Source organism: Trichosurus vulpecula, chromosome 7, assembly GCF_011100635.1.
Source record: "Trichosurus vulpecula isolate mTriVul1 chromosome 7, mTriVul1.pri, whole genome shotgun sequence".
In the NCBI taxonomy this organism is placed as follows: domain Eukaryota; kingdom Metazoa; phylum Chordata; class Mammalia; order Diprotodontia; family Phalangeridae; genus Trichosurus; species Trichosurus vulpecula.
In genome coordinates this window covers 34681255-35257970 of record NC_050579.1, presented here as the reverse complement: position 1 = coordinate 35257970, position 576716 = coordinate 34681255, and the positions used below count along the sequence as shown (strand labels likewise).

The 576716-nt window shown below is 43.6% G+C and overlaps 7 protein-coding genes across 14 annotated transcripts; 3 read left to right on the top strand and 4 right to left on the bottom strand.

Annotated features, from left to right (window-relative positions):
- Positions 1 to 131038: 131038 nt before the first annotated feature.
- TAOK1 (TAO kinase 1) lies at positions 131039 to 193723 on the top strand. Its single transcript, XM_036767289.1, is given in 20 exon segments — positions 131039 to 131251; positions 142527 to 142598; positions 154741 to 154842; positions 157045 to 157090; positions 157672 to 157768; positions 159038 to 159151; positions 160901 to 160992; positions 164096 to 164189; positions 166299 to 166380; positions 168731 to 168898; positions 170100 to 170303; positions 171748 to 171885; positions 173906 to 174142; positions 174962 to 175090; positions 177698 to 177901; positions 178491 to 178730; positions 186126 to 186338; positions 186950 to 187132; positions 191939 to 192320; positions 192323 to 193723. Coding segments are annotated over 20 exon segments (3153 nt in total). The 5' UTR covers positions 131039 to 131119; the 3' UTR covers positions 192547 to 193723.
- Positions 193724 to 205477: 11754 nt separating this feature from the next.
- On the bottom strand, positions 205478 to 212223 carry ABHD15 (abhydrolase domain containing 15). Its single transcript, XM_036768076.1, has 2 exons — positions 211180 to 212223; positions 205478 to 208826 (listed from the first exon to the last, which is right to left on the bottom strand). The coding sequence occupies exons 1-2, from the start codon at positions 212109 to 212111 to the stop codon at positions 208298 to 208300; spliced, it is 1461 nt and encodes a 486-aa protein (XP_036623971.1). The 5' UTR covers positions 212112 to 212223; the 3' UTR covers positions 205478 to 208297.
- Positions 212224 to 215584: 3361 nt separating this feature from the next.
- On the top strand, positions 215585 to 221058 carry TP53I13 (tumor protein p53 inducible protein 13). Of its 2 annotated transcripts, XM_036765966.1 has the most exons (7): positions 215585 to 215670; positions 216020 to 216085; positions 216582 to 216623; positions 219250 to 219378; positions 219568 to 219762; positions 219856 to 220363; positions 220694 to 221058. In XM_036765966.1, exons 1-7 carry the CDS (start codon positions 215587 to 215589, stop codon positions 220840 to 220842), a joined length of 1173 nt encoding a protein of 390 aa, XP_036621861.1. In that variant the 5' UTR covers positions 215585 to 215586; the 3' UTR covers positions 220843 to 221058. The 2 variants fall into 2 exon arrangements, with proteins under 2 accessions (XP_036621861.1, XP_036621862.1); XM_036765967.1 differs by lacking the exons at positions 215585 to 215670; positions 216020 to 216085; positions 216582 to 216623 and adding an exon at positions 216630 to 216828.
- Positions 221059 to 224075: 3017 nt separating this feature from the next.
- On the bottom strand, positions 224076 to 250990 carry GIT1 (GIT ArfGAP 1). 3 transcript variants are annotated; one of them, XM_036768628.1, is made up of 21 exons: positions 237079 to 237120; positions 235858 to 235991; positions 235272 to 235384; positions 234966 to 235071; positions 234387 to 234604; positions 234175 to 234269; positions 233718 to 233760; positions 231486 to 231512; positions 231211 to 231259; positions 230655 to 230727; positions 229567 to 229664; positions 228994 to 229105; positions 228646 to 228779; positions 228225 to 228377; positions 227792 to 228022; positions 227662 to 227715; positions 227269 to 227355; positions 227022 to 227095; positions 226546 to 226728; positions 225891 to 225954; positions 224076 to 225731 (listed from the first exon to the last, which is right to left on the bottom strand). In XM_036768628.1, exons 1-21 carry the CDS (start codon positions 237098 to 237100, stop codon positions 225519 to 225521), a joined length of 2283 nt encoding a protein of 760 aa, XP_036624523.1. In that variant the 5' UTR covers positions 237101 to 237120; the 3' UTR covers positions 224076 to 225518. The 3 variants fall into 3 exon arrangements, with proteins under 3 accessions (XP_036624523.1, XP_036624522.1, XP_036624524.1); XM_036768627.1 differs by lacking the exons at positions 231486 to 231512; positions 237079 to 237120 and adding an exon at positions 250864 to 250990; XM_036768629.1 differs by lacking the exon at positions 231486 to 231512 and having other exon boundaries at positions 237079 to 237261.
- A 6046-nt stretch (positions 250991 to 257036) lies between these two features.
- ANKRD13B (ankyrin repeat domain 13B) lies at positions 257037 to 284441 on the top strand. The gene is made up of 15 exons (XM_036767197.1): positions 257037 to 257144; positions 271234 to 271369; positions 271778 to 271902; positions 272070 to 272115; positions 273193 to 273336; positions 273856 to 274045; positions 274145 to 274211; positions 275060 to 275141; positions 279500 to 279564; positions 280790 to 280920; positions 281093 to 281250; positions 282469 to 282621; positions 283039 to 283199; positions 283481 to 283557; positions 284222 to 284441. Exons 1-15 carry the CDS (start codon positions 257037 to 257039, stop codon positions 284439 to 284441), a joined length of 1863 nt encoding a protein of 620 aa, XP_036623092.1.
- A 2509-nt stretch (positions 284442 to 286950) lies between these two features.
- On the bottom strand, positions 286951 to 303242 carry CORO6 (coronin 6). 5 transcript variants are annotated; one of them, XM_036767193.1, is made up of 13 exons: positions 302608 to 303242; positions 301365 to 301460; positions 300852 to 300969; positions 300373 to 300595; positions 297072 to 297194; positions 295938 to 296067; positions 295478 to 295659; positions 292385 to 292504; positions 291368 to 291472; positions 290522 to 290667; positions 289774 to 289831; positions 288644 to 288874; positions 286951 to 288206 (listed from the first exon to the last, which is right to left on the bottom strand). In XM_036767193.1, exons 4-13 carry the CDS (start codon positions 300568 to 300570, stop codon positions 288072 to 288074), a joined length of 1428 nt encoding a protein of 475 aa, XP_036623088.1. In that variant the 5' UTR covers positions 300571 to 300595; positions 300852 to 300969; positions 301365 to 301460; positions 302608 to 303242; the 3' UTR covers positions 286951 to 288071. The 5 variants fall into 5 exon arrangements, with proteins under 5 accessions (XP_036623088.1, XP_036623090.1, XP_036623087.1 ...); XM_036767195.1 differs by lacking the exon at positions 300852 to 300969 and having other exon boundaries at positions 286951 to 288203; XM_036767192.1 differs by lacking the exon at positions 300852 to 300969 and having other exon boundaries at positions 302608 to 303241.
- A 4435-nt stretch (positions 303243 to 307677) lies between these two features.
- Positions 307678 to 555290, bottom strand: SSH2 (slingshot protein phosphatase 2). Its single transcript, XM_036766773.1, has 16 exons — positions 555228 to 555290; positions 487214 to 487291; positions 449878 to 449921; positions 369345 to 369448; positions 364439 to 364503; positions 354613 to 354734; positions 350666 to 350734; positions 349794 to 349859; positions 346515 to 346709; positions 340340 to 340433; positions 339151 to 339279; positions 334152 to 334198; positions 328962 to 329108; positions 325431 to 325631; positions 316867 to 317701; positions 307678 to 314655 (listed from the first exon to the last, which is right to left on the bottom strand). Exons 1-16 carry the CDS (start codon positions 555288 to 555290, stop codon positions 312610 to 312612), a joined length of 4305 nt encoding a protein of 1434 aa, XP_036622668.1. The 3' UTR covers positions 307678 to 312609.
- Between the last annotated feature and the right edge of the window lie 21426 nt (positions 555291 to 576716).

The following is a 576716-nucleotide window of genomic DNA, read 5'->3' as shown; positions in this document are numbered from 1 at the left end:
TGTTTTGTCTCTTTTTGTATGTCTAGCATTTATCTCAGTGCCTGGCACACAATAGGTCCTTAGTAAATGTTTATTGACTGATTATTATTGACTGATTGAGATAAGGGCCAAGGACCCAAGGACAGACCCTGGAAGGATGCCCGTACTCATGGGATGGAAAGAGAAAGTGGAATCAGTGAAGGAAACTGAGAAGGAACAATCAGAGAGGTAGGAGTACATTGTTGTGGTAGCTGTTGTTTGTCCTTCATTCTCAAAAAGGACCAGATTTCTTTTAAGGAGTACATTGAGAAAACCAACGAAGCACCCTGCAAATCAGCAAAGAGAACAAAACATGGGAATAATTAATGTTGGAAGGCTGGGAAAAGGCAGACACATGAATACACTCTTGGCAAAGCTGTGACTTGGTTCAGCTCTTCAGGGAATCTATTTAAAATTGTGTTTAAAAAGTAATTGCTGTCTTGGGGAGGGAGGAGGGAGAAAAATTTAGAATTCAAAATCTTATAAAAATGAATTTTGAAAATTATCTTTACATGTAATTGGAAAAAAATAAAATATTATTAAATTAAAAAAAAAGTAACTAAAGGCAGCTAGGTGGTATAGTGAATAGAGCACCGGCCCTAGAGTCAGAAGGACCTGAGTTCAAATCAGACCTCAGACACTTAATAGCTGTGTGACTCCTGGGCAAGCTGCTTACTCCCAACTGCCTCAAAAAACAAAACAAAACAAAACAAAACTGAAATGTCCATACCCTTTGACCCAGAGATCCTACTGCTAGGTATACACCTCAGGAAGCTAAATGTGGACAAGAGAAGAGAATACCAAGGAGCGGGGCATCTGGATTGTGTAGTACTACAGAAAGGTCAAGAAGGCAGCAGAAGCCACTGGTTTGGCCATTGGGAGATTACAGGTGACCCAGGAGACATTTCTTCTATAAGAGTGGAGGAAATTGGGGCAGCTAGGTGGCACAGTGAGTAGAGCACCAGCCCTGGAGTCAGGAGGACCTGAGTTCAAATCCAGCCTCAGACACTTGTACTAGCTGTGTGACCTTGGGCAAGTCACTTAACCCCAATTGCCCTGCCAAAGCAAAAAAAAAAAAGTGTAGAGGAAATTAAAGCCAGATTGAAGTGGACATATAATGGGGTCAAGATAACTCCTAATGCTTCCAGAAGCTTAGGAGAGACAGGGTGACAGCTGGGGAGCAAACAAGATCAAGAGACAAAAGAAACAAGAACAAAATGCGTCTGTAGATGAAGGAATAAAAGACAACAAGGAGGGAAAGATCAAAGATGAGATAGAAAAAAAAGATAATGAGTAGAAGCAGGTCGAAGAATTCTATGATCCTACAGTCCTGTCCCCTCCACTTTTCTGACCTCGGCCAAATCCCTTAACCTTTCAGACCCCGCCCTTAACTCCACCTAGAAACCTCCAACGGCTCTCTAGTGCCTCCAAGACTAAAAGTGAAATCCTTACTTCTCAGTACTCCCCTTCGAATACTCTGCTCCCATCCAATCGGCCTTCCCGCACGATCCCCCCGACAAAGCGCTCCGCCTCCACCCTCCGTGCTTTTGGCCACGCGGTCCCCGACATTTCCCAGCCTCCCCTCGGGGGCCGCTTCTTGCCCGAGGACTTTTCCACCAGTTACTTAGCATTCTCTCCTAGAAATTACTCTGTTTACACACTGCGTTTACTTCTGGGTAAATGTATCTTCTGCAGTAGAATGTAAGCTCTTAGAAGACAAGAGCTGTTTCTTTTTTGTCTTTGTATCCTGCCCCTAGCGTAGGACTTTGCACACGGTATGTATAGCAAGTAGAAATAGCTAGGTGGCACAATGGATAGAGCATTGGGCCTAGAGTCAAGAAGACCTGAGTTCAAATCCTGCCTCAGACATTTGCTGGTTATGTAACCCTGGACAAGTCACCTAATTTCTGCTTGACTCAGTTTCTTCAACTGTAAAGTGGGGATAATAACAGCACCTACCTACCTTGCAGGATTGTTGGGAGTTGAAATGATCAAATGAGATATTTGTAAAATACTATATAAATGCTTATTCCCTTCCCTCACCAATATGTACTTAATAAATGCTCCTTGAAATCAGTTGAATTAATTGTGACAGTCAGTCAGTTCTATCATTTATCTCTTGCTTTGGAGCTGGGAAGACTCATTGGAGGTTAGATAACATAAATTCATCTTGATCCTGCCAGCATGATCTCACAGCATCCTATTGCTGAGAAGAAGATTGAAGATGGAAGTTATTCAGAGTCTGGAGAGGAACTGGAAAGACAGGGGAAACGTGGTGGTCAAGCTGGGGAAAGAGTCTAAGTTAGAAATAAATGACTGAAAGGAAGTCCAAGACTATGAAAAGAAGCAAGTTCCCATCTTGGTTCCTTTTCTCCTGCTGTTACCTCCCACATAAAACGCTCTGGTCTTCAGAGACCCAAAAATCTATACTTCCTGTACAGAATTCAAGTCCCTAATCCTTTACAAAGATTAACCCTAGTACATATAACACAGGACTTTTTAATGAGAAACATCAGTAATTCTTTGTTGAAGGAACTACCAGTTAATTGGCCACTAGAGAAGGAATTCTTAACCCACAATCCACAAACCCTTCAGGGGATCTGTGAATTGGATGGGGAAAAAATTACATCTTTATTTCAATATACAGTTATCCCTTCTACATCACGACTTTTCCCATTGTGGTTTCAATATATCATGAGTCAGCATAAGAAATTAAATGGGAATTTGGAGAGAGTTTTGTGGAAGCCACAGATGACACACGAAGGCCAGCAGACGACACAGAGCCTATGACCCAATACTTAAACCAAATTTTACAATAAGGTATTGTCAACACCCCATAAAAGAAAAAGAAAAAATTCAGACTTCTTCTCTGCTACAAAGGGAAGACCGAAAAATTTTATGCAGCAAACCACTAACCCTTCGACAGGGAAGGGATAAATATTGGTTCACCTTGTAATCATAAGTATTTTGTTTTATATAGGGAGCTAGGTGGTGCACTGGACCTGGAGTGAGCAAGCCCTGAGTTCAAATCCAGCCTCAGACCCTTACTAGTTGCATGACCTTGGGCTAGTCACTGAACCTCTATTTGTATCAGTTTCCTCAACTGTAAGATGGAAGTAATAATAGTGCTTCCCAGGGTTGCTGTGAGGATCAAATGAGAATAATTTTAAAGCACTTTACAAATCTTAAAATGCTATATGAATGTTAACTATTATTATTAGGCATTTTAAAATATTTGAAAAGGGATGCATAGGAAATATGCTTTTCATGACTTCACATGGATGTTGTTATTCAGTCATGTTCAGTTGTTTCAGTCATATCTGACTCTTCCTGACCCCATTTGGGGATTCCTTGGTAAAGATACTGGAGTGGTTTGCCATTTCCTTTTCCAGCTCATTTTACAGATGAGGAAACTGAGGCAAACAGGGTTAGGTGACTTGCCCAGGGTCACATAGCCAGTGAGTGTCCGTGGCCGGTTATGAGGAAGATGAGTCTTCCAACTCCATGCTCAGCACTCTATCCATTGAGCCGTCTAGCTGCCCAGCCTGACACCTAGTAGGTGCTTAATAATGTTCACTGATAGACTGACTTTGACTTTCAAAGCCCTCCATAACCTGGTCCCTCCCTATCTTTCCAGTCTCCTTTCACTTTACTCCCTCCCTCCATGTACTCTTCAACCCAGTGACGCCGGTTTCCTTGCTATTCTTTTGTTCTCTGCACACAACATTCCATCTCTCTGGGTATTTTCCCTGGCTGTCCCTCAAGCCTGGAATTCCCTCCCTCCACCTCTTTGCCTCCTGCCTTTCCTGGCTTCCTTCAAGTCTCAGCTAAGGTCCCCCTCAATCTCAGTGCCTTTCTGCCAACATTATCTCCAATTTGACCTGTAGTTATCTTGATCTCTACATAGTTGTTTGCATACTGTCTACATGGATATGCTGAGCTCCTTGAGAGCTAGGACTGTTTTTATTTATTTGTTTATTTGTCTTTCTTTGTCTCCCTAGTGCTTGGCACAGTGCCTGGCACCTAGTAGGCACTTAATAAATATTTGTTGACTGACTGATAGGGAAGATCATTCCCAATAAAGAGAATCCAGATACATGGATCTTGGAGAGGTGGCAAGAAGTGTGGCTCAATGAAAATAATGTTACCTTTGGGGCCAGAAGACCTTGCTTAGATTCTCAGCTCCACTGCTTACCATCTTAGTTAGGTAAGTCATTTCGTCTTGGTTTTCTTATCTGTAAAACGGGGGAAGGGTGGACTGCCTGACTTCCAAAGTCCCTCCCCACTCTAAATCATCCTGAAGATGATAGGGAACCACTGGAATTTATTAAACAGATCTGTGGTTTAGGAAGATCAGATTGACAACTGAGTTGAGAATGGGTTAGAGTAGAGAGAGGCTTGAAACAGAGAGGCTATTGCAATAGTCCAGGCATGAGGTGATGAGGGTCTGCGCTAGGGCAGTGGCAGTGGCAGAAGAAAGAGGGGGACATATACAAGAAATTCTTCAAAGACAGTATAAAACAGGACTTGGCAACAGATTGAATTTGAAGCTAAGAGGGAGGAAACAAAGATGACCCCACATAGGTTTTGAGTATGTTGTTGTTTGTCCTTCATTCTCAACCATGACAGCAGGGAAATGATGCCATAACATGCAAGTGAATCCGATTTGAGGGAGGGCTGTGCAAAGTCACCAGCCTCACTATCTCCTCCGGAGCCATCTGGGTCCAGTGGCCAGATAAACATCAGGTCAACTCTGTAGATGCAGAACCGTGGAAAACCTTGGCATTTGAGCATGAGTGACTTGGAGCTTGGTGGTGCCCTCAGTAGTAATAGGGAAGCTTGGAAGAGAAGAAGGCTTGGGAGGAATGATGAATTCAGTTTTTATCTGTTGAGTTTAAGATTTCTATGGGCTACCCAATTTGAAACATCCAGGATGCAGTTGGAGATTCGAGACTGAAGGTATGATTTTCACAAGGAGGTGATAATCAACTCCTGGGAAGCTGATGAGATCACTAAGTAGAGAAGTAAGGGGGCTCAGAAACAAGGCTTTCAAGACACCTATGGTTACTGGGAAAGACCTGTAGGAAGATCCAACAAAAGAGATGAAGGAGTGGTCAGACAGGTAGGAGGAGAACCAGGAGAGAACAATGTCACAAAACCCAAGAGAGAAGAGAGACTCAAAGAGAAGAAAATGATCAACAGAGGCAAAGGCTATGAAGTGGTCCAGAAGCATGAGAACTGAGAAAAAGCCATTAGACTGGGCACCTAAGAGAGCAAAGGTAACTTTGAAAAGAAGAGTTCCAACTGAATGATAAACAAGGGAACCAGAAAGATTAGAAGAAAGTAAGAAGAGATGAAGTAGAGACACAAATCATAACCAGTTTTCTCAAGGTGTCTAGCCATGAAAGGGAGGAGAGATATAGGACCATAGCTAGCTGGGATGGAAAGATCAAGTAAGGATTTTTTTTTAAGGATGTGGGAGATACAAGTGTATTTATAGCCTATAGGAGAAGGAGCCAATAGTTAGGGCAAGACTGAAGATTAGTGAGAAAATGGGGATGGTAGAATGGGATAATGGGTGCATGTAGAGGGATTTGCCTCAGCAAGGAGAAGGGCCACTTCTTCATGTGAGACTGGGGTGAAGGAGGAGTTAGAGAAGAAAGTGATCTGAGTTTTGGGAGATGAGGAGGAGAGGTGAAGAGGGATCTCTGATTCATCATCTTTTTCTGGTTATATTATTCATGATGACTTCTTGCACATATTTTGATCTTTCTCAGTTTCTCTCTGGGAAAGAAAGTCAGGAGAAGCCAAGTATAATACAGCCGCTCGTTTTTGATCATGTTGAGGGCCCTAAAGAGCTCCTTTTTCCTCCTTTCTTCCTTCCACTTTCCCTTCCTTCCTTGGAAGGAAGAAAGAAGAAATTCTGGTCCAATAACTGTAAAATGAGAAGTTAGTTGAGTCTGGCATAGATAAGGACTAAACATGATTGCATCGGCGCAGAGAACTCCCATATGAGGAAACTCTTTCTACTAAGGATAGAGGGAAGGAGGAAGAAAAGGAGGAAGGAGGAAGTAGACTTCTTCCTCTTGTCCCTCCTTCTTTCCCCTTCCTTCCTTCCCCTCTTTCTCTTTTCCTTTCTTCCTCCTTCTGTTCTCTCTTCCTTCAATCCTTTTTTCTGCCTTCCTCCCTTCCTCTTCACTCTTTCCTTTCCTCCTTTCTTTCTTCTCTCTCTCCCTTTCTTCTTTCTCTCCCTCTCATCTCTTCTTCCTTCTCATCTTATTTCTTCCTTCCTTCTCTCCTTCCTTTCTTTCTTCTTTCTTCCCTCTTCTCTCCCTCCTTTGAAGATTTGTTAATTGCCTTCCAAGGCAAAGTAGTGTGAAAGAAATCAGAGACATTATGTAAGGGTCAGGGTCTGATTGTTCAATTCAATCAAAAAAGCTTTCAGAGCTAGTCAGGGCACCTGAGACAAAGAGTGGTGACAGATCCCTCTTTACATTCAGATTCAGAATTCTTGGTTTGTTTCACCTTTCTTGCCACTTGCTCACTGAGTGATTTTGGCCAACAACCTTTCGGAAATCTAATTCTCTCATCTATAAACCAGAGGCAGTAATGTCTACTTTACATGCCTCCCAGGGTTGCCAAGAAGATCAAATGATCACAGTAACATTTTGTAAATTGTAAAGAGACTGGAAGCTGGTTTTAAATCCCCTGAACCTGAGGTCAAGTCTCCTGGAGTAGGTTAGGGTGCTCTATCCACTGTGCCACCTAGCTGCCTCTAGGCATGAAATGACAGATTTATAGCAGAACTTTGGGGGTTTGTTGAGTCATTTTTCAGTCATATATGACTCTTCACAATTCCATTTGGGGTTTTCTTGGCAAAGATACTGGAATGGTTTGCCATTTCCTTCTCCAGCTCTGAGGAAACGGAAGCAAGCAGGGTGAAGTGACTTGCCCAAGGTCACACAGCCAATAAGGGTCTGAGACCTGGCACAAATAAAAACAGGTGCCCATTAACTTTAGAATGGCTGAACTGATTGTATTGTACAAAGGTAACGAGATATTCTCATTCGATAAGAAATGGTGAACATTCTGGGTTTAGAAAACTTAAGAAGACTTGTATGAACTGACACAGAGACAGGAGAATGGGCAGGACTGGGACATCTACTAAGGGCAGCGATAACATCATAAAGGAAAATAACTGAAAAACCTCAGAACTCTGATCAGAACATCATAAACTGAAGAAGACTTGAGGGCAGGGACTCTGGTTGTGGCTTTCTTTGTGTCCTCAGTGCTTAGCACTGTGCCTGGCACATAGTACCTGCTTAATAAATGCTAGCTGATTGACTAACTGACTGATGAAAGAACATACCTGCTACCTCTTCACAGAGAGGCAGCGAACAGAGAGAGACAGAATAAGATACACATTCTCAGACACAGCCAAGTGCTGTTTTATGTTATTGGTCTATACTTATTTATTATATCCAGGGAGGGCTTCTATCAGGGATGGGGGAGGAGAGGGCAGCAGTTAGGAGTTAGTGATAGATACACGTAAAAAAGAACATTAATTAAGCTTTTGTAATATACAGAAGAAAACCAAAACCAAAAAGTGCAAAAGGACACAAAGCGATCCTGCTTGTCTGTGTCCCCTTCCAAAGTCCTTCTGCCCTCTCTTCCGGTCCTTCAAGATAGCTAGGTAGAGCTCTGAGATGGGAGTCAGGAAGACCTGAGTTCAAATTCATCCTCTGACACCTATCAGATATATGACCCTGGTCAAGTCACTTAACCTCCACTTGCCTCAGTTTACTCAATTGTAAAATGGAGATTATAATAGTACCTACCTCTGTGCTATGAGGCTCAAATGAGAAGATAATTGTAAAGCATTTATCACAGTTTCTGGCTTATAGTTGGCACCTTTGGTTATTATGATTATATGTAGTTTTCAAATCTCAGTCATTCTTTTTGCTTCTTTCCTTTTTTTTTGGTAACGCTATTACTGCCCACCAACTCTATCCTCACCCCTAGCCAGCACCAGTAGAAGCCTTCCCTTGTAAGAAGTATAATCAAGATAAACAAAACACATTGTCACAATGGCCATGTCTGAAAATCTGTCTCCTTCTGTACCTCAAGTCCATCTGCTCTCTACCAAGAAGTGGGAAGTATGCTTCATTGTCAGACATCTCAAAAATCATGATTACTCACTTAAGTAGAGTTCGGAAATCTTTCAAAAGGTGTTTTCTATGACATGATTATGCCCATTCTGCTGGTTCTGCTCACTCCACCCGTTCTACATCCGTTAATACAAGTCTTTTCTAGTTTCAGTCACCACCTATAGGGCAACAACATTCCCTCATATTCATGTACCATAATTTTTTCAGCCATTCCCTAGCTGAAAGGTACCCACTGTGTTTCCAGTTCTTTGCTATATTAAGAACAAAAACACTCAGAAACAGCATTTTTAATTGTAGCTTGTTTTAGTCATGTCGGACTCTTTGTGTTTCTTGGCAAACATACTAGAGTGGTTTGCCATTTTCTTCTCCAGCTCATTGGACAGATGAGGAAACTGAGGCAAAAAGGGTTAAGTGACTTGCCCAGGATCACATAACTAGTAAATGTCTGACGCCAGATTCATTTTTCTGAGTCCAGGCCCAGTGCTCCATCCCCTATACCACCTAGCTGCCCCAATTGTAACCTAGAAATGTTTAATGCGACAGACAATTGTATCTGTGAAATAGATGAGGAGGTGACCTCTGGAGGATTCTTTGTCTATGAAATTCAAATCCTTGCGCTCTGAGCTACAACTAATATTCATTAAGGACCTACTATTTGCATATCACTATTCTGATGGGGGGTGGGGCTGCTACAAAGCTGACATAAGACAAGGCCCCTGATTTTAAGAAGCTTATGACCTAGTAGGAGGATGGAACACATGCAGATAGCTATAATGTACAAGATTATGGTAATAAATGCCTTAGGGAGTTGTGAAACAAAGTCCTATAAGAGATCCGAGGGAGAAGGGAGATCAGAGCAAGCTTCCTGGAGGAGGTGGAATTTGAGTTAGGCTTTAAAAGACAGATAGGGTTGTGGTAGATGAATGTAATGGAATACTATTGTGCCATAATAAATGATGAGCAGGTGGATTTCAGAAAAACCTGGAAAGACTTACACGAACTGATACAACATGAGCAGAACATTGTACACAGTAACAGTAGCACTGTGCAATGATCAGCTATGATTGACTTAGCTCTTCTCAGCAATACAACAATCCAAGACAATTCCAAAAGACTCGTGATGGAAAATGCTATCCAGGTCTGAAGAAAGAACTATGCAGTCTGAATGCAGATTGGAGCAGACTATTTTTACTTTATTTTTTTCATGGTTTTTTTTCCTTTTGTTCTGTTTTTTCTTTCACAACGTGACTAATATGGAAATCGGTTTTACATGATTGCACATATATATACATATATGTGCATTATATATGGATACACATGTGTGTATATATATGTATGTGTGTGTGTATTTACCATCTTAGGGAGGAGGGAGGGAGAAAATTTAGAACTCAAAATTTTATTTTAAAATGAATGTGAAAATTGTCTTTATGTGTAATTGGAACAAATAAAATATTATTTTAAAGGAAAAAAAAAGATGATTAGGAATGCAACAGAAGAAATAAGGGACAGAGGATATTATAGACTTAGGGAACAGCCTGAGTAAATTCTTGGAGGTGACAGTGCAGAGGTGTCCTAGGATAAGAAGCTGTCCAGCCTGAATGGAGTATAGAGTGTGTAGAGGGAAAGAATTGAGAATGAAAAAAGTCAAGTGACAATGTCTTTGGGAGGGCCTTAAGTGCCGGGTAGAGAAGTTAGAGCTGTAGGTTTGGAATGCCTTAACCACAAAGACAATTCTGATAGCCATATGAATAATGAATTTGAGGGGAAAGAGAGTAGAGGAGATAGGACCTAAAAGGAGGTTGTTGACAATCTTGATTCAATGCATAGCAGATGATTAATGTAAGAAATGGGAGGAGGGGTTTTGTTTCCACAGAATTGAAGGTGTACCTTTCCCCCCCCTCCCCCACCCCAGTTTTAGCAGAAACCAGGCCTCAGGTCGGTCAGGGGAAAGGTCAGAGGCTTGTATGCATGCTTAAACGAGCCATTTGAGGAGGGCATGACATAGACAGTCAGGGGGGCGTATCTGGCCAATGAAGGGCCTGGCGGGAGATTCAAGGTGAGGGTCTATTAAAGGACTGGCTTCCATCTGAGTCCTTTGTACTTTCTCCTGTTCTCTGTTCAGGGGAAGTACCCATTTACTCGGGGGAATAAATGTAAATTATAATTAAAATGTTCCTGACTTCCCAACGGGTCTTGCTTATTCCTAGACAGTGTGAGTATGTTTCTAACAATTAATAAATATTATTTTTTGACTGACTGGGTACTCTGACCAACAATGAAGATTGAAACTCATCTATGCCCTCTCTCCCATGTTCTCCCTTCAGTCCTCCATTGGATATCTACCCAACATTGTTGGACCTTCCTTGAGATCTTTTGACATTGCATCCTCACCAGAAAAAAGATGCTGGCTGCCCGTTCATTACCCTTCTCTCTCTCTGGGAACTTCTTTCCCAGTTGTCCATCTCTCTGTTGATGATGACAGCTTTTATGCTGCTTCTCTTACGCAGTTCTTCAATGCCTACTCATACTCACCACGAACCTCTCCATCGTCCTTTAGATAACTTCCAACTGCAATTCTTTGGAGACTGTAGCACTTCACGACTCACAGCCATACAGTATCCCCCCAAAAGTTATTAATTTTTTAAATGAATTTCTGTTTTAGCAAACAGCAAAAAGCACTCTTCACTTTCCCAGGACAATTCAGTCTGCTTTCTTCCTCCTCTTTAAGCCTGGGCCAGGGTATTATCTGTGCACAATCTCTGTCCAAGGTAGACCAGTCCTGTGGTTGTCCATCCAATGGCATTTTACAGATTGGAGAACAGACATTCTTAATGCCCTGGGTTTTATCCTGGGTGGAAAATCAGACACAACTCTTTTGATGATTATATATTTCATTCTGGATGCTCTTAAGTGTTCTGGGACTTGATGTCATCGGCACAATATCATCCATAAATAGGAGTTTTGGGAGGACCTTACTAGCTGTAGGAAATCCTTCTTCCACTTAGATTCCGTTCTAGCCATCCTTCATGACATCAGCAAACACTTCTGGTGAGTGTACCTCTCCCTGCTTTATGCCTTACATAATATTAATAATCAAAGTGTCATTGACCCAAATTATTTCTCTTAAATTTGTCAGTGTTTGACTTATGCAAGGGAAGAGCAGAGCCGTTAAGGAGGCATTTTGCTTGATCAAACTAAGGACCTTTTTTATAGTCAACAGATAATGAGCAGAATGGAAGATTGTACCTTCTACACCTTTGAGTCAATTGGGTGACTATAAAGATGTGGACTGGGCAGCTACGTGGCTCAGTGGATAGAGCACTGGGCCTGGACTCAGGAAAACTCCTGAGTTCAAATCTGGCCTCAGACACTCACTAGCTGTATGACCTTGAGCTTGTCACTTAACCCTCGCTGCCTCATTTCCTCATTTGTAAAATGAACTGGAGAAGGAAAGGACAAACCACAACAGGATCTCTGCCAAGAAAATTACAAATGGGGTCATGAAGAGTCATATGCGACTGAACAATGACAACAGTTTTCTGATTCCAGGCCTACTACTCTCTGTTCAGTGGGCCACTTAGCTGCTAACAGATATGCATATGGATCAGTTGGCATAATTCCATTATTCTACTATTTTTTCACATTATAAGCCCTTGGTTTCCCCTCCCTTCTCGGATACCTTGCAATCAAGCCTTCAAAGGCCTTAAAACTGGCTTTTTTTTTTATTTTGAGGGCAATTTGGGGTTAAGTGACTTTCAGTTGTCTGAGGTTGCATTTGAACTCAGGTCCTCCTGACTCCTGGGCTGGTGTTCTACTCACTGCGCCACCTAGCTGCCCCCTTAAAACTGCTTCACCTTCAGTATAGAACTTCCATCTGTATAATGGGTTAAACCAACCTTTCTTCACAGTTTTCTTTACTGCCGTTTCTATTTCCTCATGCTTCACTTTAGGGACTATGATGTTAAAGTCCACATTCATTGGCTTCTCGGTCATTAATGCTTCCAGATTGGAGATTTGTTTTGTACCAACTCTACTACTGTAGTAAATACTTATTTCCTTCTGAAGGCTAATTAAGTCTGGATGGATTTTTTTGTAATAAAAGTCTTCACATACACACACTTTAAAAATACCAACTTAGCCAAGTTAAAGTGGTCTAAAACAGGCATCAAACTCATGGCCAACAGGCCCCATTTGTCCTGCAAAACCCCCCAACCAGATTAAAATATAATTGGGAAATAGTTAACAAAATAAACAAACATGCAATAGAACATAGATAATGTTAAAGTCAATATGCAGGCCTACAGGGAACCATTTCTAATTGAGCTTGATACCACTGATCTAAAAATTATGATTCTTAGTAAACCCAACTCTGTTTTCTTTCCTCTTTACAATTATAAATTTTAAAGAGAACTTTTATTTTTAAATCATTTTCGTTTCTGAATATATTCCTTCCCCATCTCCACCACGTGAATCATCCTTTGGGTAGCACTTGTAAGTACTAGATTCTATGCCAGTCCCCAGAACTCAGCTGCTACTTGACATTTCAGTGTCAAGGAGTAACCCTGAAGCATTGGAGGGTGCCTTTTCTAGTACCGTAGCTCATGAGCCCTGCCAGTGTGTAGCCTTCATAGATCATCAGCTGATTTCAATTAGCTATCCAGATTTAACTAGCCTTTAGAAAGATACAGATATTTACTACAGCAATAGAGTTGGTACAAAACAAATCCTCCATTTGGAAGCATATTCTCTCACAAGGACATAGTAAGTCCAGGGTAAAGTGGGCCCAAGCTTATCGAGCATATGTGGCAAAGAAGTGACTCACAGGGATTTCTTGTTTTACCATTCACAGGGCATTCACGAAGTTCTCCTTAGGTATATTATACCTTTTCTGCTGAGTTCCTTGTAGAGGCTTGGATTTGCCTTTCCTCATTGCATCCAGTCTGTTTAAAATGTCATTGAAAGACATTGGAGGAAGTAGACGGACATCGACAAGAAGTCTGTTCTAGTGTGTCTAGGCACTAGGTTATGCACTGGGGACTTATTTAAAACAAGGAGCTTGTTTAGAACCCAAGAAATTCAAGCATCTAGCCGCTTAGTTGGGGGAGCCTTTCCAATCAACCCCTCCAGAAGAAACTGCTTGGTTGGGAGAAGAGATGAACAATCCTGTCTCCTCTTCCCCTCTCCTGTGGCTAAAGGAGGACCTGTGAGGTACAAAAGGTCATGAGGATTTTGGACTTCCTATCTTCCCATGGGTGACCTGGCATTATCCCTGTTACAGCAGTAATTGGCAGTAGTATCTGCTTCATGAGCTGAGAATAGACTTCAACTTAAAGTCTATGATTATTTGAGATATATTCTCACCTGGTTAAGATATCAGAGCTTAGCATTTTATTAAGTACTTTAAGTGAGGTGGGATAATTGTCTAGGGCTAGGCTGGTCCCTGACCTTAAGCTTGAAACAAGAAATTAGAGGGAAAGAAGCAGTTCAGCAAAACTAACCAATTGAATCTGACAGTATATGTAATATTTCATATCTCATAGACCTCTACCTCTGCACACAAAGAAAGGTATTTAGTCATCTCTTTGGGTATATGCTTGGTCATTACAATTACAGGACATTATCATTACATAGCATTTAGTTGCAGTTTTTTTTGTTCTTTCCTTGTATATTGTTATAAACATATACAAGCACACACACATATACAGCTGGTTCTGTTACCCTTACTCTATATTAGTCCCTATGTCTCCCCATGCTTAATCTGTTTCTTTTGGTGGTACAACAACATTTCACCACATTCGTGTCACACAATTTGTGTAGCCATTCCCCAATCTATGGGCATTACCTTTGTTTTTCCTTCCAGTTTTTCACTACCTCAAATAGTGTTACTCTGAATATTTTAGTCAATATCAACCAATCAAGAAGCATTTGTCAAGTGCTTACTATGTGTCAGGCATTGTGCTACATGGGGTCTTTTTTATTGTTGTTGACCTGTAGAAATATGCCTAGCTATAGAAGTGCTGAATCAAAGGGTATATATAGTTTAGTGACTTTCTTAGCATAATTCCAAATTGCTTTCCAGAATGGTTAGATCAATTCACAATTCCACCAACATGGTATGAGTATCTCTCTTCCCTTTTCTGGCACTCTGTCATCACCACTGATGAACAGAAGGGGTCTCTCAAGACCAAGAAGCATTCCATATTGGTTTTTTCTACAACAGAGTAGGTAGGAAAAGATGGTCTGTGGGAATTGGGAGGAGGGGACAGATGGGAAAGATGTTGCAAATATAGAATCAATAGGACCTAGCAAGTGATTGCCTGTAAGAGGTATAGGAAGAGGACAGCAGTTCTAGAGTTATGAACATGAGAAACCAGGTGAAAGATGGCACCATGGACAGAAATAGTCAAGTCAGAAAAAGGAAGAAATTTAGAGAAAAGGTACAGAGCTCAGTCTTGGACACATTAGAGTTGAGGTGTATCTAGGAAATATATGTTGTCTCTCCAGTAGAATTAAGCTCCTTGAGGGCAGGGACTATTTCCCTTTTTTTTTTAATCCCTTGTCCAACAGTGCTTGGCACATCATAACCTTTTTTTTGGAGGGAGGAAGGCAGGGCAATTGGGGTTAAGTGACTTGTCCAAGATCACACAGCTAGTAAGTGTGTCAAGTGTCTGAGGCCAGATTTGAACTCAGGTCCTCCTGATTCCAGGGCTGTTGCTCTACTCACTGCACCACCTAGCTGCCCCCACATGGTAACTTTTAATAAATGATTGATTGATGAGTATGGGCAGTTGGAAGGACTTGTGGCTCTGGAGTTTGATCAGGTCGGAATGATTCCTAAGCCATCCTTGGGTCAAGTGAGAACTCTGAAGACCACTGTGGAAGAGACTTAGGGAAATAGTAGTCATTTATTTGGAAACTATCTCATAAAATGGTTTAGTAGGGCCTATGTTTAATTTAAAATGAGAAAGACTGTAATTAGGGAATGAAAACAAATCCTTTGGTTAAAAATTCATTAAAACATATTTATACAAACGAGACAGTTTGCTCCACATGCAATATGCATCTGTTGGGGGATTCAGCATCCTAGCATTAACCTCCAAAGACAGCATAATTTGCATACATGGGATCTTTGGATTGGCAGAAATCATGTTAAGCCACCTCATCCATTCCTTTGCCTTCATGTAGGCTAACAGCATGTGCACACAAGTGTATACACAGGTGTTGGGATTTGGGTGGGGGTGGGACGCCGCTTAGGGCTGGGTGGAGGGTGGGGCAGGGACTACAGCTTTCCGGGTATAACGCTTTTCCGGGTATATCGCTGGGCGGTGCCGGCTTAGGATGAAGCCCGTCCATATAAGGCAATGTTATAGCTCTCGCCACTGGATTGGCTGCAATAGGTTATATATGTACGGGGATAGGGGAAGAGAGCAGAGTCGAGTCGAGCAGTCGCCGTGGAAGATGTACCAATAAAGACCGTGAGCGAGATCCTCTGGCGTTCTGTCTGGTGAATTCCGGTCTGGGTGGAGGCCAGGCCGGCCGGTGACGACCGAAGGCTCGGTGTAGGAGCAGAAGAGGTCCCCCGGGGAGGACTGCCCGCGACCCCCGGCCCAGGAAGAGGCCTAGGGGGAACGCGGCACACAGGGTCACATACATTTACCCTGCTCAGCTCTAAGACCCCATCTGAAAGATTGTGTTCAATTCCAGACATGCCAGTTTAGGAAAGACATTGATTGATAAGCTGCAGAGTGTCCAGAGGAGGGCAACCATAGTGGCAAAGGGCCTTGAAGGTCAGTGAAGGAACTGAGGGTGTTTAACCTGGAGAAGAGAAGACTTGGGGTGGAAATGATAGCTGACTTCAAGTATTTCCAGGGCGATCCAGTGGAAGAAATCAGTCAGTCAATTAGCATTTATTAAGCACCTACTATGTGCCAGGTACTGTGCTAAGCAGTGGGGATACATGCAAAAAAAAAAAAAGGCAAAAGACAGCTTCTGTCCTGAAGGAACTCACAGTCTGATGGGGAAGACAACAAGCAAACAAATCTGTACAGAAAGCTAGCTACAGGACAAATGGGACATAAGGTACCAGAGAGAAGGTACCAGAATTGAGAAGGATTGGGAAAGGCTTCCTGAAGAAAGTGGAAGACTCAAAAAAATCCAAGGAAGCCGGGAAACTGACCTGAGGAAGGAGACCATTCCATGCATGGGAGACAGCCAGAGAAAATGCAGTGAGCTGAGAGATGGAGTGTCTTGGTTTGGGAACAACCAGGAGGTCACTGAATAGAAGAACACAGAAGATCTAAGAAGACTGAAAAAGGAGGAGGGGGCTGGGTTATGAAGGACTTTCAATGCCACACAGAAGATTTTGTATTTGATCCTGAAGGCTATAGGGAGTCGCTGGAGTTTATTGAGTAGGGGGTGGTGCTGCAGTCAGACCTGTGCTTTAGGAAATCACTTTGGCAGTGGAATGAAGGGATGGATTGGAGTGGGGAGAGAATAGAGACCTACAGGCACACTATGGCAGTAGTCCAGGCATGAGGTAATGTGAGCCTGCATAAGAAGGGTGCCAGTGTCAGAGGAGAGAAGGAGGCATATTTGGGAGATGTTGCAAAGGGGAGATCAACAGGTGTTGGCAACAGCTTGGACATGGTGGGATGAGAGATAGTGAGGAGTCCAGGATAACGCCTAGAGGCCCTGGAAGATGACTCTACTAGGGAAATTAGCAGGAGGGGAAGGTTTAGGTGTAAAGATAATGCATTCAGCTTTAGACATATTGAGTTTAAGATATCCACAGGACATCCATTTTGAGATGTCTGTAAGGCAGTTAGAGACGCAAAGAAGGTTGAGGGGTTCCTTTCTTTGGCCCCAGAGGGTAAAATCAGGATCAATAAATGCAAATTGCAAACAGGCAAATTTAGGTTTAATGTCAGGAAAATCCTTCTCGCCATAGGACAGATCCAAAAGTAGGATAGCATGTCATAGTACGTAGAGGCAGGTAGGTGGCACAGTACATACATAAATCACTGGGCCTGGAGTAAGGAAGATGAGGATTCAAATTTAGCCTCAGATACTTTCTAGCTGTGTGACCCTGGGCAAGTCACTTAATCTCTTCCCTGAAGAGAGCCTGGAACCACAAGTATCCTCTTTCAAAGCCCTAAGCCAGAAGAAAAAAAAATAACTTTCCTCTCGGAAGCTCCCACCCACCCTGGCCCTCCAGCAGGCACAGAATGCCAAGTAATCACTCTCTCCTAAGTGGAGCTATTCAACCCAAAAGCTTAGGTAGAAAAAGAATTCACCCAAGCCCCTCCAGGCTCTAGTGACCATCAAGTAACCATTCTATCCACTAAAAAGGAGAGTCTGTACACACACACACACACACACACACACACACACTTATATATGCTGTCTCCCCTAGTAGACTGCAAACTCTTTGAAAGGAGAAACTGTTTCATTTTTGTCTTTCTGTTTACAGCACCTAGCTCAGTGCTTGGCACATAGTAGGCTCTTAATAAATGTTTGTTGGTTGAAAGCATTTTATATACATTGCCTCCAATTAACCCTGGGAGGTATTATCCCCATTTTACAGATAAGAAAACCCAGGCTCAGAGGTGAAGTGAGTTGCCCAGAGGCACAGAGATAAGAAGTGGCAGGGATTAAACTAACTCTCTCTCTCTCTCAGTCTCCTCTCTGTCTCTTTCTCTCTCTGTCTCTGTCTCTGATCTCTCTCTGTCTCCTCTCTGTCTCTGTCTCTCTGTCTCCCCCCCCCCCCCCCCCCCCGTCATCCCCCGCCCCCGAAGGGCAGCACACTACCATTCCCAGCATACTGACTATACTGACTCTCCCTTTAGCACACAGGGTTGGCCAGGAGTTCAATCCCACATTTCCTGGTAGCCTCCCAGCCTAAATTGAAGGTCCCAGCAGACCTTGGTAGTGTTGGTAGAATTACTTTCAGGAGTGGGAGGCGTGGGCAGCCAACTGAGCCAAAAGCAGCCTTCAAAAGCTCCCACTTCCTATGGTCAGTGAGCTTTATGCAAACACTCAGCCCCATGGCAACAGTCATTCGGCTCTTAGCCGCACTGGTATGCCACGGAACCGGGCCAGTCCTGATGGCTGTTTCCAACACAGATACCTGAGGGGAGAAGTTATGGCTGAGGGCGGGGAGGGAATCAGTTTGGCTAAAACTGAAACTGGAATTTCAGCTCTGGCTTTAAAAGAAAACGGCACCCTGAGCAAAGTCTTAGGTCAGAAAATTAGCATAGATGCTGCTGAACAGTCAGCCACCACGCTAGGCTGCGGAGGAGCCACTGGATCTTGGCTCAGGCAAGATAAGGAAGGGTCACTTTGCCACAGAATGCTGAGTCAATGGCAGGAAGGACCTGTGGCCCAAGTTCATCAGCATCAGAGAGGAAGGTCTACGAATGTTGCTTACGTGGCTAAAAGCAGTCGAGATCATTGGCCCAGAGTCCCACGGTTAACTCTGCCTGGGCACTGCTGTCCTATGGAGCCCATCGGAGCGGATGGACAGCCCTAAGCCCCAGGTGTTAGCTTCAGGAGGGTGGACTCTTGGCCGGGGAGGGAGAAAGGGAGACTCCTGCCAAAAGAACCACATCCTTCAGAGGGCTGGCCGTATTTAAGCCTCCCAGTCATTCCTATATCTCAGTAATTGCTTGCTGGCAGTAGTGTGAATGATGAAGAATTTATGAAAATTGTTTGCATCCTTCCTCCCAACTTCCTCAGTCCCAGTCCTGGAGAGCAGAAGAGAAGGAGGTCTGTCCTTTGCAGACTTGTTGAAGGAAACTAATCCCTTATTTTTAATTAGTGAACTGTTTTATTCCTTTTTAAATATTTTTATGTATTGTTATTAACTTAATGACCAGCAAATATAAACATTCCAGTTTACAAAGAAAAACAAAAGACAGGGCTATATATGAAATTGTGTTCTTCTGTAACATAGTTAGTGGCTACCAGAGGCCATTGGGTCCAACCCCTTCGGTTTACAGATGAGGAAACTGAGGCATGGAGAGGTTATGTAACTTGCCCAGGGTCAAACAGCAAATCTGAGGCTGGATTCGAACTCAGGTCTTCTTGATTCCAAGGCCAGTGTTCTATCTATACCATACTGCAATAGCCTGCCTCAAGTTTCTCCCCACTCCAATTCATCAGCCATCAAAGTGATTTTCCTAAAGCACCAATCAGGTGAAGGAACTCCCCCTAACATCTAAAGATCAGACCAGGTCATATCCTCTTACCCTATAACCTTCAGTGGCTCCCGATCATCCCCAAGAGCAAATACAAAATTTGTTTGGTATTCAAAGCCCTTTATGACCTAGCCCTCTTACAGTCTTTTGGGTCTTCTTACACCGTATAGCCCCTCCATAAGTTCTAGGCTGTCCTTCTATCCTTGCTATTTCCAGAACAAGCCATCTCTTGGCTCAGTATTTTTTCTAAGGTCTTCCCCCATACTGGAAGCTCTCCTTCCTCCTCTGAGCCTCCAGGGTTCTCTGGCTTCCTCGAATGCCAATTAAAATTCCACCTTCTACAGAAAGCCTTTCCCAACCCCTCTTAATTCTAGTGCCCTCCCTCTCTTCACTATTTCCTATTTATCTGGCTCAGAGCTTGTTCAAACAAATTTGCTTGCTTCTTTTGTCTCCATAGCCTCTAAGTTCCTTGAGGGCAGAGACTATCTTTTGTCTTTTTTTTTGTATCCCCAGTGCTTAGCATGGTACCTGGTTACCATGCCAAGTTTGTTTATTTGTTTTAAATATATCTTACATTTAACAATGTAAAGTTGTTTGTACCCCAATACAAACTTTTTCCCTTGCGTTTTTTGTCAAGATGACCTGAATTCAAGTCCTGTCCCTTACACATCCTGGCTGTGTGACTGGCAAGTCACTTGACCTCTCAATGTTCTCAGTAATTCTCTGAGACTATAAATTGCAAAGAAGGTGCCAAGATTCATTGGTAAAGGGAGTTCCCTCAGCTGGGAGTTTTGAAAGTGTGGGTCAGTACCTATTTCTCTATTTTTTTTGTTTTACTGATACTCTTTGATTTTACCCTCTCTCTTTCTTCCTTTCCTTCTGCACCTTTATTGTTGTTCAGTCGTTTCAGTCATGTCCTACTCTTCATGGCCCCATTTAGGGATTTTCTTGGCAAAGATACTGGAGCAGTTTGCCATTGCCTTCTCTAGCTCTTTTGACAGATGAGGAAACTGAGGCACGCAGGGACTTACCCAGGGTCACACAGCTAGTAAGTGTCTGAGGCCAGATTTGAACTCAGGTGTTTCTAACTCCAGACCTGGCTCTCTAGCCATTGTGCTACCTAGCAGCTCCTGCGTCTTTATTACTTCCCACTAACATCCCCTCTCCCCCAACAGGAGCTGCCCCTTTTTTTAACAAATTAGTATCATCAAGAAAACATATCCACGCATTGATCATGGGTGAAAAGACATTTCTCATTCAGCACCTTTAGGCCACCATCTCTCTGACAAGACTCTAGGCCCTAGACTCTTGAGTGTGGCCTTTTGACTGAGTCCAAGTTTTATAGAACAAATCCTTTTATCAAGGGGGTTTGTTCTGTGAAGTTTGGATTCAGTCAAAAGGCTGAACTGGAGGACCTAGAGGGCCACATGTGGCCTGGAAACCGAAGGTTCCTCCCCTCCAACCTCCCCTTCCAAGGAATGGTTCCTCATCAGTCTTCTGAAGCCATGACTCATCACAACTGGGATCTAATCAACTGTTTTTAAAAGAATCGAGTTTTTAAGATTCCTCTGTCCAAAAATTCTCTTCATTTACCCTTTCCTTGGGGGCAGCAATGTTCATTCTTGCTCCTTAGCAAGGCCCACTCGAAGAGGATCACCATCTAGCTGCCGAGAGCTAGGCATCTTTGGAATGAAGGCTCCAACTAGACCAGCAACAGAGAGTCCCTCCGAAAGGGACAGGATAACGGGCAGGGACAGAGACAGAAGGGTGTGAAGCTTGATCTGGAGAAATCTGAGGGTCTGGGCCTAGAGAGGAACAAATAGCAATGACATTCAAGGTAAATCCCCTCCTGCCCCTCAAGATTCATTGAACCAGATTTCAACTCTTGTTTGTTCTCTTATGTGACCACTAGAGGGTGCAATGTGAAAAGAAAATAGGCGTACATACTCTACCGCTCCCGCTGGTGGTGATGAAATTTTAGGCTTGGGAGCGTTGATTAAAATGACAGATCTTAAGCCTCAGAGGTCATATAGACCAACCCTCTCATTTTACGGATGAGGAAACTGAGGCTGAGATTGATTACATGACTTGTCTAGGGTTGCACAGCTAGTGGGATTTGAACCTCTCCTGACTCCGTTTCTGATTTTTTGTATTTTAATACCATGACCTTCCCCCCCTTCCCACCAAGACACACACATCCGGCAGCTTTTGAAGTCTCTTGTGCATTGTCTCTCTGTTTAGAATATAAACTCCTTGATGGCAGGGACTGTCTTGATTTTGACTGTTTATGTATCCCCAGAGCTTAGCACAGAGCCTGGCACATAGTAAGGACTGTTTTTTGCCTCCCCTTTAACTCTAGACCCAGTGTTAGATAAGTAAGGGATCTTAGATAATATCTTATCTAAGCCTCTCATTTTGTAAATAATGAAATTGAGGCACAGAGTAGGTAGTTGACCAATCCAAGGATAACCAGCTAGGTGTAGCAAATAAGGGACTCAAATATAGAGCTTCTAACTCCAAATACAGACTGATTTTCCACCACATCACACTACAGGGGGGTATAAGAGATAATTTCATTCAAGCCCCTAAATCTAAAGGATTACATACATTAAGAAGTATACAGTCAATAAGAAGATGTAGTTAGTTCTTTACATTTCATTTAATCCTCACTATAACCCTTCCTAAAATGTGTCTGCATAGAATGTAAATACCTTGAGAGCAGGAGCTATTTCTTTTTCATCTATGTAGTCCCAGCACATAGTAAGTGCTTAATAAATGCTTATAGAGTTGAATTATTGATTGGGTAGTACATACAAACAGATTTTAAGTCCCATGTCTTATACCGCCTCTCTGGGCTTACTCTCCCAAACCATACTAGCATCGGTAGGGTGGCTTTTACTCTTCTCAGGGCTAACCCTGTGGGTGTCTATCCTCATAACACTGTAGCTCTCAAGCCGCCATTGGTGTGCTTCCTTTAACAATCAGCCAATAGATTGAGCTTATTCTTAGCAGATATATTTACTTAAATGGCATAGCAAAAACAGTAGTGATAAAGGATGTCCCAAAAAACCCTGGGGCATATTCTTCTGCAAATATACACAGTTCACAGGAAGAAAAGTAGACACTGGCTACAGTACAATAGTAGTGAAGCACTGGTGTAGGTGACACTCATGGCTAAGACATCATAACTCTAGGTGAGCAGCACTTTAATGTCTATTCTTTTCCCAGAGGGTGTCAAGAAGTTTGCTGCAGGGTGTGGCATCAGTGATGAATGAATTATTCTGCTGCTCAGCTGGGCTGGCTCTTTATAGGGCAAGGCACCTCACCTGGATGGGTTAATCCACTTTTAGGCTGAGCCAAGCAGGTCTCTCAGCTGCAGAACTGGGTCTTCACTGGGCTCAGCTGCTGGTGGGCTGAACTGGGAAGGTCATTAGGTCACTGGGCTGTTATTGTCATACTACATTGGGCAGGTTGCTTGGCCGGTGGGAGGCAACTGCCAGACTGGCCCAGGCAGATCATTCAGTCACCCTTCCAAGGGTGAAACATTGCTGCTGTATGGATCGATTCAACTCTAATGAGCAGCTTCAGACTCTACCTTTTTCAGCTTCTGGCTTGACTGGATATTACTCTACATTCTTCAGCTGGAGTGTCAGAGTATTTATTTTAGCTGAATGCTACTATGCTCTTTGAGTAAGGGCAAACACTCTGAGCCTGTGATTACTGGAAGTCTTTCCTCTTTAATTCCTTGAGGGTCTTGGTCCTGAGATTTGTTATCTCTAGGCTGGTGGTAGGAGTGGCTTAGCCTTCCTGTTCTACAGTTCTATTTCCATACAAGTTTTCTCAGTGAAGGACTCTACCTTTACTTTGTTTGATGGGCCAATCAATTATACTTCCTAAGATTCCCTTTGGGGTCTTATTCAAATGAGTGCTTGGGGACAACTGTATTACCTGCACTGGTACAAATTCATTGCCTTTGCTGACCTTTTCATATGCAAAGTAGAATTGAAATAGCTCAAAAGAAATTCAAGATGCGAAAATTTTCACATGGACTATTTGTGCTGGACCTATGGTAGAGCGCTCTGAGCTAATCTGCCACAGTCAGACGCACTGTAACTTGATTCCAAGATGGTGATATCATTTTGGGCTGTCCAACCTTAGGTTTAATTGAAACAATAGACAATATATTTTGATTTGCCATTTTAGTGAGAGCTCTGCTTCATTCACTAAAGCATTTATGTAAATTTCTCTGCTTGTAGGTGGGCTGTGGGCCACATTTTGAACAGCCCTGCTCTTTCAGAATGAAAGACAGCACCAACCAGCCATATGCAGTTGATCAGTTCAAACGTCAGGCCCATTCTAGGGTGTAGGATATTTCCTTTACACCTGAAAAGGCTTTCCTTTTACATTTCAGTATTTATGTTTTAGCCCCTTCAGAATTTCAACTTGGCTGAAATCTGAAAGGGACAATTCCTTAAAGTCATACATACATTAAGAAGTATACAGTCAATAAGAAGATGTAGTTAGTTCTTTACATTTCATTTATCCTCACTATAACCCTTCCAGACACATCATCACCCCATTTAGGGTTTTCTTGGCAGAGAAACTGGAGTGGTTTGTTATTTCCTTCTACAGCTCATTTGACAGATGAGGAAACTGAGGCAAACAGGGTCAAGTGACTTGCCCAGAGTCACACAGCTAGTGAGCATCTGAGGCCAGATTTGAGCTCAGGACGATGTCTTCCTGACTCCAGGCCCAGCACTCTATCCACTGTGCCATCTAGCTGCCTTTGAGGTAAGTACCATGGGATTATTAGACCCATAAGTGACTTGTCCATAGTGATCCAGCTGCTAAGTGTTAGAGATGGAACTCCAACCCAGGTCGTCTTGATTCCGAGTCCAAGTACCCATTCTAAAATACCCTGATGCCCCTTGGAAGGAGGAAGAACAAGGAGGACATTGATGAAGATACTAAGGAAACCCTCCGTCCTCATTCTTTATTGGCTTCCAGAATGTTAGGCCATTGGTCTGGGGTACACTAACACCACACCTAAAGGGCACAAGGTGTACTTATGGTGAAGTTTGGGCAAATTTGGACAAATGGTGGTCAAGCAGGAGATGACCTTGAGATGACCTAATGACCTCAACCAGGGGGGTGATAGAGTGCCCAGCAGTTTCAGCCCTGGTTTCCAAGGAAGGCCAAATCCTCACGTTCCAACATGGGCAAAGGGAGATGAAGTATGGACCAATAATGTAACTTCAGAGCATCCCTAAAAACACTAATGGTTGGGAGAAAGGACAGTTTCCATGATTAGCTGCTGAGAAAAGGCATGTCTGGTGTTGTAACTACTTGGCAACTGGGTGACACAGTGGAAAGGGTGCTGGCCGTCAACTCAGGAAGACCTGAGTTCAAACACTGCCTCAGACACATACTAGCTGTGAGACCCTGGACGAGTCCCTTAACCTCAGTTTCTTCATCTGTAAAATGCGGATGATATTAGCACCTACCTCCCAGGGTTATTGTGAAGATTAACCAAGATAATAATTATAAAGCACTTATCAGAGTGTCTGGTACCTAATAAGTGTTATATAAATGTTAGCTGTTATTACTAATATTACTTCACCCAGCACAAGGGGTTATTACAGAATCACAGTGTTGGAAAGAGGCCTGAGGGACATCTAATCCATCCAGACCTAAAGGGGATTCCCATCCATCCTCTGTTTGAATAAGCTGGTGGCCAGTGGATTAGAGCCCTGGGGGTTGGGAAGACCTGAGTTTAAATCCCACCCGTGTGACCCTGGGTAATAATTTCACCTCTTTGTGCCTCAGTTTCCACAACTATAGAGTGGAAGGCAATAATAACAACCTCAGAGTTATTGTGAGAATGACATTCGATAATATTTATAAAGCACTTAGTACAGTGCCTGGCGCATAGTAGGTGCTTATAGAAATGCTTATTCCCTTCTCCCCACCGCCCACCCCCAATGAGAGGGAACTCACTATTTTCCAGGGCATCCCATTCCACTTTTGTGAAGATCTGCTTTCTAGGGAGTTTTTCCTGACGTCAAACCTTGTTTCTTTGAAACTTATATCCTTTGCTCTGGTTCTGCTCTCTGGGGTAAAGCAGAGCTGGTCCAATCATTCTTCCGCAAGATGGCCTTTGAGATACTTGTAGTAAGCTACCACGTACCTTGAGTCTTCTTCTCTCCAAGCAAAACATCCTCATTCCCTTCAGTTGATGCTCATATGGCCTAGATTCATGGCCCTTCATTTTCCTAGTTGCCTTTCTCTGGTATCCATCAACCTTAGCAATATCATTCTTAAACTGTTTGTTATCGTTTAGTCATTTCCGTCGTGTCCAACTCTTCATGACCCCATTTGGGGTTTTCTTGGCAAAGATACTGGAATGGTTTGCCATTGACTTCTCCAGCTCATTTGACAGATGAGGAAACTGAGGCAGAAATAAGTGACTTGCCCAGGGTCACACAGCTAGTAAGTGCCCGAGGTGGGATTTGAACTCAGGAACATAAGTCTTCCCAATCTCAAACAAAGGTACTCAATGCACTATGGAGCCACCTAGCTGCCTGTAAACTTAAATTATGGCACCCAGAATTGAACATAATACTCCCAGATGTGGTTAGAATAGGGCGGAGTACAGAAAGACCACCTGGCATTGGACCCAGGAGGACTCAGGTTCAAGTTCTGCCTCTGACTCATACTCCCTGTGGGGCCCTGGAATTAGTCTCTTAGTGGCTCAGGCAACTCTTTAAGACTACAAGTTGCCAAGAAGGTACTGGCCAGTATTGGTGGAGGGCATTTCCTCATCTGGGAGTTCCCTATACCAATGAAAGCCCAACTTTAGTTTTCATAATGAAGCCTCAGATCCCATTGATCATACTGAGTCCCTTCCAGTCCACTCTGTTTTTCAAGCAAATTGCTGCCTATCCATGCCTCCCCTATCCTACACCATGAAACAGATTCTTTGACTCAATTGTGAGACTTCACATTTATCTTTATTGGCATAATGTATAAAGAACTGGCCTTAGTTAGAAAGATCTGAGTTCTAGTTCTGACCTGGACCCCTCCTGGCTTTGTCTCACTGGGTGAGTCACTTAACTTTTAAGTGCCCCAGGAAGCTTTCAAAGAGAGAAGTTTACAAGGGAGCAGGAACCAATCTACATTAATAGATGGAGTTTCCTCCTCGGGAGGTTCCTATACCAAAAATCACAGGGTCTAGTAACAAACAAAAAGATAAAAAGATTCAGTCAGTGCTCCATCCAGACATTTTGAGATCTCTCTCTCTCTCTCTCTCTCTCTCTCTCTCTCTCTCTCTCTCTCTCCCTCTCTGTTTCTTTCTTTCCCTTTCTCTCTCTCTCTGTCCCTCTCTGTCTCTGTCTCTCTCTCTCTCTGTCTCTGTCTCTATGTCTCTCTCTCCTCCCCTGTCTCTCTCCTCTACCCTGTGTTTTGCTGTCCACCACCACCTCCTGCTTTGTAACATCTGGACATGTGATGAGCAGCTCCCTACCTCTTTGACTATGTCATTGATAATGATAATGCTGCTTAACAGGACCAGTCCAAGCACAGATCACTGGGGCACTCCACTGGAGATTCTCTGTGCCAAGTTGACATTGAACCATTAACAATTATTCTTTGAGTCTAGCCTTCCAACCACCTCTAAATGCCTCTGAATAGATTACTCTTTAGGCGCATCTCTCCATTTTTTTTCTCCAGGGGAAGTTAGGTGGCACGGTGAAGTGGCAGGCCTGGAGTCAGGAAGACTTATTTTCCTGAGTGCAAATCTAGCCTCAAACACTTACTAGCTGGGTGACCCTGGGCAAACCATGTAATCCTGTTTGCCTCAGTTTTCTTATCTGTCAAATGAGCTGGAGAAGAAAATGGCAAACCACTCCAGTATCTTTGCCAAGAAAACCCCAAATGGGTTCATGAGGAGTTGGACATGGCCGAACAACTCCATCTTTTCCACAAGAGTGGCATGAGATAGTTTAACCAGTGCTTTGCTAAAATTTAGGTAAAGTCTGTCAGTGACATTTCCCCTGATTTACTGTCAAAGCAAGAAATAAGAGTTGTCTTGGTTGGTCTTGATAAAGCCATGCTTTTCCTTAGCAACCAGCCACAAAATGGACAGTCTTTCTCAAGGCTGGTGCACCAATCCAGAACTGAAAGGAAGTTTGCCAAGAGTTAAAGTGGGGATGGGAGGCAACTGAGGTTGGTAGAGAGAGAGCTGAAGGTAGAGTCACAGGACCCAATTCGGAATCCCGTGACCATGGTCCTCAATCCTGAGACCTGGGTTCAGGTTGGATTCAGTGGTCTCAAAGGTCCCATCCAACTCCAAATCTATGATCTCACCATCCCATGGACTCCAACTCCATCTCTTGCTTTCTAAGCTGCCATAGTGGCTGGGAGCCAGTCTTTGAGGGACCTTATTTGGTGGATGATTGGGACTCAACAGGAAGTAAGAGTTCTCTGAGGGAAGCCTGTGCCTAAGAAGAGATAGAACCAAGGGGAGTCATTTGTGTGGGTTGCCAGCAGCTGCTCTAAGATTGTGGGTGCTATCCGGTAAGGTCTGCAAGTGATAAAGGCCATACCAAATACCAGAGCTATACATCATCTCTCAGTCCCACTTCAAACTTACTGTTCCTTTCTCTCTGAGGCCTGGGTAACCTAGGAGAAGAGAGGCTGAACAAGATCTGGGGAGGCAAACTGAATGAAACAATGCCTGACCTCATAGAGTTTATATTCTATCAGGAAAAACAAATGTGTAGTTATGTAAATATGTGAAAAATAAATATAAGATAATTTGAAGGGGAAGACCCTTTGATCTTGGGGAGTCAAGGATGGCTTCATGGAGAAGGTGGTGCTTGAGTTGAGTTTTGAAGGCAACAAAGTATTCTAAGATAAGTAAATATAAAATATTGTCTTCACAGACTCTCTGCCTCTATCCGTGGTCCACTCTTTCGCTTTACCTCCACCTTTTGGAACCCCTAGCTCCCAGTTCAAAGGTCAGCCCAAGCACCACCTCTTATATGAGGTCTTTCCTGATTCTCCGAAGAGTTAGTTGGTTCTCTCCAACCCCTAAAATTATTTCAAATTTTTTGGTGTATATTTGTGTTTACTTATCATGAAATTCCTTGTTTCCTTCAAAGCTCAACCCATGCAGCACTTTCTAAGTGAAACCTTTCTTAATCCCCCCAAATGAGAGTTTCTTCCCACCCCCACCTCCCCACTAGTCCCTTCTTTCCAAAAAGTTACCTTGTATTTAGGTTAGGTTATGTTGGGTAGAAATTTAGGCAAAGCTGAATGAAGAGGCAAAGATAAAGATATTAAAATGCAAGGGAAAAACCCTCCCGGGTATAAAAGAAGGATCCTATACTTAGGAAAAGATCCTGGGCTCTTATAGATCAAGACCAGCAAAGCAAAGACAGTTAGCTTATCCCTGGGCACAGACTGCCTCCATACCTTTGTCCATAGCCATCATGCGCATAAGACCTCAACAGGAATCAGGGAAATGTAATTAACTGGTCGCCATAAGTAAGGGTCAGGTCTTTCATTAAAGGAAATTGGCTCTGAATTAGAAAGAATTGTCAAAGAAGGCAGGCTGCACTTTCTACCTCCTTCCTAGAAGTGAGTAGCTTCAAACATTGAGGGAATCAAAGAGGATAGCCGTCAGACCTGGTACCTGCTACTAGAAATCAGAGGAGATTTTGGAATATGGCATTCCAAAAGGCAAAAGATATAAGCTTGCTACAAAGAGTAGTTTACCTCGGAAAGCTGAGTATAATCCTAACTAGGCTTTTAATGGAATAGTGGATTTCAGAGTACTTTTGATGAAAAGCCTGGAGCTAAGTAGGAACTTTGAAATGCAAACACAAGAGTCAAGAGAAATCTAGAAAAGTGAATTTATTTGAACAAATGGGAGGGGGTGTATGACCATGTAGTGCTCACATCCTAATGAGAGGGAAAGAAATAAATGTCTTCAAAGGGAACTGAGAAAGTTAAATAAGAAAAAGAATAGGTCCTTGGAGTGAGCAGATTGGTTCTGTTTTGACGGTTTTAAGAGAGGAAAGAGAAAGAAAAATAAGACAAAAGAAGTACATTAGTGTACAAGGTGTTCCTAAAGTCTGGACATATAGGCAAAAATGCAGGTTTTCAAGAAATGAAATGAATGAAATTTTCAGCAACACTTTATTTAATTGGAATATTAACAAATAACATCTTCAATATGATTTCCATCATTTGTGATGCAAAGGTTGATGCGCTTTGCAAGATTCATGTGAACTTGATGCAATAACTCCACATTGCCGTCAATTTTAGCACATTCACTCTTTATGCGTTCAGTCAAGTATGGTGCATCTGTGATTTTCGCTGAATACACCTTCTCATTTAGCATACCCCAGAAAAAGAAGTCAAGGGGGCTAAGGTCTGTTAATATTCCAAATATTTCAAAATATGCATTTTTGCCTGTGTGTCCAGATTTTAAGGACACCCTGTAGAAAGGAGGAAGAAGGAAGGAGAACTTGATATTTCAGATAATTGGAGTGCAGGAGAAAAAGAATATACAAACATGGAGGAAGGGGGTGGGTGAAGTAGGCATCAAATGAGCTTCGCTCATCTGAAAAGCATTAGAGAGGGTGAAATACACATACACACACACACACACACACACATACACACACTCCAACTCAATAGAAAAATGATGGATAGACCCATTTAGCTGAGACACAGTACCTTGAGAGGAGTCAGCCCAGCAGAGCAGTGGACTCATCCATTGATTCAATGAACCACAGTGAACTTTGTGATGACCCTCAGACAAAGAAAAGAGATCAAGGTCGGTCCAGAGCTGTAATTGCCTTGACCGTGTGGGTTCTCTACATATGTCTTACCCCCTCTGTACTTTGAGCGTGTGCCTTTTCTTCCCCTGCCCTTGACTCTGTGTATTTGTGGGAGACTGCACCCCAGGCTTGGGAGGATGATTTGTAATTACTGTTCTTGCTATGGCGTTTGGATAAATGTTTTTGCTAAAGAGCTAATTATATGAACAAAGCTGCAGAATGAAGTGATCGAAACGAGGAAAACAACAATGTAAGTGGAAGGAAATCGAAGAAAACAATTGGAACTGAATGCTGTGAAATCAGAATGATCATACCTGAATCCAAGTCAGACATAGGAGAAGACATCTCCATCTACTCTTTTATAGAAGTGGGGGTCCATGGATGTGAAATATTGTATGTAGTGTCAGACTTCTTGATACATTGATTAGTTTTGTGGAACTTTTTTCCTCTTCCTCTTTTTAAATTTTTTTTATTGTATGGGGGTGAGGGGGAAGGACATATTTGGAAATGTGGGTGATGTAAAAAACCAAAAGATATCAATAAAATATTTTTAAAATAAATGGTCACTGAACTGAAGGTGCATTTCAGTTTTACTACTGTATGGGGATTGAAATCAGCTATAGGTTTGGCAGGAAGTATGTGGGGAGGGGGGAAGCAGTAAGATCTGTCTGGACATAAGCAAAATTCACTGGGGACATGAGTGACATTTTTGTTTGGGATGCATTCCTGAACCCACTTCCTGGTGACACAGCCATATGGCTCTGGCCGCCATCCCCAAGCTACTGTGAGCCTTCTGGGGGTAGCTACAGCTCACAAAGAACCATCCCTTCCTGTTCTCCCCTTCTTCCTGTCTCCCCCCAGTTCCATATCATCAGTTCAAAAACAGCAAATGGAGGACCCAGCTATCTCGTCCTGTCCTCCTTCCTCTTAGCTGGAGCTGCAGTCCCGGATCTCAAGCTCTGGCTCCCGCCCCCCACCCCCCCCTTTCCTCAATGCACTTCCCCAATTCCAAGCTCTTATCCCAAGGGCAGGAGGCTCCAGTGGACCACAGCTGACTCTGCCAGGCACAGACGTTGAGTCATCTCACAGTCAACAGGGCTGTTAGCAACAGTTCTGCTGATCTGTATGCAAGCCCGACGCCCTCTCGAGTTCAGAGTTTTGAAGCCGTCTTGTTCGAAAGCAAAGAACAGAACACAGATGGCTGGTAACAGGATCCCACTGGGGCCTCCTTCCCCACTGAGCCCCTTCTTGGTAATCTTCTCACAGGGAAAGAGAAAAGAATAGTGAATGGATCATCACACTGAAAAGAATACCCTCCCTTCAGGGCTGCTCCAGGGACCATGGGCAGCGACTATTAGTGAAAAGTCTCTGAGAACAGCACCCAGCCATACATTCATCTCCCATCTATCCCATCCTCTTTTCCTTCCATCTCCTCTTCCTTCGATTTCCCCATCCCCCTATTCGCTGTTCCTCCTTCCCTGGAGATGCCCTAGGTCTACTGCTTGCCTGAATGCTTTGTCTGAGCTGGGCTATTATCTGCAATTCTAATACATGCACGTGTAAGTAAATACAATTAATGAGCTCTTGGATTTAGAGCTGGCAGCTACTTCAGAAGCCATCTTGTTCATCCTCCTTGTTTTATAGATGAGAAAACTGAGACCTAGGCAAGTCGAGCGATTTGTCCGGGGTCATCCAAAGGAATCAATATAAACTCTACTTTTTGGCAGTTAAAGTCCTTTATTACTGGCTCCTCATACTTTTACAGACTTCAAGTGAATAGTAGAGAGACACAAGTCAGTAAAACCTGAGTTCAAATTCTGCCTCAGATACTTGCTAGATATATAAGCCTGGGCGGCTGGGGGGAGCCAGAGTGCACAGAGTATTGGGCTTGGAGTCAGGAAGACCTGAGTTCAAAAACAGCCTCACACATTTACTAGCTGTGTAACTCAGCCAAAAGGCTGTATCCAAGGACCTAGAAAGCTACATGTGGCCTCGAGGCTGCAGGTTCACCACCCCTGGCTGAGTATCCTCTGCCTCCCAATAAGCAATCAGATGTTGTTTCTAGCTCCACAGCATCTCTCCTCCCATTTCATCAACCACTACCACAGTTCAAGCCCTTGTCGCCTCTTGCCAGCAACATTGCTATAGCCTCCTCATTGGTCTCCCTGCCTCTGCTCTCTCCCCTTGATTTTGGTTCTGGTTTAACCACATTACTCTGCTCCTCAATAAACCAGTGGCTCCTTCTTCTCCCCAGGAAACAATAGAAACTCTTCTGTTGGTCATTTAAAGAACTTCACTACCTGGACACCTCTACCTCTTCAGCCTTGTTACACAATTGTTGCCTTCATGCACCTCTGATCCAGTCAAACAAGCCTCCTGAGTGTTCTTCACATGCACTGCTGCATCTCCCAAATTTGTGCACTTGGCCCTGCCATTCCTCTATGCCCGAATTGCACTTCCTCCTTCCTTCTGCCTCGTAAAGTCCCTCATTTCCTTCAAGACTAAGCTCAAACAGTAGCTTTTATATCAAAGTTGACTTGATTCCTGCCCCTCCCCCAGCTGCTAATGACATTCCCCCAATATTTTGTATATGGGTGCAGAAGATGAGAACACTCCTCTTCTTGAGTTCAAATCTGGCCTCAGACACTAGTTGTGTGACCCTGGGCAAGTCACTTAACCCTGTTTGCTTAAGTTTCCTCATCTGTAAAATGAGCTGGTGAAGGAAATGGTAAACCACTCCTTTCTTTGCCAAGAAAACCCCAAGTGGGGTCAGGAAGAACCAGAAACAACTAAACAACAATATTTTGTGTACCCATGTACCTAAATGTTTTCTCCCCTAATTAGACTGTAAGTTTCTTGAGGGCAAGGACTATTTCCCTTTTTTTCCTTTTAATGTATTTATTTGTTTGTTTATTTAATATTTTTAATTTTCAGCATTGATTTCCACAAGAGTTTGAGTTACAAATTTTACTCCCCATTGGTACCCTCCCCCCCACTCCAAGATGGCATATATTCTGATTGCCCCATTCCCCAGTCAGTCCTCCCTTCTGTCACCCCACTCCCCCTCATCCCTTTTTCCTTTATTTTCTTGTAGGGCAAGATAGATTTCTATGCCCCATTGCCTGTATATCTAATTTCCCAGTTGCATGCAAAAAACTTTTTTTCTGAACTTTTTTGAACATCTGTTTTTAAAATGTTGAGTTCCAAATTCTCTCCCCTCTTCCCTCCCCACCCACCCTCCGTAAGAAGGCAAGCAATTCAACATAGGCCACATGTGTATCATTATGCAAAACCCTTCCACTATACTCATGTTATGAAAAACTAACTATATTTTGCTCCTTCCTATCCTGCCCCCCTTTCTTCAGTTTTCTCCCTTGACCCTGTCCCTTTTAGAAAGTGTTTGCTTTTGATTACCTCCTCCCCCTATCTGCCCTCTCTTTTATCATCCCCCCATTTTATCCCCTTTCTCCTTCTTTCCTGTGGGGTAAGATACCCAATTGAGTGTGTATGTTATTCCCTCCTCAGGTCAAATCTGATGAGAGCAAGATTCACTCATTCTCCCTCACTTGCCCCCTCTTCCCTTCCAAGGAACTGCTTTTTCTTGCCGCTTTTATGAGAGATAATTTACCCCATTCTATCTCTCCCTTTCTCCCTCTCTCAATATAGTCTTCTCTCATCCCTTAATTTGATTTTATTTTTTTAGATATCATCCCTTCATATTCAACTCACCCTGTGCCCTCTGTCTCTCTGTCTCTGTCTCTCTATGTATATATATATTCCCTTCAGCTACCCTAATACTGAGGTCTCATGAATTGTACACATCATCTTTCCGTGTAGGAATGTAAACAAAACAGTTCAACTTTAGTAAGTCCCTTGTGGTTTCTCTTTCTTGTTTACCTTTTCATGCTTCTCTTGATTCTTGTGTTTGAAAGTCAAATTTTCTATTCAGCTCAGGTCTTTTCATTGAGAAAGCTTGAAAGTCCTCTATTTTATTGAAAATTCATATTTTGCCTTGGAGCATGATACTCAGTTTTGCTGGGTAGGAGAGTCTTGGTTTTAATCCTAGCTCCATTGGCCTCCAGAATATCATATTCAAGATCGCTTAATGTAGAAGCTGCTAGATCTTGTATTATCCTGATTGTGTTTCCACAATACTCAAATTGTTTCTTTCTGGCTGCTTGCAGTATTTTCTCCTTGATCTGGGAGCTCTGGAATTTGGTGACAATATTCCTAGGAGCTTTCTTTTGGGAATCTTTTTCAGGAGGCAATCAGTGAGTTCTTTCAATTTCTATTTTACCCTCTGGCTCTAGAATATCAGGGCAGTTCTCCTTGATAATTTCTTGAAAGATGATATCTAGGCTCTTTTTTTGATCATGGCTTTCAGGTAGTCCAATAATTTTAAATCATCTCTCCTGGATCTATTTTCCAGGTCAGTGGTTTTTCCAATAAGATATTTCACATTGTCTTCCATTTTTTCATTCCTTTGGTTCTGTTTTATAATATCTTGATTTCTCATAAAGTCACTAGATTCCACTTGTGCCAATCTCATTTTTAAGGTAGTATTTTCTTCAGTGATCTTTTGCCCTCCTTTTCCATTTGGCTAATCCTGCCTTTCAAGGCATTCTTCTCCTCATTGGCTTTTTGGAGCTCTTTTGCCATTTGAGTTAGTCTATTTTTTACGGTGTTATTTTCTTTAATATTTTTTGGGGTCTCCTTTAGCAAGCCATTGACTTATTTTTCATGGTTTTCTTACATCACTCTCGTTTCTCTTCCCAATTTTTCCTCTACTTCTCTAACTTGCTTTTCCAAATCCTTTTTGAACTCTTCCATGGCCTGAGACCAGTTCATGTTTTTCTTGGAGGCTTTTGAAGTAAGCTCTTTGACTTTGTTGACTTCTTCCAGCTGTATGTTTTGGTCTTCTTTGTCACCAAAGAAAAATTCCAAAGTCTGAGCCTGAATCTGAGTCAGTTTTTGCTGCCTGTTCATGTTCCCAGCCAACTACTTGACCCTTGAGCTTTTTGTCGGGGTATACCTGCTTGTAGAGTAGAGAGTACTTTGGCCCAAGTTTGAGGGGCTGCACTGTTGTTTTCAGAGCTATTTCTACAAAGCAAGCTCTGCCCCACCAGTGCTACTCTTCCCCCAAGAACCGCCAACGCAGACTGTGACTCAGATCTAAGCAGGCTCTACACTCCAGCTCTGATCCTCACTTAATTCCTCCCACCAGCTGGGCCTGGGGCTTGAAGCAACTGCAGCTGTAAGTAGCCTCAGAGCTGCACCATTTCCATATCCCCAGGGTGGAACTGCGAACTCTTTTCACTCTGTCCCAGAAGTTTTTCCCACTAACCTTCTCTATTGTCTTTGGTGTTTGTGGGTTGAGAAGTCTGGTAACTGCCACGGCTCACTGATTCAGGGCGCTAAGGCCTGTTCTGCCCGGCTCCAGGTCTGGTTGGTCTGGGCGCAGCCCATGCTGGGCTGTGCTCCACTCCGCTCCTGGCTCGGTGCGATAGACCTTACCCAGCAACCATTCAGGCTGTCCTGGGCTGGAGCCCTACTCTGCTATTTTGTAGGTTCTGCAGTTCTAGAATTTGTTCAGAGTCATTTTTTATAGGTGTTTGGAGGGTCCTGGGGGAGAGCTTTAGGCAAGTCCCTGCTTTCTAGCCACCATCTTGGCTCCACCCCTTTTTCTCGACTATTTCCCTTTTGTCTTTGTATCCCCAGAACCTAGTACAGTGCCTGATGAATGGTAGGTCTTTAATAAATGTTTATTGATTGATTGGTTGAAGATGAAAGTGACTAATAATTTTCCTGAGTTGAAACCCTGAGCTGTTTCTGTCTTATCAGAATGGGACATGGTATAATAGATACAGCATTGGCTTTGGAGTCAGGAAGATCTAGGTTCAAATCTAGCCCAAAACACTTACTGGCCATGTGACCTTGGTCAATTCATTTAACCTGTGTCTCCATCTGTAAAGCAGCGATAATAGCAACTATCTGAGTGTTGTTGCAAAGATCCGATAAGATAATTTATGTAAAGAAAGAATTTTGCAAACCTTAAAACTATGTAAATTATTTATTATCATTATTATTATTGCTATCTGTCAGAATCACAGAATGCCAAAGCTGGAAGGGTCTTAAGAGATCACAGAGACCAACTCCCTTCTTTGATAGATGAGGAAGGAAGCTCAGGATGGTTGAGCGACTTGCCAAAATTCACATTGTCTGATGCTGGGTCAGGCACTTATTGTCTCCCACCCTGTTTCCTCCTCTGTAAGAGGAGGAGGTGAACTCCTTGGCCACTAAGGTCACTTTCAGCTGTAGACCTGAGATTCCACGATAGGTCCTATAGCTAGTAGGAGGTAGGTGATGAGGATTAGAACCCAGACGACTCCCAATACAATGATCTTTCCATTCCTCTACAGGCAGCTAGGTGGAGCAGTGGAGAGAGTGCTGGGCTCTAACTTCAAAACCTGCCCCCAATATTTACTGGCTCTGTGATCCTGGGCAAGTCACTTAACCTGTCTCAGTTACCTCACCTGTAAAATGGGAATATAATTAACATCTACCCCCCAGGGTAGTGAGGATCAAATGAAATAATACTTGTAATGAACTTTGTAAACCTTAAAGTGCTATATTATCGTTATTCTATACTATATCTGAAAATAGTTCCTTTCCTTCTCTTGATTTCTTCCCTTCCCTAAGTGTGTAGTCTTTCCTCCCTCACCGTTTACTCTGGCTCTGTAACTGTACAAACTAATTTCAAAGCTCCTGCTGAGCATGCATTCAGAGAAATTTAAAAAAAAAAATGACAAATTTTGAAACCTGATCTCTTCCCTAGGGTTGCTGTAGGACTTAGGGGAAAATGAACTTTCATTCATTCATTCATTCGTTAGTTCGTTCATTCGTTCATTCATTCATTCCTTACATGGTCTATAAGCATTTATGAAGTGCTTACTATGTGCAGAGCAATGAGTGAGGAAACACAATATAGATCGGAAGGCTTTGCTGTCCCATTCCAATCCTTCCCTCCCTGACCCTCCTCCGTCTAGAATTCCTTCTCTTGTTACCTCTACCTCCAGGCTTCACCCTGGAGTCTTTCTTCTGAGATTAGGGATAGATAGTCAACATCAGAGAAGCAGTAGGGTCACTCTTAATAAACATTTATTAAATATCTATGTGCCAGGTATTGTGGTAAGCTAACCAACAAGTATTTATTCAATGCTCACTATGTTCTAGAAGCTGTGCTAAGCCCTGGGTGATTCAAGGTGATTCAAATGGCACTTTGAAGGATGGACTCTTATTTACACTATCAGGTGGTGTTCATTTCTAATCATGAGTTTCCAGTTAGCTATTCTGTACTACACCCAAGGGCCACTAGGTGGTGGAGTGAATAGAGCAGGAGGGATGAAGTCAGAAGGATCTGAGTTCAAATGCCACCTCAAACACTTACTAGCCATGTGACCCTGGGCAAATTACTTAACCCTGTTTGCCTCAGTTTCCTCATCTGTAAAATGAGCTGGAGAAGGAAATGACAAACCACTCCAGTATCTTTACCATTTTGTTGTTCAGTTGTGCCTAACTCTTCATGACCCCATTTGGGATTTTCTTGGCAGAGATTGTTGTAGTGAGTGTTCTCTTGCACCTCAAGGCAGTTCCTGTTTACTTCTGTGTAAGTATTCGGGTCTGTAGAAGGTAAGCTCTTTGAGGGCAGGGACTTTGGCTCCTTTCGGGTGTTTTAATCTCTAACAGCAAACAGAGCCCCAGAGCAATTCTAGGTACTTTATTTACTAGGTTTATGAGGTTTCTCCCCCTGATAGGCTTACAAACTAATCAGAAAGGTAAGACATATACAAAAATAACTACAATATAAAATGGATGGGGTGGGAGGAAGTGTTTGAGAGAGGTAGAAAGAGCTATGAGAGTGCTTAGGAAGAAACTGACCATTTCCCTCCGGAAGGCTGCATAGAAGAAACAGCTTTCTTAACAACTAAGTCCACACATCCTGCTCTGGGTAACAGTAACATCTGGGAAACAGTAGCCTGGGAAGCCTTCACATCCTAGAATTTCTGAAGTTCTCTTACCATTCCAATAGCTTTCATAGTCTCTCTCTGTCTCTCTCTGCTCTTGTCTCTTTGGTTGTCTCTGTCTCTGTTTCTCTTTTGGGAAGTAAAACTGTCCCATCTTTTTAAAGTGTCAACTGTGGTCAAAATGTCAAATGATTTAGACATAAAGGTTGATACCATAAGCAAATTAGGAAAGCAAGGAATAGTTTACCTGTCAGACCTATGGAGAAGGGAAGGGTTTATGACCAAAGAAGAAATGGAGAATATTATGAGATACAAAATGGATAATTTTGATTACATTAAATTAAAAAGGTTTTGTACAAACAAAACAATGCAACCAAGATTAGAAGGAAAGCAGAAAGATGAGAAACAATTTTTAAAGCAAATGTTTCTAATAAAGGCTTCATTTCTCAAATGAAGTCAAATTTATAAGAATACATGTCATTCCCCAATTGATAAATGGTCAAATTATATAAACAGTTTTCAGATGAAGAAATTAAAGGTATCTATAGTCATATGAAAAAATGTTCTAAATCACTACTGATCAGAGAAATGCAAATTAAAACAACTCCGAGGTACCCCCTCACACCTATCCCATTGGCTAATATGTAACAAGAGCAAAACAATAAATGTTGGAGATATGGGAAAATTGCCACACCCATGAAGTATTGGTGGAGTTGTGAAGTGATCCAACCATTCTGGAGAACAATTTGGAACTATGCCCAAAGGGCTATAAAACTGTGCATATTCTTTGATCCAGCAATAGCACTACTAGGTCTGTATCCCAAAGAGATCATAAAAGGGGGGAAAATCTATATGTACAAAAATATTTACAGTAGCTCTTTTGTGGTAGCAAAAAATTGGAAATTGAAGGGATGCCCATCAATTGGGGAATAGCTGAAAAGTTGTGTTATATGAATGTAATGGAATACTACTGTGCTATAAGAAAGGATGAACAGGGTGGGCAGACTGGGGGAAGGGGTAATCAGAATGCAGTCCATCTTGAGTTAGAGGGGAGGGAAGAGATGGGAAGAAAATTTGGAGCTCAAAATCTTGTGGAAATGAATGTTGAAAACTAAAAAAATAAATTAATTAATAAAATTTAAATATATTTAAAAAAAAACAGGCAGATTTCAGAAAAACCTGGAAAGACTTACATGAACTGATGCTGAGTGAAGTGAGCAGAATGAAGAGAACATTGTACACAGTAACACAACACTGTGCAATGGTCAACTATGATTGACTTAGCTCTTCTCAGCAATACAGTGATCCAAGACAACTCCAAAAGACTCATTATGGAAAATGCTCTCCACATCCAGAAAAATAACTATAGAGTCTGCATGCAGAAGGAAGCCTATGATTTTCACGTTTTCATTTGTTTTTTCTTTCTTTTGTTCTGATTCTCCTTTCAACATGACTAATGTGGAAATATATTTAATATGATTGTACATGTATAGCCTATATCACATTGCTTGCTGTGGTCTTGGGGAGGGAGGAGAGGAGGGAGGGCAAGAAAAATTTAGAACTCAAAATCTTATAAAAGTGAATGTTGAAAACTATCTTTACATGCAATTGGAAAAAATAGAATACTATTAAGTGGAGAAAAACAAAGAAAAAGAAAATTATATCCACCTCCAGAGAAAGAACTATGGAGTTTGAATGCAGACCAAAGCACACTATTTTCACTTTTTGTGTGTGTGGCTTTTCCTTTTGTTCTGTTCTTTCACAACAAGACTAATGTGGAAATGTGTTTACTTGATTACATGTGTATAACCTATATCAGATTGTTTGCCATCTTGGGGAGGGGGGATGGGAAGGAGGGAGAAAAAATTTGAAACTCAAAATCTTATAAAAAATGAATGTTGAAAACTATCTTTACATGTAATTAGAAAAAAAATAAAATACTGTTTACTAATTTTTTTCTAATTTGCAATGATGCCTTTTGTTTCTACATTAGTCATTTCCAGATACACTCCCCCCTGCCACCCATCCCTTCAATCCCAGTGGATCTTCCCTTGCAACAAAGAAAAACAATTAAGCAAACCAATAACATCACTTCAGTGGCTGACAGAGTATGCAGCATTCTATTCCTATAATCCCTAGCCTTTCCAAAGAAGGAAGTAAGGTACCTTTCTTCATCTCTTTTCTGGGGCCAAGTTTGTTACCTACAATAACCCAGCATTTGATTTCATCTTAGCATGTTAGTGGTTCTTTTCTTTTACGTGCAGTCATTGTGTATATTGTTTTCCTGGTTCTACTTCTTTCATTCTGTATCAGTTCATAGAAGTCTTCCTATATTTCTCTGAATTCCTTGCCTTTTTTTTTAATAGAACCCATTATTTTTCCACTTCCCAAATCCATTCCCTCTTTCAAATCTGTATAAAACCATCTTTCCAAGCATCCAGGTTCTCAACCTTGGAATGATCCTCACCTCCTCACCAGCCAAATCTTGTCAATTCTATCTCTCCAACATCACTCTTATCTGTATCCTCATTCCAGTCCTCCTGGTCTCTGAACTCTTCCCAGGTCTCTTCTTTTTCCCACCCGTTCTCCACCCAGTCACCAAAATGATATTCTTAAAGCACAGGTCTGACCACTTCACTCTCTTGCTAAGTGCTAGTGACTTCCTCTTGTTTCTAATATCCAATAGAAACTCCTCTATTTGTCTCTTAAAGCCCTGATAAGCTTCTAAGTCCATTCCTCCTTTTTACACATTCTTGTGGTTCAGTCAAACTGGCTTCCTTGTAGTTTCTTATCCACAACATTCCATCTCCTATCCCCTTGCCTTTTGGTGGCCCTTCTCCCAAGCCTGGAATGCATCCTTCATTCTTCCAAAGCTTGAGCCCACCTTCCCATATGAACAGATCCCCCACCCCCACCTTAGCTGCTCCTCCCCTGGAAATTATGTAGAATTTACTTTGTATATATTTTGTATCAATCAGTCATCACGTATTAATCTTATGTAGGGCCAGGCACTTTGCTAAACCTTTATACATATGTATAAGGTAGATAACATATCCTAGATCCTATTCACCCAGTCTTTTCCAGAAGATTCCTTCTGCTGCCCTCATCCCTATTCCCTAATCTTCAGACTTTTCCTCCCTACTGGTTCTTTTCCCATTGCCTACAAAGGCACTCAAATTTACCCCATCCTTAAAAAAAAAAGCCCTCACTTGATCTGCCTGCCAGCTATCACTCTCTCTTTTTCCTATCTCAGATAAATTCCTTGAAAATAAATTTATGCTGTCTACAATGAGTGCCTCCACTTCCTCTCCTCCCACACTCTCCTAGACCCTCTGAAATCTAGCCTCCAATCCTAGCATGCACATGAAAAGGCCCAGTCCAAAGCTACGAACAATCACTAAATCTCATGGCCTCTTCAACATTCTCAAACTTCTTGACCTCTTTGAAGCTTTTGATGCTGTTGATCACCTTCTCCTGGTTTTCCTGGATACTCTCTTTCTCTAGGTTTTCATGATTCTGCTCTATCTTGATTTTCTTCCTATCTATTTGACTCATCCATTTCAGGCTCCTTTGATGGATATTCATCCATGTCAGTCCTATTAACTCTTGGCATATCCTAAGGCTCTATGCCAGGCCCTCTTCTTTCTTTCTGACACTATTTCTCTTGGCGATGTCATCAGCTCCCATGGATTCAATTATCACCCCTGTGAAGAGGATCCCCATGTCTATATATTGGAATCCCTTCATAACCTAGCTCCCTCCTACCTTTCCAGTCTTCTTATACCTTATTCCCCAACACAAATATGTTCTTTGATCCAGTGACACTGGCCTCCTGGCTGTTTCATGAACAATATCCTCCATCTCTTAGCTCTAAGCATTCTTTATGGCTATCAGTCATGCCTAGAATGCCCTCCCTCCTCTGCCTCAACTTCCTTTAAGTCCCAAATCAAATTACAATTTATAGGAAGTCTTCCCAACCTTTCTAGTTCCAGTGATTTCCCTCTATTAATTATTGCTTATTTATTCTGCATATACCTTGTTTTATATTTGTTTGCATATTGTCTTCTGCTTTAGATTGTAAGCTTCTTGAGGGCAGGGTCTGTCTTTTGCCTCTTTTTGTATCCCTGGTTCTTAACATAATGCCTGGCACATAGTAGATGCTAATAAATGTTTATTGATTAATTAATTGATCCAGCCCCAGACAATCTCCAGAGCTCCAGTCCTACATCACCAATTTCCTAATGGACATGTTGAACTGGATATCTCATGGGCAACTTAAACATGTTTAAAACAGAACTCATCTTTTCCCCTAGAATGATATCTCTACTCCTCTAAACTTCCTTATTACTTTTGAGGGCACCAACATTCTTCCAGTCATCCACTTATGTAATCTAAAATGTCATCTTCCACTCCTCTCTCAGTCATCCCATACTTCCAACAAGTTAGAAAATCTTATACCTTCTTTCTCTGCACCATCCCTAATACAGGTTTCCTTCTCTCCTTTGACAAGGTACCTCCCCAGTATAGGTCTTCATCACCCCCTTCCCAAATATTGCAATAGTTTAATTTGTTTTGTTTTACAAAGGAATATTTAGCCTGAAGGTATAGAAGAACAGGCATATGAACCTTCACCCTAACACCTGGAGGCAAAATCCTCCCTACATCCCTTGGTCTCTCTGGAGGGGAGAGGAAGAGGATTAGTTTGGTGGTTTTGTTCCAGTCTTTTACCCTGGTTTTGGAAATTGGGTTCTAGTCTTGATAATTTCACTCAGCACCCCACCTTAGGGCCTTGTCCTGTTTCCATGTATCTAGATCCCTATGTGGGCATCCAACCTGCATCCCATTTCTTCAGTTCAGTTCCACAAATATTTTTTGTGAAGTATTGGTTGTATACAGAGAGCACTGGGTAGGTATTGGAGATGGAGCAAAGTTTAGAGAAGGCCCAATGACTACCCTCATGAAGCTTGAAATCTAGTGCAGGTATAAGTGGTAAGGAACCACCATAGCTGGCTATAACACATGGTAATTCATGATAACTGAAACAGAGAGCTAGAAAATAAAGTATTGTGTGATTTTAAAAATGATTGATTGATAGAATGGAAGCTCTTTGAGAGAAGAGACTCTTTCCTTCCTTCCCTCTCTCCCTCCTTCCTTCCTTCCCTTCTTTCTTCCCTTCTTTCTTTCTTTCCTCCTTTCTTTCTCTTTCTTTCTTTTTTTCTTCTTTCTCTGTCTTTCCCCCTCCTTCCCTCTCTCTCCCCTCCCTCCCTCTCTCTTTCCCTTCTTTCTTTCTTTTTTCTTTTCTCTCTCTCTCTTTCTTCCTTCTCTCCTTTCTTTCTTTGTCTTTCTCTCTCCCCCTCCCTCCCTCTCTCTCTTTCCTTTCTTTCTTTCTTTTCTTTTTTTCTTTCTTTCTTTTTTCTTTCTATCTTTCTTTTCTCTCTCTTTCTTTCTTCTTCTTTCTTTCTTTCTTTCTTTCTTTCTTTCTTTCTTTCTTTCTTGTCTTTCTCTCTCTCCCCCCTCCCTCTCTCTCTCTTTCCTTTCTTTTCTTTCTCTTTCTTTTTTCTTTCTTATTTTTTTTGTCTGTCTGTCTGTCTGTTTGTCTCTCTCTCCCCCTCCCTCCCTCTCTCTCTTTCACTTCTTTCTTTCTTTTCTCTCTCTCTTTCTTCCTTCTCTCCTTTCTTTCTTTGTCTTTCTCTCTCTCTCCCCCTCCCTCCCTCTCTCTATTTCCTTTCTTTCTTTCTTTTCTTTTTTTTCTTTCTTTCTTTTTTCTTTCTTTCTTTTCTCTCTCTCTTTCTCTTTCTTTCTTTCTTTTCTCTCTTGTTCTCCTTTCTTTCTTTCTTTCTTTCTTTCTTTCTTTCTTTCTTTCTTTCTTTCTTTCTTTCTTTCTTTCCTTCCTCAGCTCCTAGCACAATGCCTGGTATATAGTGGGTGCTTATGAAATGTTTATTGATTGATTGATAGATATTCAAATGCCGTGCTTTGTCTGACTTCTGCGGTACAAAGGTTGCTAAGGTATTGTCTTGATGCCCCCAATCTCTTGTCTATTGTCCTTCCTAGGCTTCCATTGCTGAGACCTTCCTCAATCAGTGGTACCTCTCTGACAGAGATCTTGTCTCTGGGCCCAGCTGAACCCAGTCTAGTCCTGACTCTCCCAGAGTCTTGGTACTGACATGTTCCCCCCTCACCCCAAGAAGTTTGGCTAGAGTTTACCAGGCCTCCAGAAGAAAAGTGAGTGCAAGGTGGTATTACCCTTGGCTTAGAGAATACAGGAAATGCTTGTCTCATTGGGTCAATGCCCCCATTCATTTCTCCTGGTTGCCAAAGACTCAGTTGACAGAGGGATGGGGTTTGACATAAGCGTCATTGTTCTAGATAATAAACATATGTAATGTGAATTATACAAATGTGTCCTGCTATCACTGAAACAGACAGGACCCTCAGGGTGGAGCCAGGATGGTATACCTTGTGCTCTCTGACCCAGCTCTCTCTCCACAACCTGTTTTTCCTTTCCAGCCTGGTGAAATTATAATTAAATTTTCAGCTGAACTGTAGGAAATCATGCTGAGGGGTTTCACAAGCCCATCCCCACCAAACCATTCATAATTCTTGACATTTCACAGCTGGCCTCCAACCCCCAGGGAGTCCAAGAGTCTACATCCTGTCATTCAAAGAAGATGGGCTGTGACCACAGTTAGTTTCTTCAATGTAATAACTAGACCCAAAACAGTAAGGCTGTCTCTTTGATTTGAGGGTAAGAGAAGGAAGTGCTATGATTGCAATATTAATAATAATTACCAATGGCATTTATATAGCTATTTGTTTGCCATGCCCTTTACATAAGTCTATGAAACTATGGATACACACAATCTCGTCTGAGCCTCACAATAACCTGTGGGATGGGAGCTATTACTACTTCTGTTTTACAAATGGGGAAACAGAGGCACAGAGAGGCACACAATTTGACCAGGAGTTCTTAGCAACTAGGAAGCATCTGAGTCGGGAACTGAACTCAAGTCTTCTTGTCTCCATCTAAGTCTGACAATCTGTCTACAGCAATAGTCAGTCAATAAGCACTTATTTGGTTTTGTTTTGGTTTTTGGAGACAATCAGGGTTAAGTGATTTGCCAGGGTCACACAGCTAGTAAATATTTGAGGCTGGATTTGCACCCAGGTCCTCCTAACTACAGGGCCAATACTCTATCCACTATACCACTTAGCCGCCTCTCAATAAGCATTTATTAAGCACCTATTATGTGCGAGGCACTATGCTAAATGCTAGGGATCCAAAGAAAGGCAAAAGACAGTCCCTGCCCTCAAGGAGCTCACAATCTAATGGAGGAATCAATGTACGGCAGTGTGGTACAGTGAAAAGAGCACTGGCTCCTAGAGTGAAAGGCTGTGGGTTCAGATTCTACCTCTAACACTTAAGTACCTTTGTGACTGAACAAATCACTAAAATCCCTCAGTTTCCTTCTCCGTAAAATAAGGGGGTTGGACTCCATGGCCTTTGATATCTCTTCTAGCTCTACTTCTATGATCCTACAACCTCCAAAGACTTGCGTGGGATTTAAACCAATCCTTTCAATAGGTGGTGAAGTCCGTCAGCTTACAAAGGCTGTTTTTAAGTTTTTGTTTCACAAATGGAATTGCAGTCATCCTTTCTGCATAACGACTTTCCCCATCATGGTTTCAATATATCGTGGATCAGCATAAGAAATTAATTGGATATTTTGGGGAGTTTTGCGGGAGCTGCAGATGGCATATGAAGGCCAGCAGATGACACAGAAAAAGTTTAGAAAATCCGAAATACATAAAATATAAGTATAGTATTGTATAATATCAAGAAAAAAAGAGAAGGAAATCTGCGAAGCTGGAAGATTTCTTTTCTGTTATGAAGGTAGGGCCAAAAATTTTTATCCAGATTTTCTAGATCATGGGTGCTTCCCCTCCCCCCCACCAACACAGCTGTGATTTGGAAGGGATAACTGTATCCTGCCTGTCACTCAGAGCCAAAGACAGTGTGTGGATTTTAACATAACCTGACACGGAATCTCAAAATCTGATAGAAGAAACCTTAGTGGCTATCAAGTCCAACCCAAATACCAAAGGAATTCCCATTATAATACACCTAACATGTGGTCAACTAGTGTCACATAGGTACCAAAAATGCACCAGCTTCCAACAATTTTCTTTCTTTTTTTATTACTTTCCCTTCCACTTCATCCCATATTAGGAACTCAGGAAACCACATGTAAACAGCTAATGGAAAGACTTGTAATAGGGAGCTATATGGTGTAGAAGTGCAACATGCTACAGGGTTTGCTTGCCACTACGATTGCTCCAGCAGCAGGTGCCTGATGGATGGGCACTTCCTTCCCTAGGCTGTTGCATTTGCCAGATGCTTCAGGGGGGCAGATGTTCCAAGAGGTTGCTTCAGGTGCCAAATGCATCTGGTAGACACTTACCTCCTGGGCTGCTCCTGACATTTTACTCTGACAAATGGACCAGTTACTCTCATCTGCTGTAATACCAGCATTCTCTGTAAAATAGTCCTAGCCTGTAAAATAGGTATTTTATTCACACATGCCCTGCCTACCTCTTGGGGCTGTCAGAAGGATTAAAAGTGATCATATGTGTGGAAACACTTTAAAAAGCATAAAGGGCTGAAGAGATAATAAAATCATAGGTTTAAAGTCAGAAGGAACGAAGAGATTATTTGGCCCAATCTCTTAATTTTACAGATGAAGAAACAGCACCAAAGAGGTTGCGATTTGTCCAAGGCCACTCAGGTAGTAAGGGGCAGAGCTGGATCTGAACTAAGTTCCTCTGACTTTATCGCCAACACTCCTTCCCCTATACCATGTAAACACATACATGAATCCTTGCCAGATTTGTTCTTTTCCATTTTAGGTGAAGGGGTGGGAGACTACAATCTCGTGAGTTTCAGAATGTCAGGAAAGTGAACATATGGGCATCTAGGCCTCTCAGAGTTCTAGCATCCAGGTCTTGTAACCAGATCAGCATCAGTGCCCTAAAGAGCAAGGGGTGATCTTTATTTATTGTTTCTTTTCAAAAAAATGTATTTATTTAAGATTTGATTTCCCTCCAACTACATGTAAAGGAGTGATCTTTAGAAGCAATCTTGGGCACCCAGGCCAATGGTAGCTAAGGCAGGATCTCATTCAGCAGTGATGTGCATTTGGACATGACCTTGGTGGGACCAATGCTAATAATAGAAACTGTGTTGAGTCTCAGTCCAATATCCCCAGGGACTGAAATTGGTATAGGAGAGAGTGAGCCTGGAAGTGTTTAGGGAGATGTTTGTATTTTTCTTCTTGTTTATAGCTTTGAAGGCAGTATCCCTTTATAAAAACTGATTGATCTTCAGTGGTTAAATGAAATTGATATGTTAGTCATTGGTACTTCAGGGGTAGGGGGAACAAAATAGTTAGGAGGCTTGAGCCAATGTCATGAGCCAAGAGATCTGCAAATCCTGAAGGTACCCTTTTAACTCAGAGGAGATGATGAAGCTGGACTTATGGTGAGATAGTGGGCCAGAGTATACACACTACACAAGGAAATTTATGGAGAGGTGAGGGGGTCAGGAAAGGTTTCATGTAGAAGGTAACACTGAAGCTGTCTTGAAGGGAAAAAGGGATTCCATCCTATGAGGTAGAGATGAGGAGGGAGAGCATTCCATACATGGGGCCTAGACAGTGCAAAGGCACAGAGATAAATAAGTACCTTATGGGAGGAATAGTGAGAAGGACAATTTGCCTAGACTGGAGAGGACAGGAAGGGGAGTAATGGAGAATTAGTCTGGAAAGGGAGGTTGGCACTGGTTGTAAAGAGCTTTAAAAGTCAAATAGGGGCAGCTAGGTGGCACAGTGAATAGACCACCAGTCCTTGAGTCAGGAGGACCTGAGTTCAAATCAGACCTCAAATACTTACTAGCTGTGTGACCCTGGGCAAATCATTTAACCCCAATTGCCTCAAAAAAAAGGTCAAACAGAGGAGGTAATATTTGATCCTAGGGGCAATAGTGAGCCATTGTAGTTTATTAAGTAGGGGAATGACTTGCTGACATGCTAAAAGAAAATCACTTTGGCAGTGTGGAGGATGGATTGGAGTAGCGAGAGACTTAGGCAGAGAGACCAACTAGAAGATTCCAATAGCCCGGGTGAGAAGCAATAAAGGTTTGAACTAGGTGGTAGCTATGGGAGTAATAAGGGGATGGTGGTAAGAGTATTTGTGAACCTAAGTGCTATGCAAAGCAATAGTGATACAAAGACAAGTAGAAGGTTCAATCCCTGCCCTCAGGGATCTTAGATTCTAGTGGGAGAAGACATTAAAGGGGTCCTGGAAAGGGGAACATACCCACCTGGGTGCTCAGTGAGGTAAGGCCCATTAAACAATAAACAAAGGTCCACCCTTTGAGGGCCTGGGGCTCATTGTGGGGGGTTGGGGGTGGCGTCCAAGTGTCTAGAGGGGTGGAAAGGGTGCTCAGAGTAAAGAAAGTAAGGTAAAGAGACAGCTGGAACTGGACAGAAGTGGAGAGAAAAGGCAAGACATGGCAACTCACTGGAAAAGTGAGGGAGAGAGGGAGGGAGAGTGTGGAGGCAAGGACAAAGCCAAAGTTGTAGACCCCCGAGATGCTCAGTCCATCTTCTGAAATGAGGCACTTCTCTTTTGGATGTGTGGAGTTGGAGGTGTCTATGGGACATCCGGTTTGAAATGTTCATTAAACACACATTGCCTGGGCTAAGCATAGTTTTTATTCAATCTACTTGGCAGCTCTAAGCAGAGGAGAAAAAAAAAAGAGGCTCCAAGATAATTCCAGACCTATTCAGCATCATATCATTTTGTATTCTCTTTGCTGTGTTCTGTTTGTCTCTTAAGATACATGGCATTGGTATGACAGGGATTCTGGAAGAACTTTTTGTGTTGGCAGGGCTGGACCCAATTGAATTTGCCCTGAAGATACATTCCCTGGAACTCTCAGCCCACAAGCATGTTGCCCAGCCCTTTTCATACTTACTAATATCCTGCCCATGATACAGCTGAAGGCAGAGAACATGAGTTGCCTACAAAAATAGAATGCCAAAGCTGTGGGTTTGCATATTTAAATTCTTATCCACCTGCCCCCGATTTCTTTTAGCCTCAGGTTCATGAGTATGATTACTTTAATTTATTCACCTCTTGCCTGGATGCTTATCTGGTAAATACATGAGATTGAGTGAATTCTGGGGAAGGAGTCAATTGTGAGTCTATTGCTCTTAAAGGCACAGTGGCTAAGTGCTCACCCTTCATTGAGTTTTAAAATTTATGCATTCCCAAATGTAGGGTGGTTTTAAAAGTTTTATGTCACCCGGTTCCCAAGGTAGATAGTGCTGTAAGGAAATTGAGATCCAAAAAATAGGCTTTGCTACTCATTGGCCTCACTGGCATGTGGCTGGCTTTACTTTTGTGTTATTAAAAGCAATTAAAATATCAGGTGGCCCACTACAAACATGCCTGGGAGATGTGTGACTGCCAAACCCTGAAGAATGATTGCCAGCTTAAAGGCTAGGTTGGGAAATTCACCTTCAGATAATTGGTCCCAGCCCTAAAGACAAAGTCAGATGGAGACGATGTATGGGCTGATAAACGCTTATGGTTAGGTGAGCTTCTAGTAATTTTTCTGATGGTATCATTCCCTCAGAGAGCCTCACCCTTGGTTTCTAAGCTGGGAATTCAAAGGCACACATTTCTCACCAACTCCCTTCCCACACACTTGACTCTACTGGGCATTCAGCTCTGTGGGGATAGGATGGCATTTTCTCAACATGGTTTCATAAAATGTGTGTCCAGCTCCCTGCTAAATGTAGGTATTTCCAGGGGCCATCAAATTATTTCCCTAATTTAGTACTTAGTTCCAGAGAACCCCTAGGCCAAGTTCGGTTCACCCACTGCCGATGTATACATGTGTACTTAAATGCACATTAACCAGTTAACTTTTAGTGATTTCTAATACTCAAAATCAGACCTGAGAGTAGAGCTTTAATATTTGTAAGAAGTCTTGTAGATACTATATCTCATTAACTCAACAAGCCTTCTATGAGGTAGTTATGACAAGTACCAAGCACCTCCTTGGGATTCTCTTCTCAAGGTTTCCTACACTACTCTATCCTGTTTTTTCTCCTATATCTCACACATCCTTTTCTAGACTGCCATCCTGGCCACTGCCAAGGGCTGTGTCCTGTGCCCTCTTCTGTCCATATACCAGTGGTGGGGAAGCGGCAGCCTAGAAGCTCTCTAGGAGCAGACCTTTGACAGAATCCAAACTTCACAGAATCAATCAGGAAGACTCATCTTCCTGATTTGAAATCTGGCCTCAAGACACTTACTGGTTGTATGACCCTGGGCAAATCATTTCACTTGGTTTGCCTCAGTTTGCTCATCTGTAAAATGATCCAGAAAAGGAAATAACAAACCAACCACTCCAGTATCTTTGCCAAGAAAACCCCAAATGGGGTCATAAAGAGCAGGACGTGACTGAAATGACTGAATAACGACACAGCTTGTTTGTATATAATTTTTGCATGTTGTCACCCTATTAGACTGTAAACTCCTTGAGAGAAAGGACTGTTTTTGCTTTTCTTTGTATCTCTAGTACTTAGCACAGTGCTAGGCACATAGTAGGTGTTTAATAAATGCTTGTTGACTGATTATACTAAAAACGAAGAAACTCAGGCTGAGAGAGATGATGAAGTGCCTTGGCCAGGATTTTGGAGGCAGATTCAAACCCAGGCCTTCCTGACTTCATGTCCAACGCGCTCTCCATTATTTCATGATGCCTAGACTTTTATCTCAAAGACACTTTGGAGATCATTTAGGCCAACCCTCTGTTTTACAGGGAAGGAAAATGAGGCTGAGAGGGAAAAAGACTGTTTTGTTAGCTCTATCAACACAACAGCATGTCACCTGTGATTTCTTACTTCAGAAATTCTCTCCACCAGTGTCGATCCTCTGACTTCCAACCTACATAAGACTTAGATTAAGTCACTTGTCCATGATGACACAGCTAACATGTAACAGGGCAGGACTTGAACCCAGGGCTTCTCGCTCCATTTTACTGTTGCCTCCAACCTATATTATAGGTGCCCAGTAAGGAATAATTGAGGTGAGTTGACAAAGCTCTCTTGTATGGGTGACAGGCTTAGGTGGTATAAGGAAGAAATGAGAATGAGTTCCTACCCACAAATACTCACATACACAGTGATGGATGCCCATCAACACTTACTCCTATATAGCCCAAAGCCACAGATAAATACATATCTGGATACAATGGCATTTTCATGGGCTCTCTTTCTATTTCTCTGTCTCAGTCTCTCTGAATCTCTGTCTCTCTCAGTCTCTCTCCTCTATCTCTCTGTCTCAGTCTCTCTCTGTGTCTGTATCTCTCTCTATCTTAGTCTCTCTCTCTCTATCTCTTTTTCTCAGTCTCTCTGCATCCCTGTCTCTCTCAGTCTCTTTTTCTCTGTCTTTCTCAATCTCTCTGTCTCAGTCTCTCTGTCTGTATCTCTCTGTCCCTCTATCTCTGTCTCAATCTCCCTCTTTGTCTCTATCTCAGTCTCTCTTTGTGTCTCTGTCTCAATCTCTCTGTCTTACACACCTGAATTCTGGTTTATGGACTTCTCTGGATTCTGTCCCCAGAAACGTCCTGAAATTTAGCTCTTTTCTCTACCCAGATGCCTTTTTTTTGTGCTGAGAGTCTTCCTGTCCTTTATTAAACTCATCATTTCTCTAAAAGCACTGAACGAATTTCTTCATAGTCCTCCCACTACCTACTAGAGAATGGTGCCAGGGAGAGGTAGGAGTCAGAGGACCTGATTCACATCCTGTCTTTGCTGCTCACTTAGGTGATTTCAAATATCTTCTCCCTTTTCTGGGCCTCAGTTTCTTCTTTATTTATAAAGTGAATTCAGATAGGGTTGGATTACACAATCCCTCAAGTCCCTCATAGTTCCGAAGTCTAGGACCATTGATTGACTTGGCTGTACATTTCTAGGTGTTGCTTTTTTGGATTCAGAGTATAAAAATATTAAAAAAAATTTCTTTACTCTGAGACCTACCTAGGCTCAAGGGAGTTAGAGAAGCTAGGTAGTATGGTAGATAGAGTGGTTGGACCTAGAATCATGAAGACCTGAGTTCAGATCTTGCTTCAGACACTTAATAGCTATGTATGACCCTTGGCAAGTCATTTAACCTGGGTCTGCCTCAGTTTTCTCATGTGTAAAAGGGAGATAGCAACAGCACCTACCTCACAAGGCATTTGTGAAGATGAGATCATGTTCATAAAGTGCTTTGCAAACCTTAAAGTTCTCTATAAATGACAGCTCTTGTTATTAGAGATGACTTTTCACTGAGGGGTTATTTTAGCACAGAGACTTGTGTTCTAAACCAGATGGGACAATGCAGAGGAAGAGAGAACCATATACTCTATTTAACTAAACGAAGCAGTTTGCATCAAGAAATGAATCATTGCCAAAATCGAGGACAACCAACTCTCAATTACATGTGGTGAATGTGATATTTCCAGTGTAACATCTCCCCACTTTCCAGCATAATCATTACCAGCATTATCACCATTGCCTGGGATTTAGGAAGATAACCTATCTCCATATCGTAGGGTTAACTAAAACAAGCTGGAAGGAAAGTTTGCGGAGTCAAATAAATGTGGGAGGCCACGCAATACAGTATAAAGAACATTGGATTCAGAGTGAGGGGATCTGGTGCGACCTTGGGCAAGTCACTTAACTTCTTACAGCCTGTTTCCTCATCTGCAAAATGAAGGGGTTGGATTCCATGACCTCTAAGGGTTCTCCTAACCCTAGTTCTGCGATTTTAGGATTACCCACACAATTACTTGCATATACCCACAAATTATAGAGAACTAACTCTATCCAGATTTTCTCAGGTTGGAATGAGGCAACTTTTTACCAATGATACCTCTGTGTCCTAAGAACATCTGCCCAGATATGCATAGAAAGGCTCGTCACTCAATTGGCCCCAGAATGATGAATTTTTCAGTCATGTCAGTCAATCTATCAATCAACAAGCAGTGATTAAGTGCCCACTCAGTCAAAGATCTTTTGCCAGTTATAGGACATTTTGTATCCTAAGGACCATGGGACTTTTCCATTTGAATTGCAGCTAAAATCTTTTATCTGCATTGTCTCCTCCATTAGAAATGAGAGCTCCTTAACTGCTGGAATTTTCTTATTTTTCCAGGACTTAGCATACTCTTTTGCACATCATTTAACAAATGCTATTTTATTTATTCATAGAAGCGTCTCTGAAGATTCCAACTGAATGGCATCAAGGGCCAATAGTCCACAGATCTAGAGTTGGAAGTTACTCCAGAGGCAATCCAGTACAACTCTTTCATTTTCTAGATAAGGAACCTGAGTTTCAGAGAGGTAAAATAATGACTTGCCCAAGGTCACAGAGGTAGAAAACATTAGGGGTGGGATTTGAACTCAGATCCTTCACCTAGCTAGCCAGTGCCCTTTCTATAGTACCAAGCTGCCTCTATTGAAGTATAAGCTGTGATTATAAAGAAGTGAGACCAGAAGTGCCTCATTATTCTTTAGTCACACATACTACAAACCCGGCCAGGTGGGTGGTGCAGGGGAGGAGGGAGGGAAATGATGGGGGGAAGTGAGAGGGTGAAAAGTGAGGGAGCAAAAGTTGGATCTTCTAGCTCGAAATCCTATGATCGAATTCGTTGAGGATGCTTTTGTAGAAAGGATTCGTGGATCAGGGAGAGTGTTGGGTTAGATGATTTTTTTAAGGGCCTTTCCATCTTTAAGATTGTGCACGTCTAAGTCTGATTTATAGCTACCAGATCCCAGAATCCTGCTCAAGATTGAATTTTAGATGAAGGGATCCTCTAATCCAACACCCTCATTTTTCAGATGAGGAAACTGGAACATAGAACAGTTAGGTCACTTGTCCTGGGCCACACGTGAAGGATTTGGGTCCCCGTAACTTTTAGGCCTGGGCTATTCACAGAGCTTCAGGACATCCCCTTAGAGCAGGCAGGACGGGTAGGGAGGGGGCTAAACCGAGGTCAGAGGACCCAGGTTCAACTGCCACTTCTGATACCCTTAGTGTGACATTGGGCAAGTCAAAGTCATGACTTCATCTCTTCAGGCCTCATTTTCTTGGGTCTTTGTAATATCAGATTCTTTGTGACCCCATTTGGGCTTTTCTTGCCAAAGATACTGGAGTGGCTTGCCATTTCCTTTTCCAGCTCATGTTACAGATGAGAAAACTGAGGCAATAAGGGTGACATGACTTGTTTAGGATCACTCAGCTAGTTGGTGTCCTAGGTTAGATTTAAACTCAGGTTTTCCGCCTGGCACTCTATCCACTGCCCCTGTACCACCTAGCTGCCTGGACTTTTGGGCATTAGTAAAATGAGGACATACTCCTTAGGAGGACACATTAGTGAAATGAGGAGGACAAATGATCTTTAAGGTCCCTTCCAGGTCTAAATTTAATATAATATATAACATTATCTAAATAATTATAATATATATATAATTATAACATAAATATATATATAATCTAAATATATATGTGTGTATGTATGTATGTACACATGTGTATATATACACACATATATGTGTGTATATATATGATTATTGTAGCTTTTTGTTACTATTAAGTAAACTAAACCATGGGTGGTTCATCAGTTAACCCCCAAAGTTTCCTCTCTCCATAAAGGGGATGATATTTGAATTTTACAAGCAGCCCTGGTTAGTTTATGGAAACTTAAGCCACCAAACCTCTCTGGCCCTCAATATCTTCACGTATAAAATTGGACCAGTCATTGCTGTCTCCCTAACTTCTGTCGATGCGGTGGGGATACATGTTATCACAAAGCAGTAAATAGATCACATCGCTAATGGTGCTCCTAAAGAAAGTTCTTCCTAACTGGTGAAGTAGAAGGTGAAAGCATTATTCTCCCCCAGTCCCCATTTTTACGGAATAGGAAACTGAGGCTCAGAGGAGGTGACTACTCCAGATTTCAACTTTTAAGGAAATGTCAGAATCAGAACTTGAATCTGGGTCCTCTGACTCAAAGACCACAACTCTTTTCACGCTAACGTGCTGCGTCTTAAAGGCTTGTGAGAAAAGTGGTATATCGATGGAAGGTACGATGGAAGGTACTTTGTTCTTAGGTCCTGGATTTTTCCTTTGCACTTTGGGATAGAATGCTTGCATTAATTTCTAACACAGGATGTTTTCAAACTTCTGTAAGGCCCGGGGTATCTAGCTTATCAGAGTGGAACGACGGTCAAGTTCCAATCTTTTTGGAGGGGCAGGATCTCCCGCAAATCCTCCTTTAAGAAACACCACCGGCTGGTAGAGGTTTGGAGGTATCCTGGGGACCGTCCATTGCCCTCAAGACAAGGAAGTGGGGGAGGGACCACTGTCCTGTCCAGGGAGGAGACAGTAGCAGACCTTCTCCTCCACCCCTCCCCCACACATCTAGTTTCCCCGAGGAGGCTGGTCATTAGTGCGCTTTTGACCCCCTGCTCTCCGTTTAAACCCACCCGGCCCCTTCTGGCTGTGGGAGTACATGTGGTGCATCAGTCAGTCAATTTGTAAGCATTTTTTATGTGCCCATCTTGTGCGGAGCACTGAGCTAAACGATGGTTAGGGTTAGAGTTGGGATGTGAGTAGGGGTGGGCACGGGGGCGGGGAGGGACGGTGGCACTTCCCAAGGCAAATACAAACTCTACAAGTCTGGAGCCTTTAGGGTCGGCATGCCCATGAGCGATAGCAGGCGTGAAGACCCTGACAGGCAGAAGTGTGACCGCAACCCCTCGGACCCCGGGGCACTTTCTGAGCGCTCCAGCGGGCGGGCGGGGTACGAGCACCTGCTAGCTTCTCCCAGGTGGGACTAGGGACTGTGGTGGGGGGAGGATGGGCGCTACCGGTGGGGAAACGGGCGTGTGGGGCCGGGGGCAGGCGGCAGCCGGGCTGATTCTGGCCTCCGCGCGTGTGCGCGCGAGAGAGACAGAGAGAGAGAGAGAGAGAGAAAGAGAAAGAGAGAGAGAGACAGAGAGACAGAGAGAGAAAGGGAGCGAGAGCACAAGGGAGTGCGGTGTATCGCGCCAGGCCCAGACGGGCAGCCCGGAAGTCTCGCGAGAGCGGCCTCTGGGGTGACTGTCGGGGAGGGGGAGGCGCAGGAGGAGGAGGAGGAGGAGGGAGGAGGGGAGTGGTGTCGGGGAGGTGGAGGGAGGGGGGAGGGGAAGCCTGGGCAGCACCCGGGCTCTGTGGCTTCAGGGCTCTGGGACACAGGGAGAGAGACCAAGAGAGAGAGGAGAGAAGGGAAGGGAGGGGAGGGAGGCGGCGAGCGAGCCAGGGAGCGAGCGAGAGCGCGAGGAAGCGCGCGAGCCCGCCGGCGCAGCCGCCGCCGCCGCCCGAAGCGAGGAGGGGGCGCAAGCCCGCCCCGGCCCCGGCCCCGTCCCAGCCCCCGTCTGCCTCGGTCCCGGGCGCAGCGTGCGACGCGCCCGCCAGCCCGTCGGCCTCGCCGCCCGGGAGCCCGGCCCCGCCCGGCGCCCGCGGCCTCCGGTCCCTTTGTGAGCGCCCCCTGGGCCAGCGGCGGGGCCTCCTCGGCGCGGCCCGGCCCGGCCCCGGCTCCCGGCGCCTCCCCGCGCCATCTTTGCGGAGCCCGGCAGCGCTGAGGGCGGGCGCCTCCCGGGCCGGGCCGGGCCCCGGCGCCGCGGCCCCCTCCGGCCCGCCCCTTGTCGCAGAGCTCGGGCTGGGCGGCTGGCGGGGGCGCCGGAGGGGGGGCGGTGGCTCGTCGCCGGGCCCCCTCCTCCTCCTCCTCCTCCCAGTCGTCGTCGTCGTTCTCGCCTCCTCCTCGGGCGGAGCGGAGCGGATCAGCTCCGGGGGGCTGCGACTGCTCACCCCACCCCGCCCCGCCCCGCCCCGGGCCGGGCCGGGCCTGTCGCCGAGAGGGTAAGCGCGCCTGCGGGGCTCGGGCGGGGGCTGGGGGCGGCGGGCTCGGACCCGGGGACCCGGGGAGGCGGAGGGCGGGGGCCGGCCTGAAAACCCCCCCAACCCTCGGGCCTCCGCGAGCGCCGATGTCCCGGGGTGGGGGGGGGGAGGAGGGAGGCCAGGCCACGCCGAGGGGGAGGGTCGCCCCGGCTTCGGGGCAGGGGGCTCGGAAGCCAGCCAGGCCTCCTGGGGGGGACGACACCCGAAGGAAACCGGCTCTGTCTTCACCACCCCTACCCCCACCTTGCACCCCCACCCCCGGCTGGTGGCCTTGGGGATGTCTTAATGAAGGTGTGTCCTCCTCTTGGGGACGGGATCGAGGTCCCCCCTCCCCCAAATCGTAGGCTTCAGGGCCCTTTCCTTCTTGTGGTCCTCCTCCCCTTCCTCCCCTGTCGCTGCCCGTGTGTCCGTAGGAAGGGAAAATGCTTCGGGTTGCCGGGTTCCGCGGCCAATTCATTTCCCTCCTCCCACCCCCAGGGGCTGCACCCCTGTTTTGGAGGGGGAGCAAAAGGATGTCTCCCCCACCCCCCACCCCATTCTCTGTACTGCAGTGCCGCAGAAGTCCTAGGCTGCTTCTCCATACACAGACCCGTGTCTACACTGAAGGGAGGGGGAGCTGGGAGAGGGAGGTAATGGCGCTTCCCTTGGAGAGGTTACTCCTGCCTTTTAATCGATAACTGGGTGCCTCCCCCCGTACACCCTTTCCCCTAGATCTGCCCTGGGGAAGTATGCTTGTGATGGGGTTCCCAGCGCAGAGACGTTGGGGCTAGTGAGGCCCGGCCCCGGTATCGGGGCACTTCTGCCGTTTGTCTCTTATTTATTGTTTTTAGTATGAGATTGACGTCTTTGTGAGCAGGTTGGATTTGAGGCATAAATTCGAATGAGACAGCTAGCCTTGTCGTTTACTCACCCCAGTAAGAATGACTGACTTTTTTTGTACTTAACAAGAAATTCACTAAGACTTCAGATTTCAGGGTGACTTGTAATGTTGGGCATTTGTTTATTCCTCGTGATTTTTTTTGGGGGGGTAACCGAGTCTAAAATTTACATAAGAGTAATCCATGTCAGAAATTATATTTCTGCCGTGAGTGCCTGTTTTTAGGAATAGCATTTACTTGTCAATTTGTCTAATTAAAATACCCTGTAAGGTCTGTTTTATTCCAGTGTAGAGGTTGAATTTCCCTTTTTTTCCTTTTGTTAATTTTTTTTTAAACAAACTATCTCTTAATCTGATTTTTCATCAACACTTGTTGGTTGGCCTACGGATGTGTATTGCCTTCCATAGAACAGACATTTATTTTTAAAAGGAACAATTAACTTTCTTAAAAACTTCTCTTGCCAAGAAAGCTTCATTGATCAATAATGGTTAGTCTTGAATGTTATTGCTGGTAATCTTTTCCCCAGCCTCAAAAAAGTTGATATTTTTGACATTTTCTTATCTCCTGAATATTAAAGGCTAGGATATTTGAAAAACAGCATTCCAAGAGGAGTAAACACACAATATACCCTCCTTTGAAAACTGCTAGAATTTAAAAAAAGATTTCCTCTGGATGTCAAAGAGTTAGTGAATTATTAATGTACAAATTTAATTGTATTGTTTTATTAGAAACATGGTTCTTTCAGCTTGTTATAAGTGTTTTTAAGCTTGGCAATCATTTACTTTCAAGTTCTCTAAAATGCTGCCTGTAGTTAGTAGTATATCTTGCAAAGTGTTCACAGACCAGAAAAATTTGTGGTATTTTAAATATCTTGATGTGTGTTGTGTTTTGCAGTGTGAAAGCTTGTTTTGATGCAGTGGAATATCAGGGTGCTGTTGGCAAAGTTGATAGTAACCAGGTTGTAGTCAGATGCCAACTTGTTTTGACAGTGATCCTCGTATTGGTCAGTATGTGTTGCATCAAAGGTCTTCATCCCCTAGCTATATTGAATCTACTACTCTTTGCTTTTAGTTGGTTTGACTATCTGAAGGCCAAAAATAATGGGTTTTAGTATCTTTGTTCTAAGTTGATACCATTGTCAAAGACAGGTTTCTCATGTACCCGTTTTAAAGGAAAAGTTTGGGAGTCTTTGCTCAAAACATGGTACAGACTGAAAATATGAATGAATAAGTTCACGGAAGTTTCAGATGGAGAAAAGATTTGAAGGTAAATCTTCATGCATGACCCTTAGTGTAGCTGTAAAAGACAAACTAGGCTAGATGGACTATAGGTCTTAGGTTCTTAAATAGTTCGTGAACAAAATGGCAACGTACACCACTTCCTGCTCTCCACAACTGCTTCTTTTCTCAGAATTCCCTTTTAATGACTTAATTTTTTGGCATTCTGTTATCAAACTCTAATTCATTTATACTTCTCATGTTGTGTAGATGGAAGAAACTGTAAGGATCAACTGAAATCTTACCAAAATGTGGATATCATGAGAGTATCTTGAAAGGTTTGGAATATCATTTATGTACAAAAGGTTTGGTTTATATTTAAACTTATACTGAAGTCTTTAAGTTGAAAGAATGTTTAGAAGCAATACTGCAGGGTGGAGGACCTATATTGATATATATAGCATGAATGAGATGAAAATAAAATGATGGTTGTATATTCTATAAGGATTTGGGGAGAACAATGGACACAACAAAGAATTATGAATGTGTGTCAGTTCTGACAAAGGGTTTAGTTGTGTGTATGTTTTCAATAAATGTCAAGGTAAGTACGAGGTAGGTCACTGACCCATATTGTAATGCTCTTCCACTATTAAGGAAACAACTTTTCTGTACACTACACACCAGAAAAAAGCTGCACAAAGTTTCCTCTTGAATATGTACTCAACTAGCCACAGAGTATGTAACTCATTTTAAAAATTTATTGATTCTTAGCAAACATTAATACTTAGTAAACCTCATAGTTATATTTGTCAGCTGTTGAAATGAATAGTTATTGGGAATGTATCAAAATCAACAATGTATAAAGATATAATAAAGTTTTATTTCTAGGTTACTTTACTTTTTTTTTTTTAACCAGGAGCCTTTTTTTATAGACCTATGTTTGTCAGCATTGTCTTATAAGTGACCTAAAATAATTCACTGCAGTATCTCTAATTTAAATTTGTAGAAGTGAGACACTGTTAAGAGATCTTACAAGTACTTAACTTGGCAGCATAGTTCAGAGTTATGCTTGAATAAACCTAAGCTCTTCCTTCTGTAAATGTTATGTAGTTCATAGAGTACAACTTGCATAAAATTGAAAATGTTGTAGTATTTCATTAAACAGAATCCTTAGAAGCTGCTAAATCAAAATACATACCTTCAAGTTCTTGTAGTTGTTTTAGAATGTATGATATATCAGAGTTTGAGGCCTGGAGTCAGGAAGACTTGTTTCAGATATTTAGCTGAATGCCTAGCCAAGTGACCCTTGGCAAGTCATTGGAAGCCTCCATTTCTGCATCTTTAAAATGAGAAGATTGAGCTTGGTGACCTTGAAGGTCCTTTCCAGCTCTAATTCTATAAGCTTATGATCATACTTTATTCTAAGTCTATAAGAAGATAAATACTAGTATGATTGAGTTAAGAAAGGATAGACCATTGTGATTCAATAACATTCATCTTGTTAAGTGAACATATTGTGATTCATATTGATGAACTTGAAGTTACATTTTAATTTAAAATTCCTATTACTGTTGTGATTCCAAAGCTTATTTATAGGAATTAGGTTTTTAAGGGTCTAATAATGAAAATATGTACATAAACATACCCAGCACTGCTTGAGATGACTATTTTTGGGTACTTTAATGACTGTCGACCTAGGCTAAAAGAACCTTTTATGGTTATAATTTCCATATCATAGCATCAGTTTAGAGCTTAAAGGGGAATCTTAGAAGTCATCTAGTCCACTTTCCTCATTTTTTTTCATTTTACTTTTTATTCTGAACTTAACCATAAGTTAAAATTCTCAACCAAATAAAATGAACATTTTCATATCCATTGTGGAACAGAAAAGGATTGTGTATGAAACTGAGAATGCTTAGTATGTAGAGCTTGATTTTCTTTTTGGAATGCTTTCATTTTACAAATGAGGAAACTGAGGTCCAGTGAGATAAATTAAGTTGCCCAAGCTCCTCCAGGGAGTAAGTGGTAGAACGAGGCTGCTCTGACTGCAGATCCAGGGCTCTTTTACTTCTGTGTCCTCTTACCAGAATGATAAACCCCACCCTGAGATGTGATTGGGCATTTACTTCTGAGTGAGAGGGAGAGTCCCCTTTAAATTATACATAGGGCTCTGTTTTTGCCATGCCAAGAACTATGCTTTAAATAAAATGTGTATGTGGAACTAATCATTACGACATTTTCATGTTTTCTTGTTTATTTTTAAAGATTACCCGCTGGAGATGGGGTAGGGAGAAATTTTTCTTTTATTAAAAGTAATTTATCTAGAACTCAATAAATATACCCATCATGTTTGCATTTCAAAGACATGAAAGCACAAGAAATCTAGGTTAGAATCTCCTACTTATGGTTCTTTGGTTGAGGACAATGTGGTGCAATAGAAAGTGCTAGATTTCTTTCAGATCCTTGCTCTGCCACTTAGGTGACCTTGGACATCTCACTTCATCTCTCTAGGTCTCAGTTGAGGATTGCATTAGACCTCTCACATCCCTCCTAGCCCTGAAATTTATAATAACTAGGATTTGGACTATCACTAGTCATAGGATGCATACAGACATTTCTCAATTTATGAATGAGCTGTGTACCAGAATCCCATATGTAAGTTTCATTGCGTATTCCTATAGAAACACTTACATGGTGGTCAGTCAGGTTTCCAGAAAAGTCCACAAATGGCCCCTTTAACTTGTGCTATAGTTATGTATAACTTATGATCCTAGTTTTGAGCTTGAGGCAATAGGGAGGAGAATATGAAAGTTGAGAACTTCTTTTCTTGGGTGTAGGCCCAATGATAGGCAATCCTTTCTACCTTTCCCAGGATCAAATCCTGCTTCAGACACTGATTGTGAGACACTAGGCTGACCTTTCTGAGCTTCGGTTTTCTCAACTGTAAAACTAGAGTAATAGTGATAGGATGATGATACTCTTTGATACCCTCCACCCTGATGCACTCACTGTAGCCTCAGTGACAACTCTGTCACTGAGTACCAGAGTTAATTATTGCTCACATTTTTTCTTCCTTTATCTTTTTTTTTCAATTCCTCTCCTCCTGTCCCCAATATTATAAAAACTCCCCATTCCCTTGGTGAAGCTGATTTTGGCTAAGTATTAACAGGAAAGCAGATGTCTCTTAGAAGTAGATGTGTTTTTAAGAGGGGATGATTCTTAACCCAAATGGATCATAATTTGTGTAATAAAACTTAAGGCAACATAACAAGCGAAAATTTTCAGACTGTGGGGGTGGGGGTGAGAGATTTTTGGGCTGGGGGCTATCTTACTAGTCCTGCCTTAGAATCTGTGTTTTGCATTCAAGGCCTTGAATAACCTGTCACCATCTTGTCTTTACAGCCTCATTTATACATTCATTCAAAAAGCATTTACCAAAGACTTTGTTTTTCACAGATTCTTTCCTTATATTGTTTATGAAGCTTTCTCCACTTTTTTTCATAATCCCTTCGTTGCCCATTCTTGGCACATGTGCACACCTACCATCACCTTGTTGGCGCAGATTTCATATCCATATTTCTAATTTCCTGCAATCATGTTGTCTAGGGGGAGGATGGCAGTCCTTTAGCACCTTTGTGTTGAGGGGGAGGAGTGGTGGTAGCAGTCATTCCTTATTCCTTGAATTCTAGATTGAGCCCTACCTGTATGATAGACCTTACATGATGTTGTGTATATGGAAAATTCTTTAAGGGTATATTTAGAAAATTCAGCCTGAGCACTTCTGGCTCTTACTTGGTAGTGATGTCATCTTGTGCAAAGTCACTTAATATCACTGAGCCTCAGTTTCATCATCTAAAAATGAAGACATTGGGATAGATGATTTTTAAGGTCCCTTTCAGCTCTAAATCCATGTTCCTTTAGTTCTCTAAGTATTAGAGTAGTCAGTCAATAGGTTTATTTATTAAGTGCCTACTTACTATGTGCCAGGCATTGTGCTAACTGCTGGGGATATAAAAAAAGGCAGAAAATAGTCCCTACCCTTAAGGGGTTCACAGTCTAATGGGGGAGACAACATGAAAACAACTGTACAAATAAGCTATATTCAGGATAAATAGTAAATAATCAACAGAGGGAAGGCCCTAGAATCAAAGATTGAGAAAGACTTCCTGTAAAAGGTGGGATTTTAGTTGGGATTTGAAGGAAGCCAAGAGGCAGAGAGGAGGAGGAAGGAGAACATTCTAGTCATTGGGGGACAGTCAGAAAAAATACCTGGAGCTGAGAGATGGAGTGTCTTGGTCGTGGAACAGCCAGGAGACTCATGTCACTGAACAAAAGAGTACATGGTGTAGTGGAGAATGAGATGTAAGAAGACTGGAAAAATAGGAGAGGTCTAGGTTAGGAAGAGCTTTGAATGCCAAACAGGACTTTTTGTTTGATCCTGGAGGGAATAGGGAGCTGCTACAGTTTGTTGAGTAGGAGGGTGACATGGTTGGACATGAGCTTTAGGAAAATCACCTGAGAGGCTGAAAGGAGGATAGATTGGGTTGGAGAGTGACTTGAGGCAGGCCGATCCCCCCCAGCAACTCTTGCAGGGTGAGGAGGGCCTGCACCAGGGTGATGGCCCAGATAGTAGTCATCTCGTGAGGCTCAAAGACTGCTGGTGACAGTTAGCCACCTCATGATAAATATTTGTTCATTTAGATATGTGAAAGTTCTTTTCATGGATTTGTTGTAATTTATATGAATTTAACTTTAAAATATCATCAAATACTCTTAGGATCTGTGATTTCTAACTTCTTCCAGCACCCTGCTTTGAATTAGTAGTTTAGTTCTAGAGAGTTATCTCAGTCTCATAGAAGTTAAATGTCTTGCCCAAGTACTAAAGGGAGGATTTGAATCTAGGTCTTCTTGACTTTATCCACTACTCCATTCTGCTCCAGAATGTTTCAGAATGAAACCTTATCACATATACATTAAGGTTAATACTACTTGAATATGTATTTGCTTAAAGCTCTATTTTAATTTCATTATGTTTCTGTTGGCCATAGCTGACAATCTCAAATGTGTTTTTAATTCTCCTGATAATGGCAATGCTAATTTTTTAGTTTGTTTTTTACTGATTTTTGTTAAGGTTGAATGAGTTCCTAAAAAAGTCGAAGGTGAATAGGAATTTGTTAACAAGGCATTGTCTGATTGAGGCCTTACATCTTTGCCAAAATAATTTGTCCTTGTTTTTCCAGGTAGGTGGTGGGGTGGATTGTGGTGGGTAATTGGGGGTATAGGGCAGAGCACAGGGTGATTGTTTTCAAGTTAAGGTGCTCTTTGGCATGGAAGCCATTCATGCATAAGGAACTATGACTCTACCTTTGTGAAATCATATTAAACAATCACTGGTGAAGAACAGTTCTGTATCATATAGGCAGAATGTACAAGATCTCAAGATTAAATAGCATTTGATCCCCCTGATTCCATATAAAGGCAAAAATCAGTGGGGATGTTACAGTTGCTTCTAGGCTCCATCAAAGTAGAAGATAGTTTAGTATATTCTTCTTGATGGGATTCAAATTTTCTGAACTGCTCATCTCTTTTTTTATTTTATTTTTTGATAAATTTATCTATTTTTAGTTTTCATCATTCACTTTTATAAGATTTTGATTTCCAAATTTTTTTCTCCCTCCCTCCCCACCTCGTCCCCAAGACAGCAAGCAATGTGATATGAGTTATACATGTACAGTCATTTTAAGCATATTTCCACGTTAGTAGTGTTATGAAAGAAGAATCAGAACAAAAGGGAAAAACCATGAGAAAGAAAAAAACCAAAAAAAGTGAAAATAGTCTGCTTTGATCTGCATTCACATTCCGTAATTCTTTCTCTGGATGTGCTTAGCATTTTCCATCGTGAGTCTTTTGAAATTGTCTTACGTCATTGTATTGCCCAGAAGAGCCAAGACTATCAAAGTTGATCATCACATAATATTGCTGTTACTGGGTACCTCTCATCTCAGAGAAGAAATGTAAAGTACACTCTGGTCCTCGGCCACCTTTTAGTTGTCTCTCAAAATAACGTTAAGTCCTTCACCCTTTAAAAAAGCAGAGATGATTTGAGTATACATATATTCAATATATATACTGATCAGTATAAAATTTTTATAGTATGTCTATAATTTTGCTTTTCTAATTCTGTAAAATAATACCAGAAATCAGTGCCTTTAGACAATAAAATCCTAGGGGCAGCTAGGTGGTGCAGTGAGTAGATCACTGGCCCTGGAGTCAGGAAGACCTGAATTCAAATGTGGCCTCAGATGCCTGACACACTTATAAGATGTGTGACCTTGGGCAAGTCACTTAACCGCAATTGCCCTGCCTTGCCCTCCAAAAACAAACAAAAAATCCTATTTGGAAAGATTATGTAAAAAAAAGTGATTGGGAATTGTTTGTCTTTTTAGATTGAGTGTTATATTTCTCTTTGGAATAGGAGCATCGTCATTTTTAATTTTTAGAAGTAGAGTATAGTAATATTTACCTCTTTCTTGGTTATGTCTTTGACTTGTAATGAGTTGAAGTTAACTCACTGGTAAAGTAAAAGCTGGTAGAGAGACCTAACCCATACCAGATTAGCATTCTATACATAGTAGACTTTTAAAGAAGAAAAGGCTTGCCTGCACACATTGTTTATAAACAAACAAACAAAAAAAGAGGTGATTAATTTCTTGAGTTAGAACCCAAGCTTCAGCAAAGACTCAGTATTTGGGCTATAATGAGAAAGATCCCTACAGAAACTTTAAAGCGATGGACTTATTGGTGTTTCTATAGGAGAGGCACTGTGAGATGAGGACCTACATTCAAGGCTGGCCTCAGTCTCAGAGGGGGTGTGTGGGCAAGCTGGGCAAGTTAATTAACTTCTTTCTCAGTGTTTGAGGTAACTCTCAGGATTCTAAGTTGCAGAGAAGATGCTGATCTACACTGGTAGGAGCAGATTCTTTATCTTTGTGTTCCCATATTAATGAAATCACAAGTCCAGCCTGTATTTCCTGGGTGCCGAAGAAAAAGTGTCCATGTGGCATGGATGTTGTCCTTATGTCCATGTGGCATGGATGTTGCTTATCATTTAGTGATAATTATGTGAGGCATTAAGATTAAAATACTGCTGAATTTTGGTTGTTAATGGTATTCTTGTGTTAATGCCTTCTTGTCTCAGATAATTGGTGGTCATAGATTTGTGGATTTAGAACTGCAAAGGACTTTGTAGCCATTGCCTAGGCAACCCCGTTATTTTTACTGAGGAGGAAACCAAAGCCTACAGAGGTTTCGACTTGGTTCAAGGACACACAGTGTATTAAGTAGCAGGGTTGAGATTTGAATGGTCAGCCTTCAGGAATGGATTCCCAGATAATCTAAAATAACGAATGTGTGATGTCACAGTAGACTAGTAATTACTTCCGTCCTGCAGCCTCATCAGTGCAGTACTCGTGGAAACCCATCCTTGCCTTCTTATGCTCTGTAGTTCTTGTCAAAGGCCTTCCATAAATTGGAGAATTATGGGTTCTACTTAATGACCTCTAAGCCCTCCTACCTCCTTTATTGGTACCTCGATACTCCTGCAACAGTCAGGTTGTCTCTTTCTCCTCCCTCATTCTTATCTGTACCTGGCACCTCTTTTGTAGCTTGTATCTATTTTTATTTCTTTTATGCCGGTTGTGGTTTGCAAGTTATCCTTGGTAATAAATATACTGTAACATATTCAGAATGGACTTAAATGAATTTTGTCTAGAAAGGAAGGAGGCAATGGGATTGAGGCTACTAGTAACAGTTAATAGATAGGCTAGAATGTAATCTCTTTGAGGGGGGAGGGGAAGGGAGCTGTTTTTTGGTCTTATATCTCCAGTGCCTGGCATTTCCCATGATAGGTTTTTTACCAGGTGATTACTAATTGAGGTAAACTGAGCTTAATTTGAAGGATAGATGTTTTGAAATACACAATTACCAACTGAATTTTGAGGAAATTGAGAAAAAACAGGACTGCAAGAAAGAATTTATTTTTATTAAACAAAAGCTTATTCTTTTAGAATGCAGCAGTTTTGAAAACCTGGCATTATTTTTCTGAGGTGGTTTAAAAATTTGCCTTTTGAAATGCAGCATTAACCTAACCCTAAATTGAATTTTATACTTTTATTTTAAAACAGCTGAATTTAATGAAGCATTTGTAATTTAGGAGTCTTAAAACGCAGGTTTTCTCTCAGCTTCTTAAGTGAGGGGGGTGGAATAGTTTCATATAATGCTAAGACTGGAGGGAACTTAGATTAGTCTAGGAGTGATGAGTCATGCAGTAGAGGTAAAAATAGGGAATTTTTTGTGTCATAATAGTTCTTCTGTATTGGAAAGCCACATTATTGATAGAAAAGTTAATATTGATGAGACCTGGAATAATTTGTGCCCCAAATAAACCTTAACAAGTATATCATATAGGAAGATTTGAAGTGTATAATCCCTTGTGCAGTTTATTCTCTCTCTCTCTTACACACACACATGCACATGCTCACATGCTGCAGTGCCACCATCTCGTATCATTGAACAGGAGTAGTATGGTATTTGAAGCTTGGCCCAATGGCATTTCAGATTTCAGGAACCTGCATTTGATTTTTGCTTCTTCATCAGTATTATGATTTTTTGTTTTAAAATTTTTGCATCAGTGATTTCCTTTTGAACATTGAAAATGTGTATGGTCCATAAACTAGTTGGATTTTTCATACTGAGTCAATAAGCATTTAATATGTACCTACTGTGCCAGGCAGGGTGCTGAGTGCCGAGGATACAAATAAAGGATTCCCCCCCCCCCAAAAAAAAACTCAAACAAAAGGAGCTTCCAGTCTAATGGGAAGATACAGTGTGCAAACAGCTGTGTACAAACAAGCTTTAGAAAGGATAAATTAAAGAGAACTTCAGAGGGGTGTTAAGGGGGATTGAGAAAGGCTTCTTGTAGAAGTTAGGATTTTAGCTGAGATTTTAAGGAAGCCAGGGAAGCCAAGGAGGTGGAGATGAGGAGGGAGAGAGTTGCAGTTATGGGGGGCAGCCAGTGAAAGTGCCTGGAGCCTGGAAATTGAGTGTTACTGAATCACAGCACATGGAAATCAGTAAGCTCTAAGAATCCTGGAAAAGTAGGATAGGGCCAGGTAAGGAAGGGCTTTAAAAGCCAGACAGCATTTTATATTTGATTCTGGAGGAAATAGGGAGCCACTGAAATTGATTTAATGGTTGTGGGCTGACCTCTGCTTTATTTAAGTTCACTTCAGTAGCTGATTGGAGTAGGGAGAAACTTGAGGCAAGCAGGCCCATTCGAAGGCAGTGGTTCAGGGGTGAGGTGATAAGGGTACAGGGAGGATAGTAGTACTGGAGACAATAATAGAAAAGTTAAGAAGGGGAGAACTGTGGAGATTGCCAGTTCATTTTTTTGATATGTTCAATTTAAGGTGTCTATGAAATTCAGTTCAAGTTGTCAAGTAGATATTTGAAGACTCAAGAATGGAGGTCAGAAGAGATGTTAGGTCTGTACAGAGACCTGAGAATCATCTGTATAGAGATGAGCACTGAAGCCATGGGAGCTGATGAGATCAAGTGAACTAGCATGGAAAGAAGAGAGAAGAGGGCGCAGGACTGAGATTTGGGGTTGGTGGATATACCCTGGATGAAGATCCAGCAAAGATGACAGAAGGATTAGTCAGGCTGGTAGGAGAACCAGGTGAGAGTAAGGTCATGGAAACCTAGAGAAAAGAGAATTTCAAGGAGGTGGTACTTGTAGTTTCTCCCACAGAACTGTTGTAGAGCTTGATAAGTTGTAAGGATGCTGTATGTAAAGCTCCTTACAGTGATTCTGAGCAGTAGGGACAACTTGTTAAGAGGATGAGAGACTGATACCATCAGAAAAATGAACACCATCTCACCTAGTCATAAGTGTATGTCTCTAGGGCTGGGAACAAGCAGCTGAAGTCAAATTTCCCAACCCAAGATGCTTGAAGATCCAGCGAGGACAACTGTAAAGGAGTGGCCAGACCGATAGACAGGAGGATTTGGAGCAGTGACACAGAAAACTTAGAGGGAATGAATGAGTGGATCATTTATTAAGTGTTTTCTAGGTTCAGAGCTAGAAATAGAAAAGGAAAACAGTCCCTACTCTCAGGGAGCTTACATTCACCTGGCTGGGGGTGGGGAGCGGAGGGGGAGAGGGCTGGCATTGGTTAGAAGACAGTAAAGAGAAGAAGGTGATGTCAGGGGCTGCAGAGAGGTCAAGACCGGTAAAGATAAAGAAAAAACCATTTGATTTGGAAATTAAGAGATCATTGGTAACTTTGGCGAGAACTGCAGAAAGCTAAGAGAGTGAGAGGAAAGGAAATGGATGCAGTGATTATAGACGACTTTCTCTAGGAGCTTGGCCAGGAAGAGGAAGAGAGATAAGGAAGATTGCTAGGAGGGATAGACTGATCAAATGAGGGTTTTGGGGGGATGGGGTGATGTGGGTGTGTTTGTAGCAATAGGGAAGCAGCACAGGGAGATTTGGAAGATTAATGAGAGTGGTAATCAGAGAAAGGACAATTTTCTGGAGAAGACTGCAGTGCTAGGATAGGGTCACTTGTGTATATAGAGAGATGAGCTTTGGCCAGGAAGGCTACCTCCTCATGTGAGGCAGGTGAAGGAAGAGCTAGTGGCAGAAGGCATTCTGGGAAATGGGAAATAAGAAATGAGAAAAGGGAACTTTGTCTGGCAGGATTCTTGGCTGAGAGGTGCGGGTGAGGGGGTGCTGTGGAAGATTTTATGAGTGATGAAAACGTGCTGTGGTGAATTGATTAAGGAGGCCCAGTGATTCAAAGAAATCACATAGAATAAGAGATGTTTTAATTTGAAATTTGGGTTTGGGGGTAGTGATACAAATATTTTTTACACTGTTATAAAGCAGTACCTAAACTGTTCTAAGTATTATAAGGTATTGAAAGGTTCAAAAAGTGAGTTCTGAAATTTCATTGGTTGGATATTATACTGATAAAACATAGCAATTTACAGAAAGAAACTCTTAGGATAATTATTGCCTAATATAGTCATCTTGAACTTCCACTCTTCAAGATTTAAATGTGAAATTTCACTTCTCAGTACCTTCTTAATAATTTAAGGCTATTTTCCCCATTTTTTACATAAGAAACTTATTGTGGCGACAGCTCTCCTTGTCTTCTGCCCTTATTACTGTACTGAAATCATTCTCTCCAATGTCACCAATTTGCTAATTCACTAAACATTTATTTACTGCTGTGTGCATAATATGATGGTTGGGACTAGAAAAAAATAAGTCAATAAGGATATGTAAGGAGAACAACTCTGGACAGAGTTCGTCTTAGTTCTTTTTACCCTCCTTGTTCTGTAGCATTTAGTCACATTTTTCATCCCCTTCTGTTGTGAAACTTTTTTTCTCTTGGCTTCTATAACATTATACTTTTCCTTATTCACCTACCTATCTGAACATTCCTTGTTTTTTTCTTTTATTGATACTTATGCTTCCTCATCCCCTAGACCAGTGGTTCTCAAAGTTTTTGGTCCCAGGACCTCTTGACACTCTTAGAAATCAATGACACCCACCCCACCTCTCTCAAGAGCTTTTGCTTATGTGGGTTCTATCACTTGATTAAAATTAGTACTACTTACTGAAATTTTGAACTTAGCAGTACTACGGAATACTATGTTCTAATATTAGTATGTTTTGGTATTATTTAGTTTTGACATATGGAACCCCATGAAAGGGTCTCAGGGACTCCACTTTGAGAACTGTTAGTTTTAGACTCAGACTCTGGTTTTCATTTCAGGCTCTTTCCTGTCTCTTTTTCCCATTTTGTTTTTTTTGGAGGGAGGAAGGCAGGGCAATTGGGGTTAAGTGACTAGCCTAACGTCACACAGCTAGTGAGTGTGTCAAGTGTCTGAGGTCACATTTGAACTCAGGTCCTCCTGACTCCAGGGCAGGTGCTCTACTGACTTCGCCACCTAGCTGCCCCTATCTTTTTCCCACTTTTTTTTTCCTTTTTTAAAAATTAGTTTATTTTTTTCCTTTTTCCCACTTTTAAAAGCTCCTTTATCCTTGTTACCAGTATGCTAAAGTCTCTTCATTCTGTCTGTATCTCTGACCTCTCACATGTGTTCCAGGTCTGTATTTCCAGCCAAGTATATATAGGCTATTACTCCTTGGCTGTACTTGTCATGTCAAACTTCAAAACTAAAAGCTCATCTCTGCCCCCAAATTGGTTTCCCTACCTAATCCCACATTACTGATGCATTTCCCCTTCTCCTCCCAACAAAAAAAAGTCCTTTAGGCTAGAAAGTTTAGACTCATCATTAACAGTTCTGTCTCCTTCCTCTGCTCTATCTGGGCTATCACTAAGTCTTGAATTTTCTTCCTATTACAGTCTTTCCCAGCTTTGCTTTTTATTTCAGATTTTCCTAATATTTTTGTGAAGAAGAGCTACTTTTTATTCTCTGATAGAATTGGGGATGTAGCTGGGAAGTCCCAGGATGTGCCTGGAGTAGAATATTGGTAATGAAATCGAGGAGTTGAGGTCATTGTTGTGTTTTCCTTGCTGGAAGTCCCAGCAAAATGCAAAAGATATGTGATTAGTAGTAAGTAGTAGTAGCTGGTTTGGAGGCAACCAGGTGGTGCAGTGGATAGCGCCTTGAACTTGGAGGCAGAAATTGAGTTCTTGTCTTGCCTTACACTTAAAGCTATATGACCTGGGGCAAATCATTTAACCTTTCAGCCTCAGTTTCCTCATTTGTAAAATGTCAAGGCTGGAAGCAGTCTCTAAGGTGCCTTCTAGCTCTAAAACTGTGATCTTGTTATTGCAAATTAATCTGGAATTATAGTTGATAAGTTCTGGAAGGGATCTTGGAGATGAGGCTTAGAAAGCTTAAGTCATTCTCTCAAGGGTACAGAGCTCAGTAAGTAGCTGAGTTGAGACTTTCACCATGCCCTTGGCACTTGATAGGACCCATGCTTTTTTCCACTATTTTCTGCTGCTGAGAAACTCATTTTAGACACCTTCTAACACTTTCTCATTTTCTAGTTTATACTGTGCAGTGCCATTGGACTAATCCTCTTGTTCAGACATCTGCAATCATACTCTACTGTCTACTGATTCCTATGGATTTTCAAAGTCCTTTACGGATCTGATTTATCTTTCAAGGCTTCCTATAATTTGATGCCACCTTCCCTTTTTCTACCTTGTTTCCTGGTGCATCTTAACATACCCTCTGCTTTTGTGTTCATTTCAGCCTCTGTGCTGTATTACCCACTTTGAATGCCTTCTCCTGTTCTTTGTGCCTGTCCAAAATCTTACCCATCCTTCAGATCCTTTCTCAGTTCCTAAATCTAGATCTAGCCCAACTCCCTAATTTTATATGTAAAGAAACTGAGATCGAGAGAAGAATGACTTCTCCAAAGTCACACAAAGTAGTAATAATTAGAAAAGCTTCATTTGAATCAAACATCTCTGACTTGAAATCCTGTAACTTTTCTACTTCATCATGATGTTTCATGAATCAACCAGCCCACCTTTGTCTGTCCTTTGAGAAAAATGAGGTCCAGTGTTGAAGTCACTTAGCTTAGTACCTCCTTGATACTTGTAATGATGATCCAGAGTACCAAGAAGCAATGCGTGAAATTAGAAAGCTTTCCAGTCAGGAGAATTATAATAAAAGAAGTTTTAGTGCTTATGTGGATACACACTTGGTGAATTAATTTGTGTGATATAGACATTTCTGACATTGCTGGATAAATGAGGTTTTACTTCATACTCAAGTGCCAAAATGGGTCCCAACACAAATACTGAATTAAAAACTCCCTAAATAATGGTTGGCAGCTAGATAGCGCAGGGAATAGAGTGCCAGGCCTGGAGTCAGGAAGACTTGTCTTTCCGAGTTCAAAGCTGACCTCAGACACTTACTAGCTGTGTGACTCTGGGCAAGTCACTTAATTCTGTTTGCCTCAGTTTCCTCATCTGTAAAATGACCTGGAGAAGGCAGTCAACCCACTCCAACATCTCTGCTAAGAAAACCCCAAATGAGGTCATGAAAAGTCAGACTGAAATGAATGAGCAACAAATGATGAAAGAGTTGTAGTACAGATAGGAAGAAAATCAAAGTTTGCCCAAAGGTTTATATATTGCCCATTATTTTATATCAAGGTATTCATGTAATATTACAAGACTGTACTCAATTTTTTTAAGAGAAAGAAGGACAACTTCTTCAGTTCTTTCTACCTTTGTTTATACAGGATCTTTTATAGTAGACATCTTTAACTGGCGGCATGGATCCTTTTAGGAATCTGGTAAGCCTTTCTCAGAATCAGTTTTTTAAATATATAAATTAAATGAAATAGAATTACAAAGGAAATAAATTACTGAAATATCATTATCAAAATAGAAAAGAAATTCATAAACCTTAGACTAAGAACTTCTGTTTCATAGTATCAGCTTTCTTGAATTATTTTAGTGAAAAGTGAAAAGCTTATTCTTTCTTAGAAGATTGCACTTACTGATTCTGTATAATCAGTTTTTATTTACAAGATTGCTTTTTCTCCCAAATTAGTGAGCTGTATTATCAAACCACAGATGTTTTGTGGTCTTGTTAGAAGATGAAGTTCATTTTGGTCTTATTAAATAAATTGGGCCAAATTTTTAGTATAATTTATTTATCATTTATTTTTTAAAAATGCAAGTAATAATTTAGAAGACTAAGCAAATTTAATCTGTATTCAGTTACTTTTAAATTCTCCTATGATAGTTTACTTGGTTTTGATTATTTCTCTTTTGGTCTTTGTATTTAAAGATAAAGTCGTAACATGAGCTAGCATGTCTTGTGGTATTGAGCAGTCAAGTTGGACATACTGCTGTGGGATAAATTTTCTTTTGTTCCAGTAAATACCAACAAGATAGGAAATCTCTCTTTTCTGAAAAACCTAATTTTCTTGTCTGCTTTGTAATTACTTTGGAAGCTATGCAGTAATCTGTTACTGACTGATGAAGATTTAACTTTTTTCTCCTGAGCAGTTATATCTTGCTGCTCAGTGTTAAACACCATGTTTGGGATAGCAGAGGTAGAGATTGAGCTCTTACATTAGCTTGTAAACTCCATAAAGTTGAGGATTCTATTTGAAATATTCTCTACCCCACTCAAGGTCCCCTCCTCAACACCTAGCACGGTTGCCTGTGTAGAGTAGTTGTTCAGTAAATATCTGAAAGACTGCTTACATTATGGTTGTTTTGATATACTCATTGGTTGTGGTAGTTACTATGTGGAATGAGTGGTACTTACTATGTGGAATGAAACCAATTTAATTGAATAGTTAAGCTGTTTTCTTGAGTGTTTTTTTTTTTAACCAGTAGTTATCTGGTCATGTTAGAACATAGGCTATTATAAATGTCTTATTATAATATGTATATATATATATAATTTATAAAAATTATAAATATGTCAATGATTTTCCATTGAAATCATGCCTTCTTCAGCTGTTCAAAGTTGGTATTTTCTTCCTTTAATCTTCTTTTCGTAGAGAGGTGATTGAATATATTACTAATTAGGAACTTTTTCAGTGATGTTTTCAAAGAAAGTTCATCTTGTAACCTACCTTATTAGTTTAAAATATGCATATTTATGGCCTTCAAGCAAATGGGTTTTGTTAAAATGTATTACAATAAAGTTAAATGTAAAAGATAAAGGAGCTGTTTGAATTAGCTTAATAAGTAGGTTTGTATGTTTGTGGCTTAATAAATCTATAGACTGTTGCTATAGAGATTTAATTATTCTTAGTTTTATACAACAAATAAAATATCTAAGCAATTTGCATGTACAGTGATTAAAACTTTATTCTTATGTATTAAATGTAGACTCTTACCTACTTACACACACACACAAAAAGCAGGTGAGTTCAGATAGGGACATTTGAGATTATACTTCATGCTAGTTAAGCCATTTAGTTAACTTTTCTTTGGATCAGTTGTGCATGCCTGTGCCTTTGTATTTCTGAGATAGGTAGTTTGGAGAATTAGGGACTTATGAAATCTTTTAGAGGGTTTTTAGACATCCACTAGAATAGAACAGCTCTATGATATTGCAGGTGGCATGTATTTATAAGAAGGACATTCCTGAACTTCTTGTAATGCTCAAATATAGGAAAACTACAGGAGGGTATAGAGGGAGGGAAGCTATCACTGGATTAGAGACATTTAATTAAATAAACCTTTATTATTAGGTACCCACTCTTCAGTACTGCAGTATTCAAAGTAGTACATGAAATAGGAAGAAAATACAGTTTTTCTCCTTCAGAACTGAGAGTGTGGCTTCAGTGAAAAATTACAAATTATTCAGCCACTTGGACTTAATTGTAGTACATGATATGAGGCTCCTTTTTTTGGTCAGTGCTATTTATAAAATTAAACAATGTGTTCCATTCCTCAGTGTTTTGTAATACTAGATCTCCTTTGTAATACAAATCTGTCTCTTTTTTTTTTTTTGCATTTGTTCCTATTTTTGAATGATCTATTCTACATTGATTTATTTTTCATTTACTATATTGTGCCTAGAATGTACTCCCTCTGAATCCATAGCTTCTTTCAAGACTCAGCTGAATCTTGAAGTGCCAGCTATTTCATGAAACCTATGCTGATCATCTCCCCACCCCATGTACTTCTCCCGCAGTGGAACATAAACTTACCTGAGGGCCAGGACTGGTTTTTTCCCAGTCTTTATATGATGTATGGCATATAGCAGGTGCTAAATAAATATCCATTGAATGAATGAACCAGACAGTTTTGGTAACTATTATTTTGAAATTATCCATTTTGAAATCTAGTAGAGCAAGTTATGGGATTATAGACTTAAAACTGGCAATGTTGTACAAAGTTGTACTTGGGAACCTTTTTCTGGTACAGTTAGACTAGATGGCCATTGAGGTTCCTTCCAACCCTGATGTTATATGATTCTGTGACATTTCCCTCTAGAAGTCATATTTGATTCCTTCTTTTGTATTACAATCCTGTCACAGCCAGTCAATAATTTCTTTAGTTCCTTCCATAGGTATTAAGCATCATTTATTTGCAACTCAGTGTTAAACAAAATTGAATAACAATACAATCTCTGCTGTGGAGAATTTACAGTTTAATAGAGCGATACAATTTATACACAAATGATGTAGACTATGAGAGCCCAGTAAAACTAAAGGAGAAGAGAGAGCCAGATGAAGTATTATAGGAAATTTTAAAAAGGACCAGATATTAGCATTCACACTCATTAGATAAGAGTGAAGAGATGAAGGAAACCTTAATGGAGGAGGTTCCTCTTTCTTTTTAAGGTAATACATGTACAATCATGTTAAACATATTTCTGTATTACTCATGTTGTGAAAGAAGAATCAGAACAAAAGGGAAAAACCACGAGAAAGAAAAAACAAAACAAAAGAGAAAATATTATGCTTTGATCTGCATTCAGACTCCATAGTTCTTTCTCTGGGTGTAGATAGCATTTTCCATCATGAGTCTTTTGGAATTGTCTTAGGTCATTGTATTGCTGAGAAGAGCTAGGTCTTTCGAAGTTGTTCATTGCATAGTGTTGCTGTCCCTGTGTGCAATGTTCTCCTGGTTCTACTCACTTCACTCAGCACCAGTTCACGTAAGTCTTTCCAAGTTTTTCTGAAATCTGCCTGTCATCATTTCTTATAACGCAGCAGTATTCCGTTACATGAGGAGGTTCCTCTTGATTTAGGCTTTGAAGAGAAGGATTTTGACAGGAAGAGGTGACGAGCAAATGTGTTCCACATGTGGGGAGGACTACTTACGAGAATATACAATTTAAACTAATAGCATCTAGCTTGTTGGAACCTTTGAGTATGTGAAGAGAAGTAGTATGAAATTAGGCTGGCCAGGTGAGTGGGAGCTGAATTGTGGAGGCTAATGCTGCAGAGTTGGTATTTTAGCCAGTAGTTTATTGTTGTTGTTTGTCCTTCATTTTTGAAGAGGATGATATCTTTACTTTTGCATGAATTGGATTTAAGTGAAGCAGAGTAGTGTAAAGTGTTCAGCCTTATTCTCTCTTCCAGAATTATTTAAGTCCAGTAGCAAGACAAAAGTCAGAACATCTGGAGATAGCCTGGGATTAAGTGGATGACCTTGGCGTCTTCATTGTCTGACCAAGCTCTAAACACTACAGCTACCTTTGTGGCCTTCGGAACAAATTGTTCTCATCTGCCCATTCCACCAGGGAAGACTTCACGTGCTTGGCGTAGATATCCCCTAACTCACCAACAGATTCGAGGCCTGTTGGTTACCCTTAACTCAGTTTTGGCCCATCTACCAATAAGATTTGACTGGGTTGTGGCCACCGGGCCTGCTACAGCTTGGTGGAGCCACGGTGAGTGGTGAGTATCAGGTGGCTGAGCAGCCCTGGAAGGGTCTTGGCGTGCCTTGGCACCAGAGGTGCTGGTCGTTCTTGAACACCAGTACACCCCGGCCAATAGTCATTTGGAAGTCACCGAAGGGAAAAAAACATACTAACTGGGGTCCTTGGTGTTTTGTCTGCTTCGGTCTTTCCTGTATTTGCTGCCAGATTAGCTCTCCTTTCATTAAGAGGGATTGTAAAAGACTTCTTATAGAAGATATCATTTTAGCTGAGACTTGAAGGAAGCTAGGGAGGCCAGGAGATTGAGATGAGGAGGGAGAGAATTCCAGGCACTGGGGTATCTTACCTTTTATCAGAAGCCTTTCTGGATCTACCTTGGTGCTTGTGCCATCTCTGTGTTCATTATCTCCGATTTATCCTGTGTATATTGTGTTTGTACATAGTTGTTTTTATTTGCACGTTATCTCCCCCATTATACTGCGAGGTCCTTGAGAATAGGGACTGGGCTTTTTTGCCTTTCTTTGTATCCTTAGCCCTTAGCACAGTGTCTGGCATGTAGTAGACAAACGTTTAATAAATGTATTGACTGGCTAGTAGCCAGCGAAAATGCCTGGAGTTGGGAGACAAAATAAATGTTTTGTTTAAGTGACAGCCAGGAGGTTAGTGTCACTGGATTGCAGAGTACAAGAAGGTTGCTAAGGAAGACCAGAAAGGCAAGAGGAGACCAAATTATGACCACATTATGAAGGGCCAGTGGAGTTTATTGAATAAAGGGGTGAATATGGACAAAGCTGCACCTTAGGAAGATTAATTTGAGAGTTGAGTACAAGCTAGATTGGAGTGGGGAAAGACTTGAGGCAGGAGGACCTCCCCAGAAGGCTGCTGTAATAGGCCAGGCTTGGGGTGTCTAGCAGTTTCCTCCTTCTACTACTCATATATCACACAAAGCAACTCTTACCAGGTTGTAAGGAAATTAGGTCGATGGCCAGAAAGCCATCTCATTGTATTTCCTTAGGGTCCTCTGGGGAGGGAGCTAAGGTTTTGCCAGTAGCTTAATGTATGTTGGTTGAATGAATGAAATGTCAGATTTTACAAGGTAAAAGACTGTTAAATCATAGAAACAAAATAGAGAACTATGTCACTGCCGGCTAAGTGAATGGTGAGCGCTTTGGGCACTGTTCTGAGTAGGGCCTTACTTTTTTGGACTCTCTCACAGTTTAATCCCTGCATTTCATTTGTTTCCAGAAGGGGCGTTAAGCACAATGGTAAAGGAAAGAGTCCTAGACTCCAGGGGTAGCAGCCTGGGATTATTGTCCTGTTTCACCAAACACTGATTGATTGAGGTCATTTCTTGGAGTTTCTGTTTCTTCATCTTGAAAATGAGATTTCACTGTGAACTCTTCTATTAGACCTTTCCAGTTTAAAAAAATTTTTTTTCTCTATGATTCTAAATCCTAGAGAGCTAAAAATGCAGGTTTGGGACAGGATTTAGCCATGCTAATTTGGGAGATGTTGTGACCATAAAAGGTATATTTTTCCTCAGTGGTTATTTTTAAAAGTCCAAATAACCAAAGTAAAGAAGCTTGTCAGAAAGCAAGAACATCAGACCAATTCAAGGGCATCAAATTTGAAATTATTTTTGCGTTTGAGTGACCAGCTTTTAACAAAAAGCCAGCAAAAAAGGAAAGAGCCTTTTTTTATTACTATTATTATTACTATGGGGGGAGGAATGATACTTTCTACCTCTATTGGAACTTTCAGTTTGTAAATATTTAAGCAGAGAGCCCTTTTACTTTATGAGGTAGCTATGTATAGTGAAAAGCCCCAGCTAGCTTTGGAGTCAGGAGAGTTGAATTTGAGTTTTAGCTGTGTGACCATGTGAGTCAAACAGCTAGGAAGGTGTTTCTGGGCTTTAGTTTGGAAAATAGGAATAATCATCCTTGTGTTTCATGGGAGTTGAAATGGTGGTCAGGTTTCAAAGTCATTCGGTTATGAAAAAATCCTGTATAGTCAAAAGTACACTTAAAAAGTCAAAATCACCTATAGAATACAGTGCAGTCCTTTTAAACTTTTAGAGCTTGAAGGGTATTTTTAAAAGGAGGCAGTCAATATCAGAGAGCAGATGGGTCAGAGATGGTTACTATGGAAACATTAAATGTAAGTTTTATTTGTCAAACCCTCAGCGAAATTGTTGATTTGGGGAGAGAGAAGCACTAGGGATTTTTACTTAAATAGAAGAAAAAGACTTAGAAACTTGGATGATTAGGGAAAGATAAATACTTTAATTATATTAGAGAGTGATCACACCACTATATGACTTTTTTCATCATGAGGCAAGAAATGATATAAGGAAGTCAGAGAAAATGATAAAGAGCCAGGCCGTCAACATGACCTGGAATTCTAGAAAGGACCATTAAATTTCCTTTCTCATAAGCTCCATCTTAGCAGAATGAATAAACTGTGTCTTGTTATGTCAGAGAGAAAATTTTAGAATCACTCAGTGGGGAAGATGCTCACACATACTCTTGAGAGGCAGCAGAAACTAAAACCAGTTGAAGAAACCACAGATTCCCCTTCTCCTGTTCACTCCAGGGCGTAAGCTCATTGAGTAGAATGGAGATTGGTGCCATACTGGTTAAATTATTATTTTCTTTCTCTTTTTTTCCCTAGCAAATATGGTTGAATTTATTAAGTTGTATGTATATGATAGAATTCCATTGGCGCCTGTTATTTCAGAGGGTTATGGGGACAGTCTATGGGCAAATCAGTTGTTATTATTACTAATAATGGTTAATGCTAATCATGAAGGTGGTAGAATTGATCAGTCATTAGACATATTTATGAATTACCTACTATGTGTCAGACATTGTGCTCAGCACTGGAGAGCGAAAGAAAGACCTGAGACAGTCCTTGCCCTTGAGGAACTCACCTTCCAATGGGGGAGACCACACATAGAAAGAAACTGATGACGAAGGCCTTCCCTGAGACGGGGAGAGTTTTGGAGTTGATTCCATTTTGCATAGTGAAGAGTTTTTGGAGATGATAGAAGTCCAGGAAAGTTGCTGGGATGAGAAATGATGAAGAAAATTCCCCTACATGCCATCTTTAAATGGAGAAAGATCAGGGAGACAGGGAGGACACACCAGAATCAGTGCTAATGATGTGTTCCCCATATCATCAGTTATATAAGTGGTTATCAGTCCTTTGCTTGAACATACTTCCTGGTGCCTAGGCTAAAGGTACTTCCAGTTCTGTGACTGGAAATTTCCAATCCCTGTGGGATTGCTGCCTGTCCCATAGAGTTAAGTGTAACATTGTCATTGCAGAGTTCAGAAGAGTTGAATAATTCATTACATTAGGATCACTGAGTTAGACCTTTAATTAGAATGTTTCTTTACCTATTAAAGATACAATAACAATATGATTTTAGTTTTCCATTCTATTATTAACTTAATCATCAACCGACATTTCAATATACAAAGAACAATAATTTAAAAATTATATGTGATCCTATAAACTTTGGTACAGTATAGTTTTGGAAGAGTTCTACAGTGCATTTTATAGAAAAGGAAAGGGCTTCTGTACTTGAAAGAAAGAAAATTGTATTTTAAAAACTTGTCAATTAATCTTTTTTTTTTTTTAATTTAGACAGGCAGCAATCTGTATTTGATAGAGTGAATGAAACACTGCATATCTTGGTTCCTGGTGTTTTCTCTGGCTGTCCCCCATGCCTGGAATGCTTTCCCTCCTTTACTCCAAGTACTGGTACAGCGCCCCCCCACCTCCCCACGTTCCTTTCTGTTCCATCTAAAATCCCACGGAAACCTTAATTATTTCCTATTTATCTTATATATAGCTTGCTTTGTATATATTTGTTTACATGTCTCTCCCTCATTAGATTGTAAGCTCCTAGAGGGCAGAACTGTCTTTTGCCCCTTTTTGTATCCCTAATGCTTAGCACAGTGCCTGGCACACAATAAGAATGGTTGTGTTGATGTCTTTTAGCTTTCTGTCTCCACCAGTTCAGTTCAACAAAGATTTATTAAGCATGCGTCGTGTCCACAGTATTTTGCGTGGCGATGTGGATATAAACAAAAATGAAACAGGCCCAAATCAAGTAGGGCTAAGGAAAAGCTATCACATTAAGTAGTTAAAAGAAATTCTTGTTAATATTTGAGAGGCCAGTTTCCAGTAGCAGGGTGTGTGATCAGAAGCCAGATTGCAATGGCGGTGATAAAGTGGAGACAGAGAGTGTAGCTGCTTCTTTCTAGGAGTTCTTCAGTAAAAGGGAGGAGAGATTGATTTGAGGGACTGGCAGGGTTAAGGGATGTTTTTGGTAAAGGATGAGAGAGATCTGATGATATTTATGGAGGGGATTGGAAAGTGAAGAAGAGCCAGTAGGCAGATTCAGAATGGGGGGACTGTTGGTCTGTGATCAAGGACACAAATGGAGGGGAGGGGGTAGGGTTGCCTTGGCAAGAAGGGCCACTTCATCTTCTCTAGGAACTAATGCAAAGAAGAGAACAGGTAGAATGTAGAGGGATTCTGGCATGTGAAAGAAAGAATGAGAGAGAACTCATCATTTGTGTGTTCAGTTTTCTCAGTCGAGTAGGTCAATGAGGTATCCTCTGGGGTAGAGGAGGGATGACACTTGAGAAGAATGTTTGGAACAGTTGAAGGCTGTCAGTGTTGTATGCATACATAGTAACTGCTTAATAAATGTTTATTCAATTAAACTTTGAGTGCATATCTTATCTTTCTTAATATATTATGAGCTCCTTGAGGTCAAGCACTGAATCTGTTTTTCTTTTATTCATCTCTGTGGTGGTTTCCCCCCCCCCCCACCTTGGATTGCATCAGCATTGTGTGGTACATAGATAATCTAATTGATAATTTATGTGGGGAAAGTGTGAATTGATATTACTGAGTGGTAGAATTTGAGTAGTCTGTTAAGCCAAGTGATTTTTTATTTATCCTCTCTAGCTCCAAGGAAAACACTACTCACAGGTATTTAACAGATTCCATTCAACTCAAAATGAATGCATACTATATATGCAATGTCCTGTACTAGTCACAAGGGATACAAAGATGAATGACATAGACACTTCTCTCAAGGAGAAAAGGAGAGGGTGAGGGGTAGGACAAAGAAATAATGCAAGAAAGTTTTCTAGGCATATCCTTATGGGATATTTGAGGAGTGAGAAGTCGCTTTCATCTGGGAAGGTAAGAGAAAGTAGTTTTTAGAGAAGGTGCTGCTATCTTGAAGGACTAGAGGAACATCAAAGGACAAATTGGGATGGGAGAGGGACTCCATGAGCGAAGGACACATGGGGGAAGGCACAGGAAAGGAATTAGCTGGAGATAAAGCTAACAGGTAGGTTGAAGGCAAACTACAAGACCCTGAATGGTGAAATCAGAAGTTAAATTTTCTTTAGTAGGCAGCAGTGAACCACTGAAGAGTTTTGAATTGATGAGTGACATAATGGTGGGAGGATTAGGAGGGTTGCCTAGGTACAGTGTGCAAGATAGATGTGGGAAGGGATATACTCAATGCTGGAAGGTTTGGAATTGTTAATATAGATAAGGGCCTAATAGACAGTCATTGCAGGAAGAATAAAGAGGATCAGCCAGGTGTGAGAAACTTCAGAGGCTGAAATGGCAGGATTGGGCAGCTGTTATTTGTGGGGATTAATAGTGTGAGGAAGGGAAGAGGAGTCAAAGATGATTTCAGGGTTACAAGCCTGGGTGGATGCTGGGAGCATTTGCAGAAAGAGGGCAGTGGAGACAAGTTTAGGGAGGAAAATGCTTAGTTCAGTTTCAAACACATTGAATGTGAACTGTATATATATAACATAACATAATATAGTAGCATTTTGAGTAATAGCTTATTACGTATTATGTACAAAGTGATTAAATATGGGAGCTCTGAATGTATACCAACCTCACTGTGAAATGATAGTGACAGAAAGGAGAAGAGGGAACCTCAGGGGGTGGGGTGGGGGTGGGGGTTCTTTGAATGGAAGGTGAAACCTTCCTTCGGGTTATCTATACCAGTGCCTCTGAGAGATGGTACATAGAGTCAGGTGGGCCTGCTTCTTCGAATAATAAAGGACCACGTACTTTGTGTCTGGTCAGCTGTATATGTAACTTGCTTGGCCTCATTATTTCTATATGCTTAAGCTCTGGTCTATGCAACTTCTGAGAAGGTCATAATCACGGTCTCTTAAAAGAATTTTCAGCCTTGCCTATTAAATATGTTCAGCAGCTAAAGGCCACAGATGACTCAGACAGTATGAAGCAGTACTCACTTTTCCAATCCTTTCTTGACTATCATTTCTACATTCTCACCAGTTCAGTGGGAAGAAAGCATACTGAAAGGATGAGCTGAAGCTACTAAGGTCCCTTGGTAGCCATCCTCCTCTTCCCTACTCTCAATAGAAGAATTTTAAAATTCGAGGAACATTTCCTTTAAAAATGTCTGCTGCATTGCTATACCGAGTACAACAAATACCATACGAATGCAGATATCTAAAGCGGGACACACCCAGAACTCTTGGCGCTACTGCCTGTGCCCTTTACAAAGAGTCTGATGAGCAAACTCCGTGAGGCAATGCTGAGTCACATATTAATGGAGCAGTAAGCACATGAGTGTTGGCACTGAGACATACAACTTGAATATGAACTAGAGGACACTCCTTTTGATTCATTAGATAGTTTAGCAGAACTCTTTATGTATAAACAGGAAGTAGGAAAAATAGGAAGCTTTCTCATTACATATTGTTGTTACATATTGTTCAGCTACAGAGCTGAATCAGGAAAATGGACACACATTGATTGAGTGAGCAATAATATTATTTTCTAAAATGTATCATTATCATTAGAAAACTATTTTATTTTTAAACTAATTCCCCACACTAGTGTAAAGGAGATTTTTGAGCGCTCAAGAGATCTATTTCAAGCTTCTTTATGTTGTTGATTTCTTAATTTACCTTTATTCAAAAATTTAAAACATTATTGCCAGTAATCTTTCTCTTTTAGATAGTCAACAAACATTTTTTAAAGCTCTTACTATATGCTAGGTACTATGCTAAGCACTGGGGATACTTAAGGTTAAAAATTAAGATTAGATATTTCTACCTGAGATTTCACTAAAGAATTCTATATTCCCTCATTTGATCTTTATAACTCCTTCAAGTTGGCATAGGCAGGTTATTCCCTAGTTTACATATGGGGAGGACAGAGACCCAGAAAGCTTGGGACTTTTCACAGAATTTCAGGGTAGGAAGGTACTCTACATATTCTTCTCTTAGAGCACCACAATTTTAAGAAAAATATCTCTCCCTCATTTCTTCCCCATTGTGTTCCTTCTTCCCTTCCCCCCCTTTTTCCTATCTTAAAACCTACAAAATATGACAAAACCACTTGTCAGATCTTAAGGTTTTTAAAAAAGACATTTTTTATTGATATTTTCTGTTTCTTACATCACCATAGTATCTAATATATTCTTCCCTTCTCTGCTCCCAGAGAGCTACCCCATATAACAAATTGTATTTTTTGGAGAGGAGGAAAAACCAATGAAAAAAATCTGAAGACGAGCAATTTATAACACCTGTGGACTTGTCACCTCCATGGTTTCTTCACTCTAAGTTCTGTCTGAGCTTTGTAATTGTGTTACATTTACTTTTGATTTTGGGGGGGCATCATTCTTTCCATTTACATAGTTGAAGCCATGTTGGCTTTTTGTAATCACTGCTTCCTTTGTTGGATGTTCATTGTGACCATCCTTTTAATAATATGTTCTAGATTTTTTCTAGAAATTAAAGTCAGGCTTATAGTCTTATGGTTTAAAGACTTTTCTTTCCTCTTTGAAAATGAGGATATTTGTCCCTTTCTAGTCTCCTAGTCTCCATAATCTTTCAGAGATCACCAACAGTGGTTCATTTATCCAAGAGCAGCTTCTGTGATTCTTTATCAACTGGAGAGAGAGTATAGGGAAAGAAGAGGTCCCAGAACAGAGCCACACACTAAGAGGGTCAGATACGACTAATAGCAAGCAAATGAGAGTTAGAGATTAGATAGGTAGGAAGAGAGCTGTGAAAAAGTAATGTCATACATAGGAGCCGAGGAAGAAGAGATCATTCAGCCTGATGAAAAGAATCAAAGAGGTCAAGAGCTGTGAGATTGACTAGTTATAAAATGCAATTGAAAGCAGAGATAAAAAATTGTTTTAAAATGCTATGAAAAAAGCAAGGAAGGGTAGATAACTTTGAGTTGTTAAGAATTAGGAAGGTCTTCATGGATGAGCTGGCACCTGAGTTGGGTCTTGAGGAATGGGTAAATTTTTTGTAAAGTAGGGTTTTGAAAATGTTGGGCTTGTCAGGGGCAAAAGGTTCCAGGTAGCAAAATGTATGGTCTTTTGGAGGAGGGGCAAGTGATCAATCAGCAGGCATTTATTAAGACCTTATGTGCCAGGCACCCTACTAGACACAGTGAATGCAAAGAAAAAAATAAAACAGTCCCTGACCTCGAGAGGCTTATATTCTATTGGGGATGGGGAGGATAACACGAGGTACACATAAGTATATACAAAATAAGTGCAAATACAGGGTAGTTCATTGAGAGCTGAGGCTTCTTAAAGAAGATGATAACTGGGTTGAGTTTTGAAGGAAGCTAATGAGGAACCAAGTGCACTTCAGGCAAAGGTACAGAGATGGAAGATGAATGTGTCAGGAATGGCCAGAATGTCAGTTTGGCTAAATTGAAAAATTCCTGAAATGTCTAATCATTGCTGTTGGAGAGTTAGGAAAGGCTCCTGTGTAAAGAGCCTGGCAGCATGAGTTGGGACCTCATTTAGAAGAGCTTGTATTTTATCCTATCAATACTTGGGAACCACTGAAGATTGGGGGACACTAAAATGATGTGGTTAGTTAGACCTGTTCAGTAGGAAGATTATTTTGGCAGCTGAGCTATGTGAAGAAAGGTTTAGCGTGAAAGAGAGACCTATTAGGAAGCTGTGTAAGTGGTCTAGGGGAAAGGTGACAAGGACCTGGACCAGAGCTGTCTTTGTGAGTGGAGAGAAAGGAATAGAGAGAGGTTGTGGAGGTTGTCAGATGGAACAAAGTTGGAAATTTACCAGATGTGTAATCCAGTTGGACTGGAGGGAGGACATTTGAGCAGAGTCTTAAGTCTGCGTCTGCCAGAGTTAGAAAGAGGAACTGTTTTTAGGGGGTGGAGACAAGTTGAATTTGTAGTACCATCAGGCAGGTTGGGAATAGGGGATTTGGCCCTCTGGTTCCTTTGATAGAGGAAATTGCCTGCAATATTGTCAGTGAGCCTGGAGAACTGAGAAGTCAAGAGGCTTGCTGTAGAGGCGACAGGACTGGAACTCAGACCGACTTTTTCTGGCTTGGAGCCAGTTTTCTTAGGAATGTGCCCTGGCTGCTTCTGCCCCATCCGGATCTGCAGCTGCAAAGTCAGGACTAGGATTCTGAATCAAGGACCGGGGTGGAAATAGCTTGAGTGCCCAATGTGTTATATTTCATATTTCGTTCGTGACTGCAGATATCTCAAATCAGAGGCAAGTTGAATGTTTTGCTTTCAGCCCCCTTGACAATCTGTATCCCTATTTTAATGAGGTCTCCACTGAAAACAATTAAAATTGGATATTCATAAATTTAGTTTTATTAGAGCAAAGAGACATTAAAAATGATGAAAGTATATCCTCCTAAAATAGTAAAGCAAAAATAATAAAAAGGTGACTTTGATTTTAGAAATCAAATTTTATAAATGCCATTTTTATAATTTGCCCTGTCCTTCAGGTTTATACCATAATGCCAACCCAGTCCATTGTATTTAATCTGAGGTGTGTGTGGTTTTGTTTTTGTTTTTGCCAGTTAATGTATTCACCAGCTGTCACTTCATATGTTGTTTTCTTATATCTGCTTTCCTTGCTCTGTATCATTTCAGCTCAATTTAATTATTAAGCATTATTTTTAAGTGCCTTGAACATGCAGGGTACAGAAACTTCACTTAAGTCTTCCCATATTTCTTTGTATTCTTCCAGTTTGTTTCTTAGGTGCAATAATCCATGACAGAGATTGCCTGAAACTTCTTTCAGAATTGCTGTAAGACTGTGTAGCATATTTTAAAATATAATCTGCCCAATGGAAAGTTTTTGTCCTTTGAGGGAGGATTGGACTTTGAAAACTTCCAAAAGTCATTTGGAGCTCTCCAGTTAAGTGGCGTTCTTTTTGGAAATGGGACCGTAATAAAGGCACATTTTCTTTTGTGGTTCACCAACTGGCTCAGAAAGCAGTTTTAGAGGAAGAATCCCCCCAGTGTTTTGGGGCAGGACTACTGTAGCTTTTGTGTTGGATGGCTTTTTTTTTTTTTAATGTTATAGTCATTTCTTGATACCTCCCTTCTTCCTCCAATGGAACCCTCTGGTGTTACAAAGAAAACTGACTGACAACATAGTGGATGTAAAGCCTTTGGGGCCCTTAGCTTTCCATCTCTCCACCTCTACCCTAGAGGATGGCACTTGGTTTGATTCTCAGTTTTCAGGAACCAAGGTTTAGTTACTGAACCTAGCTGCCTTTTGATTGATGGTGCTTTCGTTGACACTGTGTATTGAGTTCTCCTGGCTTTCCTTACTTTACTTACGTGGAGAGCTTAGCAAAAAAAAAAAAATCATTTGATTCATTTGGTCAAAACCCTACACAAGACTTCCTGTGTCTTAGAATTCCTCATATTCTTTCTTAATCCACAGTAATATTCCATTACATTCCTATACCACAGTTTGTTTATTATTCCCTGTTTGATGGGCAGCTACTTTATTTCCAGTATTTTGCTACCAAAAAGTGTGTTGCTGTGAATATTGTGTTACATTTTTTTCTGTCATTAACCTTGTTGGGAGTATATTCTCAGTAGTGGGATCAAAAGGTTTACTGCTCATTATGTGCCAGGCATTGTGCTGTTTGCTGGGGATACAAAGAAAGGCAAACAAATCAGTCTCTGCCCTCAACAAGTATGTGTTCTGGTGAGAGAAAACATGTAAATAACTAGGTATACCCAAATTACCTACAGAGCAGATGAAGATAATCCAAAAGGGGAAGGCCTTAACAGCTGTAAGGATGGGGAAAGGCCTCCTGTGAAAGGTGGGATTTGAGTTGTGTCTTGAAGGAAGTCAGTGAAATGTGAGGTGGAGATGAGGAGACAGAACATTTCAGGTGCCAGAGACAGCCAGTCCAGAAACATGGAGAAGCTCAGACATAGAACATGGAATTACATGTTTGAGGAACATATATGTTTAGTAGGCCAATCAGTGGAGCTGGATGGTAGACTGCATAGAGTCCAAAAGCATTAGTTATACACTTAGAATCGTAACAGGCATTGTGTCAAGAGCTGGGGATACAACTAGAGAGGCAGCCCATATCCTGAAGGAGCTCAGCATATAAAAGGAAGCTGAAAAGTGGGGGTACTTACTATGGAGGCTTGGTAGGTGAAATTCAGAGTACAGCTGGAGAGAAATGAGACATGGTTGGCCAGGATCCTCTCCTTAAATGGGGATTCTAGGAGGAGCCACCCGATGAGAGGGAAAGGCAGCTTGTGGGGAGGGTACTTCCAGTGTGTGAATTCCAGGGGTGGACTGAGGCTGCAGGATGAAGAGCTGGGGCTTAAGAGAGGAAGTCTGGTAAGGAAGAAATACTAATAACTAATAATGATATAATAATAACTAATAATATGTTCAAGATGTGAGTTCAAGTAAAGTCTCAGATATTCACCTGGGCAAATGATCATGGGTGATTGTGAGGATGTTTGAACTCTCAAAAGTAGTAGTTACCCTATCCGGAGAAAGAACTATGGAGTTTGAATACAGATTGGAGCATGCTATTTGCTCTCTTTTCTTCTTTTTTTTTTGTTTTCTTTCTTCTTTCTCGTGGTTCATCCCATTGGTTCTAATTCTTCTTTACAACATGACTAATGTGAAAATATGTTTAATATGAATGTATATGTAGAGCCTATATCAGATTTCATGCTGTCTTAGGGTGGGGGGAGGGAGGCAGAGAAAATTTAAAACTCCAAAACTTGTGGAACTGAATGTTGAAAACTAAAAATAAATAAATAAATTTTAAAAAAGTAATAGTTACAATATTGCTGTTCATCATAGTTACAATATTGCCATTACTGTATAAAATGTTCTTTTGGTTGTGCTCACTTGTCTTAGCATCAGTTCAGCACAGTAGTATTCTATCACAAATCATAGGCCACAACTCGTTCAGCCATTCCCCAATCGATGGGCCTCCCTTCAATTTCCAGTTCTTTGCCAGCACAAAAAGAGCTGCTATACATATTTCTGTACACAAAGGTCCACATCCTTCTTCTTTGATTTCTTTGGGATACAGACTTAGTAGTGGTATTTTTGGGCCAAAGAGTATGCACGACTTTATGGCCCTTTGGGCATAGCTCCAAATTGTTCTGCATAATGGTTGGACCAGTTCATGACTTCACCAACACTGAATTAGTGTCCCAATTTTTCCACATTCCTTTCAACATTTGTCATTTTCCTTTTCTATCATGTTAGCCAATCCGATAGGTGTGAAGTAGTGTCTCAGAATTATTTTAATTTGCATTTCTCTACTCAGTAGTGATTTAGATTTTTCATGTGACCATATATAGCTTTGATTTCTTCTTCTGAAAACTGCCTTTTCATATCATGGTTGGAAACCAGATTACAAAAGGTTCAGAAAAGAGGAAGAGGTGAAGAAGTGCGAACACTGATTATAGATTGCTTTTTAGAGAAGTTTAGCCACAAAGGAGAGGACAGATACAGCTATCAGTGATGGAAGAATCAAGAATCTTTCCTTTTTTTTTTTTTTCATTTGTTTCTTTGTGGATGGGAGAGACATGGGCATGTAGAGTAGGGCATGGGCAGTAGAGAAGTGGTCAGTAGATAGGAAGAGATTGGAGAGAGTGGGAATGTTAGTGGAGGCAGCCTGCTGGAGGGGAGATAATCTCAAGAGTGCATGTAGAGGGGTTTGTTATGGTACCTCTTTATGTGAAACTGGCATGAAGGAGGAGCTAGTTGGGAAAGATATCTTATGTGAGACGAGGAGGAAGAAAGGGAGGCTAGGGGTGAAATGGTCTTGGTCTTGGTAAATGGTTTTAACTTTCTGGTGAAGTGTGAGGTGGTAGTTCTTGGCTGATAAGAATGTGGGGAGGCTTTAGGAAACACAAGGTTGTGGGTTTTTTTGGAAGTTAAGTGACTTGCCCAAGGTCACACAGCTAGTAAGTATGTCAAGTGTCTGAGGCCAGATTTGAACTTAGGTCCTCTTGACTCCAGGGCTGGTGCTCACTGCGCCACCTAGCTGCCCCCACAAGAAGGTTTGAAACAACTGCTGTGGAGAATGGAATAGTAATTCATTTGGGAGGAATAGAATGCTTGCCTTGTTGCAGTGAGGGCTCAGTCAGCATGGTTTTGTGATTTCCTGTAGCTCTGTTCTGTGCTACCAGAATAGGATCGGGGCGGGGGGGGGGGGGGGGGGGGGGGGGAGGGGCGGAGAATGGCAAGAGATAGAAGTCTTTAAGGGTTTATACCAGTGAAATCATAAACTTAATCCTTGTCTCTATCCCTTTCCCAGCCCCTCTTCTTTTCCCTGTCCCTATCCCTTTCCCTTTCCCTCTGTGGTGTTTGAAGTACCTAGGGGATATATAGTTGGAGGTGCTGAACTGGCTAGGCTATTGGAAACTATACTCTCAGGTCTAGAGCTGTAGAAGAGGTCTTGGAACAGTCTGCTTTTAGATGATAATTGAAACGAATGTGGAGAAGATTGCTGAAGGAGAATTAGAATAAGTAGGAAGGGACTTAGTTGGATGTTCCCAATTCTAGATTGGGAAGAAGAAGAAGTGAAAGTGTTCAGTGAGGTGGCAGCAGATAACATTGGATGGACTTTTGTTAGTTTGGAATAATTACTGTAAGGAAGTGGCGTAGATAGTCAGCAGCAGTGGCCCAGGTGACATTAGCAGGAAAGCTTATTTTGACTTGGTTTTTCAAGTAATGTAACCTGAAGATGACTCAGTAATACAAACTTCTCTTGTCCAGGCCCTTGTGCCCTACAGCATGCATCTGTGAAATGATAGGCTAGGAAACTGGCCTATATGGAGATATATAGTACAATCTGATATTCCTTGTCATTTGAGATCATTAATCTTCATATACCAAGTTAGAGGTTTTTTTTTTAATCTAGTCCTTTGATCTGTTGAACCCTAAATTTAAGAGTCATTTATAGGTTTTTTTTTAAAAAGGCAATATAAATCTAACTAGTCAGTGGGGTTTTTGTAGGGCAAAATTTTCAATAATACAAGGAACAAAGAATGTAAAGTTAAATTCAGTAATTATATTAACAAACACCCTCCTGTTCCTTTTTCCTTCTCCCTCACCCACCTCCCGTTTCTGTCCCCCTCCTTCTCTTTCCTCTCCCTTTCTCTCCTCCTCTTTTCCCACCTTCCCTCTCCCTCCTCCATCTTTCTATCTTTCCTGCTTTTTTCCTCCTTCTCTCCCTCTCTTATAGCTAGAGACAGAGAGAGAGAATAGAAACTGAGGCAGAGTGTACATCTGTTCACCCAGCTCACATTTTCCACAGTACCTCTTTTGCTTCACTTTTTACTTATGTTCTTGCCTTGTCATAATTAGAGTAATTCTAATTCAGTTCAACCTAGCTAGCATTTATTAAGTACCTATAGGGAATACAAAGATGAATAAAACCAACAAGTTGCTCTCAAGGAGTTTGAAGTCCAGTGGGGGAGGGGATAGTAAAAGAATGTCCACAAGGTAATAGAATACTAGGAAGAGTGAGAGATAGTACATGGGGTGGGGGGAGGGCACTACAAAGTAGTGTGAAAGTTTATAGGCGGGAGAGATAGTTTGTTTTTGGCTTAGCATGTAAGTAGAAAAAAAAGGAAGATCGGGATATATACAGTAGAGGTAAGATTGATAAGATTTGGCAACTGATTGGATGTTGGAAGTGAAGGTAAGGGAGGAGTTAAGGATGACTCTGAGCTTCCTCACCTGGGTGACTGGAAGCATAGTCATGCCCTTGATAGAAATAAGGAAGTTGGGGAAAAGTTAATGAGTTCATTTTGTATATGTTGAATTTGAGATTGAATATGCAGTTGGGAATGCTCAATAAGCAGTTGGCATGTGGAATGAGCTCAGGAAAGAGACTAGCTTGAGCTTTGGTAGTCATCTGCAAAGAGATGTTAATTGAACCCATGGGAACTGATGAGATCTAGGGCGAGTTTAGGGAGGGAAGAGAAGAGGGAAGCACAGGGACAGGTCCTTGAGATGTCCTCAGGGGAAGGTCATGGACTATGTTTCCACCAAGGATACTGAGAAAGAACCACTAGACTGGGAGGAAAGGAAACAAACAGTAGTGTCATAAAAACCAAGGGAGTAAAGAACATTCAAGGAAGAGAACCTCTGTGTTCTCAGATATTTATAGCAGTTCTCTTTGTGGCAGCAAAGAACTGGAAATTTGGGGGATTCCTGTCAGTTAAGGAATGGCTGAACAAGTTGTGGTAAGTGACGGAATACTGTGCTACAAGAAATGATGAGCTCTATGATCTTAGAAAAACCTGGATAGACTTGCATGAAATAACAAAGAGTGAAGTGAACAGAACCGAGAGAATGTTGTATACAGGAATGACACTATTGTTTTAAGAACAACTTTGAGGGACTCAATCATTTTACTATTATAAATATCCGAATTAACTACAAAGGACATATGAAGGGAGACAGCATCTGTATCCAGAGAAAGAACGGATAAATAGAAGTATGTATAGAATGGTTATGTATACGTGTGTGTGTGCGTGTGTGTATATGTACATATATATATACACACATATGTACATATATATTATACACACATACATATATTTGTATCTAATGGTAGCCATTCTTGGGGGTGGGGGAGAGGGAAGAATAAAAGGAAAAAAAGTTTCATGATAACTTTTTTATATTTAAAAGGTATAGTAAGTTGTACATAATAGATTTGCAGTTTCATGTTACCATCATCTTTTTTTTTGTACTACTGTGTTATGGAAATGTATGTTTTATTTCTTAAGTTCAGAATAAAATAAATAAACTTTTAAAAAAGAGGAGAGGGTGGTCTATGGGGTTAAGTGCTACGGAGCTTTGGTTATTAAGAGATCTTTGGGAAGACCTATATGAACTGTTGCAGAGTGAAAAGAGCAGGACCAGGAGAACACTTCATACAATAACAGTATCATAAAGAAAAACAACTTTGGAAGATTCAAACTCTGACCAATGCAACCACAGTTCCAGAGGTCTGAGAGAAGTGAATTCAAGTTGTGTAATAAGACATACGTTTTTGAACACAACCAGTGTGAGAATCTGTTTTGCTTGATTGTGTATTAATTACAAGGGTTTGTTTTTAATTTCTTTGTTGTTGTTGTTTTGTTTTTAACTTCTTTTTCCAATGGGGATAGGGTTGGGGGTAGGGAGGTAGTAGGAAAAGGAAAGAATAAGGTAGCAAAAGAAGAATACAGAAAAGAGGGTCATTGAGGCATCTTATTTTTTAAGGAAAGAAAAGTAGAGAAAAGTAAAGACAAGTTAAGCAGGAGAACTTCCAGAGCTATAGGTTGACTTTATATAGGTATGTGAAAAGAAAAACAAGTTATATTTCGTAAGAGACTTGTAGTTTTATGTATAATCCTTGCTTTTTTTGATTTTCTATATATGCAAATGCCCATCCTATTTGATATTTGTTAAGTTCAGAATTAAAATGAAAACAAAAAGCATCGTTAATAACTTTGGAGAATGATTTCATTGGAAGCCATGTTGCATGAGTTTGAGAACTGAAACAAGAGGAGAGCCAGTAGAAGCAGCTACGTAAACCAGGGGTAGACACCTTGAGTATGTCCCTGTGACCGAATCCAAACTATACAGGACTTAGTAAAAGGATTTGTTTTGTAAAGTTTGGATTGGGTCCAAGGGCAGTACCTGAGGACCTGGAGGGCCACATGTAGCCTCGAGGTCATGGGTTCTTTGAGCTTGGCGGAGAGAGAGGAGATATGGGTTGAGAGCTTGAGGAGATGGTGGGGCAAAGTTAGAGGGTTTTTTTTTTTAAATGATAGGAGAGACCCTGGCGTGTTTATAGGCAGTGGCAAGTGAACAAGTAGATAGGAAGAAGCTGAAAATTAGAGAGAGAGGGGTATGATTGTGGGGCACTTGGTGAACATGGGATCAAACATACAATTATATGGGTTGGCCTTGGTGAGACAGGTCATTTCTTTATCAGAGCCTGGAGTAAAAGAAGAGAGAATGCTGAAGATGGCAAGAGGTTTTGAGATCTAAAGTTGGGGAGAAGCAGCAGCTTATGGTTGGATATAGGAATTTGAGAATTTTTGATCATGGAAGTAGAACACTTGGTCAGTGTAAGTGAAATCAAGGTTATCACCCCTTATTTTATGCTTAGGTGTGGCTGAGGTATTACAAAGATTATAGTCTTGGGAGTTAAGGGGCTTAATGTTTGAGAGAACTTGTATATTGAAATCCCTTAGTTAAAGGGGTTGAGGCAGAGACGAAGACTGAGTCTAGTACTGAGAAAGGAGGGAAAATGACCTGGAGGCCAGTAGATAACTGCCTGGAGGATTTGGATAGGGTGAACCTCCAAGGAGGAGAGGTTGGTAAGTGATGGGATCAGATGGAGGGTTGAGAAATGATAATGGGAAGCAAGTTTGGCTCCTCCTCCAAGTCCATTGTTTCAGGATATATCTAGTACTTAAGTGTGTGCAGAGGGGTGTAATATCTTGGGGGAGGCAAAAGCCCTTGAAATTTGCCATAGGTGGAGTAGGGGTTTCAGACGGGCACATTGGAATTTGGGTGGGGTAGAGGTGAAGTGGATAGGGATAAAAATAGGAGAAATGGTGACTAGAGAGGGAAATGGGTTTTGATTAGGCGTGGGAGGATTCTCCATTATTGGGAGTTTGCAAGTTAATAGGACAGGGGTATTGGTAACTTTTGCCTGGGGCTTCTACAAATACTAGGAAATTTAAAAGCAAAAATGGTTTTTAAATACTGGGGAAGAAGGGATTCTGAACATGGTGTTAGTGGCCTTACCTGCTGATGCTGTCTTTATCCTAGGCTGGGTCCTTGAGGTGAGTGCTGGTTTTAGAGGTGAGGGGCCTGCTATTCAGGGCTCTGATCCTCTAGATCAGTGGTTCTCCTAGTGTGGTCCCAGAACCCACTCCAAGGGGTCAATGAGATCAAAACCATTTTCATAATAATATTAAAACTTTTAAATTTCTAATAGGATAAATATTGAAAGATAAAACCCATATAAACAAAGGTGTTTTGTGGGAAGTTTCTCATTTTTTAAGAATGACTCCTTTTAGGGTCCTGAGACTAAAATGTTTGAGAACCGCTGCTCTATATAAAAGGTCTGATGTCTAAAGTTCAGATCCTGTCTTGGTTTTGGAGAAGAGAGGTATGGCTTGGGGCTAGATTCAGTCCAACAAGAGGTTTTGTCTTGGTCTATGCATTGTTGCTTTGTAGAGCTAAGCTGTGATGTTGGTGTTCCATAGGAACACCACATGATGGTTGATTTGAGCTGGTCATTTGCTCTCTGCCTTGTGTTTGGGGACCATGTATGTATGCATTTGAGTGGGTGGTAACTTTTTTTTCTCTTTTCCTTTATTCTGACTTTTGCCCCAAGAGGCTGGTTCCCTGTTCTGCTAGGTTGGTGCCTTTGTGTTACCAGTTGGATGTTCGCTCAGGCCTATGCTGTCTTTCCATAGGGCAGAAGGATAGATTCAGCAGGTGGGGATGGGATGAGACTTAACATAGTACCTGGTGCATATATGCTTATGGATTGACTGGTATAGAAAACTGAGATTGGCAGATCCGCACCTGCTCTGCCATTTATAGTCTTAGAACGTTGCTTGGGGCATGAGAGATAAGTGACTTGCCTAGGTCACACAGCCAGGATGGGTCTGAGGGAGGACTTGAACTCAGGTCTTCCTGATCTCTCCCCAGATTTCTGTCCATTATTCTATGCTGCTTTTACAATTTAAGAAGTAAAATTAAAAAAAATAACCACAACTGCAGTAATTCTTGGCAGTATGTCTAGATGAGACAACCTCTTTTTTGTTTGGAATTCTTATTTGCCTTTTTAGATGGATCTTTCTACTTGAAGAGATTTTACTAAGAGAAGATAGAAGTGCCATGAGGAAAAGGAATAATGAAGTGAATAGAGTGGTGGGCTTGAAGTCAGGAAGAGCTGGATTCAAAAACCTCATTCCACATTTATGTGACTCCGGGGGAGTCACAACCCTCTGAGCCTCAGTTCTTCATCTATAAAATGAGGAGTTGAGCTCGATGGCCCCCAAGGTTCCTTCCAGCTCTAAATTGATGCCCCTAAGCTACTGTAACTCTTGACTTGCCCAGTTCTAATTTTTAATGAATTGTTTTCTTCATTTAGCTTCTGTACCTTCTTTTCCATTTGGTTAATTTTACTTTTCAAGGGGTAGTTCTCTCCAATTAGATTCTGAACCTCCTTAACTATTTTGCCAATTTTACTTTTTAAAGATTTGTTCTCATCAGTGAATTTTTTTTCCATTTTTCCTTTTATCTTTCTAATTTGGTTTTTAAAATCTTCCTTGAGCTCTTCTGGGAATGCTTTTTGGGCTTGAGACCAGTTCACATTCCCTTTTGAGGTTTCAGATGTGCTATAATGTCATTGCTGTCCTCTTCTGAATTGGTATTTTGATCTTCCTTGTGTCCATAATAAGAATCAATAGTCCTTAGTTTTCTGGATTGTTTCTTCATGGTGATTGTTTTTTTCCTGGATTTTGAAGTGGATGTCTGCTTCTGGGGCCCAGGGGCTCTGTCCCAAGCTTCTTGTGCTGGAAACTGAGGGCCTTGTTACTGGCTTTGTGTGTTGTGGCCTCTGGTTTTGTCAGCTAGAGTCTGTATAATGCTGTTGCTCACCTGGTGCTGAGCTGGAGCTGGCTGATGTGCCAAGGTCAATGCCAGGTGATGTCTTTCTGAGTTCTCTGGATTACACTGAAGCTCCTGGTGTGGGTGTAGGGGAGGGGTGATCTGGCTGCTGGAAGTCTCCTCTTCCCCTAGGGCTGGGCTACAGCATGGGTGGTCTCAGCAGTTGTCTTGCACTGGTGTCTGCCACTACCCCTAGCTGTGTGAAGGCATGTCTGAGGTCCTGGTATTGATGTTTGCTGGCTCCACCTCTTTGGGGCTCAGGAACTCCCACTGTTCTGTTGAGGTGGGGCCTTCTGGGACACCTCTCCTGCACTACTCTCCCTCCACCACCACAAAAGCGGCCTGTTTCCCCAGCTTCCCCAGCTAAACAGCTACTGAGGCCCCACTTCTGGCTTCTCTATTCTAGGGTTTCTCCGAGGGAAGTATTATCTGGGTGAGGCAGGGAGGGATGAGAGCCATTTTACCTGGTCATCATGGCTCCTGGAAATTCAAGAAGGCGAGTTTCAAACCTTTAGATTGTGGGCTAGAATGCTCTGCGCTGGTGTCTCCTATAGCTCCAAAAGACTCCCATCCTGCGCTGAGAGGCCTAGGGATCACTGCCATCGCTTCTGCCCTGGGCCTGCTCCTGCTCCTGCTCAGGTATGGTTTAGTTTCAAGTACCCAGCAGTCTCCCAGCCTGATTGGCTGGCTGAGTTCCGCAGCTACTTCCGCTTTGGTGTGGTCGGGTGCGGTTCTTCGAGCTGGGCGCCCTCCCAGCCCACAGATCCATCCTGGTGTCTGTGCGGACTCTCCTGGCCTGGAAATCTGGCTCACTCAATCTACTAGTAGCTTTTAACTCTGTCAAATCTGCTCAGATTCCTTTTTTAGAGGTATCTGACAGAATTTGTAAGAGAGCTCTAGTAAGTCACTGGTTTCACTCCGCCTTCTTTGCTCCACCCCTGCCATAACTTTGGAAAGTGTACATGGTTGTATTGCTTCAGAAAATTGGCTTTAGTTTTCTCCAAATCCACCTGATTGGACTACATAGTAATTAGGCATAAATAGTTGCCTCATACTCCTCTAGTTCTTTGTTGATTTGCCTCTATGAACAAAATGTGTCTTTATTCATGAAAAAAGGTTGCATTCTTTTGGTATGAAGTTACTATTTTCCATTCTTAACTATTCTGTAGCAGAGAACAGAGAAAAGCCAATTTTTTCTTTAGAACTGTAGTCAGGGCCTTCATAGCAGAACCAGATAAGCAGCTTTAAAGTTTCCAGCTTCAAAATGTTAGGGGGAAACTTGCCCACTTGTTTATCCAGAATAGTTGGGTTTGGAGAGAGTATTCTAGTTAACTGAGAATTAACCTTTTCTATGTTGCTTACCATTTTTTCGTAAGACTATAATAAAATACATTTCATTCAAAATTATTCTGAATATAATTCAAAGTTCAGTAATTTGGAAGGCACGTCAAGATCTGCTCATGCTTCATATGTTTGTAAAGAGCTTTGGGAAACTTAGAACACTATGTAAATGTTAATAATGATGACATGTCACTTACCATTATACTTAATGTCCCCTAACCCCCCCACCAGTACCTGCAGTACTTTTCCGAATCCTCCCATAACACCTCTCTCCAGCTTCTCCTAGATTCCCACCATACTGTTGCTGCAACTTTCTCCTGGAGCCTTTTCTTTTTCACTGTCATGAGAGATACCAAATACAGGCAGTTTGGCCATCACATAACATTGCATTGCTAAAATGCAAAACGGAGCCCCCAAAACAACAAAAGCTACAGGGATTAGGGGAGGGAAGAAAAGGATTTTAAGGGCATAATGTTCAAAAACTTGATTAGTGATACATTAAAAAAAAAAGATGGGAACCTAATGAAAACCTGGCACAGTTTTATATGTATTAAATGCTTAAGAAATACATAAATACTATAATAAATAGTGGCTGCTGCTCCACCTGTGCCCCAAGCTACAGGAGGAAGTTGGGCAGGCTGAAACTCAGGAGGCCACGGTGGCAGATGGGTTGAGGAGTCTAGGTGCAGACCCAGCTCCTAACCATACTGGAAGATAAGCTAAGCATAACCCTTTGACCAAGAAAGACTTGAAGTTGGCTTGTTGAGGTGGGCATCTGAATTTGTCATTACTCCTGAGTTATTATGAAGCTATTGCATAGTTTTTTGTATTCTCACTTTGTCACAGAAGAAATCAAGCAGAAGGAAACTCAAAATGTTCCCTAATACATCAGTAGTGTTGGAACAAATTCACATTTTTGAAACACCCGTTATAGCCGAATTGACTGTATTTTGCTTATCCCACCCTTCTGTTCTTCACTTGAACCTAGAACTTGCCTCTCTGCTTTTAGGGGAGCTATGCAAAGCCCAGAGAGCTCTTCCTCTGGTCCCTTGAGAGCTCTACCTCTGGTCCCTTTACTCCCTTTCCCCTAGCTCACAAACACAACTCTCATCAGATCCCATTTTAGCTAGGTTTGTATTTGAATGAGGCAGCTAGATGGTGTAGTAGATAGAGCGCCGGCCCTGGAGTCAGGAAGACTCATCATCCTGAGTTCTAACCTGGCTCCCAGACACTTACTGGCTGTGTGACCCTGGACAAGTCACTTAACCTTGTTTGCCTCAGTTTCCTTGTCTGTAAAATGAGCTGGAGAAAGAAATGGCAAACCACTCCAGTATCTTTGCCAAGAAAAACCCAAATAGGGTCACAAAGAGTCAGACATGTCTGAAAATATCTGAACAACATGTGAATGAATGGGTGTCTACAGGCTAATCTGAGAACCTAAATCGTTGTTTTTTTTTTTTTTTTTTGAGGGGGAAAGGCTGGGTAATTGGGGTTAAATGACTTACTCAAGGTCACACACCTAGTAAGTATGTCAAGTGTGTGAGGCCCAATTTGAATTCAGGTCCTCCTGACTCCACGGCTGGTGCTCTACTCATTGTGCCACCTAGCTGCCCCCTAAATCATTGTTAATAATTGTTTGACGAAACATTATTTTAAGTGCCGAACAATCAAATTTCTCCCCTTTTAATATTTGATTTACCTTTTGTTTTTCTATCACCTTCATTTATAAATATAGACCTCCCCTCTTTCCTCTTCCTCATTATAATGGAAAATTTTTAAAAAGGGAAAAAGTAGTTAAGCAAAACTAACAAACTGTCTGATAGGCTCTGTGATGTTTGATAACAAGCTTCATCATTATAATTACACAGCATTCAATTTTTCTTTTCTTTTTCTTATTTTATTCTGTCCGTTTACATTTGTAGTCTTAGTGTATGTTGTTTTCCTGGTTCTGCTTGCTTCACTTCACATCAGTTCATATTGGTCTTTCCATACTTCTTTGAATTTATCATATTAGTAGTTCTTATAACACAACAATATTCCATTATATATTCTTTGTAGCGTGGTTTATTTGTCCATTCCCTAACCAATGGACATCTGCTTTGTTTTTTTCTACCACAGTTTTTTGTCTACCACAAAAAGTGTTGTTATGAATATTATGGGGTTTATGAAACCTTTCAGTCCTTGATTTACTAGTCATTTTTGCCTGGGAATAGGATCAGAGGGAATAGACATTTTGATCACTTTTTAAAGTGTTATTCCAAATTATAGATTAGTTTGATGAAGTCCTAGCTTTGCAACAGTACCCATCTTTCCATAGCCCCTCCACCATGGACTGTTTTCTTCTTAACCAATTTGTCAGGAGTCAGGGGAGAAACTCAGAGTTGTTTAGATTCATATTACTCTTATTAGTGATTTGAAGTAGTCTTCCATATAGTTTTAATAGCCTGAATTTCTTTTGAGAGTTGTTGGTTCATATTCTTTGAACAATTATCTATTGGGAAATGGCTCTTTGTTTCATATACTTATGTAGATCCCTCTATATCTTATATCAGACCCTTATCAGAGACACTAGATGCAAAGACTTTTTTAAAAACTTAATCAGAAGCATCCCTCCTTATCCTATTTGTATTGATTTTGTTCCTGCACAAACTTTTTTAATTTCAGGTAATCAGAATCATTAATTTTATCTTTTTATGACTTCCTCTCTCTCTCTTGCATCCGATTAAAAAACAAACAACTTTTGACTTAAAACTTGTACCATATTGTATATAATGTAGATTATTGGGTCAACATAATTAAAGTTGGGTTATTACTTTTTAAACTAAATCCCCCATGTCAGATTGCTTATTGTCATTTTCTCTTAAAAATTAATCTCAGCAGGTAAAAATCAGTTATTCTTATTCCATTGTTATAAGTAGAAAAAAATTAGATACTTCATTGAATTTCATTATGCTAATGACTAAAAAGTGTTTGACAAAGTTATTCAGTGAAGATATCCAAATATAGTAACAGTTTTGACAGGTTTTGGTTGTGCTTCACTAAGGGCATAGTATATTTAAAGATGCCTCCAATAAAAAATATATTTGACATTGAATATATCATGCATAATGATTGTACACGTATAACCTATATCAGTTTGCTTACCATTTCAGGGAAAGAGAGAGGAAATTTGGAACTCAAAATTTTTAAAAAATGTCAAAAATTATTTTTGCATGCAATTAGCAAAAAATAAAATTATTTCATGAATAAGGGAATTTCTTGTTTACTTGTTTTTGTGGGTGTGTGTGTCATTTCACCTCATATGCCTCTAGATATAATTCTGGGCTAAGGAAATAGATTGACCAAAATGGTCCTCACCCTGCCTTAACACTTTTCTTACTTGATCCCTTATTCTGGTATGCCCTTTTAATTAGGCAGTTCAGCATATCCACCTTTACCCCTTTTTTCCTTTGTAGGGTCTATCTTTATTCTTGGATGAATTTCTTTTTCTTGTTATAATTTGATGACTTTTATCCAATTTAGCTTCCAAAATAGCAAAATGCCATATAAAGCAAAGATCTAAATGAAACCAAATTTTCTTATTGCCGTGGCTTACATAAGTAGTGGTACCAAGTAACTAGTATTTTCTCTTTTAGATTAAAATTAGTGCAACATTTGGAAATTATTTTCAATTTAAGATAATTAAATTAAGGGCCTTGAAGATTATATAGGAATTATAAATTAGTGAGTAAACATTTTAAGACGAACAAGTTAACATGTATCTCACCGTGACCTTCATTGAAGAAGTTTTAATATAAAAAGAACAAAGCATATTAAATAAATAAGACAAATTACTAAACAGCTCAATTTTGAAACCTACCAAACAATCACAAATATAAACTTTTTGTTGGTTCCCTTTAGGTCAAAGATAGGTCCAATACTGTGCTCCATCGATTGTACAAAATTGTGTAGGCTTTAGTAATTTAAGCTTTTCATCTAAAGTGCCTGACTTGTAGTAGGAGTTGTAAACAGCAAGATCCAAATGATATTTTTCATCTTTTATGACATGAAATTCCATTCCCTGTCTTGGATATCTGTTTCTTTTTGCACTGGTCTCTTTTCTTTCCCTTAACTCCCTCCTCCCTCCCCCATGTCCCATGGCTCAGCCTATCTCCTGTGTCTGAACTTGGCCTTCACTTTTGTCCTTGTGTTTCACCATCTAGTCTTTCTGCCTCTCTTCTCTATATCTGTCTCCTGTTCCTTCTGATGCCATGTCACTTTCTATGCCTTCTCCTTTGACTGTTAGACTTCTTCAGACCTAGCTATATACTTATCCTTGACACTATCCCAGATCTTCACTACCTTTCTGTCCCTCCTTGCTTCTGTCCTCCCACTGCATGCTATATCCCTGTAGTTAACCCTGGCCATTTCTTTTCATGCTTTTTGGCTATTTTCTTGAAGGGACAATTGACTAATTTGTACCTTTGTTGTGGGGGAAGGAGAGAGGTTGAAGGAAAGGTATTGAAATTAGATTATTTTGTGGTAAAGTGCATGAGCTGATTTCAGAAGGGTGAAAAGAGTAGGTAACAGTTAAGATTTCTTGTAGTTTGAATGAGACCTTCCTAGCCTCAATTCGGCTAAGCACTGAACCATGTCAGAGTCTTTCTGTATTCAATCATTTTTGAAAAATTACGGTTGTTTTAAAAAAATAACACTTCTTTATAAAATTTGCAAGATTTGAAGCAGTGCATGCCATTATCACCAGCATTAACAAACATTTATTAAATCCTTACGATGTACCAAGCGCTGTGCTGAGCACTGGGAATACCAAGAAAGCTTAAAAAAACAATAAGCAAACTGACATTAGGGACATGTGTAGAGAGTGAAGGCCAACAGGACACCCAAGAAACTATAGGTGGGTGGGTGCCAGTGAGCAGGGAGGAGAGAAGATGATACTTGGGACATTTGGAAGCATAGCTGTAAGCATTTGGAAATTATTTTCAATTCAAGTTTCAATTCAGTTCAAGGTGGAATTTTGAGAAACAGCATCAGGGGCAGAGTGACTCTGGGCGAAGCAAGTAATTCTAGGATATTGATTGGAAAAGTGAAGCACCTCTGCAGATGGGTATTATGCAGATAGTGACTGCAGTAATGACAGTGTGTTTGTGTATAGTTCTGTGGTTTGCAAAATGTTTTCACTTGTATTATCTCATTTATTTCTTACAATAGCCCTATGTGCTAGGTAATAATAGAGCATTCCTTACAAAGTGCTTGAAGGTAACAGGGTAGTGATTTACCCATCAAGCAGTAATATGTAGGTAAGGAACCTGCAGCCCCTAAGGTGAAGAGACTGAGCCCCCTCAGTTCCCTCAGCTGCTTAGTGGTAAGCTACACCTTATTGCCTCTGTAGCCACAAAACAAAAACAGCCTTGAAAGTTGGGAGTTGGGAAGGTGGGCTCTTGGGCAGAACATTGGTTTGTTTGTTTTTTTTCCAATTATACTTGCACATACACAGGAAAAAAAATTGCTTTCAGGATTGTAACAAGCTTTGAACATGAAGGATAATGACAATATACTGGGTAGTACTTTACTCCACCAATTCATAATTCTGGAATTTTACTTTGCACTATCCATCAATGAATATTTTTCCTAGTAAATTAAAAATTTAAGTAAGATCACAATGAGGATTTTTTAAAAAGATACTTTTAAGCGTGCCCTAAACACTTTAGGAATTCTACGCATTTAACGAACTGTGTTTGTAAGCCATTCTTACCTGTTAAAGCAGGTCTGCCACCAGTATGCTCGGTTCTTGGCGTAGTAATAAAGAACAGTATATAAACACTGAAAGGTTACAAAGAAAAGTGACTCTATGTCTTATGTAAAGTGTAAAAATCTGTCTTCAAGATTTAATAATTGTCCATACATGGATAATTGTTTAGAAGACATTGAGCTACATTCACATTTGTAATGTGATTTTAAAGGATTAAGTCGTTAGAGTTTATATTTTTCTAGTAACACCAATATGTTTCTATAAGTGTCATTAGTATTACTGGGACAAAAACTATGTTCAAGCATTGGTGAATGTCACTGTGAATTATAATGTTACAAAATAAAGTTCTTTTTCAGCACATTCATATACTGTATTTTGTTCAGCTATTCTCTTTTTGAAGTATACTTCCTTATCTTCTATTTTTCCCTCCTTTAATATGCCTTCAAAATCAAGAAGTTTGTTTTGTTTGCAAATATTCCTTCCCCCTTAACATCCCCTCCATCTATCCTCTCATTTTCCTGTTAAATTTAATATTTTTCTACTCTGTGTGTGTGTGTGTGTGTGTATGTTTATCTTTGCTTTGTCCATTTCAGATAGGAGTGAAGTTCATCAGATGCTCACTTCTCCCATCCCCTTTTCTATGTTTTTATATTTTTCTTACATGCCCCAATTATGGGAAATAGCAGATACCATCCCTCTTTTTCTCCTTTTTTTTTTCTTTCTTTATCGAGGCAATCAGGGTTAAGTGACTTGTCAAGGTCACACAGCTAGTAAGTGTCAAATGTCGGAGGTCAGATTTGAACTTAGGTCTCTCTGACTCCAGGGCTAGAGCACTATCCATTGTGCCACTAGCTGCCCCCTTCTTTCTTTTTATTCTCAGTCTAGAACCTCTATTTTTTTTTTAACTCTGTCAACATTCTTTGAAGACATTAAGATTCTGAAAGGACATTGTTTCTTTTCCCCCATTAAAATACTGTCATACTGTCCATCTCAATTACTCAAATAAGTTTACCTTTCTAGGTTTCTCTTGGGTCTTGTGTTACATTTGAAAATTTCTGCTCAACTCTAGTTTTTACATCACACCTGCTTGGAAGTTTGCTATTACATTAAAGATCCATTTTCTCCTCTCTAAGATTATACTCAGCCTTTTGATAATACTATGTTCCAAGATCTCCTCATTTCTTGTGTTATACTGACTGTGACTATGACTCCTTGGTATTTAAACTCCTTTTGGTATGCTTATAGTACTTTTTCTTTGGGAACTTCCAATTTTTCTGTAACAGAAGTGCGATGTGAAACTTTGCCTTTCAGGGTTTCTTTCAGGAAGTGATTGGTGATTTCTTTCTTTCTTCACTTTACCCTGTCCTCTGGTTATAATAGATTTGGGCAATTTTCATTTATGATTTCTTGAAATAGAATGTCTAGGCCTTTTCTCTTTTTTCATCATTGTTTTTAAGAAATCTGATGATTGTTAAATTATGTCTTGACCTTTTTTTCAAGTTTGTTTTTGATAGCAGGTCTCATTTTTTTTCCTTTTTGTTCTAAGAATTTACATTTGGTCTATTTTAGTTTAAAGGAATCTATTACTGTAAGGTTCGCCACTTTTCTAAACTATTCTCCCAATTCTTTTTTCAGAAGCTTTTATTTCATGCTTCATTTCTTTTTCTTTTTTTTATACCATAGAATATTTTATTTTCTCCTAATTACATGTAAAAATAATTAACATTTAAAAATTTTGAGTTCCATATTCTTTCCCTCCTTCCCTTCTCTCTCCCCTCCCTGAGGTGGTAAGCAATTTGATATGGATTATACATGTGCAATCATGCAAAACACAGACCCCCCCAAAAAAACTCACAAAAAATAAAGTAAGAAATAATATGTTTCGATTTGCATTCAGACTTCATCAGTTATTTCCCTGGAGGTGGATAGCATGATCCTTTGGAATTGTCTTGGATCATTGTATTGCTAAGAATAGCTAAGTCATTCACAATTAATCATCATACAATATTGCTGTTACTGCATGGTGTTCCAGTTCTGCTCATTTCACTTTGCATCAGTTCACGCAAGTCTTTTCAGGTTTTTGTGATCTTGTTTCATTTCTTCTAAGTATCCATGTGGGCGTTTTGTAAAATCATTTCTTCCTTTGAGTCTTGTCTTGCAATTATTAGAGTTACATGCTTGTTCTACTCTAGATTTGCAATAACTTTTGATAGGTGTCAGTGTTTTCTTTGATTTTCTCATCTACTAGTTTTAGTTCTGAATTGGGGTTTTGTGCCCTTTCCCCAATGGACTTTTGGGTAGAGTGGTCAATCCTGCTTGGTCTGTGTCCCCAAGGGTCTTGCCATGACTTCTCTCTTAGAACTTTGAGGTTCAGAGCACTGATTCTTCAATGCTTCCTATGGCACCTCAGTGCAGAGTGCTAGAGAGGGAACTTAGAGTTTGGGGTGCTTGGGTCATCACAGATCTGAGCTTTCCTGGGCCACTCTTTGTTTGCTGCTGTATACACAGCTTGCTGTTGGTTTACAAGCTTTTCCTTTCTTCTGCCCCATTCCTTTCATGTTATAATTGTCTTCAGCCCTTCTCTGGTTAAGCTGGGAGGCTATAGTTTATCTGAGCTGACACTGGCTTCTATAGTTTTACGGCTCCCTCGCTTGTGGGCTGCTGGCTCACTTCTTGTGCACTTCTTGGGTGCAAGGAATCGCTTCATGTAGTTTCTTATTGGATTTCTTGATAATTATTTGGTCTGGTGTGCATTTTAGGTTTTTGCCTGACTAGGTATGGGGGAGCTGGGCAGCCATCTTGGCTACAAGTTATTAAAGTAAGGTTCTAAACTCTGTAAATAAGCACTTGGGGGGAAAGGGAGATACAAGGCACAATAGAGAAAGAGAACTGGATTGGGAATCAGGGGATGTGGATTTAAATTCCAGCTCTGCCCCTGCATGCTCTTGGGTAAGTCCCTTAGCCTCTTTGGGACTCTATTCCTCATCTATAAAATGAGGGGGCTAGACTAGATGCCCAACAAAGTACTTTCTGTCTCTAAATGTATAATCTAGTGATCCTATTTATGGATGTGGTTCCTGTCCTCAAAGCATTTGTAACGAGTAACCATCTAGTTTTAGCTTAAATAGTTATAATTATGGAGAGAAGACAGACGTAAAAAAAAAATGTTGAATTTGACTTAGGTACGGAGTAAAATGAAATAATAACAAAGAAAAAATGTTCTGGCTGTCATCATTTGTCAGGTTGACTGAGAAACCGGCGTGCACTGTACTTTTTTCCTGAGGGAGGTCTCCCCCAGTGGATCAAATCCCTTAGGAAATGTGACCCAGCTTACTAAGGTGAGGGTTGGGTGTTGTGCCTCCCATTTGAAGGCTACTTGACTAGCAGAAGAATGAGGTCAGTAGTCCTAATTTGGTCATTGCTTTTCTAGAGCCCTGTATAAAGTTGTCTCTCCATCAGCCTCTTTTCCCTGTTGCCTGATGACATTCATTTGCTCATTTTTCCCGTTTAGAAAGTTTTCTGAGGCCTGGAACAACATAGACAGGCTTGTAGTTTCCTTTTCTCAACTTAAAAAGGAGAAAAATTTTCTTCCTAACCATATTATATTGTCTTATTATAGTGTTCCCACTGATTTTGTTCTCTTGACTCTCATGTATTGGATGTGTCTTGCTTTCTCCGTCATTCCTTAGTATTGTACTTGGGTATACTTTGGAATTAAAATCATCAGCAAATAATTGTTGGCTGTAGTTCAGACTTTTGACATTTTTACTGTTGATGCATTACTTTCTATCCAGTAACTTTTGTGTAATGAAGTGCCACCTAACTGACTATATTAAAGGTAATTCTTTGAATTGATATTAGATATTTTTATTTAATGTACAGAAGCATTCCCTGACTAGCAGAAGTATTAAGAATGGGGTAGTTTTTTCCATATGTAACATTTAGAGATAGTTATATTTTTATGAATTACTAGCAGTTTTACATTTAGGAATATAAACGCAGTCATATACCGTTAAGTGTTCCCTATGACTTAGAATCAGAGAATCTTCAGAGATGAAAGGATCTGAGGTTGTCTTTTCCAACTAGACTTACAGGAATTCCCCGCCAGGACATCCTCAGCAGTGGATCATTCCATCTCTGATGATCCTTCACTAATTTGGAAGCCACTACCTGTTGATGAATCTTATAATACCTTTGGATAAACTCCTTTTGGATACTTTAGGATTTTTTCTTACATCAAGCTAAAAGCTGCTTTTCTACAATTTCCATCTGTCATTCCTATTTCTCTTTGGGCAAAGCAAACATGTATAAATCACTTTGTACATGCACATCAAAGTCCTTTAAATACTTGGGGAGGGGAGAGGAGAGTGTTGTCATTTTTTTCTCCCCACATTCTTCCTCCTTTCTTTCTTCCTTCTATCTCCTTCTTACTCTCCCTACCTATCTCACCCTGGCTGAAAATGCAATGGCCACTACTCATGGACCCATTCCTACTACTGATCAGCATAGAAGCCCTGCTTCCAACCAAAGCCAGTTTGTCCCTCCATAAACAGCCTGGTGGTCCCTGGCTATTTGGGTTTTACTCTATTGGTGCTAGATTTATGAACACTCCTATTGACTTTTTGGCTTTACTATAGTTCAGAATTCCTGAACTCAAGCAAGTTTACCAGCCCTCTCAGTAGTAGCCCCCATGCCTAACAAGATAGCATTCTTTTAAGAAGTACTTCACAACTTTAATAAGCTCATATTAGCTTTTTCAACTGCCATGTCATACTCATTGAACTCCATATCTTTTTCATACGAATTGTTGTCTAGCCATGCCTTCCTCATCCTATATTTATGTAGTTCATTCTGTTTTTTTAGTCCAAGTGTAAGTTTATTTTTAATTTCATTTTACAAGATTTTTCCTTATCTACTAGTTAGATCTTTATTCTCTGATTAGGAATTCTTCCCATCCTTGTCTCATTTGCAGTTTTGTGTGACTTGACCTAGCAAAAGGACACCAGAAATGTTTACCAGCAAATGATAGTCTTTCATTCTCAGTTACTGTCTGACCATTTAGTGCCAGGTACTGAGAGGAGAGATCTAAAGATGAGTAAAACACATCCTTGGTCTTCAGAATGCTTACAGTCTGGTAGGAGAGATAAGAAATGCCAATAAGTAATGGTGTGATTAGTTAATGTTGCTGTAAGAGAAAAATAAAGAGAGGACAATCTTTTGTGTTGCAGTGAAGGCATACAGGTGAGAAGTTAGGAAAGGCTACATCTCAAAGGAGATCTCACATGCTTATGGACGATCTGACAACCTTTGCTAGACATTTAATTTACTTTTATAACTGTATTTCAGGTAGGTCACATCTTTTGTTGTTGTTGTTGTTGTTGTTTTTTGGCAGGGCAGTTGGGGTTAAGTGACTTGCCCAAGGTCACACAGTTAGTACACATGTCAAGTGTCTGAGGCTGGATTTGAACTCAGGTCCTCCTGACTCCAGGGCCGGTGCTCTACTAGCTGCCCCTTGATCACTTCACATCTTAAAGCACTATTTAAATGTTAGTATTTTTATTAATATACTTCAAACAGCACTCCCAATGTAGAAGTTCATTTTAAGAGAGTTGAATAGTGTACTTGGCACATTGGCATCCTGGGACTGACTGACTAAGGGGGAACAGGAAAGAGCCAGGAAGCTCCTTTGTTACTGTGTAACAGTGTTAGAATTTCCTAGTTTCCTCTCAGGTGTCCTGTCAGGTGGGTGAAGTGACAACCATGTGACAAATTTTGCCCTGTGGTGCTTATTAATAATACTAACCAGTCCGTAAAATTCCTTTGCTCTGCAGTTTCAGGGAATAACAACAATACAGGGGTTTCTCATGGATGAATCTTCTTTTCTGGCTCAGATGCAGGGCAGGTTCGAGGAGGAGACAGATTGGCTTTGACCTCATTGGCCCTAGGGTTCCGTGATTTGGTCATTGTGGTATGAAGGGAACCCCTTTTAGTAGAAACTGCTTCCAGGAGGCATGGACCAGAGCAAGAACTTTGTTAGTATATGGACTAAGGCAAAGAGTCTGTCAAGAAAAGTTGAAAGAACTGGGGAATTTTAGTTTGGAAATGGGAATTCTGCATGGTAAAGGGATGGCCTCATTGCTCTCTTCGGGGATTTAAAGGACTACCTTTTCTGTGTTTTCTGTGAAGCCCTTGAGGTTAGAACCAGGTGGAAATTGCCAAGAGACAAATTTAGGCTTGATTTAAGGAAAAAAATTCTTAATAATCAGAGTTCTCATAAAGTTTTATGGACTGCCTTGAAAGGACATTGCTTCTCTCCTGTGGAAGTCTTCAAACAGATGTTGTAGGATTACTTTGGGGTATAATTTGTACTAGATGACTGTTGAGGCCTCTTCTATCCCTAAAAATCCTGGGAAAAGATGGATAGAGTTTTCCATTAATAAATTAATCAGCAAGCATTTATTATGTGGCATGTATTTACTGATCAGGATCTTAGGGATACAAAAACAAAGATGAAAGTCACTTGTCTCCACAGGGCTTATATTCTATTAGAGGAGACATTAAGGTGGCTCAGTGGACAAAATTCTGGTCCTGGAGTCAGGAAGATGAGTTAAATCTGGCCTCACACACTAGCTGTGTGACCTTGGGAACTCACTTCACCTGGTTTGCCTCAGTTTCCTCATCTGTAAAATGAGAAGGAAATGGCAAACCCCTTCGGTATCTTTGCCAAGAAAACCCAAAATGGGGTCATGAAGAGTTGGACCTGACTGAAATGAATGAACAACAACATGTATGAAGTTCATAAATTAATCCCTGAGATCAAATTTGCAAGAGTGGGAGTGAGTTTGGCTGGACTCTAGTGTGCAGACAGAAGAGTAATGTGATGTATGGTAAATTTGGAAAGCTAGATTGTGAAGGCCCTTAAAAACTTGACTGAGGGGGTTATATTTGCTCCTTAAGGCAATAGGGAGTCATTGGAGGTTACTGAGTAAAGGAGTGACATGGTCAGAAATGTGCTGTGAGAAAATCAGTTGGCAACTGACTGGAGGATAGATTGGAGTAGGGAATGACTTAGCATATCCGATGAACAGTTGGAGAAGTGTGCCTAGAACTCCAGAGATAATGAAGCTGTGTATGAAGATGTGGAAGTAATCTCTAGGCATGTAGTACTTCTTATATCCCTGACTCCTGTTGAGTCCATGAAGTAGGAGAGAATAGAAAAGATCCCAGCTGTTATTAGGTAACATGGCATGGAAGAAGGTTGAGAAGTCAGAGAGATGGGAGTAGCACCAAGAGAGAGAAGTAAAGAAACCCAAGAAGAGAGAGTGTCTGGAAGGAGAATGTGGTAAGCAGTTGGTTAGATGCTATAGAGCGGTCAAGAAACAGCCAATCAGATGTGTCTCTTAAGAAATCATTGGTAACTTTGGAGAGAGCATGTTCAGTGTTCAGTAGAACCTTTGCAAAGGGTTGGGAAGTAAAGGCCTTTTCTAGTAGTTGGCATTTGCTCCCAAGACCATTCCAGATTCTAACCTAATACCTAGTTTTAACTCCACCTCTCCTGGGTCCTGAGAAAAGCATTTACTTAGTGACTCTGGGTAGTTGTGCAGTCAGAAATTCAGGAGTGGAAAACTATATTCCTGGGAATATAGTTTGGTAACATTTTATAGCACACCAGAAGTTATCACTTGATACAGTATTATAGTAAAGAAGTAGGCTTCCTGGACCCAAGTCCCTAGTAACCCAGTTGATTAGTTCATCTCAAATGTACAATGAATGCTGTGTTAGGATTACTATCTTTTGCTGTGCCCTTACACTGATCATCAGAAAAAGGACGCAAAGCCAGCCAATACTGTTTTCAAGGTGAGGGAAAGAATCGTATATGAAGTCTGCTCAGAAAAGCAGCCAAAATACCCATGATAAAAGGCCAGAGCCAACAACAAACCCTCGAAAATAAATGATGGGAGTGAAGGACAAATTTAACCGAGTTCAAATAAAAATCATTTTATAGATTTGTAGTGTACTCTTTCCTTAGTAACCAAATGAGAGTTTGCTTATCTACAATGTCGATTACCTTTTTCATATTATCCAAGTTGAAAATAAGTATAGTGAAGGCCAAATAGTATTTTTATTAGCTTTTAAAGTTCCTTCAGTAAGCCAGTTTTGTGTTAGTGATGTGATTGTGAAGTACGTATGATCCTAGCAGCTTCTCCCCCAAAGTCTGATAGTAGTCATTTATTACGTATTAAATGCATTTTTTTTCTTTTTTTTTTAAATTTTTTTTTCTTTATTTATTTTTAGTTTACCACACACGGTTCTACATAGTTTTGAGTTCCAGTTTTTCTCCCCTCCCTCCCCCCTCCCTCCCCAAGACAGCATGAAGTCTCATATAACTGTCATGTTTAACTTCGCATTGAATTAATTTATGCTCTAGTCAAGTCGTGGAGAAGAATTTTGACCAATGGAATGAATCATGAGAAAGAAGAAACAGAACCAAAAAACAAAAAAAAAAAAAAAAAAACCCCAAAACAAAACAAAAGAGAAGCAGAAAAGGCGAGCATGTAGTGTGCCTCAGTCTGTATTCAAACTTCGCAGTTCTTTCTCTGAATGAAGATAGCATTCTCCATCGTGAGTCCCCTGGAGTTGTCCTTGCCCCTTTAGGTTGCTGAGAGAAGCGCAGTATGTCAGGGTTGGTCCTCACGGAATCCACATATCTGTGGCTGTGCACAACGTTCTCCTGGCTCTGCTCCGCTCACTCAGCATTATGTCGTGTAGGTTTTTCCAGGTTGTTATGAAGTCTGCATCATCCCCATTTCTTATGGCACAATAGTATTCCATCACCTTCATATACCACAGCTTGTTCAGCCATTCCCCAATTGATGGGCATCCCTTTGCTTTCCAATTCTTGGCTACCACAAAGAGAGCTGCTATAAATATTCTTGTACATATGGGTCCTTTTCCCGTTTGCATGATTTCTTTGGGATACAACCCTAGAAGGGGTATTACTGGGTCAAAGGGTATGAACATTTCTATAGCCCTTTGGGCATAGTTCCACACCGCCCTCCAAAATGGCTGGATCAGCTCGCAACTCCACCAGCAATGCAACAATGTTCCAATTAAATGCATTTTTTAAATTAAGATGTCAGGCTGAGGTCCATTTAACCTATATCAGTGGTGTGGAATCTGAAAAAAGCATCTTGTAGTTCTCAAATAAAATGACATACTTTAAATCAAGAGGAACTTACCAGCATTTGAATCAGGTCAATATAAGTCTAGGTATTTTTGAAGTTAGTATTGGTGAATTACAGGTTCACGTCTTTGTTTTTAAACACAAGTGAAAAATAAGCCTAAGAATTATCTTCTTGTGTTGCAGTGATGATACTTTACACCGAGAAACTTTTATGAGTCAGTCAACAAACATTTATTAAGCTCTTACCATGTGCTTACCATGAATTTAGCTTTCAAGAAGTTGACATTCTAATGGGGGAACCTGAAAGGGAGAGGGTTGGAGGTAAAGGAAAGAGGGGGCATGTTTGCAAAGTTGAGACAGTGAGAAACAAAGCCAGAAGAGGAATGAAGGATGGCTGTCCATTGGGATGGAATGGAGCTGCTCCTCCCTTCCTTCCTCCCCTCCTTCCCAGTTCCTCATTGTGAGAAGAGGTTGCAAGCGCTGAAGAAAGTTTCGGGGTGAGAAGGCAGCTGAGGCACAGTGCATGAAGTATGGAGAGCCAGAGGCAAAGCCAAGAGAACAAAGTACCAGCACTGGACTGTATCTTTAAATCAAGCATCCCCTGAGGAAGCCATTGGCCTTTATTTAGTGAATGCATAGTACTCACTCACAGGATAATGTTATTAATCTTCCCCCAAACAATTTTTAGATTTTGTAGCTTTTGGAAATAGCCCTGAAATAGAGTCTTAATTTGGTTTATGTTGCTAAATAATTAATGACTGGAAAAAACAGACAGCATGTGATATCATTAAAAGTAAACAACAATGTTTTGATGCCTATGCATTTTCAATAATTCACATGGGCATATCTTCCCATTGTATGATACGGTATTTCTCAGAGACTGTTGGCGATCTAATATCTATTATGTTAGACGTTAGATTTGCAGAAATATGTAAAACAGTGCCACTTCTTGCTATTTTTTGAAAAGATAGTTGTTTTTCATTAAAATGTTATTTATGTTAATAGGTAATAAGTTTGTTATTTTGGAATGAATGTTTTACAATTTTATCAGTTTTAATTTTCAGTACAGTAAACATCCATAGATACAGTCGACAGAAACAGAATCTCTAAGGGGGAGTCTTCAATCCTTTTTAGGAATGTAAGTGTTTGATTCTGAGATCAGAAAGTTTGAGAACTGTTGCTGTAGATCACTATGCTCTTGCATTGAGGCCTCAAGCTGCACGTGTGGAGGCGTGAGGGAGGAGGTGGAAGCAGGGAATGGGAACAGCCAATAATGGAATTAGATCCCAGTGCTGATAAGGGCACTGTGGTGCTCCGTGCCCCTGCAGAGTTACCTGGTTTGATGACAGGTGCTGTTATTGTCTCCATTCTACAGATGAAGACACTGAGGCAGACAGAGGTTTCATGGCTTGGCCAGGGTCACGCTGTTAGTGTCTAAGGCTGGATTTGACTCAGGTTTTCCTGACCTAATTAATATGATACGATAACAACAAGGTTTTCAAAGTGTTTAACAGATACCTCTTTTGGGCTGTGCCCAAGGAGAGAGGTGCTGTTGTTATCCTTGTTTTGCAGAAGTGGACCCTGAAGCACACAGAGCACAGGGTCACACAGCTGATAAGTGACCGAGACCACATTTGAATGGAGGTCTTCCTGATGCAAATCCAGGGCTCTGTTCACTGATGACACTGAGCACCCAGCTTGGCCATTGTAGCTGGCTGGCATTGGAAATAACTCAAAGTATCTGGTGACTTTTAATAGGCAACTTGGTTTTTCAGTTGTTTTTAGTCATGTCATATAATTCATATAATTAACTCTTTGTGACCCCATTTGGGGTTTTCATGGGAGGATACTGGAGTGATTTGCCATTTCTTTTTCCAAATAGGTAACCTGCCATAGCATAGAATAAAATCTTTATCAGAGTATTCAGATAATGGGATTAAAATAATCTGTTTACTAACTTCATTCCTCTTTCCTAAATGGCAGCAGATTGAATGCCTTTTTCCATATTTATAGCAGACTAGAATGATTGAAAATTCCTACAATTTGTGTGTATTCTTATTACTGAAGAATTACCTATTAGGAATTTGGGGAGGAAAGGTAGCATTTATTTAATATTGCACCTCAAAGTATTTTTTTCTTTTTAAGTATATTAAAAACTTCATGATGTAACATTCATAGCTTGTCCTGCTTATGTGTGTTTTCTTCTGTTCTTTTCTATTCATTTTTTGTATTTTTTTAAACATTTGAGTTCTGAATTCTATCCCTATCTCCCTTCCTCTCCCCACCTGCTGCATAGTAAGCAACCAGATAGAGGTTATACATGCGCGATTGTGTCAAGCATTTCCATATTAGTCATTTCGTACGAGAAAACTCAAATAAAAGGGAAAAAAAAGTGAAAAATAGCATGCTTCAGTCTTTATTCAAGTAATATCACTTCTTTTCCTGGAGGCGGATGGTATGCTTCATCATTAGTCCTTTGAGATCATCTTGGATCTTTGTATTACTGAGAATTGTTAAGTCATTCATAGTGCTTCGTCGAACAGTATTACTGTTACCATGTAAATGTTCTCCTGGTTCTGTTCACTTGACTATGCATCAGTTCATGTAAGTCATTCCAAGCTTTTCTGAAATCATCCTGCTTGTCATTTCTTATAGCACAGTAATATTCCATTACCATCATATACCATGTACAGATTTCCATGCATCTGTCTTCATCACACATATCATTTCTTACAGTGCAACATGCTTCATTACATTTATCACACTTTGTTTAGGTATTCTCCAATCATTGGGCGTCTACTTTGTTTCCAATTCTTTGCTATCACAAAGCGTGTTGCTATAAATATATTGTGTGTGATAGCAAAGAAAAAAAAATGCTGCTACAAATATTTTGGGCAGGTAGGTGGTGCCTGTCCTGGAGTCAAGAAGACCTGAGTTGAAATATGACCTCAGACACTGACTAGCTGTGTGACCCTGGGCAAGTCACTTAATCCTTTTTGCCTCAGTTCCTCTTATCAGAGCAGTTTGGTTAAAAAAAGCATTTTCCTCATTTAATCACTTCCTTCTTATCCTAGGTGCATTAATTTTGTCAGTGAAGAAGCTTTTTAGTTTCATATAATTAAACTTATCTGTTTTATCTTTTATAATTGCCTCTATCCCTTGTATGGTTAAGAATATATCTCCTACCCCTCAACAAAAGGGATATGGTCTGCTTTTTTTCTGATATTTTTATAGTACAATCTTTAATAGGAAGGCCATTATATTTAGAATGTATTCTGCTGTATATTGTAAGGTGATGCTACCTATCAGAGCTTAATTTCTGCCAGACAGCTTTGCAGTTTTCTCAGCAGTTTTTATCAAATTAGTTCTTTCCTAAGTAATTTATGTTTTGTGGTTTATTGAACACTGGATTATTAAGTTATATTGTTTCTGTTTTCTTCCTTGTCTAGTCTGTTCCACTGATCTAACTCTCTTCTAGATAGGAATTTAAAAGATTCCCCTGACACTTACCAGTAACAAAAAAATTGAACCAGAACTTGAAAAATTTGAAAATGGAGACAAAAGATTTGGGGGTGGGAGAGGAGATAAATTATAGTTTGGATGGATTCAATGTTGTTTTCCTTTTATGTTTGCATTGCTCCAAGATGTTAAGTTTTGAAATTTTCCTGTTACATTCATTATTATAATTTAGTGCTGTTATCATATTTATTAAAACAAGCAAAAAACCCAATGGGGTGGCAAAACGAACTGCTACAAATTGATTTGAAATAATCTTATTAACCATCATATTAAAAATGTCCAGCACACAAAACTCTAGTTCTTGTATGTACAGCCAGGTCTCACCACAGTCTTATCACCATTCTCAATAAGCAGAACTTTGCTGTATATTCATTATGGATTCTGAATGTCAGGCAATCAGTTAATATTGTGCCACAAAGATCATCCTTTTGCCAGACTAAATAACACAGAAGAGAGCCTCAGGCATACTTTCCTAATTTAATTTTATTTGGATATCAGGTGAATCATATCAGTCATATGATCTCTCCTGGAAACTATCAGATTATACAGGTAGTGTTACCCAGCAAAAATGTTTGTAAATCTAAAAATTTAAAAAAATATTTAATAGAATTGTCACATTATGTAGCTAAATGAGAAGTAGAGAGAATGCTGCAATCAGGAGACCCTGAGTTCAGTTCTTAGTTGTGTATGATCCTGGAGTAAAATCAGTAGCTTATTTGTGTTTTGATTTCCTCGTCTGTTAAAAAGTGAAGGGGAGGAGAATACTTTACTTTCTATTGCGCAGTCTTTATGGAGGCTTTGTAGCCAAGGGACTGACATTTACGGGGAATAAAGTTTAACACACATACTCATTCCTTGCAGATAGAAGCTACTATAGTAACTAATCTCCCTCATTTGAATTTGTCTCAATTACTTCTTGTGTTACTTTCACAGTTGATTTGAGGAGCATTTGGTTGCTGCTTGTCTTAGGCATACTGAGTACTACTTTGCTTCAGGCCTAAAATTGCAAGTTAGGACTGTCATACAGGAAAAGGAAATGGTGTGACCATGAGACACCTTGGCTATTGCACAGGTACCTACAAAATGTAAAACAGCCATCAGTATGTTGAGTAGATCAGCATAACAGAGTTTGAGCTTCCCCTACCACCACTTAGTTCCTTTTCACATGGTCTCAAGGCCCTTCACGAGACTCATTGTGTTTTCTAGACGCTGGCCAACGTAGCGAAGACCTTCTTAAACGGTGATGCTCAGGACTAAAGCCACAGACAGAGCACAGTAGGATCATCACCTCCTTTCTGCAAGTTGTGCCCCTCTTAATTCAGCCCAAGATCACATTAGTTTTTTTGGCTGATAGATCACATTGCTGACTTGTATACAAGTTAAGACAACTAGAAGGCAAAATAGTCAGGAATACCTGAGTTCAAATGTAGCCCCAGATATTTGTTAGTTGTGTGAACCTGGGAAGGTCACTTAACCTTTAACTGCCTCAGTTATCTCATCTGTAGGTAATAATAGCACCTACCTCTTAGGGTTATTGTGAAGATAAAATGAGATAATGTTTGTGAAGCACTTGACACATATTAGGTGATACATAAGTGCTAGCTAGGTTGTGCAGTGGATAGAGTGCTGGGCCTGGAGTCAGGAAGACTCATCTTCTTGAGTTCAAATCTGGCATCAGAAACTTACTAGCTCTGTGACCCTGAGCTGGAGAAGGAAATGGCAAATCACTCAGTATCTTTGCCAAGAAAACCCCAAAGAGGTCACAAAGAGTCAGACATGAATGAAAAACAGCTGAACAACAAAGATTGTTATTATTAGACCACTAAAATTTCCAGACCCTTTTCAGAGCAGTAGTTGTCTTTCCCATGTCTCCTGATCTTAAACTTTTTTATATGCTTTATTCTTTTTCCCTTAATTACATGTAAAAACAATTAACATTTTTTAAAATAAAAATTGAGTTGCACATTCTTTCTCCCTTCTTCCCCTGTTTCGAGAAGGCAAGCAATTTGATATGTTATATGTGTGCAGTCACGCAAAACATTTCCATATTAGTCATGTTGTGAAAGGAAAAAAAAAAACAAAATAAAGATTAAAAAACTTAAGTATGCTTTCATCTGCATTCTGACTCCCATCAGCTCTTTCTCTGGGGGTGGATAGCATTTTTCATCATGAGTCCTTTGGAATTGTCTTGGATCATTGTATTGCTCAGAATAGCTAAGTCATTCACAGTTGATCATTGTACATTATTGCTGGCATGTGTAGCCTGTGCTGGGCTGGGCTCTACTTGCACCCCAGTACAATTAACCTTTCCTGCTGACTTTCTAAGTTACCTTGGGCTAGAAAATTGTTTTACCCTGTCCTTTTGTGGGTCTTGCTGCTCCAGAATTCCTTTTGAGGCATTATTTAAAGTTGTTTGGAGGGAAGAGTTCAAACCTGTCCCTCCTTTTTTCCTGACATTTTGGCTTTGCCTGCCACAGCCTCCCTCCACTGCCCTCCCTCTGCCCCCCCATCTTATATTTGTGATGTGGATTTTTTGTACCTGAGTGCCAGACTTTACATTTATCCCTACTGAATTTTCATCCTATTAGATTCAGTCCAAAAATTAAATCTCTCATGGTCTTTTCTGAATCCTAAATTCATTATTTGGTGTGGTAGTTATCCTTCCTACTTTTGTGGCACTACATATTTGGTTAGTGTATTATACCCTCTATGCCTTTATTCAGGTCATTGATAAAAATGTTAGACAGCACAAGGTCAAGCACAGATCACAGAGTACTGCATGGAAGACCTCTTGCCCCCTTGGCCTTGAACAATTAATGATGACTCTTTTGAATGGCTGCCATTCAATCACTGATTATACTGTCAACTAGTTAATATCTCTCCATATTCTACAAACAGATAGTATGAGATACTTTATCAAAAGCTTTCCTAAAATCTAGGTAAACTATCCATAGCATCCCCTTCATCTAGTTTAGTAATAATGTCAAAAAAGAAAATGAAGTCATTCTGGCATGACCTGTTCTCAGTGAAGTTGTACAGGCTCATTGTAATCACTGTTTCTCTTTATGGATGTTCACCAATCATCTCTTTAATGATCTGCTTGTTCTGCAAAATTCCTAGGAATTGAAGTCAATCTCACTGATTGTCCTATAGTTATAGATTATGTTCTCTTCCATTTTTTTGAAAGTCAGGATATTTGCCCTTCTCCAACCTTGTTGCTTCTTGTCTCTTTTCTGTGATTTTCCACATATTGTTGGTAGCTCAGAAATCACAACTTGCTGGTGAGTTGGATTTAATCAAGGGCAGTCAGGTGCTCCTTGGTCTTCTTTGATTCCTGCTCCTAGTTCACTGCAACAAAATAGGATTGAGTAGCTCTGCCTGCTTTCTTGTCTCTTATTCCATCTCGTCCACTTTAAGCAATGGGCCAGCTTTGATCCTCTCTTTTCTCCCATTATTACCTAAAGAAAAGCCAATAGTTTCTGCTTTCAAGGACCTTAACATTCTGCTGAAGGGTTCATCGGCAGTTAGATGACAAAATGTACGAGGATCCTAGAGGCAAAGGACCTTCAAGGCCATCCAGTAGTGCTCCTTCATTTTGAAAATGAAGAGCCTGAGCTGTGAGAGTTTCAATGTCTTGCCCAAGGTGAAACAGGAATAGAGTCAGGGTTGAAATTTCTGACTTGAAGGCAGTGCTTTTTTCAATGTATATCCCCATCTGTGTCACTGATGCAGGGGAACTCTTGGTGGGGAAACTCCCTCTATCATTGAAGTTCATCAGCTGTTCTGCAGCTTTGTGTCTTAGAGAGTTGCCATATATAAAGCAAACACAAGCACCTTATTGGAGGATAGTTGGAGGAGATTTAGGAAAGGCCTTGTGTAGGAGGTGTTTCCTGAGTTGAAACTTGAAGGGTTTGTGTGAGATAGGAGAGCATTGTGGACATACGGGAGTCTTGGCAATGTCACGGAGGTGGGAGACGTAATGTTTTCTTTGTGCTAGAGGGAGCAGGGCATGGATACAGAGGGGTCAGCTTCACTTGAATCTAGACTGAATGAGGGAGAATAACTTAAAATGATTGTGGAAGGTAGCCTGGTGCCAGATTGTGAAAGGCTTTCAGTGCTAACTAGAGAACTTTCTCTTTTCTTCTAAGAGCTTGCTAGATAGAGACCACTGAAGATGTGTGAGCTTGGCCAGGGTCAGTCTGGGGCTTTTGGAGTATCAGTTTGGCAGCTCTGTGGAGAATGGCTTGGAGAGACAGGAAGTGGGTGGGAGTGGGAGAAACTCTTAGGAAGCCGTGATAACCCAGGGGAGAGGTCATGAGCTTTCACCTGGGCTTGTGAGATGTAGGAGATGGCCAGGGAAGATGAAGGTAGAAGGACAGTGGTACAGTCCTGAGCAGAAAGTAGAGAAGAGAAGAACAGGAAGACATGGGCATCCTTTTGAACCCCTTGATTTGAAGCATAGTTTGTGTACTTTGTCCTTGTCATTTCTCCTTTGGAGTGCAGCTCCCCGAGGGCACAGCCTGGATGGATCCAGTCTTCCACACAGAGCAAGCACTTGTTGGGTTCCACTGGTGGAAAAGAAAGCCCAGTTAGCATCTGGGACAAGGAAATGTCACTGCCTTTGCCTGCCCCTCACCTCTCTTTGTGCCTTTTCCTGTTGGGAGCCACCTTTGATGATGGCTTTCTTTTCCTTTTTGGAGGAGGAACTTAACAGAGAGAGAGCAGGAGATAGCAAATAAAAATGAACAAAACCATAATATTCAGATTCTTCACCTAACCTTTATTGGTGGTATTTATTTTTGCATTAGTTTGATGTCTGAATATATTCTTCCTCTCCCCTCCCCCATCGTTTGTAACAAAGAATAAAAAGAAAAAGCAGTTCAGGAGTTCAGCAAAAGTAACCAACGTGTCAGCAGTGGCAGACGTGCTCTATGCCACACCCATAGTAACCCACCTCTGTAAAGAAGAGGGAAAAATGTATTTTTCCAGCTCTTGTCCTGGGCTAAACTTTTTAAGAATTATTTTTAAATGTATTTTTTTAATGAAAAAAACTGTCTCCCCAATTTCAAAGACAAGTAAGCGTATTATTCAGTGTTTAATTCTTGTTTCGACTCTAGCATTCGTTTTAGGTCAAATATGCATAGAGAATTTTTTCTTAGTAGCTTTGTGTATGTTTATCATATATTGGGTGTACAATATATTTGTTCCTTTTTAAGGGAGGTCATGTGATATACATAGTGGGAAGAGTACTTGACGGGGATTGATCCTTGCTTTGCCTCTAATTACCTGGGTTTTATCAGGTGCCTCTCTGAGCCCCAGTTTCTTCTTCTAAAATGAGGGGTGTGGCCCAGATAGTATCTCTAAGTTCTCTTCTAGCCCTGGCATTCTACACATCTAATTTAGAAAACAATTTCACTTTTTAAAAAATGTATTTGTATTTCATAAATGCACTTTAAAATGCATTTGTATTTTATATATTTGCTTCTGTGCTACCTTGCTGGTTGTGTATGTATTTCAGTACATAATTTTTTATATATAAACATATATATGTTATTGTGATATTTGGAAAGAAAACAGCCAAGTATAAATAATACCTTTTGAGCTGAAAAAGGGAACTGCTTCACTAAATGTCTGACCTAGGAAAAGTTTTGCCTGAAAAACATATTCAGTGTAATTCATAAAATGAAGTTACTTTATAAGTAAAATAAGTAAATAAAAGCAGGTAACAAGTCAGAAAACTAGGAAGGCTTAAATGTAACGTTCTCTTTCGGAGAAATTGGCTAACCTACCAAAGCACAGCTGATGTTGCTAAGTATGGTAGAGGACGAAGACTCCGCTAGACAGATCTAATATGCCAAGTATATGAATTAGTATGCAGGTCAAAGATAGTGGCTTTCATAAAGGGAGATACCATAACAGGTCATGCTTCAAAACATAATGATGTCTAACTGATCCCCGTCTCAGGAGAGGCCAAAGAGCTAAGTTGACAACAGTATCCGGTAATCTATCTGGATTTGATGATCTCTTCTAGAGTTTAAAAAACAAACAAACAAACAAACATTACTTGCTTAACTAGCCTGAGGTTTATCTTGAGATTGTGGCATGAATTAGAAAAGATCTCTACCAAACCCATGACTTGAGTGCAGGTATTCTGCTTCCTTTACTTTGTGTTCCTATGACACCAGATGACAGTTTTCTCATTCGTTTCTTAGTGTTTTGGGGCTGGTATTTAGGAAAGGCCTTGCTGAAGAGGTAGGACTCTTTCTCTCAATTTCCTTTAGGCTTTTAACTGTTATTAGATATTTTACCAAATTTTTCAGTTTTCATTCAAGATACTAGGTATGTAGGTATATACCCTAAAGACATCATGGCATTGTGACTAGAGAGCCAGCCTCAAAACTAAGAAGACCTGAGTTTAAGCCCTGCTTTTGGCATGTACTGACTGTGATTCTGGACAAGTTCCTCAGTCTTTCAGTGCCCCCGGCAACTCTCAAGACTGTCACTTGCCAGAAGATGTCATTCTGCATTTATTAGAGGGAATGTCTTCATCTTGGAGTTCCTAATACCACTGAAATCACAAGTTCAGTCCTTATCCATGCCTGACTAGCCTAATTTCCCAATTTGACAGGTTTCATGGAATGGTATATCAGGGGAATGCCTTAGACATAATAGATTGGATTTTAGTAAGGTCCTTGCTAGTAGTTTCAATGCCAATTTTGTGGGCAAAATTAGTTTGCTTATATACTAATTATAAATAACATTAATATGTATTTAGCATATGTTTCCTATGCTAATGAAGTCAGAGGCACAATCTCTATCCCTTATACATATGTGCTCATGCACACGCAGTTGGTATCATGAGAGCACAGTGTAAAGTCAGCAAAATTCCTGGACCAAAGCAAGGAGTTGGTGGTTTTTTCTCTAGTACTGATTCATTAATTATTTTACAGAAATTCATACACCTGGCATACTTCTTTAATTTGAAGTATTGAAATGATGCCAGATATCTTAAGTGAAAACTGGGAAAGTTCAGTCAAATATCTCATCGAATTTCAGTAACATACAGACTTGTGATGCTTTCCTTGGTATAGTGGATTCGGAAGTGGGGGGGCGGGAACAGACAAATCTGTAACTTAGTTGTAGAGAATGGCTGGGAGCAGCAAGAGGTTAAATGATTTAATAACTCCTATTTATATGTCATTTTGTGGTTTGCAAAACAGTCTTTCACAACCCTACTAGGGAGGCAGCTCTGGCCTCTTAAAGTAGTGAAAACTGAGTCGCAGGGAGACTGAGTTCCTGTGTTTACAAAACTGAGTACCTCAGTTTCCTCATCTGCTTCCCTTGAGTCCTGTTTTCTTTGTTATTGACTCTAACATCTATCTAGATTGCCCTGGTCTCTCTTTTGAACTTCAGTCTCATGTTACTCACATCACCATTCCTGTTGGATATCTCTACCTGAATATTTCATAGGCATCTTAAATTCAACACATCCAAAATGGAACTCATTATTTTCCCCCCAGACCCACCCCTCCTCCAAACTTCCCAATTTTTTGTGAAAGCACCACCATGCCTTCATTTACCATGGTTGGCAAAGTGAAGGTGATCCTTGACGCTCTGCATTCCCTTTCTGCCCTCACCCTCTGATTCCCCATATACAATCAGTTAAATCTTGTATGTGCCCCCTTATTTCCATTCTCAAAGGAGCCACTCTATGTTAAGCCCTCAACAATTCTTTCCTAGACTCTTGGAACAAACAGCCTTCCTCGAAGGCCCACCTTGTGGGCTGTCCTCCACACACAGAGATCTGATTTCATTCCCCTGTTCAAGAAACTTCAGGGGTTTCTTTAGTACCAGTGGATAAGATACAAATAACTCAGCTAAGCATTTAAAAATCCTTCATCATGTTGCCCCCCGCCAACACAATTGCTGTATTTATATATTCCATATTCCAGCCAAATGTGAACCTGCCCATTTTTCTTTCCTTGAACCTGGCGCTTCATCTCCCATTTCTGGTGCTTTGTACAGATTGTCTCCAGCGCTTTAAAATTCTTTCCTCCTCACCTAGCTTCCTTCCAGACTCAGCTCTTATGATACCTCCTATGGTATTTGAAGATTGCAGTTATTTTTGTTCGTGCTCACACCTTCCTCAAAGTATCATATACACATATTTGTTTATTTACCTTTTGTGTCCGCCCCCTGCCAGTGAAATTTAAGCCTTCTGAAGGCAAGACATTGCTTTTCAGTTTATCTTTGTGTCCCAGGGCCTAGCATTGTATAAGTGAGAGGTAGTTTTATGTTTGTCAGATTAGATTCAGTTGAATTAAATGATTTCTAAAGACCCTTCTCAGCTCTAACATATTTTTTTAAAATGTTGGAACTGGAATTTGAACCCAAGTCTTGATTCCAAGTTCAGTGCTTTTTCTGCTATAGTTACTGCTGTTCTATCTTGAATGTTTCAAGTCTTAAGGTTCTAGAATATTTGTGAAACATGCAAGTTTTAATCAGAGACTTAAACACTCATGTAAATATTTTTTTAAGTAAATTGCTATTTACAAATTTTCTTTTCCAGACAAGTGTACCCAGCAACCCATGTACATAATTTCGTTTATTAATAAAAACAAAACTTAAGAATTACACTCCTAAAATTGATATATCATACTCGAGTTTTCAAGTAATAATGCAGACTGAATTTGCTACTTGTTTTTATCAGTTCCTTATAATTAGTGTATATCAGATGCAGCAGGATATATAGGAAACTTTGTTTCTTTTTGAGATCTGGTAGTGTGGTAATAGGCATGGATAGGCCTACCATGTGTTCCTTTTCCATTTGCTGAATTTTTGTATCTTGAATATATTAATAGAATTCAGTGGGGAACTAAAAGAATATTTGGAATTTAATTTCATGCCCTACTCTGCAAAAACTACCCAATTTCAAGACTCTAGCAAAATTGATAGCATGTGATCACAATTTGGTTATTAGGATTTTATTATGAAGAATATACTTTGCTGACTCTGGTAGACATCTTCCAACAAAGTCTTATTCCTGTGCATTGAGAAATAGAGTTGACCCAAAATTCTCTTTTGCTGGCAGAGCACAAGTTCAGATGAAAGGTCCTACCAAGTTGAGGGGGGATTGATCTAGCCATAGACTGTTTTTTGACAGAAGACCAGCCTAGCAAAGTTTGGAAAGTCTCCAGAAAGTTGACTGTCAAAAGATGACTTTTTGGCCACAGAAACTCAGAAAACATGGAGCTTTCTCTTACTGATAAAATCTAGATCTTTTGAAGTCCTGAAATCCGATTTTTAATCATTAACCAAGTATTTGCTAAGTGCCAGGTGACCTGCTAGGTATTGGGGTTATGAAGACAAAACTGGAATAGTCCTTATCCTCAAGAAGCTTCCATGTTCTTGGGGAGACACCATCTAAATATATGAGTGCATATAAACTAAACATAAGATAATGAAAGGATGGCATTAACATGGTAGCAGCTGAGGAGGCTAGGAAAGGCTTCATGCGGAAGGTGGCTGTTAAGATGAGCTTTGAAGGAAAACAAGGATTCTGAGAGACCAAGTTGAGGAGGGAGGGATGCATTTCAAGTGGGAGGGCTGGGGGGAGACAGACAACTGCCAGGGCAAAGGCATGGGGATGGAATGGGAACAAAATTGTAAAGGCTTATTAGACTATAGTCCTTTGAGGGCTTAAGGGAGAATCCTGTACAATAATCCAGGAAAGGTGGGTTGGGATCGGGTTGTAAAGGGACAGATTTTTAGGTAACTGATGCAAAAGGCAGTGAGGGGGCCTTTTATTGCATAGAGAGGGGGTAAGATCAGACCTTTCTGTTAAGAAAGTCAGTTTGGCAGTTGTAGAGGTTGGATTAAGAGAGGGGACCAGTTAGGATGCTGTTGGGATAGTCTAGGACAGAGGTGGGGGACCTGTGGCCTTGAGACCACATGTGGCCCTCTAGGTCTTCAAGTGGGGCCCTTTGAATCCAAACTTCACGGAACAAATCACATTTGGATTCGGGTGACACTTGAGGACCTAGAGGGCCACATGTAGCCTCTAGGCCGCAGGTTCCCCACTCATGATCTAGGTGAAAGGTGCTAAAGGCCTCAACTAGAATGGCCTAGTATGAGTAAAGAGATGGCAATAGATCAGACATATTGTGGAAATAGAAATTACAAGATTTGACAGTTGCTTGGATATGTGATAAGAAAATGAGGAGTCCAGGATAACTTCACTTCATTAGTATGCAGTATTTAATTGTTTAATACAATTGATATGCTCAGAAAGAATGTTTGTATTTGTATATCAAGCACAAATTGTATTTGAGAAGAGCCATTTAGTACATTTTAAATTATGATGAATTAGCTTTTCAGGGTCTTTTTTTTGGTAATAGAAATTAACTTTCCTTTGTCATTTGAAATCTGGTGAAACAAAGCAGTAAATCGGCTTATCAATGCTTGTTGGTAAGCTGTACACATATGCATTTTTGTATTCGTAAAAACCATGGCTTCCTGGTCCATTATCAAGGGCATATACAAAGTCAGAAAATGAGGGACAACTGTATCTTTGGGGGTGAGGGATTTTTTTTTCCTTTCCAAGGATATTATGATTTGTGATCATGGCTGACTCCAAGTCTGGATTCTGTCTGATTAACAGATGTAGGGAACAGGGAATTGTGGGATTGAAGCACTTGCTTTTGAACAACAATGTCCTTTTTGTAAGAATTTGATGCTTCTTAAAAGATGAACAACATGACATCATTACCGCTGATCCAAGAAGCATTCCTCTAGTCATACTGAGTGCACTCTGATTATTAGTTCCCTTCCCCCATGTCCTTTCAATTGCATTTGACTGATGTTATTGTCCATTGTTGGGCTTCGTGCTGTAAATGTGAAACAGTGCCTTTTTTTAATTTAAAAAACCTATTTATTCATTATTTTGATCTGAGATGAAAAAACAATTGTTCTCCCCCCTCTCAATTTATTTCAACTAGTTTTCTTAAAGGTGAATTACTCAGGTATTGATAAAACTACCCAGCTTTCGCCCAGTTTTTAAAAATGTATTTTATTGTTGTAACTTCTATGCCACAAGTGAAATTCAGTGTTTGCTTAAAATTTCTCCCTTTACTTGTGATGTTTCTTTAGTAGCTCCAGGTGAATTAGTTCTCCTTTCCCATTCCCTTTTAGAGTAAAGTAATACTGTACTAACCTGATGGCTTTTGGCCCACTACATATCAAGTATTTGAAATAATATATATCTTAATAGCTTGCGTTAGTTATATAGAAGTTTGCACGTGCCATAATATCAATGCCTTTCAGATCAGATTCAAATGCTTCCATTCTTTAGCCAAGCCTCTGACTTGAGGGTTTGAGGCTGTAATGGTGCTATGTTTTCTTCAGTTGTGCTTCTCCCCTCCCCTTCATGTGAAAGAAAAGATGATTATAGAGTTTATAGTTAACTTTGTCCTGAAAGCTCCTTCACAGGAGCACTTTTCCTACAGCGGATTGTGGCAGCTGTTTAAACTGAGTGAGCTTCAAGTGTCTTTGTCCAGTTCCCAGTTTCACCATTGCTGTAGCAGCATTCTGCCCAACTGCTGTCTTGGCAGTGCTCATTTGACTGTGTTTGGCTCTGGGAATCTTCCACTGGGGAGTCAGAAATTGGAAGCTGAAGGGTGATAGAGTTCATTGTGTTAGCTGTTAGAATGAGTGGCCCAAATATTTAGTGACTGCAGTTAATTTCCCACCTTTTGGACTCTGCTGCTACTGCCCTCCCAAAAGGTGGCCACTATGTGCAGATAGGAAAAAGTAAAGTACAGTTTTTTTAAAAGGATGTGTAACATTTTTGCTGTGCCCGTTGAGGTCCTTAGAAATATTCTTGTCTGTTTAAACAAGGCTAGAGTGGAGATCATGGTAATAAAATTGAACTAGGGTAGGTTTCCTCAGATCTTTCCATCTTTGCTTCACAGTTAATTTGGAAACCTTATGGAAACTGAAACCGTCCATATTATAATACAGTAGGCACCTTTTGCAGAGAAAGGCTGGAAGAAAAGAGGTAAAATGTTTTAGATAAGACTGCTTTTGAATTTGAAAGGAAAACTGTGTGTGGCTGAAGTGAATATTTGATAGGAACTGGTTAGGACACCGCAATTGTAGCTGATTTTGAGGCAATTAAATTTTTAAATAATTTTGCTAAAAGCTGGATTTTTCAAGAACCAGAAGGTTTTAGGTGGAGCACTGGCTGACACAGAGAATGTCATTTTAAGTAGTCATGGAGGGATAACTGGGCAATTGATGCGCAGTCTGTTTGCCTCAGTTTCTTTATCTGGATGGATGGGGTTTGATGCCCTCTTCTTCAGATGCCTTTCAGGACACCTGTGCGCCTGATTTTATAGATGAGGAAGTAGAGATCCCAAGAGAATCAGCAGTTTGCCCAAGGTCATACAGTCAGGCAGTGGCAGAGGTTAGACCATATTTCAGGCCGCCTTGACTCCCCATTCTTTCTGACATACCATGTTATTTCATGAATACAAGCAGCACATATTGGCAAAGGAATTTTTAAAATAAAAAACAGTATTTTAAATATTTTACACTTGGTACGCTTCTGCTAATTTTTATTTTTGCATAGGCAATGTGACTGTGGCTAGAGAGCTGGTCTTGGAGACAGCAAGATCTGGGCTGCCTTTTTGACACATCCACTGTGTGACCCTTGGCAGGGTATTCAGACTCTCAGTGGGCTGGGCAGTTTTCTAAGACTATAAGTTGCAGAGAAGGTGTCAACCTGCGTTACTAGAGGGAATTACCTTATTCCTGATGTTTTTTTTACCAGTGAAATTCCCTGTCTAGACCCCATCCCTACCATAGAAAGTAGGTGGAGGAAGAAGTAAAAGTTATTCCAGTTACTTAGAACATTATATGACTTGGCTGCTGGACCAAAAATTAGGAAAGATTAGGGTCCCCACCCACCCCACTTTTGCAAGAAAAAAGAACCAGGTTCTTGTTATTTAAAGAGCTTTTGAGTCATAAAAAGAAAAGATTGTTGATAGTCAATTTGGAGAGATGTCATTGTTTTAAGTTGATGTACACACCTGTTGGTGTATATATAAAATTATTATTATTACCCTATACTAGGTAGCCCCCCCCCCAAAAAAAAGATGCTCTTACGGAGTTTGCATTCTTCTTGTGGGGGACATTGAGGGGGTGGGGGAAGGGGATATCCACCATATATACAGATACAATGTACTGAAAGGGGGAAGGGAACACTGAGAAGTGCAGGGATCTGCGCCTTAACAAGGCGAAGATCAGATGGGTGTGTACTCACCCCAAATGTCAGGAGAGTTCTCTGTGGTGTTCATTGTTATTCCTTACCATGTAATTTCTTTCCTCTCTTACAGTAGTCAATGCAGAAGTGGCTTCATTCATACAGATGAACCAAGGATTGGGACAGCAGTGTAAGCCCAGATAGTCAGATAGCTGACTGCCAAGCAGGATGCCATCAACTAGCCGAGCGGGCAGCCTGAAGGACCCAGAAATCGCCGAGCTCTTCTTCAAAGAAGATCCAGAGAAGCTCTTCACTGATCTAAGAGAGATAGGACATGGGAGCTTTGGAGCCGTGTATTTTGTGAGTAATCATACCATCATACTAGTCAGTAGTGCTTACTGAGCTAGTGCTTTATGGAGAGCATTCCTAATATGAAATGATGTGGGGAAAATAAAGAGAATCCGGAATAGTATCACTCCCCGGAAGCTTGTGATCTGGGTTGGAAGTTAGCATACAGATGTATCATATGACTGGAGAATGTTCCTTTTCTCTTCTTGATATTTTGTGTATCCAGGCATCCCTCAGTGATATTGTGGATGGCTGCAGTAAAGGAAATAGCACAATAAAGCAAGTCACATGAATTTTTTGGTTTCCTAGCACATGTGAAAGTTATGTTTACACAATAGTGTAGTCTACTAATTGTGCAGTAGTATTATGTCTAACAAATAATGCACATCCCTTAATTAGAAAGTACTTTGTTGCTAAAAAAAAAAATCTAACCATCGTCTGAGCCTTCAAGAAGTTGTAATCTTTCTGCTGGTGGAGGGTCTTGCCTTGATGTTGATGGCCGCTTTGCTAATCAGAATGGTGGTTACTGAAGGTTGGGGCAACTGTGGCAATTTCTTAAAAATAAGGCAACAGGGAAGTTTGTCATTGATTGACTCTTCCTTTTGCAAAAGATTTCTCTGTAGCTCGCGATGCTGTTTGATATCATTTTACCCACAGTAGAACTTCTTTCAAAATTGGAGTTAGTCCTCTCAAACCCTGCCGCTGCTTTATCAACTAAGCTTATGTAATATTCTTCAATATTGTTGCATCTCAGGGAATAGGGAGGCCAGAAGACAGGGAGAGAGATGGGACCATGGCGGATGATTGGAGCAGTCAGAACACACACAACATTTATTAAGTTTGCCATCTCATGTGGGTATGGTTCATTGGACCCCAGAACAATTACAGTAGTAACATAAAAGTTCACTGCTCACAGATCACTATAAGAGATGTAATAATAATGAAAAAGTTTGTAAAGTGTGACAGAGACATGATGTGAGCACATGCTGTTGGAAAAATGGCACCCATAGACTTGCTCGACACAGGGTTGTCACAAACCTTCAATTTGTAGCAAAAACAACATTTTTGAGACACAATAAAACGAGGTGTGCCTGAATGTAATAGTGTCATGAAATTTGTAAAGCCAACTGGAGAGAGCATTGGGGTTTTTTTTTTCTTTCATTATAACCTAGATATTTCAGCTTATGTAGTGAACATGTGATTTTTATTTTCCTAGTAAGAGTATTTCCTCCCCAAGTCCTGCTCTGATGCCATATTTGGATCTAGAGAAGTCACTCCAGGTCCTCCAAGGCACTACCAGCAGAGTATAAACTTAGGTTTTTATCATTGTGGAAAGGTGTACCGTTTCAGAAGATTCATTACTGGGCTAACTGCTGTGGGATGAGTCCTCCAGCAACAACAGCTCTCCAGAGTCTGCTGAGTCAGGAGGCACTGCAAGTGGGAACCGTGGAAAGTGGGCTCTTGCTGGCCAAATTCGAGATCCTTAGACTAGCATAGTGGTGTCATTTCTTAGAATGATTTTATGATGGCATTGAAATCAAGTGCCACTCTTAACAGGGATTATCTTCAAAGCCCCGTGTTTAGCTCAGAATTAAAATGAATTAATCTGTCCTTATAATGTGGAAACTTGAGCATATGACATCTGTGAAGAATGGAGGCTTTGTGCTGGTGTGAGATAAACCAAAGGCTGTGCTTACTTACCTTCTTTGGGGTCAGATTTATAACATTAACCAAAATATCATCAAAGAGAACACATACATCACCCAGTCCAGTCTTCTCATTTTACATAGAAGGAAACTGAGGCGGACAGAGTAGAAATGACATGGACAAAGTCCCACAGCCAGGAAGTAGCAGAACCAGGCACTAGACTGTTGCCAGCTGGGTGACACTGACCAAGTAACTTCTCTTCTCTGGGCCTCAGTTTCCTCAACTGTAAAATAAGGATAACAACAGCCCTTACCTCACAAGGTTGTTGTGAAGATCAGATGAGATAATGATAGTAAAGCACTTAAAACAAGCCTGGCACATAGTAGGTGCTTGATAAGTTCTGTTCCTTTCCCCTCCTTTTAGCCAGGACCCAGTTCTTTTTCTTCTACACTCTGCTTTCCGATTCTGCTTCGATGCTTTTTTTTTACTAAAATTTTTTTTTGTCGTTGTTGGGGCAGTGAGGTGGGACAGTGAGTAGAGCACCGGCCCTGGAGTCAGGAGGACCTGAGTTCAAATGTGGCCTCAGACATTTGACACATTTATTAGCTGTGTGACCTTGGTCAAGTCACTTAACCCTAATTGCCCTGCCTTCCCTCCTCCAAAAAATTATTTGTTGTTGTTTAAAATGAAAAATGTAATCACATCAGTCTTTTAAGAGCTATTTGCCTACTCAGAAAAAGTCTATAGAGTGACTTTACAAGAAGCATTTCAGTGTAACATTGATTCAGCACAGATCAGCTCATTAGTGACGGTGTCTTGCCCACTTAACCAGCCCTGAGCTCCGACAAAGGACAGGCCAGAGACCCTCTGCAGCCAGAAATAAATGACCAAGTCATTACCATTTTCTCCAAAAAAATTTTGCTGATAAAATGTAAATAGTGAAGATAACAAAAATGGAGTTGTGGCCCCTTAATGCTCTGGATTTCTGCCTCTTTTACCTTGGGGATACTAGAAACAGGTGACTGGGTGTCATGGAAGAGCTGTTGCTGTGGCCTAAGGAAACTTCTGCTGGAATCTTAGTTTGCTCTTTCTTTTAGGGAGCTGAATGTTCATCAGAAAAACAGAATTTTGTGTTTCCTAGCTTCAGATTCTACAAGGGTGGCATTTGTTGTCTCAGGTTCCTAATGCTGATGGGGATGTAAGTTTCCTCATTTTACAGATGAGGACACGTAGGCTAATAATGGTTAAGTGACCTTCCCAAGTCATTTGATTTGTAAATAGTAGGTTCCAGACTAGGACTTTTATGGCTATTGGGGAAGAGAACAACCACTTATTAAGCATCTACTACATGCTATGCAGTGTGCTAATCACTTTGCCAACATTACTTAATTTGATTCCCAAAACAACTCTGTGAGGTAATAGTTGCTATTATTATCCACTTTACAGTTGAGGAAACTGAGGCAAATACACCTAAATGACTTGCCCAGGGTCACACAGCTAGTAAGTATCTGAAATTGGATTTGAACTCAGGTCTTCTTGACTCCAGGACCAGTGCTCTATCCACTCCTGGCTACCTCCAGTCCAAAGCTTTTTCTGTCATGCCAGTGCATCTAAGATCATGTCTCCGGGAAAAAAAAGAAAGAATGAAATTTGAAGACTAACTTCAAATCTTATTTGACCAACTGAAAAAGTACAGGGTAGTGCTGTAGTAAACCCTGTCTCTCCTACTCATTTATCTGGTATACATTGTGTTTTCTTTTGTTTTCATTTCTGTCATTTAATAGTCTTTAAACTTGTAGAAGAGGCTCTTTAATTAACTCAATGAGTTTCCATTAAATGTCCCACCAAAACCTAGCTCCTATTATGATCCTAAATCCAAGGAAATTATTTTCTATTGTTCTCAAGTTAATTCCTTATAAATTTTGAAAAGTTGCTGTCTTTTGAGGGAAAAAAATAAGAAGCAGAAATAGAAACTACCAAACACTCAGCTAAAAGAGATTCCGTACAGTAGCTAACTTTTGCAGTCATAATCAGTAGAAGCTAAAGCCAATGAGATAATAAGGCTGATTAAATTCAATTGAAACTTTGGTTCCAGGTGTTTAAAACGTTTTATAGCAACTCAACCAAAAAATACTTCTTGAAAATCAGCTATAGCAGACCAGTGGACTAAAAAGATGATTATTAAAATTACCTCTAGTTTATTTTGTATTGATAATCTTAATAAAGGAAGTATTACCTATTCCAGCTTTAGTTTACATACACTTACTGAGTTATTGAAGTAAGTGTGCCTGACAGTATCGGCCAATTCTGTTGACTTCCCTTCCCACCAGATTTTTCTTCCTAAAGATATAGAATGTTGGTATGGATTTTTTTTAAGATAAGGAAATTCTACCTACCCACTCACATTTTCCTCTGGAATAGTCAACCTAGATCCCAAATGAGTTAAGCCAAGTAGCGTTAGTAGCCCCTGAGTCATCGCCTAAGCTTTTCTTAGTGTCAGGTCCAGATGGAAAATGGCCCCAGTAATGATTATATTTTGTTTTACAACATGAGTTCTTATATGAGGCCAATTTTTGTACATTATCTCTTACAGCATCGTGGGAATTTGCTGTTGAAATCAATCCTATGGTTAATTCTGTGGATAAATTAAATTTTACGAATGGTAATTTTTTTCATGTGTTGGATATCCTTACAGAGCTGTACATTTATAGTTCTGTGTCATAACCCATGTTGATTTGAGACTGTAGAGAAGGATGACCCTGTCAGTACAGGCATTCTCTCATTTGTGAAGGCTTGACTTACAAACTTTACCCCAAGTATGAATGGCAAGTCTGTGCTGGGATCAAAGATCCCTCTGAAACCATCTTCTTGTTGTGCTTTCCTTCCTTTCTCCCTGTGTGCAATAGAACCCATTTTCCATTGGACGGTGAATATTGTCAGTACATAGCCTGAAACATCTTGGGTAGTGTCCCCATCATGCCAGAGTACTTCTTCCTCATTGTCTTGTGGTTTGTCTTTGTGGACACGGATTTGCCGAGAAAATGAACAGAATAGCTTTGAGTAAGTTGATTAGCAGTTACTTGCTCCCACTTTATGCTTGGCCTGGTAATATACACTGATGATGACAAAGACAAAAATAAAAATGAAACACTCTTTGCCTTCAAAGGAACTAATGCTGTCCTGGGAGAGACAACATAGGTTTAGACCAGTGTATACACAATGAATTCAAAGTGATTTGGGGTCAGTTGAGAACGTTTGTAATGAGTGCAATGAGGAGAGCCCACGTACAGGAGGCCCACTTGGGCTGAAATTGGAAAGAAACTAGAGATCCTAAGAGGTGGAGTCCAGATGGACATGGAGGACAACCATTATGTTTACTGGCACAGAGAGGAGAAATGGAGTAATATCTGTGAAGAACAACAGCAAGAAGGCCAGGACAGTTTGGCTGGACTGTATAGTGTATGAACCATAGATGATATAATAGGCTGGAAAGGCCAGTTTATAAAAGACTTTAAATGCCAAACCAAGAAGCTTTGTAGATGATCCTGGAGGTAATAGGGAGATATTAAGGATTCTTGAGCAGGGCAGTGACATGGTCAGAATAAAGGATTATCCTGAATAGTGGAGGATCAGTTTTTGAGGTGGGGAGACAATGTAGAGGGCTGTTGCAAAAGTGCAGGCAAAAAGTGATGAAAGTTTAAACTAGAATTGCAGCTGTTGCCCTTAAGGTAATATGGAGGAATATAGACCATGACAGGGCAGGGAGGGGAGACCAGAGTGGGGAGTTCTTCCACTCCATGTCAGCACCCTGGGACAAAGCTCTGATGGCCTTATTCTAGTTCTGCCTCTAATCTCCTTCTATCCTTCACACAGCTGCTAGATTTACCTTCATGCACAGATCAAATTATGGTACTACTGAGATCCAGACTCTTCAGTAACTCCCTATCAATAATATATTTGTTGTATTGAATTTTTGCCTATGGAGTTAAGTTCAGACTCCCTGGCCTAAAATTCAAGGCTAATGAGTGTTTGAATTGAATTGATTGCCTTGCCCTTTCAGACACTATAGGACTGTTTGACTAAGTGCCAGGCTCATAGTGGGTGCTCAATAAATGTTTATCATTTGAAAAGATTACTTTGAAAACATCTTTTCAATTAATATATAGCTAAAATTCTTAAATAACTTTTATAACAGTCCTAATAAAATAAATTCAGACTCCCAGATTTGAGTTTAACTGTTCTGAAGCCTTAGATGGGTGTTCCTTCTGTATCACCCATTCTTTAGATCTGTGGTTTCATGACTGGCAACTGAAACTTCCAATTTGTATGTCCAGCTCTTAGTAGTACTTTGGATACAGTAAGCACTTATTACTGTGCTTTTTCTTATATTCAGAACTAGCTAGTTGTGATTATAAAATGAAGAAATGAACAGAATTTGGAATTCACATGCCTTCAAAGCCTAGCCTATGTACTGTGACTAAAAAAATCCGTTACTCTACCACCTGGCCGGTGATGAATCTCTCATGATTAAGCTAGACTGGTGGTTTGACAAGAGACTACCCCCATGCCCATACTCCACGTCTTTCCAGTGTGGTAGAATTGTGCAGAGCTTGTGCTCCATTGGCAGAGTGTTTGAGAACATTCTCCAATGGGGCAACAAAGGGGGACTTTACTGGACATTTACATTTCAGTGTTTTTAAAAAGGGAGGAATATTTTTGGAAATAATTATTAGGAAGATGGCTATTTCTGTGCAAGATGTAGCTATTTGGAGAATTGAAGTCAGAAGATCTGCATTTGGATGCCAGCTTTGCCACTAGCTTTGGGTAGTCAAACTCTCCGAGATGAGCTCTAACATGAAGTATTGATTTGTTTTTTAGTCACTTGAAGGAGAAAAGCTCAAATCCTTCTGGAATTGCTCCTTTATCGAATAAATCATAACTCTAGATAATCTTGATGGATAGAGTTCTTGCAACAACTTGAATCATGGCTAGTTTTCTCTTTACTTTTAAAAGTACAAAGGTAGAATGTCTAAAAGTGTAGAAAGTATGTTCACGGTTGTTTAAAAAAAAAGAAGGAATTGTACAGGTGCAATAGTGAGACCTGTAGTCCCAGTAAATTAAAAGTAGTTGAATCTTAGTGAAATCAGTTGAATCTTAGTGAATCTTTGTGGCCTGCTTCAGAAATGGTCATTTTGCCAGAATATTGTGGTATTGTGAAAGTGGCAGCAGTCTCTGAGTCTACTTTGAGCTCTGCCATTTTTATTGTCTGTGTGACCTGGGCAAGTCACTTACCTCTTGGTGCCTGTTTCATCATACATAAAATGAGGATATTGAACTGGTTTATCTTGAAAAGTATTTTCCCCCTTTAAAGCCTAGAATCCTGTGCCTGGGGTATTTAGTAGAATGAAAAGCTTCGAAGGTTTTTGTCCAACTGTGTGAAAGAATTAGAGCTTGCTAAATAACTTTTTTACTGGTTTTAGTATTATTGTTAGTTTGCTGGTATGTGTGTATACATGTTTATATGTAAAATTAACTTAAATCACAGCAGTGGTAGCATACACAGTTCAGGTTGACTTTCTACGTCATTACTTAATAGAGTTTAATAATGATGTAAAAGTGTTTTCATTTCTACCATTGAAAATTAAACACGTTCTCCTGTTTTTTAATTCATATTGTTACTTTAAATAATATATTACTAGGTTAGGCTGTGGTTAGTCATTGTTAAAGAATTCATTCTTTTAAGTCTCTACTCTTTCCTTATCTATTTTTTGATCATCATGTCTGTCACCACGTATCTAACTGCAGGGAGTTGTGCTTTTTCTCTAAACTATTTTTTAAAAAAATTAATTAGGAGAGGGGATCATCTTTGAATGAAGGGCATTCCAAAGGGAAATGAATGCTGCTTTAAAAAATAGAAATGTTTTCAACAAGACAGAGTAATGAAGAACACAGTATCTGAATATGTCTTTGAACACAAGAGTCTTGTATAGCAGAGGAGACTACCTCTCTAGATCAACGGATTGAGAAACTTGACATTGAGTCTCTGGTGATAGTAGATAACCATGAGATAATTGGGCAGACAGAGCACTAAACCAGAAATCAAGTGACTTATATTGACAAATGTCACAAGTCATGTGTGACTTCGGGTAAATCACTTGATTGTTTTGTGCTGCTGATTTTCCATCTTTAACATAGGAATGATCTGGCCCCCTGGTTACTTAACTTAAAGGGAGATGGAATGATGCATATAATAGATAAGCTCTCTAGAGAAAGAATGTTCATTTAATTGGAATCAAGCCACCAGTGGGCAAACTAATTATGCCCTTATAATTTTTATTGTTCATGCCAAACTTTTAAAGATTTAGACCTAAATAGTCTTCAGAACCATTGGAATTCAAATAATACGTTAATTACAAACCATTCTTATTTTATTCATGATGCAGTTTTCCCCAAGAATCTCCTTCGTAGGCCCCCACAATCTGTAGGTAGCCATCAGGCTTTGAATACTTGACCTGCATATTTATTATACTCACTAATAACAGATGCCTCCCCATCTCCCGAGCCAGCCTTTCTCCTGACTGCTGTGATGGCTTCCAGCCCAAAGGCCTTTCGTGTTGTCCAGGGCCAGCAGCATCAGCTTATGGCCAGGTCCAGCCTCCTTTCTTGTCCTCTCTGGAATATGTCTACACGTGTCTCATAGCAAATGCTTTAAAGAGACTCAGAGATTAGTCTGGAAACTGGATTCTCTGAATGGTTAAATGGTTTGTATGCTTATCTCCCATTTTTTTCTGTCTTTAGTACTCACAGTTTAATTGTACTTTGAAAAAGCTCTCACGATGCAACATTTTCCCTAGTTCCCTTTTCCAGAGGAGGTGATATTATGTTTTGGAAGGAGTCCTGTGCTTAGGCAGGTCTGCTGTTAAGTATTTGTATGACTTTAGGTCAGTCATTTTACTCTCTGAGCCTAAGCTTTCTTTTGTACGTAATAAAGATATTGGACATTTGTGGTCTGGTTCTAGCCATTTTAAGAAAACTCACTTGTGTCTCCTACTTTATTCTGTTTGTCTTATTCCATTTGCGAGCCCTCCAAATCTCAAAGTCTTAATCATGGCCGATAAACATAACAATAATACTAGTGATATGTCTTTATCAAGGAAAAAGGAAAGCTTCATGTTTTGAAGTAAAATTAGAGGCAATAAAAAACCATTGTTATCATGCCTTGAACAGAAGCCCCTCTTGGAACCTCCACAGAAGTCTCCATCTCTCTCTCTTTGTCCTGTAATTAAACCAGCATTTCCTGTGGAAATGTTTAATATGGTTGTACATGTATAGCCTATATTGGATTGCATGCCGTCTTGGGGAGGGGGGAGGGGGAGGATGGGTAGAAAATTTAGAATTCAAAATATTGTAAAAGTGAATGTTGAAAACTATTTTCTCAAGCAATGGCATTAAGATAGCCAACATTTACTAAGTTCCCATTATGTGCCTGGCACTGGGGTAAGCTCTGAAAAAAGGAAGGCAAAAACCAAGCAAATATATAAATAAAAGATAAATTTCAGTTGTGTTTTCTCCATTTTACTTAAAGTATATCATCAGTATTATTTTTTTCTGTGGCAAATCTGTGGTATTATGGTTAAAAACTCAACCACTAATTTTAGCAGTGTTTCAATGAAACTAACCAATGAACTTTTAGAACCAAATCCTTTCATAAATTGGAGACTGCCTATATTTGGAAGATTTTTTCAGCATTCTTATATTTAGAATACATTTCTTAATTTAAATATACACTCATAATTTAGACTTGAATACAGACTGGCCTTTTCCCCACTTGATCTGAACTAATAAAATTTTATTTCATTTTTATTTCTGTTTTGGTCTTTTGTTTGGAGAGTAAAGGAAAAGATAAAATGGGGAGAATTTTTGCCACCCAGGGAGAAATCAGCAGAGCTGTTTTGACCAGAATGCTTTTAAACTCAAAACCTACCTTATATTTAGCATCTGTGTTGGGTCATTGGTGAGTGCTGCCAGGGGACAAGGGGTTAAAATGTGAACACGAAGCACAGGTTGACAGTGCTGTACACATCCCTCGAATCCTCACACTGTAATTGTGTGGAATGTCATCTTGGGCTTGCCTGGTAATCACTACAGTTTACTTGTGTTCTTCTTTGGTTGGTGTTCGCGCCTTCCTCTTCCATTGCCCCTTGTGATTTATCCCTTCCTTGAGGTCTGTCGCCCCTGGATCTCTAAGGGGTTTTCTGCTTGCTTTTGGTATAGTAGATATGCTCTCTATAGCCCAAAGGATCTTTTAAAACTGTTGGAAATTAGTCTTTCCTTCACTATCCCTGAAGTCCAAGGTTGGGGGTTTTGAGAAAACAATGTACCAGTGAGGCGCACATGTTAATTCCTGAGAGAAGGGTTTTTAGGAGTCCCTAAGATACCTACTAATAAGAGAGGCAGAGAGTCAAGTAGGTATAGCCCTCTTTTCCTGTTGTTATTTTTTTCCTTACTCTTCTTTCCCTTCCCCCACTAGAATTGGATAGTGACACATTATAGAGACTAGATTACAGACTTTGCTAGAAAGTTCATAAATCCTTCTGAATTTCTAACTGGTAGAATATGGGTTTTTTTTTTCCTGCTTAATAGTATTTTATTTTTTTCCAATTACATGTAAAGATAGTTTTCAACATTGACTTTTTTTTTTTTTGGAGGGGAGAAAGGAAGGCAGTGGGATTAAGTGACTTGCCCAAGGTCACACAGCTACTAAGATGTGTCAAGTGTCTGAGGCTGGATTTAAACTCAGGCCCTCCTGACTCCAGGGCTGGTGCTCTACTCACTGTGCCACCTAGCTGCCCCCAACATTGACTTTTAATAAGATATTGAGTTCGAAATTTTTCTTACTCCCCCCCTCCCTAACACAGCAAGCACTCTGCTCTAGGCTATACATGTACAATCATATTAATCATATTTCCACATTAGTCATGTTTTGAAAGAAGAATCAGAACAAAAGGGGAAAACAACAAGAAAGAAAAAACAAAGTGAAAACAGTCTGCTTCAATCTGCGTTCAGACTCGACGGTTCTTTCTCTGTTGTGGATAGCATTTTCTGTCACGAGTCTTTTAGAATTGTCTTGGATCATAGTATTATTGAGAAGAGCAAAGAAGAAGAAGAATATAGTTGATCATTGCAAAGTATGGCTGTTACTCTGTACAATGTTCTTCTGGTTCTGTTTACTGCACTCAGCATCAGTTCATGGAAGTCTTTACTGGTAGAATATGTTGAAAAGATACTTTTATTCCACTTTCTCCCCTCTTGATTTGTTTTTCAATGAGTAAAATACATGTAGTTATTGTAGCAGGCACACTGACCGACTGACTCACCCACTCACCTCCTGCCTTCCTTCAGTTTTTCAAAAGCCTCAAAATAAAACTACATCATCCCCTGCAGTAGGGGAGAGTGGGTGGATTGGTATAGTAGGCATATTGGATATTTGGAACCTTGGAAACAGGAATCAGGGACTAGGGAAGGACCACTGTTTATAGTTAATTTATAGTGCTTAAATTCAGAAAAATGATTTCACAGATTCCATTGTTTGAAAAATGTGTGAAATGGCATAGTAACTCTTTTCTTTATGATGTTGCAGGCACGGGATGTGCGCACCAATGAAGTGGTGGCCATCAAGAAAATGTCTTATAGTGGAAAGCAGTCCAATGAGGTATGTGAAAGAATTTATGTTTATGCTAAACTCTGACACTGGATTGATCAGGAAAGGGAATATTCTGGATATGCTCACATAATTTGTTTAACCAAACACTGTGTGTATTACAGATCAGTTACTACTTTTCAAAGGCTAGAATACTGTAGGATAACCTGATAGTGTGAAAAGAATCCTGAATTTGGGGTCAGGGTTCAGGCTCTGATTTCAGCCCAACAACTTTGTAAGGTTTGGGTTATGTCACTCAGTCTCTGTGGGCCTGAATTTCCTTATCTGTCAAAGAGACAGTTGGACTAGGTGGCCTCTAGGGCCCCTCTCAGCCCTCACTGTGATTCTATGATCCTATAAACATACTGACAGAGAATACCTTTTGAATTTTGTGTTTTTCTTGATGGTTCAGCTAGTACTGTGAGGTTGCCTTAAGGTCACCCTCATGGATAGTCATTCACGGTACTGCCACTGTAATACTGTGTATAGTAATAGATTATCCCCATTGATAGAAGGCCTAATATGTCAGCTCTTACTGTAACCTTAAAAATGGGCAAATAGTTGCTTTCTTAGTTACTTCATAGTGAGACAAACACATTTTAAAATGAATGAGAACAAAAAAAATTAATAATGGCAAATGCACAATCTGCCTCCATTTCCTCAATGTAGAACTCGGTGACTCCTTCAAACCCTTGCACTCTGACTTCTCTTTCCACCACAGCTCTACTAAAACTGTTCCCCCAAAAGTTGTTAATTACTTCCTTATAGCCCAACTCAGTGGCCTTTTTCAGTCTTTATCTTCTATCAGCATTTGATACTATGAACTAACCACTCCTTGATACTTTAGTTTCCTTTGACTTCCATGACATGGCATGGATGTATTTCTCTCCCTAGCTCTTTTTTACTTCCTTGGCTTCTCATCTTCTTCCTGTCTCTTAACATTGTCTTTGAAGGCTTTGTCCTTGCTCTCTTACCTCTTTAAAAAAAAAAACCAGTAAAATAAGTTTTATTGATATCTTTACTTTTATACCACAGTTTTAGTTTTAGGCAAGCCTCTTCTTACCACCCATCAATCAAATCCTCCCTTGTAAAAAGAAAACTAGTTAAGCAAAAACCAATAAGGTTGACAGCATGGTGCAGTGAATGAAACACTGGATTTGAAGTTAAAAGAACCCAAACTTGAATCCTGTCTTGACCACTTGGCCAAGTCACTACATTGCCTTGGGCTTCTTCATTCTCGTCCATGAAACTGAGGGAGCTGAGCTTGATTGACCTGTAACATCTTTTCCAACTCTAAATTTTTTACATCATGAATGTGTCTGAGACCCGGCTCTCTGTGTACCTCCGTTTATTCTGGTTTCTGGTTTTTTGGCTTCTTTTTATTTTTTTCCATTGATATTATTGTTTTTTTTGTGTGTGTGCATGGATATCTTATTTCAGTCTTGATTAGTTCATAGTTCTCTGAATTCCTTATGTTTGTAATTTCCACCACAGAGAGTAGTGTGTATTGTCCCTTCCTTTTTTTCTTTAACCTAATTGAGGATATATGCTAAGTACTGGAATTGGTGGGTTATAGGGTCTAAAGAGGTTAATCACTTTTCTGACACAATTCCTATTGTCTTCCAAGATGATTGGACCAATTCACAGCTCCACCAACAAACAAAGCTCACCATATCCCTTGCAGCATGGACTATTTCAGCTTTGTTGTTTTTATCAACTTGCTGGGCAAGAAGTAAAACCACAGATTTGTTTTGATTTGCATTTCACTTTTTATTTATGATTTGTAGCATATTTTCATATAGCCTTTGATTGCATTTCTTTTTTTTGCACATTGTTCATATCCTTTGACTATTTATCTATTGAAGATTTATCTCCTCTTTCTCTCTCCCCATTCTCCTAGTTTCTCCAGCTTTGTACATTACAAGTACCTAATTAAATGCTAATTTAAATTTAGCTCATTCACTTCCCAGGCTTAATTTTTTTTTTAAATTCCATACTTTATTATTTGATATTTTCTAGTTTTCAGCATTGATTTCCACAAGATTTTGAGTTACAGATTTTCTTCCCATTTCTACCCTCCCCCCTACTCCAAGATGGCATATATTCTGATTGCCTCGTTCCCCAGTCAGCCCTCCCTTCTGTCACCCTACTCCCTCTCCCCCCCATCCCTTTTCCCCTTACTTTCTTGTAGGACAAGATAGATGTCTATGCCCCATTGCCTGTGTATCTTATTTCCCAGTTGCATGCAGAAACAACTCTTATTTTTGAGCAGCTGCTTTTAAAACTTTCAGTTCCAAATTTTTTCCCCTCTTCCCTCCCCACCCACTCTCCCTAAGAAGGCAAGCAATTCAACACAGGCCATACATGTATCATTATGCAAAACACTCCCGTAGTCATGTTGTGAAAGACTCTATATTTCCCTCCCTCCTATCCTGTCCCCCTTTATTCAGTTTTCTCCGTTGACCCTGTCCCTTTTCAAAAGTGTTTGCTTTTGATTACTTCTTCCCCCATCTGCCCTCCCTTCTATTGTCCCCCTTTTTTATCCCCTTCCCCCTACTTTCATGTGGGGTAAGATACCCAGTTGAGTATGTATGTTATTCCCTCCTCAAGTCAGCAAGATTCACTCATTCCCCCTCACCTGACCTCTCTTCCCTTCCAATGAACTGCTTTTTCTTGCCACTTTTATGTGAGATAATTTTCCCCATTCTATCTCTCTCTTTCTCACTCTCTCAGTATACTCCTCTCTCATCCCTTAATTTTATTTTATTTTTTTAGATATCATCCCTTCATATTCAATTCACCCAGTGCCCTCTGTCTATGTATATGTGTATTCCCTTCAACTACCCTAATACTGAGAAAGGTCTCATGAATTACATACATCATCTTTCCATGTAGGAATGTAAGCAAAACAGTTTCACTTTAGTAAATCCCTTATGATTTCTCTTTCTTGTTTACCTTTTCATGCTTCTCTTGATTCTTGTGTTTGAAAGTCAAATTTTCTATTCAGCTCAGGTCTTTTCACTGAGAAAGTTTGAAAGTCCTCTATTTTATTGAAAGTCCGTATTTTGCCTTGGAGCATGATACTCAGTTTTGCTGGGTAGATGATCCTTGGTTTTAATCCTAGATCCATTGGCCTCCAGAATATCATATTCCAAGCCCTTCAATCCCTTAATGTGGAAGCTGCTAGATATTGTGTTATCCTGATTGTCTTTCCACAATACTCAAATTGTTTCTTTCTGGCTGCTTGCAGTATTTTCTCCTTGATCTGGGAGCTCTGGAATTTGGTGATAATATTCTTAGGAGTTTTCTTTTGGGGATCTTTTTCAGGAGGTGATTGGTGGATTCTTTCAATTTCTATTTTACCCTCTGCCTCTAGAGTATCAGGGCAGTTCTTCTTGATAATTTCTTGAAAGATGATATCTAGGTTCTTTTTTTGATCATGGCTTTCAAGTGGTCCAATAATTTTTAAGGTATCTCTCCTGGATCTATTTTCCAGGTCAGTGGTTTTTCCAATGAGATATTTCACATTGTCTTCCATTTTTTCATTCCTTTGGTTCTGTTTTATAATTTCTTGATTTCTCATAAAGTCACTAGCTCCCACTTTCTCCTATCTCATTTTTTTTTAAAATGCAATTTATTTATTTAACATATTTGGTTTTCAGCATTGATTTTCACAACATTTTGAATTACAAATTTTCTCCCCATTTCTACCCTCCCCCCCACTCCAAGATGGCTTATATTCTGGTTGCCCTGTTCCCCAGTCAGCTCTCCCCTCTATCACCCCCCTCCCCTCTCATCCCCTTTTCCCTTCCTTTCTTGTAGGGCAAGATAAATTTCTACACTCCATTGCCTGTGTATCTTATTTTTTAGTTGCATATAAAAACTTTTTTTGTTTTTGAACATCTGATTTTAAAACTTTGAGTTCCAAATTCTCTTTCCTCTTCCCTTCCCACCCACCCTCCCTAAGAAGTTGAGCAATTCAACCTAGGCCACACATGTATTATTATGTATAACCCGTCCACAATACTCATGTTGTGAAAGGCTAACTACATTTTGCTCCTTCCCAACCCATCCCGCTTTATTGAATTTTCTCCCTTGACCCTGTCCCCTTTCCAAAGTGTTTGTTTTGATTACCTCCACCCCCATCTGCCCTCCCCTCCATCATCCCCCCGCCTTTTATTTTTTTTTTTATCTTCCTCCCTCTTCTTTCCTGTGGGGTAAGATACCCAACTGAGTATGTATGGTATTCCCCCTCAGGCCAAATCTGATGACAGCAAGGTTCACTCATTCCCACCACACCTGCCCTCTCCCCTCCTCCCATAGAACTGCTTCCTCTTGCCACCTTTATGCGAGATAATCCACCCCATTCTATCTCTCCCTATCTCCCTCTCTCAGTATGTTACTCTCTCATCCCTTAATTTCATTTTATTTCTTTTAGATATCTTCCCTTCATCTTCAACTCACCCTGTGTCTGCTCTCTCTCTTTTACATATATATATATATATATATATATATATATACATACATATAAACACACATATATATATACACATACATACACATACATACATATACACATAGATATATACATACATACACATTCACTTATATATATACATAAACATATATATATATACACACACACATACACACACACACACACACACACACACACACACACACACACATATATATATATATATATATATGCATATTCCCTTCAACTACCCTAATTCTGAGGTCTCATGAATCATACTCATCATCTTTCCATGTAGGAATGTAAACAAAACAGTTCAACTTTAGTAAGTCCCTTGCAATTTCCATTTCTTGATTACCTTTTCATGCTTCTCTTGATTCTTGTGTTTGAAAGTCAAATTTTCTATTCAGTTCTGGTCTTTTCACTGAGAAAGCTTGAAAGTCCTCTATTTTATTGAAACTCCATCTTTTGCCTTGGAACATGATACTCAGTTTTGCTGGGTAGGTGATTCTAGGTTTTAATCCTAGCTCCATTGACCTCCGGAATATCGCATTCCAAGCCCTTCGATCTCTTAATGTAGAAGCTGCCAGATCTTGGGTTATTCTGATTGGGTTCCCACAATACTCAAATTGTTTCTTTCTGGCTGCTTGCAGTATTTTCTCCTTGATCTGGGAGCTCTGGAATTTGGCAACAATATTCCTAGGAGATTTCTTTTTGGGATCTATTTGAGGAGGTGATTGGTGGATTCTTTCAATTTCTATTTTGCCCTGTGGCTCTAGAATATCAGGGCAGTTCTCCTTGATAATTTCCTGAAAGATGGTATCTAGGCTCTTTTTTTGATCATGGCTTTCAGGTAGTCCAATAATTTTTAAATTATCTCTCCTGGATCTATTTTCCAGGTCAGTGGTTTTTCCAATGAGATATTTCACATTGTCTTCCATTTTTTCATTCCTTTGGTTCTGTTTTATAATATCCTGATTTCTCATAAAGTCACTAGCTTCCACTTGCTCCAGTCTAATTTTTAAAGTAGTATTTTCTTCAGTGGTCTTTTGGACCTCCTTTTCCATTTGGCTAATTCTGCCTTTCAAGGCATTCTTCTCCTCATTGGCTTTTTGGAGCTCTTTTGCCATTTGAGTTAGTCTGTTTTTTAAGGTGTTGTTTTCTTCAGTGTATTTTTCAGTATTTTTTTGGGTCTCCTTTAGCAAGTCATTGACTTGTTTTTCATGGTTTTCTCGCATCCTTCTCATTTCTCTTACCAATTTTTCCTCTACTTCTCTAACTTGCTTTTCCAAATCCTTTTTGAGTTCTTCTATGGCCTGGGGCCAGTTCATGTTTTTCTTGGAGGCTTTGGTTGTAGGCTCTATGACTTTGTTGTCTTCTGTAGGCTGTATGTTTTGGTCTTCTTTGTCACCAAAGAAGGAATCCAAAGTCTGAGACTGAATCTGGGCGCGTTTTCGCTGCCTGGCCATATTCCCAACCAACTAACTTGACCCTTGAGTTTTTCACTGGGGTATGACTGCTTGTAGACTTACAAGTTCTATGTTCTACGTTTGGGGGGGAGGTGCCAGCTCTGTCAGAGCCACACTACTCCTTCCCCAAGAACCCCCAGTCCAGACTGGGCTTAGATCTTCAGCAGGCTGTTGCACTCCTGCCCTGATCCGCCACTTAATTCCTCCCACCAGGTGGGCCTGGAGCCGGAAGTAACAACACCTGTAGCTGCCCCACCTCCGCTGCCCCAGGGGCTGGAAGCCGAATCGCGAACTCCTTCTACTCCCGCAGCTTTTCCCACTAACCTTCTCCGCAGTCTTTGGTGTTTGTGGGTCGAGGGGTCTGGTAACTGCCGCAGCTCACATATTTAGGGCGCAGGGGCCCCCTCCGCCTGGCTTCTGGTCTGGATCGTCCACGCCGCTCAGGCTGGGCTCTGCTCCACTCCGTTCCCAGCTCCCAGCTCCCAGCTCCGTGTGGAATAGACCTCACCCAGAGACCATCCAGGCTGTCCTGGGCTGGAGCCCTGCTTCCCTCTGCTGTTCTGTGGGTTCTGCCGTTCTAGAGTTGGTTCAGAGCCATTTTTTATAGGTTTTTGGAGGGACTCGGGTACGGAGCTCACTCTAGTCCGTGCTTACCACTCCTATCTCATTTTTAAGGTAGTATTTTCTTCAGTAGTCTTTTGGACCTCCTTTTCCATTTGGCTAATTCTGCCTTTCAAGGCATTCTTCTTCTCATTGGCTTTTCGGAGCTCTTTTGCCATTTGAATTAGTCTATTTTTTAAGGTGTTACTTTCTTCAGTATTTTCTTGGGTCTCCTTTAGCAAGTCATTGACTTGTTTTTCATGATTTCCTTCCATCACTCTCATTTCTCTTCCCAATTTTTCCTCTACTTCTCTTACTTGCTTTTCCAAATCCTTTTTGAGCTCTTCCATGGCCTGAGACCAATTCATATTTTCCTTGGAGGCTTTTGATGTAGGCTCTTTGACTTTGTTGACTTCTTCTGGCTGTATGTTTTGGTTGTCTTTGTCACCAAAAAAAGATTCCAAAGTCTGAGTTTGAGTCTGAGTTCGTTTTCACTGCTTGTTCATGTTCCCAGCCAACTACTTGACCCTTGAGCTTTTTGTCAGGGTATGACTGCTTGTAGAGTAGTGAGTACTTTGTCCCAAGCTTGAGGGGTTGTGCTTCTGTTTTCAGAGCTACTTCTACACAGCAAGCTCTGCTACATCTGTGTTCTTCCTCCCCCAAGAACCTCCAACCCAGACTGTGACCAAGCAGGCTCTGTACTGCCCCTCTGATCATCTGTTTAATTTCTCCCACCAGGTGGGCCTGGGGTGGGAAGCAACTGTAGCTGGAGCCCACTTCCGCGCCCCCGGGGCTGGGGCCGACTGCGCACTCCTTTCACTCAGATCCAGATGTTTTTCCTACTACCCTGCTCTGTTGTCTTTGGTGTTTGTGGTTTGAGAAGTCTGGTAACTGCCACAGCTCAATGATTCAGGGCCCAGATTGGCTCCTGGTCTGGTTGGTCCTGGCGCAGCCCATGCTGGGCTGTGCTCCACTCCACTCCCAGCTCCGTGCAAATAGACCCTTCCCAGTGACCATTCAGGCTTTCCTGGGCTGAAGTCCTGCTTCCCTCTGGTATTTTGTGGGTTCTGCAGCTCTAGAATTTGTTCAGAGCCATTTTTTACAGGTGTTTGGAGGGACCTGGGGGAGAGCTTAAGCAAGTCCCTGCTTTCCAGCCACCATCTTGGCTTCACCCCCGTACCTTCCCAGGCTTAATTTTTTTCTTTCCAGGCTTAATTTTTAACCTCTATTCTGATGACTCCCAAATCTCTCTCTCTCATACAAACTTCTCCCCATAGGTCTGATCCCATATTTCTGGCTGCCAAATAGATGGCTTTACCAAGATGTCTTGCTCCCCTCCCCTTCTAAAATTGAAGTTATGGTTGCCCCCTACCCCCCAAACAAAATAAAACTCTTCTTCTTCCCCTGTTTTTAATGACACTACTACCAATTCATCCATTTTACCTGACGTGAAACTTCAGAGTAATCTTTGACACTTTGTCACCTTTAATATCTAATTAGTTGCTCAGTCCTGTGTGTCCAGCCTTATAATATGTCATAGGTTCTTCCTTTCTGCTTCTACTGTAACTGTCCTATTTCAAACCCTCCTATTTTCTTACCTGGATTTTTCTATCAGCCTCCTAACTGGACTTCCTGTCTTTAATCTATACTTTCTTCAGTCTTTCACATTGCTGCCTTTGTGACTTTTCAAAGGCCTTGCTTAGACCACTCCTACTCCAAACCCTTCTGTGATTTCCGGTTGCCTAATGAATATTATAAAATAAAATATCCCATAACCTGCCTTTCACTGCCCTCCACAATCTAGTGCCCTCCTATCTTTCCAGTCTCCCCTTCTTATTTTTTTTTTGGCGGGGGGGAAGGCAAGGCAATTGGCATTAAGTGACTTGCCCAAGGTCACAGCTAGTAAGTTGTGTCAAGTGTCTGAGGCTGGATTTGAACTCAGGTCCTCCTGACTCCAGGGCTGATGCTCTATTCACTATGCCACCTAGCTACCCCTTCCCCTTCTCATTACTTGTACTATACTTGTACTTTTTTGTACTATACTTTCCAATCAAATTAAAATGTTCCCTCAGTGTCCTTTGTTCTCTATCTGCCTTATGCTATCCCCTGTGCCTGGAATGGACACCCCCACCCTCACCCCGCTACTCCCATTCTTTATCTTTTCATTCAGATGTCACTTCCTGATTCTCCTAAGTGAAGGTCATCACACCTTTCTGAGATTTCTCACAGCACTTTGTCTGGATGAACTTTCTCCATTCTGCCTTGTTATTTGTTTAAATCTCTTACCCTGGCCCCATTCCATTATCCTCACTGTTGTATACTCTTTTAGGGTAAATACTGTATCTTGCTTTATCTTTGTATCCCAATAATCTAATACTATGCCATGTTTATACTGTTGGCATTTAACAAAGTTTTTTGTGTTGAATTGAATTAAAAATAATTTATTGTAGAACAGTTCGTTAAAATTCTGACTATTGCTGATTAAATTCAACTATTTAAGTAATATCTTGGTTACATAAAATCCCAAAGTGAAAAAACAAATTAACATTTATCTTCATCTAAAAAATGGGTAAAGTTTTCATTTTCAAGAAGTAAAGGTTTAGCACTAGAACTTATTTTATATTTTATAAGGTATTTAATTTTATTATGATACATACTTTTTAGGAATGATCAATGGTATTTAGTTTGCTTACCTGTAGAATTTAATAAAAGCACATCCCATCACACCCTAAAAAACTGGCAGAAGTAAGAAAACAGGAACATTCATTTTCTGTGAGGCCACGGGAAGACGGGCACACTATATATGTGTGCCTGTGCAGATTTTTTAATTAGTGCAACATTCTGGTTATCAGTTTGGAATTATGCAAGAAACATATCTAAACTATTGTTGTGGCCCAGCAATCCCAGCCCTGGGTATATTCCCCCAAATAAGTCAAAGACAATACCAACATATTCATAACAGCCCTTTCTGTGGTAGCAAAGAATTGTAGACAACATAGATGCCTATAAGTTGGGTAAATTTCTTTTTAAAAAAAATAGTATATGAATTGATGCAATACTGCGGTACAGTAAGAAATAACTGATATGAGGAATTCTGAGAAACGTGGAAAGATTTTTCCCAAAGGAGTGATTTTAACTAAAACATAAAACATGTATCTATATATATCTATTTGCCATGCCAGTCTCCAATCTGAATTTCACGATTAAATTTTTGTGTGTTTTTCTTCTTCCCTCTCCCTCATATCTGCTTTATAGTATCAAATTTGTTTACTAATACCATACTAATAAAAATATAATCTCTACCTACTTCTCCCCTTATTATTTTAATTACTATGGACTATAAATAATCTCTTCCCCAGAGTGAAACAGGTTATGTCAGCTTCTGTGTTTTTCCTCAAGTTGTGTATGCATATTTATAATACTTTGTGAACTTTAGAACAGGTCAGGTCCATTAATTGACTAACAGTTATAGAATGTCCCTTGATTTTTTTTGTTAATGCTTGAAGCCTTATAGATTGGGACGTGGGAAGGACTTCTGAGATAGATTCCAACCTCCTCATTTTCCCAGGGAGAAAACAGGCCCAGAAACAGTGAAGCTAAGGATTATCTAAGTAATAAGTAAAATTGCTCTTTGAACCCAGTTCCTCAGACTCTAACCTCAGCACTTTTCTCGCTGTACACTGCTGCCTCTCCAAAGTAGTGCACGATTGAAACTGAGAGCCAAGGGAGTGGTGCAACCTAGCCCATATTGCAGATAGAACTGTTAATGACTTTTTGTTCTGAGTTGTGCTTTTGTTATAATTGGGACAAATTGAATAGGATGTAGTTTTAAAAGTGAATATGAATATTTCTGTCAACATGTTTTTGGTTAGAGCTTGGGTTTGATTGGCTTCAGTTTTACCATTTCTGCAGTTGTAGGTTTGAGTACTTAAACTGTAGCTAATATATTTTAAAAGGAAGAATGTGCAATTGCTTGTGAGGGGGGAATAAAAAATTTTGGTTCACAAAATTATGACACATAGCTTTTTTTTGGATGGTAATTTGCAATACAGATGGAAATAAAGTGACAAACTGTTTCAAAATGAAATTTCAAGTATTTACAGGCTTCCAATGATTGAAGAATGAAAATGTGATCTTCATTGGCAAATGAAAAACATTGGTAAATTCTAAAGATTTGAGTGTCCCCAATTAGTTATCCAGGGAAGATTTGAGCTTTAGTTCCTTGAGTATGTGAATTTAACGTGTTGAGAAATTAAATTCTAAATATAACCTATGAGAAGAAATTTCTTCCATTCTGATTCTCCTCCCCCCTCTTTGAGAAGGCGAGCACTTTGATTTAGATTATACATGTAAAGTCATGCCAAACATATTTTCATGTTAGCCATATTGCAAAAGAAAATACAAACAAAACAATAAACATAAAGAAAGCATGCTTCAGTTTGCATTCAGAGTTCATCAGTTCCCTCCCTGAAGATAGCTTTTTATCATCAAGGGTCCTTGAGAATTGTCTTAGATCATTGTCTTCATGGGAATAGCTAAATTTTTCACATTCGATCATTGTACAGTCTTGCTGTTACTCTGTATGATGTTCTCCTCGTTCTACTCACTTCATTTTGTATTAGTTGGTTTCTTAGAAACTGTCCTGGTCACCATTTCTTATACACAGTAGTGTTCCATCACAGTCAGACACTACAACTTCTTTAGCCATTCTCCAATTGATGGGCATCCTCTCAATTTCCAATTCTTTGCTGCCATAAAAAGAGCTGCTATAAATATTTTTGTACAATTAGGTCCTTTTCCCTTTTCTTTGGGAATACACACCCTGGGTCAAAGGGTATACGCAGTAGTTTTATTGCCCTTTGGGCATAGTTCCAAATTGTTCTCCAGGATGGTTTGGACCCGTTCATGACTCCACCAGCAGTGAATCAGTGTCCCAGTTTTTCCATATTCCCTCCAGCATTTATCGTTTTCTTTTTCTGTCATGTTAGCCAATCTGATAGATAAGTCTGAGATAATGCCTCAGAATTGTTTTAATTTGCATTTCTCTAATCATTAGTGACACAGAGCATATTTTCATATGACTGTTAATACCTTTGATTTCTTCTTCAGAAAACTCTGTTAACATTTTTTGACCTTTTATCAATTGGGGAATGAATGACTCTTATTTTTATAAATTTGGCTCAGTTTCTTATATGGTTGAGAAATGAGGCCTTTACCAGAGAAGCTTACTGTAAAAAATGTTTCCCAGTTTCTTGCCTTCTTAATTTGGCTGCATTGTTTTTGTGTGTCATTTTTTTTCAATGTTTAGTACATGTGTAAAATTTTAATCAAAATTCTAGTTGCTCATTGATAAATTAACTTCTTTTGTAAGACTTTGTTTTTATAGACAGAGTAAAAATTTTACTGAAGCAATATGCTCTAAGTGGGGCCAATTTTAGTTGGACATTTTAAAACTAAGTACCAAACTATATGAAGAAAAGACATTGTTACGTGGTTGTCTCCCTCTAGTATTTCTTCTAGGAAAGTTTTGTTCTTTTTATTTTTGTTTCATTTTAGCATGCTTTGAAACAGTGACAGTTGACACTTTCTGTGTATTCCTTTTCTACAGAAATGGCAGGACATAATTAAGGAAGTCAAGTTTCTACAGAGAATAAAGCATCCCAACAGCATAGAGTACAAAGGCTGCTATCTGCGAGAGCACACGGCATGGGTGAGTGTTCTCTCTGCCTCCTGTCCTCTTAGGTGGCCTGGCTTAGGTTAATTCAGAATGTACTGAGTTTGTTCAGTAGAGCCACTTGGAAACTCAGTCATTCTAAGAAAAGGAGATGCAGGACTTTTAGATGTCAGAGGAGGAGGGAACAGATTTCTGGGGGGTTTAGAACTTAAACAGAATTTCTACAGAGTTTTCAAAAATTCAAAATCAATTTATGCACAAATTGGAAGTTTTCATCTTGCTTTCTTAGAAATGAGTTTTTCAAACAATTCTGTTCTATTCCACAAGAATTTATTAAGTGCTGAATATATACCAGATACTGTGCTTGGTGCTAAGGGAGCAAAGACAATGAGAAATGGTCTCTGCCCTCAGGGAGCTTGTTCTTGCGGGGGAAAACAACACCACACATGTCCATGTGTGCAGAGTAATTTTGGTGGCAGTGTAGGAGGATCAGGACAGGCTCCTGTGGAAGGTGGCACATCCTGAGCTGTGCTTGGGAAGAGAGCAGAGAGCTGAAGACATGCAGCTTGACTGGGGCCTGGCAGAAGGTACAGAAAGAAGCAAGAGGAGAGTGAGCTGGTCAGGGTAGTGGAGTGGAGAGGGAGGAATTGGGGATCTTCGAGGAAAAAGACTTTGGCACCAGAAAGTGGATTGTTCCAAGTAACAAGCAGAGGGGTTTGCATTGCTTTCTGTCAGACGCAGGGCAGTGTGCTCACATTTTCTTCTTTTATGCCATTTAAATCAGAAAGTGGATGTGCGTGACTTGAAAGCACTTGTCATCTGGTCATCAATCACCATTGAGTAAAACTTCTGGCTGAGTGTGATTTCTTTCCTGTATCATTTTTCAGGATGAGTGTAGGCAGCTAGGTGGCACAAGAATCCTGATGTCAGGAAGACTTGAATTTGAATCCTGCCTTTAATATTAACTTTGTGAACCTGGACAAGTCACTTAGCAACTTCTCATCTGTAAAATGGGAATCATAATGACACATACCTCCCAGAGTGGTTGGGAGGATCAGATGAGATAACATTTATGAGGTGCTTCTCAAACCTTAAAATGCTGTGTAAAAGCTGGCCATTATCATCATTATTATTACTAGAGAAAAACTCGAGTATAATGTCTGAAGCTTAGTAGTGGTGAATTTTGTCATCTTGTTGCTGTTGAAGTGTTTGACCTTTGAACCACAAGGGATCTTTGCTTCCTGGATTGGCTGCAGTCAATCACTGTTGGAGGTTTACCAAATCCAAATTCTGAATTGCAAAAGTTCTGTGGTGTTTTCTGTGTCCAGAAAAGAAGTGTGATGCTGTGTGTCTGGATAGCCAGGTTCAAAACCAGAAAGCCTGAGCTTATATCCCGTCTCTGTCACATCCTAGGTGTATGACACCAGGCAGATCATTGAACCACTCAGTGTCTAACTCAAATAGAAATTATCCCCACGGGCCAAAGATTGACTTGTTAAACTACAAATTAACATTATCTGTGTTGTATTTCTTATTTAGCTTGTTAAACACTTTACGGTGATGTTTTGATCTGGTTATTTGGGGGCCTTGCTGAAGCCAGTGAGTTGGATGCCCCTGCTCTATGCAGAGGGGTTTATTACCTGAGAATTCCCTGTACTGCAGAAATCACATGTCTAAGCCCCTGTCATCGATCCCTTGAATCTGTGACCCATACAGGCATTGCCGGCCTCATTGTAGAGAGGCCTAGAAAAACAGGACAGTAGGAGAAGGCCAGTGAGAACAGACAAGCTTGTATCAAAAGGGCTGGTTTGTTCAGAGGAATAGTGGTGTGAGTGGACAGTTAACTGTATGATGTTATAATGGGGTTTGATTAGGAACTATTAGACTTTGAGGAATGCTGGTCAAAACCATGCACGCTCCAAGCTTTTGTAAAAGCCATGCCACAAGGTATCACGAGGCAGTCAGCGCTTGCTGTATTTGGGAGTTTCTCCAACATATAAAAACATTCAGCAAATCTTGGACAAACTTAAAGGGTCATATACTCCCCACTCCTACCACCCCACCATTGTAAATATTTTCCTTTTTTATGTAAGTTTTGACTGGCCTTGAAGCTTTCACTCACAACTTAAACCATTCAACTGCTTTGAGGATTAACTTTTTCATTTTGAGCATAAACTTGTTTTACTTTTTATGTAGTTCAAGAAATCTTATAATGTTTTTGTAATTATTTTCATGCAGCTTGTAATGGAATATTGTTTAGGATCAGCCTCAGACTTACTAGAAGGTAAGTTTCTTTTTATTCTTAAAGTGATGAAATTGGAGAGTTCCATTAATAGAGTTCCCAAAAGTGAATTTTTAATTTAGTAAAATAAAAACCATAGAAATAACGGGAAATAGAGGAAACCTTAGCTTTTCTTTTTCTAGATTTACAAAATGGTATATTTTAGTGCCATAAAATTGTACTCTTCAGAACTGTTACTTTCTTACCTGCCATTAGGCTAGTTTCTTCTCTCACACTTTGAAGACCCTCTTTCAGAACATTGCATCAATAGAACTAGCTCTTACCTTTGAGGTCAGAGGTTAAGGGTATATTTTCTGGTACATATATGTCTTAAGAACCCCAGCACTTTCCTAGCAAGTTAAAAATTTGAGTAAGAGCTACAATTTTACAGACTGAACTTGGTGAAACTGAACTCATGTGCTTGTATGATAATGCTTTGTTATGTTGGAAATGCTTGGTTTCTCACCCCTGCCTTCCCTTCCCTGCTCCACCATTTTCAGACTTTTTTTTTGGAAGGGGGATACTGTCAAAGTATGTGAATTATGGCTACTTTTAATAATTCATTTTCAACAAATTCTTTTAAGTTCACAAAAAGCCATTACAAGAAGTGGAAATAGCAGCAATCACACATGGTGCTCTCCAGGGTTTGGCCTACTTACATTCTCACAATATGATCCATAGGTAAGTATTTTGAGAACCAGCTCGCTCTCTCTCTCTCTCTCTCTCTCTGTCTCTCTGTCTCTCTTCCCCACCCACCACACACACACACACACACACACACACACACACACACACACACACAAAATTAGTTTGCTTAGTTTATCATAGCTTAGTCACCCTTGTAGTGAATTTATTGTTGGCAATAGCAAATTCAGTGTTTTACACAATTAAACATTTTAAGTTTAGTTGTAGTTTTTTATAGAAATACTGTGTTTTAGAATGATGAACTTAACCAGTATACTAAAACCCCAACACAACAGTTATCTCATTTTCACATTGTGTTTTTGTTTGCAACTATTGGGATTTCTTGAGTATGTGAGACTTAAGAACCTGATACAATAGAAATTTGTTCATCATTATTCCTTGTTGTAAACAATTTAATTACATTTGAATGTGATAATTGAATCTTTGAAAATTAGATAGGAAAAAAAAATTTATTAGGATCTTATTCAGAAACCATTTGTGGGGATTTTCCCCGTATTTATATTACTTCGGGAGGCAGAAATAATGTCCCTATAAAGCTTTGGGAGGAGGCTAATTTTTCAAGGTTTTTGAGAGCATTCGTGGGGTATATTAAGTGATGGCGTTTGTGTGTGTGGGACCTCATAATTGTTTGATTTTTAGAATAGAGTGCATTACACAGTCCAGTGTGTGTACCATCCAATTAGAATACATATCCGTGGAGGGACAGTGGATTTGCAGCAGGATTCTACCTTCCTGAGGGAGTAATCTCTTGGAATGTAACTTGGTAGCCAGAGCAGTAGAAGATCAGCAGGCTGTAGAAATTATGGTTTTAATTTCTGTCTAGGATTTAGGAAGTAGTATGATGATAGCTTGTAGTGACAAAAAATGTCTTACCTTTTCCCCATGGATATTTTTTGCAGTTTGGGGCATACATTTTTTAAAACTACTAATTCAATTTATTCCTAACCATTATTTGTACAAATAAACTGAAACTCAAAATGTAAACCTTTATCTTACAATTAACTAATTATTGGGAGATTCTTTTCTACCCTTGCTTTTTTTTCTTTTAGGTAATTATTTTTAACTTTTATAGCTTCTGTATTTTTTTCTTCTGATTCTGAAGCTTTTTTTAAAAAAATCTCTACTCTGAATATATCATAGAACATAATTATTTTGATTTCTTTTCTCCCTTCTTTGGGGAATTCTTATTTGATCCTTATCACAATCTAAAAAAAGCAAGATAATTATCTTATGTTCCTTAATCAGAGATATCAAAGCAGGAAATATCCTCCTGACAGAGCCAGGCCAGGTGAAACTCGCTGACTTTGGATCTGCTTCCATAGCATCTCCTGCCAATTCATTTGTGGGGACACCATATTGGTAAGAATATTTTTCTGTTGATGATGGCCTTAACTTGCACTAGTCAGTATGTATAGTTAATATGACAAGTTGAACTTAATTCATTTTGGAATTATTTTCATTTAGAAGGGAGTGTGTAATGAGAGATGCCTGGGAACACCCAGGGAAAATGGGTAATGTTAATATTGTTTATCTTTCCTCAAAGTATGCCATATTGAAAATCCTTACATTTTTAAGGGCTGACCCCAGAACACCCGGACTGCTGTCTACTCTCAGGTATCCAGGGTTAGAGCAGTGCTCTTTTCAGCCTTTAGACTGTCTACTTCTTTCCTCATCATTTTACTTGGTAGCACTTTCAGTAGACTTTGGGGATGGGAAGGAAAAGCAAGTGAAGCATGTCAGTAAATTGCTTTGATTCAAAGTTTGTTCAGGGAGGAGATGGAAGCACTAGCTAAACAGGGTGGGTTATTTTTGGATCACGTGTGCTTATCCTATATCCGTGTTCATCTTTATTGGCTATGTTAAAGTTGTATTCTGTGAATATTTGTGGAGTATATTTTTTTAATTATGCAAAATAGTATATACTCATCACTCCATCATGCTGTAGTAATATTAATGTATTAAATCCTCTGCGAAGCATTTAATGATAACTGATGTTTATAGAGCACTTTAAAGTTTCCATAGTACTTTACATTCTTAATTTCATTTGACCCTTGTTTATGTACTGAGAGAAAGGTGTTACAAGTATAATTCTTGTCATTCTATAGGTAAACGAAGATTAAAGAGAGGTTAAATGATTTAATCTTGATCAGATGCCGTGTATGTATCAGAGGCAAGATTTGAACCCAAGTCTCTCCTGAGACCTCTTTTACCTACACTACACTGCCTTCTCGTTTGAGTGGGCACTACGGACTCTCTGCACTGGGGATAGAGTATCTAGATTTCAAACAGGTGCCAGACACAGTCTGTGCCATAGAGTCCAGTTCAGGAAACCAAATAAATACATGGGAATGTACTTCTTCTATATAAAATACTAGAGCTAAAATATTGTCTGTCACGAATGGGCCCCTGGATAGTGATGTTATTTTGAGTGGCTAGGAATCAAAGTCTTAATAGAAAATTATTTTTCTATATTCATACCACTTGTGGCCTAGTAAAAGCTTTGTACATATTTGTAGGGCCATTGGTATACTTTTAATTTCAAAGAAAAAGCCAAATTTTTCAGTCAAGTCACTTTTATATCATTGGTATTATATGATTTTGCTTTTTTGCCTTTTTTAAACATTAGATCATCTGAGGTGATCAAGCACCTCGCACGTAGCAAGTACAAACCACTGACACAATTGATGATTATTCACATTTCTATTTGTTATTCTTTTTCAAGCCTTTCCAAACAAAAGATAAATATCGCTGGTCAGAACCTAGGGAACAGTTGAGGGGTCAGCATAGATTGCCTCATATTTGCTATCTGGTTCAGATACATTTTTTTCTGGGGTGTGCAAGTAGCATCTTTAAATTTCAGTACATGAGACCCAGAAAATAATGAGGACAATTATTAGATTGGTTTTAGCATTAAAGGTGTCCCCGAATGAAGTTCTAAGATGATTATATTTGTCTTATTTGCCCATCATAATATTTCTGCTGTTCAGTAAATGGGCTTAAAGTTTAAGCCAGTATTCATTTTTACATGTAGGTTATGTAGTTCACATGGAATATTTTTAACAAATTTATAGAGTTTTAAGCAATAAAAATTAATATTTTGTGTTTTAGGATGGCCCCAGAAGTAATTTTAGCCATGGATGAAGGGCAATATGATGGCAAAGTAGATGTGTGGTCTCTTGGAATAACTTGTATTGAGTTAGGTAAGCAACATGTTTATTTTGTTATGTGATAGGTTGACTTAATAAATGTTTTAACTTCAATTCTATCTCCTGTGGATAGCTTTCTGTATTTTATACCATTTCTTTAGGGGAGCAATTAATGAAGTTTCTGTCAGAAGTCCCATTTTGGTTCTTTATTTCATACTTTGGCTTGTCAGTTAGTGTAATGGGCCTAAAATAACTTTCTAAATTAGTGATATCTGTGTTTAGGAGCAATCAACACATATTTATTCAGCATTTAATGTGTAGGCAAAACTGTTCTAAGATTGTCTCACATGTAAGTTGATACATTGTAAACCCTCTGATGGAATGCTATGATAGTTGGCCCCTAGTTACCTAGGGTGAGCCAGGTGATTGAGGTGTCCAGTTGCACACTGCCTTTTACCCCAGTCTTGGTACTTGTCAGGTTGTCCTAGCTTAGCGCATCACAGATATGCCATAGACAGCAAGCCTTTATTTTAAAAGTAAAATTAGTAAGGCTCTTCTGATCCCTCAATGTCACCAAGTCTACCTCCCAACCTTTCCAATGTTGAGTTTTTCATTTCATGAAGTTTCTCCATAAAAATTTATTTAAAATAAAGAGAAAAATTTATAAGTACTTGGGAAAAATATGCTGGAAATGTTTTAGAGAGATATCAAGGACATGAAGAGTTCATAATGTCTTAATTTTAAAATACCATTACTGCTGACTTTGTTCAGGTGGGATCTTGGTGCCTGATCGAGCCTAGTTTCAGTGAGAAGCTATACATCTATACTGTCTCATGGGAATAGATGTGATTAGAACTTTATTACTGTATAGTTAAATTTTGCATTGATTTTTCTAAAGAAGTCATCCACCAGTAAGACAACTCTTTTGCATTTTTAGCATTGGCACTAAGGTTAGTGATTGATAGTGGGAGGAGTTGCTCCTATATATTTTTATTTCAAAGAGGCAAAAGCAGATTCTTAGTAATCTTGACAACGTCTCTCTGAAGCGGGTAATAAATAAGCAAGGAAATTGAGGGATAGCTGAAATAGAGAGCTCACAAGTGGCTTCGTTTTAGCATTAGAAGACTGATGTCTTGGCATCTGGTGTCTCAGTCCTTAAGGTATGCTTCCGTTAATGGAAAGAGTTTTCATCCTTTGTTTTTCTCAGAAGGGGCTCCTGAACCACCCACTCTCCTGTATCTGTCATCAGCTCCTGTGCATTCCCCAAACTTACAAATGATGCCATTTGTCCAGGAAGAAACATCAGTAATTTCATGACATTTTGGCAATGCCATTCACTGTTATTCTTTAAGGAAAAGGCTCAAAATTGATTGGAAAGAACTCTTGTTGGATAGCTAACTGCTTACAAATCTGTTCATTTATGTGAACTCAATGAGTTTTTGCATGAAATTGTTCTTTAATGTTTTAGGCCATCGATTAAATAGACTATATTTATAATAACATGGTTTATATTTGCAGTAAAACAACTTTAAGCAGTGTGTGGCTGTCATAATACTCTCAGTGAGAATTTTGATTGGCTTACCTAGTACCCGAGGAAAGCATTTAGCTGATGGTGCCCGAGTCCCCTCACCTCATCCTTCTACTCCCACATACATACTGTATTTCTATTCCATGCTGAATTTTTCCTTATGAAGTATGAGATCAAAGGATCTGTTTTTTAACCTGGCTATAACTCATTGGGAAAGGCCTAGTGGAGTGCTGGTTAATTGTCGATTGAAATTGGACGTAATCTTGTGGAAAATATCTGATTTCCATTTCTAGGTTAAAATATCGTAGAAATGGTAAGGAATGAAAGTGAACTCTTTCCTTGGTGCAGTAGCCTAAGGGGAAGTATCTTAATCTTCTGGGGTCCCTACTAGGTTTTGGTAACTCTGAATACATAGAGCCTTGGCCATTGCAGCATCATAAGAGATTGAAGCCAATTGGGATTTCCTTATGTTTGCCCCAAGAAAGCTGATGTTGGACATTATCCCTAATAAGTTGATTTAGGAGTCCTCCCTGTTGCTCTGAATTAGCTTCCTAATGTGATGAATGAAGACGTTTTTTAAAAGATCTTTTGATCTATCCAAACAGAGTTATAGCATAGAGAGCAGTATAATTTTATCATTTGACAGTGGGGTTCAGTGCTCACCTGGATATTGGGGCAGAGAGGTACCACATCAAGTTCAGCTCTTCACCCCTCTTCATGCTGGTCCTCAAGGGCTTCCTTCCTTATCTCAGCCTAGTTTTCCTTTGGATGAGACTGTTCCATAGGAAGGAGAAATATTTATAAATATTTTTTACCCTGGGATGGGAATGTTCCAGATCTCCCACAACTCCCAGGACAAGGAGCAAATATTTCTAAATATGCTGTTTTAGTTACTACTACTACTACTAATTTACCATCCTCAGTCAACATTTAGCATCTCCTCTGTAGCTACTGCAACATGAGCCATTCTGAGGATTACAGAGCATAGAAAAGTTGCTTGTTGTGTCGTCCTAAACTATTCACCAAACAAAAATGGGTGCTTTTTAAAACAGTCTGCATTAGCCACAGGAATACAGGAAGTAATTTTTTTTACCATCTGAAACACAGTCCTAGAAAAACAGGTTTGCATTATGCTGTGAAATACCACAGCCACAAAAAAGCTAAAACTTGAACCTCTTCACATTTTTAATTGCAATATGAATACCTTCCAACAATTCACTAAATTTTTTTCAGTCAGTGTCAGTCTTCTGGATTATATCCTATAAATTTTCTCCAAAAGCCTTTAGCTCTAATGTTCCAATTTGATTTTACTTTCAACGTAGGAAAATTTCCTGTTGGTTTTATTAAGAATATTTCAGACTGAGGAAAAGACTAATTGAGAAACATAAACTCAAAGTCATAAGGAATTAGTTCCTCATGTCCATCCTCATATGGCAGATGCTCTAATAGTTACTTTAAATTTTAAAGATATGGAATTTTGACTAAGTTCACCAGAAGAATTATCTCTTAAGGTTGGAACTTAGCGTAGGCCTTGGTTAAGAGGTCTTTGTAAAGAATGCCTGTTACACTGCTGGTTCAGGGTCATTGTGCTGTATTCATTTTCTCATGAAAATTTTCTTTTCTATTCAGCGGAAAGGAAGCCTCCTTTATTTAATATGAATGCAATGAGTGCCTTATATCATATAGCTCAGAATGAATCTCCTACATTACAATCTAATGAATGGTGAGTATTTCTGATAAATGTCTTGTTTAGTTTCAGTTTAGTTCAACAAACGTACATTGAGCATCTCTTCAAAATTCAGTTTAGTTCAACAAACATACATTGAGTATCTCTTCTGGCCAGCACTGTGTTGGGCACATAAATGAAGTATATTGGGTAACATGAAGATCTTTTACGTCAGGCATACTGTGTCCTTTATTGAGTTACATTTACCCTTTTAAAAATGGTATTGCATAGCATATCTACAAAACAGAAGGTCTAGAAATAGAATATGCTAAAATCAAAAGTCGAATGTCCCTTTCATAAATGACAATATACTTAGTATTATTTTGAAATTCAACTTGTAATAAGGATCATTAATATTAAAATGAATAGAAACTACATTTTTAAACTATGTTTGAGAACCTGAAAGCTTAAGATTGAATCAGCTTGTAGGAACAGTTGGAGAAATACCTATTAAATATAGAAGGACCACGGTGTTTTGGTTGTGTAAAAGATGGGCCCCTTGAATTAATAAATATAGGTATCTGTTCAAATTAAAAACTAGAGAACAGATCACTCTAATTGTAATCCTGATGTTCGTGGATGTTCATATCGCTCTGATCTTCATTCCTCTCGATTCTTGGATTTTATTTAATTATGTTCACTTGTAGAGAAGAACAGTATGACCATTTTAGAAAGCAAACATTTCATTAGTGTTGGAAATTTCTAACAGAAAAAGATCACCTCAAATGTACTTGTATGTTTTAGAGAGAACGATCATCCAACTCAGTCCCCATTTTGCTGATTATAAAACTGAGTCCCAGAGAAGTGACCACATGACTTGCCTAAGATGTCACCCAGATCACAAATCAGAGTCCAGCATATCTTATATGTGTGTATTTGTGAAACTAATGTCTACTTCTGGAGAATCTATGATTCCATCCATGTGGGTCATCCTCTTCCCACTAAAGCACATCATAAATCTTTCATACTGTATCAGATGGCTTTCATGAAGTGCTGTGGGCAAAGTAATTCAGTTTCCTTGTGGCCAGCCTTCCAATGCTAGGCCTCTCTGAGCAAAGGACTGCTCCTTATGTGGCAGACACATCAATAGCTAATCTCCTTGAGGCCTCTTTGGCCTAGCAGCATCTGCCTTAACTTGTACTCCACTGGTGGTGGCTTTCAGGAGCCCATGATCACTCCTGTGCCATGGTGATGCATCAAAAGAGGATGAGAGTGGAGGATTTTTTAAGATAGAGACCTTAAAAAAGTATTCTGTGTAACTAAAAGCATCTTTTGTGAAAGGTGGTACAATTAAAATCTATTCTTAAGTTTCACTACCAAAGAGATTTTCAGATAGCTTACAGAATCTCTTTGGGATTCCTTATGTAGAGATATGAAAGAAAAGCAGAATTTGGCAATTCATTTAAATCATTAAATACATATTGAATACCTGTTCCTCCCACTCTGCTGTATGTAGTGCACAGAGGAGCATGGGTGTGGTCCCTGTTGATTAGGAACTTAATTTCTAGTTTGGGAGTCACTGCAAATCTACATAAAATAATTAGTGAGTCAGGCACTGTGTGCTGAATGAGAGAATTGTGAAGTATAAACTGCCATACAGTACATGTTAAGATGAATGTTGGGAAGTATGGGTAGTGTTATTCTTGGCCACCAGATGTCTTGAAAATTTATATTAATGTCTTTTTCCTAAGTTTAATGCAAGTCTTGTAATCTTTACCAGTATTACAATGCTTAGAAACTTCAGAAAAATACTCTTTCTAGGGTGTATAACATGTTGCTTAGACTCATGAGGCTTTTAGAAGCTACAGGGGGGACAAAAAGGTGGAAGGAGAAAGAATCAGAAAAAGTATACTTCATGATTATAGACAGTTGCCAGGTCATGCAGATATATTTAAAGTCCGTGATTATGCATAGGTAGGTAGGTTTGGAGTCTTAATTCTGGTTGTGAATGATTGGCTACATCTTCTCAACGTAGGGTCTTCCCTGTTTTGATGCCACCATATGTCCCCCTTTCTTTTCCTATGTATTAGTATCTTGGTTAGTGGAGATGATGTTAAAGTTAGCATCATGGTCAAAAATTGGTTTTGTTTTTCCTTCTTGAAATAGGTCTGATTATTTTCGCAACTTCGTAGATTCTTGTCTTCAGAAAATTCCTCAAGATCGGCCTACATCAGATGAACTTCTCAAGGTCAGTTTTCTCCTCTTTGAGTCCCTTCTCAAATGGTAACTTTGCTAGTTTAAACAAGCTTTAGAATTGTGCTGCTAGTTATTCCAAACCCTTGCCTGGGGAAAGACTTGCCATTTTATACTGCTCTTTATACATTTCTTCTTTTTTTAAAAGTTCTTTTATTCTCACCTTAAGAAACATACAACATCAGGATTTAAAAAGTGTCTAATAAATTCAGCCTGTTGCTTTCAAAACTGCTCTGCTTGTCCAGGCTTCCTTCGGTACCTTTTTCTTTTATTTGGGTATAACTGTTGCCATCTTCTTTTTCCTTGCAGTTAAAAAGCAAAACTAAAACTCTCACCCCGATTTTTATTTCTTTACAATGATGCTTTCGTGTTGATGTGATACCGACCCTAACAAAAGAACTTCAGAGGAAAGAATGGCTTCTTTTACTCTGGTTTCTATTTTTTCTACCTATCAGGCCTTATATAGTGGTCGCCTTCAGCTAAATATGAAAGAGACTGGAAAATAATAGCTAGAGAGAATGGTCCGTCTCTTGAAATTATCGATGACAAACTTTGTACAAAATGATTCTGTTAGTCTTTTCCCCCTTTTTCCTTCTGTGCTACTTGTATATCTACCTTGGTAGGTGCTTACAACATGTTGAATCAATACTATTGGAAAAAGATTCAATGGTCATCTTTTTTATCTGTGATACTTAAGGGATGTTGGAATATTTTTTTCATCTTTTCTGGAATTTTAAGTGCTGCAAGATTTAGGTATCAATTTTTACAATACTAGGTGAAATTTCTGAAGTGAGTCTCGTTTGTTTTTGGTAGTCTATCACTTTGAACAAAATTAGCAGCTGTATTACCTTGGGTACTTTTGGTTTTTAACCTTGCTGGAGTTTCCTCATCTGTAAAATAATGGGAATGGACTGAATGAGCTCTAAGGGCCACCTGAAGCATGACTTTGAGAGTCTGGAGGGTGCACTGATCACAGCATCTCTGCAGCATGGTGCAGTACTGCATCGAAGGGCACATCGGGAAGAGCTCATGGTGGGCTCAGAATCAGGAGAAGGAGGGCCCTTCAGCTCTCCCTCCCCATTAGCTGTGGGACCTGAGCCAAGTCACATCAGCTCTTTTTTCTCTGGTGGAGATGAAGCCAGTATTTTCAGTAGAGCATCACTGTGAGCATTGAATGACAATGTATCTGTGGCACTTCAGAGTTTTAAAATGTATTCATGGCAGTGCTTTATTATGCAGATGTTATTGGGGAGGGCGAGCAATTTGGAAACATAATATCCAAACCACTATCTGAAGTAACTTCAAAACTATTAAAGTTAAAATGTCCCGGCCTCAAGGTTCATGTTATTTGTAAAACGCACTGCCAAATACATATGCTGCCTTTCTATAGTCACCTGGATTGTACTGCTGATTCAGAGATGTAAATACCTGAAATTTGGAATTATGCCAATATAGTGACTTAAATGTCCATACCCTTCGACCAAGTGATTCCAACACTGGGTTTATACCCTAATGAGAATACTGATGAGAAGATGCTGTCTATATACAACAAAATATTTGTGGTAGGATTTTTTTGTGATAGCAAAGAACTGGAAACAGAGTAAATATCCGTTAATTAAGGGATGGCTAAACAAGTTGTGGTACATGAATGTATATAATATGACTGTGCTTTAAGAATGAATGGGATGAATACAGAGAAGCTTAGAAAGAGCTACATAAGCTGATGCAAAATGAAGGAAGTAGAGCCAGGAAAGCAGTAGATGCAGTGATGGCAACTGTGTCAGTGAAACAACCATAAAAAATCAAAAGTGAACGTTGCAAAATTATAAGAAAACAAGCATATATTAAAAGAAGAGAATATGAGAAGACACTCCCACCTCACCCATATCCAGAAGTGGGAAGTCCACAAGCATTGCATGGAGCACATATTTTCAAACTTTACAGTGTATTGATAAATTGGGCTGATTTTTTTTCCTCTTTATCTTTAAAAAGTACTTATTTGTTCTATGGGATGGCTCTCTGGAAGGAGAAGAAAGAGGGATACTAAAGGAAACTGATGATGTAAAAAATGAAAGACATCAATAAAGACTTATTTTAAAGGATAAAAAACCCAGATAAGAAAGATTTCAGAAGGTACACTAACAGGGATGTTTGTTTATTAAAAAGTTAAAAAAAAAAGAAGTGAGTATACCTTCTCATGTGTTATATGGTTCTTTTTATTAGGAATCTTTATTAAGATTATTAGGAACTAAGATTATTAGGAGCTCTTTGTCATAAGATTCTATCACAGCTGTTTATATTTTTTTTTTAAATTTTCATCTTGTTTCCCTATGTCTTTAACCCAGCACATGTTTGTTCTTCGTGAGCGCCCTGAAACAGTGTTAATAGACCTCATTCAGAGAACCAAGGATGCAGTGAGAGAGCTGGACAACCTGCAGTATCGGAAAATGAAGAAACTCCTTTTCCAGGAGGCACATAATGGGCCTGCTGTAGAGGCACAGGAAGAAGAAGAGGTATGAGGAAAGAAGGAGGAGAAATTCCCTAGATTTGGTTCCTCCCAGAATTTTTTTCCTTAAGAATGCAGTACTTTAAAGCATTGCATCTTGCTCTCAAAACCTCTTGTCGCTGGGGCCTCTGAGGAAAAGGCCTCCTGACCCAGTGTTACACAGCCCTCTGTTAAATTGTGAAGACCAGGTCTGTTTGCTCTAATAGCATGGAGCACACAGGACCATGGGCCTGTAGTTTAGGATTGTCAGGGGCATTTGCTTTCAGCTAATATTTGGTAAGCACCTTCTTTATTACTGGACATTATGCACCTTCTGAGGATACTGAGGCAAAAAACAGGGCCTACTCTCAAGGACCTCACAATATCGTAGATTAAAGAATGCACATGATTAGCTATTTAACATCAACTTGTTTCTTTTGAATTTGCATCTTCATTTCCCCTATCTTATTCCTTATTAAGATCTCAAAGCTCTTAAGTTGCTTTTGAGAGGAAAGTGGTCCTAAAAAGTAATGGTTTCTTTAACTAACTACAGTATTGTTTTTCTGACTTAACTGGATTTTTTTGTTTGTTTGTTTTAAAAAAACTGTTAGAATGCTTATTCTGGGGAACATCTTTTGAGAAATGGAGTTGGAAAGTGTAATACATTTTTAAATAGCTGCCAATAACTTTGAATTTCTATAGAATACCTGTGGAATCAGAAGATGGTACCAATAGGGAAGAATAGGCAATCTGATGATTTTGGGTGAAAGACTAGCATTAAAAGGTTTAAGTATTAAAAGTATTGATGGGAGAGGAAAGTCTAGGGGCTATCAATTAGGAAACGTGGAATAAAGAACAAAGATCGTGTAGGCATTATTGTTAAACATGAGGAGAAATGCACACACCAAAAAAAAGGGAAGCTGCAGACTTTTAAAGTGCTTTCTAAGTGATTACAGTAACGATGATGGTGATGATGATGATGGTTCTGATGCTGGTGCTGTCTGAGGCCCAGCCTCATGCTAGACCTTGAAAATAATCTAACCTTTTCATACAAATGGATATTTTTCTTAACAATGGAGAGCTGATACTTGGAAAGTTTTCAAATCTTAATATTTCCTAACAAATCAAACTTCTTTTGAGAGGTCTTTCCAAAGAAAATGGTAATTAGGCAACTTCCAATCAGTAGTTCATTAGTAACATAAAGATTTTAACTGAATATTCTCTCATAGGAGCAAGATCATGGTGTTGGCCGAACAGGAACAGTGAATAGTGTTGGCAGTAATCAGTCCATTCCCAGTATGTCTATCAGTGCCAGTAGCCAAAGCAGTAGTGTTAACAGTCTTCCAGATGCCTCAGATGACAAAAGTGAACTAGATATGATGGAGGGGGACCATACAGTGATGTCCAATAGCTCCGTCATCCATTTAAAACCTGTGAGTATATGTGTTTCAAAAAGACTATAATAAAAGTGGTGGGGGTGGGGGTGGGGGTGGGGGTGGTGGTAGGGGTTCAGTTTATGTAAATCATGTGGAAGGGGTGGGAATCCTAATACTTTTTAGACAGTGATTGGCAACCCTTCATTTAACTTGAAGTGTGGAAATGGACGAAATTAACTTCCTACTTGGTAAACTGCATTTGAAAAAATGGTTGCTTTACTCAGGGATGAGAATTTGTGGCATTAATTATGTTGGAAGTTAAGTTTCACTTTCCAGTGGTTAAATTCTATTTTGTTTTATTTTTTAAGGAAAATCCACTTAAATAACAAACAGAAATCAGAAATATTAGAACACACAGAAGGAATTAGCTCTCCTGCGGGGAGTGGGAAGCTAAAACGAGAGAGAAGCCCCTGTCTTACCCTGGGGAAAGTTACCCAGAGTCTCAAGGGAAGCCAGCTAGATATCAAGGACATGTCTGCTTTCCATGTCTATGTCCCCTAAAGAGAATCTAGAAGGTGGTTAAATTTTAAAAGCACTTTTTGGTACTACTTCTGTGTAGTGTTGTTTATAATGATGTGTTTCAGCCAAGGCTCTTGGTTTCCAGGGCAAAATTAAGCTTTATTATATCTCTGTTTTCACCTCTTTTGTATACATTTTCAGACGTTGGTAGACTACAGCAGTGAAAGAATTTATTCCCTCCTCACTAAAATGTTTCTGGTTAAGAATCCCAGCTCACTCATTTGAAAGAGTCAACACTTTGCGAACATTCCATTGTTTGAAATTGTTTCGTAGACTTTTCTTGGAGAGGGGAAAGTTGTGTAATAGCCATGTTGCTGCTAAGACAACAGAGTCCTGATATATGTGGCAAATCAGTCATATTTCTGTTGGTGAAGAGAGTGGCTTAAATGTGTTATTATCCTATGTGAAATGATGAGGTGCCTTTTGGAGGCACTTGGTTAGCATGACAGCATCCTTAGTTACTATTTACTTCATCGTGACTCACAGATTCATAGTGTAAAGAATAGACCGACCGCACGTTGCTATGACTCTTGACAGTCTGGTTGTATTCAAAGCGATGCTGCTTCCCCACATGGTGGAAAGTATATAAATGTAGCCATTAAATATTTCAGTATCCTATATTATGTGTTCAGGGAAGTTCACTTGGTTTTTAAGTTGATTGTAGATGAAATACAGGAGATTTTTGGTTTTTAGGCCTGTATATGTGCTTTTGTTAACAAGTACTTATTTAAGTAATTTATTGATCTAAATTGTCTTTGGTAGAGTCAAACTCCAAGCTTTTGCTCTCAAAGGTGCAATTGAGTTATGTACACACACGTGTGTGTGTGTGTGTATATATATATATATATATATGTATATATATATATATATATACACACATACATTCACCTGCTGTACTCTTGGTGTCATCCTCACTTCTCAGGAGGAAGAAAATTATAGAGAAGAGGCAGATCCAAGAACCAGGGCATCCGAACCACAATCTCCACCCCAACAAGTGTCTCGCCAAAAGTCACATTACCGTAATCGAGAACACTTTGCTACTATCCGCACAGCATCATTGGTATGTTCTTTCTTGGGTTCTAAGATTTTAAACACATGTACATCTTGCTTCGGGCTCTGATGTGTCCTCAGCTGTGCTTTTGGGTGCCTGTAGTTATACCCCCAAACATGAGTATAAATTCATTTCTTCAACAGTGCCTATAAAGTACTTGGCACTTTATTCATTTGTTATAAGTGGCATGTAAAGTTTAGTAAAGCTAGTGGTGTCAAACTCAAATAGAAATGGGGCCACCAAACCACATAACAACTTAGAAAACCACATTAACATTATCTATATTATATTGTACTTTTACTTATTTTGTCATATATTTTCCAATTATATTTTAATCTGGTTCCAGAGTCTTCCTCAGGGGTGTAAAACACCTGTAAGACTCAGCCTCAGGAAGCTTGTGATCTAAGTGTAAAGGTAGTATCATGTAATTAATACAAAGTAGATTAAAGTCATCATAAGAAGGGTATCAAGTGCTGCTGTAAAGATTGAGCTCCAGGAGAACTTCCTGAAGAAGGGGCATCTGAGATGGATGTGGAAAGGTAGGTGGGTCTAGAAGTGACGGTCTAGGTAAAAAAGACTGAAGCATGTTTGGGACAGAGGAGGCATTACGGTTTGTTCTGTACCTTTAATGTCTGTCCCTTTAATCTACCCTTTCCCCAAATGAACGTTAAAATATATATTTCTTTTGTACTTTATAAGGATAGTGTGAGACTAAGTGAGTTCCTTTATGAAGATGTCTTGCAAACTTCCATTATGTTTGGGTATTTCAGATTTTTATAAAGTTGAGTCCAAATCATAAATTTCAGCAGAACCAATAAAGCAAAATTGTGCTTCCTTGTCTATCATGCCAAAAGCCTATAGATGCCATGGACACGTTTGTTCCTTTTTTAAGCACGTTAAACTTTGGAATTTTGTTCAGAGCTCTCATTAATTTTGTGGTAAACTTGTACTCTTCTATTCAGAAAACAAGAAGACCAGTGGTAACATTTATTTCCCACAGACCACCTGGGTCACCCATCCCTATTTGTGTACTGCCTTAAATTCAAGGAATTTTTTGCCTTTTGATGAGGGTTTACCTAAACTGTCTGAGATAGATTTAAGTCTAGGGACCCAAAGCCTGCCATGTTACCACTGCTTTGCTTCTGACTCCTGGATAGAGAGATCAGTGCATAGATGTTAAATCCTTGCACACTTAACAGCCCACTAGTTGAGTGCTTCTTATATTCTCCCTACTATTGGTATAGAAATAACAAAATTAAATCAAGGAACTTTATCATTTGTTCTATGCAAATCTGTAATGGACCAATAAATGCCTGACCAGTGCTAAACATTGTGGGGGAATTGCCTCAGTGTTCTCCATGCCCTGCATGTTTATTCATGTGAATTTCAAGCCTTAATTTCTTTTTTTTTTCTTGTCATCCCAAAACATTGTTGATTCATGTTTAGCCTAGGGTCTCCTAACTCTTATTTCTCTTTCTGCCGTATTTTCCAGTGGTCTGTTCTTTCTCTTCTGGGCCATTTCTTTTTCCCTCCAGTTATTTTTCTCTTTTTTGAAGCAGTGGCCCTGTTAACATTCTGCCCATGCATCTGTCAGCCAAGGTGCTAGCCAGCTCACTGAACTCATATGCTGACCAAGTTTAATGGATGTTCTGTTTATCTAGTATAAAAAAAAATATTAACTAGTGCTAAACCCAAGGCAGACATCCATAGAATGCCCCTCTAAAGGATTGTCGTTCTAGGCTGGGGGCAATCTGCACCATCTAGTCCAGACCTGCCATCTTACAGATGAGCAAACAGAGGCCCAGGGAGGCTGGGAGAGGAAGGATCAGAGGAGCTGGGGGTTGGTGTTTCATCCTGGGTGCTTTGGCCTCAGAGCCCATGCTCCTGCTGCCTCCGACATAGGCCAAATGCCAACTTTTACTTGAGGATGAGGCTTTCCAAGCAGGTCTAAAGCTAGTATGTTTCCAGAAGACTAGGAGGAAAAGCTCTTCTTCTTATCTCATCCCTCTTCTCACCTTGACACACCTAGGTTACCAGGCAGATGCAAGAACATGAGCAAGACTCAGAGCTGAGAGAACAGATGTCCGGCTACAAGCGCATGAGACGGCAGCACCAGAAGCAGCTGATGGCACTGGAGAACAAGCTGAAGGCCGAGATGGACGAGCACCGCCTCCGGCTGGACAAAGACCTCGAAACACAGCGCAACAACTTTGCTGCGGAGATGGAGAAGCTCATTAAGAAACACCAAGCAGCTATGGAGAAGGAGGTAGGGAAACAGCCTGTTGGTCGTTGCTTCAGCTTATGTTCATCTCTCAGCGCTGACCAACAGATGACACTTAGTGTTTTGCGTATCTGTTCCCAGGAGCCAAGCAAATTGATAATTAGGGGAAAATCCCTTACTTGTGTAGTATCTCTCTCAAGTAATTTCTGTAACTTTAGGAAGAAGATGTTTTGCTTTGTGCTGTTTGGTGCAGATGAAGCACAGAAAGGTGGGAGTGGTTTTCTTACATGTTCTCCCTTCATTTTAGGCGATGAGCAGTATTTGTGAGTAACTGTCAGTGGCTCCAGTAAAATTCTCTTTTGTAGCTTCCTTAATTTTTGAGGATCAAAAAATGGTTCCCAAAGACATTTGCTCAAGTTTTCTGGGGCCCGATCATTTAGACCAGGGTGTGGGGGTCCCTTTTAGTCCCTGACATTTTCAATGTTTTATTTAGTAGTTTTGGGATAAGTCATTCAAACTAGTCTGTGCCTCATTTGTCAAATTGGTGTGATATTTGCAGCATATTATTCTACATTGGACTTTTCTTTTTCAAATTGATTGTTAGTTGCAAGAAAATAGCTTTTGCCTACATAATGTTACAGTGTGGTGACTGATTAGGTAATAAACAACCAATGATTTGAGTAGAAATAACTGGTTTGAGTCTTTTACTTTTCCTTTGGTTGTGTTGGCCATGGTGGTGACAGAGAAATGGTGACTTTGAGTAAGCTGCTTAATCGTATGTAAGTTTAGAGAGATTTTGCATCACTACAAACTGAATTAAGTTGAAAATCGTGTAATAATTCACCTCTTCTTGCTTTTTGCTAGGCTAAGGTGATGGCCAATGAAGAAAAGAAATTCCAACAACATATTCAAGCACAGCAGAAAAAAGAACTGAACAGCTTTTTAGAGTCCCAGAAGAGAGAGTACAAACTGCGCAAAGAGCAGCTTAAGGAGGTATTTCTCTTTTCATGCAAACGCTCAGGCCAGAGCCTGACTCTACCACTGGGTGAGCTGGGAGGAAGGAGTTTGCCGGGGCAGCCACTTCCTAAGTGGGATCACAGTGTGTGGGAAGAGCAGCCGGCCAGCCTGAATTAGGAGATGGAGAATCCCAGCTCTGGCAGCTGTTCCACAAGCATTCCTTGACTATTAATTTTGATGCTTTTCTTTTACTTTTGATTACTTATCCATTCTGTCATACTGAGAAATGTAAGTAAGCATAGTACATCAGGAACAAAGCGAGCATTTTAGAAGAGATAATTAAATGGAACATGGGGAATAATTTCTTATGACATGCTCTAGCTACTTTGCTATCAGTGGTAGAAAAGATTCGAAAGTCAGACTACCATTTGGTTTAGAGAAGACAACTTATTACGCCAGGTATCAGTGAGTTGATGTACCTCAGAAAACCCATAAAGAAGAGAGAAATTATCGTCTCTCTGTAAAGTCATTTATATTCTTTGGGCCATATGCAGAGTCAAAGGCGTCTGCTGTTTTAAACCAGCTGCTGGTTTACAAGGAATCTCCAGCATAGGCTCCCTGTTTCTAGATTAGGGTGCCAGTAATGCTTTTAGCTTCATCCCTCCTTACCTCCTCCTTATCTTTCATGTCCTTTGAAAAGCAAACCATTATTTTAGCTTCAAACCTGTATTTTTATGTGTTCTTATAAATTTATTCATTTATTCTATGGGCAGAAACTCATGTCCTTATTAATAATTTACAGGAATGTGGTCCAGTGTGACATATATAACTTGGAATAAGTCAAAAGTCACTTTTTTTATATTAGGAAAGAATGTGGATTTGTGTTAGTATTATTGTTAAGTACAATTTTTTTTTACTTTAGTAAGGACAACTGGCTTTCCCTTGTTGGCTTATCAGTCTTTAAAAGTGTTTGCTGTGTTATTTGATTTTGTCCTTTGGAATTGTTAAGCCAGCATTTAGATAGTTCTCAAGGTACTTGACATAGATTAGCTCTTTTTATACTCTCAACAGCCCTGGGAGGAAGTGCCTTTAGTAGACAATTAATAGATACTAGTAGCACAACTCCTTGAGAACCTTACAATGTTTTTTTAAATTAAAAGGGATTTTCATACACTAAGAGGTTGAAAACCACAGTTCTTTGAGTGGTATACATTTTTTTTTCCTTACAAACTGATTGCCTGAAATATTTCTTGGACCCACATAGTTAGCAATATAAGATGACAAGATAACAAGATGTGGGTATTCTGTATAGTATCTTATATATTCCTTTTCATGTGTTCGTCATCTCATCAAAGGTAGTAATCTACGTGTTGCTGGTCAAAGACATTATTCCCTGTTCTGCCAAGCACAGTTTTAGCGATTAGGCATTTCAAGTGAATGTCTTATTCGATAATTCTCTATTATAAATGAAAATTTGAGGAAATTCTAAAATATATTTCTCATAATATCATTATTAGATATGTGTATTTAATGACAAGTAATTAATTAATTAGTTGATTAAAATAATCAAGACAGTGACCACTCCTCAGGTAAATCAGGTAATGCAGAAATGGTGTTTTTAAGTGGCTAGCTAAGCAAGTCAAACTTGATGATTTCCCACATGTATTTTCTTTATAGCTTCAGCTATTAACTGATTTTATTTTTAGAAGCCATATTTTTTTGTGTTATTCATGTGTCGTCATTGTGGTAGAAGATGGAGTGCTATTGGAGTGCTTCTTGGGACCAGCATTATATGAATTTTATTTAAAGCTTGTCAGCTCCAAAGAATTTTCAGTGATGTCATTGTAACTAATTTTGATTGTGTTTAGACTATGGAAACTGCTGAAGACTTTAGATCAGTCCATTGGCCATTCTATCATTCGCATTATCAAGCCTATTGGCCATTTTTGCCCTCTTGATGCAAAAGCATTTTTGTTGAGGTGGGTAGCTGCAGTCATGGTTGGAATAGGTAGGAAACCATGGGGCTTGAGAGGTTACCTTAGAGCTCTGAGAGGTAAGCCCTTTTATAATGGTCTCTACTCTGCTCCCCCTTATTGCTTATTTTTCCACTTCAGATTCTCCTATACCAACTTCAAAATTTTACTTAAAACTTCACACCACTAGTCTTTATAATATGTAAAACCAGGAGATATAACATCACTTAATAACTATTTCAGCCCCACATTTTATGCCTTCTGGCATTCTTGAAGAGGAATCTCTTAGGCTATTGTCAGAGGATATTATGGCGACCCCCTAACCATGGTGGGCTTTCTCAACTATTACTTCTGATTTTGTGGCTTTTTAAAAATGGAGCCATTTGAAGCTGAAAAGTACATGTGCTTCCTGGTGCCCAGGCCACTTGTCCTTTCCTCACTGATACTAATGCCAGTAAGAAAGGGAACACCATTGTGGGGCACTCTGGGCACCAAGATTGTCTAGTACTGAAATAGTATCTTAGGGACAGCATTTGGCCACTGAAGGTGAAGTCCTGAGTCTCTTTTTGATGGACACAGAAGGGCAGAAGGATAAATACCATCCTAACCTGGTGCAGTTGTCGCTGACTTTGATTGCACATGGCTAAGAGAATGTGAATTATTTTGTCAGGAGCTGAATGAAAACCAGAGTACCCCAAAGAAAGAAAAGCAAGAGTGGCTGTCCAAACAGAAGGAGAACATCCAGCATTTCCAAGCAGAAGAGGAGGCTAACCTCCTGAGAAGGCAGAGGCAGTACCTGGAGTTGGAGTGCCGTCGCTTCAAGAGAAGGATGCTGCTTGGCCGCCACAATTTGGAGCAGGACCTTGTCAGAGAGGTGTGTTAGGAGGGGGCAAGAAACTGTTAGAGAAGGCTTTCCTGGTGCACAGTAGGAGTAAATGAACGGGACCAAGTATAGAGCTGTTTCTCAGTTACCAGCCATAAGTGTATGTGCTGGGTCCAGCTTAGTGCACTTTTTCTAATGCTGATCCTTTTAATTGGTCTACTGTTGTAGAAATCGGAATGTCAGATATTCACCCTCAATATCTCCTAGCCTATAGGAAGTCTGATTTTTACTTTCTTTGGACAGGATGGTTTAAAAATAAGCTTTAGATACAGTTTAAACCTATTAATAATTTGGTGAATAGTAGCCATAATAACCAGGAAGATTAAGAAGTATATAGAAAGTCCCAAAGTATAAGGAAATGTGTGCTACCTGATGCCAAGTAATGCCTATTCAACTCTAGCAAAAGACCCCAAATCATTGCATCTACTCTGTGGCCATGCTTAAGTCAGAGAACTGCATTTTTTTTTTTTTTAGAAAACTGCATTTTTTAAAAAGTCTTCTCTATTCATGCATCTTAGGATGTGTGTATGTAGTCCACAGTAACAGTTCATGCCCCTCTGTCTTTCATGTTCTGCATTAGGAGCTAAATAAAAGGCAGACCCAGAAGGACTTGGAGCATGCCATGCTGCTGCGACAGCACGAGTCCATGCAGGAGCTTGAGTTCCGCCACCTCAGCACCATTCAGAAGATGCGCTGTGAGCTGATCAGGCTGCAGCACCAGACAGAGCTCACCAACCAGCTGGAGTACAACAAGCGGCGAGAGCGTGAGCTGAGGCGCAAGCACGTCATGGAGGTTCGGCAGCAGCCCAAGAGTCTGAAGGTACGTGAGCAGGGAAGTGGAGCTTTCTCTTCTTGAGACTTTGTGTGGCCCTTTCCCCTCTCCCAAACAGCACCATCTTTGTAGCATTCTGGCATGTTCTTTCCTTTGATGTGGGCACAGTTCAGGAAGAAAGGCACACACCTAAGTGAAGGTGATTGCCACTAACAGTGCCTCTCTTGGGACACTACCATGAGCATCTCAGAGAAGAAAGAAAAAGCTCCCATCCCTACCTGTGTTACCTCTTGACCCTGCTAGGACATGTCATTAAGGACTTGTCACAAGTGACTGGAAAGCAAACTTAATTCTTATGTAGGTGACAATTTTTCTTCATAAGCATTTTCCAAATAAAGCAGAATTTTTGGTCTGGCCTATAAACTATCAAGCCTTATTCAGTTCTGCTCGTTTGCTAATATACAAATATGGACATTTGAATTTAAACAGTATTGCGTATTGATGGTGTCTGTTATCAGAAGAGATGAATAAGCTGCTTATTAATCTAAGTATAGGATTAAAAGAATAGAATTTTAATGGTAGAAAAATTGAATTTAAAACAGTTGTCTACCTGTGGCTCACTGTGGTGTCCCTGCTGGAGTTAGACCTCTGAATATTTCTACCTAAAGTTCCATCCATGTCCAACAAGGGTCCTGAAGTAGAGGAGAGGTTGTGACCCTGGGGGATTTCTTGGAGCTGCTGCTTCTTTTGAGAGCAGGATGCTCATTCTCTTTACCTCATAAAGAGGAAAATCTGCAACCACAATCTCTTATCCAAGTAACTGAAGCCTCTCCCCTCCCTCTCCAGAGGAGTTACCCAGGAGAGTGTAGAATAGATCAGGTACATGAGGAAAATTTCATTCTTTATTGATCTCACACCAGTTTGCTATCCCCATCGATTTAAATTATGGACCTCTAACCTTACTTCATACATGACGCTGGAAAATTTAGTCTCGGCAGTGACTTGACAGGTTTGTTCTATATGCTTTCCGTCTTTGTGCTCAGTCACTGAATGAATGGATGCTCTCTGCAAGAGAAAAGGTTTCCAAAATAAGATGCATTTTATTTGTGACTCCGACACCGGCAGCCCCTAGAGGATCATCTAACCTCACAGTGCCTGCTTTGTTAGGGCTTTGTCACTTCTTCAGCCATTGGACCACCAGCCTTTCACTCCCCCAGCATACAGTGGTCACATGGTTAGGAGTGAACTTTACCCCTCCCTTCTGTTTCCTGTTGTGTCTTCTCTCAGATCTGGAAGAAGTCAGTGGTGTTGGCTCTCCAAGAGACCCTTCAGAGAAAGTTGGGGGAAATCGTGGTTGTTCATTAGTTGTGGCTAGACTTTTAATAGAAAGGCCTGACTAGGAAATTCCTCCCCCTTGGTGGGGGGGTGGCCATAGATTCCGAATTTGTGGTTGGGAAATGGATGTATTAATTTAATAAGGAGTGTAATCAGCATGTTCCCTTTGTGTTGTAATCTCTCTGCTTGTTTTATGTAAGAAATGTCTTTTTGTTCTCCATTGGAGGTGATTTTTCCATCTAAAGTAATCCAGCTTTTATTTAGGGGTTTCCCTCTCTGAATTTTAAATTTAGTCCAAGTTAAATTTGTTATTTTATCTCATTTGCAACCCTGCTGATTTAGTAGCATTCCGTCATTTCTCTTTTCCTCCCTTCCAAGTAAACTCCCCTCCTCCTGACTGCTTGGAAAATCCTCCTTTTCTGTGCTCAAGCCACTGAGATAGAGGGATTGGATACTTTTCATCCTGTAGCATTTGAAATATGAAAACTTGTTAAAGTTTTGTTAAGGAGCGGGGTGTGTGATGGCAACAACCTTTGATTCTTTTCTCAGCCCAGTTTCTGACTGGAAGAAATAGGGAGAATTCTGAGGACTAAAGCATTCTGCTTCAGAGACATTGGTACCATGCATATATATAAAATTACATTTTCCACTTAGCTAAAAGAAATTCTCTCAAGACCTCCAGTAGAATCAAGACATGTGACTATGACATGGTGTCTCTAGGGAGTGGGTGGAAAGTGAGGAAAGAATAGACTTGATGTCATCCACTGTGAATAAGGACACCCTGCCAGAAATCAGGCCTTTAAAGGAGGGGTGGGAAGCAGCTCAGGCCAGTCAGATTGCATATCAGCTGAATACTCACAATTAGAATTTTCTCTCAGTAGAGAAGAAAACTCCTTGGAAAGATCAGACTCCTAGTGCAAAGAATTTAGGAGCATGTTTTCTCCAAGTGTAACCAGAAACAAAAAAAAAATCTTTTCTTACACATAACTTATCACGTAACTTTTGTGTTTTATATACATGATGTCCATTGAATCAGTGTGTGGGTGTGTGTAGGTGTAGGTGTAGTTACAGAGATTAGACTGCTTTTAATTAGTCTGGTGTTTGTATCCTCATGGGGAAGTGCCTACAACGTGCCTTTCTCTATTTAAAATTCAGTGGTCAATCAACTTGCATTTATTGAACATCTGTGTTGTGCTAGGCACTATGTTGTGCCTTGAGGGTAGAAAGACACGATGAACCAGTTCTGGCCCTCAAGGAGCTTGCACTCTGTGGAGGAGACAATGTGTATGCTAATTAGGATGTGCAAAATACACAGTAATGGGAGGGGGAGGGGCGGGGCACTAGGAGCTGAGAAAGTAAGAATGGACTTTATGTAGAAGGCAGTATAGAGCTGAGTCTTAGCCAGACTGAACTCCAGACAGAGAACTGAGGAAATGACCAGTACCAAAGCATGGAAAAGGGAGAGGGAATGTCATCTGAGAGAAGCAGCATGGTGGCCAATTTGATTGGACTGTGCCGAGCAGGACAGGGAATAATGGGGCTTGTTCAAGTCCGGAAGGTAGCTTGGACATGGCTAATGTGGACATACGGTGTGCACGACTTTCTGTGGATAATAGGTATTGCATTGCTGGCTTTCTCAGTAGGTAAGGGAGGAGCTGGGGGAGCAAAAGACTTTGGGAGTGAAAATTTTAAAAACGAATGTATAAAACTTTAAAAAAAAAAAAAAGGAAAGGTAGCTTGGGACTGAGAAACCAAGGTAGGTTGTTGGGACAAATCAGAGACAGGGGCCCTTTTCTTTATCTAAACTCCACTTACTTTGAAACAGATCCCAGCAGAATAGTGACTATTTCTATTCTTGGGCCTCAGTTGGATATAACTTTGTATAACAGTTTTCTAGATTGTGGAAAGATTAAGCACTGATTTTATTTCCAGTCAATCAGTGAGCATTTATTAAGTACTTACTATGTGCTAGATACTGGCTGGAAATACAAAGAAAGGAAAAAATACTGGTCTTGGCCATGGGAAGCTGATGTTTTAGTGGAGCAGACAACAAACTAATAACAGTATGCCTATAAGATGTATACGGTATAGATGGAACACAATTCCAGAAGGATGGCATTAGCAGTGGAGGGACTAGAAAAGAGCTCCTGCTGGAGTTGGGATTTGACCTGACTCTTGACAACAGTCAATAAAGCAAAGGAGGTTGAAGTGAGGAAGGAGAGCCTTTATAGGGGTGAGGATTAACCAGCCCAGAGGCATCTTGGGGAAGATAGAAGGTTCAGCGTGCAACAAGGAGGCCAGTGTGCTAGGTCATTATGTATGTGGATGGGAACAAAGTGTAAAAAGGCTGGAAAGGTAGGAAGAACTTTACATGCCAAACAGGATTTTATTGGAGGATTAGATTCAATCCTGGGGTAATTCAGAGCCACTGGAGTTTATTGAGTAGAGGATTTTAAGGTCAGGCAAGCACTTTATGAAAATAACTTTACAGCTGAGTAGAGGATGGATTGGGGTGGGGAGTGACACCAATTACAAGGCTATTCTAATAATCCAGGCAAGTGGCAGTGAGCACCTGACCTAGTCTGGTAGTTGTATGAGGTGGAGAGAAGGGGATGTATGAGAGAGATATTGTGAAGCTAAAATGACAGGACTTGGCACCAAAGTAGATCTGTTTGGGGTGAGTGAAGGGAGTTAGCAATGATGCCAGGGTTGCAAGTGTGAGTGATAGGGAGGGTAGTAGTGCCCTTGACAATAATAGGAAGGTTGAGAAGAGAGGATGGTTTAGTGGTAAAGATAAATAGTTTTAGGGGGACAAGTTGAGTTTGAGATACGTCCACAGTCAGCTAACTTTTGTTAAGTGCCTACTATGTGTTAAGCACTGTGCTAAGTGGTAGGGATACAAAAGCCAACCCCTCCCCCCCAAACAATCTCTGCTGTCAAGCAGGTCATAGTCTCATGGATATCCACTTTGAGATGGTAAAGAGGCAGTTAATTATATGAGACTGGATCTCAAGAGACAGAAGAGGGATCAATCCCTAGAGAGAGTAATTGAATCCACGGGAGCTGATGAGATCACCAGGTGTGGTAGTACAGAAGCAGAAGACACGGCCCATTACACAACTTCGGGGGGATCAGTAGGCATGGCTTGGATGCAGTTCCAGCAAAGGAGAATGAGAAGGATCAAATATGGAGACAATTAGAAGAGAATAACATCACGTGGAGAGTAGATGCTGCTTTGTAATACCAAGAGCTACAGAGATAACGAGAGTGATGAGCAGTGAGAAAAGACTGGTAACTCTGGAGAGAGCAGTTCTAGTTGAATGGGGAGTTTGGAAGCCAGATTGCAGAGGGTTTATTAGTGAGAGGGATGAGAGGAATTGGAGGATAAGCCCCTTTCTCTAGGAGTTAAGCTGAGGAGAGGACACATAGGGCTGTACCTAATGGGGATGGACAGATCGACTGAGACTTTAAAAATGGGGAAGACATGGGTAGAGAAGAATGAGGTTGATAACGTGGGGACAGTTTACTTGAGAAGATGAGAGAGAAGGAGATCAAGGGTGCATATAGAGGGATTTGTCTATAGGAGGGAAGAAGATTTTGTGTGTGTGTGTGGGTGTGTGTGTGTAGCATGAGGTGAGGTTCTCAACTGAGACACGGTAGAAGAGGATGCTGTGGAAGGCTGAAGAATGAATGAAAAGATCGAGAAGCTGTTATGGTGAATGATGGAACAAATAGACTTGGGAGGGGTAAAAGGATTGCCTTGCTGTAGTGAGGGCCCAGCTGAGATTATGTAACATTCATTTGTAATGAGCTAATAAGAACAGCTCTAAGATTTTTCTCCAGCTTCATTCAGTAGTCATAAATAGGAATGAAGCTTACAAGATGGTTAGAGTAATCCACTGATAGAGTTGGCCAAGATGTGGTTGCACATAGGACACGGACAAGGAATTCAGGTGCAGAGTGGAGCCGAATCGCCACTGGGTGGAGATAGGGAAGTATAACCATTATGGTTCATGGCCTAGGAAATAACTGAGAGGTAGAGGGAGTAGAATAGGCTTAGGAGCTGGCAAGCATAGAGAAAGATGGGATGATAAAAGATTATGCTCAAATAAAGGGATTTTGGAGTTTGTGAACATAGGCACATTCGTATGACCATCCTGGTGTGTAGCTGAAGTGAAATGGAGGAATAGGTCACGGAAATTAATAGACTGAGCAACTGGGAAGTTAAAGTCCTTTAGTATAAGGGCAGGGGGTCAGGTGGAAAAAGACTATGAGTCAGGCACTGAACTCATTGAGGAGAAGAGAATGTCCCAGGAGTTGATGGATAGTGGCCACCAGGATCTTGATTGGGTGATAAATCCAAGGCCCTGAAGGAAAGAGGTTCCTGCGTGATGGCACAGGGAGCCAGAAGTATTCCAGCTCCACCACCACAGCAGTGAGTCGGGGCTTGTGAGTAAAGTGTGACCAGTACTGGAAAAGATGGCCAGAGAGGCTGTGTCTCTCATCAAGAGGGAGCCAGATTTCAGAACCAGAAGAAGGAAAGGCTCAGAGAGAGAAAAGATTTACAGGGGAAAAGTCAGGATCAGTGAACATTGATTAAGCACTTACATGTGCTAGCCATTGTGCCTTTAAGCTCTGGGGATACAAAAAAAGGCATATGACAGTCATAAAAAGAAACTGAAAAAGTCTGGGGAGATGAGGAGAAGGGGGGTGGACAGGTGCCCATTTCAAGGCAGCCAGGTGGGAAATGATGAGGGGCAGAGCCCTCCCTAAATGATGGAGGATCTGAGAAGAACTCTCCAGTGTCTGCTCTTAGCCGCCTGGGGTGGGGGTGGGGGGGAGTTCAGACTTGATTTCTTGCAAAAAGTGAAGTTTCTGGGGGTTATGAAGTTCGGGAGAGCAGCTGATTAGGAAATGATGCGGTTTTGTTACCAAGAGAGCCAGCTCTTAGTGAGTGCCAGAAGATGGAAAAAGTGAGAAAAGCAAAAGTGTAACATGAAAGGTAATGTGTGAATTACGTAGGGTCAGGGTCCCAGAGAGTACACTTGAAGTGTCTGGCAAGGGGAGATGGAGCCAGATGGGAAGGGAGGGAGAGAGTGGCAGGTGGAGGGCTTTCCTTATTTGCAGCTGGGAGTTCCTAACCACTGAGATGAGGATAGTATGTAGTATGCTGATCCCGAGAAGGAGTCTCAGGGTGGGATGATTCCTTTGAAAGAAGTTGATGATTACACTGTTCAAGCTCCTCCTTTAGGTTGTGTCCTGTGAATGCCCAGGAGGCCTGCTTTGCCACAAGCATAGCAAATAGAGGAAGTCTGATCCGGAGACAGGAGATAGCAGTGTGAGGGGGGCTAGCAAAAGCAAGGGACAGGCCATGTTTCCAGGGGTGCTCTTCACAGTACTTGTGGAGGAAGGGGTGCTGAAGGGGAGGCAGTCACCGATAACTTCGGATTGCTTTTGTTTGTGCTATCAGAGGGTAAGCCATTTTTCAAGGCATCCCCTCATAGAAAGACAGCAGCAGTATTAATGGAGTAGGAAAACTTCTTGGTTAGCCTCAAACATGCCACACTCCACTTGTGTTGTTATGGGTATGTGGCCAATCACATAACTAGAACTGAGGCTCTGCCTAACATCAGAGGAGGGCCAGGGCTGAGCATCCTGCGGCAGAGATGGTGTGGTTTCCTTCTGTAAAGCTCGGCTCACAGAAACCTTGATGTTCACAGCATACTAATTCATAAAGGTCCTTTGAATTTGTACCTCTGTGCATCACGAATTATTGTGCCAATCCAGAGTCCACTGAATGAATCCCTGAAGTCATGACCAAGTTGGCCAGAAAAAGGAAGAGGACTGTTGAGAGCTGGGTCATCAATAGGATCTTTGTGTCCTGACACATGTTGAAGCTGGAGCTTTTCTTATCAAAATGCCAGCATTCCAAGCGTTGAGTGAAGGCAGCTGCGGCCTCGGGTCCCATCTGTCTTTTGTGTGTGTTCCTTGCACTTCTTCATTTTTTTCCTTTAGGCTTATTATTAGAGCATCCTGAGGTCTCAGATTCTCAAGATAGAAGTGACTTAAAAACCTTCTAAGTGATGTGTCCTTTTTCTCTCCTCTCAGTCTAAAGAATTGCAAATAAAGAAGCAGTTTCAAGATACCTGCAAGATCCAGACCAGACAATACAAAGCCTTGAGGAACCACTTGTTGGAGACCACACCAAAGAGTGAGCACAAAGCAGTTCTCAAGCGTCTCAAGGAGGAACAGACTCGGAAACTGGCCATTCTCGCGGAGCAGTATGATCACAGCATTAACGAAATGCTCTCCACACAAGCTGTGAGTGGCCTGATCTGTGCTAGCTCTGGCAGGGCCTGCCCTTCCCCAACCCCACCCCTCCAGTGACACGAGGATAGCCAGAATTGCCATAGGAAACAAAGGGCCTGGCCAATAGTGAAAGTGACCTTTGCTCAGGTGCTGCTGCGATGTGGAGAATGAATCAGCATTGAAATGGATAGATTCAGAGCTTTGCTGTCCCAGCCCCCTCCTGTCACCCTAAGCCAGTTCATCTTCTAGAGAACAGCTCGGGTCCCTTCCCACTGCCTAAGGTCAGTAGTTTTAGCTGGGCAGCTCAGTGGGCCAATAAGCAGTATTACATTGAGAGTTCCCCCCATTATCCCATTTGAATGGAATGCTGATGCTTTTCTCTCCCTTTGGTGAGTAAAAAATAAAGAAGCTTGCATCATTTAGCCTGATTCCAGATTTCTCAAGCACTGTGCAGGCTAGCTTAGAGAAGTCTTATCTTTGTTTACAAGAGGTAATAATTGCATGCTTTAAAAACCCCTTCTCTCTTCTCCCTTTCCCTTTCCCTTTCCTCTTCCCTCCCTCGAGCAAGCGAGTCACCAGGGGCATGCCCCTGTCTAAGTCCGGCCTCTTTTCTCCCCTCCCAGCTGCGTTTGGATGAGGCCCAGGAGGCAGAGTGCCAGGTCTTAAAGATGCAGCTGCAGCAGGAGCTCGAGCTGCTCAATGCATATCAAAGCAAGATCAAGATGCAGGCTGAGGCCCAGCATGACCGGGAGCTCCGAGAGCTGGAGCAGAGGGTCTCCCTCCGAAGGGCACTCTTGGAACAAAAGGTGTGTCTTACTGACTCAGTCTTAACGCCGGAGTGTCTTAGAGGTATTTTCTTTTGTTTGTGTCTGGTCATAAGTTCATGCTGCTGATGCCAGTGAGTGACCTCAAGGAAGGGGTGGGACTCGGAAGAGGGGCCCTAAGACTGACAGACAACACTCAAGAGAGCGTTAGGACAGCTTTAGGAATGGAGAAAGGAGGAGACAAGACCATTTGGCTTTAATGGTCAGGAGCAGGTACCTGACTGTCATTGCCTTCATCTCAACCCCAAACAGATTCGCAATGATTACTGAGGTAAAGAGGATTGTTGCCTATATAACACCCTTTGCTGTTAACACAACTGAAAAGCTGGGCAGAAAAATGGACATTTTGGTTGAACCCATATTATTGTATAGCTTTGGTAGCACCAATATGTGTGGTGGCAACGATTGGAAATTCTTTTTTCTTATTGGATCCAACTAGCAATCCCCACTCTGTGTGTGTGTGTGTGTGTGTGTGTGTGTGTGTGAGAGAGAGAGAGAGAGAGAGAGAGATGGAAAGAAACCAACTGGGTCTGAAGCAAAAGCAAGAATAAAGAAAAGTACCTTTGGAGGAGGCCACTGGTGATCCTAGAAACAGAATGTTAGATCTGCAAGGGATTTGGGGGGGCCACCTACTCCTGCTCCCTCATCTATAGCAGAAAAACCAAGGGATGGGCCGCATTTTGCCCAAGACTGCAGAGCCAGTTAGTGATAGTGTCACAACTAGAATCCAGGTCTCTCTCTTCCTCCTTTGAGCATACTTTAAATGCTGTGCTTCTCATGTGTGAGCCTCCCACACTTAGGACCTTAAGAGGACCTTCCAGGCTATCTTGCATTTATCGTGTTTCGCCCATGTATTTGGACATGGAAACTTCCTTGCAGCTTTCATTGTGTTAGGTGGTTCCCCCTTTTTCTCATGGTCGGCCTATATCATCTGTCCCGCTGACTCTCTTAATTCTTGCTGTGCTCTACTGTCCTCATTGCTTTCTACGTAATGTGTAGTGTTCCTCTGTCCTCACATTTCCTCCTGGAGCAGGTGGAGTAAAGACAGAATGCCTGGTTAAGATAAAGTACAATTTTTCTCTTAGCCACCTAAGTTTACTTTTGTGACTTAGCAGACGACATGGCTGGATGCTTCGAGAAGTCAATTTTCTTTACTATTCTGGGTAGTAAAGCCAAAACCAGATGCATATCTTTAAATTAAAAAAAAAACAAAAAAACCTTGGTTACAAACAGGTAAGTCTGGTTGCTGAGTTTAGGCTTTTAGATTCAACATAGAGTGTAAAATGGTCTTTTGCATTCATGAACGACGGCCAAAAGGGACCCCTTCCCCTCTTCCCGGCTTTTCTGCCCAAATAATTAGCCAATCTTAGCCCCAAGATCAGGAAGAAATGGTGGAATAATGATTGCCCAGTTGTATTTTAGCACCACCTAGTGGCTGTATACCCTCATTATCGAAGTAGCATCTGTTTTTGTCTTCTATTCGTATCCAACTGAAAGTGTACATTTTTTATGCCATGGCCTCCTGAAATGCAGGCCCAGAATGGCTCCTTGAAAATCAGTCAGTATAATAGACATGCCAAATGTTTTAGAGGCATCGGTTTTCAAGTGCTACTTGGTTTTCCAAGGATAGTTTCTATATTTTAATTCTAATGTCATAATAAAAGATTGTCACACAGTCACCTAATTGTCACACAGATGCCTGATGAAAAGAAATATTGACTGAACAAACACCAAAGCAGTATTTATTAAGCTGCCTTTCATGTTAGGTTTGCAAATGAAAAATATTCCCTTAGAAACGACCCAACAAAAGTGGACTTTAGTTGTTTCCAGACGGATGATCATTTGTGGCATGGAGTTGTTTTAAGCCTAATATAAGTTCTCACAGACTAAGCCACCAAGCAAACAAACCATGTAAGTTCCCCTGTGAGTGAGTCCATACTTTTATTTTTCTCAGCTTTCACTACATGATCCAGAATGGCATGTGCCAAATGGGAGGCATCCTAAATTGTCCTCTCAGCCCATTCCCAAAGCAGACTTACTTCTAAAGGGTGAGCAAGCTTTGTGGTGCTCTCGGCTAGGATGGCATCTGTCTGGGGGCCTCTTGAGTCAAAGTAAGCATTTGATACTCTTAGCATCATGATTGGAGACCTTTCCCCTGGAAGGTTGTTCACTTCTCTTTGGAACTGGTGCACATTCATAAACGTCAGCATTTCCTGAGAAATTATATGATGGGTTGGGAGAAATCTGACCATACTGACACACTTGGTTATTTTCTGATGAAAATAACCTCTGCTTCTCTTACCTTCAACCTAAGGATGTTTTCAAAGAAGAGATTACTTCTGTGTAATGCCTATCCCACATGAATTTGCTTTGACTCAATGAAAATAAGTGGTCAGTGCCTTTTAAAAAAGTGTTTTATTGATGCTTCTTTGATGCTACTGTCACTTCACAGTGAGCCTGCCCCCTCTAGAGCCCTCCCTGGTAACACAGAAGTACAGTTAAGTGGGACACGTCAATCCGTTGGTCATAGCTAGAAATATGGAAGGATGTGTATTTGTGCCTGTAGTCTCTGAGAGGCAAGAGGCTTGCTTCCCTGGCAGTCCTCTCTGGGCTTTTCATGAGCCCCACTGTGCTCCTGCCATCATGGAAGGAGAATTCACACACACACACACACACACACACACACACACACACACACACACACGCCCCACCCTCTTCCATCCTATCTCTGCACTGTGCCTGGAAGCAGGGGAGCTCTGCTTCTCAGAATCCCTCATCTCTTTTAGATTGGACTTGTGTGCTACAGGAAGCCTTTCTGGATCTTCCTGGTCCCACTAGTGCCTCCCTGGTCCCACTAGTGCTTCCTCCAGAAAAACTCCCTTGTTTCTGATTTATATGTACTTACTGGTGCACAAGGTGTATTACACAAGAGAGTAGAAGCGAGCTTCTGACTGTCAGGGACTATTTGATTTTTGCCTGGCACATAATAGGTGCCTTAATATTGATTGTCTGAAAGGCCCTACAGTATTGCCCCAGCTAGTGTTATTTTGTGATGCTTTCATTACTAATTCTCATGGAAATACAAAGAGCTAAGAACTAATGGACAATTTAAGAGTTGGGTGTTGCAGCCTCCTCTCAGGATAGAAAATGACATTGGCAAGAAGCAACACACCACATGTAAACCTGAATTGGCACCATCATCTATCAGTATCTTATCTAAAAGATGACCTTGTTTTCAAGACAAATATTGTGTACTTCTGTTTAATCAGATTAAATTTAGGGTGACTGATGACCTTCTTAACAGATTTATCAGCTACTTGACATTTAGTAAATCTTTGCCTGTTTTTGGCTTGGGCTGGAGATATACAACATTTTGGGTTATACATATAACAACAGTAGCTAGGAGGCTTTTATGTTTGCAAGAAGTTAGGAGAAGATTAGTGAAAGAAAATAAATGATTGTGGTATTTAGGTGAAGAAACACTTGAGTGACTACGTTTGCTAGAAGACGAGAGAGAGAGAGAGATGATCAGGAGCCATCCTAGAATCAGAATAGATGGAAGGGATTTCAGGAACCCCCAGAGCCAGCCCCTCCCCTGCTAGAGGAGGGAAGAGAGACCCAGAGGAGTTAAGTGACTTGGACTTCCTTTAAATTCAGTTTGCTTTTATTTTCAGGTCTGCCTTCTCTTCCATCTTCCCCTGCCCTGCTTATTGAGAAGGCAGGAAAAACAAAGCCCCTCACATACCTGTATGGTTGCACAGAACACATCCCTGCATTAGCTCTGTCCAAAAACATAGAGAAATTTGGTGACTTTTCCAAGGTCACAGATCTTAGCTTTTTCCACTGTACCATAATGCTATCTTAGACATCTTGTTTACAGATTTAGAACTTTTTTACCCAATGAAACTATGGTTAAAGTTTACCACATAAACAGGATAGTTTTTCCCCTTTAATTCCCCATTTATCTATTCTAGCTATCCCAGGTCCTTTACTTAATTTGACCTCTAGAAGTCCCCTGAATTTGGCTTTTAGTTTAAAATAAAATGGATATATGGAGGTAAAACACTGGATAAGATTTGAATGCAAACTATTTTAAAGATGTGCTGCATACATTTTGTAAAAAGGCAGCAGCCTTTGGGCAGCTGTCGTGTGGGTTAGTCAATCCTCATAAAATTTGAACATTTAGCATTTAATTGTATTTCTTTCCGTAACCTGTTCTTTATTTACACACACACACACACACACACACACACACACACACACACACAATTTTGAACATTTGAGAAATGCTAAATTACTACCATCTTGCACAATACGTTTACTATATGGTGTTAGCTTTAGAATGTGTTTCCTAAGGCCAATTAACACCTGTAATAGTGTTTCAGAGCTGAGGAAACTGCTTTCTCTTTATTTGATTTAATTCATCTAAAATCGATCGTAGCTTTATGTGTGCAGGGCCCTTTGTGAGGTTCTGGGACAGACCGAAGTAAATAAGGCAACATTCCTCTCGTCAGAGAGCTGGATCATTAAGGTCCTGTTATGAGAAGGACATACAAGTCATATTAGCAGTTAGAATGTGTTGCAAGAGCAGGGTGCTGTGCGGCTTCAGAGAATGGAGACATCCTGTGGAGCCAGAGCTGACTTCAAGGAAGAAAAGTATTTCCATAAGTACAGCTGGGAAGAAGAAGGGCATTCGAATTGTAGGGAACTTTCTGAAGGCCCCAGAGGGAGGGAGAGCGCATGAATCTTTGGTCTCTAAAAGTTGTTTTTTCCTCCTTTGCAACTCAGATTGAAGAAGAAATGTTGGCCTTGCAGAACGAACGCACGGAGCGAATACGAAGCCTGCTAGAGCGTCAAGCCAGAGAAATCGAAGCTTTTGACTCTGAGAGCATGAGGCTGGGCTTTAGTAATATGGTCCTTTCCAATCTCTCCCCTGAGGCATTCAGCCACAGCTACCCTGGAGCTTCGGGTTGGTCCCACAATCCCACTGGGGGGCCAGGCCCTCACTGGGGTCATCCCATGGGCGGCCCCCCTCAAGCTTGGGGCCATCCGATGCAAGGCGGACCCCAGCCATGGGGTCATCCCTCGGGGCCAATGCAAGGGGTGCCTCGAGGCAGCGGCATGGGAGTCCGCAACAGCCCCCAGGCTCTGAGGCGGACGGCTTCTGGGGGGCGGACAGAGCAGGGTATGAGCAGGAGCACAAGTGTTACTTCACAAATATCCAATGGTTCACACATGTCTTATACATAACTCCAACAAGAATCGTGCGTGGCAATTCCACTGGAGCTGTCTGCCAAAAGCAACTGCCGCCTCCAGACATCATCACCACAGCCATGTCATGTGGGCGCTGCAGTGTGGGATCTGAGTGCATATGGAATAGTTTGTTCATTTTGTAAAGCGTTCCGTTCTGTGTTTACTAATGGGATGTCATCATATTTGGCGGCTGGGTGTGGTTTTTTGTTTTGTTTTGTTTTTATTACTTTGGGGAGGGGGTGGGACTGGAGCTGGGAATGGTATGGGTGAAAAACCCCTCTGTATGTAATGGAAGGCATTCACCAGAAGGGGCGTTTTCTGAATGCAGTCCAGGGGGCTTGTCTTGCCACTTCCTGGGTGCCTCAATCCTCAGAGGCTTAATGGAAGGTTTGGAGCCTTCCTGGTTTCCCACAATTCTACAGAGCTGCTTGTGGCAGGCAGTGTGTGTTTGCTAAGCTAGATTAGCATGTGGGCCAGATCTGCATTCCCTCCCAGGTTATAATTTTTGTTAAATCGGCCTGGCCCCTCAGGCATCCCCAGAGCAGGAGGAAAGGGGGCACATCCGCAGACACCAAAGGTTTCCAGGGAGCTGCCCATTTCTAGGAGTCAGAAGCAGGTTTGCCTGGTTTTTATTTATTTGGGGGAGGAGCTGCATGGGCTTGTTAGCGGTCCAGACCATCCTGCTGTGCTCTATGTCCAGGGGTTTGTTTAAATCAGGAGGCAGTTATACCACCTAATCTTTGGGCCTTCAAAGTGAAAAGACTCAATTCTGGTGTCTTTTCCCCCTCTTCCAGTCCATGTGGTGGTTTTCCAGCATGAGTGGGGACAGGTAAAGGCTGAAAATACTGCACATGGGCTGCTTTTCCCATTGTAGCTGAGGACCCAGAGCACTCTAGAGCCCCGGCTCATCCTCGGGCTCCCTTCTTGAAAACAAAAGATCCGGAGCCAATGTATGCCTAAGGCCGGATGTGTTTGAAGGACACCATGTTTGCAAACTGCTGCCTGTTGGCATTCTTCCCACACTACACATACCCAGATGTGATCCCCTCCTTTGGCTTGTTGCAACGTCCTGTTTACATGTAGTGTAGCCAATTGTCTCGGTGTCTAGTTGCCATACAGAGTGTACCAGGAGTCGCTGAGCCAACGACTTTGACCAGCTGCTGACTAACCCCCATCACCACTGTAGATGGGCTGCATGGGGCAGCCCCTTTGTGCTCTTTGCAATTGCTGTTTCCAATGCTGCACTGCTCTACAACTTTCCCATTCGTTGAGGCTTTGTGATCTTTTGGTAGCAGGTTAACCTCCCCCCCCCCCCCCCCCCCCCCCCAAATAGGAGACACCACTTCCAGAAGTCTCTATGCTCTTGCGTCAACAGTACTGCTGAAAAGGAGCTAGGAAGTTTGGCAAAATACATTCTACTGGTCAGGGAGTCTGTTGACAAAATCTTTTGTTGGTTTTTCTATTTGTTTTTGTTGTTTTGTTTGTGTTTGTTTTTATGATGAAGGATCAACCTTTAGGACTGAGAAAGGAGTTTCCTGGTACTCTCGTCAGTGCCCTGTGGCCACACTGGTACTGGGGAGTCCTGGAGTTAAAACCAGCTCAGTCAAGTTTGACTTGAGGTAGATGTTCTTTCCCATCACCAAAGTTTCTTGTAACTTATTTTTTCTTTCCCTTCCTAGCTTGTCTTGAAGAGAACCCTGGCTGCTAACTCTAGAACTTATCTTACAGAGATTCCTAGGACCTCAGTCCTTCTCTCTCCTCAGTCCCTGTCAATGGCACACCTCTCCCTCCCCACCCACCAACTTCATGACCATTTGCTGAGGTGTCTGCTTTCTCACAAATCTCCTTTTTAAAGGATATTAGGCTTAATAAAGCCAAATGGAAGGAAAATTACTTTTTATGTAAATCGTTTGGAAGACCTTGCCTCAAGAGGTAAAAGGGACATTCCTGAAAGTAGGATAGTGATCCACATAACAGGGTAATCCAATTAGAAAAGTACCTCTCACTGCAGCTCTTCCCAGGTCCAAAGATAAATGTTGCAACTATTTGTCATACTTGGTTATTGAACAGACATGTAGTTTGTTAGCCTTTTTTTTTTCCAGTAAAACATAATTCAAATGCTTCCAGAAAATGAGATTGATTGGACAGTGTTTTCCTAATTTGAGAGGGTTACCGTTTAATCAGGAATTCTCACGTGCTCACTGGATTGTAACATGGTAGTGGCAGCCGAGGGGTGGGGCACAGCCAGCATTTGTGTGTATAAGGGCTAATGGAGGCAAGATGAATTGAGTTTAACCAACCTCAGACAACTGTAAATCCCTTGGTTGCACCAATGATGCACTTTGAGCTGAAGTTGTTTATCCTTTCCCTGTTTGGCCTAATCAAATTCAGTTACTTCCCCTCATGTTCTCTCCGAGCCTGGGTACTCAGACACTTGACATCACTAACCCCAGAAGTCTTCTTCAATAGGGCTTTGTAGCCAACCTGATTGGGTGGTCACCAGCTCTATGTCATGTGCAGATTTGGATTATTCCATTAGGTTAATATTTTAATTAAAACAGATAGTGTGCAAAAACTGATTCAGATTTTAATTGATTTGTGTTTGTGTGTGTGTACATTTGAAAAAATTGTCTGCGAAATCTTCTCCATGATGGGAATCATCCTATAGAAAAGTTTATAAAAGGAATCTTGGATGGTTTTGAGTGAATCAGTTTGCAACGCCAACCTGTCATCAGATTATACTACCTCTCCTGAGTTCTGATGCATGCCTACTTCCTGTGTGTGTTTAGGAAAAACATGCAACGTAGCAATGATGAGGAATTTATCAAAGGTATAGCAGCAGTTTGCAAATGCTGCGTCTGGTGTCCAGAGCCTCTGGTAGTGGAAAGTGGCACTGGGTTTCTGTCTTTCACCCTTCTTTGTTAACATTGAATCACCAACTTTGTACCTTAAAATATTTTATCCCCTCCCCCCCCATCCCCAATCTGCACATTTAACTCCTCCTAGAGTGAAAATAGCCCCAAGTTGCAGTTTACAGATAATACTTCTTACTTGCTGAGTAGTGTCACAAAAGCGTTTGTCTTTTGGGGTGCAGTGGGAAAAGCACTGGGCTGAGAAGCCTGAAGGCCGGGGTCCTATCACCTGCCTAATCACCAGCCAGCTCCATAGGACTTGGGTAGTGTCTTAGCCTCTTGGGGCTGTGCTTTTCCTATCTGCATGACCAGGAAGTGAGGCCAGGCTAATGTGACCTCTCAGGTTTCTTCCAGCTCTGAGATTCCATGACTTCCAGGATGCCGTAGAAGCCAGTTGCTTTGTGGGCAAAGGGCAGTAACTGAAGAAGCCGTATCATCATCCCTCCTGTCTCTTCTTCCCCTTTCATTTAAAATGAAAACTCTGGGCATCTTTGTCAGGTTGGAAGGCAGACCCTACTAGCCCTCTTTTCACTCTAGACTTATAACTGCAGTAGTTGATGTAAGGACCAGGTATCTGGTGTGTTTAATTCTTTGCAGAATGCATTGTGTTGGACACTGGAATAATACTATTTATTTTCACCTGTGAAGATAACTTTATTATACTTGAAACACCTCCTTTGCATTCCTCCATGTGTGCCATTCACTAGTGGAAATAAATTGTATTATACCATGATCTACTGGCTTTTAAACAGAACACTATGTTAAATATGCACATTTCTTGGGATAGCGCTATCGTTTGTACGTATATATTGTATATACATATGAGTGTGTACATATATATATATATAAATAGAGAGAGAGATAGACATGTTGGCAGTGCTGTACATTTGCATCAAAGCACTTAGGGTCCTGTTCTTTTTATATATACATATACACACATATGGATACATATATGAGGGAGTACGTGTGTATGTGTATATATATATTTATAAATACATATATATATTTTTTTCAACTCTCTCAGTTAAGGCAAGAATGTGTAGATCCCTCACAGAGTGGCCACCATCACTTACTAGTGTATGCTCTTTGGATTGGTCTTTTTGAGAACACAGATCACTCCAGGCAGTCTTGACCCCTTTAGCCCTCTGAGGTCAGAAATACCTCAGGATCCTGAGGAAAGGGGGAAACCAGGCCGTGGGGATTGAGAAAGTGAAGCCACAGTATGAAACTCAGCTGCAAACAAGCAGGAAAGTGCAAGGGCAGAAGCCAGCCCGAGTTTCTGCTCCCTAGAGGGACTAGATGTTGGGGAAGTGATCCAGCCCAGAGCAGAGAATAGTCAAGAGAAAAGGACCAGGCAGGGCTTCCTCTCCAGAGACCACCAGGACCACAGCGGTGTTGCACAATTAGCATGAGCCTCCTGTGTTTCTGGGCAGGACTGCTGCCACTGACCCTTAGCTGTTGAGTGAGAATTCATTATGCTGGGGGCCCATACCGGTGCAAGGGCCCCCGTGTGATGCTTTGGTCCTTTTGCCCTGTAAAGTGGCATCCACAGGGAGGGAGTGAAGGGGTGGTGAAGCCTGGTGTTCCTCATGGTCTTAATGGGCTTGTTCACTCTGGTGCAGCTCCCTCACGGTGCTCTCCAAGCAGTAACCCTCTGTTTCTGTAGGAGGTTTGTTCCCAAGAGATTAAGCTCCCAAGGGAGCAGTGTGAGGATCTTCTCGATGGTGGGCAGGGTCAGATTTGCTAGAGGACTCCCAGCTAGGAGAAGCTGGCCCAGACATCCACAGGCCTTGTCACTCTCAGGTCATCCATTTGCCTCAGGCTTCTTGCCCACCAAGAATCCATATCTCTTGTCCTTTCAGAGTCAGGCTTGGCCTTGCATCTTTGAAGGCTTTCCTTTGGGTGGGGAGGGACTGTAAACTTTCCTCGTCCTCAATCGGATACTCAAGAAGAATGCTGTGATCTTCATAGAGCTTCCTCTTGTCTTCAGGGACTACTGATTGAAGTCTATTTTGCTGTGTGTGGTTACATTGTCTGCACTTTGATGAAATCACTACATTAGAGCTACGTTTGGAATGTTTGTAGAGATGTTTGTGGGCTCTGTTATAGCTGTTAATGCTGTAAAGAAGGAAGTTGTCTTGTTAAACACTGTCCAGAAGAGAAGGTGAAGCTGAGAACTCCTCCTGTTGTGCATTTATTTGTATGTTCTACTGACTCCCAATGTTCTCAGACTGTCTACAAAGGCCATGTAGACCAGTTTCCCCTCTAGTGAATGTACCGCTTCCCAGACCTCCATTTACCTGGCAGAGAGCATCTGTGGCTTGATGGTAGTCCGAAGATGGATATGAACTAAGTAGACACCAGACTCATTGTGCACCTTATCTGTTATCTTATGGGTCTCTCAACACTTGCCTTTCCTGCTTTCACAAAGAAGCGGGCAAGTAAAATTGGAGAGCTATTTGCCACGATTGCTACCCTGCTCATTGTTTGCCAGACATCAAAATTTCCTGAACATCTTCCCCCATCTTCATCCTGCCCCACCCTACCCATGCACCTCTCCCCACACCCCCTTTTATTTTTATATAGAAAATGTTGACCTCTCTTTGAAGCCTCCCTTTGAAAGTAGCAGGATAAGCACTGGACAAGCCCACCAGATCATCTCTGGGTAGTCTGCCAGGAAAGAGTGGAGAAGGGCTGAGACTTCTGAATGAACAAATAAAAAGGGTATCTTTGTACCCAATGATGCCTCCAAAGTACGGGTACTTCCCCCTGCACAGTTTGACTTTTTTGCTGACGTTTTAGCAATTGTGAGTGAAAACCATGTAATTAACTGTAAATATGTAGGTAACAAATTGACCTAGTTTCTGTAATTTTTTTTTGGAGTTTTTTGTACTAAAGTTTATAGATCTGTGCCAGCTAGAAGGAGTTGCTGTCATTGCCCGTTGTGGCCCTAGCATCTAACCCTATAACCATCCTAGGTAAAGCTTAGAATTAATGCTTAAATGTTGTATGCAGGGGGATGTGAGGCTTAATCGTGTGTCAAGTTTAAATACTTTTGAAGCAAAGTAATTTTCTTTAATGTAATGATTCCATATCCTCAATCACAAGTGAAGGCAGGTGAGCTCCCTTCCCCAGTGCCCATGTTTGCAGAAGCATTTTGTCCCTCAAATGCAAGTGTTTTCATGTCCTATCAATTATGCAGGCAGTAGATACCTTATGGGTTGGTGTTTTCATCCTTGGGCTCCCTCACAGCTGGAACTTCAAGTGAAGCGAGTGGCACAGAGATCACATGTCTGGAACACTTGGGTCTTTTTGCCCTTCCTCCCCACTGTGTGCTAGGTAGCTTGGTGCTTACAGGCTGATAAACTGAAAGAAGAAAGAAAGGAAGGGGGAAAAAAAAAACACCTGCCCATGAAGCCTGGTTTGTATGCTTTTTAGTGCCCCTGTGACATGTTTTCATGATGGCGGCTCTGAGGTTAGCCACATTTGCAATTGAGACGTCAGTGCTCATGAAGAGTTAAAATCTTTGCTTTTGAATACTTTAGCTTCCCATCAGATATGTATTAGGGTCACTCGAAAGAAAGTATGGAGATTAGTTTAATGGAAACAGGTTCTCACTTTCTGAGCTTAAGAGCATCACACCCTAAACTGCACATGTTTAGGTGAAGTAGTAGCTCAGAAGGCCACAGCTGCCAATGCACGGGCTCAAGGTGGTCCCTGTGGCCGTTCTGCCCAGACCATCCTCATCTGAGAGCAAGACCCATTCCCTTTTGCTCTTGGTGTGTTGTATGTTGGCTTCCATCGGTGTGGACATCCTAGCAGAGGCTCTTTTCAGTGCCCATTCCAAATGTCCTGTCATTCCTCAGTGAACCTCCTCCCTTCCCTCCGCCACAACGTTGTGTTCCAGAGTAGGTGGTGGTTGTGCCAACTTCGTGAGTGTATCTCCTCCCACCCAACCAAAAACATGTCCAAGAAGGAGCCCAGTCAGCCAGAGGCACGATGGGCGAGAGCATTTCAGTAAATACAGAAAATACCAGAAGTAGATCGGAGGAGGAGTTTTATCAAGTTCCCTTGAAATTTGAAATGAGATAGGACCCCATTTAAAAAATACCAACAGTTTTCATGGAGAGAAGGGATAACAGAATTGGGGAGGGAAAGGAGGAATTTCTGGGAGAGGAGAGAACTTTGTGGTCATGTTAACTTTGCTTTTATGAAGACCCTTTTCTTCTAGGTTAGAGAATTAAGGACATTTTCCCAACTTTTTTTTTCTTAAAAACAAATAAAACAGGATGAGGGTCTGATGTAAATAAATGACATTTTACAGTATAGCGTGTATAATTCACCCAAACTATTTCAACTTGATCAATTGTAAATGCTTAAGAAGTTTTTATTAACACTTGTTTTGCTAAATCTATTTATGTGATTATTCAGAAGTCAATAACCCATTTAAAATTTAAGGCAAACATTTAGGTAATAAATGGTTGGGTTACTTTGAGCAGTTTAGCTATAAGAACCCCCTTGTTTTTGTATACAAGAAAGATAGTATAATGTGCATTAACGAGGCTGGGAGAGACTATGAGAAATGTGTATAGTGTATATTTTAAAACAGCTTTGCTTGTATTGTGAAGATTTAAAAACAAACTTGAGATTTCTAACATAACTATTAACACAATTTTAACATAAGTTATCCCACTGGGTTTAAGAGCATCTTGAATGTATAATCCTTTTTGTAACCCAGATTGGTTTCTGCTTCTACCCATCGTCCAGATAGCCTATTTATGTTTTTAATTTTATACAGTATATTCACTTCCCCTTGAATCTCTTCATCTCCAGCATGATTTTTTTTTTTTTGCACAGGTATTGTAGAAGTTTTAAAAAGGAAAAAAAAAATCCATTTTTCTCCATCTTGGATTTTCATCACTTCTTTCTTCCCCTTTCCCCATCTCATCTCTTAAAGGCCATTTTATTACATTTGCATTGTCCATGCAAATACTAGGGTTTTTTTTTAAATAATTATTTTGCCATTCATCAAAAAATGCTCAGTCGGTTGCCTTTTTACAAAAAATAATAATAATAATAAAGGAAAGGAAAAAAAAAAGCTGTGACCTTATCAGTTCTGAGTAGGCCATTGGGAGTTGGATGCACACATGTAATAGCCCAGGACCAGCTCTGGTGGCCCACTCAAGGGAAACTACTTTTAATGGCTCATAGGGTCTTTCTTTATTGGAGTATGTTGCTGTCCAGAAGGTGCTCCAGTAATTTCCATGAATATTTAAAGAAGACCAGTTGTGGGGAATCTGGGTAAGACTACACGCCCTGCGGTGTCAATGCTCTGAGAAGGTCTAGTTGGGTTTCATCAAGAGCACCTTTGTGACTTGTTAGTTCCCTGTGGTGAGGGGAAGAAATTCAAAATTCCACAGCAGTCCAAATTTAGTTAGATCACAAACCTTTCTTGTGGCAGCGACCATCTTCTCTCCCCCAGCCCTTGAGCCTGTCACATTTTCATGGTGGGTGAAGGACTTCTGGTTCTGGAAACTAGGACTGATTTTTAGGGTGAGAGAGAATCATGTTGAAAGTGTGATGTGCTGCCACCATTACTAATAAATTTGTTTTTTTTAACTGCACCTTACCTTTGTCTCGTCCTCCGAGTTTTCAGACCAAACAGATGCCCATGGTGGAGGCTTACAAAGGGTTGCAATGGGGAATGAGGCCCTTCCTTTGATATGAGCACCAGTTGGTGTGGATGATACAAGTGTGCATTTTCTCTTCGGTAAAGATGGTCCACAGCACTGACTGGTGAGGCTTATTGTACAGTATATTGTCAGTATTCTTCTGGTTCTGCATACATTATAGTTCATATATAACCTGTATTAATTGTATAGATTGTGCATTTAAAGCTGTTACCGAGTTGTCAGAAAATGAGAGAAAACAAGGTCATATGTAATATTTTGTTTGTAAGTATCCTTTGTATCATAGCAAAGGAAAAGTTAAAAAAAAATCAACTGTAATAAAGTAATTTTAGTACACACAGTCTCAATGAGCTTTTTTTTAAAAAAAGTTTTATTGCTGTTCCTTATAGATATTAAAATCATGTATTTCACCTGACCCCCTGTAATCATGGCTTCCCCCAGTGTTGCTACCACGCCCCTCATCGCCAAAGTAATCACATGGCCTCTGGGGCTCATGATTTTGCCTGAAGATAGAGGTTTTCTAAGTGCATCTTATCCATCAGGTGTGCAGTCTGGTCATGAATGACCACAGGAATTGCCCAACTTAGGCAGTTCATGCACCCATTTGCAGAGCAGAGGGCGTGCAGAGACCAGTCAGCACTTGCCTGCCCTTATCCCCTGGATTTGAAGTCACAGAATGTTCAAGCCGGAAGGGGCCACATTCACATACCTGCTTAATGGCAGAGCCAGGACCAGTCCATATGTTCATTGCTCTTTCCACAACACACCGGGGAGGTGGTAATCCCATTTCTTAACCCAGGAGCCTAATCAATAAGATGCCGGTGTAGGAGAAAGATTTGGAGCCAAGTCCTGGGTTCTAGTCCCTGCCGTGACACAGAAATCATTTCTCTGCTTCATTTTCCTCACCTGTAAAATGTTATACTGCCTTTCTCAGTGTTGTGAAGAGAGTCGGTTATAAACCATAAAGTGCTTATAGATAATGTCAATATTGGTTAGGGCAGAAAAGGACAGTGGAGCAGCGTGGTGCTTGGAGTAGTTGCTGAGTTTGAAGTCAGAGGAGCTAGGTTCAAATCTTGTCTCTACCTATGTGACTTTAGGGAAGTCACCTGACTCCTCAGGGCTTTAGGTGACCTCTAACATCCCCTCTGCCTCTAAATCTATGATCCAGTGAGCCAAAAATCTAAAGAAATTCTCCCCCTGTTCTCACCGGCTCAACACACCAAAGGTTGATTGGATCATGTTCCGGCGTGTATGGTGCCTTTCACCTGAAGGTACGCTCAGGAGTACAAATCCGCAGGGGTAGGTGTTTTCATCAAAATGGTAGATAAATTCTCCCCAGTATGGTCATGGAAGCATGAGAAAGTCACTGATCTGGAGGCAAATCATTTCAAAGCTTTGTGAGACTCCAGATAAGTCCTTCAACATCTCTAAAAATGTTTTCTCATTTACAAAAACAAAATAGAGATAATGCCTGCCTCCTGAGGCATAGCTTTATAAACCATAAGAAGATTCGGAGTTAGAAGAGATCTTTAATCCAAACCTCTAGTTTTATAGACAAGGAAGCCAAAGAACACAGATGTGACTTTCCCAACAGCACAGGGGAAAAGAGGATTTGAACCCAGGTCCTTCGATGAAACTATTAAATGTGATTTCAGTAGAGCAGCATCAGAATGGACCTCTCAAGTTATGGACATTTTCCCACCCAAAAGACCAATCCCTAGAGTCTCAAATCTCTGCCTTGTCCTTAAAGATCCTACCCCTTGATAAGGAAATATGTTGCGTTTGTCTTGGGATCTAAAGCAGTGCTTGATGGGTGATTCGTTTGAAGGTCCTTGGAGGCCTGCTTACATGCTTTATAGGATACCTTGATGTTTGTCAGGGCAGTGTGTGATGGGAAAAGGAAGCAGGTGTGTTAAGAAGTGAGAGTAAATGGACTGATTTTTACTGCCCAGGAGGAGAGGGCATACATTGCTTGACTACATCATTTGGAGAGACAGCATCTCTGGAGGAAGTACAGTGGGAATAGGTAGGACCAGAACCCAGGTTGCCAAATTTCTAATCCACTCTTCTTTTTAGCCCTGAAGAGTTCCATCTTGGCAAGAGACCGGACTAGGACCTACACACCAGGCAGTGTTGACAGTTGGGAAAATTTTCAGAATGCTGGGAAATGATTAACTGAAGCAAGAGGCCTAGTTATTAATTAAACAGAAATGCTCGGTCAGGGTTGTGAAGAGAGAGGCCAGAGCTACAAAGCACAAGCAGCAGCCAATGTTTGTAGATGGTGGCTGTAGAATAAGGTGTCTCAGTCCCCAGATGGGCATGTACCTTCCTCTGCTCCATACCCAAATGACAGGGGACAAATGTCCTGGATTTGTTTCTGACTGGAAATTGGGGCGGGAGCAGGGGGGGTGGGGAGGGAAAGAAAGAAAACATTATCGCCAAGAGACAAATCTTTCTATTCCAAGGTAATGAAGTAAAAGATATTTTTCTGCCCAACCATGGTTGATGGATACAATGATGATAAATTGGCTTTTTCTTAAGCAGGAGTGAGGAGTGGGGAATTTGGAGGAATAGACCTGAAAAGCTTTTTTATATGACTGTCAACCTCGAGTTCAGAGAGGGGCTAAATACTAAGTACTGCAGTGTATAGAATGCTGGGCCTGGAGTCAGGAAGATCTGAGTTCAAATTCAGCCTCAGATACTGATGAGCTGTGTGACCCTGGGTAAGTCACTTAACCTGTTTGCCTCAGTTTCCTCATAAGTAAAATGAGGATAATAATAGCACCTACTTCCCAGAGTTGTAAGACTGAAATGAGATAAATCTTCGTAAAACCCTATATAAATGCTGGCTATTTTCCTGCCTCTGAGGCCTTCTCAACTACTCAGAATATATTGAATATAGTCATCGAATATTTTTCATGTGTTCTGCCCATTTTAGTGGTACAATATTCCCATTTTTTTTAAATCTTTATATCCCTTCATCGCTTCTAGAATCTTGCAGTAGAATAGACTTTTTCCGCTCTCAAGAGGCCTGTTTTATTTCCCCAAATTCCTCTGGGTTCAGACTATGGTTACAAAGCAGGAGACATCTGACTGGCTTTGCATGTCAGAGCTCAAGCTACACTCCCTTCTGTAGGAAGCCACTTTGGGATAATTAATAACATAATAGCAGTTAGATACCATTTCAAAGTTTGCAAAGCACTTTACATGTGTTAATTCATTTGATCCCCACAACAACCCTAGGAAGGAGGTGGTGTTATCCCCGTTTTACAGGTGAGGCATAGAAAGATTTAGTGACTTGCCTAGGGGGTCACCACCGCTAAGGAGTATCTGAGGCAAGATTCAAACCCAGCTCTTGACTCTAGAGCCTCTCTCCACTGTACCACCTGACTGCTTCGATATTAGGTAAAGTGTGTCTGGAAATGCCTCCTGCAGCTGTGGCTGAGCGGTCTCTCTATGGAGCCACAGGGGCAATGCCTCTGGAGTTCTCACATCGTCCACTCATTGGCCACCTGAGGGTAGGTGGGTACAAATGACCCCTATGCTGAGGTTCTCAGCAGTCACTAAGACTATCGTGGCCAATAAGTGGTGGAACATGAGCCTGAACCCAGGCCTTCTGACTCTTAAGATAAATGTTCTGCCCACATCCTGACCCTTTTCCATAAAAATAAGGATTTAAGTCTCCCCCTGAGGAGGGAGGGATTCCCATCAGGAGTAAGCAGATGAGTCTGGATCAGCCAGTTTTAGGGGGAGAGCCTGTGCTCTCTTTTTTTTTTTTGAGGTTCTAGGGTGAGCTTGAAACTTACAGGTTCCTAAGTTTTTGGAAATAAAATATTAATTCTTGGCTTGGGGAGAGACCAAGGCTTGGTAGAACCTGGAGAGATTGTCAGATAATTGTCCAACTTTTAATCCAGCCAGTTCTCCAATCCCAACAGGCAATGGAGGGGAAGCAGACAATCCAATCAAGTGACCTTCACTTCTAGGGCTTAAGGCACTGCTTCCTTCCCTAGTCTCTTTTTAGTTTTTCATTTCTTTCCATGGTCTCATAAGCCTCCAAAAGAGAGCCTCCAAATGGGTCATATGCACATTTGGCATTATCCAGGTGCATTGAGAATTAACTCTGAGTTGGTGACTTTTCTGTCTGATGGGTTTTTTGTTTTTAATCTGTAAAATGCTTTCAATCTCCAGTCCCCCCAAAGGGTCAGACATTCAAAATTATCTGCCTCAAGCCTGTCCAATTTGGCCGGCTGTTTACTTAGGCACGGTAGAATGAGTAAGACCTCTTTAGACCAGAGGACCAAGTCACCCAAACTTCATCTAACTGTGGGAATTGCCCTGGCTGCCAGCCAAGAGGTCATGTTCTCTAAATCAGCAGCAGGCCGACTTGAGTGCCTGGATTTTCCTATAGGATGGGGGTGGGGAACCTGTGACCTTGAGGCCGCATGTGGCCTCAGATTTGTTCTGCAAAACTTGGATTCAGTCAAAAGGCCCCTCTTAAGGCTCTAGAGGGCCACATGTGGCCTCAAGGCCACAGGTTCCACACCCCTGCTATAAGATACCAGGATCCTGAGATATGGAAAGGAGACAACTTCCTCAAGTTGTGCAGTTGGCAAGCTAGTGTGAATGGTTTCAGGATCTGAGGTAATACAAGGCTTTCCCACTTCCTTTCTCTGGGCCCCAGTGGAACTGAGTGGACCTGAAAATAACTCCTAGCTCTGAGGTTTGGACCTATGTCCTCCTGACTCCCCACTGAGAGCTGCCGGTGTTTGGATCACCTCACACTGTCTTTGGACTTTGTCCTGATGACTTGTCACTGCAAATACCTGAGAAACCTGAAGGCAATTGTAACTGCTTCTTTTCTGTTTTCAGCCACCCATCCTACCTTCTCTTTTCCTATTCTCTCCTCCTCCTTTCCTCTTTCTCCTTTTCCTCATTCTTCTCCTCTTCAAAAAAAAAAAAACCCAACCCAACCAATTAGAAGATCTGATTTATTACAACTATAGCCTTTGGAGGTGGGGCACAAAATCTGCATGAGCTTTTCTCAATGCTAAAGCTACCAGGCTATTTCTGACTTTGCACCCAGCTCTGAATTACTGGTTGCCAAGAAGAGGAAAAAAAAAGTCTCAATAGGGGAAATGCTGATTCATTCATTCACTGAAGTATTTGAGCACCTGCCATGGGCATAGAACCGTGCTGGGCTACGGCATGGGCTTGACCGTCTGCCTTCTCACCCAGCCTTTTGACAAAGCAACATTTGTGCCTCAGCATTGTTGGATTTATAGTTCACCTGCTTTTCCCTGCCTTTACTGGTGCTGGCTGAAGGTTAGGAGATGATAAAGCAGAGGGGGGAAGCAGGGGGAGAGGAGGAAGAAGAGGAAGCATGCAAGGACCTACATAATCCCCAAACAAGATTCTTCTCAAACAATCAAGCCTTTTCTACATCTGAACCCAGGAGGTGTTTCTTAGGCCTAGACAGATTGCTGGCACTACTGTGATCTGCAGATCTGAAATTCTGGCAGTAGGAATATCAGACGCTAGGCCATGAGCCATACATGACTTTTGGCAAATGTTGTATCCCTTTGTAAAACCCTTTTGTTGCTTATTAGATGAGGATGTGGCTTTGTCACATCTGAATAAATACTCTCTGGCCCAGTGTGAGTACACAGGCAGGTTCAAATAAAACCATGAGTCATGAGGCCTTGTGTCTTAGTCAAACATGGAGCAGGGTATCCTTTGATGTACCTTGTGGGCTATGTTCCTCGTCCTAAACAGGGGTGTCCTCACGTCTGTGGTCTAGGACTCATCTCATTCACCTCCCCCACAAAGCTAACCATCCCTTCAGTGATGAGTGATTATATATCAGAGAAAGCAGAGGCACCTCCAAGCAGTCCTAGATTCAGTGTGAATGGACTTTCAAACAACTGGTCAAGAAAAGAAAAAGATAAAATCGAGTATTAATAGGATGCTGGGTAGGCAGCAACCTCCTCCTTTCTAGCCTTTCCACTCACAGTACATGTGATACTTCTCCCTTTCCCTGACCCTGGAATAGAGGAAAATCTCTAGTGTTCACGTCTGGAAATAGGCTAGTGGTTCAGAAAACCCTAGAGAGAAAAGACAGAGGCTTTTGAGTCTGTTTTTCCATCCTCACATAAAACAATACAAACCTTTAAACAGCCCGCAAGATGGAAATGGGAGTTTGTGGTCCAGCTTTTTTGGAGTCGAGCAGTCATGGCCTGATATAGGAAAAGGTACTTGAAAACATATCAGCATCTCTGAGAAGCTGGGTCACTTAAGGAAGTCCCAGCTGTCTTCAACCCTGAGGATTCCTTAGCCCTGGCACCATCCCAGGGACCTGCTCTGACCCCTCCTCCCCAGCTCAACTGTGGGTTTTTATGCTGCTGAGACAGGCACCTATGTTCCTTACTCTCTGTTTTCTTCTTTGTCAGCTCGTCATGGCCAATTTTTCCAGGAGGGGAATGGCAAGGAAAAGTCTGAAATTGGAGATAAGAGCAGACTTAAGGAAAAGCTTCTTGTCTACGATCTTCACATCTCCTCCCACTCCTCATCATGTTCAAGGCTTAGAAGAGGTGGTCTACAGGCCAGAATTCATGACTGCCTGTAGACCCTGTTTCTATTTCTCTGACACAGGAGCGGTACTGATACAGATGAAGGGCTTATGTATACCAGCCTGAAACAGCTACTGTCTTCAGAACATGTCTTTCCAGCCAGAGGGAATGGGGTGGGACTTCATAAACACAGGATGTTTGCATTTAAGGCTCTGTAGTTCTCTCTACCAAGTGACTAAAGGGCTGAGTCCTGGCCTCAGAATCAGTTACAGGACACCACATGTGGGATATGACATCTATGTGTGGCCTTACTGATACTTCTAAGAAAATAGCTGCTTTTGCTGGTGCAGGGCACTTTACCTATCACTTTCCTATCTGGTAAATGCATGCCCTTCTTTGGCTTTTGAGATCCATGATGATGGGAAAAGATGGCGGCCAGAATAGACATGTTGTATACAAGAGGGTGAACTGGAATGACCCAAGCAGGGACCGCTACCTCTGAGGACATAGGAACAAGTCCCTGAAGACTTTCTGTAGGTTCCATCCCCACTGGCAGACCAGGTGGCTAAACAGAGGGATGGTGGCTGTCTGCTCCAAGGGTTCCTTTCCATACTGGCATCATCTTCCATTTGAGATCTGAGCTAATGAACAGAAGCAGTCAGCTTCCTTTTCCCATGAGGCATTAGAATCAGGGGCAGGAACAACGTGGGGGTGTCTCCGTGGACCTCACTTTGTATATGACCGCTTCCAGCTAAACATCTCCTCAAGCCGAGGGGAGGTCGGTGCTACCTCTCTCTTCTGTAGAGTAAATCGTCGACGGCGGCCTGCCAAGAATGAGGAACGGTGGCGGGACAGCCCCTTCACCCTCTCTTCTGATCGGAAGAATTCGGTCAGAGCCTGGAAATACTCCAGGGTAGCCTCATGGCTCCAGGCTGGGGAAGAGTCTTCCCGGAGGAAGCCACAGTGGCCCCCATGGCGGCTGAGCAGGAGAAAGAAGTAAGGGTTGTTCTGGAAGAGTTTAGTGGGCAAGGTTTGGCCTGGAGGGCCCCGCACAGGGTCATCAGCACTGCAGATGCAGAGCACAGGCACAGCAGCCTCATCCACATCCCGGAGGGGATCATTGTCACCCCAGTAGGTGTCCCAACTGATAGGGAGGTTCTTGGTCCGGCAGAAAAGGGCCTCCTCAAATTCTCGCAGGGAACGACTCATAAAAAGTTTGTCCGTGTCCACTATGTCATCTAAGGCTGTAGCATATCTGTCAACAAACAAAGATTGTAAACTGAGGCAGTGAGAGGGTGAAGAAGAAGAAAAAAAGAACATCATAGTGGATTATTGGAGATACTATTCCTTCGAATTTGGCATTTCTCCCTCTTTCTGGGAATATTATTCTAGAAGAGGAGTTCTTAACCTGGAATCCATAGACCCCCAAGGAAGTCTGTGAAGTTGGATGGGAAAAAATTACATGCTAATTTTCAGTATAATTGGTATAATCTTTATCATTTTATTTTGTGCACTTAAAAACATGACTATGAGGTGTCCAAAGACTTCACCAGATTGCCCAAGGAGTCCAAGACACAAAAGGGGATAAGAACTCTTGTTCAAGGGGTTTTAAATAGGGTTTTCTTATTGCCCAGAGCTGTGCTTCTGGTAATCTCAAATAGCACCCATGATAGATCATTTCAGTTGGGGCTGGCTTGTTGTAGGGGAGAAAGCATCCATGTGCACATAATGTTTTTTCCCCAAAACAAGGTATCCCTGATCTTTGGTGGTAAGTACTGTTTGATTCTTGTTTTTGTGTTACCATTACCTAGTTGCCTACTTCAGGCCTGTTGATTGCTCTGGCCTTTGAAAGCAGGGGACTTGGGTTTTTTAGTCCTTCCTCTCTCTTGCATAACTCACTGCATGACCTTAGGCAAGTCACTCATTTTTTCAGATTTCTTTCTCTGTGATATGGTATTGATCTCTGAGAATCCTACCAGGTTTAACATTCTATGAATTCGTGTTCTTTTTTGGTTGCAGATTCATTTTCCTTGTGATATTTTGCTTGGGCTAATGCCAAAAGTTGTTTGCCTAAGCTGATTGCACCTGAGTTGGACATTGAGGGATGGTGTTCCAAGAGGGTGCTTGGTGGCAGAGGAAGTTGGGGCAGAATTTAAAATTCATTGCAGGTGGTCCAGGGAGTGGATCTGAAAGTGGACTTTCAATGAGATGTACTCGGATGGATGTTTGGGGAGATTAGCCTGCATTGGTTTCCAATTTGGACTCCAACAGTATGACAGCCAGTTCTCAGCATGAATCAAGGCTCAATAGCGTCTCCCCTCACCATAAGATTTGACTACCCTGAGATTTCCCATGGACCATGGATGACAGCCCAAGGTAGTTGATATCAGTTGCTTGGCCAAAGAAGACTAGTCTAGGGTCCTCAACCCCAAACTCCCTTACCACTAGGTACTTCCCATAGCTCTGGATTCCTCTACCTCATTCCCTCACCCCTAATTTGGGGATGCTGTCTCAGGCTCAGGAATGGTTGAGTCATGGTGATGGTGGTGGGGAAAGCACAGGGTGGTGGTCTCTGTTATCAGTCATTTGGCAACCAAGAAGGAATGTGGACACCTGGCCTCTTAGACTGGATTTTCTGTTACCATGGCAGCTCTGCTGAGTGCAAGGTTTCCTCTTCTCATTATGGGGGAGGGGGGACAAGGAAGAGAAAGAAGATGGGGACAAGGAGGCAGAAATGTATTTTTTTAACCTCATCACCATATTGACAACTGAGGCCTGGGTTATCTGCTGTGGAAAGTGTCACTCCCCTCCCCCAAGGTCCAGGCCATGTACTCCTCTCTATGGAGAAGCTCCACCCCAGCTCTTTAGGGTTCAGAAGACTGGGAGGAATCAGAGAATATTAGAACCAGAAAAGGGACCTTAGAGTCCAACTCTCATTTTCCAAGGGAGGATGCTTAGGCTAGAGAGAGGAAATGATTTACTCAAGGTGACACACAGCAAGTCAGTGGCTTAGCTGGGACTCCCTTTCCAGCCCTTTCTGTAACATCTGCCTAGGTCTGAGGATGCTTCACCCTTTTGGTGCCCTATTTCCTGCCTTTCTCTGTCGCCAAGCTCAGTAAAAGTCCTGTTTGGGTACTGGGATACAGCTCCGTCTAGGATCCCTTTTTGGACCTATCCAGTATCAAACAGTACTGGCCTCTTTCCTATGCTTCCATGCTGCTCAGGGGGTGAGACAACCGGGGATTAAGGAGAGAAGAGAGCCAGCCAGGGCATTTGTACTCACCGGTCTGAAAAGCATTTAACACTTTCCTCTAAAATCGGTTTCTTTCCTGCAGTGGGATGGGGTAAGAGAACTTGGCCCAAACTTTTCCTAAGGCCTAGCATTTGTTAAAGACTAGGCCAAATATTTCCCAGGCAGCCCGGATTGGGGTGGGGGTGGGGGGATCACATCTGTTGTGCTCTAGATTGGGGTGGGGGTGGGATGGGGGGATCACATTGCTGCTGCTCCAGATTGGAGTGGGGTGGTCGGGTGGGGGGGGGGATCACATCACATCTGCTGTTGCTGCTCCTCCAGGCTGCCTTCTGTGCCTTTTGCCCAGGGTACCCACCTGCTAAGAGTGATTTTCTGGTGCAGCAGGAAGGCCCTTTCATAGAGCCAGGGCAGCCCAGCCTCAAACCACTCCCGGCAGCGGAGCACGGGCGAAATACAGGCCGCCCCCGTAGCGTAGCTGGAGGAGCCGCACTCGCCCAGGTAGGACAGTAGCAAGGCCGAGCCTGAGCCCTCGCTGACCAGGAACAGTGGCGCAGCTGGCTGTCTGAAGCGAATGTAGGTGACCGCCTCCTTGAGATCTGAGGGGTCCCCGAATGTCTGAAGCTGGGTGTTGAGCAGGGGACAGCCCTGATGGCCCCTTCGGTGGAAGATGACTGGGTAGTAGCCTTTCTCCAGGGCCAGGAGGCAAAGCTGCACCACGTTGCGGGTGAGGCGACCCCAGGAATTGGGGATGACCAGCAGGATCGGCGGGGAGCTGTAGGCGTCAGTCACTACCTGAGGGCTGGGGGCCCAAGGCCCCACCACCCAGTCCAGGGCCACCAGCCCATTGTCCGCCAGCTGTAGGTTCTCCCGGGCCAGCTGGAGCCCCTGGCCTGCCGGAAGCATGAAATGGTATAAGGTCTGTAGATGGGGCCCTGAGAACCACGAGCTGTGGGCAGGCTCGCTCAGGGCCACCGACCTGCGGAAGGTGCGCAGGAGACAGTGTGCCAGGGCGGAGCGCTTGAAGATGAGACGGCAGCCCCCGGGCACCAGTTCCTGGCCCTTACTGAAGCCGTCCCAAAAGGCTGGGTTCTCCTCCTCCTCTTCATCCTCTTCCTCTTCTTCCTCCTCGTCCTCCTCTTCCTCCTCCACAGCCTCTTCCTTCGCTTCCTCCTCTTTCCTGTGTCCCGGCTCCTTTCTGGTAAGGTCAGTGAATCGCCCCAGCCATCGGACCAGGAGGCAGATTAGGCTTAGGGCAGCCAGGGCGAGGGCGGGGCCCCAAGCCGGCATGTGGAGTGCAGATCGGGATCTGGGTGGGGAGAGTAGCGGGGGTCCGAAAATGAGAGAGCCAGCTGGAGCGCAGATCGGGCAGTGGGGCTGCTGCGGGCGAGCGTCCGCCCCCTCGGAGATCTGCTAGCTCTGAGCTGGGCACCGCCGACAGCGGAGGCTGAGAGCCCTCCCGCGTGGGGGCCGTAGCTCCCTATTGGCCTGGCCTCTGGAGTGGCAGCCAGTTCGGGGCCGGCTGCCCGCCCCCACCCCACCCCACCCCTCTCACCACCAGTCCTTTGTACAGTGATTGCGGCTGGCCCGAGGGTGGAGGGGGCTCCCAGAGCCCGGAGTTGGGTGGGGCAGAGTCTCCCCTGCCGGAAGGGGCCTCGGGCAGGAAGGTGGTGCCAACTGGGCGGTGTAGGGAGGGGGTGCCGGCGTGCAGCCCTGCTCTTGCCTGTTCCCTTAGGGATCCCAGACAGATCCTGGGGAGCTGCAGGAACCCCTCCTGCTTCTCCCAGCGATACTTCCCGTGGTCCCACATGGGTTGGATAGTCTTGGTCCAGGCTCAGCCGTGAGGGGAGGGGAGACCAAAGAGTTCGAAGGCAGCGTCCACGGGACCTGGCTCTCCTTCGACTCCAAGGAAAAAGTATAGGAGCCCAGGCTCGGGCGGCGGGGCTGTGGCTGGCTGGCACTGTCTGATCGACTGCAGAAGCTGGACACTTTTCCTTCCTTTCTTTCACCTCCTCTTCCCCGGTCGTCCTCTCCGGACCCTGCCTGTCTGCCTGGTTGTCACCTCAGGGTTTGCGCTCGGCGGCCACGACCCACAGGGCGAGTGGGAGCTGAAGAGCTTAGGGATGGAAAGAGGCTACTATACCACAGCTGGGACAGAGAGGAGAGTTACCTGCATCTGGGGCTGAATGGGAGAAAGGGGGAGGTCAGCGAGGAGGGATTGGAGACTCGAGGTAACGGAAGGGGTCCTTTCCCACAGTCCCCAGAGAGACTTTGACCTCAGAAAGTTCCCATACAGACTTTGGGGACAGAGGATCCCCAACCCGGCCCTGAAGTCAGAAAAAGCCTGGAACGCAGATGCCTCTCGTAGGGAGAAGGTCTCACCCTACGAACCGGTCCTCTGAAAGACAGCTCCCAGCCAGACCCTTGTGCAGAGAGCCCCACCCAAACACAGTGCAATTAGTGAGCTCCCAGACTCCTCTGCGGAGAGAGGGTAACCCATGGCAATCCTGACCTCAGAAAGAGACCTCCCACCTCCAGACCCTTGTGGAGAGAGCCCTCCACAGAAACTGCCGCCTCCCCCCAGACAGACCTGCGCAAAGAGGATTCCTGACAGAAACACTTGGGATCCCCTGCAGAGAAAGGACTCCTCTCTGCGAAGGTCTCCCTAGGATGGGGGCCAGAATTGCTAACCACGGTGGAGAGGGCAAGGAAACCTCTTGTGTTGGGGGAGGGAAGGAGTTTCTTAGCTTGGAAGAATTATATTGCCTTCCCAGGAATTTTTTTGGGTTGAACCCAGCCATCCACTAACATGGCTCCTTCCTTAAATTCTAGTGGAGTGTTATTGGCAGAACCAGGGACCAAGGGAAAGGGGAGAGGAGGTAGGTCAGAGGTTCCTGCTAGCTCCCTTATTTAGGGGCAAGGCCTGCTGGCTGCCTCCATATCACTCCCTCCATCCCTAACAAACATCCCATGTCCACGGTAATGGTCCAGAATGTGTGCGGGGGGTGGTAGGGAAAGGGGATTGGAGGGAAATCTGAGACACTCGGGCCATCTCTGCCCCTCCTCCCGCTCCCCCCGCCCCGCCCCAGGCTGTGGATCGGTGGTCTGGAGGAGGGATTCTCAACTGGGTGGAGAAGAAAGTTCAGCCGGGGCTAGGGAGTTTGAAAGAGGGTGGCTCCTTGGGCTATGATTTCTAATAGGATCAGCCCGGGTCAGGAATACAGTGATTGGTTCCTCGGTTCTCTTCATCTTTCTCCTCCACGCCCCGTACCCTCACACACTTCTGTCTGACCCGATTTTGCAATAGGAATGGGGGAGTTCCAAAACCTGTGGTTTGGGGATTGGATCCTGAACGTTGGGGAGGGTGGGGTGGGAGCCTTGGAGGCTCCAGGTCAGAGTTTCACTACTGAAAGCTGGGACCTGAGCTTCGGGGAGTTGGACTAGCCATACGGATTAAGATTTAATACTTTAACATTGCACTAAGACTTTTGGGACGCAGTGTAGCCAAGCAGGGGTCTCATGAATTATCTCATTTAAACCTCTGGGTAAATCAGTGAGATAAGCGAATTTGAATATCTGTACATATGTAACACACACACACACACACACGTGAGTTTTGAATATATGGTGCTTTGAAATGCTTTAATAACAACAGCTAGCATTTGCTCGGCACTTTAAGGTTCTTAAGGCACTTGACAATTATTTCCTAGCTTTATCCCCATGCCAACCTAGTGAGAAGGTAGGCGCTATTATGGATTCTCATTTACTGGTGAGCAAACTTAGGCAGGCAGTGGTTAAAGTCACACCGTGAGCGGCTACCACTGAGGATTTGAACCCAGGTCTTCCTGACTCCAGGTCCCGCACTCCATCCGCTGCGGAGTATTAATAATGGGAATGATAATGATAACTGACATTAATATAGCTCTTTGAGGCGTACATCCATGTTTCACCACAAGCCCAGGGTTTAAGTACTGCTGGGATTATTTATCCCCATTTTACGGAAGACCAAACTGAGGCTCAGAGAGGGGTCGGCCTTAGTTAAAGAGGCTGAAAGCCGTTACTCGAGCCTGCGGCATTCGGTTTTCCCCAGCTAGAAAGCTTCTTTCTACTCATTTGTCGCGATCCCCGCCCCGAGCGCTAAGCCAACGGCCACTGGGGACTACGCGTGCGCAACTCCCTTCAATTTTCTTCCCCCTCCCCGTCCCCCCCCTCGCATTGTAACCCAAACCTTCTGCGCAAGCGCCAGTTTTCTCAACTAGGGCGCCTCTCACACTCTTTCGCAGCTCCGCCGGCTTCGTCTCTTTCCTCTCAACGTGACCCCGCCGAGCTGGCGTCACGGCACGGGGCCAGCCGGATATTTTGTTGCAACTCGCCGCTCCTCCCCCCCCCGCCCTCACGCACGCGCGCACGCTCGTCTCTCTCTTCCCGGCAAGGTCCAACCCGAGGCGGGCACGGAGGGGCGGAGGTTGGAGGGCGTGATCTGGAGCCCAGATCTAGCTGGGGGCGGGGCCAACTCAGGGGTCGGGTCCAGGAGCCGAGAATCTTAGACAGCCACCTTCATTGACAGCCCAAGGGCGGGGCGGAGCTACCCGGGGGTGCGCAGGAGGAGGAGCCGCGTAGGGGGCGGGGCGAGGAGCGAGGCAGAGTCTGTCCATTGCACGGGAGGGGTGGGAGGGAAGGGCGGGGCCAACGCATGGGGGCGGGGCCAGTAGCCAGGCGGGCGGGGGCCAGCACCCCGCCGAGACAGTAGGGGCTTGGGCTGGGGATGGCGGCACCCCGCTGGGCGCAGCTGCTGCTTTTGCCGCTGCTGCCGGCGCTGCTTTGCCGGGCGACTAGCGGCCCCAGGGCGGTAAGTCTGCCCCTTACCTCGCCTAGGGGACTGCGCCCCCCTCCTCCAAGATCTCCAAGCGCCCCCGGCCTTAGCTCAGAGGCTGGAGGGGAGGACCCAGGAGCGCTGTCTCAAATCCCCGCCTCCGCACCTTCAACCTTTGTCTTTCGGGCGCCGCCACCCTGGAGCCCCGTTTCAGAGAGTGGGGAAACTGAGTCCGGAGGCAGACGGGAGAAGGGCGCCCTCCCGCTAGGCTGGGACTCTTCGCCTCCTGGCAGACCGGAAGGAACGCAAAGAGGGTGGAGGGTTTGGCCGGGGTAGTAGGGATCTCTTCCAGACAGCTCTAACTCTCTGCTTCTGGGGTTTGCAGGTCCCGACTGAGCTGGCCCAGGACAGGGTCCGATGCCCTGGGGAGCTGTGGCCTCTGCCCCAAGAGGTAGGACCGTTGCACAGGTGTATAAATGGGGCCCAGGCTGTGCATGTGTACCGAGGACCACTTTTGGGGACCTGAGAGGCGTCTGCCCCTAACACCTCCAGGTCTCCGGTCCAGATTCCCAGCTCTGCAGTGACACCCCCTCCTCTGTCTTTTTGAGAACCCCAGATGTCCCTACTGTCTTTCAGAGCTACAGGATCTCCCAGCTTGGTCCCTCTCCCTTTTCCGACATAAGTAATTCATTGAACAAAAACATTTCTCCAGAGCCTACTCTGTACAAGGCACTGAAGTACAAAGATGAATGAGACTTCAGCCTTAAGGAGCTTTTCCTCTACCCCCAGCCTGGTCCTGGTTTGCTGGAATGCCTTTCCCTGCCCCCTTCTCATCTCTCTCCTTACCCCCATGCTGCCCAAGAGTTGAAGTATTCATCCCTTCTCCCCTCCCAAACCCCCATGGGTGCTCCTGAGTTACTCAAACTTCCTCCTTTCCTTACCCACAGGTGTCTCCAAGAGTAACCAAGGCTTGGATGGGCCCAGGGCAGGTAGGGGCCATGCCCGCCACATACAGCATGGTGGTGATGGGAAAGGCCGAGGCTGCCTCTTTTCCTCTTTTGTCACTAACTCTATCACCCATAACTCTGGGGTTTGGACCCTTTTCTCCAGCCGAACTAATTTGTTTGCCATCAGCCCTCTACCCCATGCCCTGCCACCCAAAATGACAGGTGGGAGGTATGGGGCACTGGCATGGTGAGTGAGTGTTTCCTGACTGACTGGCCCAGAGCTGGGTGGGCAGGGGGTGTTGTGGGCTGGAAAGAACATGGGTTCTAGTCCCACTTCTACCTGTCTCTTGCCTTCAACAAGCATCTGCCTGGCATATTAATATGAGCATCAGACAAATTAATGTATGTGAAAGTTCTTTAAAAAGAACCCTATCCATTACTGTAGGTGGAGGTAGGTGTAAGACTTTACATGGTGGAACCATCTTGGACTCACCCTCTAGATCCGATGGGTTTCTTCAAACTTTTAGAATGTATCACTGCTGGAGTGGAGGTCCCAATCACTCCACAACTGGGCCATTACAATGGTCCTGTCCTGGGAAGCTAGCTTCTCCCCCTCCTATCATAGAGTCTGCTGCCTTGAGGAATCTGCCCCCAAGGCCTTTCATCATGCCCTTCCTGTACTCAGACAGTCCGTGGCTCCCTATTTCTGGCTGCATCTTTGCTTGGCCTGGCCACCCATCTAGTCTTACATTGATTTACACATTTCCACCCTCTACCTAACCAGACCAGACTCATTTTTGTCATGTTCTCCTACCTCCTGACTTTTGTTCATTACTGATCCTCCCCTCTCCTCTCTGTCTATCCCTCCATGAATGAAGGAAGGATAAAGAAAGTTGGCATATACTATGCGCACAGCATTTGAATGAGGGAGGCGGCCCATAAAAGAGGGTTGGAGCCTCTCAGATCTGTTCCTCCACTGGTCCCCTGCTCCCCACACTGCTCTCTCTTTGTTAGAACCCTGGCAGCATAATGGAATTTCACACACCTTCTGCCTTCTGTCTTTGGCTTCTTATTTCATATGTTTTAACTTTGTCTTCTTCACTAGAGCCTTCTTTCTTCCTGAGGCAGGGACTGTGTCTAATATGGCTTTTCTGCTTGGTAGTACAGGGCTGGCCTATGTGAGCTGCTCAGTAAATCTGAATTTATTGGGGTGTTTAAGTCAACACCATGGGTTGGGCAACCTGATGTCTGGCTGAGCCTTCTGTTTGAATATTGCTGGGACTTTTGAATAAATAGAAGACAGGCCTAGCCCTACTCAGGTAGCCTTGATTCTTAATTTGCACAGCTAATCAGCAGCAAAGCTCTGGCAGATCAACCATGGCCCATATCTCTGGGCAGGTCCAAGCTCCCCTACGCTGGTACAATGACTTCCTAATGGGCCTTTCTGCCTCCCCTGCCCCCTCCAGTCTCTCCTTCCTATAGAGGCCAAATTAATCTTCCTAATAGACACACTTGAGTGTGTCTCTCATCTCATCAAAATTCTTTAGTGCATTCCTGTAGTCTCCAGAATAAAGTCTAGACCAGGAGTAGAGAACCTGTGGCCTTGAGGCCACATGTGGCCCTCAAGCTCAGCCCTTTGACTGAATCCAAACTTCACAGAACGAATACCCTTAAAAAAAGGATTTGTTCTGTAAAGCTTAGACTCAGTCAAAAGGCTGCATCCAAGGACGTAGGCCACATGTGGCCTCAAGGCTGCAGGTTGCCCACCCCTGGTCTAGACTCAGGTTGACATTCAAGACCCTGCATAAGCTGATGCCTCCCTACCTTTCCAGTTTTCTCTCTCTTCCTTCCCTCCTCCACATGTCCTGTGCTTCAGTTGATGAACTTGCCTCCATCCCCTGTGGACATCATAAGCTTTCTTACTTCCTAGATTTATGCCCCCCTTGCCCTCCATCTGGAATGCCTTCTCCCTCCATTTCCCCCTATTGAAATTCTTTCCGTCTTACAAATCCCATCTCAAGGGCTGTAGGCTTTATGAAGTCTTCCTTGGACCTCGCACACCATTTGGCCTGTGGCCTTTTTTTATGCTTTTTGGCATTACATGTGTGTATGTCATGTCCTTGCCCTTCTTCTAGACTTTCTGCTCTCTGAAGGCCAGGGCCTGTGCCTCTTCCATCTTTGTATCTCTACCAAAAAACCCCCCAAAACCTAGCACAGCTTTGTTCATGGTAGGTGTGTGATAAATACTGAATGAAAAAAAAAAAGAATGAATGCCCTAGCTTAAAATCCAGAGGGACACACAGTAAGCTAAACAATGAAGAATTTATTTGGAACAGTCCCAAGCACAGAAAGGGTAAAGGGGTGATCTGAGTTTGGTGCGTTGGAGAAGGGGAGAGATGGAGCCCCAGAAAGAAGGGGTGGCGGGAATGGGAAAGGCTCCGCTAGGCAGAAGGGATGGGAGGCATGGCAGTTGGTGGGGGCCCTGGACAAAGTAGCTCAAATGCAGCCTCCTTTGTCATAGCTCAGTGAAAGTGGGAGAAACTACATCATTACCCGTCATTACTCATACTTAGCTGGGTCCTAAGGAAGGGAGAGCATTGGCTCTCTGTGTCCCAGGTAGAAGCCAAGCAGGGTTGGCTTGAGCCTGAGCCGGAGCCCTTCCCACCAGGGCAACAACATCACCTTCCTCTACCACCCCTGTGTCCACCCCTGGCTGAAACTCCAGCTTGCCCTTCTGGCCCATGTCTGCGTATCCCACCCCATACTGATCCCTCACCTCGGCCTCACTCAGCATCGGGTGAGTAGCCCGGGATTTGGCAGGGGTGGTGGTCTGGGTGTTGGTGGAAGGGGTTGTCTGTGATTGTGAACAGCTTTGGGAAGAAAGGGTTTCCAGGAGACTCACAGGGAGACCCTTCACTTTTGGGGGAGCAGATCAAGTGGGTGTCTAAAATGCCCTGCCCATGTCTGTTGCTGGTGCTTCTTACAGCCTCTTGTACTGGTTGCATGGGGGGCATCATTTGAGATGGCAAGAGTACAGCCAGCCTGGGTGGCCCACTGGTTGAAGAGGAGGAGGAGAAAGGAAAGAAGGAGAGCTTGGCCTACCCCTTCCAGTGCCCCCTGGCTTCCCTGGGCAGAGCCCACCCTAGGCAAGGATCACCTGTGTCCAAGAGGGAGCATACAGGTGAGGGGACTTGGTGGCTGGTGGGAGCTTTGGATGGATCTGGACATAAGCGGGAGGGAGGGGTGACTTCTCTTCCTCCTGGCTGTCTTACAGGCCCTGGCTACAGCCTTTGCCCTCCGGAGTTGGCGCCCCCCTGGGGAGGGGATTAAGTCCTGGAGTCCAGAGTACACTCTTGGAGCCAAGAGGAGGGGACTTCGAGCTGCCCTTGGTTCCCTAGCCACAGGCCCTGCCACCAGGGCCCCTCCTCACTCCTTAGGGATCAGCAAGCCCATCACAGACAGCCCAGGGGAGGTCGGTGATACCCCCATGCTGGCCATGGCTCGGAGGGGTGGAGAAAGCAATGACTCCCGACCAGGGCATGGAAGCCCAGGGGATTGTGTCTGCCCGGGGCATCCCTCTCCAGTCCCCCGGGCAGGCCCCTCCCGGCCCGCCCGGGCTCCCACTCCTCGAACAGAGGAAGCGGCGTGGGCAGCCACGGCCTTGACTTTCCTGCTGGTGCTTCTCACGCTGGCCACGCTCTGCACGCGGCTGCATCGAAACTTCCGTCGGGGGGAGAGTATCTATTGGGGGCCATCGATAGACAGCCAGGACACAGTGGCGGGTGAGGGCCCCTCCCCCTGCTAACCCTCGCTCGGGCCCACTCACTCCCCCTGCTCTTCCTCCCCCGGCCCTTGGCCTCCCCCACCCCCAGTTCCTCTTCCCCGGGCTATCCCTCCCTTACTCCCCTTCCCCAGCCCCCGGCCGCCCCCCTCTCCTCCCCCGGCCCCTGGCCATCCCCTTCTCTTCCCCCCAGCCCCTGGCCGCTCATCCCCCCCCCCACCCCGGCCCCTGGCCGCCCCCTCCTCCCTTCCCCGGCCCCCGGCCGCCCCCTCTCCTCCCCCGGCCCCTGGCCACCCCCCTCTCACCCACCGGGGCTTGCCTCTCCCCTCAGCCGTGCTGAAACGGAGGCTGCTGTCCGCCGGCCCCCGAAGACCCAAGCGCTCCCGTAGGAGACCCCTCCTCCCGCCCAGCCCCGACCCGGACCAAGGCGGCCTCGGCCCCGACGGCGGGGGCGGTGACAGCGACAGCTCCTCCGACTGAGGCCTGGCCGGCCCTGGCCCGGGAGGAGGGAGGGAGGGAGGGCAAGGGGCGGCCCTGAGCCTGGCTCCTCCCGGCCAGGGGGTCACCAGCCCCGGGGTGGCCCTGCCACGTGGACAGCGCCCAGCTGGGAGCCCCTGCTGGACTGTCGGGGCGGTGCAGGCTCCTCCCTGGGCGTGACCCGCTCCCTCGATTTCTAATTAAATTATTTTAGTAGATTCCCGCGGCTTCCTCGTCTTCTTGTGCCCCCGAACTCGTCTGCGGCCCCCACGCCCACCCCCGCGCCCTCGTTCATTGGGAGCCACAGCCCTGGACTAGGAACCTGTGTCTAGAGTGAGGTTTTTGGACGGTTGTTTTCGGTTTTATTTTTTGACCCGTGATTTATTGGTGGAGGGAACCCCCAGTGAGCAAAGTCCCTCTCTCAAGGCAGATAGCCACTGTTTTCGCAGATTTTTAGAGTTGTCTGGGCTCTGAGTCAAGTGACTGGCCCAGACTCTCTCAGCCAGTATGTGTCCAAGGGGGATCATGAACCCAGATCACCGGTCCCCTTGGCTGTTGCCTGGCTCTATGTCCGTTAGTTTGTACTGTCTCTGGATGGGGATCCAAGTTCAGGTTCTGAGAGCTTCTGGCTGCTTTTTCAGAATTTGATGTGGACAGGACCTCAGAGACCATCCGGTGCCCAACGAGGCCGTCCCACCTCTCCGCTGTAAGGAGGGGGAGGGGGGCACTCTTGGACAGCTCCAACTGCTAGAACATTCTTGTATCAAACCTAACTTTTTTTCCTGGCTGTTATTTCTATCTTGTTTTTACGCAATAGCTAGTATTTCTACTGTGCTTTAAGGTTTGAAAAGCCTTTTACACACCGTATTTAATTGATTAAATCCTTATTTAATCATCTCAACCTCCCTATTACAGGTGAGGAAACTGAGACAGGCAGATGTTGTGAGGTCCCCAGGGTTACCAAACCCCTAAGCTACTGAGCTGTATTTGAACTTGGTTCTTCCTGAGCCCCTACCCACTGGGCCATTTAGCGGCTTCCAAAGATTACTTCCCCTACCCAGAGAGCCAAGTCTTCTAGCAACAAATAAAAAGAAAGGGGGGCAGGGAAGAGAAGCAATTTAGCAAAACTAACCAATACCAAAACCTAGGGGGACGGTATGTGTAATATTCTTCACTCATAGTCCCCCATCTCCGTAGAGAAGTGCACTTTCTCATTGGTCTTCTGAAGTCAAGATTGCTCATTTTCATTTCCCAGTTTTCATTTTTTTCACTTTTTGGCGGTGGTTCTTTCCATTTACACGTTCAAACCGAAATTTGCCTTTTTTGCCACTCATCCCTAGACCCTGGTTTAGTCCTTAGGGGCCCTTAGCAACAGTAATTACCTTTTTCCCTCCCTTAATTGACCTGTGATTTCTTGGGAATGCAGATAAACATTTTCTCCCCAGTTTAAAGTCTTAGACTAAATGAGTTATTTAGGATGACAGCTTTCAAGGTAGAGCTCAAACCCAGGTCTTCTGGCAACCAAAGATGACCTCTCTGTTGGTTGACATTCCATATAGGGCTTGAAAGTTTGCAAGGTGTTTAGAATATTTTCTTGGGACTTCACAACTCTTGTGACTTAGCGACCACAGGATCATCTCCATTTTACAGATGAGAACACTGAGGAGGTGAGGGGAGTGAAGTCAACTTGCTGTCACTCTCAGCTTTCCACATGATGCCCCTCAGAATACTTCTTCAGACTAAACAGGCTGTCTGTTCACCCTGTCCTCTGATGGCAGTCTCTTAGGGCCCTTTGCCATACTGGTTACCCTCTAGCTCATCAAAACCCTTCCTCAAACGTGCCCCAAATTGAACCCAGCACCAGACAGAAGGCCTGAGCAGGCCAGGGGACAGCAGAACTATCAGCACCCCGGCCCTGAGCCCTCTGTTATCTAATGTAGCTGACATAGCAGACTTAGCTGCAGTTACCAGGAACTCCCCAGAAGGCCTTCTTTGCCTGAGCAGGTGAGACAGGGGATCGGGCATCAGGAGGACTCCCCCAGTGACAGTTTCTGAAATGCTACCACAATCTAGGGGATGTTAAAGGCAAGTCAGATCAGAAGAGAAGGTGAGGAGATTAATGGGTAAAGGGATGGAGAGCTGGAGTAAGGCTTTGGAATTCTCTTTAAAGGTAATGCTATTTTAAAAACAAACCAACAAAAATACCCAGCTCAGGATCCTTTCAGGTCTAGAGGGAGAAATCTTAACCCAACAGGTAGAGATGATCACAAAAGATAAAGTAATAGAGACAGGGCAATTGGGTGGTGCACTGGACAGAGCAAAGGTTGGACTCCAGAAGATCCGAGTTCAAATGCAGTTTTAGACACATCACTTAACCTGTTAGCCTCAGTTTTTCCATCTGTAATAGCACTTACCTTCCAGGCACATGGTACTATAAATGTTAGTGACCGTATTAGAGATTGGACCTGGGATTGGCGTAAGGAGCTCCGAACGAGGAACTTCCCCTAAGGGTACAGAACGTTGGCACCTTCTCGGTGACCACAATTATAGAAAATTGAAAAGTTTCTGAAGAAAGTTTGTGATCTCACAAAAATCAATGCAGCTATCATAATAAAATCCTGGCATCAGGCATCTCTGACAGGGCTCTGATATCTAAGGTACACAGGGAAAGTAACGCAACATCGACCACTGAAAGCCTCAGGAGAAAAGTGGCTGACAGGTAGGAATAGTTCTGAAGAGAATTACAGCTATGAACTACATGAAAGACTGTTCTAAATCATTAATAATGAGAGATGCAACAATTTGTGGTTAACGTATGGAACAAGAACCGAGGTTCTTATCCCAGGGTCTGTGAAATTCTTTAATATTCTGACAACTGCTGGTTTCCTTCTGTGTATTTTCATTTATGCCGTTAACAAGATGATTCTGAGTAGCCTCAGATTTCATTTAGACCCAGACTTCACCAGCCTGCCCCCTAAGGGGTGCGTGACAACAAGAAGGTGACGGGAGCATGGAGGGGCTCAGATTTGCATTGGTTGAACGTCTGCCTTAGTAAGCTCACATGGGAGTCTCCTGACTTGTTTGAAAAGGCAGTATGCTCTGGGAGGGGGACTGGGGCATGCTTAGTTACTACTATAGTATGCAATAGGTTTTGTGTAGGTGGGCACTTAGCAGAGTAAGTCTAACTCAGACAGGTTTCCCCTGCCCACCCTCCACCCCCAAGTACGAGGCAGACAGAATGGTCACTTATTTATTTTTGATACAAATGTACATGACACACATCTGACAGTCAGCTCACCCACCACCACACAGACATGGCCCAGCCCCCAGCCCCAAATGGGGTGGAGTGTTTGGGGTGAGGAAGGAGAGGAGCTGGAGAGTCCCATCCCTGCCAGGACAATATGGCATGCCTCTTTAGCCCTGGCAAGGGGCAGGTGCCCAGGGTGGGACCAGGTGCCAAAAGCTTTGGATCCTGTGCCCCACACTGAGCCCTCAGGATGGTGAGGGGCTTGTGAAGGGACTGAGATGGCAAGGCCTAGCAGATGAGTTAGGGACCCTGGGGGAGCCAGCCCCAGGCTTAGGGTCCTTCACTCTTCTGGCAAGGCAGAGTAATTCCTTCCCAGTGCCCATCCACCACCGGCCTCCCAAGTGAAGCAGGGCAGGGCATTTCAGTTTTAAGGCCACAGCTCCTCTTCACAGAAAAAAGGGGAAGCTGGTAGGGGGGAGTTGGGTGAAAAGGGGGGCTGGGGCTGGGAATCGTAGCTGGTACAACCACAGCTCACCAAGTTGGCACAGCTCTGCCCAGGGCAGGGAAGAGGGAGGCTCCAGGGTAATATCGTCCCCATCTTTGTCCTCTTTTTCTCCCCTTCCTTCCCCCCCACCCCAATCAAAAAAAAAATTCCCAAAGGGAGCAGGCTTGCAGGACGGCACCGCCGCCCACTCACTCACGCTCAGGCACACGGGGACACTCAGTTACCACAAAGTTAAAATTAAGAAAAACGATTTCCAGTGTTTGCTGCTGGGAGCCCCCAGGCAGGAGTGGAGCCCACACCAGGGGCAGGGGCCGTTTGGCATTAGAGAGAGAGCAGCAGAGGGGCTGGTGGCTACAGGAAAGGGGACATCCATGGGGACTATGTACAAGGGGGGGGGAATGCCCCCCGCTCAGCCCACAAGGGGACTAAACTGGCTCATGGGGGTGGGTGTGCGTGTGTGGGGAGCGGGCCCCAGCATGGAGTGTCCCTTCCCCCTGATCCTTTGCGAAGGAGCCTAAGGGAGCTGGGGGAGGAGGGGGCCGGGGGATGGAGGGAGCAGTCCTCATGTTCTCACCCCCACCCTGGAACTCTGCTAGGGAAAGGTCTTATTTACAGTCGGGAGGTGGGAGGGGGCTGGGTCCCACGCCTGGACTCTGTCCCTGAGTCACACCTCACTTCCAGTGGGCAAAGAGTCCCTTGCCACCCTCCTCACCCCCAGGCCCTCCTGGGAGGGGGGAATGAGAGGGTGTTGGACACCAAGGCTCACGGCTGCCTGGCAAGCACACCAGCTCTAAGGGCACTTGTGCCAGCGGCTGCTTGGATGGGGAGGAGTGAGTGTGGAAAATGACCCAGCTCCCTTGGCCCGGGAGGCCCCCAGAAGGGGAAGGAGGGGCAGGGAGGGCACCTCTAGGAGGGCAGGGGACTTGGTCACTGCTTCTTCTCTCGAGTGGTGATGGTCACCAGCTGCTTGGCTGCCTTGGCGATGTCATAGGCGCACTGGATCACCTGCTGCGTGAGCAACTGGAAGTCCACAGGGGCACCGGGCTCAGGGGGCACTGTCTTACGGCATTCGCTCTGCAGCCTGTAGGCGCTGGCATTGAGAAGTCGGAGGGAGCTGCGCACGGGCTCCAGAGAGGGTCTCTGGAGGAAGAAAGGGGCTGCTTCTGGACTGCCCATCAATCCAACCCCCCCTCCCTACCAGGCCCCTTTAGGTTGGCCAGAGAGACCCCTAGAAGTGACAGTTAGATAGACTTCTCTTCCAAGGGATTCCCCTCCCTGCCTAGGTTCTCTTTCCCCTACCTTCGGGAAGAGGGAGGCCATCTCTGTCACTGCCAAGTGGATCTTCTCTGAACAGGGCACGAAGCTGAGAGGAAGAGAGAGGGGGGAGTTCATCCTCAAGAGAGGTGTGTGTATGTGTACTGTGAGTGTGTGTGTGTGTGTGTGTATGTGTGTGAGTGCATATGTGTGTGTATACATGTGAGTGTGTGTATATGAATGTGTGTGTACATGTGTATATGCTTGTGTGTATAAATGTGAGTGTGTATGGTGTGTGTGAGTATAGATGAATGCACATGTATGTGCATTGTGTGTGAGTGTATGTGTGTTTATGTGTTTGTGAGTGTGTGTATAAATGTGAGCATGAGTGTAAGTGTGTGTATGGTGTTTGAGTGTATATATGTATGCATGTATGTGAGTGCATATGTGTATGTATGTGTATTGTGTGTGTGTATGTGTGTGTGTCTACGTATGTGTGAGTATGTGTATAAATGAGTGTATGAGTGCGTGTGTGTGTGTGTGTGTGTGTGTGTGGTGTGAGTGTATATATGTGTGTGTGTGCATGTGTTTGTGAATGTGTGTGAGTGTGGCGTTACCTCTGCTTTTCCCCTCCTTCCCCCATAATGCCACACTGCATGCGCAGGGTGCCGCCCCTGCCCTGGCCCACCCTCTGGGGTACCTGTCATGCTTGAACTCCTGGGCGGCGCGCAGTAACTCCTGGATGTTCTTGGTCACCTGCTCCGTTTTCAGGATGACGTCCTCCGTGCTGGGTAGGCCAGGGTCTAGCTCTCCGTCCAGGCTCTCCAATTCCGGGTGAAAATCTTCATCCTTTCCCAGATCCAAGAATCGTTTTCCTTCCAGCCTACAGACAGGACCACAGGTCAGAGCTCCTCATTCCCACCTTCCACACCGACTCCCTCGAGGATACCCCAATCCCACCGCCCCAGGGCCTTGTAATCCTCCCCCCCCACCCCTGCCACTGCAAGCAGAGGGCAAGATAAGAGGAAGCCAAGGGACCTGAGAGATCGGAAAGTCCAACTCCCTTATCTTACAGATGAAGAAACCAAGGCTCACATGAACAGTAAAGGTCAGAGGCAGGATTAGAACCCAGGGCTTCCCAGCTCCGGGGTAGATGGGGATGGTAGGGGTGCTCACCCAAGCAGTGGTTCCCCGCTCTGAGTGTTATCATAGTCACTGTCGGCCCCACTGCCGTGGCGGGAGAGTTTGCTCTGGGGGGGACGGGGGAAGAGTGGTCAGATGTTGGCCGCCCTCCCCCACATCCCTTGGTCCCAGGCCCTCGTCCCTCCCCCTCTCAATGGGGGGTGATTTGCTCTTCCTGGCAGAGCCAACAGATCTGCCTCCCTGGCCCCCAACGTCCCCCCAACCAGTGCAGACACATTACCACGTGGCGGCCTCCGTCCTGTGCGCCGGACAGCAGCGGGGAGGAAGGCGGGAAAGGTACAGATGAGGCAGAGACCCCCTTGCGGATCTGGAACCCAGATCAGCAGCAGAGTAAGTTCCTTGGTTTCTTTTCCCTTCCCCACTCCCCAGCACCACTGCAGCTGACGGGATCTCTGCCTCCAGGCCCCATCCCTTCATTTTACAGACCAGGGGACTGAGGCCTGGGAGGGACCTCAGAGGCCCGCCAGTCCATGTTACAGATGGGAAAACTGAGGCAGCTTGCCAAGGTTGCACAGATAGGGGGATTTGAACCCGAGTCCTCTGACTACAAAGCTCTTTTACCATCTTCTTTCAGGCTCCTGGGGAGGAGTGCCCAACCCAAGGCACTACTTACCCGGTAGAGGCCTGAAGGGACATGAACGGAGTACACAGAATCGTCCTCCAGCTCCTGTGGACAGAAACAGCGTTGGCACGTGGACACCCGGCCCCAACTCTCACCCACAGGGCATCTCCCGGGCACTCACACTGCCATGGAAGGGCTGGAGCCGAGAGGCAAGCTCATCACCAGGCTGGGCACCAAAAGGTTTGAGGGCGGAGCCCGGCTCGTACATGGAGAAGGCCTGGCGGTCTCGGCGGTGGGCAGCCACGCTGGCACCCCCATGCCCATGCTCGGCTCGCTCATTGGGCACGGGGGCTGTTGGGGCAGGGCCTGACTGCTGCCGGATCTGTGAGTTCTCAGATTGAAGCTTGTGGATCTGGGGACAGGAGGGCAGAGGTCACACACATATGCCCATGCAGGGCTCTGCTGCCCCTGAAGAGCTTCAGCCCCCAGGCCCTCCATAGGAAGGGAGGGGGTCATCCCTTAGCAGGCAGCCCTCTGCATCTGCTCCTAAGCCAGGGCACTGACAGCTGTGGGCAGGGGCCTGAGCAGGGGCCCTGGGGGCCGAGTTCCCTGACCTCCCTCTGCAGCCTCCGAAGCTCGTCACTCAGGCTGCTGTTGACCTTCATCAGCTGCTGCACTTTGGCCTCTGAGGTGGCCAGGGCCTTCTTGAGCTCCAGGTACTCCTGCAGAGTAACGGCCCCATCGGACAGGTCTGAGGAGTCCATGCTCTGGGGAGGGGAGATCAGGCTGTGAGCAGGCCTCCCCACCCATACCCTGGGTGCCTTCCCTGGGGAACTGCTTCAGGAAAGGGCAGAGTCCAGCTAGGAGGGAGGGGCCACAAGGGGAGATTCTGAACTTGGAAGAGCCACGCCCCCAGGAGGAATCAAGAAGTGGGAAGGGAAGGAGGGAGGGGCAAGGATCCCCCAGACTCCTCCCCTCCCCCCAGTGCTCTGGGAAGAGCCTCATTCCTTCGGGAAGGCTTCCTTGGGCACAGACCCTGGCCCGGTTGTTGCGGGTAGCGCCGGCACTGCGCAGAGGCTCCTGGTCTGTGTCTTCGTCAGAGGCCACGCTGTCGTAATCGTGCTGATCGTCCAGGTCACTCTGGCTGCGCTGGGAGTAGTCAAAGTTGTCTGAAGAGGCAAGGGAAAAGCCCATGGCCACAGCTCCATGGCCCTCCGAGGTGCCCTGGCCCCCACTTGGGGTGCAGCGGTCACCAGCAGGCCTGGGGGAGGGGTCCTCGATGGAGGCGGCCCTCCCCGCCCCCCAGCGTGAGGGAGAAGAGGCCAGCCCACTCCCCACCTCCCCCTAACAGAGCAGGCTGTCCCTAGCCCCACCCCCTCCCACCTGTTGGGCTGCTCAAGCTTTTGCCCTGCTGTCTCCGCTTGGCCTCGCTGAGGATATCAATGATCAGGGTGGCAAACTCCCGGGCATTGAAGCGGGCAAGCTTCTGTCTCCCCTGCCAGGAGGAGAGAGACTCAGTGTGAATAGAGGTCACCCCAGAGCAGGCTAGAACCTCCAAGATAGGAGTGGGGGCAGTGGAAGAGGCCTGGGCAGGAGACTGGGCTATAGACCAGTCTCCTCTCCAGGCAGAGCCAAGACATGCCCTGCTGGGCGGGCCAGCAGACACCCTTCAAATGCCATAAGAGATGGAGGCGGGGCTCACAGGCTGGCACACCCTGCTCCCGGAGGGGCGGCTCTCTCACCAGCCCCACTCCCCTTAAAGCCAAGGTGCCAAGCCAAACTGGGCTGGGGAGGCAGCAAGGTTGGCGTGACACTGAGCAGAAGTGTGCCAAGTAACGGCTCCTCTCAGGGCTGCTGTGGGAGGGGGAGGGGAGAAATGGAGAAACCCAGTTTGAGGCTCTTCCCAGCCCCCCAACCAATGCCCAGCCTCCCTCCCTGTCCGCTTGGCCCCTTCACCTGGTTTCGAGTGGCTGAGTACTCTGGATTGACTGGGAGGAAAGGGACTGCACTCCGCTCCGTCACCAGGGTGCTGTGGTTCTGGGTGGCCAGCCACACTGGGGGGGCAGGGGGTGAGGGGGGAGGAATATGACCATCAGTCACTGCTGGGGGCGGGTGGCTGCAATTTTTGGGACGTGCCTGTGCCTCTAGGGCCAGGATGGGAGCAGGGGAAAGGTGGCAGGGTTAGGCCCCAGAGCCAGGCAAGGCAGAAAAAGATCTGGGTGAGGGTGAGGCTGATGGGAGGGTATATGTGTGTGTGTGTGGGTGGGTGGGAACAGGACGGAGGCTGTCCCCGTCCGTCCCTCCCTCCCTCCCTCCTTCTGCCTGCTCCAGCCTAGTATTTGGGTTGGAATGGCTGTGGCTAGGAAGGAATGAAGGAATGGAGGGTGGGGGCGGGGGGGAGGGGGGAGAGCTGGGGAAGGAGCCAGGGAGAACAGAGGGAGCCGGGCGGAGAAGGCCAGAAGCCTGGCTGCCTGCCCGTCTCTAACTTCCCTCTCCTATCCTTGCAGCTGGCCCCGAGCTGAGGAGAGCTCCTGGGCTCTCTGGAGGCCTCCTCCAGAACCTGTGCAGTGGCTACCAAGGCTATCTTCCATCACGTGCCCCCAGACAGAAGCCACCTCAAGCAACAGCTGAGGCAGTGGGGCTGGGACTGACAGCCTCCCAGAAATCATATACAGCGCAAAGTATGTTGGCACTGGAGTCCCAGGGCCTGGATTCCAATCCTGGCTCTATTCTTGATTGCCTCTGTTAGCCCAGAGAAGTCTCTTAACATGTCTGGGTCTCAGTTTCCTCATTTGTAACATGATGTGTCATAAATGGGCCCCTTTTCTGACTCTATGTCCATGATCTAGTCTGCTGTGAGGCTCAAGTCTTTGGGCCTTAATTTCTTTCTCTAGAAAGATGAAGTGGTGGCTAAGACCCCTTTCAGCTTTAGTCTCTAATTCTGTGAGCTCTCAAACACTGGGCACTGGTTTGTCATTCCCTCTCCCCCCTTGCCTCCCCAACACCTTCAGCCCCTTCCTCCCTTCCAGGATACACAGACACACCTGCATCATTCTCTCTTCGATCGACCTCGTCATAGACGTCCATGGCCAGCTCTTCAAACAGTCGGTTGCTCAGCTGTAGGCAAATCGAGGGCCTCAGGCTAGAGGGGCCAAAGGGAGCCCTACCTCCCAACCCAGAGAGCGTAACTAGAAACCTGCCATTGGGCCAGAAGGGAGTGGGCTAGACATGGGAAAGCAAACATCCTGCCTGCTAAACACCTTTCCCAGGTCCCCTGCAACCCCACTCTGTCAGACTCCATGGCTCTGCCAGTCTTGGCCCTGACATCTGCCCACTGGGCCTTGGGTAGAGTTTGGGAAACTGAGTAACTGCTAAGAGGAAGATGGATGAGGGCAGAGAGGGGCATCAGAACCATCACCGGTGGGAGGAGGGTGTCAATGATGGAAAGGGCAGGGCTGTTTAGAAGAGGCCAGAGAAATAGCCGGGCACAAGAAAGAAGGGACCCCTAACTTTGGAGATGGGAGCCATGGGGATAGGGTAGAGGCTAGAGGTGGGGAGCAGGGAGTGGGGTCAGCAGGGCCGGGCCTGGTCATCACTCACTGCTTGGAGCTTCTTCTTTGCTGCCTTGGCCAGCTCCGACAGGTCCAGGCTTTGAGGAGGAAGGCGGGGGATGGATGTCAGGTTGGCGATTAGAGAGAAAGGACAGACGGGTAAGGCACAGCCAGGTGCCCTCCCCCCATCACTGACTTCCCCCACATGCAGGGGCCCTGGCAGAAGTGGGGGAGGCCAGGACCCTAGGGAAGGGGGAACCCCAAATTTTTCCTTCACCCTTCCACCCAGTCCCTTGCAAAATGCCTGGCCCATGGGCACAATACCTCTGAGACATGCACTTTTGGCGAGATCTAAGTCCAGAGGAAGGCAGCAGAGGAAAGAACAGGACAGAGGCAGTGGTTACCTGAGCGCAGGACAGAGCTGGAGGGCATCTGCTACTCCCATCACACACACACACACACACACACACACACACACACACACACACACACCCCTATGCCGTGCACTCTCCCCCACCCCCAACACAGAGCAGAGACAGGAGCAGGGAGTAAGATGTGGTAGAGAAAGGGGATCCACCAAGGAACCCATGGGTGCCATCTGGGGCAAGCAGAGGGTGCCACTCTCACCCACTGAGGTCAGTGCTAAGGGGCTCACGTTTGAATAAAAGACTCAAAAGAAAAAAAGATACACCCCTGGTGTTCTAGGGAAAGATTCCTGTGTCAAGGAAGCCCAGGGCAACAAACCCCTAGTTGGCAAACGAGGCACCCTCCTCCCCTTTTCAGGATCAGTCGCTGAGGCCCACGTGGTAGGGAAGGCTGCCATTTTGAAAGTAGCCACAAGAGGGCAGGAGCATCCTCCTTGTGGGTTCCGGAGCAGCCCCGGGGAAGAAGCTGGGCATCTTGACCACCAGTGACTGGTCTGTGCCTGGTGGGTGGAGAAGAGAGGCTTCTGGGAGCAAACGTGGCCTTCTCCTAACACTGGCACAGGACAGGAAGAGCCCGATATGGGGAGAAGCTTCTAGGTCGTGGGGAGACAGGACAGAATGTCAGAGCCGGAGCGGGGCTACGACGTGTCACAGCGGAGATGTCATGAGCGGGCGGGAAGGAGCCCAGAGGCCAGCTGTGACCCCTCCATGTGACAGACGAGGGAATGGAGGCCAGACAAAGAGGGGACTTGTCCAAAGTCACACACAGGCCACGCAGCAGGAACAGATAACATAAGGATAATAAAGATGAGGGTGAGGATAGCTAGCGTGTAGTCAGGGCTGTAAGGTTTGCAAAGCACTTCACCTATGTTAACACACTGGATCCTCACGGCAACCCTGTGAGGTAGGTGCCAGTATAACCCCCATCGTACACATGAGGAAACTGAGGCAAATAGAGGGTAACTGACTTGTCCAGTATCTCCTGGCTAATAAGTGTCTGAGGGTGGATTTGAACACAGGTCTTCCTGACTCCAGCTCCAGCCCTATCCACCGGGTTGTGCCCTCAGAGGCCAGCTAGCCCAATCTCTTCATTTTGCAGAGGCCCAGGGAGATTAAGGAACTCGTCCAATGTTATTCGGATAGTAATTACGCCTCAAAGGTGAGATTTGAACCCAGGTCCTCAGACTCTGGAGCTGGGGCTCTCTTTGCTGCTCCGAGAGGCCTCATTCAGGCAATCTAGTCCAATCTTCTCATCTTACCCTAGGGGACTGAGAGAGTGGGTGATCTGCCCCAGGCTGGGCGGCTCAGCACAGCCGGACTTGACTTACCTCTCAGGCCTAGTAACCACGCAGATTTTTAGAGCATTTCCAGGTCTGAATGGCCCTTGACAAATATTATCTCATATACGACGTGTCACAGATAAGCTATGTTATTCAGATAGAGGGGCAGCTGGGTGGCTCAGTGGCTAGAGTGCTAAGAATGAAGTCAGAAGACCTGAGTTCAAATTCGGCCTCAGACACTTACTAGCTGTGTGACCCTGAGCAACTTGCTTAACTTCTTTTTGCCTTGGTTTCGTCACCTATAAAATGGAGAGAGCACCTCCTTCCCGGGGTTGTTGTGAGGGACAAATGAGGTGATAATTGTAAAGCACTAAGCACACAGTCAGTGCTTTATAAACGTTAGCTATTATGGCTATTACCACTAGTATCCCATCTGATAATGGCCAGACCTGCTACTATCACACCCATCTTGCCCACCAGCAGTCACAACGCTCTGGACACACCTGAGGGCGCTAAGGATCCCTGGTGCCCAGGGTCCATGAAGTGAGCCTGCTCTTTACCATCGTGAGATGTCAGAGAAGAATAAAACCCGAGATGCGCAGTCACGACCCAGACTGACCAAGGTTTGGGGGCAGCTGAGCTGGAGGCTCATCTTAGACAATGAATTAAAACCTATAGGTCTCAGTACTTCCCCTCCCCCCACAAGACCTTTGGGCCTTATGGGACCTGCTGGGCCTTCTGTGTAGAAGGAGGGATCCTGGGGCTGCCCCCCCCAGAGTACCCAGCTTCCCCTGAGAGGGTGGCCCTTCTCCCAGACCAGGGCAGGGGGTGTGGGATGCCACTCCACTCACCTGTCAGCCATCTGCGGGATGATATAATGCCCATTCTTGTGATCTGAGCAAAACCAGAAATGCCAAGTCACCAGTGGGGGTGGGGACAGCTGGCCCTGGGCCCACCTCCTGGACTCCCATCTCTCAGCCCTGGGCCCTAAGCTCTGGGGGGCCCGACAGGCCAAGGGGAAGGAGGAGAGGTGAGCCCTGAGGTTGGAGATAAGGGGAGAGGGGTAAGGGGAAGGGTGAAGAAGCAGCAGCTGCTGAGGCCCTGAGGGTACCTACACACCACTCTGCCACCCTCCCCCCACACCCAACCTTCAGCCCTGCTCCTCCCAGGGAGCCTGGACCCAAGGCAATTTCACAAGAGCTGGTTGCTGAGCAACGCTGCTCCCCAGCTGGCTCTGTTGCTATGGAGCCAGCTGCTGGGGTGAGGACCAGGGAGGGCATCCCCCAACTTGCACCACCGCAGACTCACCCGGCTTACGTCCACATAGGTAGAAAGCCAGTCGATCAGTCAGCTCATATTGGCACTCTACCAGCCTTTCTGCCAGCTCCTGGTGCCCAGCCTGCCTGTAGAGGGGGTATATGGAGAGCATGGCTCAGGGCCAAGCCTCCAGCACCGGCCCAGAATCCTCCCTCCCCTCCCAAATGCCCTTTCTGCAAGACCCTCTGGCCCTAAACGCTCACCTGGCATAGTCAATAGGGGTCCTTCCATTGATGTCAGGGGCCCCTGGGTCAGCCCCATATACCACCAATAGCTCTGCCTGAAGCGTCTGCCCAGCCTTGGCTGCCACGTGCAAAGGGGTCGTGCCCTTCTCAGGATGGAAGAAGTTAGCCTGGGCACCCAGGGACAGCAGGCGCAAACAGGTTTCCAGATTGCCAGTCCTCACACTGGAGTGTAATTGCTACCCGGTGGGAGAGAAAGGATTCAGGGAACCCTTAGGGTTCTGGACCAACTCTCTATGCCCATCCCTAGGGCAGGACAATCCCAAAGGGCAAACCTATTTGATCCACCCTCAAACAAAGGGCCTCTGGAAAGGGGAGCCAGGGAAATGTGTCTGCTGGGGAGGGGAACATGAGAGTGGGTGGGTAAATGGGGACCAGCCACAGGGAAGGGGGGATACTCTCAACTTGGGTACCTCAAAGTACAGGAAGGGGCTAGGTAAACTTGGTTTGCTGCCACCCATCTTGCTGAGACCAGCAAGGGCTGCTCAGGAAAGTCCCCAACTTTATGAAAAAAAAATCCTCAAGCCAGGTCCCCCTCACCTTGCTGAGGTCCTTGGCGGTGACGCCATCGTCATCCCGACACGGTAGCTTATGAACAAATGCCAACATCTGGTACTTGGCTCTGATGAATTCGGACTTGATGGGGCTAGGGAAATGGGGAGCGGGGGGAGGAAGAAGAGAGTGAGAAAGAGCGTGAGGATGAAGCCCAACACCCCTGACCCTGTTCCACACCTTCCCTCCTTGGCCAATTCCAGCTCCCGGCCTCCCTCCACCCAGGCTACCCCCTGCCTTCCTCCTCCTCCAAGGCCAGCTCTTCCCCACCTTCCCCCCAACTCCCATACTCACTGGACTTTGTCCTGAGGGTTGGCCTTTCGCCGGCCGCTCTGCACCTGAGCAGGATCCAAAAGGGAATGCTCCCAGATGGAGTTAGCCCCATTGCTGGCAAGGGTGTGTACCATCTGGGGTGGGAGAAAAAAGCTAAGTTAGGCCACTTCCCAGGCTGGCGATACCTACTGCAGCAAGAAATACTGGAAAGGGCACTGACTCAAGAGACAAAAGACCAGCGTTCAAATCCTGCCTATGATGCTTACTTCCATGTGACCTTGGGCAAGTCACTTAGCCTACCTGGGCCTCGGTTTCCTCATCTGTAAAGTGAAGAGATTAGACGGAATGGCCCCTGAGGCCCTTTCCTGTTCTACACCTACGATCCTAGGATTGGATATGCCCAGCTGAGGAGGGTCCCAGGAAACAGATGGGTGGGCCCATGTTCACTGGGGATATTCCTGCAGGGGTGAGGAGAAAGGTCCCCAGCCCCACTGCTCAAGGACCAAGGGCACACAGCCCAGTGCGGCTCATTCCAGCACCTACCCCACGACTTCCCTCTGACTTAACGTCCCCTCCCCCCACCTCCCTGCCTCAGAAGTACCCATACCTGCAACAAGGTGGGAGGCCAGGAGCTGTGTCGGAGGTGTTTGACGATGGAGATGTGACGGCCCAGGCTCCGGTGGACACTACAGCACTCATCACAGATCAGTACACCCCGGTTGATGGAGGCCCAGCCAGGATCTGGGGTTTCCGAAAGTGGTGGTGACAGAGGAAAAAAACCAAGAGAAGGAAAGGAAGCCGTCATCCCGAGAGCCCAGGCCCCCTTCTCAGCCAGCCTCCTTCTCCCACCGTCCTGGGTCGCAGCAAACCAGGGATAAGAAGCAAGGGCTCAGATGCCCAGACAGCATTCCTGCAGTTCTCTGGTAGGCCCAGGCTGGACAATCAATCAACCATCATTTATTAAGGGTCTAGTATTCAGGGCTTAACTCAGGGTTCTTAAAACTTTTTCTACCCTAGACCCCTTCAGCACTTCTTAAACTGTGGGTTGGGTCCCGACCCACAGTTTAAGAAGCACTGGTTATGCCAAGAGAGGGGCAGTGTGGCATAGTCGACAGAAGGGGAAGATCCAGGCCCACCTGTCACCCGTACTGGCTGTTTAACCCCTGCAAGACTCTCAACCCCTTGGAGCCCCAGGCCACTCTGCCTGAGGAGGATGTGCTGTTCTGAGCCCTTGGGATGGGCGGTTCTCTATACCAAAGAAATTACATGCCAGGTTAAAAAAGTCTCTATCCACCGTTAGGGGATAGAGACACATGACAAAGAGAAAACCCTCAAGCCTACATTCTATTGAAAACAATGTGTACAAGTCAATACATAAAATATACACAATGTAAATACAAAGGAATTCTTGGGGAGGGTGATCATTGGGCACAAGAAAATCCCTATGAAGGAGGCAGGTATTTTAGCCCAGGGGTATTTGAGCTGGGCTCTTCTTGGGATCCTGGGTCCTCTCATATCTTATCCACAGGGGCTAACAATGATCCTTCTTTGCAGACCCCAGCTCCTCCCTCTTCCCTGCCCACCCCCACCCCCAACTCAGCAGAATTTGTCAATTCTCTCACCCAGGAGGGGTTGAAGAGAAGATGTGGGTGGGATGGGCACTTGGGCAAGCCCTTCCTCCCCTGACATCTCTGCTACCTAGGCGCTTCCTACACTGCCTGGCACACAGTAGGTTCTTAATAAATGTTTACTGATTGACTGAACTAATCTCAGAAGAGACTGAGGGCCCTCTTCCCAGCACCCCCCAATGCTAATCCTTTGAGCTAACCTCCTGGAGGTAGTCCCTCCATGGCATCTTTGCCTTGCCCGGTGGTAGTCCCACTTTTGGATTGAGCAGCAGCATGTGGCGAAAGCGAGAATTGTGGATGGGAAGTCAGGAACCCTGGGTTTCTAGCTCTGGCTCAGGGGCCCTGGGGAAGCCCTTCCCCCATGGCTTCCTTCTCTGTAATAAAGAGAGGAGTTGTGCTGGCCACTCCCAGCTCTGGCATCATAAGAGAGAAGCCCCCACTCCCCTCTCCCACTAGTTCCCACAGGGCCTCTGGGGCCTTCCTGAGCTCTCCTAAGTGAAATGATTAATTGATGCCAATGAACATCCTCCAAAGTAAGGCCAGAGTCCATCCACTTAGCAAATCTACTCAACATCCCCCTTTCCTCTTCTTAGGGGCCTCAGGGGGCTTCTTCCTGTGAGGAGAGGTGGGGGAGGAGGTAGCTAGCCAACCTGCTACCTGGTGGTCCCCTTCCAGCCCTTCACTTGCCAGTGCCCCGATGGGTAAGTAGAGACCTCTCCTAGAAGCATCCCCACCCAGCATACCCTTCTGACCCCACACCATGAGCAACGCCCCCAAATGGCTTGTAATTTTGGTGGGGCACACCTTCCATTTTCCCCAATGTTTTATTAATGTCTTTTGTTTTTTATGTCAGTCATTTCCGGACATTCTCTCTCCCCACCCTCACCTCTAGTGAGCCTTCCCTAGTAAAGAAAAAAAACCACAATTAAGCCAACCCAACATAGCAACCACATCTGACAACATACACAGCATTCTTTACCCAGAGTTCCCCACCTCTCCAAGGAAAAGAGAGGGGGTCCCTTTCCAGGAATGGGATTGGGATATGAATTGAGGGGTCTTCATATTTCTGGGGAACCCATGGCTTTCCAACAGACTCCAACCGATAGAAAGCAACAGCAGCTGCTACAAACAGACCCTCCACAAGGCAGCCTCCCTGGTATGGGCTGGTGCACCTAAACCAAAATCTCTCCCATAGGCCAGGAGGCCTGGGAAAGCAGGGAGGGCTTCTGTCAGGAGGGGGGCTGGCAGATGGGCCACACACAGATCTCACATTCCTCCCTTCCTTTCTCTCAGGAACAGGATTGAAGCTGTCACCTCCAGCTCATCCTTCTGCTCTGCCGAGTTCTGAGGCACCAGCCTCCCCCTCCTCCACGGGGCCTTCCCCGTACCCCCCTCCACCCACTCCCACATCTTGGGGCATGCTCTGAGTCTCTGTGGCATTTGGAGATTATGGAAGAACTGGTACAAATCTGGGGCTTCCTAACTATGATTCTTACTGTCTGTGTGACTTTGGGCAAAGCCTACCCATGCCTCAGTTTCCTCATATGTCAAATTTGAGGCCCTTTCCAGCTCTAGAACTAGGATCCTATGACCTGCTTCAGAATCCAGAGGGTTGGCTACATAGCCTAGGTGCCAAGTCTAGTCTCACCCAGGGCAAAAACCACGCCAATGCATTGGGTTTCTAAGGTGGGATCCCACTGGGCTGGGAAGCAGGTTAATTAGAGACACACCTCTTGTCCTAGGGGTGGCCCCTCGTGGCAGAGAAGAGTCCCTGTGGCCAGCAAGCAGCATGGCATGGTAGAGGACTGGGCTGCAAGTTGAAAGGCCTTGGGTTCAAATCTTGTCTCAAACACTAAGTTTCATGACCCTGGGTAAGTTGAAACCCTTCTGAGCCTCAGTTCCTCATCTGTAGAATGGCCTCTTAGGTCTTTTCTGGTTCTATGTTTCTTTATGACCTCCTGCCCACACTCCCACGCCCCAGAGAGTTCAAGGGTCTCCATCGAAGAAGGAAAAACAAAAGGAGATAATGGCAGCTGAATGAGTCATGTTGTGCATGGCAGTGCCAGGCACTGTGCTCAGCTCTGGGGGCACAATCGACCAATGAGCATTTCTTAAAGACCTACTGTGTGCCAGGCACTGTGCTCGGCTCTGGGGGCACAATCGACCAATGAGCATTTATTAGAGACCTACTGTGTGCCAGGCACTGTGCTCAGCTCTGGGGGCACAATCGACCAATGAGCATTTATTAGAGACCTACTGTGTGCCAGGCACTGTGCTCAGCTCTGGGAGCACAATCAGCCAGTGAGCACCTATTAGAGACCAACTGTGTGCCAGGCACTGTGGTGGGTATGGGGAATAGAAAGTCCCACATGAAACAGTTCCTGCCTTCAAGGACTTTACACTCTTATCAGGAAGCCCAGGTTTCAAATCCTTTGCCCAGCTTATGGGTATCTATGCCATTGGTAGTGGGCAGGAAACTACCCCTTGTGTGGGGTCTTGGGTGGAAGTCATGGCTATCACTCTGCTATCTCTCTTACTGCCTCTCCCGGCTCTCCTGGCCCCATAAGACCAGCTTGGAGAGATGGTTCAGGATGGGAAAGGAAGAAGATGCTGGTCTGGGGCTGGCAGGTGGGGAGTAACGCTGTCTCAGAGAAGGCTGGGATGTGGGACGCTGTCTCTGGTCCAGGCCTCCCAATACACTCCCGGAAAAAGCATCCATCAGCAGGAAGACCAGTTTATATTCCAGAATTGAGAAACTCTTCCATAGTCTCTCATTTGGCTTCAGCCATGACACCCCCCTCTCCATTTGCCTCTGAGACCCCTCCCAGGGGCTGAGGCCCAGGAAGTAAATCCTACCAGGGATCTGAGGGGGGTGTCAGCAAAACTGGAAGGCACAACAGTGTTGGCATCCCCAGGGGTCGTGTTGAGTGGAGGAGTAGGGCAGTCAGGATTGGGTTTAGGGGTACCCCTCTACTTCCCTTTCCAAAGAAGGCCCTCCCAGGCCCTGAGGGAGTTGGGGGTAGGGCCAGCTGCACTGAACACAAGCCGAGAAAAGGTCACGGGGAGAAAGCCACTATTGTGTGCCTGCCCAGAGTAGAGGCAGAGCCTCTCTTGTCCCCTCTCCCCCTCCCTGCTCAGGGTCACCCAACTCTGCCCCCCTGCCCCTCCCCCAGGCAGCGAGCCAATGCCCCCCCCCCCCCCCCGCCCCTGCACAGATGCCCAGCAGGGGAGGCCGCATCCTGTCCCTTCTTCCTCTGACTCACCCAGCTCTGAGTGGCTTGGTTAGGGCCTCAGTCCTTCTGTACCTCAATGAGATAACTAACTACCCAGAAGACAACCGAACCAGGGAACCAGTGGGGAGGGGGGAGAGAGAAGAGTAGCTCCTATAGGAAGAGGCCTCTGTGTTAGAAAGACCTGGGTTTGAGTCTTGGTTCTGACACGTGCTGACTGTGTGACCCTGATCATCCCTAACCTCTCACTGTTGAATATTGCCAGGCAGACACCAATGGGCCTGGGTAGAGGGAGCCGCTCCCTACGCTGGGGAAATCACAGTCCCATTCAGGGGAAAAAGCCCAAACCAAACATCCCATGCTGAGGAACCAGCCCTCGCATCTCTGGTTACGGGTACTCTAGGATCAAAGGAGCACAGATTTAGAGTCAGACAGCCTCTTCTGACAAGAGAAGACTGAGTCCCAGGGAAGTGACTGGCCTAGGGTCACATAGACAATAAACCGGACAGCTGAGACTTGAACCCAGGTCATCACACAGTAGGGGCTTTTTCTGACTCCCGGTCCAGTGCTTTCTGTTCCTTTACGCTGCCAAATGAAGGCAAGTATTATCACCCCCACTTTAAAGATGAGTAAATGGAGACCTGGAGAGGTAAACTGGGTTTTTAAATTTGACTCTGCCACACTTAATTTCCAAGCAGAACCTCTCCAAAGCCTCAGTTCTTTCATCGAAAAAAACTTTAGAACACAATTAGAAGCCGGTCTGTTATCACCAGGACCTTTGTTTCTCCCTTGGCCAAATCCCCCTCCTGTGAGACAGCCACGAGATGAGAGGGGGGAAGCGTTGGGAGGCAGAGGGGCCAAGTGAGATGATCTGGGTTCAACTTCTTCTCACACTTCCCGCCATAGGTCCTTGGACCAGTGGCTTGGCCTCATCTGTGAAAAATGGCCTAAAGTAGAGGGAAGGCTCATGTGCCTTCCAAGTCTCCAGCTGAGGAGGCTAAAGCCATCGACTCCTCCACCCACAAGAAGGAGGCAGAGCAGGCCCCTGACACCACCAGCCTGCCAGGGACCACCAAAGGGCCTTCCCCCACAGCACTGGGCACAGGGATCTCAAAGCACTTTCTAGACACACCTTATACCAAGGGTTCAAACTCATCTTCCCCTCCTGGACCCCTCTGGCAGTCTGGCGGAGCCAGAGGAAACCCTCCTCAGAAGCAGGATTTTAAATGCATAACATGTAATAAGCAGGATTATAAAGGAAGCCGATGGCATTGAAATACAATGATCAAAATATTAAATAAAGCAAGGTCACGGACCTTAGATTAAGAATGTCTAGGCCTGAGACCCTTGAGGAAATGAGGCCTGACTGGGACTCTGGAGCCCTGCTTCCTTGGCTTCTCTCTGTCGCCCTTCATATTCTCTTTTCTCCCCTCCCTTTTCCATCTGCACCCCCCTTTCTCTCTCCTCTCCCTCCCTCCCTCTCTTCTTCCCTCTTCTCCCATGGTTCTGTCCCCTCTATCTCTCCTCTCCTCTCTTCCCTCTACTTTTCCTTCTCTTCTTCCTCTCCTTTCTTTCCTCCCCTCCCTTCTCTCTCCTCTTTCCTTTGCTTTTCCTTACCTCCCTTCACCTCCATCTTTCTCCCCTCCTTCTCCCTCTCCCCCTTTTACAATGTTCCCTTACTCAGATTGGAAATAGGAAGTGCCCTGTTCTGTCAGCAACCTGGCTGTTGGGGGAACCCTGAAGAAGTGAAATGGGTCACCCAGAACTGGGGTGCTCTTTGCTGAATGGGCAGGATGGAGCCAGGTTAGACCTAATGAAGAAGTCACTCTCAAAGACTGAGAGCAGGAGGCTCAAAGCTCTGGAGCTGGAAGGGATCTCAGAGACCATCCAGCCCAACCTCCTCATTTTACAGACTCCAAAATTGAGGCCTGGGGAAGTTAGGTGACTTGTCCAAGGTCAAGATGGTAATAAGCCACACGCTCTGACTTCAGAGCCAGGCACTCCTCTCTCCACCATACACAACACCTCCATATCATGGGGACAACAGGACAGAGACTGTCTTCTTATCCCGTTTCTTTCTGAGCTGCGTTAGGGTCTAGGTTACTTGGAGACCAGGCTAACTTCAAGATTCAGGGTGAGGAGGCAGAAAGAGTCCTCATTCAGGGGTTCAAAGACTCAGGGGTGTAGTTTCCTGCCTGCCACTAAATTTCTGGGTGACACACAGCAAAGCACTTGGCCCCTCACGGTCTGTTTAGTCCTTGGTACAATGAGGGGGCTGGTCAAGATTTTCATTAGAGGTCCCCTGCCTGTTCCCACTTTCTGAGTGGGTCTGGAGTTAAGAAGATCCCAGTGTAAATCCAGCCTCAGGCACTTACCAGCTGTGTGACCCTGGGAAAGGCACTTAACCTCTGCCTGCCTCAATTTCCTCCTCTGTAAACTGGAGACAGTAACAGCATCTACCTCCCAGAGATGTTAAGAGGATCAAATGAGCTATTCTTTGCAAAGTTCTGTAGCTGGCACACAGTAAGCACTTCATAAATGCTTACTTTTTCCTTTCTTCCCCTGGGACAATCTTCCATCCAGGACAATGTGTCCTAGGGAGCAAGAATTGAACTCTGGGGGTGGGGTGGGAGGGAGCAGGTCCTAGTGAACCAGGGCAGGAGGCTGAACTGGGTGTGGCCGAGCCCCACTCTGAAAGCCCATCTGGGTCAGGGGCCAGGCGCCAGCCCACTCTCAGGAAACTGACAATGACTCAGGCAGTTCCTCTGTGTCGGGCTTCCGGAAAACCAGGGTCTCAGCCTCAGGATTACTACCTAGATCCATCCAGGTCCGGATCACCCAGAGAGCTGGAAGGGACCCCCAGAGGCCAATGAGGCAATTTCAAAGATGAGGAAACTGAGGCTTGTTCAAGGTCATACAGTTAGTGAATATCATCATCAGTGGGTAGGATTGACTGCAGAGGCACTGATTCTTTCCTCCACAGTCACAGTGGGGAGACCTGAGGGATGCTACCAGTCATGTGTGAATGGCTGAGCAACGTGTCCAGCACCTACCTCCCACTGCCATTCACTTACCACTCAGATCTTTCACTTAGAGTACTCAACTTTCCCCATCTAGGATTTAGGGCGGTGGCCTATCGCCTCCCCTCCTGTCCCCCTCTCCCCATACACACACAGAGGAAAAGTGGCAAAGAATGCCAACATGGTCACTACCCAATAAACATACTTGGTTGAGCCTAATGTCCTGGCAGCTGCTAGGGGTAAGAAGGTTTAGTTTTGGTTTCCAGGTAACCTGGGGGACCTCAGTGCCAATAGGTGGCACCCTGTCCCTTCCCCTTCCCAGCATTACTAATACTTGGCAATGCAGCCCAGAGAAAGGCAAAACTGGCTGGCATCTATGCCAACCCATCTGGGCTCTCTGGCCAAGGTGTGGAGCCAAGATGGCTGATGGTCTTATGCCCTGGCCCCTGTACCCCAACAACAAGGGACAACATTGTGAGAGCTAGGAGGTTCAAAGTAAGACCCTCCACCCAAAGCACTCCCCAGGATAGGAAATGAAACCGGGAAGGGAGATTTGGGGTCCTGACTGACCGAGCCAGTTAAGGAGGGTAGGGTAGAAAGTCAAGAGCGGATAAGGACTGAGTCCAAGAGAGGGCACTTCCCAAATCCCCTGAGAATTCTGGCCCCCACATCTACTCTCTGCTTCACATTAGTACTAGGTGACCTACAGCTCTATATAGGGGGAAGAGGTGTGGGTGGACCAGTTCATGAGGTGCCTTGGAATTCCTGGGGGCCATCCAGGGTCTGCAGGCCTCGAGTTGGGATGGGTGAACAAAACAATAAACACTGGCTACAAGCACTCTGACTAAGGTCTCAGTGTGGCCAGAGGAGGTCTCTGTGGTCCTTCCTGTCCCCTCAGTCCTCAGCAAAGGCTGGTGGGGGGAGGGGGACTGAACAGGGGGACATAAGCTTCAGGACTGAACAATGGCGGCCAGGCGGAAGTCCTGGTCTCAGTTCATTGTTTGCCAGTTCAGTCCTTTCCAAGCAACAGAGGCAAACGAAACACACACACACACACACACACACACACACACACACACACACAACCCACCCCTTCAGGGCCACACTAACTCCTATCCCTAACCCACCCCTCTGAACTAAACACCCTGAGCCCAAAGCCCCTAGCCCAGGAAACACTCAAGAGGGCAAATCTGGGATAAGTACTGGTATTCTGGGTTCTGAAATTGGGCTGTGTGTATTAGTAACAGTAAATGTTGCGTTTTGAGGTTTTCATTGGGGGTGCCACATTTAGCCCCTCTGCAAATCAGCATTTCCCTCCAAGTGAAGTGACTTGCCCAAGGTCACACAGCAGAACATAGGTGTGTGTATACATATATACCCACAGAGGCATATTATATGTACGTATGCATATAAAATTTCCCTACCAACATGACATAGCTCATTGAGGGGGTGGGGAAGGGACAAGAAGGGAAGGAATTTTGAGAGGAAATCTGGGAGGATAGCTAGTACCATTCCCAGGATACTCCCCACTATCCTGTCCTGTTCCCCCCCCTCTCCCCTCCACTATCCTGTCCTCTTCCCCCCTCTTCCTCTCACTATCCTGTCCTGTTCCCTCCTCCCCGCCACTATCCTGTCCTGTTCCCCCCTCCCTACCACTATCCTGTGCTGTTCCCCCCTCCCCACCACTATCCTGTCCTGTTCCCCCCTCCCCACCACTATCCTGTGCTGTTCCCCCCTCCCCACCACTATCCTGTTCTGTTCCCCCCTCTCCCCCACTATCCTGTCCTGTTCCCCCCCACCTCCCACTATCCTGTCCCGAGGCACTCACCTGAGTTACTAGTGGGGGAGGGGGAGTTGGGCTTTTTAAATCAGGGCAGGGTTCAGGCTCCTGGGTGTGGGTGATCCAGGGAGCAAGGAAAGGGAAAAAGGGTGGAAACCGGATACTGAATGCAGAGAGGGGCAGGGTCACTTACTGGGGTATATTTATTAACCATGCTCTCCCTCTGAAAACAGAGATGGGGGGATGTGACAGGAGCTTATGTTCCAGAAGCTGAATTCCAAACCTCAGTTTCCCTTTCCTGAGCAATGAGAAGAGGGAAGAAAGGGCCACAAGATTCTAACTCCTGCCAACTAGTATGAATGGGCACTGCCCCTATGGCTAGAAGAGCAGGCAGAAACTGGGCAGGCAGCTTGCTTTCCTAAAGTGGTCCATGCTAGGACAGTCAGCTCTGCCTTTCAGAAGACTGTGAGGGTATAGGTATCAGAGGAGGGGCTTCAACCCTGCCCAAGGCAGAACTGATTTAGGCTGTGGGGGTAGGGAGCCAGATAAGCAGATGGTTACAGGAGGACACGGGGGTGAACAGCAGGGGCTGGGGTGAAGGGGGGGGCGAGCCAGAGCCAGGCATGTGGTTGATCCCAGCTTGCTGAAGCATGTGACCAGAGAATGGGCAGCAGTTTTGGCCTTGGTGATTCCAAAGAGCTGGCCGGTGCCACCCTCAGCCAGAGCCAAGTGCCATCTTAGAGTGGCATCGAGAAAGAAAGGAAAAGAAAGGGAAGGCACATTTTGCCTCCAAGCTATTCCCCTGCCCATCTCCAGGACACCCCGAGGGTGGACATGGGCACAGATGGCTCCTGAAGAGGTGGCATGGGCAGCTACGCCATGTCCAGCTGCACAGTTTGGCACTGAGGCCTGCTGCCTACGTGCTCTGGTGCCCTCAGGAAGATGGGCAAAGGCGGAGCCCCTCTGTGGAGAAAGGGGACAATTGCCTGCCACCTTCTCATCCACTCGTGTCCTCCATTATATCATTCTAATGTCTGCCTGCCACCATCTCCACATATCTCCCTTTGGCCAAGGCTACAGGCACCCTCTCTAGGAGGAGGGGAAAGAAACCAGGGGCAAGAGGAGGGGAATCACTGCCCTCAGTAATCAAAGAAGGTGAGGACGAGAGATTCTCAAGGGGAGGGATGCAAGGGGTGTTACCTGTAACCTGAGGAGGTGAGACTCTGCCAAAGCATTCAGGAGGCAGGACATTGTTAGATTAGGGATTGTAGCTGGACAATTCCCTCATTTAAAGTAGGGGAAACTGAGGCCCCTGGAGGTTAAGTGACTGGGTTGAGCTAATTCAAGGCTGGGCTTCAGATCTCCAATAATCACAAGGCAATCATGTAAAGCCTTCTGTGAGCTTTTAAGCGCTACACACGAGTGAATCTGTTATCGCTATAAAACATTGTGTGTAATACTGAATAACTTCTACATGCATAGCGCTTGAGTGTCCAAAACATTTTATAAATTTCTCTCATTTGAGTCTCATGACCGTCGCTCTGTGAGGTCGGTAGTACGAGTATTTTAGTCTCCATTTTACAGAAAAGGAAACAGAGGCTCCCAAAGGCAAAGTGATTTGTCTAAGGTCACACACAATTGAAGGAGCAAGAACTTAGGCTTAGATCCTCAGACTCCAGATCCAGAGCTCTTTCCATTCCACCAAAGCCCCCTCCTCTTTCCCCAATAGCTGCCGTGGGGACCACATGGACCTCTCATACATCGGGACCAACCTAGGACCTCCAACTCAGCACCCAGACTAGGGAGGAGAGGGAGGGGGCGTTGGAGCAGCTCCCCTGGGACTCACTTCCTGGCCTGGGTGCCAGTGACACCAGGCTGCGCCTCACCCTCACAGCATCATCTCCTCTTTCCTCCATCAAAGGTCCTTCACCCACAGCACGCCCAAGGTGAGCAACCACCGGTACCCCCAAACACAGAAGGGCAGTGACTTTATTATAACCCTTTCTGTCTGTTGGGCAGCCACTGAAACGGAACCGAGTTGGGAAGTGTGAAAACACAAGTGTGAACGAATAACCAGATACCACAACCCACCATTCATAGGATCCCAGACCTAGATCGTGTCTTCTCTACTCCTCTCACTGTAGAAAGGAGCAAACTGAGGCCCGGAGGAGTAAAGTCATGAAGCTAATAAGTAAGAGCTGAGATTTGAACCTACACATTGGGATCCTTGGGGGTGTAGTAGATAGACAGCTGGGCCTGGGGTCAGGAAGACCTGAGTTCAAATCCAGCTTCAGATACCAGGCAGGTCATTTCACATATTTGCCTCAGTTTCCTCAACTGTAAAATGAAGAATATAATAGCACCTACCTCTCAGAGTTGTTGTGAGGATCTAATGATTAATAATTATAAAGTACTTAGCATAGTACACAGTAGGTGCTTAATAAATGTTACTGATGATGATGCCTCCAAGTCAGCATTCTTTTTCCACTTTCCAAATAAAACTCTCCAAACACTATACTAAGAGTCCACAAGGCCATGGAAAATGGGAGATCGAAGACACGAGCTAAATATTCAAGCGCCCACTGGGCAGCCACGGAGAGTCAAGAAAGGAGGATGAATGAAGCGCACTACCTGAATGACCTTGAGCACAGAATCTTACTGGGCCTCAGTCTCCTCAGCTGTCAAATGAGGGGATTAGATTGGATGGCCTTCAAGGTCCCTTCTAGCTCCAGACATCTCTGGCTCTGTGATAAGAGGATAATGTTCCACTCATCCCAGAAACAGAGAACCAAAGAATTGGGATCAGAGGATGGACAACACAGAGAGAGCCTCTCATATCCACCCCTTCCTGTTGTAAGTGACTGCCTTACCCAAGGGCCCAAGGAGGGCACCTAGCAGGGCTGGGATGCCTTCTGACTCCAAATGCCCTAATTCAACCTTTCAGAAAAGAAGCTCAATCCTAGAGGGGTCTTTGAGGGTGGCTTCAGTGCATCTGTGGCAGGGATGGAGCTAGCACCCAGGCCAGGGTTCCAACTAGACTCTAACTTGGCCTGAACTATTCAGGAAGTTTGTTTTCATTGGGTCCTCGGGGGTCTGATACAGCCACCCATGGGGAGCCTTGGCACCTCCTACCCCAGCTTGGCCACCTCTCTTCCACTCAGAGTAGGATGTTAATTACAACCGATGAGAGCTCGAAAGTTTGCAAAGCTCTTTCTAGGCATCATTCCACACCAATGCCAGTTTCCAAGTTGTTGTACAGACAGCCCCCATGCCTGGAATGCACTCTCTCCTCACTTCCAGGCATCTTTAATTTCCTTATCTTCCTTCAAAGCTCTGCTCAAATGCCATACGACTTTCTCTATAGGGTCCTTCCTATGGAGGAAGGACCTCTGGTTGCTAGAGTCCTTTCTGAAATTACTTTGTAAATATTTATATGATATAGGATCCTTAAGGGCAGGTACTGTTTCAGGTGTTGGGTTTTTTTGGTCTTTATATTCTCAGCATCTGGATCACACAGAAGGCGATTAATTAATGCTTGTGGATTATCTCACTTGAGCCTAACAGCCCCGTAAGGTGGGGACTATTAGCATTAACAGCTTATCTTAATAGAGAAGGTTCCCAGAGATCGACATGACCAGGGTTAGAACTATTTAGTGCCTATGACAGAATTTCAAGCTTTTTCCAGACTCTAACCCTGGCTTCTACTGACTATGCCAGATGAGCAGGGCAGAAGAGGGGCCCTGAGGGCATAGTCCCATGCCAACCTGGGGATATCTCATCCAACAAAGAGACTAACGCTCTGACACTAATGAGGTCAACGGAGGGTCACGGAGCTGGGCAACCACAGAGATACCACCAATGACTTCCTTTATCCCTCGACTAAGTACTCACAGGACACTAGAAAGCTTGTCCTGATGCCCCTCATCCCTATCTCAAAATGATAACTGGAGCTGACAGTGCAACAGTAGAGTCTCTCTATAAAGAGGGGGCAAGCACCTAGGCAAGTCTCCCCACCCCACTCAGATTTTTTTGCCAGCCCAGAGAGGGTACACTGGGCACCAGTGGCCCAAAGAGTTCAAAACGCCTTCTGGGTTTTTCTGGAAACTTCCCAAAGGGATCTGTAACCCAGAACCTAAGTGGGAATTGGGGGAGGGGGCCAGCACAAGCCTATCTCCCTCGCAAATGGATGAAGCCAGAGAGTTATAGTGGAAGATCTGTGGTCATCCAATTTTCCTCATTTTATAGGCCCAGAGAGGTTATCTGTGACCATCAAAACTCCTCTATCAACAAACAGGCTGCTCAGATCTGAAGGGTCCCTGCTGCCTCCTGAGCCCACCTCCTCCACACCAGAAGGAAAGAGCTCCTCTGGTCTCTCATTTCTTCCCTGGGGCCAAAGTAGGTGGAGGTGGGGAGCTCCCACATGGAATGGAACTCCACGCCTCTGGGGAGAAGGGGAAAGAAACATCAGTGAACATGGCAGCAGAGGCAGAGTGGGGAGGCAGCTGACCCTCAGACCCTATGTCTCGCTGGCATGGAGCTAAAGCTGGAAGGGACCTTAGAAACCATCACAACAACCAATCCCTTCGTTTTACAGAGAAGGAAACCGAGTCCCAGAGAAAGTAAGGAACTGGTGGACCCACAGAATAAGTGGCTGAGGCAGGATTTGAGTCCAGTGTCCTCTACAGTGCCATGTTCTCCCGACTGGCTTGCCCTGGATTTATCCACAGACCCTAGGTGCCCATGGCCTAGGGTCTGTCCTGTGCTCCCTGCCTGGTACCACTGGTGCTGGGATTTCCCACTTCCCTGTTAAGTGGCGGGTGAAGACAAGGAGAGCCACATCTCAAGACCCAGGCCCTGGCAGCCCCAGGCCTGCCCACTCTCCCCCACCCAGCAGGCTTTGTTTATGGGGTTGAGGAACTGTGTCTCCGGCTTCCATTTGGCCTGACAGAGTAGGTGTGAGAGCCCCTAGGACCTCGAGAGGCCTAGGAATTAGTCACCACCTTCTAAAGAATTAACTGGGATCCAGGTCCTGACCCCCACCCCTCATACAGCTCTAACCTCCTGAGAAGAACAGCCTTACCAGGCCGAAATGCCTACAGACAAGCATCCCTGGGTGAGCCTTGCCTTCTGAGTGCCTTTTGTGAAAAGTATCCAGGCCAGTGGATTGGGAGCATCCCTGAGCTAGGTGGGGGCAAGAGACACCTGCCCACCCCTTTGCCCACAGATGCCCTCTGCAGCTACACAGCAATCGGGGAACGTGTGAGCAGCAGGTGTAAGACAGAAGGAGGCAGCCGAGACTCCATGACACAAACTAAGAACACACACTTCCACCCCCCTAAGGAAAAATCCTTCTCGCTTCCCCCACAGCCCTTCTGCCGCCTATGAGCCGGGGAGGGGGGGAATGCAGTGGCGGCGGGGGGGGGGGTGGCTCCCCCGATTTATACGCGGTCTGGGGGGTTGGGAGAAGGAGAGGTTAGCAAAGCTTCTCACAAGGGCTGCTTCCCCCAGACTGCCGAAGGAAGAAGAAGGCACCAGGGAACGTCCTTCCTGAAGCACCGACCCTGGTGGCCTGAGGGGTGGGGGTGCTAAGGGGACAGGATGACCCACGCCTGAACTGGGCACGACCAGCAGCCCCGCCGAGAGCTGCTCCCGGTCTGCAGGAGCCCCCCTCCCCTCGGAGCTCGGGCCCCCGTGCACCCCCTTGCCCCTCCCAAGGACACCTGGCTCTGCAGTGGCTGCCGAGGCCGCAGCCCCCAGCCGCCCGCCCGTCCGCCCGCTGCGAGGCGGGGATGGGGGGGAGGGTCCGCCGATCGGACGGGGGGGGGGGGCGGCGCATCCCCGCTCCGGTCCCGTCCCGCCCCCGGCCTTCGGGGCGCTCCCGTCTCGGCCTCCTCCCCCCCCAGGCCCAGTGGCCCGTCCCCGGTCCCCGGTGCCCGCCCCCGGCCCGGGCCTTACCCGGGGCGCTGCAGTCCGCACACACCTCGGCCCGCGGCCCCTTCCGGGACATCCTCAGCGGCGAGGCGGCCGCAGCCCTCTGGGCCAGTGTGGGGGGCGCGCGGGGCTGCCGGAGGCCCGGACGGGGGCGTCGGCTGCAGGCAGGGGGTCCCCGATGCAGCCGCCGCCGCCGCCGAGGCGGAGGCTGCTGCCGCCCGGGCTCTCGCGGCGCCCGCGGCCACGGCCACTGCTGCTGCTTAGGCTGCGGCGGTGGCCGCTCCCCGCCGCGCGTCCGCCCCCTCGGGGCCCCGGCCGCCGGCGCTCGGATCGCCCCCCTGGCCCGTCCTCTCCGGCCGCTCCTCGGTCCGGCTCGCGGGTCGGCCCGCTCCGCTCGGCTCGCCTCGGCCCGACCCGGCCCGGCCCGGCCACTGGCTCTCTGGCTCTCTGCAGGCTGCTCAGCTCGCTCTCAGCTGCTCCTGCAGGAAGCGACGCAGGCCCGGCCCACCGGGGGAGGGGCCCGCGCGCCTCCCGACCCCCAGCCCGGGCCCGGACACGCCCCGCTCCCAGCTGGAGAAAGGAAATGGGAAGGAACACAGGAAGAGGCTCGAGGTGCTGGGGGGTGGGGGGGGGCTTTAAAGGGCCAGGAGGGCTGGGCTCTTCCCGCCCCCTGCCCCGGCCTAATCAATCCCAGCCCCGGACCGCCCCCCCCCCCACCCTCTTTCCATCCCGGACTGAGCGGAGGAGGACTTTGCCTGGCCGCCTGCTCGCTTCCGGGCCTGGCCCCTTGCCTCAGTTTCCCCTTCTTGCCCCCAAAGCGAGAACAGGGCGGAGTTGGTGGTGAGTCGCTCCTACAGTTCCTTTTCCTGGCGTCCTCATTCCCTTCCTCTACCCTAGCTGCGGGAGGAGGAAGGAGAAGGGGACCATTGAGGCCAGGTGGTGATAATGGGGCAAAAATGGGAGGTGAGGGATTTCGGAGGCCAGCTGAACTGTCTCTCTGAGGGGTGTGTGTGTGTGTGTGTGTGTCTGTCTGTCTGTCTGTCTCTGTGTGTCTCTATGTCTGTGTATCTGTGTGTGTGTCTGTGTGCCCATACCGAGGAGAGGACGCCAAAGAATGTTGGGGAAAGGTAGCCATCCTCTGTGTGGGGGTGACAAGTCCGTGGGCGTTAGGCATTCCTTTAGGAAGGAGGGATGGGCCAGGATTTGTACAGTCCGCCTTCCTCAGAGCTGTCTGTGTGTAGAACACCTCTATTCGTGTCCACAGTCTGGTGTCTGCGTTGGGAAGAACGTTCTATATATGTGTGGGTAGGGGCACACGTTCCTGCAGGGTGTACCCACACTTGTGTGATGGAGGGAAGGATTAGCAATACCGTCTTGATGGATAGAGAGCGGGCATCCTTGGGTTCAAGCTCAGCTTCTGACACCTTCTGACTGTGTGACCCCAGCCCCTCACAACACCCTAAGGGTACAAATTGGGCTTCTTTTCTTCCTGCCGTCCCTTCCAGTTCCATAGACCTTATCTATCTTAGCTTGCCGCAATAAGTCCAGACCACGAGATATCCCGGAGAATGGGGGGGGGGGCCAGGTGAGCACCCACGTGAGGATAGCCCAAGTTTCATGAAGAAAGGAACTCACTTGCTCAACTCTGTCCTCACCCCCCACGAGTAGCACCCACGAGGCACTCAATAAAGGGAGGGGAGGGAGGGGGTCGTTTTTATCCATATTGTGCCTTATTATTATATACTTTAGCTACATGACCTTGAGCCAATCACTCGTCAGTTTCCTCATCTGTCAGATAAAGGGCTAGACTCCATGACCTCTAAGGCCCCTTCCAGCTCTAAATATATTATCCTAGTAGATGCTTATGTTGGCATGCACTGAACTTAAGTGTTAACTTCTAGGGTGTCAGATAGGTCCCCCACCGACTCCAGGCAAGGCCACACCTAAACGACAGCTCCTAATAACTAAAAATCAAGCCCACTTCTAAAGATGTCTGGAGGAGGAGACACACATCCACCTACTCACATGGGGACTTTCCCGTATTTTGGCATGTACCCACATATGCACATTTCTGGGAGTGTACATGAAGTCCTGGCCTGTTTCCTTTCAAGGCCACGCATCCGTGTCTGGGGTTTGTAAATGCATATATACACCCAGCATATTTCCTTGCAGTGGTTTTTCTTTGCAGGTCACAAGCAGAAATTTTACATGAAGGAAGCCTTGGAAAGCTCCGAACCTGTGGCCCCAGGCTGCTCATGTGCATTGTCACACAAGTGTGTCTTCACTTGTACCTGCCAGTTTGCACAAAACGCCCTGCCCTCTGCCGCCTCTTTTGGCTCTGCCTCTGGGGAGGCAGGCATGAGTTGGGAAAGCTGCTGGGAGGGGAAGGTGTTAGAAGCCATTCCAATGGTGAAAAGGTTGCAGGTGGCTCGGCTAGAGTCTAGACAAAGAGGGGATTCACTCACATGGGGAGAGGTGCCAGAGATGTTCAGCATATCTATGGCAGGGGCCCGTGGGTGGGCAGACTAGCTCCCTCCCTGAGACAGCAGCCGCCCATGAGTCATGGCGCCCCAAATACAGTGAGACCTGCCTCCTTCGACTTTTTATTTCTACCCAGATTGACAAGTTTGTTTGAAAGTGTGTGTGTCCACTGGGTGTATTTATAATCACACTTTAAAAAAAGAGAAAACTGGCAGCTTGTAGCATTGTCTGTCCGCCTTGCCACCTCCCCCAATGCAGTCCCTGAGTTGTTAGGAGAGAGCTAGGCAGTTTATCACCTGAGTTAGCCTGTGACTGGCTGGCTCCCTGGAAGAGCCCCACCTGCCAACGGCCACATGTGAGGTACTGGCCCCTCCCCCCCCCCCGGGATGGGCCTTCTCTTCACCCTGGCATTCAAGGCTGAGGATGCTGAGATAAGCTCTCTCTCCCCACCCCACCCCCCCTCCCCTGTAGTCTTCCAGCCTAGTGGTGAGTGAATGCATGTGGAATGAAGGCTGGGGGTGGGAAATGGAGCTGGAGATTCAGCTCTTCTCTCAGCTATGGAATTTCATTTATTAAATGTCTGCTCGGCTTTCAGCTGCCTGGTCTGTTTGTCTTTGTTTCTTGGGCTGCGTGTGGGTGAGTTTGAGAGCACGTGGCGGCCTGGGGCTGGCAGGCATGAAGGAGAACAGACAGGTGCCTGGCATGCCTCCCCCTACTCAATCTAAGCCTCTCAGTTGGACTGTGTCTCCTGGGGAGGGATTGGGGTGGGGGGAGCACGTCCCAGGAACCAAGATGAATTGACAACTTGGAGCCCCTGGGCAAACTGGGATCATGCAGTGGGGCAGAATCACAGAATCATGGATCTAGACCTGGAAGGCATCTCAGATACCATTTAATCCAACTTCATTTTACAGATGAAGAAACTGAGACCCAGTAGTAGTCACACAGTGTCAGAAGCAGGATTTGAACCCAGGCCTTCCTGACTTAAGTCCAACACTCTACCCAACCCCCACAATCCCACTATGTTCTCTCTCTCTCCCAAACTGTACCTTGTCCTGAAATTTGGGGAAGAGGGTTCTTTAATTCAATAACCATTTATTGAATGTCTACTAGTTGAAGACACTGTGTAGTACAAAAGACAAAACAGGTTCTGCCCTCATGGGACTTAACAATCTCTTGAGGGAAAACACATACAACCATCGCTTATTAAGCACCTACTGTTTACTCAACTTTGTGCCTGGTGATCTTATAAAGACAAAAGTAGTCCCTGTCCTTATGGAACTTACATTCTATCAGGAAGGAAATAGTATGTGCACTGATACAAAATGTACAGAGTAAATACAAAGTACTTTGGGGAGGTGGGGGACTTTAGAAGGCATGAGGGAGCAAATGACATCTGCCAATCCCCACACCCCATTAGCTGTGGATTTGAAGGAAGTTGCGGTCCATCTGTGTCTCAGCCATAGGAAGTACCCAGCAACACCCCTTTACTCCCAGCCATACTTGCTGGACTGGGGCACCTTCTTCTCTTCCTCCCTCCCCTCCCCAGCCCCCTCCCATTGGTTAGGCTCCAGGTCCAGGTACAACCCTCTGCTGACCCCTTGTGGTGGAGGCGGGGAGCAGCATTCCTGGGCTCCAGAGGCAGCCGACTCTTCTGCAGGGGAATAGGGATGGTGACGCTGATTGCTCCCTCTCTCCCCCTGGTGGTGTGGCATGCTGTGACGTGCGTGGCTTGCCAGGGGGGTTGGGGTATGGAACAGCAAGCGAGAGATGATGGAAGGGAGCATGAGAATGTCATTTTCTAGCAAGTCTCAAACCATCATTGCTCTGAACGAGATGCTGGAAATGGGACTGATCTGTTCATACCACTCAATTCAATTCGACAAAATGTAATTGCTTGTTATGTGAAAAGCCCAGCTTGAAGCACTGGGGGAAGACAGAGAATAGAAATAGGCAAAGTCCCTGCCCTCAAGCAGTTTGCAATCTAAAATGAGAGAAGGCTAGCTAAAGCTCGTTTAACACAGTGCCCAGAATACAGTGGGCATTTAATAATTGCTTGCTGATTGTCTGATTGAGACACCTGAGAGAAGTGGACCTCCAACCACCCATCTCTATTAACCCTTTATACCCAGCCTACCCCAGCCCCATTTCTTCTTTAAACTCCAGTAACCCTGATTTCTCTCCCCCCCCCCACACTCCCCAGAGGCTCAATTGTGACCAAATTCTCATTTGCTCAACCCTCTGTATTGGACTGGCATTGCCACTTTAGAATATTCACCACCTCCTTGGACTTCAGTTACCTCATTTGTAAAATGCAGGGTTTGGGCCTTCTGACCTTTAAATTCCTTTCCAGTACTGAATCTATGTTCTAAATTGTCCCTAAAGGTCTCGATTATAATGACTTCTATGGTATTCATTTTAGTGTTTAGGGCAAGGCATACAGAAAAGTGTTGGACTTGTGATTTCACCGGTAATGGGAATTCCCAGGGGAAGAAACTCCCTCCACCAAAGTAAGTTGGCATCTTCTCTGCTGTATGGTTTGAGAAAGTTACCTAGCCCTAGAGCATTAATAGGGGAAGTGATTTGCCCAGGGTCACATAGCCAGCAAGTGTCAGAGGCAGGATTTGAACCCAGGGCTGACTGACTCACTAGGTCACAGGACCTCTTCCAGCAGGTTCAGAATTAATTGATGAAGATTCAGGAGGAATGTGTTTTGTCCCTAAAGGAATAGGGGGCATGCTGTCTCATACCAAAATGTTCTGGAATATTGAGCCAATCCTGGGGCCCCACCTTAGTTTATCCACCCACTAGGTAGTCTGCCTAACAGCTCCATCGCCACTTCTGTGGGCAAGGCTTCAGGAGGGAAGGGAAGGGGAGGAGAGGTTGGCATGGTGGGGATTTCCTCTGCCCACCCCCACTTCACCTGCCAGCCCTTGAGCTTAAGGGGGGGTGCAGACTACAACTCCCATGATGCAGCGAGACTTCGGACTCCTGACTCTGACTGGCTATGCCTTCACACCAGGGTCCCCCCTCCCTCCCCACCCACACACTGGGGCTCCCAGGCCCCCAACAGCTTTGGGGAGAGGGGTTGAGGAAGGGGCTGACATTTGCGCTGGCCATGCCAAGAAGAGGTGTGTGCCTGGGAAAAGCGAGGGGCTGCTCTTTCCTCTGCCCTCTGGGATGCCTCCAGTGCCCACCAGGGCCGAGCCCCCCACTTGCCTCCTCCTTTCTCCTCCTCCTCCTCCGGGCGCCTGATCCTTCTCCCCCCTCCTCCCTCCTTGTAGCGTTGCCTTTGTGTGCAGGGGTGTGGGAGGAGAGGCAAAGAATTCGAACAGCGCTGCCTAGTGCTGGTAACCCAGGGCTGGTGCTTCTCCTCCTCCTCCTCCTCTCCCCCCTCCTCTCCTCCTCCTCTTCCACTCCTCCTCCTCATCTTTTCCTCCTCCTTCTCCTCCTCCTCCTCTCCTCCCGGGGACGCTGGGAACCCGCTCCCCCGCCCCCCGCATCGCCGCCGCCGTGCCCCCCTCCGCCCGCCTCCGCCGGCGCTCGCTCGCCCGCCCGCTCGCTCGCCTGCCTCCCCAGGCACATGCCCGTGCAGCCGCCCGTCGCCGGGCTTCCAGAGCAGGCTCTGCAGCCGGCCCCGCGCCCCCAGCTCCAGTCCCTGTCCCCGTCCCCCCATCCCGGGCCGGGAGAGGCGGCCCCGGCATGCGGAGGGCAGGATGATCGCCTCCGCCGCCAGGAAGGGGCCGGAGGGCAGATACCCGCTGCACTACCTGGTGTGGCACAACCGTTACCGAGAGCTAGAGAGAGAGGTCCGCGGCGGCCAGGTGGGTGGGGGCCCCAGCGAGGCGGGGGGCTCCGGGAGGGCCCGGGGGCTCCTGCCGGCCGGCGGCTCCAGGCAGGGCGGGGGGCGCCCGGCAGGTGCCGGCGACGAGCAGGGCTGGGGGCTCTGGAGGGCCCGGGTGCTCCGGCTGGGCCGGCGGCTCCAGGGAGGGCGGGGGGCACCGAGCGGGCGGGGGGGGGGACGACAAGCAGAGCCCGGGGGCTCAGGCGGGCCGGCGGCTCTGGGCAGGGCGGGGGGCGCCCAGCAGGTGCAGGCGACAATCAGGGCTGGGGGCTCTGGACGGCCGGGGGGCTCCGGCCCCGCGGCTGGTTAGGAGGGCGCTGCCGTCGGGGGCGTCGTGGCTGCTCCCCCCACGTCCCAAGCAGCCACGCACACGGGGCGCGGTGCGGCGCGGCGGCAGCAGAGCCGGGGAGCTCGGGGGTCCGTCTGTCAGTCCCGACACTTCGCCCCCGGGGAAGTCCCCCTGCGTGGGAGAGGCAGGGCAACACACCCACCCACACCCCGGCGACTTGTCTTTGTGCGCGGCTGGGGGCTTTTGTGTGTGTTTATTAGGGGGAGGGGGCTGTCTAGGGAGCGGCCCTGGCCACGCTGCAGCGGCTGTAGAGGCAGCCGGTGAAGCCGGCGTATTTACACCGGAAAATACGGCCTTGGCCCCCACGTGGCCCGTGGGAGCTGCCCAAGGGTCCTTGCGCTCGAGGTACCTTCTCCTTGTACCTCTGGCCAGGACCCCTGGTCCTTACCCCGATTTTCACCCAAGCCCCCGCCCAGATAATTTTCAGGTGTTTGGGTTCTGAACATCAAGTCATCAGAAGCTGGGGTGATAGGCGCATGATACCCCTTTCCCGTCACCTCCCACTAGGAGACTAGGTGGGTAACACGGAAGAAGGCAGGGTGAAGCTTACATTCACCTCTCCCCCCTCCTGAAGCCTGAGTTCGGTCGGAACGGAGCTAGGGTGGAAGGAGCCCCCATGACCTAAGCTGCAACTTAACAAAGGTGGCGGGGGGGGGGGGGGGGGGGGGGGGGCGGATTAGATCCTTTTCCCTTCCCAGCGTCTGGCCCTCCTCCGGTCTTTGTCCCTTCCTTTTGATCACCTAACCTCTTCCCTCCTGGTCTGCGGTTGGGGCGTGGAGTGGTGGGTTCATGCAGAAAGGACCTCTCCGGGGTTTGTTTACCGAGATCCCAGAGAAATAGGGGAGAAAGATGGCACAGCTTCGGCTCAGCCGCCTCACCAAGCCACACCGGGGGGATGGAGAGATGCTCGGGGTGTGGACAGGGTCAGAGGTCAAGGAAGAGAGACTGGGTGGGGCTCCTTAGAGGTCCCTGTAGAGACCTCCCTCTATTGTGTTCTTTGCTTCTCTTGAGTTTTGGTGGGAGAGGAACGCCAGGGGTCTCCTCATACCCGAGATCCTTCTACCTTCAGATTAATCTTTGGGGTTTCCCATGGAGGTGGGGTGTAGGGTGTACGGACTCCTCCCCACCCCTCTCTCTTCGATCTAGTGATCTTAAGGACCTGGCTTCATTCTATTGCTGAAGGGAAAGGGCAGGTCTCTCTGAGCTTCCCCACTCTAAAGAGGCTGACAGCTGGGCTAGCAGGTTGAAGGGATGTGGTTTTTAGGGGTAGATATAGGACTAGATGCCTCTGAGTTCCCTTCCAGCCCTGGATTTAACCCTATGAGCTTTCACAGTCTCCCTGCGATTCTTCCTAGCTTAAAAATGGGGGCACCAGAATATCAGAGGAGAACTCCCTGCCTCATTGGCCACCAGGCTAGGGGGAGCATCAGCTGTGGCCATTCTCGGCTGGGTAGATTAAGGGCCCTTCTCATCTCTGGCTTTCTCATTCAATGCTCCCTTTTGCAGGTGGGCGGCTCCCCTCCCAGGGTTGTGAGCTTGCACACACCTTTGATCAGTGGCCCCTGGAAGGGAAATGTGGGGGAGTGGTTGTTGCAACCACCCCTCCCCCCAGCTGCTTGTCAGCTCAACTCCTGTGTAGGCCTCTGGATGGGAGATGGGTGGACTTGACTTGGCTCCCCCAAAGTTGGATAGCTCAGTCACTCCATGGCACAGTTCACCAAGGGGCATCTAGAAGCAGGTCTCAGACCATGCCCTTCCTGGGTCAGTTGAGTGGGTGAGGTGGGGTCAAGGGTAAGGTCTCTGGGCTTTGGCTCCCTTTGGGATCCAGATTGAGTGGAGAAGCAGTGAGGCCTGCCCTCCCTTCTTGTCTCCTCTGTAGGAAAAACAAAGCCTTCCTCTGGGAGATGATAGCTTATGAACAGCAGGACCCTAAGGGCCATGGGTAGGGAGGTTTCTTTAATCCTATAGTTGTGTGAGTGTGAGTGTGAGTGTGTGTGTGTGTGTGTGTGTATGTGGGAGGGGGGGTGACAGGGATTGGTTGTCTGGGCAACAACCATCCCAGAATTGGGGTGTTACCTAATAGTCTCCTGCTGAAGGGATAAAAGGGGAAGTGATCATTGCTGTGCCTGAAAGCCAGGGGTGGGGTATGAGGGCATCCTCCAGCCGGGGCCCATGCCCTGGCCTTATCCCAGACCCGCCTCCTTAGAGAAGACAAGCTAGATAAACATAGATTCTATCCTGGTGAAAGCAGAAGCAGAGACCTGCTTAGCTTGGAGGGCAGCAGGCTGGGTGGATGGGTCTAAGGAGGCTTCAGACTGCTCTGTACCCTGACTACCCCAACGGCAAGACAAAAGGTCCTACTCCAAGGGTAGGAGCTGCAGTGGGAGGGATATAAGTCAGACCCTGTGAAGAACTGACCAAAGGCTAGTTGGGGAATAAAAGCATTTTTGGATCACTTTAAGGTTTGCAAAGCACTTCGTATATTTTTGGTCCTCACAACAACCCTGGGAGGTAGATGCTTTTAATATTCCATTTTACAGATGAGGAAGCTGAGGAAACTGGAAGTCACCCAGATTAAGTGACTGGCCTGGGGTCAGACAACCAGTCAGTGTCTGAGGTAGGATATGAATGTGTCTTTCTGGAATCTCAGGGCCCACCTTTGCACAATCCCTTGCAGCTGCATTGAGCGTGGTCTTGCTCCTGATAGAGGCCTAAGGTAGGACTGTCCGAGACCAGCCTTTCTGCCCAAACTCCTCTCTGATCTCCTCTGCCCACATAAACAGTAGCTGACACCCACCTTGCCTCAGGTTGGGTGGGGGCGCTAGCAGGGAGCAGGTCAGAGCTCATTTAGAGGGAACAGCCTGGGACTGGCCCCTGTCCCTAACTCTCTTCCCTTTCAGGGCTGCGCTCAGAAACAGTCAAGATCTCCCTTTCGCGCGCTGAGCTGGTGTTTCCTTGAAACGGACACCAGCCGATGGTCCAGTTTCCAAGGCCAGAGAAATATAGGGCAGTGCCAGAGGTTACTCTGGGCGGGAGGCTCACCGGGCTTCAGAGGAACAGTGGACATGGCAGGCTGAACAGCCTCTTTCAGGGCCAGGGGGTTGGCATGTTCCCACATGGTCACAGTGGGACCCCCCACCCCTGACCAGGCAAGTCGGATCTGTCCCTAGGAAGCCAGGCAGTTGGGCAATGTCTAAGAGATCTGAAGGGTCGTAGGTACAGAACTGGAAAGGGCCTCAGAGGTCATCTGATCCAGGCTACTTATTTTACAGAAAAGGAAACTGAGGCCCAGAACACTTATTTACTTACCCAAAGTCACACAAGTAGTAAGAGAGGGGCAAGATTGGAGCTCTAATAGGAAAGCCAGGGTGTTTTTCCCTCTCACTTGCCATCCCAAGGGTGTCCCAAGAGTGGGAAGATACTAGAGGGGATACAGCTTCCCCCAGCATCACTTTCTTGCCCAGGATGGATTTTGGAGTGGGGAATTCCTGGTGGTCCCTAGAATCCTGGCAGGGATTGATGAGCCCTTTGCCTCTTGATTCCAGCTTTAACTCTGACCTTGCTCACCCAGGGGTAGTGCCCGGCCCCTGCCCTCACCATCTGGGCACAGAGCTATAGGGATTCCCCATTCTCATTTGGCATAACAGACACCTCCTGGATCCAAGAAAATCCCAGTGGAGAGGGCCAGCCTGTGGCCAGACCTGGCAGCTCCCTAGGGAAAGGGAAGGGAAGATGAGATGGACTTTGGAGCAGAGAGGAATGTTCCCTGGGCTCCAAGATTTAGCTTGCACCATCCTAGCTTGAGAGCTGCAGGGCATTTCAGAACCATCTAGTCCAACTCCCTTATTTTATGGAGGTGGAGACTAAGGCTCAGGCAGGTCATGTGACAAGCCTAAAGTCCCACAGTTGGGAGTGTTGGAGTCAGGATTCGAATCCGGGTCCTCTGGCTCCAAATCCAGCCTTGTTCCCTCTCTCCCGTGCTTTCTCCTAAATTAATGGGCTCCGGGGTGAAGCATTCACAGGAAACTCTCTATAAATGTTTGTTGATTGATTGGATGACTTGGCATGTTGATTTCACCGTGGCTGGCATCTGTGCCAGGATGGATGTTGGGGGGTGAGTGGAGCCAAGCTGCCCATCCCAGGACTGAAGGGCAGTGGTGGTGCCAGCTTCCCTAGGACTGGCAAAGTCCTGACACTCCCATCAACCCATAGAGAATTGTCCTGGTTCTTGAAATCCCATGTCCCTGGTGATGCTTTGGGAAAAGGAGCGCTGGACAGCTCCTGTGGGGGGAGATGGGGAATTTGAAGGGGCCCAGTTCTCCTGAGATTTAGTAAAGTCCAAAAGGCCTACCTTGGATAAGCTTGCTCTCTCTCCATCCCCTGCTCTTAATTCTCTCTGTCTCTCTTCCTTCTCCTTCCTAGCTCTTTCTGTTTTCTTTCTCCTCCGTTTCTTTTCTTTCTTCTTTCTCTTTCTCTTTGTTCTTCCTCTTCTCTCTGTCCCTTCTCTCCTCAGGCTCTTTCTCTCTCTTCTTTCTCCTTGGTTTCTTTTCTCTCTTCTTTCTCTTTCTCCTCCTTGTTCTTCGTCTTCTTCTTCTCTCTGTCCCTTCGCCCTCAGTCTCTTTCTCTCTCCCTTTCTTTTTCCTTTTCTTTTCATTTCTCTCTGCCCCCTTTTTGGGATGGAAGCGAGCTAGCCAAGGTCCTCTCTGCCTCTGCATAGACAGTCCTCACTCCTAGAATGCTCTCCCCTCTCTCCCCACCCTTGCTTCCTTAGAATTCTGAGTGGGAGGTGCCACCTCCCACTCAAAGCCTTTCCCAATATCTCTAGCTGTTCTTTCTCTCTTCTTCCCCAAATTATCTTATGTTTTCTTATTCTCCCTTTACAGGTTACTCCCCTATCCCCCCTCCCCTGAGTAGAATGGAAGCTCCTTAAGGACAGAGGATATTTCACTCCTGTCTTTGCATCCCCAGGGTGGCCAGCACCCTGCATTGTACATATACAGCAGAAGCTTCAGAAATGGGGTTGTTAGGGAGCTGCCCTATGCTCAGTCTAAGACTACCCCCACTCCAACTCTTGCCTATACTGGTTTTTCTTGATAGAGTGCTGGCCTTGGAGTTAGGGCTTTCAGAAATCCAAATCTTGTCTAGCAGTGTGACCCTAGACAAGTCATTTGGCCTCTGTTTGACTCAGTTTCCTCATCTGTAAAATGGAGATGGTAAGAGCACCTACCTCCCAGGGCTGTTGAGATAACATGGGTAAAGCACTTTGCATCTTAAAGCACTAGATGAATGCTAGCCCACCTTAGAAGCTGGTAACATATGCCATCTTAGGGTGGGTGGGGGGGGAGGGTAGAAAGGGGGAGAAAATTTGTAATTCAAAATCTTGTGGAAATCAGTGTTAAAAACTAAAAATATTAAATAAATAAAAAGAATAATGAACTAAAAAAAAAGAGGAAAAAAAAGGAAGCTGTTAACCCTTTTTGGCTTAGTAGGTTGAGGGATTTTGATCTGGGGATCTCTACCTACCTGAGATAGTGGGGAAGGAAGAAGCATAAACACATCCCCTTCCCACATGCCCATGAGACTGTTGGCTGGTAGAGGGTGGGTACATCCTAACCAACCAACCCTGGTATGGAGCTGTCACCACAGCTAGGAGGTCGGAGGGAGCCAGCCACAAACCCCAGAAACCAAAAATCAATGTCTCCTTGGGACAGGAAGGAAAGAGACTGCTCTACTTTGGGGGGGGGTGGTACTTCTGGGAGTCACCATACCGAAGCTAGAAAGGTCTTGGGGTGGGGCTTCTCTCCTTCCCCCAGTACTCCCCTCCCCTCACTAGGAAGGTGGCAGTGAGCAAATCTCCCCCTTCCCCCCAGCTCCCTTCCCCTTTGCTTAAGAAATCCTTCTGGTTTTTATTTCACTGCTTCAGGGGGAACCTGGCTGATTCCCTCACTTCTAACAGAAGAAATGCCAGCCTGAGCCAAGGTGCCCGCCAGCCACAGGCCATCAGGCTTAGAAATGAGAGAAGTTGATGAGCAGGGAGGGCACGCCTAAAGATCCCCCAGAATCTTAGGGCAGAGTGATGCCCAAGGCGGATAGACAGTTTTAGATCCAAGAGTCTTGAGTTCTTATAAACAACAACCCTTGACCAGTGAGTGAGGTCTTCCTAGTGATTGTTCCAGCTTCCACCCTTGGGGTTCTCTTGTTCTGCCTTTCAGGTGACTAAGACCATGGGCAGATCACTTACTTTCCTCACCTGTAAAATGGAGACAATGAAACTTGGGTTGTGATTATTAGCTGTGTGACCCTGGGTTAGTCACTTACCCTCTCTGAGAGCTAGGTTTTTCATCTGTAAATGGGGATGCATATACTTACAACAATTTCCTTCCTAAACCTTAAAGCACTGTATAAGTGGGAGTTTTGATTATGAACCCCTAGGAAGCTGCTTGCCTTTGTAATAGAAATCAGACCCGGGGTCAAGGACATGCTTTGACGCTGATTAGCTGTAGGACCCTAAACAAGCCTTATTAGTACTGTGTATAAAGTAAGGGCTTAATAAATGTTTAATGACTTTCATTGAATTCCTTCACCTCTCGAGGCCTCAGTTTCCTCCAAGGTAAATCGAGGCCCTAGGCCCCAGAGAATGGTCTTCTAGTTGTGACATTCTTTTGGTTCTCCACCATGGTGTGAAGAGGGATAGAAGCTTCAAGGGAGACGATGAGTAAGGCTTCCTTTCCACTCCTCCCCTTCCCCCCCAGGCCTTGAGGCATCTCAGTCCCCTGAGTCCTGGGACCAGGGCCAGGCTAGTTGATCCCTCCCAAGGGATAGGTAGAAGCTCTGACAATTCTAGGTCAGGTCCAGCCCCACCCAGGGTGGGGTTGGAAAGAGGGCAGGCTGTGTGTGCCACCTTGGAGAGCCTCAAGGGGTGATGGGCCTGGGCTTCAGGGGTGGAGTGTGGTTGGTTTTTATCTCTATTCAGGCTCCTCAGGGGCAAATCCCAAAGAAAGCCAGAAGGCCATCTCACAGGCCATCTAGACCATCTTCCCCCCACCCCCACTTTGCTGTTGAGGAAACTGAGTCTCAGGGAGGGTAGTGACCTACCCAGGGTCGCACATATAGTAAGCTTCAGGAGCATTATATGTTCACATGTACAAACATGTTTGCTGCTCTGTGTCTATAGAAAGGCAGAATCTAGGTGGGATCTTACCTTTCATCTCATCCAACCCCTTCATTTTCCCGAGGAGGAGCCTGTGGCCCAGGAAGTAAAGGTGACTTGTCCAAAGCCACGAGAGTCATTGATCTAACCTAGATCAGAGGCCTGGTGTGCTGAATTGAGGCCCAGGGCCCCTTTCTCTGCAGGATGGGTGTGGGTACATGCACATGCAGCATGGATTCTGGTCCACATCGACCTGTATGCACCTGCTGTTACATGGTATAGAATACACACATGTGCATCTATTTGTGCTGTTGTGTATCTTACAGACTTACTGAAATAAGTCTGTATGCTAGTACATGAACACATGGGCCCATCTGCGTGGGTCACGTATGTTCTACTGTAAGTATATCGTAGCTTTGGCTGGCACACAGTATACTGAAGCAGGTTTTTGTATGTGCAGCCATGACGGACAGGCTATTACATACATGCACATGTATGTACACACACGACACGGTATATAGTCTGTAAGTGTGTTTTGTGGAGCGGTGGCAAGGTCCCCGATTTGGAGGCAGAGGACTTGGGTTCAAATCCTGATTCTGATGCTTCCTTCCTCTGTGACCTTGGACCAATCAGTTCTCCGTGTTGTGGTTCAGTTTAGTCATATGTAAAATGAGAAGGGTCAAGCACTCCAAGGGGGCCTCCAGGTCAAGTCTGTTTTCCTATGTAGAAACGTGTGTACTCAGGCAGATCTGTGCAAGCATATATGTTCATGCCTGTGTTTAGGCATGTATACATGTACCTGGACCTTCATGCATGTAGGCTGGACAAGTACAGGTGTGTGGATCTTTTGTGCTGGCCCATGTATTGTGGTACATTAATCTATGCTTGTGCCCTGTGATGGAAGCATGCACCAAATGCTTCATGTTGGAGAATTTAGATGTACCCATGCATGTTTGCTTACCAATCATGTGATATGGCATGTTGGTTTATACACATGCATACACTGCATCTGTGAACACATGTATTGGTTTGGATGGATAATTTGTACATGCACATATACAATGCACACAGCACATGTCACATGTATGCATTGTGAAAATGATGTGTTTGTGTATGAGTCATACGTGTTTGTGTCTGTGTGAGACAGGATGGGGTAGTGGGGTGGGGGGAGAAGGGGGAAGTGCAGCCTGAACCAGATTGAAATATAATTGGGAAATACTTAACAAAGAAATTAAAATACAACAGAACATAAATAATGTTAATTTGTAGTTTTCTAAGTCCATATGTGGCCCATAGTGATCCTTTTCTATGTGAATTTGACTCCACTGGCCTAGTGGATGGCACTGGACTTACGGTCAGGAAATTCTGGATTCAAATCCTGCTTCAGACAGGGTACATGCACCAGCTTGGTGACCTTGGACACATCCCTGAAAGGGACTTAGTTTCGTCTTCTGTAAAATGAGTGGGTTGGACATGAAGGCCTCGAAGGTGCCTTCCAGCTCTGGATCTGTGTGTGTATGTGGGCAGATTCATTCCTCTGTGCCCAGCAGGGTTCCAGCTCCCAGAACTCCCACCTTCCCAAGGAGAGAGGTGCTCTGGAGCCTCCTTCCTGGGTCTCCTGCCTCGTCCCCCTGGGCTGCAGCGGGGAGGCCAGGGTGTGCCCTCTTGCCAGAAATCTTTTCATTCTGGTAATTAAATACTTCTCTCTGCCTTTGCAGAGTTTAATGAATGCTCTCACCTAGGCTCCGAGTGAGATGGCATTTCCACAGTTAGCCCTGCTCCTTTCAGATCTGTGGTTGATCAGGGCTCACTCGGAGCACCCCTCCCCCATTGTGTTTGCACCTTCGCCTTCTGGGAGGGGGTTGGCAGGCAAGGCAGGGCACAGATGTGGCCCAGGTGGCTCTGCAAAATGCCAGCCTGGGGCTTAGTGACCTGCAGCCTGCAGGGCTCGGTCCCTACAGCAAAACCTTTTGGGGTGAACAGAATGATTGAGCTGAATATTATCTCCCCTGCCCTGCTGGGGTGGGGAGTAGCTCCCAGGGGGTGCTTGGGGCAGGGGCATCCTTCCTAAGAGCTCTGTGACTTGTGATACAGCTTGGATGGCTCGAGGGATATGGGGAAGAGAGAAGGAAAGATGCATTTTCCTCTTGGGGTATGCCCATGCAAAAGTCAGAGCCAGCCAGGGTTTCCCTGGTGTCTGTTGAGGGAGGCAGGCTCATGGGAAAGGCAGTGCCAGGCGGCGTTTGCCCAGGGCTGGGCTCTCTCTAGGGCAGTGGTGAAGGGGCCCTTTGGAGGCTTCTTCCTGGCACCTCTCAGGAGAGGGCAGCACCAGCCCCTGGCCCTCTATGTAGCAACTGCCAGCTGCTGGCTGCCCTGGGATGCAGGACAGCCTGGGCAGCTGGGACATGGGAGATGCCCGGGTGGGGGAGGAGGGCCCAGGCGCCTCATCCCTACTGCCATCCTTTCCAGGACTTTGTTAGTGCCCTGCTGTGCCAGGACCAGAAAGGCAATGGGGTTTATTGGAATAATTGTGCATAGAGAAGGGAGAGACAGACAGAGGAGGAAGAGTGGGTGTCGCTGGAATCTCCTGCCTTTGCCACCTCCCCCTCCCTCTCGAGTCCATTACCCCGAACCAACTTCACCCCTTCTGCTGAGCCTGCACCCGGGAGGCCCTTTTTCTGTTCCCGTGGTTAGTGCCATGCCCTCAGGGTAAGATCCTCCCTCCCTCCCCATCCTGGTCCCCCAGACTTAGCCATACTCCTGGGCAATGAATAGAGGCCTTTTTCTGTTTTAAATGGTGGGGGAGGCATTGTTCCTTCCTCAGCCTCAGGAGGCCCTTGTGAGGTGGGAGGAGGGAACAGCAGAGAGCTCCAGACAGCCTGGAATAAAGTACCGAGCATCTCCTGTCCCTGGCTGCCCCAGCTAGGATTCCAGAGTGACCCTAAAGCATGGGTCGGACTATGTCATTCCCCTGCTCAAGAATCTCCAAGGGCTCCCTACTGCCCCTAGGCTCAAATACAGACCCCTTTGTCCGGCTTTAAAAACCTGGCATGAATTGACTCTGGTCTATATTTGCAGGCTGATTACATAATATTCTCTTTCATGACCTCTATGGTCCAGCCGACTTGGCCTATTTGCTGTTCCTAGAACAGAAGATTCTATCTCCAATCTCCATGCTTTTGCATAGGCTATCCCCTGTGCCTGGAATGCCCTTCCTTCTCACCTCTACCCCTTGCTCCCCGTATCTCCTTCAAGTTCTACCTCCTGGTGGGGGGAGGGGGAATGCTTTTCTAACTATCCGTTACTTTGTGTATATTTTTTTATCTATGTACATGTCACACACACACACACACACACACACACACACTCAGTAGAATGTAAGTTCCTTGAGGACAGCAACTATGTTTACCAATGTTTTTAAACGTGATTGATGCCTTTTGTTTTTATATCAAATTCAATTTCAAAGATACCCCTGCTCACCCACCCAGCGAGCCTTTCTTTGTAAGAAAGATACGAAGAAAAAGGAGCGCAACTATCGAATTTTTGTCTTTGTGTCCCTAGGACTTGGCACGTAGCAGGCACGTGATGAATGCTCATTAAATACATGCATGTATGCATGCACGGATGGATGGATGGATGGATAACATTAGTGAACGAGGCATTAAGGAAAGTAGGAGATAAAGTAACGGGCCTGGAGTCAGGAAGACCCAAGTTCAAATCCTGCCCTAGACACTTAGTAACTGTAGAATCCTCATTCTTAGTTCGCACATGTGTGAAATGGAAGATGATAACAGCGCCCAGCCTCACAAAGCTGCTGTGAGGATCAGACGGGGCTCTTTGCCAACCTTACGGCGCTATAGAACTCTTACTGTTGTTACAAACGAACGGCCCCTTTGCCCCCGCCTCGAAGCCCCCATTCTGAGGGTACATCCATTACTTAGAAGCCACCTCTTCTCTCCCCTGCTGTGGGAGGGAACAATTTCCGTTACATGGCCGAGGGGAGAGGGACAGGCTAGATGGTTCTGCATTTTAATCTTTTCGGTGGGCACAGAGTAGTGGGTTTTTTTAATGCTTTAAACATTAATTTGCTTATTTTTACAAGCATTTATTATCTCTCCCTCCCACAAAACAAAATCTTCATGATAAATATACATGGTCCAGCAAAACAGATCTTCGCCTTGGCCATGTCTAAAAATGCCTGTCTCTTTCTGCATTTTAAATCCATCACCTCTGGCGGAAGGTGGGAGGCCTGTTTTCACCTTCAGTTTTCTTGCCTCCATCAGAGTTCTGAAGTCTTTCTGAGCTGTTTTTCTGTTATCATTGTATAGACTATCCTCATTTGGCTCACTTCCTTCTGTATCAGTTCACGGAGGTCTTCTCAGTTTCCTCAGAAACTGTCCGTTCCATCATTTCTTATGGCACAATAATATCCCATTTACATTCATAAACCAAAATTAATTTAACTATTCCACAAGAGGTGGGCACCTCCTTCATTTCCAAGTTTTGGTTTCTACAAAAAGAACTGCCCCAAATACTTTTGCAGTATGGATCCTTTTCCTTCTTCTTTGCTCTGTTTGGGGGTAGAGGCCCAAGAGGGGAATAGCTGGGTCAAAGCCAAATTGTATTTTTGAATGGCCAGATCAATTCACAGCTCTACTAATGATACATCAATGTGCCTATTTTCCCCCAGCCCTTCCAACATTTGTTATTTTCCTTTTTTGTCATCTTTGCCAATCTACTTAGATGTGGGGTTCCAGATTTCCATTTTTTAGAGTTTCTTTGGTTTGCGTTTCTCTAATTATTAATGACTTGTAGCATTTTTTTCATATGGTTGTTGATAGCTCGGACTTCTTTCTTTGAAAATCATCTGTTTAACTTATTCATTGTTGGTGGAGTTGCGAGCTGATCCAACCATTCTGGAGAACAATTTGGAACTATGCCCACAGGGCTATAAAAATGTGCATACCCTTTGATCCAGCAATACCACTTCTAGGGCTGTGTCCCAAAGAGATTATAAAAATGGGAAAAGGACTCACATGTACAAAAATATTTATAGCAGCTCTTTTTGTGGTGGCCAAGAACTGGAAATTGAGGGGATGCCCATCGATTGGGGAATGGCTGAACAAGGTGTGGTATATGAATGTAATGGAATACTATTGTGCTATAAGAAATAATGAGCAAGCAGATTTCAGAAAAACCTGGAAGGACTTACATAAACTGATGCTGAGTGAAGTGAGCAGAAGCAGAAGAACATCGTACACAGTAAAATCCACAGGGTGCAATGACTGACTTTGATAGACTTAAACCTTCTCAGCAATGTAAGGGCCTAAAACAATTCCAAAGGACTCATGATGGAAAATGCCATCCACAACCAGAGAAAGAACTATGGAGTCTGAATGCAGAGCAAAGCAGACTATTTTCTTTTTTTGTTTTGTTTTGTTTTGTTTTTTCTTTATCATGTTTCCTCCCATTCGTTCTAATTCTTCTATATAACATGATTAATGTGAAAATATGTTTATGGGAATGTATATATGGAGCCTATATCAGATTGCATACTGTGTTCAGGAGGGGGTATGGGGGGTGGGTGGAGAAAATTTAAAACTTATGGAAATGAATGTTGAAAACTAAAAATAAATAAATTAACTTTAAAAAAGTTAAAAGAAAGAAAATTGTCTGTTCATATCCATTGACTATTTATTAATTGGGGAATGGCTCTTAGTCTTATACATTTGAATTAGTTTCTTATGTATCTTAGATATAAGACCTTTATTAGAAGAAGTGAGTGAAAAGACTTTTTCCAGTTACTTGTCTCACTTCTAATTTTATTTTAAGGTATTTATTTAAAATAACAATAACTTCATTAAATAATAATGTAATATATGTTTATGAAAAATAAGTATATTCTCCAAAACAGAAAAAACCTAGTGACATAAATGGTATTGTTTTTACATATTTTAAAAAATTAAACGAGATGTTTATTAAAGAAACAAATTTCTTAATTTTCTTTTCAGATTTCCCTTCTAATACAAACTGCATTAGGTTTGTTTGTGCAAAAACTTTTGGAATTTATATCACAATCAGAGTTGTCCATTTTCTTTTCCGTGATCCTTCCTTTTTGTTATTTGTTTGGCTTCAAACTCTTCCCCTAGCCCTAGATCTGACAGGTAATGTCTTCCTTGCTTCTCTAATTTGCTTATGATGTCACCTTTTATTTCTAAGTCACAGGTCCATCTGGAGTTTATTTTGGTATATGGTGTGAGATTTCTGCTGGTCTATATCTAATTTATGCTCAGCTGCTCTCAAGTTTTCTGAGTAACTCTTCAAAGCACGTAGATATCTGCTGACTCATTTGGCTCTTGCAAGTCTGTGAGGTCAGCCTGGTGGGTATTATTATCCCATTTTACAGATGAGGAAACAAAGATTCAGCTGTGGGGAGGGGCTTGCTCCAGATCACACAGCTATTGAATGGCAAAATCAGGACTGGAACCCAAATCTGGAGCTTGCCTTTCTTGACTTGGGAGTCAGGGGTGAGTGGCCAAATGAGTTAACCAAGCCTGTGTTTGTTTTCAGGTGGATATTGAGCAACTGGATCCCCGAGGCCGGACTCCACTGCATCTGGCTACCACATTGGGACATTTGGAGTGTGCCCGGGTGCTCCTGGCACACGGCGCGGACGTGGGCAGGGAGAACCGCAGTGGCTGGACAGGTGGGCTCCCTTCCTTCCCTCCCGTTTCCCTAGAATGGTCTCTATCTCCCCACTGTCTAGCCCTAGAAGCCTGGCCCTTTCCCAGGCCAGGCTGTTCTGCCTTGAAGCCTCCACCTTCCGGCCCAGATCCTGCTCTGTTCCTGTCTGAGTTGGAAGCACCATAGAGTGGTGGCAAGACTCTGACTCAGGAGTTAGAGGAACTGGGTTCAAATCCTACCTCCATGCTTACTACCTGTGAGACCTTGAAAAAATTGCTTACCCTCTCTGGACTTCATTTCCTCATATGTAAAATGGCGGTGGTTAGGGTGTGGGCTGGGGTTGGACTAGGTGGCTTCTGAGGTCCTTTCCGGCTCTAGACTTAGGATCCCTGGGACCTCCAGTGACCCCCCATGCTTGCCCTTGTCCCAGTGCTCCAGGAGGCTGTGAGCACTCGAGATCTAGAACTGGTACAGCTCGTGTTACGGTACCGGGACTACCAGCGGGCCATGAAGAGGCTGGCAGGTGTGCCTGTGCTCTTGGAGAAACTCCGAAAGGTAACCCCACCTCTGCCCTTTGCGGTCTTCCCCGTTTGGGCCTCAGCCTTCCTCAGCTCCATCCATCCCTGCTCCCCCTCATCCTTCCCTTCTTCCTCTTCCCTCTTCCTACCACCCAATCGTACCTAAACAAACCCAGCTATCTCCTCCTCTCTTTTCTGGCCCAGGCCCAGGATTTCTACGTGGAAATGAAATGGGAATTCACCAGCTGGGGTGAGTCACACTGTCCAGGACTGGGTGAGGGAACCCTAGCACCTTGCCTGCCCTTGACTCCTGTCCATGGCCATTGTCCTGAGGCCTTCTTCTGGGCTCCCGGCAGTTAGGGCTTCAAACCACAGGATCCTGGAGCCAGGGAACATTGGAGCTGAAAGGGCCCTTCAGAATCATTTAGGCCTTCCCACTACTATTAGAGGAGAGTAAAATCACCCAGAGGGCAGAATCAACCTGCCCAGCTCAGGAGTAGCAGAGCTGGGTCATGAGCCCACTCTCATGTCTGACTCCCAAGTTCATTGTTCATTCATAGAATCACAGATTAAGGGCTGGAGGGGCTCTCAGAGGGTGTCTCATTTTATTTTGTTCCCTCCTTTTTTTCCCCAGTTAACAAGCATTAATTTTTCTCTCTGCCCCTCTCCTAATGGAAGGAGGAGACCTATGATTCCAGCAGTGTAAGGAATGCCCTGATAGAGATATGGAAGATGCACAAGGAACATTTGTTGAATGAGTAACTAAATGTCTAAATAATAAACCCTCATTAATTCATTTAACTGAAAAAAAGAGGAGCAAAACCCTTGTAACATATGGCATAATCAAGAAAAATAAATTCCTACATTGGCCATGTCCAAAAATGGATGTCTCACTCTGCCCCTTGTGCCCACCACTTCTTCATCACAAGTTGAAACCCCTTCATTTTATCTGACGCCCAAGGCTCGATGATGTCAGGGTCAGGATTTGAACCCAGGTCCTCAGGCTCTAAATTGAATACTCTCTCCTCTGTAGCATTTTCCCTTAGTTACAATCTGGTTGGGTAGGGCAGTGGTAGGTAGATTTGGGGGGATGTCCTTTTAGCGTCTCTCTAACCTCTCCCTAATATTTTACTGCCCACACATTTTGGCTCCGGTATGGATGGATAGTATTGTGTGGGATGTGTTCATAGGAGCCAGGGTCTGCCTCCCACTGACTTCTGGGAAGAGCCCACTGCCCCCTGGGCAGAGGAATACTCAGAGATGGGAGGGGGAATGTTGCCGGAAACTTCAAGCACCAGACCCCTGATGAGAGGCCTCCTCTCCCCAGTGCCCCTGGTGTCTAAGATCTGCCCCAGCGACACCTACAAGGTCTGGAAGAGCGGGCAGAACCTTCGAGTGGACACCACGCTCCTCGGTTTTGACCACATGACGTGGCAGCGGGGAAACCGTAGCTTCGTCTTCAGGGGTCAAGGTCAGTCCCAGGACAGGACAGGACAGGAGGAAGATGGGGATGGGCCAGGAAGAGAAAGAGATGGGGGAGGAGCAGAGGATCAGAGTTAAGCCCCAGAATAGCTGGCATTTTGCATGGATCTGTGCTTAGCACAGTGCTTGGCACATAGTAGGTGCCTACGGGTAAGTGTTTGTTGATGAACTGTCCCAGGTATGCACCCCATCCTTGGGATGGGAACCCATCTTGAGGACATCCTTACCAGCGGAATAGAAGCTTCTCAAAGGCAAACTAATTCATTTTTGTCTGGTTCCCCAGCACCTAACAGTGCTTGGCCCATAGTAGGTGCTTAATAGATGGTCACTGAATGAATGAATGAATGAATGAAATTGATTTATAACGCATTGCGGGGGAGGTCATAGTAGAGGGCCGTGGTCTGTGTCCTCTCCTGAATCCCAAAGGTATTAGGAGAAGGCCATGGGGAGGGGCACTTGCCCTCCCCTCCTCAATCTGGTGTTTTGTCCATTTTATCCTCTGGGGCAGACACAAGTGCAGTGGTGATGGAGATCGACCATGACCGGCGAGTGGTCTACACGGAGACCCTGGCACTGGCTGCCCACGACCGTGATGTACTGCTGGCTGCTGTCCAGCCTACAGAAGAGCAGGTGCTCAGCCGCCTCACTGCACCCGTTGTCACCACCCAGCTGGACACCAAGAACATCTCCTTTGAGAGGTGGGGAGGGGGAAGGGGGGAGGGAGATAGGGAGGGGCTCCTCGGGTCCCTAGTGCTCAGGAGGCTCTAGCCCATCTCTACACCCCTCTACTTCTCCAGAAATAAAACAGGCATCTTGGGCTGGCGCAGCGAGAAGACTGAAATGGTGAACGGCTATGAGGCTAAGGTAAGGGGCACACAGGGGGCTGGGCACAGAAGGCGCGCCTGGGGCCTGCCCTCAATAGGGGCAAGAGAGGGACTTCCTTGAGGGCAGAAACTGTCTTTTGCTTCTTGTTCTATCCCCAGTGCCTGGCACATGGTAGGTGCTTAATAAATGTTTATTGAATTGAATGAATGAAGGGCGGGGAGCCCTCATGATCTAATGGAAAAGGCACTAGGCAGGAGGGTGTTGGGGAGCTGGATGCTTCTTCCTCCGTCACTAATCAACTGCAAGACCTTGGGCTCAGTTTCCTCATCTGTAAAGTGGAGACAATGGCTCATAGACGAGATTTCAGAGCTGGACCTTAGGGGATGTCTAGTTGGAGGCCCAGAGAGGATCAGAGACGCAGCTGAGCCTTGACTCCAAACCTCGCCCCCTTCCCAGGGCCGCCCACCTTGCTGTGCTTTAGAAATGCTGCTCCTGTACTCGGGCATGTGAGGGCTCATTACCTAGACACTCATTTAGCCATTCAACAAAACGAAGCATCGACCATGTTTGTACCAGGGAGGTGCCCACATGGATGGAGTCACAGGTGCACTGTGCTAAGCTGTGCAGAGGCAAGAGAAGGTCCCTGCCTTCCAGGAATTTAGTCTAATTGAAGTTGCTGACGACCTTGTGAAGGCAGGGAACTGGACCGTATGACCTCTCTAGGTCCCTTCCACTTGTTTCCGTTCCTTCAGGAAGTGGGTGGAAGGCCCACAGGGAGAGAGTGGGTGGGGAGAAGTGGGTGGGAAGCCCATTTTGTGGGTTGGGGTGGGGGAAAGGACAGGGAGTGGGGAAATCTGCTTCTGAACCTCCGTTCTGACCTCTGCCAGGTGTACGGTGCGTCCAATGTGGAGCTCATCACCCGAACCCGGACAGAGCATTTGTCAGAACAGCACAAAGGCAAGATTAAAGGTAAGCATAGAAGTCCTGGGGGGCAGAATCCCCACTGCTCCCTCTGGCGATATCTTCTAGCATCCCAGCAAGGGGTCACTGTGGTCCAGTGGAAAAGGCCCTGAGTGAGGGAGTCAGGAGAGACTGGATCCAGTCTCGACCTTGCCACTGACTAATTAAATGACCTTACCTCTCTGAGCCTCAGTTATCCTGTCCGAAACAGGGAATATAATAGTGAGGCATGCTAGTATGGTCAACCAGTCAACAAACATTTATTGTGTGCTTACTGTGTGCCAGGCTAAGCGCTGGGGATACAAAGAAAGGGAAGAAAACAGTCCCTGCTCTCGAGGAGCTTACCGTCTAATGGGGAAGATGACTTATAAATCACTAGGTACATATAAGACACAACAAAAGAAATAGGAGGTAATTGAGAGGGGCAGGCACTCGTAGCTGGGGCAGGGAGAGTGTCCTGGGAAGAGGACGATGGGATTTGAGCTGAACCTTAAAGGAAACCAGGGAAACCCCAGAGTGCTGGATTTGGAGTCAGAAGAGAGATGTCAGTCCCCGCTCTGTCACTCATTAGCTGTATGAGGCTCAGCAAATCTCTTCAACTCTGGGAGTCAGTTTCCTGCCTGGGTATAATTATACCTGTACCACCTACAGATTAGGACTTTGTAAAGGATTAAAGGTGATTATAAAATGCTTTGCAACCTTAAAGCAGTAAAGGGATATCAGGTTTTTTAAAAAAATTTTTTCATGGAAGTCCCCTCCATTATCATGGCTCTACAACAAGGGATCTTGGGGTCTATGAACTTGTTTTTGTTTTTTTTTAATTGATAACTATGATCTGATATAATTGTTTTCTTTGTAATCCTATGTATTTTATTTTATTCATTTAAAAATCTCATTCTAAGGAGGGGCCCATCAAGTTTTACCAGACTGCCAAAGGGGCATGTGACACAATAAAAAGTTAATAACTCCTGGTTTGGAATGTTGTGCCAGCGGAGGGCAAGCTTAGGCAGATCCTTGCAGATTGGAATGGCTTCCAGTGACGCCTTGGCCATGGCCAGGATTGTATGCCCATGGGCCAAGAGCCAGCTCCTCAAAGGCTGGAGCGACTCCTCAGCAGGCTGGCTTCAGGCTGCTCTCAGAGACCATCTGCTCAAGTCATAGAAGGGCTTTGACTGGGGGGTCTGGGTTACCCTTCCTCTGCCCTCTTCCCTCCTTTCTGAGCTCTCCCCACACCCCAACACTTGAGCTGTAGTTGAAATTTTAAAATATTATTTTCTAGTGACCTTATGGCACAGGGGTGTGGTGAGAGTCAGATACTAACATAGCATCTTAGACCTACAGATCTAGGATGAAAAAAGACATACAGGACAAGGTGCCCTTTGACATTCCTTCCATCCCTCGATCTGTGATTCCTGTCATCCTAAATCAAAAGGTCAATAGGAAAAACAGCTTTAGAGCAATGGACATCTTTGCAATGTAAGTCAGTGCATACTTTTAGTACAATAAGATGCACAGCAAATGATCTGAACAAAAACCTGTACACCCTTCCTTAGCTGGGAGGGTCGTCACTGAGTTCAGCCCCCTCATTTTACATATGCATATGAGGCCCAGAGAAGTCATAGAATAATAAGCTCGAGCTGGAAGGAGCATTCGAGTCCAATCTCTTCATTTTTTTTTAGTTCCTTTCTTTTTTTAAAAGAGTTTTCATTGATGTCCCTTTTTTATTTTTTAAGTTAACCATATCGCCCCTGACCATCCTTCCCTCTTCCCCTTCCAGAGAACAATCTCACATTTCAAATAAAATTTTTTAATATAGAGAAGGAAAAATTAGCATAAGTCATTGATACATTGGAAAAATTTGAAAACGTGGCCCTCCAGTTGGGCGAGGTGGAAATTTCTTCTCCTGTCTCTTCTCCTAACCCTTTCATTTTATAGATGAACAGTCTGAAGCCTAGAGGAGTGAAATGGCTTACCTAAGGTTGCCCCAGGCAGTAAGTGGCAGAGCCTGGACTTTAAACTTCTAGACATCGGAGTGGGGAATGATAATGATGTTAGTCACTTGACGTACATGAATGATATACATAGAGCCATTCTATGGCTCCATCGGTAAACCCATTCCACAGCCTCTTTGTCGCACAGAAATTTTCTCCAGTGATGTAAAAAGATCTTTGGAGTGAAAGAGTATAAAAATTCTTAAAGTGTGTTGAGAAAAATAGAGACTCAAAGGTTTTAGCTTCAATATGGGGGTCAAATAGAACCAGTGAATGAAAGCAATAACTATAAAGATCTAAAAAAGAATTTCACCTTTCTTGGCCTCAGTTTCTTTATCTGTGAAATGAGGGTAATGGACAAGGTGCTCTTTGACGTTCCTTCCAACTCTTGATCTATGATTCCTATCACCCTGAATCAGAAGGTCAATAAGAAAAACAGCTTTAGAGCAATGAACATCTTTGCAATATAAGTCAATGCACACTTTTCGTACAATAAAATGCACAGCAAATGATCTGAACAAAAACCTGTACAGTGTTAATGAAACAAAGTGCTTACCACCCTAAGGTAGTCATAGAACGATGAACGCATCTCTGTCGACAAAGAGGAGGAGGATTGATAAAGAGTTCTCGGATTGCATGCTAATCCAGTTAAAACTTAAAGAAATACTTCTGGGATGTGACTAATATTGGGTTACTTTTGGATAGAGCTTCTAATGGCTAAGATCTAAATGTGGAACCAAAAGACCTTCTATGGGTGACAGCCACATAAACTCAATCAAAAATGCTGTCCAGACGGAAGCAATGAATAAGCAGCTAAGTCCCATGGATTTTTTTTTCAGAAACAGAGTTTATAATGATTATATTAGACTCAAGAATCGCCTCTAAAAATTACAGAAAGGTCACCCATAAGGAGCTCAGCCAATATGGATAGATGCAGATTTTGCAAGGAAATGGTATTTAGCGTATACTGAATACTTAGATACTATCAAGTCGTAAGAATTCTATACCTGCAGCTCTCTGGCGTGTAACTGTATAAATAAATAAACTGTGCTAGAACTGGAGGACTACCACAGATAAGGGCATTACCCACAGTCATCTAGACGCAATACTGACTTTAAAAATCCAGGACCAACATTTTCAATAGCCATCACCTCCCTGAATACTCATGACCTCCAAATTACGTGGAATGAAAGTCTTTCAGAATAGAGCGCCCTCGCACAAGTGATCAAAATTAGCAGAAACACAAAGTACACATCGACCCCATCCTATCTGCTATTGGTGTCCTGAGGAGGCTCTCAGTGAACCTATGGAAGATGAAGGAAGGAGACAAGTGTTTATTAAGTGGCTACTGTGAGCCAGGCGCTGCACAAATATTACTTCATTTGATCCTCAAAACAACTCTGGAGGGAAACTGAGGAAGAAAAAGGTTTAATGACTCCCTCATGTTTTTGTAGGAAATGGTGATTTTATTCACCTGCACAATAGATTGAGAAAGACAGCAATAACACAAATTAAAAATAAAAAAAGAACAGTACCATTCTTTCTGAAGCCCCACCAAACAGAAGATGAGACTTTTAGTGCATCACTGTTCTCCCCTTTGGTCCTCATAAGGACCGTGTGATATAGACAATTATTATTTTTTTTGAGGGGGGAAGGCAGGGCAGTTGGGGTTAAGTGACTTGCCCAAGGTCACACAGCCAGGAAGTGTGTCAAGTGTCTGAGGTCAGATTTGAACTCAGATCCTCCTGACCCCAAGGCTGGTGCTTTACTCACTGTGCCACTTAGCTGCCCCTGATGTAGACTATTATGATCTCTTTCTTACAGATGAGGAAGTGGAGGCTCTTACTTCAGGTGCCCCAGATGGCTTACCCAGGGTCACGTAGCTAGTATGTGTCTGAGGCAGGATTAGAACCCAGATCTTTTTGACTCTCATGTCCAGCATTCTATCCACTCTACCCTGCTGCCCCCAAGACAAATGCATTATACTCATCAGTTACTAATTTCACCATTTGTGGTGAATTAAAATCATTAAATCATCATGATGATTAAACATTCATTAAAACAATCATTAAAAATCATGGTGGTGATTTTTTGTTTCTCTTAGTCCGGGGGAGGTGGAAGGTGGCTGTTTTCAGCCCTCCCCTGGTCCTTTGGCACCCTGCTCAGCTCCTAGGCCTGCCTTGCCCAGTGTGGGATAGAACCGTAGAACGGCAGAGTTGAGAGGGACCTTGGCAGCCCTTCTGCTTTCTACCTTGGGCATGATTCTGGTCCTGGTCTCTGCTTTCCTGCCATGGATCTTGCAGGGCCTGGGTGCCAAGGGGAGTAGGTGGGAACAGGTGGTACCTGCCTATGTGATGAGACCTCTGTCTCTTGCAGGGAGCAAGACCCCACTGCAGTCCTTCCTGGGCATTGCTGAGCAGCACGGGGGGCCCAATAATGGGGTGAGTGCCACATTGGGGAGGGGCATGCCTGGAAGTGACCATGTGACGTTGACCATGTGAGTGTGGGGGCAGGACAGAAAGGAAGTATTGGGGAGACTTTGTTCTAGACCTCCGCTTGTCCCCTAATAGCCTGATGAGATCCTACTCTTCCCCTCCCCTCAACTCCAGAACTCCTGGATACCAGCAGGCTGTGTCAGCCTGACGGTGGCCTGGAGAGCAGGAGAGGGCAGAGACTGCTTTTATCTTTCTCTGTATCCTTGTACCGAGCACAGTGCCTGGTACACGGCAAGAGCTTGGTAAATACTTGTCCATTGCTTGCTTGTCCACTGGGCAAGGCTGAGGGGAGATCCATCCCCTGAAGGCGCTTACCCCATTGGGGATCATAGCAGGTGGAGGTGGGATTTTTGTCTCATGTACCAATACATTCTCCACACAGCCGCCAAACTGATGTCCCTAAAATAGGTCTGACCATGCCAGTCCTTTGCTTAGGAGACCCTGTTGTCTCTGGGATAAAATACCAACTACTATGGCTTTTAATGCTTTCCACAATCTGCTTACTTTATACTCCTCACCCTCCAGCGCCCTAAGCTCTGGCCTTACTGGCCCATGCTATGGATGGTCTGACTGTACTCTGCCTAATATAGCGGCTCCTCTTCCATCACCTTCCATCCCCCACCTCTTGTCCTTTGTCTAGGCTGTGCCCTATGTTTGGCCTTCCCTCCCTCCTAAACTCCCCATCATGGAACCCCTGATTCCCTTCAGGCTCAAGCCCCAACGTCTATCAGAAACCATTCCCGATTCCCCTAGTTGTTGGCTCCATCTCCTCCACAAATGATGCCATATTTATTTTATATTTGCTTCTTTGTTCTTCCATCTTCTACCCCTGTGCCCTCCCCACTCACACACAATAGGACACAAACTCCTGGAGGCCTGAGACTGTTTCATTGTGGTTTTCTCATACCATAGCGGAAAACAGTGCCTTGGAATGGAGGGAGCACTGGCTCTGGCATCAGAGACCAGAGTTCAAATTCTGCCTTTGACACTTATTATATGTATGACCTTGAGAAGGTCAGTTCAGCTGCCTGGACCTCAGTTTCTTCATCAGTAAAATGAGGGGGCTGGGCTAGATGGCCCATGAGGTTCTTTCAGTACTGGCACCAGGATCCTTGGATCCTGTGTATGTTCTGTTTCAATTGGAATGAATTGAACTGATTTCCTGGCACAGACCCTGATCACTCAGACGCTGAGCCATACCAACCCCACCGCCATCACAGCAGAGGAGTATTTCAACCCCAGCTTCGAGCTTGGTAACCGGGACATGGGGCGGCCCATGGAGCTCACCACCAAGACCCAGAAGTGAGGACACCTTGATTCCCAGGCTCTGAGCATGGCAGGAAGCAGGGGGCTGGCTCCTTGAGAAGGGACGTGGGGCATGGGTTGGGGGAAGGGGGAGGATAACTTGAAGCGGTGACCCTTCCTTCCCTAAGATCTCCATCCCCCACCTCACCTTGGGGGTCTGGCACCCTAGGTTCAAAGCCAAACTATGGCTATGTGAGGAGCACCCACTGTCCCTGTGTGAGCAGGTGGCTCCCATCATCGACCTCATGGCCATCAGCAATGCCCTCTTCGCCAAGCTCCGAGACTTCATCACCTTGCGCCTGCCTCCTGGTTTTCCTGTCAAGATTGGTGAGTGTGCCTCTCATCTCTCCCCTGCCAACCTGTCCACTCAGTTCTGTCCCTCTGCCCAGGCCTGAGGTCAAGGGGCTATGGGGAGTGCCGAGCACAAGAGCACTGCCTCCAGGCCTTGGGACATCTTAATGTGGTGCACTCTCTCCTTCTCCCTCCCTCCCTCCACCCCCTCTGTCTTCCCCTTCTCTCTTCTCTCCTTCTGTCTCTTAATCTCTGTCTCTCTCCCTCTCCCTTCCTCTTTCTGTTTTCCCCTTTTCTCTCCTCTCTTTCTCCCCATCTCTGTCTCTCTCTCCCTCCCTTACCCCCCCTTCTTTTCTCTCCCCTCTTCCTTTCTCTTTCTCTGTCTGCCTCTCTCCCCACCTCCCTCTCCCTTTCTCTGTTGCCCCCTTTTTGCGTCTTTCTTTCTCTCTGTCTCAGTCTCTGTGTCTCTTTCTCATTCTCTTATCTTTCTGTCTCTGTCTCCCTCCTTTCTCCTTTTGTCTCTCTATTTGTTTTTCTTCCTCTCCCTCTCCCCTTTTTCTGCCTTCCTCTTTTCTTTCCTCTCTTTTCCTTTCTCCTCTCTTTCTGTCTGTCTCTATCTCTCTCTCTTTGTCTCTCTGGCTCCTCTCCCTCTTCCTCTTTCTCCTCTCTCTCCTTCCTTCCCTCTCTCCCCCTCCTCCTTTTCCTTCTCCTCCTCTTCCTCCTCTTCATTTTCCTCCTCCTCTTCCTTTTCCTCCTCCTCTTCCTCCTCTTTCTCCTCTTTTCCCCCCTCCTCCTCCTCTTTTCCCCCCTCCTCCTCCTCTTCCTCCTCCTCCTCCTTCTCCTCCTTCCTCTTCCTCTCTCACTTTAGACAAGTCCCTTTCTGCCTCAGGGCCTTAGTTTTCTTGTCTCTATGATGAGGTTGTAGATGACCTTCAAGGTCCATTCCATCTTGCCTTATGAACTAGCTGAATCCGAAGCCTAGGAAAACATAAGCTCCTTGAGGGCAGGGGCTCTTTGGATCTTTGCCTTGGCCTCCTCATTACCAAACACAATGTCTGGTATACAGTAGGTACTACACAAGTGCTCCCTAAGTGAATGACTGAATGCCTTTCTGCCCAGTGTTAGGCCAAGGCTGTGGGCCAAGCTTGGTCAGACTGGGTGGGTAGGAGGGGGAAGCCTGCATCAAGATGGGCCATGAGAAAAGGCAGGGAGGACATTCTCAGCACTCTTCTCTCCCTTCCCTCTCTTCCCCAGAAATCCCCATCTTCCACATCCTTAATGCCCGAATCACGTTCGGGAACCTCAATGGCTGTGATGAGCCTGTGACTTCTGTCCGAGGCAGCCCTAGCAGCGAAGCCCCATCCCCCAGCAGCGACAACTCCAGCATCAGCAGCTCCAGTTCCATGAGTGAGACACCTTCTCCTCCTTTTCCCTGACCCCACCCTGCACCCCCTACCCCCCACCATAGCAGCTTAAGGAGTCCTGGTCTTCACTGCCCAAAGCCCTGGAGATGCCTGGTGTGGTCTGGGGGGAGGTGGGGTGGGATATGAGGCAAGCAGAGACACAGAAGGACTCCCTCACCAGCAGGGCTTCCCAGGGTGGTGTAGTCAGATAAGTACAGGCTGATGCCTAGAACTGTGTTCAAATCCTGACTCTAACACTGGATAGTTATTCTCCCTCTTTTGGCCTTTCTTCTCTTCCATAAAATGGTGGTGGGGGGGGGCGCAGCTAGATGATGCCTATGGTCCCTCCCAGGTCTCCTGGCCCTTCTTCACTCATGTGTCTCTCTTTCTCTCCCTACCACCTGATCTGCCCCCTGCCCAGCGTCATGCCGAGGCTGTGAGATCGCACCCTCCCTGTTCGAGGCGCCTCGGGGGTACAGTGTCCTAGGCAGCCAGAGGGAGCCAGGCCGAGAGGAAGAGGATGATTTGCTGCAGTTTGCCATCCAGCAGAGCCTGTTAGAGGCAGGCAGTGAATATGACCAGGTGTGCCCAGCTGGCAGTGCCCGCTTCTGGCTCAGCCTCTCCTGGGCCTGGGGTGGAGGCAGGGCACCCTATGGGGCCACACCATCCATCAGCTGGGACCCAGGGATTGAGTGGGTCAGTCCTTCCCCAATCCTTGCCCTCTCCCTCCCACCACCTCTTACCCACCCCCCAGGGGAAAAGCCCAGAAGGCCTTATGCTGGGGATGGGAAAGGAGTAGTGATTTTTTGGGGGGGCGGGTGACTTCAGGGTCAGGTTAACATGCCCGGTGCCCCCTCTCCCAGGTCACCATCTGGGAAGCGCTGACCAATAGCAAGCCTGGCACCCACCCCATGTCCCAGGAAGGCCGAAGGCCAGACAGGTCAGTGACAGAGGGACAGAGGGCACCAGGTGGGGCCAAGTGGGAGTTCTGGGGTTCCAACCAAAGCCCTGGGTGGCCCCAAGGTAGGGGAGAGGGATTGGGGATTTCTCTCCCAGACCCTCCAGGGTGCCTGACTCCCTGCCCACAGTGAGCAGGGCAAAGGGGTTAGAGCCCCAGGGCACCCCCCTCCCCATACCCTAGGCAGGCTGCGCTCTATTGAAGCCCAGGTGCTGGGGGGGAGGGTCCCCCTTCCCAAGGCTTTTGGTGGAAATACCTTTTCAGGTTGGGGCAGCCTCTCAAAAGCAGGCCAGACAAATCCCCCAAGCCTAGGCAAAGGTCAGAATGTCCCCAGACCAATTTAATGTAAGGGAAAGAGTTCTGGATCAGATTCCAGTCCGAGGACCTGGGTTCAAATTCTCCTTCTCCTGCTTCCCAGCTATGGGACTTTGGGCAAATCACTTCCTCTCCCCAGGCTGGTCTGGGAGTTCCTCCTTGGGACTCAGTTTCTTCCTCTGTAAAACCAGCGGGTTGGCTTGAGTGGCCTATGAAGTTCCCAGCAGTGACCTGCCTCTGATCTTGGTCCTTGTTCCTCCGGCCTCCCCCATGGAAAGAGCGGAAAGGGCCGGGTCGGTTGAATTGTATCACCGTTCTCCTCTCCCCACAGGCCCCCCCAGCACACTCCCCAGCGGCAGCCCGGCCCCCCGGTCCCCCCAGCCTCCGCCCCCAGCCCTGGCCGCCCCGGCCACGTCTTCCCTAGCTACGATGAGCAACTTCGTCTGGCCATGGAGCTGTCGGCCCAGGAACAGGAGGAGGCCGAACGGCGGGAGCGCCAGGAGGAGGAAGAGTTCAAGAGGATCCTTCAGTTGTCGCTGACTGAGCAGTAGCCCCCGTGGCCCCCCCTCTCCCCCTCCCCCTCTCCACTCCCCAGGCAGGGCCCTCCGCCTCCAGCCTCATGGGGACCGATCCTCAGGGTGCTAAGGCTGGGGATGCCCGCTGTGGGTCAGAGCCCAGGACAAGTCCTCCCCACTGGCTTGGTGGAGGGCGGGCCCGGACGTGACTGAAGGGGAGGGGAAGGACATTTCCCCCCCACCTCAACCCCATCCCCATCCCCATACTCAGATTGAGCCACTGGGAGGAAGGGAAATGGGAGGGGTTTAGAACCGAGCCTCTGGTAGTGCCACATGAGCACTGGGGTCAAAAATTGGGGACCTTGGACAGAGTAGGGCGACCAGAATTCCGAGGTGGTGACAGGGGTGTGGGATGGGCGAGGGGCGGTGCTGGGGTGGGGGAAGGGCCAGGCAGGCGGTGGAGGTCCAGAGCAGAAGGGCCTGGAGGGCACCTGCAGGATCAAGGGAGCCTCTTTGGCCCCGGGGCAGTGTGGCTCTGGTCCGTTCCTCCCAGGCTGTGCCCTGCCCTCCTCCCTCCCCCAGCCACCGACCCGAGCAGATTCTCCCCAGCCCTTCCCTAGGTGGGCAGGGTGAGCCTTTCATTGTCCCACTTCCACTCATGATTCAAGTACCCTTTCCAGAGCATCACTAGAGGGGCAGCTCGGAGCCCTAGGTAGGCGGAGGGATGGGTGAGCAGTAGGCTGTCTGAGCCCTGGCCCCTTTGCCCCAATACTGACTCCTTGCCTGCTTACTCTGCCCTGGGGAAATGTTCTTAGACCCCTTTCCATATCTAGCCCAACCCCCTGGGGGGGAGGGGTGCTCAGCTCCACCCCGTGTGCTCCACCCCAACACAAACCAGCACCTCGGAGGGGCCTGGCCCCCCTCGACCCCTCCCTGAGTCAAGTGCACTTAGCTGGGCCTGGGCGCCTTGGGCGCTGCAGCCAGCTCCCCCTTCCCCACCCCTCCTGGTTCTCAGGGTGGCCCTGACCTCTCCCAGGTGGTGGGGAACAACGCTGGAACCCGTGCCTGGGGGCCAGCGCTGCTCCTCCATCATGGGCTGCAAGAGCAGGGAGGAGGGTAAAGTGTCACCCCCATCGTATGTGGTGCCCCTTCCTCAGTGCCGGCGACGGCCCAGGCTACCCTCTGGTGTCTCAGAGGTTGGGCGGAGGGGGCATACTGGGCATAGGGACTCCAGGAGCCCAGGTCATGAGATCTGAGGTTGAGATGGTAGTGGTGGAGGTGTGGTGTGTGAGGGGGTCACACCCAGCTCTCCTGATGCCCCCTGGCACCACATGCCCCCCCGCCCCCACCCCCACCAGCTGCTGCTATCCCACCCACCCCCGCTGAGGGTGCAACCACAGAAACCTTCCACCCAATGGTGCTAACTCCTCCCTGCTCTCTCCTTCCCCACCCAGCCCCAAGAAGCACAGACCCCCGGGCAAGGGTCCCGATGCACACAACCCCGCCCCCCCATCCCCAAAGGACTGGCTCACACTGTGAGAAGGGCCTGCCCAGCCAGACAACTCCAAATACACACACACACACACACACACACACGCACACGACAAAAAAGCAACAAGATTGAACCCTCCTGTCCCACCCACCTCTCCCAGTCATTCCCCCACCCCGGGCCAGGGACACTCCAGCAGAAGAGACACAAATAAAACAAAACAAACAAAAAGGCTTTAAAACAGGCAGTTCTCCTCTTGAGACTGATTTTATTGGGAAAAGCCCATGGGGAGGTGGGGGAGGAGGCTGGGCACTCTCCCCGAATGTGCGGGCGTTTGGCGGGGGTCTGGGCGGAGCTGTTCTTGAGGTCCAACTACCTCAGTGTGGCGTTAAACCCCAGGTATGGCACTGGCGGAGTGGCAGGTGGTCCTCCTGCCGCCACCCAGGCTGGTCCCGTCCCCGTCCCCCGCCCCCCCCCCCCCGAATCCTGGGACGGGATTGATTATGTTGAACCATTCGAAAAAAGCTTTGCTGTATCTCCCACCAGCGGGTCCCTCCCAGTGCTCAGCAGAAAGAAGCTGTATCCTTCCATGTGAAAGGGTCTTTAAAGACAAATGTCTTTCCTCCCCTTCCAAGCCTCCTCGTCAGGCTAAAGGTTCTTCTCTTCCCCCAGGAGACCTTCTATGCCATGATTTCCAATGCTGTCACTGCTCTGGTGTGGCTTCAGTTTGTCTTCCCTAAGATGGAGGACCCAGAACTGGACAGGATACCCCAGATGTGGGATGGGGAGGGAAGCAAGCAACGCATGCATCCCAACATTTCCTAGGTACTTGGTGAGGAAGCCCAGTCACGCCAGCTCCTTCCGCATCCCTCCCTAAGGGATGTAGCCGCTGTGGGCAAAGGGGCAGGGGTCCCCTGCCCCCTGGGTACTCACTGGGATGGAAGTTCCATCCTTTTCAGCCAAGCACCTGACCTGCAGCCCCAGGCTAGCCTGAACCCTCTGTCTCCCTCCATCTTGGTCCACAGACAGACATATACATACACACTAGACCCAGGCTGAATATTTAATAAAATATTTACTTTTTCGATCCTCCACAAGTTCCTTTTTAAAGAGAAGAGCCCATGATGAGGGCCAGGGAAAGACAGGGGCAAGGGAGGGGGTGGAGAATCTGCTCTATTCCAAGCCATACCTTCACACCTGGCCTAGTGTGAAGAGAGGGTGTGTGTGTGTGGTGGCAGCCTTCACACACCAGGATAGGAGCCCATGTGCTGTTGGGGAGGTGGATGGTGAGATCTGAGACGGAGGAGGGGATGTCACCCAACCATGGGTGAGGGGCCTGGGAGGCCCTTCAGGCTTCTGTCCTTTCCTGTGGGGTTTTCTCCCCCTGCCCATCCCAGAGAGAACCCTCCCCCCCCCCTTACCCCCTTCAGTGATGAAATAGAAAGTCTCTGCCTTCTTGGATCTCCTACACTAGGACTGGAGCTAAGCCCCTACTTCTAGAGCCCAGCTAATGTGAAACCTCTCCCTCCCCAGGTCTCCTCCAACCCGTATAGTGGCTGGGCAGAGAAAGGGAAGGGAAGGAAAAAACCAGGGCAGAAGGGGCCATTCCCCACTAGCCATCACATTCCCCAAAGGTGTCTTCATCTTGTCTCTCCTCCCTTGCCTCTAACCATGAGGGTTTGCCTAAAAAGTTCACTTTTCACACTACTGCCCCCACTGCCTTCAGTTCACATCCCAAGTTTCCTCCAAAAGAATGTAAGGTCTTTGAGGACAGGGATAGGTTCATTTTTGTCTTTTCTGCTTCGAACACAGTAGGAGCTTATTAAATGCTTGTTGACTGACTGCTAACAATGTCCCTCAACCCCACCCCTCAGGGGGTATACAGTGTTGCCTTCCTACACCCTCCCTCTCTGTTCACGCAAGGTTGGGGATGAATGTCCCATTGAGAGGGGCTGAGCTCCTATCTCAGAGGTGAATCCTGCCAAGGATTTACACCCCATTCCCCATTGGAAAGCTGGGGAAGCATCCTATTCTTCTTCACCCTCCCCTCTGTGGGGTGGAGTCCCTTGGCTTCAATTCATGACCACCCCAACCCTACCCCAGGTTCTCCCCTCTGACCCTGGGGTTAGAGGAAGGGAGATAGGAGCAGGGCATGGGGACGGGGGTGGGGGGCAAGGCTAGTCAGTGCCATCGACAAATTCGCAAAGCATGTTCTCCAAGGCTGTGATTCGCTCTTCCTGAGCCTGGACCCTCTCCCTGAGGGACTTAATTTCCTCAAGTAATGCCTCCAGGGTCTGCTGCTGCTGTTGCTGCTGAAGGGAAGGTTAGAAGGATATGGGGTGTCAGAAAGGCCTCTGCTCCCCACTGAGGTGAGGGTCCAGGAAGGAGGTGATCTGGAGGACCACTGGACATTCCCCAAGTGGCTCTTAGGATCGAGGTCTCTACCTGGAAGGGACCTCAGAGGTCTTCTCCTCCAACCCCAACCCCTTTTGCAGAGGAAGACCCCGAAAGCCAGAGAGGTGGCTGGTGAAGTGTCAAAAGTGGGATTTAATTGAAGGAAGACCATGATTTAGGTCAGAAGCAAGATTCGAATCCAGGGTTCTTACTACTGCCCCACACTGCCTCCTGAGATATCTAGGCTAACTCCCCCACCTCTCCTTTTTTTTGATAGGGAACTGAGGCTTAGCCAGGGGAAGCTCAGGGTGAGGATGGAGTAGTCAGGGTCCCACTGACATAGGACCAAGCTCACCGAGAAGGAGGTATCGCTGGCAGACTGGCTGCGTCGAGGGCCCGCAGGAGGCCGGACATCCAGGACATTGCGCTTGGTGACCCGAAGTTCTCGGCTCTTGGGGGGCACGTAGCCATCCCGTAGGGAGATCAGCACAGGGTCTGCATCCTGGCCCGATAGCCATTCATCTGCCTCCAGGGCCGGCTCAGGGCCTGGCGTGTCAGGGTATAGGTCATCCTGGAACAGGTCTGACTACACAGGAGGGATGTGGAGGGGGGAGGTGAGCCTCCTGAATCTGACCATGCCAAGGTGGGATCTTCACCCTAAGGCCTTCCTGCATAGCATGAGTCACTCTCTTCAGCATCCTACAGCTCTAGGCAATGTCCTCCTGAGTTACAATACTAGGGAAAAGGATGGGGACTGGGCATCTGATTTTGGTGACGGAGGGAACTCCCAGATGAGGACTTCCATCCACCAATGCAGGTTGCCACCTTTCTCTATAGTGAGTGTTTGAAAGGTGCTCTGGACCACAAGAGGTTAAGTGCCTTATGCAGAATCACACAGCCATCCACAGGCATCAGAAGTGGGGCTCAGACCCTGGTCTTATGGGCTTCAAGGTGGCCAAGGTCAAGCTGCCTCTAAGGAGGCACCTACAAGGCACTCACTCCCCCTATTAATCTCAATCAGAACAGCACCATCTATTGTCGTGCTTCCCCCTTTTTTGTCTGGACCCCTTGGGCAGCCTGCTGAAGCCCATGGACACTTTCTCAGAATCCTGGTTTAAAAAAGAGGTTTCTTAAAATTCATAATTAAAGGGAACAGTACATTTCAATGAGACGTTAGTGGGAAATAAAGATGGAGGTCTTTTGGGTCCCATTCAAGTTCACAGTCCCCCTTGAATCTCTCCCAAGGAATCCAAAGATCCTGGTCTCAGAGAGTTGCCTCAGGCTCTGAGAGATTCTCCAGAGGTGATGGGGCTGGTCTCTCTCGTAATATTTACATCATACATCACAAACATTTACAGAGCATTTCTTCCCAATTAGCCTGTAAAATAAGCAGCTTGAATATTTTTATTTCAGGTGAGGAAACTGAGGCTGAGAGACAAGTGTCTGATCCCCCCTCCAGCCCAAGGGAACCCCCAGATCCCTCACCTTTCGGGGTACGGTCATGATGATGGGCTCACACTTCCTTTCATGCAGCTTGTAGAATCTGGAGGATTGGGGAGGGGGAGGTCTCACTGGCTCTAGAAAGCCTTCTCTCCCCACCCACCACCCCCGCTCTCCACCCTGGCTCAGCTACCCATCTTCCAACTCAGCTTCAGCACAGAGTTAGCCCAGGAAGGGGGGGGACATCCTCTTTCCCCCTCCCAGAGGAGAGAGAAAGTCATTCCCTGGGAAAGGCTCACTCCCCCCATAGAATCTTGACACCTCGAGAGCAGGGATCGTCTCATTTCTGTGCCTTCACGTTGCCAGCCCCTAAGGCAGTGCCCGAAATACAGCAGGCGCTTAATAAATGTTTGCTGATTGATCCAATTGGATCACATATTTAGAACAGGGAATGAACTAAGTCAAATCTCTCAGTCCAATACCTCACCCCCATTTTTACAGAAGAATCCAAGGTCTGGGAAACTCATGAGATCATAGCTTTACAACTGGAAGGAACCCCAGGGACCATCGAGTTCTAGCCCTTCATTTTAACAAAGAGGGAAACTGAGGCCCAGGTCCAAGGTAACCCAGGTAGGATTTGAACCCAGGTCCTCTGAATCCACATCTAAGACTTCATTGAACCATGATGTGTGTGTGTGTGTGTGTGTGTGTGTGTGTGTGTGTGTGTGTGTATGTGACTGGGGCTCTCAGGCTGGGCATCTTGTGGGTGGGGAGGGAGAAGGGAAAGGCTGACCTGGCAATTTCACACTTGCTGACATCCAGGCCCCTCTTGGGCATGAAGCCCATGCCTCGCTGGGGCTCCTTGCTGCTGAAGGTGTTCAGGTAGTGGACAAAGGGGGGCTCGTCGGTGATCTCAAAGTACCGGATGCTGCTGTCCCCCTGCAAAGCCCACCTCAGATCAGGGACTGGGCTCTTCCTTCCAAGCTGCCCCCTCCCCAGGAGCGTGACTATCCCCATTTCAAAGCCTATAAGACTCATTCTTTATGGGTTGGTCTACAAGTCTTAGGTCTAGAGCAGAAAGGGACCTCAGCGTTCCCTCGTCAGCCCCAGCCTCTCATTTTACCAAGGTCCAGGGAAGTTCAAAAACTCGCCCAAGGTGAGGCACATAGCAAGTAGCAGGGTCAGAACCCAAACTTGAATCCTTTGGGTTCAAATCCCCTACTCTCTCCCCTACACTATGGTTCTCCAGAGGGTGGGCTTAAGGGAGGTACTTTGTCCCCTTTCGGGGACTCAGGGTGGGGAGGGAGAGGTTCCTAAGCCTGGCACCCCTGGAGGGGATCTGGTCATAGGGTCCCCAGATCATGCATCCAGAGCTGGAGGGACAGTGAATCTAGCCTATTTTACAAAGGAAGAAACCAAGACACAGAGATAGGTAGTGAGTGACTTGCCCAAACCCACATAGCCACTATGTTTCCCCCCAATAGAGTGCAAGGTCCTTGGGAGCATCTCCAGGGTCCAGCACACTGCCTGGCACACTTAACAGACCCTCACTCATTGACTGAGGAATGTGGCATGACAGCCAGGCTGCCCCCTTCCCGCCTCCCCCAGGGCCCATTTCCTTGCCCCCCCAGCTGCTCACCTTACCACACAGGTACACTATGCTGGAATCGGGGTCATAGAAGGGAAGCAGGACCCCATTGCTGGTGTCCATCTCTTGGAGCGCCATGGGTTCCTCAAAGTTGTTCTGGGTGGAGCACAGGGGTTGTGACCAGCCCCGCCCTATCCCCCTTGACCGCCTGCCCATGCTTTGGTATTTGCACCCCTGCCCGGTGGGAGTTGGTGGGCATCACAGCTGCAAGGCTTCCAGCAACCACCAGAGGTCAGCAGAGGGCACCCTTCTCTGCACCCACACACCTCTCACCACACCCAACCCTGTGCCTGAGCATGCTGGCTGATTGAGTGGAGCTACAGCTGGGAGGCTCCATTTTACAGACTAGGAGACTGAGGCCCATCAAAGGGAAACGCCCTGCCCCAGCTTATGCCAGGGGGGGAAGCTGGGATTCATCAGCTCCCCGTTCTGTCTCCTCTCCGGAGTTCCGAGAGGAGAGCCGCAGGGTGCAAGGGGGTTCCCCTCACTGTCCTCCATTCTCCCACCAACTCTCAGCATTGCACCTCCCCCTCCCCCCACCCCTCATGCAGACAGCATCACGCCATCCCCTGGGGACTCGGCATCACCAGGCAGGTGGAGCCTGATGGAGGGCTGAGGGTGGGGGCAGGGGGAGTCCAGAGGGTGGCAGCTGCCATCATGCCCTCCCTTAGGGTGAAGGTAGAGCCAGGCCTGAGCTGGAGCTAGTCAGAGGCAGAACTGAGGAGACCTCATGGGCCTTCTAGTCCAATTCTCTCATTTTACAGAGGGAAAACTGAGACCCAGAGAGGTAAAGTGACTTATGGGATCATTGTTTTATGATTAGAAAGGACTTCAGAGGCCACTGAGTGGCAAAGTCAGGATTTGAACCCAGATCCTTTGACTCTAAATCCAGCAGGGATCTAGGTGTGTATATCTGGGGCCCCCAGAGCCCCAGGAGGGGGAGGTACGCCTGCCCACCCAAGATGCCCAGTCCCTGGGGCACACACCCCATGCCACCAGCTGCGTTACCGGGTCCCACAGGCCCAGCTCACGCTGGCTCATGCGGGTAAATCCCGTGGTGAAGATGTGACCTTGGCGTGTGAAGACGGCCCGCATGGGCCTCATCCCTTCATGGGCAGCAAACCTTTCCTGGGGGAGGGGAGCAAAATGGGGGTGGGAGCAGGGAAGGGGAAGGAGACAGGAGCACAGTGTTATCCAGCTTACCACCCTGGAGGGGAGGGAGGACCTGCGGCCTTGGAAAGACGAGGGGGGTGGGGAGGAGAGTCCCCAGCAGCAGGTCCTAATTCCAGCAGACTCCATGTGTTCCCCCAGCAGCAGTTCCCTCTGGCAGGAGATCACTCAGGATCCTCCTGAATAGCAGATTCAGAGGGGGGCCTTTTGGCCCAATGCCCCTCCTGCTCATCTGAGGGCACTTTCCTGGTGCCCATGGGCTCCCCCTGCCTTCGCTGTCCTTTCTGCCCTGCTATCTCCCAACACGGTCCCCCAGGTTCCCCCTGAAGCCAGGGTAGCCTGGCACAGCTCCAGGGGCCAGAGATAGCAAACCTCTCCTCCTCATCCTACCAGGTCCCACAGTGCAAGCTGCCGCTCACTCATCCTGCTGAAGCCGGTGCTAAGCAGCTTCCCGTCGGCGGTGAAGATGGCCCGAGTCGGGCGGGCACCCTCGTGAGGCCGGGCTCGCTCCTGCTTGCGGGGTTAGGGCGTTAGGGCATCCCGCCTTCCCTGCCTCCCTCATCCCCCAATATACACATCTGCCCCAGACACACACAGGCCTGATGACCGCTAGGTATGGACACAAACACACATGAGGAAGCGTGAAGATATGTCCCACCGAAACATAACGCACACCGTGCCATGCCACACATGTGTGCACGGACAAACACGTATGCACACTGATGAGAAGGGTTAACGCACGAGGCCAGCGACCCAGGCACCTCTCAGGAGGTGAAGCAGGCTGGAGCTGGGGCAGGAATTAATTAATAAGTTTAATTAATTAATTAATAATACAGTACTTTCCATACATTACCCCATTCGATCCTCATAACAACCCTGCGAAGTAGGGACTATACAGGTTGTTACTCCCATTTTATGAGGAGGAATCTGGCTCTCAGAGCAATTAAGTGACTGGCCCACAATGACACAAAGGCAGGATTTGAACTCGGGTCTCTTCTGACTCTAGGTCAAGCTAGTTGCCCTGTCCCTAATTATCTCATGGCCAAAGGCCTGGGGCAGGAGGGACTGAACACCAAAGCAACAGCCTTGATCACTAAGGCTGTTGGGGACCAGGTCTGGGGGATGTTGGAGCCAAGAGGGGAGTAGCTCTCACAGGAGCTGAGAAGGAAGGCTGCACGCCACCCCCTTACCAGTGCAGAGCTCTGAGCATACTTCAATGGCCCTTTTCCACTCCTAGGAGAGGCTAGGAGGTTGTCAGGTCAGAGAGGAAGGCTCTCCTGGGCTGCTGGCCTCACTTGGATGCTGGTGGTAGGATGAAACTTCCCACTCCCACTCCCAACCTCTGGAAAAGCCAACTCCCTGCTTCCCTCATCCCGGCCTCTAACTGAGAATCCCCTATTACAGTAGGGAGCAGAGGAAGGGAAAGGAGGAGGAGCTGGGATAGTCAGGAGAAAGCTGTGGGTCAGGGGCTGGGTGCCAAGTGGGCCAGCAGGGACCTGGGGGGTGAGGGGTTAAATGCCAGGTAGCTCAGAGGTCCAGGGGTTGGCTGCTAGGGAAACAGAAGGCTTAGGATCTAGCTCCTAAGGACCTTAGGGGGCTGAGGGGTCAGGGACCTGGGCACTGGAGGGGCCAGAGAACTGTTGGTCAGAAGATTGGGTACAGGGTTGGGAGGGCAGAGGGCTGGACAGTTGGGGGCTAAGTGTTAGAGGCATCAGCAGGTTGGGTTTCAGGGGTCTCAGGGAGACAGAAAGTTAGGAGGCTCAGTGTCAGGGGGCAGGGGGATTGGGCACAGGGAGGGTCCTAAGGCTGGGTGCTAAAAGGGTCAGCGGGTGAGAGGACCAGGGAGTGATGGGGCTGAGGACTAGCAGGGGCAGGTGCTAGGAGCTCCTGGTGCTTATAGAATGTTTCAAGGTCTCATCTGTTCTTCACAACTCTCCTACTGTGAAAGGTGTGGGAGCACAGTCATCATCCCCCCTTTACAGATGAGGAAAAAGAGGCTCATAATGGTGATTGTCTAAGGGAACACAATCAGTGGGGTGTGGGGCCAGGATTGGGGCCCCCAGGTCTTTTGGACTCCAGGTCCAGAGGTCTCACTCATATACGGGCATCTCAGGGATGGTGTATAGGTAGGAGGGGGAGCTAGGTGTCAGGGTGGTGAGATGATTGCAGTCAGCTGAATGGAGAGATTGGGGTCTAGGGAAATAGAAGGCTGGGAGGACCAGAGGAATGAAAGGTCAGGATGGCAAAACAGGAGTCAGAGGGTGGGCATCATGTGAGTCAGAGAGCTGAGACTTAGGGGGCTGAATGCCAGCAGAGCAGAGGGCTGGAATGGGTCAAAGGCCTAAGGGAAGTGGGTTTGAGGTGCTGGGTGCTAGAGGAGGGAAGGGTCATGTGCTAGAGGAGAAGTCTGGTGGGTCAGGGAGCTGAATTTGAGGGGAGTCAGACGGCTCAGTGCCAAGGGGCTGGGGGTGGTAGTTGGGAGTTGGAGTGCTGAGGGCTTCAGAAACCTTGGGACTGACTGTTAGAGGAGGCAGGGGGTCAGAGATCAGGACTGGGGTGACAGAAGAGTCAGGGGGCTGGGGGCATTAAGGATTGGGAGTGTTAGAGATCTGGGGGTGCTGAGGAGGTCAGAGGATGGGGGGCTGAGTGTCAGAGAAAGCAGGGGGTCAGACTCTGGAGGCTAGGCTTCTGGGGGGGGTCAGAGACTGGGGAGCTGGATACTACAGGAGAAGGGGCCTGGGTGTCAGGGTGCTGGGGGTATAGAGGACTAGGGGTCAGGGCATTGTGTGCAGGGGATCACAGGGCTAGGAGGTCAAAGTACTGGCTTCCAGGGGGTCAGTGACCTGGGGAGGGGGGTGAGAAGGGTGGGGTTCAGGGAACTGGGTAAGAGGGGGTCAGAGGGTCCTAGAGTCAGGGAATTGTCTCACTCACCGCCACCACCTGGCCCTTTCGGGGGTCTATGACTCGCAGGGTCTTGTCTTTGCAGGTGGTACTGAGCAGGCTTCCGTTGGCATTCCAGCAGACGCTGTGGATGACGTCGGGGTGCATGTCATCCAGGCTTAACAACATCTCCCCTGTGCCCACATTCCAGATGATGATAACATTGTCCCCTCCTGCCCAAGAGGAGTCACAGCTGTCACCAACACAAGGCTGCGGGGAGGGGGCTTCTGGGGGAGGGGAGGGATTAGCAGCTGGGTTAGTAGGCACAGAAGTCAGAGGGAGATGATTCGAGGGCTTTCCCTCTCCCAGAAGTCTGGAGCACAATGATCCGGGGTTCTCTTCTCCCCACTTCCTTGGGCCCTGGTACAGGTAGTGACCCCTGTACGCCTTTGGAGTGCTACGCCAAGGCAAGGGCAGTGGGGCTCGGACTTTCGTTCCCACGTGACCATACCTGCGCTGAGCAGGACGTTCCGGGCTGTGGGGTGCCAGGAGAGGATGCCCACACGTTTGGAGTGGCCTTCCAGCGTGACGATGGGTTCTGTGATGTTCCGGACTGGTGTGTAGTCTGGGATCTGCCATACCTGGCGAGAGAAGAGAGGACGGCAGCACCCCTATGAGCACCCCAATAGCCTCGGGATACAGAAGGGCAGCAGGCAGGGGTCAAAGGATCAGAGGATTGACAACTGGAAGATATCCTGTAAGTCCGGTAGTCAATGCCCTCATTTCCCAAGTCACACAGGTAATACTCAATGAACTAATTCTATATAACTAAAATTGAATAATAAAATAGGTAACATTTACGAGGCTCTTCTGGAGAGTAAAGCACTTTATACGTATCATCACGTGCATTCCTCACAACATCCTTGGGAGGCAGATACCACTGTTACTCCATTTTGCAGGTGAGGATATTGACTCCGAGTCACACAGGTCACATCCGAGGCAGGATTTGAATCTCTCTTTTCCTCTGTGGTGCCAGGCTGCTGGGATTTGAGCCCAACTCCTATGACTTCATCCCCTCCCCCATCTCTTTCTGCTGCACCCTACCACCTCTAGGGAGTAAGGTGACAAACCAGGCACTTCAACTCCCCAGCAGGGCAGAAGACAGACCCTCCTCTCGATCCTTCATGGCTCACTGGGGCTGTTTACCTCCTGGTTCTATTTGGCCCTTTGACTTCCAGCCCAGGAGGAGATAGACAGAACTCTGGCTAAGAGCCCTCAGCGCCAGCCAGGAGTGGGGCAAGAACGTTGTGGATCCCAGTGGGGGCAGGTGCCTTCCCCTGAGTCACCTCCCTCCCAACTCTTCCACTTGGCTCCAGTTACCTGGAACTCTGCCTCCCCCTTGCATATCCTCCCTCCCGCCCCCCACGGCTGTGGATATAATTAGTGCTGACTGGTGCACCCTGGGAGGAGGAGAGCTCCAGCCCAGACACAAGGTAATAGGGCTCAAAATAGCTCCTGAGCCTTGTTGGGGGCTCCTGGACCAAGCACCTCCCTTGCTTCTCCCGCCTGAGATGTCACACCCACCTTTGTCCCACCCCGTGCTCCCGTGCTTGTCTGGGGTGAGACAGGGGCATTGCTCTCCTACCATGATAGTGGTGTCCTCAGAGGCACTGGCAATCACGCTGTCGTTGTGGGGACACCAGTCTATGTCCAGCACGGGCGCTGTGTGTCCATTGACTGTAGGGTGGTTCTTGTCCACACGTCCTGTCTGTGGAGGCCAAAGAACTAACTGGGAGATGGTCCATGCCCACCTCCTGCCCTTTCTCCAGAAGTCCCACTGCGGGGAGAGCTCCAGAAAGACCTTCCTGATGCCCCAGAGGCAAGGGCCCTTCTTCCCTCTCTAACAAAACTTGCATTCATTTCCTATAATGCTCTGTCTACTTAAAAATGTACAGACTGGCTTCCCCTTTAGAAGGTAGGTTTCTTGAGGGCAGCGGCTGTTTTACGTTTGTCTATATATCCCCAGCACTTAGCACACAGTAACTGGCACAGAGTAGTCACTTAACAAATGCTTCTTGATTGATTCATTACCTATTGATTGAGTATTTCAAGTCTTCTTCTCCCCTCCTTCCTTTAGGGAATTGACTCCAAAAACTCCATAGGACCCCACCTTCCTCCATCTCACCTTCCGAGATGGGATTTTCAGCTCACAACCAGCTTCCCTTCCTCAGTTTCCCCTAGCTCACTTTCTGTGCTTTTCCTCCCTCCCTCAGGGGGTCCCATCCTGGTTTGGGAAGAGGGACCCTTTCCATCACAGAAAAAAAAAAAGAAATCACAGTCAGACAGAAGGGTAGAGCTGTGAAGGACATCTGAGGATCATCTTGCCTAATTCGTTTTATAGAGCAGAAGGAGGATCCTGAGGTGTCTAGTCTGAGGTCACATACCTAATTGATAAGAGCATTTATATAGAGCTTGAAGGGTTTCAAAATGCTTTACACATCCTGGGTTGTAGGTATTATTATTCGGCCTATTTTATAGACGAGGAGACTGAGGCTGAGATAGGTCAGGGTTATATAGCTAATGTCGGTAGGATTTGGACTGTCTTTCTGACTCCAAGTCAAGCTTCCTATCTACTGTGCCACCTAATAAATGCCGGTCAGAGTTAGAACACATGTCTTTCTAGATACTCCTAACATCTAGGACCCAAAGCCTAGGTGATCTGGGGGGAATGGGGAGAGTTCTGAAGCTCCACGGAGAGTCAAGGATAAGAAGTGGCCCAGGCTCTAGAAGTCCCTTAAAGAGATCATAGAATTTGGGGCTTGAAGGGATCTTAGAGACCACTGAGCTCAACTCCTCTGGTTTTACAGGAGAAACTGAGGCTTGCCCAAAGTCACATAATATAGTTAATCACTGGCAAAGTTGGCACTCAAAACTAGGGCCTTTGACCCCCAATCCAGGATCCTTTCCAGCGTTCACCAGTTATTTGACTTCCAAAGCACAAGCATTTGGGTAGGGGTCCTATGCCTGGCCCCAGTACTAGGAGGGTGCTACTCACCCTTAGCTGTGACTCATACAAGGGGGAGCAAGGGGAGGTCACAGGTGCTCTGTGGGTGTCAGGGAGGAGCAGAGGGAGGCAGCTGTCTTGCCTGGGCAGTACACTGGTTTGTGGGGGAGGGGGGAAGGGACAAGGGACATGTTGTGTATCGCCCAATGAAACCTGAGCTCTGGTCGTGGGTAGCCAGTGACTCCATTGTCCACATGTGAGTCAGTGGTTATTGTAAGGTCTTTGCATGTTCCCCTTCTCCACCTCCCCCCTCAACAACTGCAGTCCTCCTCCCCTTTCTCCCCCCCAAGTTGATGGGGTTGGAATCCCAGTCAAGGGCATGCCCTTGGGGAGCTGAATCTCAACATAGCAGGGTAAGGGTGGGGGGCTAGGACTGGACACAGCCATTCCCCAAGGCCCAGGGGCTACTTAGAGAACGCAGAATCCTGAGGCAGGGAACTTTGCTTTCACACAAAGGAGAAAGTGATGAGAGCTTCTCTGAGCAGAGTGAGCCTACCATTTACCCCTAGGGCACAAGAGATGCTATACTTTCAGCTTAGGGCCTTGCCTTGGCAAGTGAGGAGGGATTTGGGATTCTGGTCCTGGTCATCATTAGAGGTTGCCTTCTCACCCTCTGACCATGAAGGAGCTAGAGGTATTTCTGTACCTTCTCCTCCACCCATACCCCTAGGATGATAATTCCCTTGTGTCTTCTGCTGGGTGGTATGCACAGCCTTAGCTCCTCACTGGTCCCCTGAAAAACAGGTTCCCCAGCCTCAGTGGTTGCTCTGGGTTCTACTTCATGGAACAATTAGCTGGGAAAAGGAAACTCCCCACAAAGGCCCTCCACTGGTCTCAGGACCCAGTATGCCTACAGTCCTAGGGTCCAGTATGCCCATGGTTCCAGGGTCCAGTAAGCCCATGGTCTCAGGGTTTAGTAAGCCCATGGTCCCTGGGGTCCAGTGAGCCCATGGTCCCAGGGTCTAGTATGCCCATGGTTCTGCCTCTTTCTGTTGACTCCCTCAGGGAGAACAAGAAGAGGAGAGACAGCTCATCTCCAGAAAAGACTGCCTTTTCCCTGCTTCCCAGGTGTGATTCTGAGGGGGAAAGCTTCCTAAGGCTCTGACTCCCAGAGCTGTTAAGGAGACCTTAGCACCTCTATATTCCACGTGCTTCCCTCCAGCCCCTGAGATTCTAGGATGGGTGGGATGGGGTGTTACCCAAAGAGTTAGATTTTGTTTGGTATCAAGTCCACCCCTTGAAATTAACACCATAGAGAGGAATATTTCTTATTCCCTCTGGGAGTCTGAGGGATGAAGGACCAGGAGGAGGAAGGCTGTGTTCTAGCATGGACCTGCCTAGGTGAGGAGAGCAGTGAGGCATCTTAGGCAGAACAGAGAACCGGCCAAGCCATCCAATTGAACATAGTTATATGTTCTAGAGCCAGCGTACTGGAAAGAGCCAGTCCTGGAACCAGGAAAACACGGGCTTCAGTACCTGCTTCTGCTTGTACACTGGCTGTGTGACCCTGGACAAGTCACTTAACCTCCGTGCCCAAGGCAGGAGCAGCTACCAATCTTCGGTTTCCTTTCCCAGGAGTTCCTGATCCCGATGAAATCCAGTCTCTTTCCTAGCACTGGAGTCTCTATCTAATGTCACACAGGCAATGACAGAGCTGGGATTGGGACTCTGGTCTCCTAACTGTAAATGGAGTGCTCTTCTCTCACATCCTTCCTTTCTCTTTGGGGGGGAGGGGGGAAGATTCTAGGGAATAAAACAGTCGCTAGATCCAAACGGAGATATCCCGCCCCAGAGCATTTCCTCATCTTTTCTGGAGACAGAAGCGATCCCCGTCCCTATTCCCCTCCCGTTCCCCGGCCCCGGCCAACTTGGACCCCCTCACCTTAGCCAAGGGCAGCACGATGAAGGCCCCGCCCCCTCCAGCCTCTACGATGATGGCCAGAAATTTGGGGTTGACAGCGCAGAAGGAGCTGTCCCATGTGACCTTGGACACTCGGATGTCCTCGTATGTCTGCTCGGCTTTCCCGGCCTGGCCAAACACGTGCCGGAACTTGCTTTGCCGGACGACTCGACGGCTCATGGCTGGGAGGGGTGGTGGAGGTGGGCTTGGGAGAGAGGATTCGGGGCGGGCCTTAGCGCCTGGCGAGGTCCCCGGCTCTCCCCGCCGCCCCCCCCCCCCCCGCCCCGCTTCAGCAGATCCCTCCCCCTTCCTCTACCCTCCAGATGCTGGATGGTGGATGGATCTGTAGTGGGTCTGGGAGAGTGGGGAGGGGGCCAAATTGTAACAGGAAGTACTGAAAAGGCAGGAAAATAGAGCAGAGGGATGGAGGAAGGGCACAAGGAGGGTGCCTAGAGACTCACACTCCATGAGGGGCGGAATATGTGGCCAAGGGCTTTAAGGCTGGAAAGGGATCTCAGAGCTTAAGGAGGAAGGAGCTGAAGTCCAGAGAGTCAACCACTAATCCAAACCGGGACCGTTCTGAGGGGAGGAAGGATGTCTGGGTTCCGGTCCCATTAATAGGGGGCTCTTTTCCATGCCTCAGTTTCCCCTTAGTGATGTATTCGGGAAGCTCACCGACTATGTGGGGGAACTCCCTGGAAAGGGGTGAGTGTGCATGTGTGGAGATTTCCTTCCCTCCCACTCCATTTTCCTTTCCCAAGCCCGGTTGTACATGGAAGGCCACACACCCCACTTATTCAGATGGCCTGAGGAGGGAGGGAAGTGGCACCAGGTTCAAGCCTGGAGGTGAGGTTTGGAGCTTCATCGTAATGATCTGGCTTCCCTCAGGTTCATCATCCTAGTCCTGGAAGACAGTGGCCTGTCCTTTTCCTATAGAACAGGATGTTATTTCTCATATCTAATCTAAATCCTACCTGCTTCACCTTCAGCTAATCTCTTTTTGTTCTCTCAAGGAAACAGTGACCCAGTGCAGATTAGGAATTCTGACTCTTCTGTGGCAGTGCGGATACCTGGAAGAGATGCCCAGTCAGTCCAATCCTCTCATCGCACAGATGAGGATTATAAGGCCCACATAAGGGATAAGTGACTTACCCAAGGTCACAAAGATCTGATTCTGGAGTCAGTTTTCTTTTTCCTTTACCACTCTATTTTCCTTTGTCTTCCTACCCTTCCAAACTCCTCTTTCTCCCACACTAAAAATACCAACTCTTAAAAGCCACTTACTAGTGGCATGACCTTGGGCAAGTCACTCAACTTGTCTGCACCTCAGTTTCTTCAACTGTGTAAGGAGAGGGTTGGCCTAGATGGGCTCTGAGTTCCCAAACAGGTCTAGTTCTATGAGCCTAGGACTGTCTGCCGTTCTTTTATGAACCTCATCTATCTTTCTTCCTCTTCATACCTCCCCTGGCTCCTTCCAAAGTCCTGGAACCTCCCTCAGGAGGAAGGATCTCTCCCTTTGGCTCCCAACCCCCAACCGTACTCATCATCACAGGAATCATCTTGAGCAACCCCTTCCTTTTTCATTTGAGGAAACTGAGGACCAGGGATGGGAAATGACTTGCCCAACGTCACATAAGGTGTTAGGGTAGGCAGCAGAAGTGGATTTCCATCTCAGGGTCTTTGACTCTAGAGTCAGGGTTGTCTCTGCTGCTCTTGTCACACAAGCTACCTGCCCTCTGAGCCTCAGGGCCCACTCGTAGGCTACTGATAAAGGGATATAGGACTGGGAGGGGGGACAGTCCTTGACTTCTGGGACCCTGAGCCTCCCCTCAACCTAGATTTGAGGGGGAACAGGGAAAAGAGGCCACCCACCTATCTGCCATTTCCTCCAGGGACATGTATGGATGGCCCACATGGAGACTCTGCTCTGGAGTTACCCAGCTCCTGACCGGCCAGCCTGTCCCCCACCTGCCTCGGCTCCTCGTGCGGGAGGGGTGGGTGGGGGTGGGGTGGGGTCCTGCGGGCCCAGGGCCTGGGCCACTGTCCTAATACAGCCACGGGCTCCCCCTCTGTTCCAGCCCGGCGGGTCCTGTGACCCAAGGTACTGGGGCCATGGGGGTGGGGGAGGGGATTCTAGGGGCTACGGAATATTGCGGGAGGTGGCACAATGTCCCGGGCCCTGGTTCCCCGTAGTGACTGGGAGCGGGGCTGCGGTACCTGGTACAGAGCCGGCAGCTGGGCCGGGGAGGGAAGGGTGTGGTGTGGGCTGCCGGGCCGGGAGGTCGGGTTGTTGGAGGGAGTCCACTCGCTGCTGCGGCTCTTCTGCAGACGAAATTTGGCCAGAGCAGCGGGCTCAAGGCTCAGGGCGTCCGGGCGTTGGTACTCGGGCGGAGGCTCGCCTCCGGTACGGGCTCAGAGGGGTCCAGACTCCGGCGCCCCCTCGTCTCTCCCCAGCCGGGCAGGGCTCGTTCCCTGCAGAGTCAGCTGCCGCTGCCATCAACCTGCGAGGGCGGAGCCGGGGCTCCAGAGCGGGGCGGGGCAGGGCAGGGAGGGGCGGAGCCGGGCACCTCTCCCCTCTTAGCCCAAACCTTAGCTCCCTCCCCAAAACTTGACCTGTCCAAGGGCCCCCGGCGGGAAAGCAGGGCGCCCCTCCTGTTCCCAGCTAGCTCAACTTTTTCTTTGATCAGAAAGGGAAACTGAGGAACTGACTTCTCCAGGCCTTCTACCTTCCCCAGTGGTCTGGGACTCCTCGATAAGGGAGGGCGAAGAGCCCCGGGTGGGTCTCTATCAGCTAGGGGCGCCCGCACAGCGCCCCAGGGGCCGCCCCCATTGCTGCTCTGGCCGCAGGGGCAGACAGATGAAGGGCATCCGCAGCCGCCGCATTCCAGCCACAATTGCGCTCCCGATTTAGCTCTGCGGGGCGGGACTGGGGCAGGAACATCTAGTGGCTGGGGGAGGGGGAGGGGCAGGCTGCAGTGAGGGCGGGGCCCTTCCTAAAGGCGAGGGAGGGCATTCACCCCAACCCCTCCTCGTACCCCGCGCCCGTCCCGATCCTCATCCCGCAAAGATGAGAGAGGGGCCAGAGCCTCCCTGCGCTCTCTGGCAGCCCTCCAATTCGGTACATACCTACCTCTTGAGCTCTTCCCCGGTGCCCCAGCGCAGAGGCTTGTAGAGAGCGGAGGGGGAAGGCTTAAACAGAGGGCTCCAGTACTAGGATTGTAGGATTGTGGATTTTAAGGGGCTCTGAGAAGAGGCGGTTGTGTTTCCCACAGGACCTCAGGCTTTGGGAACAGGAGCTGGGGAACGAGTCCTTGGGCGTAGGCTTTATGGGGAGGGGGGTGAAGTTTCAATTCTAGGCACAGTATTAAGACACCGGCAATGTCAAGTAGGCCCTCCTACCGAATCCTAGCCGGCCCTTGTAGGTACCCCCAGCTCCCAGAGCTGGCCGCGGTACTTACTAGACAATTAACAACTGTTGAATGAAGGGGAAAAGAAAAACACCCAACCTTGAACCAATCTCCCTTCACTTTTTCAAGGAAGATAACGTGGAGTTTAAGGGGCAGACATGCCAAACCAGGGGTCATTGGTTGGATTATTTTGGAGGGGAGAAGATTAAGGAGTGTCTGGTGACGCCTCCAGTGCTGGGGAAGCCTTCAGGGGGTTCACACGATGCTTGGATCCATCTGCAGCCCTTGGGCAAGGGAAGGGAAAGCTTTGTTTCGTTTGCCAAATGAAAGACTGGGTTAGAATAGGGAATCTTAATAAGGTCTGTGAACTTGATAACTATTTTAACATAACTGGTTCCCTTGATAATCCTGTGTATTTTATTTTATGCGTTTAAAACCATGATTCTGAGAAAGGCTCCATAAGCTTCACCAGAATGCCTGCCAGAGGGGATACACAAAAGAACCCCTGGGCTACAATGTTCTCCACAATCCTTTCCAACTCTGAATTCTGTGATCCTATGAATGTACATCTCTCTCTCATAGAGATATTTTCCTACAGAAAATAAAATTCACTGTACCTGGTCTGCTGGCTGGGATCCACTGCCTGCCTCTTCTTTCTTTTCAAAGTGGATTGTAAACCTCTGGAGGGCTGATTGTCTCTCTCAGAGTCCACCGTGTGGAGGAAACCCTTCCCAAGGGTAGAGGCCAGAAAAAACGGCACCTGCCAGACGCCCAGTTATCTGCTGCAGCTTTTTTCTTCCCTGCTTATGGGAAGGGCTAGTAAACCATGGGCACATCTATGTGTCCTAAAGCCTGAGGTTCAGTGGCGACCTTCAGACTTAGAGGTGGAATCACATGGGGCCAGTCTTTCCCCCATTCCACTGCCTCTTCCCAGTGCTCTAGATGGTACCCTAGCCTGCCCCTGCCATGCTCCAGGGGGGTTTCAGCCCTGCTCAGCCCTGTAGAGTTCCTTGTTGTTTATCTGTTCAGTCATGTCCAACTCTTTGTGACCCCATGGACCACAACACACCAGGCCCTCCTATCCTCCACTACCTCCCAAAGTCTGTCTAAGCTCATGAGCTCCTTGTAGTTGGCCAGAATCAGATCAGTGATTATAGCCCTACTCCCACAAACCCCTATCATCTTGTTTTTTTCTGACCCTAATGCAGAGGTGACCTAAGTGGAGAGGATGGGTGTGGGAGGAGTTTCTTTTCTATAATTAAAGATCTTCAAGGAAGGTAATTTGGGGGAGAAAGGACTGGCTGATCAAGTGCTTTGAGAGGTATGAATGGTGGGGGTGGGGTGGGGGGGGAGTGAAGAGGGCACCAGAGTTGAGTCAAACAATCTGAGTTTAATTTCCAGCTGCCTGGGGCAAATGGTTGGGGACCATTTCTGTTTCTGCTTCTGTTTCTTCACCTGCAAAATGAGGTTCTTAACCTTTTTCTGTGTGTCCTGAATGCCTCTGGCAGTGTTTGGTGACCTCTGTGGATTCTTTCTCTGAATCATGTTTTTAAATAATTGAGGAAAATGGTAAACTCCAGTTAGAGGTTAGTAAAAATAAAGATGTCATTTGTTTTCCCATCTTCAGCTCTATGTACTGACCCCCAGATTAAGAGCCCCCGGAGCAGATGGTCTCTTCTAACTCTAAATTCTAAGGTCAGCAAAACTGTTTTGCTGTTCTCCCTTGAAGGTTCAATCTGTAGCCTCCTACTGCATCACCATACACATCACTCTGGTGTTCCTTAGCAGAGGATAATGCAGGCTTTCTTTTCTCTTCTTCTTCTTTTTTTTAAAGAGCCAGGTGCTCCATTCCAGGAAGGAGGTCTGGGGCTGTCTCCAGCTTCATCTTTGTGCAGGAATGGAGCTGTCCAGGCACAAGAGAAATGAATCAGTCCCTGGGCCCAAAGAGGCAGGGACAAAGCAGCCTTGCCAAGTGGTCCAGGTCCAGCTCCTCCACCCATCCAGCTGCAAAGGCCCTGCATACACACTGCGGGACTCTCTTGGCACTGGGTAGGCAGAGCCCAAACCGGCAGAACCAATTAGGGTTGAGCAGGAACCCCGGCCAGAGACTTCATCCTCTTTTATTCCTGCCTGCAGAGGCAGCTTGGACCCAGTCAGCACTGGGGAGGCAGACTCATTTTATCTTTCTTTTGTTTAAAGCCAGGGATGTGGGTCATCTTGTCTTGGCTAGAAGGCTGAGGCTGAGCTCATGCAGGCTGGCCAGGAGGTCTCAGCAGGATACCTGGGGGTTTTCTGGGGATCCCCAACTTGACCATATCCCCAAATGACAAGGCACTCTCCTAGAGGACAGAGGCACATCTGTCAGGTCATCTTGGCATGTGTCCAAGGCACAGCTTCTATCAGGCAATGGGGATGTTTTAGAGAAAACTGGTTAACTTCCACTTTCCTTGGAAATTAGCTTATCATCCTACACCAACCTGTCCTTGCTGTGAACTTACTAATAACTAAGATTTATAATGTGCTTTATTAAGGTTTACAATGTGTTACTAATTTGTTCCTCACATTTTAGTGAGCTAAACACTTCAGGCGGTATCGTCCTGTGACAGAAGAGGGAACCAAGGACAGCAGGCTCTTCACTTCCCACCCCCTATGTTGCTTTTGGATGTCTCCAACACGCCTCCCCTCTCAGGAAACTACTCAGCATTATGCTGCGAGATCAAATCTGCCTAGTCCTCACATCTGCCCTTCCAAGGATACCCTATGACTGGAAGGCAAGGCCACAGGCTCTGGGGTTTGGCAACCTTTTCTCCCCCTTTCCCACCAGCACCTGCTTTTGGATTTCTCCAACACACCTCCACCTTTTCAGTATTCTTTTGTGTGTAGTCTTCTCCCGATTAGATTGTAAGCTCCTTGAGGCCAGGGACTCTTCATTTTCATTGGCATTTGCATCCCCGGCACTCAGCACAGTGCCTGGCGTACATTGGGGACTTAGAAATATGTGGCTGACTAAGGCGATTTGCCTGGGTCACACAAACTGGTAAACAGCAGAATGGGGATTTAAGACTAGCTGTCCCAACTCTGAGTCCAGTTTTCTTTTCATCACATATTCTTGGATCTCACCTCTTCTAAGCACATGGGGCAATGGTGCCCACAAGAGGTTCGGTAATACGGGAGGCAGAAACCTGGAGAAGACAGATGCTGCTGGTCTGTCTCTCTCTAGGCCAGAACACCCACCCCACCCAGTACATCTCTGCCCATATTCTCTGGTCTGCATGGTCACCTCTCAGCACCCTTCTCTCTTCACAGAGGGAGCTGGGAAGCCTTTGCTTCTCTGGCAGCTGCATTTTATTCCTTTATGGGACATCGTGGGATCAAGGCTCCCAATGGGATTGTGACTCAAATATAAGCTTACACTCCGTGGAAACAGGTTGCCTCTCATCCACTTCTTACTCCTTGCCCAGCACTTATGGGCCCCGGCTCTCCATTGGTTCTAGAATTCAGCCACTTCTGGACTGCATTAGACCCATAGGTAACAGGTATTCTGGCTTGTCTGTTTATTCAAACATTTGACTTGGCCAAAACAAGTTACAGCCTTGGGGGTCAAAGGTAGTCAGTCACCTGACCAGAGAGGCTGAATGAGGCGGCTTCTTTGTTAAAAATACCACTTCCTAACCTAGCAACTTTTCTGGAGATAAGGACTGCGGTTATATCTCTCCAGACCCACAGTCTCCTATTAAAAGTATGTTGGGAATCCAAGTTCCGAGTGCTCTCCCCCTCTCCCAGGCTGCCCACCCCCTTCCAGGGGCAGATACAGCGGGCTCTGCTTCCCCAAATGCAGCCAACACCTCCTACTGCACAATTTACACAAATACAAGTTTCATCTTCAAAATAAAAATTTATTCAATCTGTAACAAGAACATTGAATTTGCACATCAGTGCACAAGTTCACATTTAAAAACAGCGGAGCACATTGGTAATAAAAATCTATGGTACAGGTGGGACATCCCAACCACCAGGGGAGATTAAGGAGGGAAACAAGACCAGTGGCTTTTATGCTCTGCTTCAACCGACTCAGAAAGGTCCCAGAGATTGCAGGGAGCACCTGCTTTATTGAAAAAGAACACTCGAGCACACACACACAAGTGTGGATGGGTGGGTGTTAGGGGATGATGGAAGAAGAGGGTCTTCGGGGGCTGAATTTCCACATTCAGAACAATTCCTACAATTCTGTCACATTTGAAGAAAGGAGAAAAGGCACGGCCATCACAGGCTTTGCCAAGGAAACCAAAAGCCAATGAGAAAGACAGAAACCAGAATCACTCTGGGTGCATATTGGTTGGGGACCATTTCTGGGTCCCATAGCCCAGGTTCTGTTTGGTGCCCTGGAAACGTGGAGAAAAAGGCAGGCATCGGGTCTTCATCATGTCTGTGCCCCAAGTTGCTGTCTTCTATCACCATCAAATTGGCTGAGGCAGCAGAGATGCCTTTTGGGGGTTCTTTCAGCTGAAAGACAGACCCAGTTTGGGCATCCTGTCCTTGATCTCTGAGAAAGTAAGGTTGGCTCTCTTTCCAAAGTCAGAGGCGGACTCAATCCTCCTCTTTCAGGCTGGGAAAATACAAAAGCACCTTTAAATTGCTCCCCCCCAAAACATGGGAGGTAATGAGGTGGGGGTAAGTGTGCAGCTTCCTGCTTCATTGGCAGGGCTGTCCAAAACGCCCTCAAACGGGGACTGTGTTTGCTAAGTGAGAGCCAGTTAGCCCCACTCAGCCTGAGAGCAGGGCTGATCATAGTTGCAATTTGGAAGGAACAATAAAGCCCAAACTGCCTTTAAGCTGGATTGGTGCTGAAACAAATAGCTAGGAATTTCACCTTGTCCACCACACCAAAGAATGACCAAATTAAAAAAAAAAGACACCAGCCATCCACCATCACAACCATCACTAAAAACAGACACTACCACTGAGGGACTGATGGACTATTTTCTATACAGCACATTGGGACTGGAGTGCAGCAGGACACAGTGGGGAAAACAATCCATTCCAGGGTTCACACACTTCTCCATGAGGCCTGAGCATCATGGCAGCATGTGGCTTTTGTGCAAGGACTCAGGGTGCGCCATGACTTCCAGTACAGCCACTGCTGGATGACTCGGGGTCGAGGGGAACAGCACAGTGAGACAGAATACACGTTTTAATATTCACAATGTAAACAATAAAGGGTCCTCCAGCAGGTTCCTAAAACAGCTGAAAAATAGCTTTGTACAAAAGAAAACGACCTTCAGAATACGACCTCTCTTTGCTTAGTGGGTTACTCCTTGTGGCTTCTCTCGTGTAACACTGGTTCTGTGTTACTTTGGACCTGAAACTCCAAATAGAACAGCTGAGGGTTTCTCAAATTCTGCTACATTCCAGGAAATAAATGTCTTTTCTCAGAGAAATCCCCAAGAAACTTTAGCTTGCTCTAACTGCATCCACACAGGATGTCAACAAGCCCAGGAGACATCAGTTGAGAAGAAAGACAGAATGTGGCATGGCTGCAGAGCCTGGGACGCCAGTGATGTTTCTTGTCCCAATCCTAAGGGCCACAGGACAGAGGACTCGGGGAACTGGACATTACTACATTGTAGTATTTTAGTTTAAGAAAACAACTACAGAATCTTGATAGTTCTCTTCTGCCGAGACCATTTCTAAGTCTTTCTAAAACTCAAAAGACTTCAGGCACAGCTCAAAGTCTCTGTCTGCTCCTGAGAGACCCCTGGATGCCAGATATCTGCCATCCGGTGTAGGAGAGATGATTCCAGTTATCATTTTTGAAGGCGAATTTGATTAATTTTAGATATTCACATACAAAAGGAGAAAGCCATTGTGGAAGAGTGGGGCCAGAGAGGCCACAAAGACTTTCCTAGCCAGCTCTGCCAATCTGCCCAGACCCAGAAATTTCAGTGCTGGATTTTCCATGAGTAAGAAAGAGAGCAGGTCCAGGCCAAAAGACGGTCATTGTAGTTTGGTAGAGATAAAGGTGTGACAGGTCCTACTCAACACAGAACTGTTCCTGGACCTCTGTGGGGTTGGTCCAGAACAGCCCTGGGGAGGGCTCCTGCTCAAGTATGTCATGAAATGAGACCTCTCTAATGTGACAGATGGTCTCTGGAAAAACCACACGACATGTTTGAGTGTGAAACCCCACACAAGGGGATACTTAGGAAACCAAACTACAAACAATGAATCAGCCAGCAAATTGGAAGGTAAACTGGAGGCCCTGTCCTCTACTCCATCACCCTAAACATGGCTTCACAGCATTACTTGTCTCCTTCCTCGAGTCTTCCTCCTCCTGAATTTCTACAGCAAGAAATGCCTTGCTTATAAAAGGGGGAGAGCTAAAAAGAGCTGCAATACTGTTGCTTCTGCTTCTTGGGATCTGGGATATCACTATTCCAAGGGGTTAATGAAAAGTGGATTCCTCTCCTCCAGTCACACTCTGCTTCTCGTCACTTATTACCTGCCTGGCTCTTTTCTCGGAATCACACTGGTGGTGGGTAGGTCCTTAACGATAAGACTGCATAGTTTGAATGGAATCATTGTACATCAGGCATTGTATGAGTGCTGCCAACACAAGTCCTCTCCTCCCTGGCCTCCGCACACAGGCAGGCCCCATTAAAGAACATTCTTCAACCCAGTAAATATCCAGGAATCACATGAGATGAATCACAAAGTCCTGTATGGATGTCACCTGTTGGAACATTTAAAAAAAGTGGAGGAGTGCAGTTACAACCAAACCCACAGACCACAAAGACATCCGTAGGAGGCGGTTTCTTTTCAGGCATGGCCCGTGGCAGTGATCTGAAGCCACCAATGTAGCTTCCGAGGGACAACTGGATTAACAGCTCTGCTACAGGGTCAAGTAACCTCCCTAGTCTCCTCTCCTACCTTAGGGTCACCAGAAGCAGTTTTAATTCCACTGGAAGGCTTCACCCTCAAGGGCTGGGGATTTCAACCAAGACAAAAGGCAGGAAGACAATTTGTGAGTCCCTTCAGTTTGGATTTGTCCTGCCGGGCAAAATATGTTTACAAGGAGCTAAGATAGGGATTCACATGAGGCTGAAGGGAGGCAAGGGTATTTATTAATGATGCCCACAGGCAGTTGTCCTGATGGTTGGCCAGGCTGTGGCCTAAATGGAGTTATTAGCAAGTGAGCTCACACTGGTTGAGGCTCTCTCCCACTGCCTTCGGCTCCCAGCCTCCATTAGGATTTTAAACACTGGGTGGTAATAGTCTCAAAATTCTCCCTGGCTATGATAGTTCAACTACTGGTAAACTTAGCCTTCCGAAATCTCAGGCCCAGGAGAAATCAGCTCTGTGCTTAAGGCCTTTGGGGGCTTTTCTGAAGAGAAAGTAAATGCTATATACCGTTTGGCAGAGTTTTGGTGGTGATTTAAGATCTTACTTAAACAATATAAACCACCGTCACCAGGTCATGAAGCACACCCCCAACCCCAAGCACCCACAGAGCTGCTTCTGAGATGACATCTTTGTGGACATTTTCCAGTTACAGACCACAGTCTTGCTCCATTATAAGCAAAACAAAACAAAACCAAAAACACAAACACACACACACACACACACACCAAAAAAAAAAACAAACCTGTAAGAAAATAACAAAATTATCTACATAAATATTGTATATACAATTTAGGAAAACGACAAAACTTCCAGGAAAGGAAAAATACCTTTCGTCAAGTGTTAACAGTGACAATATAGAAAAGAAAGCTTTGCATTTGATGGAGGCTATACACGTGTAATGTAACAATTCAAATGTCTCCTATGAAATAATAAAAAATACCCACAAAACACAGGCAGCATTGGAGGAAACATGGCATGGGGAAGAAAAATAAATTGTGGGGAAACATATGGCCATTAAACTCAGAAGGCCCACAGCAGTATTCAAGTAATGAAAGGGTTAAAACCCTACAGACAGTTCATTTTGAAAGAACACTTCATCTTCCATTGCTGTTTTTCAACAGGTCATTCATTATCTTTTCTATTGAAAACCTTTTCTAAAGATTAAGAAGGTGGTGGGGGGCAGGTTCACTAGGTGGGATGGCTAGGGCCGCCTCCCTACCTCCTCACCTTGGGAGGCCCTCTTCACTAAGGAAGGCCTTTTTCTGATTTCGTTTTGGTGCATCACTCAATAAATCCTGCCTTTAGCAACACACCTTAGAGCTAGAGCTAGGGAAGAAACTGATTCTATGTGACTTCCCCTTCTGAAATCAAAGCAGAAGCCGCCCGTCCACTGAACAGCATTTAGCAGCCCAGGGCCTGGAGTCTCTCCACACAACCCAGTGGGCCAGGCGTGGGGGTCAGAACGTGGTCAGAAGCCCTGGCTTGGCCTTTGCTGATTTCCACCTTCCTCTACTTTCCTCTGCCTCCTGCCTGCCTCTCTCTTCCTCAGTCGCCTGCCTCTCCCTTCCCTGCCTTATGGGCATACACACTTTGGATTGGGAGGTGAAAAACAAGGGGAGCTGACTGAAAAACAGCAATTTGCTTTTGATGGTGTTCTTTGAAAATGAGGTGTTTTTTTCTTCTTTTGAGGTTGTCTGAGTTTCTTTAAAAAACAAAAATCAAAAAAAACCCCAAAGATAAAATGGTCTTGCAGTCCATGTCACACACAGAAAACCTAAACCCTGCATGCGCCAGCAATAGTAAAATGACCAAAACATAGAAAATTAACCAATAAAGTGCATGTTCCTTACATATTACACCTGCCCCTTTGACAAACACATATTTCCCTTGAGAAGTCCTGGAGGGCTCCGGATCACATAGTATTATAGAAAGGGTTGGGAGTCCGCTTTTTGTCACTGGACTTTTTGAGTCTCCTAAGAGGCTGAGTTCTTGAATGCTGTGGGAGCTCGGCTATAGTCAGCCCCAGGCTTGGGCATGGAGAATCTAATCCCTGCTGTCTCTGGGGCCAGGGAAGGCCCCCATCAGAACTAGTCAATTCCTGTCCTGCACTGGGAAGCAAACACTGCTGAGCTGACCCCAACTCTTTGGCATACTGCACCAGAGGCCTCTCAACGGGCTTGCTCTGAGCCATACACTCTGCCATTTTCACTTGTTCTACAAAATACGTGGTGGGCTCTGGGTTCTGGGAAATGGTTCTGAGCCTTGCTGAGGGTTCTTCCAGAGGGGGCCCGCCTGGGCCTGTCCTGATGAAGGGCTGGCTGAGATTGGGATGAGGGGCTCCTGGAGACGCCAACTCTACTGTAGACAAAGCACTTTTATGAAGATCCAGGTGACCTAACCTTGCTAGAGAAGCTGAGCGCTTCATCTGGGACGGTCTGGTGAGCCCTGCCTGTCGAAGGACCCGGGACTCCACTTCTTTTGAACGCTTTTTCACCAGCCTGGCACTGTGACCGAGGTTCTTTATACTGTCACTACTGGAGCTATGGGGGAGACCACAGGGTACAGATGGGTCCAGCATCTCGCGGACCTCCCCCGTGTTCTCCGCAAGGTGGCTGACCACGCTGAGGTCTTCACTGCCCCACTGGCCCAGAGCACCCTCAGCTTCCCTGGGGAGCACCGTGGTGCTGCTGGAGGGACGCTCAGCACAAGAGCTCTGCTCTGATGAAGGCTCACTGTCCGTGGTGCTGCTTTCCTCAGTCACCCCTTCTAGGTGAAGAATGGCTTGAGGATGCGTGTAATCCAAGCCAGCTGATGGTAAGTGTCCTGCAGGACTCACAAAAGGAGCCATCCCTGGAGGAGAAGAAGGGCTAGAGTCCTCTTCTTCAGGACTGCCCAGAGTAAAGGCAGCTCGGGGAGCCCCGTCATGCTTATGAGATGCAGGATTAAGCAGAGGTAGCACTTGAGGACGCAGAGAAGCTAGCTCTGGGCACAGGGTGGTGTTGAGATTTTCATCCACAGTACACATCACTGTGATGGATTTCTCCACCATGACTGTCTTTATCACTGGTTCCCCATTCTTTTCTGCTGTAGCCAAGTCAAATGTTAAGTCAGGGGATGTCACCATGGGAGTGTATTCAATGATTTCAAACCTTTTGGAAAGATGGTCCACGACAGGCTTTTTCTTGGGTGTGAGGGGCTCCTTGGACACCTCGCCCTGCTCTGTTCCAACATCTGCCAGTGGACACTCTTGAACAGCTGGGCTGGAGTGGAATCCTAGCAGCACAGATGCCTGTGTGTCGGTCACCTGGTCAGGCTGGAGATGGAAGGCCTCCACCATGTTGTCTTTTGTCTTGGCCTTGCTCGACTCCTGCTCCTTGGGCCCTGAGGCAGGTTCTGGAGCAGGCTCTTCATTCTTGCTTCTTGGTGTTCCATCGGGCACAGCAGGATCGTTCTTGGAGTTCTTGCGAGTGGGCAGCATGCAGAGAGGGGCAGCACTATGGTGTTCCTGCTCCTGTCTCAATCGTTCTTCAAACTCCAAGGTTGCCCGCCTCACAGACCCAGGGCACCATTTGGGTGCTGGGGTCAGACCTGGGCCTCGTGACTCTAGGTCTTCCTCAGTCAGATCCCCTTCTTCTAAGTCTTCCACAGGGGCTGATGCAATCAGCACGGCCTCCTGGTCTCCCTTCACCAGTTCGGGCTGCACTGTGCACACTCCCTCCTTCTGGTCCAGGTGGACGGCTTTAGTCTCAGAGGCCCAGGCTGCCTCAAAGAATGGCAATTCATGGATGGTGTTTCTCTTTGGTGTTTGGCATGGGTTGGACAGGACATCCACCTTCTGTTGACACTGCCCGATTCCTTGATTGAAAGATTCAATTTCGGTGATAATTTCTTTCACTGAAATTGCGTTTTCTGAGTGGGATTGCATCACGTCTTCTGGGCTAACTACTTCAGAGATATCCTAAGAGAAGAAGAGAAGAGAGATATTTACAGTAAATTACAGTTTGGTTGAAAAAGTCCATTTTCCCATTTATCAGTCACCTGATTCTAGAAAGAAAATCTACTTAACTATGAATACATAGTAAGAGAGTGTAAGAAGATTCCACAATTATTTGCTTTGAGGCTAAGGAAGCTGCCCTGAACATTAATATGACAGTGGTCAGGCTCCTACTGCCTGCTAAACTTTCTGTTCTGAGTATGGCATTAAGAGTGCAGCACATGCCCTATCCTCTGCCCTGGCCTGTTCCTACATATGTGCCAGAAGCACCTTCAGGGCCAGTGCTGCCTCTGAGCCTCCTGCAGCCCTGACCCCCTTGTGCAGAGACAGCCTGGGCAAGTGACAACTTTCATTTCCACCTTTGCTTCCTTTGGCTCCATTTGAGGACTGAACTCCACTCTCAGAGATTCAGGGCTGGGTACAGTCCAGAGCGGTGAAGGTGTCTTTTAGCCACTAAACTCTTTAGGAGTCTCTTCATCCCAATCTCATCAACCTGCAGGTCTGGAGAGGGTATGGAGGGAGTGCTGACAGATAAATCACCACCAAGTTTCATGTGGCTGCTTTAGCATGAGGTTTACCTGGTGAGTTCATATACTTTTCGGGAATCTTCACTATATGTATTAGCAAACTTAAAAAAACAATTCATATCTTTTACCAACTTACTAGCAATGGATCTCAAGTGGCTTCTCCGGCTAAAGCCAAAGAAAACAGAGAAATGCCCAGTCAGTCACGGTCATTTCAAAATGCTAGGAATCACCCAAAGGGCCCTGAACTTGGAAGACTGAAGTGGTGCTGCTATAATGAATTCTCTGTGAGAAAGCTGGATAAGTCTTTAGGATGGGACTTTTTTCCTAGGAACTAGGAAAAGACAGAAGAAGACAGAAACTGAGAACACAAACTAATGAGGGTGAGCCCGGCCTCTGGGGGCATCTGCTTGGAATGTCGGGTAGAATCAAACATGCCAAGATGCATGAAGGCACGTCACAAGTCGGGTACTGCACTGGCCTGCAGAGACGGAATCCGGAAGGAGGTGTCTTTGCAGAAAGGATATTTCAGTCAGGACTGAAGAGGGTTATACTGGGCAGGGGCTGGGTCAGATGGCCACCAAACTGCCCTTCTACTCTGAAACTTTGTGGTTCTGTGACTAGGACCATGGGAAAAGCCATGAGCTAAGTGGTCTAGAGACCAGTTAAAATATCCTCACCTCTTAATAGAAAAGGGACAGAGACACAGCACGTGGAGGCCTGGCTGGATGTGAGACTCTGAAGATATCCTCATGGTACTTAATAAAAAAAATACCAAGCATTTCTAGAGGACTTCATGGTTTGCAAAGCACTTTACAAATGGCATCTCCTTTGACGCTTACAACAACTCTGGGAAGTGGGTCACAAACTAGTAAGTGACGCTGGATCTGAACTTCCTGACCCCAGGTCCTATCTGTTGTGCCCCAGGGGAGTGGGAGGGTGTTGCTGTCCACCCAGTGCTACCAGAACCACAAGGTCTGCAGTGAGATCTCTGCATCTCACCATAAGGTACGTCCTCTCTTCTCCCATTCCCCTTCCTGGATCCCAGACTGGCTGCAGAGGGCACCGAGCAGTGATCTTGGACTCCTGGCTGCTCTTTGAGAAATTTCCTCCAAGCCAACTGCCTGCCCATCCTCTGAGAGTCAGAAATGAGGCCAATTCAGCCAAAGGAGGACTTCAGCATGTGGTACCAGACACTGCCTCAACTTCCCACATACATCAATAACTTTGGACACTAAGCTTGCTCTTAGTTGGGGAGGATTTTCCCAATTAGGGGCAAATTCTTTACTTAACTGAGGGAGAGCATCTGAATGCGATATTCAGATGGCAGAGACATGTGCCCTGACCCATACAGGCAGGCAGGCAGCCATTTCTACCCTCGGCCTCCTTCCCAGTTCTGCTCATCTGCGCTTGCCTGCCCCGGCCTGAAAAGCTTTGGACAGGCCCAGAGGCCTAAGGAGAAGAGCCCTCCAAAGAGCAATGACATACTTGGGCCTCCTGCTTCAGCTCTGGGGCTCTACCCGGCTCCTGACAAGCTGCCCCTCAGCTGTCTATCAGCGCCCAGGTCAAAGTGAACCTCCTAGAGTATTTAAGCCCTTGGCCCTGTGAGAGGCCAGTGACAGCCGGAGCCAGCATGCCACTGGAGGCTTACCTTTGGCTGGTCTTCATCCATGGAAGACTCTCCTGACACATGTGGAGTATTGCTTGAGGAGCTGCTTCTCTGCCCCTCAGGGGCCACCTCAGAAGGGGCTGTTTCTAACACTGACAGTCGGACTCCACCGTTCCTCCCCCCACCTGCTTCCTCGGTCCGGGAGTGGGAGCAGGAGCGGGGTCGAGTCTCCTGGGAGAGCTCCACAAATTTCTCTAGGGCACTGAAAAAATCAATTCGGTCGGTACTAAAGTCTGATGCCTCAGCCTGGGAGCCGGGCTGGGGACCAGGTGAGTCGGGTTCTGGAGACACTGGCAGGTCTCTCAATCGAGATGTCAGTTCCTCCATGGGGAGTAAGTGCACATTGATGTCTGTCTTCAGTGCATCTGTCTCCAGATCTTCCACTGTTAAGTCTGGGAACTGTGTGGGTATCTCCAAGGAGTTTTCAGGCTGGATTAAGGCTTCAGACGCATGGCAATTGTCAAGAGGAAATTTGGACTCACTCAGGCAACACCCTGCTGAACACCCATTAATGTTATTGAGATTCAATTCATCCTCAATTTGTCCCGTATGAAATTCTCTTGATGTAAACTCCAAGCAGATCATTCTCTCTTTAGTGCACAGTTCGTGTGTGTTCACATCTTGGGGGAGCCTGTGCTCCACAAAGACAGGGGGCATTGGGGGGTGGCTCTCTGCAGTCTTTGCCTCTGTGATCTGGTCTGCTGAAGTGGTAATCTCCTTCCTGTTAAGCTCCATCCCTGATTGGCAGATTGGCTCGTGATGGTCCGAGAGGTCACTATCTGAGTGAGATCGCCAGAGCTTATTGTGACGTTGTTTGCTGTTGAGGTAAACAAGGAAACATCTCTGGTTAATGCTCGAAAACAGCCAGCCACAAGTCGACCACCCAAAAAATCTTATCACTTAGAGCCTAGTGGAGCCACAGACTGGGCTGCTAAGGCTCTCAGAAGGGGAGGAGGCTGTGCTGAAGGTGAGTAGGGGAGGCTTCAGAACCTGGCGGCCAAGAAGGAGGCCACAAGCACTACAGGGGAGGCTACGCTATCAGGTTAGAGGAACATATGCTTCAAGTATGGGCCCTTTTCAAAGAGGCTTCTGGATGAAAACAACTGAGCATCGTATTAAGCATAGATGGATTCGGAGAATGGGCAGTTAGGGCCAGAGGGAGTTTGGAGACATGCCATAGGAAAGCTGAGCTGAGTAGCCACATGGGCTGACGTGGGCCCCTCTACTCGGGTGGTCTGTGCTCTGAGAGGGAAACACCAGCAGCTCCAGCCAGAGCAGAGAGACAGAGACCCCAGCAAGTGCAGTTGAGCAGAGGATGGCTACCTTAGGAGGGAGGCACTGGGCAGACCCCATCCTAGGATGAGTTCTTTCTGGGGGGGCTCCAGCCCAGTCGTGTGTCTGTACTATGAGCATGCAGTACTGTTATCAGGCTCCTGCCCTGCACACCCACTGGGTGGGCAGTGACATCTGACCCACACTGGAGGGTGGGCCTGACCTGAACAAAGGACAGACAAGTCAGGGCTCAGGGGCTGTAGATGCACCAGATCTCAGCTGCAGGATCACTAGCCACCCCTAGGCGGCGACAATGTGCTACATAAGCCACATGGGCGATAGTGACAGCTGGGCCTGGGCTAGGGAGTCTGTTTTCCCAGGTTGGTCCTCAGTTTCCTGAGTAACCTTCTAAGTCTCGAATCTTGCCTCCTTCCCTCTCTAGGTTCCCTGTCTCATTCTTGTAGCACCCACTGATTGGGAAGATTTCTAGAAGAGCAGAGATTGACCCCAACCCCAGGGTGGGGCAGTCTTTAGACTCCCCTGGCAGATTCCGATTCTGTCAGATCATTTCGGCAAAATTCCCAGGAATGAGGAGCCACTCAAACTCCTCACTACATCCAAGGGGGTCAGAGTTCAGGTCACTCCATAGGCCATGGCGAATGAATAACTGGCTGCAGGGCTACCCAGCTCCCACTGGGACCCCCACTTTAAGAAAAATGATTTCAAAATTTCTCTGTTCTATGTGGATTATCTTAAGGATATTTTTTTCCTCATATTTTGGAGCCTCCTGCAAATTGGGGCCTGTATTAATGAAATGGAGGCTGCAGGTCCATTACCAAGACAAATCAGAGAGCAGAGGTTTCAGAAAACCAAATGATCCCACGGTGGGGCTGCCATCCTCTCCTGGGGCAATGTAGGAAAAAAAAACTGCTACACAACTCCAGGAAGCATGGCCCCAAATCTAGGGACAAGTTTAGGGACGTTTCACTTCCCATCCTGTGATGGAGAACCTCAGGAGGACTCACAAGTTTCTATACAAATGGCCCACTGACGTGACCTCTCCTGCAATGGTGGAGTGTGTGTGCGCGTGTGCGTGCGCGCGCGCGCGCGCGCGTGTGTGTGTGTGTGTGTGTGTGTGTGTGTGTTTGTGTGTGGGTACGTAGAGACATGTTGAGAATTTCTGAAGTGTTCCTGTTGGTCCTGCTGAAAGTGAGACATTTGCTCATATGTACCTTTTAGCCTGTTTAATTTTTAACTCCATCTGGCTCCCCCACTTGTGTCTGGCAGGTGACAGGAAGCAAGTTGCCAAGAGTCGGGACCATAGCTTGGATGTTTGGGAGCAGCAGCCTCGGGCTCTTTTCTGCCTCGGCTGGCATCAGACCTCCAATTGGAAGCAGCCCCACCCCCTCTAGGTTTGTGTACACAGAAGGTACTCATTTATTGAGGGCAACAGCTTGATAGTAAATCATCCCCCCACTGTGGGTGACCAGTGGGCCCTTCACCCAGTGGGACTGTGCAGGATGAATGTAGCACCTGGTTGGGGTACACACAGAGACTGCTTCCTCCAGCTTCCTTCTGATGCTGCCCGTATGGGGAGCCGCCATGGGCCCCCGAGGAGAGGAGAGTCCATCTCACATCTAGGCTCTTGTAAACAGGGAAAGCAAAACTGTTATTGTTTTTTCCCTTCCTAGGGCAGTGGAGACCCTGTGAAAAGCTATAAAAACTTTACACCTCGGTTGAGCTCAGCTGTCAAATGAATGGCGACTTCTCCCCTTTTTAGCACTTCCTCCTATATTGGCCACCCACTGATTCACTGGAGAGTCACAGGAGAAAGTCATTTGGGGCTTCACTGACCCCAGGAGTAAATTGGGGATTTAAAAACAAATCCCAATCTAGCCTTACATTTTAGGGATGTGATAGATCGCCGAAGGGCAACTGCTTCAGGCTCTTTGAAAGAAAGGTGTTAGAAGCCAGTGTGGCTATGATCATATTTCAGAAATCCAATCGAGTCCCTAACAAAAGCCTGGGCTCCCCACAACAGGGCGTGGGTGCCCTTTAAGGGTTCCTGGTCTTAAAGAGGCTTTAAGGAAACACATGTCTGAGCATGTACCAGGCAAACCTCTCTCTGCCTCTCAAAAGTATTCCTGTTCTAAAGGGGAGGGGGGATGGAGAAGTAGGTACCAGTTCGTAGGTTGGGCAATGAGTCTTTGCTTCCTGCCTTCCTGAAGATAGGGGAAGTCCAAAAAATTACCGAGTGCTTATCTGAGCAGGACATGTGGAGAAAACCTCCCTGACTGAGGTGCAGTTTCCCTTCCTCACCCCCCATAAACTAGAACCTGATACACTAAACACATGGTCCAGTTTGCAAATGGTGGCCTGACATCTGAGCCTGTCTGGCGGAACATAAATCTTCTCGGTACCTGCCTGGCTGGTGTGCAGAACAACAAAGGGCTGCTGGCAGCCTGAAAGAGTGTCGTACAACAAAGCAGACCTTAGTGGGCCCTGGAGTGTGAGTGCAAGTGTACACGTGCACACCCAAACCAAGCCTTACACCTGTGAAAACAGGCAGATACAGGCAGAGCAGAGACATCAATGGCTCTCAGACGTTCCCTCCTTTGGGGGTCTGAACAGGAAGATTTGCTTTCCTCAAGCTCCTGTTCATATGACAGATGCATTCACAATTCTTACTACTTCTGAGATGCCATCAGTATCCTAGACTCCACCCTGACAGTCACACACATCTTCCAGGGAAGTGACAGTCACAAATTGGTCCAAGAACAACAGGGAGCCTGCCTGGTGTCACCTCAGTTCAATTTCCTGGATACAGAGCTGTACAATAGGAAAGAGGCAGACAGTCCTTCCCTTAGGCTCAAAAGAGCAGTTTCACCAGTCTTGGGGGAGGAAGAGTAGCTGGGCATGGGCACGGGAATTTTAGAGGGTGTCAGGCTCAAAGCTAGTTACCTGGGAGAAGGGGGTGAATGAATGAATGGAGTGAGAGGCATTTGTGAAGCCCTAAATTTGTGCCATGCACTGTGCGAAGTTCAGAGAAGCCAAACAAAGAGCTTGATGACTCTGAGCTCAGGAAGCTCCTACTCTGCCACTCCCATGACAGTCCCAAAGTGAACCCTATGTGGGCTGCATCAGAAGAGGCCAGTGTCCGGAGGGAGGCCATTGTCTGGCTGCCTTTTCTTGGTGAGACTACATCGAGACTACTGAGCTTAGCTTTGATACAGACTGGCTCTCTGATGCATGACCAGAGGAGGGAGACCAGCATGAGGTCACCACCTTTTAGAAGTGAGAGGAACCTCAGCAGCTAGCTAGCACAATGCCCACCTGACAAGGTGTATGCTCACACTATGACATGCCCAACCAGGCTGAGAGGCTGTATAAGACCTTGGTCCTCTCTCACTCAAGAACTTCTACGGGCCCCTCTTGCTTCTAAGGTAAGATACGAACAGCTCTGGCTCAAAGAGCCCTTCACCACCGGGGTCTGGCTACCTTCTCCAGACTGAGTTCCAATGACTTTCCTCCAAAGTAGACCACCTGCTATTCTCTGGCAGCCTTCCATTCATCCCTGTGGGTCTGTGTCCAGGCAGCCCTCCATGCCCTGGCGCTCAGAACCCCTTGCTCAAGTGTCCCCTCCTCTGAGAGGCCCCCTCTGATTATTCCAGGTGTGCCCCATCTGGGCAGCTGCTGCTGTCACCCAGCAGATTATAAGCACCCTGAGGAGTTCCTGTCTTTTTGGACAGAGAAGGAGCTTGCTCAGTGCTTCTTGCACCAATGGACTGAGGAGCTGAGGATCAGACTCTGGGAGAAGAGAGACTGAGGGGGCATGTGATGGCTTTCTTCATGGAGAAGGGCTCTCAGCTCAAAGGAGGGATTGGCTTTGCTCTGCTTGGCCTGAGGGCAGAACCAGAAGCAAAAAATTGCAGAGATGGACAGAAAAGCTTCCTTAACAATCAGAATTATCCAGAGTGGAGGTTGCTGCCTCAAGAGCTAATGGGTTTCACTGGAAGTCTTCAAGTGGTGGCTGTTGTTGGAGTTGTGATAGAAACAGCAGACTATTCGGGCACTGACTGGTCAAGGGTTACGATGCTGAGGCCTAGGAGGAGCTAGCAGCTCTGAATGGACCATTAGGAGACCTGGCTGGAAGTCCAGAAGCTTGCTGGGTATCTTTGGGCAAATCTCTTCTCCTCTGGGCCCAGGCTGCCTCTTCCATAAAATGGGGGGGGGGGTTGGGAAGCCAGGTAAGGTCTCAGTTCTGAAACTGCATCCCCATCACAGGCTAGCCAGAGCCACAAGTGGTCCAGTAAAAGCACTGGGTCAGCCCCTGGGATTTTGATAGACAGAAGTGAAAAAAGACATTGGAGGCATTAGGCAGCAAATGGAATTTCTGTGAAAAAAATACTATTCGAGACTATTATTTTCCAGAAATACTTGAGAATTTCTAAGGAATTTCCTCTACTACTTCCAAAGCTTTTGTTACAGAACTTGCTGTGGTTTAAAGCAGGAGCTGGCCTGGCATCACTTGGCTGCTCACTATATCCACATTCTCTCCTCTTGAAGGCAGGCAGGCAGGCAGGTGGGTGGGCAGGTATGGAGGCAGGCTCTTGGTCTGTTCTGCTGGGGTTGATCTAAACTTAGCTACCCTGTCTTCAAGCTGAAGCCACACAGTGCCTCTAGATTTGGGTTCTTCCACTCAGGGACCTGTGGAATCCCCAGTGGGATGAAGGGAGAGTGGCTGTGGCAGGGTGCCAGGGGCCAATCAGCCGCCAGGCCTCATTGATGTCCCAATGCCTCTTCACTCCCAGAGCTGCTGCCTGAGCCCAGTCTCTCACCCATGACCTGGAGGACCACAAGAGTTTGCTCACTAGTCACTCATTTCAAGTCCCTCCCCTCTCCAATCCAGGCTCCACCCAGCAGCCAGACCTCAAGTAAGTCCAGTGGCCTCTAGAAACAACGGCAAATCTTGTGTTTGGTAGGAAGAGCCCTTCACCAGCTGGCCCCAATCTGCCTTTTCAGGCCTATTATTCACTCAGTCTTTGACTCCAGCAAGCTGTCCTGCTCACTGTTTCTCATACACTACACATTCAATCTCTAGTCTTTGCACTGGCTGCCCTGGTGCCTGGAATGCTCTTCTCCTCCCAATAGCTCCAGAGACTCCAAGAGAGGCCCTCGTTTCCTTCAGAGCTCAGCTCAAGCACCATCTTCTACACAAGACCTTTCCTAATCACTTCTTCCCCCTCGAATTACATTGCCTTCACTGTATTAATTTTTTATATACTTTCTATGGAGAGGGAGGCAACACTGTGTAAGAGACAGAGAACTGCCTCAGTGTTAGGAAGCCTTGGGCCCAAGCACTGCTCCCCACATGTCCTGGCTGGGTGGCCCCGGGCCAAACCCTCTATAGCCTTCTCTCGGACCAGAAGTGATAGAGAAGCTGCCAATTTACCGGGAGCTCCCTGGGTAACCATGAAACGACAAGTAGGTCCCAAAAAGAGTGTTTGGTTTTTTTTTAAAGTATGAACTTATAAGGTTAACAATAAATGCTTGCTGACTGGTAAACAGCACTGAAGAAGCAGAGGGGCAGGAGTGTGAGTGTGTGTGAATGTGTGTGTGTATGTGTGTGAGAGTGTATGTGAGAATGTGTGTGTGTGAGAATGTGTTTGTGTGAAAATTTTTGTGTATGAGTGTGTCTATGTGAGTGTGAGAATGTGTATGTGTATATGTGTGTGTATGTGAGAATGTGTGTGAGAGAATGTGTGTTTGTGTGAGAATGTGTGTGTCCATGTATGAGTGAGAATGTGAGAATGTGTGTTTGTGTGAGAATTTTAGTGTATGAGTGTATGTATGAGTGTGTGTGTGTGCGTGTATGTGAGTGTGAGAATGTGTGTGAGTATGAATGTTTGCGAGTGTGTGTGTGTATGTGTCCCTCTGCCTCTCTTCCTGGCTCTCGTACACCAGTCCTACAAGGGCCAGGACCCCCAGGGGAGGGAGTAAGGCAGTCTTCTATCACCTCGATGTCCCAACTCTGAAATGCCTCCATGTATGTCTCAACCACTTGCAGTAGCCAGGCTTGCAGAGCAAACACTGTGGCTGGCAGCACACAGAGTGTCCTTCCTCTCCTGGGGTCAGGTGAGGACACTGCCTAACATCCTTCTCTTGGGTGTCTAAGAATATATAAGGTGCTCAGATACTTAAAAAAAGGACATGTGAGAGCTACTTTCCAAGCTAAATTTAAAAATGTCACCAAGCCCACAAAATCCTGCACATTCACTTTGAGCTGAGGAGCCCAGGGTATCCTCCCAGTCTCCTAATGGAACAGCTTAGATGAAGTCATGCCAAATACTGAGTAAATACGAAGGCCTTTTTTAGTGGAAACCATGATGCTATGCTGTGGCCTTGTTTTCACAATGCTGTAGGGGGTGAGAGGGTGGTCCCTTTGCCCGGGAAGGTCTGGAAAAGCTGTTTAAGTTATTTTTCTCAGGGGAAACACTGCCCAGAATCTGGAGAAGAGACTTCAGGTCATGAGACTCAGTGGAGTAAAAACCTGGCTCCAGGCCCAGGTACTTTTAGTCAGTTTTGCTTACACCATCCAACAACAACCTAGGGCCATGCCTAAGTGAAAAGTCCAAACAAAACCCAGCAAATAAGAGGATGCAGCATCCAGGATCTTAGTCGACCACTTCAAAAATCTATTATAACCACCTTATCTTTTTTGGGAGAATTGCAGGAGATGGGTGTTACCACAAAAGGGATCAAGATCATCAACGCAAGGGAAATTCATTACTGAACAAGTTTTCTGCTTCAAGTTTTGTAACCAGCTGCTAAGCTATCATCAGAAACAGCTGGTTCTCCCGAAAGAACTTTCCTACTTCAACTGAAAGATGTACACATGACTTTATGATTAGGTTAATATGTTACACTCAATTTGATACACATTTTAAAGCAACTACTATGTGCAGAAGGAGAGGCAATGTGGCATATGGACTAGCAACAGCAAGAAGTTAGGAAGACTCAGGTTTAGGCTGACTGTGTGAGCACCATGTGGGGCATGGAGAAAACACTGGAATGTTTGTTGACTGACTGGTTGATGGTCACGGGCCACTCACTTGACATCCTAGGGCCCTAGCACCTAATGTAGTTTCTGAGCTACACCAGGTAAAGGAGTTTCCATAGGTTTGGACCAAACCAAACAAACCATCAGTGCCCCTAGCTACGTTCTCCTAGCTAAGCCTGGGGCAATCTTCATTCCAAAGTGGCTTCAGACTCACCTGGCCAGGAGGATTCCTTGGTACTCCTCCAGTTGCCTCATGAAACTGGGGTTGGGCTTGGTGACAGTACGCCTTTCTTTCACGTAGTCATAGGCACGGTCCAAGTTCCAGCCGTACTCCTTCATAGCATAAGCAATCACGGTGGAGGCAGACCGGCTCACCCCCATCTTGCAGTGCACGAGGCATTTAGAGCCATGTTTCCTGGTATCACGATTTTTGGGGGGAAAGAGATGGAAGAATGTATTTTGAAAGCTGCATTTCAAACCTCTGCTGTACCTTTCTTGCAAATACTTCTATGTACACACAGATATCTCTTCAATCACTTTGGGGGGCAGGGCCAATAGTCCTGGGGAAACCCCTCCTGGTAAGATTGTTGAAGCCTGATGTCTACTGGAAGGGAATATCCATTTAGAAAGAAGCTAGCTCCACCTGGATGTGGTGTAAGTGAACAACCCCAAAGGCCTCAGAGATATTTTTTGACCTCTGCCAATCATTTTCTTAAGAACCACAGTGATTCACTGCATCTACAAATGTCGTGAATAGCCTCTTGGTAAGTTCTAGCAGGTGTTTTGTCCCTGGGAGGAAAACATGAGCCACATGAAACTAATTCCTCTCCCTCATCTAAACATGTTCTTAGATATCACTGTTCACAATGCTGTGACCCATCCATCTAGTTTTGGGGAGAAGGAAAAAAACAAAATCAGAACCACCTGACGATCCCATGGCAGAGCAGTCTGACTGAGACAACCTGCAGTTGGGTTATTATAACTTATCGGTGCATGAATTACATCTACTACACTCAATTCTACCCTGTTCAGGTAGAGGTGGCATTTTAAGGACTTAACAAATGAATTATGACCCACATAGCTTTGTTTCATTGGATAGAAGCTGAACCAAAGAGCTACTCTACTAACTCAAAAAATGCACTGTGTGTGTGTGTGTGTGTATGTGTGGTGTCAGACAAGGAGTCACACATTCAGTAAGAATGGACACCTGGAACAGGCCAGTTAGGGAGTCTATAGGCACACACATAAACTACTGAAATAATACTACAAGGCAATTATTTAATTTTGTGCTAAAATAAGTTAGTGTTCTAGACAAGCAAATGTTCTAGAAATTCAGAGAATGCTGGCTGGAAGATCTGGAGCCTCTGATGAGAAAGGTGGTACGAAGCCCTCACTTGATCAACAGCTTGATAACCACATGGGCTGGCACCAAATGAATATTGGTTGCACTGAATCCAGCTAGTGGCACCACAGGGTTTCCCTCAAATCACTGAATGACATTCACCTCATGTCTAGCACCAGGAGATTTTCATTTCTGGTTAGTAGCTTAGATGGAAGTGTTGATCTGTATTTGTCTCCCACCAAGCCCAGGTCTCTTTCATGGGTGAAGCTCCCAGTCTATGCCTGAAGACCTCAGAGAAGCTATGAACTTTTATACAAACCACAAGCAAAATGTAATTATAAAAGCTACCATAGAGGAAACCATGGAGGGAATGTACCTTAGATACCACTTGAGCTAGACTACTTGGTGGATGGTTTCTAATTCATATCAATGAAGGATAGGCAATTCTCCCAATGACCCGTGTTGGGAAGCACTTGAACAGATAGGAAACTTGATTAATTAATCAAGTTGTTTTTCTTTGTGTAGCAGCTCTCCGCCCCCCCCCCCCCCACCAGCCCTATTCCACTTTTTAAGCAGCCTATCAGGCCATCACTTTAAAATTAATACTGAGAACATTCTTGGGTTCCTGAACCATCAAATGTAGCCTCAAATATGGAGCGACACGTGGGAGCCTCTGCTATCACCAAGGGAAGCAAAGATGAAAAGGATGGCTATTGTTCAGCCTGGAGCACAGACCAAGAGGCTCTCCTCTCAGCAATGGGGTGTCGGCAGTGCTGGGTGGGGCAGCTCGGAGAAAGCCACTTAATTGCTCTTGCCTCCAATTCCACACTTATAAAATGAGAATGTTGGACTGATCCCTGAGGTCCCTTCTGGCTCCAGAACTTTATGACTTTCTCATTCTAAGCCTATGAAAGATTTTGAAGAAAAGAGTGAATTCTGTGAACTTTGGAAGTATTGGTACAAACCATTCTTTTTCTGGATTTTGGGAAAAGCCATAATTTGTGAGGTCTTCCTTTCCTCTTGCTCTCCTTGGTGGCAGAGAGAGAGGCAGTAACTACTTAAGGCTGTCATTAGCGACAATGTGGGAGTAGAGCATCCAATAGTCCCCATCTAGCCCTAGCCTGATTGGCTGAGTGCGAGCTCTGAATTATTAACCCAACAAATTTAGGTATGGTAGATCTCTGAACCTAGAGAATGTCTACGAAGTTTAGGGACTCTGATCCTTGAGCTAGGGTTTAGAGGGTATATAACAAAACGAGGACTCTCAAGGCGAAGAGGGATATTTTTCTGGGATACATTTCCAAGCACTTTGATCCCCAAAGAAGCTGAGTGGGGCCCCAGTCTGGCTCAATTTCTTAGACAGGTCTGACTTAGAGGAAAGAGGATTCAGGATAGCTAAAAAAAAACAGATATCCTGTACTGAGAAGTCATAGATTCTCTGCTGGAGAGCTTTAAAAGTAAAAGATTCTCATTTCCCAGGGATGATTTGAATGTGATCCTGCCTGAAGGTATGGGTCAGGTTGGGATGAGTAGTAGGTTATGGAGAAGACTGGTTTTAAAGGCCCTTTCCAACATAAGTTCTATGATTAAAGAAAAGGGATTATTATTATATATTACTAAAGAAAATGAAAGAAAATCTACAGGCATAGAAGATATACGTATTGGTCTGATCAGACACAGTCTTGCACACTGAAACTTGACTCTAGCATAGTGGTATCATTTTGGTCCTCTTTGACAATGAAAGACAATAACCAATCAAGAGAAAAGCTACTTAAATTAAGGAACAATTTTTTTTTAAAAAAGGACCAAGGGCTAAAAATCATACCATTTAGAGCACAGGATAATAAAGTAGTATTAAAAAATGTAAAAGCTGCCTTAGCTCATGGGCTGTATTTTTGTATAGATGGTGGGCCAGATTTGGCTTGCAGGCTATGGTTTGCTGACCCCTAACTTAGAATGTCATCTTAAGAAAACAAAAGGGTGGGGAAAGATTTCCAAAGAATGTTTAATCCAACACTTCCATCCAGAGAGGACTGTCTGGAAGTCATCTCTTAGAAATGGGAATAGAAAGAGCTCTTTGAGGAGGGAGGCTCTAGAATCTCCCTGCCACCTGGAAGTTCTTCCTTCTGGCTAATCTAAATTCCTCCTGCTGCAGCTTAAGGCAGTCTTCTCTATTTCTGTGTACAGCAGAGACAGCTAACATCTGCTTCCTAGAAAGCCTTTGTATTTCTGAAGATTAACATTACTCTTTAGGCACAATAATCTCAGTTCCTTTAACCATTTTTCTTACCTTTTTTCTGGATTATCTCAAGGGTATTCACATGTCCCAAGTCCTATCTCAAGGTGGGTGAGGGCAAGAGAAAATAACAGAAAAGAAAATGCATTTCCATGGGCCATGCTTACTTGGCTTTGGAGATGAATTTGTAAGTGTCATTCCAGTAGGCCAGCAGGTCTGTGGCTTCCTCATCATACACCCGGATGTTATGATACTCAAAGACTCCTGGGAAAAAGTTATCTATTTCCCGAGTAACATTCAAGATGTACCTTACCCTATGAAGAAAGCAAAGAGAGATCTGATTGGTGGCTATTGTGACAGACCACAAAAAACCAAACCCAAACCCAGAAATAGGCATCTTCTACTTCGCATTTTCCTTAGATAAAACTGATCCTTTTCTTAAGGGCTGAATTCAAATGAACAAGGAGCTGCCCAGAGGAGAAGGAATTCAATAAAAGGATTCAGCCAGCTAATTCATAGAGGCTTGTATGAAAAGGGAACTGGGAATATCTGAAGTGGGAATTCAGTCTAAAAGGTGAACTTGCTTCCTGAGAGCCTGCTTGCCAAATACAGCACCCAGTTCTCTCTTTCATTTTATGGAGGGCTAAGAAACCTTTCCTGGGCAGTCTCTAGGGAACAAGCTTTATGTGTTTCATTGCAAACTAGGAAAAAATGCCGTGAGGCTACAGCGTAATTCCCCACTTTATTTGCTTTATGGCCATTCTCATCAAAATTACAACTAATATAATCTGCCTTTTTAAGTCACATGCATAAAACCAGACCAGCAAACACTCCTTCCCCCCAAAAGTAACCCTGTGAGGAACTAAATCTGCCCCTTTCAAAAGAGATCGAGACACCAAATCCTCCGCTCCCTCTGTTCTAAAGCATGTCTCAGTTAAATATATTGTTTTTTCACATGGCGAAGCAACAATTCTTAGGTGGCTTCCAAGTACTCCCTCAAGCTGAGGGGCTTACTTGCAGAAAGTGGCTTCTTATATTATTAAAAAAAAGAGGATTCTTGGGACAAAATGTTGGGAAGGAACAGAAATCCACCCTGGGACGATACTTCACACTCAGGAAATGTCAATGAAATCTCACTGCTTCAAGTCATCTCCGTACTACACTGTGAGCTCCCCAGGGGTAAGGAATCCATCTTATTTAAATGTCTGATCTCTCCAATGGCTAGTATGGTGCTTGAAGAACACCGGAGTTCTATAGATTGTTGACCTCAGAAAGTTAAAAGCAATAATTCAGCTATATCACACCAAATCTGTACTTTGGACTGCTCTATTTATTTTCACATGGCAGAAACTCTCAGATCCATTACTAGAAACAAAGGTCCCCTGATCCCTGCTTCTTCCTGCCTCCTTCCCATGATCCTGTCTCGGAATCTCACATTTGGAAGAGACCACAGAGGTTAACCATGTGATGCTTAGTTGAAGTATGTGTCTCTCTAGAACCCTGCTCTCCCTCTTCCCCTTCCCCCCAATATCTGGTAGTCTTTCCTAGCTCTCCCAGCCACCAGAGCCCTCCCTCCCCAAAGTACTTGCGTTCCTTCGGCATACACTTTGGATAGGCTTCGACAGGTACATAGCATCTTCCCCATTCGAAGAGAAGTTCCTCGAAAGCAGGGAATGTTTCCTTTTTGTCTTAGATTCCCTGGCACTTAGTAAATGCCACTAAATCAATCAACATCTTTATGTGGCAGTCTGCTCCCATAAGACAGTTCTAGATATTATTAAAATTGTTAGGGGTGTTTTCCTTATCTCGAGCCAGACTCAGTTTCCCTGCAGTGTTCACCAACAGGCTGAGGTGCATCCTCTGTGGCCAGTATAACAAGGTCAATTCCTCTCCTCTTTGATCCTCTCTCCTCTCTAGGCTTTCAGGACATGACTCTCTCTCTCCTGGTTTTCCTCCTATATATCAGACTGCTCCTCCTCAGTCCCCTGTCTGTCTTCCCCATCCTATTTACTTCCTATTTCCCCCCATATATTGGTTGTATGTACGTATTTGTTTGCTTGCTGTCTCCTCCATTAGACTGTAAGCTCCCTGAGGGCAGACTGTCTTTGGACATCTTTTTTTTTTTTGTATGCCCAGTGTTTAGTATAGGGCTTGGGACATAGGTGGATGTTTAATAAATGTCTGCTGACTGACTCTTTTACATGACAATCCTTCAAATTTCAGAAGACAATTATCACATCTTCCTCCAAGTCTTTTCAAGGTTAAACATTTCCAATAAACAAGCATTAATTAAGCAGCTAATATGTGCTAGGCACTGAGCTAAATGTTTGGGATATAAACAGAGAAGAGAAACACCCCTACCCCCTAGTAGCTAACATTCCAACATCCCTGGTTCTTGCGATGGCTCCTCCCTCGACCAGCCTTGGCTTCCCTTCTCTAGATACAAGGCAATCTCTCAATAGTTTTCCTAATATGATGGAGAGAGGTGTATGCAGTAAAGAAATGAAGAAGATCCTTCTTGACAATATATGTAGTGTTTTTTAAAGTAAGTTTTACTCATCCTTCCTGTTATGATAATATCCTTCTATCAACACGGCCCAAGATCACACTCTCCCTTTCTTGGTTGCCACATCACATTACTGAGCTTTTAAGCTCATAAAAATCCCTAAGATCTTTAAAGAAAGTCCTCTTACAAAAGCCACCACCAACTCAACTCTAAAGAAAGCTGCTGGAGAAGTACCATCAGGACAGATGTTTGGATTTTTCTTCCCCTGAGGGAGATCTGATGGCTGGGCTTGCTGCACCAAACCTCAGATTTCACTTTCGGAGGTTAAAAACAAAGACGCAATTTGGGAGCATCATGGAACCTATGCACTGTTGGAACTGGAGGCTCCGATCCTCCTCTATGTAACAGATGATAAGTCCTAAGTCCATGGAGGTTGGCTGGGTTCCTAAGGTCACACAGTAGTTAGCCCCAGGATTGTAACATAGCTCAAGGTTCTCTCCACTGCACCATACTGCTTCTTATTGAACAGAAGCTAGAACAGGGACTCATGGGATTAAGGCTCCTGCCTTCAGGAAGGTTCTTTAGGAAAGACTAAAACCATCCCATGTGGAGGGCTAGTTACTTCCTTTCTGAGTTATCTCCAGGGATAGAGACCACACAACCTACCTCAATTATCCATTACAGGATCTTATCACCTTGTTTTCTTAATGTCCAGCTGTGCAAACAATATTTTTCCTGCTTTCATATAAGCCTATTTCCTCCCCCACCCCCCACGCCTCTATGGACACAAAAAACAACTGCTCCACATCCTCCTCATCTAAACCTTTCACAAACTTGGAGAATAATTAAGCACCTGATTTAGTCTTCCCTTTTCTAGGCTTCATAATTCTAACTCCTTTATCTTCTCCTATAACCAGCTGTTATTCACCCCATGAAGCATGGCTTAGTCCTGTAAAACTAAAAGCCCAACTCTGCCATTTTCAAACAGAGGAGCCTTCGGGTCCAGAAAAGGTAAGTGATTGATTTGCCTAAGGACACAGAAGTCGGAAACATCAGGGCTGAGATTCTGACTGACTCTGACCATCTGTAACACTGCAACGGGCCTATGTCAGTGCAGCTTGAAAGCCGGTTCTTGACTTTTCAAAGTCATGGTTTTTAATACATAAAAGTATCCTGTCCATTTTTTTCCCCAATGACACTGTTACTGACTCCCACTCAGTGTTTTCAGGGCCCAGCCAGGCTTTTCCTCTTCTGAGCTTTTGTTTGTTTTGCTTCTTTTTTCCTCTAGAGTACCCTATGGCCCTCTCGGAAGTACATCCTGTTTGGGTAAGACGAACTGTATCTAATTGGTCATGGTAATTTTGAATGGTATTAGCAACTGTGCCTAATTTAGAATTGTCCCTAATTTTGTTGACCTCAATTCCTCTTTTCAGGTCATCAGTACTAACTAATGCTTTAGGACTGATTGAGGGTCTGGAAGAATCCAGAAAGAGTTTTAAAATGGAGAGAAAGTTAAGAAGGCTCTCTGTTATTTTCATCTGTTAGAAAAACAAACTCTACATTTAGAATTTCTCCCCTAGAGGGTGAAGGACCTGATCCCTCCCAAAAGCTCCTACCCTCCCTGCCTCCTTTCCTGGGCTGCCCTTGTCTCCCGGAGAACATTGCAGGCACTTTGTAAAAAAGGCCTATCACCTGATTGATCTACGGATAAGTGTTCATAGGATCAAGAAAATTCTGTCTAACTGGAAGGGAACTTAGGGATAACCTAGTCTTCTCTTCTATTGATAAAGAAACTGAGGCCAGAGACTTGCTCAAGGTCATGGACATTCAGCATCCCAATGCCTCCCAGCTTCTCAGGGGCCGCCATCTTCTTTCCACCTGCCACTGGGCAAGCCACAGAACTCATGTCTGATCATTACTGCACTTCTCCAAGATCTGTTAGTGGTCTGTACCAATCCTTCAAAACCTCTCTTTGCTCAGTCAGGTGTTTCCCTGACATTTCTTTGCTTGGTGGGATGGTTCTCTAGTAACTCTCAGTGCACCTGAGCTCTTAGGAAATCTTTCCTTGGGTGGAAAAAGTGGGGGGTAACATTTTCTTGTGGGTTTCCTGATGATGAGGACATTAGTGACAGTGGAGCCTCTTGAGACACCAGCCAGCTAGCTCTCACATGCTTGTCTAGAAGGACGGCCCTCAAGAGCTCTGTACTATTTTCTCCTCTTTGACTGGACTGATCTGACCCCTATCCTGGAAGTCAGGGAGAAATCACAGAATTTTAGAATTGGAAGGGACCCTGGTGGTCCGTGATCCCAAATCCAATCCTGAAGCTGGCAATTCCTCCACTAATGCCCAGTAGGCACCAGTCAGAAAAATAACAAGGGAAGATGGACAGCCATTTGCTTCTAGTCCGCCCCTTTTAATTTTTTGCCCTTTTTTTTTTTTTTTTTTTTTTGCAAAACACAAATCTCCTTACTACTTAGAAGTACATGTGTCCACACAGGGTAGGTGTATGTGCCTTATTTCAGAAGCTTATCTATTGGTCATTAACAAAGCTTATTATAATCTAGTTTCTAAACATTTGTTCTTATAATCCTAAATAAGGAAGGAATTTGATGCTGATAGTTAATTTTAAATGACATCAAAGAGTTAAGCATTTTACTTTCTGAAATCATTTTAGTTCACCCCATGTGTTTTTCCTCTTTTGTAACCTCAAAGATTTGTATCCTATCTTTATTAAGCTTTTATTAAGCTTCACAGACAGCTGTGCTGAGTATGAGCTCGGAGCAACAGTAGATGGGATGGGCCAGATGGGTGCCAGTGTTTGTACAGGGCTGCGTCTGATTGGGGGCTTACCCTCGGTTCTGTAGGTCTTCCAAATTGGAGGCATTCCATTCTGAGCCCTGCACAAATAAAATGACAAAATTAGGTAAAGTTAGCTCCCAAAGAAACAAAACTGCAGCACCAGCGTCCTGACAGTAAAGATGGTGGATGACATGGCAGGGCTTAAGCAATCTCACTCACTACAGAGGGGAAATTACTGTGATCCTTCCGGAAAACAGGAAAGGACAGTTATAATGGGAAAAGTGAAAGGAAACAGCAAATATTTCAAAATACCAAGACTGAATCAGATGCAGGTCTAAGTGTTGCAATAAGAAGTGCTACAACCTAGAAGGGAGTTAGATTAGCTGAGGGGGTGGGGGGAGGTTTGCTAGGAAACAACATCAGCTCTGTACTCAAGTTTCCATTTTGGGAAGAGGCCAGTGGGAGACGGACAACTCCACCTTTCCTATCAGGTTCAGGTTCACTTGACTTGTACAGAGAAAGATGGAAATGGTCTTGATGGCTGTGTGTGTCTAGTCCTACAATGGAAGCAAGAACAGCAAAGGGCACCAGGAAGTAAAATAACTAAGCCACAGGAAATGGGGGGCAGGGAGATACAACAGCTCAGCCCTCACTAGGGTCAGAAACCAAACTCCTAAAGGATGAAATTCATCATAGGGAAAGCCAACACTATTCAGCTGCCTGAGAGAATTAATTGCAAATGGCTTGTGAGTTCCTCAGGAAAACAAAATAGTATAGAAAATAAGAAGACACCAGAGTGTTCTGAGCTGATCACCAAGTGAAGCTAGGCCAAAGCCATGCTGCCCAGGATGCAGGGCTATCTTGGGGTCAGCTCCAGTGAATACCATGCATATCAAACCCCAGGGCTCTCCCACAGATCCAGCCTGACATGTGGACATACTTCTGCTGTGGGGTTTGCATCACTCTCAGGAGACCTATGCAAGGAGTTTTTCAATCTTCTTCACAACATGCCATGCAGAAAATCTCAGGACAATTTCAATTTTAAAATGTGCAATTTCCATCTTTTCTCTCCCTTTTCTTTCATCATGCCCTGGCCTAAATCCCTTAATGAGAAAACTCTTTTAAGATATCAGCCATAGGAATCATCTTTTCCAGAAACTCAACCTTTTTAGCCAACCCAAGAAGGACATCCCAATTGGTGCCCACAGAAGTGCTTGGCAGACAGCATCAGCCATACAAAATATCCCATTACTGGGAGACCCAGGAAGGTTCTTGACTTGGAGTCTATAGACCACATCCCCCTCTCTTGCCAAAAATGTGTGGATAGGTTTCAGGGGTTTTGGGAGCTTGGATGGGAAAAAAAAAAACCTGCCATTTTTAGTTTTACTATCTCTAACAGAAATACAGTGCTTCTTTCAATTACAAATGGAGACAACAAACTACTGCAGTTTTAGCAGAGTCTATGACTTGGGTGTCCAACAGAAATCACAGATATTTTCATATAAAACGCTTGTCATTGCAGACATCTCAAGATATTATTTATATTCACCACTCCTGTAGTTATCAGCCCCCCTGCTATACTGGACTTAATCAAAGTCTTCCTGTCTATGGATTGTAATTCAATATAATTGGTTTTCTCTGTAACCCGGTTATGCATTTAACTACCCGTTTCTGAGAAGGGGTGCCTGGGCTTCTCCAGGCTGCTGCCCAGGACACAAACCAGGTTCAGAACTCTTGCACCAAGGCCACAGCAGCATTGTTGTAAGGGAGTTGGCCAGGGAAAGCCCTTTCTTCACCCTTTTCCTTATCTCCACATAGGAAGCGCCATGAAGCGAGGCACAAGCCACTGCTGCCCAATGGCTGCTCCCTTGGAGGGAGGTGTATGCCTCTTTGTAAGGGGCAAAGAAGCCACATTTCACTCTAGTGTTTATCTCATGAGCTTTCCATCTACTAACTCATCTCCCATGGGCTCTCTCTGCAGTGAAGGTGCCCATGGTGTGAGAGCGTTTAGGGGCCTTCCAATGAGGATGCCTTTGTTGACCTTCACACAGTATTTTGCCTCAGGGACTTTGTCTCTCTTTTTTCACTGTATCCAACATTCCTGGGCCTTGCCCACCTCATCCAGAAGCCACTTGCTGTTGGCGGATGTCTTCCTCTTCCACTTTGCTACCAAGTCCAACGTCCCAGGAGACTGAGTTTGGGCAGATTCTTCCAGCTCCACAGAGAGTCTCAGTAGAGAGTCTGAAGAAGCTTCTCTTGCTGAAGATGACCAGGCTTCCTCCTAATCACAACCACCCACACATTTCCTTTAAGTTCACTCTTCATACCAGTGTAACAGCAACCACACTGGCATGCCCAGGATGGCTGCTAGTGCAGTCTTAGATCTGCTTTATTAAGGAAAGCAACTTAAAAGGGATCAATGATCTTCTTTAATTACATAGAAAAAATACAAAGAGAAATAAAGACCAACAGAGAGGGCTCTACTGCCTGAATCAAAGCTTTATATCCACTGAATGGAGCGAACCTTTACCAGTGAGGAACACATGGCCACTCAGAGCCTCGACTAGGGAATTACATCTTTCCCATAATCAAGCCCCCAAAGCAAAAGCTCACCTCTCAGAATACATACTCTTTCAGCTAATACTCTTTCAGTGCCTAATCAGAAATTAACAAAAGGTGTGTAAGCCTTCCCACAAGCAAGCTTCCCTTAATGACCTCTATGTGAGGCCTACTGATGGGCAGGGGAAGATCTTATTCCCTATTGACCTTACAACCAGTCAAACTCCTTCCACACAAATCCACAGGAACAGACACTTCCAACAGGAGGGAGAAATGCTGCCACCTCATTTGTCCCAGGCTGGGCCTGTTCCCTGAATGGCAGCTATGCACAAGATGAGTTGCCCTTAAAGAAAATTAACACCTCAACTTGCATCTGGAATAAGATGTCTTTTCCCTGTGGATTTCTGGGAAACCCAGGAGAACACAGATGCCCTTTGGACAAATGACGTGGCAGAACCAAAAAGGAGGGAACTGCTGGGGAAAAGTAGCTGAAATAGAATTAAGAGGATTTTGAGCTCTAAGGGAGTCTGGTAGTTACCTAAGCCAGCAGCCTCATTTTAGAGAGAAGGAAGCTAAGACCCAGGGGGCCTCAGTGACTTGCCCAAGGCCCACTAGCAGACAGTAAATAGGCTCTCAGCCAGATCCTCTACCATACTTCAACCTGCAGCGCATGGAACAGAGATCAAATACAAGTTTGTGAGATGAAGAAATGAATGAGCCCATCACAGAAGACAAGGTAATCTCATCACACTACTGCTTTGGAAATGGTTAAGCTTCAAGATTCATCAGTATTATTTCCCAAGAAAGGAGTATATTCAAAATATTACAAGTTATCTACCCTGGAAGAAAATATTATGTAACATGGAATTTTTTTGGGTTCTACATCCTCTTGACTGAAAAAAAGGGTTCTTCCCTTGTTTGTGTCCTGCATCTCTTGGGCAGCAACCTGATGACACTACTGTGGTCTGCTGACAACATTCATAATTGAGGGAAACACTAAATTTGAATTAGAGGTTAGTGAAAATAAAGCTATAAAATCGGCACTACCTAACCTCCACGGCTATTATAAGGGAAGAGTTCTATAACCTGGACAGTTGCAGGGAAATGTGAACTCTTATTAAGCATCTTTTGTATCTGGCTTGGAAATAGCTTCATTTTTACATCAGATGAATCCTCTTAAGTATTTGATTTCAGTCCCCCTAAAGCACAATGGGGTGGCAGGTGGCCCTGGAGGGTCCTGGGTGGTTGCTATGAATCAGGATCTGACCATATCTGGTATTCATTCTTTCCCAGGTTGGCTGTGAGGCCATCACAACCCCAGTTCTGGATGGGGATGGCTTCTAGTCTCTTGCCCTCGGGAAGCCAGAGGCCTCTCTGGAAGATGGGACATCCACTGTGTAAGCTGTAGCAGGGCTGTGTGCAGAGGGCGGGGGCAGGGCCTTTCAGAGCCTTCTAGAGAGAACACACAGATTCTTTCCAAACTGTATGGGGCCTTTCAAAAGAGCAGGGAATTTGATCCCCTGAGGGAAGTAGGCGCAGCAGCCAACAAAGCCAGGCACTTCATGTATGGAAAGGTCAATGGCAAGTTTTGCAGTGGGATCTGCATTCACAGTTGGCAACAACCATTGGACAATATTAAAGGAAGGAGTGGAGGCCCTCCCTCCCCCGCCCTCTTCCAGGGCTGACTCAATGGGGCAGATGCTCGCTCTTCAGGGGAGACTCAGCCTCCTAACTCAGAGCACCACGTTCTCCAGTCTGAAAGGGACCATCTTGGAATTATTCACGGTGGGGACAATATGTAAGAGCTATCCTTCTTCCCTCTCTCTTCTGTTCTACTGCCCCCAGCTCTGTGCAGTCAGAGGACACAAGTTCAGAGTCCTCCTGATGTGGCCATAGGTGGTCACTGGGAGGTCTCTGGGCTTCAGTGTCCCCATATGTAAAATGAACCCATTAGAACAGATGTCGCCTGTGTTCTCTTCCAGGTCTTGATCTATGATCCCATCATTCTTTATCTCTTAGTTATTTCAATACTTGTAAAAGAAATAAAATCCAAACCAGCCCATTTAGGTCTTTGTCAGCATTTCTAGTAGAAGATTTTGTGGCAGGAGGCACAATCTAAAATAATATTTTTAGATCATCTATGGATTTCCATCATGTGGCTCCTCTTGCCATGGACAACACAGTGGAAGATATTTAACGTTTGGGAAAAGAATGTGCTGGGGCACGTACCCAGCTTGTCTTAATGGTGGCTATAACGTGGTCCCACATGACCGGGGGCTCAGGCATCACACCAGAAACTTCATGGTTTCTGGGATTTAAAGAGCACATCAACCTTCACCTTCCAGGAAGATTTCCATGCACATGGTCCAGCCCCAGGCATGTCCAGGATGTGGAAAAGAGATGCAGAAGAATCCCTCCTTGAACCCGATGCCTGAGACCTGTGGTGGGGTTAGAGTCCTGCAAGCACAAGGGAGTGCAGAGAGGCACTTACCAGAAACACATGCTCAAAGATCTGGGTGGGGCTGTCCATCTGTCCGAGGATCACGATCATCTCATTATCTATGAACTCTTTGAACTCCCGCAGGTTGCAGGCCATTTGCATTTCTAACTCTGTGCGTATCTGAGAAGAGAATGGGGGTCACAGATTCTTATATTTTTAATTAAAATTGCAGCTCAAAACTAATTAATTACTTATATATCACTCTGTTTTTCAACTTGTTAGCTTATACTGATGTGATCAGTGCCTACACAATATTTGAATGATGGTTATTTGTATATGCTTACTAGATCACGTTCATATAGGCTGATTGGACATGCCATTGGTAATGTCCACTAGACGCGAGCTCCATGACATAGAGGCTATCCCACAGTTTGCTTTTATATTCCCATAAGCACATATTGTGGTGCTCTGAATACAGCAGGCATACAATAAATCGTTGTTGCATGAATGATTATTGGCTTTGGGGTTCACTAAGTCCTATACGTAGAGGGAAAGATACAATGGCGGCATATGTTAAGGCAAACACCAAGTTACTACTGGTGCGCCTTCCTTCGGTCAGAGGAGCATGCGATGGGGTATGACCCCCAGGGACAGCACCAACCATCAGGATTCTATGCCTCCTACACATTCATATTATTCCAGTTGTAATTACATTTCAAACAATCAATTTAACTCCTTCTACTCCCCTCCCCGTCCAACTTTGTCTGTTAAGGAAATGCTTCAAGAGAATGGAACCTCTATTCTTGTGGAGGTGAGTTCTGAGAGGCTTACGTTTTCTCTCTTAGGACTTTCCAATCATTCCAGAACCAGCAGCAAACCAAACAGGGCAAAATACAATAACTGAACTGCAAAATTATAGAATAGGATTTAGCCTCTCCACAAAAAAGCACAAGCTAGAGACATCTGATTTGCAATCTATACCTAGCACATTTTATTTTGTATTCTGTATTTTTTGATTAATAGCCTTTTGCAGCTCTTCCTGAGAATTGGCAGAGATCCAAACATATAAATTCCATATCTACACAGTATTGAATTGTGTTAATATATGCTATATAGCCCCTTATTTATTCTCAACCACATCATTCATCCTACAACCACAATCCCCTCCCCCCCCCCAGTTTGTTATCACTCTATCCTTTAAGCATAAGCCTAGGAACGACATGGATCTAAAGTCCCTCACCTCTTTGGACGTGATGTTTTCCAAATCCTTCTGCATCATAATTTCCCTTAGTTTGGTCTTGATTAACCTTTCTGTGCGTTCTCGTTCAGTTGGGCTGAAAACAGAAGAAATGGTGATCGTTTAGATGGAGATCAACAAAGGAGGTATAGGCTGACTTGGTGAACGCTACAAAACTGACAAGATGTTGGCATGCACTACATTACAGAGGAAGGAGGTGAAAAATTAAATGTTTTTTCTTTGTTTTTTTTAATATTAATTTTAAAATTTTGAGTTCCAAATTCCCTCCCCCCCTCACCCACTGAGAAGGCAAGCAATATGATGCCCATTATACATGTGAAGTCCTGCAAAACATATTTCCATATTAGCCATATTGCCAAAAAAAGGGCAAGAAAAATTTAAAAAGTGAAGAAAATATGCTTCAATCTGTATTCAGAGTTCATCAGCGCTCTCTCTGGAGGTGGAGAGTATTTTCATTTTGGGTCTTTTGGAACTGGTGTGGATCACCCTAATGATCAGAATAGCTAAGTCTTTCACAGCTGATCATAGCTACAATATTGCTGTTAATATGTATAATGTTCTCCAGCTCACTTCAAGGAATTAATGTTTTAAAGAATATTTTTCTCTTTGCATTTATGATCTAGGAGATGGGGGCACAGTGCATTGGAGGAAGCACTGGATCTGAGTTTGAATCCTTGGCCTGCTTATTACTACCTGTATGGTCTTAGGAAAGTCGATGCCCTCTTTAAGCCTCAATTTTCTCCTCCTCAAAATCAGGAGATTAAATGACTTCCAAGGTTTCTTCTAGCTCTAAATTCTATGGTATAAGGGTTACCATGCCCACACTATAAGGAAGAATATGGCAACGGAGCTAAGTATACACCAAGTGCTCTGGGAGCTCCAGAGAAGAGAAAGAAAACATATGCTTGGGAGGCAGGAAGGGCAAGGTAAGAATAGGGAAGACTTCATAAAGGAGGTAAATCCTTGAAGGAAAGGTAGGATTTCAGCACATGGCTATTTGATCCTAGGGGCAATAGGAAGCACTGGAGTTTACTGAGTAGGGCATACCATCTACACTGTCACTCTGGTAACTGAGGAGGGTGGTGGGGAGGGAGAAGGGACAGGCAGGGAGACCAATTAGGAGACAAACTCAGTAGTCCAGGTGAGGCAGGGGAGGAGTGGTGGCACAAGGGACTATGTAAAGAGGGAAGGCAATGCAGACAAGATGTGTTGTGGAGACACAAATAACAAGGTCTGGCAGCTGACTTAATACACGGGGTGAATGAGAGTGAAGAAACGAAGTTACACCAAAATTGAGAACCAGAAAGGTTGGAGAATAACAACAGGGAAGTTTGGAAGAAGGGTGAACCTGGGAGCAAAGAGAACGAGCTCTGTTTTGGACATGCTGAATTGGAGAGACTGAGGGGATCTCCATTCCAAATATCTAACAGGCATTTGTTGTTGAGGAATTAAGAGTGCAGGAGAGAGACTCAGCTGGGAGTCATCTGTAGGGAGATAATAATAGAACCGCGAGAGGAATGAGATCACCAAGTATAGAAAGAAAAGAGAAGACGGCTCAAGGCAGAGCCTTCAGCATCCCCCGAGCTGGAGAATACGCTGGATGAAGCTGCAGCAATGGAGACTCAGCAGTGGTCAGACAGGAGGACAACCAGGGGAGGGCAGAGGCATGGAAAAGGAGAGAAGAGGCCTTCTGGATACTGGGGGATTATATGTAAGGAGATCATGGGCTCCCATTGTTCTTGGTTGCCCCCAAATCTTTTGTGGCGAGATCCCAAGTCTGACCCACTGGGTGACGTCTTGTGTTCTCTGCTATCTCAGATTGCTTTTGCACAGACCTTTCAGTGGGTGTGTTCTGTAGGAGATGGGAAGGCCATGTTGCCCACCTCAGTTAGGAACACCACGACCCCCTCCTAGGTTCAGGTTCTACCTTTGCTATTCACTGCTGGTATGACTTTGGGAAGCTGCTTTACCTTTCTGGACTTAATTTCTTCAGATGAGGAAGCAGATTAGATAATCTGGACTAGGTAATTTCTGTGGTTTCTTCCAATGCTAAATCTATGATTTTAGGATTCATTCTCTGTCTAGGAATGAAATTCAGGAACCAGGTCATTAAGATATGTCCCGGATGCTTACACAATAATTTGAGATTAAGTGCAATAACAAGCGACATTCAGCCCTTCATGTTTTACAAAGCTCTTTCCTGACAACAAACCTTAGAGGTAGAGACTAAAAACACTATTTTTCTGTCTTATGTATGAAGACATGGAAGTTCTGAGAGGTTATCTGACTTGCCCACCCTCCACTTCCAATGAATGTCAGAATTGGGCCCTGACAGTTAGGTGGTGCAGTGGATAGAGCACTGGCCCTGGATTCAGGAGTTCAAATGTGGCCTCCGACCTGTGACACTTACTAGCTGTGTGACTCTGATAAAGCCACTTAACCCTAACTGCCTCGTCAAAAAAAAAATTTTTTTTAAAATAATAAAAAAAAGAATTGGGCCCTGATCCCAGGTTTTCTCTCACCAATATCAGCTCCCAGAAGAATGGCTGGCTTTCAATCCAGTTTAGCCTGTATTTGAACAAAATTGTTGGGCTTCCTTTGGATTTCTTGCCCACTTAAAAAGTCAATAAACATTCATTGAGTGTTTACTATGTACAGGCATTGTGCGAAGCACCGAGGATACAAAAAGAGGCAAAAGACAGTCCCTGCCCTCAAGAAGTTCACAATCTAATGGGGAGACAACAAGGAAACAAGCACACACAATCAAGCTTTATTCAGGATAAACAGGAAATAAGAGAGGGAAGGTGCTAGAACTAAGAGGGCTTGGGAAAGGCTTACTGTAGGAGAGGGGATTTTAGCTGGAACCTAAAGGAAGCCAGGAAAGCAGCAGGCAGAGATGAGGGAGAGTGTTCCAGGAATGGGGGCCAGCCAGAGAAAATGCCTAGAGCCAAGAGAAGAGGGTCTCGTTCATGGAAGAGCCAGAGGCCAGTGTCACTAGACAGAAGAGTCTGTGTCAGGTAGTAAGATATAATAACACTGGAAAGGTAGGAGGGGGCATGTTATGAAGGCTTTGAATGTCAATAGAGCATCTTGTATCTGCTCCTGGAGGCAACAAGGAGTCAATGGAGTTTCTTGAGAAGGGAGAAATGACAGGATTAGGCCTGCACTTTGGGAAAATCATTATTATTATTATTAAATAAAATTACTCTTGGAACTCTGACTAGGGAAGTAGGTCTCCAGTTGCTTGCAAGGTAACTGCGCCCTGAGCCATAACACAGCGACGCTCTTTTATACTGTGTTTCACGGGAGGGACCCAGACACGGTGGCCGGCTCTGTTTTGTCTTTCCTCCCCACCTACCCAAGAAAGGTATCAGCTGGATTCGTCCTTACATGGAAATGGAAAAGGGCTAAGTCCTTAGGCATGCTGCCTACTCCTGCTGCTGACAGCCTTATCACTGGCTGTAAAAATAGCTTCAGTAATATCTGAAGGTGGACACTCTAAGCCCACAACTATGGGCTTCCTGCTGCTCCAGCTCACCTGCAGGCTGACAGCTCACACCCGGGCTCTTTCTCTGATACTCAGCCTTGGTGTCTCTATGGAGTACAATTCTGAACTTCCCTCTCTGACTTTTCTCCAGACAAAGTCAATGAGGACAAACAGGAGAAAACAGCACATACCAGCCAGCCATTTCTTTTTCTCACTGAAGTCTTGGGTTCTGGTGTGAATGGGCTAGCTGGATGTTCAGACTCAATAACCTCCTGCTTTATGCTTCTTGGCCTTTACTGAGGAAAAGCCAAACTCAGGTGTATGTGACTGAAGTACTCACATCAGAACGCTTTTCCAGGAAGGTTCAGGGTTCAGAGGTAGCTAAAATGTGACTCTAGCGATAGGCTTTTCCATTTAATTTGGGGTTTTAGGGAAGGCAAATGTGAGTTAATTTAGTTTTCAAAATATGTTCTTACTGGCAAGGAAATACAAGTTGCAACTCAAGTCAGGTGTGGACCTTGGAGACCCTAAATGAGAACTGTGACACCAAGGTGATGTCAAACACAGACTACATATAGGGGAGGTCTCAAGGGGATGGATCCCAGTTCAGTTCAACTCAACAGTACTTAACGTGGGGACCTTGGGTTGAGCATGGGTGAAACAAATGCAAAATGAACTAGTCCCTGTCCTTGAGGAGCTATTTACCAATGGGACAGAACCTATATGTGAAGAAGTAATGGCAAAGGAATTTCAAGAAGGAAAAAGTACTAATAACTCCGTGTGTGTTGGGGGGAACAGAAGGAGAGAGAAAGAGACAGATAGACACGGGGTGGGGTGGTAGAGGGAAGGGGAAGGAGGAGGAGAAGGAGGGAGAGGGAGAGAGAGAGAGGGAGGGAGGGGGAGAAAGAGAGGGGGGAGGGGCAAGAAGAGAGAGAGAGAGAGAGAGAGAGAGAAGAGAGAGATGGGCAGGGGGAGGAAAGCAGAAAGGTCTCCGGTGGGTGGCCCATGAGCTGTGCTTTGTAGGAAGGGAGGGATTCTAAGAGATAGTGGTGAGGAGAGGATGTATTCCAGACAAGTAGGACCATCTGAACAAAGGTATGGAAACAGGGCAATGTGACTGTCACGGAGAGTAACAGGACTAATAGGAAAAAAGATGGGAGAGGGAGGTGGGAGTCATATTGTGGAAGTTGTTAAACTTGAGGCTGGAGAATTAGACATTCCATTTGGCTTTTTAAGTGATTTCCCCAGTGCCAGCTCTAAGTTCTGCTGAACAAAAACACCACGACAAGACAGTCATCGATGAGACTCTAGGACTGCCTCCCTGTTCCCGATTCCCCAGTCTCTGACTCCAAGTCTGCACTCACTGGAGGGGCACAGTGCCTGGTGACTACCTCTAGGTGGGAGTTGATCATAGACTACTCTAGAATTTCAGTAACTTTCAGAAACACTCCCCTCCCTAATTGCTTACTGGTCCCCAACTCATCAACCAAGAACACGACTCCTCCATATAGTTTTATCCATCTACTACTTTTCTAGAATTCTTAGTTTTCAGTTTTTCTTCTTATGAAGATCAAACACAGGTTTTTATTCTAATCAGGTCTTTTCTAGTGGTGGGCTATTTTGGCATAATTACAGGAACTCAAGGGTGAATCCTGTCCACAAGGCCAAAAAGCCACCAATCCTCATCCACAGAGCATTTACCAAACCCACAAAGATCAATTAAGAGCAAATAAACATCCTGATTAATTTTCTTATCTGGAACTGAGTCTGAAAAAGCTCCCAAAATATTAATACAAAACTTCAACACACTGACCTATAAAGGAAATAAACATTAGTTCTACCATGGGCCTTAATCCAATTCAGGGTGCATCAGAGAGACATTTTAACATGTCTAGCTCTTCCTACAATCGCAATTTCTGATTCGCATTTAATGGGAGAAAGGCCAGTCTGAAGTTTAAATTATAGAATTAAATGAAAATTTATTTTTTTCAAATGCTTAACATAGGCTAAGGGTTGGCTTTAGGGGGCCTACTAATAATGAGCAAAGAATGATTTATAATGAAAATAACACTATTTTATGTAAATTTGTCTCTGAATCTTTGAAAACCAAGTAAGGTAAATATTTTTCTACAATCATTGTTATCAACTCCCACTGCACATATAAGCATACAAGTAAATTTTAGCCTAATCCCTTTTTGAATAATTACAAACTCTACATTAGCAGTACATCAAGGAATGAGATTTTTGGTACTGAGTTTATGGATTAAGTTTCTAGGTTGCTGAGACTATGCTGCACAATAAGACAGCTTGTTGGTATTACTGCAGGGGAGAGAAAAACATTAAATCTCTTGAGGTGGGATCTTTCTATGTGACAGAGATACAGGACAGCTGTTATGAATGACTTCTGCCTAAAGCATAGACTGGTTTATGATGATACTCTAGCAAAGAGGTTATTAACCTGAGATCCTTGTGTTTTTTTAAAATATTTTTTATCATGGCACTTCAATATTTGTAACCCTGTATATTTTATTTTATGCATTTAAATATATTGTTTCGAGAAGGGGTTGGTCCACAGGTTTCAGCAGACTGCCCAAGAGGTCCATGACACAAATGAAGCTGAGAATATGGCAGCTGGGTATTTAGTCACTACTCAGCAGCAAGAGTACTCACATGTCTGTAAAGAGAGCTGGTGAATCTGGCCGGTGGGACTGCACATCTCGCATGGCATTCCACTCGTTGACTGATGACTGGTCGGAGTTGATATGGCTCTCATAATAACTCACCCAGGTTAGGAACAGGCTGCCTGGGTAATAGTTATGACTTCTGGCCACTTCGCATGCTTTATGTAAACTTTGTAACGCAGACCTGAAAGACATATTGGAACATGAACACTCATGGGCCTGAGGCAGACTGAAGAAAAAAGAGATTATTCATATAAACCATAATCTAGTCAACTTTACTTCACAAATCCTAGAACTGAAGAACCTGCAGTGATTGCCGACCCAAACCCATCTGAAGGATGCCCCTTTCCTCCTTCATTATTTCTGACAAGTGCTCATCAGTGATGAAGAACTCCTTAACTACTCAAGTAGCATTTTCTTTTTTGAGACAGCTCTCACGGTGAGGAAGGTATTCCTTATGTTAAGCCCAAATCATCTGTATCTCTATAACTTCAACCCAGTGAGCTTAGTTCTGTTCTCTGGGGCCAGGCAGTGTAAGCCTTAATCCCACTTCCATATGATAAGACAACAGCAGTAATATTTAAATACGGAGCTCACGTTCACCCTAAGGCTTCTCTTCCACAGTTCCTTCAGCTGATTTTTTGCAGGCATGATTTCTGTATCATTTGCCCAGTATCTTTCAATATCAATTTTTAAACCTTGGAGAAATCGTTACTTACAAGGTTGACTGGATATTTTGGATTCTGACCATACAGCCTCCGATCTGAATTTAGCCACGCCAACGCCGTATCTTTTCACTTTTATTTTTCTTGTGGAAGGGAGTGATGCATTACTCATCCTTAATGAATCTGGCCCGAGGACCCACAAAGCATGTGGCATCTTAGTGGGGTCGAATTTCACAGCGGGGCCATCATCGAACTAAAGATATGCGATGATTTAATGACTAAGGGGCAATGGATATTTCCCACTGACTCAGAATCTTGCCCCAACATAGTGTCCCCTTGATTCCTGGGATACTGATACGTTGTGCTCAGAAGAGTTCTCATGCAAGGCCTTAAGTCATGAGGGTCACCCTGGGCATTACCAGGAAGCACTGGCCTCTAAGAGGGCTCTCATTGCTGCTACCTTCTTTAAACTACCTACACATATTCGAAATGCTTCTGAAGAACAGTTCTGGCTCTTTTGAACAGCCATTAAATCTGCTGATTCAGGACCCAGAAAGTCAAGACTGACAGAGGGAGAACTCTAGTCAGTTAACAAGATAACCCTGGGACCCTACAGCTCAGAAACACCTTCCTGGTCAGACAGCCACGTCTCTCTCCCAAGAGGGAGAGCACAATACCACTAACCATTTCAGACTGGCCAATCTGTTTTCAGACAGGACGCAGATTTCCACTTAGAAACTAAGTTAGGAAGCCCATTTTAGTTACAAAAGGCAAAGCTCAAGTATCAGAGAATTTCAGTAAAGCCATGTCAGTTGCCCTGTCTCCCAGCAGAGTTCTTGCTCACTGTAATAGGATAATTGCAGGTTCCATGAGGCATGTTTCTTGAACCCTAGAGCATGTACTTAAAACCTAAACCACTAACTCTGGTACGACATCTCCTCTGAGGTCCTTCCAGGTGCTGGCTACTTTAAGTACATGTCAGCCGGGATGTACCTGACTTCTGAGAAGCTGCTACAGCTACCTTCCCATTAGGGGAAGCACTTGGAAAACATGACACTTTGATGTGGAAATCAGTTTATGTAGCAAACCAAGAAAGGCCTCTCTCCAAAAAGCCAAAAGGGCTCAGGCCAGTCCGTCTACTACAGGACATCAAAGCCTGACCCAAGGTTGCTAATTGAATCCACAGGGTTTTGAGAAAGAACACAGCTTTGTACACTCCAGCAATTAGGCTGAAAATGCAGTTGTTCCTGGGGTCTTCCAGCAGACTCCTGTTATTTGGCTCCATCTGGTACCAAAGGGTGGATCAGGCACCACTAAGCACTGGGCAGAGCGGGTCATGTGTACTCCAGGAGATGGATTCTCATGAATCCCTTTGAATCTGAGAATCAGCTACAAACACAGGTCCTGAAACTGTGTCCTGTGCCTCAATTACTGCATCAAGTGATAAGACTGTGAATAGTTCAGATCAGCCCTTTCCCCTAATCACCTGATAACAGCCAACTGGGGCACCCAGGTAGATTATCTCTCCCGGGTCTGTTTCTGAGGCTCTTGTTTCTGGCTTGGCTCTCCTTCCCCAGCCCCTTGGTCATCAGTGCTTCCACCAGAGGGCAGGCAGGCACCTGGACAGGAAGTGAAAGGCACGTCCTTCCACTTGGATTAACTCATGAGGCTCATAACCAACTCATAATCAAGCCACCACTCTTATTTTTTTTGAAAACATGGAAGAAGAAGAAAGGAGTTCCTTCAGGATACTAGTCAGGGATGGTCTAATTTTCAAAAACTACAGTTTTCCACTTGTAAAAATATAGACTTGTTTATGTCAGTAGATAGTTATAGTTTAGAAGGGGAAGGAAAGAGAATAAACACTTATACGGTGCCTACTATGTGCCAGGCACTGTGCCAAGTGCTTTTTACAAATCTTAACTCATTTAATCCCCACAACCCTAGGAGGCTATTACTATCCTCATTTTACAGCTAGGGAAACTGGGCCAGTCAGAGGTGAAGTGACTTGTCCAGGGTCACATGGGCCAGATATGAACTCAGATCTTCCTGAGTCTAGGCCTGGCACTCTACCCACTGCACCACCAGCTGCGTCTCAGGCAAAGAAGAAAACTTCAAAGGTGCAGTGAATGGGTGCTTGGATGGCCTACCTTATCTATGATAAATACTTCAGGAAAATGCACTGCTAGATCTCCTCTCTGCCCTGAAACCCGAAGGCTAATTGGCTAGCAGGAGTGATGCTAAGGCATGAGCACTGGACCAGGAGGTTGGAAGACCTGTGATCCAGCTGGGCTCTGTTTCTCAGTCACTGTGCTACCCCAGGGAAGCCACAACCTCTTTGGGCTTCAGTTTCTTCCCGCCCGGTAAGCCTACAATTCTAAGGTCACTGCTTCCTTTCATTCTTCACTAGTACTTGGGCCTCTGATTTTGACACTGCAGTGGTGGTCAGTGGCTCACCATTCAGCATGCCAGCCAGACCAATATATCACACACAACAGCACTGGAAGATAAGCATTTACACGGTCTGCTGCCATGTCAAATGCCCCTTCCTCACAGCCTCTCTCTCAAGAACACATAAACAGATATTTAAAAAGACATCTTACCACATTGCCTGCACGGACACAGGTTTGAATATGTGAACTCTGTTATCCGTTGAAACGCTGAACCCACTAAGGAGAAAAGAGAATAAAACAAATACCACCAGTCAGAGGGGGTTACTCCCGTTGTGCTTTTCAAAGCTCTTTCCCACTCTGGCACAGCTGGTGTGGCAGAAGGGATGCCAGCACTTGCATGGAAACCCACCATGGTCTAGCACTCGAGTGAAAAGCTTACCATAGGAATGATTATGGCTAGTTTTTATATGTTGTGAAAAACAACTGGAATTGCACAGTCAAGTCAGGGCACAGCTTTCAGTCAACAGAGACTTCCAGCTGTAGGGGGGGACAAACTGTCCTGGTGTGCATTACAATTTGGAAGACCTCTAAGATACAGAAACTGAACTCTGGCATTGGGAGCTGCTGCGAACAGCTTGGTCTCTTGCTTCCTGTTATTAGGACAGCCTCTTATAACCCTGGGGTCACTGCTGAGTATGTTGTGACTGGCACAGGAAGAATGTTACACAGTAGGGCAACAGCTGGCAGAGAAGCAACACACTTGATTGAAACAGGATGTATCATCCTCTGGGCTACTGCAAATCACTCAAGCTCTGACTTAACTTCTGGCCATTTGAGTGGCTTTTTCTTGCTTTGAGACTTACAAGGACCACACAGATACAATGCTTAATCTCTGGCCTAGAAGCCCAAGAATTAGAGAAAATGGAAAGTTATATATTTTTTCCCACTATTTTACAAAACATGTTTTAAAAGGACTCATTGAGCTTTTGGCCTGACAGTACAGTGGCCTCCCATTCAGCTGAATGAATGTGCAGTAAGATGGAACCCCACCCATGGGCATAATGAAAAGGGGAAGCTCTTACCCATCACCATCCAAATGAATAAGGGTGTCACTCCAGAGAGGCAGGACCAGACCCATGGTACAAGTGCTACTGTGGGAACAAGAGACCCAGTCATTTCCTGCTATTTCAAAGCACAGTTGATTTTGAAAAATTCATCCAACAAGGAAGAGAAACTACTAGGTTACACAATTCCCAGTCAACTCTGAGGGTTGTCTTCATTTGTGTTTAATGAAAGCCTTTGAGACTGTGATTTCCAATACCAGGAGGCATACAGAGCATGGCAGTTGAAGGGAATACAAAAGTAAAGGAGGGGTAGGGTAGCTACTAGGGATGGGGGTGGAGTAACAAAATATACACACAGAAAACAACTTTAGAACATTTGGGAAGCCAAGTTCGGATAGTGAGAAGCCATGAAATTGCCACCACTATTGAAACTTGGTAAGAATGTCAGCAATGAATAATAAAGCCCATGTATGGTGTCTAAAGGCTAATGAATCTGGGCAACCTTCCAGTAAAGTATCATCATCTCTATTTTAATAGACACAGATTAAGCAACTGGCCTCAGGGACCTAATACTACATCAATGAACGGGCTGGGGCTAACAGCTAAGAGATCCTAACTCTCAGCCTGTGCTCAGATCATTAACCACACAGGTTCTCCAGACAAGGGTGAGCCACCAAATATGGTTCCACTGTGCTTGCCTCTAGGCCTTTGGGAGTGAGATCCAAAACCCTGTCTTGTGGTCTTGTGGTGGGCTAGTTTCTCCATAACGCTCTATACTCCCTGGTTTAAGAAGAATCCTGTGCTCTGCTGTGGGTGCTTAGGGATAATTTATCTAAAAGAGATGGGGACTTATTCTTTAATAAATTAAAAATCCTAAACAAAGGTAAGAGAGGGTGTGTGTGTGTGTGTGTGTGTGTGTGTGTGTGTGTGTGTGAGAGAGAGAGAGAGAGATAGAGAGAGAGAGAGAGAGAGAGAGAGAGAGAGAGAGAGAGAGAGAGAGAGATTAGCTTGCTTCAAAAACAGAAGGTAAGTAAGCAAAGTGAGGAACCTTACACCTGTCCCTGCGGCTGTGTGGCTCATGAATGTCTGGCTGCCTGTGTTCTGTCTAATGTTTTCTCTTGCACTCACTGCCCCAGGTGTTACTCAACACCACCACCAGTGATTCCAGAGCTCATGAGATTCAAATCAAGGTTGGAATAACTTACTCACATTAGAATCTGCTACACAGAGGCATGGCTACCATCCCAGACTCAGGAGAGAAATAGCCGCCTCACTATTTCTGTTGCCTAAATGGGATGAGCTCATGGAAAATATGTTTTGAAAATGGCTTCCCAAGGTAGAGGGGGATTATTTTTAGTGTGTCTTTTTAGTGAGTACTTAGCAGGGTCCCTAGCAACACATATAACTTGTGCTATAAATACTAGGGGTCCCTAGAGCTTAAGGAGCTATGGCAGAAGATGCAGAGGCTCAGAGCCCGAGTGTGACAAGAGGGATATGAGAGGGAGAGAGAGAGAGAGAGAGACATCTGAACATGTCAGAGAGAATTCTCAGTAGAACTTGGTTTAGGAGAGTGAGCTTCTTACGCTGGGAAGGGGACACCTGTAAGAAACTGAAGCTTGACTTAAAATATGCTGGGAGGGTAAGATCTAGCCTACCTCGAGGGCTTTCCTCATAAGGCTCAGTCAGGCCTTTGTTTTCGTAGGTATGTTTCCTACTTAGTAAGAAGGCAATCTAACAACCCTAAAACTCTACAGGTTTGTCCCCCTGAAGCCCTATTTGGAGCAGTGCCATTTAGAAACCAAGACTATATTGCATTTTAAAAATAATTTTAAGTGGCTCAATTAAAGTAGCACATAGGTGAAATTAACTGGCTGGAGCAACCCTAAAGAGATTCTTGGGGATGCCATATCCTAGACAGGAGGGGTCAAACTCCATGCAGCTCTAACCAGATTCAAATATAATTGGGAAATGTTTAATAAAATCAATAAAAATACAACCCAATACAGATACTGTTAATTTGTGGTTTTTCAAGTCAATATGCCAGGATCTGTTTCATTTGAATCTGACACCACTGGCCTAGACTACCAGCTTTCTAACTTCAGCTTAAAAGTATCTTAAAGCTTCAAGCTTTCACACAATAGTATACACAGTGATGTGAGTATTCCACAGGAGTTGAGATGAACATGGAGCTGAGCTGATCTGTAGCCCTAGTCTCGGTCCTCTGCTGGCTAGGACTTTGGGTGTCTGGTGCCGGGGAGCACTAGGGGTGCCTGAGTTACAAGATGGACAAAGAACATAGCAATTCCCAGCTCCTTGAGCTAACTGCTTCCTCTCGTGTCCTGTCTGCTCCCACAGAACAGAGAAGTTTCCACTTGTTGATGGCAGCTCTTAGGTATGGTTCTGGCAATACCATTACAGCCAGAGGAAAGAAGTGTTGCCCCGAGCACATGTCAGTGAGCCCTCCTCATGAGTGGTGCTGAAGCTCAGGACACCATCACAGAGATCAGGTTTGACTCTTGACTGCTTTATCTCTCTGGCCAGGAGGAGCTGGCACCTCCCCTCTGACTCTGGTGACAGGAAGCTGCAGACCAACTTGGGAAAGAAGCTGCGTTTAGCTTAGCAGAGATGGTCTTTCTAGATTGCTCCCCAGGTCAGGGTGGGGAATCTAAACAAAGGGAGAAGAGCTGGAGTGATGAAGAGGGTTGTGAAACCCTCATCACAGAGTTCTAGGATGGTGGAAAAGGGAGGCAAGTTTGAGGAAAGTAAGAGTTTGACAAGACAAATGCTGGCTGACATGCCCAAGCCACACAAAAGGTGGAAATGCTTCTCCCTTCTTAAACCTGAATGGGAGAAAGCTGCCCATGGGTGGTTAAAATCCCACATAAAATGAAAGGCAATACATGGTAATGCATGATAAATGAGGGAACAGTCACAGCTGTGTGTTTCTGGTGACAACCCCCCACCCCCAACAACTCCCAAATTCACGCTGATGCTACTGTGGATAACTGGGAAGCTCCAGGACTAACTCTGGAATGAAAAGTTTATAAAGCAATGCTTTTGGGGAAATAGCGGGATATTGGTTTCCAGCTGCCTTAGCTGATCTCATTGGATGGCGGTTCTCTCCTGGGGTCTGGGTCCCACCTCCAGCAGGCCCTGAGTTCCACTCTCGTTTCAAACCAGGAAGTCTGTGTGCTGAGACACCTGGCAGGATTTCCTGAGGCTTATTATCTGGACAGCAAAGATTTGCTTAGCAGCCACATTCCACAGCCCTTCCAAGGCTTCTCCAGAAAACGAAATGGAAAAAAGGAAAGCACTAAACCTCACCAACAAAAAGCAGCAAAGGCCAAAGAGATATGTGATGGCTTCAGTTACAAGATTTAACATCCTGTTTAGGCCCAACAAAGGTGCATGCGCATAAAAGCCTTTTATTGGCAAATGTTTTCTGAACTGAACTGAATGCAGATATGACTTAGGGATCCACAGTTTTCTTAAATACAGAGGAAAACGACAAAGAATATAGGGCTTGGAAACACCACAGCTTATGACCACAGGTAAATACTTCAGATGAGAGTCTGCATACTACACTTAGGAGACACCGAGGAGTCAGGCCTGATGGGCAGTTTGGTGGCCCAACCAAACTAAACTCTAACAGATGGAGATAAGGAGACAACTGACTAACTGACTTTCCCTAGGAACACGATCTACCTGGTTAATAGTTGTTTTTTAAAGTGGGGGAAGGAGGGCAGCGGGGAGAGAAGGCGAGGTACAGAAGACAAAACAGGGTGGTTGTTTTTCAAAGTGCTTAGGGTTTCACTGCCTCATTTCTCTCTAGACTTGGTGTCTAAGATCCACACCTCCCCCATCCCAGTTTCATGCACGGAACTGAATTATGCAAGAGGATGTCTATTTCAATACAAAATGCAAAGCTTATTTTAAAAGGAGGTTCTCTGTGCTCAGCACCATACCTGTCATTAGAGGAGAAATCCATCCCGAGGACAATGCTCTCTTCAGTATCTTGTCTGCCATTGGTTGAAACCACCACCATGTATCTCGTGCGGTTCTGGTATGTGCTTTCCAATCTCACAGCCTGTAAGGTTAACAGAAACCAAAATAACTTCCAGAGATAGAACTACAGTCATATCGTGGACCTTCACTCCTGTTTAAATAGGAATTTGTAGTAGATTTTCTGGTTACATTTCTATCACGTCCTTGTCCAATAATGACCTAATTATTTGATCAAAACTGTTCTCTCCAAAGTTACTAATGACCTCTCCATTCACAAACTTGATGGCCTTTTGTCGATCTTCACCCTTTTGGACCTCCTCTGTCACCCTCTTCTCTAGGTGTTTGGAACAGGCCTTTCTCCTGGTTTTCCTCCTCTCTGACCACTCCTTAGTCTCCTTTGATGGAATTTGTCTAGGTCCTGCTCACTAACCATAGGTGTCCCACAGCGTTCAGTCCTGGGCTTTTCCTCTGGACTATTTCACTTGGTGATCTCATCAGCTCCCATCTTTGTGCTGACAGTTCTCCAATCTACTTCTCCAGCCTTAGCCTCTCTTCTGACTCTAGTATCATCTCTCCAGCTGCCTATTAGACATCTTAAACTGGTTATCCCGTAGACTTCTTAAACTCAACATGTCCAAAATGGAACTCCTCTTTCTTCCCAAACCCTGCCTACCTTCACCATTACTGCTGAGGGTACCATCATTCTCCCAGGCTCTAGATCTAGGGCTGTCCAATCTTAGGTTTTTATTGAAACAATGGACAATATATTTTGATTTGCCATTTTAGTGGGAATTCTGTGGTAGCTTGGCTTCGGTGACTAAAGCACTTATGTAAATTGCTATGTTTGTAGGAGGGCTGCATAAATCGCATTGTGGGCCGCATTTTGGACAGCGCTGCTTGACTCCATAATCTCTCTCATCACCAAGGTCTGTCAGGTTTAACTTCATAACATCTCCCAAATACACCCCACTTTCTCTTCTGACACTGCCCCCACCGTGGTGGCAGTCCTCATCACTTCACACCTAGACTACTGCAACAATTTGCTTGGGGGGAGGGGTCTACCTGCCTCAAGTCTCTCCCCAGTCCAGTCCATCTTCCATTCTGCTGCCAAATCTTCCTAAAATGCAGGTCTGATCATGTCTGTCTATATCACACACACACACAGACACTCCTCCATAAACTCGAGTGGCTCCCTATCACCTCCAGTATCAAGTAGAAGATCCTCTGTTTTGGCATTCAAAGCCCTTCCTAAGCTGCCTTTCCCATCTTGCCCCTACCTTGTCAGTTTTCTTCCATCTTACTCTGTGCCAGTACTCTCCAGTCAGCCCCAGCCTCCTGGCTATTCCACAAACAAGGCACTCTATCCTCTAGCTTTGGGCGTCTTCACAGGCTGGCCTTCATGCACGGAGTGTTCTCTCTTCATCACTACCTCTTGGCTTCCTTCTCATCTCCTACAGAAAATCTTTTATGAGCTCCTCTGTTGATCTCCAATTTATCCTGTACACATCTTATTTGTACAAAGTTTTTGCATGTTTTCTGCCCATTAGATGGTGAGCTTCCTGAATCTTTGCCTTTCTTTGTATCTCCAGAACTCAGCACAGTGTTGGGCACTGTGTCGCACATAGTAGGCACTTAATACATGTTTGTTACTGACAATAAACATTAAAAGACTTTTTAAAAATTCAGGTTTCAGAAATATTACTTCTTAAGAAGTTTCTTATATTGACTTTTAACAACACTCAATTTACTTAATCAATAATCTACTGACCCTCCGAAGTCCTGCCCAACCCTGTTTTCAGATCTCAGGAGTAAAGTACTTCAAGTTACCATAATTCTCTCTCTTGATTGTGCTTGGGAGAGTGGAATTACAACTGGAATTTCTTAGAACCATCTTCTACTTGGTCATCCCTTGCCCGATTTCTACTGGAGTTTTGCTGTGATGCCTTATTATGGGCCAACAAGTGACTGAAGTTTCTCAAAAGGTAGGCCAGCAGAACACAAGGTCTGGTAGGTCTTACCAAGCCAGAAAGACTGGGCACAAGCCCAATGATGGAATGTGTAGCTATCACTAAGGATCAGCCAAATCAAGTATCTCTAGAATCTCTAGACTGGCCACCATCAGATGAATTCCTTTGGCCAGGGTAACTCATGAAAGGGATAAGATGTGGAAGGCAAGGTTGCCGTCTGCAGAGTACTCATCATGATGAACTTAGAGATCTTTCAAAACACAGCAGGCCTAGCATCTGCCCAAATGTCTTGGGTATAGAGACTAATGAAACATAGGTATAGGAATTGAATTTGGAGTAGTAAATGGTGGAATTCTTTTCTCCATTGTATCATCCTAAGAAAAGCCTGGGAAGCACAAATAGCAACTACACACACACGAACGCACGCTTTCTAACAAGGGCTGACCCCACGAAAATGTAATACTGGTATCGTGTTGCCAAGTCTACAAGATGGAGAACAGCAATGTGTGTTCCAGAAAGCCACATCATGGTAATTCAAGCAAAACACACTTAAGAGAAGCCAAGAGGAACTAAGATTAAAAAAACAAAAACAAAAACAAAAAACCACCAAAAAAGTGGAAGGCCAGCTCTAGCATGCTGAGGTCAGATTAAAGGAAGGCACAAACAATACCAAGCCAGAAGTTGGGACAGATGGAAATGCACCCCGGTCCCAGGTGGCCTGGCTAATAGTTCTTCTTGTATTCTAGGGCTTCTGGAACGGCTCCCAAGACAGTTACAATCATTTTCATCATGAAACCCAATTAGGGTAAACTGGAACACTGTAATAAATGAGATTTCAATGATGTTACATGTTTGAACTCTTCTTGCCTTGGTTGGCTCTAATTTAACACAAAAAGGGAACTCTCTCCATGCTGCTTCTGTCCCCATCAGGTTTGGCTTCCTGAACATGTCAGCATCCCTTTTCATTCCACTCCAGCTCTGGGAGTTTCTGGCTGTGACTCTTAAAACACATCTGGCATAGGAGTAACTCCTACACCAAGTGGTAGCAGTTAAGTGACTGAATCAAAGTTGATAAAGGGGAGAAATTGCTAGAAAAAAATTAGATGCAACCCAAGCTACTAAGTTAAGTGTGGAAGGCCTTCTTTATAAGAGATGTTTCATGGTGACATGTGACATTTCTTACCTAGAGAGCTAAGAACTTTTAAAAGAAGTTCCTTGGGTATTTGGCTCTTTGCATATCTTAATTATATATCAAATGGTAGGTCATATTCTATTCAAATGAAAGCTCACTAACCCTAGAGGAAAGGACCCACTGGTACATCAGGTAAGGTTTTTGTTTTTTTTCAAGCAGGTTCAACTGTCTGTGACTCCATTTGGATTTGTCTTGGCAAAGATACTGGAGTGATTTGCTATTTGCTTCTCCAGTACATTTTTGTAAAAGAGGAAACTGAGGCAAACAAAGTTAAGTGACTTGTCCAGGGTCACACACAGCGCCTGAGGGTGGATTTGAAATCAGAAAGATCTGTCTTCCTGACTCCAGGCCTGGTGCTTTAACTACTGTACCACTTAGCTGTCCCAGTGGGTAAGATACCAGGTATATATGTTAACATGAGCTGGGATGAGCTTCTGGGGCCATTCTGTTCTAGGCCTTTTAGTTGGATTCAAGACTGAAAGTATTACGATTCTTAGGATTTAATCACAATTCTATTGACAGCATGTAAAATACTGTCTGAACCTTTACTAAGAGGAGTCTATGATGTTTTATATTTAGATATCCTCTAAGAGGTGTGAGAGGAGAATCTCAATGCCTCCTGGGAGGCACAGGCATATACAAACAACAAAAAATTTGCCCTGGCTCCAGCTTTCTTCTGCATTCTTCTACAGCAACCCCCACTTGCGGAAGGATTAACATAATCTAATTTATTTCACTAAGCCACTTTGAGTAAAAGCAATTTTAAAAGGCATCCTTTGCCTAATACTCCCTAGAATTCATAGTAGCTTCCAAGTTTCTTTGGGGTCAGGAAGCAATGTGGAATATAAGATTGGAGAGGCCCTGATTTGGAAGCAGGTAAGAGAAGAATCTTCTGTGTGGCCCATAGACTGGGCAGGCAGCATGTAGAGCTGACCCTCAGACAGGGCCTTCTAATACGTACTTTCTTTCCTTGGAGTCTCAGTAAATTATGGATCTGCTTGCATTTTCTCTTTTCAACTACTGATATTCCTAAGAACCAAGTTCAGATTTCCAGACTCAGAGCTACTACCTGAAATTTGTAATGCCAGGATTGTGATCCTCCTTTACTAGGCGAGAGAGTGAAGACTTGGCCATGCTTGAACGTCCATGTGGTCTCACTTAGCTAGGGAGTTTAAGAACAAGCCCACGAACACAACTTAATGACTCCAAGGACAGACAGGTTTTCTTGTGACTCCACCATGGGAGCCTTGTGGTCTATGCCTGGTATAGCTGGCCTACAGTTGATCTCCGCCTTCCTTCCCATGGAACATTCCCTCCTCAGAATTCTTTTCTTCTTTCAAGGTGCAGTACGAGGATAAGTTACCATATTCCTGATTCTTCCAGTGGGTCATGGCTCTTTCCCTCCACAAATTATAGTGTATTTCACTGTACAGTCAAGGTAAATTCCCAGTCAAGGTAAATTCTTTGAGGGCAGAAGCTGTGCCATTTTTGTCTCTGGGTCCCCATCAGTGAGGACAGGGCCTCACATGTGCTTGATGAATTGAATTCCCTTGATATACCATTACCATTTCAACATTCAATAGCTTTCCCTGTCAAGAAGCCTTTAAGCCTAAGGGCTTCCTTGGTCTCACATGAACCAATTTCACAAACAGACTTCTCCACCAAAGAGCAGTTATTCTCTGGGTATCTGTTGACTGAGAAAATTCCTTGACGAAAGTGAATGGGACGGATAATTATGAAAGACTTCACAGGGTATGTCTAATGGAGAGGTTTTGGGATTTGGCCTTGTAATTTTGGGAAGGCATGCCTTCCCCCTCTCTCTCTCTCAGATGTTAGAAAATAATGAACTTCCTGTGAGCTATTTGTTCTCTGCTCCAGGAAGAGTCCCTCCTCCCCCCCACCCCATTTCTTCTAGACTTTCAGACGCTACCCTGGCAGTTGAGTTCTGATAGGGAAAAAACCTGAATAGACCGGATCAATCTTGGTTCTCTGTGTAGTTTTTGCGCCTAGACTGTAAGCCCACCTCCCAGCCAATGGTGAGATGGGATAGAGGTGGGTGGGAATCTTTTCATTAAGACTATAAATTAAGGCAGGTTCCCTTTTACCTTGCCTCCTCCATTACGGAGGTGTGCCCAAATCTCGCAAGGTTTGTAGAATAAATTTACTTTGTTTCTCTCAAAGATGTCTCTCCTATTATTTAAAAATTCTGTCCCATACAAAAGGCTGCTATGATGAATTCAGAAAAACTTTGAGAGAATTTGTTTTCATCACAACAGCCTTCAAATGTACCTGAGAAATAGCCCATACGAAACTTTTTCACTTTTCAGAAGGAATGACTGATTGCATATTTTAAGTGTTCATTTGAGATGTCTGGTGGTGCTTGGCATCTTTCAGAGCCTGGAAGTCCATTTGAAGCAGTCATTTTCAACCTTAGCTCTGGTTTCTTCTCTAGCCTGGTTTGCTTTCATTTTTCACTTAAACTTCAATAAAATAAATGCAGAAAATCCTCTTTTACTCATAATTCAAAATGCATATTTTTTCTGACTCTAGATAGGGATCAGGACGGTAACCACGCATGTTGTGTGCAGGGATTTAAAGAGCCCAGGCAATAACCCCACAGCCCCTGGGGTTTACCACTGTCCCTAGGTAAATTCTTCATGCTGCAACTTAATGCCATATTTTTTGTGTTCAGTTTTCGTAAAGAAGAAGAACACCTGGCCATCACCCTCTGCATACTAACCTTTCCCACACTACACTTGGCATGTTGACTTTGGGTAAACATACCAATTACTGTGCTCCAAAAGTATTTACCTTCACAACAAAACATTTTCTTGATAAAAAGACAAACTTCTCATTAGCTATTCTTCTCCCCACCACCCCTTAGCATCAGAATTATTCCATTAGAGCTTGCTAAGACTCTGCCTTAACTGAAATCTTTTTCTGCTAAGAAAAAGAGCCTTGCTTATATTGTGCCTTTGCAAACAATATTTCTCTCTTGTCAGGAAAATTATTTTATGAAGGTCCAAAGTCTAGACACGGGGCTCACCTGCTCTGTCAGAGGTTCAAAAGTAGGTAAATATTGAATTCCAGCCAGCCAAACAACAAAGCAAAATCTATAGCTCAATTTAAAACAGACTTCAGACATGAAACAGAGTTTGAAGATTCTTTTCTTCAGAAAAAAAAAAATGATCAAGGTTAAAGGGATGCACCAGTTTTCAATCCTTTTTGACCTTCACGGAGGATCCTGGATGCACCTAAAATCCATGAATCCTAAAAATAATCTCAACCATTTTTGAAAAAACCTGCTTCCAAAAGCACTGCTTCTTGACATTATCAGCACCACAGTGACACTGCAGCTGAGGGCTAAGAACACGACTTTACAGAAGGTAGCCCAGTATTGAGGCCACAGGTTAGTCCAAGGGTTACTTGAGAGTCTTAACTTTCTTCTGCTTTATTCCTGTTAAGCCTGATCTAAAAGGCCTACTTTTTGTATCGATGCTTGAAAGTCGTGGCCCAACAATGAAGTACCCAAAGCACATATTCTTCATGAGAATTCACACTGGCTTCATTCCAGTTACTTGTCATCTTTTTAATCTCATTTTCAGAAAGCAAAAAGCGAGAAGGGAAAGGGGAGTGGTGTCTCTATTTACTGTTGGGTTATTCGGAAAATAAGAGAATGAACTTTCAGCTGACTCCCCAAATTTTAACCTTATGCAAAGCCCCAAGATGACAGTTTTAACATTCCACACTTAACTTAAAACAAAGGGCTTTGCTTGGACTCTACAAAAGCTCCTTTTAGCTACAAAAAACACTGACTGGTCAAAAGTTACACAATGTAGCCAGTGATCTGGCTTGAAGACGACTCACTTAAGGGTCTGCAACATAATGACTGTATGGTTAACAATTTGATATAACTGTAAAACACTGTGTCACGTCCAAATTCCGAATTAGTTCAGAAATATCATTTAAATCTTCTGAATTCATTTTTAAAAATGTCAAACAGCTGAAACCACATGTTCAGCGCTAGGGATTGTAGGGTTATAGATTCAGAACCTGAAGGGACCTTGGCGGCCGACTAAGAAAAGCAAGGACTGAGCCGTCAACTGTAGCTCTGGCTCTGCCACCAACAGGTGGCCCTGGGGGAATTGTCTTCCCTCTGTTGGCCTTGGTTTCCTTAACTGTAAAACTGGGAGGCTGGACTAAATGATCCAACGATCCAGTCTGACTGTATACTACATACAGAACCTTGTCCCAATGTTTAGATAAGACATCCTTCCTGTTCTTAGGGATCTTGCCTGACTAGTGAGGGTGGGGTGGGGCTAAGACACAAGCAGAGATGAGTATTTTTGGTAATGTGACATGGTAAGTACAACAGGGATATAAAGATAAAGAAAGGCCCAGAGAAGGCTTCAGGGAGCATGTGGCCCTGGAGCTGGACTCTCAAGGACAGGTAGAAATTCAATCACAATGGGAGGGTGGGCATGCCAGGTGAAGGAAACTGTGGGATGCTGCAATGCTTACTGGGGAGACAGAATTATGCCTGAAGCAGACGATGTGTGCAAAAGAATGAGATGAGCTGAATTTGGATCATGGAAGTACTTGAAAGACAGGCTGAGGAGTTCAAACTTCACATGGGAGCAAAAGGGAACCATTCAAAGTTTTTGAGCAAGAGAATAACCATAAAGATTAACCAGTATGAAGAGAAGGATAAGAATGGAGGTAGAAAACCCCATTTCCAATAGTCCAAGCGGGTGGTAATAAAAGTCTGTATGAAGGTGGTAGCGGCGGGAGGGGATGGATATAAGAGACGTTAGGAGGTAGGGTAGCACAGTGGGCAGAGAACTGGATTTGAAATTAGGAGGCCAGGGTTCAAATGTTGACATTGGTACTTATTACCTGTGACTTGGGCAAGTCATTTTTCTGCTACAGGCCTCAGTTTCTTCATCTGTAAAATCATGAGGGACTGGACTCAAGGGCCCTTCCAGCTCTAAATCTCTGATCACATGCAGGTAGGATTCAGGGGACTCAGTAACCAACTAGACATAAAAGGTGAGGGGAAGGGAAGAGGCAAAGGTAACACCAGGTTTCAGATGGGAAACTGGGAGAGTGCTGGTCCGGTTAACAGAAAACAAAAAAAGTTAAGAGGGAGGAGCAGGTAAAGGGAGAAAAGAGTAAAAGCTCAGGTTTTGACATGTTGAGTCAGGGGCGGACTGAACATCTAGGCGGAGAGGACCTAAAGAGGTCTGGATGCGTAGGTCTGGAACTTGGAACCTGGAAGGAAAGTCAAGTCTGGACATGGAGACTGGCATCACTGGCACTGACACCTGAGAGACGCTGGGCATGCAGGAGCAAGGAGGAAGAACAGAGGGAGAAATGTGCCAAGGACAGATCCTTGGGGCACACCACACTGAAGCCTCCAAAAGAGGATGAGGAACCAAAAATGCTCCTCTCAGCTCTTGACCTCCTATGACCCTTCTTGAGAGCAGAAGTCACGTCTAATCTTTATGTCTCCAGGGCTTAGCACGAGCCTTCTACAGGTTATGTGCTTAATGGGCATTTCAAATTCCTGTTTGTCTACTGCTTTATCTAATCTAGGGGTGGGGAATCTGTGGCCTTGAGGCCATGAATGGCCCTCTAGGTCCTCAAGTGTGGCCCTTTGACTGAATCCAAACTTCACAGAACAAATCCCCTTAATAAAAGGATTTGTTCAATAAAAGTTGGATTCAGTCAAAAGGCTGCACACCCAAGGACCTAGAAGGCCACATGTGGCCTGCAGGTTCCCCACCCTTGATAATCCTTCTTGGGTACAAAATTACTTTTATACCCAGGAAGTATAACCCGAATATCAGAAAGGTCAGCAATCGAAAAAGGGCAAGAAGAGAAACTATGAGATTAACCCAGTTCACCAAACTGGGAGTGGCGACATTGGTAGTAGACAAGAAGCCAGCCAAGCCTTTCACGGTTCTCAACAACCTGATTCCATGCTACCTATGCAACTGGGCAAACCCTCCCCACCCCATCAGCCTGGTCTTCTCTGCAGCACATACAGGCCTTTGCTCAGGCTTGGCCTGACACCTGGCTTTTTCTCTTTCCTTCAGATAATTTAAACCACAGTCATCCTTCAAGACCCTCCTGAGATCCCACTTCCCTTAAGAAAGGCAGGCCTTGCCTATTCCAACCCGCCATCTTTTATCCTCATCTGAATTCCAATCACACTTACAACCTGTAACATATTTTGGCACTTCATTAGAAACTGCATTGCTCAACATGTTCTAGAACACTGCGAGCTCATCTTGGTCTGCTCAGCTACAGTCAGATCCATTGTAACTTGATGGTAACATAGTAATGTCATTTTGGTCCTTTTTGAGAACAAAGGACAACAACCAATTAACCAACCAGATACTGCCTTGTAGCCTTTGTTCCACAGGTGCTAGTCACCTCCAATAATCACATGAGTCTGCTGAGAAAGACCATCATCCTCTTAGTCTCCCCTAGAGGCCTGGTGCTAGAGTGATGGGCAGAACCAGAGAGCCGAATAAGTACCTACTGAATGAGCACCTGTCTTGGCATGGCATTCCCTTGGAAAACAGAGCTTTGCCTCTAAGGTTCTTAATCAAAAACACTTACCAGCCTAATGTTGTCTTCAGGGCGGAGTAATATGAACATGGCCTGCAGGTGCTGCTGAAGATCACCTGGAGAAGTGCACAAAAGAAAGGTTGAGGCTGGCTCTAAACTCTCTTAGGACTTCTGTAAAAGTGAAGCTGTGGTTCACCCATCGACTCCAAGATAAGGCATCAACTAAGCTGGTCCCTTAATGCTGGCAAGGGATTTCCCACCTATTCAAGATGATTGGAAAGTGGACTTTTTCCTTACATTTTGAGATTTATTGTTTTACTACATTAATTTCTTTTTGGCCCTTGAAAAGCAACCAGTAAAAGACCCTAGTTGTGCACTTCGGCAGTGTAAACAGGGCCATGAGACCTACTGGTACATAGTTAATATTGAATATCCATTTCACACCTAGGGAAATTTTAGAAGACCACAATTCCTCGAGTATAGGACAAGTATCAGACGTAACATTCCCCTGGTTGATACTGGTCTGAAGCTAACCATTTAATATAGTTCAATTCACGAAAATCAGAAATATTTTCGATGCCTTCCTTCTATGAATGCTGCCTAGAATATCAGAATTTTCAATCACCCCTCCCCCATCAGTGAGCAGTATTCAAATAGGAGGAAACCCCAATTTTTCTACTGATAATAGTGCACAGGAGACACAGCACTGTGATTGGGGGTAGGGAGAAACGTGTGGGTGGAGTTGACGAAAACCATGCATTGAGATGAAGTACTTTCACAGAGAAGGCAAACCAGGGGCAGAAAAATTGGATTCTGCCTAGCTCAGCATTTCCGTATGAAAAGACGCCATTTTTTGGAGAAGCTCCTACTGTCTCTACAAACCATATTCTGTCAGTTGCCCTGACAGTTGCAGACTGTAAGGGAGGGAGAGAAGGAGAGAAGGAAGGAAGGAAGGTGAGAAAAGGAGAGACTGCAAGGCACACTGCCAAATGTATTTCTCTTTCTGGGTGATTCTTAAGGGTCATTTAGTCAGGAGGTTTTTTGGGGCAGGGAGGGGAAAGGAGATTATCTGTAAGCGTTTTATTCTCCTTCCTTTCATTACAGTGATGGCCACTAGACCTCTCTACAATGTACATTCTTTTAATTTTCTTTGAAAATTTTAAAAAAAGAATCTTTTTTGTTTTTATATTCCCTTCCCTTATGAACGTATCCGTCCATCAAGCCATCTCTTATAACAAAGAATCCAAAACAAAACACCACAAAAAGAACAACAACAACGAAATTCGGCAAAACTACACAAAATCTCAACTGGTCTGGGAATTGAAGTTTCCAAAGCAGCACAGAGAGATTGAGTAGAGTGGTCCAGCTCCATTTGATTTCACCATAAACCTCAAGTCTCCTTAGTGGAAAATGGGCTGGAGAGGGTCAAGTGTTACCCCATGAACAGTCAGCAGTTCTCCTTGCTACATTCCATGCTGTATCCTGTTGAGGGAGGCCTCTGCAGCTGCTCCATCAATAATAGCCAGTGTGGACAGGGACTACCAGGAGGGGAATCAGTTTTGAAGAGTGCCTTGAAGAGCGCTTGGCACACAGCAGGTGTTTAATAAATGCTTTATCACATATTTCAACCATCCTCTGGCACAATGATAGAACCAAATCACATGAAGGATGGGAGGCAGGCAAGTACTCTAGTCCCTAGAGTAATAAAGCTTCCTAAAGGAATGGGCACAGGGAAGCACACCCTGGAAAACAGCTGCCTGTGTTCTGTGCATTTACCTCCCTCCCTGCACTGCCAGAGACTGAGGGGCAGGCCAGAAAGGATGTGACTCTGAGGGCAGTTGGGATGTCCTGCTTACCCTTTTAAAATCCCATTTGCTGCCACCAGTAGGTAAATTTCAACAGACAGGTAATTTTTACAACTCTGACCATGCCTGCCTTCTTTTGCAATGTTAATAGGCACTATCCTTTTTATCATTTATTTGATGAAGTATTTGAATATTCAAATGCAGACAGGAAAAGATTCAACACATTTCCTCCTCTGCCTATAAGGAGCAGGCACAAGAAGTGCCTTCCCAATATGCTAATAGACATTCACAGACCTCTCGAGGTTACAAGGGTCGTTTTTGATTCTGCAGCATCATCAGCCAGGTAATGACATGAATTGGGCTAGGTTGGCTCCACAATGAGGCAGAGTCCTGGGTTCGGTCATTGGGAGCTTGTATTTATACTGACAAGGGCCTGATCTGTTCTGGTCCAGATCATAAATCAAGCTCATTCCACTGGCATGAAATATTTTCTCCTTCCCTTTCTTCCCACCCTCTTCCTTCCCTCATCCCCCGCTTTTTTAATTTAGTAAAGGAAAAAGCTGAATTACTAAAAGTCAATTGGAAACCTGGACTGAAGTTGTTTGAGGAAGTTTAGGCAAAAGAAAAAAAGGCCAGCAAGGGCCAGGAGCCTCACTCCCAGTTACATGCCAAAGAGAGATTCTCAGAACAACTCATTCAGACAGTCTGGACTGAAAGCAATGCTTTGTCTCTTTCTTCCTTGTACCATACAAGATGAGTGCCCAATATCACCCTGACATACGGAGCCTTGCTAGGGCTAGTTCCTCCATGGGTGAAAGGCCTTTGGGGAAGTAAGGGGCAGCAAGGAAAAGTTTTGGGGTTTTTCAAATCCGAGGGCAGATGAATGAAGAAGGCCACCCCTAGCCACCAACTCCTAACACTTTCATGTTAGAAATGCTTCCATGGCTTCGGATTTTCTGTGGAGGGACATCATCCTCACCGACATGATCAATTAGAATTCGACACAGTGACCCGGGAGAGTGGCACTGCTGCCTCTAAGATGCCTGAGATCATTGGGCTATGACCACAGCTGCTTATGGCTTCAAGGGGAGCCAGTATTTTAGGTTTGACCTCTGACCTACTGGAGGTCTCTAGGGTGGTTTGCTCCCCTCCTAGCACTTACTTCTTCCATCCCTGGAGGGCACAAATGCACAAATGAGCACAATGGTCACAATGAGTAACAATTTCTTTCCAGCAGACCAGCTTGGGCCATCCTCTCTGACCACTGTTCTCAAGCAGACATTTTCCAAAAGGTCTTTAGAAAGGGGGCATGGCAGGGAGATTGGCTTCCTGACCCCACCCCCCAAACAACCATCTTTTCTCTAAATTTTTCCTGAATTCACATAAAAAGATTCTCACTTTATAGGAACTCATCTCTCAATTACGTGACTTCAGATGTACCTTACTTGAAGCAAATCCAATATATGAAAAAAAAATAGCTCAAGGATGATAGAGAGATGAAAGGCATCTCAGAGACTACCTAGTCTAATCTCACTTGACTGATGAGGAAACTGAAGCTCAGAAAAGTTAAGTGGCTTGCCTTTTGGTCACACAAGTAATAAATGACAGAATCAGCATTCGAACTCAGGTCCCATGACTCTAAGTTATATATGACTTTCCTCCTAATAACCTTGCAAAATAGACAGCAGGACATCACCTCCATTTAATGGACCAGCTCAGAATGAAAGTAAATTGTTCACATTTGGTAAGTGATTACAGCCGGACTCAAATCTATACCTTCGGATCCTCTTTCTATCATGTTCACTCTCAAAATTCAAGTTTGGACACATGAGTGTTCCTTATAAATTGTCTTTAAGTTAGCTATTCAGTCTCTTTGCATTTCGTTAGAGACTCTTGTCTCTTGTCAGCTCTGTGAGGGCAGGCAGACACGTCTTAGTTTGTGTGTTCCTTTGTACCCCGCACATAGTAGGCATGTCATGTTTGCTGAATGAATCATTTTTGGACTGTACATATTTAGGATTACAGGAAGAGTTTTAATGGAATTATCTTAAAGAACTTGTATTTTAATCTGTATTAGAACAAGCCTTGATGTCAAGGGAACCTAAATGTACTTGCTTTTTAATTTATCTTATCATTCTCCCTGTACCAGCGTTAGAAAACATGAATGAAAGAAAAATCATTTATTTATTAAGTACCTATTAATGTGTGAGGCACTGTACTAGATGCTGGGAAAACAGACAAGTGAGGCAGCTCCTGCCCTCCAGGAGATTATATTCTAATATGGGGGCACACCACCTTTGGGCAGTTAAGAGATGACCAAGCCAAGGAGTATGGCATGGGACACGATAGAGATTTGCATGGGGCTGCTTCAGGGCAGTTGGCTGTTGGACTGTCTGGACTCTGCCAGTCACAATGGCAGCTCCAGGACTCTAAGAGCCCAAAGGGGGAATGACCGGAGGGAAAGTAGACAGCAGGATGCCCCCTGAGGGCCTACTTTCCTGGTGGATGCTGAATGGGGTATGAAGGAGCCAACTACACAGAGGGTTAGAGAGCTGTCCCTCATTTCTCCACCAGCCCCAGAACCAAGTCCCAGTGTTGAGTGGACTGACTGGTGGCTGAGGGTATATAAGTCTCTCCAGGTCAGGTCCAGAGTGTGGTTGTACCAGATGGGGAGCAGGGGTGCCACGGGGCAGGGAACTCCTGGTTTCCTGGTGGATTTTGGTTGGGATGTGACACATGGTCTAGGGCCAGCTAGATCTAGTGGGCTAGGGCAGTCTGCACTCATTCACCCTAGTCAGAAATGATCTTAAGGGGTTTTGTTTGGTTAGTTAGGAGGTAAAAATGATATGCTCAAGTCAAGAGTTTCAAAAGCCTTTGATTTTCCCAGAATCTTAAGGGAACATGCCCCACTCCCCCGAAACTTCTTCAGCTTGGTCCCATGTGGCAGGAAGGCAATTTCAGCTCAATCAGGGCAATTTTTCCAACTCTCCAGGGCAAGAATGAAGGGGAGGCCCTTCCATCAGATCCTGTGATTCCAAAAGAGAAGCTCCATCCCATTAGATTGCTTCCCACATTTCCTGCCTCTATTGTAGGACAGCTAGAGAAACCTGGAAGGGGCCAGGTGACCAAAGGGGACAAGCGGGCTGCTTTACCTGCGTGCTTGTTGCGTCTGTGACTGATTCTCGGTGTGGAAGACCCATTCCCCCGTGGTAGGAAGAGGGCTGCACCTTTCACAGTGAGGAAACTTTCGCTGATGCTACAAGGAAAAACCAAGAGGGAAACTGGATTAATGCAGGTTTAGATGCAAGAAACCAATGAATAGAAAGAAAACAAGGCCTGCTTTAGGGACATACTTTCCACAGCAGTTAGCCACACCCAGTGCCAAACAACAGAGTAACAGTAATGCCAGCTCTCATCTACAGAGTGCCGGAAGGTTTACGGAGTGCTTTTCTCACAATCCAGTGATGCAGTATCATTATTATCATCACCATTTTGCAGATGGGGAGACTGAGGCTTTGCTATGTGCAGTGACTTGCCCATGGTCACACAGCTTTAAGTTTTGAAAGATGGGCCTTGGATGTGAGTCTTCTGACTCCAAGGCCAGGACAAGCCTTTTTCATGCAGTCTTACTTTCTAGATAAGTGTTTCAATCCAAACCTAATCCTACCCAAATGACATCTACTCAAGATATGCTTAGTAGTGAATACAATATTGGCAGGTTAGAAAAACCCATCATAATGACATACACCAAGCCTTCGGACTTTGGAAGCTATGGCTATCTGGGTGGTCACTCACATGTGGGTTGTCTCTCACATGGCTGATGTCATGTAGTACACATGCTGCCTTAGCTATTTTATGAGCCACAATGAAAGCACAGATTTTGAAAAGTCCTCTTTGGACTCCAGGTTCTAACAAGCACCTTTGAGAATTCTGCAGGCTTAGTGACTAACTTTAATTTATAAAATCATAATATTTGAGCTTTGGAAGGGGTCTATGAGATCATCCAGCAAACAGTCAGCAAACTATCTGGTGGGCCCACTGCCCATGGGCTAAGAATGATTTCTGAATTTTTGAATAGAAAAAATTAGCTTACGGGCCTTACAAAATTAGGTGGGAGGACCGATCTCTGAGAGTCCAATGCCTCCATTCTGCAGATGAATAAACTGAGGTCTATAGAGGTAGAGTGACTGGGCCCAGATCACAAAGCAAGTTCATGGCAGGGGGGAGACAAGCTTGGGGCTTCCCTGATCCCCAGGCCAGGGCACTATTCACGGAAGGCATTTATAGGCAGGCCATGACCTGCAGACACTTGTTGGCCAGTTTAAGAAGCCTTGGGCTTTCAAAACATGAAAAAAACAAAACCAAAAACAATGCAGAGAGGTGGGAGAGACTTAGCGTTCTGTTGAGCTGCTCACGTTTTTTCACTCTTATATTCTTTGTTATAAATGTTGGTTTTCTTGGGAAGAAAAGGGAAAAGAGATTTAGAAATAAAGGTGATAAGAAAAAGCTAGCAAAAACTTTTTTAAAAGCAACGTGAAAGGGCTGCATCATCTTAATCTTTAGTGAGACTGAAAACCCAGGCACAAGGGTTGCAGCCACATGTCCACATTCATCCTCAGATGAAGGGGCCAGAAAACATGACTCTCTGGTGAACCAGCTTGGGAAAGCAAGTAAGGGAAATGAACATCTGAGCCGAGGGGGCAGCCCCTCTTTAGGGAGAGTGAGCATTTACAAAGACCCTTCCTCATAACAATTCTGGGAGGGGGCATCATGAACCTTCCTTTCTGGACTAGGAGCTTGTGAGGCAGAGAGGCCAAGGCATCTGTCTGAGTCTTCTGACCTTACGTTGCCTTTCTCACATGGTTATTATGAGATGCCCCTTGTTGGCTGAATTTTGCCCTTTTATCAAACAGAGGAGTGAAAATAACTCTGTGAGATAATCCCCACATGGAGAAATTGAAGCCCATCTCCAAATTCACAGACAATGCCACTCCCTGAATTGGCAAGCATACTGCAGAGAAGTCTTGGTTTGTTTTGTTTTCATTTTTAAATAAAGCCTTGAGCTTTTGTGGTCTGTTGCACAAAGTGTGTCTCTTGTTACATCTGCGGGTGCACACGTCATCCTGGTGTGTGGGTCACTGGGTTTCACTTACATTACGGGAACGACTCAAAACAAAATGTCTGAGTGACAGGATGTAGCCAGCACGCCACAGACAGGAAACGAAACATACATTTCCACCAAGACAACTATTCTGCTTTATAAAATGAAAATAATGCTGAAAACAGTGAAATGTTTAACTTAATCCCCAGCAGAGTAACAGCTCTGGGCACTTGGGATTCCAGTAAATCAAATCGCTCTTTATTTCTACAAAGGGGCACTGGACACAAACTCATTCAAGATCCCAATGGAAAACTTGAATCAATTGTCCTGAGCAGACAGAAGGGAAGGACAGACACGTATGCCAGGGCCTGTGCTAAGTGCTGTACAAATCTGATCGCATTTGATCCTTACGATAACCCTGAGAGTCGGATACAATTATTATCTTCATTTTAGAGTTGAGGAAACTGAGGCAGACAAAGATTAAGTGACTTGCCTAGGTTTATGCAGCCAGTACATATCTGAAGCCACATTTGAACTCAGGTCCAATGGACTTCTCTATCCACTGTTATCATCAGCTGTCTCTCTTGCTACTAATCCTCAGGCCAAAGGTCAATTGAGGCCCAAGTTTCTGGCCTTTGACATTTTGTGATAATAAAATATGCTATACTTTAAATGAATCCAATATATATGTTATGATTTAAGTTTTGTAAAAAAGTAGCAGACTTCTCTGTGTATACAATATTGGGCTCCACCAAGTACTCTTCTCCAAAAAAAGGTGCCAGGATTTCGGGGGAAAAACACCCCACATCGTCTGCCTAACCCTGACCAGTCACCCCAGCAATGCAGGCTTTTGGCTAAGATGGGGATCAGGCTGGAGAATGCCTAACCACCACAGCCAATCACCACTCCTATGAACACTTCCCAGTACTCATGCAGTTCATTGCCTGCGCCCATGACCCTTCCCCCTCCTACCACTTTCTCTCCGGAACTTTGCAGATGGTGGGTGTTTAATAAAATGTTGGTTGAATTTTGAATGGTGAGTAGAATCCTTTCCGACACACATAGTAGAAATTGCTTTTCCATTCAGAGAACACTCAGCCCTGAGTTTCCTCAGGGCCAAAAATTTCTTAAAAAAGCCTCCTCTATTTAACTTTTTAGGTAGTTAGTCCAATCCAGGCTACGGATCAAGGCGAAGAGGACCTCCCCCTCAAGAAGTTTATGGTCTAGTAAGCAACCTGACCCTAAAGTGCTCTATTTGTATAGGGAGATAATATTATGAGAATCTATCACACATTTTAAGGCAGACAGGTGGTACAGTGGAATACTGTGTTGTGTGAGTGGATACTGCCACTCCAGTATCTCTGCCAAAAAAACCCCAAGTGGGGTCACGAAGAGTTGGACATGACAGAAACAAAGGAACAATGAACAATCACATATTTTAGTGGGAGAAAACTCATCATGTTTCTTGCCTTAACAATGCTAGCTGCACTTGTGAAAATGCCAGTCTTCCTCAACAGCTGCCTCTGGAGAAAGTCAACTGACAAGGAGATAATTTCTTTACGTCAATCCCTTAAAAAAGCAGGTATCCAGGGTCCTCAAATTTTTATTTTTTTGGGTTTCCTTTAGGGCTAGTTCATGTGTATGCAAAGTCTTCTCCAGTTTACCCCACAGAGCCTGGCTCAGATGATGCTATCATTTCTAAATGGCCCCCACATGTCAAAGACAGCAAATATAAACACCAGAGGATTTAAGACCCATAACTTGCAGGTTAAGAAAAGGATGAATGTAAGAGTATCTAAAGGACTGAGAGTTGTTACTTCATTAAAAAAAAATCCTGCACCATTCTAAAATAGCTGTTTTCTCTTGGGGAAGAGTAGACATGATAAGAAAATGATATACAAGGCATTTACAGTATTATCTTTCCAATTTGGAGGAGCAGTGAAATACTACAGAGCTTTTAATCTTAATGTGATTGAAAAAGATCTATTCCTTTCTATGGGATGTACTTATTAGATACTGGCTGTGTTGAAAATTGTTATAAACTAGAGTTATGGGAAAATACATTGGAGACATTGCTGTCCTAAGAGACAAAAGCACAGTGATATTCAACAGTCCCCATCAAAGAAAACAAGGGAATGGGGGTGGGTAGCCTAGGTTATGGGTCAAGAGGGTCTAAACTCATCCCACCCTCAACTTTTCACATTCCTCTTTTTAAGTCAGGACCACAGACAGAAAAGATTGAATGTAGGGAGAGAGCTGAGGAAAGGGGATGGTGACTATAACAAATTCCGTTTTTTTCTAGGACGGTTCTGATTTCAAGACATGCATCATTTTAATTGGACTTTGTGAAAAGACTATCCTCTTACATAACTCTCTCTCTCTCTCTCTCTCTCTCTCTCTCTCTCTCTCTCTCTCAGACGATGCATCACCACCTGCTTTGCTGTTGCACGCTAAGGATCATCAGGCTTTTCTATCTAACTAGCAGCTGTAATCTCCTCTATGTGCTGCCATCGCTCCTATTAGAATGGGAGTTCCTTGAGAGCAGGGCTGTCTAGCTATTTGTATCCCCAGGGCTTAGTACACTGCTTGACACAGAGAAAGTGCTTACCCAATGGTTTTTCATTCATTAATTCTTCAGACCATGTACAGGTTTGGAAAATGTGGTCACTGTAGGATGATGGATGGGTGGTGGGGGCTGAGGGTTTGGGCAGTAAGGACAGCTGGGCAGATCTCAGAGCCCTGTTCTTCTTTACCCATTTGGTTCCTTGCGAGTTGGAGCAGTATTTGAGGAGGAGTGAAAGACTAAATGAGTTACTGGGCAGTGCGGTAGTAGTTCTTAATCTACAACAGGGGGACACAATGGCTTATAAAAGACATGACCTACACATGTGGCTACAACTTTATTCCACTGATAAAGCTCATGTTCTAGCCATACCAAGATTTGGCATCTTTGAAGCATATTCGGTGATGCCTAGAAAAGCACTGTCAGCCATGACTCTTTTTCTTAACTGTTGCTGGGGTGAAAATGAAGCTGGAGGAATGTGGAAAGTGATCCTTCATGACCAGCAGGTGGACAAGTTTGGAAGGGGCATTGACTCTAGTCTCTGCTGTGCCTTTATCCAGATAGAAAAGGAGAACCGGGGGATTTTGAAGCCAGCAATGCTAAACTCTGAGACAGAGTGATTTGATTTTCTGCCTGAAGCCACAGTTTGCACAATATCTCCTACAAGCAAGTTGTTGGAAAGAGTGTCTCACTGCATAAGGTGAGGTGGCTGTTTATTTAGAATTTGATTTCTGCATTAGTTCAGCTGTTATATTTTAGTTGTACATTTTTTTTTGCAGGGGGGAAGGCAGGGCAATTGGGGTTAAGTGACTTGCCCAAGGTCACACAGCTAGTAAGTTTGTCAAATGTCTGAGGCCAGACTTGACCTCAGGTTCTCCTGACTCCAGGGCCTGTGCTTTACTCACTGCGCCACCTAACTGCCCCTATATTTTAGTTTTAAAGGAGAATATTCTTGAAGGGGACCTTTCAAAGTCATTTTTCCATGCACACACCAGATTCCCCGACATGAAGATCCTTCTCAATTCTTGTTCATTTACCCAGAGAAAATGATCAGATACACATCCTAATAATAGCTCATCTTATAGCTCAGTGTTTGGAAGGCTCTGAAGGAAAGTGTGGGAGAGAAGTGGTATTAGACTGACTACGAAACTGAAGGTCTACAAGAACCACTGTGCTGACCTCATTGTTGCATGCCTGTGAAACCCGGACAAAATACCAGTGCCATGCCAGGATACTGAATTGTTTCTATTTGAATTCTCTTAGGAATATTCTGAGGATCACTTGGCAGGATAAGGTACCAAATACTGAGGTCCCTTCTCAAACTAAATTGCCAAGCACTTAAACTCTATGGTAGAGAGTGCAACTCTGATAGGCTGCCCACATTGTTCTAATGCCAAATGTATGCTTGCCTAAAAGACTATTTTATGGAGAACTCACACAAGGCAAGTGTTCACATGGTGGTCAATAAAAGTGATACAAGGGCACTCTCAAGGTCTCCCTTAAGAACTGTGGAACCGACTGTAAGACATGGGAGACACTGGCACAAGACCACCCAGCATGGTGTACCCTCATCAGAGAAGGCACTGTGCTCTATCAGAAAAACAGAATTGAAGTAGCTCAACACAAACGGGAGATGCGCAAATTTAGAGAATCCTCAAATATTCACATGGACTATTTATGCCCAACCTGCGGTAGAACCTTTGAGCTCATATGGGGTCTGATCAGTCACAGTCGGACATACTGTAACTTGACTCAAACATAGTGGTGTCATTTTGGTCCTCTTCCAGAACAAAGGAAACACCCACCCACCTTGCAGCTCATGGAAAAAGTGCTTGTCTAGAAGGTATGGGTTCAAATGTCAGTCTGGTACTACTGGGGCAAAGCCTTTGCCCTTTCTGGGCCTCAGTTTTCCCCCCTGTAACACAAGGGGCTTGGATCAGATGGTCACCACTGGCCCTTCAAGCTCTATCTCTAGGCTCCATCACTGAGGCCTGTGCAGGGTCACAGTGAATGAGTCTGAGGCTGGACCTGCAGCCAGGTGCCCTGCCTGGCCTCAGAGCCAGGGCTCACTCTTCTCTCAACACAAAGACTCCTTTAAATCCCAGCTGCTTCCCTTGCACTGTAGTAGTCACAGAAAATTGGAGACATCATGAGTTCAAGACAAAATTAAGACATCACGGCAGGAGAAGGGGCACAAGACCCCAGTTTAAGAGTACATCCAAACATCTACCTGTCCATCGTTCAACAGTATCCTCTCCCCTCAACTAAACCAATTCTATGCAGTGAAAGAAGTCTGATGCATTCAGAAAGACTTGGGGCTGAGTTCCTGTAAAGGTTCAACATTTACTAGCTATGTGACAATGGGCAAAGTACTTAACTTCTCTATGCCTAAATTTTGAAAATAACATTTTTGTATGGCCTCCTTGGAATCAGAGGAGTTTAGAGTTGGGAAGAAACTTTAGAAGTAAGCACTATTATAATTTTTTTCAAATTGGTTCCAACATTTATACCTTTCAAGGTTTTCCTTATTTTGAAAAAGTCATTTTTTAAAAAAAATAGAACATCTCTCAAACTTCCATGATGGTGACATTAGAAGCTGTTAATTTAAGCGAATTATAAGATCTCCAGTCAGATTCAAAACAAACAACTAAAAACCCACAGACAAACAACATTCTTTGCCCATTCTAATATTTTATCTTTAGCTACAACCTGCCAGGGCAGTTCTCTGTCAACAAATTCCACTAAGTATAAAGAGAATTAGCTTCTCAAGTAAATGTGATCCAATCATAGAAAAGGGTTTGGATAATAAAGGAGCTTCTACAGGCCAAAGGACCACTGGTCTTCCTTCCATAGAAATGTGTCCTTTTAACAGCACAAATAAATACAAAGCTGGCAACCAATGCTGTACCAAGACCAACTGCAAAAGATAGACAAATCAGTCCAAAAACCAAATCAAACCAAAAATGGAGAGGAAGAGTCAATGGGGGCTTGATGTATGAAACTAGGCTCCGGTTGTCAATTACACCTCCAGGCTATGAGCAAAACTCTAGCAATCCCTTAGAAGTTCAGATTACCACCAGGGCAAGTCAAACCCAAACATTATCCCCCTCCTGGTAATAAGACCTGTGTTTTTTTGCCCCCAAACTAAACCACTTTGCCATACATCCAAGGACATCAGCTTGAGAAGTTATTGCAGTCCATTGGGCTGTGAACTCCATGAGGAGGACATGGTGTTCTATTTAAGTTCTCTCTCTCAGTATCCAGCACAGTACTCCAAGCTAGGAGGTACTTAACAATTATGCCTAGTTATACTAAGTTATCTAAGTGATGCCTGGGATCCTAGCTCCCCAGTAGATGCTCTGAAGGGGCAGCACTATGCCCAGAGCATATCAGATGGTCAGGAAATGGGCACTAATCACAGAAGCAGTTTGCCTTTAGCCTGAGTCCTGACTTTGTACTCCAGATCACTTTGCCACAGAGTAAGTACCATGACCCACCACACCTAGGGGGCTTAAGGCCACTTGTTCTTGGACTCAGTGCAGGTTCACCCCCAGCTTTCTTTTCCCCATGACTCTGGGAGCCCACATTCTACATTAAGACACAAGATCCTCCAGCTGTTCCATCTTTTGCTACCATCAGGTGTCACTTCTCCAACGTCCAATAACCATTTTTTGAACAGTGACTATGGCCAGCCCTGCATGGGGGAGACCACCCATCCATAGCTCCTGACCATAGTTCCATTGGACTGTGAGCTCCTTGAGGGCAGGGGCTGTTATTACCTTTCTTTGTATCTTTTCCACTTATCACAGTGCCTGGTACATAGTAGGTGCTTAATAGAAGTTTGTTCACTTGATTTGACTTATTTGAAATCATGAATTTTACAGTCTATTGGCTGAAGGAGGAGGTGGAGGAGGAGGAGGAAGACACAATACAAACCACGTTTATAATTTCAGAAGTGAATACAAAAGAGAGATACAGAGGGATATGCAAGATCCCAGGAATGAAAGATTGCTTCTCATCAGGGAAGGCTTCACAGAGGTCGTGACATTTGAACTAGTCTTAGAAGGATAGGTAGGATTTCAATAGGTTAAGGTAGAAGAGCATTCCAGTGGTCAGGAACAAAGGCAAAGACAAAGGTCCAGAGATGGGGGAGAATAGAAATATGCAAAAAAATTTTTTAATCTGTCCAGGCCCAAATTAAATGGCTCCTTGATGCTAAAATGGAACACATTACTAACACAATCTTTATAGAGAACTGTTCAATAAAGTCAAGCAGCAACATTTCATAAGCACTTACTATGTGCTTAATATTGCACTAATCATTATGGATACAAAGAAATGTAAAAACTGGCTATGAAGTTCATTCTGGCCACATTTTTCAAATGACTGATAGTCTGCCTGCTTTAAGATCTTTACCACTGTGGACTGAAGCCACACACGGGGAACCTAATCTGATCTCCTTTTTAAGATGCAGGATCATTAAAATAAATGGCAGTTCCTGCCCTGTGCTGTCAAACAATGATGCCCTCAGGTACTGGGGCGGATAAGTCTCCTTCCCACTGTACCAAGGGGCCTGGGTCCATTTGAGCTAGGTCTTCTCTTTTGTAGTTGTCATTTGGCCTATCTGAAGCAGATTCTCCACCCTCCCCCTCACTTTCCTTCATACCTGCTGCCTTTACCTTGCTGTAGGTCTAAAAGTTTGTTGGTAAGAGGATGGGAGCAGGGACACTACTCCTCTGACCTGCACATCTCCATGAAGGACAAGAGCCTTTGTAGATTACATCTCTGTCAGATGCTCAGGTCTTTTTGGCCTATTCTCTGATCCTGAGGGCTGTGCTGCTGTTCTTTGTCCTTCATTTCGAAGGGGACCAATAATATCATGAGTGATATCGACTTGCTAGTGGACTGGATGTAAGGGAGGCAGAAATGCGCAAAGTTGTCAGCCTCACTCTCTCTTCCAGAGTCCTCGAAGTCCAAGTGGCAGGATGGAAGTCAGTACGACTGGCAATGGCCTGGGATTCAGTGGATGACCTTGGCATCTTTAATCCCTGACCAAGCTCTAGAACAAATTGTTCTCATGTGCCCATTCTGTAGGGGAGATGTCTTCACATGCTTGAGGAAGACATCCATGCCCTAACTCAGCTACAGTTTGAGGCCTATGGGTTGCCCCTTAACTTGCTCTAGCTTCTCTGCCAAGAGTTTTCCTGCACCACACATGCTCCAGCTTCTTGGAGCCACAGCTGAGAGTTGGGTAAAAGGTGACACCAGAGGTGGAAGAACAGCCCTCACACTACAGGTGCTAGTCGCTGGGAGCACCCCACACATCTCTGTATGGGGGTGTGTGTTACTGTAAGACAGCTGGATAACCCATCTACGGAGCAAAAGCAACACTTGAGTGATGTTTGTTCCAGTTTATATTTGGTGATATTTGTTTTAAAGATAATGTTCAGGCCTTGTAGAAAGACTTGGGGACAGACCTATCCTCATCTAATAAGCAATTTCATGCCAGTCTCAAATTTCAAACAGTTTGTCTTCAACATAAAATAACAAAACTTCTTGTCCCCAAGAAAGGAGCTGGCCTTGGAGCCAGAATGGTATGGTAAGTGGGAAGCATGCTGGATCCAGGGCCCAGGCCCTGAGTCTTCACCTCTGATATGCTCTATTTAATAACTCTGTGACCTTGGGCAAGGCAATTCAGATCTGTGACTTTCTCCTCATCTGTAACAGGAGGTTAGGCTAGGCTATCTCTGAGGTCCCTTTGCCAACTCTAAATCTCGGATCCTCTGAGTTCATGAACTTTTCCTCCCAAATAACCTCTACGAAAACAGAGATCAGGGCTCTGTTTTTAGGCCCCTCCAAGTCTGTTTCTGCCTACTTCCCTCAGAGGCTAAAGTAACAAATCTCCTTAGTCCCATGGCATCACACTCTAAATTTAAATGCTTTCCTTTCCAAAGGGAATGATCAGAAGGTGTATGGACCGAAATGCAAATGACCCCAAGAGCACTCCTTCAATATTTAAAAGGCTGGGTGTGCTGGTTACCAAGAAACCAAACATTGGCCTGGCCCCACGTGGAGCTGAGAGAAACGTGAAAGGAGAGTAAGCCAGAAAGGCCACACAGCCTTTCAAGAGCCATTTAGCTGACTCGATCCAACAGCAGCATTTCCAGGTGTTTAGAACTGACCTCCACTGGAATTCAAGTAAGACTTTAAACTGTGGGCCAAAGAACTTGGTCTATAGCTTGGAGCTTCAATCTAGTGTGTGCTATGAAGGAACTAAATTAGAAAATCTATCCCCCAACCCAGCAACACAGTCATCACCAAAACTTGGATAGTCACACCAGAAAAAAATATTCCCACAAGGTGTTGAACCCCACTCTCATCTGAACTGGTCAAAGGAGGGAAGAAAACACGTGCGCGCGCACGCGCACACACACACACACACACACAATTGGGTACAGAAATACATTTGACTTAACAGCAAAAGAGGGGCAAGGAGAAGGGAGAGAGAGGGTAGATTACGGGAGAGATTAGTCCCAAGTAAAACCAACTCTAACTAAGGATGTATAAAGATATAGCAGCTCTTTTTTTTTTGGTGGCAAATAAGAGGAAATTGAGGGGGACCTTACCAATTGGGGAATGGCTGAACAAATGATCATATACAAATGTGACTGAATGCTCTTGTGTTTTAAGAAATGATAGAGCTAATAGTCTCAGAGAAACCTGGGAAGATTTGTTCGAACTAATGCAGAGCGAGGTGAGGAGAATCAGGGGATGGGTTTGTACAGCGACAATACTGTAATGACAACACTGAAAGACTCAGTGGTCAATGTAATGATCACTACAATTCCAGGGGCTCCTTATAAAACATTCTGTCCAACCCCTTACAGAGGGCTAATGAATTCTACTGATACCTTTTTTTTTGGACATGGCCAATGCAGGAATTCGTTTTACTCAACTATTGCACCAGGAGTTTTATTTTCTTTTTCAATTGTAGGGTGGGGGAAGGTGGGAGGTAAAAGAGTATTGCTGATTTAAAAAAAATAAAATTTAATTTTAATTAAAAAAAAAAAACATGAGGGCACTGAGGCTCAGACAGGCTGGCTAGCGTACAAGCTAGGATGCAGATACAGGTATCCTGAAAGCAAGTCCAGTGTTATTTCTGTAGCTTATTTGTATTGAGCAAGCACTCTTCCAAAGGCCCAGAAATTACAGCAAGAGGAACAGAGTGTGAAAGAAATAGCGTGTAAAAACAGAACATGAAACAACTCTGGGCCTGCCATCTGATCTTCTTAGGTTCACTGCCTGACATTTTAAACCTAAGGCAGGCATATGCATTTTTAAAGCTATTTTATTATATGAACACATCTAGGACTTCAGGCAGATTCTGGGTACCACCCCATCTAGGGTCTCAGGCAAAAGGGAAAACACCCAAAGGACCAGAGCCACGGACACTAGGGCTGACACAGAGCCAAATCTTCTGGGTGTGCCTCATCCTTTGGTATCTTGGGATGTAGCTTCTGAGTTGGGAGCATGTGAGTTCTAGCTAGGCCCTGGGGACCCAGACTTTTGGTTCAAACTTCCCCTGGCCCTGTCATCCTCCAGTTCATCCCCCAACAAACACTGTCCTTTGACATCTTGTCATCACAGGACCCTGGAGGATGAAAGCCCTCAGCTCCTTCAGCAATTCTCCAACCCTCTTATGAAACTTCCTTTCCTTCTAGACCTCTTCTTTCCACACTTTCTTCCTATCTACTTGTGCTCATGAGTATAAGGCTCTCTCTGGAAAATATTTCCCCAAGACACTGGCCAAGGTGGGGGGCACACTAAACTTTGCTCCCCACCACCCCTTCCAGATCACAACTCTTACTATCACTCAGCAATGTCTCCTCCATCTACATCATCCAGGCCTGATCCTTGTTGCTGGGACCTCCTAGTCTGCCGGGTACTCCCTCTTATTTTCTCTATCCTCACTCCTGCCCTCACATGTAGGTACTATATACACTGACGATCTCTCAAACTACAGTTTCACTCTAATTCAGCCACCCACAGAAAGGGTAATGCTTTAGCTTGGCCATAACTATTATAACTCTATGATTTTGAATTCTGAAATTCCTCTCTAATGAGGACCTCCTCCTCCCTCAGCCTCACTCCTATTAAACCTATTCTTCTGTTTCACCTAGTCCCACCCTCCTTCCCTGTGGTCCTAGTTCATTACCCCCCCACCCCACCCCTCTCTTACTCCCTTAATAGTCTTGATCCCCTAGCGGGCCAATTCAACCATGAGCTGTCTTCCACCCCTGACTTCCCTGGATCCTGCCTTAAACTCGTACTGCCAGAAGAGCTAAAATGCACATCATTCTTCCTTGATTCACTCTCCATCCCATTCCCCTCACTGGCTGTCCCAAACCTCTTTTCTCCTACAGCCTCCAATGGCAGCCCCTCAGCAGATGCTTTCATCTACTGTACTGAGAAATTCAAAGCCTCCCATTATGAGCTCTCTCACCTTCTTCTTTAACTGCCTTGTATTTACTTGTGGCTATTCTGTGTATTTTATATATTCACTTGCTATCTACCATGTTGGAAGGTAAGCTCTGTGACAACAGGCATTTTCCTTTCTATATTTGTCTCTCCAAGGCTTGGCAAATGACTTAATGAAGCTGACTTAATGAAGTAGGTGCTTATTAAATGCTTGTCCATCCATTCATCTCCCCGGCTCCATAACTTCAACCACCCCCTCCATCTCCACTCAGCCCTCTTCCTTTATTCTTGCCTCTGAAGAAGAGATAGGGCCTTCTCTGCCAAGGCTAGCCCCCTGACTTGGGCCTGCAGGCCCATCGAAGCCTAGATCCTCCAAGATTGGTCCTATGCTCATCTTCAGTTTCAGCCTATCTCATGTCATCTCCCAAGCCCAGCCTACAATCCCATCCTAAAAACCCTTCATCTGACTTTTCCTTCAGACAATTAGTGGAGCCCTGCTCCCTTTCACAACCAAGATGTGGCTTATTAAGGGCCTACTGTGTGCTACAGATGGAGATACAAAGATAAAATGAAAAACTCCCTGCTCACAAGGAATTGTTTCCTTCTCCCAGAGGGTTTGTAGGTGTGACTGAGGGTCCCTCCAAGTCACCACCCCAGCCATACCTCTGAGTGAAGTCTGTTCTCATAACCCAAGGGTCCTAACTCTCTCTAGGGATTCTCAGGGAACAACGAGAAAGAATCCTTTACCCATCTGCCTACATGTCAATAAAAGATTTGGACCAGGTCAGCTCGACCAGCCCCCTCATTTTGCAGATGAGTAAATTGAAGTCCAGAGGGGCTAAGTGACTTGTCAAAGGAATTCATGTCACCTAACTACAAACAGTGTGATTTCCACTGTCATTACCGCCCATCTACTAAATGCCAGACTTCTGATTTGTGCTCAGCTGAAATTTCCCAATCCTAGATTACCAATGATCTTAAACGCTAAATAGGATGGCCTTTCTCATCCTCCTCTTCCTCCTTGATGTTTCTGTACTTTTGGCTGTGACTCTGCTTTCTTGTTTCTCCTGCTGCCCTGACCACTCTTGCCTCAGTCTATTTAAATCTGTATCACCCATCTACTGCCCACATAGTGTGTACTCTAGGGCTCTGTTCTGGTCTACTTCACACACACACACACACACACACACACACACACACACTCTCTCTCTCTCTCTCTCTCTCTCTCTCTCTCTCTCTCTCTCTCTCCCCTCAATTTATGTCAAATTCAAATCTCTTTCCTGAACTCTAAACTTGTATTGTCAGTTGCCTCCCAGACATATTGATGTCTCACTGGCACTTCAAATTCAACACATCCAAAAGAAACCTCCTAGTTCCCTACTAAAGCCATCCCTCCCATACATTTCTCTATGTACTGACAGTCCTCCATCTCTTCATCCCCCAGCTTTACATTCTCCTCTACTGGCTAATCCAATCAGCTGTTGAGCCACCTTCTCTGCCCTCACACTGCCACCATGCCTTCTCCAGTCCTTACCCCCCCCCCCCACCCCAAGACTATTGTAAACGCCTTCTCGTTGGTCTTCCACCTTCCACACTTCAGACTCTTCCTTTACCCACAGCCAATGTAATCCTCTTAAGGCGCAGGTCTAAGCATGTTACTCCCTGCTCAAAAACTTTCAGGCTCTGTATTGCCCCTAGAGTAAAAAACAACAAATTCCCCAGCCTGCCATCTAACTCCCTTCACAATCTGATTCTAATCTACCTTTCCTGATTTATTTCACATTACTTCATTTTACCCATTCAAGTTTCACCCAAACTAGGCCCCAAACTTGACCCTCCATGTCCTAGCTCTGTGCTGAGGCACAAGACCAACCCCCCATGCCTAGAATGAATTCTCCTTTTCATGTCTGCCTCTCAAAAGTCTCCTCTTCCAAGGAGCCTTCTAAGTGAAGCCTTCCCGGATTCCCAGAATGCAATTCAATGAGCATTTATTAAGAATCAGTGACTATATCTGCAAGGTACTCTCTCTCTCCCTCCTCACTTTACCTTGTTTACTTGTGCACCTGTTTATTTCCCAGTAGAAAGTATGCTCCTTGAGGACTTGAGGGACAGGAAGGGACTGGACCCCTCCTCCCTCCTAGCCTCTCGCCTTGGATAGAATAAGCAAGAAGTGTCAAACTGAGTTGCATCTGTAACCCTTGTTCCAGGATACCTACAGTGCTAAGTATTCAGATTCTGTTGGGGAGGGGGTGTTTCTGTGTATTTCATTTGTTCCAGACCCCTAGAAACCTGGGAAAATCTCTCAGCTGGGTAGCCCAGAAAGCTGATAATATTTTTCCACTTGTGAGCAAATACTCTGGGCAATGTATCAAAGGCAGACTTCCTTAAGAAAGAAGAAAAGTCTCATACAACATAGAGATATCCCAAGGTTCAAAGATCCTAGGATGCTTCTCCCCCTTCCTGGTAACAAGAATCTCTGTATCCCACAAGCCCCAATGGAGTTAACTTGGTCTCCCACATGCCACTTGCCTAACACGCCCACTCTCCAACGTCATCACCTGGCAATTGGTCGGCTTCCCTCTGGGGATCTGTCCCTTCTTGACTTTGTTCTCTTCCCCTTCCCCACCAGGAAGCTTCAAGCGGTGACCACATTTTCATGATCTTTGGTTTTCTGTCTAATTCTCACACACTGGGCACCAAGAGTCTCAGGGAGCTGGGTGTGCTAAGTGGGAGAGAGAGATCTCTCTGCATCTAAAGATCACTTGGAGCAGGATCTCTATGTCATTCACCCCCAGGGATACATTTATCTTTCCTAGAGCTCCCTACAGTGCCCCCCCTTTTACTGATGTGTTTTTAACATTACATTTCACTCCCACTTTGTAAGGTCTTTTGTAACAAAGTACAACAGCAAAGCAGAATGAATGACATGCAAGATTTCACATCTGTAGCAGAAACATCTCCCTTTTAAATGAACAGAAATCTATTTTAACTCACACGTCTTACCCTATTAAAAAAAAAAGCAAATATCTTGCAACAAACATTCAGAGCCAAGTAGTGTCCCCAATGGTTGCTGAGATACTTCTATGTATATTTGTATACATAAACACAGATTCATGTCTGCGTATGTTTGTCTCATTCTGTACCCTAAAGCCAATCCCCTGGTCCCCTGCAATCATGAATGGTAACTGTATTGATCACACCTTACAGCTTTCAAGGTTGTGTGTTTTTACAGTGTTGTTTTCCATATAGTGTTCTCTTGATTTTGCTCATTTCATTTCTTAGTTTAGAAAAATCCTCAAAATTGTTCATTTTTATAAAATTAGTTTTATAGTAGAAATTATTCTTCTGTTTGTGCTTACTTCACTCTTTATCAGTTCATGGACGTCAGGCCTGCACGACAGGTGGCTATAGAGTGACTCTCCTGAAATCCTTGGACCGCATGTTCTACAGGTCTCAGAGAAGTCTTTTGGAAATCATCTACTTGCTAAGTTCTTACAGCACTCTCGCGCTCGATCGGGGGAAGGGGATAAGCACCTACTGTGTGCCAGCCACTGAGCTCAGAGATTTACAGATATTATGTCATCTGATCCTTAGGACAATGCTGGGAGGTAGATGTTGCTATTACCCCCATTTTACAGTTGAAACTGAGGCAAACAGGGGTTCAGTGACTTGCCCAAGATCACAGAGCTAGTGAGCGAGGCCACATTTGAACTCAGGTCTTCCTGATTCTAAATCTAGCACTTTATTCATTGCACCACCTAGTTTTTACATTAACATTCAAAAAGCATAACTTATTCAGTCATTCTTCAGTTGTTGGACATCCTCTTAGTTTCTAGATTTTTGCCATCTAGAGCGTTCTTCTCCAGAACTCCAGTCTCTTTGTCTTGTCCCTGAGGGGTGAAGCTTATTTACTTACGCTAACCTGTGCCTCACCCAACCTTGCCAGGATGAGTCTTCAAGCAGAGGACTGCAGCTCTCTGAGGTCTGTGAAGCTATCCACACTGTTCCTTAGTTCACTCTCATCAGGTACTGGGGCACAGCATACCAATCAAGTGTGGTTGTGCCATTTTATTTCTGTCACTTCCCAAAGAGGGAAAAAGAATTTGTGAGACACTAGGAAGCTGCCTGATCTGAAGCAGAACCTGTGTGTGAGTGCGCATGTGTGGTCAAGGCCATAGAGAGGGGGAAGACAGATCTACTGTGAAGGCTTTAGAACTACAGGTTCCAGTTTTTAAAATACATTTTGAGTGGTATTCCCTATTATTCCTTAGCTAAATTCCAAACTTGGCTCTTGAGGTTTAAAGTACTCAGTATTGCTGCTAGAAGCCACAATGGTAGGATAGGGAATGACCTAGATATTTAGCAGGATGAGTGATCTTTGTTGGTGGCAAGATATTGAAGATTTTTTAGGAAGGCTGTACTACAAATTCACCAAAATGGAACAAAATGGCTATTGGGCTTGTGGCTCAAGAAGAGAACCATCTGGTGAGGAACTCAGAAATTGCAATCCATTGCTGGATAATTAATATAGTAACATGCTGCCTTTTGGTAGGCTCAAAGGAGGCTGTACATGAACTAATTTGGATTGCCAGTAATGGAGTACCCCAGTTGTCTCATGTGGAGCAACAAGCTGTCACACAAGTACAATGAAACAGTCCTAACAATCTTCATAAGTTAGATAGTTCTTTTGGCCTAATGCTAATATATAAACCTGGTAACGTTATTATTAGCCTAGGGCTTCCAGATTTACTGAAAGGTAGTGCTATGTAACAAAAAACAATGGACTTGAGTCAGACGATTCGAGTTGAAGTAGTTGTTGTAGAGGTGGCTTGACAGAAGAAATAGAGAGACAGTCAGAGCATTATTTATTAAGTGCTTACTATATGCCAGGTCCTATGCTAAGTGCTCAGGATGCAGATACAAGAAAGAAAATCTCTGCTCCTCAAGGACCTTAATATGCTAATGAGGGAAGACAATACATAAAGGGGAGTTAGTTTGAGGGAGGGGAATGAAGGGGGAGAGATATTAAGTGGCATGGTGTAGACATGGCTGAGAACTGCTGTGGAGGCCTGGATATGGGCAAGAGAGGGCCAAAGCTGGCCCCTCTTGTCCCAGAGGAGCTTTATAGGATGAGGTGGAGCTTGGCACACTTTGGACATAAGGGAAAAATTGTGTGGTGTGTGGGGAGGTGAGTGTGTGGTTGATGTGCTGGGAATGGTGAGTAGCCCACATTGGCCAGAGTAAGGAGTTCAAGGAGGAAGCAGCAGGAGAAGGCTAGAAAAGTTGTAGTTGGCACCAGAATGAAGAGGGCCTTGAATGTCAGTTCATAGACTCTGAAATCCACCCAGTTGGCAGTGGGGAGACCTTTCAGGGTTTTCAACAAAAGAATGATAAATTGAGATTATGCATAAGGTAGACTAGTGGCATCAGGATGAGGATAGGTTAGAGAAAGACAGTAATACAGGCTGCTGACAGGTGGGACTAGGATGGGGGCCGGGGGCAGAGAGAAGGAGATAAGCACAGAGATACTGGGGAAGTTGGTGACGCTGCCTTTCTGGATTTGCTCTCACCTAAATGCTAAATGCACTCAAGGAGGCTGCCGATTGGATTTATCTGACTCTCTTGTCAGAGCTGGCAACTAACTAATGTCTTATTCCCCAAGTTTACTAACTCTACATTTTTAGGTAAGTTCCAAAAGGAGGAGGCATTTCTCCAACCAATGCCCGGTCATTCACAATGGGCACATGCACCTTAGTGTTTCTGCTTCCTCCTGGGGCTTCCATAGCTTTTGTTCCTTGGCTGGGGCAGCTCCCACAACCTTTGCTAACAATGGGCTGAGGAACACAGAATGTCTTTCTGTTCCATTTCAGAGAAAATAATGAAGAAAAGCCAAAGGAAGTAATTTTAAACAAGTTGCACTAGAGTCCCCAATCCTTACAGCAGAAGCCCTCCTGCTAAAGGTGAAATACACTTGCCAAGCTTGAAAACAAGTTGCAATGACTCATGAGGGTCTTTCAGCTCCACCCTGCTCTTGACAGAGAGCAGGAGGTCCAGAATTGGCGGAAACCTCCCCAAATGGTCTAAGGCCTTCTATGTTCATGGACGCTTCCATTGAGTGTCTCTGAGGGATGCACGAGGCAGCAGGTCATGATATCTAAGGGGAGATGGGGAAAGAGACTTCAACCTCTCTTGCCAGGATGCTGATTCCTTTTGCTCTTTTGGCATCCCTGTGTAGAAGGTTTGGGTACTGCAAGAGCCATGACGTTAGACAGAGAGTCTGGCTAGAGAGAGCAAGCTGATCAGTCCCAAATCAGATGGCTGCCACACACTAGACCGTGTAGGCCCTACTCAGTTAAGGCTTTGCAAAAAAACAAACAAACAAAAAAACAAAGACAGTAAAAATGTTTAAAACATTTTCTTTCTCCTTCCTCAAAGCTGTCTTTTGGCAAATGCATTAAAAATGCCTGGCCCTGGTGGTCATCGTGGCAGAGGCAAGAAGTTGTCTTGACAAGACGTTAAAAATAAAATGGGAAAATTTCACCTTTTTTACATCAGACAGTTCTGTGCCCACACTCAGATAACCAGGACATTTAGACACCAACAAGTAGAAATAAAAACAAGTGACAAAAGGGTAATGAGTTACTGAAAGGATATTGCAACTAAGCTACAAACAACCATCACCATTAATGCCCAAGGCAGCAGGAAACAGGGAAGTGGTATTTGGACCAAAGCAAGTTGAGAAGTTGAGACATCTGTAACTTTAAAAAGAGGGCACAGGAAGAAAACATGCCGTGGGAACGGAGCCGAGCGCACAGATGTTTTCTGTAAGCTGCATTTTCAGAGACATCTGCATTTGTGCAAGACTTGAAAAAAAGAGCAGTTCTTGTCAACAAATGTTTTTTTTGCTCTTCAGAGGTAGAGCCCAAGAGAAAGTGAATTGTGAAGAAACCAGCAAGAGGAAATCTCAGGTCCAGGAAACATGTGAACCCCGATCAAGTTTCTCACCTATAAGCACCCTTCCCAAAACACTTTGGCACTGGTGAAGCCCACCAACATAAACCATCAGGGCAAAATTCACATAGCTTCTCTGCTCAAGCCCTTTATGAGGCTCCCTGCTGTTAACAGGACCACCTAGGTACTGGCAACCTCAGCCTTATCCTTACCTCCTCACTCTCCCTCACTGCTATCAGCTGCCAAATCTTGTTTCTGCCTCTACAATGTCTCTCCTATCTGATCTCCTCTCTCTTCTCTGTTACCTTCTTAGTTTGGGTTCTCATCATCTCCAGCCTGGATCACTGTAGTGGTCTCTTCATTTTCCTGCTTCCATTCCCCAAAGTGCAGCTCTCTCCCTTACTGGCCCCAATCTCTTTCCCGACTCTCCTTTGCATTCTGTGATTCCATCAAACCATCCTTCTCTCAGTTCCTTCCACACAACAATTCATCACCCTTCTTGGAGCCTTTGTACTGGATAGCCCTCTTGCCTGCAATGCATGCCCTCCTCCCTTCTGCCTCTGAGTATCCCTGTATTGCTACAAACATCACCTCCTACAGTGGACCTTTCCTGGTCCCCACAACTGCCAGGTCCCTTCCTCCAAACTACCCTGGGCTTCACTCCTCAGTATTTCACTGTATTGCTTCTCTTTTGTGTGGACTTGCTGCTTTTCCTTGCCAGTAGGGATTGTTTTATTCTTTGTATTGGTTCCCCTACTACCTAGAACAGGGTGTGGTGCCATGGGGATACTAGATTGTATACAGGAAATGATGGAAGAACAAAGAAAGCAGAACCAAGAGAAGAGCTGACTGAAGATGACGACAATGATGAAAATAAAACCACCACTAAAAGGCAACCAAATGCAGGTCAGCAAAGGCCAGTCCGGGCTCTAGAGAACAACACACATCCCTCTTCTTGTTAGGGGAATGGGGACTGTTGCCTACACTGTCAGATTTGGTTGTTTGGAGGCAGCCAGGTGGATACAGTGCTGGCCTGGACTCAGGAAGACCTGAGTTCAAACCCAGCCTTAGATACTTATGGGCTGTGTGACTCTGGGTACGTCACTTCATCCCTGTTTCCCTCAGTTTCCTCATCTGTAAAATGGGGATAGCAATAGTTTTGACATCCCATGATCACTGTGAGGATCCATTGAGATATTATTTGTAAAGCACCAAGCACAGTACCTGGCACGTAGTGAAGGCTGCGTCAACGTCAGCTGTTGTCATTGTTTTTATTTGGTTGGTCAGTTTTCCTCACCTAGTTTTCTTCGTTACAAGACAAAATTCAATGCAGGGGAAGCAGGGGGCAATGACTGATGTAAAAATCATACTTCTATTTTCTTGATCCAATTCCAAAAACAGTCTGTGTGATACAGTAAAGTTCACGCAACGGCAAAGATAGTAAGTAAGCCCATCCGGAGAATCTTTTGTTTTCGCGGGTTTTACATCATTTTTGTTTTGTGTGTGGCTAGTTCTACAGATAAGGCTCTATGCTTTAGTTTGTAAAACCTTGAAGGGGCAAGGATCCTCTCTGCTTCCTCTGCTTTGTACGGTGGCTAACGGAGCCCTGCTCATAAAAAACCTGATCCCTAAGGTACTAAAGAATGATGATGACTCTTCGGTGCATTCTGAAACAAAAGCGTTGAGGTCCCCATTAACTCTTTCCTGAGTAGGAACAGGAAGGTGGCAAAGACGATACTAGGCCTGTCTCTTCCAAGTAAAAAACTTTCAAGAGGAAAAGCCTAATGTTTAGGGCTTACTGCCTCTGTGAATCTGCTTTCCACTAGCAAGTTCCTGATGGTCCTTGTAACTCACTACATTGGGCTGTTCTATCATGGCTTAGGGCATAGGAGGGTGGGGCTCTTTCCTGAGAAGCTGGCATGTTGTAGCGGTTACCGACTAACTCCTACCAGGGTAAGCTGACGGCTAAAATGATAATAGTGTTGATTATAAGTTTTTTATTTTTTTTAACATTCATTTTTCTGAGTTCCAAATTCCCTCTTTCCAGCTCCTCCCTGCCATTGAGAAGACAAGCGATATGATACCCATTATAGATGTGAAGTCATACAAAACATATTTCTAACATTAGCCATGTTGTAAAAAAAACAAGAAAAATTTAATTGTACATTCTAATATACTTGCTAATGCATACACAACATATATAATTAAGTATAATAGACCATTGCCAATCTAGTCCAATCTAACTAGTATTTACTATGCACCTACTACATGTAGGGCATTGTGCTAGTGCATGCATCCTGATGATGCAAAAAAAAAATTGAGTCCTTGCTCTCAAGGAGCATATACTCTAAATGATTTCTGTCACATCTCTACATACCACTCAAGTCTGCAAACAACCCAATATGCTAACAAATCAGCGATGTTTGCCAAATAAGGATTTCAACCACAACTGGGTGTACCATCAGAAGGAAGTACTGAGCGATCAATCAACCCACAAACAACATTAAGCACTTGTTAAAGGCCAGGCCAATGAAGTAAACTCTGGGGATGTGAAGAAAGGTCAAAACACCATTCTTGCCCACCTAGAGCGCCCATAGCATATCACAGATGAGCTAGGGAAGCAGGTAAGAAATTTATTCTATGAAGAAATGTTCGTCTAGAAGAAAAATGAGAAAGAGAAGGCCGTTCCAACTCAATTAAAATGCAAATTGCTAGCATTCCCAGAGTTATCGTTTTGTAGGTTCCTCTCATTAAAGGATTCTCTTGAACAAAAACTTTAACACAAGTTCAAAGACTCCTTGCCAAGGGAGTCAAAAGACAGCCACTACATGGCTATTGGTTTCCTCCTTCTCTATTCTTGTTTCTGCTTTAATTGTTCTTGACAGAGGCCCTACAAATCTACCTCACAGTTTCCTTAAGTATAATATTCTCATCCTCAGGTTGCCCTGGGAGCTTCCAGCTGATCTCTAATCTTCTCCCCCAGGCCAGGGACTTTCAATTCGATTCTTCCCCTTGTCACTCTGTTATCAAACATGTCTGTATCATTTCCTGTCAGGCACCAGACTTTCAGCATCAAGGAGGACCAGCTGAGGAAAATACTTTTACACAAAGGACTTCCCTCTTTCCTCTCACTGCCTTTTCAACAAATATTCCATGCATTGATGGTTTTGCTCGGACTCAAGTTAAATGAATAAAAATCCACTCAAGCTCTGAAAATGCCATAAACCCAACCCTACCCAGCTTAGTTGCCAGTTTGCAGGAGTAGCAGAAGTCTGGTCAGTTGGGGGTTGGGGGTATGTGGAATATGCAGTGGAATTTTACTGCTTCAGCTGCAGAAGAGGTGAGTAGAGAGAGGGGCTCATGGAAGTTTCAAGAATGAGAAATGTATGTGACCCTGAGCTAAATTAAGTTAATCACCAATGGAAAAAAAATGTAGTTCTGAGAAGAGTGGTGATCAGGACCAGACCTAGTTATTTCAGGTTCTAAAATAACACAGGAAAAGCTTCAGTGTACACAGGGATACAAAGCACATTTATGGGTTAAGGGTGATTTGCAATGCATTGAAGAAAAGGGCTATTGGAGCAGTGGTAATTCTAAGGTACCTGGCTTAGTCCCCCAAAACCACTATGAGGCAGAGTTCTGGACTTGGACATGGGTGACCTGAGTTCTAATCCTTGCTTCACCATTTGGGTAAGTCACAATTTAGTTTAATAAATATTTATGAATGATTTTACTATGTGTCAGGCTCATTTTTCACATGCAAAATGAAGATGTGAATACTAATAGTAATTATTCACTACACTGTTCCTCCAGTGCCTCACTATGGTGGGGAGGCAATGATGGGCTCAATGCCAGGCAAGTGCCAACTCTCTGGGGCAAAGAGCTGAAGCTTCACCAGCCACAACAAATCACCATTATGTCCAACCTTGACTTCATGACGTCCCAAAGTCTTGAAGAGGCTCCTGATCAGAGGAAGGTATCAGGTGGCTACAGTAAGTTATCATGCCACCCACAAAGGGGCTGCCTCAGTGATCAGCATCAGGGGAAGGAAGTACCCACAAATGATGAAAATGAAATCACTGATCCACTGATCCACCTCACCAGAATATGCACAAAGGAGACAGAGATGTGGAGGGGGAACCACTCACTGGATGGAGATTGCTTGTGTTCTAGTCCTGTCACTAATTAACTGCACATTCTTGGGCAGATCACTCAACCTCTCTGGGCTTTCATTTTCTTTCTTTTTTTTTAAATTATAAATTTATTTTTTATTTTTAGTTTACAACACAGTTCCACAATTTTTTGGGTTCCAAATTTTCTCTCCCTCCCTCTCCTCCCCCCTCCCCACCAAGATGACATGTAATCCAATGTAGATTCTACATATACCTTCACACTGAACTTATTTACATAATAGCCCAGTTGTAAAGAAGAATTATAACCAATGGAATGAATCATGAGAAAGAAGAAATGAAACCAAAAAAGAAGGAAAAAAAGAGAGAAATAGTTTTTTGCCTCAATCTGCATTCAGACTCCATAATTCTTTCTCTGGATGTGCATAGCTTTTTCCATCATGAGTCTTTTGGAGCTGCCTTTGAACCTTGCGTTGATAAGAGGAGCCAAGTCTATCAAAGTTAGTCCTTACAGATACCATGTGTCTGTAATTGTGTATAATGATCTCCTGTTCTGCTCCCCTGACTCAGCATCAGTTCATATACGTCTTTTCAGGTTATAATGAAGTCCGTCTGCTCCTCATTTCTTATAGCACAATAGTATTCCATTACATTCATATACCACAACTTGTTTAGCCATTTCCCAATTGATGGGCATCCCCTTGATTTCCAATTCTTTGCCACCACAAAAAGAGCTGCTATAAATATTTTTGTACATACTGGTCCATTTCCCACTTGTGTGATCCCTTTGAAATACAGCCCTAGAAGTGGTATTGCTGGGTCAAAGGATATGCACGTTTTTATAGCCCTTTGGACATAGTTCCAAATTGCTCTCCAGAATGGCTGGATCTGTTCACAACTCCACCAACAATGTAACAATGTTCCAATTTTCCCACAGCCTCTCCAGCATTTATCATTTTCCTGTTTTGTCATGTTAGCCAATCTGACAGGAGAGATATGATACCTAAGAATTGTTTTGATTTGCATTTCTCTAATCAATAGTGATTTAGAGCATTTTTTCACATGACTATAGATATCTTTAATTTCTTCCTCTGAAAACTGTTTGTTCATATTCTTTGACCATTTCTCAATTGGGGAATGACTTGTATTCCTATAAATTTGGCTCAGTTCCCTGTATATTTTAGATATGAGGCCTTTATCAGAAACAGTGGTTGTAAGGATTCTTACCCAATTTTCTGCTTCTCTCCCAATCTTTGTTGCATTGGCTTTGTTTCTATAAAAACCTTTTCAGTCTGACATAATCAAAATTAGCCATTTTGCATTTTGTAATGCTCTCTAGTTTTTGTTGGGTCAAGAATTCTTCCCTTTCCCATAAATCTGACAGGTAAACTATTCCTTGCTCTACCAAACTGCTTATATCAGCCTTTATTCCTAAATCATGAACCCATTTTGACTTTATTTTGGTATATGGTATAAGATATTGGTCTATGCTCAGTTTCTGCCATACTGTTCTCCAATTTTCCCAGCAGTTTTTGCGGGGCTTTCATTTTCTTACCAATAAAATGAGGGATTTTAGGACATTATTGTTGGGAGAACATTTATGTAAAGTGCTTTGAGTTCCCTAAAAGTACCCCATCAGTTCAAAATGACATCATTATGGTTACTACAGGACTGAATTTTAAAAATACCAAATGGGGTATTCTTTGTAAAAGAGTTAAGTAACCCTTAAGAAATGCCAAAATGAGTCAGTTTACAATGGGTTCAACTGTTTTACAAACCCCTGGCTCCGTTCAAATCCATACAGGTTTGTTTGTTTTCCAATGAACAAAAGATAAGGGTCTTCAGATTTTTAGTTGGGCGTTTAGAATTAACTTCTATTTGGTTTTCAATTTCTAAAGAAGGAAAGACCCTTCAGGCAGTTCTACATCTATCGGTAGGAGAGGGCAGAAATAATTGGTAGCTTGAATGTGTGTGGAAAAAAAGCACCAGAACCAAGTTCCAGTCCCAGCTGATGTTAAACTCCTATAATCTACTGCAAGACACTGAACCTGAGCCTTCATCTGTAAAATGGGGACAATGAGATTGCGACCACAAGCTGAGGCTAATTAGTTAAATCATCCCTACCTATCTCAACGGCAGCTAGGTGGCACAGTGGACAGAGCACCAGTTAGACCCGAGTTCAAATCCAGCCTCAGATCCTTACTAGCTGTGTGACCCTGGGCAAACACTTAACTGTTTGCCTCAGTTTTCTCATCTATAAAATGAGCTGGAGAAGGAAAAGGCAAACCACTCCAGCATCTTTGCCAAGAAAACCCCAAATAGGGTCATGAAGACTGACATTAACAGATTGAAATGACTGAACATCACCTAACTCACACCATAGTAATGAGGAGCAGGAATGTCTATAAAAGTGTGCCCTTGAACAGTATTTAAATTATTTTTTTTGAGGCACAGAAAACAGTCTGTCTCTTTTACTTTTCATTGCCAACGTTAATTTCAAGTCCTTGAAATGTGAAACTCATCCACCTTCTATTAATACCCACGTGTTTCACTACATATACTGACTCGTTCTGACAGTGACGTACTTCAGTTTTGGGAATAAGAAGTTAGCTTCTGGCTTCAGACCCCTGGGTTGCCTACAGAATCCAAATTCCTAAGAGTAGGCACAGTAAGTCATGTACACACCTCCACCAACAAAAAAGTGATACTGTGGCTTTAAGAATTACTGTATCAGAACTATTGAAGCAAAACCTGCTAAGGCTACCCTACTGTTCCTTTCCCGAATTAGTCAAGCACGGACCTCTATATTTAGACAAGGTAGGCACACTCCCTCGAACAGAGAAAGGGAACCAAGCCCTGGGCCCACTGGCTACATGTAAAGAAGTAGTAAGCAACAAAAAAGGCGTGCAGAAGCTACGTTTACATTCTCTGCTGAGGGGGCAGAATCAATGGAGCCATCTCTGCTACACCTGAAGAAATGCCAGGACTGCCACACCCTGGGCAGACACACAAAGGGCTGTCTACATCACCAGGGTGAAATGTTCAATCTTCTGGTCTTTAGGGAACAGGAACAAACAGGTTTTCAACCTGGGAATCACCACTGTATGGAAAACACCAGGATTTGGCTGGGGCTGGTACGCCCATCTGCATTCTCGCTTTGTAGCCAGAAAGGGAGGTGCCAAGTAGGGATAAAACTGATGGAAGTATTTATAATAGCTATGACCTGGAAAATATGGAGTTTTTAAGAGATGATCCCAAAGGCAGAACAGGTAAATGGAGTTCTAGGCAGGGGGAATCTTAATATGGTTGGAGTCTCAGAAATCGGAATTGCAAAAAAATAGGAACAGACAGAACATGAGAAAAAATACAGCTGTCTTTGAGACTGAAACAGAGACAAAGAGACAGAGATAAGAAAATCCCAGTAACCACCAGATACCTACAGAGCTCCCCCTCCCCAACTGTCAAAAAAAATGGAATACATCTAAAGAATGCAGTAAACATACTTCTTAGTTATAACAAGCAGAAATCTGTTTATCTTCAGTCAAAGGAAACCTAACGTTGCAATTATGAACATTTCCACTGCAGGAAAGATAAGCAGATGTTGGATGTTTTCCCAAAGCTATTCTAGCATCCCCAAAGAGGCCAAGGGAATCTGCCTTACATTTCAGCTACAGTTATACTGTTAATACTGAGACAGCAGCACTTGGAGGGATGATCCTCTTCCCCCATGGGTTTTATATCCTCTAGAATAGTTATTTCAACAACATAGTCCTGGGGGCTACCAAAAATAGTTACATACCCTGGACTCTTTCTTTTTGTATATATTCTTTCTCCAACATCGATGTCCAAATTAATAGTAAAATAAGATGCGGAGATTTTTTAAGACATTTCAATCCTCTTTAGCTTTCACTGGATTAGAGGTCTGCTCAGTGTTGAATATCTTTCATTAAAAATTCTCATTGCCCTGAGAAAATGAAATATTCTCCTCAGGAGAAAACCCTTCAAGGTTATATAAATAAGTGTATCTTTTATTGGGTGACTAATTTACCCCCGCGATAAACCAAACTGAGTTTTCTCAAGGTTTTATGCAAGAGCCTGCAAATTTTGGCCAAGACCAAATAGGCACTGGATTAAGGCCTAAATAAATAACTATGAGATGGCAGGATAAGAGAATTGGTGCAGAAGATGGAACCTCACACATAGGCTGCTGAAAATTCACATCTGTATTTAGTGGACTATGGAAATCAGAGGTGGCAGCAAAGAATGCTTTAATGGGAGCCTCATGCCCCCCAACTGTGTACAAGCCAAAACCTCCAGTCTGTCTACTCAAAAAGCCTAGAATGGGTGCAGTCAGCCAGGACTCCCTAACCTCCCAATAAGCTTCACAAAGAAGTCAGCAGTTCCATACGCACCTGTTTTAAATGCAATCAGCATTGCCTCCTCTGAAGCATAACATGGCAACTTTTTTTTTCTGGGAAGATCATTTGTAACTTTAATTATTTCTGCCTCCCTGGATATGGTTCAATGTACCAGAAGTCCTTCACCCCCAATACTGTTTCTGTTTATCTTCTACCACACAGCTTGTGAACAGAAGCCCAAGCACACAGAAGCATCTTGGCTTCAGTGGAATATTTCAAGTCTCATTTAAGCAACTGCCATTCTTGGAATGCTTCTTTCAAGATTACAAGGGAAAGGAAGTCAAAAGGCTAGGGAGTTCTCCCCATTAGAGAGAGAGAAAATGTTTGCTTAAATGCATCCAGTATTTGAGAGAGGGTGCTATGTTTAAGGCATGATAAATATGTTTAAAATGGATCAAGAAGACTTACTGGCAAGCTCAGGGAGCCTGAAGAACAAACACAAAGTTTTCTGGTTTCTAGCAAAACTCTAAACACAGTCTAGAGAAATCTCATGAGCCTCAAAAAGGAGAGATGAGTGGCTGTAATTGAACACTCCAAGTAAATTCACTGACAAATTCACGTTAGTGGATATCAAATTGACTTTATTTAAAATTTTTATTAATACTTTTGTTTTTGTATCATCTTCATTTCTAAATAGCTCCCTAACCTTTCTCCTCCCTCCAGACAGAGTGATTTTGATTAACTATAACAAAGACCCAAATGAGAGAGAAAGAAGCAATTCAGAAAAACTGAATAATACATATAAGGCTGACCATATATGAAATCTGCAATGCCCATAAACTTCTACCTCAGCAAAGAAAGAAAGGTTGGAGGGGGGAGCACATTTTCTCCTCTCTTTTTCTAGGCCAAGCTTGATCATTATAATTACACATCAGCTTGACTTTAAAGAGAATCATTGATGGCATAAAGGCATCAGGTTTAATTTTAAGCTCATCAAAAAACACAAGAGGCAAATAAAAGTTTACTAGTTTCTCTTCTTTCCTAATACTTTGGCCATTGCTACTCAAAAGTATACCAGAGGCAAAGTGGTCTTTCACCCAACCCCCAATCATTTACCAGAATGGTAGAGTGTGAAGCCCAACTGAATCCAACACAACAAAAGAAAAGGGATAATAATGTACTGTGCATTAATGACTCTGAATGAAAGATCCAAAAGCAACACAAAGGACATTCCCTAATATAGAGACTTGATTCATACTCATTTGTACACATAAAAATATTTTTATAGCAAGAGAATTTTTGAAATGAGTAAAAGCCAGTTTAGTTATAGAGATATATAGAAATACAGTTGTTATTTGCATCCTTACAATTAACATTCTTTTTTCCCTTTCCTTCTCCCATCCTGAAGCTAGCCAAATGGCTTAATAAGATCTCACCTAATTGACTTTCCACGCTGACACTCACAAAAGGACCCAATAGTCATGGTTCATTTTGGTCTTCTAACTTGCTTTCTGCAATCTCAAAGTAAAGAGGGCAGCATTTCTGCAAGAACCGTCTCTGGAGTGAACACCACCCTACTACCAGATTCAATTAGTTCACCCCATTTAAAGAAAGCTTTGCTTCCTTTCTATGCCTGCTGACTGTTAAAGTTGTCACTGGTTCTTTTTTGACTGTAGCTCAACGATGGCTAATGAACTGAACATTTTCCAGGCTGCAATTCAGTGTCGATGCCTGCAGGCCCCAAGGGTTACTTCTCCCCCTTCTCAAAGCCATGCTGACCCCATATTAGTCCACTCTGACCTTAGGACACCTTATTATTTCCACTTAGTCTCCAACAGATATCTACACGGGCTGACTACTGATGTCAACCCTTCAGTGAACAAAGGCTCATTATGGAAAGGAGGTAAAGAGAGGCTTGAGATACCATCAGAAGGGAAGGAAGGTTCTGAACTCAACCTCTGTTGCAGGCATCTCTTTAGTTCTCTAGCAGCGTGTCCAGGACTATTGTCATTACAAAAAATGACACTTCACCCAAAAGCACTTTCACTGATCATTCCTTATAAATATGCGCCTTCCTAGTTTGAGAAACAGCTGACTTGCTTCATACTTCAGGTGGGCAGCCACCACTTTATGGGCACAAGGCTAGCCACAGCACTCTTTTCCTGCCTCCTCCTCTCACCTTTTTTCTAATGTCTATTACCAGTGTAAAGTGTTTCTTGTCTAGCCCCACGGGTGGCACCAAGAGCTAAAGCAACTGCTGACCCCTGGCTCAGAGAAATTCATGCTCTTCTCTCCTTTTGGGCAGTATGACTAAAAGATTTTCATAAAAAGACTCTGGGTTTCAAAAACTTATAGCTTTCCACCAGTCTCTAAGAAACGTGTAGTAACCAAGAAACAAATGCAATTATTTCTACCCTAAAATTCTTAGAGAGACAGGGTAAGAAGAAAACTTGACAATACGTACCGCTATTTGTAACCAAAAAAATCAGTGTCATGTACCTCCTCCCTCCCCTTAGATCACAGCTTATCAGAGCTGGAGGGAACCTAATCTCCTCTAGTCCCTCATTTTACAGAAAAGGAAACTGAGGTCCAGAGGGAGTGTGACTTGTCCAGGGTAATACAATTAGGAGGTGGCAGAATTAGAATTAGAATCTTGGTCTCCTGACTCCTAGACCAATGGTCTTCCTACTAATACCACACATTTAAGAAATGGGTCCTTCAAATATGTTTTGCATGACTGCACATGTATAACAGCTTACCTTCTCAAGAAGGGGGAAGGGGAGGGAGGGAAAGAGAGGATTTGAAACTCAAAATCATAAAAGCAAAGATCGACAATTGTTTTTACATGTAATTGGAAAAAAATGATATAAAAAATGGTCCTTAAAGTGAAAGACTGTACAAAATGGTAAGCGTTGATGGCTAACCACTAAACAAGCTGTTGCTCCTGAGCTGGTCACTTTTTACTTCTGGGCCTTGGTTTCCTACTTGCAGAGAAAGGTTAGGCCTAAATGACCCCCAAGACCCTTCTAGCTCTGACTGTGCATGGCTCAGACTGGTGATGATTCTAAAGGAAAATCTGACTGTAGGGTATCAACCCAAAGCAATAAGCCAAGCCATTTGCTCAGAAATGGGGCATTCTACCCCATACAACTTTTTCTGTACTTTGACCTGACCAACAATAGGTGAGCAGAAAGGAGTCCCAGTACCATGAGGAGGGAGGACCAGTCTGCCCAAGCTATGGGGGGAGGTGGGGCGAGGGTGCTGAGTTCAAAAGTGAATGTATTAACCTGCACTTACCTTTTTGCTTCTTAGAATTTTGAGATTACTGTCATTTAAAAATAGAGTATTATATACTTTGAAGTATACATTTTACTATGTTGATTTTAAGTGCCAATAAAACCAGCTTTGTGAACAATAATTCCCTCAAGACGGGTACTTTTACCACCTGTACGTAAGGCTTCCCACTAAAATGCTCCTCTGATGTTTTACCATAGCATGGAAGTGACCTTTGGTCCTCAAAGGCTATGTATGTTGGAGGAGAGTACATATTCTGGCAGGGCCTACCAAGCTAAAAAAGGGTTTGGGAGTACAGGCCCAGTGCAGATTGCATGCCTGCTGCATAAGAATCAGAGGCTTATCACCAGGACAGATGCAGGCTCACAATTTTCCAGGCCCAGTATCAGTTGAAAACCAAGTTATAGAAGAACTGTACTCTGTCAGAGCGGGTGTAGGGGATATATACACCAACATAATGACAGACAGTTGAAGTACTGAAGAAGAAAATCTGTAATACAGGAGGGGCTGCCACAAAAATGGAGCAGGTAAAAGGAAGGCAGGCTCACTTTTTCCTCTGCTCATTTACAAGGTGGCAGGTTTAGGTATTAATAAGGTTCTGTGATCGTGTCCATTTGGATGTTCCTTCCAACAATGAGGATGGTGACTCATCTGGACCTGCCCTACCTCGGCATCTCTTGTTTGGTCCTTGACCCACCTGAAGGGCTGGGGGGCTTTTTTCACTTTGTCCCTGACGTGGAAGGAAATTGGATGGTATACGCAGGCCACTCGCTTGTTATCCCTTATTCTTAAACCTCACAAGTGCCTCTTCTTCAATCACTTGTTTTCCTGACAGTTTAAGTCTTTTCAGAAGCTCTTTACCTATTGCAGTTGGCCCCCACTGACCAGGTGCCTCTCTATTGCCCTCGGTGATGATAATTTTCAATTCTTCCTCTCCATATCTCACAGCCTTATAATAAAACCAATAAACTAATGGCATGAAGATTGGTCTTTGTCTCTGATCAGTGTCTGGGATCATTAAAGGAGCTTTGTGATGTGCTGAAAGTAACCTCACCCACTCTCCCCTTCCTGTTTAATTCTGGACTCAATTGGATAAATGAATGAATGAATGAATAAAGCATTTATTAAGCACCTACTATGTTCGAAGCACTGTGCTAAGGGCTGGAGAGACAAACTGTTGTCCATAGAACTGCATGCCATACAACCGGTCAACAAACGTTCTTTATTCACTTTTGTTTTCTTATGAGGATAGTTAGGCCAAACTCTTCTGAGTTAAGGTTAAGGATCTTTTCTAGGAAGCTATGAAATGTTCTTGGGCTTGATGCAACCACCATGGTATCATCTCCCAACAGAAGCTTCTGGAAGTACTCCCCATTTAGAGGAAATCCTTCTTCAACTTGGCCTCTGTGCTGGATGTCTTCCATAAGGTCTCTAGGAGTGCAGGACAGTGCATGCTAGACTTGGAGTCAGGAAGAACTGAGTTCAAATTTGGCCTCAGACACCTCCTACTTGCATACCCTCTGTCTGCCTGAGTTCCCTCAACTGTAGAATGGGGGTGATCATAATAAAAGCACCCACCTCTCTGAGGGTTGCTTTGAGGATAAAATGAGATGTCTGTCAAGGCCTTAGCATAGTACCTAGCACATATTAGTTGTCTAATCTTTTGCTTCCTTCCTTTCCCTTCCTTCTTCCCTCCCTCCTTCTCATTTCTCCATCACAGCGGCAAACACCTTTGTGGAAAATAAGTCTCCTTTTTTCATGCCTCCTTGATGTTCATAATCAAAGGGTCATTGGCCATTTGTTATTACATTAAAAAAACAAACAAACCATGATGGATTTTGATGCAGATGGGAGATACCTCATTTGGAAGAGAGCCTTTAAGGTAGTATTTTGTTCTAGACGAAGACAGTTTTTAAAAACATCATCAACAAATGATAAGCAAAGTGGGAAACTGGTATTCTTTGGATTGTTTAATTAATTGTGGCTGTGTGATGGTAAAGGTGTGGTCCACTATGGAATCTCACTTGTAAAGCTTGTCTGTTTCTGACTTGAGACCTCATCAAGGATGCCCTCAATGAATGTAATGGGATTTTCATAAAATGTTGACATTATTCATGGATTTGAACTCAGGTCTTCAACCCTTGTGCCCTCCGGCACCCCCCAGCTGCAGCCTTCTCACTAAGCATTTTATAAATTGTTTTTATTTTGTGCTGCTTTTCTCTCTGCTTCATGAGACAATACTACTCACAATCTTCACTTGTCCTTTTCCATGACATTTTATAAGCCAGCTTATATTCTACCTTGGGGTTGCCTTTGGCTGCCATCTCTCTCCATCTGGTAAGTCAGTCAAGAGTTTATTGACTAAGGTTGTTTTTAAGCTCTTTTGGTCTCTTTGTGATGGCAGTTGATTCACAGCCTCTATTTAAGATTGATTTCCTTCTTTCATCCACTACCATTTTTCACTATCAATAACTTGTTTGAATAGGCTAGAAATGAGTTGTTTCAATTGTATACCATATCTTTTTCTCATTTTTATTCTTTCTTCTAGCTTTGTACCAATGTCGGTTTTTCCATTATGAAGCTGGTGGTCCAGCTGCACACAGATAGCTCATTTAGCAATGACTCTCACCTGAGTAACAAGTTACTTCCTGTGAAAAAATGTATAATTTCCTTTTTTTTAATGTTACTTGGTGCTTACCATGTCCAGTGGCAACCAATTCTTTCTTCAAAGTATTAATAATGTACAGGCATGAGGTTTTTGTGTAATCCATGAGTTTGGGGCCACTCACATTCCTTATTCCTGACTTATGTTTTTTAATCTATTTCTTGCCAATCTTTCCTATTCTCACTTTTGTGTTAAAGTCACTCAATATAAAAATATATGTTGATTTCATTTGGAAGGTCTTAATAAATTCTCTGTAGAATTTCTTTACTTTTTCACCCTCTGCAACAGAAGCTACAATTATTTTCCTGGTCTTTTGCAAATACTTGTCATGAGTCTTGTAATACAAGATGACCCAATGTCCCATGAAATGATGATTCTGGTTACTCTGAGGCACATGATAAAACCAGATCTGCCAATTTCTTTATTTGCTTTTCCAAGGAAAACCTGAGAGTCCTAATTCTATTTAGCCAAAACTTGCTTTTGTCTTCTAGTTTCATTTATAGTGAGAATTACAAGATTGATATGATTCAATTCCTTCTGTAGTATTCCACTCAATGAAAACAGGACAAAGATCTCACATTCAGAGTCCCAATGGCCAAGCTGCAGTTTATAAAATGGTCTATAAACTACATGAGTCTTAGTATCTTTTGCCTCATTTTCCTCTGTCACAATCTCTGCAGAAGTAGAAGAGGGTGGCACAAAAAAGGGCCCACCTGGATTTGTCTTTGTTTCATGGGTTGCCAGGGCCAAAGAATTTATCACCAAGTGTCCAGTTATTTGGGGATGAGCCAGCCTCTCTGTACTCCCTAGGCTGGTCTGCAGATAGCATATTTGTTTGTTGCTAGAACCATACATAAGTTATAAAATTGTTACTGGTTTATATTTTACTTATAAACCATATGTAACAGCAAACAGGAAAACAAATTTCCATGTTATCTTATAATCATTTCCAGACAAAATTTAAGTACACACATGCTGAGATTTCCATAAAATGATGAGGCTAATAGTTTGGGGACCAAAGGCTAACACGAGAACCAAGGCTGACAACATTTCAACAAACATTTGTCAAGTACCTAATGTGTGTAAGGCACAAAAGAAAGGACAAGTTTGAATATAGGAATAGTGATTATAAACTAGCTGCTGTACACAGACCCAAGGACTTAATATTTTTAAAAATTTAATAAGCTGATATCTTCAGTTTTTATATCACCTTCACTTTCCAATGGCTCAAGTTCTTCATCCTTTATAACATAGATTTTTTAAATGGGGAAAAAGAAAATCGGTTCAGCAAAACTAGCCAACACACTAAATAAGCCTGACATTATATAGTCTTCTGTCCTCAAAAGTTCACCACCTTTGCATTCAAATCTCTAGTGCTCTGTTCTTCCTGGTTACATTGTGGTATTCATTGTATATTTTGTTTTCCTGTTCTGATTGCTTTACATTGCATCTGTACATGTCTTCCTATGTTTTTTGGTATTCACCATACTCCTATTTCTTACAGTGCATTACAATGCATATGACATTACTTTTATGTACTACAACTTGTTTGTCCAAATGATAGCTGTCTACTTTGTTTTCAGTTTCTTGCTACTATAAAAAGCATTGCTATAAATATTTCAGTATATTTGGCCGGCAGGTAACATGTACTAAGTGTTTACTTTGTGCCAGGCACTGTGCTAAGATTGGGGATACAAATGCAAGCAAAAAGAAAAGACAGTCCCTGTCCTCCAGGACCTTAGTAATAACAGAGGAAGGTAACATAACAGAGAAGTGAGAGGAGAAGGGTCACCTGGGGGGAGCATGGTGCCCAAGGCTAGAGACACAGAGGCACAGCCAGGACGGGAATGGAGCATGCTTGGCCTGGGTAATTCCCAAAATGGAGGTCCCCAGAAAGACCACAGTGGCAGGAGCAGGGGGCTGGCATGCTGGAGGGAGGTTCCAGGGGAGGTAGGCCCCAGAAGTGAGAAGGCACCTGAGTCATGGTGATGAAGTCAGAAGAGGATGCAACCTTTAGAGGGAGCACCCAAGTTCTTTAAAGGGTATATATGCAATACATAGGTAATACAAAAACAAACAAACAAAAAAACCTTTCCACTCTGGGGTGAGAGAGGTGAGATGAGTAAGTTCAACATTGAGTAGCTAGTATGTACAAAGTGCTGTACTAGACTCTGGAGGGATAGCAATGATGACTAAGAGACTGTCCAGTTCCCTCAAGGGACATACACTCTAATAGGAATGATAAGGCTTGTACATAAGTACCTAAAATACAAAATAGAACATAAATGTAAATATTATGAGAGTTTTACACAGGGAGATCTTTTCCAGCTGAGAGGGAGGAGACAGGCAAGGGAAAGGAAGCCCGTCAGAATTCTCCAGTCATCCAGATATACTTCCAGTGAGTGAAAAAAAATGGTTATATCTTGCTCAAAAATAAAACCTAAATCCAAATAAAACGAAGTCTTACTTTGCGATTTCTATTTCCTCAGAGACATAAGTTGCTTCAGTGATTATTTCTGTCTTAATAGATTATTAAGCTCTTACCCTGGCTTAGCATTGGAATGCTCATAATCTTTACGATTTGGAGAATAACTGCAGAGGTTGCCTGGGATCTTTCTCGATCTTGCAAAAGATCTCCATGTTCCAGCCACCTTCAATGAACAGGTGAACTGTCAGCCACCTTCAATTAGCAGGCGAATTGTTTTCACAAAAAGTTTAGTTTATAAACTGAGGAGTTTCCCAGAGCTTTTGGAACAATCCTCAACTAAACTGAACCATTAAATTGGCAACTAAGCCATAAAAAGTTTGACCACTGAGTGTTCTTGGCTCTCTCTCCCCCTTTCCCAGCTCACGCCACCATAAATATTACCAGCCCTCTGGGGAGAGAACAGCTTCACCTGCCACATGATGCTCACATACTCTCAGCCCAAACATGGGGGTAGGGGGAGTTGGCTTTCCACAGGAGGCCATGCACTGCTTTGGATGATGATGTTGCTAGCAGAGGCCAAATGAGGGCTCCTCCTACTCTTTTTCATGTGTTTTCAGACCAGGGCTATCATTGATTCAATAGTAACAGCCATAAAACTGGCAGCCATCCTCCACCAGCTTTCTGAGTGTACAATATTTTCAAAGTGGGGTGACTGTGCTATATACCTAGTGGAGATGTAATAAAAACTTGGCGTAGATGACGGACACACCTGGACCCAACTAGGGCACTATCTTAGTGACCACTACACACCTACACAACAGCTGTTCAGGGATACCACCTTCCTTCCCAACGGATGAAGGGCAGGAACTATCGGTAACACACTTATAAAAATACTGCTTTCCCTATCAGATACCAGTATTCTACACACTTTTAGGAGGACTGTGATACCCTCAGGTGAACTGTGTACATAAAAGAAAGCCATTCTCCACCCCAGAATCTGGATCCTTCTATGGATCGCCTAGAGCTGAGCTTAGGCCATGAATCAAGATTAGACAGAGCTAGGGGTTGTAAAGGAGAGCTCCAATCATGTGAGAGTTGGTCGTGGGTCAAAAAGAGGTGGGGGTGGGAGCCTGGCTCATTCCAAGCTTGGTCCAAGGGGCCCTGGAGGGGTCCAGTCTGTTCACTCATTGTTTAAATCTGTTGTTTTAGTTGTCCTAGGAACACAAATCCTCTGAGTGTCAGTCCCTCCCCATCCCCAACCACACACAACTTGTGCAACTAGAGCTCCCCACAAAACCAAAAGGTTCATTAAAACAGCAGCAGCAACAACAATGATATGAAACCAGAGTGGCCAGACGAGAAGGGGCCTTGGCCTGTCAGCTGTCTGTCCAACAATCTATGAAAGCTTTCCAGAGGCCCTGAAGATGACATGTCTCTCGTGAGTGTTCTTCGGTGGTCCAGAAGAGCCATCTGCAGAATCAGGAAAGCAAAAGGAGAAAAACAGGAAGAGACCTCACTCTGCTCAGGCCTTATCGACACCAGCTGCTGTTGCAACACAATGTACAAAGAGTCACAGTGAGGACAAGATGCTGGGCTCCCAGACCTGGTCAACTACTTCTTGCTGGTCACCTGTGGTGACTAATACTGCAGGAGAAGTTTCCTGCTTTGCACAGAGGGAAAAAGGCTACTTTTGCATTTAACCCCTAATAATCCAGCACACAGGAAAAATAGTCGCCCCAATGAGAAATACCAATTGAACCATTTAACTCCCAGTATCTTAGAAATAGAGATGATCTAGTTCTGCCTCCTACCTTACACAGGAATGATTCCAACTACCTGATAAATGACTGCAGTTTCTATTTGAATACTTCCAGCCATGGGGAGCTTACCACCTAAAAACAGCCAATTTCAGTTCTGGACAGCTTTAACTGCTAGACAGCACCATTAGTTATTTCTCTAGGAAATTCATATATGTATAATTATGTTGATTTTGATCTCTGAAAATCAAAATTGTGACATGACAATAACTGGTATAGAAATGGTTAAAACAGAGGCAGCCCAAAGCTTGCTCTATTAGGGTGAAAGGGGAGGTAATTTCTCTAACAGACAAAGTATACTCTAAATCTCCAGTGATGCCATAAATACAGGAGAGTCACATCCTTCTCAACACAAACCAATACAGGGTATAGGTCGTGGGTCTTTCCTCGTGGAAGTGAAAAAAAGAGTCTAAATTCACCTTTTGTTGTTTAAAACCTGCAGCCTATTTATAAACAGTTGGCTACATCCTTTCTGAATAGGCACGCCTAAGGAAGCTTTGATGTTCTTTGCACATTTCTTCAAGTTAAAACTAATTACACTGGGGTAGCAACATCCTGCATCACCTAACTATGCAAACGAAAGCCTTTTCCTGGCTAACTTAACCCTTGATTGTATGCAATCTAGAAGAGGACATAGCTCTCTGCTTTTGGGAAAATCTGTGTGTGCATGTATTAGTGCTGGTCAGCTCAATCTTCAATTCAGTTTAATGTCTTGTCACTAAGAACAAGATTTACATTTACCTAAAAGTTCTAAGGGAGAATTCAGAGTAGAGAGATCCCCAGAAGTATGAACCTATCATTCATTCGATATGTCCAAAGTCTTAAGAGATACTGAAATTTCTCTTTCTAGAGGTCTGGCTTTGGTTAGCGCCAAAAGTCAGAAGAGTTTTCCAGAATTTCAGGAGGTAACATAGCGGAAAGGCTTGATTAATAATAATACAAATCCACACTCCCTCCCCCTCATTTATTCTTAGTATCAAAGGCATAAGTGTAGACAGTATAAAAAGCACTAGAAGTCAGCAGCTCTGGGCTCTAATCTAGTTGTGTGATTATCTGTGTGACTTTGGGCAAATCATTTAATTTCTTTGGGCCTCAGTTAGCCATCTGTGGAATGGGAATAATACATAACCTACTTCTTTCAAAGTGTTATGTCTATTAAAGTGATTTGTAACCATCAAGCATTATATAACCAAAATGATTATTATCTAAGTGATTCATACCTAGCCGATCTACATCTATCAACAACCATTTTCCTCTGCCCTTTAGAATTTTACTTTATTTTTTTTTGAAGTCTTTTTTTGGGGGGAAGTGGGAGGGGGGTAGAAAGGAAAGACAAATTCTCTAGTGGATAAAGGAGGCATACTCCAAAAGTAGGGCAGACACCATTTCCACTTCTGTGAGAATTTTAAGTCCAAAGTTTTAAATAGGTACACAGTGCTGCAGATGAGAGGCAGAGGGCAGTAGGGGTATAGGGTGAGGTAGTCTTAGAGTCAGTTAGGTCCTGCCTCTGCGCTGACCCTAACTTCCTCATCTCTCATGCTCCTGGCAAGGCTGCTGACCTGGACTGAATATTTCCTCAGCTGGGAGGAATGCATCCATGGATAGCCCAAGTCAAAGTCCCATCCATGGCCCTGCAGGATGGAAAATGAAAACTCTCTGCAACAGGTTATCTATCTAATTAGGGATCTCCTGAGTCCTCCAGGCATACTCAGGGATCAAACGGTTCTTCTTGGGACCCTTTACAAACTGCTACAATATTTATGTCAAGGTAGTTCCCTTAGCAGAAGTAGGCCCACCATAGCTGTCCATAAATGCCACTCTGCAGGCCTGCCCTTCTCCTAAATTGGGAAGCAGGCAAGCCTCATCTGTGGCTACTAGTGTCTTTTTGACAAGCCCTAACACCTTCCTTTTCTCTACACAACCACGTTTTTTCCCTTTGGTCGGTCTCTCAGATGAACCAATTAGACAACTGTGCAACATAATTACAGCAGATATTCTTTTACTCTGCAACTGCTACTTAGTATAAGTACCAACCCACATGCCATTTTGGAGATGGAAAGCTAAGGTCATCAATACATCGAGGCATGATGTTGCTATAGACAAAAGGGCTTTCTAAAAGAGGAGTCCTCCAGCAGCCGGCCTGAGAGCTAGCCACGTCCAAGCAGAGCTGTACAAAACTGAAACCTCTTACAATCCATGCAATGGCTCTGGGCCTGTTTCCTCATCTGCAAACCTCTCTGTGAACTAAATCCAAAGAAATAATGTGAGTTAACCTTGAAAAATAAAGAGCATTGTATGAATGCAGCATCTTGATTATTATTAATACGAGAATGAAAAGGTTGCCAGGTCTCTCTACTTTCTTGAAAAGGAACAATTTAGAGACTCATCCTGACAAGCCCATCTGTTGTTATGCTCCAGGCTTTCTAAACTCCTGATGTACAGCTGCTAAGTCATCAAACACATTTATAAATGAACCCAAATAACTATGGACAAATATTTCAGGTCAAGGATGAAAAGGCTTAAAGGAACCTCATTAACAAATCAAGTGATGTCTAGAGTGCAGAAATTCCAAGAGTTCTGCTGTGAGTTCTTCATAATAGGAACATTGTTTCAATTATAGCTCATGCCAGCATTTTATCTAATTATTCATGATCCTTGAACTTTCCAGACCATAAAAACAGCAACTTATTTCTAGACAGGCCATGTCTGGCAGAGAGTAAGGGCAACCAGGTCCCTGCTTCGTGACCTCCTCTCAGGGACTGTATGTCTGCTCATTATGTAACAAAGCAATTTCAATTTATTGGGAAATTAAGATGTTTATTATATTCAAAAGTATGGACAGCCAATAGGATGCAGACTTAGCATATTGTTAAAGGTCTTGGGGACTTTCCACCTTCCTTTCTTTCTGCAGGCTGACTCCCGATTCTTAAAATTAGATCTGAGCACAAATGGGCTTCTTTCTTGTTGTATCTAAGCCTATATTAATAGTGTTGAAACTTTCTTTGAGTCTCAGCACAAATTAACTTACTTCTAGTGCCCCTCACTGGTGTCTAAATCAGCTCCATGCTTTCTATTAACATTGATGTTTTACACAGTGATGGTGAAATTTGTAGTCTCTGAATTAAAAAAAAAAGAATTGAGAATAACTGTTTTTTCCCCCCAGGAGAAATGGCTGAAAAAGCTTCTCATCTCCAGGATTCAGCCACTCAACAACTTAAAATCATCTGCTCATAGACTTAGAGCTGGAAAGCACCTTAGAAGAAGGACACTAAGCCCAACCCCCTTGTTCACATTGTCATTCAGTAGTGTCCAACTCTTTGTGATCCCGGGAACCGTAGCACGTCAATACTGTCCATGAGGTTTTCTTGGCATAGATACTAGAGTAATTTGCTATTTCCTTCTCCAGTGGATTAAAGTTCAATGACTTGCCCAGGGTCACACAGCTAGTGAATGTCTCTGAATCTGAACTCAGGTCTTCCTAATTCCAGGCCCAGCACTCTATCCACTGAGCTACTTGCCTGCTTCTGCTGGCCCACAGACATCACAAGATCTCACAACCAAGGAGGTTAAGTAACCTTACCCCAGAGCACACAGGTAATAAAAAACAGCTGAGATTTGAATCCAAGTCTTCTGACTCCAAATTCAGTAAGTGCCTCACTGTGTCATGTTTCATATACCTCAATCATAGAAGTGAAGGAAGAAGTGAGCAGACAAGGCCCCTGAACAGCAGAATCAACCAACAAGCACTCAGACTCTGTGAGAAGACTGTATTAAGCACTGGGGATACAAAGCAAAATAGAAACTGTCCCTTTCCTTGAGGAGTTAATATTCTAATGGAGGAGAAAACATGTCCATAAATGAGGATATAGAGAACAATACAAAATGAACTGCAAGGTAGTATTGGGAGGAGGAAAAGAGCAGAAATAGAGAGCAATGTCTATTAATAAAGCTCGAGCACTCACTCATCAAAGAATCCCACAAAGAACTCGTTTACTCTTCTTTTACACATTCTTGGTTATCTAGTTTACAAGTCCATGGCAGGTGAGAAGCAGAAAATTGAGAGTGGGTGGAGAGAACAAAAAAGTCATGGTGGACAGCATCCATTGTGTAAGGGTGAATCATCTATGAAGAAGTATGGCCCTGTGGCCATAGTATTCGTAATTGTTTGACCTTGATCAAGAGACTGACTTTGAAATCATGTGTTTAAAAAAAAAAAAGGAAACGTAATGTGTTTCAAAAATGTTTCTAAACAAAATGGCTAAGTTTAAAAAAAAGCTTTGACATTTATGACAATGAAACTTCGGCTATCCAGAAAACTCTACTATTAAAACCAATTCATGCTGTGAGGGTTCTGGTTAGACGCTAGTCTCTTTTTGAAGGGAAAATTCAAACACTGAAATCTTGAATTTGGATTCAGAGACCCCTGAGCTCACTTTTTGGCTTACACTTAGGACCCTGTATAGCCTGGGGCAAGTCATTTAACCTCTCCTGGGTCTCAGTTTCTACACCTGTAAAATGGGGGTTTTGAAATCGATAACCTCTAAGGTCCCTTATGATTCTATAACTTTCTTTTGATCTCAGTTTCTTCATCCCTAAAATGGGGATGGGTGCTTTTTTGCTTCTAAATCTTAAGAATACCTTCACACTTCCCTTAATAGACTCTTGACATCTCAAGTGACAAAGTCCCACCTTTCCCCACCCAGGTTCTCTAGAACCGAGAAGCCAGTGAGTCACTTAAGCCACTAAATCTTTCAAAGACAAGGTTCACAGGACACATCTTTCACCAACCCATAGGAGTCACTCATTCAATGCTGTCTCTATAAGCAGCCAATTTATATTGGGGAATCTTCATTCCTGTTGAGATTTAGTGGATTAGGCCCTGCGGGAAGAACTATGAAGGCAACCCTTGCAATGATTTGTTCAAACTTAAAACAAAAAAGATTTTTAAGGGGTTTATAAACACTCAATATCCTTCTTGTTGCTGGGCAAAACATTGTGGGTACACAAATGATGACTCCAGAGGAGCAGTAGTAAATCTGAGGGCAGTTTCAATGAAAAATAAATGCCAAGAGAAAAGTCTGAAACAGAAGGGGACAGATATGTACGTTCCTTTGAAGCTTCTCATAGAATTTCTGAATTGTCTATATTTTTTGAGGCTTAGTCATTTTAGAAATAAGACAAGTCTTTCTTAGCATAGTGACTAATGTTTTTCAGTAGCAAGTAGTATGTCAGCAGTTAAAGATTATTCCTATAACTGCCAAATTGCCAAAGTGACCTTGCAGGCTACTCAGGACATTCTGTTGCATGTGTGTGAGGAGGCTAGAAAGTGTAGATGCAAAAGTTTTACTTTTCTCAGACAAACTCAAACTTCCTCTTTAAAAAAAGCAAAGTCCAGGCAGCTTTGCCATTTGGGAGCTCATGGATTATCCATGCATTATCTACTATCTTGGGTCACCTTTTGGTTATTTCATTAACACTTTCTCCAGGGGAGACAGTGGTCAGTCACATGAGTTTACTTGTCCCCAAAGTTAGTCAGAGATGTGGTGGGAGGGGAAAGTGAGTCTGTTGGCTAAAATAAATTTAGTTTAGAGATTATCTAAGATTTATTTTAGAATTTCCTTCATAACATCTACATATATATGTGTGTGTCTATATATGTATATGTGTGTAGACAGATAGATAGCATATAGAACTGTGAGGTTTAGCTCTATCAGCAGACGCAGGGTTGACCAGACAGTCAGAAAGTAGCTTTTCACAATCAAGTTAAGTATTCCATGGCAATTTTTGAATGATTCCTTGTATACCCCTCTAAAACACACAAAGCAGGCTCAATTGCTCCTAGCTTAAGTAAACCCCACCAGCCCATTTCACTTATTTCAGGATCCAGCTTCAATAGGGAAGATTTCATTACTTGGATCTTTCCAACTAGCCCAGGTAAAACGATGGTTTCTATCTCACACACTGCTCAGATAGAGTTGAGTCATGATGGAGGGTTAGGACAAACTCCAGAGAATCATTCAAGTGACAAGAGCTTTAACATGTGTTTATTTTTGCTGAGTTCAGGCATAACCTCTTCATTTCACCGTCTAAATTGCTGCCTTCACAGGAGGCTCTAGGCTGTGTTGAAAACCACGGTTCTGGGTTGTCAGGAGCTCACTCTCTGCTACTAGCGATAAACCAAATAAACTCAGTCAGACTACTTAAGTCTAGTTCCCAGAAATAACTCCAGACCCAAACTCCTAACCCTCTTTTGGAGATTACACTAGGAGAATGTGAGAGAGCCCAAACTTTACAAGATGAAGTGCTTGAGTCAACAGCAGGATTTCCACAACACTTTTCCGGGCTGGAAATCCTGATGTTAGGTGACTGCCCTTCACCCCCATTTAGGGGGAGGGAAGATGGAAGGAATGCTTGCATTTGTTAAGCGCCTACTATGTGCCTGGTATTGTGCTAAGCGATTTATAAACGTCATCTCATTTGATTTGCCTTGGGACCCATTACACACAGGCACTGCCCAAGCTCTCATCCGAGAAAACAAGCTCCGAGTTTTAAAGTTTCTTCCTCTTTCCAAAGAGTTAACTTGAGATTCTCACAAATGAGGTGTTCTTCGAGCTCTTACACCCTTTTGCTACTGTAAATTACCCCCTCTACTCCACCCTTTTCCATATCTTTCAGGGCACACCTGGGATTCTTAATGTGCTCAAATCAAGGTTATCTGTTCTCCTCTTTCTCGTCCGTTCCCCTCGCTGCACCCTCCCCACATCCCCGCATAAAATACAGGCGGCTACAGATGCTCCTGGAGCCTCCCCCACCTGGCAAATCAGGGGCTCTAACTGGGCTTCGCAAGCCTACAGGAAGAGCCAAGTTGGAGAGCCAGCCCGAGCCGGGGGCTCATACTCACAGCTGATTGATGGCGTTCTGGGAGATGACCGCGTTGGCGGAGAAGTAGGGGATCATGACGGGTACACCAAGGCTGCAGGTGGGGTGGGGGGGCCGCTTTCCTTTCTCCCGCTCCCGTGTTCAGTCATGGGGTGGGCTCCTAGAACGGAGCCCGGCCGGGGGGCACGCGAGGCGGGTAGCGAGGAGTAGTGGGTCCTTGAGTCTGTTCAGCCCAGCCCAGATCAGCCTAGCCCGCAGCTAGTAGCGGCAGAGTTCCAGTGATGCCAGATGTGCAGACAGCGGCAACTTAGCCGGGGCTTGGGGCCCCAGCGGAGGCTCTCGCTGCCGAGCAGTTTGCTTTGCTTTGGTTTGCTTGGGTCCCGGAGGTTGGCTGGGGCCAGGCTCAGCTCTGGAGCTCCCCCTCCTGCGGGCGGGCCGGCCGCCTGTCTGTCCGGGGCGGGACGCAGTGCGCAGGGGCGGCCCGGGGACAAAGTAGGGACGGCCCACCCTGGGGCCCCGCCCTGGCAGCGGGACTCGAGGCGGGGGGCGGGCCTCAGAGGCCAAAACTAAGCCGCGAGCAGCTAGCCTGCCCAGGGGCACCGGGCCCCCTTAGGATGGCTGGGTCGTCCCCTGCTTGCACCGTCCCATCCCTGGCACAGGACCCCTAGACGGGCAGCGAGGGCCACTGGGCTTCTCAAGCCCAGGAGGAGATCGGTCGGGCTCCGAAGTGAATGCGTGCGTGCGCCCAACCGGGGAAAGCGCATTTTACTGAAAGGAATGTTTTATGAAAAGGGCTGCACCTCCTCCAATCACTTAAATATGTTTCTTGCACAGTAGTGCAACACCAAATCTCATTTTCTCAATCGCCTGAAAGATTCAAAGCCACTGTTTTTGAGATTCCATTATTTGGGCTTAAAATCAACATTAAATGGCTTCATGTCATTCGGTTTTTATTTTCCTTCGGAACTACCAACTACGGGCGATTTGGGTTCCCCTCTAATCTTGTGGTGGTTGTTTGTCCTTCGTTCTCGAAGAGGACCATGACACCAGGAAGGTGAGGCCATGCATCACTTGCCTCTCTAACCAGTTAATAACTCCCCTTCTTTCTTCTGAATCAACAGATAATCTAATTTTTAGGCAAGTGTTTAGCCCCGATGGGTGTTTATTCGACTTAAAAAACAGAAACGATAAGGCTGCCACAGGAATTTCAGAATCAGAAAACAAGTTTAAATAAACACACCAAGACACATTAACTTCAAAAACACTGGCCACAGACCTAGTCATTAGAATAAGAGGGGGGAAAAACCACCCTAAAATTGTTCCAGAAATAAAAATCACTTTAAAGACTTTGCTGTCGTTTGAAATAGCATGTGCCAGCGTTCAGACAGGAACCTATTCTCTGGCTGATTTATTTGTTGGATCCACTTCCCTCTAAAGTTACAAATTTTAAAGCAATGCCAATGGGGATGATGCAGAAACTCAAAAAGGAGTGATTCATTTGATTTAGTCAATCCCCAATTAGCCGATCTCATAAAACTCAAAGCTAGTTGCAGCATCTGAAGGGTACTGAATATGCAATACTGTCCTTTCGAAAAGATTTCTGTGTTATCTGGAGGCTCTCTTTTAGGGGTTAATCATATGGGCAAGAATCAACCAAAGGTGCCCAATCTTAAAACAGACTAGCCCATCTCCATTATTTGTTCATCTCTAGGAAGTGTGGCCACTTGTAATATTTATTCAGGCTGTGTCAGCATCCGAATGGCAATGGAAGAAAAAAAAATCTGCTGATACACCCTGAAATCAACTGCTTAAAATATCTGCCCAACTTGCCAGTTTGAAAGCTCTTCCAAGTTGCAATTTATTACAATCTCCCACAGCGTTCAAAAGAAGCACAATGCTTATTTAAAATGGTGTTGTTCAGGTGAGTACAGCTCCTTTTGTGCAGAAATGGGAGTTTATTGAAGTCAACCTGAAACTACACTATTCAGAGTAGATGGTGGCAGAGTAATCATCGCTATCTATCTGAGAGGAAGCCGTCAGGCTTCGTGCACTACTCAATACTGCACAGAATTAAGACCTTTTGCATCTAAAAAATGACACTGCTCTAATTTCATAAATTTGTCTATTTGTCTTTTACACAGAGATTCCTAAAATGCCACTCAGAAGTTCCTGGCTCTTTGTTTCCCCTTGAAAGACCTCTGGCAGTGCCAATCTAGTAGAGCCAGCCAACTTTAATGCTCCTATCCAGGTCTTTTCAAATGCTTCTGGAAGTTAAAACTCTTTCTGTGAGACTGTGAAAGTGTTAGTGCACATCTCCAGGCTTTGGGTCTTTTTTTTTTCCCTCTTTAAATAAGAAGATGTTAAGTCCTCTTTGCAAACTTGGATACATTTAGGAAAGTTTTTTTCTACTATTATCCACTTAAAAAACTTAAAATCCCCTTTCTTTTTACAATTTGCTAGGTGTCAAAATGTCAATCAATTGGGTTTCAGCTCAATTTAATCCTTCACTCTTAACTGCCAGGAAACAAGGCCTGTGTCCCCAAGAACCTAGGAATTCCTGAATTACTTCAAATTAGATTGAGCAGCACGAAGTGAACTAAGCCCGTTTTCCACCCCACATGGAGCCATAAATGGTCTTGCCAAACCGAATCTGCACATTTTTCTTCGACTAACCTAGAAGATTTGATACAAGTTCAGCCTTATCATTTTCCCATCATTTCAAGTGTCAGGAATGTGATTTTTTCCAGGAAGTGTTAATGATCTCCTCAAAGGATGAGACTCAGTTATAAATGGGGCTAGCACTCATGGTGGAACCCAGACCTAGGCCTGGACAATGCTTTTTTTTAACTAAAGACCACATCCCAGAACTGTAGGGGGTGGAAGCAATATCAGCAATAATAAATGACCAGCTGGGCACATTATTACTCCAATATTTCCAATAGTATCATATGTAACCAGGCTTTAGTATTCTTTTTTTAGGTAGTAAATGTTCCTGGATTCCACCTAAGTCACAGGATTCTAGAGATGAAAAGGGGCTCAGAGCAGCTCAGCCAACTCTCTCATTTCACAGCTATGGTACAAAAAAGTTCAAGGATTGGCTCAAACCACACAGCCAAAGTCATGGCAAAGCTGAGACTAGAAATCAGTTCCCATGACGCTCAATCCAATATCTTATCCATGTAAGTCGAGGCATTTTTTTCAGACCCTGTGACTCCTTCCATGTGATCAGCAATTACAACACTAGCCTATGTATTATTGGAGATTATACTCAATCTAAACTCTGATGGACTCAGTCTTTATTCTTGCTTGGGAGAGTACTGTAACGATTAAAGGAGAATAAGGAAATTCTGGAGGCAGATCAAGACGTTAACTTTGTTACTATGAAAAATTGAAGCCAAGGAGATGGATAACCTTTACTCTGAATGCCTTTTCTTGGCCAGGAAGCTAAAAATAAGTTATTTTGTGATTATAATTTGTTTTATGACCCTGGGTCCTCTTTTCTCCTCCATCTATACTATTTCACTAGGAGATCTCATCAGCTCCCATGGATTCAATTATCATCTCTATGTTGATGATTTTTATATCTACATATCTATCCCTAACCTGCAGCATTAGCACCTTCAACTGCCTACTGGACATCCAGAACCGGATGTCCTGTGGACATCTTATATTCAACATGCTGAAAATGGAACTCACTATCTTTCCTCTCTTCCTAATGTCCCTCTTATTGTTGAATCATGTAGGTTTGAAACCTAGGTGTCATCCTCTCCTTCTTACCAAGCCCAACATCTGGATTTTGCCAAGGTCTATTGATTTTGTCCTGTCAGATCTATCATATACTCCCCCTTCTCTCCTCTGACATTGTTCCCAGGCCCTCATCACTTCACACAATAGCCTGATGATGAGTCTTCTTGCCCCAAGTCTTTTCCCCCTCCAGTCCATCCCCCATTCAGGGAAGTGATCCTCCCAAAGTGCAGGTCTTACCATGTCAACCCCACCCCAAATTCATTCAACTCCAGTGGCTCCCTCTCGCCTCCAGGATCAGGTATAAAATAATGTGAATTTCAAACCCTTCATGATCATGCCTCCTCCTCCCACACACCTCACCATGCACTCTGAACCAGTAACACTGGCCTCCTTGCCATTTTGGAACAAGATAGTGCATCTCCTGACTCTGGGCATTTTCAAAAGCTGCCCCCATGACTGAAATGACCTCTCTTCTTATCTCTGCCTCCCAGCTTCCTTCCAGTCCCAGTTAAAATCCCACCTTCTATAGGAAGGTTTTTTCCAATTCTCCTTTTAATGCTAGTGCCTTCCCTTTGTTGATTATTTTCTATTTATTCGAGTCCCTTGAGGTAGGGGCTGTCTTTTGCCTTTAAATATTTTTTTTATCCTTATCGATTAGCACAGTGCCAGGCACATAGTAGTCATTTAATAAATGTTTTCAGGCAGCTAGGTGGTACAGTGGATAGAGTCAGGAAGACCTGAGTTCAAATCTGGCCTCAGATACTTAGTGTGACCCAGGGCAAGTTAATTGACACTGTTTACCTCAGTTTCCTCATCAGTAAAATAAGCTGGAGAAGGAAATAGCAAACCATTCCAGTATCTTTGCCAAGAAAACTCCAAATGGGGTCATGAAGCATCGGACACGACTGAACAACAACAATAAATGTTTACTGAATGAATGACTGGTTTCCCCTGCCTGGGTCTGTTTCTTCATCCATAAAATGAGGAGGTTTTACAAGATTATTTTAAAAAATCCTTCTCAATTCAAACATTCTATAAATCTATGAGTCCTGCATATGTGTCAGACATAAAGAAAAATGGCAGTTTGTAGCTTGAATGCAATTTTAAAAGTTTAGCAACAGGGAATAATGTCTACTTGAAAGGGTACAAGGGTAGCAGGAATCTAAACATGAGATAATTTTTCATTATCAGTAATAGTGAAGAAGCAGGATTGCACAGATAACTGAATGATTAAGCCCAGACAATTCTGGACTTTTTTTTGGCTATTTGTTTTAAATCTTTCTTTCTCTGAAGCTTTTATTACTGCTGTTAAGAGGGAGCAAGACTGACTGAATTACTTATCCTCTACTCCTTGCCCTTTCCCATGAATCTGGAAAAGGTGTGAATCAGTAAAAAAAAATGCCCAAAAGGTAGGAAGCAGGCGGGGCATATCAGCTAGGTGGCTGAATTACTCACAAAGTGGACATTAAACTGCTAAATAATCAAGGACTGATTATAACTGTTTTACATTCCTTCTGAGAACTTAAAAAAGTTACAGCTGCCATAGAAACACATAATTCATCACATGCACTGCCATCTCACCCAAATGGGGCTTCACATAGGCATCATTCTCCTATTAATTTCTGATCTGAGACAATGAAAAGCATAAAGAGAAACTCAATGGCTCACCTTTGCTGACCACTGCTCCTGCATGCCACAATCTACAGCCTCTACTAAATATTGAAAGCATTTTAAATAAAAAGGGCACTGCTGTACTCAGATACTGTGAGGATGTTTTTTTTTCCATGTTTTAAAAAAAAAGACAAGGGAATGAGCTAGTCCAGTCAGAGAGAACTTGTTTCGTTCTTCTTGACTTGACTACCTCGCTCTGAGATGCAGAACCAGAGAAATGATGTGTAAATTAATCTTTCTGAATTTTCAGAGTCCAAAGACAAGCTGGCATTTGTTGTACTAGACGCAGGCTGGCTCAGCTTCTATTAGTTATGGTATATGACTTTAGGCAGACCATGGTGCCTCTCTGGGATTCATCTGTAAAGTGAGGGATTCGACTGAATCAAATAATCTTTAAGGTGACTTTTGGCTTATATTTTATGATGAATGATTCTAAAGGAGAAAGGCAACTGAGAGAGCTATATGCCAACAGAGATTCAAAGAATGAAGCAACATTCTGTCTCCTGTTAATCTATGAAACACAAAGATAAAACTTGAACCTTAAGTGAATTATCTTAAAAGCTGCTGTTCTGAGGTAACTAACTACTCTCCATCAATATCACAAAGGCACTTTTCATACAATGCAACCAAACCAAATGTAGTGATTCATTACAAACAATGGCCCTTGAAGCAATCAAGCTTTACAATCACCATGTAGCCAACAGTTTTCCAAAAGAATTAATCCTGAAAAAAAAAAAACAAAAAAACCTGACAGTACTTTTCAATATTCCAACCTAATAATGTAGCGGAGAGGTCTCGGAGAGCTCTTTACATCACAAAAGTAATAAGGAATATTGAGCAGATCTGAATATTATCATCATGATAAGTGATCTCCTAAGCATTCATCTATCTACTGGTCTTAGCACCATATGTTTCTTCCTAAAAGCACTGTAGGAAGGGACACTGAAAAACTGCTTTCTTCGTGTTACAAAAGCCTTGCACTCTATTGTTTAGCAAAAATAATAGGCATTTATAGATCACTTTTCACACTCAACACACCTTACAAAACATGAACCATTTAATCCCCAGGACACGATGAAGAATTTAGTACTTTTATCTCCCTAGGGAGTCTTCCTGTCTCCCCTGCCTCCATTCCCTGGCTACTCAATGCTTACAGTTTCCTGAATTCTTGTTTTTGGAGTCACCCATGCCCAATTTTGGGTTATTCATTTACAACTGGAGAGGGCTTTAACGGCCAGCTAGTCCAATTCCATCATGACAAGAGGCTCACAGAGGTGCTCTGCCCAAAGTCATGCCAGTGGCAAGTGGCCAAGTCAGCATTCAAACCAGGCCATGGGACTTCAAAGGCAGCAGCCCTCACCCGCTTCCTGCTGTGCCCCGATGCTTACCACTGCCTACCACATGCTCTAAAATGGGATCTAGTGCCCCACACTAGGAGGTTCAGGGCAAGCCCCTAACCCCAGCTGGAATATTAGTTTGGAAAATATAGGGACAAGGGAGCGTTCATACTCCTAACCTTTGTTTTCTACACACACTGATGAATCCTGGGAGGTAGGAAAGGCTGCTGGGAGTTTGAGACCTCTTGTCTAGGGTTTATAAGCTTATGGCATCCTAATACAGTGCTAGGTTGGGCAACCAAGGGGAATTCCCAAACGATACTTAGGAAGCAAGGAGGTGGGATAGAGCAAATACATTTTATTCAATGCTTACTCACAAACAGAAACAGTTCATGTGAAAGAACCAGGAAAACCAGGAACTGCCAGGCAAACAGGACAGTGGCACCAAAGATTTGGCAATACAGGGGACTTCTACAGGGGCTAAAACAGGAACAGGGCAGGTCTCTCTTTTCTAGGCCCTTTTGTCAGAGGGTTAGGCCTGGCTAGAGCCTGATACCAAATCAGCCGTATGGAAACAGGAATAGAATGGGGACCAGAGGGTGCTCAGGGCTCGGGTTCTGATATGATAAATAATTGAGTCAAGAGGCTAAGCCATTATGACTGCTATGCAGGTCATCCCAAAGTATGGGGGCCAAAGATTGCTATATCTCCAAAGTGAACTAAACCTAACATTTTTTCATAATCTACTATTTTTCATAATTTATCCATATTTTGTTGGTTATTTCCAATTTATCCTGTCTATGGCTTGTTTGGACACAGTCATATGCCTGTTGTCTCCCCCAGCAACCTGGAGCCCCTAGAGAACAAGGGCTGCCTTTTGCCTTTCTTTGTATGCTCAGTGATTAATTAGCACAGTGCCTGGAACATAGTAAGAGCTTAATAAATGCTTATTGACTGACAGATACTGCAATTCTTTGTACTTTTGTAAATCTTTGTTTATTTAAAATAAACTTATTTATTTAAATAATTTATTTATGTAAATTTACTTAATTAAAATACTCTATCAAGTTCTCAACACAGATCTCTCCGTCTTCAAAATATCTTCTGTTTACTTCTCTGTTTATATGTCATCTCTACAGTAGGATCACATCACAGTTTTACGGGTGGAAGGGACCTTGGTGGTAGTCTAATTCAAACCTTATCTGCCACCCCCAGGCCCCACCTTTTTGTAAAACGGATGGTGAAGCTGAGGCCTAGAGAGGTGAGGAGGGCATTTGCCTAAGATCACAGAGGTGACAGCCAGAATGGGAGCCAGGATCTTTTGACTTTCCATTACAGTGGGAATCCAAGTCCAGAAGGCAGGGACTTGTTTGGTCTTCTCATCCCCAATGCCTAGAACAGGAGATGCTGAGTAAAAGCTTGTTGAATTGAACCGAATTCTGCCCTGGTCAGGCCCACACCCGGCCTGTCCTGCCTGCACACTCTGCTTCTTTACACCCGTGTGGGAATGCCCTTCTCTCCGCTTAGACTCATCTGCTACGGCCCAGCTGGGATCCCACCTCCCCATTCAAGCCTTCCGTCATGACCTGGCTTTGCATTAACCTCTCATCTCTCCAACTCTCTGCAGAGAAAGACACAAACACAAAAACTATGCACTTGTACAAAGTAGGGGCTTAACCATGCTTGTTGACTTGCTACAATCAATCAGCATTTATTCAAAGCTCACTCTATTTATGGTCCTGTGCTAAACAGCTGGGGTACAAAGGCAACAATAAAACAAGAAAGCCTCTACAAAGGAGAGGTCCAAAGTACTATGAGAAATCTGAGTTGGGAAAGATCACTTTCAACTGCAGTGACTAGGAGAGGTTTCATAGAGGGTGTGGAATCTGAATTAGATCTTTAAGTGGGGAAAGGGAGAAAAGTATCTGCCAGACCTGGAGTATAGGCCCACAGGAAGGAGAAGGGACCCCCAAGGCTCTCTAGTACAATCCCTTCATTTTACAGATAAAGAGACGGAGGACCTGGGTAGCAAAATGGCTACTTCAGTTTGAAGTGAATGTACACCCCTAGGCCACAGATCCAGAACTGGAAGGGACCAGATAAAGAAACTAAGGCCTAGACAAGTTAAATGACTTGCCCAAGGTCACAAAGGTGATAAATAGCTGAGTTGGGATTCCAATATAGGGAGAGAAAGAAAAGGGAGCAGATAAGATTGTATGGCATAAGGGAGTGGAGGATGTTGAATTTCAGGTAAAAGAATTATGTTTTATTCAGAAGTTAATGGAGAGAGAATAAAGGATTTTTTGGGGGGGAAGGGGAGGCAAACAGGGTTAAGTAACTTGCCCAGGGCACACAGCCAGTAAGTGTCTGAGGCTGGATTTGAACTCAGGTCCTCCTGACAAGAATAATGGGTTTTGAGAAATGAGAGTGACATGAACAGAACAGTGCTATATACTAAAGGATGGATTAGAGAGAAAACAGACAAGGTGTAAAGATGTTAGGAGTCTAAGAAAAGATTGGGCTGTGAACCAAGGTGGCTGTAGTGGAAGCAGAAAGGAGGGGACAGATTCCCTGTGAAAGCACCAAAGTGCTTTTCCTAAAGCAAAGGTCTGAACCAGGGGTGGGGAACCTGTGGCCTTCTAGGTCTTTGAGTGAGGCCTTTTGACTGAGTCCAAGTTTTACAGAATAAATCTTTTTATTAAGGGGACTTGATCTGTGAAGTTTAGATTCAGTCAAAGGGCCCCACTTGTAGCCTTGAGGCCGCAGGTTCCCCACCCCTGGACTCTGAACCTTACCCCAACACTCCCTGTTACCCTAAGATCCAACAGAAACTCCTCCGTTTGGCAGCTAAAGCTCTTCACAGTCTGTAGCCATGTTACCTTTCTTCCTTATCACACTTTACGCCCTCCATTTAATCTCAAAGGTAGAGCAGACATCCAAACAGGCCTTCTCGACGCTCCTCATGCCCATATGAATGAATGAACGGTTACTATGTGCAAATCACCACATTAAGCTCCAGAGATACAAAAAGCAAGTATGCACTCCCTTTTCACTTGGGCTTCAGAGAATCTGTGCCTCCTTCCAGACTTGGCTCGAGATCCTGCTTTTGCGTGATGCCTTCCCATTGAGCTATCCAGTACCTGCCTTGTATGTATTTTGCATATGTGTGTGTGCACAAGCATATGCATGTTGTCTTCCCATTAGAACGTAAGCCTATTGAGGGCAGGTATTGTCTTGCTTTGGTCTTTGTGTTACGTAGCAGGAGCTTAATAAATGCCTGTGGATTGACTGCTAAAAAATACACTATCAAGGTAGAATGGACATGTACGGATGGCAGCTGATTAGGGCATGAATGCTGGCTTTGTGACCCTAACTCTTGGTCCTTTGCTGTTCCCCTACTCGTCCTGGCTGATTGCTGGAAGCCTCGATGCCTTTACCTCCCCCTGCTCTCCTTCACCTGGCTAAATGATACAGGTCTGCTGTGGGCAGGGCCTCAGTAGTGCTTCTAATGCAGCACCTCCAGCACTATTTGTTCAATGAACAAATGAATGAATGGTGACAAGGCTTTCATGTGACACTCTTCCAGAGGATGTTTTTCTTCTTTCATATCCTATGTTTATAAGTCTGAGGTGGCCAACTACTCTGGGAGCCTGGTAAAATCAAAACCACGAGTATCTCCTAGCTCTCCCAAATCAGCTCTCACCTCTGCTCTCCTGCTCAACGCTGTCCCTAGCAGAGGATATGGTAGCAAGACTGGAACATGGCCCAGATGGTAAGGCTGTCTCTCCACCCCTTTAACCCGTCCCCCCTTTCCTAAGTCTGCCCTAGACTCTCTGGAACCAAAAAGTTCAAATTGTGGCAGGATCGACTCAGGCCTGTCTAAGGAAACTTAGTTCCATGCATTTATCCAAAATGGTCAAGTTTCCAGGTCCTGGCTGAGCCCCATGGGCCATGATACCTTTATCTCTGCAACTTTCAGCGTATCAACTTCCGCAGATATATTTCACTTTTATATCTTTTCTTCCAACACTGGAAGAGTCAGGATTAGTGCACATAACCCACAGATAGGACGTTAATGTCTAACAACCAAGTAATGGGCAAGAAATCTCAAATCATGATTAGAGGAGGTTTTTTCTTTTTGGACTAGGGAATAAATAATTTTCAAAAGTAGGAATTCGTCTAGTAGAAAGGGAGCAACTGGTCTCTTTCTCTAGCTATCCCATTAACTAGCTGATGACTAGAGAACTGACATATTTCTATTATTTTATAATAATGATGCTACCATCCTACTTTCATAGAACATTTTGTAGGTCATTCAGTGCTTTCACAAAAATTACCTCATTTGGTCCTCGATGCAAAGTTAAGAGGTAAGAGAAAACCAATTTTATAGGTGAGCAAACTGAGAATTACAGTAAGTGGCAGAGACCAAACTTGGGCCTAGGTGGCACAGTGGCTACAGGGCCGGACCCGGAATCAGGCAAACCAAGCAATCCTCAGCAAGTCACTTAACCTCTGTTTCCTAGAGCTGCTATGAGGACAGAATGAGATAATATATTTCGAAGCACCTTGCAAACGTAAAATTTAGCTGTTACTATTTTTTCTGATTCTAACTCCAATGATTTTTCCACTATGCCCAATGTCTTATTTTGTAAGAATATCTTGCTACCAGATGAACATGAGAGAGATTCAAAAGAAAATTTTGTACTGGCCTAATTCCATTACAATGAATCCAAGGTAATGGATTAGTTTATTGTAACAACATTGTCAGAAATCACAGTAGTGAAATCAGAAGGGCAGCAAGAGGGTAGCGGGATCTGGCACACACCACTTCCCATCTTCTCCTCCTCCTCAGCAGGATCTCTTCTGTGTGTTGTTTATCCTGCTAAGTGGTTGGGCAGTTCTAGTGGGATTTCCAGGCAAGGGCAGTTGGGAAGTCTGATGTAAGGAAAAGGAAAGGATCATTGTAGGAGAACTGCAGCTTGATGAGCAGGCCAGAAGAATGGCCAAGGAGCTAACCTCCATCCATGGCAAGTTTCCCTTCTCCTTTTCAGGTCCTAATGCATGCACTCAGGTACTTTTCTGTTTTCTTTGAAAGGGGGGTGGGGTGGGGAAACCAGACCTGTGATTTAACAACAACTAACGTTTTTAACATGTGACTCAGTTCCGTATGTTTATCATGTGCTAGGCCCTGTGCTAAGCACTATACGAATATCACATTTGTTTGTTACAACCACCCTGAGAGATACGTGTTATTATTATCCTTATTTTACATACAAGAGAATGGAGGTAAACAGAGTTGATTGACTTGCTCAAGGATCTCACAGCTCCTAAGCCTCTGTAGTGAGATTTGAACATAGGTCTTCCTGACCCCAATCCAAGCCCAATGCTCTATCCACTGTACCACCTAGCTAGGTATAGGAAACCTTCCACAACGAAACTCTTCTCTACTAAAACAGATTAACAAATGCTCTGCAACTTAAAGTATAAGACAATTCGTTAGAACAATTAAGTGACTTGTTCAGGTCATTCAGTCATTATGTATCTGCAGTGGGCAGGTCTTGAACTCAGTTCTTCTTGACTCCAAGGGCAGCTTTCTATCCACTAAGCCATACTGTCTCTCACTCAGGTACTTTTCTTTTTTCTCTCTTTTTTCTTTTAAAAAAAATCTTTATTTTTTAACATTCTATCTCAAAAAAAAATTTGAGTTCCAAATTCTCTCCTTTTCTCTGGCTCCTTCCCCACCCGTAGACAAGGCAAGCAATGTGATGCCCATTACACATGTGAAGTCACAGAAACCATATTTCAATATTAGCCATGTTGCCAAAAAAAAAAGGAAAAAACAAAGAGGTGAAAACAGTATGCTTTGATCTGCATTCAGACTCCATTAGCTCTTTCTCTGGAGATGGAGAGCAATGTTTTTCATTAGTCCTTTTCTAATTGTCTTAGATCATTGTCTTAGAGTAGCTAAGTATTTCCAGTTGATTATTGTACAATACTGCTGTTCCTGTGTACAATGGTCTCCTGGTTCTGCTCACTTCACTTTGCATCAGTTCATACAGGTGTTCCAAGGTTTTTCTGAAACCATTCCCCTTATCATTTCTTTTAGTACAATAGTATGCCATTACAATCGTATACCACAACTTGTTCAGCCATTCCCCAATGGATAGGTATTCCCTCAATGTCCAATTCTTTGCAACCACAAAAAGAGGTAGCAAATATTTTTGAACAAATAAATCCTTTCTCCTTTTCTTTGATCTCTTTGGGATACAAACCTAGTAGTGCTATTGCTGGGTCAAAGGGCATGCACAGTTTTCTAGCCCTTTAGGCATAGTTCCCAATTGTTTTCCATAATGGCTGGATCAGTTCATAATTCCACCAACAGTTCCTTAGTGCCCCTATATTTCTACATCTCCTCCGACATTTATCATTTTCCTTTTCTGCCATGTAGCCAATCTGATGATATGGAGTGGTACATCAGAGTTGTTTTAATTTGCATTTTTCTAATCAATTAGATAATTCTAATCAATTTGCAAAATTTCTAACCAATAAATCAATAGCTATTTAGAGCACTTTTTCATATGACTAATGATTGTTTACTTCTGAAAACTGCCAGTTTATATCCTTTCATCTTTCTTTCTTTTTTTTTTCCTTTTTGGCAGAGCAATTGGGGTTAAGTGACTTGCCCAAGGTCTCACAGCTAGTACATGTGTCAAGTGTCTGAGGCCAGATTTGAACTCAGGTCCTCCTGACTCCAGGGCTGGTGCTCTACTCACTGCACCACCTAGCTGCCTTTATATCCTTTCATCATTTATCAATTCGGCAATGGCCCTTATTTTTATAAATTTGGCTCAGTTCCCTATATATTTGAGAAGTGAGGCCTTTATCAGAGAAACTTCCTGTAAAATTTTTCTTTGATATTATTTCATTATCTATGGTGCCTTTTAAGCAAAATGTCATTTCCCTGATTATCTCTCTTAATTAGGTCTATTTTTGCTTTGCCTTTGTCAGAGACAATGACTGCTTTGTTATTGAGTTGTTTCAGTTGTGTTTAACTCTGTGACCCCATGTGGGGTTTCATTGGCAAAGATACCGGATTGGTATTTCCTTCTCCATTTCCTTCTCCATCTCATTTGATAGATGAGGAAACTAAGGCAAACGGGGTTAAGTGACTTGCTCAAGGTCACACAATTAGTGGAATTTGAACTCAGGTCTTCCTGATTCCTGGCCAGGTACTCTATCCACTGTGTCACTCAGCTGCTACCCCTGCTTTCTGTTTGTTTGTTTTTTTTTTTTTAACTTCAACTGAAGTATAATAGATTCTGCTCCAGCCCCTTATTTTAACTCCGTGTGTGTCTTTCTGTTTCAAGTATGTTTCTCATAAACAACATATTGTTAGGCCCTGGTTTCTAATCCATTCTGTTATCCAGTTCCTTTTTATGGGTTAGTTCATCCCATTCATATTTACAGTTATGATTATTCACTGTGTATTTCCTGCCATCCAATTTTCCTCTGTTTCTCTCTCTCTCTCTCTCTTTTTGTCCTGTCCCTCCTCTAAAGTCTGTTTTGCTTCTGACCAATACCTCCCCTAATCCATTCTCCCTTTTGTCATTCTCCTTATCTTTTTCCCTTCTTCTACTTTCCTGCTAGGTAAGATAGATTTTTATACCCAACTGAGTGTGTATGTGTGTGCGCGCGCGCGCGTGCGTGAACACGCACACATGCGTGCATTCATATATTCTTCCCTCTTTGAACCAGTTCAAATGAGAGTAAGGTTCAAGCACTGCCCACCCTATCTCCCACTTTCCCTTCCCCTGTAAAAGCTCTTCCTTGTGAACTTTCATCTGAGATAATTTTCCCCATTCTACCTCTTCCTTCCCTCTTTGTCCAGTGTATCCCTCTTTCTCACCCCTTAGTTTTATTTTTTTGAGATCATCCCAACAAAATTGATTCAAATCCACACCCTCTGTCTATGCAGCCTCCGAATTCCCTGAATAATGATAAAGTTCTTAGGAGTTACATGTATCATTTTCCCATACAGAAATGTAAACAGCTTAACCTTATTGAGTCCCTCATGATTTCTCTTTCACGTTTATTAGGTACTTTATGTTAATGTTTCACATCTCCACGAGAAAAGGAATATCTGGCATAGAAGGCTATTTACTTTGGCAACAGACTAGAGTGGAGAGATTTGTGGCAGGGAGACTATTGTAACAGTACAAGTGGAAGGTGATGAGGACCTGTACCAGTGTCAGAGTAGAGAGGGCGTGGGTAGGAAGAATGTTAGGAAGGGAAATTCAAAAGGCCTTAGCAACACATTAGGAAAGGGGCTGGGAGGGTGGGAGTGAGGAGTCAGGGATGATACCTGTGTTTCAAGACTGGGTAACTGGGAGAACTGTTGTGCCCTAGACAACAATAGGGAAATTCAGTAGGGGAGAGAATTTGAGAGAAAAGATAATGTATTCCAATATTCAGCAAAAACTGTTGGCAAAACTAGAAAGTAGTCTGGCAGAAACTAGGTATAGATCAACATCTCACAACAGATACCAAGATAAGCTCAAAATGGATACATGCTTTAGACATAAAAGGTGACATCAAAAGTAAATTAATGGAACATGAAAGAAACTGCCTGTCAAATCTACGAATAGGGGAAGAGTTCATGACCAAACAAGAAATAGAGATGTCCACAGGAGGTAAAATGGATAATTTTGATTATGTAAAATTAAGAGGGTTTTTTTTGGGAGGGGAGAAGGCAGGGCAATTGGGGTTAAGGGACTTGCCCAAGGTCACACAGCTAGTAAGTGTGTCAAGTGTCTGAGGCCATATTTGAATGCAGGTTCTCCTGACTCCAGGGCCAGTGCTCTACTCACTGTGCCACCTAGCTGCCCCCAAATTAAAAGTTTTATGCAAACAAAACCAATGCAGCTAAAATTAGAAGGGAAGCAGGAAACTGAGGGGAAAACTGTTCACAGAAGGCTTCTCTGATAAAGGTCTCCTTTCTAAAATACATAGAGAACTGAGTGAAATTTACATGAATAAGAGCCATTCCCCAATTGATAAATGATCAAGGAATATGAATAGGCAATCTCAGATCTAAACTTGCCAGGTATGAGGTCATGCGCAAATCACTTCGCTTTCTGGACCCTACTTTCTTGATCTATAAAAATGTCATATTACTACTACTTGGATCTTAGGGGATTTCTGTAAGGAAAGCTCTTTAAGAGCTATGCAAATGCATCATTATCATTAGAAATTCAATAGGTCTTGATCAGGGATACAAATCTGGCTTAACAGAACAGTAGTTTCCTCTATTTCTTTCTACTTTTTTTTTTAAAAGAAGAAAATATTAATCCATTAAGGCTAGAATAATCATGAAGTGCTAAGTAAAACTCAAAACAATCTAAATATGACAAAATAAGAGTCACTGAAGAAATGTATCAGAGCAACAGAAGATTACTCTAAAGCTAGCATCAGTTCTTACACTTAGAAGATGAATTCTGGGCTTTGGATGGGAGACCGAAACGGCAAAGAAAGATTTAGCTCACGATGAATGAATTATAATTAGGGAATGTGATTTCCCTTATATTATTACTATGGGCAATCACTCTAAGTACAGCTAGAACAGAAGAGTATGATTAAATATTAAGTTATTAGCACTAACAGCTCTATTTTACCACCATTCTAAAGCTCTTTATAGTTACAAACTATTCTATTTGTAATTCAAAGTGGCATATTAAAAAGATGTTTAAGAAAAGATATTATTTTAAAAATTACTTCCCTCATTAAATAAAACAAAACTCTGACCACCTGGGATCATGTTGCACCAGACAAGTTTTTACAACCTCCCAGAACACAAGGGCACAGCCCGATTCTGGACTTTGTCACACAGGCTTGCTGATGCTCAGGCCTTGGGCTGGTTCAGCATGAAAGTTGTTTAAAAGCATCTTGCGTTGTCCAAAGATTGGAGTTAGGATTAACTATAGCTCTCTTACTTTGGGAATGGCAAGGCTTGCCATCTTCTTACCCTGCCTTCAATCCAATATCGTACTTTCCTCCCCTCTTCTTTAAAAACAGGGGTGGGGGTGTTAGAATTGGACAGTAGAGCTCATTTTGGATTAGGATTGGTAGATGCTGCCTTAATGGAAGTCATCCAAAATCAAACAGCATGGTGCTTTGGCTTCATTCATTAAATTTATATTTATAAGCAAGTTCAGTTTTTGCCCAGCATAAAAAACCATGAAGAATAGATGCTGATGGTTCTACTCCCCACCACAAAGTCTTTCTATCTAAGAGTTATCTTCATGCAGTAATGTCAGTACTTGAACATGAGAAGGATTTGTGATTTTCTCAACTGCCTGAAGCACACATAATTTAAGCAACTTCCCCAGGATCATACAGCTATGTCAGAGGTAGGATTTTAATCTAGATCTCCCTGATTTTAAAAATATTTAATCAATCAATAAATTAACTTTTTTTAATTAATATTTTTTATTTTTAGTTTACAACACTCAGTTCTGCACAATCCCGAGTTCCAGATTTCCACCCCCCCCCCATGGCATGGAATCCAATATATCTTCTACATGTAACTTCACATTGAACTTATTTACACAACAGTCAAGTTGTAAAGAAGAATTATTACCAATGGAATGAATCATGAGAAAGAAGAAACAAAACAAAAAAAAAAAGAGAGAGGAAAAAAAACAAAAGGAAAAAAAAAGGAGAGCAAACAGTTTGCTTCAATAAATTAACTTTGAAAGACTGGGTCTCACTATATTGCCCCAGCTGGAAGTATAGGGCCTCCTTTGGGTCTCATCTTACTGCTGACTGGCACAGGAAATCTGACCTACTCCATTTCCAAACTGGGTTAGTTCAGTCCCTCCTCAAGCAACCTGGTTCCCACTCCACCTCCTCCAGAGGGGTTTGCCGTATGGATGATGAATTTCTTTTTAAAATAGTACTTTATTTTTTCAATTACATGTAAAGACAATTTTAACCTTTATTTTTTATAAAATTTTGAGTTCAAATTTTCTCCCTACTTCCCTTCTCTCCCCCCACCTAAGAAGGTAAGCTACATATGTGCAATCATGTAAAACCTATTTCCACATTAGTTATGTTATGAAAGAAGAAACAATTTGTAAAAACAAAATACAGTTTGCAAAAGGAAAAAAACCATGAAAAAAATAAAGTGAATATAGTATGTTTTGATCTACATTCTGACTCCAATTAATGAATTTAGAGTGGACAACCAACTGGCACAGCCTACTACAGCTCACAACTCCTGAGCTAAAGAGATCTGTCAGCTTTTATCTCCCTGGTGGCCAGGATTATAGGTCTTCCTGATTCTAAGAGCACACTATTCAATATACCATACCACCTTTTACCAGGTCACAATATTGACAGTAAAACAATTGGGATCCACCCTTTCAAAATGGGGTAATGCATTCTATCAAGGTTCAGTCTGTGTTCACTGTGGGAGAAAAAAATCTGAAAAGCAATAAAAAAAATGAAGACCAGGAATTGGAATACGACATAGACAATTCTCACTTCCTTTAGGTTTGCATTATTCAAATCGACTCCCCTGGAGGCCCGAGGTCAGAGCCCCACCAGTACGGCTCTGGCTGTGGCAGGCAACAGAAGCACCAGTGAAGATGTTTTTTCATACTGATCAAGGTTATCACAACACTTTCCAATCATTTATTCAGATTTGCTGCTTGATGCTGTTGCTTTTATTGCTTTTCATACTTTATAGATGAGTGAAGTGAGACACACCAAAAAAGTTAGCAAAAGTGGCATGATACTGAGCAGAAAATGAAATTCAAGTTTGGAGATTTCCATTCAACTATTCTTACCAACAGCATCTAGCACTCTTTCATACTGATAAATACAACCTGTTAAATCTGTCTTCTACAGGAATAACTGTGAAATCCACATTTGAAGTTAAATGTAGATGACCATCCTACTTTTAACTCATGCTGAGTATGAAACATATTTCTTGGAGTCTTAAGTTACAGCAATTATATTCAGATATTTCTACAAAGAAAATTCCTTTAAACCCAATGACAAAATCATGAATTATAATAGATTTTCAAAAGAATTCATCTTGGACAGCAGACATTTAAACCCAGTATAAAGAACTGATTCCCTAAGAGCCTAAACCCCAGAAAGTGTTTCTACTAAAAGCAACTGTTCATTTACTCCATCACCATGTTGTCATATTCACAACTGATGAAAACCTGAACCCCTCAGGGCTGTGTCCCAGGTTGCCAGAGAGAAGTATATGAAAAACCCTTATGCTCCTTTGGGGACCTTCACCTGGGGTTCTTGGGTAATGCTACCTTCCTTACGAATGCAGAAAATCACCTTATCAATTATCCGATGAATGAGTGTAGTATCTGAGTTGTCTACCAAGCAGCCTTCTACTTGAGTCACTAGACTAGTGGCTTGTCAGGTTCTCTGACTCACCAATAAGACAGCCTTCTTAAAAGGCTTCTCCATGAAATAGTGACAAGCTGGAAAACACCTAGGCTGCTCCCTGCACTACAAGAACATGCTTTGCAAGCAGTGCATTAAGCATTCTGGGTCACTTGGCTATATATTGTTCAATTTAGTTCGTAATCAGAGGTTACTGCTACCTGATGTTATTTAAGAAAGGCATATTGACTGGCCAGGTCTGAAATCGGCAGAGGGAAGGAAATGGAATACTGTTCAAAATACTGAAATGTGAAATCTACCAAACATAATTAGGTCATGAGCTCTCGCCCTGTCCAGACTTTCCTCTCTGCATTCATAGGAGTCAGACATTTAATGCGACATGGTCACATAGCTGATTATACAGGGAATAAAACAGAAAAGAAATAGACCAAGTGCTCCTATAGTGAGAAAGCCATCTCGACCCATTCCTAAACCACCTAGATCTTGGGGTGTGGCGGTGGAAAGGCATAAAGGGAGAGGTTTCCCACAACCTACTTCAGAACTGTCAACTAGAAAATCAGGGAAACTGAGGAAGACAGTAAGGGAAATCAATCTTCCCCTCAAGTTCACCAGTCTAATGAGATTTACAATAACTAGCAGCCTCCACAGTTCCAGGTGGTCTCTCTTCAATACCTCCCATCTTTTCAGTTCTGGACTCATCACTTCTCCCAGCACTGGTCTTCGGTCTTCCTCTCTGGGCATCTTGCCTTTAGGGCAATGCTGGTCATGGCTTCTACATTTCACCATGTATTTTCAAGTCACCCACCACTTGCCTTTAATCCCCCCTTTCTTCTATTATAGGACTTCTCCCTGTTGCAAGCAATAGTTTACCAAGACCCCCACGACTAGAGAGAGGCAATCACCCTCTGGCATGTATGCCAGGGTTATCAGAAACCACTCTGCCAGTCTCTCCCTCTCTTAATCATCACCTCAGGCCCACGAGCAAACAATCCAGAGAGATGGGAAGGCAAACCAGGGCAGAGGTTACATTTTTTTTTCAAAGAATCAAATCATCTGACCTCTTAGTGGCTATATGAATTTGAAAAGACCCTGTAGAGTCATTCTTGCCTCTGAGCAGTGAGCAATATGAGCTGAATTTGTTGAGACAACGAGAATCTGAACGATGGGCCAGATCCAGCTTGACATGGAATTGGTGGTTTAAGAGGAAAGATTGAGAGAAAGATAACAGATCTGCAACTGCATTTTAAAAACAGGTTAGATGTGGATTCCTCAAACTAAAATGGAAGAGTTTTCTGGTGAGTCAAACTTAACTGTGCACATCCTTTTTCACATGAAAAAGCCAAGATCCCCACTTGGGCAGAGATTTGTCTTTTACTTGGAATCATTTAACATTTTTTTTAATACAGTATGAAAAAAAAAGCCACCTTAGAAGCTTCATATAGTGGAAGCTGACATTCCAGCTCAATGCCACTTTATTATATCTATCCTGTGGCTCTTGCAGACCAGAAATAATAGACTGAGGCACTATGAGGAACTTGGAATTCCATATGCAAGTTTATAGGCAATGATCTACACCCTTCCCCTTCCCCAACATTTCCTCATTTAAACTACAGATCAAGTCTTCAGCTTGAATCAACACTACACATAAACCAAAATATTACAGAGTCTTTATCATTTGAAATGATTTGTAATGCCCCCTAGCACTCCTTTCCTGTACTTCCATACAGTCTATAAAGCTGAAGCCAACATCTGTTCCTGTCCCAGGGGATGCCAGAACAGATGTTTTATGTCATAGAAATACAGACCACCACCCTTTTAATGAGAGGCCCAAAGTTATGTTTCCTTAAGATTATGAGGATCACCTAGGAGTACTTTGGTTATTGCTAAGCCATTCACCTAGGGTGACTGTAATTGATTCCAACTGCATGTCAAAGAATGTGCTATCCTTCTCATTTTAAAAAGGGTGGGGTGGGAAGACAGGTTATTTGCTCATTTCTTTTCTTGTGCAGCAGTTTTTAACTGCCCTTCCTCTAACATTGACTTGTTTTGTAATGTAGGTGCCATCTAAAGGCAGCTCCTTTGAGGGCTTCTGATCAAGCATCTGAGACCCCCATAGGGGGTAGGCCACATACAGAAATCTACCTCATAAACCTAGTTTTGGAAGAACTCCTTTGTTTCTAATACCAAAAAGGTGAACAATTACACACAAAAATGCACAAATTTTTATCTGCTTAAGTGTTGATACTGTTTACAGGCAAAAATCTGACCATCAATAATAATGCCTTTTTAAAAGCTCCTGAATCTTTATGCTCTGATATTTCAACCCAACTTTGGGGCTGCACTAAATAACAGGCAACACCTCTCCCTTGCTATTCATACTACTGCTCAGCCTGGGGGAAAATCCCAGTTAATAATTAACAACCCGATGTAGTCCGGGAACAGCATTTACTAATACAATCCATTTGCTACTGAACAGTACATGCAATACCAGAGAGCCTAAATTAGCTCTTAGTCCCTAGATGAGTCTACCAAAGTTCGTTCAGTTTTGTCCCTGCCAATTTACGCCTAAAGTACAGCCTCTCAGCTGAAGAGATTATAAAGGGTGAAATCCTTCAGGGTTAGTTACAAAAATTACTTATTCTGCACCTCGTGGAATAGCGTAGACTTAGTAGATGCTCAGTAAGAATTTACTAAATGAATGAACCAAGGTAATCCTCACCTTTTAGACAAGACTTTCTTAATTGCCATTAAATGGCAGTGACCACTGATGAGAAATCAAATTGAGTCAGATGAGATCTGTTCATGGAAAATTAGAAACTTCCAGATATAAATTGATACCAGATCTATAATAAAAGAAGAAACTTGATTGGAGCTTAATAACCCTTTCCTCTTCCTGGATGCCCACAGTAACTACTATGAATTTCTAGCCGACCATTAAACTGTGGGTTTATTTTCAAACATTAAAAAAGAGCTATTAAGCCTTTGAAAACAAGAAGGGAGGTCCCGGGGACAATCAGATTCACTGTGTAAATACAGAGAAGACTGAGTTCTGAGGCTGCAAAAACAAAGGCAAGGAGTTTAGAGGGATAATAATACTTCAAGAATTTGTGATTTCTCCATGCTGTAGTGTATTATAGTCTGTATTACTATGAAAAGAATAAAAATTCATACTCTGGTGATAAACTTCTCTGAATTTATCTAGTGAGATGTACAATGCATTGCTTATAATTGAGGCCACCAAGCTTGGCAGGGATTACCAGAAATTGGGCTTTGCTGGCACAGACTTTAAGAAACCATGATCACTCCTTGCCATGAAGCATCAGAGCAGGCATGATGATTGTCAAGACACTACTCTATTTTTGTCTCACGCTTGATTGTTTTGAAAGTACTTCCCCACTCCCTTCTGACCACTAAAGAAGAGAAGCTGGAACTGGTAGAGGCCAATGAGCTTGGTGGTGAATCCTGGCAAGATTCTAGAATGGAATGAATATTACAGAGATGGCAGGGACCACCTAGAAAATAAAGTGGTGGTCACAAAGAACCAGGATGACTTCAACCCAAAACAAGTCATGCCAGACTAAGCTCACTGCCTTTCTCTGACAGAGATTCTAAATTGGTATGTATAACTTACCTAGATTGGTGGGAAAGCATTTGATCGACTAATCAAGCTAGCAAACAACCAATGAACGTTTATTAGGTGCCTACTCTGTGGCAGGCCCTGACTTTATGGAGCTCACCTTCTACCAGGGGAGACAACATGTAAATAAATAAGCATATACCACACAGATACAAAATAACTTTGAGGATTTGAGGTAGTTGTGGGAGTAATACATAGACAGCATTACTACATTACATGCACTGTAGGGGGTCAGGAAAGGATTCATGGAGACGGTTTCAAAGCAAATAAAGGATTCTACAAGCTGCCTCTTAGAATAGGTGAGGAAGGAGCGTATTCTAGGCATGGAGTTGGGAAATTGAGGTCACATGTGAAGGACATGAAGAAGGCAAGGTGCCAGGGCTATAGAGTGTATAAAGTGGAATAAAGTGTAACAAAGCTGGAAAGGTAGGCTAGGCCAGGTTGTAAAGGGATTTATGTTTGATCATACAAGGAATAGGGAGCCACTGGATTTCTTGAGTAGAGGAGTGACTTGTTTAGATCTGTAATTTAAGAAGATCACTTATGGAGGTCAGATCAGAGAAAGGAAGACCAAGTAGGAGGCCACTTCCACAGTCCTGGTGAGAGATGATGGGGTGCCTGGACCATGGCAGGGGCCATGTGAGGAGGGTCCAGATTCAAGAGATTGTTGTGGAGGGGAGAATCTACCAGACTTGGCGACAAATGCATGAGAGCAGAGGGAGAGGGAATGACTCTGAGGAGGCAAACTCCAGTGATGAAAAGCACTGTTTTGTCTTTATCAGAAATAGGAAATTGAGAAAGGGGTGGGGATTGGGGGAGAAAGGGTTTCAATTCTGAGTTGAGATACTTAGGGGACCAGTTTAAAATGACCAATAGGTGGCTGGTTACACAAGGCCTGAGCTCCAGAGACAACAGGGCCAGATAACCAGGCGTGAGAACGATTTGAGAATGATCAGATTTTTGCATAGTGATGATCGTAGATTTAATCACCAGGAAAGTTTGGAATGAAAAAGAGGGCCTGACAGAGCTCTGAGGTAGACCCACACACACACACAGGGTGCAGAACGTAAAAATTAAGGAGTCGCCAGACAAGTAGAAGGAGAACCAGGGAGAGCAGCATCATGAAAACCACAGGAGAAAGAATGTCCAGTGGGTAATTGGGGTAGCTTATGAACAAAAGAAGTTAAGGACAATTGTGGTGGGAAGTGGGATAGAGAATCAATTAGGGAGGAGTAGAAGGATTACCTTGCTACCAAGGGGTCCAGGTGAGATTAGATAACATATTTGTAGTTGACACAGTCTGGCACCATTCAGCAGCAGTTAAGTAAGAGAAAAGAAGGCATATGGGGGTGGGGTTAATTAAGTGTTGGGGTTTAGTAAGGCATAAGTGGTAACAGAACAAGGGGAAAAGAGATTCTAGCATAAATGGCAATATAATTATAAATAAATTAGTTAATCATAGGTCAAAATTGGGAAGGGAGGAAAGTAAAGCCAGAACAGGGATGATGGCCTGGGAGAGCATGGAGTAACAGAGGAGCTAAAGGTCATGGCGAAGATGAAGAATAAGGTCTAGAAGGAGTGAGGTACAAGGACATTTGGAAGTTGGCTCCCTCTGAATAAAGGTCTTCACTCTGAGGCCATTTGCTGTGCGTGCTGTTCAAGTACTAGTCGGAACAGATGGCTGCTGGGGTCTCGTTCAATTCTAAAACTCTTTGATGTCCAATGAAGGAGGCAGAAGGAGTGTTAGCATCCCCATCTGACAACTGAAGAAACTGAAGTCCATGAAAGTTAAGTGACTTGTCCAACGTCACAAAGGTAGTAAGTGGGAGAACAAGCACAAAACTCAAATTATCTGATGTCTAGTCCTATGCTCTTTTTATAACCTTGGGACCCTGGATGTTCAGATTTTATCTGATGCCTCCTGTTGTCAATAAATTATCTATATAGGAGCATATCAACTATGTAGACTTGGGGCCTAACACTGGAAGGCTAACAATGTAGCACAGAATTTTCCATAAAAATCACATCATGGTGAGGCTGAATTGATCTGATTCAATCAACAGAGCAGATAGAGACAGATTTGTATAAAAGTCTACAACTGAAAGGCTCATTGAAAAAAAACAACAAACTATCATATAGTGAAGGATAGCTGTGCTGAGATAAATAATGCCGTTTTAAAGTAGAAAATCACTTATTCTTTAGTTCCTTTGTACACTAGGTACCTGATAGCAGGGTGGCAAATATTTCAAACAAAATCTTCCTAAGGACCTTCACTAAAAATAATAATCATAATCAACTTGTCAATTTTAGAAAATGCTATTAATTTGATTTTATTTATTTCCCTACCAGATGGTTTCTTCATAATTTTTAAGAGACTGAATTATCGATGCTGACAGTGAAGTGAAGAGACCAGTAATCTGGGAACACTTTTTTCTAATTATGTTGGGAATCTTTCGGTAGTCATTATTCCCTTTCAAAAATGCTTTAGATGTATGAGGGAAAAAAAAGATGCATGCGAATAATTCCTGCAAGCATCTACTACCTATACCCATAAGTAAAAAGGCATCAAAATAGAAGTTGGAAAAAACCCAGAGATTTTGTATTAAATTCAACAGTTCTGATCTGCAAGCTTATCATAAAACCTTTTTTTAAGGATTGATTTGTTCTTTAGCTACCACACGGAGAAGGAAAACAGAAAAAGATAATTAAATGCAATTAAAACAACTTTAACCTGACCAGCTACTGATGCTGAAAAATAGGAAATGGATGGAGGAAAGATCATAGATTATACCAATAATGAAAAATTCCACATTGAAGTTAAACCAATGTAAGTGGCTTGCCATAATGCCTTTTACAAAGCACCTTAGTCAGCAAGTGGTTGACTTAACTTGCTGAAAGGAAAAATATGGCAGCCAAAGGCAACACTGGTTTATCTTATGGAGAAGGATATAGGAAGGTTATAAGCAGTATCACCTCATAAAACAAAGAGAAGGAAAAAACACTTTAAGGGAAAGCTTGGCAAGAGACCCAATTAAGAAAGACATCCCGAGGGCAATATAAAGATGAAATGGGAAGGAGGACCAAACAGATAATGTTGGAAAGTGTCTTCAAAAAATTTTTTTTATAACAAATTATTTTTATCATCAAGGATGACAGAAACCTCCCCCAAGGATTCTAACATTATATTCCCAGATGTGCTTAGAGAACAAATGGAAGTGACACTGAGGAAGACAAATAAGGGAAACAGGGGCTAGATAAGACCAGCATATGCAAAGGATGAGTGAGTAAAGGAGGCTGCACATGTTCAAAGACACTAAGACACCAATCTCCCTCCTCCTACACCCTTCCTGCCCAACACACATACACACACACACACAGAGCAAATTTTTTTTTTAAATCTGAAAAATAAAGCAAAGTACAGCAAAACAAATGTGGCTGTGTTAGAAACTCTACGTTTCTTACTGCATTTTAAATTCATCCCTTCTCTGAAAAGAGGAGAGTGTCGCTTTTATCACTGTATAAATTGTTCACCTAGCTGTGCTCTCTTTATTCTGCATCAGTTGAAAGGTCTTCTCAGTTTTCTCGGAAGCTGTCCATGTTTTTCTCATTGCACAATACTCCATTACATTGCAATACTACAACTTGTTTGGCCATTGCCCGACAGGAAGACAATCCTCCTTAGGTTCTAATTTTTGGCTACCACGAAAAGAGCTTGTTATAAATGGATCTGTATACATAGGTCTTTTTCCTCTATCCCTGATTTCCTTGGGATATAGGTCTAATAGTGGTAGAGCTAGGTCAAAGGGTACGCACAGTTTAGTGACTTTTGAAGCATGGTTCCAAATTGCTTTCCAGAATGGCTGCACCAATTCACAGCTCCACCAGCAGTGCCCTACTATACAAACCCTCCAACATTTGTCATTTTCCTCTTTTGTCATCTTTGCAATCTGATGGGTATAAGATGGAAAGTCAAAGTGGCTTTAATCTGCATTTCTCTAGTTATTGGTGGTTTGGAATATTTTTTTCATATGGTTACTAATAGCTTGGATTTCTTCCTTTGAAAACTTCTCATTTATATCCTTTGCCCATTTATCTATTGGAAAACAGCTCTCAGTCTTATAAATTTGAAACAATAACTTATATATCTGGGATATGAGCCTTTTAGCAGAGAAACTTGATGCCAAAGATTTTTCTCCTGGTTAATTGCTTCCCTTCTAAATTTAGCTAAATTGGATTTATTTGTGCAAAAAGTTTTAATTTTGCATCATCAAAACTGTCCATTTTATCTTATGCGATCCTCTCTGTCTCTTGTTTGATAATGAACTTACCCTATCTATACATTTAAAAGGTAATTCATTCCTTGCTTCTTTATTTCATTTATGACGCGACCTTTTATATCTAGAGTTCAGGCATCCATTTGGAGTCCAGTTTTATCAGCAACTTTTGTCAAATGGTCAATTCTTCCCCCAGTAACTGGGTCTTTAGGTTTATCAAACACTATGCTACTGCATATTTGCTTCTGTATGTTGTATACCTAATCTGTTTCACTGATTGAACTCTCCCTCTTGTCAAACCAATGCCAAATTTGAATGTTTTGATGATTACTTCTTTTGCAGTACAATTTGAGATGTAGTACTGACAGGCCCCTTTCCTTCTCACTTCTTTTCATTATTACCCCTGAGGTTCTTGATCTTCTGTTCCTTCAGATAAATTTTGTTACCATTTTTTCTAGCTTCATAAAATATTCCTTTTGGAGTTTGGCACAGCACTAAGAAGTAAATTAAGGTTGTATTGTCATTTTTATCATATTGGCTCGACCAACCCATGAGTAATTAACATTTCTCTAATTATTTAGGTCCGTCTTTATTTCTGCTAAGTGTTTTATAATTGGATTCATATAGTTCCTAGAATTATCAGTGATCAAGAGAGGAGGGGAAGATAGTGACACGGAAAAAAACTCAGACCTTATCATTACCCCCAAAAGGTGACCAAGCAAACATCAATAACTATTCATGCATATGTACAGTTTAGCTCATCTATCTAAAATTCTTCTGTGAATTATCTAGATATACTTCAAGGGCATTCTTCATGAGGATATTAGAAAGGAACATGAAAGGTGTTGCAAGTAGCATTTGATTACAGAATACAATATCTTATCATTTATCACAATGCTCATCATATATATTGACTACGAAAACTTGTATTTGATTCATGGGAACAAAAGAACACCTTGAAGGGTGTCCTATGGAAACCTGTTTCCAGTACCTATGTCAAAATTATACAAGATGTCTTAAGAGATAACTTCTCTCTAGTACCTCCCTCCCTCCCACCCCCAAATTACCTTGAATATATTGTTTCTCTTGATAGAAAATAAATTCCTTGAGGGCAAGGTCTATTTCATTTGTGCTTCTGAATTCCCAGAACCTAGAATAATGCCTGGCACATAGTAGGCATTGAATGAATGTTTGTTGGTTGATGGATTAGTATAAAGCTAGACACAAAACAAGGAGGTGTTTGCACCACTGTCACAGAGGATGTCCAGTGCAGACTCCAAGTCAAGGAAAAATTCCTTACAAATATTCTCTTTAGATACCCCTTTTTGGTGAAGCTGTTGTGCTAATTAAGTTAAGCCCCAGAACAATGCAAAGCTTCTTAAGTGAGATTTATAATTACTCCCTGCTTCAAATCTCTTCCTACCCCAGCCCATCCTCTAAGCAGATGCCAAAGTGATTTTCCTAAAGCAACAATCTGATGATATCACTCTCCCACTCAATAAACTCCAGTGGTTCCGTCCATCTCCAGGATCAAAGATGAAGTCCACTCTTTGGCATTTAAAGATCATGACAGATACTAAACGTATATTTGCCTAAAAGACTATTTTATGGAGAATTCACATAAGGCAGATGCTCACATGGAGGTCAGAAGAAGCAAAACAAGAATATTTTCAAAGCCTCTCTGGACAAGGGAGACAGTGGCACAGGACTGCCTACATGGTACGCCTACATTAAAAAAGACGCCGTGCTCTGTAAGCAAAGCAAATTGCAGTAGCTCCAAAGAAACATGCGATGCACAAATTTAGAGCAATCTCTACTCCAAATGTTCATGTGGACTCTTTGTGCTTGAACTGTGGTAGAGCCTTCTGATCAGCCACAGTTGGACACACTGTACCTTGACCCCAACATAGTGATGTAATTTTGGTCTTCTTTGAGAACTAAGGACAACCACCAGCCAATGGCTGTAAGTCAAAGAGTACTATATTTTTTGAAAAAAAAAATGAAATTCAGCATAAGGCATAGACAAGTATATGGCTGAGTGTAAGCAGATTGCAGTACATTACAGCCAAGTAAGTACAAGGTAGAATATGATGTCACCAAAATAGAGAATGCCATCCAAAAGTGTATGAGAAGAAATGAAGATGAACTGTTTACATGGTGGGAGGAAGTGGTAAAGGGTTAGCTCCAAATGGATTCCTCCAAATGTCAAAAGAAAGCAAAGAAGGGCCCCAGTTCAACGGGTGGATGCCCTCTGGTGACCCTAGGAGAGGACAAAAGAAAGAGTCACTTAGACTGGCTGGCAGAGATCACCTGCAATTCACATCCCTGGCAGCAATACCTGAGATCCCTGACATCCGTCTGAGTTTTTGTATCTCAAGAAGAGCAATAGCGCTGTAAGCAGAAGGGTTTATCTGTCTTAACCACTTCCAGTTCCCTAATAAGTACACAACTGAACTATGGGAAATAGTAACAAAAACATGCTGAGCAGAGAGCGAGGACCACACTTCCACTTTAGCTGAGGGCATTTTTCATTTGTATGTTTCATTCAGGAATGTGAGATTTTTGCTCAACATCAGGCCTGGTTCTGGAAAAGGAATTAAGGACAAAAAAAGGAAGGACCACAAGGGCAGGTTCTCAGTTCTAGGGAAGGTATTTATAGGGGTGGCCGCCCCTCATAAGTCATGTAGCCAAGGCTAATTCTTAGCAGTGCCTGGCATTTGAGGCTTGATCAACCTTTTAGTTTGCACAATAAAGGAATGAGCTTTTCCAGAAGGTGGTTTTGCAAAGCCAAGTAGTGTGGGGATGCCCCAAAGAGCAGCATCTTAAAAAGGAACCAAATTATTTACTTAGTCTCTAAAAAAAGGCACCTCATTTCCTGACAGCTTCTACATTATTTGGAGTCTCCTTTCAAACCAGGCTGGAGATTTATGTCTTTTGTGCCCTAATGAAAACCTTGGGAAAAAGGAGAGAGACTACAAGCCAAAAATATGAAAAAATATGAAAGAAATAAGAGGGTATGGGAATGCATTCTTCAGAGAGAAAGAATGCTTCACTGAAATTAGAAGGCTACAGTGGCGGTGGGGGGGGAGGTTTAGCAACAATAGCCTAAAATGGGGGCTCTGTGCATGTCAAAGAGATGCCTGGGAAGCAATGTCCAGAAAACACATCGAGCTGGGGAGGGAGCATAGTTCTGTGTGCCCCCTAATGGTCACACCTGGCAGGTCCCAGAGGAGACAGCAGCTCTGTTACTCTGGACAGGGACAGCAGGTCACACCACGGCTTTTTCAACCTCCAGGTTTGCTGCTTGCCGTCATGTGCAGTCAGGTCCAGAAGCTGGATAGTCCATCTCTGGTCCATCCCTGCTTTGCCCATGACCTGTCTGTGCCTTTCCCCCATGCGCCACTGCTTCCACACGTGGTCACCTTTGACATTCTGGGGAGTTCCTTATTTGCCGTGTCTTGCTTTGTTAACGTTTCATGCATCATGGACAATGCCTTGCACACAGCAGGTAATGACTAAATGTTTACTGAATTGAGTGACCACAAGCTTCTGGCTTTTCTATTTGGGTGTGGAGAAGCATTCTGATGGGAGATTACCACAAGGCAGCGCTGCACACTTAGACACTGCTTCTCTTCACTCTCATGGTGCCTTCTCATGGAGCGAGACCTTATAGATGAGGGTGACTAAGGCTGATCCGGCCACAATGTACCTTCTGGTCAGTTTTTCTTCTCATGCCACTGGTGACTCAGGCAGGCACTCATATGCCACTCCCTCCAAATATTTCAGGGCCCTGTCATTTCACAATGCCCTTGTTTTACTGACAGCAGTAATCTACCACTGATTCTCTCTACCCTTATTAGAGTACCATGGCCAGGGTTCTCAATGTGCTTTAAAAAGACAGGGAGCCCAGAAAGGGTCCAGAAAAAATAATAAAAAACTTAAATGGATGAAAAATATGTTCTATCAAGAAAAGCTAACGGAACTCTGCCAGGAGAAGAGAAGAGATGATGATTAGTGTTTTCCAATACATGGATAGGCTTTACAAGAAAACAGAACAGTTATTTTCTATGACTATGAAGGACCAAAGAAGATGGTTTAAATGAAAGCAGCAGAGAAGTTGGTTGGGTATGAAAAAGAACTACTAGCCCTTTAGGGTGATTTTAAAACAACAGCAGTGTGGGATGCTGGAAAGAATGACCACCTAGAGCAAGAAGACCTGAGTTCAAAGTCTGGCTCTTGGCTCTGCCAGCTGTGAGACAATGAACAAGTCACTTACCATCCCTTAACTTCATTATCTTCATCTGTAAAACAGGTACAATAATATTTACATGACTTATCTCACAGGGTTCCAGGGAAGCACTGGGAAAACCTGAAGGGCAGAACTCATACGCACAAAAATGTTTGTGGTAGCTCTTTTTGTGGTGGCAAAGAACTGGAAGGTGAGGGGATGGCCATCAACTCGAGAATGGCTAAATAAGCAGCGGCCTATGAATGTGATGGAATATTATTGTGTTGTAAGAAATGATGAAGAGGATGTTTTCAGAAAAACCTTGGAAGACCTATATGACCTGATATAACTGATCAATGCAATGACCAGCCACGGTTCCAGACGACTCAAGCTGAAACATGCCGCTGCCCACCTCCTGACAGTGAACTCAGAGTACATAGCGATACATATTTTTTAATATGGCCAATGTGGCAATCTGTTTTGCTTGACTAAACATGTTTGTAATGAGGGCTTTGTTTTTCCTGCTCTCTAAATCTGGGGAGGAGGGAATGCAGAGAGAGAATTTAGATCCGAATTTTTTAAAAACCGCTTAAGGTCATATACATCATTTCAAAAACAAAAATCCTTAATGACATAGGGGACAGAAAGGATTGTATAATCTCTATTCCCTAAGATGCTGAACTTTTCCCCTATAAAATCTCTTCCAGATAGGTTTAGACATTCTGCCTAAAATGCGGAGGTGAAATAAAAACTCTCTTAAGGTCTCTTTAGAATTCTATGATCCAATAAATAGTTGAACTGAAGAACTTTAAAAGCCTACTCCTTTTCCAAATACTCAATCCAATTCTCAAACTGAAGTTTAGGCTATATAGTAGGGGGAAAATTCTGTTATGATGAAAATGTTTATCATCTAAATTCAGTGCCTTTGTCTCTGGCTGTAATTCATCTTTATGTAAAAAAATTTAGTAAGTGTCTTTGGGTTAGACAGCATGACCCCTATCCTATCTTCTTTCAGTGACATTGTTTAGATGTCCCAGGTTAGGATATGGGCTATTAAATGAAAAACAGGAAAGATGCAAATGACTAGCAGGGTTTTCAGACATTTATCTTTTCACCAAAGCAAGTAGTTTTCCATCACTTGCTTTGAAATTCAGTCCCTAGGTCCTATTTGACTGCTATGCTCTGAGAAACATCAAATACTGTCAAGCTTTGAACAGCACAAAATGAACAAACTTTAAACATATCCACCATGGATGAAGATAGTAACTACCTGAACTCAGAAAGTTCTTCTTAAGACTTTTAAGAAAGAAATGGTACTTTGTTACAACAGGAGACTGTTAACAGAATGTCTTCTTTATTACCTAAAATTGACTTCCTGATATAATGATACACTGCTTGCCACTGAAATCCCTATGTCTGAATGCTGGCAAGATGAGTTTAAACACATCCAGTCAAAGGTTGTTACTTCACTTTTGGTTTTCTAGGATCCTACATAAGCCCTGGAGAAAGCTAGCACTCACTCTCTGAACCAGCCAAAGCCAAAGAATGAATGTCTAGCATACTATATGACTACAAGGGGTATCTGGCTGGCAGTGAAGAAAAGTTTCTTTGCCTTCAGTTAATCAGCTAGATTGGAAGTACAATGGGAGTTGATCAGGGGATTTTCTGATCAATATGATGAGTTCCCAAATCAATGTGATGAGGCTAGTGCTCAAAGGAGGGAAGAGTCATCTTGGGCAATAATAAGGAGATAGCGGAAATGTTATTACACCTCCCTGGCTTCTCTTATTGCTTTAAAAAAAACATAGTAAGTGATTAGTGTCCTTGTAAGAACATGCTACTCACATTAAATAGGGGTGGGAATTCAATATATTTTAAAAGCTTGGATGGGCTATATGTTATACAGATGAGCTAATCAGGTTCCTTTAGTCCAAAGAGCAAAGTGCACATTTGGGAAATGATGTATTAAGCAGTGTGTAAGAGCTGCCAAAAGATGTCACGCTGAGTGACAAGTTAGTCTGCCTTGGAGAAGTGAAGGAGAGGCAAAGAATGTATGCAGAGCAGTGGTGTGATAGCATGCAACCATAATGAGTATGTGCCTCTAATGTGTCCATTTACTTATTTATGTTGTGTACATGTACTACTGTAAAAAACAGAAATTTGAAAAGGATGAGAGCCAAATGAAATAATACTAGATCCTAGAGTCAAAGGCATGCTATTGGAGGGGCCTGACAGTCAGACCTGCGTGTGCTTCAGGAAAATCACTTTGGCAACTGAGTGGATGGATTGGAATGGGGAAGATATTTGAGAGAGGGAGCCTACTGAAGAGGCTCGTGCAATAGTCCAGGTGGGCTTACCCTGGGATGATGGCTATGTGAGTAAAGAGAAGGAGTTGGACAGCAGAGAAGTTGTGGAGGTGGAAACAACATGTTTTGGCTATGTACGATGAGGGAGAATGGAAAGTTAAGGAAGGCCTAGGTTGCGTACCTGAGTGTTTGGAAGAAAGGTAGCATACCTTCAATAGAAAGAGGAAAGTTCAGAAGAGGGGTGGATCCAGAGGAAAGAGATAATGTAATACCAACCTGCCCACGCCTGCTGATCCAGTGCCACTCCCTCTCACTGAAAATAGGAAAAGTTGCTGCAGAGACCCAGCAAGGCTTGATAAGGTCATGTGAACATAGGACTGAGAGGAGCTTCATTAGAAGCTCCCCAGGGGCCCATGACTGGGGCAGCCATAGAGGAAATCAGTTATAGGAAAAGAAAGAGTAGGGGGATTATAAAAGGGTGGGGTAGTTGTACTGAACAAGCCACGCCTGTAATTAGTTGGGGGAAGGAAGAAGAGGGGGATGTGGTATCATGGTAAATGTTTAACCACTAGCTCTTTGAAGAAAGAGTGTAGGCAGGACGTACTTTTCAGTTTAATCTTCTTTAGTAACAGTTTCTCTATGAGTTTCTTAAGTCTCCATAATCAACAAAGCAATAAATCAAGCCCTAATTTGTGTCATTTGCTGATTTCTAAGATGTAAATGCTTACCCTAAACATTTAACAATCTGCTCTCCTAAGCACACCCCTGGATGGGACCCATCATCCCACCTTCCAAGGGGGTTGATCATACACTTCCCGGGCTCATTCCACAGCCCCTACCAATGACCTCTAGAGAGAAGTACACAGGATTTTCTTTTTTTTTAAATTACTGAGAACTAATAATGATGCTAATAATTGAACTGATGATGATACTCTGTTCACATTTGTGATGATTTAGGCACCCAGTTACTTTGAGCAAAATTCCTATCCAAAGGGCTCCAAATGCAAACTCCCCTGGGATTTCCTGACATTTGGGGAAATTTATTTATACTTCAGAACCTAACAAACTGCCTTTGGACCCCGAGATGGCAAAGAGGCAAACATTTCCCTGCATTGTTTGTGGCTTTCCCCCAATGCGTGTAAACTTTTTACACCTGTCTCAGCAACACCTGCCATTCTTCCTTGCTGGGCTTGGTCATCAGCCTTTTAAAGAATTCCATTTTACAAAGTCCACTCCAGCAGTGATTATAGATATTCCTCTTTTGTAAAGCCAAGCTAACCTAAGCCAATAAGACTAAAGGAGAACTAGAAAGGTGGGTGAGAAGGAAGGAGAAAATGGTTTCTATGGAAACTCATTCTTCGTTATGTTAGAAAATGGAGTGAGCACGCTTACCTCCTGGGCTGGGACCGGCATTCCTCCTCCCCACTGTCTGCTTCCTGTATGGACAGGAAAGAGAAAAACAATTACAAATCCGAAAATCTCTATCAACAAAATCTCTATGATGCAAGCATGGCGGCTTTACAATGGGAGATTCCTTCATTTGCTAACAGGCATTTGGCATTAGGATAGAATCTACACACTCACCTCCCAGCAGCACCCCGGCTCCAGGAAGACTGACTTTAACCAGCCCAGAGGGGGAACCCTAGCACTTGGACTGATTTTGGAAGGAAAACTGCATCAACAAGCCACAAATAAGTTTGACTGTCACAAGACAAAAAAGCTGAAGGCTAAAAGCCACAGGTACCAAGTAGAAAATGGACATGCATGATCACGGAAAAGGTGGAATTTCAGCAGGGCTACCTCTTCATGAGCACTTCTTACTTCTTTATGACACACTTAAAGGCATGTGGTCAAACATCATGGTAGGGATGCTAGGAGAAGGCAGAAGCATTCCATCTCTCCCCACCCACATCTCCCAGGTCAAGATCCTATAGAGGATCCTTACAGAAAAATTGAGGAAATGTTGGAAAAGGCCTAAGAAATACAGACTGTCAATTTGATAGTAACATGCATGATTCCTCCCGTTAAATATGTTCCCATCATGCTGGGGCGGGGGTGGGGGGCAGGCTAAGTGTAGACAGATGAAAGGAACAGGAAAAAAGAACTTAAAACATCCTGTGTTGCTGTCTACCAATGAACCATGGGCATGTCTTAATTTCTGGAAGCATGCCAGAGTACCTTTCTATCCTTCCGCCCCCTCCCCTGGATCGAGGGGGCCAGTTCCATCACATTCATTCCCACGCTATTTTCATTACTGTCTGCAGGCAATACCTGAGTACAGAACAGGAATGATCTTGTCTGTCTCCTCCCATAGAAAGGAAGATACCAAAAAGATACCACTCTCAAAGAGCAATGAAGCCCAGGCAGAGAGAGAGGCACCTCTTTGGTAACTAGACCAAAATCAGTATTTATAGGAGCTGAAAAGGAAACTATTAAATGGAAAATAATTCCAGAGCCACTAACCAGAACTTAGAGAGTTTGCAAGAAAGGAAATAAAAAAGTTCAGAAAGAATCAACAGAAATGTCAGATTTTTCTGTCCAAGGGAACTATAATAACCAAAAACTATTTCCTGGAATTGCCCATAACAGTGTTGCAATATGGGCTATAAGTAGTAAAGGTCTCTTACCCTTTCCACCCACCCACTCCTAAGATAAGTTAGCCAAAAGAATATTAAGTGATTTTATTTGGAATTCTTGGATGAATGTGCCCTGAAAACACAATTGTGGTTTTTAGAGTGTGTGGAATAGAAAGCATGGATGGAAGGATGCACTGAGTGGCATAAATAACCTTGCCTCGGCACCTTTGAACCAAGAACCTGACATTTATCACCTGTGATCCCTCCCCACTGGGGGTCAAAGAATTTTTTCTCTTTCATTCATTTTCTTGCACCTCATATGTTTTAGTAGTTTCACGGGAAAGAAAACTTTCTCTGATACAAAGAAAGGCAAAGAAATTGTCAGTAAAGTTTTTCCTACACAAGATCCCCAAAAAATCTATTCTCAGATGAGGTGTTAGAACATCCAGCCAAGGAAATGGATTAAGTGCCTTCAGAGTCAATTTATTTTGGATACAGAATGCTGAAGGATACAAAAGAACTGGTCTTGAGTAGGGAAGGACCTAAATGGAATGAAAAAAATGGCCAGTTAGGTTTGTCTTGCCATGATTCACTGACAAATTGCTGAGAAGCAACAATGCTTACCCAATGAGGGTAGAAATTAGGTTGGTGCAGCTCTCAGGATTTCCAAGGTAGTAGTAGCTCAAGGCATTTGGCCTCCAGCCGCCAATTTCACATACCAACCACACCTGACAAGTGCAGACATCTGATGTAACCACCCACCTTGTCAGGTAACTGTGTGTTTGTGTGCAATGACTAAAGAAAAACAGACAACATGGCCTGAACACTCAAAATCCTAAAGACCCATCGAGGAAATGTCTTGTGATGGATTGCTCTGTTGAAATAAAAACTGGAAGGCCAACTGCCAAACACTGTTTCTACCTATTGAGTAGCAAACACCAAACCTTAAAAATGTCTAGGATAGAAGAAAAGGGACAAAACAGGTGAGGCTGATGCTCGGAAGGCAAGTAAAACACAAATCTCTGCCCAAGTAGGGATCCTGGCTTCTTTATGTGAATACACGTCACATTTTGTTTCTGTCTCTTTGGCATTTATTTATCATACAGACATGTATGCGTAAGTATCCCTGACCTTTATTAGCCCTAGCCCCTAACACAGTGCTCTTTCTGCACAGTAGGTGCTAAATAAATCCCTGCTTAATTGAACTGCAAGACAAAATTCACTCACCTTGCAGAACATTGCTCTGGTGTAGGCAGCGCCGGGGCCCAGCTCGCTAAGCCTGGCAATGAATATTTCCAGCCTTATTTTTTGCTATTCCTCTTTATGGAACTCATGCTCATGGTACCCATGCCATTTTGGGAAACCCCTGTTTTTCCTGAAGAATTCCATTCTACCTCTGAATAGCACTTATTGCTGATAAGTGTCTCCTTACATCAAGCCACAATCTGCCTCGGCAACTTTCACCTGTCCTGATCTAGTTCTGTGTTTTGGGGCCCAGCAAGATAACGCTAATCCTTCTTCCATGTGACAGGCCTTCAAACACTTGAAGACAGCTTTCATATCCCCTTTTAAATCTTTTCTTCTCAGGGTTAAACATCCCCAGGTCCTTCAACCAGTCCTTGTGTGACACGGTCCTCTCACCATGCCACCATGTGTTCTAGCTCATCAACGTTCTTGTCCTTGTCCCAGAACTGAAAACAATACTTCAGATATGATCTGACCAGGTCAGAGTGCAGAGGGACTAGCACCTCCCTTGTTCTAGGTTCTTTTTCTAAGTTATGCACAGCCTAAGGGTGGAATTAGCTTTTTGGAAGGCCACAGTATACTGCTGACATATGCAGTCCACCAAAATTTCCTGATCTTTTACACACACTGTGCTGTTCCCACTCTGACTTCTTTTAGAGATATCTGTGTAAAAGTCAAATCTCTCCAACCAGACCATTAATTCTTAGAAGACAGAAATTGTCTTATCCATCCATTCCTGTGTATACAGTTTGGCTCAGGACCCACAGTAGATGCTCAAAAAAACTCCGTGGATTAAACAACTATGATAGTGCCAACTAAAGCAACTTTCAATCAAACAATTGGGCTGCCACCAAAGAGGGTCTTAAATAAAGGTTTTGGTGCTTGGAATCTAGGACCTAGATCTATCTTCTCACCTAACTGGGGCCGAGGGCCATTGCTAATTCTAGAATCGCAGCTTCTGTAACTCAGAAGTAGTTGCTAGCTAATGAAAGATTGAAAATGAGGACCATGGAAGCAGGAGCTTCTCAGCCTTTAAAGGAATAGCAATGGTTAAAGATTCTGTGGCTGTGGCCAAACGGTCCCTATTTGGGGGCATCCCATGAAACTATTAACATAAGTGATTAGGGAAGCAAGTGAAGTAGGCCAATAATTCATTTGAGTTTTCTATAGACTCTTGTTAGGTTCTGCTGACTAGGAAGTCACATTTTTCATTAGCTACCTTGAAAAATGCTCAAATGCATAATGCCTCCATCTGTATTACTGAGGGACAAGTGTTTAACCAAGTTACTGAATGTGTTTGAAAATGAAAGTTTAAATTTACTGCGGAAATATTTCATGGTCAAGAATCAAGCATTTGGAATAGAAAATCTTTTTGTGCTTTTCCTCACCCAAATAAGGAGAATGGTAGGTAACCTTCTGATATGAATGAATTTTCTAACAAGCTCAAATGCTTATGCACAAATATTTATGAAAATCTCATACATTTTGTAGGTTGTCTAACTTGTGGTCACTCTCTAGATTCCCAAAGACAACTCTGTTTCAACTAACTTCTAGATAATTAGGATTCAAGTGGCACAATCTCCTTATCCAAGTATTATCAACCCTTCAGACTAGCAAGTAAAGAGCTGATGTAAGGAATGAAGGAAAGCTTTACTTTGTGAAGTTTGGTTGAGAGCCTTTAGACATTTTCCATTTCCAATATAGGCATGAGGATGGTCACAGGGTCCATTAGAGCTTACCATCTTTGTACTTGTTGGGAAACCCTGTAAGATGCACACATGGCCCATACATAGGATTTAGCTCAATGTGTTACATGGATTCTCTGAGGCAGATTTAAGCCAAGGATTTAGGTATTAATACATTTGCATTTCTGGAGAAGTTTGTGAGAGTTCAAGGAGAATAATAGGCTCAGAACAGGATTTATTTTGATCAGGAAGATAAAGCAACAAGCAAAACTTAACCTGGTCCCAGAACCTTAGGACAACATCCCTGGAAGTAAAACCTAAGATCAGATGTGATCTTTGAAGCATTGAGCAAAACTCACACGAAAAAGAACAGTTGTTTCAGGCTTTGGATCTGCCTGAGGAAGGAGAGGCTCTCAATACCATAAATCAGTGCTTTTCCCATGTTTTGAAGGGAACTGGGGAGGTGGGGAAGCCACCATTAGAAAGTTCTGGAAAACTTGCGAAGCGTTTATTTTGGGAACGATGCCATTGTGATCACTTTGAAAAAAAAATGGCGTTCTTTGAAAAGATGTAAAATGAATGTAGACAAATGGAATGGCCAATGATCTACTTCCTCAGAGAATGGCCAACTAGCTTGATGAGAATTTAAACAGCCTTGTCCTCAAAGAACCCAAAGCATTTTAGACATAATTTATCCAAATGACAGCACAGTCAGTATAGGGCACAGAAGAAAATGTGAACTCTGGTCACAACCTGCTATTAGCAACTTGGTCAACGCAGACACAAAGATACCTGCATATCTCTTTCACATTCTGAATGTGGCTATCAATGTATATGTGCTATTCATTAATCTACTAAGAGGTGAAGGTATAGTAACGATCACTCTAAAGTTTAAACAATGCTTCACAGGCATGCTAACTGAAAGGCTAAAGTCACCTACTGCATCCTGGGCCATCGCCAGTCGTCAGGACTTATGTCTTGCCACTGGACTCTGATGACTCTGAAGGACAGAGTGAGGCTAATGACTTTGCTAGGCTCCATCTCCCTTAAACCCAGTTCACGTACAAGTCAAGGTATCACCCTGCTAATGTCATTGGTCCTCTTCGAGATAAAGTACAAACACAATAACAATGCATCTATGATAATTTATGAGATGATCAGATATTGTCCCACTGTTTTTTCCTATCTCCCAAAACATGTTTCCTCCAGTCCAAGGGTAGGGAACCTATGGCCTTGAGGTCACATGTGGCCCTCTAGGTCCTCAAGTTCCCCACCCCTGCTCCAGTCTGATTTACAATCCTGAGTTCTGATTTCTACCTTTCCTTATGGATTCAGAGTATCCACAACCTCTCTTCTTACAGTACTCACTGCCATTTATATAGCATCATAAAGTCTACAAACTGCACTTACAGAAATCATCTCATTTGATCCTCACAGTAACACTGGAGGTAGATATTATTATGATGATGCCAATTTTGTAGATGAAAAACTGAGACTCAGAGAGGTTAAGGTACTTGCCCAGAGCCACACAGCTAATATTTGAGATGCGACTGAAGTTCTGTTCTCTTCCAACTCAAAGCCACTCTACCACCTCAGTAGCCTTCAATAACTGCCACCGTGCCACAGAGTCACCCAGTTTCAGCCTGGTGCCTATCTACCACACCTTGTCGGCCCAACTACTCTGTCTACTTGTTCTAGTCCTAGTCCCTCCTTACCTGTCTCGGTTTGATGTCCCACATGACAAGGCATTGACAGCAACTATTCCAATGATTTTGGTTACACGAAAGTAAGGAATCAAACCATAAAAGTCACTAACAACATATGGAGGAGTTTGGATCTGATCCAATGCATTACCCCTGGGTCACCAGCAAAAGTCTTTTAATATTTAGAATGCTAATACCTTAAGTACTAAAATACGATATTTTAAGTCCACAAAACACCAGAGAATTAAGCTGTACAAGGCACAGCCAACCAAAGCCCTAAACCAAAGACATGTTCGGAGACTGAGACCAAAGAACAGATGCGGAAAATGGACAAACTACAGTGATTACTTACAATTGCAAACTGTCCCGCATAACCCTAAATTGACCTTGCTATCTCTTTAAGCTTTATAAAATCGTTTATAAACTAGGAAGGAATGAGATTGGATGGCACCATGGTAAAACAAAGTCATTATATTTAAGACATACGTCTGCTGGCAGACAGTACTGCTAAGGGGAATTTGGTCATTCTTTTACCATGGTCTACCTGTGAGAAAATTTGGTCGTTAGTAAATCGACATTACCAAAGGCACTCAACTGCATTAAAACTAAGTTATAAATAGAAGCTAGTGGATAGGTACTGGATTTGAAGTGCTGAGTTCAAATTCACAACAAACACATTCGCTTTGTCACTATGTCATGGGATCTCGGGTTCCTTAGTTTAATACTGGAGATGATGATAATTCTCGCATTACCTGACCTCACGGCATTGTTGTAAGGAAGGCACTTTGAAAACCATAAAATTCAATATACGTGTGAGCTGGTGTGATGTTCCTGGGAAGTTAAAATTCAAAAGATAAAAGCTTAAATTAGACTTTTATAGAGATCTCTCTGCCTCTTTCTCACTCTCTCTCCAGGAAGCCTGGGCAATGTTTCTGACTGACCCAAGGAACAAAGCTATATAGCTCTTTAGGAATCAGAGAGGATTCAGATCTCCAGGGCTGAGCTACCATCACAGCTAGATCTGTCAACCTTCCAGTGTGTTATCTGCCTGAGAGTACCCCTCAGGGGGTGCTGTGGGAAGGCCAAGGAAAGATGTTTAAGATGGTGTGTGGGGTAGAGAACCAATTAGGGAAAAGTGAAAGAAGTACCTTTCTTGCCTTTCTTCAGTGAGAGCACCACAGAGATTAGTTAATGTAAAGATGTACTGAGCTCTCTGCCCTCTAACACCTTCTGGCATTGGCAGAAGTGGATATAATCTACTTTGGAGTAATTCAAGGCTGGGGTTTGGCCAGGCATAAACCTGGAACATTGCAGACAAAGAGAAAAGAACCATTTATAAACAACAGTGGAAAAGCTATCAAAGAAAAACAGAACTCCACAGCTCTCAAGAGTAAGAAAAGTATAAAAGATATTTAAAAGGTCTTAAGATGAGAGCTCCACTAGAGGGCAGATGAGTCAAAGCTTCCATAGTAAATGCCTGATTGGAGGAAGCAGCTCACCTGAACCATAAGCTATATCTATCCATCATGCTGACATCACAAGACATTTTTCTAAATAGCTAATGTTTTTCTAAGGACAGTGTCAGCTGTTTTTGGTCTAGGTCAGAATCCTCAACTGTCAGCTAAAGAAACCTGTTTCAGTATAAAAATGCTCTGTTGTCCTAATTGGGCAAGCCAAAAAAAAAAAAAAAGGCGCCATTTGACTGTGTAGACTGAGAGGCTCTTGTTGAGCTGAAAGCTACCAGCACTTAAGTATTCTGCGTGATGCTGTGCACATGCCTAGAATGCCAATGACAACTCTTGTTACTGGAAACTTCAGCCTGGGCTCCCCACCCATCTCACGTGCATCTATCCTGCTCAAAGCCCAACAACTTGCAAGATGTCTGGACCACATTCCAACCTAGGTCTCTTCCCTGGGCAAACCCGGCTGATGTTCAATGTCATAAGACATAATGAGGCTCCACATTCCTGCTGCCATATCTCTGACAGCTGAAGTCAGGCCAGGTGTGGACAGAGAAACGGAATTTTCCACAATCAGCAGATGAGCTGTTATTACATGCCATGGGGAGAAGTCCTTAGGGCTCCCTAAACTGGACACAACAAGAAGGAACGCCAGGACCTAAAGAAAAAGGATGAAAACAGATCTTCTTTTATGCCTGAGGCTAGACTATGCAAAATGCTATAATCCACCCCACCCCCTCTGATCTCTGATCATTAAAAGGGAGCCCTTGGAAAGAAGGAAAGAAACATCCTTCCTATTTAGTAGATTTCTTTCCTTCACTTGTGTGAAGTCCAAGTCACTTAACGTCCCTGAACCTCAATCTCTTCTATAAAGTGGAGTAAATAACTATACCTTACAGGGCTGTTCTGAGGCTTAAATGAATAATGGAAGTAAAATGCTTTGCACGTCTCAAAATGCTAAAGGCCAGTTGTTGTTGTTTAAAGATTCCTTCCCTGTAAATGGAATTGCAGTCTTTTTATGCCGTGCACCTAGGCTGGAGAACGTCTGAGTTTAGTTTCGAAAGTGAAGCATCTGAATTGCAAATCAAAAAGGAGGCTGGAGGCATGACGAAGACCCTTTGGATACAACTGATCATCTTCTACTTAGGCCTTAGTCCCAGTTATTTTCTACATATGGATTACATACAGTCTGCTATAGTGGATTACTGAAAATACAAACTCCATTCTCTCTCAAAACACACACACACTCCCGCACACTCATAAATCCACACACAGCCACACCCTCTGACTCTCCCACAGGCAGTCATTTTCTAAAGTTGCTCAACGGAATTCTGATTAAACCCTGATGAAAGGGGCAATGCTTTGACACCCATCTTCATAACTGTTGCAATGAAACGTCACTTACGCAATAATCTAAGAAAAGCTATCCATCAAATGCAGGTGAACAAGCAAGACAGAAATGCTAAGAATTGTCTTGAATGAACTCTACTCACATTCGTTATACTACAAAATGGAATGTGAAGCAAACAGCTGCAGCCAGAGTTCAAAGCTTAGTTCTCTATGGAGTGTCACCTTGCCATGTAAATATCATTTAAGGAGCTAGTACTTTCAACCTTTGTTTGCAATGAATTGTATTTGAAATTATTTTTAAGTCTCTTGACCATCAGATATTTTTCAAAAGAAAGGAAACCCGCATCTGACCAAAATCAGCTATTTACTTTATCTTCAAGAAGTGGGGATGGGAGAGGTGGAAGGAAGGGTTGAAAATAGCTATCAGTTCTAGGAATAAATTAAAAATTGAAGACACATGCTCAGTACCCCAAAAGGAAACTGTTGCCAAACTTGCCCATAATCCCATTCTTTTGTCAAACTTCTGTACTTGGAAGAGGGAAGCTCGCCACATGACCAATGTTTTAAAAGAGATGCAAATAATAAATCTGAAGATTATCAACAACTGAAAGGAATCTACTGGCAGAGGATTGCTTTAATTATCCTTCTTTTCCTTCCTCCGCACAGCATCTCCTAACAATATCCTGCTGCAGCAACACATGGAGACAGCTCAAATCTGTAACCTTTTCCACCCCCTTCCAAGCCCTCTTTCCCTAAGGGACTGCAGTACATAATTTAAAAATTAAGCTTGCATTTCATTTGAGCAATAATGGTGCAGTGTAAGAAAGGACTGGGAGTGTACCAAGATAGTCAGAAGAGAAGAATGGATTTCCAGACTTTAAGTCTCAATCCCTTATCTTGCCTCTGATGCCCTGTCTAAGGCAATTCACTTTACAGGGCCTCAAAAGAACTATTTGTAAACAAGGCTGATAATTAAAAAAAAAAAAAAAGATTATGCTTATTCAGTCTTTTGTTGGGTTTTCAGTGGGTGTTTTAAAAAAAAAACCTAACACTTATAAAACGTTCAGAATGTGGAAGTCAGGAATACCAAGACAATAAAATAAAGGGGAAATAAAAAGTTTCAACCAGACTATCATCCTATTCTTAATTTAGGAAATTACACATAAAATATTCAGGCACTGAAGAAATTTCTTAAGTCTTATCAATTCTGGTCTATCAGCTCCTTCTCTACTCATCTGCTGTCATCATACTAGTTCAGAACCTCATCTCTTTTTTCCTGCACTACTGCGAAACTATTGATTAGAGAGATGCATAATCAAAACAACTCTGTGAAGTACCACATCACACCCATCAGATTGGCTAACATGACAAAACAGGAAAATGATAAATGTTGGAGAAGATGTGGGAAAGTTGGAAGACTATTCATTGTTGGTGGAGCTGTGAGCTGATCCAACCCTTCTGGAGAGCAATTTGGAACTATGCCCAAAGAGCTATAAAAATGTGCATACCCTTTGACCCAGCAATACCACTTCTAGGGCTGTGTCTCAAAGAAATTATAAAAATGGGAAAAGGACCCACATGTACAAAAATATTTATAGCAGCTTTCTTTGTGATGGCCCAGAATTGGAAATTGAAGGGATGCCCATCAATTGGGGAATGGCTGAATGAGTTGTGGTACATGAATGTAATGGAATACTATTGTGCTATGAGAAATGATGAACAGGTATGTCAGAAAAATCTGGAAAGACTTACATGAGCGGATGCTGAGTGGAGTGAGCAGAACCAGGAGAACATTGTACACAATAACAGCCACAGTGTGTGATGACTGATTTTGATAGACTTAGCCCTTCTCAGCAATGCAAGGACCTAAAACAATTTCAAAGGACTTATGATGGAAAATGCCATCTACATCCAGGGAAAGAACTATGGAGTCTGAATGCAGAGGGAAGCTGACTATTTTTTTTTGTTTGTTCAGTTTTATTTTCTTTCTCATGGTTTCTCCCATTCATTATAATTCTTCTATACAACATGACTAATGTGAAAATGTTTAATATGAATGTATATGTACAGCCTATATCAAATTACAGGCGGTCTTGGGGAGGAAGGGGGAAGGGAAAGGGAGAAAATTTAAAACTTATGGAAGTGAATATTGAAAACTAAAAATAAATAAAGAAGAAAAAAAACAATTTTCATTGCTGATTAAAAGAAAAAAAAGAATCTCCTAATTGGCTTTAATCTATCAGGCACAGAGTTTCCAAAATAACATTCCCAAAGCACAATAGGTCTGACCAAGCCATCCCCCTGCTCAAAAAAGCTGCAATGGCTCCCTACTGCTTCCATCTGACATTTTCTGCCCTTCACAAACTCCAGCTCTACAAATTCTATGGTCTGGCCAATCTTTCACACTTGCTATTTCTAGTACAGACTATTCTTCCCCAGGCCTTCATGCCCTCATACCTAGAAAGCTCTCTCCTCACTCCTGAATCTACAAAACCCTTAGATTTCCTCATATCTCTTACATGAAGCCCTTCCCACCCTTGGCAACTGGTGCTTCTCTCCACCCTACCCCCCTCACAAAAGTCATCTTTCATTTACTGTGTGCATGCGCATGTATACAGTAGGTTATATATACATTGCACCTATTTACATGTTGCTTTCTTCAATACAATTCAAACTCCTTGAATGCAGGGACTATTTCATTTCTGTCTTTATAACCACAGTGGGGTGGTTAGCACAGTGCCTGGCACACAGATGGTGCCTAGTAAATGCTTGCTGACTAGCTGATTTTACCATCTTAAATGATCTTTATTTTTTTATTAGTGGTGAAGGATTACTGAAGAAGAAATTGCAATTTTCAGTGCAGAAAGATTTTAATTGCAAAAATAATCCCTATTAACCTTGACAATTTACCAACTCATGTAATTAGAAACCATCTCCCACTCACATGGAGGTGTTATATAATGGGCACCAGGGAAATAGGAAACAGGAAAGAAAAAAACTAAATTCTTCCCAAGCATAAAGGCTATCTGCTCGCATGCACACACACACTCCATTAGAATTACTAAATATTGCCCTAGTGTTTTATGGTTACCTAGCAGAGACTACACACCCAGCCTCTCTCTCTCTCTCCCCGGCTCAGTCAGCCTTCCATTTCCTTCACATTAGTTTCCCTTTCTCACTCCACAACTTCTCCTAGTCCCCTCTCTCACCCATTTGTCTACCCTTTCCTCCCTATACTCTCCACTATGTTTCACTCATATTCTCAAGGCAATTCGGTTATTTTCGTTTTCCAATTCACAAATTCTTTACAAGATATTTAGGCTCTTTACTCCTTTGTCTTATTAAATAAACTCTAACAGCAGGAATAATTAGCAGGCCAAGAGACAGCCTAAGAGGGTTTTCTGCTTTCCCACACTTAGTGATTCCAGAATAATGCTTTGTATAAAAGGCCACAGGGCCATCAGGCCCAGTTTGACTAGCAGAACACAGTTAGCCTAAGGTAATGCCTCCAGGTTTTCCTCCTAAACTTTATCTTAAATAAACTAAATAAACTCTGAATTTTTCCAGGTTAGAACAAAACTGGGGAAAAGAAGGGAGGATGTACAAAGCAAGTCAACGAATAGCTCATTTCCTCTCTTTCCCCATTTGTACATTAGAATGAAATTAACATAATTTTAAAGAAAACAGCACCCTTGGCTAAGGTAGGCACCTCTTTGCAGAGAATCATAGACTCTCAGAGTTGGAAAGCCCTCAGAGGCTCTTTAGTCAGCTAGGTGGGGCAGTCAGGAAGATTCCTTTTCCCAAATTCAAATCTAGCCTTGAACATTAACTAGCAGTGTGACCTTGGGCAAGTCACATGACCCTATTTGCCTCAGTTTCCTCATCTGTCAAATGAGCTGGAGAAGGAAACGGCAAACCACTTCAGTATCTTTGCCAAGAAAACCCCAAATGGGGTCATGAAGAGTCAGACACAATTGAAAACAACTGAACAGCCAGAGGCTCTTTAGTCAAGCCCTAAGAAGAATAAGATTCCTTTCTACAACTTACCCAATATGTTGTCATCCAGTCTTTACCTGAAGACCTCCATTAATGAGGAACTTATTGTACTTGTGGACAGCTCTAATTGCTGGAAGTTTTCCCTTATTTTAATCGATCAATAAAATCTAGGCACTGTGCTAGCCACTGGAAAATCAAAGACAGACGCGAAATGGCCCCTGACCTCAAGGAGTTTAGTTTCTTATAAAGGTAAACTTGGAGCCTATAGCTGCCCCTGTAATTTGCATGCCTTAAACCTGAGACCAAGCAGACTTGATCTGATCCCTCCTCCAATTAAGAGTCTGTGAGACAGAAATACCAGAGAGGAACAATAAGGGACCTTTCTGTTACTCCCATTTCCTTCCGACACTGTTCATGACATAAAGCTGCAACAGTCAAAAGCAAGGGGTACTTAAAAATGCACTTAAAAAAATCCCCATTACCAGTTTACATAAGACAAAAATCAATTTAGTTACTTTAAACAATGAAAAATCTGCCTAGTAGACTGTTTCTATAGAAAAAGCCATTATATAAACCATAAAAAGCCCTGCATTGGAAAACTATCTAGCGAAGATCTAATTTTTAATGAGAAGGCACATCCTTGAAATAGGTTTCTCTGCATTTGCAGGTGAAATGTGACTGAGTTTCACAGTCTAGCATCTCCCATGCTCTTAGATCTAAAGCTTGAAAGGGTCCTGTGAAACCCTTAGTTCAGCCCCCTGATTTTACAAAGGGAAGAAACAGAGGCTCAGAAAGGTCAAGGAACTTGCCTAAGGTCACTTTGACTTTTGCCCAGCTATGTGTCTGCTCATTTGAAGAACTACCTTCTCTGCCAGTACTCTACACACTCCCCTATCCTTTGCCTCATAATTTTTTTTGAAGAACCTGGGAAGCCAATTTACAATTTCAAATCATTGAATGTTACCTTTTTATATACATATAGACCAAACTCCTGGAAAGGATTCTAGTAAGAAATGATTTTTCCTCTCAACCCAATTTTATGAAAAGTTTGGCTTCCTGCTTTTTTTCCATCATTGTGCTATTAGTAAGGACAGCTGGGTGCCTTAAGTCATTCCATCCCATGGGTGGACTGATCTCAAAGGGCCCTCCCAGCTTATAAGAGAACTGTCACAATATCCAATGTTTCTACTCAGTGAACTCCTAAATTTCTCTGCCTCATCTGGAATCAGTCCCCAGGCATCTCAACCTCAAGGTATTTAAAACAGAAGTAATGACCTTTGTCCCTGATCCCACTCCCTCTTCCAAACTTTCTCTATTTCTGCTGAGGGTATGAATATCTTTCCAGTCACCTAGACTTGCAAGCCCAATAATTCATTATTAGTCATATCCAATCAGTTGCTACGTCTTGCCAATTCTACCTCCACAGAATCTTCTCTCTCCCATCCATCTCCTTTTCTCCACTCCCACAGCTGCCACCTTAGTTAGGTTATCATCACCTCTCCTCTGGGCTACTGTAATAGCCTCTTTCATAGTCTTCCTCTTCCCAGTATCTCCCATTGCCAATCCCTGTTCCATAGAGCTGACAAAATACTTTTTCCTAAGGTACAAATCTGACCAATATTACTTTTCTTCTCAAAAGTCTTTAGGTGATTCCTATTGCTCTTAGGATAAAATACAAACTCCTTACCCTAGCATTTAAAGCTCGCCCCGAACCTGGCTCCAACTGACCCTTCTAGACTTACCTTCCCATTATTCCCCTTCACAAGGTTGGTTTCATCCAAACTGTACCCTACCAGCTGTTCCTTTATCTCAACAGTCCACCTCTTGTCCCCAAGTTCTGTTCCAGTTCTGAGACTGTTCCCCAGACTGAAATGTCCTCCCTAGTCATCTTTCTGCTTCTCAGAGTCTTCAGGTGCCACCTCATGTGGGAAGCCTTCCAGGATTTCCCCTGTTATTAGTATTCTCTTCCTCCTTAAGTTATCTTGTGTCGCCTTACTGGTATTCATGTTGTGGTGCCCAAGTAGAAAGGACACTCTGTGAGGGCAGAGACTGCCTCTCTTTTGTGTTTCTATCCCCAGGGCTTAGCATAATGCTTGGCACAAAGCAAGTGCTTAAGAAATGCTTGTTCTCTTATTCATTTGCTCATTTGTATTTATTCATTCATTCTGAAAAATTAGGAAACTGTCACTATTAAAACAGCAGAGGAAGGAAAGATGAAGGTCTTGATATAGAATGACAGCAATGGAATTAAAAAGGAAGGGCTGGATGGAGAGATTGTCAAGGCAGAAGTGGTAAGACTTGGCACCTGGCTGGCTACGGGTGATGGAAGAAGGGGCAGGACGACTGTACAGATAGCACACCATCAGCGTGAGGAATTAAAGGCAGAACTGGGCCTAGAATGCCCCATTCCTGACTCCCAGTCTGGTGCCTACTCAAATAAAAAGAATCAGGGCACATCTTGTTTCACAGCCACAGATGATCACTTAGAACAAGAATCAACAGTCTTCCCTCATTTGCATATGCCTATCTCCCATGTCAATCTTTGTACCCAAAGAAAACAGCAATAGGAGTACCCTGCTACTTACAAAGCCATTTGCTTATTTTGTCACATCTGATCCCAACGCTGGCCCTGCACCTGTGAGAATGGCCAGCTCTTATCCTCACTTCACAGAGCAACAGAGGGGCTAAGGCGCTTGCCCAAGGGGCCCAGCTGGGGTGCCATCCCGGGCCTTTGGATCCTAAAGGTAGCTGTCCTGGTGCTATATATGTCCCTGACGATGCTGCCAAGTCTGAGAACAAAAAAGCCAATGGCACCATTGCTGTCATCTAGAGGAGTGGGACCTACCGTCTCAGTCTAGTCACACTGAAAATGCCAGTCTGAGCTGCAGTTTCCAATCCTTGTTTTCAGGCTTGTCTTTGAAGAAGAACCAGCTGTGGAATGGACCTTAGGAGAGCAGTTTTGGATGTTCCTTGACAAGCCTCCACTGTTGTTGGATGCAGTAAGCCTTGGCCCTGAAGTCCATGAGAGCCATTCTTCTTCTCTGTATCTCTTTCAGTCCCAGTTTTTCCCCCTATCTGATTCCCATTTTCACAAAAGTACATTGAATGGATGGTACAAAGGTCCAGGCGTCAGAAGAACTCATCTGTGTCCCTAGTTCTGCCAGGACGTGAATAAGGCCACACATTTCCTCTTGGTACCTCAGTTTCCTTATATTGAGTACTGAATTCTGTTTGCAGAATGAATATAACATACTACTTTGCTATAACATGAACTAAGCTAAGAGTATTATTATGAGCTGAATTTTTGTTCTCAAAATGAAAGAGGAAGGAGAAAAAACAGACACTAGTGAGTTTGATCTTTTTTTAAAAGCCCATATCAAGCCTAATTTCTACCATGCTTCCCTTGAAACTACAAAAATCAGTAAACCCTCAGAACTCTTAGAAAATTAAATGCCTAGATTTCATACTATTGAAAGCCCAAATTAAAAATACTGAGTGATCTTCTGTACGCCAAATGAAGAGATGGAAAGCAACACAGATTATCGTCAATTTCCATATTATAGAAGATGCTTTTCTTTGAGGAGGCCAGAAGTTGCTTTGATTTGACAAGCTTGCCTTTGGGGAACTTCCTGAGCCATAAATATATTTAAATAAATACATTTTCACACTTAAGAAGGGATTTGCATTGGGAATGTTAATTTTCTGACAGTTTAAACAGTGGAATACACATATACAGAAATAAAGAAAGTACCTTCTAGACATTAGCTAGGCTTTAGGCACATATGCTAACAAGCTTCCATAGATAGGTTAATAACATATATTCTCCACATATTTCATGAGCACCTATGCGCAAGGCACCAAGATGAGTGTTATTGGGTTTTCCCTCCAAGAAAATTAAAAGCAACAGTGATTACACGTATTACCTAATTCCTTGGTGTTTATGGGAAACAAAGGAATACAGTGCACCCAAGCAAGCACATTTGGTTAAATAGTTTGGTAAAACTCATCGCATTGGGATCAAGGTCAAAGCCCAGGCTTTGGAACAAAAGCCCACGCCCTCCAGGGGTTTCCGGTCTAGTCAGATTACCATTGTCAGGTCAGAGGTTATCTGGAGCAACTGATGCCCACAGAGGTTAGCCCGAGACCATACAACAAATACAGTAAGCAAAGAGCAGAAATGAAACCCAAGGCTCCTGACTTTGATTTCAGGGCTCCTTCCACTAGACGCTAATGCTGACTATTGGATTTCTTTTTTCATTTGGCATCCTTTGTTTGGCATCACTTTCGTTTCCAAATATGACTCTCACCAGAGAGCTGTTCATTGTAACAAAGAATAAAAAAGAGGAGGAAAAAGACTTCTGTAAAACAAACCAACATATCAATGAAGTCTGATGATACATGCGAGGTCCCATATCCATGATGCTCCCACCTCTGCAAAGAACCAATAGCATCTGTTGAGTGTTTACTATGTGTAGGCTTTTGTGCTAAGAGTTGAGGATTCAAATAAAAAGTCAAAAAAGTCTGCCTTCAAGGACTTACATTCTAATAGGAGACAACACATGGACCTAAGTAGGCACATACAAGACTCACGCAGAGCCGATGGAAGGTAAATCAAGAGGGAAAGGTGGTCTTTGAGCTGAGTGCTGAAGGAAATCAGGGATCCTAAGAGGTCTAAGGAAGGAGAGAGGCTCAAGGACTGCTAGCACAAAGGCACAGAAAGGGGAGACTGAGCATCATAGGGAGGATGTGGAGGAGGAAGATTGTTTTCATCTCTTCTTTGGGACTAACCTTGGTCATTATAAATTGCACAGAATCCAATTTCATTTTCTTCCCTTTCCACTTCATTTTTACACTGTTGATGTTGTATATGTGGCTTTTCTGGTTCTACTTCAAAGCTCTGCTAGTGCCTTTGTGGCCAGAGTCATACTTTGTATGTCTACTGTACATCCCCATGGATATACACGTTGTTTTCCCCCTCAGAATGCAGGCTCCTTCAGGCCAGGGACTGCTTTCCTGCTTCTTTGTAGTTTTAGGGCTTAGTACAGTGCCTGACACATACTAAGTGCTTAATAAATTTCTTGATTGATTGATCACTTACTTCCTTTTGTATCAGTCTACATAATTCTTCCCATGGTTCCCTGTAATCTTTATATCCATAATTTCTTCTAGCACAGGAATATTTCATTACATTCATGTGCCACACTTTGTTTTGCTACCCAAATAATACTGCCTACAATTCTGAATACAAATAATGCCTCTTTCCCAAAAAGCTTTAAAAGTTTTTGGTAAATATCTCATCTACTTTTAAAATTACCCAGAGAGATAGAAAGGGCACAAAAATGAATACTCTCATTTTACAAATGAAGTCCCAGAGGCCAAGAGCGGCTGAATGACTTTCCCAAGATACTTAGACATTCTGTCTAAGCAGAGCCCTGACCCTTAGTCCTTCAGGATCCTGGGCCCACTAGCATATGCATCTCTCACCTAAAACAAAAGAGAGGCCAATATAAAAGCCCCACCTGACACAATGTTCTTCAGCAGCAGAGTATTTTCTAGAGTCTCAGTACAGAATCTCTAGACTTCCTGGTGAGGCACAGAAAGCACAAAGACACAGATTAATTCCTGTGATGTGAGCAAGTGGCATTATCGATCTCTTAGCCTGGCGCTAGAGCCTCCAGGCCTCATGCCTGCGGAGCACAATTGTCTTCCTGGTCAGCAGACACCTGACCCACATGAAGCATCTTTTTCCATAGCTACTTCCCAGCTGTTCTGTTGTTTCACAAGGTTTCGCTGTTGACATGACATGGCAGCTTCTCCCTAAAGCATTTCCCAATACCCGATGGCTATGATCAGAGAGAAAAGATTTGGGAAGAGATGTGTCACTGTGGGATCATTAGCATGGCTTCAGGGTTTACAGCACATTCCAGGTTTTCAAAGGCTCAGCAACACCGGCTTTATCTCATCATGTCATGGCAACTAAGGCTACTTTAATGTGGCCACAGGTTAGAGACCTGAAAAGAGATTCAGCTCTCCTAGCCATGGGCTAAACTAAATAGCATTAAGAACACTGGTCTTCATCTTGATGTTAAGCCGAGGTGGTACTTTAAAGTCCAATACTATGTTCCTCAATTTTTCTATTTTAAACCAGTTTTTAAGAATTCAATACATGGATTCACATTATGTTTTCTAATAGATGAAAGCTAGTTCATTCTTCATACAGTTTTCAATTCCTCTATAGCCCTAATAAAAATGTCACTTTGCCCTCAACTTTATGTGAACTGTGTGAAGGAAAAACATCCTCTTCTTTTAAACATTATCCCTATGTGGCCCTGACTTTCATACCACAAATTGCTGCTGATGTCAAAAAGAGGCCAAATCAAGTTAAAAAAAATACTTGGGAACACATATGGGTGAATCTCAGGACAAGATTTCCTCAAGTTGTTTTGCACATGGCTGTTGTGGATGAAAATCCAAGAAATTTAAAAAGGAAATTCCCTACTGCCCACAACAGCAGATCAAATGTAAAAGAATGGTTGTCAGCTGTCCATTTCAATGTTAATATCACAGTCCAGTTCTTAAGCTGCCTGCAAATAAGAGGCCCATAGATTAAATTTCTTTTCCCAACTTAAATACTATTCTCCCACTAAAATAAACCTGCTTTTCTCCTTTGGTTCCTTTCCAAAAACCTCATAATGAAGTTTCAACAGTCCCAAAATGTTCACCACGAGGAAAGGCCTGGACCACGTACGTACATCTTGAGTTAGGACACTGCCAAGAAAGAGCCGTAATAACGCACAATTATGCATTACGATTTCAAAGCATTTTCTTTACTACAGCACTGGGTGATACAAGTGATTCTATTCCATTTTAAAGATGAGGAAATTGAGATTCAAACAAGTTAAGTGACTAACCCATGATTACACAGATGGTATGGGCAGAATTAAGACATGAACCTAGGGCTTCCAAAGAATTTAAAACTGTACCAGACCTCAGAGGTCACCTGAGCTAACATTCATTTTGGAGATGAGGAAACTGAAGTGTAGTGAGGTTGTGACTTGAAGGTAAAAAGAGTAAAGAAATAGTAAAGCCAGGTTTTGAACCCAAGGCCAGTGTTTTCCTCATTAGACTATTAAAAAAAAAAAGACAGGCAAAACTGTTCAGGAATTAACAATTGTAGAATTAGAAGCCAAGAGTTACAGAACAAATTACTCGTGTGTGCATATTTTTCTGTATATATTTTGTATTTGCATATATTATATGTATGTCAATAGGTACATACATTGTTTTAGCTTATAGTTGTGCTGCTGTTATATAATACCCTTTGTAGGTGACAAATTGCAAAAGACCGGTAAGATCAGAGTGGAGACACACACACCAAACTTTTCTGGGATCACCATTCCCCTTTAAAAAGCTGGGTTTGGCCTCAAAAACTTATATGAACTGATGCTGAGTGAAGTGAGCAGAACCAGGAGAACATTGTACACAGTAACAGCCATAGTGTGCAATGACTGACTTTGATAGATCAGCCCTTCTCAGCAATGCAAGGACTTAAAACAACTCCAAAAGACTCATGATGGAAAATGCCATCCACATCCAGAGAAAGAACTACGGAGTCTGAATGCAGAGCAAAGCAGACTATTTTCTTTTTTTTGTTTTGTTTTGTTTTTCTTTCTCGTGCTTTCTCCCATTTGTTATAATTCTCCTATATAACATTACTAATGTGAAAATGTTTAATAGGAATGTATATGTAGAGCCTATATTGCATCACAGGCTGTCTTGGGGAGGGAGGGGGGAGAAAGGGGGAGAAAATTTAAAACTTATGGAAGTGAATGTTGAAAACTAAAAATAAACTAATAAAAAATAAAAGCTGGGTTTGGGAAGCAAATAAGAGCAAGAAAAAAGCCTCCGTTTATCCTCTCGCAGCAGCTGAGCAATGCCTTATTTTTGTTCAAACTGAACACACATCTCTCCCTTCTCCCTCTGCTTTCCACTGCAGACAAACATAGCTCCCATTCTCCACCTTTCACTCATGCATGGAGTGGGAAAGAAGGCAGCTAGCTCTAGCTCCAAGGGCAAATCCATCCAGGCAGGAAGTAGGAGCAGCAGAGACAGAGAGCTTCAGTCTCAGCATCGTTATTATTTTAAATTGAGAATCAGACCATCTGTGTGAACCATTTCTCCACAGGAACAGCTGACAAGGGCAAGTGAACAAACTTGACGATGGTGAGCCCTCACAGGCCAAAATCAGAAATGTCCATTTTCTCTCCCTTTTATTGCAAAGTCCCCTTGAAATCCCACCACCTCCCACTCCCAAGCTACATGCTAGATTTATATGTAAGACAAAGTTTTGCTGGGCAGGGTCTGAATCCATGGGTATAGCTAGAGTCTCTTCCACCCAGACTCCCCAGGCCTCTGGCACCGATACTGTGGATATGCTCCAATCTAGCTCAGCTTAACAAAATAGGTCAAAGGTGGAAGTGCAGGTACTTCCTAGTACTGACTAATCCACTGGAGCTAGTCAGACGACTGAACACTGCATGGCGCATCCTCTGCTGTTAAAAACTACAATGGAAAAGGAAAAACATTTTCTGAGCACTGTAGGCTGTTCCCTGGAAAATGCTAAAATCAGACGACCACCATTTCCAAAGCTAGAATTATATAGCTCACTGATTCAGGAAATCAGCAGTGTTCAAATCTTTCCTTAAGTTGTAACATTCTATTTTGGAAAAGCAATTTTGGGGGAGACATTATTAGCATTTCAAAGGCTGTCAACAATTAACCTTGATCAACCTGAAGCTCCCCTGAGCAGCATAATTACAAAGCATTATACGGTTTCCCAGCATTTGTAGGAAACAAAGAGTCAGGGATGTAACCAGGCAACTATATTCTGTTAAGCTGTTTTTGAGTGAGAGAGCCCCTTCATTGGTATTTGTGCAAAGCAAGCCTTCTGGAGCAAAACTATAGCCAGGGTTAAAGGCAGGAACTCTCCATTGTTGCCCCTGCAATGTATATGGAAATCTTACTTGGTTTGGTAGGTTTCTCTGCAAGCTCACCAGGCTGTCTCCAGCAGTGCTGGCATGGCTCCTGGACAGGTCTTCGAGTGATAAAAGGTGTGAAGTCACTTGCATCACCAATGGATGAGCTACCATGAGGAGTAACTAGGAATTTCTGTGCTTGGTGTGAGTTTGAAGAGCTGTGGTTCTCTCCCTCCCACTGCTCCTGTCATACCCTGCCCAAATTTGCCAAACTGATCTACAGGACAATGAATTCCTCACTTTCCAGGACTAAAGAAATGCCCAAACATCCAATGAGGCCATGACATACGTGCACAGCATGATACCAGGTGATTCAGAGGGATATGGAGACAGATATGGAGGTGACAATGGCACACCTGAGGAGCTGAAAGACTGTAATGATTCTAAACAAGAGAGTGTGAACTAAGGGGTGTCCTACTCCTTGGAGAATGGCTAAATAAAGTGCATTATATTAATGTAATGCAAAATTACTGTGCCATAAGAAATGATGAGATGGAGATTTGGAGGCCTTCCAGTAGGAAGAATGAAGTGAGCAGAACAAGGAGAGCAATTTATACAGTGACAACAACATTATGGAGAAAAAACAACTTTGAAAGACTTTAGGACTTCCATCAATGCAATAAATAAACCATGAGTCCAGAAGACTAAAGATGAAACACAGCACCCCCTGACAGAGAGATGATGGCCCTAAAATGCAGAATGAGAGACATTTCTGGACATGGCTAGTGTGGGAATTTGTTTTGTTGGACTAGGGCATATTTGTTATAAGGTTTTTATCTTTTTTTGTTATTCAGTGAGGTGGAGGGGTAGAGAGCAGTGGAAGGAAGAAATAATAAATGCTTGTAAAATAAATCACTTTTAAAAAATAATAAACAAGGGATGGGAACAACAGTGAGGGCAGCTCTTGCTTTTTTCTGTTTGGGTCTGGGGCAGCTGTCCTGTTTGCTCCAGTCTAATTACACTATTAGCTTCAGAAACAGCTGCTGTTAAGCACTAGAAGAATGAGAACGGTGGTGCTGTGGGAGTCCACGGCCCTTAGCTGGAATCCCAGCTCCGCTGCTTACTGTCTCTGTGACCTTGGGCAAGTTATTTAATCTCTTTGGGCCTCAGTTAATTTATCTGAAAATGAAGGGGTTGGATTGGCTAGACGCTAATGTTTCTTCTAATTCTAGCCCTAAGAGTCTGGCAGAAGAAGCAAGGCTTTCAGGCTGACCTCAGGCTGACAGCTCCCTGACCCCTACACCCGGCATCATGGCTTGAGGCAGAGTTTCGATTAGAATGTACATGACAAGACTACTCCTAGGATCTGTGCTTCCGCTGGTGCAGGTACTCCCTCCACAGGGGCAGACGGCAGTTCCTCCATGACTTCACCTGCTGGTGAGTGGCAGCAATCAGTGCTTCCCCACATGGATCACTCTGAGACCATCTTGGTGATGAACCTCTTTACACTTAACCTGACTGGTCCTTGGAAAACAGACATCCAATCCAAGCCCTAGTGCGCTTTCTAAGCCCCTTCTGGTTTGGCAGGCAGAGTCTGTGGCCCACCGGGATGCATTTCACATGGTAATGTTTTACATCTGACTGGTGAGCTATAGTTTTTTAATGGACGCTGTACTTACTATTCCCTGGGAATGTAAAAAGAACTCTCAGATTGACAGGTGCCTTAGACTCCAAAATCACTTACCAGGTGCCCTTCCACTCACCCCAAAATGGCATTAATAAGACTGGAAGCATGGTACAGCCCCTTGAAGAAGGAGACAAGGAGCATCACCAACAGCATCTCTACAGAGGCTCAGGGCACAGACGGGAGCACAAAGAAACCCATGGAAGCGATCCCTCGGACTCCTGTGGTAGCTGAGAAGGGCTCATTTCCCAGCCTCTTCTCAAAGGAACTTCCTGAGAAAGGTTCTAGAGCAGATACCCTGAATGGCCCTAGCCTGCAAACTTCTGTGACTTCAGGACGAAAACCTCAACTCTGCTAACTCTCCACCAATAAAGTGGCACACGTCATCTTCTGAAGCGGAGCTCGCCAACACGATGAAGAGTTACAGGACTTCTATCAGGCCTGTTCACTTCACCTCTCATCTGTAAATGAAAGGGTTGGATACAATAGGAGAGAGGGAAGGGAATAAGCATTTCTATGTCACCTGTGTGCCAGGCACTGTGCTAAGCACTCTTTACAAATACCATCTCATTTGATGCTCACAACAACCCTAGGAGGCAGTGCTTTTATTATCCCTGTTTTACAGTTGAGGAAACTCAGAGAAATGGAGATGAAACGACTTGCCCAGGAGCACACAGCTAGTAAGTTTCTGAGGTCACATTTGAACTCAGGTCTTCCTCACTTCAGGCCCACTGCTCTCTCCACTGTGCCACCAGGTGACTCTAAGGTCTTTTCCGGCTCTAAACCGTAGGATCCCAAGAATTATAGAGACCTCACCACTGCTGCTGTGGCTAAAAAAGGAAAGACAAGTAAAGAATATCAATCCTTCTTAGCCTACGGAGACTTCAGATTCTCAAGGAGGAAAACTTGACCAAACAAGCATTCAAGGGTAAAAAAAAAAAAAAAACAAAAAAAAACCTTGTTCTCTAGAGACCTCAATGATGATCGTTCCAAATGGCCCAGGGTGGAATCCTGGGGGTCTCTTTGGTAAATAAGAATGTAATAAAAACATTTTGGCCAAAGAATCTGAGTACTTTGCCCTGACATCACTTTTACCACTCTCTTATCAGACACACACTCTCTCTCCTTTTCCCCCCCTAATTTTCTCACTATTAGACCCTGCCTCATCCCTCTCCTTCTTCTGCTGGTTGACTGATCGAAATGCCTCAGTGCCCCCTAGGAACCAAGTGAACTGCAAGCATCCTTTCTCTTTGCACCACTGTTCCTTTCTCTCCTTTTTTCCAAAGGAGGGAAGTTAGCCCATCTCTAAGTCTTTCCACCATAAGTTTTCCAAGCACCCTGAAACTGTCTCTGTGATCTAAAACTGGTCTGTTCCTGGATCAGCTCCTCCAGGATCCTCAGGTTCAAGGAAAGTAAAGGAAAGGAGGTGAAGCTCCCAAGTGGCCCTTCAGGACCCAGTGGTGTTGGAAGAACAGCTCCACGTGCCTTGGTGTTGGGGAGGGCTAAACTTATTACGCAACTGTTATAGACAAGGCACATCGCTAGGCACCTCAACAGATACAAAGAAGACTGGTCCCTGCCATTAGGGCATTTACAGACACATAAGACACACAGACAGCATTTTGATATAGTATAGAATATGCAAGTATAGTAAGAAGGTGTAAGAGCTTTGGGAGGTTCTAACAGGGCAAGATCACCTCTGGGTGGAACAATCAAAGAAGGCTATGTGGAAGAGTTTGCCCCTACTCTGCAAAGATATACAGGGATTGGGCAGGGGTGTCAGAGAGGAGAAGGGTCCTCCCAGGCAGATGGGACTATGTAAACAAAGAGGTGGGGTTGGGGGAGTCAACTCATGCTACGTTTGAGAAATTATAAGTGGTTCAGATTGGCTGTAGCGCAGGATGCCTGGAGGGGGATAGTGGGAGAGAGAAGTCAAATCGTAGAGGGCCTAGAATGCCAAGCTGGAGAATCTGGACTTTACTCAGATTATACCCCTCTACATCTTCTCCCTCCCCACCCCCAACACACACGGCCTATGGCAAATATTTCAATAATAATAATAATAATAATAATAATAATAATAATAGCTAACATTTACATAGCACTTAACTATGTCCCAGGCACTCGACAACCATTCTCTCATTTGATGCTTTATTAATATATAATAATGGTATCATTATCACCATTTTACAGGGAGGAAACTGATGCGAACAGAGGTTAAGTGACTTGCCAGGGGTCACATGTTTAAGGCCAGATTTCAACTCAGTTCTTGCTGATTTCAGGCCTAGCACTCTGCACTGTACCATCTAGCCGTTATGATCCAATAAAACTAATAGGGTTTGATTAAATTTTAAGTCACAAGCCCAGATACATCCGATTCACCTTGCTCTCCCAAAATACACTCAAGTGAGCAAATGGGAGTGGTCCCTAATCTAAATTATGGTGGCAGGCTAGCTCTTTAGATCTACACCCAGTTAGCAATGTTATTTAAATGGGTGTGTTTTTTAAAGGAAACCAAATCCTGGGTGCCAGATCAGCTGCTTCTGTGCAAATACAAATCTCACCTGCATTTTCTGCTTCCTTCCTTCCAAAGAGTGGCCTGAAAATCATCACAGGAAAGGAAAGACTGGATCCTTAATTACACCTTCATATTTAATTCTTCAATCCTGTGTCTCTGCAGTACTTGATAGTGTTTTCTGAATTAAATGAAGATCAGCAGGTTCCTAAAGGCCCAAGCTCACCTCTCATTTGAAATGAAAGTAAAAAGGACATGATATTGCTTTGTTAATATCTGTTGGAATGAATTGTTCAGTATCTAAAAATGGCCCAGAACACATGTAGGATCCTGGCCACCTTCAGTGAAGTTGCCAAGGGTTCGGCACTCTTAGCCTAGAAGGTATCAGACTTAAGTAGAAGGTATTAGAACTGCCTGGATATAATTTTGCAATCCCTGCTTATCAAGATTTCTGATGTTAACGTGAGAGGGGACAGGTGTCTCCTAGTTTTTACCTGACATGACTTAAAAGAAAAACTCCTTTATATTATCATGAACTTAACAAACATTATTAAATAATTCCCATGAGCAAGGGGCTCTGGGACGTCCCGGAGACATAAATACAAAAGGGAAACAGTTCGTGGCCCCAAAGGGTACCTTCTCCTGGAGGTCTTGTACACATGAGGATACACAGGATTGTTGTTGTTGTGTTTGTCCCTTGTTCTTGAAGAGGACCATGACTTCAGGGAAATGATGACATGACTTGCAGTTGACTTTAATTTGAGTGAGGAAGGGCTGTGCAAGGTCACCAGCCTCACTTTCTCTTCTAGAGCCATCTGGGTCCAGTGGCCTCATAGTCACCAGGATGACAGGAGATGGCCCAGGATGCACTGGGAGACGCTGACCCTTTCAGGATAAGGTCTTTTCAAGTTTTCACTTAGAGTGATGTAACGTCCATTCAGTGAATAGACCTCTTTAAGAAGTTAATCAAGGGAGGGCCCCTTTAATCAAGGATATATGCCAAATGAATACCATGTAGTTTGGGGAGAGCATGTCCTAGCAGCTTCAGAAATCAGCTTAATCTTGAAGGTAAATCTAAGAAGCAAAGGTGAGGCCAGACTGGATTACAGCACCAGGCTCCAGCCAATGCAAAGGAAAGTAGGCTGGCGATGGAATGCTGTGTGCAGGATAGCCAAGAGGCCAGTATGGCTAAAATGCAAAGTGTGAGGAAGGGAGCAAAATCTAAGGAGACTGGAAAGGTAGGTAGGGACCAGGTTGTAAGAGCTTTAGGCATTAAATAGAGGAGTTTATATCTGATCTCTGAGGAAACAGGGAGCCACTGGAGTTTACTGAGAGTGGTAGCAAGAAGGGGGTGACATGACCAAAGCTGAGCTTTAGGAAAATCACTGGAGTGGAGAGAGGCATGACGCCTCAGTTCAAATGTGAACAGGCAAACAGGCCTGCCTATAAAACCATCAGTCCCCACCACCTACAGCTTCTTGCCCTGCCTTGATTTTCATGCCCTATCTGCTTGATCTCCTTCACTAACTGCCTTTCCATGCACCATGGATGGACATCCTCTCTATGTCCTCAAAATTTTCCTGGATGTGGTTTCTCAGCAGGGGTAATTACACCAATACTCATCTCAGGCTGCGCAGTAGCAGATATATTTCAGCTCATTGAAAAGATGGAGCCTCTGAGCATTTTGCTGAGAACCGGGATCTGTAGGCTCTTGGCACAATGGAATGACCTAAGAATTGGAGGTAGAAAACCTAAGTTTGAGCCCGGGTTTCATGACTCAGTAGCTGTGATGGTGGTCAAGTTCTTCCTTAGGCCTTGTCTGTAAAATGAGGGACCAAATTAAATGATAGCCAGGGTCCCTTACAGCTCCAACATTCTGGTTTTTATTCAGCCAAATTCATAGTTTCTGTTTTGTTGGGAGGTGGATAGTTTTGTTCAGTTCCTTGAAAACAGGGCACTACGGTGGGAAGAAAACTGAACTTAGAGTCAAAGGACCTGGGTTTGAATCCCATTTACTACCTGGATGGCGTACACAAGTGGCTTCTCCTCTTTGGAATTCAGTTTCCTTAACTGTAAAATGAGGGAACTGGATAACACAAGCTCGAATGCACCCTCTACAGTTTCAAATTCATGATGATCTAATCAGATGGACTCCCTGACTTTGGCCAGCTCTTGGGAAATGTTTGCCACTGTTCATAATTATGACCAGTGAAAAACATGTGGATGGATCAAAACAAATCCATCGCTGCTGGTAGAAGCACATCTCCAAGTGATGATGTGCGAGTAAAATCACCTTTATACATTCATTCAAATGAGCTAAGTCATCCAATTGGGATGACACAATCTCTGCCCTTCAGGAGTCAGGAAGGACATTGAGTTAGGTTTTGCTCTTGAAAATTGGCTACAGACTGGCCCTTGTGGCTAAATGGCCAACCACATCAGAAATACATGTCCATAGTTTATAGGAATAACTGGACCCCCTTCAGAGGACAATTCTTGGTAGCCATACACCAATTAGGAGGTCAAGAAGGAAGGGAAAGAAGAGTCAGGATCTCCATTTTTCCTCATCTCTCATATCTCATATGGAAGGGCTTCATGAACTTCCATGACAGTAAATCAGGGAATCACTGTGGTGACTGGAAACCTGGGGCAGGGGAGAGATGCTGACAGGCTGCCTGGGAATCTCACTGTAGACTCGAACTCTTCTCTCAGCAGACAACTAGTTACACATTCTGCAGGTCAAAGGAGAGTCCATCAAAAGGTACAGTCTGTCTACAATCAAATAATTTCTCTTCCCTTTGTAAGACTCCTGTGATTATCGATGAGCTGCTTCCATTAACAATATTTATACTTGTGTTCCGGATAGATATGAAACTAATACCCTGGATTTCAGGAATTTTCAAATTGCTCTCTGAACTTTTTCTTCTATAGAACTGCAGTTTCTCAGCATCACTGATCTAGGGAACAGAAGGTCCTTAGTCTCATGGAATTGTTTTGTCATTCCTCAGCCACCGATCTCATTTCAATCTCACCTACATCTGGTCTACCTCGACAAGCTAGCTGAGTGCAATTATTCTGGGTTGTAACTGAGTAAATCAAATGCACCCCATCACCTTTTATGGCCCAAATATATTAAACTATTAGAAAAGATTCACCCTCCCCCTCACAGCATTTGATCATTTACTTAAAGAGTTTCTTAAGTTGTTGCTAATGTAGCCATGCTGCCTTTGTGACATGTGGGTTCAAAAAGTGCCAGAGGCAGAGCTGGATAAAATTAATTAAAAAAATTTGTCTCCAAAGATACCAACAACTAACTTCACCTCTGTACAAATACAGTCACTCAAGGAAGATAAGTTTGGGTTTTTTTAAGGCTAAAAATGATGATGTAGTGGAAAGAACAATGGGTATGGAATTCAAAGATTTGGGTTCAATACAAGTAATCACCAATGTGACCTTGGACAGATCATTTCTCTGTACCTCAGTTTCTTCATCTGCAAAATGAGGCAGTGAGGGTACATGCTCTGCAAGGTCCCTCCTAGCTAGAAACACTTTGAGCCAATTTGTCATTTGCCATCATCAAAGGATGAAGTGATCCAAGTGAGTGGTTTCCCTTCTTTCTTAGGACAAAAGGAAGAACGATTCACATCTTGCAGATGAGTCTTTTGGTAACTATATTCACTACTTGAATTTGTCTGCCATCAAAAGAAAAAGAGCTTTTTCTGTCAGGCTGCTAGTGGTTTTAGCACTATTCATACCACCCAGAAACATTTATTTGCCCTCTCAAATCTCTCCCCACCTCCTTTCATCCACTGATCTTTGTGACTGCTGTGGTGGTGATGCAACAGTGGTTTATATACGCTCAACTGCTCAGAGCCAACTGTTTTCTGTTGGCAGACTGGTCATCAAAAACTCATACAGAAATTCATATTGTCTTAGCAACAGATTTTTCTCTTATCCCCACTTCTTTCTCTTACTTCTGCTAAATTAACTTGTCAATCAGATTTGATTTTCTTCTGCAAGATGAGCAAGAGAACATGAGTAGAAAATACTCAGTGGGGACAGAAGGAAAGAAGAAAGTACAGCCCATTGAAACCTGATGTTCATGCTAGATCTCTATAAATCACCAAGTATGCTTCTGTACAAACAGACCACTACTATCATTTTATCCATAAGTCAGTATCTTGTCTGAGCTCACGATCTTGGGATTTATAAAAGCAGTTTTAAACAGTAGATTTGTCTTTCCTGCATTTACTTTTTTTCAAGATCTAACTAATATTTATTATTTTTAATCATTCCATGACATTCAATTCATCCCAAGGTTCCAAGAAGTACAAGGAAAAGAAGATGATGCTTGAGAAGAGTTTTGAAAGTAAAGCAGCTTTTGTTTCTGACACAGAGATCAGTTCTTCCACCTAGGCTTCCATTCAAGGGCTTCTATAATGCCTTTTAAAAATGTTTAAGTCTCTACATTTTCTCTTTCCTGGTCCTCCCCTCCTACCTGAGAAAACAACTTCTCAAAATGCATACCCCCAGAAGCTGCCACCCAAAGAAGATATTACTGCAGTGTGCAGGAGTCCCTGCCCTATCCTGTGGGAGAAGTTAAACTCACAAGCCAGAAGAGAAAAATAATAGAAACCAAATTTTTGTATTTTTCCCTTACTCACCCCTAGAGTTAGGTGCTTTTAGGAAATGGTGTAGAAGTGGGTTTTTTAAGACATAAAAGAGAGTATTTCCTATTTAAACACAAAACCTTTTTAGTTTGCACAAAAGGAAAAAGCATTTCTCTATCAAAGATGAGGAAAAGGAATAAAACAAAATATGTAACTACTAATTTGGCTTCTTTTTTAGAGGGGAAGGCACAAGCAGAAGAAAGATTTTATTCTTACAAAAGATTAGTAAAATAAACTGTGCGGATATTCTTCCTTAGATAGTTCATGTGATCTGCTAACATTATCACTACACCCAGCTTGAAAATGGGCATCCTCAGTCGCATAATAAGGCACTAGGAATTCTGAATGTGCCTTTGTTGGTCTGACTTGATCCTTACAGCCTACCCTTCAACACCATCAAGTCCGCTACATCTAAGACAGTTCTAAAGAAAAGCCTTCACTCCTCTCTTAAATAACACCTAACATTGTGTACTTGCTAAACCTTGGAAATCAGGAAGGAAGTTGAAGGATAACAGCTCTCCTTAGGGATTATGGGCATGTGTCTGTGTATAAGGGAAAATAAAAGTGGAAATGTTCCCTGAACAGGTCTTGACAACACCTTTTTAAAAAAACAAACGAACCAAACTTACTCTTAACTCATGAAAATGAATTAAGAGTAAAGTAGAGCTTGAATGCTATATAATTATGATGACCAAGCCTGGTCCTAGAGAAGACCTGAGAAAACAAACCTACCTCCCTTCATTGCAGAGATGGTGACTAGAAGGTATGGAATATTGCACACACTAGCAGATACAGCTGATTTTTTGAGCCTTCCCCCACCCCTTTCTTTTGTAAATTGCTGTTACAAGCCATCCCCCTCAAAGGGAAGAAGAAGTGCATATTTGGAAGAAAATATGATGGAAAAGCAAAAAGTATGACAACAAATTTTTAAAAGACAATTAGGAAACAGATGTTCAATAAATGCATTTTAAGGCAATTTAAAAAAACCCTACATATTCTCTCTACCCTAATTGTTCCTGGGATCAGAAAAAAAATGAAAACTATTCATGTCTCTTCCATGTATGTTGAATGGCATAAAGTGTTCCTCATTCTGATTCCCACAGGCTAGAGTCTCAAGAATAAGGCAAGAGTAGCTGAAAAGCAAAGTGCCAGAAATTCTTTGTGCCCTACTGCAGTCTGAGCAATAGGTCTTGCAAAGGGCTGGTACATATAACTATGGACGTTAATGGCAGTGCTGCCTGCTCAGGGCTAGTGGTCAGCTGGGATCTGACCTCAGCCTTGCTGCTACCTTATTGTAAATCTCTGGGCAAGGCATACAACCTTTCCTCCTTGGCTCTGTCATCTGGAAAATACTGATAATGCAAGGATGTTATGTGAATTCATCAGTCAATGTTTGCAAGCCCTAGGAAAATGTAAAGTACTTAAGCTATTAATGATTCACCAGCTAAATTCATGCTATTTCAGCTTCCTCATCAACACTGAATGAGGAACAGCCAGATAAGTCACTCTAATAAGTGAATGAGGTCATTAAGTTGGAGATCACCTTCATGATCACTACTTGAAGAAGATGGCTTACAAGTAGGCTATGCAATCATATTGCTTTGTTGTTCAGTTGTTTTCAGTCATGTCTGACTCTCCATGACCCCATTAAAGGTTTTCTTGGCAAAGATACTGGAGCAGTTTGCCATTTGCTTCTCCAGCTCATTTTACAGATGAGGAAACTGAGGCAAACAGGGTTAAGTGACTTGCCCAGGGCCACACAAATAGTAAGCATCTGAGGCCAGATTTGAACCCAGGAAGATTCCAGGCCCAGCACTCTATCCACTGTGCCACCTAGCTGCCTCAGTTGTAATTATAATATACCTAAAAGAAAAGTCCAATAGGCTTTTCTATCTGTAAATAATTTCTTGAAATTCGCAGTTTTCATGGTCAGGATTTCTTTGTAGGATCCGATTATTGTCAAAGCTTTTGAAGGCTGTCACCTCACTGGGATGGATCTAGTTCATCAATATCATTGAAACCTAGGGTGTTATCTTTGATTTTTGCCTCTGACTTCTAGGAAGTCATCAAGGTCCTGTAAATTTTGTTTCCACATACTCTGTGCTTCAGCCAACTAGGATTTTTTTTGGTCACCCCTATGTATCCCACATTGTCCCACCATCACTCCTTTGCATACCTATTCACTATGTCAAAAAAGGCTTCTTCTCATCCTTATGTTTTGAAATTCTCAACTCAAATATTCAAAGGAATCTGCAGTCTCATAAAAATGGCTATTCTCTTGCATGATATAGATCACAACCCAATCCATGCCTACCCACCTTGTGAGATTCTTGTCTACATGTTCCCAGAAAATCCCCACAGGCATAGAGGATCTCTCCAAGGTGCTGGAGCCCTTTTCAATTTCTCCTGACATCCAAAACACAGTTATGATTCTGTACTCTAACATTAGAACCAGCTCATCTTCTTTTTAATGTAAATTCTTTGTGGGTCTTAATTTGTTGTGTTACAGTCTGCTCACATCCACCATGAACCTCTCCATCCCTCTCTGAGCGGTACTTATTTTTAATTCTTTGGAACTATAGTTTCCATGATTCAAAGTGATCTAACAATGGAAAGACGGTAGTATTAAGGAGATGAAAATTTGTTTCTGGGAGGAGCTGGGGGTTGTTAAAAGAGCTTTGCAGATTTTCAAAAGTAATCTAGCCTACTTTACTCCTCCTGTTGAACTCCTATTCATCCTTTAAGACCCATGAAGCTCTCCCTGAAAACCTACCTTGCTCCAAATCTTATATTTTTCAAAATGGACCTTGAACACTTTTCTTGGCCATTTATCATGTTTTCTTCTGTATTATAATTGTTTGCTTACGTATTGTATCTTCCTAGTAGATTATAAATTCCAAAAGTCCAGGGACAACACCAGGGACAGCACCCAGCAGAGTATTTTGTACACAACCAAGTGCTCAATAAAGGTCTGTTGAGCTGCATTGATTTCTGCCCTTTGATATCTCTACATATGAGGAAAAACTTCTATTCTCCAAATGGAAGGGGGTGGCAGTGGTGGTGGTGGACATAGCAGTCTGTGGCAAATGGTCAACTCCAGGAGAAATACTTGACTGGATGCATCCAGAGTCACACAATACATCTCCATATTTCAGGGGCAAAAATACATTAAGGGAACAAACCTTGCCCTTAGATAATTCCTCCACTAAAGTACTACCCAATGCTTCACTGTGGCTACAATGGGTTCTTAAAAGGCTAAGGCAGAGGCAGATGAGTTCTGGCAGGTCCATCTAAACTGGCAAGGCCTGAGGACAGATTCTTTTTCTGTTTTACATCTGGACAGACATTGGCCACCAAAGGATGCCATTTTGTTTTGATCACCGTAATTCAAAATCACTTCTTGAGATTTGGCATCAGGAATGAAATGATAACTTTTTTGAAGAAATATTAAATGATAACAACAGTAATATCTTATATTTGTACAGCACTTTACTTTTCAAAGGGCTTTCATTTATGTCAGATCTATGTACTGAGCAAGGCAGAACAGTGGAAAGTACATTGGTGCCCAGGTTTAGAATCGTGGCCCCACAACTTACTAGTTGTGGGAGTTTAGGCAAATCATAGCTTCTCTGAAGATAACAATCCCTATCACAGATCCTCTGAGGGTATTGGGAGGATTAGATGATATAATGCATATAAAGCAGTGTGTGTGTGTGTGTGTGTGTGTGTGTGTGTGTGTGTGTGTATGTGTAGCAACACAGAAGTGTGTGCTGTCATAATATTCACTATGTGATCCTTATTCATAGTAGGAAGGCAGAGCAGAGAGAAGAAAGTACAGAAAGTCCAATAACACACTATGTACATATAAATCTAACCATATTACAAAAATTCTAAAAATAACAGCTTTTGTTTCATCTCCCGCCTTCTGCAACTTGAGTAAACATTTTTCCTAACACTGACAAGTGTATGAACACTTACTGACTCAATCCTTAAAAACTTTTTTGATTCAAACTAGAGTCTGCCTTGAGAGATGACAGAAACCAAAGGAATTAGCTTAAGTTCCTGACATCAAGACTGCCCTGGACCTACTCTGAAGTGGAAATGACTAAGCAAGGCAGCCAGTTTGATGGATGGGTCATGGATTTAGAAGTAGAAGGCAACTTAGACATAATCTAGTCTAAATACCTCATTTTACAGAGGAGGGAGCTGAAGGAAGGGGTCTCCCATCTAAAAGTGACCCTAAGTAAGGCTAGACTTCACAAGGCCATTCCAAAACTGTTAAGTCTTTTGTATTTTCCTCCAGGCAAGATTTAAACACAAAACCCAGACCACAACCACATAATATTCCTTACTGGTAGGTCAAAAGGAAGTGAACTGGCCAAAAGTTAATCAGGCAGTTAGAAGCTGGAGAACCAGAAGGCATGGAAAATTTCCAGTGGGCACCCTTCTCTGACCACATCTCAAGGAAGAAAATCACAAAATTTATATTCTATATTTAAGAAGATAAAACCAATTCAGAAATCTGAGTTTCCTTACTTGGATCAACATTCTCAACAGTCATGAAACTTCAAGTCTGTTCTTTAGGCTTTGTGAAGGTTCAGGAGAGGTATTAACACCATTAAGTAGTCACGGGGAAACAAGAGCACCTCAACATTACCTGGTAACTAATACAAATGAAGTTTTGTATATAGAGGAAAAAATAGATCCATTTATTCATTGTTCTACATTATGTTTTTTACTTTGGCAGATATACTCTGAAGGTAAAACATTACACATGTGCTATCCACATTTGTATTTATTCTGCAATAAATGCTTAGTCAAATTAACTCATTCTTTTAGCACGTTGAATTGTCTCTTTGACCTTCCTGCAATGAAATATTTCAATGCCAACTGGGCTTTTATGGAACTGAATTCTTCACTAATCAGTGAATTAAAAAAAAAAACCAAATGATGTGGGAAATATAGAAACTTTCTCTACTGCCCTCTGAACTAAACGCAATGATGGGGTAAAAAATGAGGGAAAACACAGTAGTACTAAATGTACACTTCAAGGACACTGATCCTATCCTTTGTCATTGTTTGTCCATTCTCAGGAAGGTGATGTCATTACTTGCAAGTGAATTGTATTTAAGTGAGGGAGGGCTGTGCAAAGTCACCAGCCTCACTTTCTCCTCTGGAGCCATGTGGGTCTAGGGGCAAGATACAGATCAGGACAACTGGAGAAGACCCCAGATGCAGTGGGAAACCTTGGCCTTTTTAAGCTAAGTTCTTTCCCAGGTCTCGGTTTATTTGAGGCAACACCCACTCAGTGATTAAGCCTAGGTTCAAAAAAAAAAGCGGCAAAGAATGGCCTCTTTTACCTAGTCAAAAAAAAAAATCAATCTGGGAGGGAAGACCTTCAGGATTTCTGGGCAAAACAGAAACAACTGCTATTTACACTTGCTCTGAGCCATCAGAACCCAAACAATAGCCAAGTGAGGGTTGGGCTGGGGACCTGTTGTTGGCCAATCAATGAGAGCCAGAGTGATTGATTTAGGTTTAAGGCAGGGTCCATAAAAAAGAAATCTAGCCTGCAAAATCCAAGATAACTTGCTAGGTTTCAGCAATCAAAATTTATATTCCTTTGGGCAGAGCACCTGCAGGTAAGGGTATGATTTTCTATGGGAACAGAGAAAAAGGAGGGAGAGAAGGGGGGGAAGGAGGGAAAGGTGAAAGGAAGGAGCTGTGTTGCTCAACTGGAACTGGGACAGCTACTACTACTCACAGGTTGTTGTTTGTCCTTCCATTCTCAAAGAGGACCATGACATCAGGAAGGTGATGTCATGACATGTGAGTGAAATGGATTTAAGGGAAGCAGGGCTGCTCAAAGTCACCAGCCTCACTCTCTCCTCCAGAGCCATCTGGGTCTAGTGGAAAGACATAGATCAGGACAACTGGAGATGGCCCCATCCTATCCTACAGTAGAAAACCATAAAGGCTCTTCTCTGCATCTCCATTACCAATGCTGTATCACTATACCATGACAGATAATATATTTAAAGACATTTCTATGTTCTTCCTGTCTCCTCCTCTCCAGTTCCCATCCCAAAACAAATAAACAAAACTTTGTAAGGCATAAAGAAAATCATTTTAAAACAACGGTTTTTAAATAATTTTCTCAGTCAACTCTAATCCCAATAATGCTGTATTTTTTGTTTATTTTCCATCACTGATTTCACCGAGACACCTTGAAAATTTAAACTAAAACAGACTCTCCCTAAGTGGAAAACATGGTTGGCTTGTCATCTGAAAAAAAAAAAAAACCAAGCAAGGTTCAATAGTTCAATCAACTTGGAGATATTTGTCCTATTAAGGCACTTATTATGTAGACTAAATAGCACAGTGCCTTGCACATAATAGGCAGTTAACAAATGTTTACCAACTAACTAAATAAGTAATAATTTGGTACTAAGTTTAATAGGACCTGTATAGATTCAACATAATTTTTCAAGTTATTTATCTTAATTTTGATGTCTTAATGATCTTAAGGTGAAAAAAGGTGGTAGGAATTCAGTTGACATAATCATTCAATTGCTACTTTTTCTAGTACCTAGTACATTCATATTAGTCAGAAAGGGTCATTCTTTTAAAAACCCATCATGAAACCCTTTATTCAACATTGTGAATCTTGTTTTGAGGAAATCCAGTTGAACCTGTAGTTGTGATACTCAACATCATTCAATGGGCCAAGAGTGGGTGTATTTTTCAGGGCAAGCTAAAGCCCAAGGGAATACCACCTTAGGTACTATACCAGTCAACTGATGTGCCAAGGCCATCCAATAAGCCTTTCTTTTAATAGTCAGAGGTCATAAAAATATATACCTACGTACATTGAAATCAGTAAAGATTTCTGATTCTTCACATTCACAGCAAAGTATCGCTGATTCACTTTCTTCCAAATGAGAGCTCTGCAATGCAAACAAGATCATTTCAGTGATCCAAATAAGTCCACGAGCAAATGAAGGAAAGCCAGAAGTCACTAAATCAGTATAGGATCGTGGGTGAGAAGCATGCTGAGATTTTGATTAGTGATGGAGAGCCTGGTGAGCATGGGATTGGTAAGGTGATTGGTTAAGTGATTAGAAAAGTCAAATTGGGAAAAAATGACTAGCTGAAACATCTTCTTTGGATTTCATTAAACGAGAGTGAATTGTCCTGTTATAAAGAAGATAACATTGACCAGTATGCACGACGGCACTTTCACAAGAGTCAGCATGGGTTTGCTCTTAGCTTTCCGCGTACTGTCTTACAGGTTGTTCTTGTGACTAGCAGCAAATATTTGTGCGGTGGCTGTTCAGCAAGGAGCTTTTGAACAGAAGGTGCAGTTAAATGCCCACTGATGATAGAACCCATTGCTACTGCTTCATTAGGGCCATGCTTTAAATCAACAAGACAGAGGTAGTAGCTATCAGTGTGCAGAAAGATGTCTTGAAGGGTGAGAAGAGTCAAAGTAAACTCATTCTTTCAAAGTCCTCCAAACCTATCACAAGAAAAAAAATTAGACCTTTTCTCTCCCATCCCCCCACCACTTTAAACCTCTTTAGAGCAAAGAAAAAGGAAAATAAAACATATGAGTCAAACAATTTTAGCTGAAACCAATAGGGCATGCGTAACCTTATGACTAGCAAAGTCACACCAAAAAGAAAGAATCAAACAGCTCCGTTAAAGCCCAGTCAGAAGTATGCTATTTGGATGCCAGCTGCCGGAAACAGAATTATTCCCAGACAGAATGGTGTATACATTTATGTCATGGTAATCTTCTAACTACTAATGTCTGGATTTCTGTCATTACATAACGACTCTGAAACTACCCCCATTGACTCATACCTTTGATCTCTCAAAGCTGAGAGTCTGTTTCAACTTGTAAAAGAGTCAGAGAGATTGAGTTTTTGAATGTAAATAAACTTATTTGAAGGAAAGTGAAATTGAGAATGACTACTTCAGTAACTGTCCAGTTCCAACTTTTCTCCCTCTATCCTCTGTCTACCTTTTTCTCCCTTTGGCTACTTCTAGCTTCCTTTCTTTCCATCTTTCCATTCAATTATTTTCTTCCATAACCCCTTCTTCTACCTCTATTAGAAAGCAAACAAAACAGCAAAACCTTTAAAATCCTTACTCCATAAAAATGTATGTGTAACATCTTCTCCCTCCCTCTTGCATTTGGAGGTGGAGGAGTAGAGAGGTTAAAACTGTGAAGGGTGAAAAGACCAAATATTTCACTTTAAGTAATAAGTCACATTCATATACTACTTCTAAAGTTTTAAAGGTGCTTTAAATATATCATCTTATTTCACCCTCACAACAGTCCATGAGGTAAGTACTAGAGGTAATATCCATCCCATTTTACAAATGAGGAAAGTGAAGGCTCAGAATTGTCATTTACTTGCCCATGGCTATACAAGCAGAGTTACATTCAAACCCAGGTCTTTTTGACTTCAAATTCAGTAATCTATCCTTTGTGCAAGGCTGTATTTTAGTTTAATTATGGTCAGTATAAATTAGAACAAGAATTTAATTTGAAACACAATATACCTTATAATAGATAAGGTAGCGAGCAAGGGTTAACAATTAACTCTTCCAAAGTTTATAAATATCACACATATCACTGTAAGCTTACTGGTGGTTTGTCATAGTTTATGCAAAGTGAAATAAGAAAAGAGTCTTTGCAAACAATATGACAAGTTAATCAATACAGACTTCCACATAAACTTCGAAAAGCTTCACTCTTATGAATAAATATTCATAATATTCAGCATATTTACACCAATCCTTTTGAAGGACCTTTTAAGAGGTCTTATAACCTATACTTAAATTCCTCAAATTATATTACAACTATGCTATATACTTATTAAATGAAACAATTTATCAAGGACACAGTATCTAATTTATATGTGCTGCTAACATCTAATAAGATTTGACTCATCAAACAAATATTTGCTCGTAACCAAGGTACACTTACACAGCACTAACTCTAAGAATGCTACATGACAGAAATCATTTTCCATTTTCTCTACTGTGGCCCAGCAGAGATCAGAGGCCTGGTAAAGAGATCTGGTGACCCCCAACGTCCCTCCCCATCTCTTCCCTTGCTGCTATGCAACCGTATGCAAAATCTCATCTGATAACAGTAGCTGAGCAAGGAGAGCTTAAGAAGTCACAACCTTTAAATGGCATTTTCTCTTAAAAATTATCTCAGAATGCTGATCTATAAAGACAAATGCAAATCACACATAAATGTGTGAAGGACCCTCAGGAACCCAAGAGGGTCCCTTTCATTTTTCACACCTGCATGTGACCCCCTAGGAAAATCCAATAAAAATCACTGGTACAGTTCATCTAAAGGCAAGTCCTATCTAGAAAGATCACCCAAAACTAGACGTAACAGGAGCAACAATGCCTGTTAAAAGAGAAATGTTACAAGAGGCTTTTACAAAAGCATTTACGTTTGCACTCTGAACATTAAGATAAGCACAAAACTCACTTTATAGACAGGAAAACTAAACAGAGGAATTCTATAACTTATGCTTTTCCAATAAATGTGCTCACCGAACACTACTAGGTAGTGATGACAAAGAGATCCTGGAAGCAGGGCATGGTAGGCATATATGCGCCTTCACTATGTGCCTCACACATGCGCAGTGCTTCGCAATCTGACTCACAAACACAACATTCTAATACTGCATGCACTGTGCGAGCCAGAAATTTTGTCTGTACACAAATGACTGGAGAAACTTCCTCCTCACTGGATCACGGCCTTGCTGTGGCAGAGGGACTTGTGTAGCTCAATAAGACTACAAGCTATGCCATGCAGGGTTACATGGACAGGTCACAGTGGAGAGTTCTGAAAAAAGGTGATTTACTGGGGAAGGGAATGGCAACCCACTCCAGCACCTTTACAATGAAAACCCCATGAACTGTATTAAAATGACAGAAGATATGACAGCAGAAGATGAGTCCCTCAGCTTGGAAGGTGTCTAACACACTACTGGGGGAGAGTGGAGGACAATTACAAGTAGCACCGGTATTAATGAAGCAACTGGGCCAAAGCCTAAAGAAGCTCGGCTATGGATGCATCTGGTGATGAAAGGAAAGTCTGAGGCTATAAAGATCAATATTGCTCCAACCACTGATGCCAACAAGACCAAAGCTGATCAGTTCTATGAAGACCTACATCTTCTAGAAATAACACCAAAAAAAGATGTCACATTCATCACAGGGGAGTGGAATGGTAAAGCAGGAAATCAAAAGATAACTGGAGTAATAGGCAAGTTTGGCCTTGAAGTATGAAATGAAGCAGGGCACAGACTAATAAAGTTTTGTCAAGATAATTCGCTGGTTGTAATAACTGCTCTTTTTCAACAACTCGAAAGGCAGCTGTACACATGAACCTCGCCAGATGATCAATACAGAAATCTGATTGATTATATGCTTTACAGCCAAAGGTGGGGAAGCTCTATACAGTCAGTTAAAAGAAGACCTGGAGCTGACTGTGGTTTAGATCATGACCTTTTTATTGCAATATTCAGGCTTAAATTGAAGAAAGGGAAAACCATCAGACCATATAGGTACAGCCTAAATAACATTCCTTCTGAATAAATTTAAGGTATCAGATCCGGTGGATAAGAGTCCCTGAAGAACTGTGGACAGAGGTTTACGGTACGGTACAGGAGGTAGCAACAAAAAACATTCCAAAGAAAAAGAAGAATAAGAAAGCAAAATGGCTGTCATGACAAAGAATAGCAAGAAGAGATAGGAGGGTTTTCTTAAATGAGCAATACAAAAAAAAATAAAAGAAAACAACAGAACGGGAAAGACAAGAGATCTCTTCAAGAACATTAAGAGATATCAGGGGAGAGTTTTATGCAAAAATGGGCATGATAAAAGACAAAAATGGTAGGGATTTAACAGAAGCAGAAGAAATTGAGAAGAGATAACAAGATACACACACACACACACCCACACACACACACACAAACTATACAAAAAAGATCTTAACATCACAGATAACCATGATGGTGGGGTTACTAATCGAGAGCCAGACATCCTGGGGAATGAAGTCAAATGGGCCTTAGGAAGCATTGTTAACAATGAGGCTAGTGGAGGGGATGGAATTCCAGCTGAGCTATTTTAATTCCTAAAAGATGATGCTGTTAAAGTGCCACAAACACAACAGTGATCACTGGATTGGAAAAAATCAGTTTACATCCCAATTCTAAAGAAGGACAGCAGCAAGGAATGTTCAGATGATCAAATAATTGTGCTAATTTCACACACCAGCCAGATCAGGCTTACGATTCTGCAAGCTGGGCTTCAACAACGTATGAACCGAGAATTGCCAGAAGAGCAGCCTGGTTTTTGAAGAGACAGAGGAACTACAGACCACATTGCCAATATTCACTGGATAATGGAGAAAGCAAAAGAGCTCCAGAAAAACATCTACTTCTGCTTCGTTGACTACCCTAAGGCCTTTAACTGTGTGGATCACAACAAAATGTGGCAAGTCCTCAAAGAGATGGGAGTACCAGATCATCTCACTTGTCTCCTGAGGAAGGTGTGTGGACTCTTATATTAGGGCCAAGATGCAACAGAACTGAAGACGGAACACTTGATTGGTTTAAGACTGGAAAAGTGTACAAGGCTGTATACTGTCACCTCATTAATTTAATTTATGTGCAGAGTATATTATGTTAAATGCCAGGCTGGGTAAATCAAGAGCTAGGGTTAAGGTTGCTGGGAGAAATAACAACAATATCAAATATGCAAACTATACAACTTTGATGGCAGAGAGTGAAGAGGAATTAAGAAGCCTATTGATAAGGGTGAAGGAGGAGAGTGTAAGAACCAGCCTGCAGTTTAACACAAACCACCCAGGCCCCCAACCCAACTAAGATCTTGGCAACTGGTTCCATCACTTCCTGGAAAATAAAAGAAGACATGGAAGCAGTGTCAGATTTTATATTCTTGGAATCAAAGATCACTATAGATAGTGAGTACAGCCATGAAATTAAAAGATGCTTGATCCTTGGAAGAAAAGCTGTGGCAAATGTGGACAGAATACTAAAAAGCAAAGACATCACCTTGCCGACAATGGTCTACATAGTCAAGACTATGGTTTTTCCAAGTAGTAATGTATGGCTGTGAGTTGGACTATAAGGAAAGTTGCGTGCTGCAAAATCAAGGCTTTTGAATTGCGTTGCTGGAGAAGACTTTTGAGAGTCCCTTGGATATCAAGGAGATTAAATCAGTAAAAAATAAGTTAATTCAGGCTATTCACTGGAAGGTCAAATACAGAAGCTGAAGCTTAAATACTTTGTCTATATCATGAGAAGAGAGGACTTATTGGAAAAGACTATGATGTTGGGAAAGATTGACGGCACAGCAAAAAGGGGATGGCAGAGGATGAGATGGATAGATAGTATAAATAAACATGAACTTGAACAGACTGAGAGATAGTGGAGGACAGAAGGGCCTGGAATACTTTGGTCCATGGAATCATGAAGAGTCAGATACAAATGAATGACTGAACACTAACGGAGAAATTTCACAAACAACTTCCCAATTACTCAGAAACACTGGTTTTCAATGATAAAAGTGCAGCAAGTTGTAATCATGCTTTATATAACTATTGTGACCATATTTTCCGAAGCAAAATTCAGAATACGTACATGGTCTGGCTTCAGAAGATTTTCTGTTGATTTGTGAATGGATCAGAAGACATGAAAGCAGGACTATCTTAGAAAATGTGGGACATATGGTTCAGGAGCTTATGCTTTACCAAGTCTCTCAGCACCATAAGTTTTGCTAATATAGCATTAGCTTTGCTACCGTACTTGATTTCTCTGTGTTTTTCTTTAACTTTAAGATCTTCTCGTGGTTGTTCAGTCATTTGCAGTCATGTCCGACTCTCTGCGACCCCACTTGGGATCTTCTTGGCAAAGATACTCGAGTGGTTTGCCATTTCCTTCTCTGGCTTATTTGACAGATAAGGACATTGAGGCAAATAGTTATGCATACTTAACTAAACTAAATTTGCACTTAATATGACTTTCAAGAGTCACACAGCTAGTAAGTGTCTGAGGCCAGATTTGAACTCAGGAAAATGAGTCTTCCTGACTCCAGGCTTGGCACTCTATCCGCTGTACCACCTACCTGCCCCAACCTTATGACCTAGGACATTACAAAACAAAAACTATTCTCAGCTTCAAAGATTTTGGTTAGATATTGAGACTAATTCATGAGCAACATAAACTTAGTAAATCCTCTCATTTAGTGACTTTATCAGCTCCCATGGATATAATTATCATCTTTATGCAAATAACTTCCAGGTCTACAGATCTAGCCCTAGTTTCTCTCCTATGTGCTAGTCCTGCTTCACTAGCTACCCAGAGGATATTTCAAACTTGATGTCCATAAGCATCTCGACTTCAATAGGTCCAAAATAGAGATTCTTATCTTTCCCCTCTAAACCTCCTCATTTCTGACAAAAGCACCATGCCATCTTTCATGTACCCAGGTTCACCTTAGTCACCCTCAACTCCTCATTCTCATTCACTACACGTATCCAATTAGTTGCCAAATCTTACCATTTATAGCTCTGCAACATCTCTTAACATGTTCCCTTCTCTCTGCTCATACAGTGAGCACTCTGGTCCCTCATCTCCTCTCATCTCCTGGCCTCAAGTCTCTCTCCATTGTAATTCATTCTCAATCTTCCTAAAGTGTTGGTCTGACCATGTCACTCTATTCAATGAAGTCCAGCAGTTTTCTCTTACACCAAAATCAAAGATGAATTCCTTTGTCTGGCATTTAAGACCCTTTGGAAACTGGCCTCAATCGACTTCTTTCCAGTCTTTTTAGACACTACTCTTCCTCCCACTGGCCTTCTTGCTGCTCTTCACACAGGACATTTCATCTCCCCTCTGTCTCCCATGCTTGAATACACTCCTTCCTCATCCGTATGCTCCTTTATAGAGGTAAAAAAGAAAGCTTCATTACTTTCACACTACTGAAAGAGTTCATCTGAATCAAAGAGACAGCCACTTTACTTAAAATCATAGCAGTTACAGGATTTCAGAGCTGGAAGGGTCCCTACAGATCACCTAGTCTAACAGAAAAAGAAACTAGGCCCAAGGAGAAGCGACGTGCCCAACGGCCTTACAGGCATCTTCTACCTCCAAATCCAGCTCTCTTTCCACAATACCATTTTACCTCTAAGTGGAGACACAGCCTAGACACTCTAGCATTTGCATAAGGAGCTTCAAATCTCAAACTGTGGGGACACATCTCCACCTTTAGAGGGCCAAACCAACGTCACACCCTCTGGAAAGGAAACTACTAAGAATCAACATTAAATGGAGGAAATTAGATGCCTCCACAGAAGGAATCCATTACAAGAGATATATGAATTTGAAAAGCACCCTATTCTGATCAACAACCTTTAGAAAATCAAGGAGACACAAACCTCAAATCTGACCAATGAAAAGAAAGCTCAAATTGAATCAACTGTTTTATAACCTGCCCAAGGCAATGTCTTCATGAAAGAAGTCGGCAAAGAGCCTCCATAAAAAGAGAACCAGAAGGAAGAATCTGTCAGCACGCTCAATCAACATTGCTGTCCAGTGGAAAGAGGGCTCTGACTCTGGATACTAATCATAGTCCTTCAGGAACATTTCCATCTTCAGAAGAGGTTTAAAATCCACTAGCTTAATGGAAATTCTCCAGAATATGTCACTCTGTTTTTCACAGAAAATCATTTCTTTGGACTAACACAATGGTAGCAAGCGTCCCGGGCTCTTCTCCCAGTTGTATTTCCCCTTATAAATTAACAAAATATCTTCTGATCAGATTTTTTCTTTTTTTTTTTTTGTGACTTCAGTTACCATGACTATTTTCTGGGAATTTCTAAACTAGCAAGACTTAGGCCCAAAGCCTTGACCCACTGTGGCCAAATCAAGGTACCACGGCCCTGTGTCACCAGCCAGCTTCTCTCTTCAATATCAAATGTTAACTGTAACAGGACTGTAGTCACGAATGGCAATGCAGTAATGGTAATGATCTATAAACTCTATCCAGAACACTGCCAAGGCAGCAAAAACGAAAAAAAGCCATTTAATGCAAAAGGCTGCGATGAAACTTCAACCAAAAGGGAAAGACAACGTTTCACTGACTAGGAAGCACTTAGGAGTCTTTTTTGTAAGTCACAGAAAGACCAGCACAGACCTTCCTTTTAAACGGCACCGATGGGGGTGAGGCGTAGGGAGAATATCGGCTAAGACTGCTAGCCGAGTACCGGAGGTGTGATCACAAGAGTTACAGAAGAGAATAGTTTTGAAACATAAATTACAGAATGTAATGCTTTTAAGTAGCCATTACACCAACAAAGTGTGACAATCTAAGAACTCACTACTACGGTTCTGAATAGTCCTAAATACCGCACTGTTGCCCAACACGCAGAAGGGAGAAGTTGTCTTACGAAATGGTTCCACCAGCTTCAGAAGGTGCAGCTAACGTCACCAGGGGCTTTGCCGGCCTGTCTGCATGAGTTTGTACAGACCATAAGCCTTCTCATCTCTATTCCTTAAAAGTTCAGCCAAGCAGGAAGCCTTCTCCCACTCCCCTTAGTTGTTGGAACATTCTCTTTTCTCAAAATATCACGCTTATACCTAGTCGTTTATATATTGTTTCTCTCCAGTAGAATATAATAAACACCTTGAGGGAACAGGCTAGTTTTCACTTTGTCTTTGTATCTGTGGCACACAGTAACTGCTTAATAAAGGTTGATTGGATTGGAGTTAGCTTCTATATCTGTTACATATGGTTTCTAAGAGTTAGAAAAAATCTGACCCTTATGTTACCTGTTGATAAAGGACTCTCTGTATTTTTCACAATATATACATGGAATCTATGTATTTATAAGGCACTGCCATGTGGCAAATGAGTTAGAAAAACATCAGACAACAAAAACAATAAAATGTTTCAAACCCTGTGTCATTTCTTCTAATCAAGCCGACTTTAGGAACAAGTTTATGATTAACTAGAGATTTTTCAAAGGCCAAAATTCGGTTAATGTTAAGCACCTTGTTACCTGTGCTCAACCAGGCGACCAGAGCAATTTCACAGCCTGGAGATGTCTGCCAGTCAAGAAAGTTCTCTGTGGATTTGATCAAATCAAACTGGATGACAGTCAGCCAGTTGCTAGATCCCACCATAATGCCCACAGGGTAAAAAGTACAAAATGAAGCGGCCCTGTAATTTCATAAGCTCTTGTCCCATCCTCTGAACACAAAGACCCTCTGAATGACTAGCTCACCAGTAATAGGGAATATGCTCAAGTTGCTTTCCTAGTAGGAGTAGTTTGGATTTGAGCCAATGCATAAACACACTCTGACCTTGTCTCTAATCTTTCATATTTTCAAGATGACTAGTCATTTGTATAGTTCATGGCCACAGCACAGCAAAGCTATTAGCCTATCTCAAATTGCAAGCAAAGGCCACTGACTTTTAAATTCCTGTACAATGTAGCACCAAACCATCTTTCCAGTGTCACTGGACATTAGTTTACCTCCTGTACTCTTTGATCTAGCCTAACTAGCCTCCTTTTCTTCACACACACCACTACATCTCCCACCTCCATTCTCCTTACCTCCATCCTATAGAGCCCCTCTCTTCCTTAAATACTGCTTAGGTACCATTTTCTGATACAAGCCTTTTTAGATCCCACTCAAACTGCTAGCACTCCCTTCTAAGCTACCTTGAATTTAACTATTTTATATATACTTCTATTTATTCACTATATATATATATATATATATATGTCTATGTATATGTACACATACACAGAGACATATATGTACACACATAGTTGTTGCTCAGTCATTTCAGTCATGTCCGACTCTTTGTGACCCCATTTGGGGTTTTCCTGGCAAAGATACTGGAGGGGTTTGCCATTTCCTTCTCCAGCTTATTTGATAGATGAGGGTACTAAGGCAAATAGGGTTAGGTGGCTTGCCTGGGTCACACAACTAGTCAGTTTCTGAGACCAAGATGAGTCTTCCTGACTCCAGGCCTGGTGCTCCATCCGCTGTGCGACCTAGCTACTTGACAGACAGATGTATGCATGTATGCACATATACTTGTCTCTGTCACTAGGATGTAGACTTCTTTCAAGTAGGAATTTACTCTTTGGACTTGTATCCCCAGCACCCTACCTGGGTAGGAGCTTAATAAATACCTTCTGATTTAATGGTAGTAGTCGCTGCTGTCCTTCCTTGAAAAAAATAATGCCATTTGGTTATTAATGGCCACTTGGATGTTTGGAGTACAGCTGAGAATGGACTGAGAGTCTTCTAGTGTCTTTTTATTGGTAACTGTAGCTCCCATCTGAAATGTCCATTGCCATCTGAGACACTGCTTCTGTAATACTACCAGGCAACATGAAGAAGCCTCACCTGTGACAGCAGCTCAGCAGGTTCCTTGGCCATCCACGGCTATGTGGCATCATCACTGGAGAGAATGTTTTCAGCAAATCTTTACAAGGTTTATTTTGTTGCACCTACCTACAAAGATCTCGTCTGTGACTGCCACAAAACAGCTATTCGGGCACCCTGTTTTGTCTATTCTTTGCACACACCTGGCTCAATGAAACCACCCTATCAGCACTAAAGTGATGCTCATCACAACACACCTACATTGCACTGAACATGGGCAAAGAATGGATACAGCAAGATACCCAAACGGTTGTTTTGTAGCAAGCAGGAATGAGATTATTGCAAGAAGGTAGGGCAGAACAAACCCCGTAAAGATAGTGACTACTGATCATAACGGAGGATCCCGAGTCATCAAAAACAGGCTCAGTTATGGTTCATACCCTCTGTTTGAGAAGCGACATTTGGTAAGATTTAGCACTTAAAGGGACGAGCCTCAGTTACTTACAAAGTTCATTGTGTGGAATACCACATTTCCTGATGATAATGGATGAACAAGGCATCATTATAGCAGCATTTCTAGAAAAAGCACATTATAGAACCACAGAATATTAGAGCTGGAGGATGCCTCAGCGACCATCTAATACAAAACAAACATTTTATAGATGAGGAAGCTAAGGTTAGAGAAGTTAAATTGCCCAATCTCACGTAGACTCACATAGAAAAAGCCCATCAAATCTGCCATTTCTCTAAGTCTTTTCTGATATCCTAAACTTCTGTCCAAAAAAGGTTTCTGCAATAAAGAAAACATCATCTATAAAACATCTTCTTCAGTACTAATGAATATGCACTTGATCTTAGCCAAAAGGCTGAGAAATGATTAGTGCCGCACTAAGATCAGAACAAAAGAATAAGATCGGCTAGCATGGAGTCAGTTGTTTACTGGGTCTTAGTCTGTATAAGTGCCAGTGATTTCCATAAGTAGGTAATGAGAATACAGGTTTTTTTCTACAGCCAAGTGGAAATAATAGATAAGCTTTTTTTATAGCACAAATTCAACTCAGAGACAAAAAGAAAATTGAACCTTTAAATACTAAAATATTAAATCCACAACAGAAAGGAACATGAAATTATGCCTAAAATTCCAGATGGACACAGTGCTACAATTAAATTAATGTTACTGGGCAGAGAGATAACCATGTTTATTATTGTTTTAACAACAGAGCTTGTAGAAGAAAGAGGAAACTAACAGTATAAAAACTTGACCTGGAAATGAGGCGGGCCTAGTAGTTTGACTTCCAGAACAACCTCAGGTTAGAGAACAGTGAAGGGGGTGGGGGAGAGAGCATTAGTTGTTAAGATTCCATCTTCTTCATGATGGGTGAGTCATCACATGAACTCCCATCTATCATGCCCTTTAAGGAAGGCCAGACTCAGATTGAGACATAAAGGTCTAGGGCCTGAAGAACACACCCAAAAGAGAGACAGGGATAGCACTGGTCCTAATAAATCCCATCATGCTCTTCACCTTCACTCATATTGAAATGATTATGGTTATTTTTTGGTTCTAGGACAAGAAGGACAAAGAGAGAGTATTGCACCAACAAGATCATTTAGACCTGTAGCAAGTATATCGACGGTATTTTTAAAAGAATAAATGTGAAATTAGAAATTAGAGACTGATAAAATCCTAAAAGATGGAAAGATCACATGGAAAAGATGAAGAAAGGAAAATTATCAAAGGGGACACTGATCCCTAGGTCAAAGATTTAAGGGCAAACCAAACAGATCTTGACTGAATGTCCACTGGTTAAATGCCAATGATTAACATAAATTAAGAATATTAGTTATGATGCACATCCACTTAAGCCAAGAAGAAAAAAATGCGCTTGAATGTTGAAGAACTTTGAATTACTAAATGACAATAAACATATAACATAGAATTTGAGTTACTGGCCACTGAGCTACAAGTATTCTCTGTTTTTCAATGCCGTTGCTATTTAGTTTTAAAGAATGTAATACTCCAAAGGCAGATCACTTGGGAACAGATGCTACAGTTAAAAAAATCCTCAGACTTTTCCCCCAATCTAGCGAGAGACAGAGTATAGTAGCCTGGCATGATCAATATCTCTCTTCTAATTAGTACTACAACTAAACCAGGCCTCTCGACTTCTCTAAGGGCCCAGTCGTGGCCAAACCACCCTCTCAAGAACCATTAGGCTTTTTGATGGTAAAGGCCTTGACCCTGTCAAAGTAGACAGCTGAACCCCAGCTCCCAGATGCATTGCTCCCTGCCCTGTTTCCTTAGAGCCTCAGATTCTGCCTGAGGCACACAATTCTGCCTTCAGAACCACCTTCTTGGTTTGCTGCCTACATTGGCTGCCTGTGCTTTGTCTACCAGCCAGCCCACCCTCTTGCATGTGAATGTAGCAACTATAAGTCCATTAGGTCCCCCAGAGCTGTCTAATCTTCTTTGGTGGAGAGTGAGTCCCAGATAAGATAAGATCTTCAAGTATGACCCTGAGATCTAAGGAGATGGGCTACAAATGAAGGAGAAGGGGGCATTTGCCAGAGGGGAACAAACATCAGGACGTGAACCTCTGTTAGTTCACTGAAAGAATTAAGATATCAAAATGCAAGAAATCTAGTACTTGTGATGGCATAAATAAAAAAAAAATCAGCCCATTTTAGTAGGGCCCTCCATGACATCATTGTCCACTTGAGGCTCCTATAAGAAAAAAAACCCCAAGGAACTTTGAGAGAAAACAATGATATTTTTCTTTCTTTAAACAAACATAACATTGTTTTCTCTTAAAAGCCTACAATCATTACTGGCCACCTTTATCTCAAAACAGAATATAAGAACACAGTTTCCTCTGAACAGCTATCATTCCAGTGCGGTCTAGATATCTAAAGGTCAGAGTAGATTCTGATTTGCACATATTTACTGTAACCACATATAAAAAGACTTTCACATGAATTGTTGATTCACACGACAACATCACAAGAATCCAACTGAAACTGTGCTGAGGATTCTAGGCCCTTTTAAGCACTTTTGAACCTTTAAGAAAGTCGTCTAACAAGAAAAGGAAAAGAGACAAGATGGTATTTGAGGAATGAGACCCTGGTGAATAGGGTTAGGGGGCAGTGAGAAGGCAGGAGATAGGCCTGGTTCTCACAAGGAGACTTCCGTTCAGTTTGCTGTTTCCAACATCTGCTACTAAAATGATTTCTGCAGCACAAACGCTTACAGATGCGGTACAGCTGGCAAAGCTGCCTGCATCTGGCACACTGCTGGAATTATAAGCTCGTCAGTGAAGCAGGTTTGGTGGATTTTTCCATTTGTGGTCCTGTGTTTTCAGACAACTGGTGAGTTTATGTTCTGGAACATTGGTCTCAGAATGTTAATATTCTATGAACTCTGCTTAGGGCTCCTAACATTCACTTCAGAAATGAAAGCTGACGGCTAGTCTCTAAAGAGGGCAAGATTTGGACATCTACTGCCTCTGGCACATGCAGACAACTCCTTCGGCCAGTCACAAAGGATATAGAAAAATGCTCAGTTTATGTACTGGGGTGACTTGCCATTCCTATCTTCTTTTAGAAAACGTAGAAATGCCTTTTATCAAGTATGTTGCTTTTACTGTGACTGTTTCAACAATCCAGCTAGTAGCTGCTGTGGGAGTGAAACACAAGCCCAACAACAAGCGCTACCAGCATGCTGCAAAAGCCCAGGTTTGATCTGCTTTACTAAAGAAAGCAACATTAAGGGGTTAATAAGCTTACTTTAATTCAGCATACAAATACCATTCACTTAGTTCAGGGGGAAAAGCCAGCACCCTGAACTTCAGAGCAAATACAAACAAATACAAGCATTGACAGAGAGACCAAATATAATTCATAGTTACCAACATCTGAGTTCAGCCTGAGAGCTCATAACAAGGGCTGGCCCAGAATCACTCGTGCCACCATGGCTGTGGGTAAGAGTTCTGAAAAAGAGAAAGCCAACCCCTGGTTTTATATCTTTTCAGGGTCAAGGGTGAGTCACACATGCGACTCACCCACGTGACCTAAAATCGTCACAAAGAGGCGACTTAACTGGTCTAGAAGTCTCTGATGTCCCAAACATGTCACTCAAACTCATGTGTAAACTAGGCCCTCCCCTGAGGCAAGGAGGTCGCCAAGGACTCCCAATCTAAAATCAAGGAAACAAAGGCTAAACTCTTCAAGGGCAGTTGGTTGAACTGAGTGCTAAGAACCCATTTTTGTTTACCAACACAGTGACCCAGAATATAACACACAAGGAAACAAACCAAGCTACTGCCCCCTAAGCTGAATGGTTGGCAATATGGTTTTTCATCAACAACAGCCACCGAGAGCTGTTACCTTCATGGTACTTAATGACTACATAATACAGAAGAGACAGCTGCTGTCCTCAAAGACCCATTTTCTTTCTACTGCAACAGACTTTGTGATAACCAGTCTAGGAGATGACATGTAACAGTGGATAGGGCACTGGATGTTGAGTTGGGAAGAGCTGGGTTCAAATCCCATCTTGGCTACTTAGGAGCTGCATAACCCCAGGCAAGTCACTCACTAACCTTCAGTCTCCTCACCTGTAAAAGATAAAGGTTGTACTTGATGGCCTCAAGGTCCCTCATGGCTCTTAATCTATGCTTCTGTGATCCTATGGTCCTAATGTATTCCTTAATAAAAGAATGTTTCTGCTAGTTTTTAGAAAAGAAGTCTAACTCAGATTTATCACCTGCTCTATTCCAATAGTGGCACTTAAAATAGCCACTTTATCAGTGTCCACATTTTGGGCTTCTTAAACAGAACTTTCAGGGAACCAATTTTCAGTTTTGCCTTGCAAGTTGTTTCTTAAGTTTCCATTTTGCATAAAATTAATGAACTAAACAAATGCAAAATACTAACTCCAAAAAGTAAACTTAATTTACATTATATATAATGTATTTGTAGCAAAGAGTGTTCAGTTGATGAAAAGTGCACTTCTGAGAGGATTCTATTGTTCTTTTCCATCTGAAAGCAGGCAGTTCGTTTTTTCCCCCAATACAATCCAAAACTTACTTTATGATGAAGACAGGTAGGAGAAGTTCTGAGGTTCCACTGTTTGCTCATCATCACTTCTAACAGGCCTGGATTAATGTAATGTATTGCTGGATTTTATCTTTTGTGAAACAGGCCAGTGTCATCAACATGTTAGGAAAAAAAAAAGTAAATCTCCTTCTCTTCTAAAGTTTACTTTGTCTGAGATCAACAGAGGTCAATGTATGGTTGGAGTAAAGAAAAAATATTCTCAATTGCAATGCTTCCCCCTTCCACGTGACCACATAGCATTAATCAAAAGGTTAAGCCAGAAACCAAATGGTACATTAAATAACATTATTCATGATTGGGGAGTTCCTCAATCCCCAATTTCTGAGAACTGGATCTTCCAATTCCATCACTTGCTATGATCTGATTGATCCAGAAACATCAAAGACAAGCTTTTATTCTCAATGCAAAAAAGGTGCTATCATCACTTACTATCTTCCTTGGGTTCTGATCAAGTATCCAGCTACTTCCAAAATCACTCTCAGATATTTTCACCCTACATACATCACTCATTTACTGATCAGTTTCTTACCCAAGTATCTCATGGTATTTTTTCCCATAATAGATAGGCTCTATCTTCATCCCCAAATCACCAGGGCGAGGGCCAAGAAATACAGCAGGACAGGTGGAGAACACTTCTAGCTAGGAACTAAGTATGATGCTCTCGGTTTGATTTCAAATACATCAAGGGCCTTTATTAGGTTATTAGCACCTTGAGGACAGGGATCATGTTTTATTCTTGTATTTTTGCATTCCCACTGTCTAATATACCTTAGGTAACTAACAAATATTTGTTGAATTGAAGACTATTGATCCTGCGAGAAAATACATTTCCCTTGCAATAGATATCTCATGATATCTCATTCAAAGTGATATGTAGAGCAGTGGTTCTCAAAGTACGATCTGAGGATCCCTGGGCAGGGTGGGGGGGGCAGTCACTGAGATTCTTTTCAGGGGATCCACAAGGTAAAAATTATTTTTATAATACTAAGAAATTACTTGTCTATTAAGATACTCCTCCCTTTTCCAAATACCTGTGTGTGAGGCCAGATTTTCTTCATACATTTAAAAACAATATATAGCAACAGATTGAATGTAGAAGCAGATATAAGAATTGACTAAGATCCAACTTTTTTTATTAAGCCAGACATTAAAGAGATTTGCAAAAATAAATAAAAGAATGCTATTCTTTCACTAAATTTTAATGTAGTTATTTTTCATTAAAAATACTATTCATTTATATCAATCTGGATGACCAGAAGAATAATGTGTCATTTTGACAATTCGTAGGCTGAATCAAAATTCAAGTTGTTTTAATTTGCATTTCTTGGAGTCAGAAAAATCATGTGCAAGGTTTTACTTTAAAATTCTTCCTTTGAGGACTGTTTACATGCTTTGGCAATCATATATATTTGTTTTCATTCCTTATCTTTGATATAAGATCCTTAGTAGAGATATTTTGATGCTGAGGCTTTTTTCCCCAATTAAATTTTCCTTCTAATCCTAGTAACTGTGATTTTTAACTTTTTAGAAGTTTTCAGTTTTATGTAATTAAAATAATCTAATTTGTCTTTTGTGATTTCTTCTCTCTTTTTGGCTAAGAATTATCCTTCTGCGCCTAACTGTGAAAGCTAGTTCCATTCATTTTCCTCTAATTTTTTTTAATGACATGACCTTTGAGAATTTGAGAATCCATTTGTATGTTATTGTGGTATATAATAAGATCCTGGTCTAAACCTATTTTTAGCCAAACTGCCTTCTGATTTTCTCAGTAGCAACTGTCAAATAAAGAGCTCTTTCTCAAGTAGTTTATGTTCTCAGGTTTATCAAATACTGGGTCACTGGGATTGTTTCTGTTTCGGGCATGTCTCATCTTTTCCCTTAACAAACTTTTCTATTTTTTAACCAGTACCAAGGAGTAATGATGACTACTGTTCTACAATATAATTTGAAGTCTGAAAGTTCCATTTCCATTTCTGTTTCTTCAAATGAATTTGCTATTTTTTCTAGCTCTATAAAGTAACCCTTTGACAGTCTGACTGTTATAATACTAAATTGATAAATTTAGGTATTCTCATAATTGTTATTTTGGTGTAGCCTAATTATGAGCAATGAATATACCTCCAAGTGTTTGATCCCTTATTGTATTAATTTTTGTGTGTGATGTTTTAAGTGCCTTGGTAAATTGATTCCCAGATGTTTTTTGTATTTGTAGTTATTTTGAAGGAGATTTCTCTTTCTATTATTTCCTTCTGGATTACTGTTACTGCTATATAGAAATAATGGTGATTTTTGTGGATTTACTTTGCATTCTACTACTTTGCTTTTAAAGCTCTTAATTGTCTCAATTAGTTTCTTTGCTGGGTCTTTGGTTTTGTAAATAAACCCTCAGATTATCTTCAAATAGGATACTTCTATCTTCCCTTCATGATTGTTTATGCTTTTGATTTCTCACTCTTTTGACTGCTATCATCAGCATTTCTAGAACTCTGTCAAGTATTAGTGGGGAGAGGGGAATTCTTGCTTTACCTTTGTATTTACTAGGAAAGCTTCTAGTTCAACAGCTCTTAACTTGGAATCCATTAACTTTTTCAAAAAAATATTTTGATAACAGTATTTTAAAATGATTGGTTTCCTTTGCAATCCTGTGTATTTTCTTTATATATTTAAAAACACTGTTCTAAGAAACCTTCATTAGATTGTCAAAGGGGTTTATGACAATAAAAAAGGCTAAGAACACCTTTTGGGATTTCTTTCCATTTCAAATCAAACTAGCTCTTGGCCAAATTACTTTTTTTTCAATTAAAAAACTGACCAAAAAAAAAAAAGCAATGGTACACTTTAACTAGAAATTATGTTTGTTATTCAGAGTTTCAGATAGTTTCTCTTAAATCACGTGAATGTTGGCACTTGCTTCATTTCTCTGGTGATCCTGGAAGATCAAGGGCACACACACATTTCCTCTGGCAGCCACAATAGGAACAGGACCATCCTTGTCCACCATGATGATGTAGGTAGGGCTGTTTCTTAAGGAGTTTTAACTTGTGGCTCCTGGTCAAGACCTTATGCTATAGTAGCCACAGAAACCAGCTGAATGGAGCCAGGCTTCTGTCATTCATCTCTGTGTCCCTCACAGCATCCAGGAAACTGCCTCACTAGATCCCATAGTTTAGAAAATCAAGGACTACATCTTACTTAATCTTTATTTCATCTGGAACCCAGAAGAACGATCTACACATAGAACACACAGAAGGTACCTGATATTTATTGAATTGAGCTGAAGGAGTTGTACTAGCTGATCTCTAAGGCCCTATTCCAGCTATATAATTCTAAGATTCAATTATTCCTCTACTTACAAACAGCAGAGATGAGAAAACTTAGCGCCGAACTGGTTAACTGACTTCTTCAAAATCATATAACTAGCTAGTGACAGGGCTAGGATGATGAGAACAACTATTACTATCACTGGCTCATCTTTATAAGATACTTCAAGGTCACCAAAGTACATTGTTATATACATTATTACACTTGACCAGGTCTCCCAACTGTACTAGTTGAATTATACTTCCTTCCCCGAAGGAGTAAGGTAATTCTGAAAACGAGAAAAAGCAAGGCGAATAAAATAGTTTACTAGACCTTCAAGTCAGGAAGATGTGGGTTCAAATCCTGCCTCTGACGTTTTCTCACAGTGTAAATGTCTGAGCATCAGTTTCCTCATCTGTAACATAAGGAGACTGAAGCATGTATGGCCTTTAAGGCCCTTCTGATTCTGAAGCCATGATCCTGTGGTCCCAGCAATTAAGTTTTTTTAAGCCATACTAAGAAAAGATTTCAGTTAGCTTTCAGTGAACCAGAAAATTAAATTGAGTTAGACTGAGTAACCTTAAAAGAAGAAAGCATCAATTTGGGCAATTATAGAAAGGGAGAGAAACAAAGGGATGAAGAAAGTCTGGGAAGAAGTGTTCAGTTTCCTTCCAGGTACGCCAGATGGCCATTTGCATACTAAATGTAGAGACTGCCATTCGCTAGCTTTATGGCCTTGGGCAAACCACACGCAAATTCTGTGATCATTTAGGAGTTTACTAATATCCATTAAGTGTCTGCAATATGTAAGATACAAAATATGGAACCGAATGTATGAGAGAATAATTATTCCCCAGCTTATTTGAATGCCTTGTACACTGCAAACCTTTAATAAATTTCTCAAAAAATTTGGTTGTAATAAATTCACACGTATGAGATAGCATTGCTTAAGAAAAAAATCTTTAGTTTTTACTTTTTAGAACTACATAACACTGCTAAGAAGAAAATTCTTTAAAAGGAAATAATCCTGAAGTCTATTTTTTGCTATTTATCTAGCAGATGAGACTTTAAAAAGCTTAGCTGATGGCATTGCAGAATCATAGACTGAGAGTCAGAAGGAACCTTACGGGCCACCAAGCCAACCTTTATTTTACTGAAACTCAGAGGGGTTAAGTGACTCAGCCACGGTGCTTTGCTAGGGTCAGAGGTAGGATTTAATCCCGAGTCTCCCTGACTCCAAGTCCAGCCCTTTAACCAACTATGGCACATTGCCTCTTCTCTAGGAAGCCTCAAAGATGAGCGTGCATGTTCTGTCCTATCCTTTATGGGATTAGAAGCTCTCTAAGCAGTTTTCCTGCTTAGACCCTACAGCCTGGCTTGCTATCCTCATGCAATGCTCCATCTCCCTCTAAGGTCTCACGTCCTCCTTGCTGGCCTCCAGGCTCAGAATGCCCTCCTTCCTTACCTTTCTTTCTTGGAGGCCCTGGCTTCCTTCAAAACATGCTGCCGAAGCACCGCCTGCTTCAGCAGGCCATTCCTGGAGCCCTCAGCTGTGAGTGCCTTCCCACGCAAGGTTATGCATGGCATGTCTGCTCGGTATGCATATGTGTTTAGACACGTACATGTTGTCTCCTGTATTGGGAGGTAAGCTCCTCAAGGGCAGAGACGATTTTTGTCTTTAAATACCCATTCCCTAGCACACTGCCGGGCACTTGGTAGACACTGAATAAATGTTTATAACAGCCTTTTTACTTAAAAGAGCATAAACCATGAACGATCAGAGAGCTAGAACACTGTAAAGAAGGCAAAATGCAAAAGAACATTATCTATCCCAGTTCGTCTTCAATCAAGTGGTCTTCTAGGTAGGCCTCTCCTTAATCACCTGCAAAGTAATGATGGCAATCAGAACAGCTAACACTTATACAGCAGTCACCACATGCCAGGCACTGTGCTAAGTGCTTTACCATCATGGCCTCACTGATCCTCAAAACAACCCTGGAGGGTAGGTGCTCTTATCATCCACATTTTATAGATGAGGAAACTGAGGCCCACAGAAGTTCAATGATTTGCCCAGGGTTACACAACTAAGCGGGGAGTTAGGGACTACAGGCACAAAACCAAAAGTGAATCAGGCCCTGCCTTCTAAGAACTTATATTTTACCTGAGGAGACACACACATGTGCATATACACATACATGTATGTATGCATGCATGTATGTACAAAACAGGAAGGAATAAACTGACAGGGGACTCCTGATCAGCTGATGAAATTACAGAATGTAAGAGGCAGGTAACAGAGACAATGAACTGGGAAGGTTTTGCTCCTTCCAGACTTCAGTGATTACAAAGCTTGTAAAAGATGTGAAATCTTGAAGATGATATGCTGAGTGACCTATTCTGATGAACCTATGTAAAGGAAGAGTAAAGAAATGATTATATTTCTTTATTCCTTTAGGAGATAAAAAGGTTTTCAAGCAACCTCAATGAATTAAAAAACAGCTAGCTATTGAATGACTAACGGATCTGCCATTCCACTGGCAGTGAACCTGGGTGACTGGGATCTATTGAAGAAATAGATACCAATGGTGGTATCTTCAATAGAAACACAGAAGTTTGGAAGAAGAGTGGACTTGGGGGGGGGGGGGAGAAGAGAGACAGTAATGAGTTTTCTATTTTGGATATTTACAGGACGTACAGTTCAAAATGTCCAATGAGCAACTGGTGATACAGGACTGGAGCTTAGGAGAGAAACAGACTAATTTAGATCTGGGAGTCATCTCATAGAGGTGATAATAAACCCACAGAATCTGCTTACGTGAGAGCCACAGAGGATTTCAACAGGCTACCAGGGATGCAAAGTCATATAAAGACTGTCATACTAAATATTATTCCCTAAAAATTCAGGGCAATAGAAAGGGTACAGAGAGCTTAGAGATGATCCAAGTCATCCCACACTGAACTAGGAGGTTGGCTCTTTTCATAGTACTTATCTGCATTAAAATAACAAATGCAAATAAACAACCAAGAAATCACGCATGAAGTATTTTCTTCTACATTCTCCTAGAATAAAAGTTCCCCTAGAATCACTGACCCAAATCAATAGGGATAAATGTAAAGACTTGCACTGGGGAAAAATCCCCACCAACCTCCCACGTACACAATGGCCACAGATTCTCAAAGACAGGAATGGTATAGTGGGAAAAGTAAACAACTAGGAGACAGGAGACAGATGCTCAGATATCTCACTTTGCCACTGATTCTTCATGTGGCCTTAGATAGGCCCTTTAACCTCTCTTCGATTCTACTTTCTCATCTATAAAATAAAGAGTTTGGATTAAATAGTTATTAAGGTCCTTCCCAAAGTTCAATGGGTTCTATGATCCCAAGATCCTCTGAAATCTCACCATGTAGTCATGTCAGTTTCAGGGACGCCAAGGAGGGTTCAAGGGTAGAGAAGACTTAAGAAAGACTTTGCATCAGGTTGTCATGATACTTGCCAATTTCATAGTGGTGCTTAGTATTTTTGGTGCCCCTTATCAATATTAGTTAAGTGTAGTTCATTCTTCCTGTTAAGAAGCATTACTCATAAAATCCCATCTTTTAAATTGTGGTAACTTAAAATAACAAGCAACAACTTATATATATAACACTCTGAGGTCAATAGATTATTTTCCCTCACAACAGCCCTGTGAGACAGGCAATGCAAGTATAATTAATTTTACAGATGTGGAAACTGAGGCACAAAGCCTTACCCAGGGGTCACTCAGCAAGTAAATGTCAGGGCTAGACTCCAATTCAGGTCTTCTGACTCCCAGATTAGTTCTCTAATCCATGTGGCTTCTACATTACTGAAAAGATGTTAACAATAGAAGACAGATACAGCATCTCAGCCACCACCACACCTGCTCTAGTTTGGATGGGAATGGAAAGGAGAATGGAAAGTCTTGCTTTCCAGGCTTTGTAGGGCTGCCTTTGTAACTAACAGGAAGTGCCCTAGCCAGATGTGCTCAGTAACCTCTTTGAGTCTTTCCGGAGGATCCTTCAAGGTCTTATAAACCCTTGATGACATTAATTTGGATTTCAATCTTAGGTGTAAGGAATCAGAGCCATATGGAATCATCCTGACTTATTTTATCCCTTCATTTTTTTCTTTCCTTGAAAGCTTACATTTATTTAGTTGCTAAAGTTTTGTCTTGGCTACTAGATCCAAAGCCAATTTGCCAAATACTAGGTCAGATAATCAAGGGGTTTTGCTGTTGACTCTGCTTAGGTCTGGCTTGTTCAGCATGTCACTTAATTTCAGAGCCTGGTACTTCCCACTCCTAACTATAAAAAGAAATTAATACTACCCTACCTACCTGGCTGGGATTTATGAGGAATAATTAATGTTTACAAAGAATTTTAAAATTTCAGAGGAAATTCCCCCTTGGAATTATAACATGGGGGACTGTTCATTTTATACATTATACTATCTTCCCAAGCTTCCCGTGAATAAGTGCTACTCAACCATTAATTATTCTCTAACTCGTCAAAGTGAACAACACTAAAATAATTCCCCAAATTATCCAATGAATTTGAATTTGCTGCCACTACAGCGCAAGTTTCTAACCACAAGAGAAGATGATTCTCAAAAATGTTCCTTCCACTATCCCACAGTCCTTGTTCAAGCCTAGGCTTTCCTTCTGCAAATATCCCCTTCTATTTGTATCATGGCTTCTTACTTTTTGAAATACCTTCACAAAAACATCTCATTTGATCCTTTCCACCATTCTGGAGAAAGGTAGGACAGATATAATTAACTCCATTTTACAAATGAGAAAACAGATGCAGAGAAGTGAAGTCACTTGTCTGTCTGGTTTTTTTCTTAAAGAAAAAAAAAGCAACACATCAATAGACTTTTGTTTAAAAACAAAAATATCCAAATGAAAACATCTAAGTAGAAGGAGGATGGTTTCTGAGATAGAGAATAAAAATCCACAAGGTCTGAATCAAATCTATAGACAGAAATGGAGACCTCCAGAAAATAACACACTACCAATACCGAACAGGGCTCCAAAAGGCCTGCTGTTCAGTAGCTCTGACTACAACCAGTTCAGCATTCTGGCTGCTGACTACATTCTAATGGATCCTTCATCCTGGACCAGCTGTCAGTGTTCTTCTTCTTCCATATTTGAAAATAGGGGGTAAGGAGGGTAGGGAGAAGACTATGGCAAACTTTTCCCATGGGTTGTTGCCACTTGGGCTGTATGTCAAATGTCCTGGAAGCGAACAAGAAAGTGATGGGACCAAGAGCCCTCTTCATTTTGGAAGAAGAAGAAGAAAGGAAAAAATGATTGCTGTTAGTACTTTTGGGTTTTGTACTGATCCCGTGATTTCACTGGCATAGGGAATTTCCAACGAGGAAACTCCCTTTCCTATTGCAGACTGGCCACTGTTCTGCAAAGAGAGGGTTGCTTGGGGCCCTGAGAGTTTGAGTAATTTGCCCAGGGTCACCAAGCCAGGATATGTCAGAGGTATCTCCTACCAGGTCAGAAAATAAAATGCCCTCTTGTTAGCCATGTGTCATGTGTGGGCCGTCCACAACTACTCTGGCCTTGGGAAGCTTTCCAGGTGTGGTTCTGCCCCTTTGACTATACTATGCCCTAGATTCTTATCCAGTAGTCTTTCCATTATTCGATGAACTCATGGCACCAAAATTCACACATTGCTTAAAAATTAATTTATACATACTACATCTCAATTCCTTTGTTCCCAAAACATGTCTGTATCAAATCAGAAATATGTATGCTGATTTGGTTCTCCAGGTATGAGCCAGACAAAGAAACACAACTTCATAACAACTAGTGACTAATGTCTTCAAGCACAAACTGGCAAGAAAGTGAGTTATGTAATCAAAGTTCCTTGAACCAAGTTTTGAATGAAGGCTAAAAAGTATCAAAGAGCTAGAGACGAGCAGCCAAAGCTCTAGAACTCTGCCCTGTTGGCAATTACACTGTATGACCCTAGAGAAGGTATGGAGGATTCCTTACGCATTCCATGTAACTGCCATAAAAAAGGTCTGATCCTAAGATACAAAACAAGAGCTTGTCATGGCTTTAAAGCGGGAGAGATACAAAATCCTCAAATTAAATGGAAATTGAGAAATATAAAGCTGCTACTCATCCAAAACAATTTTTCAAATATATAGAAAGAATCATTGGGAAAAGCTCTCCTGAGGCCACGGACAGGAACGGAGGAGGAGACTGGACCTGTGATTTTACTAACAGAGGAGAGCCCAGATGAGGAAACTCCTCCTAATGCCAGGTGGCACATTCTCTGAAACTTATCTTCTTAGAGTTGCTTTGAGGCCCAAAAGGTTATGCTCAGCTCCCACCACCAACATGTGGCAGTGCGAGGCCTGACCCCAGTCTTCCTGGCTCCATCCTGTATTGGCAAAAGCTGCATGGCCTTAAATTAATAAGTTTTTAGAGAAGTGCAAATTCAAACGTGGAATAAGAAGTTGAAACTTTAGTAAAAACTTTTAAATGAATTCAAACTTTAGAAGACTTACAGGGGGCAAAAATGTAAGTTAGCATTTCCAGGCTAGGCAAAAATCAGAAAATGCTCCAAGAACATTTCAAGATTTCTAGAGCAAAGTAGAACATAGATTCAGCTGGGTTTCCATCACCAAGCCCAGATTAACTCTACTGTAGGATAACGAAGACCTGGCAGGTGTGATTGCTGAGTCATGGGTGATCTCTGAAAGGTTGTGGAGAACTGGAAAAGCACCAAAAGACTGGAAAAAGGCAAATGTTGCAGTTTTCAAAAAGAAGAAAAGAATGGCATCTACATACTGCAGGCCCGTGAGCTGGCCTGCTCTTTCTGGAAAAGTTCTAGAACATATTATTGAAAGGATGGTTAATGACCCTCTAGAAAAGGAAGCGGTGGTCACAAAGCGCCAGAGCGGCTCCCTGGAGAACAAGGCCCCTCATTTCCTTCCTCCTTTGGCAGGGTTACCGGACTGTGAACGCACTTTACCTAGAGCAGACGAAGCGGAACATCTGACCAAGCCACCCAGGCCCGAGTAATGGGCGCAAGGATACCAGAATGGGGCAGATTCACAAGTGGCCCAATGGCTAGACCCAAAGAATAGTTACTAGTGGTTCCGTATCAGATGGGAAGTGGATCTCTGGTGGAGTGCTCCAGGGAGGGCTCCATCTCGGCTGACTATTGCGTGTGCTGTTGAATGTTTTTACCAGTGACTCAGATGAAGGCTCAGAGAGAGCACCTAGCAAATCTGCAGTTGACACAAAGCTGGTGGAGGTGGCTAAAACACCAGCTGCTCACCAGGATGCAGAAAGGCCTTGTTGAGCTAGCTAGTCACTAAGTGTCCAAGCTACTAAGATGAAACTAGACAAAGTGTAAAGTCTCCTACGAGTTAAAAATGAACATCACAGGTACCAGCTAGGGAAAGCGGGGCTGAGCCCCTGAACAATATATTGTTCATCCAAAAGAGTTCTGAGGATGAACTAGAAGCTCAGCATGGGTCTGCTTGGGTAAGAGGTAGTGTTTCCTATCCCTGGAGATCTTCAAGCAAAGGCTGGATGACCATATGTTGGGGATGCTGGGGTTTCATCTGGCATGGGTTTGGCTAAATGGCTGCTGACTTTCCACTTGTGAGGTTCTGTGATAGACTGGATGCTTCTGGTACATAGAGAGAATATCTGCAAGTACGTATACTCAAAAGAACTACATTAAGTCCGGTCCCTTAAGCTTTTCCTAAAATGGATAGGACAAAAATGGATTTGGAAAAACGACTTTAAGCCACCGGCCATTTGGGAATACCTGCTGCAGTATCAGAATTTCCAGACACCTTCATGGAGTCTGAATTGGATCCCATTAAACTCCAGCTAGGACTCTTGGCACTCTGCCTTGGGCTGATGAAAGGACAGCCACGGGCTAGGACATCTTCACATCACTTCCAAAATGGCCCCAAACCCCTCACGCTTCAAGGATTCAAAATCACCTGACAGTTGCTATGGAGCTCGTGCATTCTAGATAGATTTGTTTTTTCATTTCAGACCGAACACAAAGCATTTACATTGTATCCTTCTGTAGCCAACTTGCTCCTTGGCTGGGTCTCTGCCAAGCAGTCATCAGTGACTTTTTAAAAAGAGATGAATAAAGTTCTTATGTGCATGGACTAGCCAAATTCTGATATATACCCACTAAGAAACAATCTGATATTAAGTTGCTATGCCAGTAGAATAATAAGCTTGGGCTTGTACTGAATAAAAATAATTTTCTAAAGTCAAAAGCAGCAAACACTTGAACGTGTTTTTACGCGTTGGGATGGGGTCTACAATTCCCCACTGAGATTGCTTAAACTTTATTATTTCAATGGAAAAGATACCAGAAGACTAAGAATCCTGAGCTAAAGCAACACAGATACAAGGGCCACAAACACTGCCCTACTAAAAGTCACTTAGTTAATACTGTGTTCAAGAATACAACCCAGAGCTATCGAGCTTGTTAACGTTTTATTATTTAATAACATGCTCAACTGGTAAGTAGCAAACAGACACCAAGTATATACGGACTGAAAAGTCAAATAACTGGCCATATCTCAGCATACCAGGACACTGGTATTCGCTCCTTCAAAAAGGAAGCCATAAACAGAGAAACAGGAGATTTGGTAAGACTGCAACCACATGAGTTAAGCACAGTAACACACAACAGAAGGAGGCAAAAAAGGAGGAATGTGACAACTCCTCAGAGTGCCTTTCACTGGCTCTAGAATGGCTAAGGCCCCTCTGGTGTCCTCAGGGCCCCTCCATGGTCTGACTCACCAGGAGCACCCAGAGTGGCTAAAAAATGGCCAAGTTACTGACATACCCCAAAGAGCACACGCTCTGCAAACTGTCTGATTAAGCAAGCTGCTGGCTGCACCCACAAAGCCTGGACTAAAACTCTTCTGGAAAAAGTCGCTAAACGTTAGATGTTCTAAAGCAGAGTAGTGTTTGTGAGGTGGGGAGACCTGGGGCCTGAAGCCTGGCCCTGTCTCTTACTAAACTGCATGACCTCCGGGCAAATGACCGCCCATCTTTCAGAGCTTCAGCCCTTCACCTCTCTTCCTCCTCAGGAAAATATGGGTAATAAAAAGGAACGCCAAGAGGATGGAGTGAGCTAAGAGCTACAAATCATTTTGTGAATTGTAAATGCCATATAAATACAGGCTGCAATTATTACATGGCTCAGAATACTTCTTGTTAAGCTGAACACAAACGAAGGTAGAGTTTAGAGCTGACCTAATTAAGCATAATATATGTGGTATCAAAGTATGAATTTCATGATCTTATATGTATGTCCTCATCACCCTTCCCCAAGAGAAGCTTGACTTGCAAAAACAACGTGTCTAACCACGATTGAAGGCCCACCACTGAGGTCTGCAGCAATAGGGAGGTGGGGCAATCCTACCCTAGCCCAACCCAGAAGGGGGAGGGTGCAGCACAGATAATGAGGAGAGCTAGCAGGGAGCACCTGCACAAAATCTGCCAGGGTGGGAGGTCTACGAAAGATACTGGATCCAAGCTCTAGCAGGAAGGGATTCTTGGTGATGCTGAACTGGTCCTGCCCCCCCTCCCCCCACCCCATTCTCCTGAGGCAGAGTGGGAAGCAGCAGGATATGTGAGAGCAGACTGAAGAACAGTCTCAGACTGAGGGTGCTGAGTGATCCTGAGGAATTCTGGGTCTGAATTCCTCCAGGTGACTTTCTGCTATTATCTGGAGATTCAGACAGTTCAGTATCAGTCAACAAGCATTTAATAAATAAGTGCCTACTTGGTGCCTAGAGCCAGGCTAGATGCTAGCAATACGAAGATGAGAATGAAACCACTCCTGTCAGAAAGGAATGGAGGGCTGAAAGGTGACAGGATATTTGGGGTTTCCTTGGAAGTTCCACGAGGCATGTCTGACTAGGGCTTTGGAAAGACTGGAGGGAACCAAGGCCATCTTATCTCTTGGGACGCCACTGGTGACAAAGAGGGGCCTGTGTGGCTCAGCTGCCTACAACTTCCAGAAGCCCTCTCACTGAAGGGCTGCCTCCCCCGAGAGGCGAACCCAACCTTTAGGACTTTTGACATTAAGCTGCCACACGGCTACTTTATGACATAAAAAGCATTTTCTTTAATAACAGCCTTGTCAGGCAGGGAATGTTCCCATTTCAAGGGGTGTGCTTCCCTACCACACATGCTGCAAGTCTGCCTAACTATGCCATTACATTATAGATGCTAGTCACTGCAGATAAAAGAAAATTTATAAATAATTTTAATAAAAGTTTACTTACCCAGTGTTGTATGGTAAGTACTGCAGTTTTGAAATAAACAAAACTTTCTTTTTCCATGTATCTACTAACCACAAAACAAGGGAGACCTGACCACTGAAGGGGCTGTGCCTGTTTCCTATCTCTCCTACATCGCTGCCAATTTAAACTTCAATCTTCAGGGTGCCACAGCAACTTGTGGCACAGAATACTATGCCAGAAACAAAAAAAAAAGTTTGAGAATCCCAGCCCTACACCATGGTATTAAACAAAGATTTCGTTTCTGTCTTCAGAGGCCAGTGCAATCAATGTCTCTCATTCCTTCCAAAAAGGATGACTTACTTAAGATGGGGAAGATTAGATGAGATTCACTCTCAAGGATTAAGGGTTTGCTGATATATCAAGAGAATCTCAACTTCATATTATTATCATAAGAACTAACCTTCACCTTGTTCAGAGAGCCCCATGACACATTCTGCAGCCGATGCCCAATCTTTGTCCTAGAAGCCAAAGGATGAAACTCTTTTTTCCTCTAAGCAGAGAGGTAGTGGGATACCAGGGTACCAAACGCTGCCCACAGTGGCACATAACAAGAGCTAAGTGGTCAGTCTGGTTTGACTTTTCTCTTATTACAAGAGAGGCAGCACAGTGCAGAAGAAGTGTTAGACTTTTGAAGACCTGGGTTCAAATCCCACTGCAGACCCGCTCCTAGCTGTGTGACCTGGGGCAAGTGTCCCAACCTCTCATTTTTCTCATTTACATAACCACATAGCCAAGAGTGACTAAGAGATACTTTCATTTCAACTGAAGGATCATAATTCAAATGAATTCGTTAGTTCCACCAAAGAAGGCTAGAAGGGAGGGGGAATCCTTCAAACTCAAGGTGTAATTTCTAGTAACATTCATTGTAAGAAAACTGCGGGCAGTCCCATGAAGTTTGTCATAATGGGATTTTATCTGTAGCACTCTACCAAAAGACGTGCTGCAGGAAGCACAGCATCAGGCCTAAACAACTTCCTAGTCCAAAACCTACAATTGCAGCACATCATTTTTCCAGACCAAAGCAAAACCAGGTTCCTGAAATATCTTTCACCAATACCCAGGACCTTCCTCTTCCACTCTCCCTCCTCCCAGTCCAATCACTTAAAAGGCTATTTGTAAAACCTTAAAAGCTTGCTTTAGTTAACATATGAACTATTGGGAGATTATGTTTAAGCAAAAAATAGCTTGTGGACAGACCATCAGCAAAACAGTGAGAATATTTTAAAACCTTTTCCTAAGACATGAGATGAATCACATCTCCCAGGTACCACAGAATCATAGCCAGGGCAACTAGGCTGAGCAGTGGATAGAGGACCGGACCTAGAATCAGGAAGACCTAACTCCAAATCTGGCCTCAGACACTTACTAACTGTGTGACCCTAGGCCAGTCACTTAATTTCTGTTTGCCTCAGTTTCCTCATCTGTAAAATGGGGATGATAATAGCACCTACCTCCTAGGGTCATTATGAAGATTAAATGAAATATTAATTATAAAGCAGTTAACACAGTGCCTGGCACACAGTAACTGGTATATAAATGTTAGTTATTATTATTGTTATCAAAAGAAATCTAACTTCATAGGTCAAGAAATTAATCAGAAGAACTTTCAGCTGGCCCAGAGAAGCTCAATAATAAATACGACAGCATCCAAAGAACAAAAACAACCCAACAGAGTGCTCTGAATCACCAGTCAACTAGCGAGGTCAAGAAACCAAGCTGCTAAGATAGTTCACAGGGATATATAAAGTAGATAACTTGAGCACCCTAATCATGGAATTGGTGAGCAGGAATGAAGGAAGCTGAACGTCAATAGAAAAATAAAAGGCATTGGTGAGATCTCTAGCCAAAAATGTATTTCTTAACTTCTTTTCACTAGGCACACCAGAAATATCATGTTGAATCCAAAATGTGGGTTTTAAGTTGGATTAACTAAGCAGACAACAATTACCTAGGAAAAACTGTGCATCCCAAAATGTGATGTCTACTACTATAGGATTTCTTTTAAAAAGGAGAACCCTAATGGTCTTCAAAGCATAAGGAAGGACCTGTGTCATAAAACTGGTGTTCCTCATGGGGCAGGCTTTTAGGGTGCTACTCAATTTTTCCCCTTGCCAAAAGAAAATCCATATGCTTCAGTACCTCTTTCCAGCTTTGCATTTTGATGTTGCTCTGATGAGTAACCAAACTTGTACCAATACTAAAATCCACTAGAGATATCAAGAGTTCTTAATCTGGGGTTCTTGAACTTCAAATGTATACATATATATGCATATATATGTCTATATATATGCATATATATGTATAAAACCACATTTCAATATAACTGGTTTCCCTTTGCAACCCTATGCATTTTATTTTTTGCATTTAAAGACATCATTCTGAGAGAGAGGGTCACCAGATTGTCCCCAAAAGGTGAAGAGACCTTGCACTAGATGAATAATTCACTAATACACTTTCGTGACTTTTTTACTCTTTAGTCTTCCATTACCAGATACTAACAGGTAATTGTATCACAAGCTTAAATTTAGTCAGAAAACAAAGAAGGACTTGAGAAGCCTAGAGAGATCAGAGGCCCATTCTTTAAAAAGAACCCTGGATACCTGATAATGCAACATAAATTCTCCCATTAGTATCTTTTTCTAAATTGAATGGGAGAAGCGGGTTAGACCAGGGAAGATCTACATGGCCAAATCTCTGCACTGTGAGAACGAGATTAAAACCCACCAGATTTAACCTACAGTCTCAAATAAAGGCCAGCCCTTAAGAGTCTACTGTGGGTAGGCAAGAGGATAAAAAAACACAGCCTCCAAACCATGTTCATAGGAGTCCAGGTTAACTGCAGCAGTTCAAAATGTTTCATTTAATAAACAGGGAATAGGCTGAAAGAAATAGGCTAGCCAAATCTGGAGAGATGAACAATAAAGAATCATAAAAGCATCCCAGCAGAACTTATGATAATGTTGCCCACTTGAAATCACAAAGCCTCAGTATAAACCACAACAAACCTTCTGGGGGTTGTAGATTGACTATTACTTGGTAATACTAACTGAACAGAACTCATTCTTGCACAAATTTTGCATTTAAAAGACAGAACCCTGTGTTCTACTCTTCCCATTTCTTCCCCAGGCTTCTGTAAAATAAATTCTTTAAATAGAACAGTTTCTGGTAAAAACAGCATGTGGCTAAAGGATATCTAACCCAAGCAAGCTTTTAGAATTTAGGACTGTGAAGCATGAGTAAGAAGATATTGGAGAGAAAAGAACACAAAATTTCAGTACTATAAATACACCCATCTACAAGCACTCGACGGGATGAGAGACAACAGATGGCCCATTCAACTAATGTCATGGATCCCACTAGTACTCAAATGACTCAAATGATCAGGAGGCTAAACACTCGATGGGAAAAGCGGTCTCTTATATGGACAAAAACAGAATGAAGGATCATAGATTCTGGCATCCAGTGGATTCAAACTCAGAGTGATAGACTTTTTAAGCTGTAATAATTTCATGCATATATGAAAATCATAAAAAGACTATATAACGCCTGGGACTACAGATACAATTTCAATAAGCAATCTGCTGAGCATTAACAAGTAGCGACTGATCAGGGGAGCTACGTAATGCACTTGATCAATTTAAGAGTGATTAACTTTTGTTTGGGACTTCGAGAGCAGCTCCATATGGAGTACTGACATGCCCAAGGACACCTCCTTGAGGGGACTAAGAAAATGTCTTCTTCAGTAATTCACTGAACTGGTTGGCTTGAACTGGACTAATCGGCACAGTGGGTAGAGTACTAGTCTTGGAGTCAGGAAACTAGGGTTCAAATCCTTCCTCAAACATTTATCAGCTGTAAGACTCCAGATGAGACATAAGACTGTAGGGCATATCAAGAGCTGGAAGAGACCTCAGAGGCTATCTAGTTCAAGCCCCTCATTTCAGAGATGAAGAAACCAATATCCAAAGAGCTAAGCTGCCTGAGGTTACACAACGATGTGCATTAGAGATGGGATTTGAACACAAGTCTTCTGACCCCAGAGCCTCAGACACTTCAGTGCCATTTCCCACCTTTCCTCATAACTAACTGTCCCGTGATTGTGACATTTGTCTCTCGCTTCTGTGCCCTGGCCATCAGACCATGTTCCATGCCTGGAATGCTCTGTCCCTTGACCTTCAAGCCTCAGCCCAAATCCCACCCTTTGCTGGAGCCTTCTCTGGCACCTTCTCCACTACAGCTGTCTCTCTCCTACCTTGCATGTCTCAAAGTACGCCTGGATATTGACATGTTGTCTCCTTGACTATGATGTGAACTCCTAGAAGGCAACCGATATTTTAACCTTTCTTTGGAACGCCAATACTTTGCATGGTACCTGGCATTAAAGTAGGCTTTTAATAAACACTTGCTGACTGATTCATTTACAAAATGTGGCTATTGACAGCACCTACCTCACAAAAATGAGAGATCACAAGCACTCTGCAAGGCTTAAATCACCAGATAAATGTGAGATATCGTTATTGTGGAACAGACTTGTGGGAGGAGCCATTCTTCGGGCTAGGCTATAAAAAGAAGTCTTTACCATAACATCCGGTCGCCTCCCCCCTTCTCTTTTCTGAGCAAAGAGGGAGACTAGGAGGGGACTTTGGTCCCTGGGAGATACTTGGGCACTGCCATAAGTTCCAGAGGAGGCAGCAGTACATTGAGAGTTCCTGGGCCTTCAGTACTTAGACCCAGCCTGGAGGAGCAGTGGTTGGCGTACACATGCCCTAAATCACATGGCAGCAATGAAGAGAGGAATCCCATGGTCCCAGTGAAGGGAGTTCCTGAGGCCCAGACTCCTGGGTGGAAGAAGGAAGGGCACAGAATGCTAGGCAGCACAATCTCAGAAATCAGCCTTCCAGAGAGAGAAAAGAGTCTTCTGGGCAGTACCAGCCTCTCAAGAGGGAAAAAGGAGTATGGAGCCCATCGGCACCTCTGCAAGGGAAAAAAAGCCACAATAAAAGGGGAGCAAGAGGCCTCGTTTGCCCTGTGCTATAACCGTAATTTCTTTATTCAGTATACATTGGACGGGAAGGGGGCTGCCTTTCTAGCAAACCCAAGTTTTTCTCCTGCAGAATCCATCCATTCAGGGGAGTAGCAAAAGGCTGGAAGCTTGCATGAGTTATTGGGTGAAAGGAGGGGTCTCACTGAAACGTTAGGGGATTGCCCTGCTAGCAATCCCTAGCTTGCTTCTCTTCTAAGGTTAAGTCCAAACCACAGGGTAGCTCTCAGTCTCAGGGATTGTATGTATCCCTGGGAAAAGTGGGAGTCATCAGAAAGAAGAGAGAACTAAAGTGACTATTTATGGGCTACTGTGAGCCCTTTAGGACATTTTTGCATTTTCTGTGAGTATCTAGGCCTCCAATCATACTCATTTTCAGTGCTTACACAGAGAGCAGCTTCTTCATCTCCCTAAGGAAGGTGAACCTTTTTCTCTCATGTGTAGAAACCTAGACGTGAACTATATTTAAGCTATATTCTGATCTCTCTCAAAAGCAACTCTGAATGGAAGCTTAACAAACCAAAAAGAGATACATACATACATACGTGTGTGTGTGTGTGTGTGTGTGTGTGTGTGAGAGAGAGAGAGAGAGAGAGAGAGAGAGAGAGAGAGATATCCCCATCTGCTGTCCCCCCATACCTGGACCAGGTTATATGAGCCCAAAGGTTGGGGAGCTGAGCCATGGCATACAACATCAAGGAAGGTATTGAACAGGGAGATATATTCCCCAATGCCACAGGAAGTGTCCTGGGTAAAGTCCAAACAAAAGAAGGTCTCTCTATTTATGGCAGAGTTGGTGCCTAGTTGCAGATGACATTGTATTGACTGCCCTAAGATTGCACACCTTTTTGTGTCTTGGGTCCCTTTGGCAGACAGTCTGGGGAAGCCTATGGAGCCTAAGCTTGCAAAAATCAGGTTTTTAAATACGTAAGATAAAACACAGAGGACTGTAAAACAAATTATACTGAAATAACATTATTAAATATATATATTTTTAAAAACTTCACACACCCCAGGTAAAGAAATTCTGCAGTTAGCCATGGCACACACACAAAGCCTATTCAGTAAAAATCACAGTAGAAAAGATGTTGTTTTAATTATCCTGACTAGACATACAAACATACACACGCTATATGAAAAGGCAGATCGTACAGACTATATATAACATGTAGCTGGACAGATAACCTGTTAAATTCATTCATATGCGTTTCTTGAACAGAGTCAAAAGAGAGACAAAGAATCAGGTTCATGACTGGTAGGAGATTAAGCTGGGTAGCATTTAGGAAAGTCTAAGGCCATTCAATGTAGGTGCACATAGTCCTACACAATAAAACAGCTCCCAAGGGTATCTTTACCCCCTCCAAATTCCTTTGTATTCAGTTACCTGAGTCTGGTCTCCCCAACATCCTCCTTCCCTAACCTAAGCCCTTTGCAGGCAGCAACTCAATAAATTCTGTCATTGTATAACAAGCACATAGCACAATGCCTGGTACAAAATAGGTACTTAATAAATGCTCATTGAATTAATGTTCTACATTATAATCTTGAGTCATAAAGAAAAGGTTAAAGTATGTTGAGTAACTTCAGTTTAGTATGGAGGTAAGCTAATAATACATTTTTAAAATATATTTTATTGATGACTTTTGCATTGAAATCAGTTATCTCAACCCTTCCCCTTCCAGACCAAATCATCCCTAGTGTCAAAAAAAAAAAACCCAACAACAACAACCAATAAAAAAAAATCAATTAATAAAACATCTGAAAAAAAGATCACACTTGACAATGTCTACAATATTCTGTTTTATCAGTCCTTAACTTTCTACCAAGAGGGAAGGGGGCATAAAGAACTATACACTTCAGAAAAAAAAATTTTATACAAAAAGATTAAAATAAAAAAGCTCTAGCAATGAAAAGAGAAAAATTCACCTACCTAGAAAATTCCCTTATGTAAAATGCCCAATTCTCCAAGGATGTCGGATAAATGAGGCAGCCCTGTATTAATCTATCAGTTCCACTCCAGTGAAAACAAAAAAAGGGCCTGCATATCTTTCCCGTATAGCTAAACTGCAACTTATCATCAAAGTCAATATTAACTAGGAAATTAAAAAAACAAAAGGATAGTAATTCTTTTTTAAAACAGTATTTTATTTTTTCCTAATTACATGTAAAAACAATTTTTAACATTCATTTAAAAATATTTTGAGTTCCAAATTCTCTCCCTCCCTCCCCTGTCTCTTTCCTGAGGCAATTTGATATAGGTTATACATGTGCAATTGTGCAAAACATATTTCCATGATTAGACATGTTGTGAAAGAAAACACAGGCCAAAAAAAACCACCATGAAAAAAAGGTGAAAAATAAGTCTGCTTCGATCTGCATTCAGACTCCATCAGTTCTTCCTCTGGAGATGGAGAGCATTTTTCATCATTAAGTCCTTTGGAATTGCTTTAGATCATTGTATTGCTGAACATAGCTGAGTCATTGACAATTCATCATCTTATAATACTGCTGTTACTGTGTATAATGTTCTCCTGGTTCGGTTCATTTCACTTTGCATCAGTTCATAGAAGTCTTTCCAGGTCTTTACTGAAAGCATCCTGCTCATCATTTCTTACAGCACAATAATAATTCCATTACATTTATATACCACAATTTGTTCAGTTATTTATCCGAATTATGGGCGTCCCCTCAATTTCCAATTCTTTGCCACCACAAAAAGAGCTTCTATAAATATTTTTGTACAAATAGCTTCTTTCCCCTTTTTAAAAAAATCTTTTTGGGATACAGACCTAGTAGTGCTATTGCTATATCAAACAGCATGCACAGTTTTGTAGCCCTTTGGGCATAGTTCCAAATGGCTCTCCAGAATGGTTCGATCAGTTCACAACTCCACCAATAGCATCCCAATTTTCCTACGTCCCCTCCAACATTTATCATTTTCCTTTCTGTCATATTAGCCAATATGACAGGTACAATGGTACCTCAGTTGTTTCAATTTGCCATTCTCTAATCAATAGTGATTTAGAGCATTTTTTCACATGACTATAGATAGTTTTGATTTCTTCATCTGAAAACTGCTGTTCATATCTTTTGATCACTTATCAACTGGGAAATGCCTTGTATTCTTATAAATTTGACTTAGTTCTCTATATTTGAGAAATTAAGCCTTTATCAGAGACATTTGCTGCAAAAATTTTTTCCCCAGCTTTCTATTTTCCTTCTAATCTTGGCATTTTAGACAATAATTTCCAAATAAAAATACTATAGAGAACATCATTCTACATTTTTCATACTTTGAGGCTTAACAGGAACAGAACAAAAATGAACATAACTCACGACAATCGGATTGGATAGCATCTCTGAGTTCATTATATTTTCTAAAGGACCTCAAGAAATCCTTGTTTTCCTTAGAGGCTCAGCTTAGAGACCACCTTTACCACGAGACCTGATGGCATCAGAATGGACCTCAGAGATGAAGAAGCCTAACCCCTTCATTTCATAGGTGGGGCCTTGAGGGCCAAACTGGCCTAGTGACCTGCTCCAGCTGACCCAAGCTATAAGGGAAAGGATCCCAACTTGGACCCACATGCTCTCTGACTCTAACCCCTGAGTTTCTTCTACTTCCTTGATACCCCTCCTACCATGTTTAAGTTTTTTATCACATTCTAATCCATTTATGAAACACATTCTTCCCTGATAACCCCCTCCTCACACCTGTCATGCTCTAGATCACACATCACTTTCTAACATATTGTAGTCATTTGTGTACATGTCAAATCCCTTCTTTGCATGACCCTGCCCTCCTACACTGTGAACAAGATTTTCTCTTTTTGTCTCCCCAAGGCCCAACACAAGTGCCTCATAGGTTCTTAGTAAACACTGTATGAATCAATCATCCTCTATCAAAAAGGCCCAAATGATACAGCAATATCATTTTCTAGTACTAGATTAGAATTTCATTGGAACATAAACCATTATTACATGGATGCATGGATTCAATTACATACTGGGTCAAATCACATCTTCTGAAATACAACAGGCAGTCAAAAGTCTTATCTAACACAGTGTGCCTGTATGGGGAATCTCTAAGGCCTTATCAGGCCTCCTTCTCCTCACTCTAGAGCTGTAAAAAAGGATTCCAACACCCTGTGCTCTTCAACATCGTGAATAAAGTTAAGTTGGAAAAGACAGATTAGCCAGCAGATAGGATATGTTGTCCAAAAGGAATATTTATTGGAACCAGGAGAGGATAATCAGTTTTGCTATCAAGTGACAATGAAAACCCATTATTAAGCAGATTTGAATGCCTTCACTGAATCACAATGTCATTCTAAAATGACAGAAGGAAGAAGATTCAAAGAAAAAAGGGTCCGTTTTCCCCATGACTTGTCTTCCCACTCTCTCTAACACTTCCTGTATCACATAAACATTTAACCCAGGTAACTGCTTCCTCTATTCATGCTGTTTGCCCTTGATCTGTGACTGATGGTCTTAGAAATAGAAAGGCCCCTGGGGTGCTGAGAAGGTCTGTGACTGGCCCAGGGTCACACAGCCAGAGTGGGTCAGAAACAGGACTCAAACTAGGGTCTTCCTGATAGCTCTCTAGTTGTTATATCACACTGCTGCTTTAATGTTATTAAAAACTGAGAAGTAATAAGACAAAAGAAACCTATCCCATCGGCTTCACCAGAGTTATCAGTCTCTGAACCGCTTTATGTTAGAAATGAGGAAGTTCACATCTAAGTAAGATTTCTCTACATGATAACATATGCAAAGAACAGAATGGAACTTAGAAGAAGGCTCTTTTCACTTGAGTGGCCAGAAGTCCTTGAATCTAAAATTGGGTTCAGTTGCCACCCTTCCCACAGAATCACCATCAGTTACTTAGTCCAACATCCAAACTCTACATTCTTTAGGTCAAAAATCTTTTTCACACTTCCTTCTGCAAACAGTCACAGGACATCATCCTATAGCACATAACCAAGAGGTGGGCAGGTTTTTAAGTAAGGCCATAGCCTAAAAGGCTAACTTAAGTGTCTACTTTAGATAAGTTATCTTTACTGTCAAGAAGAAAGGGTGGCATTTAGGAGCCTTGGGGAACAACTATTCCATTACAGAATACTTTTTACCATATTATTGACTAGGACATTCCTTGCCATGTTTAAGAGCTTTTCAGTGAGAATGGCGGAGGTACGAACATAGAAAAGAAATGATAAATGTTTTTGAAAGAGCACATACAGGTGCCCCAACCAATTTAATCCAAATAGGCTGTTTTGGGTCTTAGTTGTGTCTGTTATTATTCAATCCAATTTAACAACTTAATTCAGCAGGTAGTATGCAAGGTACTGAAGCTCAAAAGATAAAAAAGAATCCCTACCCTTTAAAAGCTGAGAACATGATTGAATTCAACAAGCTTTTGTCCTAACGCTGTCCCAGGCGTGGGATGGGGGAGGGGGGAGCCTCAGTTTATGCACCATCTCCAAGGGGCAGCTTTTCTGACCCCCTCTTAGTCAGTGCTCCTTCCCATCTTCTCAAAGGACCATGTAGATACTAATGAGGTTACATGTCATATCCCCACCCCCACAGTGTATAACATAAGCTCTTAGAGAACAAGGACCATTTTTCATTTTTGCTTTCAATTACCAGCCTAATGCTTTGTTCTTATCTAGATAGGACTAGAACAGGGGAAAAACAGAGTTTAGGTAAGACATGATACCCAAACTTAGGTAGCTCACAGCCTAGCTAGGAGATGTCACATAAAATAACATTTAATAAGTGCATTCGATATGCACAAAGTTCTAAAGGGGAAATGATTGTTACTGATGAGGTATGGGGAAATCCAGGGAGTCTTCGTGGAAGAGGTAGCATCTGGATTGGAATTTAAAGAATGCACAGAATTTCAACAGGTGAAGAAGGGGAGGGATGACACTGAAGACATAAGGATCAGCTTGAGAAAAAGCACAAAAGTAGGAAAACCCCGAGCAGGTTTAAGAAACAGGAGTTGGTCCTGTTTGACTGCAGCAGGGAGAATGGGAAAAGGAGTAAGGAGGCTGAGAGAAAACAGTGGCAGATTTTGGAGGGCTTTGAATGAGGGGATCTGAGCAAGGGGTTGACGTGCATAGGGAAGATGAGTCTGGAAGCGGCGTGAGGCCTAGACTGGAAAGCGGCATATAAAAGCCAGAAAGAGTGGCTGGGGACTCTTCTGACTGTTCAGATGTATTAGTACAGAGAATCTGCTCTAGGATGGAGGCAGAGGAAACAGAAAGGAGGAAAGGGAGGTCAGAAACATCACTAAGAGAGAACCAACAAAATGGGGTAACTGACTAGACATGCCAGGCGAGGAAGGAGTAAAGAATGAGGCCAGAACTGAAACTATGGAAGACCACGGGAAGAGAGGCACAACTAGCAGGAACAATCAAGTGTAAAGAAGGAAAACATGTTAGGGGAAAGATGGCAAACTGGGGTTTAGACACACTGAGTTGGGGATGGTGATGGGACCTCCTCACAGAGAATATCTAGGAGGAGAGACAGTCACTGGCAACCTTCAAAGCAGCGTGAGCAAAATGATGGAGAAGAGAGTGCGGCCGAGGAGGCACGGCCACCGGGCACAAGGGACGCCTGCAGGAATCTGACAGTGACAATCAGACACACTTTTGTTCTGTCTGCTGCTGGCAGGGCCAAGCCCCTCCCCACCCCAGTCACTGAGGCTCAGCACCCTGGAGTCACCTTTGACTCTGCCCTCCCCAAAGAAGTCAGCCTCCACGATCTCTTCCACCTGCTCCCTCTTCTCAACTCCAACCACAGATGCCCCTCTTCAAACCTCATCTCTTCTCACCTAAACTATTATAAAAAATTGACTAACACAATTTCCTTGTCTCTAGCCTATTCCTTCTTCAATTCGTCTTTGAGTAATCTTCCTAACATAGCATATTGACAAGAGACTCTCCCCTGATTGGCAATAAAATATAAACTCCTGCTCATTCAAGGCCTTCTACCGTCTGGCTCTGTAACTTTTTCAGGGAGGTGACATTCTTGCCAGCCTATTTCCTGTCTCCCATTCTTAGCCCACATTTATTGCTCATGCAGACCGGTACCTAGAAGGACCCCACCTTCCCCCACCCACCCCTTTATGCTCAAGTCCTTTCTTTTCTAAGGCTTGACTACAGCGCCTTCTTTTGGAGGAAATCTTCCCTGAGATCCCCAGGGGATCTTAGTCTCCCCCTCTCCAAGTTCTTCACAGCCCCATTAACCAGACCTTCCCTTAGCACTCCTCTCACTTTCCCTTGTATCACACAAGGAGGAGCACTCCTGAAAAGCCTACTAAGTTCCAAATGCTGTGGGAGGCACTGGAACAACAAAGACAAAAATTAAACCGTCCTTCCCCTCAAGGAACTTACAGTTTATTGAGGGAGAAAGTATACACATACAAAATATATACAAGGGGATTGGGGGGGGGTGACAAAAAGCTGGGGGAAGAGAAGCTCAGAATGAAACTAGGGGATTATAAGAGGCAAAAGTGAGGAAGGATAGCAATCCAGACATGGGGGACAGCCAGTGCAAAGGCATGAAGATGGGAGATGAATAGTGTGTGTGAGAACACAGAAGAATGCCTGTTTGGTCCAACCACGGAGTCTGTGAAGGGGAATAATATAGAAGGTGACTACAAAGGTGTGTTGGAGCCCGGTTGTGAGGGGCTTTAAAATGACAGAGTACTTTGTACAGGGTATCCCAAAAGTCTCTACTAAGATTTCTGGGACACCTGGATTTGATCCAAGAGGAAGTAATAAGGCGCCATTGGAGTTTACTGAGCATGGCAATGACACAGTAAGACCTCTGCATATACATATACGTTCCCATTAAAACTATAAGGCCCTTGAGAGCAGGATTTGCGCCTTATCTCCCTTGTCTCCATGCCAAGCTCAGTGCTTTGTAAATGCAAAGTACTTAGTGTCATTTTTAAATCAATGAATGAATATACAAGTAACTACTATAAAAAGTGCAGCTCAATAAGAAGAAAAGAGAAATCAGGCAAAGGGGCTGTACAAAAATCTGAGAAAGGAGATACCTCTTTCAGGTATGGGGAAGGGATGGGCAATGATAAAGGAGGGCTTCTTTTTGGTTAAAGTGGCCCTTCAGTGGGACTTGGAAGGAAGCCACAAGGGAGTGCATTCCAGGCCTGAGTACATGCAGGGAGGCAGGAGACAGCAAGATGGAAGGACGACTCAGGAAGAACTGAAGACACCCAGGAAGGGCAAGCAGCTTGTCTTTCCTCCTATAGGCAGGAAGGCATCACTAAAGATTTCTGAGAAGGGGGTAGGATGAGGTCAGACTAGGACATTGCAAGACTATTTGATAGTGATGTCTAGGACGGACTGGAGAGAAGAGATAGGAGAAGGAGGAACAACTGTTGGGTCATTACAAAAATCCAGGCAAGAGGTAATGACAGGAAGGGACAGGTGGTAGAACTATTGGGGAAATAAAAATAGCAGGACCTATCAGGAAGAGTAGGCTTGTAAGGACATTGTTAAGACCTCTTACTGCTGTAGAATTCATTCTACATTTTGGAATCAAGAGTACCAGGTAAACAGCTAAATGCAAAGAGATTTTAAAAGCCCTAAATATGGACAGTCAATACACCATGTTATAATGTCCAATTCCCTTTAATAGTCAAACCTTTCAGCAATCAATTAAAAACTCCATCAACACTACTGTGATCATCTACTGCTCCCTGAAAAATTCTAAAGAACAAAGGTAACAACAATCCCGTCATCACTATCACAAGGTCACTGGGTCACCGATCTTGGGCTTGGAGCAACCTCAGGAGCCGTCTAATGCAAACATCCATTGGATTAGGACAACTAGTCCAATTCTACACATGAAGAAACAGAGGCCTGGGGAAGGCAAGGGACTTGAGCAGAGTCACACAGGTTCAACAACAGATATTTACTAAATGTCATTCCAAACATAATGTACCAAATTCAACCAATTTTCATTAAACACTTACATGAAAGGCACTGGGCTGGGTACTAAATGTGAGATTAAAGAGTTTATAATCTAGTAGAGAGGATAGGTCTGAACAAAGGACTGTAATCCAAGTGAGAATTGGATTGAGATTATAATGGACAGGCCAGAGACTGGCCAGAGAATGGTGAAGGGGAAGAGTCCCAAAGTCCTCATGAAGAGACGGCACTTAACAGGCTCTTGAAGGAAGAGAATTTTTGCAGGAAGAGATATGGAATCTGTTCCAGATGTAGGGGATGGGGATGTGATTAGAGAGCAGGAGAAGATAGGACAAGACTGGAGAACAAGTGATGGAGTTGTGAGATGATCCAAACTTTCTGCAGAGAAATTTAGAACTATGCCTAAAGAGCTATAAAACTGTGCATACCTTTTGACCCAGCAATATCACTACTAGGTCTGTATTCCAAGGGATACAAAACCAAAAAGGAAAAGGACTCATCTGTACAAAAATATTTATAGCAGCTCTTTTAGTGGTTACAAAGAATTGGAAACTGAAGGGATACTTATCTATGAAAGAATAGCTGAACTATTCTATTACATGATTAGAACAGAATACTACTGTACTATAAGAAATGATAAGCAAGATGCTTTCAGAAAAACCTGGAAAGACTTACATGAACTGATGCAGAGTGAAGTGAGTAGAACCAGGAGAACAGCATACACAGTAACAGCAACACTACAATGATCGATTGTAAATGACTTAGCTGTTCTCATCAACACAATGATCTAAGACAATCCCAAAGGACTTATGAAGCATGTTATCTGACTTCAGAGAAAGAACTGATGGAGTCTGAATGCAGATCAAAGCACACTTTTTAAACTTTCTTTTTCTTGTTTTTTTTTTTCTTTTTTTTGGTCTGTGTTTTCTTTCACAACATGACTAATAGGGAAATATGTTTTACATGACTGGACATGTATAACCTATATAACATTGCTTACTGTCTCAGGGAGGTGAGAAGGGATTGAAGAAGGGAAAGAATTTGGAACTCAAAATTTTACAAGAACAAACGTTAAAAATTGTTTTTACATGTAGTTGGGGAAAAATCTTAAAAAAATAGAATAACAAACAGTTCTATTTTGGCTCATGTAAAAACAACTGACAATTGATAACCCCCTCTTAATTCCAGTCTTCCCTCTGTTGATTATTTCCTATTCATCCTGTATATAATTTGCTTTGTATATATTTATTTGCATGTTGTCTCCCCCAATGGATTAAAAGCTCCTTGAAGGCATGTCTTTTGCCTCTTTCTGTATCCCCAGATCTTAGCACAGTTCCTGACACACAGCTCACACTTAAAAATATTGATTGATTGACAGCACTTTTTAAAGTTTGCAAAGTTATTAAAAGCTTAAAGATTGCACTAAGACTTTTGGGACATCCTGTATTATCTCATTAACCCTGTGAAATAGGTATTACATTCTTTTTATTCCTGAATACAAATGAGGAAAAAGTAGCAAAGAGTAGTTAACTGATCTGTGCAAGGTCACATTGCTATTAAGTACCAGAGGACGATATGAATCCATTTCTTCTTGAGTAGAAGTCCAACACTACTCAAAAGGGTAGTAAAGTGACATAATGCTAAAAAGGTGGGTCACAGCTAGGTCATGCAGGTCCTTAAATGGTGAGTTAAATGGTTTTTACTTCACTCAGTAAGCAATAGGACGCTACTGAAAGTTCCTAAGTAGGGCAATGAATGACACGATCCACCCTCTGGAGAGACCAGGGAGTGAGGAAGGAGACCCCGTAGACCAGGGGCGAAAGGATGAGGCCTGCCCAAGGGCATACAAGCACAGGATCTGCCCACAGAAGAGCTAATTCTCCAGAGAAGCACAGTTAGGGAAGTGACATTGCTTAAAAGCATTTGCTTTCCCATCAAGAGGAAAGTTATCCCTACTCTTCTAACATCTTTTCACATCCACAGCACGTCTCTTGGGCCAAGACGATGACTGTTCAAAATCTTTAAAGATTTTATGCTGAAAAATGGCCTCATACAACATCATATGCAAGAGGTCATCAAAGATATTGAGGATAAAAGAAGTGATATTATCTGCAAGAAGAAGAGATAGTAACTAGAGATAATGACAGAGTTGCCAACAGGCTTGGATGAGTAAGTAGGGGGTGGGAGATGAAGGTGAGTGAAACCAGGCATCACCTTGCTACCTGGAGTAGGCACAAAGGAGGAGATTGATAATGGGCTCAGAAGACCGTATCTATGCTCTGGTCTAATCTTCCACTGGTGGCCAGAATGGTACAAAGAAGCAATGGACAGGACCAGTATGGGGCATGGGCACCACTGCCCACATACTACACACAAATTCTCAAATGGAGAGGGCGTCACTTTCCTTTTAATCTTCACTTCCTGAGCAACATGCCAACCTCTGCTATACGGGATGTGAAAATAGAAAGTTTTCCAAAAAGTTCAAATTAAATGTTATACAAGTCTTCTTTGTCACTGGGACAAAACAAAGGTACAAAATCACAAATGCTGCCTAAAAATAGCCTTTGTTACAAATGGGGCAAATTACAACCATGTTTTAAAAGATGCATCAAGCATCTAAGGCCATAGCTTTGGTTTTTGCTGCTGGGGTTTGAGGATTCCAAGCTCCCCCTGCCAAACACAGACATGCCTCCTGTCACTCTCTCAACGACCTTGTTCGGGTTTGGAACCACGGTTTGTGCTTGAAATGCAGGACTTCAGAACCTTTTCGATGTAGCCTACACAGAACATCTTCCTTTAATTTGATTCACTGGGTTAATTTTTTAGATTGTCTAACATGAACACATTCCCTCAGCCTGTCTAGCCATAAAACCACGTTGTCTGACTTCCCCCAGGCTGCCTTCCCTTCTTTAAACTTTAGAGTGCTTTCCACCATAGTTAGTATACCCCTACCTCTTAGTAGGAAAAGCCCACAACTCGGATAACGGGGAAAGGCCAACTTTGAACTCTTCATAGAACTGCACGCCTGTTTTGTGAATGAAGTATTTCATACATCCACTCTTCTCTATCCACTTTATTTTTTAAAAGAAAAAGAACAGGGAACAACTGGTGACAGATAAGCTCCAATTTCCCTTTGCTTCTTTCAGGGCAACCTGATTGAATGCCTCCTTCCCTTACAGAAAACTCCCTTCAGAAATCTGTCCTTTCCATCTCAGGTGAAAGTTTGCTGTTTCTCACTTCACAACATTCCCATCTTCTTAAGGAAACAGCTCTAACTTTTGTCCTCAGCCATTCTCCTTGGATACTACCTATGGCACATATGCACAAATGCAATTCAACCCTGCCTCCCCCTGACTTTTTTACATTTACTTCTCTCTCTCTGGAATTTTCTATGGGGGCAGATTCTTATGGTTTTTGGGTGAGTGGTAGGAAGAAGTGGACAAGTCTAAGAGAAAGAGGACGGAATAACAGTAACAATAACAATGACACTGACAGCTCACACTCCTCACAGCAATTCTATAAAACAGAAGGATTCTCGCCCTGCCGCGAGAGATGAGGAGACAAGGCCAGAATAAGAGAAGCGCTTTTTCTAAGGCTGCACTGGCAGTCAGGTAGAAAATCTGGATCCAAACCTCCAGGTCCTCTCACTCAGTGTTCCTTTCAAAACACCGAGCGCCCCTGGGCAGCAGACAGGGCCGACACATTCTGCCAAATGAGTGATTTTTGAGAGTTCTCAACCAGATCGGCGCAGGTAGTGGCTGACAACCGGAACAAATATACAATGTGTAACTATAAAGTGATGACACTTATTTTCTAATTTGTTTTTTAAACAAATATTACAAAACTCATTTATCCAAACTTTTCTATCCACAACAAGGGCTATCTTAAGCTATCTTGGGACACTGCATGTTTATTTCAATGATATGAATTAAAAGCAAACAGATGTAGTGTGAAGAGTGCTGGAGCTGGATTCTTCCCCCCGGGGGGGCACTCCCCTTCTCTAAGTCTTCCGATGTCAATGTCAAACGATGGTGTTGGACCAACAAGGATCTCTCCTGTCCCTTCCAGCACTAACATTTGGTAATCTTCGACTGCTGAAAACATCCTGGGACCTACTGCTTTGGAAGTGTCCTCACTATCATGAACTAGCGCAGGAGAGAGGGAAGAATGAATGTGGAATCATACGTCCTGGATGTGAAGCCTTGTGCTTTGCTCTTTTACACGTGTGGGATCTAGGACAAGTCATGATCTCTTGGGTCCTCCTTTAAGAAAACAGTAAGGTTAGACTAGACGATCCACCTCTAGGATCCTGTTCACCCCTAAATCCTACAAAAACCAACCAATTTCATAAGCCAACCTCATTTTTTACCAAAAGACATCATTTTCTTCCCATTTCTTCATCAGACTTTGAGCTATTTTCCAAAAATCAAATCTACCCTTATAGCACAAAACAAAGACTTGCCACTCCTGAAGAAAGAATGAGATGCAACTTCCAAAAATTCTCAAGTTTGTCCAAAGGATGAATCTCAAAAAATGTTTTAAGCCATGGCAGCATCATTGGAATGGGTGCCTGGCCTCCAAAGGTGATGCCTTTGGAAGGGACAATACTGATCTGAATATAAAAATTGTACTTCTGTTTAAACCAAGTCCTTCCTATAGATGCAGAGGATAACTAGGATCCAGATCCCAAATGGCTATTTTTTACCCACATTTCTGACCAGAAAAGACACCAAACACTTGAGATTTTTCTAGGCTCAGTTCCCTCCTGGGTAAGTCCAGTTGCCAACTACAATGTATCAATCTGGCCCAAATCTTAAGCATTTCCCCAAACTTTAGCCATGTTTTTCAGGAGGGTTTTCTTCAAGACTCTCTCAACGTCAAGAGCTCTATTAACGAAAGTGCCCATTTTTCCTTGCTTACCACACAGAAGACTGGCCTCAGCTTACGCTCCTGTTGTCTCATTTTTCAGAAAATGATAGAAATCTCTGAACTCTCCTGTGTACGATTCTTCTGCATCATCCCCCCCTTTTTTTTTTTACTGGTGAACAAGACTTACAAGGGTTAAAGCAATACCTTTTTAGCTGCCTACAATCCAGAAGTCAAATTTCCATTAGATTCATGCCACACTCCATGGGCCGAGAGAGTTTTTTTTAAAGCATAACTGGAAAAGTAGTTGAAGGTAATCAATTTTTAAATTAACAAATCACTTAGCATAAATGGATAGAGCTTGAGGGGCAGAGGAAACTGATTAAATAATCACTGTTAAGAGCAAGACTGCTAGATGGTCTAAGTTTTAAAAACAAGTTCAGAGATTATAAATGGCCCCCCTGAAATTTGCATGACCAGACAATGAAATTCAACTGTCCTGAAGACTGAGTCCATAACTATCTTAAACCAGAAACTTGGACACATAAGCCCAGAAAAACTTAGTGACCATAGGAGTCAAACTAGGTGATCTGTGAACTCTCTTCCAGCTCTCAACCTTTGATCCTAGGAGCTCTCCTGGGAAACTATCAGACTGTGTCCATCACCTCAAGTACTTCCGCGATGTTTTGGTAGCTGACTGAACCCATGACATCACTGCTGCATGAGTCACCTAAAAACAAGATTTTCCTCCTTTGTTTAAAAACGGGACAGTTCTATATCAAGCCACAAATGATAAGGTGACTACTTTTAAGAAATAACACCTGACTATTGATGAACAAGAGCATATTACTGCTCCTATACGTTTATTGGTTATCAGTGTTAAGCTTAAAGTCTTAGGCCCCAGGCCAAAATTTAAGAAGGATCACTCTTCTCTCTGTTAACTACAAAATAAACACAACTCCCACCTTTTCTGAGTTTCTAATTGGGAAGCACAGACAACTAACTGTGTTAGTTACCAGCATCTACCAGGCAGCTGTAAATTCTTCTGTATTGGCACCCGCTGCCTCCAATCTCTTCTCCAAAAAATCCATCTTCCAGAAAGCTACCAAAATGGTAGTCCTAAAGAATAAGCATGTGCATAATTAAGACAAGAGGAAAGGAAGTTAAAGGATTTTAGGTCAAAGATACACCACTAAAGTTAATAATGGTGTATCAACCCTGGAACAACATCAACAATGCAGCACCTTGTTGTCAAGCCCTAGTGAGGCCATAAAGCAGATCAGCTACCACTGCTGGCCTCTTGGCCTGCCACAGGTTCATAGCACCCGAGCTCTAGCAGGAAGAGATCACTGAACTAGGTCATCTAGTCCAACTCCGTCATTTTACAGAGGAGGAAACAGAAACAAAAATATATTCTCCCAAACATGGCTCCCAGAGGAATTTTATCACTTTTCTACCTTCTTTCCAGAAATTCTGTACACTTTGATATCCTAAAAATATTCTCTCCACAAACTTCTACAAATTGATGCTTAATTTCTGCACAGAAATGTGTTTCACATTTTAAAAACTGAATACATGTTATCTAGGGATCAAATTAGATTTAGTTTTCTACTCTGGAGGTAGAGCGGATTTTCATATTACTTAAGGTGAGAAACAGAAGCAATAACCCAACATTCCTACTTTCGATTTACCTGGAAGATCTATGGCTGTCTCTACGTGTGCACTTCCTCGCCCTGATGCAAGCTGCGATCCTTCTAATAGCCTAAAAGTTAGCTTTTGTGACTTGCTGCTGGACAAATTCATCTCCCTGTGCTTGACTTTGTGGCAACACAATTATCCAAGCTCAGCAAGGCTGTTCTTCTGCTAACAGACATGCTTCCCATCGCTGGGCCTATGTCTGAAGTTCTAGAAGCTTGGAAAAGATGGAGACAACGACAACGATGAGCACTCTTTATGTGCTGTTTTAAAGTTCGTGAAGCACTTCACATACACTATCTTACTGAATGCTCCTCCCAATCACCCTGGGAGCTCGATGCAATTAGCTCCACCACACAGATGAAGAAACCGAGGTTCAGAGATGTCAAGCACTTTGCACAGGGCCAAAACAACAAGGGCACTCCTGAGGTGGCATTTGTACCCAGGACTTCCTGCCTTCTAGGCATTCTCTCCACTAGGCCATGCTGGCTGGTACCACTTACATCAATTAGCTAGAAACGACTATCACAATTCAATTTTATCTAAAAAGCATTTATTAAGCACCTACTACATTTCAGGCACTGTGCTAGGCACCTAAAGACAGCAAGATGAAAAAATCCTTACCTTCAAAGAGCTTAGGGAAACAACATGTGCTTATTTAAATAGGTAAGTAAATTCAATATACAAATGGGACAAAGCAAAAAAAATATAACCAAAAATTACCTACAAAGACGTGGACATGGAGAAATAGTAACCCAGAGAAAGGTAGAGAGACAGTAAAAGCCTCACAGAACCGGGTGCACTTGAGCTGAGCCTTGAATGGCCCTAGAGACTCTAAGCCGACAAGGTGAACAGGAAGAACATTTCAGACGTGGAGGTAAATGGTGGACTATAATGTGGACAAAGTGACACAAACTAAGTGACTGGTCAGTCTGGAGTCATGTGAACTCAACCTGGAAAGATATGCTGGAGGCACCCCACAAACAGCTTTAAATGACAAACAGGAACTTATGGATTATCCTAGAGGCAACAGAACAGTGGAAGCTTGTGAGGCAAGGGAATGGCTTGGTCAGACGGTGCTGAATGGAGGATGGATTGATCAGAGAAGAGACTGGAGGATACCAAAGAACCCCTCGTCACCTCCATCAGGATGTGGCACTGAAGTAGGCTTTAGAACTAAATCTAACATGGTTCCCTGGCTGTTTCCTCTAGTACAGTCTCTGGCTAATGCTCTTTCTTTTTTATAGAAGAAGGAAGATTTGCCACTGACTCATGCTCTGGTCTTGAGTAAATCAGTCTGTGAAGATCTCAGGGTCCTCACCTTCAAAGACATGAATAATCAATAGTCTACAGATTGAGATAATAATTGTAAAGTACTCTGAGACTCTTGAATAAACATCTGTCATTTCAAGAACCTCTGGAGGGATTAATTTAGTTTAAATTCACTTTGACTCTCAGAATCCAAGGTGAAAAATATGGAAAATAAACCTTAAATCTGTTGACCACTTCTTAAAATGGATTTTAAAATGAGTAAGAGCTTCTCTAACATCTCTGCTATATACTCTCTTCTCTCCTCTGATATCAACACTCAGGTGCTGGCCCTCATCACCTCAGGCCAGGATTATTGCAATAGTGGCCTCAAGTCTCTCTCTACTCCAATTCACCCTCCATTCCATACTAAAGTGATTTTCTTCCAGCACAGATCTGACCATGTGGCTTCCCTACTCAATAAGCTCCAGCAACTCCCAAAGCTCCATTTAGCTTTTGAAGCCCTACATAACCAGGCCCCAACCTAGTTTTCTGGTCTCACTGGACACTACAGCCCAATCCCCTCTTGGTCCAGCCAAGCAAACAATACTCCATCTCCCATCTCATTGCCTTGGTGTCTGTCAACCCTTCTCCAGACCTAAAATGCATTCCTTCCTCATTTCAGGCTGTTCCTTCACGACTTAGCTCAAGTACCACCTTCTACATAAGGCCTTTCCTGATTCCGGGGCTCCCCACCTCCTCTAATTGCAAGTGGTCTCCCTTTCAAACTACCTTGTATCTAATTACTTTGCATTTGTTTTAATATCTATTCTACTTATGTAAGTACTTGTCTTGTCCATTAGAATGCTAACTCTTGGTGAGTAGGGATTACTTCATTCTTTACATTTAGATCTCCAAAGCCAAGCATAGAGCCTGGCACACAGCAGATGTTCAATGTGTTGCAGACCGATTGATAGGACACGCACAGAAGAATTTGAAAAGGTACCTCCACGTATACCAGCCTGATTAACTAACTAGCCTCCTCTCTCTACTCCCTCTTTTCTCCGTCCCCTCCCTCCTCAAATTTGTATTCCAATGGGATGTCTCCTAAGGCAGCTCAGGAGAAGTCGAGGCCAAATGACCTGGCAAGTGCTAAAGGGAGATGCAGTGAGAAAGGGCTGCACTGAGCCCCCGTGGCACCTCCTGGAGCAGCACAAGTCTCTGCTAAAGATGCCAAGCAGTGTGTTCCTGGTTTGTTTGTTTTAAGGATCTCCTTCATTGCTTAGAGCTGAGATCTTACCACTTCTACCCATAAAGCAAAGTTCTGACATTTACAATTTATAGGCAGGCTTCATGAATAAAATCCTGTGTTCAAAAAAAGCACTTGTCAGCTTCCTTAAGCAGAGCTGATGGAGCTAAAAAGCCAGTTAGGATTTGTCATTGTATCAACAGCAAGGCAAGCTTGCCACCACCACACTGCCCACATTGCCTACATTGCCCTTCACTGTGGGTAAAAGATTTAGGAAGCTGGTGCCGAGAGCCATCAGCTCAAACTGCAGATACCACAAACCCTAAAGGCGAAGGGTGATGGTGGGGTACAGACCACAGAAGATGTAGTTGGCAATGGCTACACAATTAAGTCTTTCGCTGCCCAAGGTCTTCAAGAAACAACAAAGAAGTTCAGCTGCCAAGGGCACTATTTCTTTCCAGTCCCCAAGCAAAACCAATGGTGTACATGAAGAGCTAAAGTCACTCCCTCACTCACGGTGCCTGCTGGGTGCACAAGAAGAGCTTCTCAGCTCTGCAGAAAAATCCAGCTCCAATTATATTCTTAGTGATGTAGATTTTTTAAAACTCAACCTCTAACTAAACTTTTCATTAGCTTTAAAAGCACCTACAGGTACGCACACTTTCGACATTCTCACTGTTTTCAAATCCATTTCATTCTGACAAGAAAAACCACAGAAGGAACCATAAAACAAGATGCTATCAGTCAATAACAGCAAATTTTTAAGACTAGATTTAAAAAAAACACATTTCTGGAGTCTTTATTTTGTACCATGCGTACATAATATTGTATGTACTATATAAAAAGTAAACTTTATATACTGTATGTACTGTATATAATATTGTATACAAAGCCAGACACAGTGAAGTACAATCCAAATCTGACTCAGGTTAAGCAATAATCAAAATTCACTGCCTCCTTATAAATGTGAAGATGACTTCACTATAAAAAGCACTTAAATCCCTAATCGAGAATATCACTGTGCTCAGCATAGTACAGCCCAAATGAAGTCCACTTACATAGAAACATTATCTGAAACACAAAATTCATTATAAACTAACCAGGGAGATGAACTATCTTTCAGGTCTGAATTTGACAGGACAGAAAAATCTACAGAAAGGAAATTAACATGCAAATAATTCTATTTTCCAATACTACATGTTCCAGAAAGATTTAACAACAACTTTTAAAATGTGCCTGAGAGATCTTACCTGCTATTGATCTTTGTGACATTCTCTGAAGCCAATTTCTAACTGCATCAAATACCTCTGATAAGGGTCTGATAACCAAGGTATACATGGAACTAACAAGTTTATAAGACCACTTGCCATTCTCCAATAGATTCGTATGAACAATTTTCCAGAGAAGAACTACAAACTATTCATAAACATAAGAAAGACTTCTCCAACTCGCTAACAGAAATGCGAATTAAAAACCATTTACCCAGGAAATTGACAAATATGACAAAAGATGGAAATAGTCAATGTTGGAGGGCTGCAAAAGACAGAACACAAAAGCACTGCTGAAGGAGCTGTGAAACAGTCCAATCATTTGGAGAGCAGTCTGGAATTAGACTAAGAAAGTAACTAAAATGTTCATATCCTGTAGGCATAGCCTATCCTTTTGACCTCTCCCAAGGAAGTCAAAGTCAGGAAGAAGAGACCTACACTAGTTATTCATTGCAGCACTTTTTTTTTTGTGGTAACAGATATGAAACAAAGTAGGTGCCCATTGATTAGGCAATGGCTAAACAAACTGGAAAATTAAGCTAATGTATTGTACCATAAGAAATGATTACTATAAAGAATTCAGAGACTCATGGAAAGACATATGTGAACTGATGTAGAGAGAAGTAAGCAGAACCAGGAAAACAATATACACAATGACTACGACAATGTGGATGGAAAGTACAACAATAATAACAAAACTGAAGGCTATGTAATTTGTGATACCCAAGTACTTCTGGGAGAAGTATGAGAAGATAAATGAATCTCCCTTCTCTGTAAAGGTAGAGAGTTATGGGTATGGAACCCACACTTGTCAGATGTTTAGTGATGTACTTAATTTTGCTGAACTGCTTTCTTTTTCCATAGTGTTGGGTTTTTTTTTTTAATTCTTTGTTTTATGGGAGAGGTCTCTGGGCAGAAAGGGAAAAAAAGATTATATTCAGAAAAGAAGACAATATAAGAGCAAAACATATTTTTAAAATGTAAAAGGAATTCTATCATGTCAGTTTCTCAGCTGACAAGTTAAAAAGCAAAGTAATAAGTCAAGGGAAAATGAGCAAATCCAAAATAAGGAATTATTTCATGAGAAATTCTCAGCATATTTAGTGAAACAATTTCAAGCCTTTTTTTTTTGGATTGGACCAATTCACAGCTCCATCAACAATGCATTTGGGTGCCTGTCCTTTGCAGTTGTTCCAACATAAACCTTCCCTGGCAAAGAATACTTTCCTATATTGGCACCATCTTTCCTTTGGTGTAGTCTGGCATTTCTAAATGTAACCATGAATTCAATGTTTGCCCAGTTCCTCTTTAAACTTTCCCAGATAAAAAGCTAGTATAAACTAACTCTACTGAAACACTAAAGGCCCAATTTTGTGGTTCACATAACTATGACTGGAAATGAGAAGCAGAAAAAGAGATCAGAACCTGTGCGCTACAAATAAAATGAGGGTTTAAAAAAAGGCAACAAGTTTAAACTCTGCAGAACGTAGCTTTCAAAAAGTCCTTAAATCATTAGAAAGGGCAGATCAGAACCAACTACAGAAGACATGCTGCTGTAATTTGTTACAGACTGGCAATCTTAACACATTTTGCAGGTGCATAATCCCACCCTTCCCCTGTGCCTCCAAAACACCTCTCTTCCTAGGGTAACCAGTTTGGGGGGGGGTGTTTTTCATTTTTTTCCCTACAAGACAATATTATGGAAAATATTGGGATAGTACTTGTCAAGTATTTGAAAGATTGTCATATGGAAAAGGCATTAGAGGCTTCTTTAAATTTCAGGATCTGTGGGACTCCTAAGGGAAAATCTAAGAGAAAGGGACAAAAGACAACGCTTCTGCTTCTAAGGAAGAGCTTCCTAACAATCAGAGGGGTTCAATGAAAAATAGGCAGCCTCAGGAGATTGTAAAATCACGATTTTTGAGCAGAGACTGGATGATTTATCAAGGATCAGGAGGCAATTCATGTATCAGAGAAATGGACTAGAGAACCTCTAATATCCCCTCCAACCCTTAACTCCTTTGATTTTTCTATTTTGTAGATTAAAAGTTTTCCCTCAAGATGATTCTAAAACTGGAGTCCTGTGGGATTGCTTACATTCCCTTCAAGTACTTCTGACCTGCTTGATTTTAAACATTCCCCGTAGTTCTGAGAGATTTTGGCCAGGTACTAGAATTGTAGGAAAACCTGACTTGGCAAAGAATCCTTTCCTATGTTGGCTCTACCTTATGTAACCAGATTCCATTTACCATCATTCTAAATAATTCAACATCAAAATTTGAGGTTTATCAGAAAACTATAAGACCAGCATAAAACTGCTCAGAATTGAGAAAGCCCCTGTTTGTAGAGTCAGAGAAAGACTCAATACCAGAATACTGCATATATAGGAACATTTATGTTTTTTTTTCATTACTCACTTTCTACGGAAAGAAACAGTTGCCTGTACTTTCTTACAAAGTCTGATAAAAATGCTTAAATCCCATTCCCTTTTCATCCAGTTCACATGCTCCTTCAGGCTCTCTGGAAATGCATCCTCTCCCAGCTGCACTCAATTTCAACTGCCAAATGCTTGATAGAGCTAGATCAAATAGATTAGTCCCCTCATCTACTGTGTTCCTCTCACAAAGAAATATTCAAAACCATGAATCCATTCATGGTCTTTGGAATTCCTACATTTCCACTGAAACTCTTTGGTAATTTCCATCCAATTTTCCAATGATTTATAGATTCACTAGGTAAAAAGACCTAGAAATACAGTCCTGATTTGACTACACAAAACGCGGTACCTGGTTGCAATTATCTGCAGTATGTAGCTTATCAAGCACATCCAACAGATTAATATGGTGCTGATGCTAGTCTATTAAATTCAAAGGTTCTCAAGAGAGATTTTTAAAGATTACAATTACATCAGTCATCCTGGGCAGTTTTCCCCAGGGTTATTACAAATTCATATTTTGCACAACATACTCCATTATGGAGCCTGACAACTACAAGATACCTCTACAATTCATGAAAAAAAAATAGCCCAAAGACCAACAGCATGTTGTTGCTATTTACTGGAATTGAACTAAATGCCGTAAAGTGAACATTTTGCTCCCCAAATTCACGCTATGAAAAATGATCCCCAAATAACAACCAGCAGCCCCAAATCATATTGCAGTAGTTATTAGCATGAGAGACTTGGGAATTATTTTGTCAGAGATTTTTCCTGGCCCATATTAGGACAAAGAGACTATGATCCTTTAATTCTAATCCACAATCACTTTCTCAAACCATGAAAGGAACATACCCTTTTAATAAATTAAGTAAAAACAACAACAAGGAAGGGTGTGCCATATAATGTGTTAAACATAAGCCCTGCTTAATAAATGCTGAATGTGGGCTTTAGGAAGAGAGACATCTTTCTCATTCTTGCTTCTCCTGTAGAGACATCTCTAATCCAGCAATTGGAAAGTCATTGCTTCAATGAGCAGAGAGATCCACAGGGATTCTTTTAAAAGATGGCCTCCCCTTTATAGCTCAGATTTTTTCTTTGTTCATGTCATCAAACTGAAGGAGGGGCTAGCTTTGGCCGTCCTGACAAAAAAAAATTCCCTGGTTACATCCATTCTCTGCCTTAGGTTATAAACAACAGGTAGACCTAGGGTAGGTTTCTTTACCGTTGAGGAGAGGGTTTTACCCCATCAATGCCCAACTCTCAAGACCAACTCTCAGCCTTGTAGGGCCTAGACAATCACATACACTCTAGCCAGCCAGCCTCAACAGCAACAAGCTCCATAGGAAGCCCAGTGAAAAGACTGAAGTAAGCAGTGAGTGCAACTCTGACCCCTGGCATCACCCTCAGGGGAAGCTTTTGAAAGAGCACTGCTTCACAAAATCATTCTAACATACCAAGGAACAAACAGCAGAATTTCTCAGATGGTTGTGACTCAAAAGAAAACCAGACAAGAGAACTGGAAAGGCTAAGAATGGAATGGAGACCCAGTCCCAGAGTAAACAGAAGCTCTTCAGACCACATTCTGAGGTATGGACAGCTTCAGTTTTCTGGTCTATTTTTTCAGGAATTAAATTTTCCCAAATTTTCAAGAATTAGCTTTGGCCACATTTTCTGAGAAAAAAGAAAGCTAGAAGGATATGTGTTCTATATTAAGGATAGAGTTAGATAACAACTAGAGCCCAAATTTGAAAATTCACAAGAAAATATATTTTAAGAAGATGTCATAAAATCTGGTCAGGAACATGCTTTACCCCGCCTCCTCATCTGTTTTAGAGGAAAGCCTCCCCAGTCCAGTTAAGTACAAGATTTCACTCCTTTGGGAAAGCTGCAGAACCTTGGGGATCTTCATCGGGTTTAGGAGCCAAGAGTGTCTCACTAGATACTTTCTCTGGACAAGCAGCATTTAGCCAAATGCCTTATCAGGAGAGAAAACAAAGAGCTAGGTGGCAGATGGCCACATCGCCTCTGACCGGCCAGGTCTGTCTGTAAAAAAAAAAAAAAAAAAAAAAAAAGATAGGGCTCTCTGTACAAGGCTACCGGCCTACAGGGGCAGCAGGCTGCAGTGTTGGAAGGGCAGGCAGCTTTGGAGTCAAGAAGACAAGAGTTCACGTCTTGTCTCACACATTACCTAGCCACGTGACCTCAGGCAAGCCCCTTTATGCCGACCTGGGGACCCTAACAACTCTCAGGCTGCCAATTCCAGGAGAGTTGCTAACCCGCAGCAGTGTAGGGAATTTCTACCCCAAGAGATCCTCACACTGATGAAATCACAGGCCCAGAACAAAACAAAAACTTACTCCCTCACTGAGTGTGCTGCTGGAAGCACTGGGGTACAAGAGCAGGAATGGCTAAGGCCGTGAGAGTCGTCTCCAGAGTTGGGGGAAGAAGCCAAAGAGACACAAGGGGGGAAAACCCCTGACCCTTCCAGACCTCTCCTCCTCAAGCTATCATTTATAGAATACCCACTATGTGCCAGGCACTGTGCTGAGCACTTTACAAATATTACATTACCTCCTTTGAGTGTCATGACAATCCTGAGAGGTATTGGGGTTATTTTTAATGGATGAGGAAACAAACTAAGGTGGATAGCGGGTAAGCTAAAGTGTCTGAGGCTGGATCTGAACTCAGGGCTCCCTGACTCTAGGCCCAGAGTTTTATTCACTATACCACTTTGCTGCCCTATAAGGTATAGGGCCTTATCGATATTTAGATTCTGGCTTAAAACTTAGTCACCTCGGCCCACAACCAGTTAGGCACTGTGCCGAGCTCTGGGGCTACAGAAAGAGGCCAAAGACAGCCCTTGCCCTCCAGGAACTTTCAGCCTGATGGGATCTAAATCTTATAATAAAATCCAGTTTTGTCCATCAATCCCCAAGCAATAGAGTGCCCAATGAGGTCAAAACTGGCGCTGGAGTAGTTCGGAGTCTGGGCCAGCCAAAGCCACACAGGAAGAAAAGCACCAAATCACAGGACTTAGATACAGGTGAAGAGAGCAGCTCAGGGCCTCAGGGAAATGAAGAGTCCTCAGCACAGACAGGGTCTGCATCTTTGCATGCATGGCTTGGTGCCCTGAGATCAGGAGCTTCCTCAAGAGCACTGAGCTTCTCTTCCGCTTCTTTTTATAGCCTTCTCAGAAGCTCACTTGATGCCAGCCACAAAAGAATATTTATCTCCTCAAATCCATGTTAACTGGTTATCATGTTACTACTAGAAGGTCCCTATCCCAAAGAAGCTGATCACCCTGTTGGCCAGACGTAACACATGTGAGCTATCTTGTGAACAGGGGGTGACAGAGAAGCCCAGAGCCAAAGCCAGAGGGGCTCTCAGAGGACATAGATGTCTAGCCCGAGGCGCTCATTTCATGGAGGAGGAAAGGGAGGCAGGGGAGAGTAAGGGACTCCCTCAAGGTCACACGGGCAGGCTGGGAGAAGGGATTTGAACCCAATGACTCCAAGGCCAGCGCCCCTTCCATTGTACCACAGTGCTTCCCTCACTGACCAATCCATCAGTAAGTGTATAACAACACAGAGGTTATATCCAATTAGGAATGAACTTCACAAAAATGTCCAGATTGTACTGTTGTGCTGAAGCTTTCTTTCAAGAGAGCTACTGGGGCCAGGAAATCTCCTATGATATGGAGATTCTTCTTGCAATCGTTATCTGAACTATATATTACACACCAGAATACATAACTTTGGTCTGATTGTAGTCTGAGTCAGGAACTCTAATATTCAACTGAAGTCACCTCTAAATCTCAAAAACATAGGGTGCACAGGAGGTAATTTTTCTAATTGAAGACTGCAGCATAAAGCAATATACAGAACCAAATGATTTTGACTTATAAACAACTGACTGGGAGCTGATGACCAAAATCATAATGACCCTGGGCCATTCTGCCCTTTGATATTACTAACACAAACCAAAGCAGGAAGAAATCTGGACTCCAGGCCAGGCTATGTCATTAACTGGTTAACTTTGGGGAAGTCACTCCAAGTCCCAATTCCTTCATCTAAAAACAAGAAGGGTGGGGTAGATTGGTTTTTCCAAATTAATGAGGCCACAGAACATTTTGGGACTTGAAATATGGAAGGAATCCATAAATTTCTGCTGCTGGGAACCTGGAGACTATAGAATACTCTGAGGAGAAAAAAAGGTTCAGAGAAATTTGGTGACAAAATGGAAGAAATTAAGCTTATTTTCATACCAAGCATTTCTCTACCTATTATAAACACATATAAGTAACTTACCATTTAAGAGCGGAAGATATCACTAGCAACAAAATTTCTCATGAAACAGCTGGTTTAGGTGGAATAGGATGGAAAACATTGGATTAAATAAATCATCTCTAAGGTCCTTCACGGCTCTAAAAGTCTATAACCCCATGACTCTAACAACACAGCCACTGCTTTGTACCTCCGGAAGTCATTACATCTAATAAACGCTTATGGAAAACCAAAAGTGGGTTCCACTCAAGGGCACACTAATGCTAAAAGGCATCTTTTTGCTTACTGCGTGTTCAAGGCTGAAAGAGTAGATAGCAATGAGGGAAGGTCTATGGGGGCATTGCTGTCTCTTGTAGATACTATGATTTGCATGTTGCCCCCCTCACTGTAAAGCTCCGTGAGGACCGTGGCTGTTTTTGCTTTCTTTTTTCTGTATCCTTCAGTATCTAATGCAGTACTCGGCACATAGTGAGCACTTAATAAAGGCTTGTAGATTGCTTAAGACACAGTCCATCTCTATGTATCAAGATTACAAAACACACTATAAATGGTCATTAAAGTACATGCAGAAATATATATTATCCTCCCCACAAAGGAAAGATGGTGTAAAAATGCAAAAATAAATGAACACAAAATATACAAAATTGCATATGATGCGTAACACATTAAAAATTATTTAAAGACAGTGTTGGTACAGCAGAAATAAGGCTGTACTGGAAGTCAGAAGTTTGAACTGCAGCTCTTACTACCAAGGCCTCAGTTTATCTGTAAAATGAGAGGGTTGGATTGGACATTCTAAGGTCTGTCTGGACTCTAAATCCCTGAATATCTATCTGTACCATCTTCTGGGTCTGCTCTACCTACTACATCCCACTGGATAACAATATAAACTGGCCCATCTTCTGCAGACACCAGAAGATCAGACTAGCTGCTTTTTGCTCCATTTTTCTTTTGTGTTGGAGCAATCTAGCTGATGAAAAGGGTGGGAAACAACTTCTATGGGGCTTATCCCTGATGTTGCTGTTTAGTCATTTTTCACTCTTTATGACCCCTTCTGGGGTCTTCCGGACACTGGAGGGGTTTGCCATTTCCTTCTCCAGCTCTTTACAGATGAAGAAACTAAGGCAAACAAGGCTAAGTGACTCGCCCAGGGTCGCACACAGCTAATAAGCATCTGAAGCTGCATTTGAGCTCAGGCCTTACTGACACCGGGCCTGACAGTCTATATATAAGGTGCCACCTAACTGCCGCTAGGCTAAACCTTATCAGTCCTTTATTCTTGGAAATCATAATCTAAAGCAGGGTTTCTTAGCTGGAGTCCAAGAATGGGGTAAGGGAAGAGGGAGAGATCCATCTTTATTTTCACTAGCCTCAGAGGGAAATTCAGAATTTCCTTCAATTATTAAAATAGGCAATAAACTATTGCTCCAAAGGGGCCCACAAGCTTCCTCAGACTGCCAAGGAAGGGCATGACACAACAGGTAAAGAATCCTTGGTTTGAAGGCAGTGTGGCTGTGCATTCAGAAAACAAACAAACAAACAACAGGCTTGGTGTCAGAAGTCTTGCTTCTATTCACTAGCTGTACAATTTAGGCAAATTACTTAACCTCACAGCCTCAGTTAACTCACTTGTAAATTGGGACAAAATAATAAATATGCTATTTACTTCACATGGTGGCTATGAAGTTGAGCACCTGCCTTTGGGATGACACAAACAAAATAACGAAGTAATCAAGAAAGAGGAGGAACTTTGTGTATTTCTTAGGATTTCTTGCCTAAGCTACATTTCTTTTTAAAAAGAAATCTCAAAATATAGTTTAAAAATAATGAAACAACATAAACTTTGAAAAAATACTTCTTTTTCATATAGACCAGCAGCATGCTCCTCCTACTTCCAATTTCTCTGCCCAGGGAGAAGGATATGGCTAATTCAGAATACCCACAACACGAGTACAGTTTATTTATCTATCCTCAACACTCCATCAAAGTGAATTTTCCATGTACCTGAAACTTACCTTTTAAGCATACAAACCTCAACATTTTAATTCTTCATTTGATCCAGAATGTCCATTGATGTGGGCCACATCACAAACCTAGCCTTCTTATGCCATGTAATTCTTGTCTATAGCATCAAAATTTTTTTATGAAAACGTTTTGATAAAAATTTTTTTAAATAGATACTACGTACTTCCCTACCATCTTAAAAAAAAGCATAAGCAGAATACTGAACATAATTTAGTTTTCTTTATAACTCAAGTTCATCATTAGAAATAGCTAATGTTGCATAATAGAATGATGCCCTCAAGGGAAATGGAGGGGGGAGGGGCTATGGTAAATTGCCTCAGACTGCTGTGCTTTTATAGCTCTTATGTTTGTTGTTTATAGATTTTTCTCTCCTTCCTTCCCTGTCAAAATGTCAGCTATCCTATCACTTCCTGTTAAGGCCTATCCCTAGCAGCTTTCCCTTCCTCTCCCTTCCTCTCCCCAACTCACACTCCACCTCAACTCTCAACAGCTGCACCGCCCCCCCCCCCCCATCAGACTTGCAGTTTATGGTTTGCCTTGTTAGGAAGCCAAGCTTGTTATAACTGTCTACACAAGAAAAGTAAACAGAAAAGCCATATTGCATAATATATATATATATATATATACACATATATATATATGGTACTATTGCTACTAAAGTATGATATGGCCATACCAAAAATATGCAGTTTACAAAATTTGGAAGAGAGTATTAAAATAGTTTTACTGTTATTTAGGAAATAAATGGATGAAAAAGGATCCAGATATTAAGTAAGATTACTGCACAGCAAGATGTTACCCCTTCGGCCAGCAGCGACCCTCCTGCCTTCCTCTGCCCTCACAATTAGTTGCCAAGTCCAGCAGATCCTACCTCAAGCAAGTAACTAATCAGTCCGTTCCTTTCTATCCCCACACTGGCTACCGGCGTGTAGACCCTTCTTACCACACACTTGCCAGTGACCCAGCCTTGAGTCTGTGCTGCCTCCAATTCATCCACACACTCAATCTTTCCAGCAGATCCCCCTGATCACGCCAATCCTGCATTCCACACTTGTCAGTGGCTCCCCAAGGGCACAGAATAAAATTCAAACTCCTCACCCGGGCATTGTGGTTCCCTAATTGCCCTTCCAGACTTCTCTCCTACCATTTCCCTACAAAGTCCTTCACTTGGACCCAATCTGTCTGATCACACCACAGCCATCACCACCAGCACTGCTCGGGTAGCACTCCTTGCAGGACACCTGCCTCCTGCCTGGCTCCCAATTGGAATTGTCTTTCAAGGCCTAAGTCAAATGCCAGCGTGTGAAGACTTTTCTGATGCCCCAAATGTCGGTGATCTCTTATTCTGAACTCCTACAACACTAGTAATCCATGCCGAGAGTGGACAATTTCTTGCATATGAAAGCCCCATACTGAGGTCAAAGAATTTCTCAGACTCTGCACATAATAGCAATTCTATTACTAGTATTTATTGACAAAAAAAAATACATGATGACAAAAATCTTTATGAAGACAGTAATGCTTTTAAATAAATGTGCATTTTATTAATCATAGTAGCATCTAAATAGATTTGAAAAATGATAATACTGTGAAATATGTTATTATTCAGTCCACAGGAAGTATGTGGATTTACAAACCACTTACAGTAATTCGGTTCTCCCAAGAAATCCGCAGCTTACAGACTAGAAATCATGGGTCTATTTCACTCAAGGGGCACAAATAAGTTATTTATAGTTATTTGTGTAGAAGGTCTCATCTCTCCTACATCTTTCCTGAGGCTCAAGGTTCATGAAGAAAGAATACAGGAATACCTCATTTTATTGCACTTCACAGATACTGCGTTCTATACAAATTGAAGGTTTGTGACAGCCCTGCCTTGAGCAATTCTATCTGCTCCTATCATGTCTCTGGGTCACATTTGGTCCCAATATTTCAGACTTTTTCATTATTATTATGTCTGTTATGGTGATCTGTGATCAGTGGTCTTAGATGTTCCTGTTATAATTGTCTTGGGGCACACCCACATAAGGCATCCAAATTAATCAATAAATGTATGCATTCTGACTGCTTCCCTCTTTTTGGGCCTCCCTGTTCTCTGAGATACAGTATTAAAATTAGGCCAATTAATAACCTTACAAAGGCTTCTAAAATGTTTAAGTGAAAGGAAGAATCAATCAATACAGCAAATTTCATTGTCTTATTTTAAGAAGTCGCTACAGCTGCCCCAACCTTCAGCAACCACCACCTTGATCAGTCAGCAGCCATCAACATAGAGGCAAGATCCTCTGCCAGTAAAAAGATTATGACTTTCACTGATGGCTCAGATGATGGTCAGCAATTTTTAACAATAAAGTATTTTTAATTAAGGTATGTACATGGTTTTTTTAAAGACATAATATTATTGCATACTTAATAGACTACAATATAGCATAAACAAAACTTTTATATGCATTGGGAAAAACTGTGTGTGACTTGCTTTATTGTGACGTTCACTTTATTGTGGCAGTCTGGAACCAAACCAACAATATCTCTGAGGTATCTCTGAGGTATTTGGGTTCAAATCCTGACTTTGCCACTGAAATACTTGTATGACACCTTGGGCAGGTTATTTAATCTCTCTGGGCCTCACTCTCTTCATGAGAAGGTTTGATGAGATGATGTCTGAGGCTCTAAATCAACAAGCCTAGGTTTTATACATCTTGGTACAGTATCTAGGGGAGGCAGCTAGGTGGTTTGGTGAATGGAGCACTGGTCTTGGAGTCAGGAAGACCTGAGTTCAAACCCAGTCTCGGACACTTACTAGCTGTGTGACCCTGGACAAGTCACCTAACTGGGTTTGCCTTAATCCACTGAAGAAGAAAATGGAAGACCACTTCAGTATCTTTGCCAAGAAAACCTCATGGTCAGTACTGGCGTGCTATAGTCCACGGGGTCTCAAAGAGTTGGACACAATCGACCAACAACAGTACCTAGCACTGTGTCTGCCATCTATTGAGTTCAAAAAATACTTACTGAATGCTGGAAAAAAAGTGCTGCACAGAAGTTTCCACAGTACAGACATAAGAATTCACCTGATCAATAAACTGATTTAAACTTCCAGGATCAAGACATATCACTTTTTACATCACCTTTTACATCTCTCATGCCTTTTCAAAGAACTTTCAAACCCACTGTTCCATGCAGCAAAAAGATTTCAAAGCTAAATATGTACAGGATAAATTAATATTGTGGCAAAAGGTACTAGAAAAGGGAGCTTAATAAGAGACTTACTAAGAGAAGTGTTATTTGAAGACAATTTAAAGACACAGAGAACAACAGCAGGCTCACAAGGTAGAGCAGGCCACTAAATCTGCCCTTTAAGTAATTAAAACCAAAAATCTACATGGTGGAAAAACATGTTCATCAAACTCATACCTTCCTAAGCCTATTTTGCAGACAGGACTAGAGCCACAGACCTAAAAAACCAGAAGAGCCCAGCAAATCTGGTCATTCCAGCTCTCGGATTAAATGGAGGTGGTGGTATGGACTGGACAATTCAGTCCTTCTGGCAGATGTGGACTTACCATACATGAAGCATTTTGTGCATACCCATTCGATTAAAGAGGATGGATGTAAAAACTTGCTACACTCCTTTACAAATATGTATTATTATAAAGTAAATATAGCCTTTCTGACTACAACTCTACAGAGCCCAAGTAAAAACTACCCTTTTTCCTAACTCATCATTTGATGCTACCAATTAAGTTAGCTGCTGTTTTTTTTTTTAAGTTTTTAGGGTTTGTGGCTACTAGTTTATTTGTAGGGCTATAATAATAATAAGTAATGTTTACAAAATGCTCCAAGGTCCACAGTGTTCCTTACGGATGTTGTCTCATTTGAGTCTCATACAAACCTATGCACCAAGTACAGCAGGCACCTTACAGATTAGGAAACTGAGGCTAAATGACCCGTCTGTGGTCACCTAGCTAGAAAGGAATCTGAACCCAGGTCTCAATGACTCCAAGACCAGCCTTCTTTTCCACTGCAGGACAGGGCCGCTGCACTCCTCCTTCATGACACAAGCTTTTGCAAAATACACGGCCAAAGTCCACTGTGGAAACAGCTGCTCTTCCCAGAGTTCAATAGTGTAATGTATTAAGAATCTTGTTATACACAACCCAAGTGGGGGGAAAAACCCTACTTCTTCAAGAGCCACAGGCAAGAATGAAAATCATTAAATTCTCATCCCTATGCCTCTTGCCTGCAGAGTCGGTTAAAAAAAAAAAACAACAACAACAAAAAAAAAAACTTAGTAGTCCTGAAGTGAAGGAATGGGCTAATAATCGAGTCCCAAAAGCTCAGTCAGAAGGCCCCTTAGAAGTCCCCAGGTCCAGACTTCCCCCTCACGGCAAGAACCTCTTCTATACCATCTCCGACAAATGATTACCCACTTTCTGCTTGAATATTTATTGCGATGGAGAGCTCACTATTCTAACAGAGCTGGACAGCTCTGTTAGAAAGTTCTTCCTTCCATTACGCCTGTAACTTCCACCCCCTGGTCCTAGCTTGGCATTCGGGAATTAGAAAATCCAATCCAATCACTGAAGAACAGTCTTGTCTAGATGAGGACACAGTATGGTCACCCTCCCATGCCACAAAAATGACTCATGTCATAGAATGATATGCAGCAAACTGCCAATCCAGGAAACTCTCCTGAAGTTAAACAAAGTGGATGTCTATTGGCATAATGGTCCCATAACGACCCATGTTACTGGGATGTTTACATACTGAAAGACGGAACTACTCTTACTGACTACCTTTGTCCAACTTGGGAACACTAAATTCACCACCGTTTAAGAATGATCAGAGTATGCTTGATAACTGGAAAAATTAATTTTAAAAGTTTATAATAGTGCTGCACAAAAATCAGGGGAAAATACCTATTTGCTTCTTATTCATTTTTTTTTTGATTAACTAGAATGATTTTTTCAGCTCCCAGAATCAGTGGTTCATAAAAGGACCTGCCTAGCTGCCCCCCCCCCCCCCACTTAATGCAAAATCAATTGCTATTTTCAAAATGAATTTTCTCTGAAGCAACACCCTGAGAGATGCGCGGGCAGAGGAAAAAGGCAAGTAAAAAGAAGGCACAGCATGCGAAGAGGCTATTGGCTAGTTCCACCTAAAGAAGATGCTGGACGTGCACTAGCCATCCCCAGCACACCCGCACCACCCGGGAAGGGGACTGATGGGGAGCAAGGAGGAGGACGCGGCATCTCCAGGGGAATGCCTCCGGGGAGCCGTGGGCGGGGGTCCAGCGGCAGCGCTCCCTATGCGGGGAGGGGGCGCTAGGACCGGGCTCCCGCCCCGAGGAGGGCGAGGCGGCGGGCGGGGCGGGGGGCGCACAGGGCCCGGGGGCGGGGGCCCCGCGGCAGCAGCTGCCGGGCCCCCCCCACCCCCCCGCAGGGGCAGCTCCGTGCCAGGGCCTGGGAAGAAGCCGCGTGGCGCGTGCGCAGTAGCGCTCGGCGGGACCCGCTGGGGCTCGGCGGCAGCAGCGGCGGCGGCAGCGGCGGCGGCGGAGCCGCATTGACAGGAGCGGCGGCCGGGACTCACCGAGGCGCAGGGGCTGGAGGTGGTGCTGGGGGTGGGCGAGCGCTGGACCGTGACCAAAGCCATCTAGGCGCTGCTGGGCTGCTCGGCGCGGGGCATTCTCTTCCTGGTGGCGGGGGAGGGCGGGCGGCCGGCGGGGGTCCCGGGGCCGGGGCGGGACGGAGGGCCGGGGGAGGAGCTGGACGAGGCCGAGGCCCGCGGCTCCGCGCCCTGCGCTGGACTCTCGCACACTGACGCGCGGGCGGGCCGGCGGGCGGGCGGTTCGGCAGCGGCCGGGCACAATGAGCGCGCCCAGTGCGCAGGCGCCACCTGTCAGCAACCGCCTCTCCCGCGGCTCGCGCGCGCCGCCGCCTTAACCCGTGAGCTGCCGGCCGGGAGGGCGGAGGGTGAGGCGGAGAGCGAGGCAGCGCTAAGCGAGGCAGCGCTAAGCGAGGCAGCGAGGCCGGTAGCGAGCGAGCGTGCGTGCCCCCGCCCCCGCCCCCTCGACGAGTCACTCGGGCCCTAGGGGGAGGACGGGGCTCGGGGAAGGAACCTGGGTTCAAATCTCCCCTACACCGCTGACGCCCTGGCGCCGGGAACAAGTCACGTCCCCTCCCTGGGCCCGGTCCCCTAGCCTGAGGGACTCCACCTGCCTGGGCCTCATGTTCCTCATCTGTAAAACCAAGGGGCTGGACTAGATGGCCTCTGAAGTCCCTTCCACCTCTAAGGCAGTGAACTTACAGGCATATTGACTGCTCAGAGGAAGGAGGGAACCTCGAACTCTCCACTGGGAGGATTCACCTGGCTTCGCATTTGGAGGAGCTGTGTTCGGATCCTGCCTCTGTGACTACTTTGGATGGGCCTTTGGGCAAGTCACTTTCCCTCTCTGAGCCTCAGTTTCCTCATCTGTAAAATGTAAAAAAAAGGGGGGAGTGAACTAGATTGCCTCTTCAGTCTCTAAGTCTAGCAGAGTCTAAGAAAGGGCCATCTTAAGAGGACCTTGTCTTCCTATGTTCTTTTCGGACTTGTCCTCTCCTCTTCCCTCTGACTCGGTACCTTCCCTTCCCCTGCCTCCTCGCCCCCATTCACTGAAGAGTCTTGTCTATTTCACAGCCCGAGTATTTCCTCCTCCTCTCATCCCCTTCTCTCAAGCTACAGCCACCTTAGTCCCGGCCCTCAGAGCTTCCACCCTGAACTTTTGGGGTCTCCCTGTGAACAGGCTCCCTCTTCTCCAGCTGCGAAACTGATATTCCTGTCACTAACCTGCTCAGAAACGTTCAGTGGCTCCCCATGTTCTCTACGATGATTCTCTGACATTTAAAGCCCTGCATCATGTGACCCGAGCCTATCTTTCCAGACTGATGATAGATTCTTCCTCCTTAGGAACTCTTAAGTTCTAGTCAAATTGGCCTATATGCTTTTCTCCATATCTCTCTGCTTCTGTAAAGCTATCCCACCCCCACCACCACCCTGCCTTTACAGAATGATCCTCACCTCTTCTTTTAACCCTAAATTCACTTCAAACGACAATTCAAAGGCCACTTTCAAAAGACTTTTCCTGATTTCCCCAAAGCATTAGCACACCTATCATCCTATATTAACTTTGTATCTAGCCACCTTTTACTCATCTGTGAACATAACATGTTGTATCCTTCCAGTAGATTGTAAGCTCACTGAGGGCAGGGTCCGTTTTATTTTGCATGTGTGTGCATGTGTGTATTCCCAGCGCCAAACACAGTGTCTTTTGAACATAGTAAGTGCTTAATAAATTTGTGTTGATTGATTTCCCCAGGAATCCAGGAGAAATCTTTGTGACCTGGATGGCAATCTGTTCTTTCTATGCTCCCAAGCCTTCTTCTACCTGGGAGTTTAGGATCTTTTTTTTTTTTAACCCAGAAAAACTGTAATGGATTTAAATGTTATAAAATGGATTGCCTCTTTACTACTTTCAGGTTCCCCTATTCCCAGTCTCCCCCACCTCCTCCCTGATACAGAGGCTGAGCAAACCCAGGAGAAAGAGAAGGGTGTGGTTAGAGGCAGTTTAAGGGCACGGATTGCTGGTTCTGCCCCACCCCCCATTCCTTTCTGTTGTCCAGAAATTCATAAGAGACAACAGAATCTTCTCCTTGTAGTTCCCTCTCCCTCCTCCCTCTCTAGTTTTCATTACTTCTGAAAAGAGAAAAGTGGAAGTCAACATTTCTTTTAAGAATTTATTCATTTTCCAAGAGACCCACAAACTTAAAAAAAAAAAGACGAGTGTAATAGAGTACCGTGATTTCAAACAAAACAAAACAAAAATACCGTAACTGGTACTGAAAGATAAACTTGCCAATAGAGATCAGAGATGGGAGCAAGAATTCAAAGTTGTGAAAGGAGCTTGAGATCTGGAATGAGAGAATATGGGTTCAAATCCCAGCTGAACAATTTATTCGCTTTGCTGCCTTGAGGAAGTTATTTAACCTTTCCACTCAATTTCCTCACCTGTAAAATGAGAGAGTTTGACTATTTCAAGGGTTCTTAACCTGGGGCATCCTTGTTTTTAAAATACTTGGATAGCTATGCTTTGTAATCCTAGGTCTTTTGTGCATTTAAAACTTTAAGAAGGAGTCCATACACAGGCTTCACCAACCAGGAAGGGTGAGCATGAGACTCTTCCAGCCCTTAAACCTGTGAGGTGACACGCTTAGTGTGAGGGGATGTTATGGCAAACATCTCCATCAGTATCAAAGCTAGAGAACTCCTATGGAGACCCAGGGAGTCATCAAAACCCACCTCTTCTTGTTTGTCACTCAACATGCCTCCTTTTAAATTGATAGGGCTGTCAGGCTGCTGACTGCCTAAGTGCTAGGAGAACCCTCTGTGCTGGGCCTTTGTAATGTCTCTGGTGCCCTGTGGTTGAAATAATTAGTGGGGAGGCTACATCAAAAATGAGACACACAAGGTTCCTCTACAGTAGAGAATGATTGTCGAGAAGCCAAGATTGTTCTGAAGGGTTTTGCCCCCTGGTGGTGGACAATGGAGCCTGAGAACAAGTAATTCCAAGTGTAAGGTACAGTTCTCAGATAAGCGTTCCCGCAATGTTTTTCAGAGTGCTACCTAGCAGGCAGGGCAAGTGAAGACAAAGCTCATGGGTGAGAACCCTGAACAAATGCCTTAGAGGTTGGGGAGGGGATCTTACACTTAAGGGAGAGTTAGCCAAGAAATGTACGCAGCAGGAAGCCATGTGAACTTAGAAAGGAAATAGAAGTGATTTTTAAAGGGAATAATCTTAATGAGAAAAGCAATGACATTTTAGAGTAATTTATTTATTCCTCTAGGAATAGATATCTAGTCTTAGATTTAGAGGCTGGAGATACTTTTGGTTGATGAGAGAGGCTGATTCCTTTGGAGCTTAACATTTTTATCAATGATTGAGATAAATGCATAAATAGCCTATGTGTCAATGAAACAAACTTGGAGGTATTGCCAAGTGTTGGGATGGCCACTTTAAAAAGCTTAGTAGGCTAGCCTTAGAATCAGCCAAATCTAATAAGATACGGTTTAATAAGAATAAATGTTAAGTTCTACACATGGGTTCAAAAAGTCAACTGCAAAAATGCCAGGTGAGAAGATAACAGCTAACCAACAGTTCTCAAGTTAAAAAAAAAAAGATGTGGGGAACATGACAGTCAAAAAAAACTACATCAAAGCATAGGGGAGGCAATAGTCCTGCTACATTGTCCTGGTCATATGTATCTGGGTAGAGATTCAGTTCTGGGTACCAGATTTTGGCAAGGAATCGTGCTCAGGGGTGGCCAGGCACTATGACACGGGAGGACTAGTAGTACTATCTGGGAATAGGTAGCCAGGAAAAAAGAATACTTGGCAGGGGGAAGATATCAGTCTTCAGGTATTTGAAAGACTGTCATATAGAAGATATATAAGACTTGAATTGCTGTTCCCCAGAGGGCAGAAAAATGTATGCAGGGTGGGGTGGGGGGATTACAGAGAAGCAACTTTAGGTTAGATGGAGGGAGAAACTTCCTAATAATTAGAACTGGCCCAAAGTGGAATGGCCTGCTTCAACAGATGGTTCTCCCCATCACTGAAGTTCTTCTTGTGGAGATTATATTACCACTTGTCATCGAAATGATTCCTGTATACATATGAGATTTGGATAGCCATCCAAGGTCCCTACCAACCCTCTGTGAATTTTAGGATTCTGTGAAATATTTACTCCAAGCAATCAGCTGCATCATTGAGTCCATAGTATGTGCAGAGAAAAATACAGAGCACCCAAGTCAAGTCAATAAGCATTCATCAAGCGATCACATTGGGCCAAACACTGGACAATAAAAACCAAGCCAAACCAAGATGGCATGTACGTGAATAGTCCATGGCCTTCGTCATGTAAAGGAAATAGGTAAATGGTCACAAAATCCCTGGGTTTAGTAACTAATCCGTTCCTCATGATCAGGCCTCCTAGGTTTGAAAATCTTGGACACCAATATTTAATTCATCGGGGGTGATCAGGCTGTAGGCAGAACTGTCTCATGCTATCCAAACTCACATAACAGTTATACCAAAGAGCCAATGTAATCATTTAGGAAGATAGACTTCCTTTTAATAGGGAATTAAAATTAAGATCAGAAAATTGTCAACTGCCTCCAGAAAAAACCACTGTTAAGTGAAATAATGTTAGAGGGGAGTAGTTAGTTCTGTAACAATTATCCTTTAGGTGGTCAGCAGATTAACATACCAAAGGGTTAGCAGCAGTACTAGCTCCAACATTTTCCTTGAATTAATCACTAGGAATTTATTAAGCACCTACTATATGCCAGGCACCGTACTGGATATGCAAGAATGACCAACAGGTTTGGAGCAGAGCTTCGTTACTGATGAATCAAAGACGCCCTTGGGAAATGAGCAACAGAGCAAGAAAGGCATATATCATAACAATAATCCTGACCAAGGCGACCAGTTGTTTCCCCCATAATCCAAGCTGCTTCTAATAGTGTTGAATTATATATATATATATATATATATATATATATATATATATATATATATATATATATGGAAAGAGAGCTTATTATGTATATATATATATATATATATATGGAAAGAGAGCTTATTATGTACCAGACATTGTGCTGAATGCTTCACAATTATTATCTCTTTCGATCCTCACAACAACTCTGAGAGGTAGGTGCTGTTATTATACCCATGTTACATATAAAGAAACTGAGGCGGACAAAGGATAAGTAACTTTCCCAGGATCACACAGCTAGTAATGTCTGAGGCTGCATTTGAACTCAGGTCTTCCTGACCCCAGGCCTAGTACTCTATCCACTTTGCCATCTAGCTACTCCCCAAATGACCTTTTACATCAAAAGATTTCAGAATCCTTCAGATAAAACTTTTTAATACTTGGCTCCGTTCTTGCTGGAATTATCTTCAACTAGCAACCTTCCTCTCCTCCCATGGCAATAATTTCATTCTCTCCTGCTGTTCCTCACAGTAGTTGCTCCAAACTGTTTCTTCTCTCCTCTGTCGCCACCCTACCTTCTCAGCAGATGATCTGTCTGCTTTTGAGAGGGTGGAGGTTATAATTGCCCCTCCTCCACACTTCAAAGCTTCTTTGCATCTTCACCCAGCCTCTCCCTCATTGTTTCAGTCTCAGAGGATGTGATGTCCCTCCTCCTTGTCAAGATTAACCCCTTTTACTTGTGCTCACCATCTCGTCCCTTTGAGGGAGTTTGCCACATTGGCCATTTCATCTCATTTTTTCACTCTTGACTCCTTCCCTCCTACCTTCAAACATGCTCGAGACCTTTCATTGTTAAACTTCTAGACAAAAAAGTAGTTTAATCTCACTGCACACAAACAACCTGCCCTTTGCAATCCAGCTTCTAATCTCTGTTAGTCTACTACAATTGCTGTTCCAGTTGTCAGTAACCTCTTATTTGCTAAATCAGATGCCCTTTTCTCCATCCTTACTGGGAAACCTTGAAGGCTGAAGGAAGCCTTGGAGGTTGGCAAGAACTTTTATGCCTTGGTGTCCCTCAACAGTCTAGTACCCTCTTCCCTCCTCTCTCTATATTCTTTGCTGGTGATCTCTTTGACTCAATTATCACCTCTAATTAGGTGACTCTCAATCTATAAATCAACATTTATTAAGCAGTCAGTGTATGCCAGGCAGTGTGCTAAACACTGGGGTTACAATAAGAAAAAGAAAGACAGCCTTTCCCCCAAGATGGTGCTGAAGGCAAAGAAGGAAGCCATTGTCCCCCACCAAGACACAAGCCAAGTCCAAGGACTTGAAGGCCAAGAAGGGGGTGTTGAAGGGTGTCCGTAGCCACAGGAGACCCAAGACACTAAGACTCCAAAGGCAGCCCAAATACCCTCCGAAAAGTGCTCCTTGGAGAAGCAAGCTTGATCACTATGCCATCATTAAGTTCCCCTTGACCACTGAGTCTGTTATAAAGAAGACTGAGGACCACAACACCCTAGTCTTCATTGTGGATGTCAAAGCCAACAAGCATCAGATGAAGCAGGAGATAAAGAAGCTGTATGACATGGATGTGGCCAAAGTTAACACGCTGATCTGGCCTGATGGAGAGAAGAAGGCCTACGTCCGACTCGCTCCAGACTACAATGCTTTAGATGTTGCCGACAGAATTAGAATCATCTAAACTGTGTCCAGCTATCCCACTCCACCTACAATAAAAAAGTTTTCCAGTATAAAAAGAAGGCAGTCCACCCCCCACCAAGGAACTTAAAATCAAATGGGGGAAAGACAATACATGAAAGGAAAATGAAAAGGGGTAGGGGTTGCCAGAGAGTATCCTATGGGTCAGGGTACTGGATACTGAGGGCATGAATACCAAAGCTGAAGTAATCTTGAGATTTCTGGTGATGAACTTGTCCTGGGGGAAGTATGATGTCTGAAGAATAGAAACTAAGGGGAGCAGCTGGTGGGAAATGGAAATCTGATCTATATAGCTCATCATCTCTTCCCTGAATTCCAGTTCCACAACCCCCAATGGATATCTCCATACACAACCCTAAACCCTAGATGTATCACCAGTATCTCAGGTCGGCATATCTAAAATGAAATTTATCTTCTCCCCCAAATCTTCCCCTCTTTCCAATTTCTTTATTTCTCTTGAAGATACCACTAACCTCCTAGTCACTCACATTTGAAACTTGGACTCTTACCTTTTCCTCTCATATCTAATCATCTGCCAGGTACCGTATATTTCCGCCTCAATAGCATCTCTTACATCTGACTCTTTATCTTCACGCAGAATTCAAGCTCTTGTCAAGTAGATTTACTGTGATAAATTTCCCACTGGTCTGATGCCAAATAAGGTAAATATCTGTTCATGTCACTTCCCTCTTCAAAAACTTTCAGTGGCTCACTATTGAAACTTGAATAAAATATAAATGCCTCAGTTTGGCCAATCTACCTTCCCAACCTTATTTCACCTTATTCTCCTTCACACTGTGTTCTAGACAAATTGGACTACTGTTTCCCCAATTCTGCATGCTTTCTTCTTCCTCCATGACTTTACACAATCCCCCATACCTGAAATTCATGCCTTCTTTGTCTGTGCATCATAGAAACATAGATTTAGATCTGGAAGAGATGTCCAAGGCCATCTAATCCAACCCCCTCCTTTTACAGGTGAAGAAACTGAGGCCCAGAAAAGCTAAGTGATTTGGTGGTATTAGGGTTAAGAAGAGGCCTTATATATACACAGATAAGTACACATTAAGGGGAGATGTGAGCAAAAGAGAGATCTAGTCAAAGTCCTCTAAGAAAATTTGAGGAGGGAGGGAGGGAATTCTAATTTTTAGGTGGGAAAAATCAAGTAAGGTTCAATGGGAGAGTAGGCGCCTGAGCTGAACTTTGAAGGATAGAAAAATGCTGAGATTGTAGAATCAGAGGATTTGGACCCAAATCCCCCTACCCCTTTCCTCTCTTCTCAGTCTCTTCTCACTCTCTTGTAATCTGGCTTTTGATCTCATCACTGAACAGCAGCTACTTCCTTCAAAGTTATCAACCATCTCTTCATTGCCAAATCTAATGGCCTTTTCTCAATCCTCATCTTGCTTGACCTCTCATTGGCAATGTTAATCACCTCCTTCCAGATATTCTCTTGAAGACATGGTTCTTTCTTGGTTCTCTTCTCAGCTTCCTCTAACTGCTCCTTCTCAGTCTCCTTTGATAGATATCCATCCAGGTCACAACCCCTGACTATGGGGTTACCCCAAGGCTGTGTCCTGGGCCTTCTTTCTTCTCGAGGCTAGATTATCTCAGGGACCTCATCATCTCCCATAGGTTCAATTATACAAATGCAGATGATTCCCAGATCTATTTATCTGTCCCTAACCTCTCCCATGAACTTAATCCTGTACCACCCTCTGCCTATTCAGTATTTCAAAATGGATGTCCTGTTGGCATCTCATGAACAATGAAATGTAGGCCTTTCATGCACAATGAAACATGTGCAAAAGAGAACTTTTCTTTCCCTCTGAACCTTCCACTCTTCCAGACTTCTCTATTACTATTGAGGGCACCAACATCCTTCCAGTCAGTCAATTCCTCGCTCTCATTCATACCACATATCCAACCAGTTGTGAAATCTTTCCATTTCTACTTTCACAATATGTCTTTGATAAAGGGCAGCTAGTGGATAGAATTATTCCTGAATTCAAATCTGGCCTCAGACACTTACTAGTTGTGTGACCCTGGTCAAACCACTTAATCTGTTTGTCTCAGTTGCCTCATCTGCAAAATGAGCTGGAGAAGGAAATAGCAAACCAGTATCTTTGCCAAGAAAACCCCAAACAGAGTCATGAAGCACGAAGACAAGATTGAAAATGATTGAACAACAACAACAACAACATCCCCTTCACGTTACTCACGCCTTTTAGATCCTCATTACTTCTTACTTAAACTCCTAATTAGTCTCTCTGACTCAAATTCCTTCCCACTACAATCCATTCTTGACCCAGAGGTCTTGAACTCTCTACCTGCATCCAGAAAACTCCAGAGTACAACCTGAACTAGATTAAAATGTAATTGGGAAATGTTTAACAAAATAAAAATACAATATAGCATAATGTCAAGTTGTGCTTTTCTACAAATTCACCAAGAAAACAGAGGTTCTCCACCAGCCAGCACACACCATCCACACGTGGAAACATTGGTTACAGCAAATGGAGAAATTTTGAATACTGTGGATAAGTTCACTTATCTTGGCGGTATATTTTCTAGGGATATCCACATAGATGATGAAGTTGATGCACACATTGCCAGCACTAGCTCAGTGTTTGAGCCTCCGAAGGAAAGCGTGGGAGCAAAGAAAATTAGGCTGCCTACCAAACTGAAGATCTGTAGAGCCATTGTGCTGATTTCATTGTCGTATGCCTGAGAAACCTGGATGGCATATTAGTGCCATGCCAGAAAACTGGACCACTTCCATTTGAATTGTCTTAGGAAGATTCTGAAGATTTCTTGGCAAGATAAGGTACTAGATACTGAGGCCCTCTCTCGAGCTGAATTGTCAAGCGTTCAAACTCTACCACAGAGAGTACAATTCCAATGAGCTGGCCATGCTTGAATGCCAAATATATGTTTGCCTAAAGGAGTACTTTATGGAGAATTTGCATAAGGCAAGTGCTCACATGGAGATCAGAAGAGGCAAGTGATACAAAGACACTCAAGGTTTCTCTGAAGAATTTTGGAATTGATTGTGAGACATGGGAGACGTTGGCACAGGACTGCCCAGTATGGTGTGCTGGCGTTAAAGAAGGTGTTGTGCTCTGTGAGCAAAGCAGAATGGCAGCAGCTCGAAAGAAACGTGAGATGCACAAATTTAGAGACATCTCTATTCCAAACATTCACATGGACATTTGTGCCCAACCTGCAGTAGAACCTTCCAAGCTCATATTGGTCTGATCAGTCACATTCAGACACACTATACCAGGGGTGGAGAATCTGTGGCCTCAAGGCCACATGTGGCCTTCTAGGTCCTTGGGTGTGGCCTTTTGACTGAGTCCAGGTTTTACGAACAAATTCTTTTATTAAGGGGATTTGTTCTGTGAAGTTTGGATTCAGTCAAAGGGCCACTTGAGGACCTAGAGGGCCACGTAAGCTCTTGAGGCCAAAGGTTCCCCACTCCTGCACTATACCTTGACCCCTGACATAGTGATGTCATTTTGGTCCTCTTTGAGTATGAAAGATGAACAACAACATTCTACCAACAGGGATCCGTTTTTATTTGAATTGAACTCCATAGTTCTTCTCTTCTGCCAAAGTAATTTTCCTAAAGTTAGAGCTAACCATATCATCCACCCACTCATTAAAGTCCATTGGCAATCCATTACCTCCAGGATCAAAGAGGAATTTCTCTGTTTGATTTTTAAAGGTCTTTACAACCTGACCCTGTCCTATGTTTCCATTCTTACATTTTACTCCCTTCCATGCCCTCTTCCCTTTACATGAAAGCATAGACCTGGCTGTTCCTCACCCCTGACACTTCATCTCTGGTCTCCCTACCTTTCTACTGGCTGTCCCTTATGTTTGGAATGCTCTTCCTCCTCCCCTCTGAATCTCTCACTTCCTTCAAGACTCAAGACTTCTGTAAGAAGCCATTCCTGATTCCCTGACTGCTCGTACCTTCGACCCCATGCTACCTTTCACCAACTCTACATATCTTGTATGTACCTAATTATTTACATGCCATCTCCTCCGCTTGAATGTTATCTCCATGAAGACAGGGACTACTTCTGCCCTCCTTTTACCTCCAGCACTTAGAATAGTAAGTAATTAAACATTTAGATTATAAATGTTTAATAAATTCTTATTGATTGAATGAATGAGTGGGAGAAGAATAAACATTTATTAAGCACCTATTTACAGGAGATTTTTGTTGTTCAGTCATTTCTAGTCATGTCTGACTCTCTGTGACCCCATTTGGAGTTTTCTTGGTAAAGATACTGGAGTGATTTGTCATTTCCTTCTCTTAGCTCATTTGACAGATGAGGAAACTGAGGCCAACAGGGTTAAGTGACTTGCCCAGAGTCACACAGCTAATAAGTATCGGAGGCCAGATTTGAACTCAGGAAGAGGAGTCTTCCTGACTCCAGGCCTGGTGCTGTGCCGCCTAGCAGCCCTGTTTCCTGCAGAAGGAAATGGCAAACCACTCCAGTATCTTTGCCAAGAAAACTTCACGGACAGTAGCAATGTGCTACGATCCATGGGATCACAAAGAATCAGACACTGAATGGCTGAACAACAACAACAAAAGCACCTATTATGTGCCAGGGATTGTGTCGATTGTTTTACAAATATTATCTCATTTAATTCTCACAATTCTGGGTTCTTTGGGTTGAAAAAGGAATCATTCAGTTCAGGGAAATCAAATACACTCTTGGAAAGATCTGGGTACAATTACAAAGGAAGGAAGCAAACATTTATTAAGCACCTACTATGTGCCAAAGCCCTTTACAAATGTTATCATTTCATCCTCACAACAACCCTAGGAGGTGGGGGCTATTATTATCCCCACTTTGCAGTTGAGGAAACTGAGGCAAACAGGTTAAGTGAATGAATGAATAAATGAATGGTTTTACAAGCAAGGAAAAGGTGTTCCTTCATTGACAGCTCTTGTCCCATAGGTGTGGGCTAGCCCTGCTCCCTTTTCAGAACAATTGACCTACTCTTACTGAGGGTCTGCAGTCTAGAGAGCACCACATTTCAGGCTCTGCTCTGAGGGCTGAAAAAGGAATCACCATTTCTACCCTTACCATTCTATTCTGGGAAATCAAATATACTCTTGGAAAGATGTAGCTACGACTACAAAGAAAGGAAACAAACTTTTATCAAGCACCCAGTATGTGCCAAGTGCTTTACAAATATTATCGTTTCATCCTTACGACAACCCTGGGAGGTAGAGGCTGTTATCATCCTCATTCTATAGTTGAGGAAACTGAGGCAAATAGAAGTTAAATGACTTGCCCAGGGTCACACAACTAATAAGTGTCTCAGGTCTTAGGTGACTCAACCAGCTAGCTACCTCTAGCAATGTGTCAACTAAAAACAAATGTATTATTCCAATTAAATAAGGGTTAACTGAGAGAATGTGAATGAAAAGAATCATCAGAGTACAGTAAAGTTACATCCATACATTTTTTCTGCGATTTAAATAATCATTAGCTACCCCTCTATTAAAATATCAAAATCAGAGTATGGGCCATGTCATTGTTGGAAGACGTATGTTTGATAGGCCCAGTCTTCAAACAGCCCTTCATACTCTCTTTGTGCATTCATTTAATATTACATTAAATGCATTCCATGGACATGGAAAATGTCATCAATAACACATGGTCGCTACCCCACGGGAGTTTGTACTTACAGCGTGTCATGATTTTTGTGTAGTAGTTTTTCAGCATGTATCAGACACTTGTTTGTAAAAGTATGTTAAATACAATCCCTGCCCTCTAAGAACTCACGCTTCTAAACAGACAACTCAGTACAGAAGAACTCCAGAAGTGAATACTGACAAACAGAGAATTTATACAACCAAGAGATGATGTAACAACACCAAGAGCCAGTTTCATGAATAATAGATTGTAAATCCCTAGAGAACAGACACCATCTTTATTTGAATCCATTTGTAAGGCGTCCCAAATAGTACCATGAGCAGAAAGGCATATAATCAATATTATATGTGATACTGATAAAACACTCAATGCAGGCTTTTTTGTTTGCATGTTTGGTGTCTGGGAGAGTTCATGGAAAAGATCACATTCTTAAGAGGTCTTTGAAACAGTGGGAGGAATTATAAAGCTTCAAACATTTGTAAATGGAAAGTTAGGGGGAAATAGTTTGAAGATAGAATTATGTTTTTAAATTGTGGAATAAAATACCTCCAAAGGCACCTCCTTCTGCTTACTCAAATTAGCACGTGCCCTTTTTTGATACAAAGAAATAGGAATAAAGTAGTAGATTGCACCTAAATGGCTTGAAACCAAGAGACATTAAATACAAAGCTTCTGGAAGACAGAAACTAGGTCTATGTAGTTTACTGAGTATACAGTGCTTTGCCCAATATGTGTTTTTTTGAGGACGATAGTGATGATAATGACCTCAGGCTGTGTCTAGAAAATGAAGTGTGGCAATGGTTTGCCTCAGTCTAGAAAAACAAACCAGATAATTCAGATATGCCCTGTACTAAGACAGCTCCAACAAAATCCACCAAAACTTCAGGCTCTGAATTACTTATATGGCTAGCAATATAATCCTTTTTAGAAAATTCTAACCTTAAACCACTAATGAGAGGGATATTTCCAGTCACATAGTAGAACAGATAAAAAGGATTATACATAGCAAAACTTCAAAGGAACCAGTTAACTAAGTCAGAAGAGTTCAATTCCTGCCTTTTGCTAGCTTCTGGGCCTCAGTTTACAAATCTGTAAAAGACTGGATCAGCTCTACGGCCCCTTTCAGTTCTTAGTACTATGATCTTAATATTGAATCTCTGTTTCTCTTTGTGATTACTTAGGCCACTGCTTCTAAAATACAAATAGGTATTTAACATTCAGGCATGTTCTTTGCAATGTGGTATTTGTCCTCTGAAACACTGATCTAGTTTCTTGTGAGTAACAAATTACTAACAATAGTATAAAACATTTCCTAGCTGAGAACCTGCTACCATGTCTGGAGTGTCTCCAAGAAAGAAAGTGGTAAAGGAATAGAGAATCTGATGTTTCAGAATATTGGGGTGGGATATTTATCTAAATATTTTCCTCTAGCCTAAAAACTGAGCTTTTCTACTTTAAGTTGTAAGTTTGATAATGCTTTTCTCCCACCCTAGAGTCCTACTGGTTACCTGGCAAGATGAGTAAGGCAAATGTCAAAGGGAAAGGCTCCACTTCCAGACCTGTCTCCGCTGAACAAGGGTTGGCTGGCTCATCTTCTCAGGTTTATGGCCTAAATCATTTTCTTAAATGTGGGAGAGGATGTGAAGTTCAAAGTCTTCCCACTGAGATATTGCAATATCATAATTTGTCCCTAATTTGCTTCCTTTCCTATCTGGATGATTTTGCTTCAGACATTGATTTCAGTCAATGTTGAGGATCTGAGTTTGACTTTTCTGAGTTGCTACCATGTAGAAATTTGCTCCTTTTTAATAGGTCTCCCATATATGGGCAGGAACCTTTTTAGTATCTGGACTTGTTGGTGCTGTTACCTTTGCATCATTTTCTTATCTTTATGTGTTAAAAATGTCAACAGACATTGTCATTCTAGAGCAATTCAGTTCAATCCAATAAACATTTAAGTTGACACTAGAGAAAGACCCAAAGATAAAAACAAAACTTTGGTTTAATTTCAGTGTCCTATGTGGAAGACAATTGTTATCAGTGTCTCTGATTCAGGCATGTTCAAAAAAAGAAAACTCCAACAGCAGAGCAGGTTAAAGTCAGAGCTAAAACGAATAGTCTGGTGAGATGAAGTTAGGGAGTGCAGTAAGTTAATCAAAATGCATTTATGAAGCACTCACTACTCACCAGGCATTATATGCAGTGTACCGATTAGTGGCTCCCAGTAGATAGGTGAATTAAGTAATTCATTTTCTTGCAAAGAGGGGGAAAGGAAGCGTAAGAGTGGAGGTAGTTGAAAAAGGGGGAAAGAGTATGATTTTTTTCCAAACTGATCCCACCTCATTTCAATCTGTTGTAAGGAGCTGCCTCTGTTAAATCAAACAGAAGTCAGTTAGTCTATTGCAAATAATCAGGTTGCCAGCCAAGGCCAGACCAACTGCCTGTTGTTCCCTGGAGCAGCTCCCAGTTCCTAGGTAACCCTTACGGCCACGGGAAAGTTGCAATTTGCATATGTAATCATTTTTAGCTACTGACTAGTATTTAAATAGGCTGGAAAAAAATTATAGAATAGAACATGCAGTTGAAATTCAATCTGTAGTTTTGTATTTAAGTTGACTCGTGGTAGATTGTGAAATTGTCCAAGTGGCTTGTAATTTTTGAAAGTTCAGATTGGTATGTGAAGAGATTTTCCATTAGCCAATAGAAGTAGTCTTTCATTTCCTCAATTCATATGAAAAAGTTTCCTTTCCAATAATGGAAAGGAGGAGGAAGAAAGAAAGAAAGAAAGATAGAAAGAGAAAGAAAGAAGGAAAGAAAGAAAGAAAGGGAGAGAGGGAGGAAGAAAGAAAGAAGGAAAGGGAGGAAGGAAGGGAGTGAGGAAGAAAGAAAAAGGAAGGAAGTAAAGAAGGAGAGAAAGAAGGGAGAGAAGGAAGTAGAAAGGAAGGAAGAAAGGAAGGAAGGAAGGAAGGAAAGAGGAAAGAAAGAAGATGATAAAACATTAAGTGCTAAACAGAGGGCTGGAAGTAGAAAAACAAGCAAGCAAGCAAGATAGCCCCTACCCTCAAGGAGCATCCATTCTGGTGGGGGGTGACAACACATAAAAGGGATTGAGAAAGTGGGGGTCTAGGAGAAGGTACCATAACAAAGGCCAAGCTTCTGGTAAGAAGGTTGAATAGTTCAGAGAGTGAGACAGTCAAGACAGGAGAGAAGTGAATATGGCCTAGGTGCCTCAGGAAATGGTGATTTGGGCCAGGGATTCACCAGTCAGGAAAGTGGGTTTCAGAGAGGAGCCTTCTGCAGGGAGGGAAGGCCAAAATATATGCTGAGGGTGATTTTAACAGGAACAAAAGCCAGGCACACTTCCAAAATCCAGATCACATCAAATGAATGTTATAGGAGAATCTCCAGTTACCAGGCTTGGTGGTAAATGCCAGAGCCCCTGATACTGGGGAGGCTGAGACTGCTGGATGAATTGGAAGTTCTGGGTTACAGTTGGACTAAAGCTGATTTGACACTCACACTGTCTGCCACCAATAGGGTGAGTCACTGGGAGTGGGGGACTACCAGGGTACCTAACAAAGCCCAAATAGCTCAAGTTGGAAAGAAAGCAGGTCAAAGCTTCTTTGCTAATCAGCAGTGGGATCAGGTGTGTAAGTGGCCCCTGCACTTCCAGCCTAGGTGAGAAAGGGAGACCCAGATTTTTTTAAAAAGCATCCTGTATGTGGTAGACATTATGTACTTTAAATGTTAATTCACATCTGGACAAGTACCCCTTGTATATAGCCTTGTCAGCAGCACTGACCATTAATGTCACCCTCAAAAAATGGAGTTTTAATCTGTGAGAACCTTAAGTGGAACAGATCGGCAAAATAGTCTGTGATTATTGTTTTGCCTCTAAACCCCAATATTCGGTCCTGGGAAATCCAAAGAGAAATATTCAATAACCTTAGGAAGGCATTTATTTGCATCCTTTAATTGGATGGGTTTAATAATAGCATTGAAGATAAGCAGCCCAAGATGGTGGCTGGGAAGCAGGGACTTGCATGAGCTCCCCACCTAGGTCCCTCCAAAAACCTATAAAAATGGCTCTGAACAAATCCCTCATAATAGCAGAGGGAAACAGAGCTCCAGCCCAGGACAGCCTGGATGGTCGCTGGGTAAGGTCTATCATGCATGGAGCTGGGAGTGGAGGGGAGCAGAGCCCAGCGTGGGCTGTGCCTGGACCAACCAGACCAGGAGCCAGGCAGAACAGGCCCTAGCACCCTGAATCAGTGAGCTGTAGCAGTTACCAGACTTCTCAACCCACCAACACCAAAGACAACAGAGAAGGTTAGTGGAAAAAGGTGCTGGGACAGAGTGAAAGGAGTTCGCAGTTCAGCCACCACCCCAGGGGGAGCAGAGGTGGTACAGCTCTGAGGACAGAACTACAGCTGCAGTTGCTTCTGGCCTCAGGCCCACCCGGTGGGAGGAATTAAGTGGTGAATCACAGCAGGAGTGCAGAGCCTGCTTAAGATCTGAGTAGCAGTCCGGGTTGGCGGTTCTTGGGGGAGGAGGAGTGCTGGTGTGGCAGAGCTTGCTGTGTAGAAATAGCTCTGAAAATAACAGTGCAGCCCCTCAATCTTGGGACAAAGTACTCTCTACCCTACAAGCAGTCATGCCCCAATGAAAAACTCAAGGGTCAAGTAGTTGGCTGGGAACATGGCCAGGCAGCAAAAATGGACTCAGATTCAGTCTCAGACTTTGGAATCTTTCTTTGGTGACAAAGAAGACCAAAACATACAGCCAGAAAAAGTCAACAAAGTCAAAGAGCCTACATCAAAAGCCTCCAAGAAAAACATGAACTGGTCTCAGGCCATGGAAGAGCTCAAAAAGGATTTGGAAAAGTAAGTTAGAGAAGTAGAGGAAAAATTGGGAAGAGAAATGAGAGTGATGGGAGAAAACCATGAAAAACAAGTCAACAACATGCTAAAGGAGACCCAAAAAAATACTGAAGAAAATAACACCTTAAAAAATAGACTAACTCAAATGGCAAAAGAGCTCCAAAAAGCCAATGAGGAGAAGAATGCCTTGAATAGCAGAATTAGCCAAATGGAAAAGGAGGTCCAAAAGACGACTGATGAAAATACTACTTTAAAAATTAGACTGGAGCAAGTGGAAGCTAGTGACTTTATGAGAAATCAATATATTATAAAACAGAACCAAAGGAATGAAAAAATGGAAGACAATGTGAAATATCTCATTGGAAAAACCACTGACCTGGAAAATAGATCCAGGAGAGACAATCTAAAAATTATTGGACTACCTGAAAGCCATGATCAAAAAAGAGCCTAGATATCATCTTTCAAGAAATTATCAAGGAGAACTGCCCTGATATTCTAGAGCCAGAGGGTAAAATAGAAATCGAAAGAATCCACAGATCGCCTCCTGAAAAAGATCCCCAAAAGAAAACTCCTGGGAATATTGTTGCCAAATTCCAGAGCTCCCAGATCAAGGAGAAAATACTGTAAGCAGCCAGAAAGAAACAATTCGAGTATTGTGGAAACATAATCAGAATAATACAAGATCTAGCAGCTTCTACATTAAGGGATCAAAGGGCTTGGAATATGATATTCCAGAGGTCAATGGAGCTAGAATTAAAACCAAGAATCACCTACCCAGCAAAACTGAGTATCATGCTCCAGGGCAAAATATGGATTTTCAGTAAAATAGGGGACTTTTAAGCTTTCTCAGTGAAAAGACCAGAACCGAATACACAATTTAACTTTCAAACACAAGAATCAAGAGAATCATGAAAAGGTAATCAAGGAAGAGAAATCATAAGGGACTTACTAAAGTTGAACTGTTGTAATAGTAATTAAGGTGGGACTTTTTGCTGTTGACCTGTAATGATTCTGGCCTTTGTTTGAATGGGGCAGATAAAATGGAATGTTTTTGTATTTCTCAGCACTGAGATAATTGGGAGTCATTGATTTGTATCTGATGTGATATTGGGGGTGGGGAACTTTTCCACACCTAGCCTGGGTGAGGTTGGAACCCTCAGGGGGCCCTGAACAGGATACATAAGCACAGAGGTTAGCATTCTCTCTTGGAGCTCTGAGCCACAGCAGGAGTGGTATGTGACTCTGGGCCAGCTGTTGTAATGAGCTCCCTGGCTGAATACTCAGATGTTGATAACTACGAATTGTATTTGGTCTGTAATTCAGGGTGCTGGGTTTTTTCCCCTGAACTAAGTAAATGATATCTGTTTGCTGTATTAAAGATTGTTAACCCCTTAACATTGCTTTCCTTAATAAAGCAGATCAAAAGGGTCTGGGTTTGCAGTGTTCTGTGTGCTGGTTGTTGTTGGTTTTACACCCACGCAGCTGCTGGCTGGATTGTTGATACAACTGTTTTGTTTACATTCCTACATGGAAAGATGATGTGTATAATTCATGAGACCTCAGTATTAGGATAGCTGAAGGGAATATACATATACATATACATATACATATACATATACATATACATATACATATACATATACATACATACATACATATATATATACACACACACACACATATATATAGACAGAGGGCAAAGGGTGAGTTGAATATGAAGGGATGATATCTAAAAAAATAAAATCAAATTAAGGGATGAGAGAGGATTATATTGAGAGAGGGAGAAAGGGAGAGATAGAATGGGGTAAATTATCTCCCATAAAAGTGGCAAGAAAAAGCAGTTCTGTTGGGAGGGAAGAGGGGGCAGGTGAGGGGGAATGAGTAAATGACCTGAGGAGGGAATAACATGCACACTCCATTGGGTATCTTACCCCACAGGAAAGAAGGAGGAAGGAGATAAAAAGGGGGGACAATAGAAGGGAGGGCAGATAGGGGGAGGAAGTAATCAGAAGCAAACACTTTTGAAAAGGGACAGGATCAAGGGAGAAAATTGGATAAAGCGGGATAGAATAGGAAGGAGCAAAATATAGTTAGTCTTTCACAGCATGAGTATTGTGGAAGGGTTTTGTGTAATGATACACATGTGGCCTATGTTGAATTGCTTGCCTTCTTATGGAGGGTGGGTGGGGAGGAAAGAGGGGAGAGAATTTGGAACTCAAAGTTTTAAAAGCAGATGTTCAAAAAAAAAGTTTTTGCATGCAACTAGGAAATAAGATATACAGGCAATGGGGCATAAAAATCTATGTTGCCCTACAAGAAAGTAAGGGAAAAGGGGATGGGGGGGGAGTGCGGTGACAGAAGGGAGGGTTGACTGGGGAATGGGGCAATCAGAATATATGCCATCTTGGAGTGGGGGGGAAGGTAGAAATGGGGAGAAAATTTGTCATTCAAACTCTTGTGAAAATTAATGCTGAAAACTAAAAATATTAAATAAATAATGATTTAAAAAAAGAAGCAGCCCATTTTGATATAATCTTTTTCTTCTTTTTAAAAAAATGCATTTACAGAATGTGGCTGCAGGCAAGAAAAGCATCCATTCTCGACATTCAGAAACACCGGTGGTCGATGCAAATGACACACCTGTGATTGAAGGTAGGCAACAAACCAGCTTCTGCCGTATATAGAATTGAATTCAAATCTATTTCCATAAAGCTACCATTTAAATCCGTCAGGATAAGGAGTGTACTTGTGATATCGTTGGCACAGGTGAGGGGACTGCCTCCACCAATGGAAGTGCCATCCACCCTGCTATTTATAGCCCTGGAGAGCTTCTTGGCATACTAAGAGATGAAGCGTTTGTCCAAGGTCAAGCAGCCAGTATTTGAACTTGAACCCATGACTTAGTGTTTTCACGGCTGGCTCTCAATTTACTATGCCAGGCTGACCCTTTTCTGTCCCTTCGATCTGTATAGAGCTTTTGCTGTATTGCTTGCTTTATGAAAACTCTTTTTTTATTTTTGAAGGAGGTTCTCAACCTGTGCAGGGCATTCCCAGAGTAGAAATCCTCTCTGCAGATAGAGATCAACCTACAATACTGGAAAAGCGCTTGAGGCACATGATGAGACCCAGGGCCAGATTCGGGACTTGAATCCAGGTTTTCCTGATATTAGGGCCAGCCTACCATCTATTGTGTCACCATTGTCTCTCAGTTTGTGGGAGCATAGGTCTTACTTTAATGCCCTCTATGATATGAGTTCCAAGAACAATTTGTTGTCATATATTTGTTTGGTCATTTTCATTGTGTCCAAGTCTTCGTGACCCCATTTGGGAGTTTGCTTGGCAGAGACACTGGAGTGGTTTGGCACTTCTTTTTCTAGCTCATTTGACGGATGAGGAAACTAAGGCAAGCAGGGATATGTGACCTGCCAGGGTCACACAGCTGGTAAGTGTCCAAGGCCGGATTTGAACTCAGGGAGATGAGTCTTCCTGACTCCAGGCCTGGCATTCTATCCACTGCTCTGCCCCTCTGCCCTTTTTTATGTATTAGCAAAATATAATTGATTAGATACACCTTCATCTTCTACTTTTCCGTAGAAGTCTGTCACATTCTGTATGTGCTTGGCTCAGCTTCAGTGAACACTTTTTCAAGTGCTTCCTGTGGACAGAACATGTTGGACACTGAGGAATATGTCAAGATTAAATAAGAAATGATCTTTGCCATCATGGAGCTCATTATCTAATAGATGATGGAAGGCACAATACATACACAAAGCTGTGAAGTTGTACCAAAGTACAGGGGCTTGTGTCAATGAATCAATCAATCATCAAACAAGTGTTTTTTCCCAGACTTCCTCTTGGCCTCTGTTCTGCCCCGGGACAGTTCTTAGCCCTGCTCCTCCCGCTGTTGGCCCCACATGCAGCCTCGGGTCCTTCCCAGCCCGTTTCTATTCCGATCTGCCCCAACCTTGCTTCCTTCCCTGGATGGCAAGGCCCGAGGATGTTCACAGTTTGGAAATTTACAGGATGATCCAGAGGGGGCCTTTTCCACACACAGACTCTCTCTTTTTTTAGGCCTCAGCTACTTTGGCGAAATCATTGGCAGAGGCAATAAAAACATAACCTTTGTACATGTCCAGTTTTTACAAGTTGCATTTTCATTTTAAGTCACTTTTCTCAAAAATTTTTCCTCAAAAAATAAATGCTTTTCTCAAATAAAAGTATTTTAAATAATGCTTGTATATTTAAATCAAGTCAATGC

Bases quoted from the DNA above. Each gene is read 5' to 3' on its own strand.
- SSH2 (XM_036766773.1), bottom strand. From the start codon at position 555,290: ATGGCTTTGGTCACGGTCCAGCGCTCGCCCACCCCCAGCACCACCTCC. The intron at 369,449-449,877 runs GTAAGCGTGCTC...TTTTCCTTGTAG, and splicing joins TGCCGGTCCCAGCCCAGGAG to CATCAGCGAAAGTTTCCTCA. The intron at 339,280-340,339 runs GTGAGGGACTTT...TTCTCTTCTCAG, and splicing joins AAAACATCACGTCCAAAGAG to ATACGCACAGAGTTAGAAAT.
- CORO6 (XM_036767193.1), bottom strand. From the start codon at position 300,570: ATGAGCCGTCGAGTCGTCCGGCAAAGCAAGTTCCGGCACGTGTTTGGC. The intron at 290,668-291,367 runs GTGAGCAGCTGG...TGGGCTTTGCAG, and splicing joins TAGTGTACCTGTGTGGTAAG to GGGGACAGCAGCATCCGGTA. The intron at 288,207-288,643 runs GTGAGCTTGGTC...CCTTCCCTTCAG, and splicing joins CCAGCGATACCTCCTTCTCG to CAGCAACAGCAGCAGCAGAC.
- ANKRD13B (XM_036767197.1), top strand. From the start codon at position 257,037: ATGATCGCCTCCGCCGCCAGGAAGGGGCCGGAGGGCAGATACCCGCTG. The intron at 273,337-273,855 runs GTCAGTCCCAGG...CCTCTGGGGCAG, and splicing joins CTTCGTCTTCAGGGGTCAAG to ACACAAGTGCAGTGGTGATG. The intron at 279,565-280,789 runs GTGAGTGCCACA...TTCCTGGCACAG, and splicing joins ACGGGGGGCCCAATAATGGG to ACCCTGATCACTCAGACGCT.
- TP53I13 (XM_036765966.1), top strand. From the start codon at position 215,587: ATGGCGGCACCCCGCTGGGCGCAGCTGCTGCTTTTGCCGCTGCTGCCG. The intron at 215,671-216,019 runs GTAAGTCTGCCC...TGGGGTTTGCAG, and splicing joins CGACTAGCGGCCCCAGGGCG to GTCCCGACTGAGCTGGCCCA. The intron at 219,379-219,567 runs GTGAGTAGCCCG...TGCTTCTTACAG, and splicing joins TCGGCCTCACTCAGCATCGG to CCTCTTGTACTGGTTGCATG.
- GIT1 (XM_036768627.1), bottom strand. From the start codon at position 250,915: ATGTCCCGGAAGGGGCCGCGGGCCGAGGTGTGTGCGGACTGCAGCGCC. The intron at 229,106-229,566 runs GTGAAGGGGCCA...TCCTCCTGGCAG, and splicing joins ACTCAGCCACTCGAAACCAG to GGGAGACAGAAGCTTGCCCG. The intron at 227,716-227,791 runs GTGAGTGCCCGG...TTCTGTCCACAG, and splicing joins TCCAGCCCTTCCATGGCAGT to GAGCTGGAGGACGATTCTGT.
- ABHD15 (XM_036768076.1), bottom strand. From the start codon at position 212,111: ATGCCGGCTTGGGGCCCCGCCCTCGCCCTGGCTGCCCTAAGCCTAATC. The intron at 208,827-211,179 runs GTGGGTACCCTG...GTTTGTTGACAG, and splicing joins CAGAAAATCACTCTTAGCAG to ATATGCTACAGCCTTAGATG.